At 36.8% G+C, this 566,296-nt stretch overlaps 2 protein-coding genes across 10 annotated transcripts; one reads left to right on the top strand and one right to left on the bottom strand.

The window, feature by feature from the left end:
- Positions 1-45,444: 45,444 nt before the first annotated feature.
- Positions 45,445-110,694, top strand: ACSS3 (acyl-CoA synthetase short chain family member 3). The gene is made up of 16 exons (XM_054631395.2): positions 45,445-45,912; positions 51,970-52,114; positions 57,273-57,461; positions 62,126-62,260; positions 62,554-62,694; positions 64,960-65,040; positions 65,123-65,218; positions 72,005-72,156; positions 76,954-77,057; positions 93,207-93,302; positions 96,178-96,241; positions 103,868-103,949; positions 104,942-105,064; positions 109,499-109,598; positions 109,679-109,854; positions 110,129-110,694. Exons 1-16 carry the CDS (start codon positions 45,584-45,586, stop codon positions 110,192-110,194), a joined length of 2,079 nt encoding a protein of 692 aa, XP_054487370.2. The 5' UTR covers positions 45,445-45,583; the 3' UTR covers positions 110,195-110,694.
- Positions 110,695-113,792: 3,098 nt separating this feature from the next.
- PPFIA2 (PPFI scaffold protein A2) lies at positions 113,793-404,143 on the bottom strand. 9 transcript variants are annotated; one of them, XM_054631393.2, is made up of 33 exons: positions 403,827-404,143; positions 395,650-395,900; positions 257,310-257,372; positions 231,918-232,019; positions 219,148-219,312; positions 209,407-209,481; positions 190,568-190,684; positions 179,859-180,080; positions 179,089-179,235; positions 177,162-177,296; positions 168,439-168,525; positions 167,939-168,022; positions 167,468-167,599; positions 166,452-166,514; positions 164,443-164,534; positions 161,932-162,067; positions 161,257-161,477; positions 158,285-158,522; positions 155,715-155,744; positions 154,721-154,851; positions 154,054-154,208; positions 149,779-149,872; positions 133,803-133,884; positions 129,923-130,123; positions 127,790-127,852; positions 126,407-126,436; positions 124,717-124,892; positions 123,779-123,876; positions 121,858-122,033; positions 121,695-121,763; positions 120,584-120,743; positions 118,914-119,006; positions 113,793-115,246 (listed from the first exon to the last, which is right to left on the bottom strand). In XM_054631393.2, exons 2-32 carry the CDS (start codon positions 395,896-395,898, stop codon positions 118,948-118,950), a joined length of 3,852 nt encoding a protein of 1,283 aa, XP_054487368.1. In that variant the 5' UTR covers positions 395,899-395,900; positions 403,827-404,143; the 3' UTR covers positions 113,793-115,246; positions 118,914-118,947. The 9 variants fall into 9 exon arrangements, with proteins under 9 accessions (XP_054487368.1, XP_077034901.1, XP_077034900.1 ...); XM_077178786.1 differs by lacking the exon at positions 209,407-209,481; XM_077178785.1 differs by lacking the exon at positions 257,310-257,372.
- Positions 404,144-566,296: the final 162,153 nt, after the last annotated feature.

The raw sequence follows: 566,296 nt of genomic DNA, 5'->3' as shown, positions 1-566,296 counted from the left end.
GTGGGTTTTAGATGCATACAGATGCTGATACGACTGTGTGCAGTTCCAGTAAACTTGTTTGTCTAGAGGCAGTTTGAAGTCTTAGTTCCTGAGCTGGAGAGTCTGCAAGACTAGTCTGGCAAACATCTGGGTGTACTCTATCTTAGCTGTCATTGCAGTCAATTAGTGTGAGAACATGTGCCTGAGTCAGTTCAGAATCTAATTAAATGGCATATACAATATTTTCTTCCTGGAAGGCCTTCAGGAAAGCCTATACAGATTTAAGGTTCTTGATTAATTTTTTGGAGAACTTTCTTTTAATATTTGGAAGAACACTTCCTCTCGGCCAGATACTACAGCCTTGGAGAGGGATTTTTCACAAGGGCATGTCATGATAGGACAAGGGAAAACAGCTTCAACCCAAAAGAGGGCAGATTTAGAGTAGATATAGGGAAGAATTTCTTTACTGTGAAGGAGGGGAGCCACTGGCACTGGTTGCCCAGAAAAGCTGTGGCTTCCCCATCCCTGGGAGTGTTCAAGTCCAGGCTGGATGGGGTTTTGAGCAACCTGATCTAGTGGGAGGTGTCCCTACCCATGCCAGGGCGTAGAACCAGATGAGATAAAGGTCTCTTCCACCCCATACCATTCCAAAATTCTATGATTGTATACTAACTTACAGTAATATCCAACACATGCTTTTGTTCATCTGCTTATAGCCCTCAGATGACACCATTCTGGTAAATTTGCTCTTCATTCACATTCAAAGCCATCAGCTTCACTTTCAAATTGACCCATGTTCTTTTCTAGGCCAGAGACCAAATTCTCAATTTTTAAAATTGTAATGACTGCGGCATTTCAAATGTTTACTGTTGGGATTAACACCAGGGGTGTAGGGGTCTTCTGCCCAGGTCTCTCCACAGCCACTGAAGATGAGCAAGGCTCATCTTAGCAGCACTCTTGTCACATCAGCAGCTCTCACCAAACAATGAGCTTTCAGTTTTTCTCCAGGTCTGTTTTAGTGCCTGCCCTGATGGTCTAGACTATCTCACCTAGGCAGTGCTGCAATGAGCCTGTAAGTGCTTCACATTGGAGCTCTGTTTGATGGTACCATCTCTCTGCACTGGCAGAAACCACCTTTTGTTGCATGGCTTTGCCTAGCCAAGCAAGTTCCCTTCAAGGACATATAGTTAATCATGCTTGACAGGCAGCCCTTGGAGGCAGTGGCTCTGAGCATAGTGACTGCTGGGTACTTGCCAGCTTGCTCCTGAGAATTGGTGTGAGGGTGTGGCCATAGTGACCAGCTCTGGTTTTTACCTTGTGATCTGGTCCCTGCAGAGGTGCAGCAATGTAAGAGTATCCTCAGCCAAGGCCTTCTACTTTACCAGAGAGTGAGGTGGTAGGGTGAGGAGGGGAAATCATCAGAGAAAAACCAAGTCCTGGCTTGATTCTACTCAGCTTAGTTTTTCTGAGTCCAGCTTTGTCCTTTGATTTCAGTAATACTTTTTTGTTTGTTTTTTATACAATGCCCACCTGTACCCTGGCCTGTATATGCACTTCATGTACCAAATTGCCCTAGATGCATTGAGGATCTGCAATAAGGAGTTGATTGCACTTTATATTATGCTAAGGTAACTGAATCTACCTCTGCAGGTCCAGCCATGAAGGTAATAAAATTAGCTAAAAAATCAGTGAAGATACAGCACTGATTTTATGGTAGGGGAATGGATCCTCACAATCCTCAAAAGGATTAATCTGAGGAAAGGCAGAAGTACTGCTGATCTTTATTGTCATCTTTCTTTATAGGGAAAATTTCATACACTGAGAGCAAGCCTTTCAAATCCTGCTCTTGTCCAGCACCTTTCCTGCAGTTACACCTGAATTTCACTCAACTTCACCAGTGTAATACATTTAGTTTTCCTATCCAGGACCCTCTCACTAGATGTACCTGCTGAATTTTCTGATAACTGCCAGTGAGTACTGGAGGTGCACTGTTGAAATCATGTCAGGATTAGGTCCCATATACAATGGCACGCAGATACAGGAATCCTGGACCAGCCTAATACTATTATTAATAGTATTGATCCTAAGGCATTAATGCTAACACTACAGTTCCTCCTATTGGATTACTAGCTGTTCCTTTTATCACCTGATGATATCTTATGTGCTAGGAGAGATAGAAGGACTTGATAAGTTTGAGTGATCAGAATAAGTTTGGGTCTAGCAACTTTACCTCCTGTCTCCAGATCCAGTTTGGCCATGCCAGCTAGGGAATGTCCCCTGATTTTCCCCACTGCTCTGAGTTACTAACCAGAATGGAGCATGAGAACTGTACAATGTCTGCCATTATAAAGACTGAACTAAATTAGCTTTGCTGAAGCCAAGAGGACTCCATAAGGTTGAAAATTTCTGTGTCACATTCTTCAGTGCTGTATGTGCAACCTTGTGGGCAGTCAGGCTGTGGCCTGATTATGCATCACTAAGACAATGTTAATGGATTTCAGATGGGGAGAACTGGGTATTGGAACACTGAACAGCTCAGAAACTCAGCAAGGACAATAGCAAGAGAAGGGCACTGATACCAGCAGACTGTGGGATAGGAATTTGCTTGACTTGTCATTTTTTCTTTTGCTCTCTCCCTGCAAAAAGTCTCAATTTTGCAATAAACTAATTTTTGTTTTCCTTCTGAAGCGAAACTAAACAGACTATTTTGAAATTGAGTTCTCTGGCAGAAAGAAGGGAAACTCTTTATATCATAGAAGGGCCAGTGAAGGTTTTAAAATCCATTTTCTTTTTTCCACTCCAGAGATACCTATGGATTCTTAGTATCCATGCAAAAGAAAATCTGGGTCTGTTTTCCTAGGCTGTGAAGGATTTCCAAACTGTCTTTATGTAAAGCTACTGTACTTGCCTGTACTCCAGGATATTTCCAAGAGAACAGGACTATTATGAATGACTATGATTATATAAGAAGTGCAGGGGATTTCAGGATCTTGATTCACATTGTTCTTCTGGTGCAGGATTAGAAATAAGGTGTGAAGCTGATCTTCCCCTCTATATGCAGACCTTGCAACACCATCCCCCATCAATTATGTGTGCTTTACACTTTCACTCTGTGCAGTTGTTGGAGGAGAAGCTTTTCCACAAACACACTGCTCATCTTCCAGGCCAACAATGTAGAAGCAGAGCTGGCTTTAAGCTCAGCCAATTTAGGCAAAAAAAAATAAAGAAAGGAGAACATAGCATATCTGTATGGCTGCCTGAACTCTGTGGTCATGCTGAAGGTGAATGTTCCTGCCTGCAGGGAACACTGCCGTGCAATGGGAGACAGCAGTCCTGACAGCGCTGTATGGCAAAATGCTTTCTGCTGGCAGGCCAGGTCCTTCAGTATTTGCTTTGCTGGAAAGCTGACTGGAACTTTGCTGGGTGCAGGGTTCGGATTAGTGCCATTTCTTCCATTTACATGTGAGCAGCCAAGTCAGGTGAAGACCAGGCAATTTTTCAGGAGAAGACAGTGTGTTCTTGTTTCCTGATGGAGCAATTTCATGTGTCTGTGCTGATTTGACAGATGGAGCAAGTTAAGTCAGGGGAGAATGATAAAGCTAGTCAAGACCCCAGGGCCCAAATGGCTCAGACAAGTCCCATATAAACACTCCAGATTTATGGTTAGACTCAATAATCTTAAAGGTCTTTTTCAACCTGAATGATTCTTGACCCTCTATGATGGTCTCTCTAGAGACCGATGAGAAAGTTTGATTCCCTCCCTCTAGTTTCTTTCATGGTCATGCTATTATTCTTTGATTCCTGCACTTCAGTTAAAATACCATGTTTGATACACCTAGAGGACTGAATGCTACAGTCCTTAATGCCTGTGTTGGTGTTTCTGATAAAAGCTAAAGGCTGTTGAGATCCATAAATGCACTACTGCATATTCAATTGAGTATCTAAGTGAATTTTATGCTGTGAGACTGGCCTGCTAAGGCACTTTCTTAAGTGTAGAAAATGCTTTTTAACTGTGTATCTATGGAATTCAACCTCTGAAAAATTAAAACTGCTTTCAGTGATACATGCCAGAAGTGAATCTTCATGTACAACAAATGAATTGCAGTGAGCCATGAAGGATATTTTAGGATCCAGTGCTCCCAGATATTGAGTTGTGCTAATTCTCTGGAAAGTTGAGTAGGGGAATGCCTCTGTGGAGAACTCCAGGGCTTTTGAATTTGCATTATTCAAAGCTACTTCTCCTGTTCCCACACAAAAATACAAATTACATGGAGTGCAGCAAAAGAAAATACAACAGGCATTATTTTCCAGGCTTGCTAAACAAAACAGCATTGTGGACAAGTGAAGAGGAACAGTCAGTCTTTATGCTGAGCATAGCAAGAACTATTTGAGACATAATTTATCAATTGCATTAATTAGTTTTCAGGGTTAATGTTATTATTCATGGATTAAATTATCATCCACAAGGACCGAAGAACTGAAGAAATCCAAGAGACTAGGCAAAGCAAAGATGTGTTTTGCCCATCAGTGGGTTGATAAATATTTCAATACAGAAATGGTCAATACTCTAGGGCAAAGCAAAACTGCAAGTGTTGAGAATTTCCTGAATAAAGCTTCCATCACCAGCTGCTAGGCATTTAAAAGGCATTACTTCATTTTCCACCAACCACAAAACAAATTGTGGCTGGCACAGGAAGGCATTCTGGCTTTGCATCACTGAGATTTCAAAAAAGAGAAAAATTATTGTTTTCTTCAGACCAAAATTAATGTTGTGGAGTGTGTTTAAGACCAGCTTCAATTATGAAAAAAACTGGAATTTAAATATTTCTACCAGTGCAATATCAGGAAACTTTGGGCATTAAATGGTATTCATTAGGGATTTGTTTTCATTCATATCAAAAAAACAAAGATGGTCACATTCCAGATTTTATATGTAGAGATTTAAAAGAGAAAGTGTTCCCACCCCCCTTTTTATGAAGACAACTTTCCTAATATAGTGTAGTAATTTCAGGGAGTAGGATTATAAATCAGCTAGAAAACTGGCCTTGTTTCTTAGATTTGGGCAGAATATAATTATGGTAAAGCTTTAGAGAACAGATGGCCAGAGATTTCAGAATTGATAAATACCAGCTTTCTGCTTTGGACTGGTGGTGTTAGGCCTATAGGTCACATTCAGACTGCTCTGGGTTTTCCTGCAATATCTGAATGTAGCAGAACTCTTCAGCCTTTCAGGGCTTCCTATAAGGACCCAACCTTGGTCACTCAGCAATGCAGTGGGGAACCACTGGAAAGCACTGCTGCATAGGGCTCCAGCACATGGCTAGCAAAGGAATGAGACAGCTGTACCAAGATCAATTTTGCTTACTTTGGGCCTTTGTTTCTATTGGTTATCTTGACTGTCAGCATCACTGTGTCAATGATAGATCATGCTTGATTACAACCTTCTGGTTACTCTTTTTTGTTTTCCCTGGAAAAATATTTAAGGATCAAGAAACACTGAATTAATCAAAAAGGGTTTTTGTAAATTTTTAGGGCAGACAGACTTAAAATATGGCAGAAGAGATCAATAGTGGAGGACATTTGAATGGAAGCAAATTCTTCAGAACTATTTCTTTTCCTTTTAGTCCTTTCCTGACACAGTGGAGCTTCAGCTTAGACGACTGCTGCAACATTTCAGGCAGTCAGACTTTGGGATATGTCAAAAAACATGAATTATACTGCTGTCTTCACATAGCTTATGGGAAACAAGGAATATCTATGTGAACTGCTATGTGTTTCATCCTGTCAGCACTCTGACAAGGTTCTGCAAATGTGGGATTGCTTGGGGAAAAGTTGAGCAAAGACTTAAGAATCTTTGGAAGTCAAGGGATCACTCGGGGTTTATTCTGAAAGCATGTGAGTAATTTCTGATGTCTCCCAGAGTAAAAAAGAGAAGTATCTTATGACCTGTTACAGCAAAAACTGCAAGGAAATGCTTGTGAGTCTGTCTTTAATTATCTTGGGAGTGCCTGTTTAGCAATACAGGTATTCACAATCTGGGGCAATGGCAGACTGACATGCACCTTTAAAGCATATTTGGTGTTTGTAGCCTTTTAGCACTGGATGACGTCTTCTAACATGCAGCTTGTGATAGCAGCTACCCGAATTGGTGTGTTTTCTCTCATGCTATAATGTTTTTTCCACAGGCAAGAGAGATTAATCAAAATCAGAAATTTAAGTCACTGCTCCCTTTAACCACTTACAGGATTAGAGAAGACAGCAACAAAGACATCAATTATTAAACCATAATTTACCTTATTGTGTCCAGAATAGCTAACTTCAAAGAAAAAGCCATTTATTTTTCAGTAGCACACAACATAATTTATACATTGCATTTGAAGTATGTGAACTTCAGTGATGAGTTAACATAAATATTCAGCATTTGAGTCAGGAATCCCAGCAAAGGAACAAACTCTTTGTCCTTATCTTTCACTGCCTGTAATAATTTCTCCTTGCTAGGTGACTGTTGCTATTCTTGGTGATTGGCAAAGCAGTCTGTGAGGCTGACTGTCAGCAAAATGACATGAATTATATTATCACCTCTCCCTTTCTTATAGACTGCTCCATCATTTGTATCTTAGTTATGAATGTTGTTATTAGGCCTGATGTTCTTCTGTTCTCTAAATCTTGAAGAAAAGGGTATTTTTTACTTTGACACACTATATAACAATGTCTTCTCCTTTAATATAGGGAAATTATAAAAATTATTTGAAATATATTTTTATATAAGCAATAAAACTGATTTATTGAAAAAGTTATTACTTTTCTTCCTTTTAACATGTGATGGTGTATTGCTGTAATTTTTTTTTCTTCTAGTCATCCACCCCTTAACAACTTCAAACTGTCTGAATCTGATCCCAATTCATTGCATCTGATGTACTGAATCAGTAATTTGGTGGGTTCAAACTCCTGATGTTTTTGTGGAAAAAAAGGGGAGGACCGGATAGGTGAAGTCAAGAAGAAATTTAATGTTCATACAATTGAAGTCTTAACAGTTTTATCAGCAAGGTGTCAGCATCCCAGGTCTTTTCATAGAATGACCATGATACTGATGTTAATGGCTTTTTTCTCACTCCAGGGCTCATTTTCATGTGTTGGCTACACCTTGCTTCTTCTTCATTAATCTGCAATGTGGCATCACATCTGGGTTTGCAATGTATGTTGTGGTCTATATATGCTGGATATACCTGAGTTTTGTGAAGCTTAATGCATGTTTTGTACAGCTCCCAAGGTTACATTCATTCAATAACCAGTAGTTGACTGCTGGAGAGTTTTTATAACCCTGGAGCCACCAGCATTATCCTCTGCCCAAACTCTCAATGCCCCTGCTGTCACCTCATGCTTGTACTCCTACACTCTACATTATTTTAAAATAAAAAGTAGTTCATTCCCTACAGTAACTATTTATTGCTATCACCTATTAGTTACAGAAATATATGAAAAATATCTGAGAATATTTTATCACACATTTAATTTATTAAAACCAATAATTTATTTCATTTTTACTGCTTGCTAACTGTTCATTAGCTTTCAATATGACTTACTTTTAGAATCAATGTTACTGCTTTTCCTTTTTTAGTCAGTTCTGAAAGTTTGGTAGCTATACCTTTTCTGTATTCATTGCATTTCTAAGTCCTGACTGGCAATTCAGTTCTTGTTATGAAGGAGCAAAACATCATCTCCTCATTGGTCCTATTTCCATTATTTCCTCATAACAAATAGCTGTATTGATTATTCTAGTGGTTTTAGTATTTTGTATTTCAAATGAATGCTTCATTGAACTATTCCATTACCAAAGTTTTTAATTTTTAAAAGTAAAGGAAGTAGTAATATAAAACATCTGTATGCTGCCTCTATTTAACATTCAGATCCTGCCTGATCATTTGCTGGCACAATTTATAATAATAGTAAAAGTAAGTGGCTTTTTTGAAGTTATTTTATTAATAGAATCAAGGGAAAGTAACAAACATCTGAATATAAACATTCTGATAACAGGCAATTTTCTGATAAGAGGATGAGTGCTATGTATACTTGGAAGGCCCTTGAATAAATTGCTAGAAGATAGTCTTTTCTTGAATACATCCAAATTTTGTGTTCCATCAGACATTTATCACTTACAAAACTAATGTAATAAAGAACATTAGTTCACCACTGAGAAGTTGAAGCAGTATGTATTTAAAAAGAAAATCTTAACAACTGTATTCCGAAATATATAAAAATCCAGTTTAACCCATTGCTATATTTACTGACACATTGCCAATGAAATTTTATCTTATTGATCTAAATTTGATAAGAACCAGTACCATTTTTGAGGGTTCTGAAGGTACCTCTCAGCTTAGATGTGTGCAGATGGCAGGAAGATCTTGAAACCCTGACTCATCATTTGAGGATGGTTGCATTCAAGTATATATGACCATTTTCCTGGGCATTTATTAAATTACATAGATGCCTTACAACGGTCCTCAAAGAAAAAAAGCCCCAGTGTTGTTTTTTTCCCCAATCACTTTCTTCCTGAGAATTGCATAAAGCTGACAGGTTTGGTAGTTGGTTGTGGGCAGCGTTAAGTTTCCTTTTACACTAAGATATATATATTATTATTTACAATAAGATATATATTATTTTACTCATTTTTTTTACAGTTAATCTTGCTATCTTTTAAAAATTGTGGCCAAGAATTACTAAGAGTAATGGAAGTGAAAAAGAGAAGATATTCAAACTCAAGTTAGTACATGATTTTACTGATCAGCAGTAAAAAACCAAACTTGCCGGTCTCTTGAAGACCATTCCTTGAAGTTCAAGAAGCATGGTTAAATAGAAACAGGTGCTGTAGAATGGATGTATCTGCAGATGATTTAAGTAGTTACTGGCATGAATCTTCTCTGAAATTAGGAAATCCAAGAGGTGCATGTCAGGAAAAATGTCTTTAGAGAAGAAGAGAGGAGGCAAGGGAAATTATATGCATGGTTGGCATGGACCACTGGGTAAGAAAATAAAATTACTTCTCCAGATAGGAAGAGATTTACAAGGACCATAGCTGTCTGTCAGATGAAAATCTAATAGCATAAATGAAAGTTCAAACAGTGAAAAGTGCAGCGTTGAATTATTTAACAAAAACTATGGTAACACAGAGCAAGCTGAGACTCTGCATGTAACAATACTAAAGGTAACATAACTGTGGCCTTCTGAATATCTATTTCTGGTAGGAAACAAAGATGTGTACATACACACAGTTGCATGGAATAGCTGAATATACAGTCTGTTTTATTAAATTAATTGCTGTTACTATAATTAGTACTGTAATTGAAAAAAAAATTTGGAAATGCTGGTCCTGAGATGGGGAAGTAGCAAAACACCTTCTGAAAATGATGGTATGTGTTTGATGGTATATGTTTGTGTTCTCCTCTACTCAGCAATGGTGAGGACATAGATTGGAGTGTTGAGTCCAGTTCTGGTCTTCCCAGCAGGAAAGAGATATGGATATACTGGAGAGAGTCCAGTGAAGGGTCACTACACTTAAAGGACTGGAGCATCTCTTCTACAAGGGAAGGGCTGAAGTTGTTCAGCCTGAAGAAAGGCAGTTCAGAGGAAACTGTTCACAATGGAAGGATGTAAAGAAGTGAAAGCAGGGTTTTTTTCATTGATTTTTGGTGACAAGATCAGAGGCAAACTGAAACACAGGAGGACTGCTCTGAGCATCAGGGAACAGTCCTTTACTATGGGGATGACTGAGCACTGGCACAGGCTGCCCAGGGGGGTTGTGTAGTCTCCATCCTTGGAGATACTCAAAAGCCATCTGGAGATGGTCTTGGGCAACCAGCTCTAGGTGGCCCTGATTGAGCAGGTGCTGGATCAGATGCCCCCCACGTGTCCCCTCCAACTTCAACCAGCCTGTGATTCTATCAGTTAAGCATAGGCATAGGTGCATATCTGTTTTGCATATATTCCCCTGTAGGCTGAGTTATTAGAACTGCTAGTGCCATTTTGACTAGTTTTGCACTGCTGAGGACACAAAGGGCGCTCTAGGGAAGACATCTCAACTGGTAGTCATGCATTATGAAGAGGATGAAGTGTAATTTATACATACACTGGGAGTGTTTTGAAGGACATTTATATGTGATTACATGAGAGAACAAGAGGAGGGATGTGTGATATTTTTAACTTTCTAAACAAGGCAAATAAAAAAATTATATTAGACAATAATGAAATCATTGCGTTAGAAGACATCTGTTCGGAAAACAATATTCTTCATACAGCTAAGTGTCTCACAGATTTGTCATCTAACCTTTAAATAACTAGTAAATGATATTTTCAGCAATAGGCTTCTGAAGTCCATAAGGCCCTTGGAAACCATGGTAATTTTCCTGAACTCTGAAAGAGACACACCTACGTGTCTGCTGTATTAACAGGCATTTGCATGTCTAATTTGTCTTGCACTGTGCTGTGCTTTCACTCTGCTGGAGTGGCAAAGGGTCAAAACTAACTGTATTTTGGAAGAAAGGTTTTAAAGTTGGTCTGGCAACTCAATTATATTCTCTCAGCTTCTGAGAAATAGGCTCAGCCTGATCCCAAAAGCTTCATTTCAATCTTTTGATTAGCAGAGCTTGAGAGCACCTCTTGGCTGGCAAATTAAGACACCATAGAGCAAACTTTGCATTCTGACTCATAAAGTGTTTTTGCAAGTATCACTAGCAAGCTTTGGAATAAATCCTTCCTTCAGTTTTTTTTGTAACATTTTTTTATCCCAATAAGAATTTAGCATAGCAAGATATTTTGTACACAGAATCCATTGTTTGATGGAGATGGTTTCTTATAGGACACAACTATTTTGTTATATCTGGTCAGCACTAGAAAGGTTTCTAGACTAGTGAGAGTTTTCAATGTCTGTTTTTCAATTTGTGGTACGGGACAACTAGACTAGTTTTCAATGTCTGTTTTTTTTCAATTTGTGGTACAGGACAACTTCAAATCTGCTGACCTGATCAGTGCTCGGAGACCTGAATACTGCACAGCAGACTTGTGCTGTGGGCGACACTATTTATGGCATATAGTGTTTAGAAACCTAACAGCATCAAACAAAATAAAATAATATGGTAAACACAATTAAAGGTGAATGCTGTATGACTGAAAGATTGGTATACCTAATTAAATGCAGGCAGATTCCTGCCTGCTTCATTGTTTCTATGCAACTTTTAAATTGTATGGAAAAACATTTCTGCTTAAAAACACTCCTCTTCATTGCAAATCCAAGGACAACTGCAAGTTCTGGGTAACAGAGAATGAAACAGTTCTAAAGATAAACAGCATATTTAATATTTATTTAGTAGAGGAAGAGTAAAGTAGTAAATGAAAAAAAAGCTACTCTTGAAAATAAAGCACTAGTTTTGGGCTGGGAGTTATGAATTTAATTAATTTTCTGTCAGGATTTTATTTTTATAGTAGTCATTTTTACTCATGACTGGGTGGCTCTTAAGATGAGTAGCTGAAACAATTCAACAGAGACCCTTTGAGCTGTGGAAATTTCAATTGTACACTGCAGAAGAATTTGATAGCAAGCAAGAGTTCACTAAATGTGCTGTTTTGACACACAATGCCTTTGAATTCAGGATAGCCAAGTTTTCTTATGTAGTGAATGACTTGTTCTAAAGCAAAAACTAGATAAAAATCACATGGAGGAGGTAGTCCAGTACAGGTTAGCTGCTTTTGAGGCTGTGACTCTTTATGCAAATTGTCTTTGCTGATCTGTGTGGTCAGGAAGGTGGGGTTTTGGTCTGTCATGAGTAGTGATGTGAGCCATCGTGGTATGCATTCATGTTGGGTGACTGCAATAAGAAAATGGCAGCCCTGGTTGGTAGCCAAAGGAGAAGGAAAAAATGCAGGAGACAGGCAAGAATGACATATACTCCCACTTGGAGCGCCTTAATCTTCCTGTTTGAGAGGCTGGAATGACATTTTAATAGTAGATGTGTCAGGTGGACAGTTGCTAATAATAAGACCCTAGACCAGCCCAGTCATACTGGACATACTTTTCTGCTGCCAAATTAAATAAAAGGGAGCAGGAAAGCAGCCTTGTCTTCTAGTCCTCCAGGAGAGACAGAGGAGTTTCCCACAACTTGTTCAGAGTTTCTTCTGGTCTTCATTTCCCATATTGCTTGTGTTTATCCTTTCTTTTTACTACTTTACAATCACAATATTTTTTATATCACAAAATTGTGATATAATTTTTTAAAATCACAATATTTTATAGCTGACAATTTAAAAATCCTCATCATAGAAAAAAATCCAGACTAAATAATTTTACTTTTTATTTTTTCTTCAAATTCAACAGCCATAATATGTTTCTCGTCTCTTCTTTTTTTTTTTCAGAGTATTCCTTATTCTTTTGCTTAATATTTTCTCAAGCCTATTTATTGTTCACTGCTTTCAAGATCTGTGTTCATATCAGCATTGAACAAGTAAGAATGGCAGAATTTCTGTTCATGCTGTTTCCTTAAACCTTTCTCTCTATCCTTTACATCCTCAGTTAATGGGAGAGCAAAGGCTTCTGTTCCCCTACTAGAAGTGCATCATGGTGATGCTTAGGCATAGCAGTAGTCCATGTAGTAGTCAGACAGCACTCCTATGCTATTTGTACTAAATTGTAAGTGTTGCTTTCCCAAATACTATGGTGACCTTTCTTGGTCCACAGAAACTCATGAGAAAGACCCAGAGAGAATAGGTGGTGAGTATGATGCTGAGAGTAGGTCAAGTTGGCCTTCTGTGACAGGCAGTGTTCTCTTCATATGCTATGCCTAGAATAGAGCTCAACTCCTTAAAATTGTGAAAGTGAAGGGAGTATCTCATCTCAGTGAAGAGCTGGTTCTAAGGTAAAGAATGTGTTTTCATCATTTGCTATTCAGCAGTAGCCTTTTTGGTGCTGGTGCTTCTTGAATATAAATGTAACAATCCTGGCTTACATGGCTTTCTTAATGAAGAGAGATACTCCCCTTGTAATATGTGTAATCACTCATATAGTACTGGCTGCATCATCTGAAACTGCTGTAGACATGTTGCACCCAAGACCCTATGTTATGAGACTCAAAACAGAACTCCGTTAAATGGAAAAGCACAAGAATAAAGAGCAAAAGGGATTAGAGGTTACTAAGGGGTGACTAATGGGTCTGATTTGTGACAATGCAAACTGGGGAAATCTGTGAAACAAAATTATTTTTGAAGTTCAATCTAAGACCTAAAACCAGAGAAGAAATCCTTTATCTGAGAAATCTCTGTTTTCACTAAAGGAATGCAGCAATTTTGTGCTTACTGGACATCTCTGCAACAGAATTCATTAAATAGTCTGGAAGACTGATAGGTTGACATGGAGATAACTTTTCAATGAGATAAAATTTTTTAATGAGCTCCATATTTGCAGATGTAGAAATAAAGTGAAAATCATTAAATCCGGTTGTCAGAAGTAGTCAAAAGTAAGATGGAAAGTATTTTCTGATAGTAATTTGGGCCCTTCTGAACTCACAGTATTCCTGGTAGTAACTGAATTAAAGTGGTAAGTGCTGTGCTTGAAAATGATGCAAAACAGTCAGATATTTGAAGCACAAAAGAAAGATATATTTTCACTACGTGAGGCCAACCCTGGCATATGACACCCTTTGTGCCCTTTAACCTGTATGATTAAAGATTCTTATAATTTGAAATAAAGTCACGTAACTTATTGCAGTGGAATAAGAAATTTCATGCAAAAATTTTAAATTTCCTTCATTTATATATTTTTATAGACTTACATGGAATTTATGATCCGTGGTGTTCCTTTCTTAGGAACTGCCAGACCCAGAAGTAATGAAGTACTATCTCTAAACAAAGCAACTTTTATTATTTCAGAAATCTGTGTAACATTATCATTCTTTTGAAGCTTTTCACTCTGAAACAATCTTCAGAAGTCCTTGATATTAAATAACCTGATGGCCCCAGGTCATTAAAAGGACTTTTGGTTGGGATAGCAGCACCCAACCATTTGGAAGCTGAAAAAAATGCGCCTGTATCATTGTAGATTTGTCTAGAAAAATGGGTGAATAAACATTTTTTGTGAGGTAGTGGGTTATCTAACACTTAGCAGCAGTGCAGCTTCTCCCTTTAGTACATTATTAGGGAATATTATGTTTTGTTCCTCATGGTTGTACTTCCTATCTAGACCTTATATTGAAAATATTCCCTGAACAACTGAAGAAAGGGAGGTTTGCTGCCCTAAGTGGGCACTGCTTAAAGTGTTTCTCTTTCTCATGCAGGCTGAGGAGCAGGTACAATTGAGTTTAATGAGAGTCTTTCCATGAGTACACTCTGCAAGCTGAAAATAAATGTGTAAGGGAAGTTTTAGGAACTAGTAGGCACTTTGCTGATGGCCTTCTTGAACTTCTCATCTCTGCATCACCTACAGAGTTCCACTTTCCTTTCTTCTTTCAATGAGAAAACAGAAGGGTCTTGAGTGAGTTATAGAACCTTGCAGCTCTACATCTGTATGGCAGAGCTTGAGGGCTTTAAAATATAATGTTAGCTTGAAGTGCTTGAAGTGGAAATACCAATTGTTTCATTTTCTTTTAACTTCAAAATAAATGAATGTAATTTAGTCAGTTCCCTTTCAACACTCCTTATATCATTACTACATCTTATAATCTGTGAAAAGACTGAGACTCTTTTTGATTTGTTTTGTCATGTTTGAAATTCTTTCTTTCAGGCAGGGACTGAAAATTCCGTATGTTCTTGTTTGTTTGTTTTGCAGAAATTTGCTTTCCTGATAATCTTCTATCATGATGCCAGAGATCACCAAAGAGTTCTCTTACCTCTGGAAACATATTCCGTTTGAGTATTGCTAAAACAAACTAACAGAATATAGAAACAGCAGAATGAAGTAACTCAACCTACTGTGTTTTTGAGTGAAAGATACTATTCTGGCCTTGAATTTTATTATTAAAAGTACCCCATGTGTATGAGTCTGCCACTTTTGAATAAATCCCACAGAATGGTGATAACAATAAATGCATTAGACTTGCATTTCAGCTTCCACCCCACATAAGCTACCAAAATTCTCTTTTGAGTTTGTGCTACTGCTTCTGTCTAAACATTCACTCTGTACTTGATACCTTCATGCTGAAACAAACTAAAGCTGTTCATGGAAAGCCTCCACAATGAAACATGAATAAATTTTGAGGGAGAAAATCTGTTGCAGTTCCATTTTCTCTTTTTCCAGCTGAGAAAATCTACAAGCAATACTTGTTGGTGCTATTATAGATGTCTAGGTTCAAAACAGCCTATCTTGCTTTTCCTGCTTTTCTGCCTTATAATTTTGTTTTTACTAACTTGTATTCCTGCATGGGCAACAGTGATACTGAGGATGCAAAATGTTTTCTGCTTTGAAGCCTGATTTCATGTAATGATTTTGTGACTCATTAGCTCTTGAGTTATAATTTTCTATTTCTGGTTTCTAAGCAAAGAGGAATCTTGTCAGTCTGGTTGAAGCAGCTCAATTATTTTTGAGTGAAGACCATGTATAATAATGTCCCAAAATATAGAAGTGCTTCAACAGATGCTGCTGGGGGGAAACTAATGTCCTATCACAGTGTGAATATGATAAGTGTATAAGACTGTTTAAAATACACACATTAGCTTTCTTTTGGGGTTCTTTAACAAAACTGGACATACCCACCTAAGGAGTATTAGAGTTGAGAGGTATGTGAAGCAAGGTGAACAATGAAATACCCAGTCTGCAGCTAACTCTAATTTCATCATGCTGCTCTACAGAGCTGGATGAAAGCGCTCCTTGTGTTGTTACTATTGCATGTAATAGAAAGAGGTTTCAGATCACAAGCAGTAGGCAGCCCTTTTATTGCTAAATTTTTCATTAGTCATGGAGCTAATAGTGATGTGTAGGTGTGTGGACGGGCAGAACTGAAATGAAGTATCAAAAAATTGGCTCTGAAAGAGCACATAAAATATCATAGGACTGTTTCTGTCCTGGAAAAAAATTGTTCATATGAAGGGGAGAGAATAAAATGGATCCTTATTACGATATATGTTTTCTTTAATTTTCACACCTGTTATGTATCTTTATGCTCTGAGAGTGCATGTGGAAGCATCTAAATAACTCACACTACCCATTCTCTTCTACAGTTCTAACAACTTTCTTTTCTCTCTCTTTGAATTATACAATCCACATCTTTTTAGTAGTTCTTTACATGGCACTCTGCATTAATTCCCATTATCTTTTGATGCTGTTGATATTTCAGGTGAAGGTGTATGATTGAACTCAATGCTGTTTCATTCCTAGAGTTTTTTAAAATTATTTTCTGTATGTTTTTTTACACGTGCATACAATACATGCTGGCCTTTTTTCTGATTCTACTAGTACTAAAGATATGCTGCAGGACTTTTACCACTAGACTAAAGGAACTAAACAAACAAACAGCTATTCCATTCCTTATTTCACATTGCAGTGGATTGTAGAAATACGCATGCTACTTTTCCATTTTATGTTTGCTTTTTGACATCTTTTTCAGCAGCAGAAGTTCAATGGCTAATACACACATTTACACCCAATAAGAACAAACTTTAAACCTGTTCCTGTATTATTTATTCTCTCATCAGAACTACAGAATTTGCTGTACAAATCCACATTTTCTGTGTTTGACATAAAGATTTGCCTTGTATTTTTCAAAATTACAGAGATGTCATTTCTTATGAATTTATTTATTGTGGTACCTAACAGTCTCTTGAGTGCTAAGCAGAGAACCTGTATTCTGAAACTGAAAAAAAAAAGAATAACATTTGAAATTCTGCAATGTCTGTCTGAAATTCTGCAACCAGGACTGATTGTTTTTATGTGCATTTGTATCCATTCTTCGACTCCTGAAAAGACAGAAAATTAATGAAGCTTGAGATGTTAAGAAAGCAAGTGAATTCTTTCTTAGTCCAGTTGAATACTTATTTTGATTTCTTTTTTTGTCACTGCAAAGCAAAAAGAAAAAATAAACACATTTCTGGATCATTTACCCTGTCACAATAAAAACACCAGGCAAAAGTGATGAACATCACTTTTGATGGGATTTCAAAAGTGGATGGATGGATTTTGATCCCATTTGAAAAATGGGATTTCTGATTTTTCTCTACAGAAAGGGAAGACCATCCTATATATGTGTCTGTTGATCTAAAGGCAGTGTAGGAAAAGGTGGTGCCTCTCTTTCCTAGATGATGCTTACTTGCCTAGGTTCATGAATGAGAGCATTATGAATAGAAGGCCATGACAGGTTTTGAATAGTTGGCTTGGGTGTTCTCATGGAGTATTATTTTGATAAAAATGGGGGTAAAGTCAGAAATCAACAGTACAAAACTCGTTGTCTTTCCTTATATCTGGAGTCTTGCAGAAGACCTTGTATTTGAGGAGTTAGATTTTAGCCAGGCCGTCTTTGCTGTGTGGGGTCCTGTGTTTAAGCGTGAGCAGCTGCTGTAAGGAAATCTGCTGGAGTGGCCTATATGGGTCTGTTCTGCATGTTGGGGATGTTATGGCAGAGATAACAGTCCAGCCTGTCAGGATAAGATGCGTGGCTTTACTTGTTAGACAAAATGTAAGGCACTACAGCACAGAACGGAGAAGGAACATAACCACAGATGGGATCTGCAGTGTGCTGGGGGACAATCCATCTGCAGTCTGTTTAATGCTGTATGAAACTGTGCTGCCCAGTACCTGATGGGATGCAAGATTTACTTACTATCTATATTAATCTTTGTATTCAATCTTATTAAACCACCTATGTTAGTATGGGGTCTTTTTTACTGAGATTTTGGGCCTTTTTTACTGAGATCCACGAAAAACCCCTTCACTCTCTCTGCCTTCCCCACTTGTGGTGCAGAACATTCACATTCGTAAAGTATGAATTCTCTAAAATGAAATTCTGCTTTAAAAAGGGGAATGTACAAAAGAATCAGGCTATGAATTACTGTAAGATACTGATTCAGAGAAGGGAAAAAAAGAAACTGATGATAAGTATTTGGTGCTGTTCGGTACAAGGCAGTAGTTATCTATTCATAGAAAGGCCATCAAATATTTTGTGAAAAAAATGCAACCAAGCCAAAGCAGAATAAACTCCAACTCCCTTTTTCCCCTGCCAAAACCCACCACCACCACCACCTATATTTCAGTGCAGTGGAATTGTTAGGAAACTTGAAAATGAGACTAACAAAAATCAAGAGGGTCAATTTTTGGTGTTGAGTGTTTAGAAGTGTTGAGTGACTCAGAAGAAATAAACCACTGCAGCTCTATTCCAGAGGAATTTTTAGAAGCTATTGTTTGAACCTGAAAAATATTTCTGCTATTCTGTTCTCATAAAATAAGGCAAAAAGCATAAATAACTAGAAAATGAGAAACTCAAATAAGGCATCTCGCTGTTTTTTTTCTGATGACCTTAAATAAAACTTTTCAAACACTCATTTCTACAAGAAAGAACAGGGACAGAGCGTTGTGCAGGAGCTTATGATTGTAACAAATAAGTCACCAATAGAACATAATACACAAGAATTAGAAAAAAAAAAGAAGAACAATGTATATGACTGAATAGAAATGAAGTACAGTATTATAAAGTCAATTTGAATTGCTTTTCCTTAAGTTATTTGGAAAATATTATAATATAATTTCAATATAACTTTTCTTCTAAGTCTTTCGGGATAAAGGGGTTTATTTTAGAAATAAGCGAAGGCTATTTTTAAAATTTTTATTTGGTTTCTTCTTTAATGGTGCATTATATTAAAAACATCCACTGCATTACATTAAAATGGCAATTTTTTTAAAAAAGTGATTATACTGTTAACTTTTGAGAAAAGTAACAACATTTTTAAGGCTTGAGTTTTGCTAATTCTGTGTATAAGTTGCAGCAATATCAAAACAGCCAACCACTCCATCATTAGAAATACTTCAGAATTCCATATGGGAAAAACTGTGTCTCAAAGTTTTTATTGTTTTTAAAATATTTTTAAATTCAAATAAATTAAAATATAATTACAGATGTGTAGTTTGTTGACACTTCTTATTTCAAGGTTAAGGTTTATGGTATCTAAATGAAAATCTTAAATAAAGCCTAGTCTTAGCAATAACTTCATTTTTTAATAAGGGGAATGCTGATTACACTTGTACTGATTTGGTATATATAATGCTAGTATAAAATATGTGAAAGTTTGAAATTGGAATGGAATGGTGAATTGTTTATATAGCTAAAATGCTGTCAACTAATTTTCATAGAAGCTTGTGTATAACAATTAAAAAAAAAATTATCTACATCCTCACAATATTTATTTTTAAAAGGAGCTACTGCAGATCCCTCCCTGTATCCTGATTACCCTGCATAGCAAGGGCTATTAGGACTTAAAGGGCTTCTGCCAGGAAGGATGCTATAGAGTTTCCATTCCCCTCTGTCCACTGACCATATATCCTATTCTTGGGCTTGGCCAAATCGAACATATTTATTTCATAGATTTGAAAATAAACTCCATGGATCATTACTGCTGTAGGATGATCCTATATGTATTTTGTAGGCAAGCAAAAGACACCAATGAGCAAGACCAAAATTACAGGTGACCCACCTGTGTGTCCTACATGCATCTGCAAGCAGATCGAGTGCAGCTCCTATAATTGGCAGTGGCACTGTAGTAACTGGGAAACTGCTGAATACTTTGAACTCCCAGGTGAGCATCCAACAGCTGATAGTGGTTGCCCTAAGATCCCACTGCTCAATTCTGTCCCAGCCTTTGGTAGATTGATGAGCTCTGTGATACTCACTCACATGCAACTAAGCTCTCCTCACATCTCCAACACATGAAATATGCATATAAAGATTACTTGACCACAATTTCTTTGGTTTGTGGTTCAGAAAAGGTCAAACATTCATTACAAGTGCTCATATTAAAATCATCATGGGAATTGGTGATTTTTAACTGAAACAAGGCAGTGTGTTGCTCTGAAATGATGCAGGATGCTCAAAGGAAAAAACAAGAGAAGATCTAATTTGGTGAGAAACGCACGGTAATAACTCACTTCCACACTGGCAGAACTCTATGAATCATTTATATTGACAGTGCTTTGGCCATAAAAGTGATCCAGTGGGAATGCATTAACAGTTTCCACCATTAGTAATGGGAGGTAGAAAGTGGAGCTCTCATGGCTAGCACAGCATACTCTTAGAATTGTTGGGGAAGTGATTTAGTGCTTTAAAAAGAACTCTGCCTCTCACTTAGGTCTGAGATCAAAAGATTATGACCTCTGGCTCCTCATGTTATGGAAGAAGATTTTTGAAGCTATGGGCTCCACAGAAGTTCTGTGTTTATTACTAGGATTCACCTTATATTTATGTATCATGTCCAAAGTAGAAAAAAAATATTACTTTTGTAGATGGGTTTTGCATTTCTTCTACTTGGATTGAATGAAATCTTGCAGATACTAGCCAAAAGGAAGCTTGATTACAAAAATATTCTCCTGGCCACATCACTTCATCAGCTTTTTTTTAGGAATAATAAATGTTTCAAAGATAGCCTACAAAAATGTCATGTGGAAAAAACCCCTAGCAGCAGATGATTTAATGCAAGTGGAGTTATTGCCATGATTTGCTATATAACTATCTTAACATAACATTCAATTTTGCAGTTAAGCATTTTCTTCACAAACAGCAATCAAATTGCACAGCTTAGATACTAAAATCATAGATTGCAACAAAAATTTTTTCTACAAAAGAGCTTTTTGAAGTTTCCTTTCTATTTCAAAATGCATTTCAGTAAAAAGATATTTATGATTGTGGTAATTTTCATTGTGGTTGGACACATTTTCGTGATACATGCCGAAGAATGACTGAATTTCTTCTGTGTTCTCTGCACATAGGAAGGAGGGTCAGATACACTGCCTCTGCTTTTTGTTCATTTCTGCACAGGATTCACTGGGTTTCTCTTCTGTACCAGTCCAACTCTAAATATTCAATTATCTATTCTTTTAATTATTGATTTCTTTAGCTTTAGCTGCCTGATTTTTTAGAAAAATATCTGTTTCTCACTTTTTTGACACTTTCTTTTGTTCTTCCATTAGAACTAGAAGGTATCAACATACCTGGTTGCTACATTACATCATTATCAACACTAGGGCAGCTGTCAAATGCTCTGATACTGGAAAGAGGACCAGTTGATGTAAAAACAGACTAGCATTAGTAAGCAAGAGGAACGTAGGTATTAAATTAAAATTACAGGAAGAAACTGTCTTTTTTTATAAAAATTATTTTAAAGAACTTCACTGAAATATTACTTATTTACTGGTGCTATGACTCATGTTAAAAAAAAAAAAAACAAAACAACAAACCAGGAGAAAATGCACACTTTAACAGCTGGATTTTATTTTGTTTATTAACCAGAAAGGTATTGCTTAAGCAATCAGAGAACAACTCAGTACAGTGTGCCCTCTTATGTTGTCCTTTTGAGCAGTGACTGAGCACCAGTTGCCCAGGGATGCATTTAGCTGTTGTTCATGGCCTTGGGCAGCATTTCTGTTGTGTTAGAGAGAGAAGGGAGGTTGGTACCACAAAACCAGACTTTACAGACTTTATTTTACAATTTTATGCTGAGCCCGTATCTGAAGTTCAAAACTTTTGTAACAAGTTCACAAAGAAATTGAGCATGGTATGTTCTGTAATTTCTGGAATTTCATGTGACAGAGCAAACGTTGGGCAGACAGTTGTAATTCCCTTCAGATGATGATAAAGCAGAAGAAATGCTCCAAGATACACTCAATGCTTTTAGGATGCTACCAAAGTAATGTTTGGGATCAGATTAAAAAGATCCTCAAATGATTCTTTTTCCTTATAAAAAGTGTAATGTAGCCATTCAGGGTCTCAGCACCAACTTTTTCATTCTATATATCTATTCCCATTGTGCCCCATGATTTAATAATTTAAATATACTGTCTATTGCCCAAGACAGGTTGTACTAGAAACTATTGCAATAATGCATTTCTCTTTGGAATAATTATATGTATAGCCCTGTACACATCTTATGGCTGGTTTCCCCCGTAATTAAAACACGACTGTAGGTTATGTTTATAATTTATTATGCGACATATAAATAACCATTCCTCATCTGTTAAAACTCCCTGATTCCCAGATGGGAAATAGGAAAGAATTTTGGAGTTAAGCTTTGAAGTGAAGGAGAAGGCTGTGTTCTTGTGACACCCACCATATTCTGATTGTTTTTCCTTGCTGTTAATACAGCTGTTTCTGAGGAAAGCAATTTGCCATGTAGCTTGTGATTTAATCTTCTTACTCAGATTTTTTTGTTGAATGCATTAAATGTATATAGAAGCCAAAACCAGTTAAAATGACAACTGAGAAGTCATTTTTCATTACTGTTAGCTCCAAGTCTGGCTGCATTGTTGTGAGTAGTGTGGAAAGAGGAAAATTGTATATCAGAAAGCACAAACATAGAAAGCAAAGCAACCAGGGATGTCTTTACTTTTAGCAGAATTTTTTTCAAACAATCTTGATGTCAATGGTCCATGGTGACTAATGGAAGTGGCAAAGAAACTCAGGATGTTGAAACCTGCACATACAGGGCACATTGATCCCTATGCTGCTGCACAGAAGCAACAGTTAATAACTCAGATTTTACCAATTGATCTGAAAATACTTCCAGGGGAGATAACTGTCAAAACTGCATTTTATAGAGGAAGAGGCTAAATCATAGAGTTTAAATTTCTTGCTAGAAGGTCAACAGCAAACCTTGGTCTCTTGAGTCCCATCAATTGCCTGTTCATTATATTGCTGATATTGTCTTTTCTCTTCTAGAGTTCTCCAGAGGCTTAGCATAGTATAGGAATCCATGATAAAGTCATTATATATAAGCCTGGTAAAGGAAAACCCTTTTCAGGTGTTCATCTCACACAGTTCTTTTCATAACCACTTTCAACGATGCTAAGGGACCCTGGGGATCAAACTCTTGTCTGTCTATGGGGGGGAAGTATCAGAAACTCAAAAGTAAGGTAGATGCATGACATTCCTCTGTCAATGGTTTTTGGCTTGACAGCAAAGTCATGAAACTATTTCATCTTGTGGATTCTCTGGCCCTGGGCTAATTTTGTGTGGCCATATAAAGCAATCCTGCAGTATCATTACATGGAAAGTAGCACCCCACACTGTCAGCTTTCCTCCTAAAAAACTGGCATTCTCTCCTGAAAGCATCTCTTCAAAATGTACTAAGCTTTTTGAGAGGATCATGAATGGATCACTGTACAAATGCTCACACTCAGTCTGTAAATTACAGAAAACCCTGACAAGGTCTCCAGCACATGGGGTAGAGAATAAAACCCTAAATGTGCTTTTCTGTAGCTGAGCTTTGGCTTTGGCATCTCTGGGATATTTTTACCCATGGACCAACATGAACTGTTCCAGATTTACTTAAAATGGAAGGTGAAGGATTATACAAGACATATGTCATTACTTAAACTGATTATCTCTATATTCATAAATGTTATTTTTGTCGGATCAGTATAATGATGATGAGGAGTAAAGGCCTTTCTCTGCAGCCTCTAGACATATAAATACACAAATCTTTAAAGGTGAAAAGTAGCACACTATATCTTGTATCAGACTCAAGTCATAGCCAAAACTCCCAGGCATTTGATGCACAATGCCAGCCTATCTGTGCAAGGGAGGAAGAAGTATTTGGTAACCAGGGCAAGGGATGGGGCAGCCTCAATCTCAACCTGTTTTACCACAGGATTAGACAATTAAAAAGAGCCTTTGGTAATAAGAAGAGTCAGGCAATGACATCAACAGATGGTGGATGAGAATACTGTAAATGTGATTTAATTCTGTTAATTTTTGTTTATTTGCAAAGTTTTGAGTCAAAAGGAAATAGGAGAAAGTGAAGGGAATTTAAGAATAGGTGAATGTACAGCATGCACTCTGAAGCTTTTTGTTTTGCAGTGAGTGGAGACAAACTTTACATTTCAAAGACAGCAGGATGAGAGGTTTGATTAATAGAGCAGAAAGTGAAAAAATATTTTTGAGACTTCAATAATGCAGGATCAAAGGATTTTCTGTGATAACATATTTAGTGTACTTTAGAAGCCAATTACAGGATACTGTATGTGGCCCTACTGAGAGCAGAGAAGACTTCAGGAATCCTACAGATCAGAAATAGAAAATAGAAAAAATGCCAAGAAATTTCAAAATCCTTGCAGGTGAGAGAGAGAGAAGGAATTAAATAGGAAATATAAAACATGTGTGTAAATAAGTAGATTTCAGTTTTGTTGCAAATTGGACATTCTGATTTCACATTTTTTATATCAAAAAAGTAATCGAGTTCTGTGACAACATAATTAGAGAAAATGTTGTGAAGATTAATTGTAAAGTTAGCATGGGTAGGAACAATAATGTATTTTACCAAAAAGACACAATTTAGTGAAATCTCTGTTTTCCTGAATAAAAGCAATTTAAGCAAATTATAGGACTATGCATCCAATTCAAACATGAATATGGCAAGATTGAATTTCATTGTGGCAGTTGTCCATTGTCGCCATGACAAAACAGCTGAATTTTCTGAAAGCCAGAATGTGAAATAGAAGAGCCTGCTAATACATGGAGTTTTACATATAAAAGATTCAGTTTAGAGTGTGCTTTGTTGAAATGCTTAGCTACAGTGTTGGTTCATTTAGAAAGACATCAGGTAAAGAGATACTCTACAATTAAGAGTAAATGTATCCTATTAAAAATGAGGCACATCATGGGAAGACTGTCATGACAGGTTTGGATAATGTGTTTTAGCTAGAGGCTTACATTAGTATGCAGGCACTTGTTTTATATTTTCCCTGTTTTTACAGTGCTATCCTCTTGAAGCTCATTAAATCTTTTTCTGCAGTAAGGGCACTCAGGCATGAATAATCTAAGGAGTAAACAGAATACTATTATAAATACACAAGTGTCCATTACAAGCAGTAGTAAATTTAAAGATGATTAAAAAACAACAGCAAAGCAGAAACACCCTCTCATGCACATACAGCTCTAACATAAGCAGTATGTGTTTGTCTTGTGAAGGATTCATTACAATATGAGTCTTAGAAATGAGTGAAATAAATAACTCAGCCTGATTAATGAGCTACCACAAATCATTTCTAGATCACAAGTTCAAAAACAAAGAAGAGCATTTCTTATTGCTTCGTGCCTTTTTTAATTATGAGGCTCAAAATGCATGAGGCCATGCAAAACAGGTGTAAAAATTCTGTACTCTCTATAAATGAGAACAAATTCTAACAGGTGGTTTTCACCTTTTTACAAGGTTTTTGAGAGCTCCTTTCAACAGAATATCTAAACATACATCCCTCTATTTAAAAGTCCTCAAGTTTAACTGACTGAAGTGCTATAGGGCACCTAACCTAAGGGATATATGGATATAAAAAATATTTTAAAATATTTAAAGTTGTCTGAATCAATTTTTAGGCAGATGATGCAATTAACTTTAAGCCTGCATTCTGAACTTTGTCTTTTAAAAGGCTGGGGGAACACTGCAGTTGGTGTAATTCACAAAGTGAGGAAAGTACCTCTAGGACTGTGTCTCACACACATGAATGTGTTTTTTGTAGGCAAGTCAGTAGGTGAGCAATGGCTTTTCCCCTTTTCTCTTTTCTGAATTTTCCATTAAGCAAAATCAAAAACCTCATGTCTCAAGCTCAAAAGAGTTCTATCCCAAAGACTGTCAAGGCACACAAAAATACCATGAGTCCTCTGTGGATGAACAAAGCCAAACTCAAAAAACAAAAAGGAAGCACAGAGAAGGTAGAAGGAAGGACAGGTAACATGGGGGGAATACAGAAACATTGTCCAAGCATCCAAGGGATGAAGTTTGGAAAGCTAAAGCCCAAATGTAATTGAATCTGGCTAGGGATGTCAAAAACAACAAAAAGGGCTTCAAGAAAAGGAAGAATAGGGCAAGTATGGATCTATTACTCAAAGAGACAGGGGACTTGGTTACACAGGACATGGAAAGGCAAAGGTACTAAATGTCCTGTTTGTCTCAGTCTTTACTAGCAAGACTGTCCATCAGCAATCCCAGGTTTCAGACACCATGGAAAAAGTACCCACACAGCGAGCCAAAACCAGAACAGTGTGCTAACCCCAAGTGCACTGGGTTCTCCCCACAAAACAAGTATCCAAAAAGTCTAGTCTCTTGTGATAAGGAACTTTTTAAAGTAACCATTATTACTACATTTTCCACAATAATTAATATTTATTTTCTCTTCCTCATTTATAACTAATACACATCCCTTATTAGAAAAAAAAATAAATTGTATTTGGATACCAATTGCTAGTTAAAGATGGGACAGTGTGCAGGAAGAGAAAAGGGAAGGAAGTTTTTAAGAAAATACCTCCTAGTAGTCCTTTAGGTGAACTTTTAATAAATTGGGATAGTAATGAGGGAATAAACCATCTAGATAAGATAAAAATGATAAGATACTGTACAGAGATATGGCCTAAAGAGAGTATTGCTGAAGGACCTATTTATTGGCCTTGGTATGGGACAAAAGAAAGATGGCTATGTATAGCTTTACTTAGATATGTCAATACCTGAATAGAACCTTGTGACGAAGAGATTAGATATGCTAAGTGTTGGTTGGAAAGGGAGAAACAGGAAGAGGAAATAAAATTATATAAAGTGTCCAGAGAAGAAGAAAAAGAAGAAACTAAGCTACCAGAAAGGAGGTGGGATCCTTTAGACCATCTTCCTCCACCTCCCCCTCCTGATCCCTTAGATTACCTCCCATTACCTCCTCCTCCATCTCCTCCTATAGACCACCTTCCTCCTCCCCCTCCAACCTTGTACCCCTTGGTACCATCTCACGAGGTGGATGCAATTTCAGTATCTACTCCCACAGGAGTTTTAAAATCACCTCAACCTTTTAATTCAAGTTGTCCTGCTCCCAGCATCCCCTCTTCTGTATCACCTCTCTTCCCAAATATACCAGAACCTGCCCATTCTAGTACTCCTTCAGTTTTGCAGATTCCCTCCAGTTCTTCAAGTACCCAGACACTGGTTTCTAGTACCACTCAGAGTGTCCATACCCCAGTCTTGGCTCCCAAAACTTTCCAAAATACCCCCCTTTATTTTTCCCCCATACTTCAACCCATAACCCAAAGTACCTCTTCCCCTATTCTTATTCCTGGAACACCACAAAACATTCCTTTTTATTTATTCCCTGTACCCCAACATACTGAGAGTCAAAAGCAGGAGGAAAGTTTGCAAACAAAAGGTCAAGGAGTGAAAAAGGCCTGTTGTTGTAAAGATATAGAAGAAAAGAAGTTAATTGAACCAGATGAGCATGTAGCAAGCCATCAATATAATACAAGGTTCCAAACAAAGAAAATTCAAGATGAATGTGGGAGAACTGAAAAGTTGTTTCCTCTAAGGGAAGTGCCTATGGGGGGGCCAGAGGCGGTATTGGTTTTGTGAATGCCCCATTTACTGTCTCTGAAGTTAGAAATTTTAAGAAAGAAATTAAAACTTTATTAGAAGACCCAATAGGCATCTCCCAACAATTAGACCAATTCTTAGGGCCTGACATCTTTACGTGGGAGGAATTAAATTCTATCCTAGAAATACTGTTCTCTTCTGAGGAAATACAAATGATTCGTACTGCGGGTATGAGGATTTGGGAAAGACAAAATAGAGGGGGTCCTAGAGGAGAAGATAAAATGCCTATTAACCCACCTAACTGAGAAGAGGGAAGAACGAGCATGAGGCAATATAGGACACTGTGGGAACTCAGCACATCGTTCCCGATGTCCAGAGATGCCCGGAGAACCCTTGGGGGTCTCAGAAATCCTGGAATGTTGCCAGGAGTGTTTGGTGGCTTGATTTTGATCCATCCACAGAAGTGACAGCAGTTTGAGGACATGAGAATCACTTTAGAGTGAAGGGTGTAAAGTAAAAGGGACACATTTAGAGGGTGAAACATAAACTTTAAGGTTTTTGGTACAGGGGGGTTATGGAGACAAGATGGCGGGATCAGGGCGTGTCTCGTCCTTCTTCTTTCTTCTTCTTGTCCTCCATCTCCTGTGGTGATGTTGGCACTTGGGGATTGGTTTATGGTGAAGGTGCACTTGCTAACATGGGTGAAAAGTATTGGAAAATAAAGGTAAATATCATGTACGTAGATTTTAGTATAAAAAGACATGACCGCCCCGTGGGTGGTCAGAGTGCCTTTGGCTGCCTTGCAGGTCAGACCTCTGTTGGGCAGACAGAAAATTTTTCAGATAAGAAACAATAAACAATCTGAAGACCGAAAAGCTGAAGAGTCCAGACTCGTCCTTTGGAACGCGTGCCACCCAAGAACCACCCTACCCGTGTCCGGGCAGAGACAGACAGCCGGACCCGACAGGACACTAATTGTAAGAGGGATAAGAGAGGCTGTCCCAAGAACAAATAACGCAAGATTGGCATTTGATAGTCAACAGGAGCGAGATGAATCACTGAGCGCCTGGTTAGAAAGATTAAAAAGAAACTTTCAGTTATACTCAAGTGTGGATCCAGATAGCCCAGAAGGATAAGCTTTAGTTAAAATTCAATTAGTAACTAAGGCCTGGGTGGACATACAAAGGAAATTGGACAAGTTAGATGATTGGCAGGAAAGAGGAATGAACGAGTTATTAAGAGAGGTGCAAAAAGTATATCTAAGGAAGGATGAGGAGAAGACCAAGACAAAAGCAAAAATTATGGTAGCAGTAGCTAGAGAGAGTGCTAGATTTGGGAATAATGAGTCACCAGGTGATGGAAAAAGCTAGAACACAGGTCCAAGAATAAGTGGGTTTAAAGATTAGCCAAGTAGAAGTATGAGCCAGGCAGAGATAATAAGTCACCTTGGCCCAAGAGAAGACCACCTTGGGCAGAAATCATATGCTTTTATTCTGGTAAGAAAGGACATACCAGAAATTTCTGCAGAAAAAGAAAGATGGATGAGGCTATTGCCCAGGAACAAGACACCTTAGGGAGAAGGCTGGTAGGAGAGGACTAGGGTTGTCAGGGACTCTACGCTCTGAGGGATGACATTGGACATCAAAAGGAGCCCCTGGTAAACCTAGAAATTGGCCGTCAGAGTGAGGAAATGGAATTTTTAGTGGATACTGGAGCAGATCGTTCAAGTATTTCAAAGATTCCCAAGGGATGCAAATTAGGTAACCAAACCTGTAAAGTTAAAGGTGCTGAGAATAACCCTTTTGAAGTACCCATTATTGAAGAAGTACCCATAAAAGGAAGTTTCAGAGAAGGGTGTGCTAACCTGCTGTATATGCCTGAATTAGACTCTAACCTCTTAGGGATTTACAAGTGCAGTTAAGAATAGGGGTAGTCCCTGAAGGAAAACGTATGGTAGTGAAAATGATGGTTTTAAAAGAAGAAGATGAGAGAGAGATAGATCCGAGAGTGTGGGCAGAAGGAGGGGGTCATGGACTGTTGGAAATTCTACCCATAGAAATCAAAATGAAACCTGACATTCTCCCAATAAGAGTTAAACAATATCCAATTTCTGTAGAAGGGAAACAGGGATTAACACCTGTAATTAAAGACTTAATTAAAGAAGGAATTTTAGAACCATGCATGTCTCCACATAACACCCCAATATTACCCATAACGAAACCCAATGGTACATACCAATTAGTCCAAGATTTACAAGAAGTAAATAAGCAAACTGTTACTCGATATCCAGTAGTAGCCAACCCATATAATTCATTGAGCAAAGTACCATCGAGACATGCATGGTTTAGTGTTACAGATTTAAAAGATGCTTTTTGGTCCTGTCCGCTTGAGAAAGAAAGTAGAAAGTGGTTCGCAGTTGAATGGGAAGATGAGGAAACCGGGAGAAAACAACAATTACAATGGACAAGGTTGCCTCAGGGATTCATGGAGTCACCAAACCTATTTGGCCAAACTCTAGAAGAACTAATAAAACAGTTTATACCTGAAAAAGGATCTCAAATCCTACAGTATGTAGATGATCTATTAATTTCTGGGGAACAGAAAGAAGAGGTACGAACAACAACTGTTAAGTTACTGAACTTCCTAGGGGAAACGGGGTTAAAAGTATCTAAAAGAAAGTTACAATTTGTGGAACCAGAAGTAAATATCTAGGCCATATAATTGGGAAAGGATATAAGAGATTAGATGCTGACCGAATTCAGGGAATACTACCATTGCCAGCACCAAAAACAAAAACAGATGTGAGAAAATTACTAGGATTAATTGGGTATTGCAAATTATGGATAGATGGACACACAAAGTTAGTTAAGTTTCTATATGATAAATTAGTTGAAAATGAGCCCATAAGTCGGGATGAAAATGATGAGAAAAAGTTAGAAGACCTAAAAGAAAAGTTGGCAAATGCTCCAGTACTAAGTTTACCAGATTTAAATAGACTGTTTGAACTATTCATCAATGTAGAAGAAGGAATAGCTTATGGAGTTTTTGTACAAGAATAGTGTGGGGTGTGAAAACCCATTGCTTATCTCCAAATTGCTGGATCCGGTAGTTAGAGGCTGGCCCACCTGTCTCCAGGCAGTGGCTGGAACTGTAACTCTTGTGGAGGAAGGTTACAAGTTGACATTAGGAAACAGGAAACAAGATCAAGGTGTGTACTCCCCATGATATAAAAAGTATACTAAGTAAGAAAGCCTGTCAATGGATTTCAGATAGCAGACTTTTAAAATATGAATTGTTATTAAACAAAAGTGAAAATATAGAATTGACAACAAGGATCCAAAGTCCTGCACAATTTTTATATGGAGAACCAAAAGAAGAATTGGAACATCACTGCCTTGAAACCATAGATTTGCAGATAAAAGTTAGAGAAGATTTATTACAACTACCTTTACCTGAGGAAGATATACTGTTTATAGATCATTCATCACGGATAGTAGATGGTAAGCGAGTATCAGGGTATGCTATTGTAAATGAACATACAATGACAGTCATAGAAAAAGGAAAGCTTCCCCAACAGCTGGTCTGCACAATGCTGTGAACTATAGGCAGTATTAAAAGGGCTAAAATGGCTTGATCAAAGGAGTGGTACCATATTCACTGACTCTAAATATGCCTGTGGAGTAGTACATACTTTTGGGAAGATCTGGGCAGACAGAGGATTTGTCAACTCAAAGGGAAAAACCGTAATTCATGAAGGCCTCATAAAGGCAGTGTTAGAAGCCTTGAAAGGACCAAAAGAAATTGCAGTGGTACATATAAAGGGACATCAAAAAGGTGATACTAGAGAAATAAAAGGGAACAACTTAGCAGACGTAACTGCAAAAAGGGCTGCTCTAGAAGATTTGAAAAGACCTTCAGGTTAAATGAAGTAGGAGATGGGAATGAGGAAGATCAAGAAAAGGAGGAGATCACTATATTTAATGAAAAAGAACAAGAGAAATTACTAAAACATGGTGCAGTCCAAAACGGAAAAGGAGAATGGAGGATGCCAGATGGTAGACAAGTATTAAACAAGGCATTAACCAGAAAGATATTAGAGGACCTACATGCCTCAACCCACTGGGGTACTCAAGCTTTACATGATCACTTTATGAGAACTTATGTGTGTATCAGGGTGTGGGAAATTGCCAAGATAATAACTCGAGGATGCATGGTATGTCAGAAGATAAATAGAAAAGTAATGAGAAAATTACCTCAAGGAGGTAGAGAATTAACGAAAAGGCCATTTCAATGTGTACAGATAGACTTTACAGAATTACCACAAGTACAGAGATATAAGTATTTACTGGTGATAATAGATCATCTAACTCACTGGGTGGAGGCATACCCAACCACAAGAGCAACGGCCAAGACTGTAAGTAAAATCTTATTAGAACAAATCATACCCCGATATGGAATGATTAATACTATTGACTCTGATAGAGGCCCTCATTTTACCACCAAGATATTGCAACAAATAACAGAGGCCTTAAATATCATCTGGAGATTTCATACCCCATGGAGACCTCAAAGTTCCGGAAGAGTAGAGAGAATGAACCAGACTCCTAAGATAACTCTCACAAAATTAACAGAAGAAACAAAAATGAATTGGTTAAGATGTCTCCCTCTGGCATTACTGAGAATAAGGATGAAACCAAGGGTGGATATAGGAATTTATCCATATGAGATGATGTTTCGTTTACCTTTCTTAACTACTCCAGGTAATATGGGAACGTATGAAGAAGGAGAATTAGGCGTGAGAAAATATATAAAGACCATAACCTGAACTTTAGAGGAGTTAAGGTACAAGGGATACCTTCCTCAAACTAATCCTATTGATTTTAAAATCCGCAAGTTCCAGCCTGGTGACTAGGTGTTAATTAAGACCTGGGAAAAACAACCACTAACTCCAAAATGGGAAGTTTCAAGTTTTACTCATCACAGAAACAGCCATTAGGACGCAAGAACGAGGATGGACACATATCACCAGAGTAAAAGAACCGGTTTCTGCTCCTGAGAGATGATCTCCCACTACAGCTAAGTTAAAGAAGACATCAGGAACAGCATAAGAACCACATAAGCTATAAGTTATAATAAGAACTCTGTTAGATTTATTATAAGATATTTAATTGAAAAGTTTTTAACTTTCTTTTAACTTAAGGAAATGGTATTTATATATGAAGTGAGATTATATGAATTATCAAAACCATGTTTTAATCTCTGGTATTCCCTGTTACAGATCCTGCGATCTGAGAAGCGATAGAGCATTCTCCCACGCACCTAGCAATCTGGCCCTAAAAGAAAGAAAGAGCAGGTTGATACAAAAGGGGAAGTAGACTCCTGCAACAGTAACTGGTAAGAACAGCACAGTAGTAAGGAAAGAGAAGAGAAGGGGGGGCAAGACCGGATCAGGATATACTCCTGCCAAAAAGGGTCACTGATCCTCTGCGGAGGGGAGACATGAATGGGAGAGTAGCCTGTACCGGAACCCCAGTTCTATTGATCCTCCTACTATCATCCTCTGTATGCAGGAGAGTCTTGGACAGCCATCCTTAGAGCACACTCAAATCCGAGCCCCAATTGTATCAACTTTTTATCCTTAACCGCCTCTATAGAGGATGGCAAAGTGTATTGGCTACTCGAAAATACAGGGAATTTTTAAACAGAAATTGTTGGGGGAATGCCCTATGAAAGAAAAATGGATATGTTCAGAAAGGAAAACAATTAAAGGAGAAGTAAGACATGCAGCTTATGAACCAGATTTACCAGACATTGAGACAACTATACACGATTGAAGATGAAACATGTTAAAGCACTGATTAAAAGACTGGTTAAGAAACTAATTAAATAACTGTCAAGAGACTGTTAAGAGGTTGATGCGGGCTAAAGCCCAATGAAAGTTTTAGAGGGGGGAGTTGTTACAGGTAAAAGTTAAGTTATGTTAAATTAGGGTATAGGTCAATTATATTGTATTAATTATGTTATATTAATTGCATTATGTTAAGAGTGGGGGGATTATTAGAATGTTCTAGGAGAAGGGTCCAGTGTTTGGTGGAAGGGTGGTCTGGCGGGGCAAGGTGAGGTCAAAGAGGTATTGGATGGAAGATCTGACCAATTGTTCAAAGCCCTGCAGAAACGATTGGTCCAGAATAAATGGTGTTAAAGACCAATTGTTCAAAGCCCTGCAGAAATGATTGGTCCAGAATGAACAGCGTTAAAGACCAATTGTTCAAAGCCCTGCAGAAATGATTGGTCCAGAATGAACAGCGTTAAAGACCAATGAGAAGCCTGGAAATGGACCAATCACCATGCGGATACAAAATGGACCAATCCTGGACTCAAAGGGGGCTATAAATGGGGGAGAAGTTTGGTTGGGTCGGGGTTCTTCTTTTTGGGTACTTGTTTTGTGGGGAGAACCCAGTGCACTTGGGGTTAGCGCACTGTTCTGGTTTTGGTTCGCTGTGTGGGTGCCTGGGCTTATCCTGGGTACTCCGTTCCTTGCAGCTGTTTTAATAAATGAGAACCTCTTTCTCCAGAGAAAGTTTGGCCTCATTCATATTCATAACAGACACCATGGAAAAAGTCTGGTGCAAGGAAGATACACCCTTAGTGGGAGAGGATCAGGTCAGAGAATCCTTAAACAAACTGGACATAACATAAATCCATGGGGCCTGATGGGATGCACCCAAAGTGCTGAGGGAGATTGCCAATGTCATCATGAGGCCACTCTTGATAATCTTTGATCAGTCCTGGCAATTGGGAGAAATGGTCAAGGACTGCCAGAAAGAAAATGTGACTTGTATCTTCAAAAAGTGTAAGGAAGAGTACCCGAGGAACTACAGGCTGGTCGGTCTCACCTCCACCTCAGGGAAGGATGGAGCCATGTTCTTTTCAGTGGTCCCCAGGGGCAATGGGCACAAACTGTAACACAGGTTGTTTCAAACATCATGAAACATTTCTTTACTGTGAAGGTGACTAAGCACTAGCACATAATTGGAGATATTCAAAAGTAATCTGGAGTCCAGGTGGCCTAGCTTGTGCAGGAGGTTTAGGCTAGTTCCCCTACAGAGGTGCCTTCCAAACTCAGTAATTTTCCAATTCTGTGAAATAATCCTGAGAGTTAAGCCTGGAGTGCAAATCCAGCTCCTATCTCCAAGTCATTGTCCTATCTCTGGACAACAAACTGAGGCTTCTTCTTCCTCTTGTCCTGACTCCCCTTTGTACCCCACAGGTTAGCAATGGCAACTAGGAGAGAGGAAGTGTGGGCTGGAGCTGCTTGAGGTGACAAAGGAGAGCTTCTTTCTAAGGTTCATGACAAAGGATGAAAATTTGAGTTAGGATAGCTTGAAGTTACACTAGAGTTCACTTTTCTTTTCATTTTTTTCAAGTTACACTTCCTGATCCTTTTGATATAAATGTACAGAAAAAAACCCAAAATTAGACTGAAAATATTTGTGAAGACATGTCATAATGAAGGAATTCTTCCTTTGGTAAGCTGCAAACAAGTTAGGGAACTTGTAAGAAAATTAGTACTTGTGATTTTGCTACTTGGTTTTACTCTCTATATTACACCATCTTTATTTTCCTTATTAAAACAGGCATTTGCAAAATGTTTATAGTTCTAGAGGTAACCTTGAAAAAATTCTAAAAGCCTTAAAAGTGTATGCAGAAAATATTCAGCATATGAAGATGAAAATCATCATTGAAATTACAATGGAATTATCATTAGGCTTTTTACTGAGTAGTAAGGCTGAGGATAATGATTGTTATTCAGCTGTTTGATCTAGACAGCCCTGTTGCTTGAGCTAGCACTACAGGTATTGAAACAGAAATCAAAGTGAATTGGTCTTGATCCTAACACATCCTGATCAGACAGCTGGAAATAAATCTACTGGTTGATATTGAGACATTCTGTTCTTATTTTTGGAGTTCCTAAGAAGATAAGCTCGTTAATGCCAAAAATACCAGAAAAACTTTTTGGAGAAGTATTTGTTTCTCTAATTAATTTATTTTAAATTAATTTAGTTCTTTAAATTTATCTGTATCTTTTACTATTCTTTGTGTTTAGTCAGGCTGTTGTTTTACTAGAATGAAAAGAAACGTATATGATTGCAATGTTTTCCTATACATGAGGATTCTTGGATGTGAAGATTTTTAAGATTGGTAATACCCCATAATAAACTAGGTAGTGATGGAATAGAAAATCTTATGATAGTTGTCCTAAAAAAGTTAACCTATTTGAGCCATGCTGTTAGCTTTGGAAGGAGACTTGAATCGGTAATTCATCATGTTTTCTAGTGTTCAGAATTCTTGATCACCAGAAAAAGAAGCGAATGGCCAATCAAATAAGCCATGGGAAAATATCCACAATAGTTTCATACTCTTTATAGCAAGATCTTCCTTACAATTTATGAGGTAGTTTGGGTTGGTCAGTGATTGTGTAGCTCACAGGGTCTAGATTTGTATAATTATTAATAATGAACCTTGTGATATTTGGCTATGGTGCAATTAGTAAGCAGAAACAGCAAATTTTTCTATTTTATTAATGGTGTTTTAGCTATTGTTTGGTCTGCTAGTGCCAGAGTGAGAGGGTTTTAGCTTTTGATTTCTAAGTTTATCTATTACCTAAGTAAAAGGAAAGAAGACAAAGAGCAATCCATAAATGGTGTAAAGAGTGAGCAAATAATGTTATAGGAAAAACAGAATGCTGAGAATTTATTTCTTTCATTAAATATGTTATCTGTGAAAAAAATAGGTCAGCTTTTTGGGAATTGAATTCTACAGAAAATTCCTTCTGGCTTTTCCAATTGTTACAAGAAAGCATGCTTTTTATTTCATATGAAATACCATAGTGTTCCACAGAGGGAGAGGCATCCTTTAGGGTGGCTTTTTACAAGAGACTTTTTTAAAATATCAAAGCATTAACTGCATATAAAAATCATTTTCAGCTGTTAATGAGGGCATATAAAATTTTTATGAGATGAAACCCAAGTCTATTTGAAAAGTAAAGACTCAGCTTTTACTTGAGAATTTGTTTATATTCACCACGAGATGTAGAGCCTGGACATTGGTTTTGCTAGCATAATATTCCCAGAGGCCAAGAAATCAGACTTTGGAGTCTAGTTTCTAGAGACCATTATATATAGACACAACAATTTAAATGGGCTCTTTGGGGTTTGACACCTGATAAAACAATGTTTGGGAGTAGCCCAAAAGACTTGGCTCTAAAATTATCACAAATTCCCAGGCTCATATTGGATGATTAAGCTGTCCTCTGTAATGAATTTCTAAACATTTCACACAAATACTCATTAATTCAGTCTTCTGAAAGGCTGTGGTAACAACAACATGGCTCTCTCACTAGAGAGATATATATTCAAAACAATGGGAAATTTAGCCTCTGCTATTAAATTACACAATAAAATATAATTTGTCAGATAATTCTAAATAAACACTCTGGATAACTAAGGAAGAACCAGATGAATGTTCTATAGGTTTACAAGTAACCCAGCTACTCTAGTGAGCAGAAATACTGAGCATAAGCCCCCTACGTCTATTATGGAAAAACAAATCCTGAAGATTCAATTTTGTACACTACATAAAACACATACACAGAAGTCATTCACTGCTTTCCCATAACAGAAGTGAGCAAACATTTGAACATGCACTATGCATGTTGAAATTCTTTCCTTTGACCCATAAAATCAGAACCACATATCTACTTTGAGTAAATTTCAGGGTGCTTGGAGAAGAAAAATAGGACAGCAATGGTAAGGCAAATGACCAGGTTTCAATTTGGTATGTCTGCCTCATTGACATCCACTTCATTGACATTGCTTTAACAGAGAAATTGGTTTTCCTGTCTTTTTTCCAGTTCCGTAGAGCTTCCAGAAATTATCATGATGGCAGAAGGTTCTTCAGTGCCTTTGACATTGAATTTCTCCTTGATTTGTGAAAAGTTGGGTTAGTTCCATGAATCTGCTGTACTCATTCTTACACTGGTAAAAATAACTATTGAGACATTAATAAAAAAATAGTATCTTGGGGGTGGGCATGTAGCCTCTGCTCTTTTATAATCAATGACTTTTGGCCTAAATTTAGTGAGTCTAAAATTTTACCTTGCAATCTAAAATTACTATAGGAATTTAATTCCGGAGTTGGATTTCTGAGATTGCAAATGTGAACATCTGGCAGCCCATTTCAGTGCCATAAAAGGATGAGGCCATGAGAAAATGTGGACTTGAATGTTTAACTAAATGTATTTGGGCACACAGTTTTCTCTTGGCTAACCAATAAGAGTTTTTCTGCTTTATACAATATTCTTGGGCCCGAATTCATGCCTATTTTTCTTATTTAGATTCTTCAGGAATCCTGTGACATGCTAATTTGCAAGATGAGCTATAGAAAAAGCTATTTTCAGAGATTATTACTGATGTTATTTGGGGCAAACTGAGTGACAGCTACTATTTCTTCCCTAAGCTGCTGTGAAATTTCGTCTGTTCCTTACCAGTCGGAGCCACTCATAAAATTCACAGAATTATTTGTTGTACAGCTCTGGATGATCCTGCATGCTTAAAATTTAGCACAGTAATAGAAGACAGTTGCAATGAAATATGTTATTAAAATAACACTTAGTCAATTTAGGTGTCAGTTTCTTGTTTGTTTGCAAGACAATTCTGCAGATGAACTAAAGCAGCATATCACCACAGTGTTTGAACATTAACTCTTGTCATACAGTGAATAGTCATGTAGTGGAATAAGGATAATGAAATATGTCACAAGAATAAAATCCAGCAACTGTTGAGAATGGGATTGCAAGAATGAAACTTTGGGACACGACCAGAAATGGAGCAGATTAAGTTGAAGTTGGTTTTAGAAAAAGAGGCCTTTCAGTACATGCTGATATGATAATTGACCATGGGCCAGGCTCCTAGCCAAGTCTGCTGCCCTGGCAAGGTAACTGACAGCTTCTTGCAAAGGGATGTGACAAAAAAGGAGATAAATACTAAAGCTGTGCCAACCTCACTCTGTGCTCCTCACAGTGTCCAATGAGTCTTTAGCTCAGGCAACAATGCAATTTCTGCACTCTTTGTGCACCCAGAACTCTGATGCGAAATTCAGAGCTTTGAGTGTGAAAGCAGCTCAGTACTACATTTTAGCTATTGTTTTGAAAATCTTAAGCATATGTAGTTTTGTGGTTTTTAATTTTCATCTTTACCTGCATACAAACTATATCTCCCCTCACCCTCCTCATCCCTCCTAGACAGAAAACAGAAATAGTGTACCTTTGGTCTAGTCAAGCCTGGATATTCTGGAAAAAATCAGCTTTTCTGTTTTATCTTAGTCATTGAAGGTTGAAAATAGGACTTATTGTAATTTTTAATCATGGAGTTCTTCCAGCACTGCCTAACTTCTTACTCCTTGGGCTGTATTCTCTATTTCAGAAAGTGTTGCTGATAAGAAATATTTATATAAAAGTTAATTTAAAAATTATTTTTATGACAATACTGATGTCTCGGTCCCTCTGGGAGCCTCTCAGGAGCCCTGGGCCAGTCCCGAGTCGGCAGACACCGGGGGGCAGCCCCAACACGGCCGACAGCGGGGAGACACTGTCTGTGTGTGCCCCGAGGGTGCTGAGGGCACCTGGGCTGGGGGGAGACACTGTCTGTGTGTGCCCCGAGGGTACTGAGGGCACCTGGGCTGGCAGGGAGACACTGTCTGTGTGTGCCCCGAGGGTACTGAGGGCACCTGGGCTGACAGCGGGGAGACACTGTCTGTGTGTGCCCCGAGGGTACTGAGGGCACCTGGGCTGGCAGGGAGACACTGTCTGTGTGTGCCCCGAGGGTACTGAGGGCACCTGGGCTGGCAGGGAGACACTGTCTGTGTGTGCCCCGAGGGTACTGAGGGCACCTGGGCTGACAGCAGGGAGACACTGTCTGTGTGTGCCCCGAGGGTGCTGAGGGCACCTGGGCTGGCAGCAGGGAGACACTGTCTGTGTGTGCCCCGAGGGTACTGAGGGCACCTGGGCTGACAGCAGGGAGACACTGTCTGTGTGTGCCCCGAGGGTGCTGAGGGCACCTGGGCTGGGGGGAGACACTGTCTGTGTGTGCCCCGAGGGTACTGAGGGCACCTGGGCTGGTTGCCTGTGCAGCACAAGAGACACCAGAGACATCGGTAGAAGAGAAAGGGCCGACTCTTAGCAGGGGTTAATCCAAGGTTTTATTAGGATCCCAAGGGAGCTCCTGCACCTCAGGGGCCTCCTGCCGAGAGCCCCGGGAGATGTGCCAAGGTCACATTTAAAGGGAGGTGGAAACCGATAGTAGATAACATTTTACCAACCAATAACTAGCTCTAAGGGATGGGTACTGGGGGATAGACATCTAGGACAGCGTATGGGGCAAGGCTTGGGGGGCTGACCCCTGGCCTCTGGCTGATCACTCGACGACTTGGACCGAAACTTCTGGATGGAGGGGATGGGATGCTGAGTGATTGACAGAGAGCCAGGGTGGGGGTTTGGGGATGATCTCATCCCGGGAGAGGGATAACACAGGTAAAGGGAGCGGGGTACAGTTTGGGATAAACCATTTGGGAAAAATACGGGGATACAAAACAAAACTACTTCAAAAAATATTACAAAGTATAAAAACAAAACTACTTCAAAGTATTACAAAGTATAAAAACGCACTACAACATACTGACATTAACACTAACATTTAGACTGAGGGTTAATGGAATTTATCATAGTTCTGTGAAAAAGACAATTTTCTGGGTAAAAAAAATAAATTGTGAAATCCATGGTTATTTTTGTTATCAAGTTCAAAAGAAACATCAATAAGAATGTCAGTGCCTGAAGTCCTTCAGTCCCCTTCAAAGAACATATATTTAAATTTGAAAGTTTTGTAATAACAGTCCTTTTGCCTATGATGGTTCTGGTATAGTCATCTGGAAAACAGTGGAAGAGGCATATGAAAGAAATGAGAGCAACATTGGATAAAACAGCATATTTTACTCTTGTAGAGACAAATAATCAATAATTAGCACTTTCAGGAATCTCGGCAGCTCAGGGACATGGATTACTTAAAAATCAAAGTTCAACAACAGTCTTCATAAAAATTACATCAGGTTTGCAATTTAAATCCCCAACAGCAGAAATGCAACACAGAAGGCAAAATTCTACAAGGAATTTACCATGGACTCTTTCCTCTAGCATGCCTAAATTCTACTGAAGAACATATCATAAATTTTGCTTTTGCATGAAATATTTTGCTTTCATGGCCTTGATTTGTTAGGTGACATAATGTGGAGTTGTTTTTTTTAGCTGGTTTGTTTGGTTTTGGTTTTAGTTTGATTTTAGATGGTTTGGTTTTGGTTTGTTTTTAAATTAAGGAATCTTTAAATTATCTATCTGGTTTTGTTTCTCACATTTTCAAAGCCCAAAATACGTTCAGAAGAAGAATTTAGATTTGGGGGAAAAAAAAAAAGAATGAAATACAGACTGTCCTGAACTATAAGACCTCCTCAAGTAACCAAATGATAACATCAGTAATAACTGAAACTAGAATCACATTTTCACCCCAGAGGATTTCTAACCCATTTTCACAAGGATTGAGTCAGACTTTGATTTCAGCACTTTCCAGAAGTATGTAAAAAGTGGCTTCTGTCTGCAGAGACAGATGTTCTAGTGTCTTTCTAAGTCCTCATCATTTATCTCCCAGCACACCAAACATTCATTGCCAGAGACATAAACAAACAGAAGGACATGAATTCCCAGCTTCTCGGTGGGCAGAGGGGTGATTGAACATGGATTTTAATAGATGGTGGTTTTAATAGATTTCAATAGTGGTTTTAATAGATTTCAAAACCACTGGGATATATTTAATATTCTAAGACTGGACATTAAACTGGAATAAGTATGTCTACTTATGTGCCTTAGAAAATGGTGGTTACTGATAATATTTCCATCACCTTTCATGAAAACAGAAAAGTTTATTTTGGTTTGAGCTTAACTCTGCACACCACTGCATATTTTAGAAAACTGTGACTGCCTTTAATTTTGGATGTAAGTGCTGTAAGTGAAACTTATTCATACAGGACTAGCAGTGGTTTTGAGACAGATACAGTCTAAAAGTTGGACAAAAGGTGGTACAGAACCATAGCAATGTAATTTAACATACATACTAATTCTTTAGTTACAGTTTAACTTTGTGCTTATAAAAGGTCTCTAACTGAAATTTGAATTACCCAAGTCTTGTGTACTAGGACAATCTATGCATTTAATATACAGGAGATGATATTTTTAATACTTTTCTGCTGATCTGTTTTCAAGAAACATGTATCTTCAAACATGCATAGCTTACACTAGAGGATGCAGCTCTGTGGAAAAAAAGAAAAAAAATTGAACAAGATAAAGGCTTCAGATAAGACTTTTCAATTGCAGAAGTACCAGGCCAGGCTATGTTTCATAGTTTGTTCTTTGCTGGATATATGCATAGAGACATACATATGTCCTTCAAGAAAGGCTACAGCTACAAGGGTAATTGCTACACACATCACTTGACATTACTTCAGAATTCTTTGTAGAGTGTGAATTTCAGGAACATCACATTTTGCAAAAAAAAAAAAAAAAAAAAAAAAAAAAATGTCCTTAGAGGGAAGATTCATCAGTTCAGAAGTCTGCTATAATGGTATTTTTAAGTGAAGCTTAAATTAATAGTGTGCAGTTGGGAGAACCAGCAATTCCTTCTTTACCTTCTTAGCTATCTGTATGATGAGTTTAATTAATGAAGCATGTTCCACAGATATTCATTAGAAACATTCCTTCACGTGACATTCCATCAGTAGGATGCTAGCTAAAATAAGAATTTAATGCACTTCTTGTTCCTATTAAGTTCACTTTTACCCCCTACACCTCTAGCATAGCATTTCTAGTAAGACTACATCAAAATTAATACCATTGTTTACTGTTCCAGTGCAAATTCCTTTGCTTAATACTTACACCTTCACATTAAACACACTATGGACAGAGTGGAAAAATGGTTAGTACTGCTCTTCAACACCACAAGAAATATTAAGCATGGCCAGACACGTTACATGTTTATAGCTCAGGTTGCTTTGTTCAGTGTTAGTGTGTACCATCACCTGACACATTAGGTGTTTGAAGCTTAGGTTACTTTATTCAGTGTTAGTGTGTACAACTAGCCTGTTACATACACTTAAATATTTTAGCTGGCCTGGCCTCCAGAGTTTTCTCCCCTTTAGGGAAAAGGGAGGTGTTGTTCCAGCTCAGAAACAGATTGCTATCACCACCCAGAGGCCAGCTGTTGGCTATAGCAATTGCTATAGGGCTTCTCCTAATTAGATGGGCATCGATGGCAGTGTTGGTGATCCAAAGAAGGTAGCTTGAAAGGCAAATATTATGAAAGGTTACTCCTTGGGAGCGGATAATGTACCTCCAGAGATTTGAATTGGGGAAGTGGGATTAACAAGAGATACCTCTTGTTAATGCCACCAGTTGCACAGCTCTGGTAGACAGTCACTGGACTGTACTCAGCCACAGAGTGGGATTGTGAACATCAGTCTAAGGCTGTGTGTGATGATTTCTGAGCAGGAACACACACACAAAAAATTAATTGTGATTCTGTAATAATTTTAAATCAGAATTGTTCTTTTAAGTCAAAATTAGCCTACCCATTATAGAGGTAGGAAATGTAAAATATAATCCTGGGGATACTTTTTAAATGTTAAGATCAACTATGTGTGACCTGACTGGGAGGTTGTGTTCTTCAGGCATATTTGTACAATGCATGCACTACCGGGCATCCAGCAGTGATTTCTGATTTCAGGGCTGTCATGGTGTCAACATTGTTTACAGTATCTGCAAGCTTCTCTTCATTTTCCTTTATTTATTTTAGAACTTTGACTACCAAACTCTGTTGGCAGCAAAAGTCCTGTCAAAGTGATGAAAGTGTGGGCAAAATAATAAAATTGTTAAATTTGAGAACAAGTACATTTTCCTTTTTTTTGAATGTATTTTTAATTTTCTTGATTTGTTGGCATGCTGTAGCAGTAGGGAACTTTGCAAAATAAAATGTCCACTTAGACCTTCTGGTGCTTGAGTTTTTTTGGGTTTTAACTTCTTTTTAAGAAATAAGTCTGTATTTGTAACTTGAGCATTTTTGGAAATGCCATTATGCTACTTAGTAATTACTTACTTTATGCTATTGTAACACAGATAGGGAGGAGAGTGAGGTGAGGTATTTCACACAGCACTGGACCAGAGGGAACTCTGTGACATAATTATAGAGGCCTCAGAAACAGAAGCAGCAACCAGTCTTTATGCTGAAAGACCATTAGGGATTTTCAAGATGATCTAAAACTTCTGATGAACTTGAACTCCACCCCTCATGTATTTTGAGCCAGGATAATACACTGATTTCATGTATTAAACCTACTGTAGTGGGTAAACAGTCTGTTTCTTCTCATCCCTTATTCCTTTGTGTGATAAATTGTTATGTTCCTCTTCTTCTATAAGAACGTAACACTAATTCAACAACAATTGCACTAATTCAACAGCAATCAGGAATCAGGTTCCTAAATTAATAGTGAATATAAAACATATGATAGAGTTCCTCTTTGCTATACAACATTCTTATAAAGTGATTACGGAAGAATATCCTGAGTAACCTGTAATGGATAGGGCTATTAAAGCAGTAAAATAATTTCTTAAGTGATAAAATAACATTTGAAGCTGGTGAATGTCTTAGCTGATGTGAAAAATGCATGTATTTTATGATTGGCTTTTCGCAAATATTAAAATGAATGTGTTGTGTTAGAAAGTAATGCTGTATTAATTCTCTTAAGTAGTGTGTTAAATACAGTTTTAGGTTATAAAAATTGTTAAAATAGAAACGATGGTATGTAGGATACTCTTTTTAAAAAGAAAGGACTCGCAGCGAGATAGCAGCTACAGGACACCTAAATCTTTCAGAGAAGAAGAATTTATGGCCCTCTTATCAGAAGAAATGAACTTCTTCTCGCCTCGAAGGCACTGTTAGGATTTGGAGGAAGAAGTTGACGATGACCAGACAGAATCCTGTATTTGAATGGAATTTATGCATCATGTATGAAGTGTATGAATATACAACAGGCTATTGTTTTTAAGGGTTAATCCTTTGTTAACGGGTGTCCTTTTTCGGGCTCGTGCTGCCCAGAAAAAGGTACCCAGACGTCCGTAACTCTTTGTCTTTATTGTCTCATATCGTCCTAATTCAGTTTGTCCAAATTATTATTACTCTAATTGTATTACTATTTTTATAACCATTTTATTACTATTAAACTTTAAAAAATTTTAAAGACAAGTGATTGGCGTTTTTAACAGCTGACTTGTGCTGTAATACTCTGAATCACGCACACTGAAACTCAAGAAGGATTTCTAAATACACGCCATAATGAGCAAAACAGAAGATCCACTAGAGATGATAGAGACCTTCTGGAAAGCAGAATGAACTTTTTGCTTTCCTGCCGGCACAGTGCGCCTCATTTTATCACTGGTAAGTTTCTCAAAGCAAGAATATCTTTCAAAATAAATACTTGAGGAGTACTCTGGCTACGTGTCCCGCAGACCTGTAAGTCACAAATATTTTGAGGTGTCAGTCTCTTCTTTCAGTCTCTCCGCTGCCTTCGGTCGCTGCCAAGCGCTAACGGGTCCGGACGTCCCGGCCCCGGCCCCGGCCCCGGCCCCGGCCCCGGCCCCGGCCCCGGCCCCGGCCCCGGCCCCGGCCCCGGCCCCGGCCCCGGCCCCGGCCCCGGCCCCGGCCGCAGCCTCCCCTCCCCGACCCTCCGTGCCCGGCTCCGGCCGCTTCCCGGAAGCTCCGAGGGGCGGTGGCACCCGGGGGCAGGGCCGGGCCGCGGGCGGGGCAGTTCGGGCCCGCTGTGGGGGCAGTCCCGCCGTGCCCCGCCGGCCCCTGGGAGCCTCTGCCGTTCCGTCCCGTCCCGTCCGAGGGCGTTTTGGAGCCTTAGAGAAGCCAGTGTGTCCCCGCTCCCTGGAAGGCCGTGGACGATGGGTTTCCTGGGCAAGCTGGCGGCGCTGCCAAAGCTTGGCGGGGCGGTGGCGGGCCGGGGCGGCGGTGCCTGGCGGCGGCCGGGCCGGCCCTGTGCGGGCGTCCCGCTCCCGCTGCCCCTGCCGGCCCCGGCCACGGCCGCCCCCCGCCCGCCGCCCGGCGGCCGCGCCGCCTCCTCCTGCTGCCGGGCGCTGGGCAAGTACGAGGAAGTTTTTCGGTCTTGCTTGGCGGAGCCCGAGAAGGTCTGGGGAGAAGTCGCCGAGCAGATCCAGTGGTACAAGCCCTGGGTGCGGACCCTGGAGAGGAGCAGCCTGGGGAGCGCCTCCTGGTGAGTGCCCGAGTGCCCCGTGCCGTGCCGGGGCCGGGGGGCTCAGCTCGGCTGTAGCGGGGAGAGAGGACTGCCTGCCCCGGGGCTGCGGGTGTGCTGGGCTGGGGGTCGTGTGCTCTCCACAAAACCATCCCAGCATCTGTCTGGGATTGTCGGTGTGCCGTCGCTGTTGGAGGAGACGGCTGCGGAGCTTGAAGAAGTGAAATGATTACACTTGGTTAAAGTTAATGATTGAGAGCAGCATGGATTGAGCGTGTTGTGTTAGCATGCACTCTGGCAGGTGTGACAGGTGCCTGTGTGTGTCCATGTGTGGCTGAATAGTGTGGATGAGTGTGCCTGATGCTCCCCATCCCACCCCTTTTGGGTCTGAATTGGCAACAGGCTGCCGTGAACATGGGAAACCCAGCTAAAAATGCCAGGGAAATCAGGCATATGAACACACAGGTGTATAAAACCCGTGGCTTTGGAGTTGTTTAATCTCAGATACTGTCTAAGTAGATTATAATTTAGATGTTTTGGTTACGGTAATGTTTGGCAAAGGCATTGGCATTTGTAATATATATCTTCATCAGTGACTGGTGAACTATCCTAAGACAGAACATGATGTCCTTCTTATAAATTACTAGATAGGATTTTCAATACTTTCTCAAAGGTAATGTTAAAATTTTGTGTGCCTAAGAGGCACCTTTGCCTCTTTTAAGCAAGTTTAGATCATGCTCTTGGGTCTTTTCTCAAGAAGCTGATGCAGAATATAAAAGGCAATGTAAGATAAGGGTCATCTCTGTTTGGTACATCAATGTTCTTTGCCCTTTTTTGTATTTTTCTGGTTTGTTTTTGATTCAAAATGCTAATAGTTCTAAAAATAGTTAAAATATTAATAATTCTCAAATCTGTGCAAATTAAAAAAGAGCCAGTGGAGTGGAGCTGGGTTTCTTATTGGTGTCTGATATCATTGTTTGACACCTCTAGTAGTAAAAATTTATATGTGTTCAGCTAAATTATCAGTAACACCAGCCATGATGGGCTGTGTAACAGTGGTAGATAGGATCCTTTGATCTCAAGGTCATGGCACTACTCAGAAAGTCCAAGTAGGATTGCCTGCATAATTAGGATCTAGACAAGTGTGTAGAGAACATGTCCTGTGAGGAGCTGCTGAGGGAGCTGGGGTTGTTTAGCCTGGACAAAAGGAAGCTCAGGGGAGACCTTATTGCTCTCTATAACTATGTAAAAGGAGGTTGTAACCAGGTGGGGGTCAGGCTCTTCTCCCAAGAAACAAGTGATAGGACCTTAAGAGGAATGGCCTCAAGTTGTATCAGGGGAGGTTTAGATATTAGGAATATTGCATATCAGGAAGAACTTCCTCACTGAAAATGTTCTCAAGCATTAGAACAGGCTGCCCTCAGAAGTGAAGGAACTACTAAACCTGGAGGTATTTAAAAGTTGTGTAGATGTGGCACTTACGGACAAGGTGTAGTGGTGGACTTGGCAGTGCTGTGTTTAACGGTTGGACTTGATGATCTTAAGGTCTTTTCCAATCTAATTGGTTCTGTGATCCTGTCATTAAAGACCGGTAAAGCTCATTGACTGCAGCCTTCCCAACCAGTATAATGAAATCAGTACAGTGGTTACTTTTGAAGGACTAAGGAATGAGAATATTTTACATGCAAATGAACATAGTTTTGCTATCAGATTCTGTCAAACAAGTGTGGTTTGATTTGTTGAGCAGGATAAGCTTGTTTGTTTAAAGAAACAGAGGCATTTGTAAAGCATTCTCAGGTGGAAGTTATTTCACCTTATGAGAGAGAAAAATGGGTTTCATTGTCTTGTCTTCCAAGCTCTTTTCTAGCCTCACTTTCTAACTTGCATCTTTCCTTCTCTGTAGATGCAGAAAGCAAAATTATCATGTTAATGTGGGCAAATGGCTGAAGGGAGGTTTTACAGAAAACAGAGCCAGACTCTTTTCAGTGATGTCCAATGACAGGAGCAGAAGCAATGTGCACAAAGTAAAGCAGTCATGTTCCCTTTTTTAATGTGAGAGTGACTGAGCACTGGTACAGAGCTGGTTGTGGAACCTCCATCCTTGGAGATATTAAGACATGGTCCTGGTCTATTGTCTCCAGGCTGACCTTGTAGAAGCCTACAAGATAAGTGGGGTAATGTGTACGTCTCAAACACCCATAGCCAGAGAGCAGTGGAGCCACCCAAGGATTGTTTGTAATGATACTGAGAAAGAACAGGCTGTGGCTGGAGAAGGGCAGCACTTTTCTGGGATAAATGTCCGTGTTCTAGCTCCTGGAGATAAGCAAAACACAGTACAGGGCAGGAAGAAGGTTGAGAAATAGGCATAGACTGTAGAGGTATCAGGACCACTGAGGACTGCTGAAGCCCTCTGACCCATTTTCAGAAAGGGCTAGAAGAATGGATCATGCATGCTAACTAATTTGCATAGAAAAAAAAGAAACTTATCTATAGAATGGTACCCCCACAAAGCTCAGGTGCCTGTGTGCCTCATGTCTCTGGACAGATCGCCCAGCTGATGAGCTGGATCAACACTGGAGCCAGGACTCTGGTCATGGAGCAGATGATCTTCTTTTCATTCTTTCAAAAGAAAAGAAAGAAAAGTTTTCTTTCTTTCTCCCTCTCTTTATTTAATCCCTTTTACCTTGCATCTACCTTTATACAAATCCCACTGCCATATTCTTATACTGGGGTATCAGAGTCTAACTTGTACAGATTTCCATACAAACTGTGTGGAATTTACTAATAAAAACTCCATAAGTTTTCACAGGCCCACTGACTTTTGTAATTCTTTTTGACCATGAGCATTTATGAATCTTAGGCTCTGCCTTCCCCTTAAGGGTGGGATGCCACAGACCTGTCTGAGCAGGTGCCCTCCACAGGTCCCTTCCAATCTCAAGCCAGTTTGTGATTCTGTGGCATCATACAAAGATGCAAGTCTGAAGAATCAACATCAGGCTGTAATTGTTTGTATGCCAGGTACCTGTTGTTCTGTAGATAATAAAAACTTTAAGCAATTCAAATTTGTGTAAACAAATGTCTTAATGTGCAACATGCAGTTTTAGTTCTTTACAGGCTGTACATGATAGAGCTTGTACTTTAATGCCTCTGAAATCCCAAATGGTCACCAGCAGTCAGTGTGCTCAGCAGAATGACAGATGGGGAAGTTCTTTGAATATAAGAGAGAGAGAACATAGAAGAGGGTCTTTCAGAGGACAGGCTGAAGAGAAAACAGACAATGGAACTCATCTGAGAAAGAGGCCAGGTGTCCAAGCAAAAACAGAGCTTGCTGGCTTAACGGGGTAAAAACGGAGTTCTGGGTCAGAGGTTTACCTTGGAAGCTGTTTATGGGGACCCGAAAAATAGTATTAAAAAGTTCATGGATGTGTGTCTTGAGTTAGAATTTGTTTCCTCTTTTGGAGACATTTTACTAGATCAATTGGAAATACCAATTTTTTTTTCAATACCTTTGCTTTTGGTTGTAAAACCTGAGATGTGCAGAAGCAGATGCTTTTCATATATTTTCCAGTGTAATCTATTTCAATTGAAAAAGCTGATGGAGGCTGCTACTGTATTTAGAATGTAGACATAAGGCAATTCTTCCTCTATAAATACTGTAAGAGCATGAAAGAAACTTGCAACATGCCCCAGTGTGTTTTCTTCACTCTCTGCCACTGGAAATACCAGTATTATGTCAGTGGAATGAAAAATGATTTCCAGAAGATAAGTGATCAGTGTCACCATCCCCTGACATGTTTTTTTTGAAGCAGTAATCCCAGGTACTGTTCTAAACTGCATCAGTGGCTGATACAGCACAAAACATCTGGTTTTGCCTACATAAAAACTAATAAGATCTATGAAGCATGCTTGCTCAAGAAAAGGATGAAGGAATTGAAATTGTTTGATCTAAAAGGCAAAATGGAGACCTGGGTTTTAAACCACATAGAATTTGGCAAAGAAGTTGAAGGAAAAACTTCCTTGAGCTGACTTTCAACAGGTCAAAACTGTCTTCAGTTGCAACATGGGAAACATAATCTTTAGATGTTAGAGAGAAATCTTTTTAATGCTAAAGTTGGTGAAACACTTGAACAGATTCTTTTGGAATCTTGTGGAATGCCGGTTAAAAGGATTAAAACAAGTGTTTATTTGGGAATGTGGAAACAGTTTTCTCTAACATGTGCAGACAGAGGGCAATTTTGCAACATATCTTTTTGCTCTGATGCTAAGACATATGTGCAATATGTAATCCCCTTTGAATTTTGGAAGTGTTGCCCAGATTGCTATTCAAATGTTGCTTACATTTTCAAAACTGTGTCAGGGTCAATTTACACAATAATATATCAAATTATCTGATGTTGTCTAACATTTTATTCAGCTTCTACTCTCATTTGATGTAAAAGAGTGCATGTCTGCTTTTCTGGTCCTATCAGAACCTCATTCCTTCTCAACAGGGTAACAAAGCTCTCACCACACCTTCCAGATAGTCTTGGTTTTTGAATAAACCTACAGTTATATCTCTTTCACACACTTGTTTGTGATTGCTAAAAATTCATGTTGGTGTTGCCATGTATCTTTAGAAGAACCAAAGCTCTCATGCCTGCTCATGTTTTGACCATTTTAAGTGAATATGCATGACCCAGGTACTGTGTTCCCTTGTTAATATCATCCTACAGTAATTTGGTAGAAAAACCTGAATCTTACCCAACTTTTATGACAGTAATACAGAGTTTCTCTGTATTATGTGAAACAATTCCAGATCCTTTATGGTTCATATTGTTTTCCTTTTAGGGGGAGGGTTTTGTAGACTTTTGTACAGGATGGTTTGTGACTTTGATGGTCCCCCACTTTCTCCTTATTAATGGTAATGTAAAGGAGTTGCAGTAAGATAACTGCATCCTAAACATCCTAACTGTTTTTAATTTCATAATTGTCATTTTTAGACAATAAAGATTATCCCATAGCATCTCTGTATGGATATAAAATAATATATAAAATATCCTGATTTTATATTATAAAGCAGTCCTTTACTAAACATGAGAAGTGAAGAAGGAAATACTTTTTTTTAACTAGTAGTAGGTTACTTTAGGCCATCTGTTATTTCTAATTGCATTATAATAATATGTTACCCCTGTACAGTTGTCCCCGTAGAACCTTTTGGAAACTCTCAACTGTGTGTTTTTTGTACATTGCTAGTTTTGCTTCACAGATATACATGCAGATAGAAAAACAAACAAATAGGCATGATTTAGTGTGAACTTGAACTTTTAGGTCCTGTGTCATCTTCCAGTAAATAGAATTGTCTTTGTAACTAGTACCTTCCATATTTTTGTACTTTGAGTATTATGCTGCACTTGAATTTTTTTCTATATAAAATGACTAGAAAAGTGAAACTTAAGTTTGTGAAATGTTTTTTCTTTAATTGGAAGATAAGAGTTCTCTGTAAATGAGGCTGTGACTCATATCACTTTACAGAAAATTTTGAGTTACTGATATAAAAGAGTGTTGTCAAATGCATAATAATCATATGATCTTATAACTTGGGATCCCTTTCATTTAGCTACAGATGCGTGTATGTCTAACTGTTATTGCCAAGAGATGAATAAGACTATTTTGGGTCCTGAACCTGTTCTCTTTGAAAAGGGTACTTGCGTGTGCCAGTACAAAGTAGGATAATAGCATGTTTTCATAATGTCAAATTAATTTATGTGAATTTATGCTTTTTCTGTGATACCGTACATATAAAATCAGTGTGATTAATGCAAAGTAAGTTAAACCAAGACCAAGTTTAGCAGAATCTTAGTTAATTCAGTTAAGATACAGTACTTTAACGTCTCTATTTTCACTAATAGTATTTAGCTTGTTGAGTCAATCATGAGGTTACAGAATAGAAAAGAACTTCCTGAAGTGAGCATAATGTTTTGAGAGCTATTGTTTAATTGAATGCTCTCATTCCTTAAAAGAAAAACACAAAATGAAAAAAAAAAAAAGCTGTCTGAGGTTGGAAGGCTAGCTATTACATACTTCATACTTCTTTTGTAGGTTTGTTGGTGGAGAGCTGAATATCTGTTACAACGCTGTAGATCGTCATGTTGAGAATGGACGAGGAGACCAAATTGCCATTATTTATGACAGTCCTGTAACAAATACCAAAGACAGAATAACATACAAGGAACTTTTGGACCAGGTATGTTTCAGAATAACCTTGTTAATGAGAAGGGGCAATAAATATTGCACAGTAGGTAAATACCAGAGAGGTAGAAATGATCTACCTCACTAGTTAAGTTCTTTTGCTGTGCTCGGTATTGACTTATAAGCTTTGCTACCTCTGCTAAACTATACTGCATCCAATAGGTTTTGATGCAGTATTTCCTCCATTTCCTCTTTGTCTTCTTCAGTTTAATAACTTTTTTCCCTGGTTGGTTAATTTTTAAGTTGTCTGTATTTGATTTCATTTTCTTTTCCCCTAACAGATCTTAATTAAAAGGTTAATCATAGCATTAGTTGAGTCTCTTGACAGTTGCTGTGATGAGCAAAGGTACAGTTCCATAGAAATTAAATGTGTACCTTGGCTGTTGCTGCACATAACTGAGTGTAAGCCTAAATGAAATTTAACTGGGGGAACCCCAAAGAAAGCTGCATCACCTGCCCCTGTGTAGGCTGTCATGAGGGTGCTGGTGACCCTTCTGTCTGGAAGCTGTGAGGATTTTGACTTCCCTGTTGGCTGAAGTAGCTTGTTCCTGATGAGATTGTGAACATCCAGTTCTGCATCAGCCCATTCAGGTTTACTCCGTGCCTCACCATGGGTTGTTGCCACCATGGGTGTTTGCAGTCTGCCCCGTTGAAAGTTCTTAGCTCTCAGGGCTGTCTGCTGGAGGTTTGCCCTCATGCTGCTACTCTTGTTTAGCTGTCTTTTATCTTCCAGTTACATGTAGCAGTTGAACTTAAAATTGAGTACAAGGAAATGGTGGAGTTTGACTTGTATTCTTCCTTAACGTGTTTCAATGTGCAAGGTGGATTACTTTGAATGTAACATACAGTGTACTTAGGATATGCATGTAGTGTCTTGAGTAATGTGAGCCTATGGCTTAAAATGTGAAATGAGGTCAGAATACAGTAATTCTGTTTGTGAGAGATTTATTCCACTGTTGCAAGAAAAGAGAAGTCATACAGCAACAAAGAAATTATAAACCTGTTATGCATTCTACCTTTTAAGGAAAATATAGAAAACATGTATTCCTTACCAGTTTTCTATTTATTTGGACACAAATCAAAAAAACAACATGATATACAGTATGCTGGAGCTGGAACAACTAGCTCTGGTGTTTTAAGGAGTCAGAAAACTTTGAAAGGATCCAGCTCCTTACCTATTTTTATTTATACTAATATATATAAGTACAATTAAAATTTTCTATATACATTTTTTGAGTTGTTTGCCTTCAATAATTATGATACATACACAATATATATACAAATAGATGTGTATATATGAAATCAATCTATATATGTGTTGCATATAATACTTGGTTAACTTTAATGCAGAAATACAACATTTTAATGTAAGTTATATCAGGTGAACTTGCTTGGTAGAAGTTTCCTCTGAAAAGAACTTGAAAAGTAGCCTTTTTTCTGCTTTTTAAGCTTGATATTATATTAAGTCTCCTAAGTTTATGTCTCTGTAAGTGTATTGATACTCTTAAGACATGGCAAATTTGTGCAAAGTGAGAAAATTTTGCTAGTTGACATATACATCCTTTCATCTACATTTCTTCTTACAGAGCATTGCAAAACCAAGTGGAAGAACTGGTTTAAGTTTTCTGGGGTATGTAGCAGAAGTTCATTCAGAAGTTCATTATAATCTTGCTGGAGGCTGACTCCTATCTAAATACTATTTCTGAATTCTCCACAGTTTGCTCTTAATGAAAAGCAAATAAATGTGAAAGGCAATATTTGATATTAATAGCTTGTCTGTTGGAGCTTTCTGGTCCACTTTTGTAGAGTAAGTTTAATGTGGTTAATCTGCCAGCTACCAGACTCCTGAAAACAAAAGTAACAAAGAGAGATCTGCTAAAAATGGGAGGGGTGTAGGCTATAGTATTTTTTCATGGAGAGTTTAGCTTGCATTGATGTATTCTATGCTTGTGTGTCCCAGTCACTGTTCAACCCAGGAAGGTTTGGAATTCCTCTTTTGAGCATTTTGAATGGTATTTCTGGTTTTGCATCTTTTAAGACAAATTCTTTTGGCATGGACCAAAACTGCTTTTGGTAACTGCTAGGAGCTGAGAACTGAATGACTTAGAAACTTTAGCTGCTAATACAGCTGAAGTATTTGGTTGCTTGGAAAAAGTAAAACCATGCTCACTGGTCCATGCTTTTGATAGAAGTGCAATTTATGCTCTGGTCTAGCAAGCTGAAAGCCTGCTTGAGTTTCTTACTATATCACTTGGTCTCAAGTGATTTTATTACTGAAATGTCAAATATATTAAAGTGAGTGAGCAGTCTTAAACTTGAAGAAAAGTGGAGAAATAGCATGTTAGTTTTTGAGTGATAAAGTACACTGCACTGTATTTATATAAATCATAAATGACAGCACATTGTAACAAAGTGGAAGGTTTCATGACTTTTAACAGTTTGATGAAATGTCAGTCCTCACTTTTCCACCTTCCCCTTTTTTTTAGAAAGAGTGATTGCTTGGGTGTTTCAGGGCTCCCACATCAATCTGAAGGGCAATGTAAACTTGCTTTACAATGTTCCCCTGTCTTCCAAATAGTTGCAGATAGAGACAGTGTTTTATTGTACGGTCCCAATGTTCCCTGTCTGTCAGAAGGATGAGGGAAAGGGCACAAAGAAAATCATAGATAGGTGTGTATTGTATTGGATTGTTGTCTTCAGTAGCATTACAGTCTTTAGAGTAGGGAAATCAGGTGCAGACAAGTGATTACTGGGTTTGCACAGATGACATGTAGTTCCTGTCTGCAGTATGCTGTACACACGTTCTGCTTTAAATGCAATTTAGGTATGATTGATTTCAATAAAGATTATGTAAGTACACGCAGATCTCTTTGCTGTCTCCCTCCTTTACCCAGGAACCAGATATATGGCTTGTTTACAGGCACTGGGAGTCTTCTATTTAAAAATTACTAATTATGGTCATTAAATAATGTTTTTTTCCTTTAGCAGGTGAACATTGCCTTTTTCATAATTATTAATAATATTTTATGAAATAATGATGATGATGATAATAATAATAATAATAATAATAATAATAATAATAATAATAATAATAATAATAATAATAATTGTCCATTGTGTTTAATTATTTATTGCCCACACTTACAGTGACTATAAAAATACTCATTAAATGTTATTTTCATTGCCTCTGGCCTTTTGTCAGCACTCTGCTTGAGAGTCACAAGCAGAGAAGATAATGATTAGCTCTTTTGTTTCTTTGAGAGAGGGTGATGTTAGCTCTGTGTTTGAAGATTTTAATGTTTTTACACTAGGAATTACAGAAAAATAATTTACCTTTGGAAGTAGAGTTGTTATCTTTATTTACAATTACTTTCACTAATTATACCTAGAAATGACTGTAAATGCTGGGGGTATGGCAATATATTCTAGCTTTTTACATGTCTAGTCTTTGGTTTTTGTTGAGTTTTGATAGTTTATATCAGTTTTATATTAATTTATATTAATTTATTAATAAGTCTAGCATTAAATATATTTTCTCTTGAAAATCAGTAATATTTAAGATATCTGTTCCATACTATCATATAGATACCTGTGTTTGTGTGAGTTTTCAGCTTGGTGTGGTGATGACTTTGCCTTACAAACATGTTATTTCTTGTGGTTGAAAATAACAGCACAGATTTATGCAATGCTTACAGGAAATGGAACTTACGCAGTATCTTCTGATGCAAGAGTGCCTGCTTGGGGCTTCTGTGTTTCCATTTTCTTAAATCCTCGGGGAGAATGTAGAAATGTGCTGTTTGATTGTGGATGAGCTGCAAATTTAATGCAAAGACAGAGCAGATGCTCCTGGAACTTCTGGATGTTACTGTCTCAGGTTACTGAAAGTCTGAATATGTATTTCCACTGAAGAGAGAAACAGTGAGGTTGGAGGTGGATATATAAGAGTAATATGGGAGCAGAGGTGCAGGAAATAATGTCATTAGGCAGAGAGGTACAAGAGTAGAAAAGACCACTTAAAGCCAGTAGTGGGCCTTTGATATGCACAGAGTGATCCATGATGCTTCTTCGCTTGGCTAAGTCCATCACCATAGCTGATTTAGTATTGGGTATTTTTAGATGTTCTTTCTGCGCAGAAAGCAGTTTATGTCCTTTTCAATATATTTATGAGGATTCTAGGACTGAATGTAGTGGCTCTTTAAAAAGAGAAAACTCAAATTTTTAAATACTATAAAAGAAAGCATTTCTTTCAGAAGATGCCACATTGCCATGGCACAACAAGCAGGTTGGGACAACTTCACAGTGCTTGTCACAGGCTCCCATGCTCACTATAATCCAACTTACTATGTGGTAAATACTAATGAAATATTCAGTACTACTTTTATGACCAAATATTGTGTACTGTCAAAATAATAAATATTTTCTCATGGTGTTACAGGGGCATTGCTGCTGACCAGTCTATAGCATTTTGTGAGTTCCAGTCCTTTGCTACTGTACATAGTCTCTCTTAGGTTTCTGCATAGCAAAAACGAAATCTGACAGTGAGAGCAAGAATTGATTTTAAACCTAGATATTTAAACCTAGATAACATTCTGAATTTGTGTTTCCCTTTGGTTCAGAGGGAAGGTCTGAACCAAAGGGAAACACAAATTTATAAGGTTTATAACCTTTATAAGGTCTCTTGTCTTAGGTTGAGAAGTTTATGACACTGCAGTAAAGAAAATACTACAACATATTGATTTGTTTCAAAGTTAGCTAGATAGGACAGAACTTATATTATGAAATGACCTGTTTACATTAATTCCTCAGAGCTAAAATTGAGAAATATAAACTGTTACCTGAATAAAGGAATGACTGGTAGGCTGTCATTTAAAAATTTGCTAGACATTGCTGTTGATTTTTTTTTTTTGGCTGTATGGACTACAATAATTGGTCTCCTTCCATTTTTATTTTATGAAAGAAAAATGTCTTAGTAGGTTTTTTGCAAGAAAGAAATTGTCTTAAATTTACTGAACCTTGATTACATCACATCAGCTTTCTTTATCCTACTGGCTTGTCTCTTTGATGTCGTGCATCTGTTGACTGTACGAAAGTTTTTCTAGTGGGGCAGCAGCAGATCTGGAGAAACTTTAAATATGAATGTTTTGTCAGTACAGGTCTCCAAGTTAGCTGATGTCATGATCAAACATGGTGTGAAGAAAGGAGATCGTGTGGTCATCTACATGCCCATGATTCCACAGACAGTGTACTGTATGCTGGCTTGTGCGAGGATAGGAGCCATCCATAGCCTGATTTTTGGGGGATTTGCATCTAAAGAGCTTTCGGTTCGCATTGATCATGCAAAGGTAATAACCTGTTTGAAGCAATAAACACCATTGCATTAGTTACTCCTATTAGTCATTGTCAAAAACCCGTTCTTTGGATTTTTTCCCAGACAGGATAACATTTTTCTTTGTGTGGCACCTGGTTTGTTTATAATACCTATTGTTGCGATATGAGCAAAGTACTGTGTCTGTGCTGAGGTTGATATTTGTATAGCAGACACGGAGTGAGCAATTTAGACCCCTTCTACAAAAGCAGGAGTTTAACACACTGTTGTTTGTGTAGAGTGTACTTTGTTCTCATGTTTGTCAATCTTTTTCTCCTAAGCATCTCCTTAGTATTGGCTTTTGATTCAGCATTTTCATCAAATGTATGAGGAAAATTCTGCCAAACCTAAGTGGTTTCACTGGCTTGTCTGATGTTTAGGCATATTAGGTAGTTAATTTTTTCAGCTATGTTATGATTTAGGAACGGTATTACCCAATCTATTGTTCTCATTGAAACACTCCAAACCTTATGTTGCTTGTTCTCTCCCCCCTCTCCTTCTTCCTCCCTGTGGTGGGATGAAGAGGAAAATTGGAGGCCTAAAAGGTAAAGATCAGGTTGACGTAAGAACGATGTGCTAGAAACAGCAATGAAATAAATGAACAGTAGCAGCAACAATATTGATAGCAGAGTGTACAAGAGAGGCAAACGATTCACGCCATGCTGAACCCACACTGCCCCACCACACTCTCCAGAAAGGAGCCATCCCTCTTGACATCTATGGAAACAGTTGTCCTAAATAAGTGACTGTGCTGATTACATAATTAATAGAGATGAATGCTTTAAAGGCTCCTGTGTTCGGCATAAGTTGAACTTGTTTATGAAGTGTTATGATGTCTGTGTTACTGAAATGACAATAGTAGTTGACTATTCTAAGTACCTTATATAGGCATATTAGTAGCTTGCTTAGTATGTGTTAGTTTCAAACCAGCTAACAAGGGAATGGCCTATTCTTGTTTTCCACTAGTGAACAAGGTAAAGTCTTTTGTCACCTTGATCAGTCACCTAAAGCATTCAGACTCTCTGTTGTAGTCATCTTATCATTCATCTAAGCAATGAATGTTGCTTAGATGTATAAACCAGAAGAGGATTTTGTGTAGGGTTCAACTCTCCAGGATTTGTGGAACTTTTATGTAGATTTCTGTGTGCAGAAGTGCTTTTTAGATGACTGAAATTTCAGTTTTATACATATCTGTAAATAGAGAGTTGAATGCATTCCCCTCTCTCCTTGATGCTTTAACAAAGATGTTAATAAAATGGCCAAAATGGTTTGTTGGAATGATGAAAAAAGGCTAACGACAGCTCTCTAGTTTTCCCTTTCTTCCCACTTACACATTTTTCTAACAAGCTATAAAATAATGTATAAGAAAAAAATATAAGCTTTAAAAATGGAGGTTGCTACAAATACAAATTATGTAGCATGTTTACTTTAGAGTATTTTGTAATTATTGACTAATTAATCCCAATGGTTTTTCCTCAGGGGATAAAAGGGAGACAGCGCAATAATCATAATCCTTGCTTCATGCATTAAAATGAAAAGAGAGGAAGTTAAAATTTTCTACCCAAGGTCACATAGCAACTCTTTTGAAGAGTTAGCTATATAATTATTAGCTGCAAACCATGAACTAAGTCCTAATTTACATTGCCTTTTAGTTTCTTTAAAAGGCAGTATTATGGATGATTTTTGGTCCATCTGATGTATAATTAAAATGTGAGTAAGGGAGGCATATCCTCAATCAAGTTTCGAAACATGCTCCAATTTTCAGTGTGACAAAGCTTTCACGATAAGTGAATTGCACACTCTTGAGGCTGCCTGTAAGTACCTGTAATAGACAGTGAAAATGTTGAATAAATAAAGCAGTTGCACAATAAGCTAACCTTTTTATTAGGCTTTTATGTGAATTGGTTTAGATGCTGCAGTACAGGACCTGATATTGGTAAAATTAATTAGAAAGTGTTAAAGATGTGCAATGGAAAGCTGGTTGTAAGATGCTCTTGTAGAAGAAAGGTCAAACTTCATACTCTGTTGGAAAGTCTGAGTGAAAGAAATAACAAGCACTTTCTGGTGACTATGAAAAGGTACACTTGGCCAGCTTAGCCTAATTTATCTTGAATTTTAAATAGGTCTGGGAATGCTGCAAAGTCCTGCAGCTGGTAATTTCTACTTGTGTCAGATTGGCAGTTACAGGCATTCTGCAGTGAATTGTGATGAAGTGATACAGAGCATGAAAACAGGATTTTTTGTCATCTTTCCTTTTACTTCAGTCTGGGAATATATAATTTGTAATGTTAAAGCAATAGGTAGGTTCATACAATCATGGAACAGTTGGAAGGGACCTTTAAAGGTCATCTAGTCTGACTTCCCTGCAGTGAGCAGGGCATGTTCAGATAAATCAGGTTGCTCAGAGCCCTGTCAGACCTGACATTGAATGTTCCCAGGGGTGGAGCATGTATCATTTCTTTGAGCAACCTGTGCCAGTATTTCACCACCCTCATTGCAAAAAAATGTCATCCTTACATCTAGTTTAAATATACCCTCTTATAGTTTAATACCATTACCTCTTTGTCCCATTGCAGCAGACATTGCTCATGTCCAGCTTTTCATCCACCAGTATCCCAAGTCCATCTTGGCAGTGCTACTTTCAATCCCTTCATTCCCCAGACTGCATTGGTTTTTGGAGGGCTTGGCCTGGCACAGGTGCAGGACCTTGCACTTCTGCCCTGTTGAAGCTCATTAAGTTGTCATGGGCCTACTCCTTGAGCTTGTCCATGTCCCTCTGGATGGCATCCCCTCCTTCAGGAGTGTCAGTTGCATCACTTGAGGAGTATTAGAGAATATAGAAGAATTTGTAGAAGGAGTCTTTACAACAGAATAAAATGTTGGTCTTGTACCAGCATCTTTTACTATTGACCCTTGCTTTAGCTCATTTCTACTTCATAACATTGCTGTTTTTTTTCTATAGCTCACTAGCTATGTAGTTTCTTCTCCAGCAGACCCTTGAACTCTTGCTGTTTTTTCTTCAAACTTGTTAAATGTCTATCTAATCTTAACATATATAACTACATGGAGCCACAGAAGAGGTGGGAAATGGGTGTATGAAAGCAATATGGGAGCAGAGGTGCAGGAGAAATAATGTCATTAGGCAGAGAGAAGAAAAGAGCAGTTAAAATCATTAGTGGGCCTTTGATTTGCCTGGAGTTATCTGTGATGCTTCTTCACTTTGGTAGTACATCACCTTAGCTAATTTAGTATGGCTTAGTTTTAGATGTCCTTACTACATACAAGGCAGCTGATGAGCACAGGTGGGATCATCTACAAATTACTATAAAGCTAGTGATAACAAAAGTCTTTCATCTTAACACTTGAATAGGACTGTGCATCTTTTATTTATTACAGTCTGACTAAAAGGTGGCCTCCCAATGAATTTGCAGCTTAACTGCATTGTATTGTATCATCTTCTGTTAAATCAGTGCATTCCAAAAAGGAAAATCAATGAATGCTGAAATTTTAAAGCTCATCCAGAGTCTTTATATTGAATACATGCCAATTAGGGATCTTTCCTGAATGACAGATTTGGACAGGAAACATTTTATTATTGCACAAGAGAACTATTTAATCTGTGCTTTCTCTGCTGAATTTAATTTTGCCTTAACTGTGACACTGTGGTTTATGCCTACTTAATGGGATTTATGCTAATGCATACAATTAGTAAACTAGCTTGATCAAACTGAGCACCATATGATAAATACATTTCTAAAACTTCAAACCAACAGAGATTGAAGACTCATTCTTTTCCAACTAAAATATGTTTTCTAACACATAGTTTCTTTGGTGCTACCTTTTCTCTCCTGAAAAACAAAAAATAAAAATACCAAGCTTTGGACTGAAGTGGAAATAGCTTCTATGCAGATTTCTTCACTTAGGCAGTCTTACAAAAAAGCTGTGGTTAATTTCTTGAAAAAGATGTGAAGTCTACATTTGTAAGCAGATATTAGTCTAAAAAGCCCCAGATCCATACAAATCTGCTTTTTAGTAATTTTGCACCCTCAGTCCTTCAACCATCTCTTGAAAAACTCTAGCCTTACTTCCCTTATGTGCCTTATGACTTTTGCTTATTCTCTTCCTGTATTTCTAGTTTCTTGCCATCTCTTGTTTGCCTTGTTTTCCCTCTTTCTTCTCCTTTCTGTCCTGTGACTTTCATTGCAGGCTGTGAAAAAGCCAGCAAAGCTCTTCAGCTAGTATTGAAATGTGAAATTGGAAGCATTAGGTAGAATGCAAAGCAGTACAGCTAACTGTTGACATCACTGCACCACTCTTCCTTAGTGGAGGAGCTGAGATGGACAGGGGTTTCTCTGTGTTCATTAATATTTATGGAACTAGTAAGAAGTTAATACTGTTGATTTCTTACTCAAATGTGTTTGAAAACAGTGAAGTGTCAGAAGGTATTAATGTTCTTCCAAAGAAAAAGCAGACTCATGGACAGCAAGATCACACAAGCTTGATTTACTCTAGAAAACTGATCTAACCCCTGTGTCTAATTATGTAAAGATAAATTGTATATGTTGAATTTAATAAAAAATATTATTAGGTTACATATCTAAAGTACATTGCAAATGTACATATTAACTCTTCTCTTTTCAGCCCAAACTTATTGTAACAGCAAGTTTTGGAGTAGAACCGAAAAGGAAAGTGGAATACATATCTCTCCTAGAAGCAGCACTGGCAAGGGTACAGAGCAAACCTGATAAAGTTCTCATTTACCAGCGACCTAATTTGGTGGGTGTACAGTCGTACTGCCTTTATGTTAACCTTCACTTATTTGTGTAGTGCATGTGCCTTTACTTTTTTGCAAGAAATATTTTACTGTATTTTTGTAGTTTGTTTTTTTATTTTAAAGGTGAGCATTATATTCATAAGATTTAAATACAAAATAGAACTAATGCTGTAGAGAGATTACAGAATATTGAATAGTACTGTATAAAAAATTTGAATAGTACATGTTTTTTTAATGAATTACATTTATTCCATGTGGTTTTCTTTTGACAATTTTCTTATTTTTCAATGGGCAGGGCCATGTTCCTCTTACCAAAGGTCGTGATCTCGACTGGGAAGAAGAGCTTGCAAAAGCCCAGTGTTCAAAATGTGTCTCTGTTCCCTCAGACCATCCACTTTATATTCTGTATACATCTGGAACAACAGGTTTGCCCAAGGTAAAGGACTATCAGTAGTCTAAGTGTCTGTGACCAACTATTTGCAGTTCCCCATGAAAAAATATTTAATTGAAAAGGTTGAAAATGTTTGCCAGGGCACAATGTTGTAAATTATATGCATTCTACAAATGGTTTAATCTCATTTATTCACATTTCACTATTTTAAAGGCAGTGTCTAGGAATAAATAATATTTTTAAATTTAAACAGTAGTAATATAAAGATAAGATGCATTTTCTTCAATTGTTTGTACAAAATAAACTTTTGAGGATAGCAGAATGTCTTTTTCAGTACTATCTTCTGTGTTTTAACTTTCTTAGATAAGCATAGTATAGTTACTTAATGACAAGACCAGTTAATATATCACTTGTGTGATTGCATTTATTGCTGACTAATCTTGTTCATTATTTACATATTAGCTAATTTTCTTGTAGATAAGATGTACTGAATGACATTACAGATTAAATGAAATAAAGCATGTTCTGAATGCTTCTGTTACCGCACAGTTCTGAGTACTTAATACCCTGAAAATATAAGTTTAGATTAAGTGAAAATTAACAAAGGGTATTCTTTGAAAATGTTTGTTTTGAATGTAAATTAGTTTTAACAATGTATTTTTAAAGGATTGTATTTTAAAAGTTAACTCTCTGAGTGTTTGCCTGGTACTTAAAATGCTGTTTTACAATGTGGAAGAGAAGCTGAATATAATTTTCTGGCAATAGTCTTGCCACCACTGATTCAGACAGTATCACACATCCTGGAGAGAACAATTATACTGTTAAAATTATTTAATGGTGTTGCCTAAGTTGCCTAAAGTTCAGAATCTCTTAGGATGTAAGGGAAAACAAACATCAGTTTGGCTGAGAAAAATGTCCTCTGCTTTTACCTTCAATGCGGGCCCTTGAAAGCAACATATATATCCTAAATCATACAGTTGTATTGTCAAAAAAACCAAGATAAGATCCTTTGTTGCAACAGATCTTTTCCTTGACTGGGTATCAATAGAGTATCTCAGAGGTAATAGGTCTCAGAAGTTTACTTCAATGTGTTGTCCCTGCAGAGAAAAATAAAGATATCTTGAATCAATCACCCTTAAAAGAGAGAGATTTTCAACTAAAAGTAAGCTACAAAAAGTAACTCTCAGTGAATAAAATTGCTTTTTTATTCATCTAAGTAACTTAATTAAAATGGTCATGCAGGTAAAACTACATGAATTTTTTTAGGATTGGTTATGCCATCCTAAAAACTTTTGTTGGTCTCAGAACAGAAGCTAAGTTAGAAGCTGAGTTGAACAAAGGCAATCTCCTGTCTGAAATTGGTGAAGTGTTCGTAAACCATTCTCTGCCTTAGCAATCTCCATTTTAATGAGTTAATGTATCTCTGCAGTCCCTCATTTCTTGGATGAGGCCTGAAAGTGCCTATTTCATTCTATTAAGTACATCAGGAGAATATACCATGCTTTGCACAGACAGCTGCATTGTAATGTCTGCACACTGCATATTTGTTTGGTCCAGTGGGTTTCATCTGAGTTTTAGTTCAGGACACCAGGACGTAGTTTACTTAATTCTTTCTTCTAGGAATATATATTGACCATACTAGTATTGCAAAATATGTCTAAAAGTTTCCTTTTAATGATGTTCCAGAGCTGGTTTTTGGTTTACCAAGGTGCATGATGCTGTTGATGACCTCTCATTCTAATTTTCAGATCCCTCTTTTAGTTCAAGACTGGGGAGGTATTCATTTAGCATTCATGCATGCTGGATAGTAAACTTTCAAGAATATACTCTGACATCTTTAAAAAGAGTCAGAGCAAAAAGGGACATTTGAGGGAGTAATTCACCCCATTTTTTTCAGGGATCATCTACTTTGCAGGTGTGAAGATGATATAGATAAACTAGGCAATGAGTTTAAAATATGCCTAGCATTGGGATGGTACTGTTTAAGTGAGGTAAATACTTTAACTCTTATTTTTTGTCAGTATATATTAAGTGAATATTTGTATATCCAACTTTTATGAGAGAATTTTAGCTTTGTTAGTTATCTTCTGAATGTTTGCTTTATTGTATGTTTGGTTTTAGTTTTCAAAAATTACTTCAGTGGAGGTGCTCACATGTTCTTGTTGGAATAGATCCTTTTCTTGAGTAAGAAGTATTGAAGTTGGACAACTTTGATTCCATTGCTGCTAAATCCTTAGCATTTAATTGAACACAGCATTATGATTGTGTCCTTCAAATCTTGATCTTAAATACTCAAATTTTCTCATTTAGGGTGTTGTGAGACCAACTGGTGGCTATGCAGTTATGCTGAACTGGACCATGTCCGCTGTATACGGCCTCAAACCTGGTGAGGTAATTCTATTTAAATGTCATGTAAATTTTTTTAATGCCTTTTATTACTCCTAACTATAATTTTATTTATATTTAATTTTAGGTATGGTGGGCAGCTTCTGATTTAGGCTGGGTTGTTGGTCATTCCTACATTTGCTATGGACCTCTCCTTCATGGTAATACTACGGTTTTGTATGAGGTATGAAAAAACCTTCTAAAAAGTCTAAAACACCTTCCTTGGAAATGGCAGGATCTCCTTCAACTGATGATCCAGATGATCCTGTTTATGCCTGTCTATTCTTCATGCCACAGATATTTAAATTGTGTGTGTATCTTCAATATTTATACTCTCCCACCTATTGCAGTAATTTTTAAAGAAAACTTACTTTACTGTCCTTGAAGCTTGTCTACATTTGTGTGAAGGGTGATGGTTAGAGGCATAAGGAGCCCTGAAACAACAGAACTAGAAATGACAGATGGTGGAGTGTACCTGTGTTATTGATTAAACTACCTTTATTTTGGAATTAGGAGAGGGCATTGTGTTTTGCATGTCTTGTGATGAAAAATACTTAGTGGAGCTTAGTTGGATGCAACTGAGAACTGTATGCTTGGAACCAGAACTTCTAATGAGAGTTGTCTCTTCTTTCCTCTTTACCACTCAAGGAAACTGAACCCAAGACACAGATGACATTTGGGACTTAGTCCTTCCCTTCAGGGGATGAAAACTAGTGGAGGTGGGGAGAGGAGACCCAGTTAAGAGTGGTCTGGGGCATCCTTACTTTGCTGCTCAAAAAAGTAATCATGCTGCCTTACATTGTTATTTTTACAGAATTTATTGCTGATTGTTCTGAGTAACAAAGAGCAAAAACTTCACCCAGTAGCAGAAATGCCCATCGTAGACTTAAATATTGTATTAGCTTGAGTATTAATTACTATAGTCTAATTAATGTTTAAATGCCTAATAGATGTTAATTAGATTCTTCATTCTAAGGGGATTAACTCAGCACTACCACAGTAGTTAAGCAGAAGAGGAAAGCGGTGTAAGAAAATTGGCAAGCACTTCCAGATAATAAAAAGACTTTGGTAGTTTTATAGTGACTGTTTTTGAATACTGACAATGTGCTAGGCCACATTAAAATTGTTGCATGAATTGTCAGAAGAGAATCACTGCAATGAAGAGGTTTTCATTCTTGCAGTTCTAGAGTAAGCCAAGAAGGAAGTGAAATAAGGAGTCCTTCAGCATTTTCTGTTGCACAGTCATCTTACAGTGAAGTTTTATCTCCATGTGAATGTATGGGGATCAACGTGATTATTGTAATTGTAAAGGTACCTCTGAATTTAAACTGTTGTAAAAAAAAGGAGTATAAATCTTATTTTTTTTAACAGTAAACATAAAGAAAAATTAGACTTAGTATCAAGTTGACATACATATCTGCTTTGTCTTTATTTCCTCTTGGTGAGATCTTATTAAAAAGAAATAGGACATTTCCCATTTTTCTTCTCCAAGATGCCACTAATCAAGGCTTCAGACAGTGTTCATGACATAAGTGTCATCTTTTTGAGGGTTAATAATGGGAAGAAAAGGAAAGTGTCTGTACACACAGGAATAAAAGCAATATTTATAAAGAGAATAGTGCATAATTTTTCCTCTTCTCAGAAGACTGCATTAATAGTAAATATTCTGAAATTTTTAGTCAAGTCTCCTAAACGTTGCCTAATTAAATATTTTGGGTTAGGGAGTATCACTTTTGGGGATGGGGGAAGAACATCACATTCCTTTTGCATGTGGACAACCACTATTGAATATAAATTATGCTGACTTCATACCCTCACTAATTCAAGTGTTTTGTTTATTTTTAATCTACTTAGGTGACAACTTATCATTTCAAAAATTACTATGGAAATTATGCTTTTAGTTTTCACTTGCTGTTGCACTGTTTCCAAGAATGCAAAAATGGTGATGAATTCTTTTGAATTCAAAAGCAAGTGTATTTTTTGTTTTGTTTTGTTTGGTTTAAATAATCTATCCTGTGTTTTTTTCTCCAAAACAACAGCAACAAATAAGTCACCTGAAGTCTCACAGCCCACTCTGGGTTGCTCTTGCTAATAGGGTTTCAAGCTGTAAGCAACAGGGCAGTATTAAGAGAAAGTCTAGTTACTATTTGTGGTCCTGTGATATCAGGGGAAAGGCAGCATTGTAGTGTTTGGGATTTTGAACTAGCGTAAGGAAGAGGATACCCACACTTGTCAAGAACCAGGCATTAAGGACTTCATTTGAGTGGTCTAGGTCAGAGGAGGACCTACTGTTCCACACAGAGCTGTAGCATCTTGTGTGCCTGGAGTCTCTCACAAGGCTCTCTGGAGTCCTGCAGTTGCAGCAGATTTGCAGGATACGTAAGAGCAACAGGTTTGAAACTACTCTTCTTTGGCACAGTTCTTGTAGATATCCAGCTTTTCCTGCTGTTTTTGTAAGCCAGTATCATCAGCTTACAAAGCAAACACTGTCTCTGAGGTCTGGCAGGGATCACTCTGCCATCATACATACTGATTGTGGAGCAAATTCAGTAGGACATGTTGTCTCAAGTCTTCAGTGGAACTTTGGCAGCAGGGTCATTATAAGAAGGCTGAGTGCCTCTGTGGGCATATTCTTTTGAGTCCTGATGTGTCAGGATTTTGTGTGTGCTTTGGCATCAGCAGGTTTTAGTGGCATGCAGTACATTTTCTATACAGAGAAAATTTCCTCATAATTTTGGATTTAGTGGTAATTGAAGATCCCATTGTTGTTAGGGGTCAGGCATAAAGGGAATTGATGCACTTTTACTCCTGAGTTTTTGGATATTTTATTATAGCTCTTCTGCGTCTCTTCCCTCAAGTAATCTCTGCTGGTGGCTTCTCACTTTCTCCATACAAGATCTTTCCTATTCCCTTGGTAATTCTTGGTGTCTGTGAATCTTTTTTGATAATCATGTATGAAATTATAAATCATCAGCACATTGTCTCCGGATGTCTGCTTAGCTGTTTGACATCTCATAAATAGCATGCTAAATCAAAGTGCTTCCAGAAAGATTTCCCTGTCTGTCTGTCTGTCTCAGTCTCTTGGTAGGTCTTTTCTGTGAGAATCTTCCTAGTTCATACAAGAAGTATCTGTTCTTACTTTTCTCTTTTAAGTTAGGTGAGACAGATCACTCTCTTTCTGACTGCCTTTGTCCTGTTTACTGTGCTCTCATTTCCTGTCAACCATAGATATTATTGCCAGTAATTTTTAAAAATCAATTTTCATCTCCAGTATTGATGCAAATACTGGTTTTGAACTGATCCCTGCAGAAATCCAGTGGAAGTGTCTCATTTCCTCAGTCCCCAGTTGACTCAGCAGTCTGTCAACATATTCTGAATTCAATTACACTGTGGTTTACTGTTTATATTGCTAACTTTTAAAAATAAAAATTGCATGTGGTAATAAGACTTCATGGAATATGGTAGTACTTCTTAAAATTTTCGTATAATAAATGACTACTCTCTCTGGCAATTTCATTTGTAGGTTTTGAGCTCTGAAATTAATTTTCACTGTCTCAGATATGTGTTACAATCTGATTATAAGGGAGATTAATTAAGGTGCAAACAAGACCATATGCCATAGTCAATAGCATGGATTTTATTTATCAGTAAATATGAGGTAGAGAGAGAGATAGAAAGAAATATAAAAAAGAGGAGGGGGGATAGAAAGGGAGACAAATTAGGGGAAAGTTAGTTACTGCCCTGTGAATCTAGGGCATCCTGTTCATCCTCTTCTTCTGGTCTTCTCTGTGGTGGGTGTCCCATGAAATATAGAATTCAATGGGAATTAATATATATTGTATATATATACATTGTATACATTGTACATAATATATACATTGTAATATACATTGTATGTGACCGTGTTCACAGGGGTCTTATGTTGAGACAAGAGACTAGGATCTGACTCCATTTTTCAGAAGGCTTGATTTATTATTTTATGATGTATGTTACATTAAAACTGTACTAAAAGAATAGAAGAAAAGGTTCTCATCAGAAGGCTAGCTAAGAATAGAAAGGAAAGAATGATAACAAAGGCAGCTGTCCCAGACTCTCTGTCCGAGCCAGCTGGGCTGTGATTGGCCATTAATAATATATATCCAAGATGGGCCAATCATGGATCCACCTGTTGCATTCCACAGTAGCAGATAACCATTGTTTACATTTTGTTCCTGAGGCCTCTCAGCTTCTCAGGAGGAAAAAAATCCTAAGGAAAGGATTTTCATGAAAAGGTGTCTGCGACACATTGTACATACATGAATGCCCAAGCACCTCCCCTATGAGGGAGTTTTACACTGTCTTATGCAGCAGATTCTGAATACATTGCAAAACTTTGAATCACTTGCAGTCCTATGAGGAAAGAGTCTGGGGACCTTTGGGGATCTCTGGTGGTTTATGACCCCTTCTAAGACATGAGAGTCGTCTCTCACGTGGTAGTCCCCTGGTGGTGGGAGGGACACCTCTATCCTATGTGGACCAGAGGTTTTGCCATCACACTCCCAAAAACTCACCTCCTCCCTCTTGGATGCATTCTTCTTTCCCAGCCCTGTTTATTTCTCCTAGAGGTAGTTGGACGTAGTGCCACCTTTATCTTATCTCAAGTTCCCTTAGGTGGCTTAACTCACAGTCAGAATTCCCATGAGGAGGAATATTTGGAGGGATGGACTTTGGTTGCAGATGAGCTTCTTTGCACACTTTGCTACAGTGGGCAAACTACTTCAGTGATCTTAAAAATGTTTGAGCCATTAACCATTTCAGTCTGGTTCTTCCCATTGGGAAGTTTTTCTGCAGAATCTGTAAGAATATTTTATACCTGTGCCAGATTTTTTTTTCCTCCGTAAATGAATATCTTATTCTCTGTGTTATATGTCCCATCAGCTGTCAGGTGAATTTTCTCCTCTTTCTACTGTTTGTCTTTTATTTGGTTTTCTCCTGTATCTGGTAACTCCAAACCTAAACTGCTTTAGCTTACCTGTGACATAAATATCGACCTGTCAGAGTCCTGCATGTTTACCTGAGCACTCCTGAAGATTTAACAGTTTGTGTAGAAGATGCTGTCAGGCTCGGGCTTGCTGAAAGTTTGAGGCACAAGCATGTCTGTGACATAGCTCAGGCAAAGATCAGGTGTGAAGCAGGATCTGGGAGGGAGTGGGTGTGCTCAGGACCACATAGCCCTTTTATGGGCTCTGGATATTTACATTTGGTTAAAAGTAACAGCCTAATTTATTACTGGCTGACTAACCAAGTTCACCTTGCTCCACAGCTAGGTGTTTTGGTGTCCAAGATGACTGATACTAATTCAAGTACATAATTACTTCATGAGAAGCTTGCGGCAATTTGGTGTTTTTCACAGTCTGAGGCTGTTTGTTTAGCACTAGTGATGTGGGCTTGAACTCTGAAGTAGGTGCCTACAGATTTGCAGGTATAGTGAATATTACAGGGAGAGAGTGTCAACTTGAACAAACAGGTTCATGAACAAGCACTGATGAACACATGAAAGTTGTGATGAAGTGGTCTGCTGGGGAGATGTTTCAAGACAGTCTGGTAAAAGATTTTTCTATTACTGTGTATTATCTGACAGGTACTGTGTGTTATCTGACAGGAAAAAGGACATAACTCACTTTCTAAGCAAGCATCATTTTGCATTTCTTTTTTGAAATTAATGATAGGCTAATTGCAGGAAGAGGGCTTTTTGTGTTGATTATACTACTCTTCTGGAAATTTATTTTCTCTCCATTTGTTTCTTACTGCCTGCTTAATCCTTTTCAAAAAATAGCTTTTCAATTGTGCATTCTGTTTTGTCTTATTTTTAAAATCTTTTGTGGTGCTCCTCTTTTTTGATAACTCCTCTCAGCAGGAGCAGTATCTCACCATAAAGCTGCAAAACCACTGGTACATATCCAGCCTTGGCTGTCCTGTGTTCTTTGAATCTGATTAATGGTTCACCAGTGCTCTTGCCAGTGTTCAGGCCCAGCTGGATGCAGTAGGAAAAGTGTGTGTCTCTCGACTTGCGTGCTCTGCCAAAGTTCATCTTCTAAGCGTGGCCTTTCCAGTGAAAAGGTTATGGTGATACCTGTGGAGCTAAAACTCATTCTACATTAGCATCACCCTCTAATTTCAGAATATGTATGGAGCAGTTCGTGCGCTGTGGTAATTACACTTACAGTGAGATTGTGACTATATGATTCTGTGCTGACTGCTTATCATATTTTCAACACCATAAAAAGGTATTCTTGATTATTTTTTATTAGGATTACTTTCCATTGAACAATTTGTCATAAATGATTACTTCTGTTTACAATTCTCTTGGGTATGCCCCTTGACTAAGCTCAAGAAAACCCCAACCCCAAAACCAATCCACAATCTGGTAGCACACTAAAACAGAATAGGGGCCCTTTAGGATCTCTCCAGGCTACATGTGGGATATCGTGGTTCCAAAAAGTCAGTTGTAAGAAGCTAAGTGGCAATCTTTCCAGATTTGAGAAAAATTTCTAGGTAAGAAAAAGCTATCTGTGCATGGGAATATAGCTGCAGTGCCAGTGTGTCCAGAGACTCCTTGTTCAGAGGGAGTGTGGGTGTTTTCTAAACTGCATCTCAGGGTAGATGTAGACATGACTCTCTCTCTGCTGCCAGTGCAATAACATATCTTTGTCTCTGTCTTTTCATTTGCATGTCCATTTGTCCTAATTTTCTAAGTAGTAACTAGTATGTGCTGTGTTCATGTAAGGCATGGTTCCCAAAGCTCGTGAATTTATTTCTACCAGTGAATACTTTCACAGTATTATTATTTTTAACAAAGCTTCCTTTGAAGTCTTACTTGAAATTACTTCTGTTGCTGTGCTACCACTACTGTTACGTGCTCAAGGCTTGAACTGTCAAGGAATTATGAGATATTTTTGTCCTGTGACATTTTAAATTATTCTCTCCATAGGGGAAGCCTGTGGGAACGCCAGATGCTGGTGCCTATTTCCGTGTGCTAGCAGAGCATGAAGTAGCTGCCTTCTTTACTTCACCAACTGCAATTAGAGCAATCCGTCAGCAGGACCCTGAGGCAGCCTTGGGAAAGCAGTACTCGCTGAAAAGGTGAAGTAAGGATACACTGGAAGCAGTTTTTTCCAGAAGCAGGCTGCATGAGCTAAGAGTAACAGAGAATCTGGGGTTTTGCCCACCTCTGTAGAGTGCTATTTTAATCTATTCTTGAAAATTTAAGTGTATACATGCTAGCTTGCAAATTTCTACTGATAGTTTTGAGGAGATGAAAGCTGTTAAAGAGTCTATGACTCTAATGTTAAGAGCTTTTACTGAGTTAGAATTCCTCTCCCATCTTTTACTTTACTCTCCTGTGCTTATACTCTGTAATACAGTCTTGGATTATGTCATCCCATACTGCTTTTTCTGCATGACCTCTCATTTTGTTAAGGATGCACAGGATCTTTAGTGTTTGTTTAATCAGAAGCTAGTCAATGTTTTGGTTGTTGCCCCAAAACTTCATTATTGTTTATGATTATGTATCCAAAGGGCTATTTTATGTCTTGTACTGCTTTTAAGGTGCTTATCACTATACTATCAGCATGCTTCAAAGTCTTGGCTGAGTTCATCCTCATAAATCCCCTGTGAGGTGAGAGAATGGTATTATCTGTATTTTGCAGATGGGAAGCTGAGTCAAAGAGATTAAGGTCAAAGTCTTCTGTTAGTTTCGAATATCTAATCTGAACCACTGAAATACCACTGTTTGAAAGATTGTAGTATTATATGCTTAAAATGTGGTGTTAGCATTATATTTATGAAGTGTTTCTCATAGTAACTTGGTTTGTGAGTGTTCAATACTTCTACACTCAAAGTTTCTGTATCTTATGGTAAACATTCTAAAAATGAAAAAAATATGTGGGTTTGGACCACATCTAATATTGAAGTTGAATGATTTGCTCAGCATCAAACAGGGACTGTGTCAGACTGTATAGGCAGTGTTCAGTCACAAGAACATCTATTACCACACTTGTTCAAAGAGAAGGGAAGCTTCGTTAGACCTCCACATTCTTAATTGCTCAGGAAAGTTTATTATTAGTGAGCTGGATTTTTTCCTGAGGTATTCATTACAAACTTATCATTACTTTCTTCCATCTGTTTTGACTGCTATCATCAGCCTTTACTCCTCCCTGAAATAAGAAAGAAGCTCATTTGAGACAGTAATGCGCTATTGTCCTATGACGTTAATTGACAAGAAAGTGATTCAGATTCTAGAAAATTTAATTGCTGTTCCTTGGCATTTCTTAGACAATTACTTTGTCTTTAGAGTATTCATTTAATGGGAAATCTGCTTACCTGCTTTGTAAATTGTCACATTCTCTGGCCAGATGAGAATTCTAGCTCAGAGTCTCCTTGCAGTATCCGTTGCCACAGATATAAAGAGGTATTTCATCATTCCTATTCAGTCATATCAAATGAGCTTCTCCACTTGTCTGCAGCTTTAGTTGTCTCATAATTCACTCAGCTTTGGACCATGTAGTTCACTGGGATGTGAGGTCTCTTTACTAAACCCTCTTATGCATCATTTAATATCTAGTAGGTACAGTTGTTAAGAAAGTCTATCAAGTGATTAAAATTTCCATTCTAGGGAAATCCTTGGGTTTGGGTGTTACTTGGATAGACTTTTCTATTCAAGGTCAAGTGAATTATGTCTGATTCAGTTTGAAAGCATTCTTACTTTTAGTTCATTTACTTGATCTGTGATGCTTTCTTCTTTGTTACATGGTGAAGAATCTTTGAAATGTCCTTGTGCTACATGCACTAAAACGGATCCTTACTTTAGAGACTGCATCCAGGAATGCAGTCCTGAAAGAGGTTTCCACCATGGTACATTTTATTTCTGAAAAGTTCTGTTAAATAAATGGTAAAAGTCAATGTCGCTTAAAAAAAATAATGTTAAAAAAGGCAGTTACTGATGAAAAAAGAGGTGGTAGGCAATGCCAGCTTCCATACATAAGGGAGCATTTGATTTACATCAGTAAACTGCATTATAAACTAACTTGTGTTCTTTTGAAATGATGTAAGTGAAATAAATTTCTGTTAAGAACTGATGTTTGTGGCATCACTGGCCTCTGCACAAAATTATATATATGAGTTTTCCAAAGGTTCTAGTGTGCATTAAATTTCTTGTGTCTATTGGAGCCAAATCTTGAAATTTCTTTACTTTTGACACAAAATTCCACCTATGTCTAAAACACAGCTCATGCCTAACAGTAAAACAGATGTTTAGTTTTCAGTAGTGTAGGTCAAAAGCCCTGTTCAACCACCTATTTACAGAGATCTGAAGACATAGCTTTTGATAATATCCAGTGCTGCTGAGCATTGCTGCCTTTTGTGTTGGAAAAACAAGTAACATCCAAATTCCATGAGCTTTGTCTACGTAAGCATATTCTGTTCAGCTCTTTGAATCCATTCTCCTCTTCAGAAGGTAGTTCCATAATACCAAGCCATTAGCTCTTCCTATACTTGAATCACACTTCATCCTACAATTGACATAATTGTTGTGAGCTGGATTGTTCTAATTTCCAAACAATTGACAAGTGATGGTTTTACATGAAATGTGGCAACAGCTTAGCAGTTTGGATTAATGTACAAGTAATTTGCCATTTGTGTCCAGTAGTCTACTCTGCTTCCTTGACTTTTGGTCAGTTGAGAATGTTCTGCAATTTTATATCAAGAGCATTTAAAGATTCTAGGTTGTGTTCATCTGATGCCCAATAATAATGGACTTTAAAAAGAAATATGAGACTGCTGCATAAAAACTGTGCAGAAATAATGAATATAAAGTAGATAAGAAACTTCCATTATCTGTCTCGTAATGCAGGAACAAGAGGAAGTGAAATTAAAGTAGCAAATTCAAAACTATTAGAAGGAAATATTTTCTCATAGATTTGACATTTCACATATGCTGCTAGGAGGATATATAATTAAGACCCAGAACTTGTTACAATCAAAGTACGTTATGCAGTTCTCCCTGCTGCCTCCTACTCTGTGCTGCTGTTGATCATACGTGGCCTGTCCTGGTGGAGTCCTGAACTGTGCTCATGAACAGCCTTGTGGAGCTGCAGTTGTGTTCTGTGTCTTTCTCTGTGACTGTCACTCAAACATCTAATGCTTAGATTCTCATATCCAAGGTAAAATCTGTTTAGGGAAGGAAATGAACAAGCACATCCATGGAGAAAAATCAGAAGATGTGAAAACATTTTTTTAAACTTTGCATGTTTAAATAAATAATTAAACAAAGAAACACATATATATATATATATATTTATATATATGTGTGTGTGTGTATATATATATATGTATGTATGTGGTGTCCACATGCATTAAAAATTAGTAAGAATTCTTTATTTCCAGGCAATGTTTAGAGGTGCAAATGAACCTTCATTGCTGTATTTTTAGGAAAAAAAGCTTATGTAGTATCATGCAGACAGAGTTTTTCTTTGCCAGAATGCCCCCCCCCCCCCCCCCCCGCCAACTGGTGTGTGCATTCCAGAATTTAAAAAAAAAAAATTGTTCCAAAGTATTTTAATTTGTAAAAGTGAAGCTCACATTATTAACCATATGAAAATTTAAGTTTTTGGTAAATAGTTTGGAGATGTTGTTTCTTCTGTGCTTGGAGTGACACCAAAATGTACGTGCTTTGTTGAACAATATTTATTGCTTCAGGATCATGAGGAACATTGATCTGTCCCCTGTATGTCAGGTGAAATTTGAAGGCCATTCTGTTGAACTCCTGTATAGGGCCTAAAAGCTTGATTGTGCTGTATTTCATGTTAGGAATGTAGGTTTTCAGAACAGCTGAGGACATTTATTTAACAGAGAGGCTGTAGGACCTTTCTTCTCAATTAACTGCATTGCAGGGATGGATGGTTGCAGTAGCAGTTGGACTGACATGCTTTGAAGTTTTAAGTGGGCTTTTAAAAAAATTTCTCAGTGGGGCATTTCATAGCCATTGGCATCCCTTGTTTTGCTATACTGCTTGAGAGGAGAAAATAATTCCATGGTACTTATGCTTAGATTTGTGGCACTTTGCTTTGATACTCTTTTTGATGGTTTTGTGCTTTAAGTTTGCCAAAGAGCTAATTTTTCTCCTTCTCATAATATAAAGTTGATCTTTAGCCTGCAGATTATTGAATCTGATTATTAAAGCTGGCAATTCAAAAGAGAGGAATTTTGCTTTTGGCTCAAGGGATAACAGAATATCTTAAATTTTCCCTAAGTCTTATATGTTCTTGCTGTTTGTCTAATTTGCTTTCTGGATTTCATTTCCATGGAAAGATGAGACTCGTAGTGTTTCTAAATTATATCTCTCTGAAGTGAAATTTGTGTCATACCAACCAGATCTAAGAATTCTCTCTTTCTGTGGCTACAAATCTACTGGCTTTACAAAATCAGTGCAGTTTCTGTCCACTTTTGAAGGACAAGAGTGAAATCCTGTGTTCAGCAGCTGTCTTCATTCAAAATGCACTCAGGAAGGACTTTAAGTGAAACAAAATGCCAATGGCATGCATATGGCTGTGGGAGATTGTACTGCAATGCTAATGAATATATCTACCTAGTTTTTGTGTACAGAGCATTTAATTATTTTTACTTCAACTGACAGTTGCTTGCCTCTGGTCTCCCAAGGTATGTGCATTCAGCAAATAAAGTTTCTTTTACATGATGAAGTATTAAGTAGCTTAAATTAATGCTGCAGATATTCTAGTTGTTACTTAGTAGGAAAGAGAAAACAAAAAGTCCTCCTTTTTATTTTCCCTTTTCTGGGACAGTGACCAGAGACATTTATTGTATTCATTATCTTGTTTCCCTTTCCACATCCAGATCAAGATACAGACTTTTTTTTATTTAAAGGTTCAGAATGATGTTTGTAGCTGGCGAGCACTGTGATGTGGACACGCTAGAATGGTCAAAAAGAGTCTTCAAGGTACCTGTCTTGGACCACTGGTGGCAAACTGGTGAGTGGTTTAAAATACCTTTGTAAAATACAGTGAGGAGAGTATTTTCAGGCTTGTTTCTTGAGTCTGAAGGTAAAATAGTTTTTTCTTGCCATGAACATGTAAATAAATGTAAAAAAAAAATTCAAGCAGGAAGAATGCTTTTTGAAAGTGGTCTGAAAAGTGACTTCAGGGTACTTTTAGAAAAACGTGACATTTGTAAAAGCTATATAAAGAAGGTATTTTCTGCTACCCATGTTTAAAAAAATAAGTTTGTATTAGTATTTTTCCAGGTGTGTTTTATGTTGTTTGCATGTGTGATCGTTATGTGACAGACTGTTTGCTATTTAAGGCTTAAACCTCGTTTTTTTGCATATATAATTTGTTTAATTAAAAACAAACAATCTGCTGCATAGAGTAGACTCCTTGGTCTTTAATACTGTTCTGTATGGATGTCATCCAACTTCTAGTGATTATTTTAGAGTGTTTCCTATTTGTTTCACTGCAATGAAGGAATCAGAGTACCAGTCTGTGTGTAACTTTGCAAAAATCCTAGTTGAATCCTGGATTAAGACTTGATCAAATGTATTTCCTTATAACTGTGGATTCATATATCTTTAAATTTCACTATTAGAAAATCAAGTTTGCATTTTGCTTCTTACACACATTGCTGATTAAATAGTGGCAATGTATTACAAAAGCTCCTTCCTGCCTGCCTGCCTCCCTCCCTTCTTTGCTCCCTTCCAAGAGTACCTCTTGTGTTTTCTGTGGATCATTGATTTAAGATGTGTGGTCTCTTTCTCTATAAAGAAAAACCTTCTGAGGTTCTCCCATGATAGATCAAATAGAAGCTATAGAAGATTAGAGAGAAAGTGAGAAACTGGTATTTCATCTATATGTTATGCAATTAGATAGTTGAGGAGGCTTAAAATGCATTGTTTTTATTAAAAAAACCCAAAACACAATCTTAGGTAAATTCTGAAAAATTAGAGAGAGACAGTAGTGTAATTTTTAATTTAACCTGGGTTTAATCTGCTGATTAGCTGATCAATTAGAGAGAGACAGTAGTGTAATTTTTAATTTAACCTGGGTTTAATCTGCTGATTAGCTGATCAATACAAGGCAAAAGACCTCTGTTTCATTCAGTTCACTATGATCCTAATGTCTGTAGGCAGGCTTAAATGATGCAGAATGAGAAATTAACTGAAAAGGGCTAAAAGATCAAATAATGTCTTTGATAAATCACTGAACTGTCAATAATCAATGTTACTGTATGTAATTTTGTGTGGTTTGGTATGTATTTTTGTCTGTCTTTGCAGATATAAAGATATATTACATATACAAAATTGCCATAGCTTTTGCATATGTTTAGTGCAGAAGTTTCATGTTACAGTGTTCTTTCAGATGTATCTCAAGTATATAAACATCAATGAGAGATTTTAGGCATATGGATATAATGGAACTTACACTGTATAGGGGTAAGACTGTGTTTTAGACCTTTTTCAAAGACCAAGTCTCAGCTCAGACTACAGTGTGTTTCTTGATTTGTATATTCAGGGCATACTCTTAAATTAAATTGTACCATGACTTAGTGAACTAAGGTCATTTTAAATATATTGTGAGAGCACTTAATAATTTGATTAGAGTGAAGACCCAAGTGATCTGTGTGGAAATGTGAGCTGTTGAATGAAAGCGAGGCCTTCAGTCTGAAGGAAAAAATGTACTAATTCAGTTCCTATCAAAGAACTGAACTTCAAGGGATAAGGAAGCAAGAATCACAGAGTCATTAGGTTAATGAGGACCTCCTGAGCTCATTTAATTTCATACTCCTTCTCAAGCAAGATCAGAGAGAGTGTTGCTCAGGATCCTGTTTAGTTTTGAGTATCTCCATGGATGGGGATTCTCTGGCCACTCTGGCTAGCCTGTGCTAGTGTGTGACTGCCCTCACAGTAAAGGCATATTTTTTGGGCTCAGATGGAATATCCTAGTTTTAGTTTGTGCCTGTGGCCTCTTGTTGTGTTAGTGGGCATCACTGAGAAGTCTGGCTAACATTTCTTCAATGTGTGTAAATACTGGATGCCTCCCAAGAAGGCCTACAGGGGTGCTTTCTGTGAGAAGCTGCCAGAAGCTTCCTTCATGTCTGGCAGAGTCAATCCCTGACAGCTCCAAAGATGGATGTGCTGCCAGTCATGCCTGGGCCGATTAGAAATGGTGGTAACGTATTCAAAAGTGAGGGGAAAAAAAGTTATTGCGAAGCTGTAATTGCAGCCAGAGTGGTGTGAGAACATGTGAGAGAAACAACTCTGCAGACACCAAGGTCAGTGGAGAAGGAGAGGGAGGAGGTGCTTCAGATGCTGGAGCTGAGATTCCTCTGCAGCCCATGGTGCAAACCATGGTGAAGCAGCTGGCCCCTGCAAGCCGTGGAAGTCCACAGGGGGCAGAGATCCGCCTGCAGCCCATGAAGGAGACCCACACCATAGCAAGTGGATGCCTGAGAGGAAGTTTTGACCCTGTAGGAGGCCCATGCTGGATCAGGCTCCTGGCAGGGACCTGTAGATCCATGGAGAGAGGAGCCAATGCTGGAGCAGGTTTCCTGGCAGGACTTGCTACTTGTACCCTTTCCTTGTCTTTCTTGAGCTGTGGAGAATTGAACACAAGACTCCAGATGTGGCCTCACTAGGGCTGAGCTGTGGGAGAAGATCACATTGCTCAACCTTCTGGTCACATTCTTCCCTATGCACCCTAGGGTGCCACTGGCCCTCCTGGCCATGAAGGCACTGCAGGCTCACGGTCACCTTGCCATCCACGGGACTCCTGGGTCCTGCAGCACAGCAGCCATTGCTGCAGGTGAAAACAGTCTTCCCTTCTGCTCTTCACTCACCTCTGCTTTAGCAGAATACAAAATAAATGCCATTAATTGTGAAAAAACAAGCAGTTCTGTCACTTTCATTCTTATCTGTCACTTGTCAAAATGTTGAAAATAGATTTCTGTGCTTGAAAAGCCATTTAAACCAACAGTATTGGATTTCAGTATATCTGGTTAAAGGCTTATGTACTGAATGTGAAATATTTTATAGAATCGATAACTGGCTGTTTAATTCATTAGAAATAGGCAAGGTTAGTGACTGATGACAGAATAAGGACCCACAAATTCAGAAATAACAATTTTCTGAACTGTCTCCAAAATAAAAAGCGGCATGCTAAAAACACAATAAAAAACCCTAATCACTTCTGTCAGGAGGAAGTTGAAACTATTAGCTGTGTTATGTAGAACTAATAAGTTTTAAAAATGCATTTTTTATAACAAAATGAATTGTCTTTTTTTGCCATTTAATTGCAGCTGAAGTTGGAAATTGCTATTTTGTTATACTTCAGATTGAAAGTTTCTGTCTTACTTCTACATATGAAAATACTTTTGACCATTGCTAGTCTGACAAATTGGTACTTATTCCCAGAGCTGATACTTACCTGCATTCTTTCAAAACAAGAGCATTGCAAAACTCTGAGAAATTCTGACATCTTAATTTTGCTCGAAAACTGTAGACCTTCAGCAGTTATGTTGACTCTTTGAGCTGAGGCTAAAGCAGAAGATGGAGGAGGAGAAGTATCTGGGTAAATAGTGTTTCTTGCATAATGGAATAATTTCTATTCCTTTGTTAATGACTGAGAAAGGTAAGGAAAGGATGAGTTTTGTAGAGATGAGAAGTGACTGCCATCATTTGGAGATGGAAATGAGTGTGGGGGAAACAAAAGGCTGACAAAAGTATTATAAAATAGGAGTGTTAACCACTTCCTTCTTCAGGTTTAGTGAGATGTCTTTAAAGCACTTGGCCCCTTTGCCATATATATAACTAGAAATAAATTAGTATGGACAAGGAAAGGTGGATTTCTTTCATTTGTTCTTGAAATTTCGATTTATGGTGTGTATTTGAAATCACTGTGAATTGAAACAGTACTTTGAAACAGAAGTAATCTTTCGTTAAGGGACTTCAAAGCAGCTACACCTGGAAAAGCTGATTGCTTAAAACTGATTTGTGTCAGTACACCTTCATCAATAACACTCATTTTAAATGTTAATGTTTGTGTTACAAGTACAGTAAGCGCATCTTACAAACTGTGAAATAGAAGTCACAGCATCAGTGAGTGGCAAGGAAGATTTCAGTCAGTAAGGACTGGGGAGAACTTGCTGTTTTCTTTTGAGATATGGCAATGGATGAAAGAATGTTATTTTCTGATCTTCTGATCCTATGCTCAACTGTACCTGGAGAGAGGAGAATTTTGCTTGGGTTGGTGCAGGTGTTAAGTTTTTGCTTATTTATACAAATTGGCACTTAGCACTTCAATAGCAATTTTCATCTTCAAAGTTGTGCAAACACAAGCAATTAATACTTTTGACACCCCTGTGAAGTAAGTACACTTATTCCAGTCTTGCAGACACTAAATAGGGAAAGAAGACTATCCTGCTCCAAGATATCCTGTAAGCCTTAAATTGATTGTCAAAAAAAAAGATTTTTTTTTGAGAGAGATAATTTTTTGGTCTTATTTACCTATGTTTTGTGATTTTTTTTTTTTAATGGGAAGTGGAATGCACATTTTGGATCTTGTTTTCTCTCTCTCTGTAGTTGTATTTTAAGGCAATGATATAGTTGCTCTGTTTTAGTATTGCAGTTAGTTCAGTTACAAGGAGCCTTTCCAAATTTATTTGAAGTAGCCTAAACAGTGTTTGGGTTGTATCTACTGTGTGACTACCCTCATTCTGAGAGAGGGGCCTCAATAGACAAAGAAATGTGAGTATGGCTTACCTTGATTTTGGAGCTAGCTTTGAATTCTAGGAAAAAAAAGGGAAACAGCCAGGAGGTTGAGCTGTGCAAGCAAAAGGCTCTGAAAGTTTGTGTTAAACATCTTTAGCTGCTTTCATGTTAGCTAAAAAAATGAAATTCTGCCATACCACTTTTTACATTTTGAGAAAATGGTAAGTCAGATTTCCATTTATTCATAATGAGTATAGGATACAAAGAGGTTTTTTTTCTCTTGATGTTTTTAAATAAAAGCGTTTTGAGACTCTGCCTTTGAGGATGTATAGAAAAATTCAGATGAAATAGAACTGAAGCTGAAAATTCAGTGATAAAATATGGCTTGCATAAAATCTCAGTCCAGAGACGTTTCCATAGAACTTCAGTTGAGTACTATGGAAATGAAAGTTACAGAGTGTGCAAGTGTAGTAGGTTCAGATTGGAGTTATCTACTATTTCCTGAGTATCAGCTCACTAGCAGGCATAACTATGAAACAATTGTGTACATTTTGTGTTTTCATGTAAATAGGCTGCTTTATCCAGTAAGGAGTAGGTTTCTGCAGCAGGCATTAGGACAAAAATCAAATGGTGCTTGATACATTCTGACTGCTGACAAGGAAGATTATATTGCACATTGTATTATAGTGCACATTGTATTGGATATTCTGAGACAGTGTGATAAAATTTTCTGGTAGGAATTCTCCAAGTTCTGTAATATAATTAATAATGTACTCTATCACTTTTAAAATTATTCCTTTTCCTTTTCTGTGTCTTACCTCTAAAACATGCAAATGCTACGTTGGTAATATTTTTATTAGGACAGACTGCTGTTAGGTAATTATATGTAGTGGTTTAATAATGGTTATACAGAGCTTTTATGAGGACTGATACAAATGTGTCATTGAATTCAGTGTAAAAAAAATGAATCATGGATAAGTGTACTCAGATGAATATATTTCAGTGGACTACTTCTAAGGCAATCAAAGAGTTTATTAATGTGATCTCCAAGCAGCATGATGTGATCCCCAGACTTGTGTTTCCATTGTGTTGCCTTGGCAACATTGTGCACAATCTCCTTTGTATGAGTATCTGGAAAGATGGATTTTGCAACTAAATTGTTAGCTAACCTTTTCAGGTTTGCACTGAAGAACTGTTCTTTAAGTGAATTACCTTGTCAGGGAAGACCTCCAGCTCCCTTTTGTCAGCTGGATTCCACATTTTGTTCTTCAGTTACCTTCCACTTTGCCCCATTCAAAACTGCAGATCAGTCCAGTGATTTTGTTCAATATCGTGAAATACTCAGACCCAAAGCCAGTGGGAAAGATAAACTAAAGAAAGGATGGCTGTTTGATTTGAAACAAATAGTCAATTCTTGACTTTTTTTTTGGAGTCACAGAAATTCAGTTCCGGAGTTACAGGGACCAGGAATCTGGAATTGAAATGAAAGAGATGAAACAAATTTTATTCCAAAGTCCGGGCAACTGGTTTAGGTTATCAGGTGCCTCAGTGTAGACTCAACTACTTTCATGCTTTTTAAAGATGTGTGCATCCTGTCAAGATTCAGATCATATTTTTTTAGTGAAAGCTGATAACCTGCAAACAGTTCTACAGGAGTGGGAACTACTTGGCAGAAACTTCTGCTCCTCTACAGCCCTGATTTACTGAGTCCCCTGATCATTATTTACTGGCTAACTGAATTTATAACAGGCATTCATGACATTTTTCATGTCTCCCCCTGGAGACTTGAATTCTGTCCTTTAAGGGTATGAAAAATATAGGTTGTTTCAGCCATTGTTTGCTGTTTAGTAATTGCATGTGGACTGTGTATCCTTAGTAGCAGTATCTCATCATTCCTTCAAATGTCATCTTACAACACCCAGTTCAAACAGATTTTTGGTTGCCCTTATTGAAGGAGAGAGAGGAAAAGGTTTTTTTAGTGGCCATAAGCATTGCCAAGGCAGAGACTGACCTTTCAGTTCTGTGTGGTTTTCCCATTCTTGGACATCAAAGAAGATATGTCTGGATTATATGCATATTCTCTAGGGTGGCTTTGTTTTGAATGAATCATTACAACTTCATAGGTTTATTGTGGCATTCAGTGCTGTTCACTGTTTTTCATATTTCACAAAGTGTCTTCTCTCCAAAAATATTTTTCATTTAAGGGTTGTTTCAAATGTGCATTTCACATGGCTTTCAGTTGTTCAATGTGTTTTGGGAAGTGTACCCAGATGCTAGATCTGGAGTGTTGTGGCTTGAAAAAAGAAGTTTTTTTATTTTTATTTGTGGACTTTATTGCAATTTGAACATGGTTAAGTCAGTAAATGTACTACGTCCTTCTAGTTAAAAAAACAAAAAGCATGCATCTCTGTACTTCGCATTTCTGTGAAGGTTCTCTTTTCCTCATGGCTGTACTCTGGTTTTTCCCCACTGGTCAGCTCCTCCTCTGTGTTGATACAAGTTCATTATTAGCTATGCCACTTCTAGTCTGCCTCATTTGTGCTGACATTTTCTAACTTAGAATTGATAAAAAGTGTGTATTAAGCTTTTCTGTTCCCATTTGGCTTCAGTTTCTCAGTGCTTATTAATCTTAATCTTTTCTGATTGTCTTTCCACATGCAGTCAGGGACAAAATTAATATGGATGAAGTGTAAATGTTTTCATCCTTAAAATTTCAAAAGAACTGTAAAGCAGTCTTAAGTCATGAAGTTGAGCCATGGGCAATATTTAGTGTGCACTGAATATTTGGGTTGCATTTAGGCAAATGAAGAAGATGAGGGGACATGTTTAGGAATGGATATGTTAAAATAGAATAGTGCAGTCTCATCTCTCTGAAGGAGATGAGCTATGGCTATGACAGTGCCTCCAGTTTGTATGAGTGTGAAGATGTTACAGCTTGTTGATCTCTTTCTTGTCATATGGCAACTGCTTTTTTATGTTGCTCAAAGTGAGGGTAGGAAGAGAGTGTATTTAAGATATTAGATCCTGATAAAGATACTTGAATTCATAGTAGTAATTTTACCTGTCTTTTCCATCTTGTTGGTATTACTACGCATGCAATGTATTAAGATTCCCCAAAACAATTAAATAGCAAACAGTTAGCACTGAGATGTGGAATTACTTTTAAATTTTCCATTTATCTCTTAGTATTTCATCATATATCAGTTATGATGTCACAGTAGGATGAAAATAATTTGAAATTTATTTTGTCTGAAAATATAATTTGATGCATTGCCTAACTTAATTCATTTTTAAACATGTCATCTGACATCTTCCAAATACAACCAAATAGCTTTCCATTCTCTAGTCTTGGCTATCATTTTGCTACAGGCAATTTATAAGATGCACGTTATAATAGCATATATAATATTTAGAGGCAAAGGACCCTAGTGTACTTACAAAATGAATACATAAACTTCTGGTGCTTTACTTCTGGCTTGCCAATTAGTGATAACCAGTTATTTTCTGCTTTGGTTTTAATATTTGTCATGGCCCACAAACCCTTAACTAAACTAGTTGGACCTTCCTTGCAGAGAAAATCTTCAGAGACCTTGTGTATTTGTATAATACCAACCCCCACAGTTTGTAAGTATATTCTGGGATTGGATAATTGTGAAAGTGAGCCTTGGATGAATTTTAATGGATTTGGGCATTGATTTTATTTTCAAACAAGTGAATTGAAGACAGGAATAGAACTGTTATATTGGAAGTATTTGCCCTTCACAAGTGTGATATGTGTTCATGGTAATAGATGCTTGGTAAATTATGTTCATGGTAAATTATGACTCCACGTGCTTTAAAGCATTTAGAAAACATTTTAAAAAATACTGGTTTCTCTTCTGACCTTCAATTCTAAGAATAAGCATGGAAATGCAGGCACTTTCAGAAAATATATAACTTTATAAATAAAATGGATTTCTGTTTTGAGAAATGGAACTTCAGGTTTTCAAAACTTTTAGCTCACTTTGTCACTTTTTTTTTTCTCGTAAGTCCATGAATCTTAGTCACACTTAAAAAAATATTGCTTCATTTTCTATTTATATCTCTTTTCCATGCTTTTTGAGTGAAGTTTCTGCTTTACAGTTTCTTCTTTGCAGTTTCTGAGTAGAGAAGTTAGACAGTTAAGAAGAGCTTTTTTAAGGTTCTGTGTACAATTTTACCAAGTGAGAAAGGTAAAATTTAATTTTACTTGGGTGTGAAGAATAGGTGAAAAACACTGTTGTTTTTCCATGAGGCTTACAATTAAGTTGGAGAGGTTTTATGTTCTGTTTTATAGAGTGCTAGTGGGATGAAAAAACATTTTGAAGCCACTTCAAGGTAACAAATTCTTCTGATCTTCTGCCAAATGAATGTTCCCTAAATTGTAAGCAGCCTGATGGACAAGGTCATGTTTTAGATGCGAGTCTCTCTAAATAACATTAGAGCAAGAAAGTCTTGACTGAAAATCTTTCCAGTTATTTACTGCTTATTCTTTACCCTAGCTTTATTTAAGTTTACAAGGAGTTTTTCAACTCCTTACAAGACAAGTGTGAAAACTTTGATTACAAACCACCAAACTTGCATAGCTCACCTTAAAGCTGATGCTTCTGGAGGTTTTTGCTAAAGTAGACCCCTGCTCCTCACTTACCATATTTTGTTATTCTCTTCACATATGATATTTATTGTGTTGATGCTGCATGTGCTTAATTCACAAGGGGAATAATTAAGAATGCAGCCAGATGGAGAAAAAATAAATTATAATTACAGTGAGTGTTTAAGAATTTTTTGCTGCATGTCATAGTCCTCAGAAGCAAGGAGTGAAATAAAATACTAAACAATTCATGAAAAAGTTTTTGAAGTTTTGCTACAAGCCAGCAAAACCTTTTATCATTTAGGATGACAGACTGTCTTTAATCTAATCTAATGGTGTATTATGTGTGAACTGGATTTAATTTCATACTTCTTTCTGACACTTGATGAAACTGAATCAGAGCATCCTTAAGAATTTACAGTTCTTCAGATTCTTCAGTCCTTGCTGTCTTCTTGTGGTTCCTCTCAGTTTTTTGTTATAATTTGCTGTAGTACCATGCTATATATATTGCTAGATAGAATTTCAGTAAATGTAAGCTCTTTCATTAAATTTTACTTCATTTGATGACAAGCTTAAATAAAATGAAGAGAAATGAGTAAAATGGATGGGGAGGTTCAGAGTATAATTATCATAGCTCTGAAAGTAGTTTTCACTAGCTTTTACTCTTAGAATGTGGTAAAAATCATAGCATAGCTATATATACTAACAATGTGGGTGGAGCAGTGCTGTGGATTTTTGTAGCAGCATCAAACATCACATTGTATTGGGATTATCCAAACTGTCCTTATCTGTGCCCTTTGGTGCGCTGGGATAATAGTGGCCAGATGTCATGTCCTTGTTTTAGTGTTGATGGGTAATGAGCATCAGATTGTTTCTACTTTAATACCCAGCATCAGCCATGTGTGCTTAGTCTTTTTACACATTAATAAAATAATGTGTCATGCACCATCCTGGTGTGGATCTCTTCCAGGGAAGCAGCAAAGAAAGCAGCTTGGCAAAGTTACACAATTTACACAAGATACTTCTGAGGTCTTGCTGAAGGCATGGCTGAGTTGTACTGTACAGAGGCTAAAGCAGTTATCAGAAATTTTCTTCCAACATCAGTAAGCATAAGACTGAGCTGGTGCTTGGGCTACCAACCTGCAGCATGACTAGACACAATTTGTCAGGGTTAACAGTGCTAAATCCAAGCTGTGAGTGAGGCAGCTTACTGCTGCTGCAGTTAGAAGCTTGCTTGGCTTTTAGTGATAAAGGACTGACGGAAACTGGCTTCTTTGCTCTGTGCAGTTGTGTGTTAAAGGATGAAGGAACTGAGGTCTGTGTGAATGCTTGATGATCTGGCCCCTGAATCTTCAGGACACTGCCAGTGCATACTATTTCTGTGATGTGTTAGATTCAGTTTTATTTTAAGGAAGCAGTATGGTATACTGTGATGCAGATTTTGTGTCCTGTAGTTCATCAGGTACTGTGGTTTTCTGTTCCAGAATGCCCAATAGTTGTTGCCTTACCAGAAAGCATTTGCTGTAACTTTATTGAATTCTTCATTTACCCTTTCTGACATAATGAAAATGACCATTGTGTGGAGGCAGCATATGGAAGGAGTCTCTTCAGAGGTACATTCTTGTGGTGTGAGTGGATTTGTAATGAGTGCTGCCTAAGCTTTCCTGCTACACAGACTCTCCTTTCCATTTTATCAGTGCAGTCTGCTGCTGTAGTAATTCCTTTAATTCCCCACAACAGAAGTGACAGCCTTGCCAGAGGAATAGCTCAAAACAGCATAGCCACAGTGAGAATTTTGTGTATTATATTTATTGCATTCATTAATATGTTAATGTATGACAGTTGCTCCTTTTTCTTCTTTCCTTCTCCTGCTACATAACAACTTCCTACCTCTTTTGTATGCTTTTAGTGGCTCTCCATTGCCTTCTGAGAAATTCAAAGCAGACAGCTTTACATTACTAACTTAGCACAGCCCAAGCTCAAACATTCATTCCAAAATGCAATGTATTTTGCCTAGGTATTTCCTACCAAAAAACCAATACTTCAGCAGCATGGCAGTCTACTATGTTGAGAAATATGAGACATAGTATAGAAATTATAATGTATCAGGAATATAAGTGGCACAGAGTAAGTAAGTGGTAGATTTTCATCTTGAAAGTCCTGAGTTATTTCAAAACTGTTTATTTTGATTGAACTTGACTGTTGACTGTGAATGAGAAAGAGAGTTTTGAGCACAAAGCCTTCTAGCTGTTGCTCTGCATAATTTGGCAGAATGCAGCTTCTGCAAATCAGGCACATGGGTAGGTGGAAGCTTTCTGATTAATAAAGTCACAGGCTTTATGCACCCTAGCTACTTGTAGGAGAGTGCACTTTTTGCTTCTGGATCAGCAGCACCTTCTTTGGCATAAGAATTGTTTTCCAAGGTGCAAATGCAAAAAAGTTCATGTATCAGACTACTTATTAGCTGTCCAATTTATACTGGATATTTCAATAATATTGAAATAGCTTTATAATAGTATCACTCGCTTACTGGTAGAGTGGGACAAAATAAAGAAGGTCACATCTGTGATTATTGAGGACTATTTCTTTACATTAGCCCTTATTCTGAAAAGAAGAAGCATAAGGAGGGGATTGGGACACTTGAACAGTCTTGATTTTAAGGCCATCTCTCAGTAAGTCTCTCTTTTTTTTCTCAATGAAGTGCTTTTCATTATTCTCAGAGGTACACCATATTGTTTTCATTATAAGTCAGAGCAGATGTTGAATACCTTTACCAGACTAGTTGTGAAACATTGTTCTCCCAGTATAAAATATTGCTCTTCTAAATAGCTGTTTCATTGTCACATCTTAAGGTGTTATACAGAAAGGAAATTGGTTTTATGATCTGGTTGCCCCTGAAAAGCCTTCCACAGCTGGAGAGAAAGCTAACTTGGTAGCTTAGTGAGTGGACAGTTAATGTGCAAAATGTTTGCAAAAGAGACTGTAAGTCAAACCTACTGTTCTGTTCCTTGCATTAAAAATATGGAAGTTCCTAAAGTCTTCAGCATTGGAAATCTGTCTAGGTGCTATGCATTAACTTCAGAGAATCTTCAACTATAAACAAATGAGTGGCAGGTAAGGGACATCTGTTCGTATATGCAGAAACTTGATTTAAGGCATAGGTGGAATACAATGTGCACTTGACAAGTGTTATCCTTCTTCAGACTGTTACTGTTTCAACTTTTCAGACCTGAATCTTGTAACCTGAACATAGATCCTGAATTGAATTGTAAAGAAAACAACCTTAATTGAAACCAAAGATTCATAAGCAGCATTATTTATTGGAAATCTGTAATAAAGGGCCACACAGTATTTGTATTACACATATATCTCTTTTAAATAACACTTAAAATCCTGTGTTCTTCTGAACCGTGATGATTTCTTTTCAGGAGGATTTTGAATTGAATTCTCCTTTAAACTCAGACTGTTTTCTTGGTGATAGAAAAAAACTGTCCTAGAAAGAGGCTGTTGTTTCCTAATAGGTTTGGGAAATTGATATTTCAATCCAGCATCCTGTTTGAAAGATAAATGTTGATTTCCCAAGAAATGTACAGCACAAAGGTTCATGCTGTCCTCTGACAGTACTCCTTTTGTGATTCTATATTGAAGGGGAATCTTTAGCATTCAGGAACAGCTAACCTAATCTAAAGAGCAGATGCTTTTGGGATTCCCTCTCTTAATTATTATCTGATCCAAGTACCAAAAACCCCATATTTTTTTACATGTATATAAAAAGTCTTACTGCCCTGTGGGAACTGAATGTATGGCTTAGAGATTAGAGCACTGAGTAAATATGAAAATTATATATCCATTGATAATTGAAAAGAAGAAAGAGCAACAGTTTTAAAGACCTTTTCACAAAGTTTTAGAACTTGTGATTCTCCAGAATAAATGGACTTTCATTCAGGCTTAGTCACCTTTGTCCAAAAAGCAGGTAAGAAACCAGACAAGTTAGTAAACTGAAGTTTCCTTTCAAGTTTCTGTTGATTTCATTAGCAGTGTACTAGAGAGTCAGGCAAACCCAAACAAATTTTCAGTAATTCTTCCACTCCCCTCAGGGTCTTTGGACTGAGACTCTTGATGAGAAATGCTTGTCAATTCCCAGTCCACACCAATGTTACTGGTACATCAGGCTTACAGTGGTGCTGTGTTCCCTGTCTCTCAGTAGCAAACCTAATTCCTGTGTTTTGGTGATAGGAGACTGTTGTTCTTGCCTGTCTGCTGCAGTTTGTTTTGTAGCTCTTGGTGTGCAGTATGTAAAGCAACATATACACTGTGCTTCCACTTCTTGCACAGTCAAAAAGAAAACTCTCTGTTCTACTGTCTTTTCCAATTCACTGTTCATTCTGTTCCAAGTAAAAGAGGAAAATTCTTCAGTATACATACTGAAGATGAAACAACAGAAAATACTGTTGAAAACGTTTTGTTTTTCTACAACTTCTCAGTGTGATCACAGATGGGGTAAGGTAGATTATTTTGATGTTGTGTCACCACTTTAACTGTAGCCTGGGTGTTTTGTGTGTTAGAAGAAAAGATTCCCCCATGACTGTGCAGGGAATTTGCACTAGCTGGAGTAGAGGATGGAATGGGGAAAGATTAGGAAACAACAAAGCCAACTTTTTAGCCTGTCTTTTTTAGCATGGAGGGTTGATCATTTTTATTCTGTGTCCCACAGTTGTATTTAGGCCCCAGTTCAGCTGTGCTGTAAATGCTAAACTTTCAGCTACTTACTGACACCTACTGTAAAAACACTACAAGAGTCTGTAAGTTTGTTTTTGTTTTTCCTTCTTTAAGCACTTGAATAGTCACACAACTTCTGAAGTGGAAGATGAATGCTATGGAAGATCGAAAAATTCACAGCAAAAATGACTTTAATTTCCTGGTGCAAGTATACTGAAAATAGTTTTGAACATACTGATTAGATATACATATACATATAGATATACATATACATATACAGCTGGAGACAAACCTACTTTGTTTGCTAGGTGGCATGGACTATGAATTCCAGGCCAAGTGACCTGAGATATCATCAGAATGATATAGTCATGTTTTTAAAGTAAAGTCTCATCCTGTGTTTCTGCTACACTTTGTTTTCTGTGGCTCAGAGTTACAGCAGCATTTCAAAGTAATTTCTGTAGATTGTTTCCTTAGATGGGAAGAGTGAAGAGCAACTGGGATTTTTTCAGTCTTAGACTCTCTTTTATATGACTTGATAGTATTTATTCTTCTTCTATGATAACAACTTTGGTAATATAAAAATGTTACGTGAAAAGAGAGGAAGGTGAGGAGGGAAGGATTTCTAGCTGCTTAACTGTGGGGATGATTAGGAAGGTGTCAGCATTACTGGAAAGCATTGATGACGAGTTTCTGACACAAGTAGTGGAGGATCCCTTGAGGCATGGTGTGCTCCTCAGCCTTATACTAACAAACAGGTAATGAATGCATTGTTGAAGATGTGAAAGTTGAGGGCAGCCTTGGATGTAATGACTGTTGTGGAATTCAGTAGTGGGCAAGGAGGAAACAGGACAGCAAGACTGTAATCATGGACTTCAGGAGATCTAACTTCAGCCTCGAAAGGTCTTCTTGAAAGAATCCTGTAGGAACAGATCCTGCAGTGATGAGGGTTCCAAGGGAGTTGGTTGACATTCAAGGATCACTTCCTCCAGACTCAAGAATGATGCATCCTGATGGGCGAGAAATCAGGCAAAGGGGGAAGAGATCTATGTGGATGAATTAAGAACTCCTGTCATTACTTAAGTGTGACTAGGAAATACACAGGAGCTGGAAGCAGGATCAGGCCAATTGGAATGAACATAGAGAGGTTGTCAGAGTAAGGAGAAATGAGACAAGAAAGTTAAACAAAGACAAGTGCTGGATTCTGCACCTGGGATGGAGCAACCCTGGATGTACAGGCTGAGGAATAAGAGGCTGGAAAGCTGTGCCATGGAAAGGGACCTGGAGGTCCTGGTCAATGGCAAGCTGAACATGAGTCAGCAGTGCCCTGGCAGCCAGGAGGGCCAACCCTGTCCTGGGGTGCATCAGGCACAGCATCACAGCTGGGCAAGGGAGGGGATTGTCCTGCTCTGCTCTGCACTGGGGCAGCCTCACCTTGAGTGCTGGGGGCAGGTTTGAGTGCCATAATATAAAAATGATAAAGCTATTGGAAAGTGTCCCGAAAAGGGCTACAAAGATGGTGAATGGCCTTGAGGGGGAGCTGTATGAGGAGCAGCTGAGGTCACTTGGTCTGTTCAGCTTGGAGGTGACTGAAGTGAGACATCACAGTGGCCTTCGACTTCCTCAAAAGAGGAGGTGGAGGGGCAGGTACCAATCTCTTCCCTCTTGTGACCAGTGACAGAATTCAAGGGAATGGCACGAAGCTGAGCCAAGGGAGGTTTAGATTGGATATTAGGAGAAGGCTCTTCACCCAGAGGGTGGTTGGGCATTGGAGCAGGCTCCCCAGGGCAGTTCCAAGCATCACAGCACCAAGCATGACAGAGTTCAAGAAGTGTTTGGACAATGCTCTCAGGCACATGTTTTGATTCCTGGGGGTGTCCTGTGCAGGACCAGGAGTTGGACTTCAGTGATATCTGGGAGTCCCTTCCAACTCAGCATATTCTATGATTCTGTGAATTCTGAATCTTCCATTGTTTGTCTAGGAATTTTTAAAAAAAAATTATGATGTGCTGCGCATCAAAAAACTTCGAACTAGTAAATAATGAATGGAACTAAAGCCAGCCTTAACTGACAGTATGTGTGTTCTCTTAATAGAATCTGGTTCTGCAATTACGGCTTCCTGCATTGGTTTGGGGAACTCTACAACACCTCCACCTGGACAGGCAGGAAAACCAGTGCCAGGATATAATGGTAAGACTGTGCTAAAAATGTTACTAAGAAAGGACATTGCTTATATTCCCGAGTAAGTGCTCCTTAATTGTCATATCTTGTAGTAAAAGAAAATTACAGTCTTATTAAGATATTTTCTTCCTCCCTGCTTTCTTGTGTTTTGTAGAATGTGATTCTGAATAAAAAATTCAGAGTCATCTTCAAGAAAATTGATCAACTACTTCTGCCTTCATTATATGAAAAGGCTAGCATATACTTTGGAACATTGCTCATCTATACTTCTATATGCATTTCTGCACTTCTGCAGAAGTTGAGAGAGCTGTTAAACAAACTGTCTTTCAGTACCTGTGCAGCATTTTTATTTCCAGCCAGGAGAAATGGTAGGCTATGGACCAGCACAAAAAGGACGAGAACTCATTGTCTGGAAGGTATTTGCATGTAGGGGTGAAGCTACAGGATTAAGAATGCATTTTAATACCTGAGAACCCTAATTTTAACACAATTTTAAAGCGTTTCTTGAAATCTGAAAAATAATTGCATTAAAGATCAAGTGGTTCAGAAGAAGTTCTCACATAATTGGTCAGAAAGATCTAAGCTGTTATTTTCTTTTAATACATGACAATGGTGGTGAACATTAAAAAACTCAAATGTTTTTAGCAGCTCTTGGTTTCTGCACATACAGTTATGGCGTGAAGATGAGCAATAGCTTAAAAATAAAGCCATGAAGTTTCTCCAGAGTTCTAGTAAGTAGGAAAGGGTGAAAGAATGTAATTGCATCACACATGTTATCAGATGATAGTCAGGACTAAGAAGAAATATGAGTAACAAAAATATAAAAATTTCTGGTGAATATTTTGGAACATTGGGACTAGTGTAAGTAAAAATTTTCTTCAAAGAGAATGATGGAAATGTCTTTAGCATACCATATAAAGGAAACAAAAAATGAGCACTGAAATTCACTAAAGATTTACAGAATAATTTTACTACTTTCAGTCTTTGACCAAATATGTCCTGTAATGCAGCTATTCACAAACTAGTGATTTTTAAAAATTACTCTATTTTGGCTGCTGTCTTGCTGTCATCCACTTCTCTTTGGTGTTGTTTTCCTGCTGTTACTATACTTAGTAGAGGAGATCCTTATGCCAGTTAGAAGTGGTTTTAGTTTATACATGCAACTCTAAATGGGCTGGTAAAGACATGCTGCAATATAAAGGAAGTTGCAAGATCTGCTTTTTTTTAACATGTAAAAATTCTTTCCTATTACATATTGCTAGAAAGAAACTGAATTGTTGGTGATTTTTAGGGACAAAGGGAATAAAAGTTATGATATCAAAGTGTAATGGCACAAATTGCATTTAAAAGTGAGTCAAGATAAAATAATTAATTTCTGTTGCCTTTAATCAGAAATTATACTGTGCTTTTCCCTTGATCTGCTTGAACCTTTGCAGGTAATTGCAGTGCATTTTCAGACTGAAGCAGGTCCCACATTTTGAAGAAACAAGTCAGTTCTTCAGTAATTCAGGAGTGAGCAGCATAGTATGTCACTTCCCCAAGTTTTTCTACATTGAAGTATGTAGCTTGCAAGGATATATACTGGGATTTGTAACTTGATGAAACAGTTACAGTAAACTGATTAGATTTTACTTAGTATCATAAAAATAGGTGAGAAAACACTGACAGCTACACAAGTCTGTCTGTGTAAAACTGGCCTTGTGTACTTGCTTGTGTCTGTGTGCGGAGCCATTGCTTCCAGCAGGCTCTTCAGTTACTTTAAAATTACCATCATCTTCAAAGGAATAGCTTCAGCCAGAAGGAATAAATTACAGATGCTGGTGCTCTTTGGAGGGATAGGATATGTTATTACTCATATAGGTTTTAGCAGAGTTTTTGTCAGAAGTCTGTCATCCACTTTTCCGCATGTCCTCTGGAACTTTGTAATCCAGAATGTAAGATTATTTGTAGAGATTTAGATACAGCTGAACATTGCTTTCATTGCTTGGGCAGGCTTCAAAAAGCATGTAATTCTTATCAGCCCAGTCTGTCAGAATCTTCCCTCCCTGTTTTTCTATGGTTTAGTTGCTTCACCTTAAGTAATTTCATTATCATAGGCCAAGGTGGTGTCTGTCATTCCTTTCTTATGCCCACACCTTGAAATGGAGTGGATGGTTTTAGTAGCTTAATTTCCCAGATAACTGCAGAAAAGAGGCTATTTCAGATGATTAACTCAGAAATCTCACTATCAGGATATGGATGCTTTTACTGAAGCCCTGCCATCCAGGGAAACGGCTTCATTTGGGAAGTCTGGATTCTGTCCTGTACTTTGAGCATTACCCTGCTGTGCAGCTTTGGGTACTTCAAGAATTACTTGATCTCTTCATGCTAGACTACAATGAACGTTGTTAGCTGAAGGGCATTTTTCTGAGATTCCTGAGAGCCTGTGAAAACCAGATATACTTATTTACTGCTAATAGTATTTCTCACATGAACTGGGTTAGGCTTCAGTCATCTTGGTTGTTATTTCTTGCTCATGTCACCCACATATTTTAATTTATATTTGTCACATGTCTTAATGATTCTTTGCTGTGTAGAAGTTTAGATTTTCCAGTATGGAAGCTTCTTTTACTTTTTAGTTCTATTATTCCCTTTTGGGACTTTGTGCTATTTCTGCTTCCAAAGCACAAGTATTATTTAAGACTTTTTATACTTAAGGCTGAATGTTAATCAAGTTGTGAGATTGTCCAGTTTGGCACTCCCAAATTACTTAATTCCTTCTGTTGCTTGGTGTATTGCCATTCTGAAGTGTGACATAAGTTGATATCCATAAAGAAAGACATTTACCTTCACCTAAAAATACACTACTAAACTTGAGTTTCCTTCCTATATTATTTTTTTACAGTCATGATTCTGGATGAAAATAAGAAACCAGTGAAGGCAAAGACTTTGGGAAATATTGTGGTAAAGTAAGAAAAATAAATATCATACAGTTAAAAGAAACTTCCTACATGGGTTGATTATCTTTTGACTAAAGTTTATATAAAAATAAGAATAATTGAAGTAATGAGGATTGAAAAGCATGTCTGTCTGTCTCTGATACTGATACCAAACTCCCTGAATGTTTTATGTTCATTAATGTTGAAAAATTGCAGACAAAGTTGTGTGAATGGATGAGTTTTTCTTACACTACAGCAAAGTTTACCATTTTCCTAATTATCAGAATGTTGGCACAGAATGATGCTTTCCTCTTTTAATGAGCAAGGTACTGAATCATTCCCTTCACTATTGTATCTTTCCATTTAGTGAAATAGTACAGCAGTACAGATTGGTGTGCTTCAGTTTACAGGTGTGATGCTGCCTCTTCTTTCATGATCTCCTAATCCCAACTGATGCACCTTCTTAGAGGGAGAACATGTATTTTCTGTTCTCTGTAAAAAAAAAAAAAATCAGCAAGATTTTCCTGTGTGTGCTTTGCATGAAAGAGTGTTCATTTGGACCAGTACTTGGACAAAATACATGCAGGAAAGGACTTCAGGTAAAAAATAAAAAAATCCTGCTGTGCATCATGTAGGTGATTTTTAGTAGCATTTACCAGACTTCTGACAGATGAGTTCCATACATTCTAATATTCTTTTTGAAAGTACACCTTTCTAAGGCACATTTCCTTAGATAAAAAGGACTCGGTTTAGATCATCCTGTGAACATCAGTTACATTTATCTTGCCTGCTGCCTTCTCACTGTTGCCAGGATCTTTCCTTACTCTTGTAGCATTCTATGGGCTAGTGCTCTTTACAGCCCATGTCAGCTCTGTATTCTGGATGTTTTACAGGCTTTCAGACTAATGGCATTTTCCTCAAACATTTTTTTTTTCCTCAGAGAGAGACACCTGCTTTGTGATGAATGTGGTATCTGTGCCCACCTTTTTTTTCAGTCACAGAAAATAACTTCAGCACTGAACACTTTTTAACTGCAAGATAATACAAGTCCCAAAGGAAATGTATTCATCCATTTCTTCTGTGGTAGATTTTTGGAGAGTTGTGGTAGCTCAGTCTTCACTGCTTGCTTAGACAAATGAAAGGAAATGCAAAGATTAGTATTAACCTTCAGTGAACTGAAAATCTGTCAAAAGCTGAAGCGTTGGGATGGATGTACCAATTTTGTTGAATTGTTAGCACAATTAGCTGAGGCTTTCAGTTGGCTGAGGCACATGAGCTGGGGGTGAGAGACAGAAGCTGCAGGCACTGGAGCTGCAGACGTGCAGCGCCAGCAGTGTGGGTGGGCTGGCGCGGTGCTCATGTGGGAGGTGGAGCTGCCGAGGTGGGGAGGCTTTTTACTCAGCTGTACGACTGGTCTTGCGTAACTAGAGCCCCGTGGAGACTAAAGTAGTATCACATGAACTTACTGTACTGTGTGATGCAGATGTGTGTTTTCAGGATGAAGTCTATACCCTGCCTCATTGTCAGCATCTTCAGCTAAGCCAGCAGGACACAGAGGCCTAGGTTTAGCTCCCCCGAGTAAGTGGACTCATATTTAGGCGTCGTTTTCTGGAGACACGTATAAGATTGGGCATTCGCTCCATTGTTGAGTATCTACATCCATACCAAGCACAAGTAATTAAAATTGCTCCAGTCTTTTGTAGACTTTGGTTTGCAGTATCAGCAACCCAGCTCAGGGTGGAAAACTGTCTTTCAAAGCTCTCACCTCTGTAACGCCTGAAGCCATAGTAAAACACAGGATCGTAATCAATGGAGAGAGAAAAGGTATTTTCTAAGCTAGTTGCTTAGATATCCAGATTAGTTATTGTTATTCATTATATTATTCATGCCTAGTTATTCAACTAGGATGGAGTAAATCACCTTCCAGATGTGTTCATGTCTTTCCAGTGCCTGCAGGAGTGGCACACTTGGCTTAGGTACTTAGCCTTATCTACCAAAAGAGGAGTGGAATGAACTCTGGGTTTAGCAACTCTGCCAAACAAGTTGAAAGACAGACTTCCCTAATGTTGCCCCACATTTAGATGTTTTCTCAAGGGATTACAAATGTGTTAATATATTGATTTGTGGTTGTTTCACTTGTTTTGTTTTATCTTGCTCAGAATGACTTTTGCTGCAATCAAAGGAATTAATAATGAAAAGATAGGTTTTTTTGGTTTTTTGTTTTTTTTTTTTTTTCAGCATATCACTCAAGAAAGTGTAATCTCACAGGGATACTATTATTTTATCATGTCTGTTATTATTGTGTTATTTTATTTTTTTATTAAAACGGGGTTTCATGAAGTCTTCTTTCAAAGAAGGCATTTCTCTCTTCAGCAGTCTTCTGCATGTACAGACCCTTTAAATTAGTGGAGATGATCCTTGTTGCTAGCAGTGTTTGTTTGTCAGCCCAGAGCATGTCCCCCTGCAGCTGGAGGGACTCAGGATAGTTCTGACTATTATTCTTAGTATATACAGCTCATACAGCTTAGTAAAATATGAAGAAACACAGGGATTTGCTTCACCTGTAGCATAGGTGAGTTGAGAAACATACTTCAGTGTTTTTGGAGAGGATTTCTTGGAGAGGAGAGTGGTCATGCACTGCTTACAATGACAGCTGTGCAGAAGTGGTAAACTGCAGCTTTTGGTTGTTTTTATCCTAGACTAACTCCTGGTAGAGACTATTTGGGGCTGCTTGAGGCCTGCAGTTTTCCTAAGTACAGTATTTAAAATATCTATTCTTACAGCCTGTAAGAAATAGATATTTTTAATTAATGCACACTTGAAAATACACTTGTATATGTAGCTGCTAGTCTAACTGCAGGCAATATGATCCCTTGTTATTGAGTAGGGAAACTGAAGAGGAGCCAACATTACTGTCTGTGGATGTGATGTTAGTACATCCATTGCTGCATTATGCTTGGTTCTTACAACTGTATTTTAAGACTATTGAGAAAGTGACTGCATTTTGAGGAAAATATGAATGAGTGACCTAGAATCTTCATGGTATGAAAAATATGAAAACCTGTGGTATGTAATTCACCCAAGATCAGTAAAATAGTAACCCTTTAAAGGCCAGGGGAAAAAAAATCTCTGAGAGATGGCTGTTTGATCTAGCATAAATAAATTGGAAGCTGAAGCTAGATGCATTCAGATAACAATTAAAGCATTATTTTAGTAGTGAAAGTATTAAGACATTGGAATAAATTCTTGGGAGTATGGTGGTTTACTGATATTTTTAGGCCTAATTTAGATACCTATTTTAAACAAAAGTTGTGGGGTTGAGGCAGGATTTAGTAGATGGCATCTTTCATCCTGTGTTATATGGAAGGTCAGTTTAAATACCTGTGCAAAAGATTTACCTTCCTAACAGCCTTTATATGATTATCAGCTTTGTCTTTTCCCTTTACAGAAAGAACATTAAGTAGGTCTTCCAATGGAGAGCAATTTGTCCAAAGATAGTTTTTCTAGCAGATCTCTGGCTGAGTACATGTAAATACCATTTGAACTTTCCTTATTTTGAAATTGTTCCAAGCACTTTCACTAGTTTTTGATGGCTTTTTCTCTTTTCCCACTAAAGCAAAATCCAAACTGAGATCGACTACTTTTGTCACTCCTTTCAGCTAACTGAAGTAATATTTCATGCAGACTGATGACGTTCAAGATCCTCTACTCTTCTTCACCCTTTTTTCTGTGTTGTTGTTCCTAGAGTCTGAAAAAGCTTCCAGATGCTTTTCAAACTTGCAATCAAAAATTTTTATAAGAGTGATGTTTATGCACAACCCTACATAAATGCTGAGTAATAATTATAGCTGCCAGTTGAGATTATTTTGTTCCATTCAGAAGCCCAAACTCATTTAACAGTGGCTTGTACTTACTTTGACTGGCTGTAATGAATAGACTCTGAGTATCATTGCCTACCATAAAATAAAAGAATGTCTTTTCTGAATTCCAGCAAGGTAACATCTCCAGTAATTTATTATTTCATTTCAGAAATCTGCTTTTCTGTGCAAATTCTCTTTGGGGTTCTCTGTCTATAATTGCTTGGTTCCATTAACAAGGAATCTTACACCATTTTGATGAGTGGCATTCTGAAAGGATGTGCTATGTGGGAGTCAGATTTCTTGGGCTAAGCTAAAGGTGGACTGTTCTTTGAAAGGTCTACCATTGCTGTATGAAAAATAAATGAACTGTGAAACAATGCTTAAAAAAACAAATAATAACTGTCATTTAAAATTCTGTACCAGAAAACAGTTACTGTTAAAATACTTCAGAGTTTTTTTGTGATGCTGTCAAGCTCATTCATCTTAGTCTCTCTAATTTATAATGAAATTACCTGCTTATCTTTGTAAAATGTAACCAGAATGAATCTTTGTTAAATGAACTCATATGATTTAAATCATTAATTTACACAGTTTGCCTCATTTGCCTGATGCTATTTTAAATGTATTCAACCTTTAAATGAGAAACAGGCCTGGATCTGTGTTCTTGTAATTCAACAATTTTAATCTTTCTTTGACTGGAGTAAATGTAGAATAGCAATTTGTACTGCTGTTACAGTGCTGGTAACAGACAGCTACAGAAATACAGTAAATATGTCCCAAGGGGAAACCAAGCAAAGCAAACTTCTTTGTGTATTTTGAAAATGATAATGAAGGAACCTACTTACTCCTATCTTGGCCTTCTGTGTTCCTGTCCCTTGTGAAAGGAAAGCAGTCATGCTTACATATGCATTCCTGGCATTTTTGGTCAATATATCTCTTAGTAAAAATAACACCAAAAGATCTTGTGTATCAACTCAGTTTTTAGACAAAGAGGCAACAGTTCTTAAATGCTGAGTTATTGTGGGTGTGTGTTACATTTTCTAGGGAAAGAAAGACCCATATCAAACATCTCAAAATGTTCCTTTTTATGGAGAGATTGATAAAAACAAGAGATGTCTGTTTTCAGGTTGCTCTTATTTTTGGACAGTCTCATTTTCTCTCTTCTGGCTCCTTGCATGTAATTATGATCCAGTTCTGCTCCCTTTGGAATTTATGGCAGCATTCCCACAGACAGCAGTGGTTTTGAGGTATATTTGGCTCTGGACATTTTAATTCTGATGTCCTGACAAAATTTCAATACACATAATGATGTTCTGGCAAGCTGAATTATTCTACCTTTATTAATTTGAGTTTGCACAGAACCTAGAAATTCTACTAAATCATGATGCCAAGAACTCTGCTTTCATTAAAGAATTGTATGTGGCTATTGCTCTGGAGTTATTGTGGTGAAAGACTGACACATGGAAGAGGGCATTCACTTTTTGCTTAGTGGATGAATGGGGTCTTAATTGCAAGTAATCTTTCACAGAAAGCCATGGAAGATTTTCAGATGTCTGTATTCTGTTAAGATATGGTTTGCAGAGATACCTGTGGTAGCCACTAATTTAGCAGTCTGGCTTCCACAGACACACAAAAAATATGCTCTGTGGATGTGTTTATCAATACAATTTTCCTAAAAAAACCCCAACAAACAAGCAACCCCACCCCCCACCAAACTGGAACATGAGACATCCCCAGTCTCCCCATTTGAAAAAAAAATCCAAACAAGGACAGGAAAACCAATAGTGAAAGTGAGGCTTTTATTTTTGGGGATATGTTCCACACTTCTCTGTTTAGATTTTTAAACAATGACAGAAAATGCTTTGCTAATTTCAGCAATAAACCTGTTTTTTTCTATTCAGTGACTAACTGCAAAGTATTGAATAGAGCTGTGGGGAAATTAAGGACTTTATCAATATGAATTGTTCTTTCTCTCCCATCACAAAGATGTTAGACTGCTAAATAAATTTAAAGTGTGAAATTTGCAATGACTGAGGCTGTTATGAATTGCTGTACTATTAGCAACCAGGTAACAACCATAGTAACTACCACTCTCTGGTGGCTTTTCTTGAATCTAAACAAGAGATTTTTTTTTCCCTTTTAAATGCATGCATACACAAACACCAGGATCAATATATTGTTTTTCTAATCTTTTTTTCCAAGGCGAGCACTCCGTGGGTCATGTTTTTATATCACAGAGACGCTTACTAAGCTTGAAAGGCTTAAAATAGGGCACTGAATTTCTTCCAGATGGGCAGAAGCCAACCTGCCCTCCTGAGCCCTGGGTAGCTACGTGGGAAGTGTCTTGACATTTCTGGCCATACCTTACCCGTACTTTCAAGGAATGTGATGTATGGGATGTGTTGAGCCAGAACCCTCAGAGAAAAAGCAGTAGTATTTATAGTAGTATATTCTGTTATGCTAGCTGACCTGAATTAAGCTGAAAAAACTAGGATTGTAGAAAATCAGGCATTCAAATCATTACTGGATGATATGACCTTTTCAATGTAGTTTGTACTGGTTTTACCATAGCTAAGATTTTTTTGAAGTGTGTTTCTCTCTCTCTCTCTCTGTATATATGTATATGTAACTATTCTTTTTGTAAATGTTTTTGGTACATGTCACAGGGCTGGTGGCACCTGTTCTTGTGATTGACCATCATAGACATGTAATGACACTAGAATTGCTATGCTACAGAGAACTGTTTCTTTGCTAGAGATGTTGCCTTCTGGTGTCACAGGGATACTATCACAGAAAATAAAATACCTCTGGCTAAATACTTGCTAGTTAGCAAGACAGGCATATGATAGCAAAATCTGTATGGTGCATTTATGATTTTATGTAAATAAATATGTTTGTTTACATGATCTCTGTTATTAGGGGTAAACTTCATAAAGCTTGTGTTGATATGCCTGAATATATATCTCTCAGTCAGTTAAAGAAATCTGTGTTTGACCCTGTCAAAGCTTCGAAGAAAGAAAGTAGCACTTTTTTAGCTGAGGTTTCTGCAGCTTCTCTGCTGGCAGATATGTATGTGAAGTGTCCTATATTTTCTCATGCCCATATCATTGACTGACGAAGGGTTTTCGTATGCATTCAAAACTCAAATAATAAAGCAATCCATAATTTTTCAGCTTTAAGTACAATTATTTTAGAAAGTTCTATTAGTGACTTGTATCAGTATACTTTCACAGAACTTCTCCAGTATTTCCAATAGTATTAGGCACAGTTTCAACAGAAAAGCATTTTCATTCAGATTCTTGTGACTGAACTCCTTTGAGTTTTATCTTTTTACAGAAACTGAAGATCTGTGTGTCTGATAATTCATCTGTCTATGCATGTGTGGGTGTGTATGGGCGTTAGAGAAAGAGAGACCTGTAATAATGCAGTTGCTTGTATCATAGTGTGTATGCATAAATTTCAAACAGATACTTAATCCTTAGAAGTGTTAAAAGCTAAATGCTGTTAATGTATTTATAATACAGTATATAGTGTTTACTAGACCAAATATTATTGTACTGAAGTGCTTGCATTATGTAAAAGGTAAGGTCTTGGATACCCTGCAGAGCTATATACATTTGATGACAATAATACATAGCCTTTTTTATTGGTTACCGGCATGTAATTAAGCTTAACTTTTTTTCTAATTGTGTAGACAATGATTATTTGTCTGAGAACAGAGAATGAATGGAGAACATGAGTTGTATTTGTTATATCTGTTTTTCTTACTACTTCCTTCTGTTCTTTTCTATTTAAGGTTGCCTTTGCCTCCTGGAGCATTCTCAGGTCTTTGGGAAAATGAAGAAACATTTCAGAAGTTGTATTTCCAAAAGTTTCCAGTAAGAATTATGAAATCAATTATTTAAACTTCTGGTAATGCTTCAGAACTGAATGATAATAGATTTAAACTGGGAAACAGTTCATCATAAGTTGTCACAATTTCATTGGAGGTTTTTGATATATGTATATATAATTAAAACCATATCAAGATAAATCCTTTGTCATCTGTAATTTCAGTTCTTGGGTATGCTGTTGTTTTTTTAAGATCTGAAACAGAAGAAGTAAACCATAAGCTTCTGAGCCAAAAAGTAATTTCATGTCATTTAATCTAAGATATAAACCTGCAACCTTACCCTAGCACAGCTTCAGATACACTCCTCCTGCTGGCATGCAGCCATGCTAACTTTGTATCACTCCAAAATAACACTTGTCCACTGTACATCTGAATACACTGGAGGCTCTTTGCTGCATTAGTTATGTTTCCTTCTCAGATGAGCTATCCAAGGACTGGCTTACTTCTTTCCTTGTACAAATAGGTAGATTGGCCCTATACAAATGCCCAAAGTGGAAGATTTGGCTCAATGAAAGTAAATGAGTGAATTGATCACACAAATTATTTTTAGTGTGCAATTGCATCATGATGACAGTGTATGTTTGGATACAGCAAACAGGAGTATCTTTAGGCAGAATTTGACAACTGTCATTATATTGCAGTAATTCCATTTTCCTTGTGTAGATTCAGGCAACATCCTTCTCCAAGCTGTCAGGAATCAAAGTAAACAGAGTTGGAATAAAGCCAGGGTTTATCTATTTTTTTCTGTTCTGTATTAATAAAGACAACAAAACCTTTCTGGAAGGGAAGCTGCACAGGATAATATGATACAAAAATGGTGACAAATATTATGGAATTAAGTCTTTCAAGCACCAAAAGCATATATAATGTGAAACAGGTATATATTTTTATTTTGATTTTTATTTTTGTGTTTCCTGGTAAATTAAGGAATATTCCTAGTGGTCTTTCAGAATTTATTTTTCATTGTGTTGTATTTAGGGATATTATGATACTATGGATGCTGGTTATATGGATGAAGATGGCTATCTGTATGTCCTGTCTCGAGCTGATGATGTGATCAATGTTGCCGGACACAGAATTTCTGCAGGTGCGATTGAAGAGGTGAGCATTGCCTGACAGCAAAATAGAAGAGTGAAAGATGAATGCAGGAAGCTGAGACTAAAAATCCCACATTTCATCACATCTCACATCTCAAAATCTCACACAGAAAGATCTCTCATTTGTTTTCTACTTGTTTTGTTTGCATTTCCATTGGTACTTTTAACCAAAGTATTTCCTGTTTCAGGTTCTTCTATTAAGATGCTTTCCAGAAAAAAACCAAATTTAGTCAATAATAAGCAGGGTCAATAAATAGTGTGGGATTGGTAAGGCAGGCATAATTTGGTACTTGAAGGTGGAAGTAAGGAGCAGTGTGGCAGGGTGGGAAGCATACCTTTTAGCTCAAATAATGTATTTATTTGGGAATACAGTAGGATAGTGTAGTATCAGTGTGACAGGTAGTTTCACCAACTGGTGTAGTTACTTAGGAGTAGAAACTTTTTTTCCTAAAATACAATGATCAGTGTTGGCTGCTTTTTTTTTTTCAGAGATTAATATTCAGTGCTTTTTCTTGGTGGGAAGACTTCAGAGTTTTTTGACAGCTGTTTTGTCTCTTATTGTATGAGCAGTGCTAAATGAACAATGAAAATTTCAGTAAAAAACCCTGCTGTTAAATTGAAAGTCATTAATGTAATACCCATGCAACTCAAAAAAGTTGAAAAAAATGAAGTTCATAATAGTGTCTGAATTTCATATCATTGTTCACTCACCCTTCTGGAGTTGCTGTGATTGATTGCTAGTTACAAATTTCCCTGATGACATATCAATTGCTTATTCAGGGAATATAGGGAAAGGTGTGCTGGGCGTGTACAAGAGAAAAATATGCTTTTAAGTACTCTGAATTTCACTGTTCACTGAATTAGAAACTAATCTGCAAGTTGGGTTTTTGGTTTATAATGTCTGTTAGTCTAGTGACTACTTTATTTTGAAGGCTAAAAAACTTAGAATGGTAGAAATTCTAATTACACAGAAGTGAACAAGTTCACATAAACATTAATCCATCAAGGACTGATCAGCCAGGGAGCTGAAACAGCTGCTGCCCTGACAGGTTTTTGGAGATATAAAGATGCTTTCAGTCTGCTTAAACCTCTTTCCCTTAGAAGTAGTTTTTTGTGTTCCCTTACTGAAGCACAGCAGGAATCTCATCCCCACCCCTTATTGCTGTACTACTCATGGGCCAAGTGGGGCATTTTCTTTGCTTCAGCCTGGGTCTGAAGCTGCTGTAACAAATGATGAATTGAATCACCTCACCTGCTGTATTACCTGTGGATCCATTATACTGAGCTCAGCATCTCTGTTTTTCTCCCTGCTAGTTAGGCCTTACCCCTAGAAACATAATGTTTCATGACACTAACATTTTAGAAGCTTTTCTCTCCACCTTTTGAACAAAGCTAAAAACCAAGAGTGATAATGCATGCACACCAAATTGCTACTTAAATGGGAAAGTGTTAAGATGACCACAATTCCCTCCTCAGTAAGATGAGTAAATACAGAATTAGAGGTCCATTGAATCACCATGTAATTGGCAATCACCTTGTTGAGCAAGTATGTTATCTACATTTGCATTTTAGCTGCATTACAAGTTTAACTAGTTTTTCCTTAGTGCTTTGACTAAGTGTTTTATCTCTGTTATGCTCCACACAATTTTTTCCTTTGTCTAATGTATCTGTTTATACTATTGGAGCTCCATGTTTACTGCAATGCAGTAGATGTTACAGTTTACATGGCCAGTTAGTGAATGGTGGCCATCATGGGAACCTCATCTTGCATGTTGATCCATCCCTCTTCTTTGGTCTGTAAATCTCTGGTGTCCCTTTTTGCCCCTTCCTGAAAAATAAAAAAAAGCTTAATCAAATCTAGTCTATCTGTGGCAACAGACTTGAGAACTGAGGAATTTATCATGAGAAATCCCTTACCCCTGATCACAATGTTTCTGTCTGCCGTTGCATTTGCCATCCATCCTTGTGCCCAGTGATCACACTGGGAAAACCATTTCCACTTCCTGAAGTTTTTTATTACTTTTAAACAATTTTTAAATGTCTAGTGCTGTTTCTGTTCTTCTTTTCAGTTGTTTTATGAAGTTTGATAATTTTAAAATTGGTATTTACTAATTACTAGTTTCAGTAATTTGAAGTTAGCATTTGAAAAGTCAGAGGCATGTTGATAGAACTTTGGATAGACTGTAAAAAAATACTACAATAACTACACTCTTCCAGCTAACCATAATACTTATGACAGACTCGAAGTACAAAAGCAAGGTACAACAAAACAATCTGGCAACATTCAGGCCTCCACCTTAGATAGTCCTGTTGATGCCTGGTAGGTAATTATGATATTTGATGATAATGCCAGTTGAGTATAGATCTTTTTTCTGTGTTCCTGTGGAAAACAGTATTTACTGATTTACTGTGGTCATAGACTTAATAGTCTACTTTTCCATATTTTTGGATTTTTGTTTTTTGTTTTTTGTTTTTTGTGGTTTTTTTTTTTTTTTTTTTTTTTTTTTTTTTAATATAAGCCTATCAGGTTTCTGTGGTCATGGTCAAGAGTTAGAGCAGGAAAAAATGGTTTTTTATAGCAGGAAATGGAATTACTGAGGCTCTGGCCTGTAAGTGACCAAAGTGCATTAAGTGTATGTGATGCATTGAAACTCTGTAGGGATTTGAACTTGCATAAGATTAATCCCTATATGATTTGTCAGTATGGACTTTTGAACAAAGTAGGCTGCACCTGAATTCAAATGCATTTGTGTATATTCAGCTTTTTGAAGCAGGCTCTTCTGCCCTTCTGATTCTGGTATAAGCCCAGTGCACTCTTCTATATTTAGTTTGTGCATATAATATCTAATTCCTGTGAAAAATAATCCAGTTTCAAAAGCTGTACATAAATGGTCATGCTTCTGTACTTTGATAGAGCATGCATCTACTGTCAGGTCAGTGTTTTCCATTTGCCTTTTTTCTGGCATGGGACATGTCTAGGATCATAGTTTGTGAAATGAGTATAGCTTCTGACAAAGTGTGCTAGAAACACATTGAGTGGATTTATTTTGCTAAAAACTACTTGGTGTGTGCTGTATTGACCATGACACGTGGAGTCAGTTTCTCCTTCCTGTTTTGACTATAAAGCCTAAGGATGGTGAAATGTGTTTTGAAGATGGGTTATCATAGACCCTTTGAATTATTCCTTTCCCCATCAGTTTCATAAACAGGTCATACAAGAACATCCCTTTTTAAACTGGGGCAACAGTGCTTCAGCTTTCCATTCTTTCAGTTTTTTTCTTCCTGTCTTCTCTGTACTTTTCCTGTCTTTCACATTCTTGCACCATTGTATGAGTAGCCAATGCAAATATGGTATTCCTACTTAATAAAAACAACCAAAAAGTGTCTTTATTCCTAAAACCTTTGATTTTGGCAACACAATATGTGAAGTTCAGTTATTAGCAAGCACATAGTCCTTGTATGCACAGATAAATTAACAAGCACTATCACATTATGTGGCTTCTGTGTAGGGTCACGTTAGGTCCTCCTTGTGGTTGAGTTCAGAGGACTGAAAAGTGCTGAAAGCACTGTTGAGAGCAAAATGCCCCAAGGTGAGGGGTAAAGTAAGAAGAGCCAGTTGCTTTGGAAGAGGATTCACAACTGCTGGCATCTTAAGACCAGCTTTGTCCCAGACTTGGTGACATACATCTTGGTATGTACTGAGACATCTTGGTGGCTGTTTTCCTGGAAGTGAGTATCTCAACTGGCTAATTGGAAGCTTACATTTTTTTAACTAAAAAAGAGTTTGATATATTTTGTCAATGTGATGTTGTGTAAACATGTAGTAGGAAGGAAGGAAGCTCTGGTTTAATTCCCTTTTTTGTCTCAGGAAGCTGAGATCTCATGTTTTCAAGAGAGTGAGCTAAGCTAGGCTGGCTGCCAGCCAAGGCTGGGCATGTATTTGGCCTTGGTTGAAACTATGCTTTTACAGGAACAAAGAAGGAAAAAAAAAAGATTCAGAGAAAATGAACCAATAGACTTTGTAAGTCTGTAGTAGGAGTGCTTCTGTGGTTTTCATCCTTACTCCCTGCATTTAAGTTCCATGTTACTCATAATGTTAGACAAACGTTATTTGTTCCAGCAGAGATCTCATTAATAAAACCAAAGATGTGATACTCTCACAAAGCTGTAAGGAAATTACCTGTTTGTTCAATATTTTTATTTTGTGCTGCTAAAGTTTTTATTTCTTCTGTTTGTTTGAAAAGCATGTGTGAGTATATACAATAATATATATAGACATGTACATCTTCAACACATTTAATTGGAATCCTAAGGTGTACTGACCTTTTGCTGTCAAAATGTAAGAAAAAGTCTATGTTATTTCTTCATACCATACCATTATTTTCACTGAAATGTTGTCTATTATTGGTTCAGTTTTGTTTTCCTTTCCATCCCTCAGTGTATTCTCTTCCATCCCGCTGTGGCAGACTGTGCTGTTGTGGGCCAGGAGGATCCTTTAAAAGGACATGTTCCATTTGCACTGTGTGTACTGAAACAAGGTGAGAACTCACTGATAACTGATGTCATTAACACTTGCAAAAGTCTCAGAAAAGATAAAGGATTTTACCTTCTTCACTAGGTGTAAAGACACAAGAGAGTAAGATTTTGAAAGAGATTGTTGAGCGAGTTCGGACCAACATTGGTCCAGTAGCAGCTTTCCAGAAGGGGATGTTTGTGACACAGCTGCCAAAAACACGCTCTGGCAAGATCCCACGTTCTGCTCTTTCTGCACTTGTCAGTGGAAAGCCATACAAGGTAAGTTAGAGATGTTTGCTTCAATGAATTAGACACACATGCACATCCAAAGGCACAACATGGTGGTTTTGATTGTCTTGAATGTTCTGCAACTGGTCCATGACTTCAGGTAGTACTTCATGTTTTATTTCTATGGCAGATTATGCAAAAGATTTTCATGTTTCAGAGCTTTACAGATACTTTTTTCTTGAGTGCTTTCGAAGTATAAATTTAGAAGGATCTCTGAATGAAATTCTTATCTATTATTACATGCTACTGTATTCTTACTTTTCAGATAACACCAACCATTGAAGATGCTAGTGTGTTTAAACACATTGAAGAATTGCTAAAGAAAAATTAAATGGGATAATACATAATAACGAGCATTTCAGTTATTCAAGTATACAAAGAAGCATTTTTTTGTTAATAACACATTTTAAAAACAAGTAATGATTTGGGACTAAATGTTTTTACTACAGAAACATTACTGTGTTCTTTACCATCTTACCACAGCCACTGACGCATAGTAAAGTCTCTGCATGCTGTCAATATATTCTGGTTATTATGATGGCTAAGAATTGCAAATAGAATTCATTCATTGCTGTAGTCTTAAAGGGAAGGAGTCATTGGATTATCCATCTTATCTGGTGTCATGTAACCTTACATTTCAATCTGTTATATTATAATGTGACCAGTAACTTTTGTTTGGCTAAAGCAGTTTACAAAGGGTAAACCATGAACAAACAAAAGTAAAAAAGGTATTTGATTGTGAAAATTGTTGCAGATATAAATTGTTCTTACTTTTAAATTTTAAGTTCTTGTCTTTTAGATTTTTTTCTAAAATTAAAAATTTTAAGATTAGTTCTCTTGATTCAATTTTCTTTCTTTTTTCCAAAGTCTTTCTGCCATAAATTAAATTTCTATAAATTTTTTACTCAATAACTTTCTGAAGAGTCTTTTTTGTAAAATGATAAGTAATTCCTGGCTTTTAAATCTTGATTTGTCCACAGTGAAAATCCTGATTGGTCCACATATTCAGAAAATATTCAGTAATATTCAGAAAACCCCATGTATATTAAATAAAGGCAGGCATTTACCCTTTGCATTTTCTGGTAATTTTTTTGTGGTTTATATGTCTTATGATAAGGACCACCAGAATGTGCTTTTGCTGCCATAATTAAGCATTTTAGGCTGAGATACACATAACCAAGAAATTTAGCAAATATGGATACTAAGCAGCTCATTCTGGATGTTATAGGCCATTCCAGACAGGTACAGGGTTCTCAACAAGCCAGGGGATGGAGGATACACTTTTGACATACATTACTTCTCAAATTGCAGGTATTTAATTGAACAATAAATGTGAAGGTCCTTATAAAAGTAGATGCTCCCAGGAAAGTATAAAAGCAGAGAAGTTGCTCAAACTCAGCAGTGCTTACCGGAGAAAGAATCAGTAAGTAATAGACAAATTCAGATGATGTTGTTGTGTAAGAGAGAACCTTTTGTGTAACCCCAAAAGGTTCCAGAAATACTGTTATGTAGTGGTGGATAGAGGTATGGGTGATATCCCTGTAAAATGATGAAATAAACCAACAGATTGTTGTAGGAGCTAAAAGGTAGTAGGTTCCACTTAACATGAGCCATACCCTCGTGGTGCCTTGTGCTTGTGACACTTTTTTGGTGTTGGTGAGCTCTACCAGTTACATAAGAACTGAATAAAATGTCGATGTGTTTTTCACTAGGGACTGCAGACAGCTGGGCCAGTCATGTTGAACCAGGTCATACAGTCACGTTAGAACAGCCAGTTTGAGCCTGTGCTGTCCTTGTTTCCTGCCAATCATTGCATAAGATACCCTGCTCCCTCTCAGCTATTCTCTTCAGTTGAAAATCACAATCTGAACAGGGAATAAAACATGCAAACACTGAATAAAAGCTAATGATGCTTTATGGTAGATATGCTAAATATACAGGTTGGAGATTTAAAACTGGGAATAATTTTGCTCTTCAGAGATGTCCTTAAAGTTTTGTGAAGTACTTCTTATAGAAGTGGCAGTTAAAGATACTATTTTCTTCTGGATGAATTATTCAAGTACAAAGGCTTTAACAGGAGGCCCATGGCAAATACTGGACTGACTTGCAGAGACTTTTTGCTTTTCACAATGCTACAACTTAGCAGTTACAGAGCAAGAGGGAATTCTTGAGAGTTGTCAGTGGTGTGGTATTTTTTTAAATCAGTGAGACACTCTAAGAGCCATCAGAGAAACTGTGGCACATTCACAAGGTGTGTGGCCACTACTTTTACAATTGAAGGTGGGACATATTTGTGTATGTTTGTTATCATTACCTCGGCTGCAGCAGGGGAGGGGAACTAATTAGTGAGAGCAGAAAATCTCTACAAGAGATCTTGCAATGCATGTAGGGGAAGAGAATTAATTTCCTAGATCTTGCATAATTTTCCCAATGATTACTCATGCTCCTACCCCAGTTTCTCCTTTTGTAAGGAAAAGTAAACTGCTTTCTAGTTTGGGTCTCTTCTTTTAAGGAGGTGAAAAAAACCCACAAAATCCCCAACAGCATTAGTAATATTCTGGCATGCACTTACCTTTCTGAAGGGCTGTGTGCTTACATTAATGTTAGTAAGGAAACAATTATCTTTCCTCAGAACTCTTCATAAAGAGATTCGATAGGTGTCTCCATGACAAAAATATTTGTAATACTTTCTGTTTTCTGAGGAAGCCTGTTTTCTTTCTCTCTATTTTGGTAGAAGTGATTTCAGATCAAGACTTGTATTTTAAAAGAGGACAGAGTGTTCAGGTGTGCTCACTATACTGGCATGCTGGTAATATGGAGAATTCCAGAAATGTCAAATGTCTCATGCATCAACATTCAGAAAACCTAGACAAAGAAAGGCACCTTATTCAGCAATACAGTATGGAGAAATCATTGTTTAATGGCCATTACTTTTGTTTTCCAAAAGAGCTTTTTGCTGAGGAGCTGCAATTGCAGAATGCTTTGTCTTAGCCCAGCTCAAGGAAGGGAAAATGAGTAGTTACATGGCTCTGCTGCTGCCCAGCAACCTGGGTATACCATCAAGAACAACAAGCCTATTTAATGATTTAATGAGTGGTAGGACAGCAGTGATTTTCCAATTTTTTTTTTTTTTTTCAGAGAGAAGCAGCAAGAGGGTAGATTTGAAGGGTCACTGAGTTGCTGAATTTTGGCTGGAAGAGGCACATGTAGTAGTTATTCTCAGTGTACTGAAAGGGTTGGAGCCAAGTAGACAACAGTTAGCATAACTGCTGTTTCTAGCTGTAGAGGGTGGAGCTTCAGCTTGTGTGAGGGAGACAGGGATGAATTAGGAGGCTTGATGTGCTATCCTAAATCAAAACTGAAGTCACCATAATGCTTTTTTAAATTCTTCTAGTCTGTTTTCTTCCACTGTGAAATATATAATTTGCGTGTGCTGTTCTCCTGGGGCAGGACAACTTCCACTCTGGTCATAAAATCTGACTCATTCTTTTCCCCAACATATTTCATTCCCCTTTGCCCCCTAAGTTTTAGTGTTAGCTGCAAAAGGAATTCTGTAGAACAAGAGCTGGTGTTTGAGGTAATATGAACTTACATGATATTGCTGCCACTGATAGTGGCAGTGACAGTGTTTGCATTGCTTTACTTTGTGATATTCTGCCCTAAAATAAGCCAGAAGGAGGCTGAGGGAGGAGAAGAATGTTGGTCAAGCCCAAGGAACTGTGTGTACAAGAGCCCCAAATTTCTACAGTTGTGTGCTATACCCCTGCCAGCACTTTGCACCCATCAGCAAGATCTGTGCTCCCTCTCGTGGCAGATTCTCATCATAACTCATCCCTGTTAGTGCCAAAATGTTCTTATGCTTAGCTGTGAGAAGCATCTGGTTTCCAAACTTAATGCTACTACATACCAAACAGACTAATGAACACAAATAGCACTGAATTCTCTTTTTTATTGACATTGGGGGAGAAAAATCTTTCACCATCTGATTGACCGAAGTTTGCCAAATAAAAATAGACAAAACAAATGTTAATGTACGTGCAAACATTGCAGATCAAACTGCTAAAAGAAATAACTAAAAGACAGGTCTTGAGCTAAGATCAAGCAGCTGAAAAATAGCAAATAGGTAAATGACTATTAAGTAGGTCTTACTTTGAAACTTCCCATTTAAACAAAGAATAAACAACAATAACACCACCAAATAAAGCCACAGCAGGTAATAGTTGCTCTTCTAAACTTTTATACACTATATATTAATCACTCTGTCTTTCAGTTATTTCCTCTGATAAAACTGACTTTTGTGAAGTCTCAGCAAGGCCATCTTGGCTAAAAGCATAACATTAGACAGGAGCCTGTCTAATGCCCTGTTAGAATGAAGAAATGGTGGGGGTTGGCTTCTTTTTTTTCTTTCTTTTTCTTTGCTGAATATATCTGGAAAGAAGAATCTGACTCTATGCAAATACTAGATTTACTTTTCCAATGCTGGCTGGTGTTTGAAGATCCTGGAACGAAAAGGTGGCTCTTGGTAAAGCAAGATTCTTCTTGGTCCGCAGGTAACATAGAAGAAAGTTTTTGGTTTTTTTTTTACAAATCATGTTTTATTAAATTGCTTTTTATTTTTTTATAAACAGTTCTTCTGGATTTATGTGTTTGTTTTTAATAGGTGAGCCATCATGGTGCTTCTCTGTAGTTATCTAACATTTCCATTTTGTCTTTAGAGGTCCATTTTGGCTTCAGTTCCAGATTATGTCATTCTATTATACATCATCAGAGGCAGGTGTTCAGCTTTAAATATTGACAGATTTTTCTCAGTAGGAACATGTTGAAGCTTCTAACTCTGCTAAACATATTAATTTGACTGTTACAATCCAAAAACTGTAAAAATGGTGGAATGGAAAGATACAAACAGTATTATTGACACTGTATTGTCAAATGTTTGCACTGAGACCCCATGTACCATAGATTTCATTTTTAAAAAATCATATTTATATCCATTTACATAAGACTTACACATTTTAAAAGAAATACATACACAGTAAATACGTAAATGTCTAGTATTTTACAATAAAACAGATGTAACAATGTAAAGATGAGTGGCTTCATTTGATAAAAGCTTTGGATGTGCACTACTGTCAAATTTTTGATGACAGAGATGCTGAGAGAAAAGGGGGAGATTGTTTTTTCTTTTTTTTTTTTTTGTTTAAGTAATTTAGGTACTTTGTATTCATGTTTTAAACTAACCAATACATGAAAGGAACATCATATCTGTTTGTATGATAAACATTATGTGTTCTCTTCCTTATTAACCTGTTCTTGCAGAGTTTTAATGCTCTTTTCCTAAGTAGTGGTAGTGCACTTCAGGTAAAGTAGAAGAAAGAGATGACATCTAAGAAAAAAAAACAAACATTAATTAGCAAGACTTATGATTCTATTTCAGCCTAAAGTTCAATGACAACAGAAAATATACCACTAAGTAAGTAGTTTAGTAACTAAGTTACTAAAATATGGACTTCAAGTATTTGTAGGAGGCATGCGTTTGTTTAATTTTAGATCTGCAACATAAAATTACTAATAATTCATTTTAATCTTTTACTAATTGTCCTCAGTCAACACAGACTGCTGCTTATGTTCATTTTACAGTTGTTTTCCTGCTGTTTTGGTGCAGCACTGGGGTTAGTTTCCTGCATCTGGGGACCTTTGCCTGTTTGGCACAATGTGAAGCACATTCTCAGTGTACAGACATTGCTGATATACTTTGTGGCTCCTCTTCCTAGTTCACTGCAGCTTGACAGCATTTACCTTTTTCACCCTGATGGTTTCTTTGCTGTGGACTAGCTGCTTCCAGCTATCATTCACATCTTTTTGGAACGCTGCTTCTCCATTTGTCTTTACAAATCCTCTTTCGGACCCTTCATTGGTAAAGTATGTAACTGATTTTGCCAAGTCTCCTTTAGTATTTCATTAGAATAAGGAGGAAGTAATATGTTCTATTGTTCCAGCCTGTGGCAAGAAATGAATGACCCTTCTGACTTGGCAATGACAAGTGCTTTAGAAGTTAAAAGTATTGGGAAAGCTTGGATAATGTGAGTGCCAAGTCCACTGCCTATGTAAAGACATTGCAGCTGCTCAGCTGGGCCACCACATCTAGCCACCACAGCAGAAAGCTTGATGGGTCCCATGTTCTCTGTAATACATTTCTTTGCAACATTAAATGGCCAGCACCAGCAGCCTTAATTGTTCTTAAATTTCTGATACCAAGTGCACTAAAACAGGCCTGTGCAGAGTAAGCTCATATAACTGTTCTGAGAATGTCTGCACATGGTTTCTGGCTCATTATGGTTTCAACAAATATTCAAAAAAAAACACCTGAAATGCAGTTTGAAAACATATGAACAGGACACAGCTGCTGTGAACATACACTATACAGACACTGGAAAATTGTACCATACTGATGTTGGTATAAACTGTGTGAACAAGCCTTTGACAGTCTCTGTAAGAGAATGTATCTTACTCTCATAAGAGTAGCAGAATACAAGAATCTGCAGCCTGCTGTAATCACAGGCCATCTGCATTTGTTCCATGTGCAGTCTGTTTGCTGCTTTCTTTTAGGCCTGCTCTTTCTGGGCATGTTCTCCTTTACTACGTAGAAAACTCCCTTATCTCGCTATTGTGTGGTAACTCATCCCGCTATCCTTCCCCTCTGCTGCTTAGTTCCTGCTTTTGTGCATGCAGATAATTCACCAGAGTATCACAGCTGCTGATGTAGTCTAGGCAAGGTTTACAAAAGCCTGAGTCTCTGTCTAAGATGGATCTGGAAAATTTCAGGAGGTATGTTGTAATGAATAATCTTCCCTTTTGTCCAAGTATCAATCAGCTCCTTCCATGAAGAAACTGTTAGTCGGGAACTGTGCTGACAAAATTCTGAAAATTCCTCTGTTGCCCTTCAATCTGATATCTCCCTCTATGGGCAGTTTCCATTTATGATAAATATGTTTCTGTCATTCTTGAGCTGCAGGCAATTTGTTTAAATTTTCAAGTTTGATATAATAGTGAAGGAAATATTTTCCCTGCATGGTTGTTTTTTGGGGAGAGGTGGAGGGGTGGGATGTTGGTTTGATTTTCAATATAATGTACTGGAATCAAAATTACTTGAACTTGCTTCTTGGTTTATTACCTGCATAGCATTTTGAAGTTGCCTTTATAGTAAGTGCATATACTAAAGTTCTAGTTCACACCATCTTGTTCCTTCTCTAAAAGGAGTACATGGTAAGTGAGAAGAGAAATGCTAGTATATTATTGTCAGTTAACCTAATGTATTAGACTTTACATGTAGATGTAAATTTGCATGTAGATGCAAATTTGATATCCTTATAGGCCACTCAAGCATTTAAGTAGGAGAATAGTGGACACGCAGCAAGTGCTGATGTGATACATACTACTGATACTTAAAACACTACCAATACCCCAATAGAAATTGAAGTTAACTTGTATAGCTTGTGTAACTTTAGATACACACCTTTTTGCTCAAAATACATACCTTCCATACATTTATAGTGCTAGAAAAGTCTGCTACTTTACTTTTGTTTGTGCTTTGCTACTTTTTAGATAATTTTTAATATAGTGGGAATAAATGGTTTGGATAATCTTAAATTAATTTTTGTTAGTGTGTCAGTTTTCCATTTCTGCTTTTATTGCACTCTTCAAACCTCACCTCAAGTGCCTGGCCCATTACTGTTGGCCTAAGAGAACTTCTTGGTCATGCTTAATTGCTTCCAACATTGTGATTCTGAAGCTTATAGGAGAAAAGGTTCTCTGCCTTCTATTTCTGTCACCACTGAACCCTGTGAGAGTCCTGTCACTGACTTACTGATGCAATACCATGCTCAAATCTATACATGCATACACATAAAAACATTTCTATAGTTTATGTGCTTCATCATCGTCTTTGTAGATTCAGCTACTAAACTTTGCTTTTTCAGAAAAACCAAACCAAACCAAAACCAACAAATAACCACACCCCGCCAGGGTGTGGTTCAAAAGGGGTGGCTCAAAAGGTCCCATTTTTACTAAGAGGAAGATTTTATACTCTTGCAATCTTTCGAAGTAAGGCTCATGTCATCAGGAGGATCCTGAGCAATCCACTTTTCCCACTGTTAACGTTTGCTATTGCTAAGTATTTTTTGAACCTACACAAAGTTAGTAAAATCTTGACGGCCCCAAGTCTGTCCCAGTCTTGGGAATCAAAACAAAAAAACAGCAACTTGCTTGCAGATCCTTGCATGTCTTGCCTACAATATCCAACAGCTACTAAAGCATATTTGATGTCTGATGAGGTTTTGGTGATATTCAAATATTTTTTTCCAGCTGCCTTGCAATTCCCCAAGTAACTAAATGGAAATTGTTTTAGTGAGAAAATACTAGCATAAAATGGTGCCATATTGATGTAACTACTCATCATGTGTGTATTTTTTCCAAAAGCTGGGACAAAATAGAAAACTGTATTTCCACAGAACTGTGGAAAAGTGACTCTGCGATATTCATAACCCCACTCAAAAGATATATGGTGAAAAATTTAACAAGAATTCCACTACTAAATTTGATCCAAAGTTGCATCCAGCTCAGATAATCCTTTCTTTGTCAGTTCTGAATGATTTGAGAAGTGCAGGAATCTCTGTAATAGATAAATTTTCAAGATTTTCTGTATGGGTAAGTCTATGCAGCTACCTGATGTTCTAAATTGAGCCATAGCTTTAATTAAAAAAAAAAAAAAAAAAAAAGTAAATCTCTTCTGCTTTAGTAGTGTTGACCCCACATTCCAGCTCCTAGTAGAACTCTACCAAGTTCTCATAAATTAAGTTCATTCCCTCTGCCTTCTTCCCAAAATATGGTTGGTAGTGTCCTGTGGACTGAGCTTAAGTCTGTTGTTATGACCAAATGACCGCCCTAGGGAGTCCTTAGTTACATCCTCTGCTCCATGTTGGTTTGTGCTTGGATAATGTGGGGTGTAGTGCAGTCATAAAGAGCTTTCATGATGGCCCCTACAGAATACTCACAACAATTCAGTGCTGGCTTCTTTGCTAGGCCTTGTCAGCATGAGTATGTGCGAACTGTTGAGCTGTCTAACCTCTGCAGTCGTGATGAAGCAACTGCAAATTGGGAAAAAAAAAGGAAACAAACCAGAGCCTCTTTAGAATCATCAGTAAAATATATCAGTCTGATTACCACTGGAAGGGTGGCTGTTAAATTGCTCTGTGGCTTTCTCTAATGTGATCTGAGCATGGTCTAGTTCAAAACTCAGCACTTCTTTATGGCTGATGTACTGTTGGAATCTGTCTAAAGGGAATACAGTTTAAAACTCAATTTTGTCTTTATTTTGTTGTAATTCCTAATGCTCTTACCTATCATGCTGTTTAAATACTATTGCATTCTTACTGCTGAGAGATAGGAAGCCAAATCCTGGATGAAGATACAGGTCTTCAAAATTACTTCCCTTTAAGTCTACTGAGTTCAGTATACCTGGCTCAAGAATTAACTGTCTGGAAGACCTCAAGTAAATCACTAAATCTGCCTTTTGCCTTAGCTCCACATCTGTAAAATGCAGAACATCATCTTCTACATCATACCATGACTAGAAGACGAAATCCCTTAATGTTTATAAGGTTCTTATATATTACAGTAATGTGGGCAATGGAAATGCCATGGAAGCTAGGAGTCAATGGCATTCAGTGATGCAACCAGTAAATTATTCCATCTGTAACTGCAACCATAAAGCACTGTTTTTAAGGGTAAGAAACTCTAATGGAATTCAGATGGCTTTAATGGAATTTAGGTGGCAATACTATTATACCAAGTTCATTATCAAGTTACAGGATGTGATCTCTACAGGTCTCTACAAGTTTGAGATAAGTCTATTTGTAGACTGAATCCTGTCATGATTAAATAAATGGCAGTATTTTAAATGGGGCAGTTTTTTTACTAATATTTCTCAGAACTTCAGGCAGGTATACTTGGCTTTATCTTCCATAAACCTGAAGAAATAGCTGTGATGGGATTTCTTTCCTCTGCCTGCTCTCTTACAATGATTTTTAAATTTTATTTACTTTTTAATTATGATCTGCTTGCTAATTTTCCACTCATTTCTGAGTTTGTGCATCTTTTGGAAATCAAAAGATTTCCAGAGAAAATTCAGACTGTTGTATAGTAACTCAATTAGTACCTGACTTTCAGCATTTGCTAACTACTCATCTGCTGGTGACTGTTAGCAACTTCAGTTATTTGATGGTCAAGGCTAAGCTATTTAATTTGAAAGTAAGATAGGAAAATAAAGGTGATAGCCCTTTCTGATTGTGTTCTCTAAAACACTCCACCTGGGAGAGAGGCTAATAGGATGAAAAATGTGCTTAGATATTATATTCAGTCTCAGTTGAAAGTTAGTAAATTAATTCCAGTCTTTCTGATTGTTTCCTTTACAGCTGTAGAATAGTGAGATTGGCATTTTTTTGTGTTTTAAATAAACACTGTTTGTGTGAAGCAAACCTGAAAAAATCAATAATATGCCAAGTCAGTGCTTTTCCATTCCCTAATTCAAGTTTCCCAGACTCGGTTCACCCTAGTTAACGAATGCAATCGTTGTGGTGCGAGACAGACATGCTTTAAAAGTCAACTTGGCATGCTAGGACAAGGCTGGTGCTTTCCAAGAGGAAGGGCAGGAATGAGTTCGTACCGTCACTGGCCATCTTCCGCGACTGGCCGGATGTGGTGGTGAGCCGGAATCCGGCAGGCAGCGTTTCCGACGCGCCCGGCATCATGCTGATCCCATGGACCTCGCGCGGCGGGAACTGCCGTCGCCAGGAGGGGCCGCGCCTGAAGTTCTTGTCATCGCTCTGTCAACAGAGTTGTGTTTGATAAAGCAAAATGAAGCCTTTTGATTTACCATCCTGCTGTGTGCTATCTCTGCCACTGCCAAATGTGTTCCATAACAACTACCCTGCCCTGCTGCACTGCATCCAGTCACTGTAATGTGTTTGAGACGTGTTTGTAAAAGCTTGAGAAATATTAAATGCTGGGGTGGAAAACTCTTCTTAAATCTTGTGCTCGATATAGTCAAGGGGTTTAGTATCACCTCTATAGAACTTTCTTACACAGTGACAGAAAGTGATTTATTACTGCATTAGGAAGCTTACATAAAGTACTCAAAAATGATTAAACACTCATGTGCATGCACAGAATTCATAGGCATCTGACATTTTCAGCAAATCCTTAAAAGTTTTATTTCTCTTTATGTGCCGAAGTCCAAGACTTAAACATTTTTGCACTGGACTCTTATGTTAAGGTAAATAATTTCCATAGTTGGATTTGAGCTTCCTCTTCCAAGATAATTGCCCCAAATCCCACTCTATTAATAGTGATTAACTTTGAAGAACTTTGAAGGAAAAAAGCAATAATGAACAAACTGAAAAATCTACTTCTTTTCTTTATTTTTAAAAAAGGTCTAAGTGTCCTAAAGAATAGACTGCACAGGCATCCCACCCACACACATCCCCCACCACCTGCTCTAACCAGCAAAACTTCCACTCCATTTTGCATGTTTTCTTTCTGGAAAATGATCATCTTAACGTAAGAGTGCAGTGTCAAATTTAGCATCCAAGATATGTATTGACACAAATACGTAGCCAAGCTGAAGTTACTTTAAAAACTTGATGGGTATTCCTTATTTTTTTAAGCTGTAACTGACTCTCTTTAACAATGTGAAAATTAACATGTCTTCATGCATTCAATTTGATGTTAATGTTTTACTATGATATTTTATAAATACTGAAAATAAAATTAATTACTTCCTCAAGTCGTCTTTCAGTTCCTAGTGCTAAAAGGTTGTTGTATTCTCTCTCAAGGATCTGCCGCGCCTAGAGATACCAAAGTAAACAATTAAAATGGTTGAAGATGAATAAAAGGTAATAATGGGTAGAGATTAACCAGAAGTAGCATAAGCAAATTTACCTGTGTGTTTTGTGTTGGAATCTGTAATAATAAAGCTAAACTGCTGTAGTCAAAATTTTCATCCAGTGCTATAAGTGAACCATGTACACCACTTTCTAGAATATTATTTGCATATTCTCGGAGGCCAATGGCTTGTATCCAGCGTATGACTCGATCATTGCTCCATACCAGCACATCTGTAAGGGTATAACACCAGGTCAGTCTCCTGATGCCTTGAGAACTTCCAAATTGTACAGGTGCATGGGTGTAGCTGTGCATGCACTGTGGATGTCTTACTGCTTTATTTCATACATGAGGAATGCCAGCACTATTCATATAGCTTTAGTATGTCCTATTGAAAAACTCTATGTGATTAATTATCTTCAGGTAATAATGTTTCCAAAGGAGAAATGTGCTTCCAGAGGGGATCTCCATAATGCAATTCTTCCCACTTCCTATATATACCTTTTCAATTTGCAGACAAGATTTTACAGTGCAAAGGCACTGGAGAAGTAGCCATTCCTCAAGGCTTCACATGTGAGTTGTGTATTAAACATTTTGGGAGATGTGTCAGCACCTATCACATACTAACATGCCATAAAGTAAAAGATTAGTTCACTATTTTAGAGGAAAGCTATTTTTAGTACAGAAAGCTCGTAGACTTGTTAAGTCCATACCAATTATGAAGCTAAGGCAACAAAGGAAACCATTTTTGAGGATTCAGCTATTCTGAAAAAGTATCCTGCCCTGCCTGTAAGGTGAAGAAAAAAGTTACTTATACTAATCTTTAGAGTTATAATTGGGAAACATAGTACTGAGTTTTCTTTACTAAGTGATGAGGCTTATTCCTGAACCTTTACAAGTCCAGCTGCTGTGGCTGTTTTGGGAGCAGGATTTCTCCATTGCCTGGCTGAGAGTGTCTCGCTTTTTGGGGTCAGGATCAGCTGAAACACAGTGGCAGGCAGTGACCAAATCCCACCTGGGACCATGAATAACTGACCAATGCTTGACGAGGTGAAGGAGGCTATGAATTATTACCCTTGTCCTAGAAGGAACTGAAGCCACTAGCACTGAAGCCACACTAGAATTTGAGACCAACACCCAATTCCCCTATGTCAGTCTCCAGCTAGACCCACTTGGGCTGACTGGCACTGATCCTGCATGTCCAAGGCAAAGTCTTTGCATTAGTGCATGCCATGATGTGCCTTGAACAAATGCACAACTTTTTTTTTAGCTCTTCTGATCAGCATTGTCCTTGAGAAGTGCTAACTGCTTTAGTCACTAGAGCTGGAAAAGCTCAAAGGAATCAAAGGATTCATTTCTGACAGCTGTAAAAAACCCAGCCAGCCTAATTGTTATATATAAAAAGAACCATGCAGTGAGCTGCAACTGCTCTAGAGAGCTTTACACAGGAAAAAAAAAAAAACCTTTAGAATCAGCTGTGAAATCTTCTAATAAGGCCAGTTTTGTTAGGAAATATTCTTATGCACCAATCAACTGCCTCAGTGGTCAACCCTCCAAGCAGCATTTTCTATGATACATTTTGACATAAGAAATCAAAGGCAAAGGTTTTCAAAAGCTGGGGCATAGGGTCCTGAGTGCTCCCATTTTTTAGCGTTGCCCCCAGCACATCCCACTGAGCTGCACACTGTTTGGCCTTCTGCTTCTGAGCCTGAAAGAGGTTCAGATAAGATCCATATCCAAAACTCAATTTAGCAAAATGTATGTGTGAAACCACCATTCAGAATTCCAGCCCCAATTCAGAAAAGTACTTAACTGTGCCCAATTTAATTTAGGATTTGTTCTGAAGAAAGATGGACTTATGTTAGTTTTGCTTAAAGCACATGCTTAAATGCTTTGCTTAAATGGCATGACAATGGGTTAACAGTGTCAAGCTTCAAAAGAAGAAACATTCCCAGTATTCATTCCCAGCAACTATCACCTTTTATTTCATGCTGACTCATTTCTCTTCGCTTTTCCAGTTCTTTTCTATCATAATTCAACCTCTTTAAACACATGATTCCATATTGCAAGCTTGTTCTGTTATTTAAAGAGAAACATTTACAGAGTTAATAAAGATAATTTTGAAGATGGGAACATATGTAGGATGTATTTCCTGCACTTCACATGAGGTGTTTCATAGTACCCATGTACAAAATCTTGAGAACAGAGGGTAAAAAAACTCCACAGACTTCAGGAATGAAATGGAAAAAAACAAAATGAGTATGTTGGAATAACTGTTTTAGCGTAAGAAACCCAAAGCATTAAAAGAGGTAAAAGATCTGAAAAGGTCAGCCCTTGTGAGCCGTGAAATGTTTTGTCAAATCAGGCTTTAAAAAGTGACAAATCAGACACTATATTAAAAAGAAATCCACTTCTTGTCACATAAACCTGATTCTCCCTAAAGTTTAAATGCCTTTATTTCCATATTTCCAATTTAGCTTCCTAGCTATATCCCTAGGTAACCCAACAACTGTCAAATTGCTTGTATTGTTAACAGCTTTTATGTGCTACACACAATAGCTTTTCATTATTATGAGATCTCAGGGCTTTAAAGCTTAGCCTAGCACTTTCTGATAATTCACACCACTTAAATTATTACTGTTTCTGTATTGTCTAGAGTCTATTGATATATTAATGGTTCCCTGCTCGTTACATAATTTATCTGTACCAGTATCTTGGGTTTTTAGAGACATAATTGCAATGTGGTTGCTATTACTAAAGGAATCTCTCTGAATTCAGATTTCTGACAGTCAGCCCTCTCTTTTCTGTATGTTTTTCCGCACCAAAACAACAGAAAGTGTTTTTATTCTGAGCAGCACTGAGCACTAGAGCAGACACAAAAGCATTTTTACGGATGTAGTTTTTATGCCCACATACCGATGGAAACTATCCACCATTTTGAGGTGCACGCGCAGATCTTTCTTTGTCAGGTGGTCTAACATCCTCGCATCTACCAGGCATTCCATGAAATAACTCCGGTACTGAGGTAAGCCCAGGCTGGGCAGCCATTCGTTACCTATCCATTCATGGTTCATGTCACCATAAGCCAGGGTCTACAGAGAGAAGAAAACGGAGAGGGGGAAAAATTAGTGAGTTTGTTCAAGACTGCATCACAGACTGAAAACAAAATAAGTCTCAAAGAAAGAAATGATGTTGAAAAAAAATTTATGTCTAAAAAAAATTAGTAATTCTGGTTTTGCTTTAACACTGGAAGAGGGAACCACTGTGAGATATTTGTTACAGACAGCAGTTTTGCCTGTTGTATCTTGTTTTCTTATGTAAGTTTTAAGGGATTTTTTTCAATTTTCTGTTTTAAATGCAAGCAGACTTGTTACACAACCAAAATATGTGTGTTTCATAATCCTACTTGCTTTCAATCGACCTTCTAGAATATTTATGCCAGGCAAACCCTGAACTGTTAACTGGTAATACAAACATGGCTCCACGTAATCCACTAAGGCTTGTTTCTGTTTGTGGGGAGAAGGATTTCATAAATAGCCTAATAACACTTCATAGATACACACCTGAAATCCTTTTGAGACTGAAAGTTAATTTCAGTTGTTTGGCACTCAGGCTTACAGTTAAATGAGATATTTTCAGCTGTGAACAGTTTAAACCTAAATCCATCAAATGTAGAGCTCAAGAAATTAATCGAGATAGAAGCACACCAGGCTCCTCCTTGAAACTTTTACCCAGGCTTCATTGTTCAGCTAAAATTTCACTAGGGTGAGGAAGGGACTATATGAAAAAGCCATGCATATGGAGCTATTTTTATATGAGCTTCCCTATTAAAATGCAAAATAGATTTTTACATGTCACTTTTGTTAATTATTTTGTATTACAAAACAGAAAACTAACAAATTGCAAAATTTATACTAACTAAACAGGATCATGCTCAGGTTCACTTTCAAGCCTAACTATGTCTTTGGTTTTGTTTTTAATGTCACAAACAAATGAATAACACAATTAATGCTGGATGGATATATTATCTACGAGGGAAAATATACTCCCCTTACATCTCATTCTTGTAAGATTTTGAAGAGAAAAGGAATGTCATCAGTAAAGATAGCAAGATCGTGTAAGTGTGCATATATTAGAGAGAAAAAGTTTAAAAATGTAGCTAATTGGCAGTTTTAAATAAAATATATGACAGTATTTGTAGGCTGATAACTTGGGTGTGATTTATACAATTGTTCTAAAAAAATTTGGTGTGATTTTAGAAAAGTTAGCTCTCAAATTCATGGCATATTTAACTGTCCTATTCTGAAAAAGGAGGAAAATGCTTACTCTCTAAAACTCTTAACACAGCTTTAGATGGGAGATAGAATATGTCCCTGAAATGTAGTAATTTCTTCTGTGAAAAATATTCATGACATATGTACTTATTTTTGCTTTACCTAAAAAAACTGTCCAGAGAATGTATTCTTTGAGAAGAACTCTAAAATATGTAAATCATAGTTCTGTCATTGAAATACTGTCACGATATTATATTCCACTATGCATATTGATGCACCCAATTATATTATTATCAACTTTCAATTTTAAAAAGTCACATGAAAGATCATACCTGAGCCCAACTGCCTTCTTCAGACTCTTTCTGTATTATCAGCAGGAAGCAATTAGTAAAGCAGGTAAAAAGACAATAAAAATTAGTTATAAAAAGATGTGATTTTCATACGCATGTTAATAAAAATGAAAATATTCACATAAAGCGCACAAATAAAATAACTGGCCAGTGGCAATGTCCTGGGCTAAACTACCTGGAAAATTGTAAGACCAAGACCATAAAATGTAGCTGAAATCATTATATCTTGGTGAAATTTTACAGCATTATTTAAACACTCTTCACAGTTTCACAATTAAAACACAAACATTTGCCTAAAAATTTGGGCATTAGGGATGTAGTTTTTTGGTTCTAGTTTGATTTTAAAACATTAAAAATAAAAAGATGTCTTCTTGAAAATGTATTGTAAAGGAGCTTTTTACATAACATTTTTTATGGAACAACTGTGTTTTTCTGGCTGGCCAGTTAAACAGGATCAACTCTACTTCTTGTCAGTTCAGTGCTGTTATGCTTGCATTTATTTTTACCAACAATAATAAAACTAGAAATGAGCTCAGTTTAAAAAAAATTAGGAGAATTGGCTTCCTTACTGCTGATGAAAAAACTTTAAATACTCTTAACAAGCATAAACTTTGAAGAAATAATTCCTTATTGCATCAAAATTTAGCTCCAGAACTTCTCCCACCATTTATGGATTGGGCTGAATATAAAGTTTGCCAAACTGAAGATAATTTTTTTCAGAGATCGCACTGGAACATTGCATCATATTTTATAAGCACATCTATGGAGTTATGATATAATGTTAACAACCAAAACCTAAAATAACATATATTCCAAACTGAAAAAAAAGAAGTCTTACTTTAGTGTTAAGGGAGAGTTTGACAAAAAGCAAGAAATAAATTACACTCTCCATGCACCTGGAATCAAAGATCATTAATACCCAAGTATGGGCAAGAAAGACTCAGCATTAATGAAAACATGAAGTTGTTTATTGCACCATTCTCAAGTCTTTTCTTATTTCTTTCTATGTCAGCAAATACAAAACACCATTTAGAAGAAGAGGGAGTAGATTACAGGAGAAATGTTGCACCTGTAACCATGACAATTTCATTTCATTAAATGAGGTTTAACAGTGGTTCTGAAACTATTATATACTCTTAAAAGTCCAATACTGGTTTTAGGGTCACGCAATTTTTGTGATGACAATACCATTTGCTGAAATATTATGTAACTGTTCTTTAAATTCAATTTCATTACTCCCTGCAACTTTCTAATGGCATGCTTTGGGATGCATCCTACAGAAGATCCGGCATCTGTGTTAAAGCAGGAGCAGGCCTATTCTCTTTGGAGCACTGAACCATTTGAAGTGGAAGTGGAATGACTAACCGTTTTAGCTGGAGCAGCAAGATTTTCCATTTCTTCATGGGTCACCCAAACATTGCCTGAGGGCTACAGACAGGCCCGCAGGAGGGCAGGTGGGATCCACATTAGGTAAGCAGTGGTAAAGAAGAAAGGCAGCACCACTGTAAGTTAACAGCGCATCACCATCAGCACAAGCACGTTCTTGCCTCTACCGAGCTGCAACTAGAGACAACTTTAGACAACTTGGTTTGTATCTTTCATTAGCGGCTTCTGAACAGATGTCATGGAGTATTACAACTAGAACTGATGGATGAAATCCGGCAGAGCACTGCCACAAAGGAAAGAATAATAGTTAAAGCTGCATTTCATAAACAACTGGCAAATGCAACCTTGAGCTCACAGCTCTGTGCACAGGAAAGCTTCAGCTCCCAAAGATTTTCCAGCCTAAATATTCTGCACAAGTCACAAGCTCATATTGTAATCTAAATAATGAATACTTCTGTTTCTGTAAATACAGAATACTTGTGTTTCTGTAAATCAAAATGTCAAGAAAATTCACTTCTAAAGCTATTTGTCCTCATCCTATTGTTTTTCATCAAATGATTACTAGGACACTGAGGAGAGTCAGGGAGGGAGCATGGATGTGTGCTGTGTTTTCTGGAGACCTGAGATAAATTAACTCCTTTCCTGAGAAAAAGGGGAAGCAGAAAGACTGGAGACTCAGAAATCAATGTACCAGGGCAGGGCAGCTTTGTGTGCACACAGTTACTCAGAAAGAATTAAAAAAACAAGGGAAAACTATTCCCAATGTTTTTAGCTTGAATATAATATTCCCTCACTTCATAAGTGTAAATGCTTTTATGCTTTGAAATATCCTCTTATGCTTTTAAAATCAAAATTAATTTTGTGTACTAATTCAAACATCATATTGAGTCTTTACTGCTTTACTTTGGTAAAATCCACTACAATTCATAATATTACCATGACGATACACAAAACTGTTTTCAGGGAGGAAAGTATCAGACAGCAAACTAAAATATTTAAAGAACATGAGCAAGATGAAGATAAAAGGGCAATCAATGGCAACATTAGTGCTGTTTCCCAGTTACTTATGTAGGTCACAAAGGTATCTGAATTCTAATTTCCACCAAAAATTCTCCATAAATCCAATGAAGACAACATATTACAAAGTAGAAATATTATTAACATAATCATTATTATTGCCTTTCTAGTAAAAATCTGAGTTACACCACTTGAGTGGTGAAGTCTTTGTCCTTCACTTCTGTGCCATGTTTACTATCTGATCCTTGTTTTTGTTAGCCTCCATTGCTTCTTGCATCTCCATTACCATCAGCATATCTCAGCATTAAAAACTTCCCTTTTGTTATCCTATTTCTTTTTGTCCTCATCAGTTTAGCTTATTTTTTTCTGCTTTTTATATATAGCACATTCATTCTTACTCTCCCCTGATCTACTTCCTTGCTCTTTTTGATATATTCCCCTTCCTTTTCAGACTTGTATCTCTGTGTATCTTTACTTGCTTCCCTCCTTTCTGCCACCACTTTCTCTTCCTCACTGAATGCACAGGCTCCACTTCCACTTTCCAGATGCTCCCCTCACACTTCCAATCACTGCTTCTCTTAAAAGCATGAAGAACCTAAAGCCAGCTCATTTGTATTAGATAACATTTGAAAGGGTGGAAAAAGAGGGAATGGGAAAAAGACTCAAAAGACCTGTGTTCCTATATGACCTCTCCCAACACCTGCCTCCCCTCCACCCTAAAAAAAGAAATAAAGAGAACAAACAAACAAAAAAGAGAAATGCAATCTGATTAGGGTGGTAAAGATGATTTGAAGAAAGAGAAAGGCAAAAATAAGGGCAAAATTACAAATAAGATGCTTGATACCAGTTTGGATAACATCAAGGATAATCAAGGATAAAACAATGACTTAAAAAAAAAAGAATATCTGATAAAAGAAAAACATCAGCAATCAACAATCAAGGAAATGATGAACAGGTAGTTCTGAGTCTTCATTAGACAGTTTTCACTGATTGTAAAGTGTGTGTTATCATAGAGCCACTCTGGTACTACAAAAGTTTTTCTGCAGACACCTGTAGGGTGAAGCGGGAAGAAAAAGTTAGCTGAACATGACTCACTGTTCTGGATGTTGGAGGTGCTGATGGACTTGTCAATGATACCATCTCCTGGATTGCTAATCGGAGTTTTAGGCGATGGAGAGGATTGCTGATTCCAATTTCTCTCTGAATCTCAGTGTCGGACAAAGCAGACATGATAGCTCCGCTCTTCACGTTGGCACGGCAGGCAGCGACGTACCAGGCTGGCATCCCTAGCCAGAGCTGCCAAGAGAAGGGACATTTCACCCAAAGCACTGCTTCATCTCCCAAATGAAATTAAAATCATAGAATATCCTCAGCTGGAAGGGACCCACTGGCACAATCAAGTCCAGCTCTTGGCTCTGCACAGAACAGCCTCAAGGATCACATCATGTGCCAAGAGTGTTGTCCAAAAGCTTCTTAAACTGTCAGACTTGGTGTCATGACCACTAATAACCAATTAATTAATGACCAATAACAAACAATTAATTTGTCAGGACACCTATCAGTCTGAATAAGCATGGTAACACACACAAATAAATATGAATATCATGGTCTCTAACAGAACAAAATTGTTTCAGAACCTTTGAAATTGCCATGATTTCATGTGAATTCTTTTTGCTTTTACTGTAATCAGAACTTTAAAGCAAGGCACGCTTTGAATTATTTTTAGAGCTGCCTCCATCCCCTGGGCTACTCCTTTCCCAGGTTTTAATGACCAAGTACTGGCACAAGTCAGTGTTACTGCCTATCTGATAAGATTATGTACAGAAAATCATTTAAGATGAATTAAGTAATTTTTTCACTTTTGTACTAAAATTTGGTTTTCTCTTTTTTAACATGGTGTACCCAAGATGCACAATCTTACATTTCTCAGCTTTTATCTTCTCAGTAGAAATTAACCAAGCCGAGTTCAAATAATCAGGGACAGACTTTACAGTAAATATGGGAACTGGTGTCTGGTGTCACATCCCAGCTAGGAATACTGGTTAGTAGGTGCAGAAAATGGGAGCAGAGCTCCATCACCTATGGATTTAGAAGATATATGCTTTTACTGTCCTTATGTTAGTCTTACTAGCCTAAGCCAGGAACAGCCCCTTTCTTCACCATTTATTCTTTCCTTGTTAAAGGACCTACTGAGTGTGAATTACTCTTGTTTTTCTTAGCTTTCTCATTTCATGCTGCCTCATTAATATGAGTGTCAGTGTCTACAGCTCTTTTTTCCCAAAGGAGGTACTTTCATATCACACATGGTGTGAAGTACATTATGCTTAGCAAAGCCTGTGAGAAGAACATAAGCAGGGAATGCCATAATCACTGAGATTTCAAGGATAACATAATGGAAAACAAATGCACCTAGCTCTGTGCATATCAAATAGGCCATCAGAATTAGCTGATTCCATGGGCTGTCTTTTGTTTTTTCTATTAATAAAGGCTTACTAAAAGAGGACACAAGGTCAAGGAAATGAAGAAATTCACCAAAAAATCTGGAAAGCAGTGATGAATTGAAAGGATTTTCATTTCATTTGACACAGTTGGGGGAAGAAGTGTGTGGTTCTTAAGAGGTTTATACTTTATCTGGGAAATATTTCCATAAAAGACAGCTGTTAGATCACTTTTATGTCACAGGGAAAACAGACTTGACTGTCAAGTGCAGAAGGCTCAGTCAGGCTTTGAGTCCTGAAGAATCACAGAGGTTGAGACATGACTGCATTGTTTGAGTAAGTCCTTCCCACAGATGGGATTAGACACTACCATCCATCCAGTGCTAGTCTGAACCTAAAAACATGATCTGATTCCAACAAACTGTTACAAAATACAAAGTTTCATGAAAGAAAAAAAACAAAAAACAAAAACCAAAAATAATGTAGATGACACCCAGCTGCACTTAAATGGCCATGAAAAAGCCATGCATAGCTTTAAAATTTATTTCATCACCTCATTTATTTTAATATTAATTTTTTTCACACATACACTTGGAAAGCAGAAAAGCATAAACACTGGGAATTATTCACCCTGCAGAAATAAACTGTCTGCTGCTCATTAGGTAAATTATTTCTTTAACAAAATAAGTAAATTCTTTAAAAAAACAGCTGCCTAGCAGAAAACGATGTTACATGAAAAGTCTCTCAAAAGAGAAGTCAGAAATCATTCTAGACAGAGAACTCAGATATTGAGAGCAATATACTTTTCCAGAATTAAGAAAACACAAAATTCTTAAATTGTTTCTCAACTATGTCTGTGCTACATACAAACAACAAGAATAAATGCTAAGGCTGAAAAGCTCTATGAAGTTTGAAAATTTCATAATATACTTCTAAATTGTGAGTATTTTTCTCCTTTAATATTTGCTTTATTCTGTAGTTGAAGTGACACATATTTTTCTTTAGGAGAGTATGAAATGTACTGATGCTCACAGAATAAACACACTAGTCCTATCCTTATATATTTTTGTCATCAGTTTTCAATCTGCACTGACTACTGTGACATAAACTTCCTGTTGAGCTCTCCTGTGCTACTGTCATCATATTCCCCAAGAACTTCACAGATCCTGATTTCTCTTTACAGCCCCTCTCTTAGACAGTGGGAAGCATATCCTATTTTTCAGGAAAGAATCAAGGAGAAAAAAAAGTAGGGCTTAACTTGTCAAAAACTGCTTGAAACTTCAGATCTCCTTGAAATATGAGGGTATTGGTATGCAGAAATTACAGACTTTTGTATGTGCATGTCTCCAGCAAATCAGCCTTTACTGTGATACTAAATATTTCTGACTGATATAAATCTGGTTACAGAACTCCTGAAGTCATATGACAAAGCAAAGTAGTGGCCAAATAAAGGATCGTTCCATATTAACAGAGATTTTTTGGGAATGAGGATATAATCCTGTTTTCAAAGATCATACACAAATGCTTGCATTGACTTTCTGCAGTTTTCATTTTGTATTTTTCATTAGGTACCCTCAGCAATTCCAATGTGAAGCTGAAATTTTGTGGACACTAGCTGCTTTCATTTCTCATCCTTCATTTATTCACTAGCAAATTTCTGTTAAAGGTTTGGAGAGGGATCTCTTTTTTCTATTGCAGGGGAAAACTTTTACCAAGTCTAACTGATGATCAATGGATGGTAGCTAGAGCAGGCAGGAGAAAAGTTGTGAATAGGTAGAGATGCTTGGTATAGTAAGGAATAGACTTGTTCTTTGAGCCAACAAAGAGTTTGTATCTGCACTGAAGTGTTTCAGCCTTGCTAAATAAAAGTGACTGTGGATTTGTATAAGAACATTCTTACTTTCTGCAGCCTTCTCCCTTCAGCATCTGTGTATGTTTTTTTTGAGCAGTTCCTTCACCTAAAACATTCATTGATTACTTTGTCAAAATTGATGACAGCTCTGGTGAATGTTTTTTCTTCTTGATTTCCAAAACCCATTCATTTAAGTCCTCCAAAGTACTAAAGGACAGCTCTCTGCACATTGGAGTTCAGATATGAAGGCACTGCCTATCAAAGCAGGGGATTTCAACCTGGGTCTCCCACACTGCAGGTGAAAATGGTGAGTGGAACTCTTTTTTTCCCATTATGTTTTTAAAATGCAGAAAGCTACAATTTCTTCACATTTATTTAAAGTTAGTAAATCATTCTACAAAAAATATCTGTGGAGTTCCTAGACATTTAGAGACTGAGTAATTCAATGATTTAAAACTTTGGGATTCAAGCGCATTTCTGGTCCTCATCCACTGTGTAAATCTGTCTTACTTTTTTCAGCTCTAGTCTCTAATTTACACCATCCTGTGTCAAAGCCCACGTAGTGCTGATGGCACAGTGCACAGTGGGAGAGGAAGAGGCTGCAACAGTCTCTTTTAAGATTTGTAAGGACACAGAAGCAATCCACAAATGTGACTCACATTTTCAAGTTATGGCCAACACTTACCTCCAGCCAGGCAACCACTGTCGGTCCATCCCACTGTGCAAAAGGCAAACCTTTCCTCCGAGCCTCTTCCAGAAGTTCATGTCTAAAAATGGATCAAGAAATGGTAAATATGTGCAGTTATGTGTTGGGACAAAAAGATGCAACTCTGCCTTTTTGTGAAGGGTAATAACAGTGAAGCACAATGACAGGCATAGAAAAAGCACAGAACACACCAGTTAACAATACAGCTCTTTCTCCTGTTGAACGTACTCTCAATCTATTCCCAATTCTTCATTTTTTCTACATCCTTTGAAATATCTAACGTACAAAAGGCAAGGTTTCTGTGTCTTCTTTAGCCAAAGCAATAAAAAATCAGTATACCCTATAATAAAGGGGTATTCAAAACAGACATTGCTGAAGAGAAAACTGAGGGACTCCTGAGACTAACTTATCTCTGATCTGGTAATGACTCAGTAAGGCCCAGAAGTGGCAACTTCTAGACATGAACTACACATGGATGAAATGCAACTGGATGTGAGAGATGTTTGTGTTTGAAACACTAAGCCAGCTGTACCAGCTATGTACAGTGCTAGGGCCTGTGCAGTACAGCTATTCTGTACCTTAAATGTGCCATCTCTGGCTATTTAAGAGGTGATTGTATCTTTGGTAGTTCCATGTTTGGATCTTTTTATTTATTTTATATAAAATAGTTCTGTATGGTTTGCTGATGTATTTTTTATAATTATAGAATTGATGTGATTTCTCAATTTTACATATATATATATAGATGTCTGTCTATTGAGTTGATCAAATACCAATCCAGCTCCTGTATCTGCAGTTTTTCTGGACTAAAACTGGTGTATATGTAAAACATCATTCTCAAAGCCTAACTGATAGTTTTAATATGGCTGTATTAAATATTTGGTATAGTTACATATAAACTAGTCAGCTAGACTACCAGGAAAATGCTCTGTATTAAAAACATTCAGCTGTTTCACCAGACATTTCCACTGTGGTGATGGTGTAGAAAAAGCAGTCCTTCAAATGTCTTTTTTTCTGGTATTTAACATGTTTTCAGCTGCCTCCCACTGAGCAAACCACAAAAGAATGCTCTCTGCAACAAGCTGTAGTGAAAAACAAATTAGACAAGGGACTATGCTAATGTAGTATTAAAATTTGCTTACATTCCCAAATAACAAGAAAATCTTGGAATTATGACTTCAATTTTTTTCTGTCCTCCTTTATTACTACAGCCTTTGTGGTTCAGTTATCCCTTGACAATTTGTCACTGCCTCAGCAGCCTTTCAAATATATGTACTATAAAATCACAGCAGATAAAAACAATGGAGTGATTTTACTTGTAAGGAGTAGTCCTTTGGGGATTTTTGCATTGCCAAGGGGCCACACTGAGTGAATTTGGGTTTAGCAGAAAATAGAAGTCAAATAATAGATTTTGCATACAGGTTTAAATCCCTGGCTCTGAATATTTATGGAAAGCAAGCTGCTTTATTTTCTGAGCTTATGCTGTAGTAATACTTAACATTACAAATACTTGACAGCATTACTGAAATTGATACAGCTTCTCCTCCCACGCAGCCTTTGCAGCAGACCTTTCCTTTGTCACTGGGATATCCCAAGCCACTGTGGAGCAATCCTTGATTTCTGTTAACTGAAATCCTTGATTTCAGTAAAACAACTAGTTGTTCTCTGGGTACACGAACACCCTGTTACCTTCAGCAGCTGATGGGGATGCAGGAATGCCAAATTCCCAGGGAGATAAGTAGTAAATGCCTATGAAAGGTATTCACCTGCCTGCTTAGGAGAGCAGAATTAAGGCATGGCCAGACTTGTACACATCCCAGCTACCTGTGGATTTAGGTTGCTGCCTTCCCTCAGGGTTGGTTCTGCAGGTGGTACAGTGGTGCTGTCCCTCCCACAGATGCTACAACAGGACTGCAGGTCTCCTGCTGCTACTAGCTCTGACAGCTGGCATGGCCACCCTTAGGGAGACACAAGCTTTCAGGAATGCCCCTTTTGGTGTCCCATGGCAGAGCACGGGCTGCACAAAACCCTGTACAACGTGCTCCTTCCCTACAACCAGCCCAAGCCTGGGGAGCAGCCCCTTCTGCAGCTGGGAGTCCATCCCTGGAGGAACCTGATCCCAGAGTTTCTTTGATCTGAGCTGTTCTCTTCAATCATCCCAGCTGAAAGAGCAGGGCTGGTTAACATGTTAAGTAGAAAATGAGATCATGCCTTTGAGGGTCACTGGCCTTCCTTGCTTGTGTTGGTCTCCTGCTCCAAGCAAGAAAGCAGCAGCACCTGGACTACAAGGAGGTGGGAAGGGAGTCTGGGCCTCTTGAATTTGGTGTTAAACCTCTGTGTGGCTTCAGGAACTGAGATGCCTGAAGAAGAGGCATTGGCATTTCAAGTTCTTACTTCCATGAAAAACTCAGTTCCTTTATACTGGAATTACAAAGCACATATTTCTAGGGAGTCTTCTGTGACTTTGCAACATCTGTACAGCCTGAGGCTCGGTGTGGAGGCTTACAGTCATTCCAGTGATTCTCAAACCAATACATTCTCCCAGAGTGGGAAAGCACTTCTGTTACTTCAGGGGCAGTCTGGCTCACAGAGCAAAAGGAAAATAGAGCTGTGGTTACTGATTTCAGCTCAAGAAAATGAGGATAGGCCAGAAATGAGATGCCATAAATATATGTGGGTGTATATATATACATATATATATATGTGCTATAGCCAAAGCCTTTAGTTTGATAAACGTAATCCAAATGGTCTTTGCATGTAGAAGGAAATTGCTCTGAATTGAAAATACTTTTAGCATAAAGATAAAAATCCTGTACTCAGACATGCATATGAATTATAGCCATCATAAGGGTTTTGCCTCCCTCATCGATGCAGAAGGATAGTAAAAGGACTTTTATAACATTTTCTTGCCTTAAAAAGAATTTAATGCTTAAAAACTTATGATTTCTTCCTCAGATGATTCTTATAAACAGCACTGCAATATTAAAGTTAATGGAAATTATAATTTACTTTTGGAACATTAGTTTTTGACTACTTCTTAATACAAACTAGGAGATCTGTGAAACCTGAACCTTCAAGCCTTCAAACCTGAACCTTTATGAGCCAACCTAAACTCAGAATTTCTATTTTTCAACTAAGAGATACATTCTTAAGTTTGCAGTCAGTGAAAACCCTAATGAATGGTGTATCTGGGGTTTTTTTTGGTCATATGAACCAGCACTATAGAAAAAAAAAAATCCACTCTTTCATTAAGTTAAAAGTATCATGTAGGAAAAAATATGCATTGTTTTTACCAATTGTGCAAGTCACCTGAAAAATGAATCCAGTGACCTGCCTGTTTTGGAATAGAAAACAATATTTTAGAATGGACAAGATGTTGTCTACAATTGTCCTTATGGGATAGTCACTGGCTTCCTGGAAACAGAAGAACCCCAAAGCAAAATATTGGTAACTGCAGTTCAATTTTCCTTGCAAACACATACAACTGATGACAGGAGGAAGAAGGGACAAATGCCCTAGAGCTTATCACTCCCTCTTCCCTTCATTACAAATACAGTGTTTGGGAGATCATGAAAAGCATTATACAGACAATCCAACTTGGAAGGTTCTTCTCAGGGGAACTGGGGATTTTCCCCTCCTCAGACTTTGTCAGAAGAGTACTCCATGTTACAATGTGTCCATGTTGCATTGGTGAGGAGGAAGGGGATTAAAATGCAATTATTTCCACGCTTGCTTAGGTTTTTGGCAGCATATGAAAACAAGGAAAAATTGACATTAATTAGGCATTACTAGAAATTACATTATTTTGCAGATAGGGGTTTAAACCACTTACTACCACTGTAATGAATTCCAAATTAAAGCCATATTTTAAAATATAACATTATTACTAAAGAACAAAATCTTCTTCCTGGAGATATTATGGGAGTAACTGGAATATGCTATTTAAAATATATCATTACTCTGAGCCTGGTTTTGTAAAGTCTGGAAATTCCATGAACATCAACTGTTTAACATCAATCCAACACATTGAGAAATACTTTGCGTGTTTTAGGGAGCGCCATGTAAAGTGGGCTGTTTTCACATTTTTATCAAAGACAGTAAGGAAAAGTCATATAATGTCAACTTGTGTTGTGAAGCTGTGTGTTGGAGAAGCAGAGTTGCTTTCCTAGCACTTACTTCTGATGTTTAATCCTCCCCAAAATAACTTGCTATGGACACTGTTAACACGGGGCCATTTGCCTCAGCACCACTCATCCAACGAGCCAGGTACAACAAACTGCCCAGATCAACCTAAAAACCTGAGAGCACAAATTTCTCATAGCAGGGGACTGACTTCTGAATGCTTCAGTAATCCCTTGGAGAGGAGAAGTACATGGAAGCAATAGGAAGGCAGAAAAAGTGAATGAAATTATGTTACTATCCTGCAAATCTACTTCATATGTATTCCCTCATACCAAGGAAATTCTAGCTCTGTATCAGCAGCTGTCATCAATTCATTGCATAAAGCCCAATGAACTTTATTAAAAACATTAATAATCTTTAAATAGAACTTGTGTAGGATGTTAATGCTATCTTGACTTAAAGTGTGTCATTCAGTGGCATTCAATTTTCTTCATGGACACAAGGCTGCCGCCCATGAAGCAAACAAGCAAAGACAGCTCAGGATTTCTAACACACATAAAGCAAACACTCTGTGCAATACACGACACCCAGACATTGTCTTGATGAAATGTAAACAATACTTCAACACAGATCTCCATATTTCTGCAAGTAATAGGATTTACTCTGATATCTAATAGTGTTCATGTGAAAAGACCTCAGGGATATTATACTGCATAAAATATATAATGTCTCTTAATTAAAACATAATCATAAATGTGAGATAAATTGACAAGGAGTCACAGTGAAGTCAAGAGCCAGATCATGTTTGTAAAACACAAGCAGAATTGATTTAAAAATTTGGCTAATGGGTAATTTAGCTTGTGAAATGGCCTTTAGTCACAGACATTTTCTCAAACACAAAACAGATTGAGGTTTTTACCTAGCAGGTCCTCTGACTATGAACTGACATTATTATGGTTATTGCTATCACCAATATTAAAATGTTTCATTTATGACAAAGTACTGCATATGATAGGTTTCTAGAAGAGAACCAGACAGAAAAGACAGACCAAATATCTTGCATTTATCTGAGTAATCCTATGATTTCAAGGTAAGATTAAAAACATCTGCCGCTTGAAATCTAACATACATTCAAAGTCTGAAAAAAACAGGAGACAGGATTTCTAATGAATTAAACTGGAATTAGATTTTATCCTTTCTATTGTCATTTGCCAACTATTTAAGACATGCCAGAATCCTGTAACTCAGGACATTGCATGAAAAAATAAAAGTTGAATTTGTATAAGTTAATAATATCTAATAAAAATATCAAGTTACATTTTCTATATATAGAAACATTTTCTATAGAAACATTTTCAAGATACATTTTCTACATATACTTGTACTTTCTGCAAGACTATAAATGGATTTAAAGTAGGAAGTGGAGTGGGAGGTTGGGGAGAGACTCAAGAGTTCTTATTGCCACACAATGCAGATTTAATTTAATCTGAAAGGATCCAACTGACTTAAAGACTGCACTAATTAAAAAGTATGCCAGATCCTGTTTGAACTTTGACACTTAAGTGATCTGGATTTTAAATTATTGGAAACCCTTGTTCTCCTTTCTGATATCAAATATCAGGTCAGATTGGAAACAATGGACAAAATTCAATCTCCAATATTTTACAAAATGTTCTATATTCAACTTTAAGGAGTTTTCAGAAGAAAAATGACTGAAATACAGAAATCAAGATGGAAGTAATAAACAGAATGTTTTTAAATCTATAAAATAAGGAAGTATAATTTCCACAGTCTTCCAGCTTAGAGAATAATAGTGCTGTGGATGCTGTTAGGAGTACATTTAAGCTGTACGCAAACTGAAGGGCAGCATTCTTTTTTTCTGAAGATATTTATTAGGCTAAGTGAAGCACATTCAGGAATGGATAAGACAAACCCTGACAAATAGATCTTCAGAGGGCAATTATTAAAAAGCAAATAAAACTATGAAATGAGCAGACTTGCATAATACACAGTCTTTCAATCTTGTGTGTATTGTACTACATCAGAGACCCTCAGTGGTCCCAGGCTGATCAAATGTTATCAAATCTGTTTTTATAAAGCAATTTCATAATCACATATTATAAATCAATGTGGTAACCCTTGTTCAAAATTAAGTTTTGTACCCTTTCACCTACTGAAATTTCCTCCTTAAGTCTGCAAATTCTTATTCAAGAAGAAATAACATTTCTACAATAGATCAAAGAAGAGATGAAGATTTTAAACTTGATACCAGGTTAATTGCTAAAACCAAAACAAAGAAGAAAATGAACTGGTGAAAGAGAAAACAGTAAAATTATATGCACAAATAAAATATTTTTGCATATATGTTTGCTTTGAAACAACAACAGTGTTCAAACACAAAAAAATTTTGTGTACTGTGTGAGTCTTTTGTGATTCAATTAAACAGAATTCATGCCTTACCAGCATTTGTTAAACCCATAATTTTTCCACTGACTTTAACTCTCAAATGTCTTTGTGATTCTGGACTTTAGACCTCCCAAAATGTGTTTATTAAAAAAAAAAAAAGACAGAAATTATCTCCAAGTCGTTAACTCATTCTGTCAAACACTTCAGGAGCAAGTCCTGATCTAAATTTGTGTATGGTTTCAAGGTTTTCAGTTATTCTGAGTACTTTGAAAGCTTTCATTTTTTTTGCATGGATTCAGTTTCAGTTTTCTGAATGGATTTGTTACATAAGATTCACGGAAAAACAAAAAAAAGTAGGAATAAAACATAGAAAATAAACATGGTGCTGAAGATTAATATGTTCAGCAACCATGGCATTTTAACTTACCCAGATATGCTTTTCATGAGATGAAGAGAGATGAATGGAAAAAAAAAGCACATAAATGTTAATGAACATATAGTAGTCCATAAAAAAAATAAATAGTATGATAGATAAAATAATATAACCATTATAACTACAGAAATCTTTGTAACTGATCTTTCAATGCTTTAGAAAACTTAAGTGCTCTTGTGAGGAGCAGATTAAATTGTCAAAATGAGACTTTCATTAAACTCATGGTGGCTGTTTATTAGGAACCACTCAGCACAGCACATCTTCCATCAACCATACATATTCATGCCAAAGATCTGTAAACACAGCAAATGTGGAGTAGGTTTTCAAATCAAAGCTTTTTGCTTAGATTTGAATAATTTCACAAGGGTAATTTGTGTAACCCTAAAAATCTTGAAAATCCCAAACCTGTGGATTTAACCAAATTACCACCGACACACAGTAAAATTGAGTGGGCTACATACCAAGGTTTACTTTTCTATGTGCACTTTAACAATATTTTAGCAAAATATATCAAAGTAATCAAAAATGACCTAGACTTGGTTATAAAATTTTATATTTAATGTGAATGAGGTATGTTTTAATTTCAGCAGTCAGTCTAACACCATATCAGTAGCAACACTGGTATGAATGATTTGCCCTCTAGGTAACCTATTATTGCCCATATAATAGATACAGTATATGGAGGAGAAAGTAGGATTGCTGCAGTCATTGCTCATAATAAACATTCTACATCATCCATTAGTTGCCATCATAAAAAAGAAAATTATAGGCCTGAATGAAACCCAGACACCACAAAATATTACATTTCTATTGACAAATTATTTACAGAGATCTAGAAATGCTTGGTAGATATAGTTATAATAAATGTGAGATGAAAAACCTTTTCTGTGTTTAACTAAGAAGAGGTTGCAGACATTTCAGTCAGTTCAGAAGGGCATTGTTTTTGAGGACTTCAGTTTTGCTTTCATGTGTGCAAGATCAGCAAAACAGCTGGGAGAGAGCAGAGAAAGTGCAACACAGAAAAGTAGATGGAAACAAATGACAAATTTATACGCAAGAAGTTTAAGACAGGAAGGTGAAGGAAGGGAAGGACAACAAAGGCATGTAATATAAGTAAAGTACTAAGGAGCTATTAAAAAAAATGACCAAATCTGATGAAAGTAGCATGAGAATTGAATATGCATTGATGATTCATTCTCATTTTCTACTGAGCTAATTGCAAAGACTGATGTGATCACCTTTGCTGAAAAAGCTTTGAATTTTGAGCCTTCTGCAGTATATTGAAGCAGAACTGCTGTTTCTTACATTTTCCACTGAGTATTTCTTTGGCTGTGTGTAGTGAGAAACAGGGGGATTGGTTGGAATGCAAGTAATTTTCTTGTAGTTTTAATGAGCTGGCAGTTTGCAGTCACTTGGGGACAATTTATGGCACCTGAAGGCCATGACAGGAGTAGACAGGAGTAGGTCATCAAGGGGCTTGTCACTTCCTGAGCATCTTGTCGGAGAATAATAAAATACGGCGGGGAAAAATGGACTTTTAATTCTAGGTTTTACCTTTTGGGTACTTTTATGGTTTGGGATTTTATTTTGTCATAAGACAACAAATTTATCACCATTTTATTACATTTTCCTTAGACATATATGAATATAAAAGTTGTGTAGAATATTTTTACTCTGTTGTGTTTTACCCATTCTTCCTTTAAATCCTAATTCTATAGTTAATCTGATAGGATACTTATATCTGCTGGAAAGACATGTTTAGAAAGCCAGCTGTATGCACCAGGGTATAAGCTTATATTTATCCAGAAGTTCCAAATTGCAATGGATAGACTTATACATGTAGATAAGATAGGGACTAGAGCCTTGGGGGTTTATGTTTGATTAAAAAGTTGCAATTTTCTGATACAAATATTCTTATCTTTTATGAGGAAGAGAATTTTAAAAACTTGGCAAAGGATAAAAAATACTATTTTTTAAAAAAAGTGCCATTAAAAAATCAAATGTTTTTAAAACATGAGTTAGATACACAAAAAAATATGTTGTATCATCTTTCCATGATCAGAATAATCCAAATAAGGTTTAATAATCCTCTGCAAAAAAAAATACCCATTTATCTTTACATTTGTAATGCTAAAAAGCCTCCAAGTATTAATGTAAGAACAAGACACATTTTTAATACTGCAAAAGCTTTGACTGACTAAAGATTTGAAACTGTTCTAGTTAAAATATTTACTAAAGGAATTAAGTTTAAAAATAAATTTCATCTTTATGTGTCTCCAAGACTAGACACTGATCCAGCCAAGAGAAAACCACACTCCACACAGCAGACAATCCTAAGATGCATATCAGAACACTGAACACCTCCCCTTCTTTCACCAGAATGGGAAAACTAAAGATCAGGCTAAAAACTACTAACAACATATCTGAGTGTTTCATAGATAAGGTAGGAAGGAATGAAATTAAATGCAAAACTTCAATTTTCCTGAAGATTCAGAAAATAAAAGATTGGGGGTGAAAAAACATTGTATTCTTAAGAGCTACATCAAAAAATAAATCGCATATGTTTAGGATACAATGGTGCTTAATAAGGTGGATGGCACAGAAAAACACCCTAATTAATCCAACTGGATTCATTTTCTAAAATGTGTGCAATTAAAAGAAATCATTAGAAACAGCTATTTGCATACTGCAGAGGACAGAAATTATTTGTCGTCACAAATACATTACATCAAATTCTAATTGCACTTGCACATATGAAACCTAATTAATTAACCTAATTAAAGGGGCATCATGTGGATTCAAGAGCAATTACACAATAACTGCAGTGTTTCAAACAAAATAGTCCACAGTATTCCACAAAATAGTCTACCTAAATATTTTTTCAAGCTGCTTGATGACAGAGATCTAAAACTTGGATTTGCCCATTAAAAAATGTTTATCAAGTTAACTTATCAACATTTATCATTCTTTTTTTTCCCCCTAAGTAGAAAGAGAGTCAATCCAACATGCTGCTCTGTTCACATGATGTTCCTGCTGCTTAACATGTACATCACAGTAATCAGCTGAGACTTAACAGCATTGCAATTCTCTCTGCAAAGTTAATTATAACTCTATGAATACCAAGAATTTATTTTTTACACATGAGAATTGCTTAGGTCTTGATTTTACAAGGGTTTTTTCATGTATGCAAGCACATGTACACGTCCTGGCACATCAATGCTCTTCTGCAATGCACTTGAAGCCAGGAAGCTGAATCTGGCAAACAAAAACCTCTAGCTGTGGAGTAAATCCCCCCAAAACCAGGTTCTTAGGAAAGACTGGTTTACTTTGATTTTCCTTGGAAAACATAAACCTCACATCTTAGACTTGTTTTGGAAATACAGAATTAATAGATTCTTGTTCTCAGTCAAATTGAACAAAACTGAAGAAAAAAGTGAGGGTAAAAGCACTGCTCTGGACTCACATTTATAAACTGGGGGATTTATCAGCTTCTGGAGTCGGGTCCTGCCATCATGATCCAGAATAGCTGGCTTGCATGTGAATTCTTTTTCAGGGAATTTTGTAATTTGTAAAAAATATACAATTATAAAATAATTTGTCTTTGGGATTGCTGCAGAAAGGATGGCACAAGCCAATCTCCCACTGTACTAGCAGCATGCACAAGGTCAAACCCACCTCTGAGGGGCAACCCAGGACTACAGAGCACTTAAATGACTCAAACCTTGCCTTGTGCTGGTGCCTCAGAGGGGAAACAATCAGCACATCCTGTGAAATGGCAGTGACTATGACCAATTATTACCCACTTTTCACACAACATATGATATATATATACATCTATATTTCTCCAGAGATACTTGTTTGCTGCTACTTTGCATATTGTTGCAGATCAAATCAAACATTACATTTGAGAAGGGTGCCTGGCCTTTGGAGCTGTACTACACTGTACAAAGCAAGACTCTCTAGAGCTGTATTTGCCACCAGTGAAGCTTTAGGTATGGGCAATTTGACACCATTCCTGAGCAAAACTGTGGATAAGGAGAAAACAACTGCTGCTCACTTGGATAGTTACAGCAAAAAGGGAAGCAAACACAACTCTATTTGTTGCTAATATTTCAAGTTTGGTTGAGTTCATTGTTAAAAAATATTTTCATAAATGGTTCAATGTATGGTATTTTAGTGTAAAAGACAGTAAAACATTTAAACAGCTTTTCTTAAGTGCCTTATCTTGACATGAGATGAGGTCAGTGGAGACATGGATTTTTAAGGGGAATACAGTTCATTTTAGCCACAGTGTTATCTACTAATTTTTGGATGTATGAATTGTCTTGTGGGACAGACACTGACCAACTTCTCCTGTTCCAGAGGACACTATGACTCTACCTGAACCTTTCAGGAACTTTCACACATTGCAATAGAAACTGGACTGACCTGAACTTCCCATGCTGGGTCCTGGCTTGGGCTATCATGACAGCCCTGTGTGAATGCCAAGGCCAAGGCATTGGGCATGCACAGTTTGCACAACACCCACAAAGGATGATGTAATGAACACAGGAGATAGTCTATACATAGTCACAGAGAATGGTAGCTGGAGTCAACTACAAATTCAGAATTGGAAACTAGGTAAGTGTTTTCCAGAGGGAGACTGGTTTATCACTGGGAAAAAAAATATTAAGAGAAAACTTCCATTCTTCATTTTCGCCTTCTGGAGAGTTTTTCTTAATCAAAAGGTATGGTTTAGAGGAGAGAAAACTATTTAAATAATTGGGGTGTTCAACTGAATGTAACTGTGACAGATGGTATCTGTGCCAATAATAATTCTAGTCCTAAACCCTGAGTTTTCATAAACAAGGGTTCTTTAGGCAAACAGGCTCTGAAAGTTCAGGCAAAAGGCTATATACAAAAGATTCTATATACAAAACATCACCACATTTTATATAGAACAAGTGAAGTGAAATACAAAGTCCAGTTAAAATTATAAAAATCAAGTACATATACACCCCAACATCACTGAATTCCACAAAAAATGAATAACACCTTAAAAACTTTAAATACCCCTTACACTCATCTTTTTTGGTTTTTTTTGTAGAACAGCATGCTGAATTTACAAATAGTAAGGCCTAAAAAGTTTCAGTATTAACCAGAACAGTCATTTATTTAATGTTGAGAGTAAACATCTATGGATGAGTCAGGCAACTTAAATTCATCTTTTCAGCTTGTAGGAGATGTTGTGTATAATTTTAAAATTCTACACAACCTCCTTAATTTCTCTTTGATGCCTTAGGAGTAAGGCTTATTCCTAACAGATCAACTGTAATAACCAGATTTTGGATGAATAGAGATCCTTGGAGGTTTATAAATGTCTAGCATATTACTGAGACAAACTGTTAATTACATTTTAATGACGTCTAAGCTGTCAATTGAAACTGAAAGAAATTTTACATCTAAAGAGCATCTTCTAAAAAGGAAGCAGGGAAACCTTGAAATTTAGGTTAATGACACTACAATCACCAGAGAGAGAACTGATCTCCAAAATTACCACACTCTCTCATTAAACTTTTCAGAGTGAAAACTATTATTCAGTACCTGACTCCATGCAAACGAATGGGACTAAAGCACTCTAACACACTGCAGTGTGTTTCTAACTCCATGGGGGCCAGAGTCAATGCAACATTTGCTTGAGGGAGCAGGTGCTCAGGACACCTGATGGACCATTAGAACCTGCTGCTGCAGTACCTGGCAATCTGAAATATCATGCATCTTTATCCCTGGGATAAGGGCATCCTTCTGGAATTACTGATGAAATTAAATACATTCAAAAATGCAAAATTAGAAATTTAGCATTTTAAGTATTTCTCAGTTAAGAGATACCATGGATATAATTTTAACATGAATCTGTCCTTTTATAATGACTTTTATCCAAACTAAATCAAAGCTAATAGCAGAGGTGGGTGAAGATCATGACTACTAGCACAGTAGTCATATGTTGATCACATTGATGAACCTGACTTCTGTTTCACAGCAAGGGGAGAATCTTTGTTTTCCTGCACCACTGAACTGTTTGCTGAGCTGTTAACAGGGCTGAAAGCTACTTCACCTGACTTGCACGTCTCAAAAGGAAACACAATTTCAGTATGGGGTACTATACTTGTTTTATAGAAAAGAAAATTGGCTCTGGCATCACTATTTCAAGGCTTTTTGTGTTGTTGGGGTATTTCTTTGCAGGGTGTTTTTGGTTTTTTTTTGAGGTCGTTTTTGGTTTTGTACGCTTTGGATTTGGTTTTTATTTGTTTAAAGGGAGTGACAAAGCCAGCATAAGTAAAGCTGTCTCAGACCTGAAATGTAATACAAAGCAGTACTTCCCAGCTTTAGCCTATCCTTTACCTATCCTGTTGGTGGGTTTGGCTCTCTTGGGCTTTTACATCCTAATACAAGTCAGTTAGAAATGCTTTCAAGGTGCCCTGCTCTGCGTTGCAGTGACTGCTCACTGTCTCTGCAGGGCTTGTAGAGCAGTTTTGTTTAGCAGTAAAGGAGGAATCAACCACTGGGACTTCAATCATACTGCCAAAGATCCTACTGCTACATCATGAGCTAGGAAATTACTCTCAGGCTTCTCTTATTATGTCTTAAAAGGACCTGCCACACATCCCCACCACCATTAATGTTACATAGCACAGTTTCCTCGTTTGCACCACACAGTTCATAATCTTGCACCTACTGTGTGCATGGTAAGGCTACTTCCAGAGGGAATTAGGCATTGTTAGGAATTGGAACAAAGGAATGTGACCTACTGCAACAAACTTTTCATTTAAATTACTTTGTGGACTTTCTCAATTTAATATTTTCTAAGGTAAGACATGCAAATAGATGACTGATATTCAAGACCCATCTGGACACAATCCTGTGCCACGTGCTCTGGGATGACCCTGCTTGAGCAGGGGGGGTGGACCAGGACCCACTGTGGTCCCTTCCAACCTGACCCATTCTGTGATGCTGTGACTGCATTTCTTACAAGGAGGTGTTAATTCTCTTACACTCTACTGACAGTTTGGCACCCTAACGACTGCCATAATTCAGCAGAATCTCCTGTGTATCTATAACACAATGGGTTACATCTTTTCCTATGTTATGGTTCCTCTAAAATGATATAACATATACATACACATATACATAAAATAGCAATAATGTATGTTAACCTTTCTGCAGTTCTGAGGTGAGAAACTAGGAAGACAGGTAACCCTAAAAGGCACAGGGGGAAAATTAAATTTCTTCATGAGATAGTTGTAGAACATACACTTTGGATAAAGAATGTACAGTTCAGACTAATAGAATAGTCATAGTCACAAAGGAAAGAGTCCTTTCCTTCCAGCAGAGGACACTTTGATTACATCTAATACATAAAGAACCAAGGTCAGACAGACAGGAGAAAAAAAGGAAAGACTTGAAAAGCAGAAAGCATGGGATTGTGTGAGATTGGACAGAAATTTAATAACAGATTATCTGCACACCCCTTATTTACAGACCCAAAAGCTGGTAGGCAATCTATAGATGAAACAGTCATGTCATGTTTGCAGCTGTGTGCCAAGTCTTGTTATTTTACCCAGTTTAATGAACTAACAGATAAGAAAGTGAATAAAATGAATTCATTATTCCCTTCAAAATTGTTTCAATACTGTGATACATTCAGCCCTCAGAACTGGAAGGTACATTGGGACTTCAAAAAAAAAAAGGCTGCTGAAAATAATATTATATTCTTTATGAATCGTAATGATGGCCTCAAAGATGCCTTCTAGATTTAGTAAAAAAAAAAAAACTATGGTAACATAATCTACATCCATATATTTCTAAAATTACTGATTATGTATAGATAAGAAATACAGGGACAAGACTCAACAACTGTAACATCCCTGTGAATGCTATTTTGAGTTTCTTAATTGAATTGAAAATGTTTCTTCTCTTCCAGCTAGCAGAGTGACTCTAATTTCTAAATTGAGGCTGATTTAAACAGAATGTTTGCATTTGTACCTTACGTGAATGTGTACATTTAAAGTTATATTTCATCACTTGACAGAAAAGTAGTGATAAAAAATATTCAACATGAAAATTTAAAGAGAACCTCAAATATTATCCCTGGATTCTTTGGACTACAACTGAAAATTCTCTTGAAACTCAGGCAAGGAATCTAAAAAGAGTGAAACAAACTGGAAAACCCAGAAAAAATTTAAAATTAGGCTTTCAGAATCCAAATAATAGCATTAAAGTGAATGGTTATGGATGAAAATAAACCTATTTGTTTACAGAATGAATTTGCAAAGTCAGTTTCAAGTACCATCTTTTTCTCTGACACCCTCTAATTACACTGTAAGTGCAGTGCTGCCAAGAGGTTTCTTTTGTGTTTGCAGCCTTATTTTATTAGTTCTTCATAGCTCCTGGCAGCTGCTCTGAGTCAGTGTACTGCTTTTACAAGGAGGTGCGTGAAAGACAGCATTACATTATTATATAATTGATGCAAACAAAAAGCTAGGCTGCTTTTTGTCTGCATTTGGTGACAGGCAAATAAACTGAAGCTTCCAGGATTTATGGGGAGCCTTTGACATCTAGAAACAGAAGTAACACTGTTCACTAGATAATACAAAAGAGATTTTTCACCCTTTTGAAAAAGAAAATCTACATAGTGAGTCACTAAATACGTATCTATTTTTTCAGAATTGCACTGAAGGCAAAAAGCACAGGATTAATGACAATGTGAAATGGAAAATTGTCTCATAAACCTATGTTCTTTCACAATTGAAATAATATTGTACAATTGACAGACTCTGAATATTTACCCCTATATTTTATATGCAGCTCTAAAACCTTTTATACTGCAAAGAAGCATCACTACTAAAATGCCATAGTAGATGGTCTTGATTCTCATTCCACATTTGAGCAAAACAATAAAAATCCTGATATTTTAATCAACTTTCAGCCAAAAGGTCACATAAAAACAGTACTCACTTTTTCTTTAGTCTTCTATCCTTTTCTGCTTGTGTTCCAAGTTTGCCTAATCCCAGAGATTCCTGAGCTGCTGCCTCTGTTTCCATGTAACCTCCTGGAAAATAAAACAAACAAAAAACACCACCATATTTTTCCTTCTTTCTCTTCTGTTGTTCCCCTCCTTAACCCTTCAATTCCCCTCCCACCCACCTTCACCTATATTTGTTTTCTTAAACTGTGACATCTGGTGTTTGTGGAGAACATCTATCACCTGCAGAAGTAAATTCTGACGAGCATTTACTACATTGGAAACAGTAGTAAAGGAAAAAAAATGTTTTCTCCTCCTTGTGTTTAGCAGAAATGTATGACATGAGCACCCTTATCTCCTTTACTATTTTTCTTTGCCTCCCAAGGCTCAGTCTCATGGTGCTAAGAAAGCAATGCTCTCACCATTTTTTAATCTTAGTTGAGAAATGTACAAATGAAATTGTATTCTCTCAAATTGTCTCTCTACTATTGCCATCATGCAGCATCACCTAATGCAGTAGTGCTAAAGTCTTCATTTTGCTCTCATAGAGGGTCTTAGATGTAATTCTCCCTTAAAACACCCAGCCATGAGAGAAAGAGTCTGTCAGAGATAAGTAAAAAGCCTCCTACATCTCCCTGGATGTGTCTTGTAGGCACCTAAATGTGGTCAAACTCAAGGGAACTTGAATAACTCACACAAAGTGACAAAGGAAACTTGCAGTAAGACATGTGGACCAAAATAAAATAATTTTATAAACTAAGGGCATGACTGGTACAATCCTCATGGTCACTGACAAGACTTTCCTAGCACAGAAATGGAAAATGGTCTGACTTTTTTATCGCTGCCCTGATTCAAGAAGAGGGGACCTGCTCATGGAACTCAGCACAGTCTCCAGGCTCTGGCTTCACACTGTCCTCTCACTCCCACTTGTATGTATACAGACAGAGGCCCTGCAGCACTCCTTTGAAGGCTGCCTTCCTCCTTTGCTCCACCTTGGAAGGAAGGTGTGCAACTGGCACAACAAAGAAGACCACAGTATGGTAAAATGTTGATGCTTGACTCCATTTGAACACAGCAATTTCCTATTTACAGCTAGGGGATAGTGGACAGTTGTATAGCGGACGCTGGCATAATAAAAAAGCACAAAGTAAATTAAAATATTTCTGTCCTGATATGTTGATTTTAATAATAAAATAATTCATAAATGTTATGAAGTGAAATAGCACCACAGCCTTTTACAAGCTAGATTTACATGCACCTCAATCAAGTGAGAACAAAAGCTACTACTGCATCATGTCTATGACAAGAACTTAGAAAAGCTTGGGTTTGAGCTGTTCTTTCAAAGCAGGTGCCATTTTAGCACTCCTGTTTGTCTAGACAGATTTTTACTTTATTGAAAGAAGACACCACTGCAATTGTCATAATGAGAATGATGCAAATGCATCTCACAAATGCAGAAAATAGGAACGTATACTTTTTTTTCACTTCATCTGCCTGTCTAAGTCTTACAGAATCTCATTAAATGCTTCTTGCTGGCTCTGGATTACATTTTTCATTCAGCAAATAGTCATAAACATACCACATCTTTCTTGAGAGAGCAGCTCTCAGTATGTTGGATAGGGATGGGATGAGTGCAGTGCAGTGAGGGTTTATTACAGGTTGGAGAGTAGTTGGGGCATGATGCATTTCTCCATTCTCCAAATACATCTGGCCTTTGAATAACAGAGGCCTCCTATTGGATGTGGCCACAATAAATATTTCCTAACAAGCTGACCTTTCCATTTGCCATGCAGATCAGCTTGCTTGGGCAATTCTAAAAATGCCAGGAATGTATTGTTTGTTTTAGGGTCTAGAATATTTAAAATGTAACATGAGAATCTTGCTTGCCAAGACAGAGAAGACTGGAAATGAAGGAAAGAAAAAAATAAGGAAAGAATGAAAGAAAGTGCACTTGTACTCCCTGTAGCATTCCTTTTTCCTTCTCCAAAAACTTGAACAAAACTTAAGGAATCTAGAAATTTTGAATCTCGATTCTAAGAAACATCTCTTAAGCATGAATGTGGCTTGGAACAATAAAGCTAATGGTTTAGCAGAGAAGGTAAAATTATCAAATAATAAAAGAACAAAATTCTGGCAAGTTTAGGAATTGAAAAGAAATCATTTCAGGGGTTGGCAAGGAATACAGAGAAAGGAAATATTTTGTGTAATAGCATGGCTCTGTTGATCTTAGTAATACAAGTCTGGAGGTTTCAATACTCTTTCTTAAATAAGAGTATATAAATGCGTGCTTTAAAGAAAATTTATTTTTCATATTAAAAATGTAAGAAGAATATGTCTATATTAAATTAGAGTGTTTAATTTAAGCAAGGAAATAAATTGCATTCTTTTATTGATTTTGCAATATAATTTTAGGTTATAAAAACCATTCAAATATTTTGCAGTGCTGTAGTGATAGGACTTTCTATGTAAATTTCTGTGATGTAGTATCTTACCATAAATAGAACTCCTAATTATATAGCTGCACAGATAACACATCTGTTGTGAAACTGAGTCAATTACTACCATGACTGCTCTTTTTAAAATTTCATTTTCCCTTGCAACTCAGGATATTCCATGATATGTCATTGAATGAAAATGACCACTCAATAAATGCTTTTCTTTTGATATGTTAAAAATTAAGATGAGAAAAATTACCTATAATTCAGCTGCTCAATGTCTTTTTAATTTCTGAAAAATATTTTGTTCCTACCTTTTGATTAGGTAACAGTCTTACTGTTCATTTTATACATGCTAGTAAACCTCGTTTCCTTAATTAAAATGTGTATTATATTGAAATTTTGCTCTTGAATTAAAGAATGGAAGTCAAAAAAATTCATATTATTGCAAACCACTAATATATTTTAGCAATTTCATGACCTAGTATGGGGAATTACAGATGGGCTTTATCAAATTCTATGTATGTATTATTAATCACGGTGGGTATTAGGAAATTAATCTATTGCCAGATTTCATTGCAGACCCACACATTTATTGCATCTTTGTCCTCTATATTCCTGACTTACTGAGAAATTGTAGATTATTATCCATAAACCATCAGTGTCAATAAAAAAGATTACATGAAATGTAAATGTGAATTAATAAAGTCTAACTTTGGATGCAGTCTAAAGTTTTAAAATTAGCCATAAATGCACATGGTGGCATACAGGTATATTTGAAAGACTCATTTATAGATTCTCATTTGAAAGATTGAATAAATCAGTTTTATTCTTTTCATAGTGAAAAAAAGGGGGAATTCAAATTGCAATTAGAAATTAGGTCTTCTCAAGAACACATGGTTTCCACAGGCAGAGAGGAGAAAAGTTGGAGTATAAATGAAGAATACTCAGTTTTTCAATTTTACTCTGATACTTTGACCATAGTACTATCTTTCTTTATTGTGTACTATTTTAGCAATGGGTTTGTTAGTTCTGCTAAGGACACGTTGCAAGAAAAACATAGGTTTTTAATTTCAGGCTTATGCTTGCTGCCTAAGTGTTTGCTGCAAGGCCTTAAAATTCTTTTTACAAGTGTGACATGGTCACCATGGCAATAAAATTTAATGCCTCACAAATTTGTATTATGTGACATCTGCATGACTAGGAAAGAGTCACTATTTCAATTTTATTGACACATTTATTACAATTTGATACTTGTGTTGGAAAATTTTTGCCATGAAGGAAGTAGAATGAAATAGTCTCAGCAAGGGAAAAGGACAGAAGTAGGGAGAAAGCTAAGCACTACTGTGTGCAGCATAATTGTAAAAGTAAGAGTTATCCTGAGGACATTCTGCTATAGGCAATAGAGGGCATCTATCAACACCCTGAAATCTGAAAAGCAGCTACACTTCATTGCAAGGACCTTCTGTATCACATAGGTACACCACCATTATAGCCATTTGTTGCTAATTAACTTCTCACCTCCTCTTTATGTGGTTATTCAAGAATACAGTGTTACCATTGCTACCCTAATTCCACAGACCAATGAAGCACCAGGTTCAGTGAAGAAGATGATTCCAGTAATTTGTGCCCAGACTCTCCTTTCATTTACATTACAGTCATGGCAAACTCTTGACAAATACAATTGCTGATAACAGTGAAATTTAATGGGAAAGTTGTGCCAGACAAAACAGAAACATGAGTGAATTGGAAACTGAAAAAAAAAAAGCAAAATTAAAAATGGGAAAATGGCAGTGAAATGGCGACCTTAGCTTGTTACCACTAATTCCTTACTGAGCTGTCCAAGTCGAGCCTTCTCTTTTTTACCGAACAATCGTCCTATTGAAGATTTGATTCCTTTCTTCTTGGGAGCTTTGTGCAGGGAGTCCTGGCTGCTGCTGACACTGCCAAGACCAATGCTTTCTGGCTCCAGTGAAACAGGCAAACTACTGCAAAATGATAATAAAGAAACAGAATAGATAACATGTCAACATCTTTATTTTCTTCTAAGCAGCTCTGTAAATAAATTATTTGGTAATAATTTAGTAATGATCTCCCAACAAGTGAAACAATCACATCTTTAAATTATTTGGCAACATATAGAGCAACAGAAGACCACACTTTCTCTGTCAGGCAAGGCTGAAAATAAATATTTTTACTTTGCTAAGAACAATTTATGAAAAATACAGTAGTCAGCATTCTGATTTTATTTCTGGGATTTGTAGCACTGCTACTTCCAGTAGTCATCAAAACTGTACCTCAAAACAGAAATACCCAGCATGTACTTTAGCACTGATAAACATTTTCAGGGTCATTGCAACAGACAATGGGTAGGGTTTTTTCTCTCATTTTATGAGAAACGGAAGAAATCAAGTAATTTTGGAGAAGTTAAACAACATGACTTGAAAACAATAGTATGTGGTAAACTGTGAAGTAACAATCCATGTTACAAACATCTTACCTTCTGGCATCATTGTGGTATGAAGAAGGAAGGGTGTGAGTCATCCTGATGGCTCTTGGTGTTGGAGGAGGAGAAGTTTCACATTTGATTGTGGCTTTGTCTTCACGCCCATCTTCTTCAACTACTGCAATCTGGGGGAGAGAGACTCCAATGAGAGCATATTAGCTTTTCAAGAACGTTTCAATACACACCTCATGAAATTGTCAAGTGGACTGAAACACGTAAGATTTCAAGTTCAATGTTTCTAGAAAATTGAAAGGGTTCTTTTTTTCTAAATGTGACAGATTAAAACAGATATTTTAAAGAAATGAGACTATGCTTTTGGAAGAAGTTCATCCCTTTTGTGCTAAAGAGATTGGTGAAGGTCTAAACATGAAGACAATCTTAGGTCTAAGTGGGTCCCTTGCATTAAACAGGATTACTCAGGTTTACTAATTTTCTCAGGGATGTAAGAGAGAAGGTGAATACAGGCATAAACATGACCACTCTCTACACAGTGCGTTACCAGAATGGTCAGTATGCTTAACAGTAAGCATGGACAAACAGGAATTTTGCCAGAGCATTATAATGATTTATCTTAAATAATGTCATGGAGTTTCATCATCAGTGCCAGTTCTGTAAACAAACCTACATTGCTCCAGAAGATTTCAAGGAATCTCTCTGTAGTTCCTCCAGCAAGAAGAGTGGCCAAAATACATTTGAAAGTAGTGCTTTTATGTCCATACTTCTTTAAAAACAAGTATTCCTTTAAGTTTGTGCTGTTGAGGCTGCTACTCCAAGATATCACTTAGTGGGCCTTGCTTCTATGGCTTAGCTGTGACCCCTGGAAGCCATTCCAGGTAGGATTAATGATTATGTTCAGGCATATAATGAAAAGGAGAGAAGGGGATGCAGTTGCTGGCAACGGACCCCAGCAAAGATTTAGTTATCTAAATAGCAGAGGAATATGATAATTCCCAAACTCTCAAAACTTTAAAAACCCCCAGTATCATACCTTTCTCCGATGCTTCCTTAGGTCGCTTGGCTTAGATTGGTAACAGAAGTGGAAACAACAGAAAGTAACAATTAATAAATATTATTGAAGCACAAAAAAAACCCCTCATATTTGTTGTTCTCACATTCATGAAGTGGGGAGCAAAGATTAATCACTCTCCATATTATATACTAAGTATACACTTGCTGTATTAACGTAAAATAACCCCAGAAAAATATTTCATTCTGGGAAGGTAGGTTTGGGTATTTTAGGAAAAATTACATTCTCCTTCAATTTCATAACTTAGCAAAGAATTTCAAGCCTACAGTAGCAATTCTATTTTTGAGTTTTCATATAAGTACTTATGCTATCCCCAACAGATAATTTTTTTAAGAAGTTTTATCAAATATTATAAATATATTGGTGTCCCACCAAGTAAAACCACAAAATATCATCACCAAATACCATGACTGAAAAAATGATTGGCATTTTCAGGAAATGAATACATATTCACCTATCTTCTTCAGTATTACTTGGCAGCAGCAGACTACTAGAATGGGTCTTGTTCAACCCCCTTTGCATTTTTATTTTTGGTAGATGTCTCTTTCATTTAAGGAAAGCTGAAGATACTCTGCAGAATTTATTTACTACATGCACCTGGGCTGTGGAAACTCATGCAGTCCTCCTTCTCCAGCCTTGGCAATTTGAGCTCCAGAGATCAGACTTAAATCTCTTCCCAACTCCAAGTTTCACTTAAAGGATCTCTGACAGACTTGTGTCTGTTCCCAGCCAGCAAGGAAGTGATATTGAACACTGAACTCCTGCTGAAACAGTGCAGGGCAGAAGTGTCCTAAAATGGCTGATGAAGGTGAGCAAAGCTGTGGGCTGTGCTGATAAGCACACTATGGGGGGATGCTTCTACTGCTTACGGCAAGTCAAGAGCTCAACTGCAAGTCAGACAGACAATTCCATCTGAGTTTTAGCACAGTTAGAGCTGGATGTCAGCGAGATCATGGCAACCTGAATTGCAGAGGCTATGCAGTCATTTTGTATTTGAATCTGATGAACATATTGACCCAAAGGTACAGTTTTCAAATCCAGGCCACCAGGCACTGCAGGTGTCTGCTGGTGGGGCAGTTCAACCATTGCCATTTACCGAGAGCCAGACTGCTAACTTTGAATGGCTGGGGAAAGGGAACACTCTGTGCATTTGGGAAGGTGCTGCTTTGGTGAAGGAGGTGGCAGGACAGCAGCCTGCACACTCACCTCCCCCCCACGGACCTCTGCAACCAATAATTTTGTTTCTGCTGTTCAGCAGTGGGAACTGGGGGCAGCAAAGAATAAGTTACAACTTCCTGCCAGGACCTCCTGCCCACTGACCTCAGATCCCAAGTGGCAGCAAACACCTTACTAAACTGGGAGGAGCAGAGGTGGGCATGAGTAGTTGTCAGTTCCCAGGAAAAGGGAATACTCGGCTAGTATTAGTATTAGAAGTCCCTACTCTCAGCTGAGAGGAATGAACAGCCAAGACTCATTTCCAGCTGCTCTTAGCAACCTTTTTTGTTAGGAAAGGCTCCAGAGGGAATCAGTGCTATTGCTTCCCAGGAATAGACCACAAGGGGACATTGGTGACATGATTATCAGAGAAAAAGCAAATAAAAATTGGGTTTATACATACCCTATTATATTCCCTGTATGAGATCAGCAGAGGGGGCTGCTTCGATTCTCTCCTGGTACTTAAAGGGATTAATTCACCCTACCTCCAAACTGGTTTGTAGCTCACACTGAACCCTGCATGTGTACTCAGATCAGTATCAGAGTTGTACATCTTAAATATGTTGACACATACTATCTTCAAATATTTGACAGATGTACTATTTCTTTTTGTCTAGGATCAAAATTAAATTCCTTGTAAATCCCTTTTCAAATTGAACCAGAAATTTTTGAATGTGTCCTCAAAGATACAGCAATGTTATAAATTATTTGGACAGTAATTTCATGGTGACTTCATGTCTATGTGTGAGCCACCTGTAATATTGAAATATATCAGTTAAATGAATTACTGGAAACCGAAGAACTCATTTTATTGTGCATGATGTATGGTCATGAAGAATTTATAAAAGCATTGCAAGTATAAAAGAGCACCAAATAAAAAATTATATCAAAATGATCCCATATAAGAAGTGGTGGAATGTCTGAATGTCTTCTAGACATTTCCTGTGAGTTTAAACTCAGCAATAGTTCCACAGGCTATTGTGTAATAATTGTATCAGTTAAGAACTTTCCATTAGTAAACATTTTTTACATACAAGTAATTCCAGTGAGCAGTTCTGTCTCATTAATTCCACTGAGCCTATGTGCTGAAGGCCCTCAGTAATCCTGTCACTATGCCCCTAGTGAATCATGCAATGCTCAAAACCACTATAACAAAGCCCAAAGACACCAAATGCCCACATTCAAGAGAATTTGCTATCTGTATGGATGATGAAGATGTGAATGAAGAATTATAGAGATGAACCAGTCATACCGTGAAGAGATTAAGTACTTAACATAAGAAATATCACATCAAATACTGTCATAATGTTTCTTACCAGTGTCATAACCCCCATTCTGTCCATCTCCCTGGCTGGACTGCGCGGGGTGAGTTTGGGAGTTGAGTGTCCGCTGGGAGGAGATGAGCTTGCAAGGGACGATGCTGTCACCGAGCCAGTAATGGAGGTACCTTGGTGGACTCTGGCTAGGTTTAAGCCTTCCAGACTCACACTGGCCACTCTGTTCTCTATCTCTTCAGCACGCAATTCTGTCGACTCTTTCTCTTCTTGGATTAACCTTATTAAGTAAGAGAAGAATGCTCTTGTATTTGTCTCTTCATATCCCCAGAACAAAACTAGAAACCATTTAATTTCAAATGAGATTTGAAAGCAAGAGCAAACAAAGATGAATATCACAGATAACTAAAAAAGACCCAGTTATCAAATTATTTTTCTCAACTCCTCCATCCTCAAAACCTGTTTGATGAATGTGTCCAACAGCAAGTCTTGATGTATGACATTTCAGGAATATTGGTTCCTTTGCAAAGAAGCTAGAGCAGGGGGGTTAACAATCTGATTTACCACAGATAACTAATTCCAAGCTTACGTTGGCTTCATCTGCTTATCTTTTGCTAAATCACAAATTTAAGAGTCAAATGAAATTGGGCCTTTAAGAAGGGAATTGCTAAAATAATCCTTATTAATAAAACAAGAGAACATGTAAAACAAATTGTCTGTTTTACCCCTACAATTTGATGAAAAAATAATAGCTGTTTCTAAAGCCCTGTGTTTTTAAATGAATTTCATTAAAATCACTTTCTTGTTAGCAAGCAATACAAGTTTCTGAAGTGTCTATCACCTCAACAGGATGCTTCCATGGGATTCTTTAGTTTTGTTTTTTAATTGTGTTTTCACCTAGACTGGAAAAATGTCTTTCAAATAAAATATTTTTTTATAAGTCCTTTGCCCATAAACCTGTGCTAGGAGTAGTCTTTTTTGCAAAGAGGAGGAAAAATTATGAGAGATCAATGTTAAATGAGAGAATAGGAAGTCTGGGGAGGCTGAAACTGTGAACCAGACTTTTCTGAGTGAAATTAAGCAAGTACAATAATTAAACCATAATATATTGAAAATAGAAACCTAAAAAACTCCTGTGCTGTGATGAATCTTCTTCCCTAACATCAATTTCAGAATTTGTATAAAACACATGCAGCTCTTTTTGAAATAATGCAGGGAAGAAACTTAAAGGCCAATAATATTTTGAAAAGGAATTATAACAATGTTTTTCGTTCTAGTAATCTAAATCCTCAATCATCTCATATAATAAAACCAATCTAAGGCAAAATACATTTTTAATCTCTTTTGATATCTCAAAAAATTTGATAAGCCCTTATCATGTTTGTCAATTCAAAAAAAAAACAAACCAAGAAAAAACATGAAATGCAGTACAGTTTATAGGACAATACTTGTAGATTATTTTCCTGAACCACATAAAGAAAATTTACAAAATGACATATCTAGTCCTTTAATAATAGTTGCTATGATAATAAAAGCCTATACTTCAGTACAAGATTAGCAGTTGAGAAAATAAACTACTCTCAGTAGACTTCCTGTAAAAATGGCTGTATAAAAAGTGCACCCTTGCTTCCCTTTTGAGGTAAAACTGTACCTAATATCTGAGTCAGGACCTTGGGTTAAGTACAACAGTGATCTGATTCAGGGTGGCACAAATAATGTCCCACCTGGAAGTACTGTTCCTTGTGAAAGCGCTTTACTGTATTGTTAAACTGACAAAAGACTAGTATTGTTTAAAAACAAATATAAATGTTACATCTACAGCTTCCTGAGCTGGCCACAGTGCTGGCATCCTTGTAATAACAGAAAATATGGATAAGGTTCTTTCTTTTATGTACACTGTTTTAAGGAGATTTACCTTCCCAACACCAAAATCTGTCTTTGACTCTGTATCTTGACAGGTGTAGGAAAAGGCTTGAGAAAGCAGTGTAATCCTATCTGAACAAACACATTGTGGGAGAGTAAAAAACACAAAGCTCTAGATTTATAATAAAATGTTTTTCCCTGAACAGAAAAATTACTCAAATTCAATATACTCCAACAGAGTTCTTCCTTTAAAGTTACCTTGATCAGAGAAAGTTACCTTGATTATCTTTTGGCAAATCAATCTATCTTGATTGTATTTCTAACCACAGTATTTCTGTCTATAGTATTACCAGAAGGTCCCTAACACATTTACTACAATTTCCTTCATCTCCTTCTACAAGAACAGTCACTAATGAGGGGGTGTTTTTCATACACCGTCTTTTAAAGTTGCCCTTACTGAAAACATGTAAGAATGCTTTAGTCTTGAAATATGGGTTCATTTATAACAATCATTTAATTAAAACATGTCATTTGACATGTTTTAATTAAGTGATTGTTATAAATGAAACCATATTTCTACCACTCCATTATATTTGCACAAATACTATTAATATATATTCTATTAATTACCTATATCCAAGCACTATAATCCAACTTGGAGCATGAAAAATCATATTCTGTGTCTACAGAGAAAATCAAAACCATGTCTTAGAATTCATGGCTTATATTAGATTTAACATAGGCATAATTGCCAGAAGACAGCATGAAGAGCACAGAAATAAAATATTTCTGATAGGAGGCCGTTACTGAGCAAGTGGAGTCATGTATAACAGTGAAAAAGACCTTGAAAAAAGGACTGTGAACAAGAATTTGTGAAGTCTGCCATGTGTTAGCCTCTTCTACTTTCCTTTTCTTCAACTGGCCAACAGTTCTTCATTTGGAATGTTTTTTGAAAGAAATTTCTATGGTTAGGAAAGAAAGACTCAGTTGTTATCTTCCCACAGTACTCTCCTCTGGAAAGCAGACACATTATCAATCCTCTAAATGAACAAGCTCTTTCCTAACTGCCATGAATGATACCTGAACTCAAGCACTAAAGGAAGCTGGAAGCTGTAACCCTAAGTGCATCACAGCTGGTTCAGGCTACATACCTGATTTCTTTATTGATTGCATCTAGCTGCTCCTGGAGCATCATGGCCAGGGTCTGGGCATCGGAATGGCCACTTGGTGACAGCAGGTCCATGGAGCTGAACAGCGTTTCTCTGTCATCGTCATCGATGTCCGACATCTCGGTGTCGCTTTCGAATGGATGGCTGCTCAGGACACCGATCTGCTGCGTCCTGTTCCACTCATGATCACCAAGTGATTTTACCTGAGCAGGAATTAAAACATGTATGGCTTATGTCAGAGAAAACTGCAAAGTTGAACTTCAAAAAAAGATGGGAAAGGAAAACAACTAACACTTCAAAATACTTATTCAATTATAAGTGCTCCATTAATGCTCGCAGTATTACTGCAAATAGCATAAAATATTTTCAATAATTGTAATTCAGGTGTCCAGTTACTCTAAGGAAAATTTATACAAAAAGACACTCTGGAAAGACAAACAGTCAAGTATGTCTGAACTTCAACATTTTCTGCTGTCATTTTGTACAACAGCTCTCTGAGCAGATATAGAAAAAACCTTGAACTCTGGGTTGGGTTTTCTTGTTTGGTGGTTTTGTTTTTTGTTTTCTTCCTGGAAGAAAACTCCACAAACTGTAAGCTTAACAGCTTCAAACACATTCTCTTATCAGGGAATGTATGAGAAGGAATTGGGGATTAACCTTTGGTTCATCTCTGCGTACTCCCATCCGGCCTCTTCTAGGTCGCCTTATCACTTTAGTTGACCGATAGTCAGACTGGCTATCAACCAGTGAGCCCACTGAGTACCTCAGCTCTGTTGATGTGTCCAGATGAGGTCTAAAAACAGAATTACATAAGTGAACTGAGAGAGTAATGGGAATAACAACAACAATACAATGACCTTCAGTCTAGCAACACAGATTTTTTTTTTCAAACAAACTTTCATGTATTGCATAATAAATGAGAAAAAACCATCACAAAACATAATTGAAAAGTGAAAAATTGAAATAATTTTATGAGAAAATTTAGGGAGAAACCAAATAATAAAACATCTGATTTGTTTAAATGAAAGCTGTGCATAGAAAAACTTATTGTCCAAAACTTTAACAGGAAAAAGCACATTTCAGGATAATTAGAATGGGCAGCTGAATGTATTTTCCTGTATATTCATAAATATGCCTGAGGTTACTCTAAGCATGTTACATGTTCATGAGTGAACATATTGATTAAAGCTTTCCTGCTCTAAGTCTATGCTCTATATTATGAAAGTATTAGTGAACTGACCTGTGATATTTAACCTTGTTTAGGAATTACTAATCTTTATTTGATGACACTTTCAGTGCTTTAACCCCCCCAGTTTTTCCTGTAGCCCTGGTAAGTCTTGGGATATTGTGGTGAGGCTTATACAGGATGACTTCAGCACCTCTTTTCTTGTTTACAAACAGTGGTCCCTGACCTCTTTGTCCTTAATCAAACAGCAGCACCAAAAGTTCACTGCTTAGTGCAGTAAAAGCATCCTAACCATGAGCTGTGGAACCAAGGTGGAAGAGCAAAGGCTCCATGTACCATTTGAGAATTTAACCAGAGAAGCAGAGACCTGAACAATTTCTGTTTCTCAACACACCTGCAATCTCCACATAAAAATATATGAATAGCATGATTACAGTAAAAAAGCGAAATGTAACAAAAAACCCACATAGGGAAGTGACTGTTTTTATCTTCTGTGTACAGTAATTGTCTCAATAGACCTTTGTTCTCATAATCAATAATATTTGGCAGTTGTGAAGCAAGTTGGCAGGAAAAAAGAAACAGTCCAGGCTCCAGTATCTAGCTGTAGATATTCATCTGCTGACCAGCTTCATTATTTTCCTGAAAGCACAAACTCCAGCCAATGCAGAATTGAATACAGGCTGAGAATAGGAAGTATTTAATGCTCAGAGCTTGCTGTGCCTGTGAGAGTTGGGATCTTCATGAGGTCAGCTTACATAAGGGAAAGCACACTGTTTAGTGGAACCTGCTGAATTCCCAAGATATTTAGATAGCTTATCAAGTTCAAACAGCCCTTTGACAAGGGCTAATCAGCTCCTGTTTATGGAGCACAAGCTAATGATATTCATCTACCCAGCAAGGAAAGCTGCTGTTCTCCAACAATGCTCCAAAAACCTGCTGTTGCAGCAGCTCAGTAGCCTCTGTCCCTGCAAGCGCTTTCAAGAAAAATGTGTTGTGTGCCTGTAGTCACATTGCCAAGGGAACAAAAATTCCAAAAGTTAAAAGCATCACATTCTGAATTTCATCAGTTTACACTTCTCTACATATAAAAAATATTATTCCAATAAATAATAAAAGGTTGAGGGAGAAACCATGTCCAGATACTGAGCAAGGTGTCTGAGGACATCAGTGGGCAGGCAATAGCTGACGGAAAAAAACCAACCCACCGAACAAGAGTAACTTTAGATGAATACAGTGCTCCCAATTCAGTCTTGGTCCATGAGCTTTGTCTGGCAGTTGTTCTGGCAGGTTTTATAAACTGACATGCTGCTTGTTATGAAAACAGCACATGGCACACAATTATCAATAAAGCAACAATTTAATCTCAAGGGACACTTTTAAGACAGAAGGAATTTCTAGAATGATAAATTCTTTGCAGCTGTCAGTGGTTATTTTTATGGCATTTGTCTCACTATACTTCCCATATTGATTTTCCATCAAAAAGAGGCACAATGTTTATTGTCCAATTATGATGTTTTCAGATCTCTCTGAATAATGTCTTCACATTCAGCTTAAGTTCTGTGGTCTTTTTCTAGACACTAAGTACAGCTGAGTTATGCCTTGTTAATAAAGAAAAAGAAAATATATTATTTATTAAAAAAATATGATCATAAATATGCTGATCAGTTTCAGCATTAAAGAGGATTGTTTCTAATTTATATTTAAGGTCTGGGAAAAATGTTGAGTATTTGGATATACTTTTAAAAACATTTTATAATTTAAAAAACTTTTGTTAATCTCCATAACATTTCAGTGTATACTCACTGATATAAGGCCCTGTGTACTGATGAAAAAAGTGAAAAGCAACAGTAATAATAACTGCAAAGGTTTTACATTTTAAAAGAAATGCACGGCCGCATGTACATCCCTGCTGTAAATGCTTGCCATTTCCATTTATGTCTATTTCAACTTTAGGTGAGAAAACCTTTGTCACAAAATATCACCTTGACAAGGTGGGTTCGATTAAAGAACCAGCCCTCAGTTTCATTTGATCCAGTTCAGACCTCAGTTTCTCAATTTCTTCAGCAAGTCTTTCCTGGAAATAAGAAGAGTAAGATATACTTACTTGTGATACAAAATACATTTATTTTATGAGATATTGTTCTTGCACCGTTAAACAAGCAAGCAAAGATATACTGAATGGAACACTGGCTACAATAAGAAAAGGAAGCTCATTTAAGTCTCACTACTACTAATGAGATGTACACATCAAAAGGAGGTGGTATAGCACTCTGCTGTTTTACCACTGCCTGACATGTTGGAAGGAAAGGGTGTATTTGAAACTTACTTTTTTCCTACCATAAAGCCAGGCACAGTTCATTGTGCAACTCACCACTTGCCCTATAGGGACCAAGATTAACAGTTGCACTCAATGATCTCTGAGATCATCTTTTCCACCCCACATGATTTTATGACACCATGGGATTGCATACTGGCCTTTCTATTTACTGACAGAGACCCAGACTTAGAGAGAAGTGCGTTTCAGATGACTTGAACTGCAGCTGTATGTCTTGCTCTTATTGAGTTGATGTGACTCTAGTACGAGGTGCTGCTGGCAAAAAATGACTATTTGCCATAAAATTGGATTTTTGGAACTAACTAAAAAAACCCCCACTATTTACAGCTACCACTAGGGAAAACAGCACCGTTCCCAAATTCTACAAATAATTGTTATCTACTGATAAAGTGAAATGAAAGAATTTTTAAACAAATTAAGAACAAGCATGGGATGAAGATATAACACTGTTCTTCCTAGAGTTAAAAATGTTCAGTACATCAAATGGCTAGGAAGGATAAGGATCTTTTATATCTATAAGTAATATCTATAAATAGTATATGTATAAATAATACTAGTTTCAGTGAGTATTACTACTGAATTATTAGTATTTTGATTGATACTCTATTGGTAACACTTGCCGTTACTTAGAGATTATTAGGATCTGATGCTATGTTCATCTATCTGAATTTGCTTCATCAGTGTGGAACAAAGAATCTCTTCAATGGGGGACACACAGAAGCTGAGTCAGAACATGTAGTGACAGGACAAGGGCTTTAAAATGAAAGAGGGTAGGTTTTAGATATCAGGAAGAAATTCTTTATGGTGAGGGTGGTAGGGCACTGAAACAGGTTGTCCTTTTGGGTACTTTAATCTTGCTGCCTTTCTCTACAGGTTACCTAAATGTAGATGAAAGCAAAAATTTTTTGAACAGATACCTTTTTTTTTTATTCTTCTCAAAGGCCTTGATTTTGATGCCATATAATATATTTATATTAGTAAATAGAATGGAGCTATATTTTTAAAATTGGGTACAATTGCTTTTACAGCAATATTAAAATGCTTTTAATACATTGCAAAAACACTTCTGTGAATCTGAATGCAAACATGTTTGTGCATCCTACTGCACTCAAGGCAGGAATAACTTCAAAACAAAATCCTGCATCTGGGATTGGAATATATCTTCTTGGAAGAAATATTTATAATCAATTTGACTGATGCACTAAACAGCATTAGGGGTTAATTTGCAAGGAATGAAGAAAGGTCACTTTCAGCTATATTTAGCATAATGCCACTGCACTTGTTAAGAAGAATTGCATAAAATCCAAAAATTACATTCTTCACTATGAAAGTGCAACCAGTTATGCCTACATCTCTGTTAAATAAGACTTTTTCAGAATTAAAACTGATAGAAGAAAAACTCCAAAGCCAGTAAAATCAACATGAATTTTGGTATTGACTTCCTGAGGCTAGGATATCAACCATGAACTTAGCTCAGAACAACTGTCAGAGACCTTCTAAGGCTATTTATTGCATTTAGGTGATTAAAGAAATCCTCATTTACATCAGTAAGATTTTTCATGATAGCTGGATAATTAATATGCCATCTGCATATTTCCAAATAATAATTCTAAATATTTTAATAAAACCAGATAAAATCACAGTATTTTACAGTACCTTATCATGTAAGGACTCTTCCAGATTTTTCCTGAAACTTTCAGATTCTTGAATCAAAACATTCTACAAATAAAAATAGGAGAAAAAAATAAGCAAGAAGAAATTAGAGATATGTTAATGGATCAGATATCACTATGTTCATGTACAAGTTTACACAGTTCATATATGTTAGACTTCAAAATTAAAATTCTTTAATGCTTCAGTTGGATTATATTATTATATTATACTTAATTTTAAATTCTGCAAGAATTCAAACATGTAGGAACATGAGTCTTCTAGATCAGCAAAAACTTTGCATCTTGGTTGAACTGAGCAAATGCCTCATCCTTACACAACCAATTCTCCCAACAAATACTTTTGGCAAGCCTACTTCTTGCTCCATACCACATATTGTTTCAATGGTATAAACCAGAAGTATATAATCTGAGAAGTTCTGAAACACCCTTCTGAAAAACACCAAAAGATTCCCCTCAGACCATACAGAAGGTGAATAAGTAGAAGAGGGAGGAATTAGAGAGGGCAAATACAAAGGTCAGGAGCTTTGAATTTTGCAGGACCACATTGTCTCACACAGTGGAAAATCTGTAAATAACATTCCCTCTCCAAGGCTAGATGCTCCTTCTCCTGTGGTGACAGCATTTTACTCTTCCCAGAGGAAGTGAGGTGAAATCAGCATGTTAAAACACTGAAATGATGGCACATCTAAGATGGTCATTCCCCTGTTCTCATCCACCTTCTCTCACTGCCTCATGCAGCCTGTCACACACTGGTCCTTTCCAAGCTCTTCAGCAGGCTCTTGGCTGATAAACACGAGACTCAAAATATTCAGCATTTTCGCAGCTCATCCGGGAAGACACTTGAGCCCACTCTTGAGTTAAGAGTCAAATGTGTAAGTTGGACCACATTTGTGGTAATACTGGTAATACAAAATCAGCATGATGCCTCCATCCTGATAAAAGCAGAACATATAGGAAATCTTTATTAAGCTAAACTTTATACTGCTGTTTGTACTGTACCTTTTCTTCCAGTGCTGCCATTCTCTCTTTTAAGTGTAGTTGCAGGCGCTCATTGGATTCTGTCAAAAGTCTGTCTACGGTATCCGATAATCTTTTGTTGTGCTCCTCATTCATTTTTTCTCTTTGCCTTGCCTTTAATGTAGAATAGATGAGACAGATTGGTAGGGTCCAAAATTAACCAATACAGATATGTATAATTTAAAAAAACAAACTAACTGTAACCAACTAAAAGAATTTCACAGGAAATGTAATTACAGTTACTGATTAATGCACATCCATTTTTGTAACAGCAGAATGCTTTCAACTCTGCAACTGGACATAAATTAATGTATTAAGATGGTGAAGTAAAGTAGAAAGATGCTGCCATCACTGCTACAAACAGAACATTTACAATTAGGTAGTTTGAGATGCTGGAGTACAAATGTAGCACTATACTGAAAAGTGCACAGAAGCTGTTTGCAATGCACATACTCTTTGAAGTTCCTGATTCTTCTCTTCAAGTTGAGCTTCTAAGTGTCTCATACGTTCCTCAATGTTTCCATGCCTTTCTTCTGCCTGCAAAAATATAGAAAGACTCTTTCTGTAATTTAGGTGTCTTTGGAAGTTTTTATTTCAGTTAAGTTTAAACAAAACATAAAGCAAGCTACTACTAACTGCAAACTTAGTTTTCCGAACATAAACTTTATTTAAACAGGCAGCTGAACAGCATTGCTTGAAATGTGTCAGCTACAAAGGCCTGTTACATCCAAGCATCAGCAAAACATTGGAGTTATTTATGAGCAATGAAATCAGCCAAATGTAACATGCAGACTGTGCATGGTTTGAACACAAACCTGCCATCGTAAAATTGTAAGCTCCTGAAGCACTGAACTGCACGATGGTTGATTATCAATTTAAAAAAAAATTTAAAAAATGAAAACAAATCAGATGGATTCTATTCAGCAATAGAAAGTAAAGTCCAGTAGGACTACCTTCCTACGTATGGAGATCATTTCTTGTAGTTTAGCTTCCATAACATATTGATAATCATCAGATGAGGTAGAAGAGGTTGGATCAGACTAACAAGTCAAGGAAAAGGAGAGGGACAAAATTGAAAAATCAGAACTAAAGACACTGACACTGAACAGAACACAGCACAGAATGCTTAAAAGAAAAGTGTGACTGAAAATTTAATACTTTTAGCTGACAGATTTTTACATGGAATAAACTACACTGATACTTGGTGAAAAAGATGCAGTTGATGTGGAGAAACTGAAAATAATGGAATGCTAAAGAAGCTATCAACCTACACATGGAAGTACAAGGTTAGTGATGGCTGGCTGATGACACATGACTACAGAGTGGATTCAAAGCGATACTGTCTTATCTAATGTTGTTTCTCTCTCTTTTTTTTTTTTTTTTTTTTTAAATTTTGGTAAACTGAACACCAGAACCAGACTCTCAGAGGCCAAAATCAGAAATTCCTGTATAATTCTTCTACCATTCTCTAGGAATGATTACAATGCATAAATACTACGTAATGGATCAGTCAGTTACACCACTATGAAATGTCATGGTACATTCCCTAATTTCTAGAAAACAGAAAGAATGCCAAAAGAGACAAGGCTCAAGGTTTCATATGCCATTTTAGAATACACTATATAAGGCCTTTCATCCAAATAAACAATATAGTTTTCATCCCTTTGAAAAGATCCACCCTGGTGGATCTCTTTGGAAGATCAAGGTAATCGGATAAAAGAAGAACCTATAAATAAAAATTCATTAATAATAATGAAAAGTTATTACTGAGTATAGAAATGATAATCCAACCAAAGATTCATTACTATTTCTGACAAAAGCTGACCTTAATTAGGTCATTTGTGGCAAAACATGAATATTCATGTTATTGTCATATCAAACAAGCCTATGTTATTATTCAAAAACTAAAAAAGCCCTTTTAAAAAAGGGAAATGCTATATTAGTTTTGTCGCTATGGAAACAGGAATGTGCATAAGGCATACAGAGAGTGCTACTGATGACTGAGTTGTGAGCTCGCGCCTGTCAAATGCTATTTCACTCTGTCAGATTCACCCTCTCAAAAAAAGATCTGAACTCCATCTTCAGATGAGCAAACTTTAATATGCACAAGATATACTAATTTTACAGCTGTATTTTTGTGAGACTACTTTTCATATGCTTATCTACTAATCATTTATCATATTAATTAGGAATAGGTATCAAAGTAATGCCAGATGTTCATAATAACTTAAAATTAACAATAACTTTAATTCAGTAGTATTATCAGTTACAAAAGTTCATACAGAAAGCAATCCTGTGATCTAGTAATTTATAATATACACTGCAGCTTTTGATATGAAAACATCCACATAAGAAAATTCTACTTCGTATAAATACAAGAATATTGCTTAACCTTGAAGACCACTAGTATTATTTTCATAGTATATTCATAGAACTCATATTCTTGCAAAATTTAAGGGTAAGTCTTTGTAATTAAACTCATTTAGAAGTGCAGTTCTTGTTTCTGATCATGAAGCAGGCATATTGTGATGTACTTGAATTTATTTATTAGCTGGAAATATTTTTTCTCTTTATTACAATTTGGACCAGCAACAATACCTCTATGGTCTTCTTCAACTTATCTCTCCATTTTGCTTATTAGTTGGTTTCAGCACACCAGTGCTAATGCACTTCTTCCTCTCCCAATTGGGTAGTTAGAGAGATAGAGAGATAGGGTTGAAAAAGTTAAGTCTCTGTGACTGTAGAACAGATGTCTTTCTACAGAGCAACCAAGTTTTTTCCTGCTCTGTAGAGAATAGAATTTTCCCCTTTTTGAGAGCTGGCTGCAGCATTGGTTCAAGGCCACCCCTCAATGCATTTCCAAGGGTCATGATATGACTTGAAATCACCAAAGCTCTGGGAAGACTTAAGTAATTCTACCTCTTTTGAAGCCAATTCCATAGAGGGAGATACAGAACCCACTGGGGGCACCTTCCTACAAAATGGAACTCCTTATAAGCTTCATTAGCTGACTGCAAAACTTAAAAGCAAGTTACTTAAATGCCACTGCTTCTGATGCCTTGAGAGGCCATCTAGAGCAGAGGCTAGACAGCATTAAAGGAATAAAGTAGTTATTTATTAAAAGGCCTTCAAAGGATGAACCTTGGGCAGTACAAGAGCCTGGCCAAGGCTACACCCAAGATGGACAACAGATCACGAGTTTTTAGACTTTTGTAAGTTTTCGTCCATTAGCATATTGGGGTTAATTGTCCAATTAAAGCCTCAAGTTACGAAGTCCCATCCTCCCAGATTGCTCTCCTCAGTTCACTGTTGTTTATAACTTTTGGGCCTGAAGCTGCAATGGTGTTCTTGGTTCTCAGGCTGGAAAAGGATTGTTTTGTCTAACTGAACTGTGAGGAGAACATGCTAACATTTTATATGAAGTTCAGAGTTATATACTAATGCAGTACAGAGCCTGGAAAACTGAAAGCTAAAGCTTAAGGCATCACTTCAATACACTTAATTGCAGCTTAATGCAAAATATGAAGAAAACTAAAGTAAAACCACTCAGTTCAAAGGGATCTCATTCACATCCTCTGAAATGTGGTGCTAACCTGTCCTTGAAAAGAGAGAAAGAAATCTGTCTAGTTAGCTGTATAATTTACCTTTTTTTTTTTCAAAATAAAATGTAAATTTTTCAGTCCAAACCATGCCATAATAACTTATCTGTCTAGCAATCTTTTCAATGCAGAAAATAATTGTGATATTAGGTCTAAAAATTTTTGGGAAAAAGAGAAGGAATGAAATTATTGTCAGAATTATGTATGTTATCTGAATTCTTATATAGACAACATTCTTGAAAGAACACGATGTTCCCTTAAGAGTCTTATAGCTACCTATTATTTCATAACTGTTTCCTTCTTTAATAAATCAGCAAGATATATGCTACCTTTTCATCTCTTTGGTAGAACAGAAAAACTTGAAAATTAATTAAAATTCAAGATGCCTTAGAACCAAATCAAATGTCATTATTCTAAACACTGCAAATGTATTAGAATATTTTATGTTTCCTTTATGAACTATTTGTTCTGAAAGTGTTATTCTGTATTACTCTAAAAGGACTGAATTATTTTATAGACTAAATATTCCATAATTAGGATCAAGTGCTTGTCTGGCAGAGAGCAAGCACAGGTGCACAGAAAGTATCTACTATGGGCTCTAAAGCTGCTTAGTGATTTTAACCACTGGTTATTATGTGCCAACTGCAGGCACAGCTCCCTGCAGCAGGGATGGGAATCAAAAGGGCAGACAGAAACACATGTACATACTCCCATCTTCCCTGACTTGCAGAAACCCACCTGCAGACAAAGACCTCCAGGAACCAATGTCCCCAGCTGGAACAAACTCCCAAAATGAGGGTTTCAACACCTCCCATCACCCTTTACATTGATGAAGGCCCCCAACTAGGTCTCAAAGAGACCCCTCCAAACCAAAAATCCCCTGTAGCAAGTCAGCTGTTAGCTAAGGGATTTGCAAATCCTTCCCTAAGGACTTCCCCAGGCCATGAACTTAGGACTGGTATACCTGTGGCAGTTACACTTCTTTGTTGCTCATTTGTCTTAGTGAGACCCAGAGATCATAAAGAATAAGTTCTTTGAGAGACTTGGCAGCCCATAAAATACTCAATGTGTCCATCTCAGCCTTGTAGTTTGAGGCACAAGGCAGAGACTGAGACACCAGTGCTTGTCATGCTTCCACAGCAGAATTTTAGGCACACATGAGACAACACAGACAACTGTGGACTCTGAGATTGCTAAAGAAAAGCTGGATTTCTTCAAACTAGTTTGGAATTAATTGAGTTAAAAACTGTAAAGTAGAGCTTACATGACTACTTGCTTGGCAGGCCTTACCCTACATTCTTTCTTCAATGTAAGACTTGCATGCCTGTTTGCTCCTACTCTGTACAGAAGGATTAATAAGACACATTGCAGGATATTCAGCAATGAGCATTTAGAGCATTTAGCCAGAACATTCAGTTAAAAATAGATTTCAGAAATTACACATCTTAAACTGGATTAAAAATATATGGACAAAAGCTAATAATGTCTGACCCCTAGGAGAAAGCAGCATGAGTCTTAATGTTCACTTTGCACTCTCTAGGCCATGGAATAGCCAGAAGAAGGTAGTAACAGCCAGGAAAACTCTGCATTGAGGGAATACCAAAGCAGCTTGTGTGATTTCTAGCCCTGTTAAAACTCTGCTGGTGCTCCTGCTGCTAATGCGCCCACAAAAAAGATGCTGCTTTCTCATCATCTGTTACTGATGGCACTGCACATTTTCTAGGTCTTTGTATCTTAGTTGAAAAGAAAGAAATCCAAATTCAGATGCAGAAATCACTTGTATAATATAGGTGCCATATTCTTTTTTTTTTATGCTGAGTTGCAGGAACAAATCTAAACTTTTCTAATGGTACAATCAATTTTCAATTTTGAGACCCTGACCTTCTTAACACCTGCACTCTCCAGTTTTTCTACTGGCATCCTATGCTTTAGTCTATTCTTGGAATAAGGGCATTATTCACAAAGAAAGAATGCATTATTGAACTGAGCTATGAAATTGAAGGTGAAAACAGGTGATCAGGGTGACAGAGTTGCAACAGCTCACAAAGTTATCTGCTACTTGCTCGCATCTAACCTGTTACCAATGTGAGAAAATGAATCAGCTCAGGTGTCTCCTTTTTCTAAACCCCAACCTTTCAGTCACTAGATAGTCACACCTTCTTTCCCCCTCCTTTGTTTTCCCACTACCTTCTGTACCTCCTAAGTTTAGTAAGCAACTCCTTCAATTTAGCTTTGTCAAAGTCGCCTCTTTCATTTCCTCCTCCGATCAGGGCAAAGTCTCTCAAGAAGAGGGAAGCAAAGTAAGAGGGGTGTTTTGAGAAGACAGAACATGTTGTAAATGTGAAAATTTCTTTGGCTTCCCTCCCCTTCAAAGATTTTTTTTTTTGCCTATAAGAGGATCTATCAACTTTCCTCTCCTGTTAACACATCATATTTTCTCTCTCTTGTTCTCAGAGAGGTTTCTGTATTAACTATATCCAGTCCTTGCAGGGGAACTTTTTCCCCCTCTTTCCACAATTTTCATGGCAGACATACTCCTTTTACTTGTTTTGCAATTTCTTCCCTGCTTAAAGCAAACCACATCCCCACACTGACACAAAACAAGCATTATGTCCCACTTGCCTCCAACTCTCAAGTCATTTTTTATCACCTTTAAAATTAACTGAAGGTGTTACTATGCTAAATGTGGTTTATTATGATATGGTTTCCTCTTCTCCATCTCAGTGCTTCTCTAGTGCAGCTGAAAAGCGTGGCTGGTATTTCTGGTGACCTGCATACAGGAATGATGGTGTAAAATGCTGACTGCTGTCTTGTGATCAGAGAAGTGACTTGGTACCTCTGCTGCACAAGCACCCAGGAGGTGAAGGACTGCTAGTGGGAGTGAGTGAATGGAAGTAGGTGGATGCTGGCTGGCCCTAATAGACCTCTTCCTTGAGCACATGCAAGGAGAAACTGGTGTTGGACAGACTAACCATCTGAAGATTCTGGATGCTCCAATGTCTGTCCCTTCTGAGGAAAATAAACATTTGTGGGATAAAGAAAGGTTAATACAGGAGGGAGGCTCTTTCTACTAGGAACTGCCTCTTCTCCAGAGCAGGCAAACAGACCAATACTGTGAGAGTGAGTAGAAGGTGGCTCAATGAGTCATGGGAATCTAAATCTTGGGATACATGCTGAGAGCTGTGCTACTTGTCATGACCAGACAGGTACCAGTGTGATGGCCAGGCGGGACAGCACAGGATATGGGATCATGCTGTTCCAGGTTAGTCTGCCAGAGGCTGACTAACCCTCCAGTTGTCACCCAATGGGCAGAACACAGTGAAAACAAAGCCAAAGAAAAGTTCAAATGACTCAGGTAAATTTATGGGTACTTATCCAAGTTCACAGTATAGTCCAAATTTTTGGAAGTTCACTCCTTACGAACTAGTTTGGGCATGGAAAAGTAGCAGAAAGACATATCACTATCTTATATACATAAAAAAAAGGAAAACCAACTAATTTTAAAAACTGACATGATAGAAGGATGGCAATTTATATCCTTCATTTGCAGAATCCCAACCCGGATTTATTATGACCAAGAATATTAAAAAAATTGAATGCAGAACTGCAACATGCAACTTTTAAATCTATGGGGGTTGGGGTGGAGGTGGGGAATAATCACAGACAAATCCAGAACATATTTTTTCTGGTTCATCTCCACATGTAAGTAATTGGTCTTATATTTTACCCACAGCGTAGCAGATAACCTACATTACTTTACTTCAAAATACATATAAAGCATGTTTGGTTCAACTCACCTCTTCCATATGATTGTAACCCCATTAATCTCAGAGAAGCCACTTTCATTGAGATAGTACTAAAGGAAGGAGAATCAGTTTTGACTTTTTTTTTTTTTAGTGCAGAAACAGTAGCTGATTTGGTGGCTCCTCTTTTACTTGGTATACATAGACACTGCAGTGATCACACAGCTCAGGCAGACAGGCTTCAGGGATTCTGCAGCCAGATAATTTGAGTGCTACAGACAGCAGGTATGTTGGCACAAAGTCCAACCAAGGCAAAATTAATTAAGCATTATTCAGCCCCTCAGGCAGGACTCGCAGTTGTCAGTGAATAGCTGACAATAGGTAAGAGCACACCAGCTAGCTAACTTAAAACTACTTAAGTAAGCTGCAGTGATTACAGCATCCTTGGTTCAGAGCCTCATTTATGTGATCCATGAAAAGTAATGTACTTTAAACTTCAGAGCTCTCAAAGCAGCACTTTAATAAGCTCTGCAGTTTGCAAAGAAATTGTACACAAGACACATAGGCCAGAGGCTTATTTAACCTATTGGCCAAATTATTACATTCTTCTTCATGTCATATATTCCAAGGCAGCACAATTTTAAGTGAAATACATATCTTCAGTTTTTTATGTAATCACTGAGAAATGAGCAGAACCAGCATTACAACCTATTTCTCAGAGTTTTTTGCTTGGCAAAAACTTTGATCAAGTACATCAAAGTGAAATGGGGTGGAGCATCAGCTCTGTTGACAGCTCTCTAACCACATCCCATGAAATAATGTAAGAAGACAAACGGAGATGTATACTGCAGCTTTATGGTCACAATAACAACAGTATCTCATGGAAGTCCCTGAGTGTTCTGCATGGTTGAAATGGGATTTCTTCTTACGATTTTTGTCATTAATATATGTTCAAGGAGAAATGCAGTTGCAAGAAAAGACATGCTTGAGACTGCCAAATACTTACTGGTGGCTAATTGCTGGAGAACTTATTCAGGAAAAATCCTCTTAAAATAGAAAACAGTATTTTTAAGCTACTGAGGGCATTACAATATATGATTATTTGCTGAATCAGAAACAATTGGAAGAAAAAAAGTTAAAATGCCAAGGGATTGCTCTTCTGTGCACCTGAGTTTTTATTAGAATCCAATGAAGTTTATTTGGTATTTAATGTAGCTCTTTTTGCTGATTCTTCTTGTGTTCCTCCCCGCACCACCTCCCCCAATTTTCAGTCTTTGTTTCAGATTGACACCCATTCATACAAACCTAAAATGACAGCACAAACCCTTGATTACTGAAAGCCTTCCTTTCTTTGTTTCTTCTGCTTAACTAAATTACTTAAAAATCAGATTTTATTAATGAGCTGCTCAGCATTTAAATAAGCAACTAAATATGGAAAACATAGGACCTGCAAAAAGTCCATCAAATTTAAAAAGAGCTCAGCACATAAATAGAAGCATTCCTTGGCAATAGAGAAAGGAAAGCTTAGATAAATCAGAATTATATATAATACAGTGTCTTAAATGCATTTTTCTTTGTCTGATTTCAAGAGACGTAGCATAAACCACATTATATGTCTTTATGAAGCTGATAATACTTGAGCTATATTATTAACTACATGCACACCTGAAAGTAATAGAGGCCAAACATAAAAAGCATTACTGAAAATTTATCTTCTTTTTTCTCTGTAACATAGCAGCCATATAACAAATTTATAGTAAAAAAAATTAAAATCACTCAGTTTCACATTTTTCTTTGAAGATATATGATACAAAGAATCATTCAAAGCAAACCTTGTAAGCATGTACTACAAGTTGCCTTCATTTGTATTGCCCAAATGATCCCACCTGCCACCAGGATTTGAAATTATAGCACTTACTGCAATAAAACTAGGTGTTGTTTATATACTATATGAATAGTATATGAAAACATCCAGAAGAACTAAGTACCTGTAGGAAAGGGACTTCCCTCACTGCCTACCCTTAAATTAGAAACTTCTACACAGTAAAATGAGTCCTCCTAGAGTAAATAATTCTCAATTGTATTGGAAATACATGACTCCCTTGTAAGCATAGCCTAGGCTAACTTACAAATAACTACTTTTCCTGTCATCAAAATAATAATAAGAATTACAAACACGGCATTGAAACCATTCCCATTCACATACTTATCAAGAAACATTTCCTTGTTTCAAACTGGCTCGATATTACCTTTGTTTTGTCCTTAAGGTTAGCAATCAGGCTGAAAATCAGTGTTAAACAACGGGACTTCTGAAGTAAGCCTATTTCTCAGTACCTTAGTCAAAGCTGCAATTCTCTGAGCCAGTTCAGCCTCCACTTCAGGTAAGGTTTCAGCTTTCCTCATCGTCTGCTGCAGCTTCTGCTCAGCCAGTTCGAGACGCTCTTGCAGCTGCCTGTTTTTGTCTTCCAACTGAAAGCCAAAGATAGATAAACAAGTATAAAAAATAAAAATCAGTATTAGGGATTTCCCTTCCCTTTCTAAAGTATCAGTGAAATGATTGCAAAACTCACTAAGAGGCAAGACAACTCTTAGTGTGGGAGTGGTTACTGGAGAGGTATTAACTCAAGCATGGAACAATGTAGGCTGCCAGTCTTACTACTGATGTGAGGCTCAAGGATCTCACAAAGCTGAATAAAAGGACTTGTAAGATGGCACTAATTAAGATGAAAAAGCTCCACTGATGGATGTGGTATTTATCTGAGCAAAATAATAGTACTGGCACCAGTAAAATGAGAATTTTCTAAATGGAAATACAGTCCATCTTACAGAAAAAATTTACATATGAGCTAAAATGGAAAAGAAGTACAATTCTGAAAGGATAGAATTCCCTGAACATAATTTTCTGAATGAATGGCAATCACATATTACGAAAAGTTAAAACTGACATTTCATTCATTACAATTAAATCTCATTTTACAGGGGTGAAATTGAGTGAGCTGTGATAATTATTAGAGAGAAATAGAAGGACTTTTTATAACTGCAGCATCTTCTGGCCTACTGAGATGCAGCACACAATCAAGATTTTTTAATGGTTGCTGCTTTCTTGTTCAATCCAGGTAATACAAGACAAAATTAAAAAGGAGTGTGATTGTAGATTCTTTTCTAATCCTTCAAAAAGCATGGAAAGCCAGGCTTTTCTCATCTCAATGCTGCAAATCAACTTTAAGTCTGACCATATATAGTCTAAGCCTAGTTGCTTTGATTCCTGCTTTGAGTAGGCAGAACTCTGCAGCACAGCATGACTTTGGCAACAATAAGAACTCAGATACAAGTACCTTACTTTTTCCATCGTTGGGTGGTTTTTTCCCTGACAATTGAAGATACCTCTTAAAATAGTCTAAGGAAGCTGGCAAAAGCTGGAGAGTTCTGATGGTTTAGTTTCCCTGAAGAAGTATCAAATACATATATACACACACAGATACAGGGAGATGTGTGCTTGTGTGTGCAAATATATCTGCATACAATTATAGAAGCAGAGATTATCACATCACACAGGCTAATTTCCCATATAGCACTTTAAATTGTTTAAAGACATGCTAGGAAAAAAAAAAGTCTGATACTGAGGCTGGGTTTGAATGATAGAGTATGATTTATATTCACTTCATGTTTGCTTTCAGTTTATATCATATTCTTCAAATTACAAATCAGTGTTCTATGCTCAGTTTACATTCCAGATTTGGAATCACCATGGAAACAAAGTACCATGAGAGAAAGCTGCACAGTCATGTTATAAGCTTTCTTAAAACATATTCACAGTTAATTTAGCTTTTTAAAATGGTATTTGCACTCTACTCATCTGTAAAATCATTAGAATATACTGTATGCAAATTCTGATCTTTTCTGCAGAAAGGAATTTTTTCAGCTCAAGCTATTTTTTAGAAAATAAAATTCCAAAATTGTCACATAAGAAGCAAAGATATTCCACTACCTAGGGAATAAGAGTGTGTGCACTTATGCAAGACTATCAGAAAACACAGTTATTTTCCAACATTGAAAGTATACCCTGATACATTGAAATTATTGTTCACAGCTGTAGCTGCTAATCCGAAATTTAGAGATGCTGAACAATTTAGGATTTTTTAGATTAACTGGTCTGTTGATTAAAACTGAACAGATTAACCTAACAGAAACCTCTTATAGGAAATTGCCATCAGTTTTCATTGTGCATGAAGAAAAGAAGTGGCTGATGCAGGTGCAGCACCTGGCGCAGGATGGCTTCCTTGTTGGCCAGCTCGTTTTCCAGCTTGTCGTTCATGTCGTGTATGGAGGTGGATTCTCTCTGAGCACTGAGGTAGCGCTTCTCCAGCGTAGTTATTCTTTCTTCCATATCCTCCTTTTGTGCCATTGCCTAATGTGACAGAAAAACCCCCATCAGGAACCATGCAATTAAAATGCTACATAATTTTATACTAGTTTAATTTTCATGCTAGTAGTAGACAGGATTATATTATTATCAGTAGTATATCTTCAGTTGTAAAGAGAATTCTTTGGGATTTCTTGTAGCTATGATACAATCACAGGGTCAGCTAGGTTGGAAAAGACCTTTGAGATCATCAGGTCCAACCTATGACACAACTCCACCTTGTAAATTAAACCATGGCACTGATACTGTACCCAGTCTTTTGTTGAAAGCCAGTGGAACAGGAAGATAACTAATGAATACTAAAATAGATTCTAGACGCCAACCATCCACACATAGTGAGAATATCTGCCTAAGAGATGACATACTGAGAAACATCACAATTTAAGAGGAGGAAAGGGATGGAAATTTAAATTTTACTTTCATTTATTGAGAGAAAGGAATAAATTTCTAGTGCTATTTCTCAACTTAAATTTTCTGTCTCCTATGTTTAAGGGCTTTCATCAGTGCTCAACTTTTGCTGCTCATATACACTGGCCTCTATCAGTTTGCAGTGGATATCAAAGGAACAACAATCAGGAAATATGAGGTGAACATGCCAAATTCCTTACCTCTCTAATGTCTCTCTGATATTTACTGTTCATTTCCTCTGTTTTAATGAGCTCCTTTCTCGTAGTCTCTGCTTCCTGCTCTACCTCTCCCACCCGAGAAGACAGTGCAGCCAAACGCTCCTTCATCTGTGCCATTTCATAGTTTTGCTTTTCCAACAGCTCCTGAAGCTCAACAACTTGACTGGCTTCATCATTGGAGTCTATGGAGCCATTGGATAGGCGCTGTTAATGGAGAAGTGACATTGATTAATTGTCTTTTAATGTGGACTCTAGCTAAAGAATTTCTAAAGAAAAAACTATTTTAGAAATTACGAAAGTAACTAGGAAGGAAAAAACCATTTTCACAGTAGATAAGATAGGTATAGTTGTGAAAAAATAGCAGAACATGAATTCACATATCATTGGATTCCAGAATGTACCATCACAGAGAGATGCAAACACTTGCATTAAGAGCAGAATACTGCACATAAAAAAGTTTAGTTTCGCATTATGACTATTTGAGTACAGATTACAACAGTACTTCTAAAAATCATCAAATTTCTTTCATTGGTTCTTAACTAAACTTACATAGCACTTTAACCTAAATAAAGTTTATATCATTTGCAAAATATACCATGCTGCAGATGGGAAACAACATTAATTAATCACAAACTCAGTGTACAAGAAAATGCTTTCAGTCTGGACAACACACTGGTGAGATTTACATTAGAAACAAGTTCTGCTGAAGTAATTTATGTGCTGCTAAAAGCCTTGGTGTGAATATAGTTATGAAGAAAAAAAACAAAAACAAATCCAAAATTCTGTAACACATGCTGCATTTGAGATATGATCTCAGCAATATGATTTATATTGCAAATGAATGATTTCAGGATAGAAGTGCATTCACCAGCAGGACATGCTGGTATTGCCTCATTACCAGATATTCAAATTAACCTTTTCCAGCATAGGCTAAGCCTATGGTTTCATACAAATTTAATACTCATGTGAAACAAAACAGGCATAAACAACAAGAAAAAAATCATAAATATTTTATTTGACCTACAACACAAAAAAATAAAACCAAAGTGCCTAACCTGTCATTAACTTTCTTGATTATGTAATTTTATCAGCAAAATTTATATTATGAAGCACAGGAGCAAAGTATTTTGTTGTAACTATAATTTTAAACATCATACAGAAATATTGGTCCTAAAAGCTGCTTATTGTTCTTCAGGTGATAATGTGTATAGCAATGTAAATATGAAAAATTCCTAGCAGAGTCTGAGGGGAAACCAGCTTTTGTTAGCACTTTGTATTATTATTGTCTAAATATATCTATATAGAAATCCTCTAGCACATTCTAAGAACATTATTTAATGGCCTTAACTGAATTCTTTTCTCAATCAGACATAAAATGAACCCAGATCAAGATTACCTGCTCTACTGTTTATCAAGTAACTCAGTTACAAAGTTGTATTCTTTATACCACCTAATTATATTTTAGCTATTTTATGTTAGTGCTGAAACATTGTTGATCTACTTTCAGGACACCATGGTAAAATGACCATCGCATATAAAAAACTTATTTACACTTAGTTTGGTATTTTTAAAGTGTTTTATTATTCTGCTTGAATCAAAATGCAATTGCACTGTGATTCAAGCAGAATAGCATATGTAGCAGTCACAAATGAAATAGTACTCAAATACTCAAACAAGGATAAGACAGCTAAACCATCATACTCTGAAAATTTTGAAAATTCAAGATAAAGATTTATCTATGACAATTATAATCTCTTTTACAGTTACAATCTTGTACAGCAATTTTAGCAGTTTTCACAGGTTAGCAAATTTTATCTCATATGGAATTTGCCCTGCAGCTCTCTGAAAAGCAGTCCAGAATGCTACAAAGTTATAATAAGCCAAATATCAAATCTCAGATGCAATAAATGGCATGTGTTCATGTACCTTATGTGACACAAACCGTGGTAATTATGAAATGGCAACCCGTGGTACCTGGGAGTACATTCACTGCAAGAGAAGTATTCTCTTCTCATTAATTAAAAGCTCATTAAGCTTTTTTCTTTAAGATATGAATAACTAAACCTCATATAAATTAAATCTGAAGAACAAATTTTTTCTACTAATTTACTTAATATCTGAGATTACTGGAAAGACAAGTGATATTGCAGTTACAGTTTGTCTCTCACCACTAAACCAATGCTGTGATCGACAATTATGTATGCAGGTACTTTGATATATGCACATTAACTTCCCTCTTAGTTCTTTGAGGAACTCTTTTCACAAACTGTTTTAATTCTAATAATTGTTCAGCCTTGCTTTAAATTTTTCTTGTATTCATATATAGAGCTGGTTGGCATTTAAAATTTCCAACTTACTAAAAACATCAACATTTTAGTTTTCCTTAGTAAGATCAGGATTTTAAAAAAGCTTTCTGTAAAGACATAAATAAAATTTTTAAAACTCAGTTTAAAATCTGGTATATTTTGAATTTTGAAGCATACTTTGGAAGTTTACCAAGGGATTTTAACTGACATTTTGTCACTTTAATGCCTTGTTATTATTATATGATATATCCATTACATGGGTACATCACAAACAGCAATCACTTTAAAAGACCACAGGTAGAAAGCTATTAAGTATTAATTCAAGAAATAACTGATATAACATTCCTCAGTTTTTTAAGGAGGGCTTTTATCAACAGTTATGGTAATAATTCCCCTTCTCTCCCCCACGAAAATAGCTTGAACAAGAATATGAAAATATACTGTGTCAGTAGAAGCAAATGGCATTCTACAGATGGTGATTCCAATTCACTTTCTGAATTAGTGAAAGGAGCAGGAACCTCCGCTTCTCCAGAGAAATTTTCTATGGAATAAGCTGGAAGGACAGAACTGCAGCATCTTCTCTATTATCAGTTTTATGAATAATGTCCATGTTTGATTCTTTTTCTTGTTCGTTGTCTCGCTGAATTTTTTAAATCTAGTTGAATTTTTTTTGTTTGATGGTATTTAAGGAGCTTCTTGTTGCTGATGCTGTCCATCAATTGCAACACCTTGCAATTAATAAATAAATTTCAATGTTGTTGCTGTATATTAATTACAATCCTTTGTAAATAAACTACTAGTTGAATGTTTGAAACAATGAAATCAAATCGATCTCTGCTAATTATTACCTGAAGCACTACAGGAAAACTTTTCAGAAAAGCATACTCAAAAAATTTCAAAATAGACATTCTTAACTATCATAACCCTATGCTACCCCAAATGGCCAAAAATGAAAGAAATAGTGTCAAATTAGTTGGGGTGGTGAAAAAGAAAGTATTGGAAGTAATCTGAAATGATTAGGAAATCTTTAAAGAAGGAATGATAAAGAAAATTTTCTAACTGGTCAAAACATTCTAGTAGAGAAAATAAAAAATGTACATGGTCCCTAGATCTGTCATAGAAGTTAATCATCCAGATGAAATCTTCAACAAATTTTAGGATGCTGTCTATCAAAAGTGGTCATGAAAAAACTACACATGGACACACTCCTTAAGTTCAATTAGTTCTCAGGAAAGAATCTAAGACCAATGGCTACTTTTCCTCAAAAAAAAGAAATGTGGCAAGCAGCTCACATGCTTCAATGCTTTGAGGGTTTTTTGCTAACTGGTTTACCCAACATAAATAGTCCATCTGTTTCTATCACATTTACTTATTGAGACTTCAATGCTGCAGAAGCGGCACCATCACGAAATTCGCCCCTCATCTTTGCTGCCTTCTACAGACGTGGCAGGTGCACACAGCTGCAGTGTGGTGTGTGCTCACCTGCTGCACACACTGTGAGGCCTCTGGCCTCTGCTCCAGCCCCTTTCCACAGCTTCTCAGCCACATGAGAAATCTGGATGGCATCGGACTGAAAGGCTCAAGAGAAGCGTAAAACATCTTCTCCTGCGCTAGGTAAGAGCAAACAAAGGTTTATGAGCCCTGACATCTCTACCCAGCAATGCAGTACTTGTATCCCTCCTCTCATGGGAAGAATGTGGACTTGCAACAGCAAGAGGATGCCTGTTGTGGGTTTTTCTAAGCTAGGATTTTTTTTTTTTTCTGTTACATCAGCATATCACCACAGTAGATAAATAACTGATATTGCATAAATAACATGGTTGTTACCATGGGTTTTAAATATACTCTTCCTCCATACAGAAATCCTTTACACTCACTCAAATACAGTCAAACAAGTTAGGAGGAGAAACAAAAAGGATGGAATAATCATCAAGTAAGTCTGATAACAATGATGGTACTAACTATAACAGGTGACACACTGCATAGACAGGGATGAGGGGATAATAGGAATTAAACAAGAAATATCTGGGGGAGAAGTAAAATTTTAATTTCTTAAGGTCTGTGGAAATGGAGGAGGAAAGTAAATGTTCCCTAGCACTGAAAAGAATGAAAAGGAAAATAACATTGCTGGAACATGGTTTTCTTTCTTTCAAGATCCAAAAAGCACAGCAGTAAGACAATCTGCTGCTCACATAGGAGTGTCAGCAGGGAGAAGGACAGCAAATTGGAGCATTACAAATAACCATAAATCCCCCCTATATTGCTGCTGCTCTCTACATGAGATAATAAAAGGGAAAGCAGCTGCAGACTAGGCTACTAGAAAAAAAAAACAAGAAAAAAAGGAACAAAGTGTAAAAGAAACACCATGATAAATTGGAAATTAAGGCTAATCTGGAATACTGTAGTCTTTGTTAATCTAACTCATACTGCCCTTTCAATTAAACAGTAGCAAAATAACACTGGAGGCAAACTAACTGGAGTTACACGTAAGGTAAAATAATAAAAAAAACCCCAAAAGACCAGTAGGGACACCAGTTTACAGAAGTTTGCAAAAGAAATGGTAAAATTGTCCCAGGTTATATAGCAAAGTTCTTTTCCATTTTATTCTGTAGAAAGAACTTATGTTCAATTAAATATGTGCTGAAATGTACATGAAAACCTAATTTTTTAAAAGGAAATCCCAAGAACAGTAAAAAAGCACCTCCAGGTGGTATTTCCTCTCCAGCTGTAAAACATCTGACACAAAATATTTGGTCTAAATACTATCCACCAGTAATTAATTACATATTTTGTGCTAGACTTTAACCTCAGAGAGTGGTGAGAAGGAAACCAATAAGATCTCATGAGGTTATCTCTGAACAACCTGCAGCAGGGACAAGACTCATTAACCTGACAGAACTCCTCATTTGTGCCTCTTAGTTTTGGTTGTACAAGCACAGGTGATTCACAGGATGTCCATATGCACAAGAGTTTCCATGTCAGAGAACTAAATTAAATTCTGTCTCACCATAAGGTACCTTTGAATAATGGAAAGAAATCTAAAAACTCAGAATTCTGGTCTTTTAGAAGTCCTAGAAGAAACAAGTATTTTCATGGTGTAAGCATTGGGTTGTGTTGGGGTTTGTGTGTATGTGTATTCTCCCTTTTTATTTGTGGTTTTGTTTATTTAAACCATAAAATATTGTGTCTTATGTCTACTCTTTATTAGGACACTCTCTAAATGGTGAATAACAATAACTGACACTTTTTTAAAGGAGTATTGGCAAGTTGATTGCACCATAAATCCCTTTTGCACCATGGTCCTCACATGGAAATCTGGAAAATTTTGTCCCAAATCCCAGGAGAAAAAAGATTTTTTTTTTTTTATTTTTAGCTTTGTAATGATGGAGATGCTCCTTTCAGCTTAGAAAATCTGGTAATGAAGGCCACATCATCAGAAATAGTTTACTTCACAAGTCAAATAAACTTCTCTGAATTCTATAGTATGGGAATATAAAACAGTAAGTAAAACAACCACCAAGTTAAATTATACAGGTCATTTACTTTTATGAAAGCAAGAGTAAAAATCAATGCTGCTAACAGTAAGACTTACTGATGCTGTTTGAGAGGTAAGAATAAATAAGTTAGCAGAGGATGCTTTTGACTATAGTGTAGAGTTCTTCCACCCCATTCCATTCAAATGCCCCATGCAAAACATTCAAAAGAAACTGATACTAACAGAGACACCTTGCTATGCCATAGACCAAACCCAAAGCACAGCTAAACAAGCAAAACCAGCATGATCATCATCCATGTAAGCAGCACACAAACCAGAGTATTGGAAAGCTATGCCAAAACCAGTAGCATTAAACCTAAGCTGTCACAGTCATTTCTAAGTGGTTGATGGCCTCTATATTTGAATATTATTCTACTTCTCTAGGTTGTTTCACACATTTTGGTCTGTGTCAGGCAGTAATCTGATCATTAGAGGTCTCCTCTTCAATTACTCTGAATTGTCTCCAACCTCTAATTAGCTATCAATTACAATATTCTCTCAACTGAAATTTTTCTTCCCTACCCCACTACTGATGCAAAAATAGCTACCTTCTCTAGCACTTTCGTCTCTAAACATCCTCACTTTAGTGATCTTTCTACTTAGCCATCAAAAGACTCCTAGTTTGTTACTAATTTAAAGATCTAGAATGTCTGTTTCCTGATCAGCTTTCAGTTCTTATTCATCTTTCTGATGCCTGTGATCATCTGTCCCAGTTTAGTCCTTTTGCAAAATGAGGGATGGGAGGGTGTTCACTTGATGGGTGGGCATTTTTTTTTTTCTTGCTGCTGGTCCCTTCCAAAATGCCTGCCTGTTTCTCTTTTACACCATTAGAAGACTTTCTCAGCTCTCAAAGACAGAAATCAGTTACTGCTCCTTTATTTTGAGGGCTATCTAGCTGTTCCAACCAAACTACACACACAAAATCAATTCTCATTTGCTTTGACTAGCACCTTTTTCTTAGTAGCCTCCCCATTCTACCATTAGAAATTATCTCCTGGCAACTCCTTGCAGTAAATCAGCCAGCAAAGGTCAGTCAGCCTTGCTGACATCAATGCTGTCAGCTATCACAGTACTTGAAATGTGAAATTGCCTCTTTAAGGCTGTGTTTTAACAGGCTTAACATGCAGTAGCATATAGGGGTTTCTAGCAGGTAAAAAGGAAAGGAAACTTGTATGAATGAAAGGCACACTAATTTATATGAAACAAGCAAAGAATTGCTTTCTTGACAAAGATCTGAGAAGTCTATTGATTTATCATTTAAACTATGCATAATTAATGCAGCTCTGTATGCTACAGTGTGAAGCACTAAGTATTCGTAGTCATGCAGCCAAACTAAACTATTAAGCAGAACAGTACTTACAAAATACTTGCCTAGACTCTTCCTGAAAGAACACTGCATACTATCCTCAGATTCATGAAGGCTTCTAATCCCAGCTGCAGCTTTTACCCATGTTTCCTTTCACCCAATACTCCTCACCTCCCCAGGTGTGTCAAGCCATCAACCTTCCTTAAGCCCCCCTCAGAACATGATTCTTTAATTAGCTTCATCAATATTATTCCAGAAAGATATTATTTAAAACCAGAAAGATATCTGCACTGGTTGTAAAGAAACTCATAATCTGTTTATGAAATGTATTTTGTATTATTTCTCTAATGTAGAATATATGGCTTTGGGGCAAGAATCACAGCTCCCGATATTTTTTATACATCACATTTATACATAAGCCCTTCCTTCACTCCTTTCTCTGCCATTTCACTATGTTGTCAGTCGAAAGATTTTTTTATTTATTCATTCAAAACAAAGGAGTGTATGTGATATAAACTTTTTTCAGTAAAAGCTGAAACTGGAAGTTTTCTGAAGATTTCTATTAATCATACAAAAACATGCATCTGAAAATCCAAAAATAATCAAGTCCAAAACCCAGAACAGATTCTGATGATTGCTCTGAAAGTCATTTGCTACTTTTATTAAAAGTGTTTAGATTTGCACACTGAACATTTTAGCTCACTGGGTTTGCCTTGGCAAAACACCTTTTACTCCTACAGAATACAATGCCTACAATTTTTTGCCAATGTTTTCACAGATTTTTACATTCGTAACTTACTGATTTAATTTTGAACATTTGATTTAATTATTGTAATATGTTAGTGTTATGAGTAAGATGAAAAAACCATGATTCTTAAATAAGTTCAATGTGACAGCCAGAGGTTTTTTATAAAGCAAAGTAGACCCAGCTGTTTAGCTCTTGCAAGAAGTATAGAAGGCTCTGAATTCCTCATAAAATGTAGCATCTGGTCTTCATGTAGCATCATGGCACCAGAAATATCAGGCTGTTTCACCTCTCCTGGTATATGTATCTGCTTCCTTTTGTTTCTGGAATTGTTTTGAAGGGAATTACCAATTTCTGTTGGTAAAACTGCCCTTACTATAGGTAGGACCAGTGTGCTTCCAAGGACAAACACCCTGATTTACACTTCACCTAAATACTTAGCTTTTGTGCCTTCAGTGTAACAGAAATCCATGCTGAACTGGCTTTCTCAAGCAGGAAACTTTTTGATACATCCATGGCATCTTTGAAATGGATGTAGTCATAGTCAATGGGTGTAGTCAATAGTCATTTCTCCAGGTAATTAATCTCTGATAAAACTCCATTGACTCATCAAAAGAACTATTGCAATGCTTTTTAAATATTTGAATTAAAATATCTGGAACCTAATTTAGGAATATTCTCCATTATGAGAGGGAAACAAGGAATATACAATTACAGCTGAAAGGGATAATGCAATGGTGGACATTCAAGGTGTACAACTTCAGAAGATCTCTTTTTCAAAGCAACTTTAATGCTTCCTAATTTTCCTAATGATCATTTCAGAAAATACTGTTTTACTGAATAATTCAACTTTCATGGTTCTTCAAGAAGCTGAAATAAATACCTGTAGGAAATAATTAACTTATTTTAAAACAAACTGCTTATTCACAGTATCTTATTTCTGGCTGTTCAGTCCCATCATTGCAGCATCCCTAGTTGCTTCCCTAGATTTCCCAATGGACACCTTATTCACTGGGAGCTCTCTCTTTCCTGGCTTTTGCCTGTGGGGAAATCAGGCAATTGTCCTTAGAGATTCAGTGAAGGATCTGGGTGGCAGCAAGCCAGATCTAAGTAGGAGAATATCTGATAACAGAAATGGTTGCATCTTAATTCCCACAGCAGGTGATCTTTGTCAGGTGTTCTTTAAAACAATTTTTCAAAGTCCTTTAAAGCTCTTCTCTGTGCAAGTTGGCCTGTTTGCAAGTTTCTATATTTTCTAGCTTTTAAGTTTCTCTTTCCTAAAGGATAAGGAATTGATGATGGCCACCAATGTAAATGTAGAAAGGTGCAGAGCAGCTCATGCAGAGGATGTGAATTAGAGTGCACTGGTTGATCTGGTGTCAATGCAGACTCCTCTTAACTCCCTACCCAGTAGGCTTTCATTACCATAAGGAGCAAAAACCTTTATTTCAGCTTAACCCAACCAATCTAAATAGTTTTTATTAGGAAGCATAGATGTTTTCTGGACATAATATTCTAGAAACATTCATTTAAAAAATGATGATATGTTATGTTGGATTTCATTCTTCTCATTAGTGCTGAAATATGCAGATTTCTTAAAGGATGGCTAGTCTTATTCCTACTTAGTTCTGCTTGTAAGCCATGAACCTAATGGCTCAAAGCAGAAGACATGGCTTCATCAGAAGCCATGTCTTCTGATTTGAGCCATTAGGTTCAAGAAAGTGGGAAATCAGAGATTTTTCAACAGTGTAGTTGGGTTTAAAAGAACAACTGAGTGGGGTGAACACTGTTGATCAAAATTTCACAGATGTGTCTGTGAATAAGATTTTGAGGGAAAGTGTAGCTGAACAGCATTTGTTTACTGTGTGTTTCTCAACCATATAGATTACTTAAAGGAAAATACACATAAACTGCAAAATGTGTAAAATTAATGCCTGCACTGTGAGTGCTCAATTGTAAATTGGGTTGACTATAAAATTAATAATGATGACAGCTATTTTTTCTAAGTATGATTTATGCCACTGTTCATCATATGGCATTACACAAAAATGCAGAATTAGAGATCCAAGCAGCTCTGAATGAAATGAGCTCTACTCATTTCAGCTGTCTGCCAAATGTTATGTTGTGCTATCATTTTAATTTATTAATTCTGAAGCAAGAGAGGAAGATGCTCAATTTGATTTTTATCAATGTGGAAATCTAAGGCTAAGGAGAAAACCTTTTTTACTGAATCAGTCTCTACATTTTGTTCTCTCTCAGCATTAAGCAGCAAATACTTAGCCTGAATTCTACATACCTATTTCCTACTGAAGGAGTCCTAAGTAGCTCCTCTCTATATGAGCATGGACCCAAATTGGAATAATATCTATAGGCAGCACAGAGCAAAATTGCTTTTTCTAGTTTTTATGTCTCTGCTACCCTCTTAGGGTCTCTTTTCTTTCAGGAATGTTTGCATATACAGCCTTCCACACGTAATGCCAGTACACCTTGTCCTTCTGTATGTAGCATACCACAGATCACTCAGCAGCATATAGTACTCATAACTGTAGCATAATGCAAACAATTCAAGAAAAGTTAGTTATAAGCTATGGATCTAACTCAATACCCTATCAAAGAGCAAGGACCTATCCATTTGCATTTGTGTTCCATTTAAACAAGCTCATATTTTTTCATATTGGTTTCAGTAGGCAGACAATACTCTAAGTGGACATCCCATAAAATATTCACATTACTAAAATCTAAAGCCTGATTATTTATCATATGGATTGTTAGATTTAATGACAACTAACATTTTTATACCTTTTCATGAACCTTTTGCCCTGGCTCCATTCCTTCAATATGCTCTGACTCAGCAGACCCTTCCCCAGCTGCCATTTTCCTTTGAATGTGTGCATTTTGTTCACGCAAAGCTACAATCTGCAAAAGAAAAAAAAATAAGTGGTAAATATACATAAGAAACCAGAAAAATACTGAGCAGGCAATTTTTAAAGTCCATTAACAATTCAATCCTATGTTGGCCATCCGTAGTATTTGCAAAATTAGGTCATTATATGCAGAGAGGCTTAAAACTCAAGCATACTAACAATATCTTAAGGCCATTAAGGATGCAAAGGAACAAATGACATGACAGTCAACACTGTCTTGTCTTCTACCCTGCTTTTGTGGTAGGACACTTTTTTTTAGCTTGAAAGATGAAACAGCAGTTAGCCATTGATTTTTTTACACATTGAGAACAAGACTTACTCTTTTATCTAGAATTCAATGAATGCCAAACTTGTGCTACAGGAAAACAGTAGCAAGAGGCAATGAATCAAACCCAGGTGGTGTAAAATAAAAGTGCTAGTTTTCTGTCAGCCTCCCATCTGTTCGTAACAGCAACATACATTTTACGTGGTTTTTGTCAAGAAAAGCATGTACGTTAACACCCTCTACTACTCACTGACTCTCTTAGCACATATAAAAGTAGGTTTTATCATATTTAAAATATTGGTTATTTATTGGTAATACTACTAAAATTCCCATGCAGCTACCGGAAAATGTTTTCTCTCTGGCTTTGTGGCTTACTCTCAGGCAATAATCAGCATAGAAAGATTTAGGTCCTAATTTTTTTTTTACGTTGTATACTACAATAAGCTGGAAGAGCTGGCTAATATGAACAGTAAATTTTGTTAAATTGCACAGTTAGATATCTCTGTATTGTTCTGCTTTTATGAGCACATACAGTAAATGGTTTACCTGATGAATAACATTATGTATTAAACACAGTAGAACACTGGTAGGATGCCAGTTTTGGAAAGCTGGTGTAAATTTAAAGGCTTCTGTCACTATATTTTGTCTGCATAGGTCCTGAGTCAGAATCACCCTAAAAGACTGTTCTGTCCTAGAACACAAAGGCATGGGGTAGGAAGGAGAATTTTAGGTAATACTACCTGGTAACCATGTGCAGCAGCCAAGAGTTTGTGCAACATTTATTAAATCAAATTAAGTTAAATTTAGCTCTAATTGACATCAAGATAAACTTACTTTGATGTGAATAATTTAATTTCAATTTGAAACATTTTTTTCAAATCTGTTTAAGTTATATTTAAGTGCTTATTTTAAAGACCATTTGAATCACTCTTACATCTCACAAAATTTGAGATGTAAGAGCACCACTTTAAACAAGTCTTCCTTAATATAAATGTTGAAAATTTCTGTAATATCAGATTCTGATGAGCAGGCTGATTCACTGCTCACTAAAAATTCCAAGTTACAGCCCCTCTAGAAGTCATATACTCCCCCTGATATAAGTGCCAAGACCAAGACTTGAAAGCAAAATTTAATCCAAGCAATTATAGGAAACTACAAAAGTGGGATTTAAAACTGAGACAATCTGTGTCTTTGGGGGTTGTACAAATACAGTGAACTTTAAAACACTTTGCTTAAATAAGAGAATTATATCTGTCTCAAGTAACAGAAAAAGGACTGGTGTAATCTCATTAGCATAGTCTTGCTTTTTACACAATCAGTAATTCAATATTTTTGGCTTGTCTTTTGAATAGTTTCACTTATTTTTCTTTATGGTTCAAACAGTTCTCAAATCAAAACTACTGAAACTTTGGCTTCCAACAAACAAAATTAGCCATCAATTAGTGCTAAAAGATACCTTCAGGTAGGCTAAGTTAGATACTTCAACAGACATATTATAGAATTTTGACTGATGTAGAGCAACTACACATAATATTAAAAAATGCAAAATCATAGGATATATTAACTGAGAGGAATCAATATAGCTGACTTTTTCATATGATAATCTTTTGTTGATCCATTAAAAAGCAGAGATCACTATGCCTTCATTTTGAATTATCACCTGTATCTACACAAATCCTTAACAGGCCTGTAGCTGAATAAGAATACTCTTTAAACACTAGTGCAAAAAATTATCATTTTATAATGTATTTGAAAGAGTTTAATTTTTCTTAGCCTCCATGGGTCTTTAGGTACCACCACTTTCAAAGTAAGTAAATAAATAAGAAAAAAATCCATTGTCCCTTTTAGATGACAGGCAAATAAAGTAATACAATATTGTGTATCATTATTTGGAGGGATTTTCTTGATTTTTCAATGCTTGGGAACAAACACTTTGCCAAAAATCCATCCCTGTTAAACATTATGGTTTCAATGATTTTATTACTGTAATGAATGCACAGCAAATATTTACAGGAAGAACAAAGAGTTTGAAGTCTGGCACATTGCAGAAGTTTCAGCTCTTGCATAGTCAGATAACAGATCTAAACTGTGAAGAACAACACAGCTAAATTGTTTTCATACTGGTTCTATTCTTGATTTAATGAATATATTAAGGCAAAATAAGCGCTCCTAAGGAAGCACGGAAATTCATCAGTGTCTTACAAGTAAATTTTTGCTTTTTACTTTGTTGAAGAAAAAGTTTTAATTGCTGTCATACTCATTTTATTACTTTTTACTGATTTAACTTTCAACAATGTGCAATTTTTTGCAAATGTGCTCATTTAATCACTGAACCATTTGTGTAACATTTTAAACAGGTTGCCAAAACATGAAAGACAGGTTGATGATCTGGGTGAAGAGACAGATGACTAAGTTTTTCCCAGATAGACTCCAAAACCTCTTAAATTCTAATGATCATTACAATAGCACACAGCAATAATAGCAGAGATCTAGGTAAGCAAATGATTTTTCAATGCAGATAAAATTTTGTAATAATATTTTTGAGAAATGCCTGTCTATTCTACTGATGTTTTTATGTTTATGCCATCCAGCTAAAAACATCTACGACAAAACATGTCCATAGACAGCTTTCCAAGTACCTCCATACTATCTGACCTCTAACGTTAAATTCCTAATGGTTTTCATGCTATGCTCTGGTTTTGGAAAATAAAAGGATTCTTTAGGATGGCATCATCTTTAGGATGGCTGCTGAAAACAATCAAAATACCCCCCTCCCACTCCCCTGCCCCAAGACAGATTAATAGAAAATAAATGTGGATAAATATCATTAATCTATTTAGGATTGTTGTACCCAAAACTGGACAATCAACCTAAATAAATGCTGAAGTCCAAATTCCAAGGGACTAAAATGTGATCAAATACATCACATTTTTGTCCTTATCAACATCTGCTTGTGAATCTCAAATGATTATACTCCATTTCTACAATCACAAACATTATTTTCCTATTTAGCACACTTCATCTGGACCACAGTAGCACCTTTCAATGTGACTCTAAACAAGAGTAAAATTTCAAGTCTCTCCCCACTTGAGTCTAAAGAAAGTAAGAAAGTTTACATTTGGCTCTCTGCTTTCTTTTCCAAGCTCATTCAGCAGAACTGAAAAGTTCTTTTTTTTTTCTTGATTGAGAAAAATGAAGCAATTATTGTCAGTTTAAGAACAAAATGTGGAGTATTACTTTTCTAGTTGGACCTTTCTAACTTTTGTAGCTTAAGTCCATGAAAACACCCCCTAATCTAAAAATATTCCTTCAGCTTGTTCTCTTCTGACAGGCATATTGATCTTCAACATTCTTCTTGCTTTTGCATGTTGTTTTTATGACTCACAAGGCACATCAAAACCTTAAAGAATTTCCATTGATTTTGATTCTATCTTCTAGATGTCAAAGGTATTACAGAACAAATGGCAGTTTCAGAAGCCCTACTCTGTCATAATAATTCTGGACATAACCTTATACAAATTCTGCCTTTCTGTCTCAACTAATAAATAATTTCAACATTCCTAAAGCCCACCTTTTTGATATTAAAATTTTGACAAATACCTCCACTATAATACCCCTATAAATTCCCTCTAAATTAGCAGAATTTGTGTTCATTGTCTACAGACACCATTGAATCATGGTTTTTTAAAATGTTAGGATTCAGCAATTCAGACTCAAAACTTGAACTGGTCTCCATTTCCATAAATGGCCAAATCTACATATGATGCCTATACACTTAATAGCCCGAATCCAGGTGCTAAGGCAATACTGATTTCAAACATTAAAATACAGCATAGAACAGAAGATGAATACATAAGCCAGTACTGATCTGAAGAAGTCTCTCATCAGACACAAAATGAGGCAGGAAAAGCACTACTCTACATGTTTACTTTGGGTATATTGCAAATTAATTAATTTAAAATTATTTAATAGGTGTGAGATCAAAATCCATTTCTAAACATACAAAATCCTAAATGAACAGGTACCTCTGGTGCTGAAATTTGTTTGAATGGTCATTTTTTACCTCATTACAGTTTCAGTCTTCAGGCAATTACGTGTGCTAGGAATACGTAATATACTTTTCTACATAGTGATAAGACAAAGCAGGATGCCCTTAAACTGAAGGAGGCCTGGTTTAGCTTAGATCTTAGGAAGAAATTCTTTCCTTCTTATAAGGTTCTGGTGCCTCAACACTTTATGAACAGTTTTCCCAGAGAGACTGTGGCCTCTCCATCCCTGGAGGTGTTCAAGGCCAGGTTGGATGAGGCTCTGAGCGACCTGGTGCAGCAGAAGGCATTCCTGCCTGTGGCAGGGGAGCTGGAACTACATGATCTTTAAGGTCCCTTCCAACTCAAATCTTCCAACTCAAACCTTTCTGTGATTCTGAGATTCTATAAAAGCAATGAAATTATTTTAAGCTTTTGAAAAGCTGTTTTACATAAACTTTTCCTATCTTAAACCACTGAGTTTGTTTATGTCATCTTCTGACACTGAAACAAACCACAGTATGGTTCAGTATTGTGGTCAAATGAACTGCACAGGACTGAAGATTGGCTACATACACAGCATTTCAGAGAGGGAACACAAGATGCTCTTCAGGGTATCATAAATAGCACATTCTGATTTCATGAACACAACTCATAGATCCACACAGTCTTTGGAAACAGCAGACAAAAAGGAATCTCCAAAAATATTACTTTAGTTTTGAAATGCTTTAGTTTTTCCATTCAGAAACGCAGATTCTGAGCTTTACAACCAGGTATGTTTAAAAGGGCAAATACAGAATTTGGGGTCTATTTTCATAATTGCTAGGAGTTAATATAACTATGGAACATACAACATTGTAATCAACATTAGCTATACTTCAAGGGAACAGAATAAAAGAAAAAAATATTTTCAAACTGAAAAAAAATAAGCTTGGAAGGCAGGGAATGAAATCATCAGCCCTAACAATGCACTTTGGGCTCACTTTGGGGGAAAAAAAATATTTATTTTCTTTAAACTTATCACTCTGTCTTCTCCCACATTCAATGACATAAACCAAAAAGAATCAGTCAATTTTCAAGCTTTTTTTTGGTGCTTTTTTAGCACAAATTTCACTTTTAAACTAAAGACTGACAACCTCTCAGCTAGGTTTATTTTCTATTTGCCTGAAATTTCAGTGTATTTTATTGCTATTTAGGGGTCAGCTTTCTAGAAACGATACACAATTGAGTCCTTTAATACCCGTCCTAACATATCAAGAAAAATACTCCTTTATTAAAATAAAAAAAAACTTTGTGAGTTATGAGTAATACACATCTTCAACATATTTACATAATTAATTTGCCCTTTTTGAGATTTCTGATCTTTTATTAATATTGCTGTTTAGCTTTCATTGTTATGGAGAAATATTAATTGTGGTGAAATCATCCTCATGAGGGAGCCTTGGAGATCAGACAATAGTAGAAAGACAGTAATGAAAACAAATCTTCTATGTTTGTGGGTAGGTAGCACACTGAACTCCAGCCTTCAGTTACACATATTTTACAGCTTAAGTCTTTATCTCCTATGCTCCAAATTCTGTCAAAGACAGCTAAAACCTCTTGCTTCTGCAGCTTCTGGCACATCTTGGTTATTTTATTCTTACAATCTTGATGTTGGCACTGCTCTCTGCAATCCTGCCTGTATGGTGGAGAGCACTTTCAGACCCTGCTTTCATGTTGCTGAAGCACCCATAATGAATGACAACAGGCAAAAATGACTGCAAATGCTGAGTCTGCAGCAGATTGCTGATTTTAAACAGAAAACATGGAAATGCTAACCCCATGGTCCTTTACTGCTGATGGCCTGTGCTTGTGATGACTATTGACAAGGTCCTGGCTATCAGTGCTTTATTGGACACGCTCCTCAAGGTCCCTGGTGTTGGTGGCAGGGGTGCTGTGGCCCAGGGGTGCTGCACAGCTGTGGCACTCAGCTGGCTCTAGAAGGGCACTGTACAGCTGTGGCACTCAGCTGGCTCTAGCAGGGCACTGACTGTACAGCTGTGGCACTCAGCTGGCTGCAGCAGGGCACTGACTGCACAGCTGTGGCACTCAGCTGGCTGCAGCAGGGCACTGACTGTACAGCTGTGGCACTCAGCTGGCTGCAGCAGGGCACTGTACAGCTGTGGCACTCAGCTGGCTGCAGCAGGGCACTGTACAGCTGTGGCACTCAGCTGGCTCTAGCAGGGCACTGACTGTACAGCTGTGGCACTCAGCTGGCTGCAGCAGGGCACTGTACAGCTGTGGCACTCAGCTGGCTCTAGCAGGGCACTGCACAGCTGTGGCACTCAGCTGGCTGCAGCAGGGCACTGCACAGCTGTGGCACTCAGCTGGCTGCAGCAGGGCACTGCACAGCTGTGGCACTGCACAGCTGCAGCAGGGCACTGGCCGACCGCAGCACCTCCTGCACCATCACTGAGCCCTGACTGCATCTGAACTCAAAATGTCTGTCAGCAGGTGTTTTTGTACTTTGAAAGTAGTAATACACTAACATTTCAGGCTGGTAATGAGGCAGTAGGGTTTACTAGTCTCCTTTGCTTCATTAGGAATTCTGGACCAAATTGTTCCTGGGTAAATACCTGTCTTGTGCTATTACACCTACTCCAGAGCATGCTCCATTCATTTCTGTGGCAGCACTTGGAAAACAGAACAGGAGCAATTTAAAGCAATGGTGCAGGTGCTATTGTGAGGAAGAGTACCTGTCAAGATTTTTCACAGATTACCAAGTGCATTTAAGTATGTTTTCTGCAGAAACCCTTATCAAAGTAAACAAAAAATGTACAACTTTTGTCACAAAATTTGTACGAAATACAACACAGAGAAAGAAATGTCTTTTACAGAGACTAGCACAATAGAAAAACAGTAACAAGTATCAATTACATGGTTGAATTATATTGTGTATTTCACACCTGCTGACTAATTTCTCTTGCTTTTCTTTTTTTTCCTTACCAAGCTCAACAAAATAGTAGCAACCCCCTTATTCTTCCATTATTACTCTAACAAAGACTAGTATTCAAAATCTCCAGAGTTCATTGGTAGGGTCTAATTTCCAGCTTGTCAGAGCTAAGGATGGATTTGGGAGAGATGTTATAATGTTTATTCTTTTCAAAAATATACAAGTTATTGAAACATGTATATGTAATATGCATGTATATATTTAATATTTATGTAAATATATACACAGATATTTGTACCTCTAAGACTATGTAGTTGCTCTTAGTACATATTTAATTAAAAATAAAATTAATTTAATTTGAAATAAAATAAACCCCCTGTTTAATGTATATAATTCAGTCTGAAAAACACTGCTCTGTTTAAAAAAGAGTGTGTTTAGCTATTTGCACTGCAATCTGTTCTCCTCTTTTTGTTACACCAATATATGTCCCTATGAGTAAAACCAGTCTTCCCCAAATTAAATTTTTGTATTCTTTGTCTGCATGTTGTCACCTAGAGATTTGAGATTGTTTAGGCTTATTTTGACTGGACATGTCTGTTATGAAAACCACTATTCTGCATGTATATCCAGTTTTATCACATTTTCCTATACAGTGTATCTGTATTAAAATCAGTATCTCTGCTACTGATTGTAGAAAACATGAAAATATACAACAGATAAATAGGATATGAGAAATACCCAGAAAGGAAATGAACCTTATCCTAGAAGTACAATTAAACAATATCAAAGCCATGATCTGCCTGTACAAACTGAAGAAATCCCAACTTAAGTTTCATTCCCATTCTGTTGAAATTGAATCTCAGTAGAGTAACAGTCTGTATTTCAAGTATTAAAACCAAATGTTTAATTTTAGTCAACATCTCAATACATTTCAACAACATTTCTACTGGTAGTAATTTTTTTCCCCAGGTTTTTCCAGAGAAGATCAAGGATATGGGCTTCTCTGATACAAATTTTATCTATTTTTTAATTACAAAGGAAAGTCCTAGTATCTGGAATTTCTAAAACAATGTTTTTTTCCTAGAATTATTGCAGAATGTAATCTAATATGACAGCCTTTTCTAATGCAGAGGAATGATACATTGTTTTTTACTTCTTTTTGTACGTAACCACATATTCTACATGTTTAAAGGTGTTCAAACCACACTCTCCAGGTGCCAAGTTAAGCAAGCAGGTTCATTTTCTATAGATTGAACCAAGTCAAATCCTCTACAGCTCCTCTTATAATAATTTCACCTCTACACTGATGGTCCACATTAGTATTAATGAAGATTATTTATTATTTACTAATGTTGACATTTCCTAATCAAACCAAATTTTTTACATTTTTGAATTCCAAGAAAAAATTATTTCTATATTTATTTTTTGCTTTTACAGGCATATGTTGACTCCTTGTTTGTAAGTCTTTCTAGTTAATCAAATTATGGATCTGCAGAATACCCTTAGAGCTGCAGGCGCACTGTTAGGGTTGAGATGATCCAACGGGAAAACACAAATGATACATTTTCTGGTTCATATGTTAATGGGAATATTGATTAATAATTATGAACCTAGTGAAGCCTAAAGTTGATTTTATTTATTGACCCATGTCATCAATTTAAATATTTTATACGAATTCAGCATGAGGCCTATCCATACATTAAAAATTATTATGGAGAGTAATAAACATAAAAGATACTATGATCTTGTTATATTATTTAAAATCTGGTTTGAGAGTTAGTAGATGATCTTAACAAATCATCTAAAATTTAACAAATTTACAGAAAACTGAATAATCATTCCAAAGAAGCGCATTGAGCAAATGTTAAAAACACTACATTATTCCAGCAGATTAAAAACAAAGGATAATGGGTATGCGTTTTGAATTTTCATCAAGATGGATCTGCAAAAAGATAATTAACAGTAAAGAATCATTTTGTCTTGCAGTCCTATATTGCAAGTCTAATTCTTGCAATGAAACTATCTTTGTCTGCTTGAACGTCTCATTTGACAAATGTCAAAAGACCCCAAAGCTGACACAGACAGAAAGATAACCAGCTATGTTCTGAAACCTGAATTTGTACCTCCAGTGCAGGATAAAATAGCATCCATTTCAAAGTTTATGATTCCCAAAATAACAGACCAAAGAGAAATGATATATTCTTTCTGATGTCCCCTGAAAGGCACTCTGTGAATACTGTGAGCAAATTAAACATTAGACATTAAAATTTTCATGGATATACTTTGAATCTGTAATAGTGACCCCTACAAAGCATGTCAGCTGAGCACCCCTTTACCCAGGCACTATGTTCTTTGCTTTAGGAATTTGATAGGTTGAAAATATGGCATTTGCTAACTAGACCTTATGAAATCAGCTCTGGTGAGAGTTGCATTCCATTGATTTGTTAAGCTCCCTAAACAGATTGCCAAGCAGATGACATTAAATCCAAACTGAAATTATCCTGGTGTCTAATCTCATGCTGACTATGAGCAATCCTAAACTAACCATATACAAGTAACCTTCCAATTTCATTAATCTCCTGGAGTTTTCAGGTGTGTTGGCAAATAATTGTGAAATATGCTCAACCACACATCTGGCTTGTGTGATCCCTGTGTTCTCTCAGCTTGTTATTTCTTTGGCTGCCATGCCATTCCCTCTTTCTACCTTTTTTCTGCTTTGGGTGAGGAATGTGTGATAAATTAGAAATCCACAAAATCTGTACTGCAAACTCAGAGATTTTCTATTTTGTAGTTCCCTAGAATAAAGTAGAGGAGATCTATTTATCAAACTGAGGCATCTTCTTCAGCTTCACAGAGCTTTGTCATATATTGATATATTTGTTTGCTGTTATACAGAAATGTCAGGCGTGCTCTGTGATCCACCTTTACTGATTAATATAAAAGACTGTACAGACCCTCAAAATAACTCAACTCAACCACATGAGATCCAGAAAACTGTCCATACCTGCAGATTTATTGCAGAGTGGTTGTGTTATTGATGAGGAATACTGTGTCCTGTGGTTATTTAGCTGCAGGACCTCATGGAGAGCACAGTCACCTCCTTCCTGCCTGCAGCCCCAGCCTCTCCTCCATTAGGAAACCAGGCATGGAGCTGGGCTGAGGGGACAGGTACCCAGCATTTCAGTCCCAAGCATGGGTTACAGCACAGGGAGTGGGATAGGATTCAGACAGTGTAGCAGGATTTGTGCAGGGTCTCAATGATTGTGTGACAGAATGTGCACCTGAATGATGCCACTTCAGCCATAACCTGTCAAAAATCAAGTTATGCAATTTAGCCAAGTCCATCTATCAATACTTATGAACCTATTAACTTCTGTATTGCACCTACTTCTTCTGCTGTAGAAACAACTAACCAGTCATCCCAGCCAAATTAAACTCTATGCTTTTAGGAGCAAGAATATTCAGAGCATCAGATGAGCCTGAACCCTCTGAGACACTTTACAGAGCTCCTGTGGTAGTAAAAAGAGTAATTATTGCTTGCCACATCTATTGCACAGGTCACTGTGTACCTGAGCTTTACAGTAATGCTGTCCAGGCAGCAGCTGGATGAGCCATGGACACCATGAGACAAACTTATGTTGTTAAGTGCTATGGAACAGGAACCATGTTTCAGTATTTTTTTTTCCCCAGAAAATGGCATCCTGCTCCTTTACTGGAGCTCCATTGGGAGTATTGTAATGCAGTAATAATCATAGTAAAAATGTGCAAAATGTGCAATACAAGCCCTTCAATATGGAAGACAGAATATATCACTACTAAGTAAACAACTATATATTTATATTTCTGCATCAATCTAACTTGCAATTAAGATTCGGCCATAGTTTTTAATGCGTAGAAAAATACAATCTCTTCAGAGGCAAAAGTCTGAAGACTTAGGCCACAAGTATTAAAAAAAATGAGAATATAAAATTTAAACAGAAGAATAGTATGAGTATTTGTAATAGAATTTGTAGTTAGATTTCTTATTTTTTCATTCCAGTAGCAGTACCTAATTTGTTTTCACAATGAGCAATCTATAAAACAAATGCTTTTAAAACACAGACAGATGAAAGAATATACTGGAATAGGATTATGCTCATTTTGATACAGATGCTAATTTCATGGAAAATTTGTGCTTCAAGGTCTAAAGGAAATGGGGAATTTTTAATCTCCAGTCATCATTTATTCAGTAAAACAAGGCATTAAATCACCCAAGTTTCTAATCATGGGGGGATCAAGGTTTCATTAAATCAAATATTTCTGTCAGACATAAAAATGAAGTAGATTTTAAGAGATTTGCAAAAAAATATTTCAAACATTGATCTCACTGATCTTTTAATGTATATTTAAACAATTGCTTCATAGTGGCACAGTAGGTTTTGGGAGAAAAGTAAAGAATGAGGAAGTAGCAAGCCACAGTTTGGCATTGCTTTTTTACCTTTTGCTATGCTCCCTTAAGCATTATTTTACTAAACTTAAATTTCTCTTTTCCTTTAATGCAAATAACAGCTTACAATAGTTTAAGAGCAAAGTCTGTATGCTCTTGTTGCTACACAGGGATGTGTCATAGCAAAACACTGAGAGTCTGAAAACCATCTCAGGGTATTTTTAAAATAAGCAGAACAAAACTCTACCCCCTTCAATGATAAATCTGTGACACTGGGATTTACTCCAGTCACAAATCTTTATATAACAAATGCCACAAAGAATTCTAAAAGTAAATAAAATGAAGAAGAACTAGTTAGCCATGACACAAAGTTCTGAGAAAAAAAAATCAAAATTGCAGTGGAGATCTTTAGTAGCAAGAATTTTTCATTTCAGTGCAAGGCTCTGAATCCTTCCTTAGCAGCAGTAAAACTGAAGCAGCTGAATACATTCATACTTGGGATCTTAGAATATTTAGAAAATAAAACCAGAAAAAACAAGTGTCTTTATGACATAACATTCTAAAGAATATAAAAATATATAGAAAGAAATATATACGAGCTAGCAAACATTCAATATCAAACATTTTGTTAAAACTATTAATCACATTGTCTTTGTGAAGGAATAAAGCCTTCAGTCTTCAGCTACATATTTCCTTAACTGCTCCATGAACATGTGAGCACAGACCACAAATCCTTTCTTACAAACTGGTATCTTCTAAAGAACACACAGGAGACATTCAACTTAGACAAAATGACAGTTCAAAGTGAGAACATGACATTGGTATTTTAGGATTTGTTTACAGGTGGCCACATGCTAAATGGAGAGGAAAGAGAACACAGCATTTCAGGATGGCTTTTGAAAACACCCTAAGACATTTGGCTAGCAACACATTTCTGCTCTGTGAAACCATTTCAGTGAAGAAGACCAAATTAGGAGAACATATTTATTATATAATTTCTGCATTGCACACACTACACTGTGGTAAACTCATAAATAGGCTTAATTCATTAAGATTTTAATTCACTAAGATTTTTGTATAAAAATACTAATATCTGCAAAATCATTATCTGCTGTCATGGTAGAAACTGTATGTTCTTTTAGTTGCCAAAATCTGAAGACTTTTCTCTGTGGTAGAAGTTTATGGAAGTTGCACTAAGAAACCACTCTTGCAAACACAATAGTGAGCTTCACCTCAAATATGCCAATAGAAATTATTGTTCTTCAGTTACTATCTGGGAAATGCATTGAATTTTAGACCTATTCTGCTCTATATTTTAGTGAAACATGAAATTAGTGAAAAAAGGTTGTGGCAATGCAAAATCAATTCTGCTGCTCTCAATATTCACAAAGGATTTTGGTGCTTTTTTTTCCTCTGAGAAGTCAGATTAGAATTAATTGAGGACGTAAAATGAAATACTTATGGCAACTTAGCTGACTATTTCTTGTGCTTAGTTCTTTTTCACTTTGTAAAAAAATTAGGCAATGAAGGCTGTAGTGCTGCTGTATTAATTTTCAACCTCTTCAATTGCCATGCTACATGTACTAATTGAAATGTGTAGAGAAATAAATTAATGCTGTAAAGCATTTAGTATAAGAAATAATCACCAAAAAAAATTCATCATTTTGCATCATTGCCACATTTAAAACTTGTGGGCAACAATAACTTTCTTCAGAGGTAACATTTAATGAGATGGCTAAGGTTAAAGGCAGATCAAAAAGAAATTATACATAGCATTTAAAATTACATTTCAAATCAAGATTTTTTAATTATGTGCAACTTTGCAGAAAAGATATATTTTGCTACATTTACATAGACATTTAAAGTTCAGAGCACAAAGAATATCTCTTGAGTCAGACCTCTGCAAATCTATAGCTTATAAAGAAATAAAAAAATAACATGTCGAAGAGAGTTCAGAAAGCAGTTGCACCATTCTGAGAAAGTATGGTGCTATCAAAGAAGGTACTATAGAGAAAGGGTGTTTCAGATGCTTTGCAAGGAAATGTATGCCTCAAGTCACCAAAAACAGATATAAGTCATCTTCCTGGCCTTCAGGAAAAAAAAAAGGTCCCTGAATTCCACCCAATTTCATCCAAAGTTTTGATGATTAGCAATAATTTCTAAATTGTGGATTGATTAAGTTTTGTATAAATCATATGTTCAAGAAATGCACATCTATTTTTCCCAGTAAACTATGCCTTTTACAACACTTTTAGTCCAAAAATCACTTTGAAATTACACAGAAAGCCTAAGGCTGCCAAGAAACAAGAAACCCCTGTAAAAATTGCCTTAACCTAACTGGAAATGAAAAATCTAGAAATATGTTTTCATATGCAACTATGGGTAAAAGGACAAGCCACATTTAGCTAAGACTTCACTTTGAAATGCATATAAATATTAAATAGTACAGAATATTTCATTAGCAGTAGTGATACCATAGTCATGTCTGAAGCACCCCTCATGGTCAGAACCAAAACTGTTCTCAGCTGTAACAGTTTTACTGAATTTTTTGCTGAGTTCTTGATTTGCCCTGAACAGCAGAAGTTTGGCAGTTAGCACGGTATTTAGAAGTTCTTTCATGAATCAGTGGATATTTTCTGCTGTCTCTGGTATGGAACATAAAGAATCAGAAATTTCAAACCATCCTCTCTTTTCAGTCATGTAAATAATTTATGAATGCTTTCATAAATGCTGAAAAATTACCATTGGGTACCCTAATGAATAAACTGACCCACTGTCAGGAAGAAACCCATTGCCTAAACAGGAGAATGTCTCCAGTTACATGAAGCAATGAACTATGATCCAAAACACCTGCAAGATCTCTGAGAGTTCCAGGAGTTAAATTTAGCCTCAAACTCAAGGAAACTTTTGTAGAAGCAATTGTTACAATAAGGCTTTAAAATGAAGCCTAAGTGTTTTAAAATATAATCTATGTGTCAGTTGACAGAGGCAGTATAATGTTATTTGGCATTTGGAAATACCATTGGCAATTGGAACAAATTCTGAGGAAAAGCATATGGTAGTACAGTGATATATACAGTAAAACCAGTAGTTTCTGCAATTTTATATTCTGCAGTCCCAATGTTTTCTGGGTTCCTAAAGTTCCATTTATTCCCTTGAGGCAATTAATGTAAGTAAAGCTTTATTTTTCATTCCACAGTTTCTTCTAATGAGGAGAGATGGAAAAGCCAGCATACTAACTGGAAACAAAACAGGGGTTTGAAATGCCACCTATCATTTGATTCTTATTAACACATAAAGATGTTGCAAGGGATGGATGATTGTTTAAAATTAACAGGAGAAAATTTATGGGCAAATGAAGTACAGCCATTAAAAAAATTCCAGTATTGTATTAATTATGTAGAATGCTTGATTTTACAAAAAAAGCCTTGGAAAAAAGCTTTAAAGGTTGTTTTGGTTTTTTTTAACTATTTGTTGAAGGCTCAGGGAAACAGGGAGATCTGTTAATGGAAATGGCAACAGTTGTCATTTAACACTGCACATGCTGCAGAAATGGATTTAGAAGAGTCACTATGGGTCATGGTCCATAATCTAAGAAGCCTTGAGCTGTGGAAGCTGCTGGCACTTGGGTTCCTGGGAATATATGGCACTAATGGCTAACCTTGGTGTGTTGTTTGTATGCGTGTAGTTTAGCATACATTTAAAAAAGATTCACATTTGTAATGACAATAGGAGTATCTCTAAAGCTGCAGAACAAAAGTAGTTATCTTATCAGTATTTTCAACATTGAAGTTAACTCCCATTAAGATAATGAATGACAAAATTGTGAAGATAAATTAACTTCTCTTGCCAATGAGAATCATTCTTGTGAAATTAGCGTGTAAAAAGGAAGCTGGTTAGCAGATCATTGTTCAATTTTGCAAATATTCATACACTCACTGGAAAACTTCACATTTCTCTTGAAAAATATTCACAGTAGAACACTATTATACCATTGAGCTTTGTTATTTGATGTCCCACTTGCAGCTTGTCTAATATCTAACTGCAAATTACAACCCTCAGCAATAAAACTATTTGGAGAAACCATAGGTTATATGGAAGAAAATGAGAACCAGCATAATTTTAAAAGCACCTAAGGGGTAAGAAAATGTAGCTATGCTTAACAGTAATTTTATTTAAAAACAGAAGGGAAATTTCTCAAAAAAAATGTTAACAGTATCTTCTATCCATCTTGTCTACAACAGATAATGATCAGGACGTCTCCAGGTCTGAACTAGGAATGGCTTTGAGTGTAAGCAGAAATGGAAAAAAAAAGCAGGATGAACATGGAATTTTATTACTGCAGTTATCTTGCCCCTGTCTGCACCAAAACTCACTAACAGCAATTCAGTTTGCTGCTATGTACAATGGCCCCCTCCACAATCACTAATCAGCTGCAGCAGAATAAAATATATAGTCAAATAACCTTTTCCCCTAGGAAAACATATATTTAAACAATTTTTAATCCACTGCTTAATAAAATATAAGCTTTAATAAAATATAAGCTCATAAAATGGAAACCCTTCTCTATTCCCCTTGTGTAACTACATGTAAACATTGGCTACACAAGCTGAGTTCCCCCAACAGGTCCAATGCCCACCCCAATTTCTCTGGGGTTCAGAGTTCAAGGTGTGTTACAATTGCCTATCCAATATTAAGTGCTTTGCAAGACTGTGTTAGCAACTAGAGCTGAAATCAGCTTTGCCGGTTACAGATGATTTCACTCCCTTTGTTAGGTATGTAATATGCCACAAACACTGTTAAATGTGAGCTTAGTTACCACCCAGTGATGGAGAACTGCAGTTTTCTCCCAGTTTTGGGGTTATTTTAATTTAAGAACATTTTCAATAAGCACTCAGGACTGTCTGCAGTTTCTCACCATTGCTGTGTCAGAGCCACAACCACAAGCTTTCAAGAAGAGGAAATATATTAACATATACATTTCTGCTACTTTTTATCTGCTACTTGTCATATACCTAAACATAATTTGTTAAGTCAGGGAACCAATTTACTGTCATCATTTTATGTTTAGATACAGTCCTGAATAGAGTATACTCTCAGAATAAGTATGAGAAAATGGATATGAAAGAAAATACTAATTCTCCTGGGAAAACAGACAGCAAGACAGGACTACAGAAATAACTGAAAACCATATATTCAATTCCCCTAGAAATTTAGCCCACTTATTTTCATATATAGTACAATAAGTCTTTAAAGTGCTTTATTGCCTGTGTATTCACTGTGGAATTTTGCATAAAACTAGATTTAAATACTGCAGTGCTCTAATTAATTTTGTCTTACTCAAATAACTAATTGTGTGAAAATTATCTGAACTCTTGTTTAAATACATAACTGTCTGAAAATAATCCACTTGTTCTCTTCCACATCTCACTCTTTTTTCATTATTTTTTAACTGAATGTCAGCTTTAACAGTCCCTCATAGGAAACTGCAATAACAATATTCAGACTGTGTTAGTGGTCATGTTATGCTTGACTGATTCAGTGTCCTTCTAAATATTGTCAGTGGCATGAAGACACAAACACTGTTCAACATGTCTAAGGATTTGGGGCAGGAAAAGCTATAGAAGTCCTGCTTAAATGTAATTTCATTGTGCATGCTTTTATTCCTTACTGTTAAAAAGTTTCATTAAATTTTAAAAATTCCAAATAGCCAGGAAATTCTCTGAAGACCTGCTCCTATGCCCAGTGAAGTGAACTTGGATTTAATCAAATGATGAGCAGGAGGGACTGGAGGAGTGCGATGCATCTCAGTTGGCTTGGCTGACCAAGAGGACTGCTTGATATTTAATAAATGCTAGTGAAAGTAACAGAATAACAACATAGTAACTATATTATTTGAACACAACTTTTCTGGATCCTTCTGAAAGAAGAATCTTAATTTTAAACAGATAAAGTGCACTTACTTCAGAGAGAAAAGGGATGAATCAAAATATCATATTAATAGGTTTATAGTTTATCATACTTTATAAAAAAGAAGTACTAATATCTTAATTGAAGATCCTGCTTTTAAGAAACTACCTTATCCAGTTTAAATTAGTTAAAAAATCCTTTAGGGGTCTCTATCACACCTTGTTCTGAATTATGAGTATTCCACTTTTCAAGAATTGTTAGGTAGCATTTGAGTTTGTTGGTGGGTTCTTTCAGTTTCTGTCTTAATCCTGAATAAAATGACACGACAAAATGACCATAACCTAAAATAGTTTTAATTTAACTTGCTTATCTGGCTCCTTTTTAACAGTGTTAAAATATCAAGCACATGTCAGGTGGGTTCAGAACATGAGGGGAATGGTAAAGTCACCAGAAGACTCCATTTTTTATATTATCTGGCTTCAAAATCACCTCTCTAGGGTGAAAACTTTCTTTCTCTATGTGTGTAGTATACAGCTGTTGAAAACAAACAGGTTTTGCTGTTCACCCTTTCAAACAAAAGAGAACAGTCTTCAGCAGGAAAAAATCTCTCTTATCCAAGTTGACAATAGTCACATGGCACCAGAGTACACCATGAGGCACTGCAGTTAAAAGGGAAGAGACAAACCTACATTTCACAGTCATCCATAATCCTCCCTTAATACTTCAATGTTAACATTTAGATAATGTGGATATTTGCATGTGTGTGTGCTTTACTTAATTTTATAGTGAAATGGAAATTCAGGTTATTGAATTCTTTATAGTATCTGACATATTTGTTGGTTCACTCCTTTTTCAAGTCCAATAAGAAATTTGGGAATCTGTTACTAGCACTTGGATTTTGGCTTGCTCACAAGGGAAGAGGAGGAGGAAATAAATCAGTAAACAGAAGGTTGTATTAATCTTACAACCACCTTAAACAAGCCTCACTGAGAAGCTTACTCACAATGCAATTTTTCTTTAGCTTTGTTTCATTTTGGTTTTGTTTGTTTGTATTATTGTGGGTTTTTTCTAACAGTTTTGAAGAAAGTGACAGGGAACACATGGGACAGAGTATTAGAAATTTAATCTCAAAAGGGGAGAAAGTGTTTTATGTTACCTCCTGGTTAGCAGCAGCTAGTTCTTCTTCCAGTGCAGAGACTCTTTCTAAAGAAACCCTCAGTCGTTCCCTTACCTAGAAGAAAAATCAAAATATGTGCAGTAACGTAATTTCTATTAGTCTTTAAAGATTATATAATCTGCCATATGCTCTACTGTATGCCCTGCCACTCCATTTGCAGGCATGTGTGTTGCAAACTTTCATGAGACATACTGTGTAGTAAACATTTAAACCTAACTACAGGAAAACTTAACCCATTAAAATAGGTGTCAAACTTTAAATGCCACACTGCTGTTCCACAGTCTGCCTGTAATTTTATGGAATACACAGCAAATGAAAATATTTTAAGACCACATTAGGCATAAAATAAAACTTTCACAAACATCTTTTACAAAGGATAAAGAAAAAAAAAACATTTTCAGATGTTTTAAGTTCACTCCATGGAAGATAAGTAATCTGTTTATTGTAACTGAATGTAATAAATTCATTGAAAAATAACTTGTAGCATTGCCTTCAGGCCCATATACTAGAGATCTTTTATATCATCATGCATTTGTTTCAGTTTTGCAAAAAGTCATAAACAATGTATACTCTCATAAGCAGGAAATTCCTCTGTGTTTGCACCAGTTTCATAAATAACCTATTCTGTTCCAAGGATGATTATGATCTCAATTATTATTACCACCAGTATTTTAATCATTGCTCATTATTGATTATTAATAGATAATATTAAATGAATACTAATTGTGTCTGAAGACCCACTCACAGCTGATTTGAGTGCTCTGGCTCAGGGTCAGCTCGTGTAGCTCATGTAACCTAAAGCCAGCAATGTAGCTGCAGTCTCCCATTAGAACCAAAGGCAAATCAGACCTGAAGTGACCTCCAGTGCTGTGTGTGACTCTCTGACTGCTAAGGGACCCTGTGACTATCCTAATCTACAGAACTTCATTAGGCACCTCACAATAAACGAGTTTTTAACGCGGCTAATCAGTCAACACTCAAGGTATACATCTTTACAAGTTCCAGCTACCCCACAGCAATGCTGTTCCAGCTGCTGATGCACAGATGTTTAAGCCATCAGCAATGTTTGCTGGGTAAGATAGCACACTCTATTAGACCAAGAGATGTAGCAGGAAAATAAAGCAAAACAAAATCTGTCTTTCATTTACAAAGAAACATGACACATTTTCATCCTTGACAAATACTGGAGATCCCTAAAAGAGTTCTATATGTCCTAACACTTTCATATTTTTTCCAGTGATAGCTCTTAGTCTAATAAATATTACCTTTCCTTACACACTTCATTTTCATTTACTACAGATAGAAATAGGATTTTGCAAACAGATCACTATATTCCAAGAATGGATTAGACTTAATAGATGAAAATTAGTTAGCAAGACTAACACAGCACATTCACTTGACTTTAAAACTAAATCTAAAGATGAAATACATATTCAGGAAATGAACACTTAAAAATAAAACTATTCACCTTTCTAAAAAATGCAAATGTAGTTTTTATGCAGTACTTTGAGGATTTTGTTCCTCTTTACATAGCTTATTAAAACAACTAGAGAGAGGTGTAGACCTGCCTTCAAGAGGCCTGATTTCAACTTCTCCACAATGGGAGATGGTATATAGCAACTTCTTAACAAAAACCTCAGATAAGTTAAAAAAAAACCATGGAAAAATTACGATCATATTTCTGGCTTCAATCCCTTTGGCTGTAAGTACTGCATTGGGACAAAATGATTGAGAGAAAATTCACAAGCAGGCAGTTGTTAAAAGGAAATACAATTAGTTGGCAACTTTAATTGAATTTTTTTCTGAAACCTCCATGTATTCAAGCCCAAGTGTTTTATAACGGAGAATGTCATTAAAAAAATACATTATAATATGTCTAACACTGACATTGACTTTGAATGGTGCTAGAATTAGCAAACCAGCTAGGCCAGATTACTGAGGATGTTATTGCTCCACAAAGAGCTGGAATCAGAATTATCCTTAAACTTTACAACCTCTGGCACTGTGGAAATGAAGCCTAGTGAGTTTTATACAGCCATTTGAGAGCTTGTAAACAACACTGCCTCTAAACAGCAGACAACTCTGGAGACACAATTTTTACATGGCACTTCAGCAAAACTAGGTAGATAATTAGTGTTTCTATTCTGGCTGTCAAGCTATTATATTCAAATACATTTCATTCTTGGCCTATTGTCAACAACATTGAACATTACCAGTGTAAGACAGAGCAACAGCTGGAAGTTGTTTGCTTCGTCCTGCCTCATCTTATCTTACCTCACCTTCCTCTCAGGTACATAGCTAATACACTGCCTTTTTGTTATAATGACCTAACCAAAATTGCAGTCTGATGGCTCCTACTTGTTCTCTGAATCTAATAGTTGCTAAAGGAACTGAAAACAACTGTGCCTTGGCACAGAAAGCCTTTTTCCCTTTCATCTGACCAGTGAACAACAAATGCAGATTCACATTTGCCATACTGACATTGGAAAGGCTGCAACTAATTCTTCATTTTCAAACATAAATAACAGCTGTTAAAATTGAGGGAAATCTTTGATTCTAATTAGCAAAAAAATAGAGTTACATCAGCACTCTGATCTGAAGGGGAAATCTGCTCTGGTTTATAACTCAAAAGCTGTAACATTATTTCTCATTTTACGTTTCTTTCTCAGTCATACAAAAATGTATTGCAAAGCATTTTTTATTGGATTTCATATTCAAATTTGTGTTTACAGCAAAAAAAAAAAAAAAAAAATCCCAAACAGAACCATCCTCATTTCTGAGAGATGCAGGAAAGGTTGTTGTTCTGGGTCACCATCTTGTTAAAGAAAAAGGAACTGGAACAAATGCAAACTATTTTTATCTGACCATTTTTGTTTGGGTTTTTTTCATATGCTGAATGCCAATTAGTGATTGGCATAGTGTTTTCTATTTTCTGGAAGTCACAGTAAGTGAGTAACTATAGTTAATAAGAATTATCTTAGTGAGATCATGTGTATCACTTCAGAAGTTACTCTACTTAAATTTCACATGATTCTTCAACATATTTCTATTTTCCTGGGCACATGATAGAGCTTTATTAAAAAGGTTTCACAAAGTAAGACTAATCAGATGTCAAGTGATCTAACAGAAATGCTATCATAAACATTTTTAAAGGACAAATACCTGGAGAATAGAAGGCTCTAGGAAGAATTTACAGCACCTTCCAGTTTCTAAAGGGGCTTACAAGAGAGCTAGAGAAGGACATTTTACAAAGGTAGGTAATGACAGGACAAGGTGGAAGGGATTTAAACTGAAAGAGGACAGATTTAAATTAGATATTAGGAAGATATTTTTTACTATGAAGGTGGTGAGACACTGGGACAGGTTGCTCAGAGAAGTTGTGGATGCCCCATCCCTGGAAGTGTTCAAGGCCAGGTTGGATGGGGCCTAGGGCTACATGGTCCAGTGAAAAATATCCCTAACAAGGCAGAGGGTGCAAATTGGGTGATTTTTAATTATTTCTTTTTAACCAAAACTATCTTGTGATTTTATGATTGCAATGTCACAGACACAGCAGAAAAGAGTTGCTCTCTCCATGTTAGAGGGTGTATCCAACATATGCCCAGATGACTGGGTATTCTTCTGGCTTTTAAATGCAACCATATTATCTTTAAATGTAGCATAGTCAATGTCATGTTAGCACTGCTGTCAGTGCAAAATATCACCCATCTTTCTCTGTCTCCTAGCAACTGCTTCCCACTTTTTTGCTTGCTGTCAAATTCTTTCTTCATTCTCTTCAGATCTGCAGCCCATACAGAGCTTTTTAAAAAACATGTGCATACTGGAATTGAATCACTTTTTTTCCCATGAACAGTCTATTGAATAAAAGTTCTTCTAGTTACCTGCTAATGAATACAAAGATAGTGACCATGCTGACACAAATAGACTGATTTTGTTTGCAAGAATATTAAGCATACTTTTCTGCCACTTATCTCAAGAGAACCAGTGGGTTTTTGATTCTTAGCTAAGATAGTATCATCTGGTAGCTGCTTTCCACTGTAAAAATCAACTGGACACTTTTCTTACATCACTGACCAAAAACTGGGTTTGGAGAAGTTGCTTCTTTCTCCTTTCTAAATGCACATTTTAAAAGTTGAACCGAAAGTTTAAAGCAAAATAGGAAAAATGTCTGCAGGACAACAAACATGTTCAGATAGATATTAGAAGCCAAACAGAACGGCACAAGTAACATAATAATTTTTCTACTTTCGTTCTTTCTGAATTACATATGAGGACTATGTATTTCCTGACCTACTCAATGTCTTTTCTAACCATGAAGTTAACATGAGCTTCTATTTTTCATCCAGCTCTAATGATTTCTAGGAAATATTGTCTTCACTTGCTCTTTTATAAACAATTCCATTTATATTCATATCTAATATCACAAAATATTTTCCCCTCAACAAAGGCATGAGCTACTTAGCAGCAGTGAGAGAAGTGTTTGAGATCTGAAGCATTAAGAAGGACGGGGTGAATAACTGAAGGGAGGTTTCCACTCTGTGAATACTGCTGCAAATTTCATCTGACTTATACAATAACAAAGGTTATAAGAAATGCTGAGTCAAAATTTCATATTGGTCCTAGCCCAAATCACTCCTAAGTTCCAATGTGTAAAACTTCACATTTTTTTAAACAATGCTCCTTATCTATGAGATATAACCTAACCTTACACTTTGGTAAAACAGTCACTGAATTTAACTTCTCACATGATGAAAATTTAAAATTGCTAGCAGAATTGCCCATGTGCCTTGGTTTTTTCTATATAAAAATGTTATGTTAGCATAATTAGATACACAATTTAAAAAATATATAGCTTCTGTCAAATTAAATTTCTAAATAATAATAATAATAATAATAATAATAATAATAATAATAATAATAATAATAATAATAATAATAATAGTAAAGAATACATTTAGTGTGCTATCAATTTTATTTGCTGTGACACAACTTACCCAAGGAGACACAATGAGATTTTTCTGAGGGACACATAAAATGGTAAAAATTTCTAAACCAAATTAACTCTGTCATCATCCCCATGCCCTAAAGTGAAAATTCTCACAAAATACATTAAAAGTGCAAAAAACACTCCGTGAAGACTCTTTTTTTGGCACTACTAAGATCTCTACTAGAAGATAATGGGGTAAGATTAAAATCCCTAATCTTACCATTCCCTACTCACTAGAAGGTACCTGCTGGGTTCAGCCAAACAGGACTGGCTCTCTCTCATGGGAAGATCATGGCAAGCTTTGATTCTCCACCCTTGTGGCATGTGGATAACAAGAGGGATCCTGAAGGAGCTGTCAGACTCTGAAAAAACTGCAGTGACAGCCATGTTTTCTCAGAATAATGCATTCACAGCTGTGATCTCTCTGTGGTGATCTGTCTTTTGGACAAATGGTAAAGGCAGAGCCCAGACTTCATGTAGTAGATAAAAAGTCAATCAATTTTGAAATAAGTTAAGGCATCAATCCTGATTCTTTTTATACTTAAGCAGACCTTCTTAGAAATTGATAAATTTTATTTTTCACTTTCCAATCTCTTAGTAGGTTTCATTGCATTTTCTTATAGTAATGAGGAAGGTTTTGTAGTTCTTGTACTCTTCATGTAGCAATCCTTTCAGGATCAGTCAAGTTTTGTGGCAGAGCTTGTTACAACACATCAAGATGTTTTAGTGTAGGAAGTGAAAACATGAAAGAAAATTTGCATTTAGGAAGAATTTTAAGATTTTCTTCATACTTTTGTAAGTTTAAAGGGCAAAACTTATGAAAATATTTTGTTATGCTTTTCAAGAATGTAGCAACTACATTAATAGTTTCAGTGTCAACACTTTTTGTGAAGAAAAAAATTAAAGAAAAATTTGCATTATTCATTTGCAAAGGATCATTGTATATTTCCTGTGCCCTTTTGACAGTTTTTATTAATCTTTATCCATTAACCTACTTTGGCTTTGTGAGCATTTTCTAAAGGGGCACTGTTTACTTTGCTGTTACATCAATGTATCATAAATCATGGGTTTTTGCCTCAGTTTTACTGTGAGATTCTGCCTGCAGGTCTCCTCTAAGCAGAGCAGCAGAGTCTGTGGAAGTGAAGCATTACCCAAATACAGGAAGACAAAACATACATAAGTCAAAGGCAGTAGATTGACTCCGTGCATGAATGCCAAGATTACTTGACTACTTTGTCATTCCTTTCTCAGCTTTGCAAGTAGCAAGTCAGGGAGATTCCTGATGAGTGGAAAACCCACAAATGTTTTGTCCTTCTTCATGAAATACAGGAGTTATCCTGGGAAGATCCAGGAAAGTACAAGCTGGCCAATGTAGGGAAGGTTATAGAGCAAATCTTTCAGGAAGCATTTTCAAGCACATAAAGGACAAGATGTTGATTGGGGACAGCCAGTATGGCCTTGCCAAAACCAAATGATATCTGGTCAACCTTGCTGCCTTGTGTGAGGAGAGCACTGGCTCCATGGATGAGTGGAGAACAGAGAATGTTTTTTGTCTTTACTGAGGTTTTCTGCAAGATCTTCCACTTATCCCTAGAGAAACTGGCGAGATGTGAATTGGTGAAATAGATTCCATGGTGCATCAGAAATGGACTGTACTGTGAGGTTCAGAGGTTTGTGACCAGTGGGACAAAGCCTGTGTGACATCCCATTGCCACAAAATGCATAACCCATGAGGGAATGAGACAGGTTTTAGGAAAAGAAAGCAGTTTTGCAGAAAAGACCTAGTGGTGAAAAAGGCCAGCACACAGTTTGGCCAGTGGGCTGGACGAAATGATTATTTCCCTCCAGACTTTTGAGGCTGCATTTGGTTTTGGGGTTTCTGGTAGAAAATACTGGCAGATTTCAATGCAGGGCCACCAAGCTGGCCATGAGCTGGAGCACACAGCATATGAGGCAGGCTGAGAGAGCTGGGTCCGCTCAAAGTGAAGGAAAAGTTTGTGGGAGATCTAATTCCTGTCTACAACCAGCTTAACCAGAAGATGTGGAGGAAATAGAGCCAGATTCTTCTTGCAGATGCAGGAAGGGAAGACCTTGCAGGACAAAAGGGAACCAGTGCAACACTCAACAACAGAAACTCCAGACAGGTATTATGGGAAAAAATTACAGTGAGGGCGGTGAAACACCAGAATAGGTTTTCTGCCTACAAATATTGAGAAGTTATTGGACAGGACCCTAAGCAACCTGAAACAGTTGGCCCTGCTTTGAGCAGGAGGTTGGGCCAGATGTCGCTGAGGAGCTCCAACCCACATTGTTCCACTGATCCCTGAAAAGCCTCAATGCATTTTTATAGGTGGATTTATATCTTATTTCTGAAGGGTCTGAAACAAATCTAACTTACATAATTTTTCTGTCACCATGCCGAATGTATGACTCACATGCCATAAAAAAATTTTAGCACATTTGGGTGCATGCAGTCATTTTTAATTTCATTATTTTTAAATAAAAATCACCATAATGCTGACAATTTGTGAAAGCATTATATTATCAAGTATCTGGGTGATATCTGCAACATCTTTGATCCAATCCTCCCAGAGACACTGTAACAAAGCCAGGCATTTTTATGTAGGATTTGTCCTTGAAAATAATGCCTGCTGGTTTTAAAATGAATTATTTAAAAATAATTTATTAAACTGTTTACTGGACTTATCTCAGATTGTTTTACAGTGACATATAAATAGCATAGTTTATTTTTTTATAGTAAAAATATGATTTATTGCAGCAAAATAAAAAAGGTTCCACACACAGGTAAACAGCATGTCGGAAAAAGTAATTTTGACCAACCAATTTTAAAACTTGTTCCACAATGGAAAAAATCTTCTGCTAATATGATTGCAGATGGTTGACTTTTCTACCCTGAAAACTGTGATTATCACTGGGACAGGAATCAATTAGAAACATAAGATGTCTACCTTTGTCATTCCAAAATTTTTTAAAATGCTGAATACTGATTTTAATCTGTAACATTTAAAATAATGTAAGAATAGAATTTTCAACAATCTAAGTCAAATTTTTCAATAATGCAAGTCGAAACATTACATGTAGCTTCAATCTAATTCTGAACAATAGTTTTCAGAATGGGATGCAAAATAAACTTCATAGTACCAAAATACTAAAACATTCATGAAAGAAAATATGCAAGAGGTTGAATAATCAGAATCTATTTCAAGTCTAGTTCTTACAGTTTCTCATACTTATCCAACACAATGTCAAAAGGTATATAAGCTGGAGAGCTTCCTACCCTAGTTTTATCGATATTTAAAGTGCTGGATAAAAAAATCAAAGCTCAGAGCATAAACCCCATCAATCCTCAAAATATATTTTTAATAATACAGGATTTTTAAAGTCTTAATGAAATCCAAAAGCTTATTACACTGGCTAGAAGTCATTATCTTTCCTTTTCTACATTTTCTTTATAGATGCTTTTATGATGTCTGAGTAGAACATATAACCCAAAAGATATACCTAAAGGTTTTATTTGGTCTAAGTTCCTTACATTTATTCAACTTAGAACCTGATCGTTAACCTAGTATGACTCATAACCCACAGTGTCTCATCCTTTCATTACCAATGATATATATATATATATATATATATATATATGTTGTTATATATCTACAGCTGCCTCATTCATTAAGTAAAGTCAACTTTCTGTGCATATTTCTGAAAGTTGAAGTTAAATTTGTTACTGTGAGACCATTAAACTGGTCCTGTACAATACAGCTCATCTGTGCAGTCAATGGTTTCAGATTCTGCACTGCACAATGTCATCCCTGCTTACCCAACCATCTCAAACAGAGAAGCAACTCAGCAGCAGCAATGAGCAAATCAGCCAGAAGACACCCCGTAAGGAATGAGGTTCTTTGCTCATGAGCCCTGTTTCTCACACGCTCCCTGCACGTGAAGTTTTGAGGCACCTACCAATTCAGATACATCACCTTCTGAGCATACTGTTTCTAGACTAGCATTGGATTTCTGAATTTATGTACACAATACTCAAGGTGATAATTCATTGTTGTACAAAGTTTCAGTCATTTTGAATATAGTCTTTCCAGCACAGGAAAGATCCTCTTCATTAGCATGACTTGATGCAGTTATCATTGGTTTTTACCTTGATTCTGCAGGCCCTTCATCACCTCTGATAATGAAGAATACTACTTTAGGTTGTGCTACTTGTATAGGGAGCACTCTCCTTTACATAGCAAAGGCTAAAAAGATCTCTGACATTTAGGAGGTTTTCCTCCTAAAAGTATCTAAGAGCCAAGTTCCCTTATGTAGCTGGGAACATCTGATTCTATCTCCCTATGTGTTTTTAAAATTTGAGATACACATACATTTTCATGGCCCTAACTTAAAAGCACATTTTACACCAAATAAATCCCACAGGGTCATCTTTATTTAGTGTAAATTGAAGAAGCATGTCTGGTAGGGTGAGATTTGTTTATTTTGAAAAGTAATTTCTGTTGTCTACAAAAGATAGCTGAAGTGACCTCGAGTGCATTACAGCCATTGGCCATACCTTCTTACCATCCATATTTCTCTGGACACCTGTAAACACTCTAAGTACAGGATTTATTCCAAGAAGCAACAAACTATACTGTTGCTCTGCTGCATCATAAAGCACAATTAGGCAAGTTAAAGAGTGTATTCAGTAAGTTTTTTTTACCATACTGTACCTTTTCATCCAAAGCCTTGTGGTGCTCAAACAGAGATTTCAGAGCTTTGAGGACCTCAACTTCACTGGAAACTCCTGAGGGAGACTGTGCTTGCCGTTTCACCACTGTCATCCTCAGGGATCTTTCGTGTCTTGAGACAAGGCACTCCAAATGCTCCAGTAACAGCTATGGGATTTGAAATACAAAGTTATTAATTTCTGGGCCCCTAAATACCACAGAAATTCTAACTACAAAGTGCATGATACCAAACAGCAATCTCCCTGGCAACTTCATTGTAGGAGAGATTGCTGGAACTATTAGCAATATTTCATGTTTCTAAAGTAGATGGAGTAAGTGGAAAAATAGAATACCCATTCATGATTTCACTTAAAACTCTGCTATGAAAAGCAAGAACAACAAATCATTAAGCATAGGGTCACTATTTTACTAAATTAATTACATATTTACATCTCATGTGTGATAGTAATTGATGATTATTGACAGCCAAATAAGCAAAGACAGTCTAAAGAATCGTGCAAAAATATTAAATAAATTTACAATTAATTCAGCCTAACTGTAATATATTTTCAATTTATCTTGAAAGCAGCTTAACAAAATATGTAGTAGTGAACAGTATATTCTACTAGATTTTTAAACTATTCATTAGAACTGTCACAGCTTGTCACTAGCACATTCTTTAAAATATTGTCTGTTGTATTAAAAAATCAACAACAAAAATCAGAGAAGTCCATAAAAATCTGTGAAATAGACCACAAATAACATATTGTAAACACATTTTATATTTAGTTTCCATTATTACTCTGAGGTTAAAGGAAAAATTAAAGTATGTTGATATTGTATAGAAAATTCCTTATTTGTCTATTTTCATAGGGCTACCATTGCCGTTTTTAGTACCTGAACATTAAAGAGACTTGATTAGCTGTAAGGTTAAATCAGGGTAGCTAAACTCATGAATCAGAATCCATGTTAAATGTATTGTAATTACAATAAACAATTACATCCAACTCATTGAACTGGAAATCCAAAAGTTACATGGACAATTGTTTAATATTTCTCCTTTGATGTGGGTCTTAATATAGCTACTATTAGTAAATATATTTATTTATCTGTAATCCACAGTTGTTCTCAGTTACATAATGGTTTTTATTCTTACATGAATTTCTAGACATAGTAGTATGTTGATGATAAGTCAAATTAAGAATGATTAGGGTTTGGTGTCGTCTTTGTTTAAAACATGGTTCTCGTGTCTGGATTTGCACCTGGTTATTATGCTACAATATATTCTTCACAAAAAGTAGTGAAGGAATATGTGATCAATGTTAATACAATGAGAGTTATAATGACTCCCTGCAATTCAAGAAAGGAGGGTAATTTCTGAATCCAACTCATGCTCTGTATTTATCAAAAGCAAAAGAACAAGAAATTCAGAAACTCTCACATCCCTGAAGGGCTAACAGCAGATATAGGTGGATTTTTAATTATTTGAGGAAGTCCAAAGTAGCACACAAATTTGAGGAGACCTCTTAATAATAGAGCCACCAAGAATTCAGTGTGGGGCTGTGGGAAGTTTGCAAATTAAATGAGATCAGAACATTTTCCAAATATTTACAGAATATTTCTGTTCATAGTAGTACTTAAATAAACAATTAACTGCTATCTATAGATAGAACTGAATTGCTGAATTTTGGTCTAAATTCTTGTATCTTGTATCATGGCTTTTCTAGGCCATCTAGTTTATTTTGAGGGAAAGCTGGAGGAAACTAAGTCAATAGCTGATTTCTAATTCTTCAACCTACTCTCTACCCTGTCTCCTGAAAGAGTCTGTGAAGATGCAATATTTCCTTCTCTGTGCAGCCTAACTCTGACCCACTCCATAGCCCTGGGGTAGCCAGAATCTGACTCTAATCCACTCTGTGCACTTAGATTTCCCCACAGTCATTCCCACCTCCTGGCTGATTCTGTTAGAGCCTGGCTCATCCTGATTGGTTCTCTTTATGCAGAAGGCTTTCACTGCATCATAGCTACGTCTGGAGGAGTCTAAATCCAGCCAAAAGGCTACAGATTTCTGAAGAAATTGGGATGAAAGGGAAGACATTGATCCACAGTTGAGTTTTTAGTACGGCCATTCCTTCCATAGGTCTGTAGTTGTCTTATGCTCAAACTGACACCCACTAAACCAGTCCAGAGTAACAAAACCTTGAAACCTAAAAAACCTCTTTTCTGGCCTAACTGAGCAAATTTATCATATATGGTGTCCTACTACCCTAAATGACTTATCTTGCAGACAAATGCTGTGATGATCAGGGATGTCTGAGAGCCTATATGCAAGACTCTGTTGGAAAGGGAAATGGGGAAAATCTGGTTTAGGAGAGAAGAAAAATGATGGTGACATGGAAATCTGGACATGGAAAAACATTAATGATAGAAGGAATTACACATAATCTATAGCAGAGAGATAAATAAGGAACACACAAAAAACCTCCTAACATACATCCAGAAGCTCATTATGAATTGGTTCACACTGACAATCCCAACAGGGAATGTGAAGACAGCATGGACAGAAGACAAGAAACTTGCTAAGCAAAGGCAGAATGGAGATCAAAGAGAGTGATGAAGAGACAAAACAAGTTAAACAATGTTTTCAAGTATAAGAATTGAGCAGAGTGGTGGGAACTCAGAATTTCTAATGGAGTGGTTATGGAGGAGTTTGCTATTTGAGATGAACAGTACAGCACTCTAGCCTTTTGCAGAGCTACCAATAACATATTTAGTACCTTACTGCCATGTCAGAAACATGCATAATACATAATACTAAACCAGTGACAATCACCCATTTAACATAAACATAAGCTAAGCTTGTTTTTAGCTGAGAAGTATAATTTCAGACTAGAAAAAGATATATTCCAATGTCTGCATACATTTCATAGTTGTTACATAAATCAAGTGTAAAATGCTGTGTTGCCTATTTTGCTGTATACAGATTGTCCCAGCTGTGTCAAAAGACCCATAGAGAACTAAAGCAGCACTTCTGAACACTTCATAGCTTTTCTTTCTGTTCCTAATTACTCAAGCATTTGAAGTCACTCATTCTTTTGGAAACTACTTCTGAACACTGGAATTTTTCTTACCATCAGCTCTAGGAATGCTCAAGAAGGCACACTAACATAGGTTTCTCATTTGTAAAAATTTCTTATTTTTGCTTTTCAACAAAAATAATCTTGATTTCTTCATAAATTCTGTGAGCACTGTTAACTGCAAAACTAGCTGAGCAGGGAAGATTATTAACCAGGTCTCTTAGTGAAACATCACTCCCAGTTCTGCTGAAAGGGATAAAATCCTAAGGGGGTGGGTCATCTGACTGTGACTGAGAACCTGATAGCAAACCCTTGCCCCCTGCTCTGATGAAATGCTAGATTCACAGAATAATAGAACTGTTTAGGCTGGAAAAAACTAAGATCATCAAGTCCAAACATTAACCCAGCACTTCCAAGTCCTCCACTAAACAAAGTACCCAAGTGCCACATCTACACATCTTTTAAATACCTCCAGGGATGGCAACGCCACCATTTCCCTGGAGCAGCAGGGCAGCCTGTTCCAATGCTGGATCCAGTCACCAAGATAATCTTCTTAGTGAAGAAATTTTCCCTAATACCAAAACTAAACTTCTCTTGGTGTAACTTGAGGACATTTCCTTTTGTACTATCACTTGTTATCTGACAAGGAAGAAGGGCCTGACCCCCACCTGTAGAGAGTGATAAGCTCTCCCCTGAGCCTCCTTTTCTCCAGGCTAAACACCCCCAGCTCCCTCAGCTGCTCCTTGTAAGATTTGTGCTTCAGACTCTTCACCATTTTTGTTGCCCTACTTTGGACATGTAACAATACCTGCTGTTTTATTTAACTTTCACCCAATTAAAATTATACTTTAAAAAGGGGTAGTTATATTAAAAAAGATCTTCCCTGCTTCCCTGGCAAGTGGAAATGTCAACAACACTGACAGAATAATGAAGTGTCTCAGGGCTACAATGATGGGGGAAGGGAATATAAACATAAAAGATTGACATTGAAGATGATGGTGTGTCCAACCAATGATTAACATCTGAAGGAAATCACAATAACTTGTGGGCATGCTGAGGACTTTCCTCCACATATGCAGTTCAAGAATTAATATTCCAAATACTTGTGAGAACATCACAAGTTATTCTCATTGAAATAACATTTTAACAATAATGGTAATTCATTTAAACTACAAAAGAATTGTTAGAAACAGCTTTAGGGATTTCAGTAGATTGCAACTAAACTCTGGCATTAATAGTGATCATGGGCTGCTGAGCATTTTCTGCTCCCTCACACTGTTGAACTGTCACAGTTGTCGAGCACTCAGAGGGACAGGCAGCTTGCAGAGAAAAGAAGATGAAGATTAACAGCAGCAGGTAGGACAGAATCACCCACGCATCATTGCCATGCCTCTCCTACTGGAAAGCATAAGCTTGACAATGAATTATGAAATAATCTGACAAGTGAGTTTTATGCTGGGCAAATTTTAGGATGCTCAAGATGCCGTGATGATAATTGTATCTTATGTAAATAGGATCATTTCTGGAACTCTGGACTTTTTATAAGCATAAAAAAATTACAAAAATAATAATTTAAAGACTGAAAAGTGCTCTAGTGCATATTTTTTGAATGAATGTAGCATCTTTAAAGTGTTTATTAGAACTAAATGAACATGAAAGGAGAAAATTTTTAGAATACACACAGCTTCCTCTGTTTCTCAAATCACTTATAAAGCAATCACCAATTAACCAATTGAAAGTGGTTAATTTCTGTTAAACAGAAATGCATGGTTAGAATCAATGGTACAAACTACATTGGTGTAGATTATCACCTACTCTGCTCTACTACACCATACCATCATGACTACATGGACACTGATTTATCTATAGAAAATGAAAGAACGCTCATTTTAAACACTCATTTTAAGAAATGATGTCTCAATAAGTTGAAATTAGAGTGACTCAGTAGAGTTTGCTATTACAGGACCTGGATTTTAATCAATATAAAATATTTTATCTGAACTTTCATTATTTTTGAAACACTTATTTGTAGAAAAAGTTCACAGCAGGATAACAAAGGGAGACATTAAAGAATCAGCAGATGGTATTGGCGAGAAAAGGAGAGTCATGAATAATTAAATACCCTGAAGAAAACATAAAAGAAAGACTTTTACTGAAATGAGACAGACTTAGCTCAAGGTATTCCTTAGAGGAATAAGGTAACCCTCTAAGAAGACAATTTTCTATTGAGGTTCAGCTTAGAATTTCTCACCAGCACAGGAAAAACTGAATTTTCTTTCAGTCTATATTTAGAATTCACATTGTTCAGTGAATCTCCATCTCTGGCGTGAGCAGAGAAGACAAGTAAAATAAGCAGACATGGTGTTGAAGACTACCTCTAAAATCAGTCACAAAATCAATGATTTTCTTCAGCACTGTTCCACAGTGATGGAAACCACTTTTCACCTGTGGTCAGGTGGTGTGACCTCCAACAGCTACACTGGTAAATTACCAGTGAAAATTTTTCTGTGAAAAAATAAAGTTGCAGCCCAACTACTGCAGTGTGTCCCATGTCTGTCCTTCCGCACAGAAACCAAAATGCAAGCAACTCAAAACCTTAAGAAATCACACATATGTGAAACCAAGGTTTCACCAAAGAAAATGTAACGATTGGATAATGATAAAAAGTAATAGGAATAAGAGGGGTTTTAAAAGAATAATGAATAGAAATATAATAATTATTATGCTACATAGATTACCTAAGAACACTCAGATATAAAAAACATATAGTTATTTAAAAACTATATATTACATTTACTATCTGTTACACTACTTTCTGACAGAAGTTCTTTTTTTTTTAAAGAAGAGACACAATCTACAAGATAGTTAATAATGGTGAGGCAATGATATATACTGTTACTTATATATTATTGAATTAATGTCTTGTCATTTGAAGAACTTTAGGAGACAGACATATTTTTCATGTGTTTTTAGACTGTAAGAACTCCTTGTGTTTAAAAAAGAAATAGAGCACTTGAATAATTTTCAGCATCTATGGAACTGGTTTAATTAAAAGGACCTATGAGAAAACAAGTTAAAATAGGTAAAACCACACTATAAAATATATTCTTAGAGTTTCTCAATACAGTAGAAGGGAATTTGAATAATAGAATATAGGGTTAAGTCCTGATTTACAGGTATAATAAGACTGCAGTGCATAATTGAAACTGTTTCATAAACCATTCAATAAGGAATGGAGACAATAAAATATGAATAAAATTAGATATAAACCAGGTTTGTTCACTTTAATAAGTATTTCAACTCTTAAGGCATGAAGCAAAAGGGAGTTAATGACACTGTCTGTTACTGGTGTTTCATTTATGTACATGGTATAATTCTTTTTGTTTCTAAACTGTTAGAAGTAAAATATTTCAGACCAATTTGAGTAAAAAATTTATGCTTTATGTAAAAAGCACATGTATGTGTCTGGCACTTTTTTTGTTATTGTAGGGAAAAATCCATAATCAGATTAATCAATAGCAGTAGAATATCTTATTTTTTCAGCTACCAAACCAAACCCCAAATTTTCTCATAATAGTACTGTGATCTAATAAGGTAATCCTATGCATTTTTTCGTACTTTCAAAGAATACAGACTGAGACAAAAAAAAAATTTAATTTTAATTTAAACAGCCAAAGTAGTGTTATTTATAATTTCCATTAAATAACATGTTAGCATCTTTTCTGAAGCTGGAAGATAAGTCAATGTGATCTATCTTTCTACATCCTATAGGTGATTATTCTATGTAGAGGATATCCAGAGAAATACCTGTAAGAATTTCTATTAAGGTACTTTTGTATCTGTTTTCAAAGTCCCATAGAAAGGTGTTCCAGAGAGAACCTGTCTGTCTTCCCGTCAGCAACGCCACACAATCAGTGCTCCTACACTTTCTACTCTGCCTTGTGTATTGATAAATTGAGTTGCCAGCTTTGTTCTTAACATGAAAATATTTCTACTGTAATATGTCAGAAAAAGTTAATTATCATATCAGGAAAAATGTACATTCAACAGCAAATGCCTAAGAATGCTGCTAGAAGGATTGAGTAGAAACTTGATTAAATATTGGGGTAAGGTTTAGTTTCTGATATTTTGGCAGAGATCTGAAGTGTATGTGTCCCAAAGAATGCAATTCCACCATGATCTCTCTCTAATACATGTTACCGTCAAGGTCTACTACTACAGCTTGGGAAAGTGATTTCCCACTACTACAGAGTGGGAAATCAGGATGTGAAATCAGTTTTGGGTTTTGTTTCTTTATGTGATGAGCAAGAACTGTGTGAGGGTGTTGCCAGAAAATAAAGAAACACACAGGTGGGGGTCTAGAGTAAATAAAATACTGCCAGTTAGGCAAAACTGAAAATGTAAAAGGGACCTGGAGGGCTGGTGTGCACTCAGAACTGGACAGAATTGCCATGTTCATTCCTTTCTGCTGATATTCAGTTTGAAGCAGGACAAATCAGACAGTACCTTTTTGCTGTTAACCCAAAAAGATATAAGGTTGGATTAAAAAAATCCAGAAGCTTCAATTTGTAACTGAGCATCTTCATATAAAAGCAGCAGGAAGTGCTACTTGGAACAAAGTGGTTGTCATGAGTAGTTCCACTATGTGTGGGTATGCATGAGTGTGTCTTGAGGGGTCAGGTGAGCCTCATTAATGTAGCCAAGCAAGGGCTGGCTTAAGTGTGAACATTAGATCAATGTAAAAGATGTATTATCTATATATGAGAGAAGACATTTAATTTTCTCACTGTGAAACTGTATCAGTGGTCCTCCAAATATTATTATTTTATTAGAATCCTTGCTAAACCAACAGAAAAAATACGGAGCAATTTTTTTTCCCACTAAATATTAATGCTGTTTTGCACTATTAACACCATAAATTTCAGTTTGCTTAAGTGCCTCTTTATAGGCAATGCCTCCCCAACGAGTGCTGCTGGAAATCTCATCACTAGGACATCATTGAGACTGTGTTGAAAACAACAGCTTTGCATCAAAAATACTCACCTTTCCCTACCAAAGGAGTGTCCCTATAGAAGACAGTGTGAGTATTGCAGCTAGCTCTGGGATATGTTGTTGTGGTGGTTTGACAGGAAATGTGTTTTTTGGGATGCTGTGTTTTTGGCCAATGGATATTCAGGCTTTAATATTGGCATCTAACCTGGCCATTTAGGACATGGACACGCCTCTGAGAGCACGGGGTTAAAAGCAGAGCTCTCCCCTGGGAGGGTCCTCTTGGGTTTCCGGCGGGAAAGAGTTCGGGTCTCTCCCCCGGCCCAGCTGCTGGCTGGGCAGGGGGAGGGGAAAGCCATGTGGCCGAGAGAGGTAGGCCTGAGCCCCGGGGTGGAAGGGTGGAAGAGAGAAAGAGAGAGAGAGACACCGGGAGCCATTGGGCAGCCCCCCCTGAGAGACACAGAGAGAGAGAGAGAGAAAGAGCCGCTGCCTGAGACTGTGACCTTGAAGCTTGATAAACATGGGCCTGTGCCGGCAGCACGGCTGGGACGGAGAAGAGGGGGGGGTTCAGCCGGCCGCTTGTAGGAGCTTTTAACCCCTTTTTGGAAAATGAGAACTTCACAGAACATTGACCTTTCCTAGAAGATAGAGTGGAAGATGAAAAAGGAAATGGGCCAGTGTGAGAGAGGTCTGGGCAAGTGAGAGAATCCTAGTGGGAAGAGATGATGGAGTGGCTTTTGCTGGACTCTTTTTGTATAGCCATGGACAGAACCAAGAGGGTTCAGTGTTGATGCCCCTTGGCCCCAGGGGGTGAAAAATATGGGGGGGACAGCTGTCCCAAAGGAGAGATTGTGGGGACAGGTGTCCCAGAAGAGAGATGACGGCCTCAGAACCAAGAGGGTTCAGTGTTGATGCCCCTCGGCCCCAGGGGGTGAAAAATATGGCGGGGACAGGTGTCCCAAAGGAGAGATTGTGGGGACAGGTGTCCCAAAAGAGAGATGCCGGCCTCGGAACCAAGAGGGTTCAGTGTTGATGCCCCTCGGCCCCAGGGGGTGAAAAAATATGGGGGGGACAGGTGTCCCAAAGGAGAGATTGTGGGGACAGGTGTCCCAAAGGAGAGACTGTGCCTTTTTTGGATCGGGACAGAGCATCCTTAAAAGACAACCCTAGAAGCAGTTCTGGTCCATGTTCAGTGGTGAGAGCACTGGACATGAAAAGGAAGAGGTCACGACGGCAGATGTACTCCGGGCGGTGCCACAAGTGACACAGGAACACATGAGGCTTCGATTGTGTTTCCAGGGGAAGCCCATGGCACAAGAAGGACTCCTCTCCTCTTGATGAACTGAGGATTGATTGTTTGAAGGGTGGTGCAGGACCGAGAGTTGGTGATTTGAGGAACAAATGTATTATGTTAGAAATTTGGTGGGGGGAGGAGGAAATGCATTTGTGAAGTTTTCATTTTCCCTATGTATGTGTGTTCCTTTTTCTTTGTAGTTGTAGTGTAGTTAATAAAGTTTTGTTTTCTTTTTTCCCTAAGTAGGAGCCTGCTTTGCTTATTCCTGGTCACATCTCACAGCAGAAACCAGGGAGAAGGTATTTTCATGGGGGCACTGGCATTGTGCCAGTGTCAAACCATGACATTTTTGGTCCCACTAGGATTCTTCTCTATTCTTCTACTATCTCTCGCTTCCACCCTTCCACCCCGGGGCTCAGGCCTACCTCTCCCGGCCACATGGCTTTCCCCTCCCCCTGCCCAGCCAGCAGCTGGGCCGGGGGAGAGACCCGAACTCTTTCCCGCCGGAAACCCAAGAGGCCCCTCCCAGGGGAGAGCCCTGCTTTTAACCCCGTGCTCTCAGAGGCGTGTCCATGTCCTAAATGGCCAGGTTAGATGCCAATATTAAAGCCTGAATATCCATTGGCCAAAAACACAGCATCCCAAAAAACACATTTCCTGTCAAACCACCACATTCCACCCTTCGCCTCTGAGAACACACTTTCTAAAATTATTAACAAAATTACAAAACACTTCAACACTTCTACAAAACAAGAAAACCTTCATCCCCAGATTTTTACTATGCAGCTACCTTAACTCAATACATGCTTTGTTCTTATTCTTCTTTGGTCCCATCTCACAGCTTTACTCACAACTTTATCTTATCATTCCCCCCAAGGTTCGATTCCCGGTCAGGGAACCAAAAATGTCATGGTTTGACACTGGCACAATGCCAGTGCCCCCATGAAAATACCTTCTCCCTGGTTTCTGCTGTGAGATGTGACCAGGAATAAGCAAAGCAGGCTCCTACTTAGGGAAAAAAGAAAACAAAACTTTATTAACTACACTACAACTACAAAGAAAAAGGAACACACATACATAGGGAAAATGAAAACTTCACAAATGCATTTCCTCCTCCCCCCACCAAATTTCTAACATAATACATTTGTTCCTCAAATCACCAACTCTCGGTCCTGCACCACCCTTCAAACAATCAATCCTCAGTTCATCAAGAGGAGAGGAGTCCTTCTTGTGCCATGGGCTTCCCCTGGAAACACAATCGAAGCCTCGTGTGTTCCTGTGTCACTTGTGGCACCGCCCGGAGTACATCTGCTGTCGTGACCTCTTCCTTTTCATGTCCAGTGCTCTCACCACTGAACATGGACCAGAACTGCTTCTTGGGTTGTCTTTTAAGGATGCTCTGTCCCGATCCAAAAAAGGCACAGTCTCTCCTTTGGGACACCTGTCCCCACAATAAATTGGCCGGCTGAATAATTGGCCAGTTGTATAATATGGTAGCTTAATGCCTGGCAAGAACATAAATATGACATGATGGGGTAATAACTTATTAATGAAAATGCTAGAGGTCAGGGTAAGGCCTGTCTCTGCATTTTCCTATCTCCTTCCCCATTAATATTTGGACTCTATCTTGCCCTGGTTTGCTGTAACATCTCCTGCATTCCCTGTATATTTTCATAGCCTAAACATTTTGATCTCTAGCTTCATCCTCATTTTGAAAACACGCTGTTGGCATTTACTAATTTTAACTGCAAGGACTTGCAAGGATTAGAACACTGTAACTCCCATTTGTTGATATTTGTTCTCCTGGAAAACCTCTTACCAATTTTTCTCTTACATAGCACAAGAAACATTGGAATGGATGATCTTTAAGCTTCTTGCTCTGCAAAAAAATTGCCTATGACAGAGATCAGTCTGACTTAGGAGATGACTTGCAGTTGAGTCATCTTCCTTTTCTCTCACAGTTCTTTGACAAGACTATCTTAGGCTACTAGGCTGTCTTGGAATTTTTGCTAGTCTGCGCTGCTTATATCAGATCCACATAGATATTGGTGCACTGCAGTTTTAACACACGAGAGCTGGTGTTCAGTGGACTTTGGAGTGAAATGGATAAAGCATTTTTTTTTATTAAATACAAAAATAATACAAATGTAGGAGTTACTGATATTTTAAGCACGTATAGAAAGTCTTCAGACTTTTCTTAGGCTGACATGATTTGCCAAACCTGGAAAATGAAGTGCAATTCCTACACATTTCTCAAAATCAATTAATGGGAGAAAAAATAGGTCTCACCTATACCTCCCATAAGATTTTCCAAACCATCACCTCTAAGAATTTTTTGCACAGAGGTGGATGGGTCAACTTTGCTTCTTTGTAGGCATCCATTTCATCTCTCCTCCCTTGAATTTCTGAACTCTATGGCACTCTATAGTGCTACAGATGGGAAGAAAAAGCAGGAAGAAAGGCCCTCTCTCAGGTCTTTTGGCATATATATATTGTTAGATTCTCTTCAAAATGCAAACTAGATAACAAAGAAGAGATATTTGCTGAGCACATAAAGTGTTATTAGTTTATTAAGGATAAGAAAACAGGAAAAGTTACACAGATCACAGAACAAAATATGGATATTAGAAGTCATCCTTGGTGTTCAGCCTCTGAGATCTATTTTGCATGTTCACTACCAGCCTGACTCCCACCTGATCTGGGACTACTCCATCTCTTTTCTCACACCCTTCCACAAACACCATAAAGTCTCCTCTGCTACCCTCTAGACAAATTCTGCCTTTGCCCAGACAATTTTACATGCAATTTATTTATTCTGAAAACGACTCTGTCCATCATTTGAGAATTTTCAGAAGGTGCTGTATCATATATTCTTGTTCCCAGACAGAATAGTATTTCTGATTGAAGCAGAACATGATAAATTTCAGGATTGAATCTTGCTCTCCCTCAGCTGACATTTTCTTCAAGGGTCACAAGGCTGCATGTACACTAAACAAGAGACTGCCTGTGGTAGGTGTGGCAGCCTTCATCTCATCCTTATTCAGATTAAATCCAAGGCACAAGGCAAAACCAATTGTCTGTTGTAACCTTGCTTTTTGCCTTGCTAAGAGGTAAGGATATGTGCAGGCTACTCAGGCTTGGAAGGCTGCATGAGTCCCCTGCTTTAAAAGACATTTAAACCTTACCATGTTACATACTAAATCTCCTGTTATTGTAACTGTTTGCCATATATCTACCTAGTACACTCATTTCCTTCAGGACTGTAGCATGGTAGATATGTCCTGCTACTTAGATTCTCCTTTACTCATGAAAAGGCTGGATTTTTTGTCTTCTTATTCATAGAAATTAAGTTCTAGATTTATATGTAAGTTTAAACACACATGATATCCAGAAAAGGTCTGCTATGTACTTACTCTTGTGTTGTTTCTTTCAGCTTTTAGTTCTGAAATCTCTTCCTCTTTTTCAAGCAGCTGTTCCCTGCATGCATTTAATTCTTTAGTCAGTGCAGCAAATTCCTGTAGAATAAAATTACATAGGAAGTTACTCAAGATGTAAACACTAGGATAATCAAATCCATGTGCATTCTAGAGTTTGAGGATTTAAATAATATTTAGACACCATCAACACAATCTAAAATATCATATGTAAGCTTCAGCATCTACTAAAATAATTTCAAGTCTAGACATAGCTAATAAAAGGTAACTACTGATTTAAGTTTAGAAACAAAAGAAGATTCAAAATGATGGCAACATCTCCCATACCTAAGCTATCAGAAGCTATCACACCAGAAGGAGAACAGAACTGGCCAATTTCATACCAACAGAGACACCACACTTCACACATAAGGAGGTTCAATTCAACATACCCACTTAGGATCATTCCTGCCACTCTGTAAGGCAGCCTTTCCAACATGGCATGTGAGAAGAAAGTTAAGGTATTCACTAATCAAAATCTACCTAATATTAGATTAACATAAGTACTATATGAGTTGTGAAAAAAATACTCTTGATATTGAAGTTAACCATTAAAATGTATTCAGCCATTAGAGTGAAAGGCTGTGAAGACTCAGAACAATATTTTTTGGTTGGAATGAATTTTCTATGAATTCACAACATAAAATGAAGCTGAATTTTAAGCTGCTCCTGATGTTAAGTTTTATGCATGCAACTAATAGGTATTCTGAAAAACATCTTTTACTTGTCAAAACTATTATTAAAATGTCTTGAATTGCTGTAACTCTTCAACAATACACAGAAATTTTTCTCTATACAAAGGGCAATTGCAGAGTTGTTATTAATTTTAATAGGGAAAGGTTTTACTCCATATTGTTTATTTTGACAGACATACTAAGCTGTAGTAGTAAATTTTATCCTTAATAGCAAAAAGATGCTACACATCTCACAGATATAGTACGGTAAAGGATGAAAAGCCTTTAAGATTTGTGATCATGTTTTGAGGAAAAAAAGAGTCTTGAACAGCGTTGCTGTTTAACAAAGATGCATACATATTTTTAAATACTAAGTTAATTTTTATTTTACCAGAACAGTCAGTGCATAAGAGCCCACCAGCCCACAAGCAAGCAGTTAAACTGCACTCCAAGAGAAAGCAGTTAAAAAAAAAAAACAAACGTGTCCAGGTGGTTTATCTTCTCAGCCAGTAGGATGAAGCTGAGACTCAATCTACTTATTTAAGACAAAAGCTAGTGATGATCTCAAAAGGGCTTAGTTTGCTGCTTCTCCTCAAGCTGCAGAAAGCAGCTGTTATCTGAAATAAATAGGTGTTCAACAGAACTTTCATGAGTATTCCTAGTCCCATTCTGTTACAGTCAAGATTTTAAATAGTTAATAGGATATGGTAATAGATGTTAAAAATTATTCAAATAAATTTCAAGTTCTATTCTGAAAACATGTAACTAAGAGTGCTTTTTTTTTTCCCCTATTTTTCAGCAGCCAGAACTGGAAGCACAGTAGACCTCCAAGCAAATTGCATGATAAGAAGGAGAATGTTGTTCTGATAACCTCAATGGATTTTGTATTAGACACTGGCTATTGATTACATGAAGTATATAACGATGTTTTGTGTCCTACCTTCTAAACAGTATTTGCTTTTTACATCCTGGTGGTCAGGTAGATTTAAGGTTACACAGTACACTTTGATGTTAAAACCCTTAGCTTAGCTTTGAAAATGAGATTTATATCATAACACTCTTCCTTCCTTTTCAAAAGTATCATTAAAACTTCAGCCTGTAGGTCTTAAACTAGGATTCAGAAACTAGCAGTCCAGCAGTGTTACTCTGTTCAGATTTTTTAAAAAAAAAATCTCCTGTACCTAAGGTTATAAGTAATGTTACATACTGAACAAAAAATCAGAGTTAATAAAAAGCTAATGATCTCAACTCACATTGAATCAGAATTCTGAAGCACAAAACCACACACACATGCATATTTCTCTACAGCCCTACAGGGTGGAGCCCTTGTTGCTAATTTACACAGATTAGTGTCCATTATACTTTCAGAGTCTCACAGAATAAACTTTCAGTGTCATCTATAGAGTATGTTGTTGTGTTTATGTTTTCTCATTTCTTGGTATTGTTTCAGGTGGAATTAAAATAGACGCTTTGGCATATGCTTGGGCATCTGGATGGGTGACAGGTGGTGGAAAGGATAACAAATGTCATCTGTAACTTACAGTTTGAGTTCTGAACTACAGTAAGGCAAACCAGTCTGGTAACATGCATTTGCTGCTTTCTTTGTGAGTAAAAAAAGACATGTTTGTCAAATTGCACATCTTTGTTGTGCCAAAGTGAGCCTGTTTCCAGTACAATCTCTAATGCTTTGGTCAATATAATCTCAAATAACAAAGGAATGAAATTCCTACGTTTGCTGAGCAGCATGGAGTTTATTCTTAGGGTGATTTTGTCTGGTCATCAAGTTTTCCTTGCTTTTAATCAAATCATAACTCAAAATTCTGCTCCCAGAGAGTCCCATACCTAATATAATGTTGTTTCAGCCTCCAAATACCTTAGGTTCATATTCATAACACCTATTAGCATTTACTTTAGCTGGGCTACCTGTGTCCACTGTTTTAGACTTTGTTACTTGAATGGTCAACCTTGTCCTTTCAAACCTATTAATTATTCAGTTGTTGCTGCTGCTCTCTGAAATTTCTCTGTGCTTTTGACATACCTGCAGTGCAAGCACTTACAACAAGTAGTCACCTCTTTATGTGTCTGGAACTCAAGTGGCCAACTTCATCTGAAATACTAGAGACTGTTCATTCATCAAGAGCTTGGAATTCTCTGAGTTGAATGATGGCAGAAAGAGGCCTTATTCCTTGTGTTTATATCTTCAGCCTTTTACAGGGAAAGTCTCAAAGTAAATTGAGTTTTCCCCAGAGCTTTATAAGTTATTATTTCTCTCACATCTGTTTTCATAAATTAATAACTAGGATAACACCTTACAACTTTCAAATAATACTTCCAAAACTATATGTAAAACTTATTTTTAAAATAACCTATTTATCCAAGATATCCCAACAACCAATGCTCCAGGAAACACTTTTTTCCCCCCACAGGTTCTATGCTAAGCAAAGCATATTTTTGTTTTAACATAACACCCAGTTATGTAATAAATGACATGTGATGATAATGACCTCTGCTCATGCAATTCCCTCGTACATATATACAGGGATCAAGGGAATACTGTCATCTGGAATTACTGTTTGCAGCAGAAATCTTGCATGGTCAGTGACCACGACAGTCAGTCATACTTTGGGAGCCCTGAAGGTAACATCTGTTGCATAACTAATAGGAGTTGACAGACACAACTGCGCTCTTAAAGCTCATATAGAAGCTGTATGGCAGTAAAGCTAATTAAGAACTGAAGTGAATTCAAATTCTATGAAAATTATTCAGTTGATAGCACTGGCTTTATACTATACCATGACATCAAGATGTTTGCAATTTTTTCAAGATAAATAACCTGAGAATGAGCATTGTTTTCCTCATCTGAATAAACAATCTCAGAGCCCGTCTTAACTGCTGCTTGTCTTTTTCTCTTAACACTTGGCCTATAAAATTAAGCCTTGAAAACCAATTCAACAGAAATCTGTAGCCACGAAAAGGACCACTAAGAGTTACCAATAAGCAAAACTCAAGGACTTCCCTGGTGAAGCAGCTGAAATACAGTTTGAGCAGAGGCTGGAGGGTGCCTGAGAGAGTGGGATACCATCAGGACAGGAAGGCTGGCAGGACTGCCAGATGTGCTGGCAGCAGGAATGGGCAGGGGAGGCATCCTACAGCTCTCTTTCCATTAAATTTCTGCCTCTAGGGGCTGGTTCAAGAAACCCTGCTTTCATTGCTTATTGTTCCCAGGAAAAGCCTGCAAGGTTTATTTTCTATGACCAAATAACTTGTCTCCAAGTTGAGGGTATGCCACAGAAATTATGAGAACTTGTATCTCTGATACTCAACTGTTCAGAATATGATCCAGTCCAAATTGAGCTGAAATGAAAACACAGTCTGTCATCATCCCCACAAAAAATACTGAAATAAAATTGAAATTTTGTGGCAGTAATTAAAAAAAAACCCAGAAAACTGTTCTAGTGAAAGATGTTCTGTCCATGGTAGGGGGGTTGGAATTAAATGATCTTTAAGATCCCTTCCAATTCAGGTCACTCAATGATTCCATGATTCTATGATTTAAACATGTGGGTTTGGAGTCAGTTGTCTAAAATGTTCATTGTTACATTACTGCTCAAAATGAGAGTCCATTTGCACATAAATTTTAGGTTGGATATGTACCCAGAAATACTGTATCATAACAGGACCTGGGTAAAAGAAATGGAAATCTGTTTGGATCTTAGGACTAAAATTTTGATCTCTTCATACAAAAATACAAAACTTTCAAAACTGTAGAGTAGTCTCTGAATTAGTCTCTTAACAATATCAGAGAAGTTTGCACTACGATGTTTGTGTAGAGTGTTTTCTGTACTTCTCCAGAAATAAATGTAAGCAAAACTGATTTAGTCTCTGTTTTTCATATTTTTTAGGCACTGGAGTTTTTTTTTTACCACTCCTTCAAAAAAACTGGCTGCCATATGATGTGGGTTGGCCACATCATGTTGAACTACTTTGGCTTTAATATGAACTGAGTGTTACTGTGACTCAGACCTCGCTTACACAGATAAGGAGTAATTCTTCTTCACAGACAGTGGCTCTTCCAGTGGTTCTTACAGAGACATTAATTGTGTTTCAAACTGTCAAGGATTTACCAGCACTGGTTTGGGTTGCATAAGGGTCTGCTAGACATCTAAAATGTGGGAAATAGGCTTAAATGTCACAACCTGAGAGTTATATTAATTGACAAAAAAAGACAGAGTGACACCTGGGGAGGTATAGAGCGGATGTTAGGAAAAAAACTAAGCAGGGAAGTGGTGGAATCAACGTCGCTGCAAGTGTTCAAAAAACATGTGAATGTGGCACTTAGGGACATGATTTAGTGGTGGACCTGGCAGTGTTGGGTTAACAATTCGATTCAATGATTTTAGAGTCTTTTCCAACCACTTCTTGATTATTCTAAGAAAACAACAAGATTTCTGTTAGGTGAGAGAGAGAACTTAGTCTCCTGTTTTCAGCTAGGGTAGAATTCATTTCTTCCCAGCAGCTGTTACAGTGCTGTGTTTGGGATTTGGAACGAGGATGGTGTTGATAACATGCTGATGTTTTAATTTTTGGCTACATTGTGTTAATCCTAAGTCAAGGACCCATATTTTTCCTTTTCTCATGCTCTGCCAGTGAAGAGGTATACCAAAGAAACTAGGGAGGAGCACAGCTGGGACAGGTGACCTGAACTGACCAAAGAGACACCACAGAATGTCAAGCCCAGTATTTAAACTGAGGGGAGCTGCTGAAAGGGTGTCTGATCCTGATCTGGGTTCAGGAAGGGGAGTCTGGCATTGGTCAGTGGGAGGTGAGCACCTGCATCATGCATCACTTGTTTTCTTCACATTCTTATTCTTACTCTCATTCTTATTCTTACTCATTTTCTTATTCTCATTCACCATTAGTATCCTATTTTATTTTCACTTATTAAACTGTTCTTTTTTACTTCAATTCTCCCCATTCCACCAGGCTGGAGGGATGACACAGGGGAGGTTGAGGGAGTGGCTCTGTGGTGTTTCACCTCCAGCTGGGCTGAAAACCATGACATTCAGTAACACTGTGGACTTGAGACCCCATTTTTAATGTTTTTTTGTTTTCAGAAATTTGGGCAGTGACTGGAGTTTTGAAATGTGTAGCCATTTACCCACACAGAAGCACACAGTCAATGCTCTTGGAAGAAAGTGAAACATTTCAGGGGCTCAGAGCCCATGTAAACATCTATAAGAATTAATAATTCCAATACATTCACTGAACATAAAATTGGACAAATGTCGAACTGTTACATTAGCTTTTCATCAAGAAGAATTCCTTCCTTAAATAGTCAGTTGAATCTACATCAGATTCTGAACTAAGTCTTGCAAATATTTACTTATTCAGCCATCCCCTTCTGGGTAGAAAAAATCATCTCAAGCTAGTAGTCTCTCTGTGCATGGCCTGCTACTGTGAATAAGTAATTTACTATGATGACTGCGTTCCCAGAGTAAGAGAGATATAAATGCTTTTTTGAGTAAACAGAAAAACACTCAAGATACCTTTTCAGTACCTGGAAAAAAAAACCCACAAAAAAAGCCCCAAAAACTTTTTTCTAGAAAAGAACCCAAAATAATAATAGAGAACTGAGGATTATGCCAAATAAATTTATATTTCTGATTAAGATAATTCAAACTTATTGATATGGATACAAACATTTTAGTGTACCCTTGTGACCTATGTTACCTGATTTTTATAGAAATGTCACCTAAATCCATAAGCTGCATCATGTTATTTCATGATTTTTTAGAACAAGAGTACCACAGTATGCAAAATTATATTTCAAAATTCAGTCAGAAAGAAGCTTTAAAATGCATCTGTTTACATGCTAGTTGATGTGACAGCCATTCTAGATAATAGGAAATTCAAAGGTAATGGGAAGAACATACCACTGTCAGGACTTCTGATGTAATCTGCCTAATTTTTGCTAGTACATCACATAAAAATTAATACCACCAGATTTTTGAAGTCAAAGAGAACCTCCACAACAACATGAGTATTACGGCAATGCCTCAGTTTCTGGCAATGATTTTCTCACACAGAATTACTTCAGGAAGAAATATGACACTAGAGACAGAAGATATGGGCACAAATATGCCATGGTAGCTTTCACTTCAATCCAAGACAATAATAATATGAATAAAATTAATATGTTTTTAGCAATATAAACACAAAGAGTGATCCATGTATAACTCTCCTATCAGTACCACACAGTCAAACACAAAACTCTTTTCCATTATTTCCCAAATTTGCCATGTAAAATTGTAAATTTTAAAATTTTAAAATTTACAATTTTACACGCCACCAGCTAAACCTATTTTAGAATCAAGGAATATCTATTATTTTGATCTGTTAAAACACTTACAGTAACAATAAAACAGAAGAAAAAGGGGGAAAAAAGGGATTTTTTTCTTTTTTAATCTAGAATTTCCTGTTTTCTATGAGACTCTTCAGATTATAAGAGATATAAGTTGAAAAAAGCTTAAGAAAGTGTCTCAAGCACAAGATAGAAGATGACAAAAATTCACCTTATTTATTTGTAATCCTTAGTATCAGGCTAAAGCCTGATAAAAGCTTGAGGCTTCAAAGGACTTGACAGCCTCCACCCCTCAAAAAAAAGCAGACACATTAACAATTATAAGAATATAGCTTTTTAATACTTTTAAATATTTTATTATAACGTAGCCAATCCAATTATACCATTCTCCCATATTTATTAGCAACAATGAACTGAAAGTGTTTTTTCTTTCCCTGTAAGAAAGGCAGATTGAAAGTTTAAAGGTCTCTTGTCTTGCAGATTGTGTAAACTAGATTGGTTTGGTTTGGAACAGATACCACAGTGAATGACACACCCTGCTACTTTGAAATAACACTAATTGTGTCTTTAGTGCTTTGTTCCTGACTGATGGGGACCCTGAGGCACAGAGGGTCTAAAAGCAAGTTAAACATCTGTCAGACTAGTACTGAAAAGGGATGGGACAAACCACCACTCATATAACATCTGTAAACATAATAAAGCTGAATGTGTAATTCAGGTGTGTGACTATAAAAAAACTCATTATCTTATATTCAGTGTATGATGAAACTGCAGACTGGCTTACAAGGTGTATTCAGAATGTTTTACTATCCACACTGGACTGGTTTCTATGGAAGTACTAACGTGCAACATGATGGAAGCACACTTTCCAGAAGTGGGATGAAAGTGTCTTAGTTTGTAGGAGTTTTTATTTAAATCATACTACTGTAGTATGGAAGCGAGTCAGCTATATAATAAAAGGAATTATACCATCAACTTTTTTTCCTTTAATAATTAATGCCTTTGCTTTACAAATAATCATATTCACTTTTTCTAAAATTAAATAAATGATTTCCAGATATAGCTATGTTGCAGACTACAGCCTATCATCATTTTCAAGTGATGTCTTTTAGCATAAAAGATATTTATATCAATATGCCTTTATTGATTAAATATTATACTGCATAAATACTGATGACACTTTAGTACTCCAAAGCTGGAAAATTTTCATCTATCAAAAAATAAAAAGAGTAAAATATGGTCTAAAATGACAGACTATGACTAATTTTAAAAATAACTTTATGGAAAGTGGGATTGATTTTATTCCAATTGATCAGTTATTTATTTTTCCAGATATTTAATTATTTAAAATGTGAAATGGTCACAGAGCAGTAGCGTAAGCACGCGATAAATTGCTGCACTGAAATACAAGACTGCAAGCTCCCACTGCCAGCACAGTCTGATTTTATGCTTACCATCCCACTTTTTTATTTTTTTCCCCCCCAAATTTAAAATAAACACAAAGTTATAAAAAGAACAAGCCTGGACAATATGCAAATTATTGAAGTGCTTTACAGACTGTACAATGGCTTCAGCACATCAATGCACACATACAACCCTCATTATAAGGCAGATTGAGGTCAGTACATGGCCCTAAGAAATAACCTAAAATAAATCCTGACAGAGAGGATATATGAAGGGTGACTATAAGAAGCAACACAGACCTACCAGTAAACAGAATATGTCTTCTATTATGATATTGGATAAGGAATGTGCAGCTTTTTTTGGTGTCAATTCCAGATTCCTAGTCTAGTTGTTTTTTAGCATCCCTGACTCACTTTCCAAACTTCACTTTCCTAGCTTCAATTTGCTTCTCCCCAGAGCAACTTGTTGTTTTCTTCCAGGCAAACTTGACAAAATACAGCATGACCTTTTCTTCTCTCTCATTTTCTGTAACTGTCCTGACACATGTCTCATTCTCTGCTTTCTCAGCATTGTCTCTGGGTAAATTTTATCCATGATCACACATTCAGTTATTATTAATAGGTCAGCAAGCCCCTGTTCTGATTCAGAACCCGACCTTCCCTACACAGTAAAATCATACTTTTTACCCTTTCAGAATTTATACCAAATAATTAATGTTAAATAATTTAATACTTTAAATTTATTTAATTTTCCTTCCAGAAGTTTGCTGTTTTCCAGTTTCCAATTTTTTTCATGATTTTAGTAAGTGTAAAACTACAGAAAAAGAGGATGAAGAAAGTGCAAACATGCTTAATTCTATTATTTTTAATAACTTTCAAACTTCAGAGTGTTAATCATACTAGATTCTAACAAAAAAAGAAGTTTAAAAGTTGGAGTGGTTTTTTGGTTTTTTTTCAGAGAAAGATTTTTAAGAATCTACTAAATGACTTTATCCACCAACTGATCTTTTTGTATAAACTATATTTGATCTTTTCCTGGCAAGAATAATTGCTAATGGATCCTTGACAATGCAAATATTAGATATTCTATATCCAAGCTGGTCACCCAAGAGCAGCAAAAATGAATAAATGCACTTTTAGGATGTGATTCATCTGTCATTTATATCTTTTATATCCATTTATATCTTTTGGGTTGAAAGGAATTGCACCTTTGAATTCCTTTTATTATTCCCTCTGTAGGGTTTCAATAAAGACAATTGGAAAAAATACCTCTTCTGCATTCTAGATGGCTTATTCTGCTCTGACCTGTCCCAGCAGAACTAAAGCTTCACTGTGAGAAGTAAATAAAACTCCCAAATAAAACTGGTGATCAGGGATCACTTCATAATTGTATCCCTGGGGGCAATAATCTTGCCATCCCTCTTGCCCCTTCAAAAAACAAAAACAAAAAAAAAGAAAAAACATAAATTGCTAGTAATTATCCCATTCTTCTAGGTGCTAGTGCTCACCTGGAGCCTTATGGGGGGGTTTGGTTCTTCGGGAAGACAACAGGAAAAATGTCCCAAGACACAACAAGGTTGAACTGCTGCCAAAGCAGTTCAGTGCAGTGTTAGGAAAGCTCTCTGTAAGAATAATTCAGCAACAAGGCTGGCCATGCAGGAATAGTGTGGTGACACACTTGCACTGATAACTGAGGCAAATGCCTGTGAGGGCTCAGGGTCTTATTGCAATGGGCAAAGGTGGCATAAATGACATTTGGAAGATATTTCCATTTTTTCAGTCCATGACAATGAACTTGTATATCTAGTTTCACAGCTGTGAATTCCACTTTATTTGCAGATCCTTTAACTTAGATGACTACAATGTATATATGTATACATATACATAGTGTACATGTATACATATATATACTGCATTTAGAGATAGTTTCTTGATGTGTGTGCTGGAGATAATTTAAATCATGGATTTCACTGACCTGCTTTCTGTTTGGTAACTGCAAACGTGACTTTTTCTTCATATATTGACTTGTTGTCTTTCCAGTTAGTCCAGCTAAGAGTTAGCTAATCACAAATTACAAATATGCAACTCATGAAGGAATCCCAATCTTGCTTGGGATATACACTGAATCTTGTTTCATATACTGAAATTTTGAACAGCAATCTTTAATTTTGTCTATACTATTGCAATAAAACTTAAAAAGTTCAGTGGTGGAAACAAGGTAATAAGTCACAGATGTTCTTCATCAGGAAATATGATGAACTAGTAATTACTGACATAGACTTTGTCTCGAGGAAAAATATACAATGTAGTTACAGATGCCAAGAAAATCAAATTAAGGAATGGTATTCTGTATTAGAAATTGCATAAGCAACAAATATCTTATTAACCTCTGTGCCTTTGTGGGAAATAAAGGAATAATAAAACATCTTAAAATGTTAACATTCATACACTGGCATCTATTTTTTTTTTGACTACAGGGCAGTTGATATAAAACACTTGGAGGTTTTCAAATTCTCTTTCTCTGCTCTCCCCTTCCCCCCCTCCTATTTCTATCTCTATCACTCACATTTACTGTTTAATAAAATCTGTATTATTGAGTTTGTCACATGATCTTGTTTGCACTTTAATTTGAGCAGGGGTATCTCTTAATAACCAGATCAGAACAGAGCAGTAGTTAAACACATGAGAAAACAATCTGCTAATCGAGAGCTCTGTAGGACTCCAGTGATTGTGTTCAATAAATAGGACATTTACAACAAAATACAGCTTCATCAGCAATACATTCTTTAGCTGCCCACTGGGCAGGCAGGTGGTCCAGAGCCAGATTCTGCTCAGAACCCAGGCAGTTCATGTATCTTTGTCCACATCTTGTTATTTAGTCCTTCAGGCATCGACAGGGCCTATGCAACACAGGAGAACAGCATGACTTCCAGAAGAACAGTACCCCAAAATGGGGATGTAGCCCATGACTACTAAGTGGTGAGTTATCTGTTCTGATGCCAAACACATGCACATCTCTGAGTTTTGTTGCATGATTTGCCAGACCTACCCAAGTAGGTGTATGATCACCTCACATAAACACTATGTCATATGTAACTACAAGTAAGTTTTGGTCATTTTTCATATAATTTAGATGACTCCACATAACACTATCCATGTTTCTCCAGAAAAAGGAAAAATCAGAAATTGACAAACACAGCAATTTATTAATTTTTAAAATTCTATTTAAAATATTCACTACAAGACTGTCTCAGAGGAAGGTTTGCTACCTAATCTTCACACACATACTTCAGAAACAGTTGGGCTTGTTTGAAGTGTGACTGTCACTTTCAAAACTAAATTATATTTGCTGATCCAGGTCTAGTGCTGTGAACAAAAGCTACACTTCAAACAACTCTAGTTGCCTTTGAGGTGCTGCAGAGCTCCTGTTTCTGTTTGAAGTTCATTGTCCTACCACATTACCACCAATTCAATGTTACATCTGTTCCCTTTTACCACATTGTGTCTACTTTTACTGACAACTAAATAAACAAGATAATAACAATAAACATGACAATGGTCAGGACAGAGTATATGTGACATCTTTGAGCTCTTCTGCTCAGAAGAGCTCTGTTTAGTATTACAGCTACCACCACAAAATGTGATGGAGTCATATGAAGGGGATAGAAAATAAAAATTATCTTTCTAAGGTAAAATGTTAGTGAAATTATGCACAATCACAAATGCTCACATACAGACTATTAAATACGCCCAGAAGATATGTTTAAATCTCTTAAAAAGCTAAACTTAGACTATAATAGTCACATAAATCCTGCAGAAAATGATACCTCACCAGTTCTCCATTCTCTGGGGAATGTATATGCTTTCCCACTAGTGAAAAAACAACCACTGGGACTTAATCAAGTGTTGTGAAGAAAACAGCTAATTACATCAATCATGTTATACTTCACAAACTTTGATTTAGAGACATAATCCTCTCAGTCTGAAGCCCTAAAATCTGTGTCATCACAAGAAGATAATAGTCTAGAAAGTATTTAGCAGCAGCCAAAATATGTGGGCTATATCTGTTTCAGGCAGACACCTAGCTCAGTCCTTGTAAATGCATATTGTTTGACAAGGGCTGTGACAAGGAGAAATGAAAGAATCCCAGGAATAAGAAACAAAGTGGTCTCTGGAGGAGACTCCAGATTGTCTTGTTTCCATCTGATGTCTACATCCCATAAAAAACACTGTCTCAGTTGTAGCCATGCACCCACAACTCAGCCCAGGTTCTGCTCTCTCACACACACCACAGCTATCTCACAGCTCGTCTGTAAACTGCCTGGGGGTAATCTGGCATGAAAAATCCCTCTCTGGGTGCTTAAACCAGTTTGGAAAGGTAATGAATGCTTCAGTAAATTTGGGCAGAGCCCTCTGTGGTGTCTTGACCTGCTTGATGAACTGGAAATCTGACTTGGTGTGCCAAAATGCTTTCTGTCCGTGCTATATTTAGCATGTAACCATCACATTACTAAAGGTCCTAAAGATATTTATGTAGGTAGTCATCTATTTTAGCACTACTGGCATGCAAGAAAATCAGTTCACATTACAGAACTGGAGATAACACCTTGCAGCACCTCTTTTCCTTCTCATCTTTTTTGAATCAATTGGTTTTCAATATTCTGTGTAAAGCTGTGTCTTGCCTAAAATTTCCATTTCCAGCCTTTACTACCTAAAATTTTATTAGCAACGTTATGAGAAAGTAATTTTTATTTAAAGTGAAATACCTATTTCTTATTCCCTAAGAAAGAAATGTATTCTATGTACTTAAATTCTTTACATTTTTGAGTTATTTTTCAGCTGCACTCAGTGGAAAAAAAAAAAAGAAACAAAAAAAAAAAGACTAAAATAATTAAAATGCAGTGACAGCATTTCAGTGTTCATTACCCCCTTAGACCTTTATGGAAAAAACCCCAACCTCCTCCACTCCCCAAACTCCCAACAAACCAAATCCCAAAGCATTACAATCATATCAAAACACTTTCTCAGCTCAAAAAACCCCACTTTCTCAGGCATGAGAACAGAAGGAAGAAATTTTGCAAAAACAGAGGGCATAAAAAAGCTATCCTTTTATGCCTGCATAAAGTGCATCTTTGCACTTTAGTTACGTAGGCAATCAAGGCCATAACTGTAGAAAAAAAATACTTGAAAACATCCTTGCCCTCTGATCATGTTGAGGTTTGCATAAAGTTTTATTTTCTCTTTTGCCTCAGGGTGCCATTCAACTTGATTTTAATTTTTTCTAAAATCATGTGAGATTCAAAAAAATTTGTCTGTTATTGCATAGCTTATGTAAAACTGTATGAACATACGTGCATGCACCATTCACTAGATCTTCAAATAATGTTATGCATAGGAAATGAGACATATTAACTTTTTATTTAAAAACTTGGTTTAAATTTCTTTTAAATTATTCTCTGTAGACCTCCTCTGTAATAAGTGAATAGTATTTCATTATAAAGGATTATATAAGGATTTCTTTATAAAACATTTAAAAAACAAATTTTGTTTTGGTTATCAGAGAGCTAACGAGGTAATGGACAGAATCATTCATATGACTGATGCCTTCTTCACCCTTACTCTGTGCAGTATCATAATTTTGGTTTTATCTGTTGATGACATTTTCTAATTAGGATTTCTGTATTTCAGAGGACTTGACCAAACCCGTGAATTTTAGAAAATTCACTATTCTTATCTGAATGTGGTTAAACGGACTTGTTAAGGGAAAAGGGAGAAATGCACATACAAATTGCTGGTTTTTTGTTCTTCCAAGAATATTTGCTGTAATTTGCAATATTGCTGATTCTGTGTGATTACTCAATGAACCTCTACCATGAAATGAAGCTCGGAGAAGACAGACAAGGATGATAAACCCATGAAGCTTAAAAAAGAATTCTGGAAGTAGCCACAGCTATCATATAGGAATTTTACTCAACACCATGGGGACCAGTGGGTGGCCTTTATTGCAGATAAATGGCTGTGTCAGTTGAGGGTCACCTTGTTATGTACACGGACTTCCCTAAAATAACAGAAAACCTCATTTTCCTGATCCAGACAGATCATCACGGGGGAGCTGTATTTATGGCTCAACCCAACAATTATAAGTACAGAGCAAATAGCAAAAGTGACTTTGAAGAGAGCAACAGGTTTAAGCTGAATTCAACCTATGCATTCCCTTCCAGCAACCAGAATTGCCGTGTAATGATTTCAGATGTCTCTTTTAAAAGTCAGTCAGGCCTAGAAGTCCATTAGTTAAACCTCTTCTGAAGGGAAAAGAACTAAACTATCAAAACTTGACACAGAAAGTTGATACTTTCATGTAGGTTTAAAATATTAATAAACCGTAATATATCATTCCATGCCTACAGAGGTTTGGAAAGTTTTGCCATCAGCAGTACAATACTTGGAACGGCCTTCTCATTGAGGTCAAATATACTGAATATTGTCTTTGGCTGATCCAAGTCAAAATAATAAAACTTTCCCTTCAGTTCTTATGCTATAACACTGCATGTAAAGATAAAAATTATTTTGTATTAGGTAATTTTTATAAATTTACACTAGAAACCCTACCTCAAGGCCTATTTCATCCTACTGTGCAAAAGCACAAAAAGATATGCTTTCTTTCCAAAGGAAGTTACAAACTAAATATAAAAAAAGAAGCAGTAAATTGAGAGGGACAAGGCAGAGACAACATGACAGATAATTGGCTTCAGCTATATAATGCATAATCAATTTTCCTGGTAAATCAACTGGAATGGGAAAAGACAGACATCACAGCCACCTGGGTTGACAAACAAATAGCAATCCCTGTGGAGAGCTGGATGCTACACCTTCATACAGTAAATCTAGAGTTTGCTGGGTCTGTATTCTGTGGTGTGTGTGCTCTCCTTCAGTGCTTTGATTGCTGCCACCTCCTTTACAGAGTTTCGGACCATCAACATGGGCCATGCTCACCTTTATGTCAAAAAAACATTGTGACTATAAACACAGGAAATGCATTCCTCCTTCTTCTGAGGAACAGTAAGGTCTTCTTTCCAGCAAAATGAAGCAGCTCTTAAAAGTGCATTGAGCTGCAAGCAGGAAAGCAAGCAAACAAAATAATGGCAGAGATATGAACAGTAACTGAAACCAATGGGAATAAAACTAAAATATGCAAACAGCAACAGTCTGTAATTCCCAAGTTGCAGTAGGAGCTGTTCATACAAGTGGCAGAATCAAAAAACTACTCTGCAGATGGCTGTTGTATCACGTGGTTGATATTTAAGACTCAAGAAGTCCTGCAGGGCCTTCTAGTCCCTGGCTCCCTCACTGTGCTAGGAATCCCCAAGTTTTTTCCCACAGCATTGACCCTTAATTTGTCTTCCTTGTCCTGATTTTGGGCAAATGCTGCCATTCAGGCCAAATAAGTTCATTTATACAATCAGAACACTCCATCTGCTCTGTTTACAGCTGGAGGGTGCATGGTAACACAAGCTGTGGCAGGGATAGTATAAACAAGAGACCTCATCCTTGGTTTCCTCTCTAGAGTAAAGAAAGAAAGCACAGTTTGCTAGAGGCCAGTTCTTCATAAAAATTTAATTTTCCACACAACTCTCTATAAAACTTTTCCATTCCTCAGACATACTAATAAAAGAATAACCACAAAAATATGACAATATCTGTCATGTGGGAATAGACTATTTCAAGGCGCGGCCATGAAAAGGAGAGAATCGCATGCCTTCAGGGATACCTTTGGAGTATTTTGGACTAGGTAAAAAATACAAATACAGTTCACACATCCACAGTTACTAAAAAGGAATTATGCCACAATATAGTTCCTGAAAGGAACTGTCACCTTAAAGCATATTTTCTTTGTAGAAGTAACTAAATCTATTGAATGATGAAACCATCCCTTGATGTATGTCACTTGGACAGCTGGTTCTGGAGTCAGAGTTAAATGAGATCTTCCAACTCTACCATTATAACAGCTTGGTCTTGTCCTCAAAGGGATGTCAGAGCAGGAAAATTAAGAGGAATGCTACACTACTCTTGGAGGTCATGAGACCAGACTGACAGACTATGTCACAGAGACCACATTTAAATCTCAGTTCAGAAATACTAAAGAGATTCTGACCTCTTAATCCTAATTTTACCCTTCATCCTGCTTTTAGCAGTTTCATTTGGATTTGTGTTCTGAATCAAAACAGATCTAAATGTGTGAGAGAAGAAAAATGAGGAAAAATTACCAGGTGACCGCCCAGACTCGTGACAGACCTTCCAGCTACAGCTCATGTTATTTATGACAAACTCTTGTTCTTTTAAAAAGCCAGGCAGGTAACTCACATATAGATTAACTGGATCTAATTGAAAAAATACACATTGAAAAACTGCATCTTCTCAAATATAGCTATCAATCAAAATTAATTTCCAAGATAAATACTGGTGCTTACCCAATATTTTAAAATCAATTGAGTTGAAGTGGTTAGTTCTCTATCTATCTTGATCTGCTCTAAGAGAAATACCAAAGTCATTGTTTATAGAACAAATCAAAATGCATTATGAAACTGGAGGATGAAATTTTAAGAAGAAAATTATTGACCAGTGTAAGTTTAGGCTAATAACATTTAATTAATTTTCTAATTATTTTTCTCTATCAAAATAGTAGGTCAAAGAGACCAGGTCCAAATTTTCATCTGATGAAAATAAGCAAAATATATTGAAATCAATATTCAAACACTTACATAATTCACCAGAAAAATTAGACCATTTTAGAGCTACTTCTCTCTCTTTTGAAACCCAGTAAGACTTTTTGGCGATGCGCACAAGCTATTTTTATTTCTTTGATAATTTTGCAAAGTGAAAACAGTTATGCTTCTGTGCTTATAATCTTGTCACATTTTTGCTTCCCTTCCCCCTTCTCCCTAGCAGGGATCACGCCCTTCAAGGGGAGGCACAGAATGATCTCATGACAAGAAGATATCAAGGACTTATGAGAGAAAACCAGCCTCCCAGCACATGTTCTGCATCTAAATCTGAGCTGACATCCATATCTTAACTGATTCAATTCTTCAAAGTTGATCTATCTACTCCTCAAGTGCAGTATTAGATGAATCCATAAACCATGGTAAAATTTAAAAATTGGTTATGATCCTCACCTGGAGAACATCATCATGGAAAGGACAGAAGAAATTAAACAAGGCGATTGCTTCAAAGATATTTTTCAAATTAGTATTTAAAAATGAAGACACTAATTACTTTATGCAAAATTTCTTATGATTTCTTACTATCCAATTTTCAGAATTATATTAATACTACTTGGAAACCAGAAATTTAGGCAGAGGCAGGGTAATGCTAAGAAGTTTTTAAAACTAAGATCTGAAAAGAATTTTCCATTTGAATAAAATCCGCAATATGTCCAATTGTAAAAATAATAAAACCAAGAAACAGCTGAATATGAATCAAAATTAAGTCATGCTAGTAAAATATACGTCTTATTTGTCCCAGGAATAATCTATTCACATAGAAAAATCTATATTTAAGAGAAAGTTCAGCAGATCACAGTATCCCTTGCAAGAAGTATCTTCACTAGCTTTCCTTCTGCTTGCTTGCCCCAAAATGTGTTTTTTTTCCTCTCTGTTTCACTATTAAATACCTTATTTCAAATCATCTGCCTCCTCACATTTCTCTTTTACTCTATAATTATGCCTTTTCCTACATAAAATACAAGAGAGAATAGTGACATAAGAAGCCAGTTCATGCTAGCAATTTGATATTGTTTGGTGTCTAAAACATGTAATCTGGGGAATAGAGCTATCTTTATAAAAAAAAAATTATACAGAATGATTAGATATAAGAAAGATCGGAAAGATCGGACAAAAATAACTGATGGATAATGAACTTTCCTAAAGATTTTTTTGGGAATTTTTTTGTTTTCAGTTTTTTTCTTTTTTTTTTTTTTTTTTCATTTTGGGCTTGTTTCATTTACTTTGATTAAAAGGTATCTACAATTTAATCAGAAAATAAGAACGTTGCAAAATTCATTTTATCACCTAGGTAACTTTTACTAGGCTTACTACATATGAATGAAATAACAATGGTACAATTCAAAGGTCAGGGGAAATTCAAAATCTACAGAAGGATCATATTGCCATTTCTGTTTTTTTTGCAAACATCAATTACTTCACATTGCAGCAGCATGAGAATATAAATGTGCCATTGGAAGGTGAGTTTCTCTAAATTTCTTTTAATGGGATGTCCTTAATGCTCAAGAAAATAACTACGCTGTATTTTAGATAGACTGCCTAGAGTTCTCATGGTATAGATTTTTCCCCGCACATTTCCTCTGGGAAACTGAAATCAAGTTTAATCCTTGCCTTAATATTATATTCCATCATTATTGTATAAAGCATTTGTGCATTTTAAGGCCAGCCACTTCCTTGAGGCACCAAGGAAACCTCAGGACACAATCTTTGGTGCAAGCTTTTTCCTCTGGTCTGTCACTTGCAATATCAGTACACTTTCCAATTTCTTCTAACTCCAGTCTGCTGTAAGCATGAAACAAGTGCTTAAGTAATACTGACCTTTGAAATAATTCCTTTTTTTTCTCAGGGCATGTTTGTTTCTCCTTCTAGAGGACAACTATTAGCAATTTAATAAACCAGAACTATTGGCTGGGAAAACAATTACAACAAAATTTCCATCTCACCACTCAGAATGTAATATATTGCCATATATAGTTACAGTAAAAGGGTTATACTGGAAGAGTGTAAGAGTATTATTTAAGTGCCATTAGCAGGATTACGGTTGTCTAGAAGCTGAGCTCTTACCAAATTGAGTGATTGAACTAGCAGTTAGGGACTTTCCCTTAAATATTTAATTAAGTGCACCATATAGCTTGGTGTGACATTGATTATTTTACTGGCTTGGAACTAATCCATAAGTCTAAAGAATTCACAAGTATATTTGATAATACAACCTCTATAAATTCCCAAAGTGGAAGGAATAATTTTCTCATCAACATGTTAGATGTGCCTGATACACAGCATCAAATCTGGGCTGAACAGAGAACTAAAAGCAGAATTGTCCAGACCACATGACAAGTGCCACCTGCCATACCATCATTTAGGGTTTCCACTGCTGGAACTCAAGATACCTTAAGAGGGGGCACCTCTCTCCCACTTTAAGCCTATCTGAAACATCTTTCCAATGAAACTTCACATTTACATGAAAATGTCTGCCTTTTCAGTTAGGAGAACTGTGCCATTAAAATTTCCTTTACTTTCTCCTTCATCTCAGATCTATTCCTCCCCCACAGCCACCAGCCCCCTGTTCCCACTGGTGTCTGTGATCTCCCACCAGCTTCCACACTCCATGCCTAATAAATCATAATTATTTTCCCCCTTCCTGTCCATGGCTGCCCTTTTCAATTCCATTATTTGGTTTTTCTGGTCCAGAAACTTTTTCCCTAGGAGAGCTTCCTCCTCTGCCTCCACTTGGTTCCAGCAACAGCATCACAACACCAAGGAAAGTTCCCAGCTTCACTAAGCAAAAGCTGTACACCATAAACATTGTGTATTGCTAAGCACAGAAATAATCTGAATCTGAGCTGATTTATTTTTCACATGTCCTGAGATGGGTGGCATTCTTTTATTCTTTCAAAGGAATTTGCCAACTGCCTTTTGCCAAATGAGTTATTTCTCTGCCATTAACAGCTGATAGCTCTTCTGTATCCCTCTTCTGCAGGACAAATGCAAAGTACAGGAGAGTAGTAAAGTATCTAGAAGCATCACTGTTATCTAGAAAATTATTTCCTGTACATTAGATCTCTGCCACGAAAAGATTTTGTCCCACCTGTTCTCTGGTGATAGGGCTAAGATTTTTCTCAGCAATAATCCAAAGGAAAAATGTTACCAAACCAATGAAAACCCGCTCTTCTCCCCAAAGCATAGTTCTTTCCAAATCTAGATCTTCCTTCCAGCTCCTCTAGGGAGCTACAGCCTGTGGTGTGGAATAACTTAGATATCATCTGAGAATTGTTTCTTGCAAATCCTTCTACAATTGTGAATACCTGATTTCCATTTTGCACTTTTCAATCCCTCAAATCAATGCACTGGGCCTGAGTCAGGCTGAGTGCCATGGGAAAGTGTTGGAATGCTTGCAAAGCAATGCCAGGACACGAAGCTGTGCATGTAAGAGCATTTACCAGGAGGGTGCTGCCACATACTTGAGGACGAGGACACCCCACTGTTGCCAAGGCATACACTTGCCAGCAATACATCTCCCCAGCTGAAAAGCATTGCTGCTGTCTCTTTCTAGGCCCTGATTTAACACACTTGGCACAGCTGGCCCAGTAGCAGACCTGCCAGTTGGTTGCCTGTCACGAGATCTGAAGCAGAAGCAGAAATATTTGGCTGCACAGTTGGATTTGCTGGCCCTGTGGCAGGGAAGTGAGAGGTGAGGGCCAAAGATTAGTGCCATGCTGAAAATATAGAGCTGCACAATCACTGTCACTGAGAAAGAAATCAAAACTGCTTTTCTTTTTGCAAGTTTATTTGTGAATTAAGTAACTCCTGAAGACTTTAAACTATGGAGTTTGTGAAAACTTGAGAAAAGAAACCTCCCTGCAATTCTTTTTTCCTTCCATGGACATAAGTAAGACACCTATGTGTCAAGAGGGTCTGAGGCTGGAAAGTGTCAGGTGATCACATAAAATGGGTTTCTAGCTTCAGTGGTAGGTCACTGGTAAATCCCTGATTTCTATAAAGCTGGAAAATGAGCTGAAGCAGCTGAGCTGAAAGCTCAGGGTGCTTTCATAACAATCTGAGAAAGGTTGGAGGCCTGTAATTATATTTTGGCTTCCAACTTTTTTCTTCCTATCTGTAGCAGTTCTGGAGTACTTTTTCTTCTTGATCTCAGAAATGTTCCCAACACAGAAAAAAACCCATTTCTTCTTCAGAATAAAGGCATTTGCCTTCAATTTAAGGAAAAGACATGCTCAGCTTATTCAAATGAACAAACTTATGGAAAAAACCCAGGGTTTAATCCTTGATTAAAAAAAACTTGGAAGTACAGTTATATTTTTGTATAGATAGAAAAAATATGCTGATATTTTAAGGCATCTGTATATTACCAACTCTTTCACCCTCAGCCCCCTCCTTACTGCAACCCTCTCAAAAACCCTTTTGAAATACTGTAAAGAACTAAGCTTGCTGATGGATGAAAACCAGCAATTTTATAAGATGCTGCATAACTGCTGAATTTCAAAAAATATAAACAAATTGCTGTTTTTCTACAGAGCTCCTGTATAAAATGTCTATAGATATGCTCTACATGTTGGCTAAAGCCATAAAATAATAATAAAAAATTGATGTTAAAAATTTAAGCACATTAAGCTTTGTAATGGATAAAAGTGACTACCCAAAAAACCCAGTCTGAATCACATATACTGGAATCCAAAAGACCCAGCATTCCAGAGTACTTACACTCTGAAACTTCTGATTAGCTCAAAGAATTTCTGAAGGCATGTATCTTGTTTAGACAAAACAAATGTGGCTTTACCATGAAAGAGGAGTGTTAAAATTGATGGTTGAAGAACAAGATGCATTGTGTTTGCACTTGATTCCAATTAAATAGTTTTCTTTCCAATCACATCCAGTGAAGCATGTCTCATATACTATATAGCTCAATTTTGTTTTACAAAAGCACAGATTCAGGTTCTGTTCTGAGTAAAGAGACACAGCATGCTTAATATCTGTCACCATATTGTTTTGTATTTTGCTGTTTACATTTTCACTGTGGACCTTAAAGAGCGGTAAAGAAAAGGAGCATTAGTGCTGCAATTTTGCAGAAGCTCAGGGTCAGGCAGCCCCAGCAACTGGGTCTGCATACAAAGTGTCCTGTCTTTGTCTGTGCACTGCTTCCTGTCATCATGTAAAGGCACTGAGGTATCTCAGTATGACAGACTGTCCTAAGTGACTTTACATGCATCATTAATATTCATCCAGGCATTTTACAATGTATGTGTACTTTAAGCTTCTATCTACTGATATTCTTACCAAGAAATGGTGTTTATGAACTATACAGCAATTGGAGTGGTTGTTCAAAGGCCAATCTATTCAAAACCACAGATAGATAGAATAATGATTTGGGATATCTTGCATGAAAGACAGCAAACCTAGCAGCTAATATCCTACTAAACAATACAGAGAAGAATAATCTGCAAAGTATTTTATGATTGTATAGAATATCCATTTCTTGCCTCAGCTTCTGCTGCATGAACAGTTGATAATAATGAAAAATAGAAAACAGAAAGTTTATTTGGGAATAAAGGTAAATTGAAGTCTATAATTATGAAGGTGTAAACTTCACAGAGCAACAGCACACAGATTGGAACTCTTAATATATGGGAACCTGTCCACAAAGTTGTACCTTGAAAACCACCATAATAGCTGAATTCTCAATTTTGAATATATCACAGCTTCTTCCGGAGCTTCAGCTTTATTGCACGCCTTGCAATGTGTTTCCATTAGCAAAATTAAATACTACAAACCCTTTATATCTAAAAACCTGTTTACATTTGTTATTAATAACATTAAGAAATTTTACTCAGGCTTAAGAAAGCCTTTTTAATATTTTAGCATATTTGTCTCATGAAACATCTATTCTATGTTTTCTTTATGGTTTTAGCATTCCAAACAGTGCTTCTATATGAGTACTTCTAGAAATATATTTTGGGTCTGAGATAAGGAGCCAGAAAAGCCAAACCAAATGCATTGTGCCTTTCTGATTAAGTAACTGAGGTTTATAATGAATTAAAACTTATTATTAATGCCATGTAATTAAAAGGTTGAACCACTGCAAGATATACTGATTGAAAATTTTATGGTTTTAAGGCCATGGGCTGTAGTTATCCCTTAGACAATAGGCAGAAATACAAAGTTGTGTTATTCACAGTAATTACATGAAACATTTCACAATAATGTAGCCCAATAACTGAAAATTATCCACACATTCAAACAATTTTGGCTGCAGGTTTGACAGCCTTAATGTCCACTGGGGTTGGCATTAAATGGCATAAAATAAATTATTTACTTAATTTTGTACTGGGGGGTTGGCATTAAATGGCATAAAATAAATTATTTACTTAATTTTGTACTAGTAAAGTAGAAATGACTTGCCTTCCTGTCCTCCCTTCAAGATGCTGAGTGAAAGGCTGAGTGCAGAGTGCAGATTTCCACTTTTTGCTCTTGCTTGAGTGCATTTGGATGATATACAGGTGTTGACAGGGATTATATTCTATCTCTAAACAGGATTCTTTTATAACTAACAGAAATTTTGCTCATTCTTAATTATAAATTCAAAAATCATAGATAAAATATTTGGGGTTGGAAAGGACCTTAAAGATCATCTAGTTCCAACCCCCTGCTACAGGCACGGGTACCTTCCACTAGAGCAAGTTGCTCAAAGAAAATTAAAAGATCACAAACCATTTTGAAGTAATAGCATGGACTTCTATAACTAAATTGGAAATAGTGCATTTTTACATGCTCATAATTTCTGCCATATTATTGTCTTTTTATATTACTAGCTATTGTCTGTCTATATCACTAGCTTCCATTACAAATGGTCCAATTTGCAAACTGGGATACTAAAATTGCACTGGAGAAGTTAAAGTCATGTTGAAAACCCAGAAGAGATTGGAGATTAATCATACACTATGTATTGAGGAAGAGTTTTTCCTTTGCACAGAAGTATAAAAATGGAATCAAGCAGTACAAAAATATAGACAAGAACTTATAATATTGATCTATTCCACAAATGTATGCAGAAATCCACAATGATTCAGATGGTCAGATGCAGTATCTTCTAAGAATGTAGTGTAAAGAATTTCTCTTGTTTCCTTAAAAGCACAAACTTTCCAGAAAAAAGACTGGTTTGAGATTATTTTCCCAAACAAGGAGGACAAATTCATTTACCAATACTAAATCACATCATTTTCTCTTTTATATATTAGTTATTTTAACTAGATTGTGCTTGTTCTTAGATTATTTGCTATATCTTCAAAGAACTTAAGGGGATGGAAGTGTTTATTCAGAATTACAGCTGCCAGTTCCCCTATAAATATGATAATCTTTAGTTGAAAAATAAATTAGTAAACACATTACATGATAAAAAATAGCTTCTATAAAAGTCAGAGCCACAGTCTTTTCTCAAGAGTTCATCCCAATTTTCATTAATGCTTCCCCATTAATGTATAAGAGTTCAATTTTGTCCCAATGACTTTCCATTATCTAAATAGTTTTGGTCTAAAAAGACAAATGACTTATTATACTACAAGTGAATAATTTGCTTCCTTTCTTAACCAGATATATCACTAATTCTACCTTTCATAAGCAATAACTCACCCCTCCTTCTATTTTAAGTCATAGTATACATTTGCCTAAGTAATGAAAATGAAATTGCCTTCCCTCCACATTTATTATTACACATCTTCACATCAAAATGCAATTTAGGACAAGGTTAAGTAGAATGAATATAGCCTCTCATTGCTTTCCTCATTTTGCCTATTGCTATTCTACTGATTTCAACTGACAGGAGCATTGAGCTGGTTGGGAAGCAAGGTAAATGCAGAAGGTACTATGAATATATTATCATCATCTTTATTTAGCTGCACCATCAAACCATATAGAAAGAATTACAGCAATTTGGGAATTTTGATAGGCTAAGACCTCACTTGTAGTACAATATTCATTGACCCTGAAATACATAATGTGAAGTAACCTCGAGATGCACAAAAATACGGGCAACAAAATATCAAATTCACATAAGGAGGCTTCACATTTAAATTACGCAAAAAACCAAGATATTTTGAACATACATTAGGGCAGGATATGGTCCTTTGAATGTTATTCTCAATGCTCGTACCAGCAGCAACCGTCATCTGCAAAAGGGGGCAACAGAGATTCCGCTGAATGGAACAGAATTTTGTACAGTACTACAGTTTATTTAAATTACACCATACTAACAGATGAATGTGATCATTCAAACAAGCTTATCCAAGAGAACACTGATGTGGCTCAACTGAAATTCACATAAAGAAATTGAAAGTATTGTTACATCTCCTGGCTCATGAAGTACTGAGAACAACCAAAGGGTAGATCACTTTGGTGTTCTGCGTTCACAGAAGTGGTCTCTGAAGCACTGGACAGCCCAATAACCAGGGAGAAATAATCCCAGCTCCACGGCTGACTTCTGCCTGAAGTCTCTACACAAACTAAGAATTTTACCTGTTTGTGAGGTTTGAAGAAAGTAGGACCTTCTCCTCCATATTTAAATGTCTTATGGAAAAACATCAACATCAATAAACCTATTAAAATGTTAAGTACAATTTACCTGATAAATTGATAATTTTTTCATGCTCAGACTTCCTTCTTCCATCAAACAATCATAAGAGTATAAAAATAGCAGGAAAGAAGCTATCTGCGCCTTTAAAAAATCTGGAAGTCCCTTCAGCTCCTGAAGAATGTATTTCAGCATTGAATGCTGTTTTTCCTCCTTTTTATCACTTTCTAATTTATTTCTGCAGAGCCCAATAAATAACAATTTTCTTTAGATAGACCTTGACTAGTAGCCAATCTGACCAGGCAGTATTTCTTCTGATTTCAAAATTTTCTTAAGAAATTAACAGCAGACATTTTTGAAAATTCTGGATGTAAAAAACCCACCATTTCTAGACTAAACTTTTAAACAATTTCTTTCCACTACTGAGAGCATATGTAACAATACATACAATGTTCATGCTAATAATAGTTGAGCTTAATCCTTTCTCAAAGCAAATATTGACCTAAGATTTATTTCTCTGATTATTTACCAACTCAATAGAGTAAACCTGGTATTTAAAGCAGGCAAAAATACAGTATATATTACTTGGATTCAAGTATTTTTAACATATGGAAAACACAACTTACTGCAAGATGTGTTTTACAATGAATTTACTATTATAATTTGAGGAAGTTAAGCCTGACTGGATATTACAGCTTACTTTTGCAGTAAAAAAAAATGTGCACATTATCAATATATTTAAAAACAGCCACAGGCAAGTTTCCATGCCCATCTATCTTCAAAACACATATTTGCTATGATCCTCACATTTTGATTTATAACAATTTTAAATACTGGAAATACTTTTAAACTTTCAGTCTTTTAAAGGAGAATTATGCAGTCATATAGATAAAAAAAAAATCTTGAATTTTAAGAAAAACTCCCCGTATGCTGAAAAGTTCTTAACTTGTTTCTGTCAGATTTCCCTTTAGATTTACAGCCTTAAATATTTGAAAACATTTTTATAATGCTATTCTCTTTACTTAAAAGATATTTCATTTCATACAGAGGAGCAACTTTGGAAAAGATAATTTCCATGCAAAGCAATTCACGTTAATTCATGTATCATGTTCAGATGTATTTATACCACCACTGTTCCAGAATTTTTCAAGGAAAACACAATACATATTATATCAGCATGGCACTGTTTTAAATAAACAATACTTCAGCACAAGTAAACACACACATTATAAATTTTACCCATTCAGTCTCGTGCATCTTTATTTAATCATGGTTCAATGGTTCATAAATTACATCTCTGTGTGTATGTGTGTATATATATATATATCTATATACACACATGACACTACTAAAAATGTTGAAACAAATGCTTTTGGAATAAATTTTTTCACATTTTAATTTCCATATGTCTGATACATGATTTTTCTGAAAACTTTGCACTTATGTTCAAAAAGGTAGATCTACTGTATACTTTTGACTGCTGCATCTGAGCTCTATTAACTAATTTATTCTTGCTGTTCACTGTCAACAGCGATATTCTCTGAGTAACTTTATCATAACTTTTCAAATTATCTTGTAAACAATTTTCCCCCTCTTTCCCCTTGTAAAACTGAGGAAGACCCACAAAAGACATAGTGACAAAAAGTATAAAATTAATTCTGTTAAATTCAATTCTAGCAGCTGATGGGGTTTAAGTCCACTATTTTGACTCTTCGGAAACTTAACACAGTTGGGAATGAGTGATCCCTGATACTTCAATACTGTAAGGTCATTTCCTTATAGCCATAGTAATTTCCTATCCAAAATGTCAAGTGTAAGAAAAGTGAAATAAAAATATTCCATTAAAAGTATAAATTTGGTGCATGAATTCTAAAACTGTTTTTCTTCAAACAATTTATGTTGAGGGAAATGCATCATATTGTCATGAGGATATTATTGGCAATTCTTGGAGGTACAAAAAAATCTATGAAAGAGTTATGCATTCTAAGTAGTGCAGCAATTCCCATTCATGCATGCTGATGAAATATTTATTCTATTCAGGAATGTATCTAATGGTATAGAATCAACTTAGTATTTTGTACCTTAGTAATTACAACATATTTGAATTAATATTTATGACACTTTCTATTACAGTTTGGGCTTTCTCCTTTGGAAAATGTTTAATGAAGCAGAAAATTAAAGTTTAGCAGAGGAGAAAATAGGGTTAAAAGAGAGAGAAAATTCTGAAAATGAATTTCTAGAACATGCATATATTCTTGCTTGGGATGAGCACTTTGGCTACTATTTGCTGTAAACCACATGCAGGGGGACAGAGCCTCAAGCTGCATCCTACTTAAGGACTTAAAACTATGTTTCCAGTCTCTGGAATTTGGATTTCCACATAGAAGAGCCTTGTATGAGGCTGTGACACTTCTGAAAACATTTTCAGAAAATACATTACCTATGAAATGCCCTCTTCTAGGTCACACACAGTCAAGCTACACCTCCTGGAGTTCCCAACACTACACGACACAATAATCACAAATAAGGGCACACATATGCAGCAAACTGACCTGTCTTTCACAACCAGATGGAAATAGTGACAAAGGACTTATGAGACTATAATTTCAAGTTTCTGTGGAAGCAATAAAATTAAATGGAGTTTTACCTAATTCTCTAAATTAACCTAAAAGAATAGGTCAAAATTTAGATCAAAATTCATTAATCCCAAGACTGGTATTCCTAACCTTCAAACATGAAGCAACTGCATTTTCAACTAGTTACTTACACTGGACTTACAAGCAATCTTGCTATCCAGGTTACATGAAGAAGAACATATTTTCCTAAGCACCAACATCATAAAAATCCAAACCTCCTTAGCTAGTCCCCAGTCAAAGCTCTGGTAAAGCAGGAAATCCTGCACCCAGTTATGATATGAGCAGTACAACTCTATTTTCAAGGCCGCATACAAAATAAGGACAGGGAATATAGAAGAAAGTCAGATTTTATAAAAATGGTATGGAAAGCTGCTGAAAAATTCGAAGATACTCACTGAATAAACTTAATTTGTTACAATATTGAATAAACGAGGGCAGAATCTCTCCCAGGATTCTTTGATTCTATAATGAAGATTTCGGACAGGTGGAACCTACTTGCTAGAAAATAATGACAATCCTGCTCTCAGAAATAAAAAAAGTATCCCTTGGAACAATATTTGTACAGATGTATGCACACACACTATGCATAAATAAATATTATGATTGATGATGATAGTCTCCAGGCAAAAAACCAAAAGTATAAAGAAGTAACAAAAACCACCTATAAGCAATCTATATCAACAGAGCTCTCTGGTATTTCTGTTGACCTGTACACACTTTGTCCATGGGAGTACTCCCACTGAACTACTGGGAACTTCCTATCAAAAACTGCCAAGATCTATTCCTTAAAACCTAATACATAGAAAGGCAGACCTTGAAGTCTGCACAATAGTCTTGCCACAATATTGTTACATGACAGAACAAGGTAAGCTAATACCTTATTAAGCACTTTAAAGAGAAAATAAGATTCAGAAATATTTATTTACCTGTATCTAACTGAACTTTCTAATTATTCTTTGATTAATCCCTTTAAAAAATATTTCAATAAAATCACCACAGTTAAAATAAAATCTTACATTTACACTATAAAATATCTACAATATTCTTGTAGGAGATGCTTATTACAATGAATGAAGATTCAGAACAGTGATCACAGAAGCAGAGTTTGAGTTCATATATCCATTAAAACATCTAGATTGAGCCTTTGTGCTTTACCAAGGCACAGAAATAATTCAGGCACGCATTCCATCATTAAAAATTTACTTAATAAAAAGACTCTAAAATGGAACTGTCTGAATTGCTCCTATTCAAGAAAGAAAAAAATATTACCTTTCCTTTCCTTCCTAATTGTCAGAATTTCCTCCATGTAAAGTCATCTCAGACAAGAAGGTTGTTATTTGTTTTTTGGCTTTATTTTTTTGCAAGTACAGAAAACGGAGAACACGCTCATTTCACAGAATCACAGAATCATCAGGGTTAAAAGAGACCTTCAAGATCATCTAGTCTGGCCATCAAGAACCTGTCACCACCATAAACACCCCTCAGCCATATCCCCAAATGCCAAAGACAGTCACCTCTTCTTGAGAGCCTCCCCGGACAGCGACTCCACCACCTTCCTGGGCAACTCATTCCAATGCCTAACCACTCTTTCAGTGAAAAAAAATGTACTAATATCTAATCTGAACCTCCTCAGGAGTGGCAACTTTAGGTCATTTCCTCACATCCTTTCACTTGAGACATAGCAGAAGAGTTGTATCCCCACCTGGCTATAACCTCCCTTCAAATAGCTAAGCTAAACAACTACAGGTCCCTCATTGGACTTGAGGTTCAGATTCTTTGCCAGCTTTATTGTCCTTTTTTGAAAATGCTCCAGCACCTCATTGTCCTTTTCTGAAATTCCATATTGTCTAAAAATATGAAACTATAAGAGCATTGCACAAATATGGAATCCAAGACATTTTTTGTGTTACCCTGGACAGTGTTATATTGATTAGTTTTCAAACCAGGTCTGTGGAAATCATGCTGGCTACTCTTTTGCTCTGTCTAATGAAGTGTGAGTGTGAACTCTTATTTATGTTTCAGGTTCAATTCCAAGTCATTTTATCGATGACTGGCATGGAAAAGGAGAAGGGAGGGGAGGGGTGGGGGAGTGAAAGAGAAAAATAAAAGAAAGAATAAATTAATAACCAAAGATACCTACAGTGTTTTCCCGCACTCCCTGAAATCCTGCTCCTATAATGAACCAGCTACCAGACCTGCCCCCAGCCTACAGTACTAATCTCTCTTCTCCAGGCTGTGAGGAAGGAAGAGACAGCAGTACACACACGTGTACATATTGCCCTGCAAAAAGACAAGCACTGTTTAGGAAGATGTGTTTAGACTGATGCTAAACTGTGCACATGGTCCCTGGAGAACAGACCTGCTGAGAGATCCAGGTCAGATGGAACTCATGCACAACTGAGGAGCCTATACAGGTCTCAGAAATCTCACAGATCTTGTGAAAGAGAGAAATCTCACAAGGATCACAGGGACTATCAGAGTTCTGTTAAAGACAAAACTAAGAAACACATTCAAAACACAGTGAATCATACTTGCTTGAATTTAAAATCTTTGTGTCCTATAGTCTCATTCTTACTGTATGACTACAGCAGAGAGAAAAGCCAAAACCATGCCTAAATAGTTCTCTACAGCCTCATACAACTTTGATTGCCCCATAAAGGCCAGGTGACACCTATTCAAAATCTGTTCCTCTTTGACTCCTCAGATTTCTGCATTGGGGGGGGGACCCCAAACAAGACAGTGAATCACTTGTTTGGCAGTAATGCCTATTTCCCTCATTTTCCTGAAGGTATGTGCCAGCACATCCAGTTTCCTCCAGAGGGACAGTTTGCCCTCTGATCACCTGGAAGCAGGGAAGAGAAGGAAATGTGCCCTTGGGTGAGTGCAGAATGCAGCCCTTGGGCATCATTCTGTTCTGCCTGGGCTCTAGAACACAAGTATTTTGTATGATTGGGAGCAAACAAAAGGAGAAACTGGTACTTCATTTATAACTATAACGTCATTCTATAAGCCCAGGAAATATGGCTAACGCACAATTTTTTCATAGTCTGTCCCCTCAGAAAATATGTGTACAGATACATTGATATCTGAAGTCTGGAAAGCATTTTGCTTGAACTGTTCTTAGCTTGATTTTTCTTTTAAGTGTTTATCCTTGTAGATAAGATACTGCTTAAAAAATACAGCTTGCCCTTGAAGATACGAATGGGACAGGCACAGATAGTGGTAATTCCTTGGGGATTTAATGCTACTCTGTTGGATCAGCTTCTAAGCAATCCCTCTCACTGTACAGCACTTTTAAGGTCCTGAACAGGTCAGGGCTATCACATAAAATCCTGCTGACTTAAAGAAATTATTATTTAAAATAATCTATATTATAAATTCCCACTAGCTTTGCTAGGCACTTTGCAAGCATAGCTCTGAGAATATTTCTTTTACGAGCAAACTGAGATACATGTGCAACGTTTCCAAGCACTCTGCTGCTTTTACTTCATTTACTTTTTCATGTGAGTATAGAAGCCTAACACAGATTTCAGGTACAGTATTTTTCTTTGCATTTAAATATCTCTTTCCCAGTTTTTTGATATACCAAGAGGCATCCCAATACCAAACAAACATACAGTATGCAATGATACATTCAGAATTTACACACAGTTTCAAGAATTGAGTGTGATTATGATGCTGCCAAGCAGCATGAAGTGCAAATTAACAAGATTTTGGTTTTTTTCCTGGTCGCTCATAATGTTTTGGGCAACAGCCAGATGTCAGAAATCAGTTCAGCTTCACATTAACATCATTTGAAAAACAAACAGTAGCAGATGCAGGCAGTGAAACTGCACCGTGGAAAGACAGACCTAAGGTGGAGGATATCAGAGATGAGTGGAAGCATTTACATACAAAATTAATAAGTTGTAGGTGAAGAAGAGCCTGAACCAGAAGTCTTTTTTTTACTGCCTCCTGAAACAATCTAAAAATTAGAGTACCTATGGGATTGAAAACTATTATTAGCATTAGATCTTATATATAGTTTCACATTCTTGGATTGCAATAGGGCAGGGATAATTTCCCTGGAACCCTGTCCACCCTGGACCTCTTTAAATAATTTAATCTTGGTGCAATAAAAAAAATAACTTTTTGACCTGGTGCCTCTGAGGAGGGGCCCTGAGCAAAGGATGCCCTATCATTTTATACTCTCACAGTCCAAGAGGAGCAGTCTGGGGTCTGTGGGTTCCCACCTTGCCTCTGAGTTTCTGTCCCCAGGCACTGAACCTGCACACAGAGCTACCTGCTCTGAATGTATTCCTTAACACTATTTTAGGATGAAATGCACATAAAACTGGTTATTCCACTCCAGTAAATAGTTCAAATGTAGATTTCTACATTTGACCACTTGCCTAAGTTTGAGATGCAGACAAGCCAGTCTTTCCACAAAAACTTCCATGAGAAACAGTATTAAGAAGAGCAATTAGAAAATGAAATGAAATTCTAATTTTAAAGGAAAGATGTTAATTAAACATAAAACTTTGCAAGTGAAGAAAGCACACAGGACTATTTGTCTTTATGTATTAAACCAGCATGTTTATCCACAAAAACTTTTTTAAACTGTTTTAAACTGTCACTTTGGTCACTGGTTTAAAATTCAACACTGAAAGCCTGAATTTAAAGAAGAAAATAAGCTTTGGGAACTTTTTGTTTTGTTTATTTTCTCCATACACAACATTCCCTTCGGCTACTTGAAGCATAAATCAGACAAAATTTCCTCACAGAGTCTGTTGGAAGAGCTAGGTCTTTTTAATGAAAATAAACAGAAATTGATGTTGAAAACCTGATGAAGATAATGACAAAGGTGCTTGAAGTTGTGTATACCAGACAACTTGAGGAAAATGAGACAGCTGGGTTCATCCGTGACTCCTGTTTTCTTTGCTATGCTGCAGCAGGGACCAAGGAGTGGTCCAGGAAAGAAAGGGTTTCCTGACACCTATGATCATGCTTTGCACATAGATATTTTTAATAGCCAAGAACATGATCTTCAAGTGTAACAATAATTATCATGCCCATGTAAAAGTGAGACAACAGCACAGCTTAAAACACTAAATTCAGGAGCACACACTTCACTAACTACAATGAAAAGAATGTAGTAAAAAGAGTAAAATATTACTCTGGCAACAATTATTCAAACAGCCAAAGAATTAATATCAAAGCATCACTTGAGAGATATTGGCCATGTTTTTCCTGTCTCACCTCTATAATAACATGAAAGTATCCAGATCCAGACAAAAGCAATCTTTTTGAGGACACTGAACTGCAAATACAGACAAATACATATATAAAAACGTAGGATCTCTTTTGCAAAATGGAGGTATTTTGTTGATTAGTGCAAAAAATCCAAATTTAAACCATGAGGATCTGACAACACTACTAATACAATTTTGTATTTTTAATAAAAATTAGAATTGCTTGACATTATCTGGGGCCTTAATACAACTTTCTAATGTTATTTTTTATAAATCAAAATTTTACATCTTATCACTGAAAAGTCAGCAAGTGTAACAACCTTGTGATTACACCTGTACATTGTGTCTGTCCTTCAAGTATTACTTTTATAATCTGTAAAGTGTTCATAAAACATAGCGAGAAAGGGAGAAGATAGATATGAGCTAGTAGGGCCCAGAAGAATCCCCATAAAGCACACACCCAGCCATCATGATGGCTTAGGAAATTTGCCCCACTAAAAAGGTAACAGTTGAGACAGAGCAGATCAAAGAACCCTGATCGGCTAAAAGGCCAGACCTCCAGAGAAGAAACAGAGAGCACAGATTAATAACTACCTGCTTATGACAGAGAATCTGTACAAAGAAAGATGAAATTGAATGATTTGCACACCTTATCTAATTTAAATGTATTTAAAGTTAAGAGCTCAAGATTCCTGACCCTTGAGGGAGAAAAACAGGTTGCTTCAAAGGCAACTCAATATCTGAGTGGATTAACTAAAATTAAATGGTTTGAATGTAGCATTGCCCTCTCAACCAAAAAACCACCAGCCTCGCTTCCTAAGAAATGACAAGTACAGACAAGGCATTTTGCTATTTAATTGCATCTTTTCTTGGCAAAACAGAATACTTTGCTTCAAAAGAGTTGTCTCCTCACCAATGCAGCATCATCTCACTGCTCACTGGTAAGGACGGGGAAGGAAAACTTTAGCAGGTGCTAAATACAGTGGACTTTCTGGTTGGTGCTGAAGATCATAGACCCATGTAATGGCTTGGGTTGGAAGGAACTTCAAAGTTCTTCTAGTTTCAACACCTTCCACTGGACCATGTTGCTCAGAACTCCATCTAATCTGGCCTTCAACACTTCCACAAAGGAGGCATTTACAAATTCTCTGTGCAATCTGTTCAAGTGCCTCACCAACCTCACAATAAAGAATTTCTTCCTAACATCCACTCTAAATCTACTCTTTGTTTGAAGCCATTCCCCCTTGTTTTTTCCTGAATGTGCTCTTGTAAAGTCTCCATCCTTCCTGTAGGCGCCCTTCTGGTACTGGAAGGTTACAATTAGGCCACCCCAAAGCCTTCTCTGTTCCAGCCTGAACAATCCCAATTCTTTTAGCCTTTCTGCATAGGAGAGGTGCTGCACCCCCCTAATCAATCTTGCTGGCCTCCTCCAACTCCAACAAGTCAATGTCCTTCCTGTGCTGGAGACCCACCACATCTCTGACAGAGGGAGGCTTAGCTGAGTTTCCATCTCAAAATAAAAATGAGTTGCTAACTATTCATAAAGGATACCAAGAGAATATTCATTCAGATACCAAGAGAATGTCTAGACCCTCTCCAAAAGACCAGTGACAGCAATATTTTCCTTAGAGTGTATAAGGAGTATGTCATAGTTGTTAACTATAGCAAATTTATTCCAATCTTGAAAACCCCTCAACCACCCCCCTCCCCCCCAATTCCTCTCAAAAATAAATCCTTCCAACATGATTTTCTGTATTTCAGATGCAAATGAAATTTAAAAGCTAATTTTAATGAAACCTGCAGTATCAATTCCACAGAAAGCACAAAAGAAAGTATGTCTCATAGGTATTAAGGAAGTGCCAAAAGCAGTTACAATTGCAAATATGCAGATGACAGTAAACTCACTAAAAGAGATATTGTAGATTGACTGCCAGCTACCAGCCTCTGGAAAACAGAAAGCAATTCAAACTCATACAACTTGAAATGATTCAATAATGTTTTTATTTCATTGTGATCTAAACTAGGTTGCATCAGCTTGTACATACCAGCAGTTAACAGTGTGCCTAAAGAGTCACCCTGGTTAAGCAAACTCACAGGAATATCTTAAAAGGAGTATCTTACAAGCAGTGAAAACAGCTCTTGAACTTGGTAGGGGGAAGGAGGAAGGGAAACAGAGACAATTCTCTTCCAGTTTGTTTGCAATGGATGCACAGCTGCCAAGCCCACATCTTGGGAAACCCGTAACATGATAATCCCAAAAGTAGGAAGCCAGAAGTCCCAAAGGCATAGTGAAATTCTAAATTTGAATATGCAAATGCAAGTGTTTCCCTGGCACGTTGCCACCAATTGTGAGAAAATATAACCAAGAGTGACAGTTCTCTATAGGCCTGAAGACATGACTTTTGAAACTAATCTTACTGGTATGAACGGGAATGGTGCAGTGCAGTGAAGTATCTCTTGTAACTAAAAACTATCTTGAGCTAGCAGTTACTTGACTGATTCTAAGGTGTATTTCTCTAATCATCATTTTTATAGATATGGAAGAGGTATTTTGTTAGGATGTGCTGTGAATTTTTCCTTCCTGCCTCCCATGTAACTTCAAAATATGATTAATTCCTGACTTTTTTCATTTATTTGTTGCTTTCATTTTGGTTCATAAGTGTTCATGACATTAATTAAAATGGGACATTACAATTTTTTTAGTTGAAACATTACTTAAAATTGTAGCAGTATTCACAGGAAATTAGCTCAGGAAGAGTTGGTTACCAAAACGATGACATTTAGTCAACACTTTATATTTCAACTTAATGTTACAATTGAATAAGTTGTGTTCTGAACACACTATATTATTTTTCACCATATGTGTATTAACTAACACACTCTCCAGACAATGGCTTGGCTTCTCTACTTGTGTGCATCAAAGGAACACTGGCAGAAGACATGGTTAATAATACATGAGTCAGAAGGGCAGTGGTTTTTATCACTAACATGACATTAGTTGTAGAACAAAGACACATCATTATATCAATACATGCATTCCTTTGATAGTCTCAGCTCTGACTGTCATGTAACCATACTTAACAGAAGAATTGTCTTTTTTAGCTCAGAATCCCACTCTTTTTGTCAACAGTTCTCCCTCTTTTGATGCAATTTTGACAGCTTTATTGTTTTACTCATTCATCAGCCTCAAATAAAATGATGGGTTTAATGATAAGCATCTATAAGAAAAAAGAAATCCAATACATCTTGCAACCCTATGTGATACTGAGTAGTTCAAGAGTTTATAGTGAGAGAAATGCCCCAGTGCTTCTACAATAATAGAGGAATTTTAAGGAATCATAGTTATGATCTCATGTCAATTTGTTTTGCAAACATATTCTGTTTCAACCATCATCTCAGTAAAACTGAAAAAGAACATTTTAAATGCAAATTTGCTTAAGTGAGTTGATGTGGTTATGGAGCTTCTTCAGTTCCATAGAATCATAAAACTATGCCGTAGTTTGGGTTTGCTGTTCAAGAGTTTCCAGGCATTTGAAATCCTGCTAGAAACTATTGAATTTTTATTTAAAAAAATAAATTATATGCACGACATTCCAGTGCAAGTTTAGTTATCACTCAAGCATTAAAGCTGCCTGTGTCCTGTCCCCCACTGTGACCCTGAAAGATCATCTCTCTTATTTCTGTCTCAATTACTAAAAACATTTCCACTACAAGGAAAGATTTAAAGGATAAGGCCTCCAGACAAGTCCTACAAATCCACAGCAGTGATCCCACAAACCAGATAACCCTTTAGGCTGTGACAAGCTCAGAGTGGAATGGTTTTCCTTTTCCACTTTTGTATCATGCTGTCAAACAAACAGATCAATTATTCACTGTCACTGTAACAGTGACTCCAAGGTGATCAGATAGTGCAATGATGGGCTGGTATGAGCCTCAGAAAAAATGAAACCTTCTGCTCATCGCTTTCCTGAGGGATTAAAATGAACCCTTTTCTCTTTTCCAGTTTTTCGAAGACTCATCAATTTCTCTTTATATTTGCACTTCCCAATAGAATTTTGCCAAAATGGTAAAATACTGAAAGAGTGCAACTAGTGCCTTTATCAAAAATCTCACTCTCATGAAAGCCTGGTTGGGTCTGTTACTCCAGTGATTTTATGGTTGTAAGTTTCAAAGACTGAATGTCAATTAATAGATGTGGGCTCCTCTGTAGCCATCTATTTTTAATTCCATCAGAGAGGCTTAGCGTTAAACATGTGATGGAAGAAATGTTAGTCAGAGGAAAGCAGATGGGATAGCTAATTTTTCTTTCACAGTGTTTACACAATGATGAAATTTTTTTAACTCTCAGAGGAGAAAGAAAAACAAGACTACCCCACTCACACATAGCAATATTCCTCAGCAGGCTTTAGACAGGAAAATGCTAAGTTCTGATCTGCTTTTGTCATTAGGTAGCCTGGCAATAGAATGTACCAGTAAAGGTATGAGTCTACAGTCCATGCCAGTAGTCCCCAAGCTTCAGGTGCTGCTCAGGTGTCCAGGCTGAACACACTTCAGTGTGTTCATCTGGAGCCTCCTGCATCCCCAGTGCATGTGCAAACTGCACACAGAACAAAAAGTACATTTTATTACTTATTCCTTATCTATATAAAAGCAGGCAAAGATTAAGAGTTAAAAAGAAGCCCCACAGAGACTGCACCAACCAGACACAGAAACGGCACAAAATATGCCAGCCATGAGAATGGCTGTGTGGTGCCACAGAAGACCCCTGAATTTATCCTGGATTACTTTGCTGCAGAAGGAAAGCAGCATAGCTGCACCATTGGTGTGTGATGCCGACAAAGAGGGAGCACTCACTAACCCAGGAATGACCACAGAATAACCTGATTTTGAATACATAGCAGGGATGCCATGCTATGCTGAAGTGTTAGCTTCCCTGAGACTGCAGTCAGCTGTATAAATTCATGGGGGTCCAACAGAGAAGATGAAATTATTCACATGTCATAATAGCTGTTTCTAAGATCTTGGATAACTCAATTGACTCTTATTATAACCTTCAAAGTTAAAAAAAATCTGAAACTCGCATTTAAAAAAACATTAAGTAAAGCTTGTTAAAAAAGATGTAATTTCAATAATAATATCAATAATTTACAATAAACATGTAGCAAATTAATGTTCTGTTTGCACATAATGATGCAGATAAGAAATAATCCCTCCAACTGCCAGAAGAGTATAAGAATCTACTGCTCTGAGGCAGTTCTGCTGAATTTTAAGTGATATGGAACACAAACACTAAGCCCTTGCATGATGTGTAGAATAAAACCATGCCACCCAAATGAGAAAGCCTCTCTAGAAGTCCTAAATTCAAAAGGCAGCTAAGACAATCCAACTCATTCAAAGTATGCCATCTGAGTACTTGAGCTGCAGTAAAGATGCAGACTGCAACTTCTCAAAGCCATGTTGCTTATGGCTGAAGAATTCTCATGTAAGTCACAAACAAACTGCACCTTTTACTTCTTGATGAGTATCATTTCAGGTTACTTATAAAAGCATTCTGAACCCTGATTTCCAGTTTTAGGGCCACATAAACCACAAGAGATGTCCTTAAAATCTTTCAATGGTTGGGCATCACTTTAAGTTAATTCCAGATACGTTAATTTTTTTTTCCTCCAAAGTTTCCAAAATAGAGCTTTGTGAAATATCCAAGGTACCTTGGTGATGAAAAGAATCACTTTTGCTCAACACGTTATTGACATCAAATAGATATAGAATAGGTATACACAGTGCTGTTGCTTTCAGGAAAAGCTGTTAACAAATACCTTCCAAATGGTTGATTTCATGGTCTTTTAGTGCTCAAGATTATTCAACAGATAAATATCTTGTCAGAACAATTAGCACTACTGCCAACTGACCTCAATATTTTTAAGAGAGGAAAAAAATACAGTTCTGTCACCCCAGGAACTGTAATCAATATATACATTCTGTGGAGTTAATACAGAATCATTTATAGACTTCCAAAAGTACCAAAGCATGAGGTGGTGATAAAACAAAAACCATGTTACATTTGGATCTGATAATTTCCCAAAAACACAAGAATACTTTGCTGTACTTGGTGCACTGGGATTCTGAAACCACACTTAGAAGAAAGGGCTGGTTTAGAACAACTAAATCACTTCCTTAAAAGTGGAATACTCATACTAATACTGCTGCTAGTAATAAAAAACTCAATTAGCCCCTTGTGATATTCAGGAATTTGTATGTGTACTTCTTTCCATGTCACTTCCTGACATCATATGAAAAAAAACTTGCATGAAAAATCTACTCACACTTTGAAAGGGGAATGAAGTGTCATATCTTCACCTGCTCATTTTATTATGGTTTTGAATACTTAAATCTTTCATTGTTCTTTATCTTCTGAATGACATGCTGCTGTCTAATAGGATCTTGTCTTTCCTAAATTAATTTTGAGTATTGAGATTTTAGAGTATAAACTATAGTTCTAGAAACAAGAGATATCAACTGATGATAAACTTAATTGTGTAAAAAGCCTTAAAAACCTGGAAGTTCCAACCATTTTTCCAAGTACAATAAGCATTATATGTCTTACATAGTATTGTAAACAACGTGAATACTCACTTCTGTGTTTCCACCTCTGTTCCATCCTTCCCTTAATTTGCCAAGTTTTTACACCATGCACTCTTTGTAGTCAGGATTACATTCCCACCTTGCCTGGAACAGTGGGACTTCATGCTTAATTAGTAGTATTACCAATACTGAAGAGTATATACATTACAGAGAGCCCCAAACAGTCCCAAAGTTAACAAGAGGTGCAATATTTCTGAAGAGAACAAGCATAGGTCACAATGATGAAAGTATAAAAATATTCTCTGTAAATATAGTTAGTTCAAGGCCTTTACATGAGGTATAACCTTATAATAAAACCTTAAAAATTAAAGCCATCAGGGGAGGGATTAAGAGGAATCCTGCAGATTAGGGATCTGTAAAATCATGAGGCAGAAGCAGAGCAGCAGGCAGCATTTTTGGACTGATTACTGCTGGGCAGCCACCCACCATAGAGAGCTTCCCTTCTGTGTTTCTGAAGGAGTTAAACAACTTCAAGGTAGAATATTGAGTTTGGACACATGGAAAAAGAGGAAATGTCTTTTGCATAGGTGTTCAGCTTGGAGATAATTGTTTCAGACACTGAAAATTAAAATGTATTGAACTGCAGCCTTTGCACAGTTAGGGTAAGCTGAAGATATAGACTGGATGGTTTCATTTTACTTCACAGCACAAACCACAATTTTAACAAAATTAAAAAGCCCGAAAAACCAAACAAAACCAAACATTGTGAGAGGCAATGGTTCTAGGAGTGTTTCTCAATTTCTCATGAAGTACACGAATAAAAATATCCACTTCATTACATATCTTATGCCTCTACTATATCCATCATAGCCTGCACCTTCTCTGGGCTCACATAAAGCTCAGAGGAACTCAATCTAAAATAAAAAGTCATAAACAATGTAAAAATAAAGCTTGCATTCTACTTTATCTTATAAACTAAAGCCAAAATATTATGTTCAGAATTTCTCTGCACCATATTTATCTACAGGAACAGAGAGCAACTACCAAAATGGTGATTTTCCTTTTCCTCAAATACCCTAAATAATTGTGCACCGGGATAAGTCAAGCACCTGAGAAGTCTCCCACTTACATTCACAGCCCTTATGAATTGGTATTGCTTCCACTCTGTATTCTCTTGCAGCCTTGAAAGTCATTTACCAATGGCCTGACAGGCAGCATTCCCTGCCCACTTCCCATTATGCTGCTCTTATGGCCTCTTGCCTTTCCTGAGGCCTTGGTGTCAACTAACCCACAATAAACTGCTCAGCCTGGCTCGCTCACACTTTTGCCTTGCACACTCTGTGTCCAGCACAAGCAAGTACTTGGCTGGGACCCACAGGGACATTTCAGGATCAAGTCAAGGAGAGGTAACACACAGATGTCACATGTTCTGTGGCCATCTTTGTGTCCCCCTCTCACAAGCTCCAGGAATGTCACGCTGTTTTACAACTTTATGCTACCAGATGTTTAGGCATCTCAGACAAATTTAAAAACTACACCACTCCTTAAATTTTTTGTTAGTGTAGTACTGGGATTTCAGCTTTTATTTGAATATACCCTCAAAAAACCTTGCATATGTAGCATGACAGTGGCCACTAATACCTCATAGAATAACCACTCATGCAAATCCCAGCTGTAAATATAGGTTAAGTCTTTATATTGTTAAAAGGGTATCGCCCTAAGTACATATCAGAATTCTGTGTGCATCTGCTTGACTAACATAAAAACCTGTCCATATGTTGTTACAAGAATTTTTAACAGAACAATTTTATTATGGAACTAAGTCAAACAGACCATAATAACAGAACTATGGGATATAAGCCATTTCTAATTGAACATTGCTACTGGCAGCACACTTAACCCTCTTAGGTTTAGAACAAAATGACATAGATTTAGATTTTGCATTTAATAACAATTTATTTCCCAGACACCCTCCTTTTGTAACCTTTTAAGTCTTTCAATTCCATCAGATTTTGAAAGGATAAGCTACTAATAAATGCAGTTTTATATCTATTTAATTTAAACACAGAAATAAGTAAGTAGGAATATAGTTACAGGAATTCCCCAGGAAAATATTTCTGTGGTTTAACTTCTAATCCGTTTTTATTTTGGGATTAATGCAGATAGCATCAAAGCATCAAAATGAGAAACAAGCTGCATATTCAGTTCAGGTATTCTAGTAAAACAGCGCACAGCCTGAAAAGTAAACAGGAAATATTTTCAGTCTGGCAAGTGCTTTTGAATTTTTGTGGTTGAATATGAAACTTCTTCAGTATTACTCTTTCTAAATATTTCTTTAGAATACCTGATGTCTAACAACATGAAACTATCAACACCACAAAAAAATAACTCAAACCTTGTGTGAAAGTTCATACGCAAAATTACTCATATAAATTAAACTTTAAGGAATATGTACATATGAAAACAGCATAAAGAACAAATGATTAATAATTACTTTGACAAATAAAGGAAAAATATGATGAAAGATACCCCAAATGCTAATAATCTCTTAAATATTGGATTAGGACTTTTCTCTGCATTGGTTGCTGAAATATAATCCATAAATAAAAGTAACAAAAAATCTTTTTCCTACAGATACTACAGTAGATATGAGTACTCTTAAAAATTACTGAAAAAGTAATTCTAATATGAAAAATAAACTTCAGTGTAAAGGCATAGAGAAACCCACTACATGCTGGTTGACATCATAATCTGAATTCAGAGTAAATATATTTATCTTGCTCTCTGAGAATAATTAACATTTTGGAATCAAAATAAAGTTAGTGTTAATGGGGATGATATGCTGGGTGCAATCTATTGCACCTGTGCTGTTGATATTACAGTTCTACAGAGGAGGAAAAAACCAGAAAAAATAGTTGTCCCTGAAGTGCATGCGTGTGACTCACAATGTGTGCAAGAGACAGACCACTGAAGTGTGAACGTGCTGTTTATACCCAGCTTCTTCAAAGAGAACAGATGCTCCAGGATTATTTTCAAATATATATTACTATATATATAACATAAAAATAAGATGACTGTAATACTGTGAGAACAAGAGGCCAGATTTAGCTAATGATCTTGGTTTTAATTTTCCCTTTCATTTCCTCAAACTACAAATGAATAATTTGCATTTACCTTCCCATTTAAGTAGGTGTGTGTTCATTTGAGCTTCCTCCCTCAGAAACATGCAGTAATACTCCCCAGTTAGAAATGTGCAAGCATTCAGTGCAATTTTCAGAGTGGTTTTAACATACAAGGCTTTTGGTGTAATCTCTTGGTCTCTCCGTTTCAGGTGCCTGGCCTGACAGCATAGTTGAAAACTATGATGGCAACAGGGAATTTAAGGCTTAGTCTATTTCTAGAAGTCCATCATTCCCTCTGCATTAGCTGGCACATAGTATTTTTCCTTGAGGAGCTGTACTGCACTTTTCTTGCTCCCACTTCCACGTGGAAGACCCTTGAAACCTGTAACTTGGAGAACCTGAGGAAAGAATGCTGCAAAAAAAGCTAATTGCATTTTTACATTATTTGCAGAATTTCTTCTGGGCTTAATGTTTTCTCTTGTTTCAACAAGAACATAAGTTATTCTTTAAATCAGTAATTGGTTTTAGATGCACTCCATTCTATCAACTAGAAGATATGGGTAGTTAGAAGTACCAAGAGAGGAAAACAAAAAGAAAATAATCACCTTAAAATAGTGTTCAAATAGCTGTTAAATTAGCAATTTTCGTTTAATAGCAGATTATAATCAATTAGTTTGTTGAATTAATAAAAAATGCTTTTATTTCAGTAGTATTCATCAGGACATACTGCTGATGCACATGGAACTCTGCTATGCATAAACTCTGAAGCTGAATGGGCTTTTTTTGCTATTGCAAATCTGAAGTTATATAATTTTCCTCATAGGTATTATCTGCCTTTATCAATTTACAATTTTTTATCATCTGACCTGTGCCAAATACAAGAGTCTGAGCACTGAAGGACATTTGACTTAATATACTCAACATCAGATGAAATTTCAGACTGTAATTTTCCCTTTGGAGTGCTTACCCATGACTTGGGCATTGCCACAGCACTCATCACCAGCTCTTGAAACAGATGTAATTTGTACCAGTTTTTCCATTAGCTGTACTCTACAATAGGATCCAGCTTTAAACTTCATATTCTATCTGCAGAATTTTACTACCATGGAGAGTCAACTACTGTAGTAAGAGATATTGCAGTGGAGGAAGCCAGGCTGCTGTGCTTTGTGTAAAAGAGTCATAGCTACCACACACAAAGTCTGCAATATTTATGCAGAATTTTCTTCAAAAATACATGCACAAACATCAGGGAGAAGCAAAACCAGAAACTTGTTCCTTCCTATTCAGACAGATGAAGGTAATAAAATCAGAGGAAGGTTGCACATTTATTATGCCCTTGTTCTGCAATCACAGGTCAGTCTACAACAGTAAAAAAATCTTACAAGTTACAGAGTGGGCAGAACACTGTTCTTCAATGCATCCAAGATGCTCTGAGTTCACTTGTTTCATTTAAATACGCAGTAAGCATATGCAGTATAGAATTTATTTCATTTTCCAATCATTGTATGCAAAGTTGACTAGAACTTTCCAGCTCAAGTAAAAATGAAGAACTGGTCAAGTTTCTGCAGTCACAGAGGAATCCTAAGGTTACTAGGAATGTTGGAGGTTACTAGGGTGTCAACTAAGTAGATAACAATATATGATGGAGGTATTATTAGGAGCTGTAGATCAGCACTTGGTTGTTTTGGGTTTTTTTTTCAGACCTGCTGCTTGCTTCCTTACCACTGTTGTTCTTTTATTGTTGCAAGTGAACTCCTAAGGCTGTTTTTCACCTACTTCTAGCTATTGGATTTTCCCCAGCAAGAAAGAAACCAACTTTGTTCAAAAGCAAATGCCTCATCACAGAAAGGTTCTATTAACTATGGCAGCATCCACAGCACATGATATTTTTAACTGGTTTTCAGAAACATATGAAAAAAGCTTCCCAGAAAAGTCACAAGGCTTTTTAATCTGTTCTTGACTTTCACTGCACCACAAGACCAGTTGAAGTCCATTTCAAAATGAAGATGACTCATGCTCCAGTTCCCTTATCAAAGAAATACTTTGACGGAAGCTGCATTTTGCTGCTGACAGTGATGAGGACAGGAATACCATTGGCAAAGGTCTTCCCATGAAATTTAGGACATAGCTGGATTAATGGAACCATTCCTCAGTTATCACTTCTTGCTTTCTGCTAACGTTCCTGCACTTTAAAGCACTCTTTGAAATCACTAAAACAGGTTTTTCCTTACAAAAGAGGTTGGCACCTGTACTCATCAGGGGACTTCGACAGCTCGAGTCCTAAACACATTCCTGCATTGTGTTTAGCAGAGGCCACTTTCAGCAGATGACACTCAAATTCACAGTAGAAAAGCTGATAGTTATACTGAACACCAGTTTCCTAAATTTAGCCTTAAGTACATGCTGTGTAGGAAATAGGATGTGTTTGGGCAGGAAATTTTGGGATGCCTCATTTAAGAAATGTTGTTAAGAAACAAAATACTGTAATAGTGGTAAAATTTCTAAGTCCAAGGACACAGCAATACTCAGAAGTTTTCCTTGCAGGAAAACAAATACTGCAAGTGAAATAGAATGGATCACTGACTTGATGTGTACACCTGGAATTCATACATATACACACTTCCCCTAAGCACAGTTTACTTGCTTCCTGAGGAAGCAGTGGAATATATGTAACATAGTACAATAGTGGATTTAGCAGAACATTTTGAAGGCATCTGACCAAACAGATGGATTAGAGCTTGGAGAGACAGTATTTAATTTAAAGCATGCTCACACTCTTAGAATTGCAAGGGGATATTTCGGTAGACTCACACTATTTGTGCTACTTCCACCTTCCTAGCTGAAAGTAAAAAAAGGTCCTTGCACAGAAGTCACTGCCATAGGACAATGTAGTATTCAAGGAACCCTGTTGATACTGAACATGCACACAATGTAAAGATATTAACAATAGTATCTACATCTAATTAGAAGAATTAGCACTTCATGCATTGTTTGAATGGCATTTATTAATTGTTATATTAAGCTGTGAGATCATCCTGTGTCCTGCTGTGGCTTTTTATACACACATTACTGAATTCTGTATGGAACTTCTGGCCTCATGCAATATATTATTTTTAATATCTAGTAAATACTACTGCTCTGAATGTGAGCAATTGTCTTCTCCAAGAAATGCTTAACAATAGAAGTTTAAAACTGACTTTTAGGAAAACAACCATATTGCACAGAGAGCAAATGTAAATACGGTGTTAACAAAGGCAACTTCTAGAAGGAGGCAAGATGTGCAAATAACAGTGGAGCCAAGCTGAGACTGCTCAATGTCTGTCTCCCTACAGCTGATACAGAGCTCCCACTCTCCCATCTGTCTCAAAACAGATATATCCATTTGGGAGGTATAATCCCAAACATAGACAACACCACTCTAACAGGAAAAGTGCCATAACAGACATATTAATGTTCTCATAGGTACACTGGTCTAGTTTAGTGTCAATAGTGAAGTCCCATTCCATTCCTACATGCTGTCAGACTGTAATATAAACAAATTTTAATTCTTGTAGACTTGAACAAGGTGGTGATAATGACAGAGAGAACAGGATGGCCAAACTATGCCTCTTAAACTTAACAATGAGTACAGTCAACCTTAGATCTTTTATGAAGAAGTAGTGCATACCATCAGTTTCTTCTCACTCTATCCACAAATAAAATGAAATAATGCTGAGGCAATTCTTAATTTAAAAATTCAATTTATTTGCTTTCATATGTTGTTTCATAAACAATTTTCATACGCACTTGCTCCTACCTATTTTATTATTAGAACATATGTAATTCATAGAAAGGCCAATAGTGTATTAATGCTAGACACACTGAAACAGTGGAAATGTCAGATTAGCCCAACTAGCTACAGAATAACATCAAGAGAAAAGATATTATATAAATTTTTAACTGTCAAGATAATGGGAGGACAGGCAATCTGCAGCAACACCTACTTCCTATCAGTTAATTTTACCAAAACATCAAAAAAAATGAAACCTCAGAATATGAAGAGGCTTAGAGGGAGATATTATTGGGAAAGGAGGCTGTATCTAATGATTATGAACTAAAAACATACCCAATATAAGGAGAAAACGGAATCAGAGTAATGAAAACTGAACACTAGTTGCTTAGTATGGAAGTGCTGCACCGTTGCAGAGCGGGATATCCAAGAGTGTCACTTCATCACGTAAATCAAGTTAGTATATCAAAAGTCAGCTTTCATTTTTGAATACAGTTGCACAGGCCAGCTTTGTCAGAGATAAATAAGCTATTTTTTTTAGTCAAAAATACTGTGACTTTGAAACACAAGGTAGCTTGCTGGGGATCAGCTTGTGCTGTAACTGCACAGAGTGTCGCAGTTTCGGAGCAGCAGGAGCTCAGTGCAGCTGGGCCAATGCACTATGTGGGTACAGTGAGCATGCTCTGTCTGAGAGAAACTCTCCTGGCATCCAGAAATATCCAACAGAAATATCACTTTTATGAAGTGATGGGCAGAGAAAGACCTGCCCCTCAGCTTCCTCCTGAAATATCATTTGACCTAAAACTTAATAGTAAAATTCTTAGAGCTGTGTCCTTACCTCAGAATATATATATTTGTAAAAGGGGCAGATTATTATGTAACTGTAAAAATACTACATATATTAATAGTTTAGAACAGAATTTACTCTGCAAGAGAAAACAAATTCTGACTTTGCGCTCACTAATTTTAAGTTTCCCTTAAAACCACTGCAGTGGAACCAATTATTCCAAAACAAAATTAAGAGAACTGCCCAAAATTCTACATCTTCATTCAATTAAAAAAATTACATTAAAAATTATTTTGACATGCAAAAAAATTCTAGGATTAATTTAACATTTCCCTGTGTCCTGTAAGTATCACCATAACCACTATTTACCATACTTTGGGCATAAAATGAATTCATAGTTATGAATAATTTATTAGCTCCTATACATAGGTGTAACTCACCCCTAGCAGACTAAGTATGAGAACAATATTCTACTATTTAAAAACTAAAAATGAAAAACAGGGCCTCCAAGCTTCACCTTGTACAATGACCTCATGCAGATTTGAGGGTGTTTGGATTTGGGAAGAGAAGTTACTGATTTTCTTTGGTCTTGGTGCTTATGGAACGTCAACAGAAAAGCATAGTTTTTAGTTGGAGGAACTCTTCCTTAGACTTCCTCTTCCCTACAATTGCCAATTTCCAATTACATTTTTAATATAGGAGGCAGCATTTATAATTTGGCTGACACGAAAATGCACCTATACAAGTGAAGCTGCAAACTAGAAAAGTCTTAGCAGCTCATCTCGTACTAGAAAATACTGATAAGCAGATAGGAACAAAAAAATTAACTCCTGTATGGGAAAGGCCAACAGAATAGTTTTATGATCGTATTAATTGCAGACCTAAGTGTATGCATTAGGCAAGGAGAGAACTTCATTATTTTACACAGACATGCCCCAGAGAGTCTTTTTTAATCTTTATTTTCTAGGGAGAGTTGGCATTTGGAAAAAAAAATTCCAAACCCCTCAAAACCCACTGTTCTAAGAATTAAGAGGCTAAAACATGATAGAAACTGTCCACATCAGTGCACCATCACTGAGGAAGCTTAAGGTCAAGTAAATGTATTATTCATTCACTATTATGAGCTATGTGCTCTTTCTAAATGTAAATTAGACTCTGTAATTATTTTCTACTTTTAAAGAGTATCATTCATAAAGCAAATTAAAGTGATGTGATTAAAATAATCAAAATTCCTGTACAACATCCCAGAGGGCAGCTGCAATGACATGATAAATTACACAAGTTTAGCAATTCAAGACTTTATATAGACTAGAAAGAGGCCATCAACTCCAGAGAGTGACAGAGTGCAATTCTGTCAAAGAAAATCAAAGCAACTTGTTTGCTGATTTTTTTTGTGGGGAGGGGTGGGAATAACTAATGCTGTAATCACAGCCTGAGGGTAGGGAAGCCATCCATAAGTATGATCTTGTGGAAGACTCTCTCTCTCTCCCCCTTACCTGAAAGCTACTTTAAACACCCAGCATAAGCAGAGTAAATTCCTTCCCCACTACTGCACTGAAAGACTATCAGCATGAAGCATTGAGTGAATCCAACAAAAACTCCTCCACCACCAAAAGTGGAGAAGCTCAAAGCTGCCTAGTAGCTATAGAAATCAAACTTACATCAACTTGGCACCTAATTTTACCAGGTTTCACAAATAAAATTTCCCTCCTCAGCTCTAATGCCCTTGGCAGACCCATGGTCAGACCATGCCCTCAGGAACTCAGGATAAACCCCTATTCTGGCAATATTTTGTAAAACTGTTTTTTCCAGTGATAAATATATTATGATCTTGCAAAGTTCTCACTGTTATGCCATTGGCTCAGTAAATTCTTTTTTGCTTCTATTTAAACATAAATATTTTTAGACATAATTGGAAGTTTCTTCTTAACTTCTACTATCCCATGTGTCTACCCAGTGGGACACAAATTAAACATAGTTTTACTTTTTAGGAAATATTAATTTGAAAGAGGGCTGTACATGAAACAAACTATGAAATAGTTTTCCCTTTTAAAATGGACTGGAAAAGAATACAGGAAAACAGAGATCCAATGTAGTTCCTATCATCTCAGTACAAATCAACACTATTTTCTTCTCTACGTATCTATATCCCTGCTCCCCATCCTCTTGCCTGTTTTCAACACTTAGGTCATGTGCTCCCACAGGTAAAGTTTTGAGAATTACTCACACAAATCATGGTTTTGAGTTTAGGGAGTTGGCAGTTTTCACTCTCCTAATAATTACAAGGTTTATAATCTTCCAGATGCTGCTTAGAAAAAGCATGAAAACACCACATAGGATTAAGGGCTTATAGGAAAGGTTCTCCTAAACCTCCAAAATTACAGGGTTACTCCTGAGAGGCTCTGCAATTCCTTATACTTTGTGTCATCTTACTGCTTCTAGAGTAGGCATAGGTGTAAACAGAGCTCTTGCCACTCCATTACTGTGCACCCTTGGTTCTCCTGGAAGAATGAAAAAGTGAATTGCCAAAATTCTAATGCAGCTTTTCATTTGATATACTGCCAACTCTGAGGAAGCACGTGACATTTTAGAGATGCTCCTGAATTTGTGTTTCAGCTTCAGCTCAGCCTCACACGTCACCTTCAGACCAGCAGACAGACTTGATGAGAGTAATCCACCTGAAACTTTCCTTAGGTGACACTGGAAGGTCTACAAAGTGAAAAAACCTGTGTTATTTCTCAGCACCACTGTGATTCTTTAAGAACATATTTGATCCAAATGTAGTCTGAAAAGACCATAGCTATTTAAAAGCATAGGAACATGTTTGTGTATGATAATAGCAATTACTTTTAAGAGTCAAACAACAGGACTGAAAAAAGAATGTGTATAAAATACGTTATTTAAGTGCTCAAAAGCAGTGAGAATGCTCTTTATAATCCCTTCTCTCCAATTCCTCCCCTTTTTATTTTGAGCAATAATGCCAAAATAGCACCTGTTTTTCTCATTTTGAGGCAGAACACAGCCCTCTTATTTCATATCACAGGTACATTTCTCATCAAAAGGCATTTTGTTTCTCACAGGGCTCAAAATAAAACTCCAAAACCCAACCAAGAACCAAAAAAAACAAACCAGAAACCCACAATTACACTGCATTAGATTGTCATTTGCTTTCTAGGCCCTTTGTAAAGCTCACACCAGCACACAGGTGGACCAGCTGGAGTCCTGGCAGAATATGCTTTTTCCTTCATTTGGGATGATATCCAGCTGATAAAAGTGAAGCTCTAACATGCATCAAGACACATAAAAAAGCACAGTCATAATCATTCTCCTAATAATCTCTAATTGTGGTGCACTGACAAAATGAAATTCCTTTCAGCAAAGAGCAGAGCCTACTGCTTTATAAATTAGGCACCATTGTCTTTTTCTGTTTTTTCCTACAGAAGTGCTTTCTGAAGCCTGAAAGCCACTCTCCCCTGCGTGAACTCTCTAACACTGAAATTGCCCCATACATTTGCAACTTCTTCCTTATCTGAGGAAAAGCACATCCACGTGTTCCGCAGAAATAAAGTGGAGCTGTAATTACTGCAACTGGTTGGTGCAACCTACAGCAGGGTAATGACCTGGTGCTCTGGTCAGCTGTTCTAGGGGGCAGTTTTGGAGGCTGTGCTACAGGAGATTACAGGAGAAGGTGCCATTAGAGGGCAGCCTTGGGTTACACCAACATGCGTGTCCCAGTAGTTCTAGGATCTCTGATGGTACGTAACAAAATGCATTTCAGCTTCTTAAAGTACAAGAAAAAATTCACAGTATATATTTTGCACTCTTTGAATAAAAAAAAAAAAAGCATATTATGGGTTGAGCATATTGGTAGGGCATGGGTAGGAGTAGATTATAATTTTTTAAAGGCTTTTAAGTAACTTTAATAATGTAAAAGTAATCTTTTTATTATTGAGAATTTCCATTGGTCATTTTACCTCAAAGGCTGAGTAAATTATCACTGGCAGTAAGTAAGTCCTGCAATAATACAGAAGTAGTCACAGTAACTTCCATGTAAATATATTACAAAAATAGGTAAATTGGGATTCCATAGTAACAATCCTTGTTAAATCAGTCTGAGACTGGTTTTACCATATGAACACATAATATTACCTTTTTTTAGATACCTAGATAATTTAGGATTTCTTTTAATTACCACTTAATTGGGTTATCTAATGGGTAACATCTTTGTATTATTTATAATTAAGCAGTCATTCCATAAACAACATTTTTCCTAATGTCTATCATATATAACAGCTGCATTATATTTAGCACAATACATTCTGTGTAAATTCTATGCAAAAGGCCCTAAAGATTTTTGCTGTAATTTTCTTCATCATATTACATAACTTTTTGACACTTCATTGGTTTCCAGTTACTCTGCTGAAGTACATTTGTCTGAAACATATGTCCAACCCTTTCAGCTGGGTGAGGGCTGTTCAGCACAATAATCTCCATCAGTGTAGTCAACTTAACAGTCGCCACTGATCTCTTAACATAAACGGTTTAAGGACTTGGAGCTTCAGATCCTCCTCAATGTTGGCAGCAGAAGCTCATTCAAAGCATTCTTTCACTCTAGGTGAAACTAATCCCATCTCAGAAAGTAAACAAAGAATTTTGCATTTCATACAACTAAACAAACACGCACAGAACAATGACAGAATACCAAAGCAAACCCATAAATAACAGCCCCAGGGGGCTCCACTCAGATTTCAGCTGAATGCATAAGGACTCTCAAAATGCCAGACTGGCCTAGACCAACAAAAGCAGCATGACACAAAAACAGAGTGAGGTTTAAATGACCAGACACAGCTCTCTGACACACATGAAACAATAACCTGGCAGAAGGTGTGCTTACCCAGATTCTGGTAATAAAAGCACAATTTTTATTGGATAAACATGTGAGCAAAGCAACATTTATTCCCTCAGGGATCACACTGGCTGTAAGGCATCTCACTTGTTGGACCTCCTTAACCTTGTTTCCTAAGCTCATGGTCCATCAGCCAACTTTGACCTTTGTCTCCTGATATTTATTCATGTGAATGCACAAGAGGTTGGGAGATTTTGATACACCAAATAGCTTGCCCTGGAGGCTACAACATAGCTGGAGCAACACAATGCACTCTCGTGTTGTAACACCAGTAATAAGAACCAAAAAACAAAACAAAAAAAAAAAAAAGAAAAGGGAAAAAAAACCCAAACCAGAACTCCAAAGGATTTCTAGAAAAATCCAAACCAAACCAAAGGATTTCTAGACACCTAGTCTGGTTTTACAGCATTTTGTCACTGAAAGCTTTAAGCACTCACTCATACAGAGCAGCACCATACCCCATCAGAAGGCTTCAGGCATCTGCCCACGAAGAGTAACATCACTTCAGAAGGCTACAGACATCTACCATTCTTGCCCTTTAGCCCCACCTTTTATACCCCTGATGTTGATGCACTGCACCTGTGTGCCCTCTGTTCCCTTTGGTGGTTGGTCAGTGCCCCTGGGCACTCCATGGCTCATTGCTGTCAGTGCTGCTCACCTGCTTTCCACAGTTGTAGCCCATTTACCCCAATTATCATGAATTGTGTGCCTACACTCTTTGGGGTTTTTTAGCTTCTACAATCAAAGGAGTACTGTGAGTTGGAAGAGTGTATTACACAGATTTCAGAGAGCTTGCCCAGACATAAGGCTTCTGGTAGTAGCATTCACTATAACTGCCTTTTAAATGTCTGAAAAAGTCACTTTGTTACATTTGAAAATAAATCAGAATAGATATCCTGACCTGAAGTACAAACACCATCATAAACAAACAAAAAAAGCAGAACAAGTGGCACTAATTCAGGGAAGTGAGCTTACTGGATGCCAGGGATGGTGCCCCTTGGATTCCTATAAGCCTGCAAGCTTTCAGACACAGCTGTTAGCTCTTTCACTAAAAGGATAAGAACAAATTTAAAAAAATCAAATACTAAGGTTCTAGTATGGGTGTACAAAAGGCAGCAACCACCTGCAGAAAGGAAAGATGGGTCCAGTGGATTGGAAGGTGAAAGTTTCTGATACTTTCCTTCCTGAAAAGGCCCCAATGTGGCCCAAAAGCTGAAATATATTACTTGTGAACAGATGAGCACAGGGACTTCAGCTAAGAAAGACAACTTGATTAATCTTTTATCAGATATGGCAAGCACTTATGTACAGGCTACAGTGTTTTTTCTGAACCAGATTCAAGGCAAAGAGAAGATATGCAGATGGAAAAAATAGAAATGGGCAAAAATGAAAGTGCCTAGCTGAGTGATTAAAAACTACCCTGTATGATACAAAATACACAAACATTTTTCTAATGTAAATATCTATACTTTATTGGTCAATATTACATTATATTGCTCGCTCTTTCACATAGTATCATGCTAATATTTCAATTAAGTAACTTTTAAAGACATAGACTCATGAAAACTTCCAATAAAAATAATTTTACCATCATGTCAAGGGAAAAATAATGGAGGGAACCAAATTATTTTTTCATTCTAACAGTAACAAATAAAAGTCAGAAATTCGGGTCAATAAAACAATTTACTAGTTAACTTTCATTAGATGATAGAGTTAACTACTATTTTTACTAAATTTTGATGCCTTCAAAAATAACTGACTTTTTATATCAAAATGCTGAAAAAATCTATGTATTTAACTTATATAGAACCATATTTCACATTGGGAAGTGAAATAAAGTATGTGTCTAATGAAATATTTAGTTCAAATTAAAACATATTTTATATTTCCTTTTCAACTAGTTTTTTCTTCACCCAGTCCTTGTTTTGTATGAGAAGCAGTTTCATAATACACTTGATAACACTCTCTAAGATTTCTACAGAGAAGTAAAAGTATTTCCCACAGCTGCAGCTGTCAGCAAAAACATACCTATGAATTAGATCATACTGAAGTATGGGACTGTGTTGGTCTAAGCATTAGAAGGAGGGTAAATTTGTATGTTCCTTCTAGTCCTGTATTTTCCCACTTCCTCAAAAGATGACAATGAAAGTTGATCCATTCCTCATGGTTTGACTCATGGTCCTGGTGTTTGCCATGCATGGATTCACAACTGAATCAAGGCACAATAAATCGAGAATCAGAATTACAATGTGCAATTTTTAATTTCTAATCCGGTTATTTCTCATTATCCATGGCAATTATGTTCCTGTTAGCTACTTAATATTAGACATGCTTTACATTTAATTCCCTTTGGCCTGCAGTGGATTTTGAATTTAATTCTTGTGAAAGAAACACAATTAGATTTACTCATGTAGTTCTACCATTCCAAAGAATCACACACCTTAATTATAACAAATTTGCAAGGTCTGATCACTGTGCACACAAGCCTGACACCCCTTGATCTACTTAGCTATTGGATTACATGCATGTACATGACCATGATGCTCTGAGACCTCTTTTTATATGCTGAAAACATAGTTCATCATATTTCAAGATCTGATCAATTAAACTTTTCGTTTAGAATTTTTTTTTAATGAGCTGTTGATCATAAGCTATAGAGACCAGTGAAAGGACCTTAAGGAATGTCATGAAGCTGTGTCAGGGGAGGTTTAGGTGAGATATGAGGGAAAGATTTTTCACTCAGAGCATGGCTGAGCACTAGAAAATGCTCTCAGACACATGGTGTGACTCTTGGGGTGTCCTGTGCAGGGTCACGAGTCAGACTTCAATGATCCTAGTGAGTCCCTTCCAACTCAGGATATTCTATGTATGATTCTGTGAGTTTTTTTAATCAGAGGATGTAGATCTCTGAAAAAATCATCTCAATATAAATACACAAAGGAAAAAGTCCTTGAATTTATCTTTTCCAGATTTTTAGAAAACTAATTATAGTCTAAAACATGGCAAAGAAATTTTGAAGACAGTAATTGTATCAGCAATCTGCTCCAACAGCTTTGGAAATAGGCACATTATTGATATGCACAGGATTCAGTCCAGGTTTACCTCATTACAGTCAAATTTCCTCTCATTTTTGTTAACTTGTTTTTCAATAACTATTAGGTATTACATACAAGGTATCACTCCATGATGCCAGACTATCCCACATCATTGTGCCTCACTGTTTCTCTGTATTTTGATGCCTTCACCATCTCTCAAATGTGCCTTAGAATTGTCTGTTCCCTAGATATTTGTCTCTTTTATTGCATTTCTTTGCCCAGCATTTATTGATACTGAGAGCAATATGAAACATATCTTCAAGTCCATCCAGAGAATGAGAACATTTATTTGATAAGTCTTTGTGAACTTCAATCTGAAAACCATCTACAAAAATGTCTCCTCTTTCCACAAAGTTGGAAAGTCACTTTAAAAATAAGACTGCTGCAGTTCTTGTTCTGTGCTGGGCTTTGCCAATCTGTCTCATGTCCCCTAGAAAGGCTTTATGGAGGAGCATTTTTTTCCAGTTTTCCTTTGAGCTTTTCTAGGAAGGAAAGGAAAATGCCTTGCCTCTTACTAAGAAGTCACAAATGAAATTAACATTCCTTGGCGATGTTTCCTAAGGAATTTGTCACAGCACAATGTGGGTAAAGGCAGTCTCTTTTACTGAGACTAGTTTTGCATAAAACTTGAAAAGGAAAACAAGGTTATCGGTTTTAAATGTGACACAGAATGAGGACCACATTTTATGAAATAGTTTCACAGACTTAAAGAATTGATGGAGTCCTTTAGACAGTCCTAATTACAGTGGATTATTTATATCCCTGGCTTTACAGGCAGTCCATTAATAACAGCACTATGTTGTAACCACCCTAGTGCTACTTGAGTTTCAGAGGGAACTTACACTGCTCTTACTGGTCTTTCTGAAGCAGCACAGCCCTGTCCTCAGCAACTCCCTCTCCTTTCCTCTCATGCTGATGGACATCTAGTTGGAGCAATGCTGCTAACTGCACCTCTGGTACTGCTACATGGGGGAAAAAGGTCTCAGCAAGGCTAACAAGTAATTTCTAAATGAAAAAAGTGACATTTAAAGCAGTAGAGAAAGTCATGTAGTCAATGGCCCTACTCCCTTCCCTTCACATTCTCAATCTAAACACATCAGAAAATTAAAGGATGGGGAAAAGGGCATTTTAATCTCATTTTACTTCTGAAGAATGATGGAAAAGGAAGGTCAAGTAAATTGGCTGAGTCTGTATGAGAAGTTTGTAACAGTTTTTAAGGATCACAGCTCAGTGGCTCAATTTAACTGACTCAAGAAGCTACTCTGTTTAAGTAAAACATGAACTTCAACCCTTTACCTCAGATACATTTGACACAATCTCAAAAATACAGAGCAATGAACTGACATCCCTCAATTTAGTTTGTGTGCATATTATAACTGAGACTTGCAGCAGCAGCCAGAATCATTGTGTTCTTTATTGTGTTAGAGTGGAGACACACAACTCTATATCTTAAAAGTAAGTTTAGAGTCATCTTAAATAATAATTAGTGCCTATTCCTGGTCCCAGCAAAATGGTACCCCACTTTGAGGCCACCCTCCAGAAGCAGGAAAGGATATTTTCAAACTATTGCAATAATGGCAGTTTCTGGGGGTGAACAGTGATATGGAAGAAGGAGTAAATGCGAAAAATTCAGGTTTTAGACAGACAGCAAGACCTGCTCTTGCATGAGAAATTTGCATTTTCCAATTAGGCTGCTGAAGTGGAATAAAAAGTCCAGAGTGGCTAAAAGCTCCAAAAAATGGCAGAAGTGCTGGGCAGATTATCCATGGGTAGCTGGATGTTTCCAAGGTAACACAGCTATCTTGTCTTGTAGGATATTCCTCAGGTCTGACAATACAAAACAGTGTGAAAGGAAATCTCCACAGCCAGAGTTCAATGGGATGTCATGCACAGCTCTGTAATTTGTCCAGCATACAGAAGCCCTCTATTTCCTACTCCATGGAGCTTTCTTCCTGAAGGTCTTGCATATCAATAACAGTGCATCCAACAGAGGAGCACATGGCACTGTGCATTTTTCTGAAATGTCTCCCGTTTTCTACATGTCCCTTATTCAAACCATTGAACAATGCAGAAGAAGGGCAGAGAACACAGGTCTGTCTGGTAACACAGACAGACCAGCACATGCACATGAGAGAAGCACAAAAGTATCATAGTTTGTCTATAGCAGGTATCTGCTTCTAGAAGGGGAGGACTCTAGGGTAGGGGGGCAAAGATGGGAAAGAGCAGAACTGTGCATCTGATGCATATTGCTTTCTTCTGGAAAAGGTTGTATTGTTAAAATTTAGAAAATAAATACAACCAAAATTGCACTGTGATCTAAATTAAGAAAATGAAAAAAATGATTGAAAAGTGGGAATTCTTTTTTTTAAAAAAACAACCTGCTTCTGTATTTCTAATCTGATATAAGAGAATGCTTTCTACCTAGAGAAAGGCTTTAAATATGTAATAACTTCAATTTATTCAAACCATAAGCTTTGTCTCAGCAGTCTCACGACCGCTTCACTCTAATTTAGCTGTAACTTCAGTGCCTGGCAATAAAATGTCCTGTTAAGCATATGGTGCCACAATATTCCAAGTCTAAAAAATTCTAACATTTCCATGCCCTTTCATGCTGGGGTGGAAAAAGGTTCATTAAATAAGTCTAAAGATAATATCCTTTCCAAAATATCTGTTCTCAGGACAGCATGTAAGGAGTGTAGGGGAAAAAAGTGGTAAGATGAACAAAGAAAGTTGGAGGTGATCTCTATGGGTTTGTACTATTACATCAGCACAAACTTTATTGATAATAACATAGCAAATAGGTTTAGACCAAAAGCAACTGGTGGATTATTTTTCTTCCAAAAAGATTCAAAGTGCTCTCACAGATCAAAGTGCTTATTTTTCTAATAGATTTTTTTACTTTTGAATTTCTAGTCTGATAATATGCAATGAATTAGAATTTTCAGGCCTAAATTAAAATACATGACAGTGATCAAAAGTGAGATAAAAATCTTTGATTATTCTGGGCAGTTTTGTTGCATGCACTTTATTATGTGAAAAAACACGCTTGGAACAGTGCTAGCAAACTTCCCATTTAAATGTTGGAAAGCTTTTTACTGTTTTAATAAAACTGCCTGTTCATACAGTGTAGAATATAAAAGCCATCTACTGAAAAAAAAATTATACAGTTTCATTTATCTATTCATGCTACATTTTAAAAAACAGGTCCTGTTCTTAAAGGCAGACATATTAGGCCACGACTAACATCTAAAGTCTCTGTGCAATTACAACTGTATATTTAATACAAAGAAAAAAAGTTTCTGACCTCTACAGTTTAAGACATATAGTTTAAGACATAGTGTGCTTTGAAAGCACACTAAAATAAGGAAAATATGGTATACAAACACAGCTTGCACAAGCTATTTGCAGACAGAGACGGGAAAAATATTTGGTCTTTCTAGGTCATTCATCTAAAATACTTTCCATAAGTGCTGAAGGAAAGTGGACATAAGTTCTGAGAAGGAAAAAAATAGCAAGAGAGATATTCAGCAACCTGAAAAATTTCATGGATTTCTTCTGTAGTCCTATATTGTTACTAATAGCATTAAAAAAGAGATTGAGACCTTAGACTTTCTTTTGTTTTTGATTCAGGAGAGATAAAAAAGCCCATAGCCTATCGTTTAATATTTTGGTTTGTATTTATGGCAAAATATTTTGGTTTGTATTTATACAAAACAACAAAACCCTCTCACTGTTCCTGGATCACAAAGGCCCTCTAAGGAGAACCAACGTAACAGAACAAGTCCATTCTTAAGACAAATTTCAAAGAAGGGGAAAAAAAGGTAGTTGAAATCAGTGGAAGATGTTTCTAATTCCTAAGAAAGGATGATGGAGATTTGCAAATTCTTCATCTTGCTGTGTGTACTATTCTTTAGACAATATTATTTGTGGCAGTACATATGACTTTTATTTTTTACTTCTTTTTCTGGACACAGATACCCTTTGGCAGAGTGAAACTGCAAGTCAGAAAGGTAGATAAGAAAGTCAATAAATCACAGATCCATGCTGACTACTTTTTCTGCCTTTTTTTCTGACACTCTCCTGCATTTATTCTCCCTCTCCTAGAAAAAGAAAACTAGCTATTTTGCTTAGCAGTCTTTCCAACACTTTTTAATTACCAGTAGGTGCCCAAAAACACTGAAAATAAAGCAGAGGTCATAGCAGCCTGTTCATTGTTGTGGCCTTGCTCCTTGGCAATAAACAGAAAGTTTATTATCCTTCCTATTTTCTGGAGCTCTTCAAGAACCACTGAAAGTTAGCTGAAATTTTTCCACCTAGAAAGATGGATATCAGATATTTAATCTGATACTAAAAAAAAAAAAATGCACCATAGCAAGTACATATAATAAGGGCAAATAAATTCTAATACTTCCAATTATATGTTTAGTATTGGAAGAATATTGGAAAGAGAAGTTCTGCATAATTGTGGGGAAGTTAAAAAAACACTATCTGTTTTTAATATCATACCTTTAGTACTGCTAATTTCCAAGAACTACAAACAGCAGGACAACTGAGATTTTTTTAAAGTATCATAGAAACTATTTACAGAATAATGTATTTGTGGACCTATGTAGCTATGGTCAATGCTGGCCAAGGCATCTCATATACTTTATAATTTAGATTCAATACTGCCATCAAATTCCAGCATTTCTAAGACTGATAGAGTTAAACCTTAATGCCTTATAATTTTAAATCAGAAAGATAGTGACACAAAAATATAACATTTTTCATAAAAAGCATGGTGATGCTTTGTAATTTAATGTGTATTTGATTAAAATCCAACAAAAAATAATTCATGGGATACTAAATCTTGGAATATATATATTGATATGATTTAATATGAAATTTTATATTAAAAATTTTCAGAAACAGTTGTAAAGAATTTATCCTATATATTTCCACCAGTTTCCCATACAGCAGTATTTTTTGTGTAGTGTATCATTTACACAGTGGCAAGGCTTTGGGGGCTCACAGCCTTTAAAAACACTGACAATCTGTAAAATACATGTAAGCCTTTATCATTAGTACTTCCTTTAAGACATGGAAAAGTTGCTTCACCAGCTGTTTATTCTGAATACTTGAAATAGTATTCAACCCTTACATTGTAAATGGCAAAACTTTCATTATTATTATTACCACAGCAGGACTTAAAATGGAAAAGTCCTCTGTACCCCACAAAGCCCAAGAATGTAAATTTTCAGGCTGTGAAGGAAGCTTGAATTTCATGTAGTATTTTACTCTTCTATCTCTTAAAAACCCAAGATTGTGCACAAAATTTAATCTTCTCTTAAAGCAGGCAGAAGCAAGAAAGGAGAGGGATATAAAGAGAACTATATGCCTTCTTGTCACTGCTCTGAACAAGGAAAGACAAGCAATAGTTTATATGAAGCAAGCTTTAATTTTTGTTTAATTAGCAAGTTGAGAAGCATGGAGTTCCATCTGTTCTGCTAGGGGCTGCAATAAATACTACTTCCTGGAATTGTGGGTCTCCAAACAAATTCACTCCTTCTACTGCTATACACAGCAAATACCAAAGACTGTATTTTGACCTAGAAAAAACCCTGCACAGCCTACTGTCTTATATGGGTCTCAGACAGTTTTTGCTTTAAGCAAGGGAAGTTTGGAGCCAGCTGATATTTGGAAAGATAAATCCCACACAAGCCCTTTGACAATGAGTTGCATTTTCTCCCTTCTGTAAGTCATCCTTGGCTAACAGACTGCGGCACCTTCTGCATCAAAGAGTAAAGCAGGAGATCCTAAAGAATTCTAGTCCAAGCAGCTCACTTCAAAAACAGGACTTTTGAAATATCTGAGATATTCAGAAAAGGTTCAAAATTAGATTTGCAGGAGGGCTTTTTCTTATTAAAATATTAGTAGGCCAGACTTTAAAAATCTGGGTTCAGTGTAGTTTTCTACTCTGTAACAGACATTGACCAGTTCTCTTCTTTCTGGACAGTAACTCTCTAACTTCTAGTAAAGAAGTCCTTGGATCCTGCAGTTACTCACACTTGGTTTCTTTAGAAAAATACAGTCATTGTTTCTCAGACCTGGTGAAATGTTTTCCAGACAGGTGCTTATCTAAATCCATTGCATTTGTTTGCTATGAGCTGCCCAACTCCACTGTCCTAGAACCAAATCATGAAAGAGTTTAAGAACCTAGAAGATCTGTACCTATATTACCTCACTGTGCAGGTCATAGCATTTGTAAGCTGCTGTAGATCAGTACCATAACCATCACAGATGGTTTAAAATAGTGAAAAAGCTTCAGTTAGCTGCTCTTTCTAGTTCCACTTGAGGGAAAGCTTACTTTTCAGACTCAGAGGACAAAAGGTAAGTTGCCTCTCAATCTGTTCTACCTGATATATACTACTAGTTAAGTTGTATTTTTAATTGTATTATTTCATTGTATTTTTATTCTATGGCTGCACTTGCAAAATTTACCATCTTCTTCAGTATGGAATCAAACAGCATGGCAAAAGACAGAATTGGGATGGATTTCAGTACTGTGGGTGAAATCTAGAACTATTGCTACAACAAGCCTTTAATAAGAGAGGTAATGTTCATTTTCCATAACTAAACTGCTCCTTATATATTGTTTGTTCATTATATTGTTACATGAAATCTGCAGATCTATCTCTCCTTATCACTTTAGAAAAGTGAAAAATTACATTGAATTTCAGAAATAATATGTCTAATTTTCATTCTTACAACCTGAGCGAATTCCTTTAACAAAGCAGAAGTCTTTGAATTTCGTATCTCTCAAGACTAGAAAAAATGCGCAAAAAATTAAGTTTTCCTGTAAAATGTCTTCTTCAAATTGACCCCTATAGCACTTATTTTTATCAAAAAGGGGATAATACAGCAGTTATAGGTCTGACAATTTTAATACATGGAGTTTTTCAAGCATACCATACCATTATTTATTAAGTCAAGACTGATCTCTTTATATGTAAACTTTGACATAATAATTTTGTTTTGCTCTCTCAATTCTTGACAGATAGGATTACATCAAAACTATTTTGAAAATTAAGCAGACATAAGTTTCCTTCAGCAATGTAAGTAAAGTAAACAGATCGTAGAGACAGTATTCAAATTTGAAAGCAATTCTACTTCAAATATAAATGAACTGTATTTTTAGATGTATTCATTAATGGAAGGTGGATATAAAAGCCAAAACTACATCTGTTCTTCATTGGAAATGCCAGTTTCACTATGCTTATATGCACAACATTTCATATAAAAATAAGTGAATGGTATTTCAATATAAAAGAGTAATTTTACCATGTCTATATCATACTCTCAAAAATAACATTATGCAAGAAGAGATCATACAACCACACATCACACCTTGCTAAACAAAATTTTCATAAAGAATAACCTATTCCTCCTTAAATTTTCCATATGTAAAAATACAAGCTAAGTTTAAAAACAAACTAGATAATTACTGCAAGTAAATCTGATTTGACCAAAAATCAGCACATAAAAAATGGAAGATAAACATCATCAACTGCTCATATAATCTTTGAAAGAGGTACTTTTACAGTAGTTTACATCATTCAACAGTTCACAAAAAAAAGGGCTGGTATCTGTAAGCAGGTTTAGAAGTCTGGGTAGAGCTTCATGGTACAGATATAGAATATTAAGTGAGCTGAATGTTGCCCTGAAAGTGAAGGTAAAACATTTATATTGGAGGGATGAGTGCTCAGAGGATCCCAAAACACTGAAAAAAGAAGGGAATCTGTATTTCCTTTGATCTTCCATTCAAAATTATTTTTGAAAAGAGAAAAAAATAGAGCTGTACCTTCGCTTACCAAAAAATGTGTCTTAGCTGTGCTCACCATTTATAAAATTTATATAATTGAAATTATTTTAACTCTCACACATCATGCACAAAGACATTTATGCACAATAAATAAAATAATAATGTCAACAAGCCTGTTAGGTTTCTCATGGCCAGAAAAACTCACTGCTGAATTTTCTGAAGAATCTCAAACCTTAGTTTATGTAGACTCTTCAGAGCCATAATTAAACCCTGTCAGGAAGTAATATAACACTGTTATTTGGAAGAAATTAGGTGGAAGAAAATAATGGGTTTGACTCTCCATTCTTACACTGGTTTTGTGCACATGTGAAGTGAAAATCATAGCTAACATGTCTGATTTTCCCAAATATGCAGAACATATGGAATGCAAAAGTTCTAATTATTTCTTCAGTGGATAATATGATCCAGTCATACTATATACAGTCATACCATAGCTGCTATCTGAATATATATTTTTGTCATGTTCTATGAGATTATGAAAGTACTGTAACTATATCAGAACTGTAAGTGGAATAACAGCAGACTAAATGGTGATAAAGCAGCTGGTACACAAAATGAGTGGGACTTAAATTTGAAAATATCCCTATCCTTTTTTGTGTGTGAGAGAAATGTAATCCAATTTGTAATTTGGATCTCCTGATGCTGCAGCTGCCATAGGAAAGCTTCCAGCATATTCTTCAACCACACTACTCTGCAGTTTAGCTTCTCAAGACTGAAATGAATGCTAATTATCTTCTTTATGAAATCCTCTCTTTAATAAAAACAATTCCTTTCTCTAAGTTCTTCCTTTAACAAGAACAGTGATCTTCAAAAGAGCTAACTTCAGCCTTTTGCCCAGTTGCAGAGATCTAGGAGATTTGTTACATTTTTGTTTGGAGAAGAGGAAATTACCAGAAATTCTTTCATAGGTGTTGACTTGCCAAAAGCAAACACATTTGGTCTTGAATTATTGGTCAACACACCTCATTCCCTTGTTCTGGCTACCTCTGGGGAAAAAATAAACAGACTAAATTTCAAGTGTTACAGATGCTTAATTGCACACTAATTCAAATTTCCTCTCAGTTGCTTAATTGCAGATTTAGACTTAGATACAGAGGCATTCTTGCTTCTCTAGTGAAAGCTGTGACCCAAAATAAAAATCATGACAGTACCTCCTTGTGCATCTGGCTCTTGGATTTTCACCTTACAGCTCTGAAATCTTTCTTCAATGATGGGTGGTCAGCTAATAGATTTTTTCTTGAAACTGAAATCAGGTATTCAAAAGCAGACTTCTGAAATCTGGCATTCTCAGAATGAATCACAGAGAGGAAACATGCTAGCAAACCTATCAGCTCCTACCATATGCTGACTTTCCCCAGCTTGTTTAAGGTCAGAGGTCTCCAAGAGGTAAAAGTCTTAAGTGAAGTTTGCTTCGCTTAGATAAATAAATGAGAATGATGAGAAAGAATTGCCTGGACAGTCCATTTTGTTTTGGAGAAAACAAAGGTAAACTCTCTCTGAGATCAGATTTCTATACAGCCTTACCCAATATTCTAAAAGCAGTAAAAAAGCTGAGGAAGAAAAAAGTTCTATTTATAGAGCTCCCAACTAGTCAGATATCATGGAAAACAGATCCTGAAAAATGCAAGGATTTCACATAAATCATATTCCTACCTACAGGAGTAGAGGTGTGATAAAAGCCCAGCACACAAGGCTGGACTCCTTCCTGGACTCTATTTCAATGATGTACCAAGTGCTTCAGCTGTAGTTCCACCCTGACATTAGAATTTCATTAGTTTATTATTTTACTCAGATGCCACAAAATAATCAGCCTTTGGCTGATTGTACGTATGCAATGCCAGACTAGATTGCCATACCCTTGAATTTGTCTGGAAAAATAAAAATATTTTACGAATAGTGTCAGTAATTAAATAATACTCAACACCATATTTAAGCAGTCTGTGACAGCTAATGACAGCTGCATAGCTGTAAGAGCTCATGCATTCTCAGAGATATTTTTAAACTCTGGCTGCTGAAATCCCTCAAAATTACAGAAAAACCTTCCTATTCTTAAAAATTATTTCAGTGCTCCAAAGATATCTGATGCCCTGCCATTTATAACAGATTCCAAAGCGCCATTTTTTCATAGTCAAATATATGTGTATGCACAAAAGCACATATTCAAATTCATGTACATATACTTGATTTATATATATTTACAGGGAATAATCCAGTGAAAAAGTGACTGCATAGGTACTGTGAGGAAGATTTCTCAAGTGAATTTTTCAAACTTTTCAGGATAAAGCCTAATCAAGACATCTCAAAATAAATGTCAGGAAAAATTAATATTCTACAGTATCATCTCACAAACATGCTGAAGTGATGGCCTATTTCATGTGGTTTATCATAAAGTACAAAATATGAATTATTTTTAAAAAGTCACAGCTCTCGAAGGCATAAATGGATTAATTTACCATTGACCTAGAAACTGCTCCAAAACACTTTGGTTTAAGTGTCACAACCTAATTATGGCACTTCATGAAAAAAAACCCCAAACCAATCAAACAATTAAAATACACAAGTCTTGCAGTGAAGGCAGAAAATATTTGAGAGCAGCAATGTTCTATGCTACTGAGCCTAGTGACCACACAAACTGAGCTACAGGTGCACCTGCAAGATCTTATCTAAAAGAGTATCTGACTGTGGATGGCATAACAACTTTACTGATTTCACTTAATTTGCCTTTTTTTTTTTTACTGAACTGAATAGATAGCAAATTTGCAATCAGACTTTAGTCCTGTGAAGACACATGGAAGTATAGTAAAGGATCTGGAAATCAATAATCTGTCATAGAGATGGGGGATTTTTAAATTTTTTTTTAGCATGAGGATTTTTATCAAGTAAAATAAAGTTTTAGTAAAATAAATTATTTTTCTACAGAAATGGACAGATAACTCATCCTTTTAATTTTTATTTTAGAAGTGATAAATAAGAACATGGATTTTTTCCATGAACATTTTCTTTGAAGTTCTGAATTGCCTTTTCTACTGCTTAAAATACACTAAGTATAATATTGCTCTAATAAATCCCTTCACAATTATTCTAGAGACAGAGTCACAGACCATGCTGGAGTCATGATGATTTGATTTAGTAATTCTGATTGACTGAAAGAGTGCAAACTGCTTTCTCCAGAAGGTTGTTTGAAGAGATAAATTCTTGGCACAGCCCACCAAACATAAATGCAAACAGGATCAGGAGCTGATGTTAGAGGCTATAATGTACCTCAGATTTCCCTCTTTATAAAGGAAAGCAAAGAGCTGATGTAAATTGCAGCAAAAGACAGACTATTGAGGGGAACATATATTTTCCCTTTTCCTCTATTTTTAGTAATAAGATGCAAAAATTCTTACAGATAAACATTGGATTTAAGTAGAAAGTGCCTATATGAAGAAGGAAGGGCATTTAAAACTAGATAATTCAATGAACTCTACCACTGGCTGAATAAAAAAAGATTGCTATTTTACAAAGATTAGAGATTAAATTTGACATAAATACATTACTGATAGTTTTATGCTTCCAGAGGTTTAAGCTTCCCTCTAAAAATTGCCTTTGAATGATAAAAAAATTGTAAGTAATGGAAGGATAGTTGGTTTCAGAGATCTGTTATAAATCTCCTCACAAGACAAAAGTGAGAGAGAGGATGAAACTTCACCCAAATCTCAAACTCGCAGTGGAGCTGGGCTGCTCAAAAGAGGGAATTCTACCATGCTCCCAGTCTCAGGAGATGAACATACACACTACTGTCATAAGATGTGCTGATGTGATTTATTTGAGACACAAATGTTGATGTTGACAGCTTTACTTCAAGCAACAGATGTCTATATATGTGTATTTAGTGTAAGTTATTAATTTCATTCTTTTGCTGAGCACAGTTTAGCAGACATTTTGCTTTTGGCTTCACTGTTCATCACAGTGCTAGCCAATCTATCCAAGGTTTCAGGCCAACAAGGGGCCATACTATGTTTCCAAACTCTATGAGATACAGAATCATATAATTAACTAGGTTGGAAAAGACCTCTGAGATCATCAAGTACAACCCATTACCTTGTCAACCAGACCATGGCACTAAGTGCCACATCCAGTCTTTCTTTAAACACCTCCAGAGATGGTGACTCCACCACCTCTCTGGGCAGCCCATTCCAATGCCCAGTGACCCTTTCCGTGAGCAATTTCTTCTTCATGTCCAACCTAAACCTCAGCTGGTGCAGCTTGACTCTGTGTGATCTTGTCCTGTAGCTGGTTGTCTGGGAGAAGAGACCGACCCCCACCTGGCTACAGCCTCCTTTCAGGGAGATGCAGAGAGTGATTGGGTCTCCCCTGAGCCTTTTCTCCAGGCTAAACATCCCCAGCTCCTGCAGCTGCTCCTCACTGGGCTGGTGTTCCACACCCTTCACCAGCCTCATTGCCCTTCTCTGGACACGCTCCAGCATCTCAACACCCTTCCTAAAGTGAGGAGTCCAGCCCTGGACACAGCACTCAAGGTGCAGCCTCACCAGTGCTGAGTGCCAGGGAGCAATCGCTGCCCTGGCCCTGCTGGCCACACGGTTCCTGACACAGGCCAGGATGCCACGGCCACCTGGGCACGCTGCTGGCTCACGTTCAGCTGCTGTTAATCAGCACCCCCAGGTCCCCTTCTGCCTGGGCACTGTCCAGCCATCCTGTCTCCAGCCTGCAGTGCCACATGGGATTGTTGTGGCCAAAGTACAGGACACGGCGCTTGGTCTTGTTGAACCTCGTATCATTGGATTCATTCCACGGATCCAGCCTGTCTGGGGCCTTCTGCAGAGCCCTCCTACCCTCCAGCAGATCAACACACACCCCCAGCTTGGTGCTGTCCGTGAATTTCCTAATGGTAGACTCAATCCCCTCATCCCAGTCATCAGTAAAGATACTGAACAGGACTGTGCCCAAAGCTGCTCATGGGGGATGCCACCAGGGACCATCCACCAGCTGGATGCAGCACCATTCACCACCACTTGCTGGGTCCAGCCATCCAGCCAGCTCTGAACCCAGTAAAGGGTGCACTTGTCCAAGCCATGGACTGCCTGCCAGCTTTTCCAGGAGTGTAGAGTGGGAACAGTGTCAAAGGCTTTGCTGAAGTCCAGGTACACAACATCCACAGCCTTTCTCTCATCCACCAGAGGGGCTACCTCATCATAAAAGGAGATCAGGCTGGTCAGGCAGGACCTAACCCTCCTAAATCTATTCTGGCTGGGTCTGATCCCCTGGATGTTCCCTTGAGTGTGATCACACTCAAGATGATACATCAAAGCTGTCCACTGAGTTAATCTGGAACTCGTGTTCCCAACCACATGAAACAGAGGTTCAATTACTAACCTTAAATAATCTTCCGTGTCAATTACTAATATAAAAGTATGGTAAAGAAAAGCAGTTCCCATAAAAATGCAAAAGAAATCTTTTTCTTTATCAAAAACCATACATTAATGGTTTTTTATTTGCTCAGAAGTGTCAGATGTTATTAATAATTTTCTCCACATATTATTTATTTTTATAATAGAGTCATAAGAAAACAATAAAACCCACTGCAAATAACATGCATGGAAGAGATTCATCTGAACCCACTGTATGACATTAGAGAGTCAACATAGTCTTTATCAATATAGTTGTATTGACAGAGGTTAGCTCAACTTAGGGCAGCTGGACTCACTCCTTCAAAGAAATATGCTCTCCTAGAACCTGATTTGGGACTGACAAATCTTGGCCCTTACTCTGAGGGCCAAGGTCCTGTTTATCAGGTCCTGCCATTCAACAAATCGAGCCTACATTAGTGTTTTGTTTCCTGTCAGGCAATCTGAAGCAAAATCCCTGTTGTCTCAACTCACTTTGGTTTGCATTGTGATTTCAGAGTGCACTACATACTAATGGAGACATAAATACAAGAATCCAGAACAAGTACCTTCCCTTGCTCCTTGGCTAGGCTCAGAGCACCTGCATATCCCTACAGATACCCACACCCTCAATGCATTTCCAGAGCTACTGACATCCCCTCACTGCCCTTCTCAAAGCTTTGCTCAGTGCCAACAATGTTGAGGCCGATGTTGTAGACAAAATCATTCCTCACACTGTGCCACCACGATGCATGCAGAATACTTAATCAAAAATAAAAATAAAAATTAATTTATACTTTGTTAGACCCATCAGTAGGAGTAACACATTTCACAGGAATAAGCACTCTTAGTCATGCAGAACTGTAAAATTCCTCTTAGTGTAAAAATAACACAGAATGCTTAAATTTCCATGAATCATTAATTTTAATTCTTCCAGTGAAAATACTGAATCCATATTCTTCTCATTAGTTTACACCTTTGAGTGAATCACAGTTCAACTGAATTTTGCCAGCTGTCACTTTAAAACAATCCTAGCCTCATAGTCCTCCCTAAATGTTGTGCTAAGTATAACTGCCAATTGAACATTGAACTACACAGGAAGAGATGAGGCAAAATAAAATTTATTTACTAAAATCAGTAGTAAGAAATTTAGGATTTAAAATACTGTGATGTATACTAACACTACTGCATTCAAACTGAAAATACAACCTATAAAGAAAGGTAAAAATATTACTTTCATGTTTCTATCACATTAATTTCCTACAAAAAGACATATCTGTAGGCACAGTTCCTCATAAGTTCCTCAGCAAAAATTTTATTCACATCTCAAAGTATTTAAAACCATTAAAATCACTTAAGCACTTTGTTTCTTGCCTTAAATCACAGGATAGTTCAATATGCCAACTATCTTGTGTTTTCTGCCTTCACCTGCTTTATTTCCCTGCTTTAAGACAGATGTAAGAAAAAGAAGTTTTCAGACAGATCACCCACCTTTCACCATCATCACCTGATACTGTTGTATAGGGAATAAATTATGAGTATCAGGCAGGCAACAGATCCTCTCACCTTACAAATTTCTAAACAATGCATAAAAAGACCTTGAGGAAAAAGTGCATTATATAAAATAAAATTAATACTGTTCTAGGATGGTAATGTTCCCTGCTTGGTCCAATGTGTAGCAAATCAAGAAGGCAGTGGCAGTAGGATCTAGATCTGAGACAACTATTGGGAATATATTTGAAATGTGCAATGAAATCAGCCAATTACTTACACTCTCAGACAGGGATGGGGAAGTTTCATCAGTGCTGCATATCAGGATTGGTAATACTCATCAGGGGAAAAACCTTGTCATTTCCAACAGATTGTCATCACAATTTATACGACGATGAGAATATTCCTCCACAGAGAAATAAACAGTCTGTGCTCTCTCAGAACAGGCTATGCCTATATTGTTTTGGTCTTCCCTATAAAGAATGCTTATTATCTGAAACTCTATACAGCTTGTATTCAGTTGGACCAACCAATATCAAACCAACATACATTAATGTGTAATAATCCTTAGTATCCTTAATTGTCTGGAAAGCACCAGTATATTTCTTTATTTTCCATGCAAATTATGGTAAAATAATCCAACACTGAAAGCTCTTCTGAAATTGAGGCAGAAACATGGTTTTCTAGCTATGATTCAGAAACTGTACCATGATCCTATTTCTGGAATAGGAGGAAAGCACTCCCATTGCTATTCCTCCTACTGGTCCCCTGCTTTTATTGGTCATATCCACTCAGCTGCAGAATAGCAGCTCTGGTTTTGCTCCACTGCTTCTGGAAGAAAAAGAAAAGGTAGTTTCTGACTTTATCTCGTTACATTGCAAAGTAGAAGTGGCCACACTCTATATGACAGGAATTCCACATAGGAAAGTTGCACTGACTGCTCTGCTTGGTTACTGTTTAGTTTCAACAAATAAAATAATGGTATTATGTAGAAAAAAAAATGTTTTTATGAGAAGCAAAAGCTACATGAATATTTACTTGAGACAAAGACTTCAAGCTCTTTCTATTTTGTTGTATCTATGTATTTAAAGATCCTGTATTCTTCACTTACTCTAATTATTGTATTTTTTGAGCAAGCAACACACTTCACAAAGTCTCTACAACTGAAAAATACCACAGACAGTTCTGTGCTCAATTACTTTTTAAATTGATTTGGAGTTTTTTTTGAAAGCATGCGTTATGTATGTGCATACAGTTAGTTTTGGCTTGTGACTTTTGGCAAGAAAAATTAGTTTTCCTGATTTCTACTACTGAAATCATGCTAATTAGGTTTATCTTAAAACCATAATGGTTCTCAGTTTTTCCTTGTGTTTCTTCCTAGAGGAGGATGCAGATGTTACCTATAGATCAAAACAGCCAGTTAATATTCAGTAAAGTCACCCTTCCCAGTTCACTGCATGCAGAGCAGATTCATAAAAACTATCAGACCATTTTATTGACTGGCTGGAAAAACAAACAATGGAAAATATCGGGCCATGCACACTACTGATTTTTAAGCAGGAGGAGGGTAAATGCTGGGGCAGCCCCACAGCTGGGGCAGCTCTCAGCCCAATTCCAGCTAAAACTCAGAAGCCAACCAGAAAACAAGTACCTTTTCAGAGATAGCCTATGGAGGACAGGTGTGGATTGGGGTTAAAACACTGTCTTTATGAGCTCTGATGGCCACAAATTACAGTTCTCTGTACACACAGAATTATGCAAAAAGAAAAAACCTGACTCTTGTGAAAACAAAATTATTTCTCTAGATACTCAACTCAAGGCACATTAAATACTTCACAGTAACACATTTTTAACGTGTTTTAGCTGAACACTTCAACAATGTTCTTATTTTCCTGTCAGACTGAATAATTCTGTTCCACTTTTGGACTCCAAGTGACATATTCTCACCAACTTAGTAAAATGATTAAACTTATTAATTGTCAATATAGCTGAACTGATTAACAAATGCTCACATTCTCCATTTTAGAAACAATTCCACCAGATTAAAATTATTGTAGGTTCATTATGCATAGCATGTTTTAATGCATAAAATTTTCAAATATTTATCCTTCAAAATTTTATAGCTCTGTACTGAGAATAATATTAATATTTTCTATTACTGTCAGAAAAACACTGCATTACCAGGTCTGTATTTGAGCAGAAAAGTTCTAGGTTTGTTCTCACTAAACTTCCAATAAAAATACATATCACAGAATAATAAAAGAAATAATAGTAATTAACACTAACCTTGAATGTGAGAACATTTGTCATTTATTTCCGAATAAAAGAGCCTGTAAGCATATTTCTCACAATACTCCTCCGAAATCCTTAAATTCTAAAATGATATAAAACCCACTTGTACAGCTATAAATATTTCCAAGGTATTTGCAATGCAAATCACTTTATTATTGTCTCTTGCCTTTGACACTGCCCAGATTTTTTAAAGACTACACAGTAAAGCACTGGTCCAGCATTACTATTTTCTGCCACTGTTAACATGTCAGAAGTCTTTAAAAACTACTTCACTGTCAGCCTTCCTGCCACTGTTATTTATATTCACTAACACAGCATTCAAAGCTTCTGAAGGCCACAGCAACCTACATGATGTGCACACAATGTCTGCCACAGCAACCCAGCTACACAGTGGATCCTGTTAAAGCTGGCCCTTCAGTGATGCTCACCATCGTTACTGCTACAAGCCACCGCTTGGCTTCAACTCGCAGCCTTCACAAAGATCATGCCCCTAGAACTTCTACATGATGTTTCTGAAAAATATGTACTGTGCCAGTGCCACAAATAAGAACAGAAAAATCTTTATTTAGACAAAACTAAGGGAGTAATCTCACGCCTGGCAGAGGGCTGCTGGAAGGAGCTGCCCACATGCTCAGCCAGCTGAAGCTCAAGGTAAGATCAGATTCCATAGCTCTCCCATGGATGAGGTGACACAGGCCTGAAAGTATACACAATTTTTTGGTTCTCTTCTGAATGTGGCATATTTCCTACATGTGCAAGTAAGTTTGCACAGAGTAGGAACAGAGTCACCCAATTTTACAAGAATTTTATTGTGGTATGAAAGGTGAGATACAAGGTGACTAATAACACATCTCCATCACCTGGAATTTTTAATTTTTTTTTTCATAGCAATGGGTTATTTCTGCAAAGAAACTTAAGAGCTGTTTTGTTTGATACTAAATTATATTGCAGTGAAATATGTGAAGCAACAAAATAGTGGAAAAGTCATGGCCTACTAAACAAGTGTAGCATGGCATACCTACTATCTGTATGCTAATAAATACAATTAAGAATTCTAACAAGATACTTTCTCTTAGAAAAGTGGCTTTTTGTTTCATTTACTATTTTCATATAAGATAAATGAAAGAAAATAGAATTAATGAAACAGCATAAAACAGAAGTTCTGGGTAGGTATATAGATAATTTAAATTACTAATATAGATATTAACATCATAACTAATGAGTATATATAGAATTTCTTATAGAACATGGAGGGGTTTTCCACAGGGCTCAAAGCAAATTGTGTACCAAAAAGTAACATTTTTACTTGCATTCTGTTAAACCACTGTCTTTTAGTAACTTTTAGTTGCTAAGAAGTTACAGCCAGCAGAAATCCTTATAGTGGTAATAGATATGTTTTATGTATAGAAATGTTTCCCAGTTTCCCAGTAACCCAGTTTCACACTTTTGATCAGCAATGCACTTTTATAAGACTTCATAGTATATTTACAATTTTATGTCACATGAATATTTTAGGATTTCTCTGCAGGTTTTTTTAGAAGGTAATTTTATTTCTTTATTGACCTTCTTATAGTCAGATAACTTTAAAAAATTGCTTTAATCTCCCCAGGTTTCAGAAAAGACCAGCCCTCACTTTGCTACTTCTTAGCAAAAAGGAACTCACTCTAGTTGTCCTAGGAGTGCATTTACAAAACCCACATCTCATCTCACTATAAAATAGGCTAGTATTGCTTCCAACTCTTTAAAAGTTTTTGGTTAACATTTATGGAAACTGTTCCAACAAAGTGCTGATTTCAAAGCTAAAGATTCAGCCGGAACCATGACACCATGCACTGCAGCAGTCTGAGGATGCTTTTTCCTTCTCTACTGCACATGCCTAGTTCCTAAGAAGGAACCTACTGGCAACTCCTTTTACTTTCCATTTAGGTCTGTGCTTAGCTCTAGGCTTTGGATGTGTGCTTAGCTTAATAACTGAAATGTGTAAGAGCTAGAAATACTGTTCATAGAAAAACAGTCTTTTTGAATTTGAATTCTGTTGAAATCAACATCATGTACAATGTGAAGATACTTGGTATGTTCAGAAGTTGTGCATGTTAGTATTCACGTGTTACTGTATACAAGCAATTTAAGAAAAAAAAAATTATTGGATTTGACAAAGACCAATATAAAGTTAAGTTGCTTTCAAATGACCAAAGCAGTATTAAAAACCTTCAGAGGCAAAATCTCAACTTTTAAAATTAATCCTTTGTGCTATGTTTTCATAAATAAAGGAACAACCCTCAAGACCCCAATAAAAACAGATTGAATAAAAATATTTTTTCAGTGAATCAATGTTCCCAACAACCAATAATCAAGTTAAAACTATCTCCTTTCTAATCCAAACTTTTCCACCTGCATCATTACTAGATGCATATAACCATTAAATACAGCAAAATACATGACCAAGCAAAGAGCAAGACAATGATACTACTTTAATTTTGCTGTTTACAATGTTCATGAGAGATGCTCACTGTGGGACTCCTGGAAGCTAATTTATCCACCTCAAGTAGCAGAAACACTATCTTTTTATTAAGCTTGAATGCAAAAATAAATTTAAAAAATCACTGCTTTCTTTTATACAGCTGCAGAAGTCTGTCAAGGTTGGCACACAAAAATTGAGATGAAACACAGAGATATTGAAATACAAAGCACTAAATTTTGGTATTGCCCTGGTTATTATAAAGTTAAATCTTGTTCATAACAGCATTACAACTCCTTTGTTTTGGAAAATATATAACTTCTTTATACAAGCCCCTCTCATATACATTTTTTTCTATTTTAATTGCTTTAATAAAATAGAGTCTAAGGATCAAAGCTTACGTTTCTTTGCATTATAGCAGGTGGTTCAGGAAATACATTGAACCAAATCATGTTTTGAACATTTGCAGAGTTTCAGGACAAATTTCCTGAGCAGAACCTATTCCTACGATAGGAGTATCATAGCTTCTAGATAGTCACAGATATTGATGTAATTAGGGACAGACACTGGAGCATCAAGAATCTTAGACAGTTAGTCTTTCAAACACTAACTGATTATTTCTAGCCCAAGTGCTTGGCTAGATGCAGACTGGATGGGCCAGTCTGACTCCTTGGCCACCAGAATTCAACTTGGTCTTTTTTTCCTGAGAATATCAGTGAAATGCTGATAATATAGTTACAACTTGCACACCTGCTTTTTTTGCTTCTTTCAGTACCATTTTCATTGCTGAAAGAATTAATATTTTGTGTTATTGAATCAACGCACAATTAACTGTTTAATCATTACATCAATGTACAAGGAAATCGGTAGCTTAATCACTCATTGCCGTCCATCAATCCGTGTTCAGGCCCTCATCTCACAATTTTTGTATTTGTTCAGTTTTGAACATGCTAGACATTGCTTTCACTAAGATTATTTTCACGTATTTTGGTTAAATACCAGTGTACATATTTCAAATTAAGAACCTGTCCTAAAACTTTGAAAGCTACTTAAACAAAAGAGATTCTCTGTCTCAAAGAGATTCAATGTAACATATAGAAACAATAAAATAGGTAGGAAAACAAAAGTCGAAAGTACTCTAAAACAAATCAAAATAAGTAACAAGAATCATATAAAATCCTTCTCAGCAATAATTACATTTGTAAGCAAAAACTGAAGCAACTCAAGAGGGAAAGAGAAGGCAGTGCAAACATGGTGGTCTAAAGCCACAAGACAAGGAATGAAGCCAAGGCAAGAACGGCAAAGTTTCTTCACATCACTTTATATTGCACATATATAAATAAATAAATAGAGAAAAGATTTGAAAAGGACATCACAGGACAATACAGACTCTCTTCTGTTGAGTTTTTTAGTTTTTGTTTTACTTTTCAGGGATTCTTTTAGCACCGACAACACCAAGCTGTTCTAGAACACAAACACATACTGTCCAGAATTAACAGCTTTACATTCCAAGGTCATTTAACTCTACATTGTTATTAAAATATCCAGGATACAACAGGAAATTTAGTTCTACTTTCCTTTTATTTAGTGACCCCTTAGCTCAAAAATCTGCCAAAGAAATAATTTTGAAAAGAGAATTTTTTGCATGTGGGATAATGTCTACAGTAATCACAGGGATTGCTAGTAGCAATAATACATATTGTCAAAAATATATATACTTTAGTACTTACTTCCATAAAGTATCACAAAATAAGATATTCAGTTTGGTATCACAACCAAGCATCCTAATTTTTGTGACTTTTTCAACTCGACATACTCAGAAAGGTATTCTTTCTGTGTTTAAGAGCATTGCTACAGGAGGCTGTACAGAATATTTAGATGTCAATGTGTGAAAAAAGTAGTCATGCTGTAGAGGAACAGGCCTGGGGCACTCATGTCTCTGAATCACTGCCAGAATCAGCAGCTCCTCACTGTTAGGAGGAGGCCATTCTTTCTGCACAGCCCTCAACTATCATTTGACACCACTGTAAGAAGGGCAAGACAGTACAATTAAAAACAATGGATTTAAAAGGAGACAAGAATGAAATGCCTATTATTGGGCCTAAAGAATGCTGTACCTGGATTTTGTAATAGAAGTTTGCTATTCATTTTATAATCAACTTTTATGATCATCTTTGCTTCAGATTGTTTGTTCTGGTCATATATACAGGGTTTATTACATATTAAAGAATCCCTCTACAATAGCATAAGTATTAAAAAAGACAAACTTGCTGGCAATCAGGAGAAGGAAGGATATTTAAATCCTAACTGTATCAGAGGCTGAGCTGAAAAAGCTGTTGCCACTTTAAGTTAAGGGAGTGTTTGATTTGCCCTGCAGGGCCAAAATGCTCTAAGGACCATCTGGGGCAGGGGTGTGTGTGAGGGTTTTTTTATTCTTGTTTAATCTTAGTGTAGGATTACATAGTTTCTCAGAGCCAAGATACTGAAGATTACTTATAATGAACTGCTACTGGAAGATGGTTGTAATTACTGGTTTGCAATTAAGACACAGAGCATATAATACATTTTTTACCTATAGCTAAGCACACAACCTTATTTACCTGGATGAGGCAAATCTTGGCTTAAAATTGAGAACCTTAATAATCCCACTAATAGATTCTGCTGTTTTATCAATTGCACATGTATTACTATTCATAGGAATCAAATTAAGCATCAGCTAGAATGAAATTACATTCAGGATTAATATTAAAGAAATCTAGACAGGTACAACATAGGAAGTTTTTAAAATATATTTTGTATAACATGACTTTGGAATTTCTGGTAATTTCAACAGAGTGCTTACCTAAACTAAACAGAAAGACAGTGTAGGTCCATGTAAGGAACTATAAATCTAATTAATTGCTAGATGATATTATTATTGGAAAGCACAAACAATAGCAAAATCACAATAAATGTAATTTTGTGTTAGTATAGGAGCAATTATATGCTGATTTTTTTAAGGCAGCAAACTGACTGTGATGATACTGATTTTTTACATTTTTTTCTCCTACCTATACAAAACTAATGAATACATAAGCTTCTTAACATATTAGCTACTCTTATTCAAAGTTTACCTATCGCTTTAAATCCTTTCAGTTTTATTCAAGTTCACTTACCTGAAAAGTATAAAACCGGGTCCCATTAGGAGGATGCACTTTAGGAGAGGCAGAGACAGTGTTCATATCCGAGAATATCATTTCTGGTCACACACAATACCATCCACAGAGAGCTACAGATGCAGAGCAGCGTGCTAAGCTCGGAGACAAATCCTTTTATACATTTAGGGAGGCAATTGGACAAAATTCCGTCTGCCCCATCCGTTCAGACGTACAGTGACAGCGCTTTGAATTCCTCACTCCTGCATCTGTGAGCTAAACTGTGAGGTCATTGCTCCCTGACCTCTAGCTCAGCTAGCCCCTTGTAATATGCACGATGAATAAAAATTAGAAATGCCAAAGAAAAGAGAGCCAGAACCTACAGTACATGGAGCTTGTGCAGAATCTGGCAACGCTTTGGACCTGCCCATCTGTTCTCAGTGATAATCACCTCCCTCCACCACAGCCTTGCAAAGTGATTATGCTAAGCATCCCAGTTAACCAATAAAACACAGTTTCATTTCAAGCAAGCGTGCACAGTGAAAAACAGAGGACCTCTTCTGACTAACCTGAAGCATGCCTCGTGTTCGGTTTCTAGCTGTATTTGATAACAACGATAATTTTATCATTTCAGTTGCTGACAGCTATGTTAACACATACAACTTGCTTTAAATAACACAAAGGTGGCTTTTTTGTTGTTTTAACTGTCTTGCCTAGAAAAAAAAAAATAAATTGTGTATTGCTCTCCAAAGTAGTATTTTTTACATTTCTTAATTTTTGGTGCTACTACTGGAGATAAATACATATTTGTGAGACTGTTTACAGAGCTATAGTCAGTTTAAATATAATACACATTATAAGCTTCTCTTTTGTATTTTTTTTTCTAATTGTTTTTTTCTCATCTTCAGTCTGAATGTCTCTTGAAGAAAGGTTTACCTAACTGCTAAGTATAAGTTTGGAATTTTATTCTGAGCCTTACTGTGCTTAGCAAAGCTACAGACCAACAGGTTAATTCATTAGCTATACACAAGATGTTTTAAAGAAGTTATTTTTTTAAAGCTGATAATACTTGTGAACACCTGCACTGAACATTCAAAAATCATTCATCACATCTTTTCTTCAAACACATATTGTTTGAACTACATGAAGATGATAAAGAAAGTAATATCCAAAGAACTTGGCACCTTTCAGCAACGAAAAATAAGTGTTCAATACACAAAAAATTGAAAAGTAGGGTTACAGAAAAGAGCAAAACTGTAAAGTGGTTGCAAAACTAACTTTGCATGTTCTGTCAAGTACTTTGTATTTTATTCACAAGGTTTAAAAGAGACAGAAAAAACACTTAATAAATGGTACTTTCAAAAGGAGCTTGTCAAAATTCTAAAAGCCTTGTGAGTTGCCAGGCTGCCTATGTTTTTTATTCTGTTTTATCCTAATGCTTTTAGCAATAGGAGATAATGCAGCTTCTAAAGTAAAATGACTATGAAATGAGTTGGAAAAGATGCAGAGATGTCTGTCTGTTTAAATGTGTCAGAGTGGTGCATACTGCAATAATATTTTGTAAGCCAAAAAGAAAAAATCTTCTCAGATCCTATTCATACCTATTCATAACAATTTCTTATAATTATCATGTTATGGCTTCTATAACATTTACAGAATCAAGGCAAAACTACTGTCTGGAACATTTTCTTAAGACTTAGATTTCAGATTACAGTGTATTCTCCCGTCTTTGATTCCTCTTGCAGAGGATCTAGATGCTTGTATTAGCAAAGAGGCCCCTCAGCTGGTCAAATGAAAGATACCAGTTTGTTTATAATCTGAGTAGAGTATCTTTTATTATGAGCTGATACTTTCTTCTTTATAATATCCCTACCAAACACGTGCTATTTCTCCACAGTGCAATGAATAAAGTTTCTTTTATGGACTTTTAAAATGGTTTTCCCTGGAAGAGGAAAGAAGTTTACATCAGAGTTTCATCACCAAATGCATCATTTGAAGAATTCATGTGCAAAATCCCGCGTACATTCCTCCATTAGACAACCACTTTCACTACTCAGTAACTATTAGCTTGAACTTCTTTTGCTTCAACTTTCATAACTTTTAATCCTTGTTTCTACCAGGGATATAGAAAACTCAGTTCATTTTCTCATACTGGCATGTGCTAAACCTTAAGGTAGTTAATTCACAGTTAAACCCAACTACTTTAGTCACAATGCCTTTCATGACCATCACACTATAGCTGTATTTAGACTTGCTAGTTCCCTATTTGTTCCTCTAGGACTGCACACCTTTTTTTAGATTCAGCCTTCCACTGGGAGCTCTTACTGGGATCGCTGTTCACCATGTCTTGGCTGCCTGTTACTTGAAAAATGCTTTTCAAAATACTGTTCCTGGTCTTTTATCTGTTGTTTTGGCTTTCCTGCCTAGGTGAAGAAACTAACTTCCACCTGTGATGAAAGGTAAAGACTATGAATTTTCTTCTATCCAACTGCAATACAGACATCATCATATTCTTGTAGCGTCCTCATGGAATCAGAATGTCATTTTGGTGTAACTCTCAAAATAGATTGAAAATGTTTGTTTACAGCAGGTTTTTTCTGAAAAATATGAAACAAACCTCCTGTCAGGAAGCTGTTAGAGCACCATTAAATTCAGTAAAGCATGAAGTGATGCATGGCAGAATGAGTGTTCACAATTACAGAAAGAGTCACATTTCAGAAAAGCCAGTAGCCCCAAAGCTGGGATTCAGCAATCTCCTCAGAACAAGGAGCTGGAAACAGGTCTCCCACGTCGAATTGAATGCAACAATGACTAAGGAAGGTATCAAGGAACATGAACTGAAAAAGAGCAGAAAACGGAACTGAAGGAAAATGAAGAGACCCAACAGGACAAACAGAGAAAGACACCTAAAGACCATGACTACAGCTCAGTGGATGCAAATTCAAATTCTTCTCATTCAAATATTTGCTCCCATGAATCTTCCAACTAATGATTTAATTATTCCATAAACTGAGACTTGTAGTGGAGGAAAAAAGAAAACCTCCTGCATGAAAAGAAAAAGTTCTACATGCTTAAAAGTATGAGATACAGCAATGCTTCTGAGATGGCTTTAGTTTCAGTTACTTTTGAATGTGTGAGTTATCAAGCACTGAATCTGTATCATATGAATTATTTTGAACTACACATTTTAGTTAGATACTACTCTCCAAAATTTTCAGTGGGATTACTTATTTTTTAAGTGAGTTTTTTTATGTGTAGCCTATGATTTTTGATATTTCATACAAAGCGTGAGATATTTTATATATTTATTTATTGATTGATATATAATATAAAAAACCAGTAAGTTACACATCCAAAAGGAAGGCATATATATTTATATATTAGATGATTATGTAAAGTACTTTGAAAATTCAGGGACACTAATATACAAACCCTTCTATTTCTGACTGCAGAGACAAGATGCACTTTTTTAAATTGATGAACACACTTAGCTTTTTAATGTGCTAGTGCTTCTGATATATAGTTTCTCTTCAGACTATGTAGAACAATATAAAGCAGATGTTTTGAGTTAAGATTTAAATCATCAGCTCTTATTGAATTAGGTGAGCAATTATCCAGAAACAAGGACTTTGTATCACATATTACTCTTATTTCTGTCTCTATTTCTGTCTCTATCAGGGAAAGCCATGTTAAAGAAACATGTCTTCCTCCAGGAGCAGTGTGAGTGTGTGATTTTCAGAACATTAGAGAGCTTTCACATTAAACCAGTAGACCTACTTCACAGACTCAGAAAAACCCTACTAATCTTCCAATATTGACAACACTGTAGTTGCATTGATGATTCTGTATTATCTTCTGTTGTAGACACCAAAATAGAGGGAGTATCAGATGATATGTTACTCATCTGGCTTAAAATATCCTGATTTTGCTTTAAATTGAAAAATGTTAATGTTTAAAGAGTTACGTTTTCCAACAATTAATGGCTGGAAATGATGTTAAACCTTTTCCACAGTTCAGAATAAAAGATATTCAATTTCATATCAAATTTTAATGACTATCTTCTTCATGAAGTCACACATGAAATCAAATTGGTTTTTATATCCAAATTTATTTACAGTTCTTTTCAAGCTTATTTAATGAAGTTCTATGCCAAAAATATTTCTTCTTTCCCCCATCAACAAAGCAACACAAAACCAAAATCTGAGGAATATACTTTAAAGAATGTATAAAACCCACACATATGAAGCTTCAGAAAGTAACCATTTTCAGCTGGTATAGCTCCCAGAAAGCAAAGTAGGAGAATTAAAGACAACGAGACATAGAACAAGGAAATTCTTGCTCCCTTTCAGGCTCCTAGTACTAACAGAAAATTTCCATCATTGGTTTTGCTGTTTCTGAGTATGCAAATACCAGCATGTACCAGGAAGTGTCTCACAAGAACAAGTGCTGGTACCAAGGCAGTATGAACCTATGAGCCCTATTTTAACTCTGAACATAAGGATTTGTGTAACCCTTGACGACAATTACACTGCAGGACAAACATATCTTCCATTAGAAGTAAAAACTATATAGTTTAGCATGTCAGAAATACTAAAGGATAAAATGTGTCCCAGAAGGTTTATTCTGTATGATGGCTTCCCTTTCAAGCATGAGAACAATGAGAAAACTTTCACAGGAACTGCAAGTATGAACACAAATCATTTTTAAAGTAATCTTGCTTTGTTGCATATAGTGAAATATTTTCATGTATTGCATTTACTTTGAAAAAAACAGTCAAAATCAATGAATCAACTTCAAACTCTTATTACCATTTTTCCTTTAAATGGCAAACTTGAGAATTCATTTAACTAACATTAAATATCTCTAGCTATGAAAAGTCAATAAAATTAAAATTGTTCATTCAATATCTAAGCCAGTTTATGAATACAGAATATATTTTGTATAACCTATCAAGTATGCAGTCCATATTCAACAAATATGGAAGGCAACCATAATGACACTAATTCCAAAAGATACCATTTGATTGCTTGTGCAGGAGCAAATTTCCCTTTATTTTGTATTCTGGACAAGCAAACAGCTAGGACTCCTGTGCAGCACTGCTCTACAATATTCTGGTCATCACAGGTGTAAGAATTAATTCTTCCACTCTGAAGACGTAACAATTAAATAGTTCTATATCTGAACCCTTTCCACATGGTTCAACAAAGCCAGGATGGAATATTCAAAGCACCATTCCATTTTTCTTGAAACAATTCAAGTTCCCAGCACTGGATCTATGCTTCGTCTGTATAACTCAACTATGAGTAAATCAAGATTGCATTTGAGGCTTATTAGGCAATTGAAATGAACCTGATATAAACACTGGTTTTATCTATTTTTAAGTTATGTGTTGATGACAGTTACCGACTGAATCTAAAAAGGAAATAGAATGAAAACTTAATGTTTATATATAGAGAAGTATACTGGACTTTAGGTATAATGTGAGAGTTGAAGGAGGAGAGGATGGAAGAGTTGTGAGAAAGTGTAGTGAAGCAAACCACAAAAAATTGAGAGGTTTATATCTGAAAATTAATTAATATCTGATTTGAAAAGATACTAATTTTCTCTTCTCCACAACTCTTGGGTTTCAACTGTCAATAGCACCGATATTAAGCTATATTTGCTATATATAATGGTCCTCTGCCACTCACTTTTGATGCCAGGACTACATTTCTGTTTTCTGACATGACTACAGATTTCATGACAAAGTCTAGATGCTCCATGGAATCAAAGACAATTTTTTAATGTAGAATCAAAGAAGTGACTGCCTTTATGAACATTTTTAACATTTTGGTCAAATTTAACATTAACTCTTGATGAATCAAGACCAAAACCTCCAAAGTAATGTGATCCCAGACAGTAGAAAAGATACAATGTAAACAGTCAACTTGTTATTTCACTATGTGTCATATCACTTGGGTGTCAGTTTTGCTATTCATGCTTTAAGTTTATTATTTTGCAACATTATACACAGTGGTATCACAGCACTTGGCAAAATACGAGTCGTTTCTTATCAGCAAATGTAGAATCTAAATCATGTGCATTACTGCAAAGGATCACAGTACATTAAGGATGAGTGAAATTAAGAAAGAACATAAGATGATAATCATTGCCTATGTATCATCATCAGCAGAGTGGCTTTTTCTTTTTAAGTGAACATCTTACATTATCTGTCTCATCCTGAGGATAAAAATAGGATGAAAGCCTATGAGGGAAAAACAGAAGTAGAAGATACAAGTTTAAGATAATGTGTTCAGGCACTACAACTTACTGTGAATAGATATCCTCTCTAACCTTCCTATCCTCCCTTCAGAAAATTCTTTTTTTTTCCTAACAGTATTATTTTATTTATTTTCATTCTAATAACTTATTTTATACTGCAATTGTTCTGCAATCTTTACATAGAGATATATCCTGTTCTGGAAGTATAAAAAGTGTTCAGAGAGTAAACTACTAATGAAAATGAGTAACAGAATTTTATCTAGACAATAAAGGCTGTCAGGAAAGCTTGTGCCAAGGCAATTGTCTTTGTTATTTATTTCTATTCCATCTGGAAAGTATCTTTTGTCATAATGAGTGATGCAAGTTGCTAAACTGCTCCTTTGAGTAAGGACTTACAGAAATGAATCAAAAGCTAAAATTCATGACTGATTAGTCCCATACTTTGCATGGGAACTGGAAATACTCTCTTGAGTAAGGATTGTGGACATCAGCAGGCCTTTGCAAAAGGAGCTTTGTTTGTTTACTTTCTCCATTAAAATTTCATCATTTTTCTATACTGTCAGTAAACATATTTCTTAATGAAATGAACACAAACTTGAAAAGTAAGAATAACAAGAATAAACCCATAAAACTACATAATCATGCCTTCTTTCACATTGGGAAAATATTGAAATAGTACTGATTATGTAATGGAAGTCTCTTAAGTAGATTTACCCTGGTAGCTTTTCTGTCCTGAAGGAAAAAGAGCAACAATCCTGAATCACAACCCTTGGAATTGGAATCTGCTGAAGAAGTGTTAATATTGCCAGTCATACCCCCAAAAGCAATAACTAATTGAATTGTTTAATCAATGACATCTTTAATCTAATTTTCAAGAATGCTCAGTCTCTGAATAGCCTATCTTAAGTCACACCAGCCCTGCTGATGCCATTTTGAGCATTTAGGTCTCACTGTTGTACACTTAATAGGCAAAGCACTTGGAGTGACTGAGTAAGTTTGAAAATGTCAGACCCATTGCTCCAACTTCATTCACAAAATGTAGTCTCCTAAGGACAATGTAAAATTCCCTTTTATAGCTAGATACAAGCAATAAAACCTTTTATTGCCTTTTTTTTTTCTTTAAGTACATAGCACAAATGAGTAATATTATATTAGCTTGAAAAGACATCAAGACTTTGCTATGGTGCACATTTCTCCATTGTCATATATATGGCCTTATAAGTGGTCATGGCAGAGTCTCTTCTAAAAATGTACCCTATCTGTGCTTGTCCTTAACCACTTGATGCCATTTTCCCTTCTAAAAGTGCAGTGGCAGTGTTTGTGTACTGATACTGTCTAAAATCATCTTTCCAGCAGAGAAAAGACTGGAGACTATAAAACAAAACAGTCAATACCATCCTGAGGGCAAATGGCTGCTCCAGATCTTGACTCAGCACACTTTCATTTCCCCTTAAAAACTATTATAAAAATATAGAATGATCCAGCAACTGCATAGTTATATTAAGTAGAAGGAAACGTTGCATTTTTCTGTGAAAAAAAAATCATGACATACAAATATAGCTGAAAGATACTTTCTCAGTATAAAACCTTCACAGGATAAAACCACCATTTTCCCCATCTTTAGGCTGAATGGTTTCAAAACTTGCTAAATCCCAAAAAAGGACTTTCTAAGTCTTAATCTTCATAATAGTCACCTTTTTGTAAACATGCTTTGGAAAAAAAAAAAAGGAGGATAGGATATTAAATATTTCTAAAACATAGGAAAAGTAAAAGTATTAGCTATTTCTTTTCTGCATTCAGTCAGGATGACTTCAAAATTTATCATATAAGTGACTAAGCAGCATTATTCACGATTTATCTTGCCATGCATCTAAAAAGTGCCATAAGTAGAGGAATGTATATGTTCTTAACATTCTTAAGGCTTAACCTGTATCTCAAGGTAGAAAACTGAGATGAAGATGGATTGATGATCAACAAAAATTCGTGCCAATATTAAATGAAGATAGAACTGCTATTATTAAGGATCACAGTCTAAAAGCCTGCCCTTGGGCAGGAAAAATAGCTACTTGACAAAAGCATAAAAATGTAGTGAAACCTAAATTAAACACTGTGATACCGACAGGGTACTGCTCTCATCTAACAGGACCTTGTCCCTTCTATATGGGAGAAGATGACTATTGCCTGGTGTTCTGCACTCACAGCTCATTTTGAAAATGCTTAAAGCTTAGTGGCATGATTATAAAGTTTTTAGATCAAAAGAAGAAAATTATTCATGGACAGAGAATCTCCGGTGGAATGAGAGCAGATGGAAAGCTGGGAATTATGCGGCTGCTATTGAGCAAGGACACATTGAAATCTCCTTGCCAAGGGAAGGTAGCCTTTGCATTTCTTTCTTTCGTGGAAGCAATGGCAGAAGTGAACCTTGGCATCTTCTGCTAGGCTTTATTTGCAGTGGAAGAGACCGTGTCTCTTGTGTGTTCCCACAGGCTCCCTTTACAGTCAATAAAGACAGGCGCTTTCAAGGGGCACTGTTTCTGACCTATTTTAGATGTCTATTTTAGTTGGAGATGAATCACCCTACAGAGGTGGGAGGCAGTAAAGACAGAAATGCCTACGCTCTAGATATCTGAAGTTAGGTGCAGTGAATCCTACCCTGGGAGCCTGAACTGAATGTTAAACAAGTTAACAAAACATGGCAAGAAGATATTATAATCAGTGACAAAACCCCCACCACTGATTAAGTACACCCAAGGGAAAATTACTATCAGAAATAATTTTTCTATAACTACATGAAGCAAAAGTAAAACGACACAAACCCTGAAAATGGCTTTTCCTATTTTCCTGAAACAAATTATGTGAAAAGCAACATCTGCAGCAACAAAGTCACAGTCACATCCAGATTGAGTCTGCTGCTATAATCACACAGAAGATTAACATCCCAGACTAAGATACAAAAGACTGTGGAGCATGGCAAAATTAACTGCAAAATTATTTATGTTTTATTAAAGGATATAGTGTGACACAAACAAGTTAAATCACATCTACAATGTTAAATAATAAAGGAATCTCAGGCCAGGCAATTCCTAATTCCTAGTACTAAATATATGCTTATTTCACATTCACTGCAGCATGGAAAGGTTTCTTATGAGCATTAAACAGATATTACAGACATTTATTACAATTCAAAGCTCATAATTTTTTTAGAACTTCACAGAGTTTCACATATAATATTTCATGCAATTTCATGCAGCAGCTTTAAATTTTGATTAGTGTCAAGTAGTGGTAATGTTAATTAGTATGTTCTTAAAGTGGCACAGAAAATCTTAAAACAACTGCAGATCACTATATAGTGAACTTAAAATGTATACAAAATATATGCACCTGTGGTAAATGGAATAGAAAAACCATATTTGTCATGTGTAGAAAATTCTCCTAACATTAGTGCACTAAGAATTTTCTTTTGAAGGAAAGAAAAGGCACCAAAAAAGAGCCAACTACAGGTTTACCCTGCATTGTCCATATAAAGATTTATTCCTTTCCTGAGTCTGATGTAGGACATATTCTCAGCAATATCTTATGGGAAAAATGGCCATAGGAAAAATTATACATCATCTTTCATCTTCACCCACTGGCCTCTCTTCTCTAAAGAAAATAAATATATACATTTTTAGTGTAGCTCCTCTACAGAAGGTACATTTCACATAAATACATCCTGGTTTCTTTCATCTTTAACTAAACAGTGCTAATCCTGACAGCCTCTCTTTAGTTAAAATTTCCTTCTTAGCCCTGATCATTTTCACTATCTGTGTCTACATCTCCAGATAGTAGCTTACCACGATGGAATATATCTTGTTCCTTCTCTGCACAGCCAGATGGAAATCAAAAGGCAACATTTTATCTTACTCCTACTCCCGTCCATTTACCAAGGCGCCTAACCTTCTAGCTGGCGCATGGAAAGCGGCACTGGAATTGCAGTTAAGTGTGGTTTCCTAAGATTGAACAACATTGCACCTCAGAATAAACAGGTAGCACATAAAGCAAAATGGACCAGCACAAATACAATTCTAACTCAAAGTTTTCAGACACTGACCAAGAAAGATATTTTATTAAACGGCAGAACGGTTTTCAATATTTGCACAGTCTGTTTAAGTGAAAAGATTGAGATGACCATGGACGTGGTTTGACAGACAAGCAAGATAGAACAGTTGGGAAAATAAATTGCAGATGAGTCAGCAATTAAAATAAAACTTGTGAATTTATTTTTAAAAAATTTCTGATGACTCATTCGCAATTATCTCCCCATAAGCTTCCACTATATACACTCTGCCTTGTAATATCTGCACAGATGAACTTTGGTTTATGTGCAAATTAATGAAGATATTTTATTGCTTCATGTGTCTTTGAACTGTTCACATATTAAAATAACCAGTGAACTCTTAATTTGCTTTATAAGAACCTTCAAAAATTCTTCCTAATCTCTGAAATTTTATTTTTGCACGTAATGCATATGAAAGGTAATATAGTAAAAGGTTATTAGAACAAAATGAAGAAAAGGTTAATAAAACAAAATTTTCACTTTGTAACACTGAGTGCTATACTTAAATTTAAAATGACACATTTGATCAAGTTCCATATTTGAAAAACATCCCTTTTCATGAGGGCTAAAAATTAGCTTTTATACATCAGCAACTTAAAACACACACAAAACTCTTTCCCGGATACCCTTTCAAATAACTCTTTTTTAGTTCAGTTCTTTATTGCTTTAGTTTAGACAAAGATCATCCTCTTAAGCAATCCCATCCCAAACATTACTGTGTTTCACTGTTACTGCCCATTTCTAGAGTTGCAATTAATAGAGCAAGAAAGAGGCAGGCATAATGTGTCAAAGCTAAAACAGACAAGGTAACAGAGTTGGCATGGAGGCTGTGACACCATTAGAGGGAAATGGAGAGCTATATTTATAGGAGTAAACTAAATGTGCTTGGGAAAGTTCCCAGTTGTTGTGGCCAACTGGCACAGTAGAGTACACAAATATGTTAGTCAACACTGAAGTGTCCAAAGAGCCTGCATGCAAACTGCTTATTGGGAATGGTCCCTGCAACAGTCCCATTGCCACACCATAAATAGTAACTGCCTGGAAAAAGTATAAATTAGTGTGAATGAAAAGTGTGCCAGAATCTGGGCCAACAGATTACTACAGATGATCGTGTTTGACCATCCAGGAACATTTCCCAGTACTATCTGATTTACTTGCATATAAACATGCTAAGCCTTTCCAGAAGGTTTAAAGTTATGGAACACAATAAAAGATTTTATGCATTTCCAGTCTTGGTGTTGGAAATCATTTGGTGTTTAGGGAAATTAGAGATAGGATATGAATGATCAATACCAACCACTTCGAAAACTTCAGTCAAGATAAATCAGACTGGATGCAGCGTCATAGTTGCATTTTTGGCTGAACAACATAACATTTTATTTGGGAAGAGAATGCAGATTGGTACCATGGATAATGGTTACTTTTCATTTCACTCAGTTACCTCTAGCTGTTGATATTGAAGGCCGCTGCCTTTTGTCCTGCTGTTTGCCTGGGAGAAGGGGCTGACCCCACCTGTCTACAACCACCTTTTGGGTGGTTGGAGAGAGGGAGAAGGTCACTCCTGAGCCTGGCTGAATGACCCTAGCTCCCTCAGCCACTTGTCGTAAGTCTTGTGCTCCAGACTCTTCACCAGCTCTGTTGTCAGTCATTCTCTCAACACACTCAGCCCCTCAATGTCATTCTTTAGTGAGGAGCCCAAAACTGAGCACAGAATTCATGGTGAAGCCTCTCCAGTGCTGGGCACAGTGGGAAGCACTTCCCTAGTCTTGGCTGGCCACACTATTGCTGATCCAGGCCAGGATGCCGTGGGTATTCTTGGCCACCTGGGCACACCCTGGCTCACATCAGCACCCGCAGCTACTTTATCCCTGGGCCACTTCCCAGCCACTCTGCTCGATTTTGCAGCACTGTCTGGGGTTCTTGTGACCCCAGAGCAGGACCCAGCACTTGGCTTTGTTGAAATTCATGCAACTGGCCTTGACCCATTGATACAGGCTGTCCATGCTTTCCTCTTATTCTATTCCAATCATTAAAACTGTGTGGTGTGGCTGTGGTTCTTATCTCATGGAAATAGAAAGGGGTAGTTTCACAGCATTTTTGGGTTGGCTTGTTTTCTTGATTTGTCAGGTCAGCTCATCATGAAAATTTTCTAGATTAATGTATTATGAGACTTACTTCACATTTCCTAAAACGTACCATAATGAATTACTCTGGATGATGACACTCTTTGTGACCTGAAACGTTTTCTCCTGAAAAGGATTTAAAACTGACATTTTGATATTGCTCTTTAAATAAGAAAATACTGAATTTCTTAGGTCTTAAAAATAACTTAATGTTGCTAACACCCATAGAGAAAAATCTGTAGTTCTCTATATTGCAATGGCATCCCAGTGATTCAGTCTCTTTTCTTCTGTGCAACCTGAGATGAGGTTGTTTCTTACTTTTTATTATATATCAGTAATTCAGATTGACACTGGAAAATTATGGCCAAAACTACTAATTTTACATCCAGCGTGATATTACATGACTGAAGAAATTTTGTCATTCTTACTGGGAATTCCTGACAACGGCAAGCCTGAGATGGTCTCAAGTGTTAAGAATGGAGACCATGTGTCAAGACCAGCTCTTGATTATCTGAAAATTAAGATTTACAATTATGACTTGATCAGAACATACAAGTAATCTACAGCAGAAGCAGCATAGCATGCTCCAGAGAAGCATCCAACTGCTATAGACAGAATGCAGGGTTTTTCTCATTCTTCTCCCTTGCCACACTGCAGTATCTTAACAGCTATAATGAGTGGTACAGCAGAGTTCAAGAGACAACCACAATCAGGAAGCGTTCCTGATGTAATTACCAAAATACAGATCATATTCAATCTAGTGGACAGAAGTACTGCATAAAACTGCAGGTGTGTCTACTTGAAAAAACTGAGGTTTTATAAACTTGATTTATTTTTTTCAGTCTGCTTGTTTCAAAATTATTTCACCCTTCAGCAATATGCAGCAACAAGCAGCTGACTCTGGAGAAGCAATTTTTAATTAAAACCTGTTTCTCCCCCTTTTTGTTTCAGTTAATGATTGCCAGGAGGGGTTGCTAACCACAGGCCCTTTTCAATACATTCTGAGCATAGTCATATCCTATCACCTTCTACAGAAAAGATGGGTGCTCAGCATCTGTGGTAAGTGGGAGGACATGGATATTCCTCTGGCAGCTGAGCTGTGCTAAGTGAAAAGTCTCCACTGATAAGTCTTCATTTTTTAATTAGTTCTTCATTAAAAGAAATTACTTACAGTAGCGAATAAAACTGCCCTAAAATCTAGAAGTACAGAATGGAAATTACTCTGTCAGTTATAGGAGTAAATAACTTTTGACAAAATTTTCATTATTTCACAATTTTCAGTGTTTCCTAGATCAAGTCTTGAAGGTGTTACAGTTATGTTCTCATGATAATTTACTTGATGACTGTTTGGGGATGTATTACCTAAGCTGGGGCTAGGATCATGTGGCTAAACTGAGAGCACTGAATGTTTTTCCTCGTTCATTCCTTTAAGAAAAGAGTGATTAATTACAATGCTTATCAAATGCTGCTGTCAAAATTACAGCAGACCTTTTCTATCATAATAACAGCTAATATAAATGTTTCTGTTCTATGGATTTGGTAGGCTATACAATGAACATGTTTCAGTGAAGGCATTGATAAACACGAGGTTTATCTTGTTTACTGGCTTGTTTCTCTTTATATTGGCTTCTCCAGGAATTTGGTAAGCTAGTTTTATAGAAACTATTAAGAAAATGTTGCTTTCAATAAAGTCTAGTTGGCTCAGATCTTTCGATGTTTTGTTGTTAAGATGCCAAAACATAGTTGTGTCTGAGGCTATTCAGATGTGCTCCTATCCAAAGAAGAATCCAAAATGTGCAGCTCTGTGCAGCCCTTTTTGCTCTATTGACTGTGATGCATCAGCCCTGGAAACACACACACAGAGACGAAAATACTTTTACTCCTTTGCTCCAGCTGACACAGAAAACACCGGTGACCTACACCCTGAAACAAATATGCACACAATGGACGCTGCAACTTTGAAATGCATCCCCTAATACCTTACAGTAAGCAACTTGGCTATTTCAAACAAATGTTATACTATATGAGTAGGTTTCAAAACTGTTCCAAAGCAAAGGCTGCCGGTGGAACAGTGCTTCTCCTGACACAGAATATTTACTGCAGAGATATTGCAAAGATGATGTAATGGAAAAATGGCTTAGATTGGAAGATAAGGAACTCTCCCCCAGAAACTAGGCTACATAAATAAAAGGATGAGGTAACAGCAAACTGTTTACATGACAGACATCAAAAGAAGACTTAATCTACCATCCAAGTGAGGAGTTAACCCTCTTGAATTGGGTATTGCCTGTAATTCAGCATACAAGCATCTTAGCATACATGTAAGTGTTCAAAAGAATTGTCTAGCCCAATGAATACTAAGAAGCTTTATATTTTTCTATTTCAGCTAGTAAGAAGCTGGAGCTAGTCTTTTTCTATTCTATCTTATCAGCAGAGGGAGCATTCTGTGAGCAGCACGTGAGTGCAACAGCACTGTGAGAAATGAAAAAGGTTCACGGCAAAACCCAGAATGCTTTTTAACTTTCTGCTGCTGAAAGATTACATAACTGGAAGAGACTTAAAAATATTTCAATGTTACTTTTTCCACTGTGTCTTGCACTGGGTTCCTGTCAATTAAAACATTTTAAAAATCAGCCATCTATCATGATTATGAAGTTCTAAGAAAACAAAGTTTCATCTTCAGAAAGATGAGGGTGTTTCTTCAGGAAGAAAGACAGGAAAACAAAGCCCAAACCAAGTAAATAGGAAGATACTTCAAAGGAATTCGCCTTATGTGAAAGATGTAGCACTCTCACTGAATTGTGGTTGCTTCTAAAACAAAACCAATTATCCCTATATGACTTGCAATCACAAATACGAAGAAGAAAAAAATGTAGGTATCAAACTATTCATGCCAAAATAACTTGTGAATCTTCCTACCAAAGGTCACATCAGAGTTGCATATTGGCTTTTAAACAGAGGCTTTAGAAAAATGCTTAGGAAAGCCACTGATATACCTACTAAGAAAAAAACAACACCTGACCTCGATGGTTTAAGAAATTATTTTAAAATATTTATCAACTTACAGGTAACTTATGTCAGAAAGAGCAGGTTTAATTCCACACTAATCTCTGCCCAGTATCATGGTTCCCCACATACCATAAACAGGCATAGCACGCTCTGTATCTGAGCTTAGAAAGTGGCCCCTCAGTCACTAAGTAGGCTTTCCTTTAAGCATATGCATATCCTATTTAAAACATAAGAGCCCACTTTCTAATCTCTGCTAAGCAGTGAGTGCACACCTACCACCATTCAGCAACCCACGGGAACCTGATGGCTTCCCAGAGGTACAGTGATCTATGTCCCAAACTCAACAAGCACTCCGGCACTAAATCTTTAGAGAATAGCCAAGTTGACACAGATGCTTTAGAGGCCTATTTTCATTTTAATGGACACGGAAGGGAAGATTTATGTGCCCAGCTCATTTCATGCCGAGCAAGAGTCACTTGCTAAATGACACGAGAAAACCAGGCATCCTCCCAGCGAACCGTGACACCCGCCGCAGCCGTGAGCCCGAAGCTGCCCTCGGTGCATGGACAGCCCTGGGCATGGACAGCGCTGTGCCGGAGGGAGCGCTCAGTCCCTGCCCACCGACCGCCACCTGCCATCCCTCCCACAGGCCCCACCGAGCATGCCCTCCATCAGGAGCGGAACAGGGGCTTGCCACAGCTGGAGACAGGCAATAATTCCAGGGAGACCCTTTCACTGCAACAAGGACAATGCTGGCAAAAATAATACCTGCCAGGGCTCTTGCCTGGTTGCCATTCTGTTGCTTCTGGGAATACGATTCCCACCCAGGAGAGATGGGTGCTTGCTGTACAATGCCCGATCCACAACTGCTGGTGCAGATCAAAGAAAACTAGGAAGGAGTTTGGAATACATCGCCCTGGCTTGCTAGCATCAGCGTGCCAGCTTTATATTAAAAAAACCCTAAAACCATTGAAAATATTCAATATTAAATTTTGAATTCAGACTATTGCATTATTAAAGTTTTATTTTGGTCAGTGGTCCATTACTGTTTCATGATTACTTTGAGGCAATAAATACAAATTACATAGAAGATCAAACTTTTCTGTAAGCCATACCTTCATTTCTTTCTGTCAGAAAAGACATGACAAAGTTTAACTAATTCACATGTATAGTCCTTCTATAGCTAATGCAAACAGATATAATTTTAGAAATCCTTTGTGTTATGTATTTCTTAAAATTAGTGATAAACAGTTCTAATGGAAGACAATTACAGAGGAAGTAAATCAGGGGTCCTTTGAAGTGTTATTATGGCTGTTAACAAAATTAATTTATTGCCTCATTCAAGAGAAAAGGCAGTAAGGTAAACTGTTAAGTATTTTTAATATATACATAAAATGTTGCATCTGGAAAAATGTGGGGCATAATTTTAAATTACTGTTTTCTTAGTTTCTGGATTTTTTAAAGCTCAGCAAAATGGCCAGGCATTAACTCATGAAAAGTCTCTAGAGGTCTAGTCTTACAAAAATATTTGCACCTAAACAACATTAGATAAAGGTTTAAGACGAGCTTTCAAAATCACTAATAGATAGGAATACCAAGTACTCCTCATTAAATTTTTTTTCAATTTGTTTTTAGACCACTGAACTCATTAAAATAGCAAATATATTGTCTTCTGAACTGAACTTTAAAGCTCACAAGTCAGACAAGTATTCATATCCCTTGTGAAAAATTTGCACAGAACTGTGTGTCCTTCTGTTTCATGCAAGAACTGCACAAAAGACATGGTAACATCTCTTCTCTAGAGGCATTAGTGTGTACACGACATTTGTAAAAACACTGCTGTAAAGTGAAATAGGCTGAAATTTTACCTGAATTGTCACTGTATGAAGGTATAGGAGATATGTTTTTAGAATTTTCTAGCTCTTTGCAGGAAAAGTCAGCGCTAACATTTTCTGTTGAATTTATTAATGTGAAATTCATCAATCATAGAGTATCAAAATATGCAAATTCTGCCATTTGTTACCAGCAGTCTTGATTCATGACACACAAAATTATGCACTAGTGATCTGGGAGAACATGTTTTCTCCTTCTCTGCAAGTGGGTGGCAAAATGGAAAGAGAAGCAAGCGCATGACAAGGAAAGCAAACTTTGGTGGGAGTTACCTCTTCTCTTGAGTCATGGGACCACATAGAGCACCAGCAGCTCAGCACAGGGAGGGGATCTGTCACAGCACCCCACCAGGGCAAATGGAACAGAGAAAACCTGCAGCAACCAGACAGTAACCCCAAAGTCCCCAGGCAAGAATGATTAAAACAAAATAAAGAAGGAACATGATCTCTGAAACTGGGAAATTTGTGGTGGTGCAGAGTTTCTCTAGACTTCTGTGTCAGAAATAATCAGCTTATGCACAACACCTGTATTGATGTGCTGTATTCCACACATATGCTTCAACCTTCCAAATGCCCACCCGCAAACACAGCCTGCCTGCAGGAGTGGAATCAAGGAAAAGAACTTATGGGCATGACTGAAAAGCCAATGGATCTCAGAAGCAACTGTAGTTTTTAAAAATTGGGCAAAAATTGCTCTTTACCAAAACAACTCAGGTAAACTGAAGATTACTGACTCAGGGTTTTAAGAAGCAGAAGCAGTAGGCAGCAGCACCAGTGACAACGTTTGCCGGGGCTGTGACAAATCTACAGGAATTTATCAAAGATAACACACAGTACAGCAGGGAAATTGTGCTTTCTTGGTCACACAAAGACTATGACTTAAATTTAAGTAGTTGATGGCTGCATTCTTTTGGTTCACCAGATAACAGACAACACCTTAACATTCACCTCAGCAAACCACAATGGAAAGCTTCATCCCACTTTCGGCAAGGAAACACTTCCTTATGAACATTTGTAAAATTAGGTGCTTTGTGTAGAATGTTTAAACACAGCTTTCCCGTGTTTAAACATTTTCCTGTGTCAGCTTGCATGTTTTAACAACCTCTTTGGGTGAGTATCAGTCCTGACATGACATAACATAGGGCCAAATTCTTAAAATTATTTTGATACACATAATAAAAGATAACTACTCCTGGTAGGAATACACATCCCACAGCCTTTTACAGTTCTGAGTAACTCTACAAAGTCAGGATCATTCAAATCTGAATATTATGCTGCAATAGCAGTATATATAAGATAAGATAAAACACAATAAAACAAAACTTCAAGCAGTGCTCTAAATAAGAAATAATTAGGGACAGAAGAAAAAGCCCTCAGACAAAACAGACATAAAATTACACCACTTTCCTTACAACCCCAGTAAAGCTGTGGCTCCTAAATTCCAGGCAGATGTATTACTATGTGTGATTTCAGAAGGAGGCACCCATCACACATAGCAAAAGAGGAAAAGCTGTTCCTAACACTAAGAAACTTTTCACACATCTTAAACATGAACAGACGTTGACTAAAGGCAATGACTTTCTCAAACTAGACAAAGTAGCGTGTACATGTATTTGTAGTATTCTGCCTTTTGCACAAACAGAGATTCACTGTTGCACATTACAATTTGTAGGCTCCAATACTAGTTCAATCTACTATTCAAAATTATTTTCACTGTTGCAGTGGATTCTGATTTCCAGTGGCTGAGATGAAAATACATCTTTGTTTCTGTCAAACCATGAGGTGACCCGGCCCAAGGCTAGGCATCTCTCACCTATTAGAGAGGTGACAATATCTGAAGCTGCTGCAAGCATTTGTTTCAGAACATCATGTGGTAGCTTTTTGAATGACATAAGAGAGAAAACATGCTTTCCAAAACTGCAAAGCAGCAGCAGCTAAATAGGGAAAGGCAACAAATGCCAATTTCACTAAAATAATCATTCAAAGCCACAGAATTCAGATTAAGCAAAGCCTATTTCTGTGAGTATTCACTTGGTAAGTTTCAAATTAAATAATGGTCATCTACCTTCATGCAAAGAACATTTAGCATTGCAAGATAAAATAAATTTTAAAAAATACTGGAAAGAAAATCAGAGCTTACCCAAGTGCTAATTTCTATCTTTACTTTCAAGTTTTAAAACAGAACAATATCCCTGCAAATAACGCACCACCAACAAAAAGGTAATTTCTACTGTAACTATATATTCAAACTGTCATTCAACGTTTCTTGTGTTTTCTGTGGAAGCAGGTATGTGTAATCATGGTTAAAGAGCATACCAGACTGTTAGATGTCCAGCCTTCTCTTCTTGCCAGCACTTGTAATTTTCTGTTACATTTGGTCAAAAGGTCTCCCTTACTGATCTTTCAGATGAGACTGTAATATACAGTGTGCACTTATTTTGATCTGCTTTCACTGAAGCTAAAACTTTAGGACTTTAATATATGCTTTTAGCTTAAATACACAGACATTAGCAGAGCACAGACAAAATCCACTTACCAGGGTAGGAGCAAATGTACCACTGTGATCTGTCATTGCAGCCTTCCCTCAGCAATAGTAAGAACAAGCTACTTTCTACAAAGAAAGCGACAGTTTGAAGTGCTTCAGGAAGCCATCAGAAATAGTCTGACTCCTTCAAAAGCCTAAAGGGAACCTTTCAGGAAATTTTCTTTTTAAAGAGTGATTCACATATCAAAGCATGTGTTTCAGTCTGATTCAGTGCTTACTTTAAACACACACCATTTGACATGAAATAATAGTGCCGATCAATGGCTATATAGGATGGCTGGGACATTTAATGGGAATGTAAAATTTAGATCCATAGTTATGAAGTTCATCTGGTAATACAAAGTATTTCTAAGTACTTTGGTAAATCATGAAGCTATCCATTTTGAACTGCCAAAAAACCCAGTTATTGCAAAGTTTTATATACTGGAAAGAGAAAAAAATATAAATCTGGTCACTTATTCATTGAATCAACTTTTCGAAATTTTTCTGCACATACATATCTACATAACTGAAAATATGTATCTGTATTACATATATTTATGTATGCACATATACATATATATAAAATGTTAAAATAGTATCAGTGCAACAGAATGTTTGTCATAGGGGAATCTCTCCTGCTGTTAAGTGGAGACAAAAGAAATCTTGTATTTAGTTTCAAAGCAAGAGGCATTTTTGCTTCTATACAAAGGATTTATTTCTGGCATACTAAATGCTCAAAGTCAGTGTGATGCAGCTGCCTGACAGATGCTGGTATTCTTGCTGGGACAGTTTTGCACTCTTGATCATGGACATGCAATACCAGGCCTGATTTCAACAGCTACTCCGTGTTGTTCTGAGCCATAGCAGCTACACTGAAGGGTGTGAGCATGCCACATACACTTGAAAATTAACTACAGTAAACAAAGTGAATTTTAGTACTGATTTATTTTGATTTTATGTAAACAAGAGATGCCTTGAGTAAACTGATCAGTTCACATAAATTTATCACCTCATTTCCATTTAATGAAGTAGTCCTATATGACATTTTTATGACTTAAATTTGACATTTATGGCTTAATGACTCTGGAAAACAAAGCATGAAACAGAGCCAGCACAGAAAGATACACACAAATATCAAACATAACAGAAGGTCTACGAAAACTGCAATTCTCCTACATCATAATAACAGCCAGTATAGAAGTGACTGCTGCACAACAAATGCACTATAGGCTTAAATCCAGGCTGTAACAGCTCTCTCTCTGCAAAGGACAATTCTGTGTCTTCCCTTTAAAAGCCATGGCTTCGATCTAGTGAACAATTATATGAAATTCTATGGCTAAACTTACAGTCTAAAATAGTTTCTGCAGGAATCGCAAACCTCATGAATTAGCCTCAAATCTAGTTTTGTCACTTTGTCATTCTGGAGTATGTAGAAAAGTATCACCTTACTTAATCTCCTAATTTTATAATTTATCTACTTCCATAAGCTCTGAAGTTAATTTTGTGCCTCCAAATCTGTTCTCATTAATTCTTATGATAGTACAAAATGAATATGTTACCTTTTTATTTTTTTTCCTGATTTCTTTAATTCTCAGTGGTAAAACTATAGAGACTACAACTGCTGGAAGATGCAGTGCCCAAGCTGAACTGTACGGCTTTCAACAGGATTTTGGCCGTTCTGCACAGTGGAACACGTACCTCCACAAGATGGTGCTCTTTCTTTAAAAATCCAACTTTATTGTGCCTAATGAGAAAACGCCAAGAAACTGTTAAGGTTCAACTCCATTTTACCTGTGCAAATATTTTCAATGATACAATGCCAAAACCTTTTGACTATAAAACAATGAAGAAAAACACCCTAAAGGACCAAATTTGCTTAGGAACATCTTATTTAAACACTAGTCTCTGGCCAGTGACCTCCTGCCAGTCCAGCCAAGGTCACATAAAAGGTGTTTTGTGCCTTGTTTCCCAAGATGATGCTCACCATGGGAAAGTTCTGGGAAGCCAAGGGAGCCTGACAGCAGTTCTGCAGCAGTGGCAGTGGGTGTCAGGGTGCTGGGTGTGTGGAGCTGCTGCTGCCTGCCCCATGAGGAGACACGGCTCCAGAGCTCTGGTGTGTTCTGGAGAGCTTCACCCCACTCCTTTCATGAGCTACAAGGGTTGCCTACAGAACTGTGTGATGGAAACAGAGCTCCTGCTTCCAGAGTGCCAGACTGGGTGTGGGAAGCCTGGAGTTAACTTCTTTGAACCCATCACTGAGGAGCTGGCTCAGATGGGCTCCAGACAGATTTAGCCACACTCGGTCTGTAACAGCTGCAATTTGCTCCATGTAAAACCTTCACTGGCAGCAATAGGGTCATTCCCAGAGTTCAGGAATTCTACAGGGTAAGCAGAAGTGTCAAACCCAGGTTTTTGATCTCTCTTCATTTTGTTTCCTCACTTGGGAAATATAAGACGATTACATGTCAGTGTCCTGTGGGAATGAGGTTAGCACAGGTCCAATAAAGTTGTGTGTTATTCATAGGGACGGATAAATAACAAAAACACACATAGTAAAGTAAAATATTAATAGACCGGTAATATTCTGCTTTTGATGAAAAGGACAGGCTTTGGTGGGGATTGTGCAAACCTCTCTGAAATCTGAACCTCTGGTGCAGCAAGGGATATGTCATATTTATTGATCTTAGACAATTTTCATTAACTTGACAACATGTGCAGATGTTGACATTTGTTTTCCTTGAAAAAAAATTTCTACTTGTGACCTGAACTGCCTCAGTCACATGAAAAATTCTTTTCTCAACAAATAAACTCGAACTGTAATTTGTAACAGATACTGTAGCAATCGTATCTTCACAGCAGAAAGTCTTCACTTTGCTAAAGTGCTATGAAAATGCAGGCTAAACAAAAAATAATATGCATGACATGGGAAGTAGGTACTGGGCAGAATTAAAAGGTCAAAGACATGGATAAAATACTGCCATAGGAGTGAGAAGTAGAAGTACTCGAGATTGGTAGTGGGGGAGCTAGAGATCAGGGAGATAAGGGTGCTTGCATGAGTAATTTCCATTTAAAAAACACTCTTGTCCCTCATCCACCTTCCCCCATGTAATCACCTTTCCTTACTGACACCCAAATTCTCCCCTTGAGCTGGCAGGAAGGGGTCATCACAGGACCATCTCCTTCTCCCAGGGCTTACAAGCAGTTGCAAGGACAGAGATTGGGCGTCAGAAGTCCAGAGACCAAAGCCTTCCCTTCTAATGCTGCCAAGAATCACCTACAATTGGCATCATGGCATCACCAGTGCCAAGAGCAGCAGGAATGTGTGCAGCCTGCTAAAAAAAAGCAGAGTTGCAACCTCTCTCCCTGGGCACAAGCTGAAGAAACAGTTCCCTGGAACCAAATTTGTACCATTCTCTTTGGTCCTCTCATAAAAAGTAAATTGACAGAGATTCATTTGCATACCTGAGCTAAGTAATCAAGAGCAAAAATAAAACAGAGGAAAGCCTCTTTCTTTGTTTTTTGTATTGTGATGCTTGTAACTTGCATCAGCTCACAGAAAATGCACAATCTGATCTTTACATCAGTGGACCCAGCCTAAGGAGAAACACATATTAATTTTGCAGGAAACTGCTCCAGGATAATCTTTCCTTTGTTCCTTTGTGCACACTCTTTTTTCACCTATCCCCTCTCCCTGCAAAGTAAGTATCCAAGAGATGCCATCATCTGAAAGTATTATCACCTGTGACAGCCTTACAAATGCCCACTTGAACACAAAGCACCACCAGTACCTCCATGGCCTCAGGAAAGCAGTTTAGCCCCAGGCATGTGCCAGCTCCCAAGAGCTGTGATCTGCCTCTGCTGCCACAGGGAGCTGCTATGGCAGTTTCACTCTCCCTCCTTAGGTGGCCCTGCCTTTCTGAAATCAGGTGTCAGGTAAGCTTGCTGCAACGTCCTTTTCTCATCAATAATGTTCAGGATGACTAACGAGTTGCAGTGACTTAAATTTCAGAGAACTTAAAGTCTTCATACATTCTAAGGGGGCTCGGTCAGTGAACAGAATGACACAACAATTATTTGAAATTATAACACTGATGTGGCCCAGGAAGGCCAAGGAAGTTTCATGAGTTTCTTTAAATGTCTCAATAATTAATGCTGCAGGTGTCTGCTTTCCTTTAGCTCTCAATTCTAGTATCAAGAGAGCTCAATTGGCAGGAGACTTTCCAACAATATAGCCACAGGGTGCAATAATACTGGGGGAGAGAAATGGGGCTTCACATCCCCACCAGCCCCATAACCTGATGCTGTGCAAGTCCTGCAGGTCTCTCTAGCTGCATCACCCTGGGTTCCAGATTTACCAAGTTAGAAATCATACAACCCTTTTGTAAACTTGAGTGCTGCCAACTCAGTGAGACCATGTCACAGGAATCAGGAATCGAAGTCAAGTCGAAGCCTCATATTGAGGGGCCAACCCTCACCCTCACCACAAGATTTAAGCTTTCTCCCCGTTCACAACAGAGCTGTGTCCAAGACCATCTATAGATGTTCAGCATCTAAATGCCCACTGAGATTGTAATTCCAATTAATTCTGATTCAGTAGTAGGTAAAATCAATAAAATGGGAATTCCCCAATGGATGAATTATTCAATCTTCTACATAAGAATTCAAAGTTACAGTCTGAGATGAAGAGATTCAGACTTAAAATTGAGTCCCGTCTTCATGTACCCAAGTTACTGTTGTCTGCAAATTTACTGAGGGTGCACTCGATCCCCTCACCCCAATCACCAATAAAGATATTAAACAGGACTGGCCCCAATACTGAGCCCTGGGCAACACCACTTGTGGTATGTATATAGCAGCACAGTGGAGCTGTTTTGCACTACTGAAATACAAAGATTACTCCCAGAAATAATAACTAGCTGTCATTTCCTGCCTTAATCTATGACAGTTTATACAGTTCAATTTTCCTAGTATGCTGGTAACCAGTCTTCCCCTAAGATTATGATTGCTGATGTCTGAGAAATATGTTTATTGATAAGCAAAAACTTGAAGCAGGAATTCTATTTTATAGGCACGTTTGGGGTAATTTTTCAATTTAAATTAAATATATTAGCAATAAGGTAGCTTTACACATGCACACAGGACCTTTTTTGCAAAAAATTCAGGCAACCACATTCTATGAAATTAAGTTAAATGCATTTCTCTTGAAATATACTATCAATAAAAATACCAATAGTGGAAATTGCTTCGTCTTGAATAGATACTACATTTTAAATGCAATTTCTTTTAGCATGGATCACAGAATCTCCCAATATGATGATAATTTTAATTTTCCTCTATGAATGTGGTTTGGCTCAGCCAGAAAAATGATCTGGTAATGTGTTAAGACAGTCTTTCTGCAACTTTGCTGCAGATATGCAGCAGCAGTTGTTTTTATGAAGCAAATAGAGATTTATGGCAATCTTTTAAGGGAGGTCACTGAAAAGGTTTTGAGAGAAGCTCTTGTCTCATTTATTTAGTTTCAGTACAATGCTACTGTCTGTATCCTGATTATGCTATGCTTTAGGCACATATAAGCACAATATGTATCATCATTTAGACAAGATAGAGAGGGAAACAGAATAAACATCAACCAGATCTGCTCCCCCATCCTTGTTTTCTTGCCTTTCCACATGTAGGCACAGCAAGAGGAAAAGACAAAACTCCCAGCTCCTAATGTTCAGAGATTTGTCAATGGCAGTTTGCTGTAGCTCACACGCAGAGCGAAGCAGCAGAGGAGACAACTGCAGAGAGCAAGTCAGGAGTGTGAAGCCTCAGAGAGCAAAGCCACAGGGACAGAACAATCTCCTAAGCAGCTGGGGAGAAGAGGCAACCAATTAAACAGGGAGAAAAGAGGAGCAGGAAGCTCCATGCTAGCAAAAACCATTATGTTTTCTCTTGTATTTTTGATGAACAGTGGAAACCAAACAAGTGGGGTTTTTTAAATTGCAGAAATATAGAATAGTCTGAAACTGTACCACAAAATACAAACCTTTTTTATCACCAAACTACATTCTTGAAATCAAATGCAGGCCCATATTTAAAACTAAGGTTCTAATTTTATATATAGTTTTCTGTAGCCTTGAAAACAAGCAAGCAAGTAAAAAAAAAAAAAGGAAGCTATTTTTCTACTGCTGAAAGCAAAACTTCCATGAACCATTCTCCTTCATTCATATATCTCATTTTCATTCCTCTCAGCCTGCAATTGTATATTACAAGGATAAAGTAACCAGGAAATTGGAAGGAGCTATTCCTCTAGAGCTGGCACAGTGTGTATGGATTGTGTGTCATGATGCACAGGGAAATCTCAACCCTTAAACATCACCTCAGATGCTGGTTTGAATATGATGCAATGAGAAGTTACACTGGTCCTCATCATGATGGCTGGTTAGAAGATCAGTGTGATGCAGAGCTGGATCTTTTCAAGTCTCAGACTTCCAGTATCAATTTTATCCTGTGAGCTCTTGTGAACACCTCTGATAGACAAAGGCCAGAGAAGACAAGGGAAATCTTACAATTACCATACAGAGAAAATGATAGAACATCTCCTGTGATTTTGGGATGGCCCTTGCTCTGGAAGAGACAGTGAAAGATACAGCTCATGTCTCCACAAAGTCCTAGCTATGTTTAGTCAACAATTCCTAAGAATTCTTTCCGAGTCTCTGCATAATTGAGGACTTTTTATTTGATGATGGGATGGAAAAGTTTATCAAATTCAGGGTCCAAGCAGCTATTATTAGTAATAAAAATTACTGCAGCAGGGTGACTAATTACAAAATCAACAATTATTCACTCACTATATCTCTACTGCTGTTTTTAAACCTGTGAAAAGTGGGGTTTTTTCAGTATTTATTTAGTGTTGTAGGGGTTCTAATTATTTTACTAACAACTCTTGGTTGTTCTTTTTCTGGAAATGCATGAATATTCTCATCTGACATCCCTGGTCCCTTAACTGGACTCATTTACATCTTTACACAAAGTAATTTCTGATGTCATAATTCACAATTATAATTACAAAATTCACTTTTTTATGACTAAGAAAATTCCTCTTATCACTGAACATTCCCGTTAGTAAATTCATCTATTAAAAGCAAGAATGGCCTAGGAAATGTATATATATTCTCCAGAAAAAATCAGGGAGACATAATTTCAGCACTTCTTTCGGATTTAAAAGCCACACATTCAAAGTGGACATATTATACAAAGATTTGAGTGTGCTTGTTATGAGCTGCTAGCAGCATGTAGCAGTTTCTTTTACAGGATTTTTGGATATCTGCCAATGGTAGTCACAATAGATGCCTTTAGAAAGTTACACGTTTTCATTTTTTTTCCATTGTACTATAGAATTGCAACAATTTTATATAAAATTCTGACATTTATATGGTAAATTCTTCACTTAATAAAGGAAACATTGCAGGAGTAATATCTAAAATGAGATACTGGGAAAGCAGTATATTATGTATTTCTCAAAATGTGATGACTAGAAATGAGAGTGTTCTCACAAAGTGGTTAATATATGACCAAAAGGGAAAAGATTAGAGGATTCCCAAAGGACCTCCATTAGAGTCAGGTATAGACTTCAAAGCACAGCTCTTTAAACTTAGCCAGAGAGGCAGACAAAGACACCTCAGATTCCCTTTTGCATCCCAGGGAAGGTCCTCACAACTGAAGTGCCTCAGAGCTCTGCCCTGCTTCTATCTCCTCTGTCATCTTCTCCTGTTCATCATCTCTTCTCTAGCACTGTGTTTTATTTGGTTTTATTTTTTAATGCAGAAGCAGCTTTGTGCCAAAAGTTTGGGAAATAATGTCTTTGTAAACTCAAGCCTGGATAATTTTGAAAATGTACATAAAATTTAAATAAGCATTTGATTTATTTTGGTTGAGAGAAAAAAAGGCAAAATCTCAAGATCTTGGATATGAGATATACATTTGCTTCGCTCTTGATCTGGCACAGTAGTGTATACATGTGAGACTAGAATTACGATGCAAGAAAATCTCTCTGTTTGGAAATTAAAATCCAGAGTAATTTACCACAAAATCTGACATATTCAATCCAAGTCTCTAAAATGAAGTAGTTTCAGCCACTTCAGACACAACAGAGTACCTAAGAGGAGCTCCATGGGCAGATCTCTGCAGCTGATCTTCCTGGTCCCTTTCTAGTCTTACTTATTAACAATGTCCTGATTATGTGATTTTGGAGCATGGGACATCTCCCCTTCCTCCCTTATTCCAAATGATTTATCTGCTAAATCTGAGAATTAATCAGAGAATGGATGATTGGTTTAGTTTTACCCTCTCACATGACAAGAGGAAACAGGATTTAATATTGGCAGAGAGCACCTTGGCAAGACAGAGAGCAGTACTCTTACTCTACAGTCCCTCCTAACTGGTGCAAAATCATGTCACTCATCTGTTCAGGCAGTCAGCTTATTCAACAGAACACCAGCCTGCAGAGAGCTTTCCAAATTTAGCTGAGAGATAAACAGCAAGGAAAAGATATGCTGAAAATGGGATGCACATAATAAAATAGCAATCAAAAATGCATCACATGGGGATTCACCTTATAACGTTTACCACTTCTAGCACAGAAGGCGAAAGGCAGCAGAAGTAGCAGAGATGGTAGTAGGAAGACCATAGACCACTTCCTCCCTCTGAGTTTTTATTTAACCTACATTTTTTAAGATGCTTTTGTCTGTGTTGCTGCTTATTGATAACCACAGCATGATTCTCCCAAGACCCCACTTTATAGAGCTACTGAATACCAACAAAAAGAGTTGTTTCACTTGGTAGGAGAGTTTTCAGAACAACTAATACTTGACCTTTACTGCAGAGAGCTCCTTATGCCACAGATCAAATATTTTTGATTTTCAGTACCAGCAGCCTGGCCTGAAAGAACTTCATGAGACTAAATCACATTTTATCAGATCTATCACATACCCAGTGAATCCAGGAATGATTAAGCCTGACAGTCATACACACTTCAGGAGCCTGATTTTCCTATGATACAAACAGTAGTTCCTTTACTATCTACAAATATAATTATTATTAATAGTGCTTGATTTCAGATGTTTCACATGGTGTTAACAAAACCTGCACCAGGTATCTTCAGATTTTTATACAAAGCTTTGACATTCTGTGAACTACTTTTAATTCAAAGGGAGTTGCTCTTGAATTCAAGTTTCTGCTATGTTAATCCTATTAAATTTCTTTAATAATACATTTAAATGAACGTTGACATTTATACAGTTGTGTGGGTTTGATCTATATCAATTTGATTTTTATGATTATGAAAATAAATCCTCTTACAGGTTTTTTGCATTCTCATGTAAAAATTTTCTAATTTTTCTGCTCAGGGACTTCTTCACCATATTGTTTCCCAACATCCAGCTACCTCATGTGACTAGACAGAAGACCTTTAGGGTTCAACCATGACTAACTCTCTGGTTTAATGGCTAGATATGAAAAAAGTGTCAGGAGCTTTTGTAAGAAACTTGGAGGCATCTGGTCACTGGGGTGGAATCCAAAACCCTGTACTAAGGCACCAAAGGCTTCACAGAGCGCACAGGAAATTAGGTATCTTAGAATAGCAACCCTAAATACAGACCTGCTGACTGGGAAGTTGTAAGATCTGTAAAATGACTCTCTCCTTCCTAGTATTAATAACACGAGTGCAAGGCAAACCATAGTGACCCTTATTATAATGCTACCACTGGAAGGATTAAAGCTAGGAAGCAAATAATAGGGGATTATTCATAGTCCCTAACCATAACATTTATCCAGATAGTTTTCCTAGAGCTTCCTCTACAGTTCTTCCTCTGCAAACTGACCTCCAAACCATGCAATTTAAATTAATTATATGCTTAAAGGGGGTGGTCTAAAGCTGTAGGAGAGGTAAGCCTCCAGAAAGTTCTGATGAAACTGGAAACTCTATTGTACACTATCATTTATTAGGTCAGCAGAGGGAGACAACAACTCTCCCTTAGTGCTTCAATGGAGGATGCTTCATTTCCTATGGTCTATAATAACAATTCTCTGGGTGGAAAAGACCATCACTGCTAATGTACTCTGAGACATCAGCAGTGCGCATTCATGAATTTTATTAAGAAAGATTTGGTCTAATGTTTTGAGCACAACTGTTCAAGCTTCTTTGGAACCTGTCTATTATTTCTGGGATATGTCAAGAGAAAGCAGACAAAAGTGTATTTTATGAAGTCCTTCTAAACTGCTCTAAGAATATTATCCAAACCCCTGCATGTACCTTCAAGCTTGACAAGTGGTTTTGAAGCAGCTCTAAAAAACCACTAGGGAAATTGTTTATATAACTCTGAATTGGTTTTGATTCTCTGACAGTTTGCTGTTTTATGGAGGTATATTGTGATACATTCCAAGGACTCAGCATTTCCTAGTCCTTTCTTTCCATTATTGGAAGGCAGGTCCCTCAAGAATGTTTAGATGTATCTGAAGTATATGGAAAAATACACTATAACAATGATAATACTCAAAGATTGTCTCCTCCAGGCTCAAGAGCAATACATCCCTACAAAATGGATCACAGGGAAGAAACACGAGGAGACCCGGAGCTCCTGGAAAAACTTAACCAGGAACAGATAGCTTAATAGAGGATAGAAGCAGGGGAAGGTATCCTGGAAGGAATACAGAAAAATTCTCCAAACAGCCAGAGAGCCACTTAGGAAACGTAAAGCACTGGCAGAAGTAAATCTGACCATCGAGGGTAATACGAAAGGATTCTTCAGGTACATCATAGGTAAAAGGCTACATCCTGCTGAACAACAGGAGAGGCCACTAAGTTAAACACAGAGCTGGGACACCTCTCTTGTGAAGACAGGCTGAAAGAGATCAGGCTGTTCAGTCTCGGGAAGAGAAGGCTCTGGGAGGTCTCATAACAGCCTTCCAGTACCTAATGGGACCTGGAAAAGAGCTGGAGTAGCACTTTTCACAAGCGTATGTAGTGACAGGACAAAGGAGAAGGCCTTAAATAGAAGGTGGGTAAGTTTGGATTAGTTATTAGGAAGAAATTTGGATTAGTTATTAGGAAGAAATTCTTTACTTTGAGGATGGTGAGACACTGCAACAGGTTGCCCACAGCAGTTGTGGTCTCCCCATTCCTGGAAGTGTTTAAAACCAGGTTGGATGGGGCTCTGAGTAACCTCAAGTCCACTGAAAGGTTCCCCGCCCATGTCAAGCAGGGTAGACTAGATGGTCTTTAGGGTCCCTTCCCATCCAAAATGAAGTAAAGTCATATGGTAAAAACACACAGAAGGTTGTGAATCAGAGCTCCCAGTTCAAGAAGACAGCCTTAAATTCCAGGCATATGCCTATTCTGCATGAGAGCTCCTGCCAAGGCTCTTGCTGATGCTAGGACTTGAAAAACAATACAAGGGTACCAAAACAAGGCAAGATGAACCTTGCTACACAACCCCTGTGAGAACTTGGGGCACTTGGTTGGAGGAAGATTAGTTCAGTGTTTTTCTATGCGGTTCCAGTGGCCCAAGCACCAGGTGCTGGGCCTGTGCAGCTGCCCCTTCCCAACTCGGTGGTCTCACCACAATTTTGCTGGATTCCAGCTCACCCTTCACCAGTTCTGCCAGAGAGGTTTTTGCACTTGTGGTGGCAGAATAGCACAGCTTCCATGTGGGCAGGATGCTGAGGGCCCCACCAACAGCTGCTGGCAGACTGGCAGCTAGGACGTTCATTTAGGGCGACACATTTAGAGTTACAGAGCCAAGCCAAGAAGAACTAGTACCCCAAATCTCCTGTTCTAACTTTTAGACTACTGAACAAGAGCCCATCATCTCAGAAGATAACTATGTCCTGAATAATTCTCAGAAGCACTGAGTCACAAGTGTGCACAGAAATATCTGAGTTGTTAACATTTCCTACCAGCTGCCTTCAGACTTCCAGGCTAGGATGCAGATGTACTGAATCACTTCACAGAGCAAGATGACTTGTGAAACTAATCTTGAGACTTTGGCTCTTGGTTTATATACTCTGGACTGCCCACCTGAAGATACATACAAATATGCATGTATACAAACATAGCTCATATTGAGAACTGGGACAATTTACATAAAAGAGTGCACTGGATTATATCCAGAATCGAACAGCTGACCAATCACAAGGTAGGTGTGAAGAACCTTAAGCAGAAACCTTGGTGATGTTGGCCCTTTTTCTGTTGATTCTAGATCAGTAGCAACTTCAGCTCCATCTTCAGTGCAGGAGCAAGTGTGGAGAGGAAGAAACACAACAAATTGCCAGAGGCTACCAGGACTGACACTGTTCAAAATATGACCAGTAGCATTCCATAATGGAAAACAATGTTTATTTAGGACAGTATATGCCTAAAACTACTCTTGAGCTATTTACTCTTTTGTTTGATTTGTCCCGGTGGTGGGCCTGAACTTGCTTTCACCACCAATAAATCAGGCTAATGTGCTAGTGTAAAAAATCAGCTATGAATTAATCAGCAGAATTTTGACAGTTCAGATTTACCCATGCCCTTACTAGTTCAAAAACAGAGTGGACAATTATATATAAATATATATGAAATATACTCTATAAATAGGCACTGCTAAGAATTTTACACTAGAGGGCACCTTGCTTATTCTCTTGTATTTCATTGAATTAGTGCACTGTAACCTGTATGGAGTTCTTTGCAGTATTTGAATTGCAGCAGTTTTTAATGTGTCGGTTGGTTTTGGGTTTTTTTCCAACAAGTACATGAATATAAGTATCAATTTCAGGCAATATCTATTCAAGATAACCTTCAAGATCTTAAATTGTAGGGGGGAAAAAATTGGACGATGCCCAATTTAAATCCTTCTAATGACTTTCAGAGCACTGAAGCCACTGAAATTGAACCACAGCTTTAACTATTTTTTGCTTATATTGCTATGCTAGTATACACTGGCTAAAAATAAAATACACATGATAGCTTCTGAAGTATTTTGTAATGGAAAATTTTAATCATTATTTAATATCACCTAAAAAAGCTTAGCTTATAATTTGCAGAGTACAGTGGCCATCAGGCTCAGATCATCTGACTCCTGTTGCTCTGTTGAGAGAAGACCAACACTGACACACATATATAAGATATTTTACTATCTCCTGAAAAGAGATATGTGTGTTGCTGTCTATAAATAAAGTGTTCAAATGAGCAAGTCATAGCAGTTCCATTACTACATTTTATATGCTCCTTTTTTAGGCACCAGATATAAACAAGGCAAGTATTTAGGTCGGAGAAATTAAAACTATGTATATATACTCACACATTTCTTCAATGAGAATTATTTTAAGACAATCTGCTCCCCATGTGATACTTTGTACAGGAAGCAGCCTTCTTGAAAAATCTGAGGTCTGTGCATTTACCAATGTTGCCCAGTTTTTAGCCTCAGGAGACTGAATATATGGAGTAGAAATCAACCAAGAAGCCTAATACAACAGAGACCACACCACATTCTCCCCTTGGAGTGGTGGGTTCCACCCTTTAAAACACTAAAATTATACTGTTTTTCTCAAAGTTCATAGGAGATAAAACTAAAGATTCTTTATTGCCTCATTTCCATCCTATTAGTCCATTCCCTCCTTTCCCCTGCTATTGTTCAGATATCTGAGGATGAGTATATATACCTGAGGAGCTAACAAAGTCCTTCCTTTGGTAGGATTCCAAACTTCACTAAAAGTGAAGACTTTCAGGGTTATGCAGTCTTCCACTGAAAGCCATTGTTGCCTGGCATCCATGCCCTACGGCAAGGTTTTGACCTAGTTGAGAACAGGCATTATGCCATCCAAACAGATGGGCAAAAGCGTAGACAGTCAGGAGACCATGTTTGTACATCAAGCATGGATGATGAGGGCATGATTCTCAGCTGAGAACATTTAAATAATTGTTCATTCAGAGCTTATGCTCCTGTCACAGAAAGTAATGTGTCACCATTAATCAAGCTTGGAGTTTAGTGCCCTTTAGGAAAGGCATTGCAATGTAAGGTGGATATTATCACATAGATAGGATTTTGGGACTGATAGGTCTGGAGCACAGTTATGAAAACATTTGACTTCTAGTCCCACCTCTGCTACTAACTTCATAAATGACCTTGAGCAAAATCAGCTACACTCTTTGCAGCTGCTTCTTTTGTTTTACCAACATCAACTTACATACTGTAAGAGCAATATTATGTGAGCAAATCAATGTGTGCAAAACAGCTACAACAGAAATGAATACACATCCCTATAGCTGCTTTATCCTGTGACCTCCTTACGTGAAATTTTGGTACAACAGGTACAATTCCTCATTTGCCGAGATGACAAATTTCTCATGGCTAGATTATTGTTGGCTTCAATATCATGTGGACTTTATTTTTTGATGATTAAAAAAGTTAATTTGTAAGCAGAAGTGGACAGAATTGCAAATGCTTCCATTTTGTCATTTGCAATTTCACATGCTTCACTGGTTTTCAACATGATCAGTATGTGAAATAAAGATGAGTGGGTATAACAAATTATTCCAGACTAATGCCAACATTAATAATAGTCACTATTTATATATTAATTAGTACTAAAACTGTTTCAGATAACCAAATAGAAAAGACATATGTTATGTACATATTTTTGCAAACTAGACACATATTAAGCTGGATATTGAAAAAGGTAAGTACTATACAGAAACAACTAGGTATAATAAAATTGCTCATGGCAAATGTGAACTTTTAGAAATAATGTCCAGGTTATAATGTCCGAATTTATTTAACAGTGCTTGTAAACAATTAATTCATAAGTCAAGGCTATCTACAGAGTAAGATCTAAGCCTGAATCTCAAAAAAGTATCTAGTGATAGAGGACTGAGAACCTTTTGCTTTCATAAAGTAGTTTGCTAGCAATGTCTGAAAGTTACATCCACTCAGCTCATGAGTGTTAGTAGCTTGAAGGGGACTATTTACATTGTGTAATGTCTTGCAGAGTTATTCAGGTATTTTAGCACACTTACAAGCAATCAATTTTTTGAAGAACTATTCATATACTATAATCTTTTTTTCCTGCCAATTAGATGCTGATTGAATGGATATTATCCAAATCTACTGCAAGTTGTTCTGAAATACATTTAAACTCTACTGGGATAAAGTCAATACCCAAAAGCATTTATCAAAAAAACTACAATATCTTAAATTAATTGTCATAGTAATTAATTAACCTGCTCAAATAAACTTTCCAGTAGTAGTTAGATTTCAGAAAATATACAGTCTTAGTTTTACTATAAGTGCTGTAGGATATTTTAAAAGAAATGCACCATACACTCTAAGACCACTTCTAAGAAATCTGGGCAACTTATTTGTTGCCAAGCATTGTAGCATTTTCAACATTTAGTCAAGCTTAACTCATTTCAGGGAAAGGAGTCATCCTTCAAATATATGACATGTATTTATTATCCAATTCACAAAGGTTCCAGTGCAACAAAGTAGCAATGAGCCTTTATGATGATTAAAATGTCAAAAGAAAATCTAATCAGTCATACTGTGAATTTCCCCCACATAACAACTACTGCTGTCATACTCTTATATTTCACTGTTGATGACAGAGTAGGTCCAATATGGAGGGCATGCCATGATCTTTTCTGTGTAATATGTAGTCAGGAGTCATTCTCAGGGCATCATAAAAGCCAGGTACACAGGGAGAAGCAGAGCTGCAACAATTGGAGCTCTCAGATCACTCAGTTGTAGCACAAATAGGAACGTTGCCTTGCAAACAATGCAAGCCATTAAGGCAGCAAATTATTCCTATCTCACATCACCTTCAGCGATGGATGACATCTTTCTCAGAGTGTTGCTGTAAGCACATTTCCCATTGAATGAGTTGTTTTTTTTGCCTCTCCCTACCTGAGGCACAAAATGCCCCTCTGCATTTCCTTGAGGTCTGTGCTTCTCGCTGGTCTGTGTCCTACAGGCACATCTTTATACCTATGTGCAATTAAGTAGGATGAATGCAAATATAAATGAATTCTCCTGAGAGGATCAGTTATAAAAACACGATTTTGTATCAGAAAGTAATATAGAAACAATGTGAGTCCTTTGCAAGAAGAAAAGCAAGAGCCATGAGCATGTAATGGATGTACTCAAAATTTCCTTAAGCTGGGCATATTTTATCTTTTGATTATTGTTTCTAACATTGAAACATTGCCTTATTATGTACTTAAGTATTGCAATTACTTTAATAATGACAGGCGGCTTCAAGCTGTTCCTAAACTTCATAAATTAATATTAAATTGTTTTTAATAAATGATGTGTCTCTGCGAGTACTGTATAAATTTCCCTTATAAGTATGTATTTATAAACATATTCAGATTCAGGAAGATCATACATGAGTAGAAATATTTTTCATTTCTGTTCAAAGAGAAATACTTACCCAGCTCCCATTGGGAAGTGGGATAACTGGAAAAGTAGAAATTGAGACTTTTCTGTCTCAATGTATATGCATAACATATACAGTATTTACATTCCTTTCTAAATACACATTAAAATTAATTTATTTTATTTCTAAGGGAAATGTCAGTCAAATCACTAGCTTGAAGCAAGCACATCACTTTTATCAGGCATCGTTAACACCTTCATAAGAAGCATGGCTTTGGCTCATTAATTTTGAGAAAAAAAATCTCTCTGTAAGAAATGAAACAGCACCATAATAATATAGCCATAATTATATTTTAACAATTCAGAATCACAGCTGAAGAACATTAAGTCAACCTTCCACGTTAACTGAAAAAGGCATGAAGTTCCAGCACACCCCAAAAAGCTGCAAAGGGCTCCTCCACTACCATCTTCTCTGGGGCCAATACACTACACTGCCTTAGAGATTTTCTAAAAATGCCAACACATGGCTGTTGCTGACAGGAGCTGACATCCCAGACTCACTGCAGGAATTATTATAGTCTATGTCCTTAGAAGATCTCTCACAATGAACACCTCACACTGCCCTCTTGCATTCACTTCAGGACTGAACTGCTTCAACTGTGTTTCACTGAGAAAGCACACTGTTCCCAATATATGGAATATTTTATTCCAGGCAGTTTAATAACTTAAATATTTCCACTCCCAATACTGTGCATGACTTAGCTGAGATGCCATGATACATGTAGTTGGCCTGGGATGATTACAGAAAAGTATTAAGAGTTATAGAAGGATTCCAAAATATGGGGAGTCGAGGAAAATCTCAAGATCCTCATAACTGTTAAAGTTTCCTATGTGAGACATTAAACCTGGCTGTTAATTCTACATTTTCATACAAATACATTCACTATCTTAATCTTCTTATCTACTGTATGTTTCAAGTAAACAATCCTATCACTTTTGGGTGCAGTTTTTTATTCTCCTTAATTATTTTCAGATGAAAGCTTTATCCAATATGGTTGTAAAAACTACCTGTCTTTTAGTGAGATGATAACTTGTGGTGTTAAACTTTTAAAGAAAATAAACTCCAGCTTTTGATAACATACAAAATTGTATCTTCACCAAAGATTCTATAAAGTGAACAGCTCTTTCTCCTCTAATGTATCTAAACATGTCCCAAGAAAGACTAAAATATGTAATTGTTTAAAAAAGTTCTTTTTGGAACTCAACTATTTCACTACAAAAGAAGATTCAAAGTTCAAACGATGGGCTGCAGGGCTCAGTTTTGGTCTGGAGTTTATGAGACAAACCACTTGGTGATCCTTAAATGTCTTCTCTGGTATCTACACTTGGATTTCTCTAAGAGGTGAATAAGTTTGTTACATATGGTAAAGATTTTACACGATGAAGTTTTAAAAATACAGGATAGGAGACAGAGCACACTTACACATCTATGTATTTTTCTTCTTGGACACTATCAACACGAAAGAAAAAGTTGCAAAAAGTTCCTACTATAGCTAATGCCTTCAAAAGGCATCTCATCTTTCATTTGATTTCTGCTGCGCTCAAAGTCCTGAAACATTGGTTGCATCACCTATCCTGGAAATTTGAAAACATTCAAGATCAGATTTGCTGGGGCTCTGAGCAAACTGACTCGGTTGAAGATATCTCTGCTTACTAGGAATTGGACTAGGTGATCTTTAAAGGTCCCTTCCAACCCGAACTGTTTTATGATTCTATGATTATTATGAATACTACACACACCAGAATAGTTTAGCGGTATTGTCATGGCCAAATATGGTACTGTACAACATTTGAATCTTCAAAGAACCACAGAATAACAGAATCAGAAAGGCAGGACTCAACAATTTCCCCTGCCAATTCACCTTAACCACCTACAGTGATGAGGTACTTCACTCTGGACAACTTGCTCCAGTGCCTTACCACCCTCACCATAAAAGAATTCTTTCATCTATTCAATCTAAATCTACCCTCCTACTGTTTAAAACCACTGTCCCTTGTCATTACAGGCCGGGTAAAAAGTCTCCACCTTTCTTATAATATTTACTTATGTACTGAAAGACTGCAATAGGATCTCCCTGGAGCTTTCTTCAGGGCTCAAAAACCCCACTTCTCTCAGTAATCTATAATCTCTTAGTTTTTTGGCCCTCTTCAGTTCTTACACAGATCGTATATCCCTCTCTTTGGGCTTTTTGGATACTACTGGAGAGAGGAATATAAAAATCCATGCTTCAGCTTCTTCTTTGTGCCTTACACTTCTCAATGATTAGTACCAACACAGTGATTGCTGGCAGTTTTTAAGATGTATATTGCCTACAGGCTGGTTAATTTTCTAATTCATATTGCTCCCCTTTGACTGATAAGAGGAAATGAGAAATCATACATAAACCTGCAAAAAGTTCAACATTTTTCTGTGTTCCTTTCACAGGGACAGGTCACTCACCTGTTATTTGCAGGTGACTTAATTCTCTCATAGAGTCCCCTGCAAGTGACACAATCAGAGGAACTTTCCACATTCATGTCCTATTGACATTTTATGCAGAAAATTTCTCCATTACATTCTTTCTCCCATTCACCTCCTTTCATTTGTCTCCATCCTATTTACCTTTCCCTTCTACTGATACAAAAGCATTTGGCTGTAAATGGACCTCCTAAAATTGTCACGTGCATTTCTGTACCGAAGCCATACCCAGTCTCCATAAAAATAACAATATAAAAAACCCACGAGGGGGGAATTAATCTGCAACAGAATGTCAGATGATTGAATCAGTGGTGCAAGGATAATCAGGAAAAATGGGAGAATTTGACAAGGCAGAAATTACTATTATCCCTTTGGACATGGGTTCACATAAGGGAATAGACTGATGAGCCCAGAGCAGCTCATCAGCTTCCTGTGTTAGTATCACAGTGAAAAATCCATTGTTCCTCTTTGGCTGCGGACTGTTTTCTTGGCATACCCTCTTCTAGTTGGCTAGTCAGAGATACATCCTAATACTTTTCAAGATTCCTTTTAGAGTGAACATCCAGTGGTTATACTCTGTGCATCTCTGAGGGAAACTCCAGGTAGCAGTAACAGCAGCACCACCAGTAGAATTTAAAATAACCGTAGTAGTTCCTTTAACTTGCAGCAGATTTAACTGGCAACTCATGGATTTCATGTAGTTTCAGAATGCTGTGATTATTTGGGACAGATTATTTCATATCAAGCTTAAAAGAGAGATTCACCAATGGATCCCTACTAATCTTTCTCCTCCAGCAAATGCCCAAGTTAATTTTTGTGTTTCACAAGACAGCTGTGATTCCTAGGAAGTTCAGTTTATAAGTAACTCTACCAGGGAAAGGAGTCATCAAAGCAGTCACACTGCACAGAGTGGGCACACATGGTTCCAAGAGAGAGAACTTTTCCATCCCATCACAATGCCCATTAGTACAGCAGAATATCTATAAAACTATGTAGATGCATGAGTTACACACATACATACATATCATAGCAGTGAGTGCAAATTGATTTTTTTCTAGACAACTCTGCCTAAAATTAACATTGGTACTTTAATTGTTAATAATAAGAAACCTGAAGATCTTGGAAATTGCAAAGCTAAACCAGATGTGTTGCATTACTTGTCAACACAGAAGGAATATATGATTTATCTTTATGAAGTATGGCAAATTTAAAGACAGTATTCTTACTTCTATGCTTCTTAAAATACAAATTCAAGTAAGTTTTTAGGCTTTTGGGGGAACACATGGTTTGATCATTCTTGTATGTCTTATAAAGTCAGCACCTGCTTTTCATCCATCCTTATACTTACTACAAGTACTGTATTGATAAGAGATTTAATTGAGGCAATGAACAAGTAGTTAACTGTTAGTGGATTTTAAGACATGCTATAGCTGGCATGAGAGATCTCTTATGAACTCATTGCTTGCATTTCATCATTGCTTCTTAATTATAAACACAAAAGTGGATGGAAAGAGGACAAAATTTTCTCTGACAGTCTTTTTCACTGAATGCTTAAATCATAAAATATTTGGAGATAAAATCATCCTTGTTTTCACTCATGCCTGTCAAATCTTTGCAGCTTCCAAAGAAGCACTGTTTCCTCAGAATGTCCTTATGAAAAGGGCAAAAAGATTAAATATAAGCATAGTTAAAATTAACAATACACACCAAAGGTTGCAGGCATTCTCCCTGTGCAGCCTCATGCCAGTGGGATGACAACCTCTTGGAGCTGCCATGGGTTTGGAAGTTTCAAATTCATTAGCTCTGTTCACACTTTTCAGGTTTCATCAACCAACTCGAGCTACTGGCCAAACATAAATCCCAGCTTCACCACCCCCATGAATATATCCTTAACTGGACTTTGTAGCAGTGAATTTGAATTATCTGAACTTCTCCTGAATCAGTGGAATGAAAACAAGACCTGAGTTTTGTGACCACCTACAAACAGCAGCTCATGTCCATCAGGTTACCAGGTAGGGAATATCTGGTTTTCCTAGTAGGCATTTATGAATTTTGTGTGTATATACATATATGCATAATATTTGTATTTATAATTAATTTTTAATGATTTACTTTTATTTTTCAAGTGTTTTGAATAAAATACTGTCTCTCACTTATTGGATCCTAATTTTGTTGTATTTTGGAAACATGGCTTTCAAGCAGAGGATCATAAATTCAATTTCAGTAGAAGCTGCTCAACAGCACTTTCGCCAAAATTACTTCTGAAAACCCCATAAATGTGTATGATTATCTCTATATCATAACTGATGTGATATCTTTCTCTGCCCAGAAAATCCCCCAGATTTTTTATTTACCTGAATGATATATTTCAGAGGGTCAAATAAAATCCCAGCTGCAAAGAAGAATATTAACCATGTAATATTTAGATATCAAGTCAAAGAAAGAAACAACACCTCATTTTTGCTAAAATAAATTATGTCAGAAAGAACCAACATGGATACAAATTTCTACTTCAAAACTGTGCTTAAAAGCCTTTCAGTGCACAAGAGAGGTTTTCTGCAGTTTAACTTATGTATGAATCAGACTGACTGTAAAACTCTATCCTTTTACAGTAGCAATTTCCTCTATGACTAGTCACTAACTGCAGTTAAGTCTAGACTAACACATTTTTTTTCAAATCCAGAGAAGTTCATTGGATGGAAGCCCAGAGCCCTGAATAAGATTGGCAGAACTTCTAAAGAAGGTTGTTAAACCTTCTTTGCAGGGACTAGTCAGTGAAACTCCTTTTGAACCAACAAAGATATCGTCCAAAAAATTAGGGATCCAATCTACTCCTAAATAATTGTCTGCAAAATTACATTTCCCTCACTGAGGATAAGTAACATGCTATCATCACAACTACATAATTTTTAAAATTACACTTTGATAGCTTTTTTGCAGAAGCTTATTTGTTTACAACAAAATAAACTCTTTGCCCTTTGACAAAATCACTAAAATGAATTCTTCAAATAAATGCCAGATAGTTCAGATGGAAGAGTGAGGGTGTTTGTTCAGGTATGCAAAATGTATATTTTTGTCATAATCTCCAGAACATCATTTGGAAAAATTAAGTAAAAGTCAGAACTTCAACTGCAGCATATTACTTGTTTCTTCATAATTTACAGTACCCACTGGAAAAAAGTGAGACAGACATATTGCTCCCCGTTATCCTCTTCTAAACTGTAGTAACAAACTGAGAAAGTATTGCCTACAAGTTCAAGCAGAAAAATATTAACATCTTCAGTAATTTTCCCTGTATTTTAAAATAAAAAAGGGCGTTAACACATTAGAAGAAATTTTGACAGAGCTTACAGAATTCATGCTCAGGTGCAAAGATAAGTGAATATGATTAAGGAAAATCTGAGGCACAGCAAAAGAGCTCTGCCTACAGTATAAAAGGAGAAATGAAATGCAGCCCTCAGCTGCACTAGGTTTGCTGGATATGTCTCAAAAAGGATTGTAAAGTCAGAAATAGCATTTCTTGTTTCCCTTAGAAATTAGAAACAGCCTGAAAAATCAACTTATCATAAAATAGCTGAAATTAATACTCTTTACATCAGCTTCAAGGATATTTAATACATTAAATTGCATTTAGTTGCTTTCTGAATCTTAAAATAATTAGTGCATTTCTAGGTATGCATCTAGTGCATATCTAGAAAATGTGGCCTGCACACAGCAAGGAGCAGTTTCAGAAGTTTGTCACATTTCCTGTATAGCAATGTGTTCAAGAGGACACAAGTTTTCCATGTGATAGTGATGCTAACAAGAATGATTTCTGATGTGGTAATAATTGTAATACTTCTATAAAGGAGAAAAATGCATGCAAATAAGTAACAAAATCTGTCACTTTTGTGTTACAGCAAACATGTAAACATCACCTGCTACACAAGGCACAAGTATTTTCTTTAAAAGGTTTGTCTTTTGTGAATAACTTTTACACCCGATTCAAATGATTTCAAAGCAGTGGTGACTTCATAAAATAGCCTGTATTTACTTAGGGAGGGCACATTTCAAACCCTAGGACATATTTAGAGAGATGCACAGAGATTATGGATGGCAATGAAAATGGGTATGGTTCTGATGGAAATATGCATTTATGACATATGTATGTGAAATACATAAGTTATTATAAATTATAACATCATACTGCTCCAACCCATTTACATCATATGCTATGGTACTATGTCTATTAAACACTTGTGTTTCCCATTTCTCATTCAAATTGAAGCATGCATATGTTTTCTCACAGTAGCAAAAGACAGTTGAGCAGTTGAGAGACTTTACTTAGTACTTGCCCTGTTTAATCTCTTTAAGTACCCCCAACTCTTGCCAAAAGTAAACAACAGAGATTTGAAAGGCAACTATTTTGGTAATTTACTATAACAGTAAAACTAGAAAATACAGACATAGAAAAGGAAGAGTAAAAATAGGTAAAAGATCAATTTTGACATTGTCTTAATTTTGTCCTTTTAAGAAGTTATTTTCTACAACTTAGTTGTATTAGTGACTAAAAAATTTAGCAAGCAATTCCCTTGAATATGCAGCAGGGAAAACTGCTAAGCTTCATCTCAGTACTGTGCACTACGCTGAAACAATGGATCACATAAAGAATTGCAGTATTTTACAGTCCTAATGTCAATATAATATTGTAACCTCTTTAAAAGAAACAGAGGAGCCCTAACCATGCTGTGAAATAAATTGAATTCTCAATAACATAAACAGCACTTGGAGGGTTTGAGAGCACAACAGGATGAGGAAATGCCTCATAGCCATCTTGTTTTATTTGTCTGCCTTGAAAGCCTGTAATGGAAAATTATCCTCCCATTAATATCAACTTGCTGGCTCACATGCCCCTTAGTACTCTTCCCCCTGACTTGTGGCTGTACTAGTTCCTTCCTGTTCCTTGACTTAATTTTAAGTGAAGAGCCAACAATCCATATGAATATGGCTATCAGAGGGTCAGTCAGTTTGAAGGCAGAGATGACATTCTCCACTGTGAGGAGATCTGGGACTGGACACTGTTCATCCCACTGGCTGTAAGTGTCCTGTAACAGAAACATTATCTGCTCAAAAGCTGTTCCCTCCCCGAGTTGCTCCAAGGGTGATTCAAGAAGGGAAAAGGACTGCTCCCACCTCAAGCAATGTGTCTGTTCCAAGGTTCACCAAGCCAGACACTGGATTTCCAGACCATCCTCTGGAGAGGTTGTGCCTCCTACCCCCAGTACAGGGCTCTCACTTGTGCTCACTGACTGCTGCAATTTGGTGTCTTGACAAAGGCACTAGAATAATCCTTTCTGCAAAGGACAATGACATCCAGACCAGCAGCTTACAGTTCAGTTCCTTTGCCTGGATTCACAGTGCATGAACTCTCCACCAGCTGGGATTGTTCCAGCTTGCACAGGGTGAGCAAGCTCCAATCTGCTCTCAGAAGACTCAACTCCTGAAGCCTTAACTCCTTTTCCTTCACTTTCAGAGAGGAAAAGACTATGATGAAAACTCATGATCTTAAAGTAGGTTAATTTGGAAAATTTAAAAAAGGAAGTAGTAATATGAACAGCAGTGCAACTTTTTCCAGTCCTCAACCTCAACTAATGTTTGGGGGTTTTTTTGTGAGATGTGTCAGGCTTTTTTACTGTACATTAGATAAGACCACTACATACTGCCATCTCGATTGAAAGCATCTGTAAGATGAAAGGAAATACAGTTTTGTGACCATGTTTGCTTTCACCATAAAAAGTATATTAAGAGTCTTACTTTCACAATTAATTTTTGAATTTAATATGTAACTAAGTGCTATAAAGCTGTTACTGGCTTTCTTTCCAATTCAATTTATGTAAATTGTTCCTTGGGTTCCATTGTCTCATTTCAGAAATCAAGCTATAATCAAGAATATCTCATCTATTCCCCTATTCTTTATGTGGATTAACAGCATAATAACAAAGATAGTGATGAAAATAAAGAATGGTCCTTTAAATGCAGCAGATCTTACGTCCCTGATACAATGCAAAATATTGCAGCCTAGACCTCAGACCTTGTAGAACCACAGGAAACCTTACCCAAAAATTTATTCAGAGGTAGACTTCCTTATACCTCTTCTAAACTAACTAAAATATTTTTTTACTGGCAAACACCAGGGTGGACCAACTTCAGTTCCACCTCTCAAACGTGTCTACAGTGCCCTGATGCCACCTTTGCAACAGAGCACAATAAAAATGCACTGTAGAGGCAGTTACTACTACCAAAAAATACAGTTGTCCTTCAGTGTAAATAAAGGTTTAGGTTCTTTGTACAGGTCAGGATTCCACAGATATTCAGGTACAGCCTGCATTCAAAGCATTTATACATGGTTCATCTACTGTAATTCCTGAAAAGAGCTGCTACAGAGAGGAATGTACTACTTAGAGTAGGCTTTAAAACTCTGATTGTAACAAATTGCTCCTAATTAAGGTTAATTAGCAGCTCAAGCCTCATCTTGTGCTTTCTTTCCTGCTAAAACAATCCACATTTGCCCTGCCCAGCTTTATCTCACACTGGTGTGAGGGGAGCTCAAGGTGTACTTGTCCAGAGTAATGAGCACCAATCAGAGCAGACAAGCCAGTCCAGTTGGTTTCATTAAGACCACATGAGAAGCTTTAAAATTAACTCCTCCAAAATACCAATTATAGTTAGCTCCCCAATTTGATATCTTAACTCCAGAAGCATTAATTAGCATTATCACACATTTGCATTCTAATGAGGTATGGTGAGTACACGTTTTTCCAAAATGGCAACATAACAAAATTGAAGTTGGAATCACAGATAACATTTTTTCTTCTAAGTATGCCAATTAAATAGAGGATAGAAATAGTAATTCTTAAAAAAATCTGCCAATTTCTAATCAGCAAAAAGTCTTAAACTGGATTTTTTTTTTCTGAAACATGCTTCTTTTTCAGATCAAGTATCAAAATTTGAATTTTTGGATGAAAATCCTTACAGATTAGTTTCAAAATAGTCTAAATCAAATATCCTCTCATCCATGATTTCACTGTGTAGAAACAAAATGGAAATTCGACATTTAATGATCTCTTATAGTTTATGTATCAATGTATTAGGTACATGAATTTCGGGAACATCACATACTTTCTAGCTGTCACAAAAAAACCAACTTTCAGAATTAATACCCTTATGGACTCCACCTTTTATTTGTTTTCTACCAGTATTATACGGCATTTTTGCATGAATTAAAACATTTAGACTCACAAATTCTGAAATGTAATGCAAATGGAAGATTGGCAAATGAGAATTATAATCTGTAATTATTATTTTTTATAATATTATTTCTTACAAAAAAAGAACAAAGCCTTACAGACAAATATTTATCAGTACTGACCAACATCTCTCACTTACGTGGGAGAAGTATCAATCACCAAAAAAGCAGGGACTCAATGAAAATGGTCTTACATTAGTTTTTCAATGTTATTAGTATGAACTCTGTTTTTCAGTTTAGCCATTTACACATGCATTTTTAATACTAAACTAATGTATTGGGACAACAAGCATCTTATTACAATGTTCATACTTAAAAATTGGTCTCTCAAAATAACAAGGGAAGATTTCATATACAACAGGAATGGATAACTGAGAAGAGCTGTAGAGATGCTAAGATTTTTTGGAAGGAAAAAGGGAAAACCAATTTTCTAAGCACAAGGCAAAAAAGAGCTTGTCTGAATAGCAAAACTCCCAAAGCTATTTCAATGTTTTTACACCAGACAAACAAGGAATTCTGCTAAAACAAAACACAAGGGAAGGCCATTTGTAATACTGATTTCATATGACACATTCACAGGAAATCACAAAAGAAACTACAGAAAAAGAAACAGGGTTCATAACTATTTTAATAATCCTTGAAGTTCAGCCATTATAGTACTATGCTGTAGTATCTTCTTCACTGGACAAAAACATGGCTACAGATATAGCTCATGTAAATATGCATGATTTAGTAAGGTCCTAAATATTAATGGTTTTCAGGGTAGCCTAAATATTACATGTTAATAAACAAACACCACTGGAAGCAGAACTTTAAATAGAAATTCATCTCAGTCTGGAAACAAAACCAAAACATTACCTGCAATGAAATCCTACCCTTGAGCACACTGTCTTGGCAAGCCCTTGATCAAGAGAAAGCAATGCTGTTTTGGCACAGCCACACATTTCAGCCTGCTAGGAAGGAAACTTGATCTTTAGAAGGAACCTCTCCACCTGCACTACAAGAATTATTTCCTTCCACTCCATGGGGGTAGATCTGAAGGAAAGCTGCAGTTCACTGGCAGCAGTTACTGCCTAATCATTTGTGATGGAAACCCAGCAATCCTGCTGTGGGTATCCCTAGGCAGTGACTCACAGCATTGCAGGAGCAGCTGCTGACAACAAAACATTGAAAAGAGATGTATCTAAATCACAATACATGGGTACCACCCTACAGCTGAATTGTGCCATCATGGCACTCATTCCAAGTGTTTCACACAATCCACAGAAATGCTTGACTAGTACACTGGCTGGACTTAACATACTCATGGCAAGCTCAAAAACCCTGGCTTCAATACCTCCAACAAGCAAGCTCTAAAACCCTGGAGCTGTCAATATCTCCAACAGATCTGAACTACTGAAGATTATGTTCTTCTTTCAGTGAAGGGACTCCCAACTATGACCAAGACAGGTTGGAGAAGAAACAAGGAAGTTCCTGGTAACTACCATGGAAGGACCCAGTATCTTTCCTAAAGGATCACCTCACCACTTAGGCAGCAGAGTAACCAGACAGGTTTTCCTGCCTGCAGCTCCTGGCACAGCCTAACTACAAATGACCAAGAGCTGTTTGATGGAAATCTGTCTGGGAAATGAGGAAACCAGGATTTTCCAGTAAAGGACTGTCCATTCAGCCAGGAGAACTTTCCATCAAGCGCCAAAAATTACTTTCCTCAACAGAAATAATAAATAAATCATCCAACACAGGACAAAGCCTGCACAGGCAGAGACTGAGGTCAGAAGACTGAGGTGAGGTCACAGTCACAAGGCAACTTGAAAAGACAGATGAAGAACGGACTGCAACACAGAAGTCTTGGGAAAGTCTTCACTTACAGGAGCAATCATTTAAAGTGATTCATATGTAGTGTTTCATATGCATCCATCTCATTCCAGCCTACTTACTTTTCATCCATATTATATGAAAATACTTGTGAATAACCTAGTATCTGTACAACATTTACACTGTACAACAACTGAAAGCAGAGGCATTAACACAGTGCCTCTGTGTTAATTTCCAAGAAATTTCCAAGTAAAAGTTGCATTTGATAAAACTGCCTTTCATTACAAAGATCTCTTTTAAAGCAACAATTAGTGCATGGATGTAAGTGTTCAGTTATCCTAGCTGTCTTCCAAACAACCAACCATTTCTTCTGTTTTAACCATCAGAATAACTAAATGTTTGCCACTACCAAATCAGTCTTTATTAGTCGTCACTCACAACCTGGTTTGGAGATATAAAGCATTTTTAGTTTTATGTATTTCAAGTGAGCCCTGGCAGCACCTGATATACAGGAATCTAAAACTTTTTCCTTTTTTTTTTTTTTCAAATTATTCTGTAACAATTAGTTGAACCACGTATTTGAAAAACAATATTCAACCATCTCTAAGTATTATTTTCTTCTAGTCATAAACATGCTTTATATTAAGGAGGCATAATGAATTAAAAACAGGCATTTCAAATTTGTCTGTATATTTCTTAAAAAATAAAAAAAATAAAAGGACCAAGATAAGTTTTGCCCAGGCACACACCAGTGTTTCATGCGATTTTAAATACTGAAAGAAAGTATGCACAATACAGACTGTGTAGAGCAACAGTCTGTATTCTCTTCAGCCAAGCAGGACTTGGGGGAAATGATCTTATGTCAAACTGACCCTTGTTGACCACTAGTTCAGTTACACCCTCCAGATCATAAATTCTTGATAAATACTTTATCCATACAGGCATGCTTTTCAGTCTCGGCAGAACATGACTGAAGTTACATCAAGTAAGCCTCTCATTTCAGTAACATCTTTTATGATATTTTATCTATCTACTAAAAGGCAATGAGAGACAGAATGGAGAGGATCAATCCTATTAATTGTTTAATGGTAAATATTAGATCCTTCAGATACTGGACAAAATATCTGTTACTAATGATTCTTCGGTTCAATGACCAATTGATTCTCTATTCAAGACCATTTACAAAAAAAGGTTCACAGATATTTAGAAATAGAACAAAATCACATTCGGTATTATTTTGGTGTTTTGCTTCAAGGAAGGACTATAACTAAAGTGGAATAGCTTAAAGAAACTATGACTAGGGTTATATCAGTAAGCTGTGAGGAAAAACTATTTCTGCCCTACAGCATCTTGCTTCAGATAGGTCCAGAATTATGTTTATTTGAGATTTTCCTTTTAAATATAATATCTACAAGATCTGGTATGTAATTGTCACTATGTGGCTTTTAGTAAGTGTTCATTGTTATTAACAGATATAACTGTACTGAAAAATTGAAAATAATTTACTATCTTGCTGTCAAGCTACATGAACTCTTTCTATTACAAAGGACAGTATCAATTTAAATATTTCAGTAAGAGAAGAAATCTGTATATCTCATGTGACACACAAAGAATAAACATCTGTTTCTGCCAGCTGTTCTTTCACTAATGATTCTTTTTTTCTTCCTCCTTCTATGCTTAAGTCCCAATATACAGGGAGAATTTTGTTTGATTATTCATGGTTGTTTGCCTTTCTAATATAAAGTCCTTTCTTTTTCAGTGGGTATGCACATCTATGCTGAGATATTTGAGCATGCTATACCTATCCAATTTTTATTACTCACATGTTTGGACAAGTAAAACTGGAGGCAATCTATTCTGATTTGATGTAAAAAACACAAAGAAGTCTGAAAAAAATTACAAAATGCAGATGAGTGATAATTCACATAGTATAATTATTTACACTCTAATTAAACTTGAAGGTAGAGATTTTTTCCTTGTTCTTTTTATAGTTTTTATCTGTTTGCAAGCAAAACAGACAAGTCTGATTGCCTTTTTTAAGACACCATTTCATAACTGCTCTTTAGAATGTACCTGAACTTTCTCTCCTCTGGACAATGGAACACTGATGAGGAAGTTTCCAGAATACTCACACAATCACAAATAAGCCAAGTCAGAAGGACCCAAAAGGATCATCAACTCCAGCTCTTTGCCCCCTGCACAGCACCATTTCCAAGTCACACCATGTGCCTGAGAGCATTGTCCAAGCACTTCCTGAGCTCTTGTCAGGCTTGGTGCTGTGACCACTTCTCCTAGGAAGCTTCTTCCAGTGCCCAAACATCCCAAACAAAAGGACAAAAACCTTTTCCTGATATCCAAGCTAAACCTCCCCTGACACAACTTCAGGCCATTCCCTCCAGCCCTGTCACTGGGCAGCACAGAGAAGAGATCAGTGCCTGTCCCTCCTCTTCCCCTCATGAGGAAGTTGTAACCGCAGTGAGATCTCTCCTCAGTCTCCTCCAGGCTGAACAGACCAAGTGACCTCTGCTCGCCCTCTTTGAGGATCCTTGGATGAATCCCATCAGACCCAATACATTTGTGGAGATCTGACTTAAGCAGCAGATCCCACACAATTTCAGAGTCAACTGGGAGTTCATCATTATCACAGTCATGGTTCTCCAGTTAGGGCACTGAGACCCCCTTGGCCGAACATCTGTCTCGAAGAGAGAGGCGAGGAGTGCATTAAACACCTCTGCCTTGTCCCTGTCCCTGTTTATGAGGTAACCATCCTCATCCTGTAACATGATGGTGTTATTTTTACACTGTCTATTGCATTATTATAATTGAAAAAAACATCTTTTTATTGTCCCCCACAGTTCTGGCTATTTTAAATTCCCACTGAGCTTTGACCACAAGAATTTTCTCTCTACAGTGGCAAGCAGCATCTCTGTATTCTTACCATGTTGCCTTAATATTTTTTGTGTTTAGCCCCTTTTCCTTTATTCAAATGAACAGCAGCAGAACTAAGAAGTTTGGTAAATATATCAATTTTTACGTTTGACAGGATTTGGACAGATTAAATTATTATCCATGAGAACAGAAAGAAAACAAGTCTAGAGCATTTACTTTCTGGCCTCAGATCTGCATTGTGAGCAACAGCAGCCCTCACTGGAGACAGCTGGTACCTGTATGGGCTCCAGAAATACAAGGCAATCTCACTGTATGGTACTGCTAATGAGAGGCCTGAGGGAGGTCAGAGCTAAGGTCATTGCATGTTCCTAAGTTTGTGCTGCTCCAGTGCTCACAATGGCTTTTGGCACATCTAAGGTACAGCAGGAATACCGGACTCCCCTAGGTAGCATGGCTGTCCAGAGCGGATGTGCAAGGGCCTGCAACTCCATTTTTCATGCTCCTGATGCAGTTCCCTACATTATCAAAGCTGCAAAGGCAAAAGAGTATTCCACTAAGCCCTCTCTGTGGTTAAAAGCTTTTTACAAGTCTAAAGGAGAGAGTAAAGATAAGTGTGGAACTAAAAATAACAGAAACATAATGAGGTCTTAATTCAAACCTTTGGCCAAATGGCATAAACGCTAATTACAAAGTTCTCCAATAGACTGTAATCTGTGCTCATTCAATCTGGCTGTTCTTGCCAGGGCATCTCAGAAGTGTGACAGGTTGCTGAAAGACATCTTGGATTATACCCTAAAACAGAACATTAAACATGCAATACAAAGAAACTTTATATCAAATATGACATCGAAACCTCAGTAAATTTAATCACTACCTGGACCAGAAGTTGGAACAGTTTGGCTTTAAAAAGCTGCCTGCTATTTATTTAACTCAGAATACAGAAGTGTTTACAGAAACAGAGAGATAAACATTACAGTCAGCTGGGTGTTCTTTCTTGCTTTGCTTAATCATGTATTTCTCACAACCATACAATAGCACCATAAACTGGTTTATGAACAGAAATTCTTCTTCCTTCTGTAGAAATAAACACTGATATCTGCAACTAAAAAAAAAAAAAACCAAACAAACACCCCAGTTTATGGATTGTACTCACATGGATTTTTCCTTCACTTTAAACTCTAATTTAAGGATATATCAGGTACAATCATACACTTCCATCAGGGTGGAGAACTAGGAACTTACTTCCAGGTTTGCTTTGAGCTCTCCATCAAGAAAGAAACTATTATGTTCAAATTTCCCTTCCTGTTCTGAGTCTCTGTGAGAAGGTATCAAGAAACAAAGGTGGAAGGAAGCCTTCAGCATTTGGTTGAAAATGATTCTGCTACCAATGCAGAAAATATAGTTTGTCCCAGAATCAGAAGAAACGTTTCTTCCTGAAACTCTCTAAGTATTTCTTGTCCACACTGCAACAGTTTTTAGTTAAGCCTTCCCACCCACACTTTTGAAAATATTGGTGAGAGGTGTCTTAAACACACAGTGAAATTATCCACCAGTAAATCAAGTTGCAACCTGATAATACCAGATATTAAGATGCAGATCGAATGCAACAGAAAACAAACCCTTGAAGTGAGATGCAGCAACATAACAGAGACTGCGTAACCAGAAGGAAAAAAACAAACAATAAAACTCCCTCATAATTTCTCTTGCGTATCTCACTGTGAAAGTAGTTGCTTGATTCATAATGCATTTATCTTCCATAAGGAATGATGTTTCTTGACCTCTTTCTCTCTCAAACTATAGAATTTGAAAGATAGCTATCTGAATCTCCAAATAGAATTCTATGGGGGAGTCAGTAGAGCTGGCATTTTAGCATACCACGATACAAAATGGCCCTTGTAACATTCTACATCTTGGAGTTTCATCTACAATTATTTTTCAATTTTGAAAGGAATTCTCCATGAATTTCCATGATTTTACTACTTCCATTCAAATCTACTAACTAAATTCTTTTTTGTTGCTGCAAGTAAAAATTTACGCAAGTGTTGATGCAGAAACATGCAAACGACAGCCGTGATCAATACTGTCTTCTCTAATCAATACTGCCAAGTTAAATTCCTCTTCCTATCTTGACCCACTGCTCCATCTTAATATCACATCTTTGTTGAAGAAATCATTTCCATGTTCACTGCAAAGCATTAGTAGATATCAGTAGTATCCCTAAATTTGGAATACAGCAAACATGCATTTTTTTAAAACTTCACATGGCACAATGAATTAACATTACTAATGATGAGTTTTAAAATGCTTTAAATATATTTTCTTTTTATATTTTTGATTTAAAAAATCATAATTTTACTGTATGTCGTACTATGAGCGGGATTCCCTACTGCAAGTCTCTTTGTGAGCAAACCCCAACAGCAGTGCAAACATCAGCCACAAGGCACAGGCATGATGCCAAACAGAGAGCTACCAAACAGGTGAAAACACATGTCTTCACTGAAATTGTTACTTACCAGCAAATTCCAAGTACACACATGAACAGTACCCTCTCAACTGTTCAAAGTGACTGTTTAGAGTTGAGAAGGCTCCACGGGACTCTTACCAAAGTGCAAATATACTGAAGGAGAATGTGAGAAGAAGATGGAGCCAGACTGCTCTCTGCAATGCACAGTCAATGGACAACGGGCAGAAGGTGGAACACAAAAAATTGTGTAAAAGCATAAAAAAGTTTTTCTACTGCAATCATGATCAAACACTGGAACAATTTGTTAAGAGCAGTTAAGGAGTGTCTGACCCTGATAGTCGAAACTCAACTGGACATGGCCCTGAGCAACCGAGAGTGACTGGAGTACATTGTCATCAAAGGTCCCTTTATCCTCGACCATTCCACACTTTTTGATATCAAGTAAAAAGTGAATCTCTTTTTACCCTAATGAGTCCTTAATTTAGGAAAAAGAAAAATAATTTCTAGGAATCAAACACAGGTAAATCACAAAATTTTGAACTGGAGTTCAAAAATATCTGCCTTCATAAATCAACTCCCAAGTTTTACAGAAAATAAGAAATCATTGCTTTTATAGATGCTGTGGTTTTCTATAGCCCTTTTTGTAGTGAAACAGATACACTATAAGGAAATAATTTTATATGGAAGAGAATAAAATTTACCTTTGAATGTTATTACCTACTCTAAGTATGAAAGAATTACTGAAGCATACCCATTTCATTTATCAGTGGGAGGAATATACACCAACACACACAAAATACTCAAACCATAGTGGAGCCAACAACTGACAAAATTGCCATTATATTCTCCCATAAAGTAAAACAATTGACAATGCTGAATGGCTCATCACAGGAAAGGATGAATATATAAAACCACTTCTAAGTCTGCTAGTGGTGGACAAAATCAGCACTGGCTTAGAAAAATTCCAAAGTCATGTTTCAGTGTTGCAGCTGACTATCCCAAAAATTGAAATCTTCCTGAACAGTCTCTCAGTAACAGGCTGCATGCGCTGCCTTTTTTCCCCCTCCTTGCTTTTAAATTAGATGGGCACATGTAGGACATTAGAATAGTGCAGCCATTCCAAATGCTTCCCCCTTACAAGCTGCTTACATGAACTGACTTCAACAATCCTTTTGTATCTCAGGATTTTTCCTGCCCAGTCTGTAGTCTATTCCACATTAAAACTTTTATATCTAACACTTTAAGAAGAAAAGAATGACATCAGCCTGTTATAGTCCAAACATATGGTCAGGCAAAACTGACAATAACATCAATATATTCTTAGAATGTAAAAATATGCATATATATGCATATATCTTACAAATATGCATTTTCCTGACTATGAGGTTGATTTATGCGCAAAACTGATGCACCAGGAAATGTCGATTAAAACCCAAGAAATATAAAAATCATTCACCTCATATAGACATGTTTTTAAAAAGTGGCATTATGGAACATTTTCCAAGGAAGAAACTTGGTTACATTTACACACAATATTACTGAGCAAGGTCAGATATAGTGTGAGCCTCCCTCTTCTTCTTCCCCTGCCCAAACTCAAATTTTCTATATTTTAGTATTCATTAATAATGAACACTGTCACATAAACTCCTCATACCACAAAAATGAACTGACAGGAGTAGCACTATCTACTGATACACTTCCATTTTGTGTGGCATTTGACATGGCTTGCCTTTGCTTTAGTGGCTTTCTTTTCCTAGCGGATGAGAGGGGCCTAAGGGAATTTTTTTTAAATCCCATCATAAATGAAATGGAGAAGAAAGATATAAGTGGCTTTTGGAGCAGTAGAGTGCTACTCAAATTCCCTGGCTCAAATGAAGCAGTCCCAAACTCACATTTACAGAAAATGTCACAGAAAAAATAGCTAACATAATGATATAGAAATTATTAACTCTATACAACAAGAAATAATGTTTTAATGCTGTTTCCAGAAAACGACAACTAAAGAAAAATGATGCAAATCAGGAAAGTTAATTTCAAATAAGGAGTTGAAAACTTCTTAAGCTAATTTCAAATTAAAAGTAGATTCCTCATGAGAATTCTTAAATGGGGCACAGAAGAACCAAAGAACATACATTATTTCCAATTCCCAACTTATATATCTTATTTCCCAACCACCATGATTAGGGGATAAATGTTAGAACAGATCTACTGGAAAGAAATCAACCTGGAGAATAAAAAAGTTACTCAATGCCAATATACTGCCATTCACTCACTGGAAAATATGAGAAAGAAGGGTAACACCTGAGACTGAAGCATTTAAATCTGAGTTAGTTGATCCAGAAAATTTTAATTGACAAGCATTATTTAGAATTATAAAAGGAAGGCATAAAGTAAGTTTAATTTCCATGAAAAAAGCAAATGAAAACAAATCCCAAAATATCAAACTTTTCATAACCAGGAAAAAGTCTTAAGCATCTTCCATTTTTTACTTAATCTCCTCTGTGGACACAAATTCTCAGGCTTATTTGCCATTGCTGTATGATATCCTGTTTTATACTAAGCAGTATCTCATTCTAACCTGAGACACAGCACAATTCAAATGGCGTGGGGTGGGGGGGGGAAGGAGAGAAAGTCACATCTGATAAAATTACGGATCTAGTGAGCATTGATAGGATAAAAGGGATCAATGCCGTTTCCATTTCTTAATTAAACACACTCCTTGAAAAATAAGATCTAGATCAGGAATTTTTGCATAACTATAGTCTGTGACTACAGAGGGGGACAGTTATTTCTTTTAAAATCCACCTTAAATCAGCACAAGCCAGAGGAGTGGCACATCTTGCTCTCATATGTATACGATCATCCCTCACATCCCGTTTAGAAGGCAGAACACTGGACCAAACTGAATTCCCAACTGTGAGCCAGGAAACACATAGGCCACTTGGATGTCCACCTCTGAGTCTGTCAGTGCAATTTATAGTCAGAGGGGTAAGGGAAGAACAATGAAAAGCCATGACATGGCTGTATTAACTATTCCATCTGCAGTGCAGTTTGCACTGTTTTTATCTTACAGTAGCCAGGAAGCTCCACTGCTCATTCTGCAGTTTCACTATTAATCTACACTCTTAAGACTGAAAGTATCCACACATTAGTTCAGAGTTAGTGTGACTAGACTGGAATGGACTGCAGGGTCAGAGATTCTCAATGGCATTAGAAACACAGACAAAGCTTCTCACAGTCCAAATCTGTTTCTAATTCACCAGGAGGGAAGTGTAATAATGAAGCATGAAAAAGTTCTTGATTAAATGAAATCAAATCTGAACAGTGAAGAGTGGGAGGCATTGTACTAGACAGCCTCTTCTGATCACCACCAGGACTTCCTGCCTCCTTAAGACTGAATTTCTAAGGTCTGGTTCTATTATCGCCATACTAATATTGTTCCTATGGTTAAAACACATTGTCTTCTTTCAGATCAAAGAGATACTAAAGATAAGTTATTGTGAGTGTATTTGTTTGGTAGCTCTGATCTAAATAGATCTATGTCATAGTTCCCAATTATAGTTAACTTGGCTTTAACTTCCACATACACACAACCTTCTCTAGTAAGTCACCAAAGTGGGCATGGTTGGCATGTAAACAGGGGAGGGGAAAATATGATGTGTATGGAATACACAGGCAGTTATAAACTGTATCCTTCTTACAGGGCCTGGGGAGTAAGATAAGTGTCCTTAGTCTGTGAGACCTCCACGATCTGCTTTTCTGCATGTCAGCATAGATCACTCTTTAAAATTTTTACACAGAAAATTAGATTTCAACAGTCACTGCACCTTCAAGACAAAATCAGTTAGTGATAGGAAGAAATACTAAACAGAGCAACAACATGAAAGATAATCTGTGATACAGTTGGAATGTGTTAAAGAATGTCGTAGGAAGTGAGGAAATTCATGCACCTGTGAGAAACTGCTCATCACTGAGTACCACGAACTTGCATATTACAGAGCATTTTCCCATGAAGCTTTTTGCTTCCAGACAGCATAGCATAACTTGAATATGATTAAATATTTAGTATTTTTGCTACATAAGACTGCAGAATCTATGCAAATATTATGTCAAAATGTAATTATTTCAGAAGGTAACAAAATTTGTTGCAATTTGTGTCATTTCAGTGTTACAAGTAAGCTGGAACTCTTCTCTTGTGTAATAACCCCAGTTGCTTCCACAAAAAAAAAAGTGAACTTATATGTCATCTGTTTAGACAAGTTCTGGTCATGATAATCTATGTTTCACTCTTGACAGATAGATTTAGTGCTTCTAAACTACAGGGAAAACCAAGCTATGTTTAAATGTGCAGGGAGAAGGGAAATAGAACACTTTATCTCACGCCAAATAGAATAATCAGAACTATTTCAGTTTTAGAGAAATAAAATTAAGCTGCACCCAGTGTCTAAAAACTTACCAAAACTAGCATGCCTTAGGGAATCAAAACTATCAGGCAATCTCAACAACATATACTGCCACCCACTCCATCTTTAATAAGGTAAACTGATGGGCTTGCACCTGAAATCCTGCGACCAGTTCTGGGCCCCCCACAACAAAAGAGACATGGAGGTGCTGGAATGTGTCCAGAGAAGGGCAAAGGAGGTGGTGAAGGGTGTGGAACACAAGTTCTATGAGAACCAGCTGAGGGAGCTGGGGATGTTTAGCCTGGAGAAGAGGAGGCTCAGGGGGAGACCTTATTGCTCTCTACAGCTCCCTGAAAGGAGGCTGCAGGCAGGTGGGGGTTGGTCTCTTCCCCCAAGTAACCACCAATAGGAAAAAAATGAAATGGCCTCAAGTTATGCCATGGGGGGTTTAGGTCGGATATTAAAAAAAAATTATTCACGAAAAGGGCTGTCAAGCACTTGAAGATGCTGTCCAGGGAAGTGTTCAAGTCACCATCCCTGGAGGTACTTAAAAGTCACATAGATGTGGCACTTAGGGACATGGCTAGTGGTGGAGTTGGCAGTGCTGGGTTAGCAGCTGGACTGGGTGACCTACAAAGTCTTTTCCAATCTAAATTATTCTATAACTTTATGATTAAATATGCTATCTTTATCCAGTGGGTTTAGCAATTTAAGACTTTTTTTTTTTACTTGCTGAGAATGCATTATCAATCTCTCAAAATAAAAATTTTTAGATCTTTTAAGTTCAGACCAAAAGTATCAGACTAACAATGGCCAATCTCATTTGCTTTTATTAAACTGAAGTTTTGATTTAATGTTGACAGCCATGGCATACACAGCACAGTCTGCTGACCATTTTTCTTTCCTGCAGCCAAAGATTCTCCTATGGAAACAAGTCTGTTGTGCTAGTGGGAATGAGCAGACTACTAAAATACTACTGTATTTGAGGAAGAACACAGTGTACATTTCCTGATCCAAGTGAAAAAATCAGACAAAACCAGACTGTAATTAAATATGTTCACAGCTAAACAGCTGTGACCACAGTAATTCTCATCAAGGACATATTTTATGATATTGGTATGCATACAGGTAACACCCTTAAATATACAAGATCCTTGAAAAAATTCTCACATAGTTAAAGAGCAAACAAGAGAAAACAGGAGGATCCAGACTAGTAAAGAGCCTCAGGTAAAATGTTACTTGTTTTGATTTTGAACGCTATTAAGTGTTCTCAGATCACTGACTTATAAAAGACTAGCTATGCTAGAAAAGCTACCTCAAAGGATCTGAGGAGCAAATTACCATACCTGTAAGTCCAATATGGGCTTTTTGTCATTTCTTTTTTATATTATCTTGTTAAAATAAGAAAGGCAGACAGTTGGAGACAAAACAGTTCACTTTCTTCCTCTTAGTAATTTTGTGGCTAGTACATCAATAAAACAAGAATAGCTCAGCAAACTAGACATCCCATTGCTTTAATGTAATACACAACAGGGAAAGAATGAATGAGTTTGTCACTGAAACAGACAATTTGCATTCTCCTGATCATGCAGATCAAGCATTTTCTACTGTTGTGCAAATGTACCTAATCTGTGCACTAAGATAAAGGGGAAAAAATCATTCATTATTTCAAAGAAAGAGGGGAGAAGAGGGGGGAACGGAGGGTGAACAGGGTTCATCACCCAGAGGGTGGGGACAAGTGCCCCAGGGAAGTGGTCACACCATCCAGCCTGACAGAGTTTAAGAAACACTTGGACAATGCTCTCAGGCACAAGATGTGACTCCTGTGCAGGGCCAGGAACTCAACTTGATGATCTTTGGGGGGCTCATTCTGACCCAGCTTATTCCATGATTCTGTGATTCTGAGAAAGGCTGGTTTGTTGTGGTCATTCCCTGGTGGTGGGTGCATGGTTCCTCTGTCCTGCAGTTTCACTACCACACACAGAGGTCTCTCCTCCTCCCCTTCAGCTGGGGGTGCAAACCTGGCCCCAAAAAGCACTTTGCTGCTGTTTTTGAGATGGATGATTCCTCAAGACATTAACCATTAACATTTCAGTCTCTCACAGCATCCCATATTACCACAATGAACTAAAGGAAAACTAACAGTGATTTACTGTTTTAGTAGAAATATCATCCTAACTTCACCACTTAAGGTTTTGTATAGCCTTAACAGTAAGGAAAACACTTCTCAGAAAACAATGACAAAAAGTTGTTATAGTGGTACATGTAACTGAATACAAATTTCTACAACAAACAGATAAAAAGTAACAAAATGACCAGAATTAAAGTTCATAGTTCTTGGTCTTCATCTAAGATTAATCATGTTTCTTACATTATTGGATATACTAATATTAGATTTCTTAAAGAATAAGTTCAAACAATCTATAGTGATCTCAAACATAAATAGCAGCTTAAAACATAAAATTTCTTTCCCTTCCATTTGTACTCTGCATTTATTATATCATCATACAAAGCAGTTACTTCACATAAAGCTCTTATCAAAATAAAGTTAATTAATGGGATTGTATAACTTTATGATGATACAAAATACAATTAACAACTTCAGAAGGCGTAGCATACATTTATAGAAAACACAGCCCAAAACTGTAGAATCTGCATCAGATCCACAAGGACATTTGAGTGCTCGCTGAATTATTTCCAGCAAACTACATACTGAGTATAGAGCAATTTTTTTTTCCTAAAAAGGCATTTGAAACTATGCATCAGTGTGCAAAACCCCCAGTATTTTATTCTTTGCAGAAATTTTATCTTAGCATAAATATGTAACTAAAAGGCTTTAACTTCTTCATTTGATATTATTTCTCTGAAATAGGAAAAGAGGTGATAATAGAAAAAAAACTACATGTATTTCTACATGCTATTGGTAGCAGACAGCTGTCACTGCTTGACTGAAACAAGACACAACTTAAATATATTATGTCCAGACTTACAAGAATTAAAGAAATGCATATGACCATTTCAAAGAAATGAAAATTTAAAGGAGAGACTAACAGATTTTGAAAGTAATATAAATTCAATAGCGTATCGAGAGCGTTCTTATTAGAGGCAAGGCTACCGAAAGTTCTACAACAGAACAGGAAAAGAAACAGGCTCATCCTGATACCACTTTTCTTTTTCTAATGAAATTCTTTTCATGTGTAGAAGAAAGTAACATACTTCTGATTTTACTGCCACCAGTAGATAGGCATGGTATTGGAATCATACATGTTTTAAACCAACACCATGGAGTGAGATTGTCCTACAGAAACTATTCTGACTAGTGGTTCTGAACAGAAACAACACTTCATCAAGATTTTGAATCACAAGCTTAGCACAAACCATAGGAAGACATTGGTATGATCAATAAATCATGCACAAAGGGAGTTGAAATTTACTTATAAGTAATTTGGCTTTGCTAGGGAAGGAGATAAGTTCTTTCTGTAAGGTCACTTATAAAAGCTTGACAGAATGCTGATAAAGATTCCTCTTGGCTTTAAGTTAGTAAGATCAAAATAAAAATATTCACTCTTAAAACACCATGCTGTGAATCTATATCTGAAAATCACACCTAAGAGCTTTTATTAAAAAAATAGAGTAACTATAGTTAGATTAACATTGAGCAGGGTGAAATTAATCTGAGCTAATGAAAACATCAGCACTGCCACAAGAAAGCAAATAAGAGATGAAGCAGAGAGCATTAATGCAAGGAAGTACCAAGGAAAAAGTCTGTGTTTTTCACTGTTGAGGCAAAAGCGTGACAGTGCTGCAACAGGACACCCATCTCACTGCTTCAGCATCCAGTAGATCACAAGAAACTCACAGCAACACCATTTCTGATGTATTATGCAGACTTCAGTGACCAGTGCCATGGGAGTCAGCAGGGCCTTTTACTCCACTAGGGAGATTAGAGTAGCTGTAACCATCCTCCACCACTCTGTCTTGTTCTTCTGATACTTGCACATGACTTCTTCAAGAAAAATTAAGCATTTCAAGTGCTGCAGAATCCCACTTTGAATCTCCTTTACCTGCAAGTAGACTGAGGACAAAACCATCCTGCTGACAGTGCAAACGATCTGAGAAGAGGCTCTTTCCCAAGCAGTAACTCATGGGGTCAGCTCCTTCCAACACAAGGCCACAGCCTGTAAGAGTCAGCCCACCAAGGGCTCTTCCTGCACTCAGCTGTGTGCCTTGCCTTCCCCTTGCCACCTGTTTGCTGCCTCTGGCAACCACTTTGCCATTGCCTTCTGTTTGATGTCTCAGAGACATCAAACTCACTCAGGTGTAGCTAGCCAGCCCTGTACGTGACCTTTCCAGAACATGCCAAGCAGCTGTTTGTCAGATGCAAGAAATCTGTTTTCTCAAACTTAAAAAAAAATAGGAAAGCACTTGTTATTTTATTCCAACTCAGTTCTAACATTGGTTCTTTATTCCATCACCAGCCATGTTTTAACTTCCACTAGTAATTAGTCCATGACATTTTCAGATATTGCTTTTCTTATGCAAAAGAACTCGCAAAGCAAAACATATCAAAATTTCCATCTGCACTGGAGCATATCTTACGTGCCAGAAGCAGTTTGACTAAGAGAAAAAGAACACTTGGAAATGTATAACGTAAGGGAATCTGCAGATAAGTGTGTCACACAGCAGTTGATATGGGCTTAAAACACTAAATCAACAATCTAAGGAAGAAAAGTGCCCATTGAGGTGGAGATACAAACCAGTAATGTCAAAAACACCTCTGCTCACTTCTTCTTTGTCAGCTACTTCTATACTCAGTTTTAAAATGAGTAAAAATCATCAGATCAGAAACACTCCTACTTCTCAAAAGATCCAAGATAATAATGTAAAATCAAAAAAAAAAAACCCAAACTATCAAAGATTACTTAATTGCCAGAAATCCCTCTAGGCAATTTCATGTCTCTGGAATAGGTCATGTTCTCATTCCACAAACAAACAAGATGAGGTTGAACACTTTGTGAAGCTGCTGCTTCTATTTATACACAGGCCCATGGGATTTGCTTCAAGCATACATGAACTACAATGGGATGGCAGGAGCAGGGTTTGTGTGAGAGGCACATTCTACTGTCCCCACACCATGCTAAAAATGTGCTCTTGAAAGAAAAGCATTATTTTATTAATACTGATACATAATTTATACTAGAGAAACAAAAGGAGCAGAACAGGGAAACTTGCATACAGATTACTGTTATAACACATTAATAAATTCAGGGCCCTGAAACCAAACTGGTTACAAAGCAACAGCAGAAAGAATCCCTGATCCACAAAGGAACCATTTTTCTCATTAGGGTTTTTTTATTGTTTTTATTTTGTAATGCTCTAGGTTGTGCCTTTAAGTACCAGTGTGACTTCCTTTCAGCTGGCTTGATACTTTTATTGTCCTTCCCCTGTGGGCCTTTGTCAGAGCTCTTCCGCTTCACAGCGTGTCACCTGGATGTTTGATTTGGTGCCAAGAATTATTACTGATGGACCAGACTGTTGTAAAATCTCTCTTTTTACAGAAGCTTACCAATCCCTTTAGAACTAGCCACACCATCTTTACTCAGAACTTCAGCGTTTGCATTGGTATGATTTTAAGCAGATAAGGAATGCAACACCTTTTGGAAAGAAGTTCAGGTTCATTTTCTGACCCACAATATATCATCATAAACAAAGAAACAGTTGCAAGCCTATTCTGATTTTCACTCACATAGTTGCTAAGATACTAACTGCATTTTATTACTACACATGATTTTCTATGAAATTCTTTTCACCAGAATATTGGTATTACAGCAGTTTTTTCTATTACTTTCAAGACTGAATAAATTGCTTTTATTCACATACAGACTAATAACACACAAAAATAATTTTCTTTTTCATGACCACACAGTATTCACAGGCATTCTAAATTTTATGGTTAATACACTTTTTCTTTACTTTTCCCAGTGTTATCAGCACTACACAGGATCCCTCCTAGATTTACAGCTTCTTAAGAAGAAAAATCATGGTATTTCACCATCAGCTGCAAAAATAATTTGTTACTTCAAACAGTCTCTTTTCAGTTGTAGTCTTCCACATTCCTATTTTCAGTACCTGAGAATGCCTGATATTATTTTCCATTCTTTCATTGTTAAATAAACTGTCTTCATTAAGGATTTCTTACCTATATGTCGAGTTTACAATTTCATTTGACATATCTTTGAATTACTGCATCTTCCTCCTACTTTCCTCATATTTTGAAGCAATATGCTTTAAGCTGCAATGTAAAACTTTACTGAGAAACCACTGAAAAAGGCTGAAATCTTCAGTTTTAACAAGGATCAGCTTAATTTAAAAAAAAAAAAGGTAATCTACCAAATTCCTTGTAAAGTCTCCTTAAGTATCTTACATCACCTTGCATGTTTTGCTAGGAAATTAATGAGTCCATTAGGAAGTAGAAATGTTATCCCTGCAACTTTTTTTTTCAGACTACTGTTAATCTTAATTTATCCAATAAATTATTTTTTTACTTCTGAAATATCATTTTTAGACCTAAAATACAGATAATTTCAATAGGTTTGAAACTGAGAGCTTATTAACAGACTAGCAATTTCAAAATTAAAGAATTCCAAAAAAATCTCAGAATATTTTTTGACACATTCTGCATCAGCATGGTGCCACATATGACTTCAGTTCTTCATCCTAGCCTAGAAAAAAAGAGTTTTAATAGAGATGAAATTTTAAGACTTTGTTGTCCTGTTCTCTGGTTGACTCTGGTCATATGGAGCCTTTAAGAAGCTGGTCATGGGTTTCATAAATTACATTATTACATTATTTCATAAATTACATTATAAATTACATTATTACAATTATCTGTTCTGTACTACAACACAACTCACAGCTACTGTAATCCTAAGTCTATACTTCAAGAGCTTTTTAGAGAAACATATTCCTTCACCAGAGTTCTACAATGGTACCAGTTCAGTCAGAGTGTTTCTGTGACAGCTCTGCACATATATAGGATAGATTTACTTACATATTCCTGATACAGACTTCTTTCTCTAGGAAGAAGGAAGACTTTCTGAAGACTTTTTCATCAGTGCTGAGGTATATTAAGTTTTTTGTTTATTCTTTTTTTGTTGGTTCTGTATCATGTGACTATTATTACAAGACAAAAAAGTCAGGATAACAAATTCAGCTGAAACCAATCTCCATAATTAGATTTACATTACAGGAAACTGCATTCCTTTAGTGAGAGCAGTCATAGGATAAGTGACCTAAACTACAAGCAGTTATTAGAGAACAGAAAAGACCAACTTTCTTTTGAAATAAATCCACTCAGAAGAAAGATTACAGAGTGCAAAGTTACATATATTTGCATAGCTTTGCCTAGAGGAGATGAACAGCATAATATACTGTGCTCTTTCTATGACCTCTCATACACAATTCAGTGTTCAGTTTTGAGCAGCCTAAGAAGCCAAAAAATAAATACATTCACAGCCAATTATACTTGGTTGGCCAGCCTGCAGGCAATAAAAAAACAACATCTGGTACTCTAGAAACCTATATTTTATACCAGGTTTTTATTTTTTCAGCAATAAAGCAAGGAAGAAAATTATAGTTTTTTAATTTCTCACAAAACAGATGATGATTAGATAAAAATCAAGGTTCCTTTACCAAGAACTTGCAGCAGCACAGGCTGCTGGCTGCAGAGATTGCAGCTGCTGGACATTCTGAGTTAATTACTGGCCCACAGAGAAGCATTTACCTAAAGCCAGTGAGGGGAAATTTGAGGCAGAAGGCTCACAGAGGAAGACTGGAGGTTTGGATAACAACTTGGGTTATGCTTACCAGTAACTATGAACATTAATGTGTTCAAGGAATCATAGGAATTTAGGCAAAATATACTTTTAAGGATCTGAGCCATTTTTCCTTAAGTCAGGAAAAGTAACAGGAATGCTCCAGATGCCTCAAAGAAAAAAGGCAATCTGTCCCACTTGGACACAGAGTTGCCCTACTGATGTATGCCCATCTGACTCTGGGAGGTGGAGCAGCAGTGACTGTGTGAGCCTGCTAACTAGGTTAATCACCAGCCTCTCAAGTGATTTAACCATACCTGTTTTCCCATTTATACTTGGAAGCTGACAATGAATGGACTATCAACAATCTACTGTATTAAAAGCATCTTTAACAGTATTACAGAATCAGTTTTAACAACCTCCTAGAAATTATTCAGAATTACACAACTATCAAAATTCATGAGACTGCTACTTCATAGCACCCTGTACCTTTGCAAATTTAAATTATCTAGACAAGTCTTCACAAATATAATCACTGAACTCAAAATAGAATTTTCTATTCCTTTCCAAAAGGGACGCTTTGCTAATTATGGCTGTCACATTAGGAGAGTATCCCACCAATATGAAGTCCTTTAAAAGGAAGGGCAGTCATTCTAAAAGAAGAAAGTACACATCAAACATCATTTGTAGGGATGAGACTATTTTGCCTCATGAGGATTTTGGTTTTTTGTTATGAAATGAAGTGCCCTTTTTTTCTGCACATTGGACAATCACTAAAACACTGATGCAAGAACAACTGTAAAAATCATAGATGGTTTATAATTGACTGTATCTCTTCAGTCAATTACATGAAGTATCTGTGCTATAATGAACGAACATGTCCAGATCATTAAGCCCTAAACCACTAGGTAAGATCATCTGTGATAAAGTTTAATAGTATATTAATGACTCATTTATTTCATATGTGAGGGAACCTCAAGAAATTTTACTTGAGAAGGGATTTTGTTGTAAAATCTCAATAACAACTGTCATCCCTAACAAACCTCAGTTGTAAACCTAATTAGGCATTGATAACAAAATCCACTAATTCATACTGTTTTGTCATTCTGACATATACAATCAGGCTCATCACATTGGTGCTAGCAGAGTTTAAAAAGACAGCTAAATGACTCTTAAATCTCAGTGGGACAGAACTCAAGTTTCCGTAAACTTCAATAAATGTTACCTGTCTGAGATCTTCAAGGTCCCCTGCTTCCTCAAAAGAACTCTGCAGGTATTTGAACCTGCTGAAATCAAATGGGCTGAACACCACTTTCTACAACCTCTAAGATCATAGCTTTTGAATGTAACTCTCAGTGTAAAAACTGGATTGGGAAATTCCTTCTGAATTACCTATTTCAAATAATAAATGCAAAAAAAAAGTGTGAACAAGTAACATATGCAAGAAAAACCTTTTCGCAGTTCACAGTATATTCGTAATCTTTCACAGCCCCATGCAAGCAGTGGAATCCTATTTCATAAACCCACCAGATTCCACCCTGGAAAAATGCAGTTAAGCTTTATTTCTATGAATGACAGTATCTGTTAAATACAATTTTTGTTACAGGTTAAAATGGCAGCATATGTAGAGTTTCCCCTTTCCCTCGGGAGGGAACTCAGTCAATCATGCCCAGCCCTGGCTGACCCTCCCACCTGCAGCCAGGACTTGTCCCCAGTGCTGTCACAGCACCGGTGGTCTCCAGCTCCCACAGCCCAGCCCTGGACCCCACAGAGCTGTCCCATGAGCTGTGGGCTCCTGTCCCAGCCCAGCCCTGCACCCCACAGAGCTGCCCCATGAGCTGAGGGCTCCTGTCCCAGCCCAGCCCTGGACCCCACAGAGCTCTCCATGAGCTGAGGGCTCCTGTCCCAGCCCAGCCCTGGACCCCACAGAGCTCTCCATGAGCTGAGGGCTCCTGTCCCAGCCCAGCCCTGGGGTCACTGTGGGACCCCATGGAGAGCAGCCCCTGGGGCTGCCCTGCTGCCTGTCCCACTGGCGGGAGGTGGGATGGGCTCTGGTGCCAGGCCCTGCCTCAACAGATCCCTGGATTCCCAGGAGCCCAGAGCTCTTGTTGCACCTTGGCATTATATACCCATATGATAAAAAAAGCATCTACTATTTTTATCTCTTTTTATATGTAATTTTTAAAAAAACCACAAGGTAGCAAATATCTACAGCACACAGTCACACTAAATATTGACTGCTAATATTTAAAACATGAAATATGTGGTATAAATGCCACAAGTATATAACTCAAAGCTCACTTTTTTTTGCATTATTCTTGCACATTAAGTGAAACAGCCAAAAAATCTGCAGAATTGTGCATCAGTGAAATTAATTTCTATATTAAATACACCCATTTAACAGCAATGCAAATCACTCTCCCATGCAGACTGGTATTTACCAATGCTGCTAAAGCACTATAGTTATTCAGCTGTTTCAGTATACCATTTATATGATTCTTTTTATTGCTTTAAGGCAGCTAGAAGTTTTGCACATCTAAACTAAGTGATGTTCAAAAAACACAGCAAGTATCTCCCTTTTTTTTTTTTGACACTCTAGTGCAATATTAAGCATAAAATTTTAAAACACCTAAATGGAACAGATACAAGATGCAACAAGAAAATAGTCTTGCAAAAAGACTACAATACAAACATTTTTTTTCCAAGAAAGCTTGGTGAAAAGAGGAAAACTTAAAGTATGCTGCTTCCCTAGCTATCTCATGAATAGTTTCCACACTGCTTATTTGCCTGTAGCATAAATCAGAAGTTTCAGCTTCACTTAATGTCACACAGATTGGCATTAAACCTGCCTGACTGGTGCACAAGTTATCCTTCTCTTATTTGTTAAGACTAATTTGCTCCCATCTCCCATTTCCAAAGTTGTTGAAAAGCTTTATTAAAACAAGCTTCTTGATGAATCTGTGTTCCTATGTTTGAACAAGAAAAGATACTGAAATCTTGTATGAGAATGTCTACATAATCTACTGCAAAAGCCATCCCAAAGTATTAACTGAAATACTTTTTCAGCCTACTATCAAAAACTCTGCTGTTCTCTTTCAAAGACTAACATATTCCTGAACAGAGTTCAAGATCAAGAAATTAGAATAATGTGCACCATTGTGTCTGGACAGTTTGTGTTTTCTTTATAGTGACAGTGGAAATGAATGAATGACCAGATAGATTAAAGTATGGGCTACATCTGAGAAACTTTAAAACGTAAAGAAACTGAAAGGAAATAATTTGATAAACAGCAAATTAAAGTGACTGATCTATGCCTTCATAGGGCATCACAGGCAAACCTAAGTACTCCTGAGCTTTTCCTAATCACAGACAAGTGTATTTTTTTACAAGACTCATTTCCTCCCTGCACACTTACATCCCATTTACAGATTTCCAAGCACACAACCTCAAATTTTTCATTTTTTATTCAAATGACTTCTGCAGACTGAATTACTAGAAACATATGTGAATATTATTCCTCACTGCTCTATTCAAATTCCTAAGTAGGTAGTTTGAAGCACAACATTACATTATCTGTAATTTACTAAAATTCTACAGGCACTATTATCCTACAAGCACAAGTTTACCTCTGAAAGAAGGCTGTTCTTTCAAAACATGGCTCTTATTTCTAATTTTTTAAAAATTTTTAAAGTAGGTTCCTATCTTGTTACAATCCCTTTAAAAATTAATATAATTTAAAAACTAAATAAAAATGATACAACAATTGTTGACATTGGGGGGGGGGGGATTTACACATATAATACACGTGAGAAGTAGGCCCCAGGCTAAGACCTTTCTCCATCAAAAATAAAATGAACTGCCTCACTCTCTTCAGCTTCAATTTGAGGGAGACAGGAGACAGCTTAGAACAAGAACAGCATATGTGCAATGAACAAAGGCAATTTGTTCATCATTGACTGAATGCAGTTGTAAGATTACTCTCAATTTTCCTGCAATGTTTCCATCAGATGAGTGACCCTGAACAAAGAAAGTAAAAAAAATTATCTACAGCAGGCTATCTCCTTACTCCTGGATGCAATTTCTCCTTAGTCCTAAGAAAGGAAGCTTAACTTCTGCAAATAATTTTCAAGTTTTTTATTGAAAATAAGCATGGAACCAACCCCTATCTGTTCAAGATAGGAAAAAATACATGTTTCTCAGCTTTTCAGAGCAGACAGTAAATAATGAACAAAAGAAGACGTCTTCTATAGGGGACAGATAGACAAATGAAGAATTTCATCATTCAGGAGCATTCCTACCAACAAAACTGTGTTTAAAAAAAAAAAAGAGTGAACTGCTCTGTTTACTCACAGTTTTTTAAACTGTTTAAAGAAAAAAGTCTAAATTGCCATGTGCAAATTTCCATCACTTTTTAACCTGCTGAATAACACTGCAGAAGTATGAAACATTGTTAAATTAAACTCCATGTTATATTTTGAGATGTAAAACGACAGCTTGCTTCAATCAGTTGAAACTAAACTCCACCCAAATGCTATAAGGCACAAATATAGAGACCATCCTGTGGGTTATTCTCAATGTACTCCAAGCACTTTGCTGAAGCTGCAAACCTTTCAACTGCAGTGGATGTTTCTGTTCACTTTCTTTTTCCTCCATGTGCTCAGTAATACTGAACACCTCATAGCTACTAAAGGACAACTAAGGTTGTCAGTTCCTACTATGCCCAAAATGTGGAAGGAACTGTAAGGTTAACCAAATGTGATAGAATAAGCTTTGAAAGATCTCTATACAAAGCTTAGTAAGAAATGGCCTCATGCAGCTCCTGGAGGTCCTAAAGGCCAATTATGTCTGAAATCCCAACCAGAACATTAATTAGATTTCCCAGCCAAAAAGTTTGTATGTGCCATGGTAGTAGTAGAAAAGACATTGGACTTTGGCTCAAAAATAAAGCCACTAATGTCAAATGTAGTGTATTAATTACTTTTGGAGACAAGGGGTTAGGAGACCAAGCTGCTTAGATGAGAGTGAGCACAGAAAGCTCCCTAAATAATTCACTGGAAGTTTCCTACATAAATCAGGTGCAAAGTATCTAAATATTGGCAATTTATATGGGCATATAGGCTGAGCTAACTTTTAAGTTTTAAAAAGAGGAAACATTTGATTTTAAACTACAGAACAAGAACTATTTAAATAGAAGCATGGGCTCATTTTTTCTAAATACTTTGCCTTTAAAAAAGTAATTAATGAGATCAAGCCACACCACAGTATTTTCTCATCTTTTTTTCTTGCAAGCTATGAACAGAGAGAAACAAAGCTGGAACTAGAATGTTTCTGGAAGGCAGAATAATTGCCATGTGTCCTTTTACTAAAACAGAAGAGAAATGGGCACATATAAAATTTTACCCCTACATGAAATACTGATGAATTTTATATCTCATAAAAAAAGACAAAAAACCCACGTATGTGATGTGGACATTGTCCTAAAGTAATCATTATCAAAAGTGGAGTATGAATGGCTAGCCAGAGTACTAGCTGCTCCTCTTTCTAAATCATCATATTTACATAAGGAAGAAGTCAGTGAGATAGACAAGGGTAAGTAACAAACCATAGTCACACTGATTTTGCTGTTCTGAGTGTTTAGCAATTAACTGTTTTAATTTTTAATAGATTGTTTTTACCTTCTACACTACAGAGCAATTTTTTTCTCATTCCTTTGACAACAAAAAACAGAAAAAATCCCAAAACTTTCTTTTTATTTCAGCTGTAATGTTTTATTCTACCTGAAGGTGATTTTTTTAATAGGTAGAATCAAGACAGAAAACTAATTATAAATGAAAACTATAAGCATTTCATTAAGATGTTAAAAAATGTTTCAGTGTGTAAAGAAATGTCTTTAATTTTTCTAATTTTTTTTTCCTTCACAAAAACAATAACCTAGTCATAACACACTCTGAAAAATAGGTCTGGCTGTGAAAATAGTACATTTTATATAATTTCTTTCTTCACAAAATGAAGCCTCTGATGAGGCCGATACTGAATTCTATGTTTTTAAAAAATTTCTTTTTCAAAGGTGCATTTGTAAGGAATGTTTCCAAAGTATTCCTCTAAAACTGTGGCATGAAAGACTGAAAATATTTTAAAGAGTTTCTCTTTCATGGAAAATGCAATGCATGATTTAAAAAAATGTTTTAGATACCTATGAACATTTTACGGTTTGATTATGCAATGACATTAATTCTGTATTTTTTTTTTAATAAAAATCAATAAAAGATTTTCTGCAAAAGCACTTGAATTTTAATAGACATTCTTGGTTATCAGAAGATTTGTTATTACCACAAGAACTCCTCCAGTATTGGCAGTTCATCCAAGACTGGGCGTGCTGAGCCATTAGCACTTTATCTATATTCTTTGTAAACTCATTCTTAAAAGTGATTAAAACTCTTCCCAACAAGTGTGTATGTTATGAAAAATAAATTCCTTTCAGAAGGCACAAGCTGCAGAAGTTTTTTTTTGAAAAAGGTCTGACATGGGAAAAGAACCTCAAGTCTCCAATAGAGACAAATATGGATTTTAGTAATAAAAACTAGAAGAAGGATCCTGAGGGATACTATGGCAAAAACAAATTATGTAGCTTGTACAAAGTTACCACCCTGTCAGAAAACAAAATTTATTACTTCAGCATGTAGAGCATTATCCTTTTCAAAACAGATGATGTCACAAACTATTTAAAATTCTCCTAATGTATAACCTTCCATGGGAATGTTCTAATAACATCTACTGTGTCTTTGAGTTATGTCACAGTTCTTCATACACAGTGCACTTTATACTCACAAAACAACTCACTTCTGGAGGACAATGTACAACAATCATGAGTCACAAGTGACTCATGGAAAAAGACAAGGTAGGCAGGTTACTTTCTTACTCAAGGATATGTTCTGTGCAAAAGTGACAACAGAAGAATTTTGCAAGGACAATCTACAATGTGCTCTTACTCCTCTCAGAAGTAGGGCTGTTAAGAGAACCCCCAAAGCATTTTTCATTCATTAGTATCATCATCTTTTAATTCTTCCCCCTTGCTTACATTTTTAAGTCCACTAAATGTAACTTAATACTGAATGTTGCCACATCTGTTTTCAGATTTTTAAGTGGATCTGTATCAGTAGCTTGTAATTAACTAATATAATGTATGTTTCCTTACATTTATTTCATTTCTTGCATTCAAAAAAGTCATTCACATACAAGACTGGCATACAAATATCTAAATCCTTTTTTTCTTGTGGCTGATTTTTCATGTGTTATGCCTTCATCGAGGTAAGGATATCAGCTGGTGATGTCCTAAGTGATAAATTTTTAAAAAACCAAAAAAAAAAAAAAAACCAAAGTATGTGGAAGAGGCTCAAAAGTGACTAAATCAGTTTTGGCATACAAACACTTCTATTTTAGGATTAGCATATAAACTGAAGTTTAAAACCTGCCCTCAGCTGCAAATGACAAATCTGAGAAAGCATTCTGGATATCAGTATAGGCCTTGTCCTTTTCTACCTCCTTTCATTAAGCCCTTGCTTTAATAGTTCTTTGTGAGCAGCTGGTATGTGTACACTCTGGAAACCAATTTATGGGGTTATGAACTTGGAAACACTTGCCTGTATGTTATGCCTGAGGTCATTCTCCCATCTCTGGAAATTCAAATGAGGAATTGCAAAGATGTACCAGTTCATAATGTATAGGCCTGGAAAATTTCTGCTTTACATTCAGTTCAGTGCCATATGAATACTTTTTGTTTATTTAAACAACCAGTGAGAAAGAAAGACTTTATTCTCATCTGGATGTCATCTTTAAAATAGATTTTACACTTACAAATGGTTTTAGTTCTCTTTTTTTCTAAACTATGAGTAGAAGAAACACTTTTGTGACTACTTTAAAGGGAGTCCTAGCCCATCATTAACACCATGCCAATTAGGTAGCAAGGTTACTTTGAAAAGCAAAGAGATGTCATGGTGTAGGACTCAAAAATGCAGTACTGGATTAGGACAAGCAGCATCTCAAACATTTTATATCCATCTGCTAGTATTCTAGGAGACAGAATCACTTTTGCCCTGGACAGAATAAAACAGTAAGTATTTATCTCTATAATGTTTGAGAATACAAATAATGACCAGCAATAAAGAATTCCTTTTTTCTGTATCTTCGAACATAAATCAGAACACTGATTTTTATTACCTTAAATTGCAACTGATCTTCTTGTAATGCTTGCTGTCGTAGCATTGTAATATGGAAGTAAGAAACCAAATTATTATGGATACATAAAACCAGAAAATAACTCTCAATGTATGGCTCAGATTCAAGCATGAATATATTAAGAAGAATTGCACCCAGCTGAAATAGTACAATCAGAAATTTTCTGACAAACGTACACATTTTTCCAAGTCTGATTTAGGTTGAGGTCTTGTGTGACCATTTGGTTTGGAAGTCCAGTTATCAATTTTCATACTTAAATGTAGGCTCCAATGTAATCTTCACTGATACTTAGAAAGTAAGCAGAGGTTTCTGTTTTGCACACAAATACTGCCCATGTAGAGTACTATTTCTGAAGACTTAACCTGAGAATTTATAAAGGCACAGTCATTCAATTTGTGAAAAACTGTGCTGCCTCTTGAAAGCATTTTTTGAAGTTACAGTTTTCTGTAAACAATACCTCCTCAAATCTGTCCATACAATCCAAATATTAAGCTTCTGTAGGGAATATATACAATATATGTGAGTTACTATTAGATTGTTGACTGTATGCTCATAACAGCATGCCACAGTTGTGGTAAGAAGTAGTAGTAGATCACCCTGACAACCATTAGAACTACAGAACAATAAATACAGATTTCTTTCTTAATACAGTAGACTTTTAAATTTGTATTACAGCTTAAGAGCCTAAGTAGAGTTACATGGAAAGGAAAATGAGCTACTGAAGGTAGTTGAACATTCAATAAACAGAATAAAAAATTGGGAACAGTCAGTTGATTTACTCTTCACATATACAGGGTTAGAATTTTAAATGTGTTTTGGCTGACAAAGTTTATGCTAGTTTACAGCAGATACAAAGAGGAAACCAAATTACAGCAGAGCATCTGAATCTGATATGAATGTGTATCAATTACTGAAGAAGAAATTCTCCATCTTAAAATGCCCTCTTTTTTGAAATACTTATAATATCAAGCTTTTACTGCTAATGAAGAATTAATTTAATGGGGGCAATTATTCATGAACTTAGTCTTCACAAATTCAGAGGTATTGTCTTTACATGCTTTGACCAAAGATATAATTGGTGAATAAGCCCCTTGTTGTATATGAGATAATATTAACCCTTCACCTTTGAGAAAATAAAACATTGCAAATGCATTCAACATATCTTAATGTTTTGGATATTCATTATTTCCAATGTCAGCCTGATGTTATTAAGCAGAGGAAGTAGAAAAATACAAACTTAGCATAATCCCCAAGTTCTATCTCCAAAATACATTGTCCCAAACAGCACTTGTACTCATAGTGCTAAAGAAAGTGGTTTTGGTTTTACTCCAGGAGATGAAAAATGCGGTTGCCCTTTTTTTTTTTTAATTTAGTAATTGTCTCAGTGTTCAATACCTACAATGTATTTGTCATTATGACAGAAAAAAATACAAAAATCAGAATTTTGTACTTCAGATACTCTCATGAGTCTAATTTTGCTAGTGAGAATGTCCAGGAGCACTTTTGATCACAGAATCAATTAGGTTGGAAAAGACCGCTGAGATCATCAAATCCAACTTATGACCAAACACCACCTTGTCAACTAGACCATGGCACAGTGTCAGGTCCAGTCTCTTCTTAAACATTTTCAGGGACAGTGACTCCACAACCCTTCTGGGCACACCATCCCAATGTCTAATCACCCTTTCAGTGAGGAAATTCCTCCTGATGTCCAACCTGCACCTCCCCCATCACAGCTTAAGGCCATTTCCTTTTGTCATGTCCCTGTTAGCAGGGAGAAGAGACCAACACCCCCCTGGCTACAGCCTCCTTTCAGGCAGTTGTGCAGAGCAGTAAGGTCTCCCCTAAGGTTCCTCTCCTCCAGGCTAAACAACCCCAGCTCCCTCAGCCACTCCTCACAGGACTTGTGCTCCAGACCCTTCCCCAGCCTTGCTGCCCTTCTCTGGGCATTCTCCAGCACCTCAATGTCCTTCTTGCAGTGAAGGGCCCAGAACCAGAGACAGGACTCAAGGTGTGGCCTCACCAGTGCCAAGTACAGGGACACAATCCCTGCCCTGCTCCTGCTGGCCACACTATTGCTTATCCAGGTCAGGATGCCATCCATTGGCCTTCTGGCCTGGGCACAGCTGGCTCACATTCAGCCACTGTCATCAGCATTCCCAGATCTTCTGTCCCCTTGCTCAACTTGCTCTTTAAGGACTAGTTCTACCATTGAGTGAAATAAGTGGAAAACCCTCCACAATGATTGTCCTAGCCCTCTGGCCTAGGGCTTTACTTCCTGTGCTTTTACTGACTTTGACTCCACCCCTGCTTAGAGAATTCTATCCCTTTGATACAGAAGTATGGTTTATCCACTTGTGCATTACCATTTCCTTATTGCTCCTTCCCTTCACTTATCTCTATGCTCCCTTCTGCTTAGAGTATCAAAAAAAAAAATCCAATGCAGGAAAAAACCAAATCTGTAATTTTGGTCACTTCATAATTTCAAATAAACCAACCTACAACAAAAAAACCTTACTGTAAGTCTCCAAGATTTATTTAATATTTTCTCTTTTGACAGATCACTGCCTGTCATAACAAATCAATTGTCACAGTATAATTGGGATTTTTAAGAACTCATACATGATAAAGAATGCAGTTCACCAATAATAATTAAAAGAAAAAAGCCTATAATCTGATCCTAAATAGGAAAAAAACTTAAAGGATAAGAAGATACACTCAGCAAATGATTATTTGGAACAGATTCTTAAGTAGAATACAGAAATATTACATTACACTAAATAAAGTTACTGGCCCTTAACTTCTATATGTAGAAGTTCAGATTCCTAGGGATCATATGAAAGATACATATTTATCAATAAAAATAAACCTATTTCTTCAGAGTCAACAGGAAAACTCTACACACTTCAATAAGAAATAAATTATCCCTACTTTTAAAATAAAAAACATGCCCCTAAGATAATTTTGTGGTTTTGAGTGAATTCCACATTATGGGAAATTATTCATTAAGATAGAAGATAGCCTGAATAAGGCACTTCTAAAAGCTGATTCTTAAATATTCTGCATTTCCTTTGCTTTTAATAGAGAACTTAAAAAGAAGGGAGTATGTTTTCACAGTGTTCTTGGATGATGTGTCAGCCTCTACCATCCACTTTGAAGGACACGAGCAAAAAGTAAACTATCACATTTAAGCTTTATAAAATTGCACTAATTTTTCCAGCTTTTCCTCACTGTGTAACAGCATAGAATAGTTCAGTTAGAAGGGACCTACAATAATCATCTGGTTCTAATGCCTGACCACTTCAGGGCTGCGAAAGTTAAATAACATTGTTGAAACCATTGTCCAAATGCTTCTTAAACATTGAGAGGCATGACTACAGGTGTTATGAAAACTAGGGGTTAAAACCCATGACTATGGCTGTTATTAAAACTACAGTGTCTATAATTGTTTATTTATAATTGTTACAGTGTTTATAATTTTACACTGTTTATATACAGTGTATATAATTTTATATATTTTAATATATAGAGACTTGGATAACCATCTGTGCTCTATTCTGTTGACCAGCACCATTATATTTTTTCCTCATATTCATTTGTGTGTCTTTCTAAACCTTCAGATAATGAGCCATCAATAGTTAATGTAGCAGTTGATGTACCTGGTTCAAGCTAAAAAAATTGATATCAATACTTATGAAGCAGATATAGAGTGAAATGGGAGTACATAGCTGATTGCTTCAGGCATTCACCACATGTTCTTTGTCCTCTAAATATTTAAGTTTCTGTCTTTTTTCCACATATCCCATTTTATTCCTCTGCTGGATTGCCACATCAGCCTTCTTCAGTCATCAAGTATTTATTAAGAAGCCCAAAGCTTTTAAGATAAAATCTCCTGCTTATAATTATTTGTGATATGCTACTGTATACACGGAACTTCACAACAGTGAGGAAATACACTTGAAAAGAATTCAAGTTGTTACTTATAAGTATAATTATACTTTTAACTGTGCTCTGTGTTGTCATCTTATTGCAGGGGTTCCATACTGTTACCTCCTTAGCACAAAAGTTTCCTACCTTCTTGGTGTTTCTCATGGGCAGCTCCTCAGAGCACTGACTCTTTCTTCTTCACAAAGCAGCCAACTGACTCCAGATCCCTTCTCAACCAGCCACCCCACTCTTTTATAGCACTCTTCTTCTCATTGGTCACATCTGTGGCCTCTTAAAAGTAAGGCCTGCTCCTTATCCTTGATAATTGGCCCAGCTGCAAGTCCTTCAGGGTAAGATTACTTTCTACACTATCTTTATTTTCTTATATTCCCTTATATCCCCCTACAGCTCTGTTTGGAATATGATGGTGGTTTAAAAAAAAAAAGATAGTCCAGAGAGGACCCAGCTCAAGCAGTGTCTTACTTACATCACAGATACCTCAATCTGTCTTTTATCAGATAATATTAGTTAGGAGTTATCCAATAGAATAAAATTGGTATTTAACACTATGAAAACAACTTTCATTCAATTTTATGTGGAAAAAAAAAAAACAACTGCCATGTGCTGTTATGTTACATGTTCTGTTACCAAGGAAGAAAAACCTTAAATTTTTCCTAAACATTTATAAGGTTGGACACAACTAATACTTCAGCATTGTGTTGCACTTAAACTATTGAAACTTTACCAAGTTTTCTTTGATTTCCAGATGCTCTGTCTCCCCTCTACATTTAAATCCTGTAAAAACATGTATTTCTGTATTTACTCTATTAGAACTAATAGTTATGGTTAGTATCTGATTTTTTGCATACATCTCAATATGCTCCCCCCAATGTTAACATCTTGGGACAAACCGCTAAAATAATTAGCAAAAAAGCATAATTCCAATTTGTTTAAGAAAATATTTCTGTTAATTAGGAATCTAAACTAATTTTGGCAGTCACAAACACTTGATACTTGCATTGATTTTCGTGGGAACTGCATGGATTCAGAACACCTGAAAATTAACATGTTTATATTTAGTAGCCAGCAAAACTATAAAACACAGGAAATTCAGAGATAGAAACAAACACTGGCTCAAGATTTAGTTTTTACACATGAATACAGAGCATATCACTGGATTTTTGAAACAGAAAACTTGGAACTTTCCCCTCAGACACATTTCACTCAGATCTCCATTTCACTACTTGGAATTATTCTCAAGTTATTCCCTGGAAATTTGAGAAAAATGCATACTTTTGCAAGATTAAAAAAAAAAAAAGGAGAATTTACAGAAGTCCTTCACACAAGAGGATGTTTTTAGAACCTCAGAAAAAGTCCTGATTATTCATTCAAATATACAGGATGCCATTGGTACTCTGTGTTCTTCAGCACAGCCAGAAAGAAATAAAGAGTGAAAAAAAAGCCAACATTCCATCTTCATCATAGGAACAAGAACTGTTTTGAGAACAATACTGTGGGTCAAGCTATTATTTTCACCCAAACAGCAAATGCCCAATCCTAAATAAACAAAGTCTATTTTAATGAATGCTGTTTAAATCTGTGTATTTATTTCTGTCAGGCTATTTTATTTTTGTATCTATACATGTATCTGTGCAATGCCAGTATTTTGTATCCATGTACTGTACACACACACATCTAAAACAGAAAACACAACCTCAGAATAAGGCCCTACTGATTTACTGTTGTCTCCCTATACCTTTCTTGTCTCTGGCAGTAAAAAATTAATTGCTCACTGTATAGGAAGAAAATGCAAGTCTATCAACAAAATTCTCTAATCACAATTCTATTAAAGGTTAACATTGATCAAATTACATAAACTGGTTCAATAAAACAAGGTCATTACATTTCCCTCTTTGGATTTTCCCTTCTATCATGCCTCCAGTAAGCATTTCTAAATGAGTGGTATGTTATTAGATCAAATAAAACCTTAATGATTACTACTATATTTCTATTACTGATTTTATTACTGAATTATTGTAGCTAACAATTACAATTTAGTTGAAATCTATGGGATACCAGAGGACATAAAAAGATTCCTTTTAGTATTGCAGTTCCACACGCCAAACAATCCTACCATCGATATCCAGAAAGATTTGCAAACAGTGCTGACAATAATATCTATTGCAGAGAAAAAAAATATTTTTGCAGCATTCAAAAGAATTTAAACTCAACTAGAACTAGGTGTTTAGATCTCCACCAGAGAGATTCACTCGAATCACAACATACTCAAACTTGCTGGAAATAAACAAAATAAGTTTAAAAAATGAAAGAAAATTGACTTCCAATGGTCTCTTTCAGTATAAATTATTCAATGATCTCTACCAAAGAATAACATATCTAGACTGCTTTAGTTTCAAAAGGTCTATTTTAAAGACAGGAGGTTTTATACCCATACATAGAAGAATTCAACTCATATAAGTTAAGCTGTTTAAAGCCACTCAAACTACACATTATGCTCCAGCCACAGCACCCTGACTTGCAGAAGGCAAAGGCATGGACTGGGAGAATGCAGAACCACTCACTGAAGAGCAGGTTTGAGATTATGTACAAGGAGTGCAAGTGCATAGCAGCTGATGAGATGCATCCACATGTCCTGAGGGAACTGATGGATGAAGTGTCTAAGCCATTATCCATCATATTTGAGAAGTTGTGTCAGCCCTGTGAAGCTTCCACTGACTGGAAAAGGAGAAAGGTAACCCTAATTTTTAAGAAGGGTAAAAAGGAAGGTGTAGGCAACTGAAAGCCAGTCAGTTTCACCTCAGTGACCAGTAAGACCATGGAGCGGATCCTCCTGGAAACTATGCTAAGGCATATAAAAAATAATGAGTTGACAACCAATAGTACTAAAAAAGATGTATCATAGGTGCAGATTCCGATAATCAATACATGAAAAGACTTACAGCCACTAAAAAATAAAATCTGCTACCATAAATGATCAGTAAAATCAGAACTTTCTGGTAATGTAATATTGAAGAGAAATGAACACAAATGGAAACACAGAAGGTTCCTCCTGAACATCAGGAAACATTTTTTACTTTTTACAGTAAGGGTGACTGAGCACTGGCACAGGTTGCCCAGAGAAGCTGTGGAGTCTACCCTCAGAGATATTTAAAAGCCATCTGGACACAGTCCTGGGCAGCCTGTTCTTAGTAACCCTGCTGCAACAGAAAAGCTAGACAAGGTGACCTCCTGAGGTCCTTCCCTACCTCAAGTATTCTCTGAATAATAATTTCTAAGTAAATCACTAAATATTTTCCTCTTTTTAGCACTCAAAAATGGAGTTAAGAGTTCCTAACCTTTTTAGTAGAACACTTTCTTATGCTGCAGTAAAAGACCTTACTTTACTCCAAAAAAAAAACCCCACAATATTAAGTATTTAGATTGTATGCTTCCTCATTACAGCGTATTTCATTGTATTTAGCAATTTTTTTTCTGGATTTAAGAGTCATGACCTAAATGCAATAAATTCCTTTTGTTGGGGATCATGCAGTGCAGACCCAGACACACTTTCCTTAGAAGCTTCCACTGTCAATAGGCAGCTTTGAGAAGAATAAACAAGATCACTTGTGAACTAGATTCTGAGTATCTCCAAAATAAAGTTTGAAATAAAGAATCTGAAGAGGTGTTTTGGGTCCAGTTCACAGGTCAGCAAAGGTATTACAACATATAATGTATTTTATACCAGCTTCTTTTATACCAGTTATGGGTTTTTACTGTGTCTTTGTCTAAGAAAGATGCCATTCCTTCATAATGCAAGACATTTTTTTGATGAATGACCTATCTTTATTCGTGGTACCCTATAATCATTTATTCCTTCATCAACATTATTTTTGGCTTAAAATATTTTTCATCTTTACCTGTTCATTCCATCTTCCTGTCTCTCCAAGAAAATCTATGAAATCACTCACAGTCCCTCTCAAGTCAGTTTCCCCCAGAAATAAGAAATCTTCAATTAGTCTTTTCAGACAGAAAATGTTACTTACTCTTTCCTCTAGCAATGCTTTTCTTAATCTCTTCCAATTTGAGGTCAACTCTCAATCACTACTGAGCCAAAACTCAGATAAATAAGGGCCAAACCACCCCTTGGTCTAACTGCATTAATATTTACCTACTTCCAACAGAAGTCTTTTACATAACACATTTCAAAATGATACTTTCCATTTTTAACCTCCCACTGGCTGCCTACCACCATTGTAAACCATATATTCTCCCACTTTACTACTGCTACCTTTGGTCATGACTTTTTTTATTACCTGCTAGATATAAGGCACTCACCCTTTTACCATGCACTACCATTCCACCTCTGTTATTCTTGTTCTTGTGTATAATACTCCCTTAGTTCAAAATTCAACTCAATTTTGTGTCATCTTAAATTTCCACTAGCATGCTTCTTCTTATGCTCAAATAAATAAAAGCTTCAAAATACATTAACTGCTACTACTCTCCTTCCATCCTGTCAGTCTACTGTAAGTGAAAATTTTTCCTCTCTCTCCTTTATTACTGACCTTATTAATTATTATATTGCTTTTCCTTACACTCCTCCCATCTATTAGTAATTTAAATGACTTGACTTCAAAAGATATCATTTTAGGGATACTGTAGTTCCCCAATCTAAAAAGTCTGGTACCAAAGAGGCATGTTGAGTAACTTTGTATAAAGATAATTTTGATAAACCCTTGTAATATTTTTAAGTTAGCTTTTTGACATATCATTAGATTTTCCTCCAAAACAAGATTAAAGTCTTCCCTGTTATTTTATTTAGACTAGCTGATCTGTAATTTCCTGCTCACTTTTTCCCCTCCTTCCACAAACATAGCTGTTCAGTTACAGACAGATGTTCATAAAGTTAAAACTGCCAATCTAATGAAAATAAAATTTATTTCAATGATAGAACTTAGCATGATGACTATATTTCTGTAACTCAGATTTGAAAGACATGGTTAATTGTACATTGTTCTGTTGCAGTGCAGACCAGTATAAAAACTTGAAGACATTTACAGTCATTGGCTGCAGCCCTAACAGCTATAACAGCATTAACTAAGAACACAAGCTTCCTATTTAATGTTATTTATGATTTCCTAATTCCCATCAGACAAGATTTTTCAATGGCTGAGTTTTCATGCAAGCTCTTTTTGTGCTGGTTCTATTTATTACAAGTGTAATGATTTTTCCAGAATGTATTTTTCCCAATAAGCAAAAACAGTGTCCTAACAAAAATGCTTTGGAATACAACTATGTCAATACACAGTTTCTACTCATAAAGCGCTATGTAAATACTAAGAAATAATTGAAAAAATTTTGAAAACCACTCGAGGGATCAAGAACTAAAAGAATAAATTCTGATAACGCAAGACTCATTAGATGCCACAACTACATGATAATTATCACATAGATATTGTATATTTATATATTCTCTTCCTAAACTGAATAAAGAGAGAATTCTTCCTCTCCACTAGGTAAGAAGTCCTAGGTAATACTTTGTTAGAAGGCTGCAACAGGCAGTTAGCAAGGCAAGCTTGCCATTCATAAAACAATAAACCAAAAAACTGTGAAAGTACTATATAGAATATCTCAAGTCCAGAATTGAAACTAAATAGTATGGCAGTGATATGAAAATTACATCCTTGAAAGACTCTATTACTCAAATGTTATATTACTAAGCCAGTGTTCTGTACTTTTAAGAATTTAATCACTTAGATGAAGATCTAGATAACATACTTGATGGACATAAAACCTGATTCTGCTTTAAGGTGTAATCAGTGTGTCACACAGTTTCTCATATGGGAAACCTACATCTCTCTTAGATGTAAGGATGAATGCTACCTGAAACACATTCCCAATGGTCCATGGTAGACCAAAGCATTCACCTGACAAATCTATTGCTTTTAGCAGGTGTACAGCTATCATTCAAAACTATGTAACAAAATATAATTTTAATCTTTATTCCTTACTAGAAGAAATAAAGAATAAAATACTATTGTGATCCATTTCCTTAGAATTTATTTCTTTTAGGCTCTGTATGGCATTTAGAATGACTATTATTTTCCTTAGCTAGTCTCCAGTATTTTAGCAGGAGTTCTGCATATGCAAGACTTATTAGGGCTTAGACACCTGCTAGTGCCCAACAAAAATACCTCCCTATGGGCTCAGTGGAAAGTGCTTCAGCACACTGAAAGGGATGTGTTAACAGATGCTGAGCGTCCTCTCTTCTTTGGATTTCCAGCAGTAAATCTTTGAATAAAGGATTTATGCTGTCTTTCACTTACTCTTTTCTACTCTTCTATGTAGAGATACCTGTAAAAAGAAGCTCAACTGCCCACAAATAAAGAGAAAAAAAAGAAAAAAAAAAACCAACGTTGATTTTACAGTTTATCAAGATCATTGCTACTCCTTTTTGTTTGTCCCAAAACAGCTGCAGGCATTCTTATTGTCTGGAGCTCTTTCTCTATCTCTCTTTCTCTTTTTCTCTGTCTCTCTGTCTGTCTCTCTCTCTCTCTCATTTTGTCCTATCCCAAGATATTCCAAAAACCTACTGAGGTTAGCACTTGAATAGGGAACTGCTTTTCCCTATTCCAGACAGTGCCACTTTCCTCTTCTACCCTTAAAAATTTTTGTACTTATTTCATTCATCCTTATTGCCTCTTTATTCCAACCACACACTTCCTAATTCCTCCCTAGGCCCTCATGGTCACATTCTCTAATACATGACAGCTGAGAGACACAAAGAAAACAACACGGAATAAATCTGAATATTGAATCATGGTATCTTTCCAACCTCTGGCCACATACGCAGACTGAAGTAAAATCTTTCTTTGCTTTTAATTCTAGTATATTAAAAACAATTATATTGACACATATTATTGACATATATCACACTAGTATTTTAACTGAAGACATTCAGTTTTGAAGTTCCTAAAAAAGACTAGGGTAACTTCAAATAATGAGATTTATATAAATATTTAAACTTAATTGAATTAATATATTAAGGTATCAGTTATTTTTTTGGGGTTGTGTTGTACCTTATTTAACTACATTAGTTAGTTTTATTGTTTATTAGAAGTCTCTAGAAAACATTCTCATTCTTCTTTCTTTATTTCTACCTCTAGATCTTTTATTTAAATGATCCCTCACCTGTTGTAAATGCTAGAGCAACAGCCAAAAGAACCAGTAGCTACAGGCCTTCATCTTGCTCTCCTTCAAGTCAACAGCATTACTCCTACTCTTAAATATGAAAAAAGGTCCCATAGAGGTCAAACCAGGTTATATTAATTCAATAGGAGTTCTGCAGCTGACATCAATGGGAGCAAAATTTGGACCTCAAGTAATGCATACTGATTATGGTTAAAGTAATTGGTGTCAACTCAAAAATTAGTGAACCTAAGCAAAAAAAAGAAAGAATCTTTGTTAACAACATACCTGAGGCAGTGCTGAGTTCAGCTGTCGCTGGAGGGAATCTCTGTCGTAGATGACATCCTGTAGGCGTTGCTGTGCAAGTGACAAGCTTTCCTGTGTCTCCCGAAGGGTATCCAGGAGACGGTCCCTTTCATCCAGCATGTTCACCATCAGCTGCTCAAAATGAGAATCCGAGTCCGAGCCACTGCTTTGGGACCCCCGTTGACTCATCGGGGTGTCCTCGTTTATCGTTGGCATCACTTCACACATCATTTCTTTAAAACAAACACAAATCAAGGAACAGCTCTTCAGTAGCGAAAACATTTCAGGATGTTTCATAGGAGGAATAATAAACTCTGTCACATGGACACAGTTAGTAGATTATTGCATTGTTCCCACTTTTAAACTTGCATGCAATGTTAATCAGATGATCAATAGAGAGGGATTAAACACAGTGACTAATTCCATAGAGCAAAGACTTTGAATGTGCTTCCCAAAACTAAGGAAGACTGACTGGAAGGAGATGGAGGGTTACAGAATATTTAAATTAATAGTTTTGGAAATAACACTCTCTTAAAATAACAGAAAATACTTCCTCTGCAATTGTAGTCTCCCTTATTGTTGCTTTTCTCCCTTCTCTTACTTAATTTCATTGTTGAATTGTTGGTATTGATGTCAATAGCTGCCACTAATTGCCAGATTTTGTCTTCCTCTAGGCAATTCTACAGTACAGCTCAGGCTAACCATTGATCCAGTATCATGCTGCCTTAACAATGCCAGGTTAATCTATTTTTCTATCTAGTTATTCCCATCCTCAGGGGAAGTTATTCTCCAGTGAGCTTGTTCAGTAAGAGGTCAAGAACTAGAAACTCTGCTAATTACATCCCTATGATATCTTGTGCAAATTGAATTACCAGGAACAGAATCACTGTTGTTTGTTTCTTAAATCTGTCCTGAGCAGAGCAAATAACATCACCTAGTCCCATACTTCAGCTCCAAAGCTTTTTACGTAAATCTCAAACCCCCCTTCATGTACAGTGAGAAGCTTTAGGAATCTTTAGGAGAGCTTGCTGCTGTTGACTGCTTTGTCCACTGTCCCCAGGGACCTTGGGATGTGGGATGCCAGCCAGGGGAGCCTGTCTTGCCTCCAGGAACCTCTCACAACATCGTGTAAGTACAGTGCACTCAGCGAGAGGCCGTCACCAGTCTCCACTCAGCTCCCACCTGTGGCTAACCAGTTTGGGATGGTCATGTTCACAGTGAGCAAAGGGATAACTAAAAAAATTCCAAGGCCATCTGCCACTTGCTCAGTTCAATGATAACTTTTCGGCATGCACCAGGTGGCCAGAGACCATGGTCTCTTCATGCCCATTCTCCAAGATCAAAGTTAACAATTTGGATTGTCACTAAACCCTTTCTGCCTCACAATCATCAACATCTCATGGGTCACACTTCTCATCCCAGGGGATTCTCATCGGTGAAGCTTCATCATTCAAGAAATTACTTCCAATGTGCTACACATGGTTTCTGGTGTGAAGCATTTGCTACCCCTGCACACAGGCTGCGGCAGAGTGAGAGTGGTACAATTTTGCGGGAATGCTGCTGAGTGTGTGAGAACAGGTAGGGAAAGCTTTTTGTGGAGAGCTGTTGCTGCCTCAGCACCTTGCATTCACACTAGATAGGAAATCTCTTAAAGTCGTTATGTGGATGTGGGAAGCCATATATGTAAGCGGTTGTGGGGTTATAAGGGAATCCATGAATGCTCATGGCACTATTATCACATCTTGTCCCTCTCAGCTGTTGCATTCAGGGAAGGCAGGGGGCCATGCATTGTTCTTATTTTGAATCCCTGGACTGCATTGTTCTGACAGCACAAGTAACAAACTTGGGCTATGACTAAGACAGCAGAGAAGGCAGGGAATGGGTGGGCAGTTCCTGGTGTAGGCAGTTGCTATTTGGAAGTTTTCTCCCACAGCTCACAGCCCCAGGAGAATCTTTAAAAGGTACAGCAGTTCTTGCAGTCAGCCTGGTGATGTACATCGCTTTCTGGGAGTTCGGAGATCAATGCCATTATTCCATTGGAACCACTTGCATCCTCTCCCTCCCCCACCCTGAGAGTGAAGAGAAATACAGCACAGCAGTCTGTTAACCTGAGCCAGATAGAAAGGCTGCTAGGGTGTGATAGAAAGGGACATTTGGACTCTTGTAAGAGCAAGGAGCATGAGATATGGGAGGGAATTCTGGATCATGACCTCACACAGATTGTTTGTGCGGGTCCATGAGGACCCCAAACAACTTGGAAGGAAACCTGGCTTCTCAAAGTGTCTCTGGGTCACCAAGATACAAAAAAGTAACAAAATCTCAAGCAACTGCAGGTTTGCTGTGGGGCTTCCAAAGAAAATTTTTACAGCCTTTCATGAAAGACCTATTATGCCACGCTGTTCGATTTACTATAATTTGTGTCTTCTTGTCTTTAGAAAAGCATTTTTGTTTTCCTTTTTTAAAACTTTCTTGGCATTTATCACTCTTATATGTGCCAACACATGGGATGCTTTCAATGTCCTGAGGCAGCCACCATTTAACACTGTTCCCAAGCACGTGCTGAAGAATAGAGCTACTTCCCCAGGACCTTATTACACCTTTTACAAATTTCCTGCTTGACAGCGGGAAGGAATCAAAATACTGAGAATATTTGAAGAATATTTAAATGAAGAAAAAAAAAAGGAAAGAAGGCTTGTCAAGAGAGACTGCAACAAAAGCTAGGGCAGGTTAAAGCAGAGGAAGAACTTCACAGGAACAGAGGAGGAGTGTCAGCAAACAGACCGATCACAGCCTAGTAGTATAAGATTGGAAGCTGAGGACAAATAGAAGGGCACATATGCATTTGGATCTTTATACAGGAAATGAAATATGTCACAGAGCTATAAGAGTTCTTGACATTTCCTGATGGTGTGTGCATGTATTAGTCAACCTTTGACTAACCACAGGATGATGTGGTTCACACACAGGGTCAGAAGATTTAAATGTAAGAGTCAGCTCCCAGCTTAGTTATCCCTGAAAGGAATTTAGTTTGCATACACATACAGATGTGTTGTCTTGGTCATCTATGTCCTTCTGGTGTATGTAAATTAAATTCCTTTCAGGGAATCAGATAGAAACAACTGAGGGATTCATGCTAAAACATAACATAAAAATAGTACTGGTATGATCAGTTTGGTCTGATCGCTAATGTGGTGATATCCTGAGTAACCTGAATTATATTTTTAAAATTTCCAGTGGGGAAAGAGGGCCATTTCTGATTTTCCTTCTATGTAATTTGAATTTTAAACCTAAATTTGATGATTAAAAACCTCCATCACCCCAACAATTTTTAGTCTGGTTTCATAATATAATCAGCTGAAATATTTCATACAATGAAATTAGAAGGAATCACTCTATCTACCTACTCTTCCCCACTTATCACAGACCATAAATCTGTGTTAAGCTCAAGTATATTTTATACAGGAAGAATTTCAATCATTAAACACTGAAAGTGATCTCTCTAATAAATTAATCAGAATAAGCCATTCTTTTTGCAAAAAATATATTCCTTTTTGAGTTGTATTTATAGGGAAGACACAGCCACATTCAATGCTACAATTCTAAAAGGCTCAAAATAAGGCTATGGGCAGGCCCAATTCTATTACTGTTCAGAACTACCATGCCACACATACTTTTGCAGCTGATCTCTGCATTTCCATAACTTTTGAAAAAACTCAGATATCTTTCCCTATATATGCATGAATCAAATTTCATATGCACAGGACAGCTGCATCCTGGACTTAATGATATATGTACAGATCCATGCATACATAGCAGGTATTTGTCTCAGGTACTCAGTTCTTACTAAACATGTAGGTATCAATTCCACTCAGAATCGAACTGAAGATTAATAAAGGACTGCCATTAAGCTTCCTTTTTGTTCTCCATTCTTACTGCTCCAAAAACTGGCTAGGCTCAGAGAACTTGATTTTCTAAACCATAGCTGCTAGATAGACAAGCACATCCAACTGACATCTGGAGATTCCATGTTTTCTAACTGTGTTTATCAGCTTGTCATATGATTGATGGAATATAATCATATGCTCAGGAATGCCCCCAAAAATCAAAGACTGGAATGAAGACTCCCAGCCCTCCAGTCTCTTGAATTGGTTTTGTATAGTTTAATAGGCTGTTAGTTTCTCATTCAACTCTGAATGCACATTGAAAATCAGATGCATAAACATCTTCGAGTCTGTGCATATATTTTAATCTCTCCACTTGGTCTGCACATGCCAGCTCCTATGTTCAGATATTCGTTATCCCAGCATAGTATCCCTTTCCCTAATCTATACTATATTCCTATATTCCTATCTATATTATTCCTATATTCCTACTATATTCCTACTATCCCTATATTCCTATCAACTCCCACAAGGCAATTGCAGTTACATTTCTTTGATGAGTCTGCTAGTGAAAAAGAATTCAGAGCTGACAGTGACAAAAAAGGGAGAATAAGCAAAGACAATCAACAATGTACATGAAGCATTAGAATTCTATCTCTGAAGTTTAAAACAGAAACCTTGAATTGCATTGTCACAACTCTAAATTGCAAACTAACCACTCTTAAAAGTTTCAGGTAATGTTACAAAATCTAAATGTGACAAAATTGGACTGCATAAATATCTGTCTTAAATTTCTGAAAATTACAGTTAACACTGAACTTTCTTTTATTTTCCAAACCTGCAGTGAACAGACTCATCTTGTTTTGCACTTGGCCCAGCACTGAGCAAGTTTTGCACTTGTGCAGGATGACTTCCAAAGGTCCTTTCCACATGGAGTAATTCCATGGGATAGAACTCAAACAAATCAACCACCAAACAAATCCAAGAACCCAAAACCACAGACTTTGCTTCTTTTCAAAGGAATGATGAAAGATGTTGAATTGAGTAAACTGATGTATCTGTACCCAGCCATAAGGAGGCACCTTTGCAGAGACTGAGTAAATTCCCACTGAAGGATTTTACTACGGATTTCTTTACCAAGACTTGATACCTCAAATCCTACTTGGTTATACCAGTGGTGCCTAACCATGCATCTGGCAAGCTACTGCAGCTCATTGTGCCACCAGAGAACTGCAGGCTTTTGCCCCAGAAAACAGCAGAGAAGAAGCTGGGGGGAAAATGGAAGTAGAAGGTGGGCAGGTAATTAAGATCTGAACTGACCAACTGGTCATCAGGAGAAAGTGAGGTATAGGCCAGGTAACTACAGCAGCCCACTAGGGAGTGGACAGCCACCTTGCTCTCTCAGGATATGAGAGAATCACTGAATACTCAGGGTTGCAAGGAACCTCTGGAGATCATCTACTCCAACCTGAAGGCATGTTAAGTGGAACACAGGCAGCGAGGAATGATCACTGAGGGAGCTGGAATTTCTTTCCAGTGGGTGTTAAGAACTGCAAGTGGTGGATTAAACACCTCTGTCCCATATTTTCAAGACCATAGAAGTCCATGATAATGGAATACCCTCTCCTGTACATCATTCTGTGCAACGCTTCCCATGGGGCAAGGATTGCAAAGAAGAGGGAGAAGAGGAGAGAAAGGAATAAACAAGGTGGCATATTCTTCAACTGAAAGAGCTGACATTAATAGCTGAATGGGCACTATATACCTCTTCATTCAAAAGAAAAGAAGGAAAGCTTGTGTTCTTTGCCAGAAAAAGGCTGACTTGCCCTGTAGTAATACAATTTAACTAAAGTTATGCTTGACTGATCTATGCCAACAAAAGTAAGACTTTTCAAATGTGTTTCTCTTTCTTTAAATAGAAAAATAAAAGCTCCATTGATACTGAGCTTACTACTTCTATAGTACAAAGTTTATCACTTTACCCAGTATCCTGAATGTAAGTAAAGCAATCCCTCAATGAAAGATGCATGGAGTCACCAGCATTTTACTGTTAATATATAATCATTGTTCCTTAGATCCATCCTGAGCCATGGAGCAGATATTACAATTCCCTTGGGCAGGGTGCCCCTACAGCATCCAAAACTTGCAAGGACTGCAACATACAGTGGACTTGTGTAGCACCTGCAACTATCCCAAACCCATGGAGAGGTTCTGAAGGGGGAGCAGAATACTGGCAAATTCCTGCTTCCCTTGAAATCCATGTAGCACATAAACACTCCCTAGAAATAGACTTTTAGGTAATGTAATAACTTTAGAACTCTTCTAATTCGAAACAAAACCTAGACTCTTATTTAGTAGTAGTTCTGGACCTGAGTGCTCAGGCATCACAGCCATACCCAATGGCAGCTTGAGAAGCAGGACACTGAAGCTCTCAAAACACATTATCTTTCTTGTCCATCGTGTATCTACTGCACCATCTACTACAACGCCTTTTCCAGGTTGACTGGTTCCTAGTTCAGTGTTTTCTCCAGTTATTTGCATGGAATCAAACCCAGCAAATACTTAAATTCATGGAAATTCTTCATAGACTTCAATGAGTTTGGATCAGTACAGATGGTTGAAAAAGTCACTAACATAGACAAGCCATCAATCTTCTGTCATTTTACTCCCTCCAAACAAAGGCATAAAGATCACAAATGCCTGGTTTGTGATACCAGGGAGCATGATGGATGTTATGTGACCACTGCCTACTGTATTACCAGAAATCATGAACAGGTTTCCCCTCTAAACACACAACACCCAACTGGCAAAAAGTAATCTGTCTTACTAGAGGCAGAAAGAACGTGGTTCACTGTGATTAAGATTTTTCAGGCTGTATGGAAAAATGTCATAGCAAATCTATAGCATTAGCTGCATTATGTCTCCATCAAGAGTGAACTCTGTATTAGCTCAATTAGGAATTCTGCAGCTCAGTTTAAACAACCAGACAAGGGGAATGGACAAAAATTCCAGCACAGAGCACAGGATATGGCCATCCTTGGTTAAGAGTTATATAAAGCTTCTTTTCGGGAGGGACTCCATTAACAAATTAATTGATAGCAACTCTCTTATATTAACTTCTCTCTGATTATGATCATGTATGGACCAGGTGTCAAAGTATGTCCTCAATACTGACTTTCTCTAAAACTACTTGAAAATTTCTGTGGTATGTATCCTATAGAGGTGGAAAATGAAAAAGTTGTCTTCCTTCTTCTAACTGGACCCCACCCTATTTGGCATTTTCTGTTATCTCAATTGTCCAAGAGTCTTAGAATTATTTATTCAAGTGAATATTGTAACAAACACCTCTGCAATCTCATTTAGCCTGGAAATTATTTACCAGATGGAGTTCTTTCACTTGGGAAGCTCTGGGAATAAGAAGACACAAAGCTACTTGGCTTCTGCCTGACAAAGGCTCTTAGACAAGCATTCATTTTGCTCACCTTGAAGGCCACCACCTTAGATGTGAATCTAATTTTAGCCCCTCACCTTTCTATCCATAACTGGCTTTAAAAGCTTGTTTTCTGCTTGCTCTTGTGTTTGATTTGCACACCACAGCTGAGGAGTCATTTCAAGTTACTTATAATTTTGCTGCAGGAAAAAGAAGTAGAAATCTACCTACCATACATTCTAGCCTGTCCACAGTGACATCAGCTTGAAAACTCATTTCATTGGATCGTTCTGGGTATTTTGCATTTACAAGCTATTTTTTCCAAATCGTTAAATAGATATAGTGACTGATAAAACCAGATCTTACTGCAATTATGTCTCTTCAGATGTCCTCAGCAGGATCGCTCTTAGGCAGCACAGTGTAATTCCAATAAGGAAAATCCTTCCTATTGTCTGAGTTGCATTACATGCATATTCCTCCTCCTAGTTAACTCCTTACCTGCCAGCCTCCACTAAACTATGATATCACCTTTAACAGAAGCATCCTGCACTCCTTCCACACAGGAGGGGTGATCAGCACAGTACCTTAGAAAAAGGACTCAATCCAACTATCTGTTCTTTATGTCATCCCTCTCACCTCCTACCTCCCTTAACCACAACCAAACAAAATAAGTTGATTTCACATTTTTCAATCTGAAATCCCCCAACTCCCATTACAGAAAAGCATTTAAATACCACACAAGTGCTACAGCAAGAGGCAGACAGCTAGATTTTGCATTTGCATCTCATCCCCTGAGGATATCGGAGCTAAGGAAGGAATATCTAACTCAGAAATAGAAGGTTCAGTACCTAGTATCTTTTATTTCGGCGTCTGCTATTTCACTTGATCAATAACAACCGCAGTCTCCACCGGCTTCGAGCGGGGACTCACACAGCCGAGCACTCCTGGACCATCTTCCTAGAAATGGTGACACAGGCGTTGCTCCGAGGAACCCCAAGCCCCCGCACCCGTCCTCCGGCAAGTCTCGCTGCTTGGCACCTCAACATTTTCTTCGGTCACTTCGTCAGCAGCCAAGAGGAGAAGCATCCATGGGAAAAATGGCATATTACAAATTTTGCTTTGGGAAGCAGAGCTCGGTTCAGACCATTGTCGGGAGGAGGAGGGGGGGGAGCGGCTCTTAAAGCTCCAGCAGCCCCTTTCGAGCAACAGCATCTTTGCAGCTGGAGGCAAACCATCACAGGGGGAGGGGGCAGGGCGAAAGCATCTTTCTTTTATTTATTATCCTTTGCTAAACTTAACTGAGCGGTATCTGGCTTCCCCGGCTCTTCGATACCTCCCAGGCTAATTATGCCTCTGTGCGTGACTGAAGTCCACACGCACGCACGACTGCCTGCATGATCAAAAAGCAAACGCGCTTTTCTGCTTTACAGAGAGAAATCCTCTGCCCAGGGCTTGTCGTTGCCCGGCTGGCACATCGCTGCCCGGCTGGCACCGTGCAAAGAGCCGTGCGGAGCCGGAGCCGGGAGCGGGGAGAGGGAGCGCCCCGGGAGGGGGTCACCCACGGCACGTGGCCGCGCCCCGGGCACCGCTGCCAGCCCCGCGTCGCCCGGGGACGGCAGCGACACTGGCACGGCAGCGCTACGCTACTACACCCTGTAATTCAAGGAGCTCAGGCAAACGCCACGACATCTCTTCTATCCGTAGAGCGTAATAAAGCGTATCATCTGCGGTAATCCGACCGTGAGAAAGCAGGGATAAAACCTGCCATGATCTCAATAGCCCGGGCGTGTAATTATTATCAGACACTGGGGAACGCCCGGCGCGGCAGGAGCCGGGTGCCGGGTCCGGAGCCCTGTGCCGGGTCCGGAGGGCGGGGGTGTAGGTGGAGGCGGAGGGAGCGGCGCGGCAGTGCCGGGCTGGGCTGGGCTGGGCGCGCTCCTCGGCGCGGGGACTTCCCCTGGAGCCGCTGCAGTGGTTTTCACCAGTCCTTAAATAAATTCTGAAGTAATCGCGTCTGCCTCCTCTGCCTCACGCACGCGGCTCCCCAGATGCTGCTGCCGCTGCTTCGCGGCTCGCTCGGCGTTAATTCCCTCGCGCCCACTCCTAAGGAAAAGAAAAAAAAAAATAAAAAGGGGACACCAGGGCGTGACCTGGATGTTCAGCGGCGCTGCCTCCAGCCCGTACAGTTCCCCTGCCCACGGCCGTGCGGCCCCCGGGCGGCTCGGAGGGGCTGGAGGGGCTGCAGCATCCGAGCCCCCCGGGAGCTCCCCCGCGCCTCCCCGCACAGCCCCGCACGGGCGGCCCGAGGCGGGCGGGAAAAGAGGGCTGGAGAGGTGGGACAGTGGGGAGTGTCCGTGGAACCGGGCGTTGTGAATGAATGAAGGAGTACCAGCTGCCGTTTTCAGAGCCGGCTTGAGGATATTTGATCAGCCCAGTTTGAGGATGTGCAGGTGTCAACTACTCAAACTTTGTTCTTGCAAAAAATATTTCGGTATTTGTTTGCATTTCTTGTGCGTAGAAGAAGAATTTCATCCATGAAGGATTGACTGTGTTGCTTCAAAAGCCCGAAGTCTCTTCATGTGCTGTGGGAATGTGCTGGAGAGAGGAGGGAGCCACAGCCAGCACCATGCTGAGACTCAGTGATGCTTGCTGCTGAACTGGCCGCACAGGAAGTGTGACACCATATTGAAAAAGAAAATATAAATGGAAATATAAATGCACAGAGGATGCACTGTAAGGAAAATAGCTAAGAAGAGTTGTCAACATGGGCATTTCAAATCCAAGTGCAAAGAAATTACTGGTGCCATGCCAGAGTGTGTTGCCAGAGCTTTTAGTGCAATGCATAGGTGAAAAGAGAAAAAAATAAGATAGCTCTTCCTCTCGCCTGTGCCACTATTCCACGTGGCTTTTTGTCATTTTACTTGGTCATTTCAGATCGTTATCTTGACTTAATTATCAGCATACAAACCATTAGAGCAGTTGCCTGATAATCCCACTGTAGCTGAGGGCAAGAGCTGTCATCTCTGAGATTCTTCTACTGCATGACTGAGCAGTCTCACAAATCTGAGCTTTGAGTTAGGCAAGTAAGGAAAAAGTAAGAGACTCAAAAACCAATCATTGAGAGTAGTCATTCTCAGGAGGTACAACCCAGGCTGGCTGGCATGAACTGACTCAAAGGACATATCTGATGGGGTTTTTTACATTATTTGTTTAAGGGTTTTCTTCCTGTTTCTTTGAAATGAAAGATCAGGGTTTGCAGCTTCAAACTTTCTAGAACTCACCACTCATGAAAACCCAGAGCACCGGGAATATTTCTGTCTGCTCTGAGGTGCCCTGGCCCCCAGGGGAGCACTGACTTTGACCCTCATTCATGGAGTAAGTTTCCTAGACTTCAAGGTAGACTAGAATTCACTAAAGTGTAAAATAGATTATAGAGAGTAGTGTAGTATGTGTGTCACTTGGTGAGAAATTTAGGTTTTGGGATTTTAATATGTTGTGGATGGAAGCAAGATGGAGGGCACAGGGTGTCGTCCTGGGTTTCTTCTTCATGCTTCTTCTTCCTTCTTCTTCATGGGTTTGGGTGGCATTTTGTGATTGGGCAGAAAAGTCTGCATTGAGGGCTCTGTGGGATCAGTTATTGGGTTAAAAGGGAAAATAATCTAGGTGTCAGTTCTTAATTGGATACTTTAGTCTTAAAAGACCTTGTAACAGAAGATTGCTGGCCATTTTGTGCCTTCTAATGAAAAACTGACAAACTCACAGTAGTGAGACTGTTTTACTGATAAGAAACAATAAACACCTGAGTCTGAACATGAACTACTGTCTCAAGTGCCTTCAATCCAGATCCAGAGAAACCAATAACCACTGTTACTTTTTATAACACATCTGTATGCATGGTAGCATCACTCTTTTCTAAATATTGATAAAGATGAATGTTACTGATGACATCCTGCCTTTTTCCCCTTTCAAACAGCCTTTTCCTGCATGAAGTGTTTGCCAGACATGTGAGAGATCTGTCCATGTTCACCAAAGGTGACTGTTTTCAGTAATCACCTTGGAAAATATTCCAGTCCCTGTTCCATGTACTGGAGGGGGCAATTATTTGCAAGCTGTATAGCATACAGACCTCCTTCACAGCCATTTGATTTACAAATATGTGTAGAATAGTTTTGGAAGTCTATTGGCCCCTCAGCTCCTCATGCCCATCCTCCCTAGTGACTTTCGATCATTAAAGCAAAAACCCAGCACAGAAAGATTATGATTGCTATTCAAGGTATTGGCATTGCTACCTGTACTAGTTGACCTGCTGCCCTTATCTTCTCCATTGCAGATTCACAGATGAGTAAGTGGCTGCAGTACCGTGTGTCACTGCACTGAGGTTACTGCAGAGTGCAGGAGCTGCCAATTACCACCTGTGCTTTGTGGCACCAATTTAAACAGGAGCCTCCTTCTCTTCAAGCATGTAGGGGTTTGAGGTCAATAAGATGGAAGAACAAAGGAAAGCTAAAGAATAGGAAGTGAAGAACTGTGAAAAAGCCACAAAAACTGGGATGGAGAAAGATATTTGGGCCTGGTAATAATAAAGGAATTCTCCATAAGGGACATCTTTTGGCAAAACCTAAGTAAGTAAGTGGAGGGTTTTGATCAAGAGCATATGAGCATAATAATATATTCCATGGAAACTTTAGTAGTGAAAGGTATTTAGTTCACTGTTTAATTATGAGCCTAAAACCCCCTTGAATAGAATTTGACCATTAGATCTCCGAAACATAGTTTTGCTTACCTAAGCTTCAAGCATTTTATTAATTCTATTACCTATTATCTATATCTATTCTATTATATTAATTCTAATCATTCAGTTAATTACCCCAGAAGTATGAAAAGCCCTGTTGCTCTGGGGGGTTCTGTATTTGTGCATGTATGTACTGGCATCAGGTGTTTGAGTAACTGGGACTTACAGCTGGTAAAGTAAGTGGGTGAACACAGGTAGGAAGAGTACAGTGAGACTGTACTCTTTGTTACCTTAGGAAGTCCTCCTTACCATTTGCCAGGTTACTTTAAAAAAATACATATAATCTTATGTCAGAAAGACACATCTGAAAGCTGTCTTCCTTCCCTCTGTCAGTGTTGCCATGGGGCTTTCTCATTTGCTGTCTCCAGCAAAGTGGAGAATAATGAAATCCTTTGCTATGAACAGGGTAAAAGAGGACACCACCATGCTCTCAAGAAATAACTGATCACACAGGGAGATGAAAACCAACTTGGAAAAGATTTGCTGTTACTTTGAAAACACAGTGCAAACTGAGGAGCAAGTAATGGTGGCAAACTTATGTGATTCAAATCAACACAGTAAGTGGAAAGTGATTCCTGAATCATACCTGAATAATACTAATGATGCACCATTTCAATTTTTAAAGCCTTTTAATAGATACTACAGCCTGTTGAAGGCCTGAATAAGGCTTCTATATTTAAATGGAGAGTGGAAGATATGTATTGGAAATGTTACATAGGAAGAAAAAAAAAACCAAACCAAAAAACACAGCAATGTTTAGAGCTAGTTTTCCCTTGATAAAGAAGCCATTAAAGACTAAGAGAGGAGCACAAAAATAAAGTTCAGGAGATTTTGGCTAAGACTGGGAAAAATGTAATATTGTGTAAATAAATTACATTCCAATGTAATTTGAGTTGCAATTCCAGTTGTACTTTACAATTACATTCATGCTTATTTCCCAGAGGTTCTCTGCATATTATCATGGCTTTAAGGGTTCCTCTGTAGTTCCTCTCTTTAAATTGCTTACCGATTTCAGGTGTGAACTTGATTGCTGCATTTTACTAGAAGACTGTCATAAACCCTGTTTTCTCTCTGTCTCTCTCTGTCTCTCACTCTCACACACACACACACACACACACATACACACACAATTCATATGTGGTTTCAAAAATCAGCATGGCAACATTAAAAGTCTCATTGCAGACATTTGATGGGGAGGGAGAAAGTTTAAAGGAGGAATATACCATTACCTTAGATGTGATTTGTTCAAAGCCAATTAAAGATCAATAAAATACAAGTATGAGAGTTTTATAGCATAGTTAGCATCTTTTGGTACAGATGAAAGTCCTTAGCTGGGAAAGGACAGTTTTTATTTCTGTCTCAGTCTGATCTGCAGGGCAGGCTCTAGTTTGCATCTACAGGATGGCTGATTGGGCCATGGGAATTTTTTGGTCTTAGTGCTCTCCTTTAGTGTGATTTTTCTGGTGACATAATTTAAGGGCTGCTTAAGTATCCCATGTACTCACATACTGTTGGAGCTGAGAACCTGAAACTGAAGGGGAAAGGTTTTTTTTGTGATCAAAGAGTGGGTTCAAGAACAATAATTTTTTTCTTTTTCCACTCTGTCTCATGTTGGTCAGCCGAAGTGTCACTTGAAAGTGGCATAAGATATGAGTAAACATTTTTATTCAGTCTGCTATTGAAATACTTACACTGTAATAGAAAATTTTACTTTACCTAATTACCATAAAAATTGAAACTTGTCAGTTTCAATTGAAAAAAATTGAGACTCTCATTCAGCTATATTGAGAGTAGCGAGCAGTGCTATCAGATTCTCAGAATGCAATTTATTTATTATTTTAATTTTCTTCAACATATAAGTGCAAGCAAAAGAGTGCAGGAAGGCATGAAACTGCTTATGTTTCTGGCATAATTTTTGTCTAGCTTCATGTTTTTTACAAGTGCCCTAGATTAGGCTTTGGCAATGGTATGGAACAGATCTGAATGGGTAACAGTGATGTCTTTAAAAGCTGCTAAAATGAAGATGTGAAAGAGAAATTTGTGTTATATGCACACTGTTCAGCTATGTATCTTCCTTTTAATCCACGAAAATGTAAAACATGCAGACTATCAAAACAGCAAGTCTAATCAAGGAACAGTGCATCATGGTTTTTAAAATATTTTAAGCATTTTCAAGTTTGTGATCATAATGCATTTGTTAAAGGTCATTTAATTCATAATCCACTTCATTACATAGTGTGAGTTAAGGGAGGAACTAATCCCAAAGCAAAGCTCAAGGACCACAAAGTAGGTGTTGACCAGAGGAACCAGCAAAGAATAACATGAAACATAACTGCTGCTGCTGAAAGGTCTTGTCATTAGGAAACAATGCAATCTATAACACTGTATAAAACAGCCATCCTAGCCAGCCTCACAACAAACTGACACCGCTGTCTGTCCACCCCTACATTCTTGCTCCATCACAAACGAAAAAGTTTAGAAGGTAAGGACCAATAACCTCCCCATCTTAAAAAGTCAAGATGTTGAGGCATTGCACAGGTGTTTCAGGTCGTGCCTGGCTCCTTCACATGTAAATAAATAAAACTTGCTGGCACTAAACCCAGATAAAGCCTTATTCAAATCAGAATTTCCACACTGGCTTACCAGGTAATTCTATCTCAGGGAGATAGCTTGAGCTAGCTAGATTTCATCATCTTTCAGCTCTGCTGCTGAAGTGCTGTCCATCTGGATGAAAATCCTTCAATGGCCAGGGAACTGCATTACTGCATTGTGGTGCAATATCCCTCCTCAGCCAGACAGGTTAGCCAGAGAAAGCCAAAATGCACACTCCGCTTCGTATTCCAGATTTTATGCACAGAGGGGGAGAATTTTAAAACAAGTCCTGGTTCTCAATGTTTTCAAATATTCCATGTCTGTAGTTTGAATTAATTAAAGTTTAGAAGTTGACAGTTATCTTCTTTTATTATAAAAGAATGCTTCATTACTGAAAAAATCTTATCTGCTCAGCAAAAATAATAAAATGAAGGACTCTCATAGGATTTTCTTAGCTTCTGGGCTGAATGCAGCAGTGTATAAAGATGCCAAAACAAAGACACACAAGAAAACATGCTGAAGTAAGACAATTCATTGTACAGCACCTGCCTGGGACCAGATAAAGTAAAAAATGCACAAGAGATGCTAGTTAAAACAGACCTTAGTGGAAGTGCTTTGTGAATTACTTGAAAGTAATATCAATACTATCAGAGAGAATAGGATATAAGGAACCATAGGTTACATGCATTATCTGGAAAGTTAAACAAATTTTCATTAAAAAATTATCTTTTTATCTTTACTTTAAAAATCTCTATGCATCTTTTAGCCATTCACATGTAGCCAAAGCGTGTCCCCTTCCACTTTGGTGCAGTTAAGAGAATGATGACTTCTGGTGCTAGGAAAGAATTTCATAAGATAATTGGTTGCTAGCAGAATAAAGCCTTTCTTTGTCAATGCACAAAGTCAATCGTTCTGGGGATTCCAGCCCTACAATCCAATATCTGCTGTTTTTCATTCCTAATGGGTGCAAAAAGCTTTAAACAATGCTGAGTTGTTTGTGGGGCTTTGTTACATCTGGGAAATATTCCTCATAGGTATGCAAAGTAACATTTATAAATTTTTTAAAATAAAATACGTGCTTACAGAACAAAAAAAGTAACAATACAATTGTAAATCTTTCTCCACCAAGGTAATTTTTTAGATTTACCATATACATGTACTGGCTCTATCAGACTTTTTTAAGGTTCGCATTGTAGATTTTCTTTGGTTTTGTTTGGGGTGGATTTTTGGTTTCTTTGTTGTTTGTTTGGGGTTTTTTTGATTTTTTGTGCAAATTGTTAATGAAATTACACTGAAGCAAAAGAAAGTAGTTTTCTTATCTCTGTACAATTTAAGTTAATTCTGTTGAGTAGATAGGGCCAGTTACAAAATGAGGGCTTTAAAAAAAGAGAGAATGGGAAAAAAACTGAATTATTTATTTACTGTGGTGTCTAACAGTCCTGCTAGACCTGATAATATCAAGTACTTTGGAGAGATTTTCAGTTTATTTTCTAGAGAAAGGGGACTGACTTTGGGAGTTATATCTGCACAAAATATTTTCTTAATTGATGCAAAACTGAGGAAGAGAAGTCAATATATGGACCATACTTCTTTGTTGCACTGCCTTAGATTTGCAGTCATCAGCAAGAGAAAATCAGTGGAAGGTGTAGGAGTACAGAAAGTCACTATTAGTTCCTTGTTTTGGTAGATCATGTGCTTTCATTTGTGTTTTCATAGCCAAACCATTTTATTATGTACCTGCTGAGTTTGCTGCCCTCAAAATATATCTGACAGAGAATCTCAAACAGTAAAAAAAATTACTAACAAGAACAAAACAAAACAAAAAAGGAGGGGAAGAGAGAGATAGAGAGAAATTGAAGTGACAGGCATGCAACTGTTCTTTCAACGAGGAGTTTATTTAACAGTGTGCTCCAAGCAGCATTAACTGCATTGCAAGGGGGTTGTTGGTTTTCAGCCTGTCCCCTTGTCACACTGCACACCAGTGCAGTGCTCTTGGCTTTGCTCTTTTCTGTACATGGATACAGTGACATGGACACTCAGCCATTCCTGAACCAAGAACTGGGACTGCTTGTGTTGCCATTGAATATGGAGCATTACAAATTTAAACAAAACTCAGTTAGGCCACTCCTTACTTTGCTGTCTATAAGTTAGATTGCTATGGATTACATTAGACAAAAGGAAGCTATTCTACAGCATATGTTGCACTATATATTATTGTCAAATATGTTATTTTTGCTTATGGGTTCTAATGCTAGTTAATGCTTGTTATATTTAATGAAAATTATAAAAATGCTAATTATATATTTTCAAGTGTCTGCAAAAACACAACGGAAAAAATATTAATGGTCTAGAAATTCAGTAGTAGGGAGAAATGTATGTATTTGCAATATTTTAAAGTTTTACCCTTCAAATGAGTCATATTTTCTGTTAATTATATGCATTGCTGCTAGCAATTTATCTTGTTACTTTCAAATTATTTTCTGTCATGGCAAAGATTTCTTAACATCTGTATGTATATGGGCAAACTTCTCCTACCATTAGCTAACAGAAAGGGAGGAAAGACAAGCAGAAGAGCAGAGGTGAATAAAAACTCCTTGTTTGCAGTATTCCAGATCCCACCAGAAGATCTGACACATTTCAAGCACATGCACATACTTGCATACACACCCAGCAACAGATCCCCAAAAGAAAAGAAAAAAAGCCTACAAAATCTCAGTGCAATAAAAAGATCTCCAGAAAATTACCAGATAAATTTGTCAAAATCACAAATATTATGAAAGTATTGAAAATTAGTAAATCTTACTGTAAAATGTGACCAGTAGAAGTTCCATTTTGGAATTAAATTTTCATACACACCTAGGAAAGGATCTTTTATTGTTTACATTCTTCTTCTCCATGTCTGCTTTGTATCCTGTAGATTTTCTTCTTCCTTCTTTTTCAGCATTTGTTTGATTTTGGCAAGAATATTTTTCCAGTTTGTTATGGGAAAGCTGAAGATGACTATTAACAGCCATTATTGATTATTAATCATCTTCTTAAAGAGCTACTCTACCTTTTACTTCTAGATAGTTAATTTCTCTTTGTCTTCATTTGTTGAAATAAAAGCAAATAAAATCTAATACACATAGATAACTATTATAAAATATGAAAAAATCTGTCAAGCAATAGGAAAAAGACTATCTAAAGAAATTAGCAAAGAAGAAGAATATGCATTTAAAAGTAAAAAAATAATCTCTGTAGTAGGAGTTAGTTGAAACACCAGACAGGATGGTAAGAGAGAGATGTAGCTAAACAACGAGTACATTTATCTGCCATTCTCAAGAAGAAGAAAACAACTGTTATCATCATGGGGTGATTAATACAATTACTCATTTATTTTCAAATTAAATTGAAGCTGTGTTCAGAAGATGAGTATCATAATTCTCATTCTGCTAAGGAGAGAGAAGAATAAAGACCGCGACTACCACTAGCAGAAGCTAGTAGAAGACTACCACTAGAGGCCAAAGCACCCACAAAGTATAGGATGCTCTTTCCCAATCCATGATTTAATAAGTATTTACTGGTAGTCATCATGCCATGATGCAGTATGGCCCTCTTAGAATACTAGAATAAACCCTGTTTTCTTTCACAGCTTTCTTTCCATGCATAGCTCATTTTATTGTGTGACTCCTCTCAGAAACAGTAGGATACATCTTCATCTAACACTTAATTCAACCCTAAAGAGTAGGGTGGGTATATTTAGATCTTAAAAAGCTCAGAAATTTCTTGCTATGGAACTTCAGTGCTACAGATGCAAATGGAGTAAAAAATATTGAAGTGTACTCTTGTCAACAAAATTATTGAAAAAAATCAATATAGTATAGAAAATATTTTTCTGATGAAGGAAAACATGTGGAACACACAAAAGAATGGAGTCTTAATGCCAGCCAAAAGGAAATTATATACTTAGACATGGAGAAATGTTCTGCAGATCTTGAACTTAAAAATACATTAATAAACATCTGGATGTATAAAAGTCTATTTACTTTCTTTACAAATCAAACCTATTGAGTTTAAGTAAATAAAGTAAGACTGTTTTTAGACCTGCTACTTTTCTTGAGATAGGTTTTAATAGAGAAGGACAACACCACAAAGTGACTATGTTGTGTGCTAGATATTGGTGTAAAGAACTGGGATTAAATTTTGGTATATATAGTCGTGGATTTTAGCTTCAGTAGACTTGGGATTTCATAGTGGTTAGGTGTTCAAAAGTATCATTCATTATGTCTGTCTAATTTTTAATTACAATTACAAAAACAAAGATTTATATTCTTTTTTGTTTGTGTTTTTTTTAAATCTTGATATGTTTGTTCCCATATTAATACCTGAGCGTAGAAAATGATTGTTGCTTTCTGAGTGTTTATGGAATTTGAACAAGTAGGGAATCTAAGTAGAAAGTTGTCAGCATTTGTTAATAGGTCCCAGGGCCCTCAAGCTCTAAATATATTACAAGGTATTTGCAAACTTCTGTAGCACAGTGGAAGAAATGGAATCCTGTTATTTCATAAACTCACCATATCACAGTACTATCAGCTTTACCCTGGACAAATATGATGAAGTTTTCTTTCTGTGGATTATAGAACATAAGTTACAGATTTCACTTCCTTAAAGTTAAAAGGGGACTTTTTGTAGATATTTGTCCATCCCTTGAAAGTTCAATGAGCCCCAAGGCACCATCTGTCCTGACTGTGCCTCTCCCCTCCCTGACTGCCCCCCACCCTGCCTGGGGCACAGAACCCAGTGTTAGCCTGCGGGGGCCATCGCCCCTGCCCAGTGGCACATCAGCAGCTCTCCAGCTGCACACAGCCCTGCCCTGCCTGGCTGTGGGCCCTCATTGTAGCCCGGTGCCCAGGGCTGGGGCTGCACTGGTGTCCCCCAGCTGCCCACTTCTGGCTGGAGGTGGGATGGGCCCTGGCACCAGACTCTCCCTTGGCCCCCACTCCACCCTGACAGTCGCCCTCTGTGTTCTTCCCTTCATGGCATTTTCAATGAATCTTTACTGTTTATCATTTTTCTTGAAGTACTATGTTGCATAAAATGCTAAACATATGATAATATAAGAAATGAAATTTTATGGCAGCTCTCCTAAATCACTCAACAGATTGCCTGTATTTTAAACTGTGCTTGTCTGCCAATTTACCACACATTATTTTTACAAATAACTTCATACTGACTGTACACAAAGACTGAATCCTTTAAATAGTGAGCCACATAAATGGGGAACAAGTTAAGGAATAGGAGACTGAAGTGCATGCAGCTTTATTGCTTTTCTGGTTTGTTGTTGCTCCAAGGGAGGGTTCATGTGAGGTGACAGAGCTTTGTTGGGTAGAAGCGTAGGTTGCTGCGCACGGCGAGCGAGGTGTCAGCGGCCGTGCCCGTCAGCCTGCGAGGCCAGCGCGGCGCTGCCGCTGCCCTCTGCTGCCTTGGCACAAGTCTTGGCTGCTGAAGGACCCCTCTCAGGACAAGACACGCATTTGCTTGAGGACATTTCTCTCCTTTCCACCTCCGGAGATGCATCCTGTCTTCTCCTGTCACTGCTGCCACAGTGTCGCTAGTTCCCAGGAGCCGCCAGAGCTGGCAACGTACTGAGCTGCAGGGATGCCCATCTGTGTATGAGCACTGTCAGAAGCACAGTGTGGCAGAGAACACAGGGCTGTGAGGTCTGCACTCTCCTCTCCAGCTGCATCTCATTGTGACAGATTTCAGAACTTGAGTTTCAGGTTTTCTGCACATACGGCTGTATTTGTTACATTTAGCCACATTTTCAAGACTTCTTTTGTGGCATAATGGAACCTGAGAGTTTCACATTTGTTTAAAAATAAACTTGTTCTCATGCAATCTTATGACTCTGGGATTTGAAGTGATAGGCGTGTCAAACCTTTAGTTTAACTAGGACTTCTGAGTAGAGAGGATGAAAGAGACAGAATAAGGACAACTAGAGTGATGTTTGTGAAAAAAAAATCATTGAGTACATAAGTGTCTTCTTTCATATTGTTTTGTTTTCCTCTTACATGTGGATTAGTGCTTCTGAACCTGGAGGAAACAGTTCCATGAGACTGAAATTGTGAGCTCAGTCTGGGAGAATTAGGGAAGAATGTAAAAATAGCATGAGAAATCTTTAATCATTTGTCCTGACTTCTCCACATAAACAGTAAACTCCAGAGCAGGTACACTGAAGATACATCATCTTTGTGTTGTTTAACATTACTTTCAAAATGCAAGTGATAAAAAATCAAGAGAGATAATTCTGTCTGTCCATCTGTCTTTCAGCTTTTCTGAGCTCATATAAGCTGTTTGTCCCATAGCCCAGATGTGTTTTCCAGATGATAAAGAGAAACTCCTGTGACAGAATTTCCAAATGCTTACATTACTTTGGTAGGTCTGTCATGACTTTTATTGGTATGTATATAAAGAGAGAAAACTTTCTTACTCATTTACTACCCTGACTACGTTTTAGAGAGTCGACTCATAAATCATGAAATTTATATATAATTTATGATAGGGATTTTAAAAATACAGATTCTTAAATATTGCATAAATATAAATATAAATATAAATATAAATATAAATATAAATATAAATATAAATATAAATATAAATATACACACACACATATATATGTACATTCACGCTCCATAGCTTTTTAGTCTTTATGTCTGAAATTTCTTTCCTGCCATGTGCTTGAATTTTCAGCATTCTTACTATATTAGGTTTGATTATCTTATAGTCAATATCACTAGGAAATAGAGATGTATTTATATCTGTTTATTTTTCTTCTGACAACTTCCTCCACTGATTTTTACTTTTAATTCTGTATTGAATTAATCCTTGCCATTATATCTGAAGTAGATATTTTCTATGGGGATTAAAGATGGAGTGTTCCAAGTCTCAGATAAAATTTCAAGAGGAAAAGAAGTATCTTCCAAATGTATTAATATGACTTGCTATGAAATGTTTATTTGGGATTAAATGTAGTTAAAATTCCCTAATAAGCAAAACTGCTTTTTAAAGAAAACATTTCATGAGCATATATGATACTAATTAATATACTACAAACTATCTGTGTATTTTGTTCTATTTTATCGTTTTACTGCATGAACCAGTCTTCATAATTTCAGAGTATTCTGCAAAGACATGTAATGTTTTCAAGCGTTTGATTTTTTTTTAGTAATTCAGGAATGTCCTAGCAATAGGGAGAGATGTGATATATCTCCCATAAGCCTTGTGTCTTCCTTATGTGAGACATTCTGTCATGTTGGATTCAAATTTGTCTTACTATCAGAAAGACCTCTGTTTTCCTCCTTGCCTTTAAAATTAGGTACTAACAATAGAAGTTCTAAGTGAAGAAACCATGGTTACAGTGGGACTAAGTTATATCTGCATCACTGTGAAGTCCTTTTCATTTTTGCTGTGTCCTTCATTGTAGACATAGGCAGAGTCTTCATTAGTAGCAGTTGCTCTGGTATTTAGAAAAACAGAGAGAGGGAGGGCAGCAGGAGCAGAGGTAGATCCTAGCTGTGGTCTTCCTTCAGGAAAAAGAATTCAAGGAAGAATTCTCAGTTTTCAAAATTCTAAATACACCCTTGTGTTCTTCAGCAAGTGGAAGAGCAGGAAGAAACATGCTGACATTACATCACTCCTTTTCAAATGACATGTCAGTTGTTCTTCCTTCTGCATCACTGATGTAGAGCAAAACCAAGTCCAGTATTGGGACTTGGCACTTTTCTCCCCAGAATCAGGGGCAGACTAAAAATCAGCAAAGCTGTTCTCAAAGTAAAAGACTGGTCAGCAGAAGTTTAAATGTGGGATAGGATTCTAGATGGTCAGCAAATAAAGCAGTGAATCTATCGCTTTTCAAAACAAATTAATCATCTCTTCCCCCTTATATTTATATCTTCTACACCAAGACAGCAAATAGAGCAGAAAACAAAATCTTTCATATTAAATTTTTTCTCAACACAGGATGACATTTACAGCTACAGGGCTTGAATTTTATTTGCATATACTGTTATATCACATCTGCCTTTTCTTTGCACCATGCTTGGACATTCTTTTTGGATAACTACTTTGGCACCCAGCTTGAAGACAGTGAATCCCATTGTGGAATAATGGCATCTTTAGAATTCATTCATTTAGAGGCAACTTGATTTAGTTGTGTGAATCTTGGGTTGGTTGGTCTGCTTAGGAGTTTTTATGCAGAGGAAAATAGAATAATCCTTATCACTTCTAATTCTCACATGATACTTACTGTATTTTTCTCTGTGGAGTAGTTTATGCAGTACAGTAGGAAAATAAAAAACAAGAAAACACCTCTCCTGCCCATAAATTGAATGAAAGCAAAAATGAGCCACCAAACAGCTCCCAACTCAGCTGTACAGGAAGAAGTTTCTTCAGCTCAAAAACCTGAATGAACAGTCCCCTCAAAAGATTGAGTTCAGACTTGTTTTGGACAATTGAGAGGTTCTGTCGTACCTGTGAGAAATGTGTTTGTGTCTATTCCTTTTCATTTTTCTAAATCGCCATTGCATTTTTAATTACACATCATTATTCCTTAATGAGTGGTGGTATGCACTGTGCTAGAGCATATCATTGAAGGCATTTTGGTCACCACCAAAACCACCAAATCAGTAAAGCAAGCTTGTATACTTACAAGGAAATTCAGCAATTTGCAGAATGATATAGTCTCTTTTGGAAGAAAAGGTTACATAACTAAGAAAATTTTTAGAATGGATCAGGAAAGTTGATTTTTAATAATAATAAACAATTCAAATCCATCCTTATCATATCTGAAAAAATGCAAACAATCTTTCTGTCCATTTTGAATATTCCTAACTTTTTTATGTCCTGTTTTCTGCTGATACATACGGTGGAATTGTACAAGTACTCACTTGAGCTGAGGTGACAGCAGTGTCACCTTTCTTGTTGCTACATCTGCAGAATTCAGCTTGGATGACACCAACTTGGTATGGTCAACATCTGTGGGGATGACTAGAGGATGGACTGGCAACAGAAATCAAGGTTAAAAGCAGAATGCAAAAGAAGATTAATTGTTTGAATATGACAAATAGAGAATTGAATTGCCCAGTTGAAAAATGGACAAAAGAAAGAAAAATAGAAGAAACTCCAGCAAACGAAAAAGGAAACAAGTTAGTGACAAGATGGGAAGGCCTGTTTCCTAATCCAGCCATAGAAATGTTGTGAGCTTTGAGCTAAGATATTTTACTTAATGAAAGTATCACTTCATTCTTTTTAAAATCATATAACTTTAGACAAGATAATTTGGTTGTACATAGCAAAGGTGAAAGCAGTTTGATGCATTTTACTTTTTATCTGAGGTGTTTTATTATTACTTACTTTCTGTAGTCTAATATGTTTGAAGAATTTACATCTCAAAATTGGACTTTTTTTCCCCTCTGCACCAAAGAAAAGCTTTTAGTTATGCTGTGGTCATAGAACAATGAAGCCTTTGTTGATCTGTGATGTTTTATTCCCTTAGGAAGATAGAACCTTGGGTTGGAGGTATGAAAAATGCTGTTCATCTTTAAACCCAACATCAGTCAAACATCTACAGAGTTCTTTATTTCTTTTTCTACTCTGTGTACACATGGAAATATTTGATCTCAAGTTCTGAAGAAAATTTGAGAAGAGCGCTAAGGAAAAGGTTTAATCTTTGGAATACCTATGTAAATATTTCTTGTCTGTAGTTTCCTTGAGGAAAAATTGAATTTAAACTGGGAAAGCTGAAAAAAAAATTGCTTTCAGAACAGGAAACACAAATTACAATAAAACTAAAATATCTTCATTAAAATAAAATTATCAAAAATAATATTATTCCAGCAAGAACAATAAAAGTAAATGTAAAAGCAAGTGAAATTTTTAGAAATAAATAAGTGAACTAATAACTTGTACTTCAGGCAAATTTTGTGACCTGTTAAGAAATGATCACTGGTCATGGAAATACCCCTGTAGAAATAACATCGTGGATATTGCATTTCTTGTCACTGCTTAATATCCCTTATCAAATGAGTACTGCTTGAAAAATGGATGGTGTTAGATATGGCTGGAAAGAGAATGAGAAAGCATGAATGTTCTCAGTTGGAATTGTAAGCAAGCAGCATCTCCTTGAGTCATGCTACTACCAATAATAAATATTTAACAGTTGGAATTTAGCAAGTTGGCCTTGTTTAGATACAACAATTTCACTGTTTTAATTGAAATTTTATCTTATATCTTTGGCTGAACAATATAGAAAATGAGATTATATGAAGGGCTCTTAATACTTGTAGCTGTAACAAGACTTGATCTAAGAATAAATCTTAAAAGCAGTCTTAAACAAAGAAAGAGCTATACCTGGACCAAAGCAGGAAAATATTTTGATGTTTAAACTCTATAATGTAGAATTTTTCACGACTTAAAAATCTATGTAATAAATTTGTGGGTTATGAGATAAATTTTATGTTTAATTCTGTTGCTAAGTCTGTTGAAGTAAATTATTCTGTCATGTTGGTATACTTCAGAATTATATCTAGGAATGGATATCTTATTCAGTAGGTCCATCACAGTAGCAAGAGTTGAAATAAAATGGAATTTGGCTCCCTATGGTTTATGCATATACGTAGCTGGAAGAAATATAAATCTTAGTATAATTTGCAGTTCAAAAAATCCAAGCAGCTCCTTGCAGGATGTGAAAATGGTTTGGAATAGAAATCAGGGTGGCTTAGTAGATGTTTTAATCACAGAAAACCCATTATTTATTTCAAGATCAAGTTCCTTTCTGCAGTGTTTTATGAATTGTACAAATGGGTTTATTTGGACGTATTTGGTTGTCATTTCTGATGCTTGGAATGTGAGCAGTGGATGATAGTTAGGCTGAAACAAACTCCTTTGTAATTTGCAGAGGCTTTAAGAAATTTCCAATTGTTATTAATATTATTATAATTACTATTGTATTGGGAGACTGTGGTAAACTACAGAATCACAGGATTATTATGGTTGGAAAAGGCCTCTAAGACCATTGAGTCCAGCCATTAACATAGCAGTTCCATGTCCACCCCTAAACCATGTCCTTAAGCACCACAAAGTCAACTTTATCAACAGAAATAAAAAACCCACTTCTGATTAAATTATTTTTGCAACTTTCCCATACAAAAAGGCATATAACGTCCAAAAAATAATTTTCCTAAATTTATATTGCATTACTTAAACAGAATTAAGTATGCAAGGCTATATCTGACTTTGGATCATTTAAGGATCCAAAATAGAAAGTGTTCATTAAGTGTAAGGCCTTAATATGTCCTCTATATATTAATTTAATAGAACTTATTCTGTTCTAGATTAAGTTCTAATATATTCTGGTGGAGCAACACCATTCACATTGATTAAAATTGGATTTCATATTGTTTTGTCAAAATCTAAACAAGCTGAAGAGATGGCAAAAAGTACTCTGAAATCCCTGTCCTCTGCAAGCCCAGGCATAATTTCAATTTATGGACAAGATTTACAAAATACTTAAGATCTAATTTATATTTCCAATTCCCTAGCTCCACCTTAGATTTATGCACCAGTGGCTGTATGTTAGTGAGCAGACAAAAAGATTACCCAAACACTGATGCTGTCCCACAGCCAGTTAAATAAAACTGATGGCACAGCTCATGAACTTCTGAGGACCAGAAACAGGACTTTATGTCAGATATCTTATTTGCCAAATGTAGCACATAGGAGAGAAAGTTCCTGGGCAAAAGCCTGCATCAATTATGAGTCCATTTGAGATGAGAGGTTCTGGATCACATTCCTAGTCTGCCTGAACCTGTATTTTGGGAAAATGTCCTAAGTTGATCAATGGAAAACTGTAAAATCTCAGTCTTCATTTTTTCTGCAACCGAATGTTCTTTGGCCAGGCTTGTAACATAGAGCCTAGAGTCCTCACCTGTGATGCACTGAGACCAAAATACCTCTTTGCCTCTTTTGGATCTAAGTTTAAAGCACTAAAGGAGTACAGGTAGAATGACCTCTGAAAGAGGGCTGTCCTGTTCAGATCTCCAATGATTTTCACACCGACTTTGGCAATGAAGCTTTTGCTTCAAGTAGGATTTTTGCACTTTCACATGCCTGAGGAACTTTAACTGCTAAGGTGTTGGCTATTCTGTTATACATAATGGTATTTTCTTCATAAGAGAGTACTAATTTTGGACAATTAATAGGAGAGGATTTCTATCAAAGTATCTCAGTCAGAAAGAATCACCTATCTGGCTAGATTTAGACATTGATCTTAAATAAATAAAGAGTAGATGCTTAGGTTTACTCAGTTTTCTCATTCCAATTCATGATTGGCTAAAGGGATAAATCATTACTTTCAGATTTTCCTTTTAGGCAAGTTGTTGCATAATTTGACAAGCTGCACACTCAAATCAGAAATGGCTTATCTGTGAGATGGCAGGAGGTTTGAGATCATGGTACTCAAATTGCAATAACTGCATTTGTTTGATTGTGTAAGTTTGATTCCATAAGTTTCTTTAATAGCAAATGTTTTCCAGTCAAACCTACCTAAAATTTTATGAAAAAACCTGAATCTTGATCTACTTTCCTGATTTCTAGAGATTTTAAATAATTTCCACAGTCTTATAGCTAGGCTGAATGTTGAAGGACACGAACAGGTCTGAAAACCTGAATGAGGTAGAAGTTCAATGCCAGTTTGCAAGATAATTAACAATGATGCTGTATTATTCAAATTAGTATTATTACTGCAATGCTGAATAATTTAGACTACTCATTAGGACATTGTGAAAAATAATGAACTGCTAATGGAAGAAATGTAAATCACAGTAAAAAAACCTCTCACAGTAACATCATAGATTTATGTAATACAATTTTACATTTTTATTTGCATAATTAACATATAAAGTTAGCATGGATATAAGTACATCTAATCAAATATAATGCCTCTGAAATTCACGATGAAAAAAGGAGTACAGATAGAAATAACTCTGTAATGGGAATGTTTCGATGAAGTGTAATTGGGAGGAAAATTCTTCATAATGCTTTTTAGCACCATGTCACCTCTCTCATGACTCTCCATAAGGATTGTCTAAGTAGTGTGCATTTGGATTTAGTCATGTGCTGAATTCTGCTTAATAAGGAATTCAGTCCATTTCAAAATTTTCTGGCTTATGTAGCAATGCAGTTCATCTACTTATCAGGACTCTCCCTATTTTTTTTTTATAGTTCCCTTGGTATTTAACATTAATTGTTGATAGTAAAGGAGGCTGCTTTGGACAGAGTGATCACCTGCCTCACAAGTAGGGCTCTGCAGATACGGAGATTTGATAAAAAAACAATATTGACTGCATCTGCACTGTAGAAATTTTAAAAAAGAATGAAGCTATGTTAGGTGGATTGGTGAGTTGGATTTGCATGGAAACAGGAGTGGCTTCTGTGAGAAACTGACAGAAGCTTTCGCCATGTCCAACAGAGCCAATTCCAGCCAGCTCTGGGATAGTCCCACCCCAGCCAAGGCCCATCAGCAATGGTGGTAGTGCCTCTGGGATAACAGATTTAGGGAAACGGAAAAACTGGGCAACAGCAGCCATAAAGAGGAACAAGAATATGCAAGATCAATAACACTGTGGGCACCAAGGTCAGTGAAAACAGCAGTGAGGAAGGAAGGAGGTGCTGCAGACATGGAGCAGAGATTTCTCTGCAGCCTGTGCTGAAGACCACGGTGAAGCAGGCTGTCATCCTGCAGCCCACAGAGATACACAGTGCAGCAGAGATCCACCTGCAGACCATGGAGAATGTGCCTGTGCTGCAGCAGGTTTGCTGGACCAGTGATTGTGTGGGGAATCAGTGCTGGAGCAGTGTGGTCCTGAAGGACTGCACTCTGTGTGAGGGACCCATGCTGGAGATGTTCAGGGAGAACTGTGTCCCATGGGAGGGACCCCTCAGTGGAGGAGTCTTGCCCTTGAGGACAGAGGAACATCAGAGAAGCGAGATGAACCAACCACAGCCCTTCTTCTCCATCCCCCTACACCTCTTGTGAGGAAGAGGTGAAGAAAATTGGGATTCAAGTTAAGGCTGGGAAGAAGGGAGGGCTAGAAGCTGTTTAAAGATTTTGTTTCATGTCTCATTGTACTCTGTTTTGATTGGTAATAAATTAATTTCACCAAATCAGGTGTTTTGCCCATGGTAGTGAGTGACTTCTGCCTATCCTTAACTCAACTCAGAAGTCTTTTGTTGTATTTTTTCTCCCTGGCCCAGCTGGGGAGGGCAGAGGAACTTGGGTGGGCACTTGGTGTCCAGCCAGGGTCAACACAAAACAATTGGATCTGCCTCAGCCGGTGATCGGAGGCACTTTCTCCATTGACTGGGAATTCGGACAAGCTGGATCAATACCTTCCTGGAGCAGGCATCTGCATTTCTGCTGAGACAGTATCTCCATTAGTTCCCAGCTGAGATGAGAAAATTGTTGTGAATCTACAGCTACTGGTAATTTATATCAATTCTTGTCTTCTGTTAAGTGTTACTGTGCTTTTGTGTTGTCATGATTCTGTACAAAAATTCATTTCTATTTCCTAAGCTTTTGTGTGACTTAGGTCTCAGTAACCTTCCTGTTGTAATGCTGAATGAAAAAATTAAGAACTGTAGTAAATTCTAAGAGGTTGCTTAATTAAAGCAGTCAGGGCAAACTTCAGATTATTTTCCAGGATGCTGGAAATAGGCAAAAATGGTTGTGGTAGAAAAAAAAAATTTCTGGAGCATGTATTTACTATAATTTACTAAATAAAACACAGCTATAACACTAGCAAACCAAACTTATCACATCTCATACCATTCACCTTCCCACTCTGAAACAGTATTTTCCACTGCTTGTTCCAGCAAATAGGGTGTCAAAGGCTTTTGCATGTCTTAGGCTTTTATAGCACCAGAGTATTTGCCAGCTTTGTCAGGTGTGAGTAGTGAATGTCAAGTGGATTTATCTGGGCATTCAAAATAATTCTTTCATGTGCCCTGCTTTCAATTATAGCTTCAGTTGAGTCATTTGCTGTGTTGTGCCATTTTTTACATCAAAAATGAATCAGTCATGCTTAGAGGTAATGAGCCAAACTACGTGGGCATGTCCCCACCAGCACATAGGGCAAAAAACATAGCATCAAAACCACCATTTTATATGTTTCCTGGCTTGCAAGCCACAAGTTAAAATAAGCAGCATATAGATCCACGACTAGAAAAAAATGTTGTCTATAAATATACTTTTTTTTTAAATCAGTTTGAAAGATGACTCATTGCCTACTATCGTTTTTTCATATACTTAACAATTATTATTGTGTTCCAGTTGAGTTTAGAGTGCTCACGGCCAGGAAACAAAGTACTTTGTTTGGAATCTACATCAAAAATCTATCCACATACTTCTATAGCTTCCAGAAGTGAAGCATAGTCTCTTTAATATTATGATAGCTAAATTAAAACAGAAATGAAGGTGCAAAAGTTTCTACTGCCTTAAGCAAGAAAAGGAAACTGTGCCTTTAACTAGGTACAGTGCTCCCATAAACATTATAATAAGTAATTCTGCCTGAAGTGGGTGGAATCAATGGCAACACTGTATGCATCAAATATTGCCACAGTGGCAGAATCTCCACTTACTCAGAAATATGTCATTTTTTAAAAATAACTTGCCTACAGAACAGGTTAGGTCTTCTGAAAGAACATCTTTGTCTCTCCTTATAAGAGCACACTCAGTACTCATACACACTCAATACACATAAATATTGATCATCTATTTTTAATGTATGAGTCATAACTAGAAAAGATTAAATGACAACCTAAAAGAAGACAGGACAGTTTGGTCATTGTATTTGGTCATAAAATAAAAATAAAGTGCAAGCATGATACTTTGTGATTGGTAGGTTTAGTCTATTCTTAGTTTAACCCCCGATTTAGAAACATTGCTTAAAAACTATAAGAAGAACATTGTGAGTAGAAGGAAAACTACATACTACTTTGAGCAGTTATACTTGTGCTGTTGAGATCATGGAAGGCTGTGAGCAGGAAAGGTCAAAGAATGGGTTTGATAAGCAGCAGAACCCCAGTGTTCCATTATCATTTACTCAAAATAAACACTTGCAGACCGAAAGAGGCAATGGGAAAAAGATTCAAACTACAAACAAAGGAAGAGGACCTGGAGATGCCCCAGTATGATTTTTATACTGAAGCAGCTCAAGACAACTGGAAACTCTAAAATTAAATTCTGTCTATCTAAGGGATTGAGAGAAAGCCAACAGAAAGAGTACATACACATAGAGATCTGTTACTTTTAATTCCTTTGAGTGCTGTAAATCAGAGGCTGTTTGGAGGACAATCTGTAGCATTGAGCCATATTAGTGTTCACAGGTCATAAAATCAATTTTTTTCAGGGCTAAGGACTGTAGTTTGATGAGTGATTAAATAGAACACAGACATTCAGTCAGAGAGACTGTGAATAAATGAGAAGGCATGATATGAAGAAAGGATACATCTGAAAAACTGGAACAATTTACAATTCCATGCAGTATATCCAGAAATACAATGCAATGTATTATTGCAATGTATTATTAAAGATAGGGCACTTATTACAAAAACAAGGATTATTTTGCAGTTTGCATTCTTCTATAATTCCTCTTTCCACTATTAACTTCCTCTGTCACCTTTGGAAATCACTGAAACCCAGATCATAAAATACATTTTGGGACCCATACATTTTGGTTAGTCACTGATTACTTACAATTCTTTAGAATCTCAGCATTATTAGGACACACAATTCTCTACTTCGTACAAAGAATTCATGGTAGTTTTTGATGTAATTCTCTGAATTAGCTCAGATCACAGATACAAATGGAAGATACATGAGTTTCTCAATGGAAAGTCTTGGATCAGGCAAATATGGAGAGAAGCCTTTCACAGAACAGTTCATTGTGAGGATGCTTTATAAGTAGGTTGACAACCACTGACTAGCTCTCAAACACACTGAATAAGTTTAAGGGCTCTTGTAGAAAAGTAGTAGGGAACTAAGTGCATTAAATTGAATGAGGGAAGTGTGAGCATTGAGGAGTTTGAAAGTTCTAGGAAGGAAGAGCTTGGGGTTCATCTCTGGAGCAGAAGGTCTGAAGTTCTGGGAGAGATAAAGGCCCCGGAGACAGGAAGTACCAGAAGGTACTGCTGGCCCTGCGTGGGCTCTGTGGATGAAGATATTGATACAATCCTCCTGTCAACATTGAAAGTTCTTTTCACACTTTATCCTCTCTTTCATTTCTTAGGATGAGCTCCTTGACTGAGGCATGGGTGTGTGCTCTTGGATCTCCATGGCTTCCAGACCTGCTGGTGCAGGCCAGCTGGCTCAGAGCACGTGTGCAATAAGCCTGTCATATTCTACATCTACATCTACATCTACCTGTAGAGAAACATCCCCTTAAATTGAAACCAAGACAGAATATCTGTGCTGTTCATCTCCTCTAAGTCCTTTCTTTTATTAGATTGTGTTAATTTCACAGAGGACCAAGTCATGTCATATGTTGAAATTTGGTTTCTTCACAAAATATCCTCAAGAAGCCCCCAGTGATACTTTGGTATCAATGTTAAAATTTTTTAAACTCCTGTTCATATCCATTTTCCAGGGATATTGTGTTTCCTACTGGTACTTAGATTAAGCAATAGTTTTAAATGAAACTAATTTCTAAAAGAATTGACAGTGAAGAAAAATATTTTACCACTGCAAGGTGGTGATAGCAACACACACACAAACTAGTGTTTGAAAGTACATGAAACTACACAAAAGTGCTCATAAATACTTTTGAATATCTGTAAGGAGCTAATTTCTTTCAGAGACCACAGTGCTTCTTACTAATTCAGTTTTTTTCTCTAGTGAGAGGAACCTTTATGAATTTAAATACTAGACAAGGGAACCTAGTTAGGTTTAATATCCTTTTTAATAGGATATTAAAAAGTCCACAAAGCTCTGTGAGTCTCATTCAGTCTCCATAAAGCCAGATAATTCCCACTGGCTTCAGAAGATAATGAATCAAACTCCTGCTGAACATGACACCAACATCTGTCACCATGTGCATGTAATATTGCTGTCTTGTTTAGGTTGTTCATTATTTCTTATCAGCTTATCACCCTGTATAAATTAGTGTGTGTTGAAACATAGCTCCTTTTTAGTGGTTATAGATGCCTAATAACTCTCAACATCTGCAGTTGGGGAGAAATTTGTCACACAGAGTGTATTTTAGGTTTTAAGCTGGATGAATGAATGCTTTAGACTAACTTTAGCCTGAAGTCCTGTCTCACAATAGAGGTCAAAAGGCTTTTATACCCTATGCTTTTGAATTAAAATAAAGTGTGTTCTAGCTTAATCTGTCAAAGAGGTATCATGCATCTTGCTAATATACATCTGGCATGAAGTTGTATAAATATTATGTAGTAATTAGAAGCAGACTGTTGTCAGCTTAGTTTTTGTTCTTTGAAGAAAAGCCTTGAGGTGCTGAAGTATGTTGAGAGACAGGCAACCAACTGGCAAAGGGTCTAGAGCACATGTCCTGTGAGGAGTGGCTGAGGGAGCTGGGGAAAAGAAGACTCAGGAGGGGCCTTATCAGTCCTCACACCTGCCTGAAAAGAGGCTGTAGCCAGGTATCTGCCTCTTTGCCCAGGCAGCCAGTGACAGGACAAGAGGAGAGGGCCTCAAGCTGCCCAGGGGAGGCTCAAGTTGGATATTAAGAAAAATTACCAAAAGAGTGGTTTCACATTGGAACAGGGTCTCCAGTGAAGCAGTGAAAATACCATCCCTGGCAATGTTCAGAAAGGGAGTAGGTGTGGCTCTTTGGGATATGGTGTAATGTCCATGCTGGAATTCGGTCAAAGGCTGGACTTGATGATCTTGGCGGTCTTTGCCAGCCCTGATGATTCTATGACTATATCCTATGATAAGTATCTTGTATTAGCCTCACATTTTTCTATATAATAGGTATGATAAAAATGCATGGAAAAAGAAACCAATGTATGTTTTTCTAAACTGTCACTGAAAGCAGAGAAGGAATCCATTATCTTCCATTGTAAGTTCTTATATTTATTGCAAAAGGATTTTCTGCATGTATTTTCCTGCTCTCCACATAATTAGAAGAGGGAAATGTTGAAAATACTGTATTAGTACATTTAATTATATAAATGTACAAATTAATGTGATTAAAATCTAATTCTAGTGTCAGATATGTTTATGCATTTTGTGGCATGAACAATCATTAAGTCAGCTCATTCAGATTTATTCAGGACAAAAATCAGGGAAAGAAAAAGGCACTTTTCCCTGGCTTTCTTTCAAAGATATGTTTTCAAGATGAAGTTCAAAATTGCACAGATGATTTCATCTGTGGTTGCCTGAAATTGTCATTTTATTTGAGTTTCTTGTTTTAGAATCTCTTTTTCTAATTTAAAATAACTGGTGTAGCACAACCAAGACCTTATATCATGTTGAACCAGCAATCCTACTGTGCAAATTTAGTAATTGTAAATTACCTGAACCATACCTGAGAAACCAAATGTGTTTGACTCTCAGCATTTGATTTATGTCTCTGCAGGAGATTTTATCTTATGTCTACATTGCAACTAGAGGCATGATTGCAGCAACTACAACTATACTTAAACTTGCTTGCATCCAGCTAGCTTATGCAATCATGGCACAAAAGTTATACCAGTAGTAAAGTTTCTGAAAGTATGTTCTCATAGGCCCACAAGGAAACCAGAGCTGATTGCTTTTGGTTGCTTTCCCCTGCTAAATTTATTCTATATTAGATATATCTTTTTAGGCTGTGGTCATGTATCTCATATGAAGGGTTAGCATGATCCTAGACAGAGCCCAAGAATACTAGCCAGAGGGTGATTTCAAAAATTATTATTTTATAGACATAGTATTTCATGTATATTGCAATCAGAATGGAAGCAGAATGGGTAAGAGAGATTTTTTTTTCCAATTTTGGAAAAACCAGGCTCACACTTCAAAAAAACTTTGATCTGTATCACTGATATTATAACAATCATACTGTAGGAAGGCATGCTTCAGCAAAGGCATTTTTTTCAAACCAGAGAAAGGGTGTTGGGGGAGTCATCTTGAAAGATCATTTGAGGAGGTGATGACTTTAATTTCCAGTCAGGTTTTAGCATTACTCTGTGGTATAACTGGTAAGAAGAATGACATATGGTTATGTATATGGTTATTTTCTCTGCTGAAGACACTTAGTAAGATGTTACATAACATAAGAGTTATATTCATATACTGCATTGTGGGGGAATGGCTACGTGACAGGGGCCGCGTTCTGGACCAAGAATCGGGAGGATGCAGCTACTCTGGGTCCCTGTACCTGCAAAACACTGTGTCCTTGAGCATGGCTGTGGTACAATAATAAGTAGTGAGAGAGACATGAGAAAAGAAAGATGTAACCCCTAAGGTATGAGGAAGAGCTGATATTGGAGTATAGTCAATAGATTGCTTAGCTTGCAGAATATGTATGAGCTTATTACTTGTTGTGCATAAAAGTCTGATCGTCTCTTCAATAAACGAAGCTTGCTAAACACTCATATTGAGCGTCCAAGTTTCCCTCACCGCGACACTGCATCAATGATATGTTAATATATTATGATGAATGTTCTTAAAGCAATTCAGTTTCTTCATCAGAAGATGATGAATGTTCTTAAGACATTCAGTTTCTTCATCAGAAATAATTTAATTGTCCCTGTCAGGACCTAACCCAGATTCTTTTACTGCTTTTTGCCATTAATCACGTGATTTTTTTTTTCTTTTTCAAAATTTGTTAGGATTTATTAGTTAAATTTAATAGTAAGCAGGGAGGTTGGAATTGAAAGGTATTATTTTTTAAAACCATGATATTTTTCGAAATGAATACCTGAGGTCCCATTACCATTAGCATTCCTTCGTAAGAATAGTATATTTGAAAGCACCAGATTTTTCATCTCAGTGATCAATCTAATAGGGAAAAATCTTCAAAATACTTCCCAACTTTCTCCCATTAATATGTCAGTAAGGCTTTTCCCTTAATTATTTTAAAATATATTTGTGAAATAATTCTTTTACATTCAAATAGTGTTCTTTTATAACAGACATTTGGGATGCTTTCTACTCCTGGCACCTCCCCTTGTCTTCTCTAAGAGAGTCCTTTGGAGCCTTATTCTGTTATTTAAACTACAATTAGTTATCACAGTAACACATCAATCTACAATTTCATCAGTATAATGTAGAGAAAATTATCAATAGCTTTATAGAGAAATATTAGTTATTTAATTCTTAGTTCTCCTGCTATTAATAATTTTAATTTTGTTTAAAATGAAATCTCTACAGGCAGGTGAATTTTTGTATTTCCACTTGTTAAAATATTGTAAGAAGTGACATCATAATTTCATTACATATTCGTAATTTTAGAAGTATCAATTTATTTAAAAGATTCTTATATATATATGTGTTGGGGCATTAATTTTACATACCATAATTAATATGGTATTAAAATCTTGCTTTAAATGGTTATTGTTTAATATTCTTATTATAAAATATTGGATAAAAGTATTTGAGAAAAAGATATTAGTCTAGGACAAGTAAAATGCTTTTGAGAGAAGAAGTTGTAACTTAGGTAAGAAAACTGAATTTTCTGTTGGTAGGAAGTTCTGTGGAAAAATTCTCAATCACTTCCTAATGCGAGCCTTTTCATAATTGTTACCATCAGCTCAGTTTATGTGGATACAGAGTGCCTTGCTGCACCATGTGCAGGAATTTCTGTGGTGACATGCACATCACTGCTTAGGCACCAGTTAAGCTGCTGTCCCTGCCTGCTGCTGAGGTGCCACAGAGCACTCAGCCACCTGCCCACCCCAGCTCCGTGTTACACAGCCCCCGGCTCCCCATTTCTGACCACCTTCTTGCCAAACATCTTCCAGCTGCTTTATGACCTCCCTTCCCTCCCAAGCTATTGCTGTCATTAGAGAAGGACCCAGAACCTCCCATCACCATTAGCAGGTTCATGCCCTCTGCAGATGTGTTCTTGCTCAGCTCTTTCATCCCACGACAGGCTGGCGTGAGGGCATCGCCGCACCGCGCCCTCGCTGCTGTCCACGTCTTTTGCGAGCGCGGCTCCAGCCACAGAGACTGCACCTAGATGGGGGAACAGATTTTACTAGGCTGCTGGATCTGCTTGGTAGGCAGAATAAAAATGTGTCAGACAAAAAGACATTGCTACAGCCAAGCAGGATCCAAACTCTACTCCACACTTGAATGCCTCACATTTGTAGGTATGAAATTCAGATACTCGCAAAACTTCTAGTGGAAAGACAAAGATGTGCTAATTTGAAAATAGGCATATGTTTTTCTTCCCATGTATGTTGAGAATTAGGACTTGGATGTTTCTGTGCAAAGGAATTGGAGAAATTTTGAAAAATAGAATTTTTAAAAGACGAAAGTTTTTAAAAGCTGGAAAATTTTTAAAGATCTTCATCAACAACATTAGTAAGACAATACCCAACCATATGAATGAATGTAGCTAACACACTCTGAAATGAGAGCAGTTGTTAAAACTGATCTATAAATTGTATGAATTGCTTCTGAGGAGCCTCCTTGGGGAAATTAATGCTCAGGCCTGTCCTAGAATAGAAAAAAAATAGTTGTCTTCCTGCTTCCCCTCCTTGATATTACTAATGGCGAGGTTGTGAAATTAAGTGCATTTTACCTCTTCCTGAAAAAAAAGCTTATTAAATCATCCAAATTCTTTTGCATCTTTTTATATGTGTGTAAAAATTCTCACAGATATTTAAAATCAGTACACTTTGCAATAAACCTTTGCTCTGATAGTCAATTTATTATTAGCTGTTGAAATCTAGCAAATAATTGCACTAGCACTTGTGATTACTGGCGAGCTCTGTGTATTCCAGGTCATAAAGCACTCAGCATTTTTTTGCCCATGCCATTAGCTGAGAGTCACAGAGTTTGATCCTGGTACCAATTAATTCAACTGAAAACTTCAGCAATGTATTTAGTTATCAAAGAAAAGTGATCCACTATTTGGGTGTGGAAGACATTTGTTAGAAGTTAAAAAAAAATTTAAAAGATATATCACACAATAATTAACACTTCTAGGTATTTGATTTTAATTTTAACTCCTGTTTCCTCTGCTTAATTTAAAGAAAATATCCATTTATCTTGTGGATGATGTACTGGAGACAAATAATCTGATTTCCTTTTCTGTTTACCCATAGAATCAATGTTCCCATGTTGTAATCATTCAGCAAAAGATTCATTCTGAGCTTTCATGAATTAGCTGAAATATTTTCATTTAATACAATCATCATAAGACATCAACAAGCGATAATAACACATAAGTCTTTTCATTTTTAAGGTAGTTTAAACATTGATTAATTAAATGGACAACTTCACTGGTGTTAGTAGCAGATGTTCACATATTCTCTAGCATGGAACACTGCTTTCAATGCAGTTCCAAATGAGTATGCAATATTTTCTCACATGCAATATTGCAAAAGAGCACAAAAAGTGCTACAAGCTGCTCAAAGGTCAAGACTGGACCATGTCAAAGTCAAATGCAAGATCTGTTGAGACAGGGCACCTCTTTTTTGTGTAGTCTTATAAAATCTTCTGAATTGAAATACAGAGGGCATGTTAAAGCATTGATGTATGGCTGAGATCTCTGTGTACTGTATGCTCTCTGTGCTACAAAAATAACAGAAGGCTTGGAAGGGCACTATGATGGCAGCATGAATAATTTCATAAATATGTTGTGAGCCATTATCTAACAGTTAGAAATTTCTGCAAAAATTGTTTAAATTACATCACTGGCATTCCTAACATACGGACAAATATCTGTGTTAAACCTAGGAGGTTTTTTGAGCAAGATTAAGAAAATGATGAGTTTTTATAGCCAGAGATGTATGAGAAACATTCCAATCAGCTTTGCTTCTCCTCCAGATAACCTGCATCACTTCGAGCTGAACCAATGAAGGTCAGTTTTGAAATGAGTGTGAAGTTATACCCAAACTCAGGCTTTTGAATATATAACAAAAACCTTCAGCCCCAATATAACTGCACATTTTTACACAAGTGTGTCTACCTTGATGCAATATGCTTGGACAAACTGTGATGAATTTTTTTTTTTTAAATGTGCAATTTTCTGCCTGCTAAATTAACTTTGTAAGCTGTTCTCTTTAGCCTGATCTCAGTGAGCATTTGTTGAGAAACAGAAGTGCCTACATCTTTTTTTCTGAGGAATTCCTCGGGGAATATTTGTCCATCACTGGTGTTTTATCATTCTCCAATTTCTGTCTTTTTTAAACTTCAGTTCTTTTCTCTTATCCCATTGAGAGTAGAAAGTTGTGCCATTTTATAGTGTGATTTTGTTTTACTCAGATTTTGATTGTGTGGTCTTGGAAACAACCGGATGCAAGGGCAGAACCCATAATGCATAGGCGAGTGAAGACACTGCACACAAATTGGTTTTTTCATAGATTCATGTATGCTTGACTATTGTGAGACACCTCCTCTGCCTTTACCCAATATTTTCTGGTACTACTGGCCAGTTTTGACCAATTTTGTTACTTCAGAATATTTAAATAATATATAAATCTTTCTGAAAATGGATAGTTGTATAGAGGAAAGAAATCCTGTTAGTATTCCCATGGAGAAACATGCTAATATGATCTATTCTTAGTATAAATAAGGGAATCCAATAAAATATTTGTTTTGAAATAAAGACATATGAATATTACAATCTCTTCCAGAAGGCAATAGTAAAACTAAAGTTTCTCTGAAGGTTACCTTTTCTTTGATTTTTCATGACATCTGTGGACTTCAAATGAATTTTTGATCATTATGTGAACAGTTACCAGCTGATTTTCTCATGAATTGCCAAGTGATTCAGGCAAATCCAGTCATAGAAGTGTTTATGAACTGAGGTTACTCAAATCACTTACTTCCATACATCTTGTCTGAATCCAGTTACTTCCAATTCTGCCAAGCATGATTTTTCATTTTTTCATTTTTTTTAATCTTTGGACTTATCTAAACTAAAAAGTTGCACAGTTATAATTTGAACTGCCTTTACTGTCTATAAAGTTGAAGTAATTACATATAAGATTGCTTATTTAGAATATTATTTTATTTTAAAAAGGGAAAAAACCCAAAATAATTCTATAAATCCTAACTGGATTTCATACACTCTTTTCAATTCAGCATATACCATGATTCTGTGATTTCTCTCCTAACTACTATAAAACAGCCATCATTCCTAGAAAACTTAATTGTTTTAGTCAAAAACTTTAGCCATAACTCATTGTTTCAACTGCATCTACAAGATTTCGCTGGTGAGATACTGAAATTTATTTCAATTCAAATATAATACATTCCATGATTACACACTGTATGTGGCATGCCTGGTTGTTTCCCCTGGAGGGAAGTTATATCAAATTTATTAAGTTCCTACAAGTTGTAAGAAAACAGCTGTATAGAAAACAAAAGCTGCTAGCGAGAAACAAGCTGAGCCTGACTCATTGCATAGGTTTGGTTACAATTTCTGCTTTCCCCCTTATATCACATACATGCAGCATACTGTCCCACACATGCAGGGTGTTAATGATAGATTTCCACTCCATATTCAGCTGGTTTGTCCATTTTTAATTTTTCCCCTCTTTCTTGTTTTACTGTATACTCAACTTACAGCTCCATGGCTCATAATTTCCTGACTGTGTCTCATTTCAATCTCTACCTGGACAATAGAGAGAAGCTACCCAACACAGATCCTTTCTGAGAACCAGCATGACTTGTCAGCATCAGGTCCTTTTCCCCCCGGGGTAGTGCATTCAACAAAAGAATAATCAAGAAATTTTACTTCTCTAATTAGCTATTTTTATGATTTTTGTCTAGTTGTCAGTAGAAACCTAAATTATATATGAGAATTTATAGCAGGATTCTAGTGCCTTAGATTAGGGCAACCAGTTTTCTGTTTGTTAAGCCTTAATATCCTTGGCATGTGATTCATTACTGTCTTTACTGTGTATAATGTTGAAGTAGTTATGTACAAGATCGCTTATTTAGAACATTATTTTATTTTTAAAAAGTAAAAAAAAAATCAGAATAATTAAATGCACGCAATGATAACAAACATTTTTATGGATTATATCAGTTTTATTTGTATTTTTTCTCAATAGAATGGCAATTTGCAGCATAACACTTACACTGCCAGCCAGAGTTCAAGTGTTTGGGCAATGCTCTCAGGCACATAGTGCAATTCTTGGGGTATCCTGGAGTTGGACTCAGTGAGCCTGATGAGTCCTTTCCAACTCAGCATATTCTGTGATTCTATGATTTCTCACAGCAGCATACTTTCACTGTTTTTTGGGTTTTTTTGGCTGAGGATATTGTATTTTCTGTTTGTGAAAACTTCTGAAAAAATATTTAATTAAATTTTCTCTTACCTATTTTGTTCTATTCATCAAGCTTTGCTGTCTTCCGCAATGCTTCCAAAACCTAGTAAAATGCATTCTGTATGGAAATTGAAAAATATGGGACACGGCTTCTTATCATTCAAGTTTGACAAAGTACTAGCAAAGTAGAAGAGTGCTTCTCAATCTGAATTGTATATCCACTATTCACAGCAAAAATTAAGTATGCATTCCATAGGGCTGCAAGAAAACCCAGGATAGTCTTCCTGTGATTCTGGGGATAGGGCAGTAACTGATGATGTGATGGTGACAACTCTGCCTCCCCTGAAACACCTGCCCAGTGAATGAAATCCAGTCTTCTGTTCAGCCCTAACTAGTCTGCTCCTTTCCAATGGGCATCCCCTGAGACAATATCAGGCCAGAAGAAGCCAGAAGATAGCTTGTTCCAGAGATGGTTCCCAATAGGCAGCATTGACAAAAATTCACCAGGAGGAACTCCTTCAGCTCTGTGTCATCTTCCAATATTATTCTCCCACCAGGTTCTGCAACCTCTAAATACTCTTGTGCCCTCACCATGGCACAGCTGATAAATTCATTCAGTTTCATTATATGAAATAGCACCATTCTGATAGACTACTATATTCTATGGACATATATTGACATGTATTGTTGCACGCAAAATAAACTGGAATAAAATAAAAAATACTTTTCTAGAGCTCGGAGAGGAAGGGCTCAGGTGGGAATTACCTTGAGCCAAATATTATGAAATGTGGACACTCAACCACTCAAGTGCTCTCTGGACTCAGTGTCAAAGCCAATCCCCTAGGCCTTGCAGCACTACAGCATCATTTTTAGGAACATGAAGACAACTTCTTGGCTGCCATCCTCCATCTCTTGTGCTACCCAGTCTACTTGTTTTCAGACAGAACCTTGGTTAGAAACACCTTCCAGATCAATTACTATTAGCCAACAGGTGTGTTCTTCTTTTTGGGAGGCTGTGATAAGGGATGAGCAGACTAAACAGGAAGTTCATCATTGTCATCCTCATCATCATCACATCAAGTACAAGCACTCTATTGAAGGAAAGGTATTTAAAACAACAGACTGCCTACACAAATGCTAATCACAGCTGAACTCCACTGTTTGGTAAAGCCACCTGGCCTCTCTATTTCTTTATCAGTCATCAGAACAGTCCTTTTCTATTTTGAGTTTCACTAATGCCTAAGTTTCTGTTTCCTAACTTGCCTTTGGGCTTCTGGAGTTTTTCTGAGGGGAAGCTGGGTGGGAAGCTGGGGGAGTTATTTTATGGTTCATTGGTGTTTTGGGGTCTTTTTATTTGTTTTTTACTGAGGCCATTGAAAAACACTTTAATGAATTCAGGAGGTGGAACTAGCCTTTTCAGTGACTCATTTTCAAACTACTCTCAAGTGTTAGCTGTGGGATGCTATTCTGAGTCATTTTGCTGCCTTCCCATTTGCTTACCAATAGCTATCCTCATTTAACTCCTAATGAAAAATGACATTCTCCCAAAAGAAGAGAAGCCTGATGGGAACTAAGTCAGGCTGAAGAACTTTCATTACAGATATACTTTTATTCAGTAAAATATATCTATGGTCACTCAATCCAAGATTTTTTGTTTGCTCTTTACTTACAGCTCTTTTAAAATTACCTTATTATTTTAAAAACTCCCATTTAAAAACAAGGTAGTCTGTTTTCAGTGACTATGGTAGAAAAATTTGTAGGCTATCATACCTATTACTATACATACTGCAGAATAGCCTAACATTGGCTTTGTATTATCAGTTATTAACATTTTCTCATATCAAAGTGTTTTTGTCATTTTTGGGTAATAATATTTGTGATATTCATATCCAGTCCTTGGGGTCTATAAAATCACTATCCATATAAGTCCCTTTTATATCCAATTCCAAAGTAGGTTTGAATGAAAAAAATAATCTCTTCTATCTCTTCTTATTTCCTAAAGTGGATCAAATCCTTACTGTCTAATACTGTCTTAGAGCTACCATTTATATATACATGTATGTACAATTTAACAACACTGTCCATCCTTCAGTAAATGTGATCTAGATGGGAGTTACTTACCCTAAACTTCAAATTTGGTGGTTTTTTTTGTAGGGAAAAATGGGGTCTTTTCTGTTGAGTTGCATAAAACAGAAGAGAAAATGAGTATTCCTTGCATTGTTATGAGTTGTTCTTTTGAGCTGATGCAGAGCTTTGAATAATTGCAGTCAGTAGATTACACTTCTGTCTGCTAAGCTCTTTCCTTCGTTTATTGAAGCCTTGCCTTGTCAGATAAACTGGCATCAAAGCATTCTCTTAAGAGAAATTAAAAGACTAAAGCTCTCAATTAAGCTAGCATGTATTTTAATGGAATAAATTCTCAATAAACAGAAAGATAAATGTAGTTGCTTGGTTATTTGCTTTTGTGGTGTGTCTGTGCCATTGCTGATTTGAATGTAGCTAGTATACAAAAAATGTCTTTTCATATCTCAATTTATTAAAGCCTGTTTAAAACTTTGCATGGGTTTACCTCTTCAGTCCTTTTGTGCCCTACATATTTATTTGGTATTGAATTTACACCAAAGGAAGTTCTGACAAAGAAAGAGAAAAAGCAGACATGCACAGAAGGCATTCTACGAAGTGTTTGCTCCTTTGCAGATTAGTTGGCAAAAATCTCTTCGAAATCTCGAGAGCTTAAAGAATGACAGATGCTTGATTATTTCACGCTAACTGGAAGCATTCCTTCGAAAATAAAAACTATTTGGCCTTTTAAACCTCTGCTCCTGTTCAAGTTGTATTTTTCAGTCCATTTACACATGCACAAGCATGTTTTTGTGGGGACAGGTTTGAGTACCCTTCTCTCCTTTTCTCTGGAGTCCATCACTGAGATTAGCTCAGTAGGAGCATGGTGCTAACAACACCAAGGCTGTGGCTTCAATCCCCATATGGGCCATTCACTTAAGAGCTGCACTTGGTGATCCTTGTGAGTCCCTTTCAAATAAGAATATTCTGTGATCTGGTCATTTTGCCAACTGCACACCAGGGCGTACTGACAGAACAAATGTATTTGGCAAACAATCAAATATATCTGCAACCAGCTCTAGGGTCCTCAGCACAAGAAGGACTGGCTGGAGGAGGGCCACCAAGAGGATTAGAGGGATGAAACTTCTCTCTTATGAGAAAAAACTGAGAAAGTTGTGGTTGTTCAGCTTGGAGAAGAGAAGGCTCTGGGGTGACCTTCTAGGACCTTCCAGTAGCTGAAGGGGCCTATAAGAGGGCTGGAGAGGGTTTTTCCCAAGGGCATGCAGTGATAAGACTACAGGGAATCATCTTAAGGTGAGGAAAGGTAGATATGGATTCATTATTAGAAAGAAATCCTTTCCTGTGAGGATGACGAAACACTGGAACAGGTTGCCCGGAGAATCTGTGAATGTCCCATCACTGAAAGTCTTCAAGGCCAGGTTGGCAGGACTTTGAATAAGCTGGTCTAGTGGAAGGTGATCCTGCCTGTGATGGAGATTTAGAAGTAGATGATCTTTAAAGTCCCTTCCAACCCAAACTATTCTATGATTCAATGCTATAATTCTTCCAGAATCACCACAATGCAGGCAAAGTAAATTGATGCCTTCAAAAGCATGTGTGGTTTACTCAAAGGTATGTGGCTTCAGACAGAAACTTGTATCTTGTGAAGTTCCTTGATTAGAGAAATTCATTTAGTCAAGTTTCCTTCGTTTCTGTGAGAGGGAGTTTCAACTCCCGTTTAGTTAATACTGTTCCATAAATCACAGAGCAGATGCTGATCTCTCTGCAATCCCATGAGTTTCCATCATAAACACAGAGCATTTAGTGCCATTTGTGGTATTGTTCTTGAGTTTTACCAATCCAGGCTATGGGAACCGCTTAGGTGAGTGCTTCAGGTACACAGAGAGTCTTGCTGGCATAAGACACCTCAATTTAGCACCCTGTGTATTGCCAGATTTTGTCATTGCTGGAAGTTGGCAGAGTGGTTTGTCTCTAACCTAATTTTGAAAACATCTGTTATTTGTGTTTGTAATGTGTCAGTACTGGAACACAGCAAATGTTAATTTTACACATCAAGAACATTTGAAAAGTTAGGTCCTTTAGAATTCTTTATTCTTTTTTTCTGCTGGATGACACTATTGGTTGATCTCAGCTTCAGGTACAGTGTCTATTTTAGTCTAAGTAAAAAAAAAATTTGTCTTTCTCTGGAAAGCAAAGCAAGGAGCAGATCAGTGCAGTGCTCAACTGCACCCAGCATGGTGGCAGGGTACAGACAGGAAACACACCACAGCTTCAGAGTCAGAAGTAGGCCTGCATCCCACATTGTAGAGATGCACAAATAACAAGAAGAATAAGATATTAAGTAGACTAAAAGGACTAGTAAAGAATGCTTGTCACATCTTCAAGCCATGGCTTTCAAAGACAGTGAAAGCAAAGTTATTCTGAAGATGATCACTCAAAATCTGCCCATTGCTATGTCCATGGGTATCTTGACTAGGTTACCCCCATCTTTAGACATCCTATTTACTCCATGTTTTCATGCTTTGCCTTGTGGTTAAGGCAGCTACTGCTTTTCCTCAGGATTCCCATTAATATTTCAACTGTAGCACTCACTCAGTTCCAAGGGCAGGGGAATTCTGGTTTTGTTAGAATATGGAAGTTGGACTGTCCTGTGCCTGAAAGATAATTGATGATATGAAACTTTACCATTGAATAATTTTATATTTAATTTCAAATGCAATGTATTATGGATTTTTTTTCAGATTTTAGCTTATTTCAAGCAAGACAACTAAGCAACAAGAGAAAAAGATTGTTATGTGAGCTCTCTGTTCTTCAGAGAGATTTATATTTTTCCTTTTTAAATATTTGTTGCTTACATAAGCTATAAAGTATTTAGGACATGATGTAGGTGACCTATCTCCTAGTATGAATTGGTATAGTACTATTAAAACTGTGTTGTCAAATATTCATGCAGTGTTGTTGCCACACTACATTGCTCAGGAAACCCCCTCATACTTGCCCTCATGCAATTTTTTTTCTAAATGCAAGAATAATTAGCATCACATTAACCAGTTCTGGACTGCAATGAATCTGACCACATTTATCTTCTTCCCTTTAGGTCGTGTATATGAATTATAAAACATATTATAATGTAAATATGTTTAATTTCAGAAAATCTGCTTTTGTCTCATATATGCATTTTAGGTGATGATTTATTGCTCTTATTTATTCTTGGGGCCTCAATCCATATTTTATTATCTGAAAAGAGGAAACAGTGCTACAAAACCATAAGCAATCTCATTCATGTCACTGTATCTCTGAGTATTTCTTCAGTGAGACAACTGTTCTCAGAGTAGGAAAGAGAGACTCCCAATAGACAAGGAGCTATGCAGAACATATTTGTTGATTTCAGAATCTCACATTGAAGTGAACCACTTCTTTTAAAAATAGAAGACAGAAGTCTGATTACACTAAAGAAGAATGTGCTCCAAAGATGATAATAATTGACGTGATGTAGAACATTGATGTTTCTACAAATGATCTTCCATTGATATTTTCATAAAATCATAAAATAATTTGGGCTGTGAGGGACATGCCACAGCTATTTTCATGCTATGAAATTGCTTCTTATGTAGTTGAAGCCACTGGGTTTTTTGAGGATAAGGTATTAGGTGGCTTAATTCATTTCTCAAATCATGAATTCTGTTTCAAACTCTCAAAAAAGCAACATAACATAAAGCAATGTATACAAGTACAGATTGTGCTCCCTGAATACATATGCATGACACTCTTCAAAACACAAAGTTGAGTTTACATAATCTCTCTGAATAAGTAATAAGTAACCAAAAGTCAATACTAAGTGGTAAACTTTCCTAAATCCTCTCATGGCTGACCTGAACAGACACTTGAGCCATGGTAACACAAGTCTGTCTTCATTTTCTGAGCTGTCCCTCACCCATGCTAACAATAAATTAGGATATGGAATGCAAATAATAAATTAACCTTTATGCTTTAAAAATTTTCACTCTTTCCTATGAACCATCAGCTTGACACTGCTTTGAATTATTACAAAATGATGACCTTTCCATGGAATGGGTGGTCACTGCTAACTCCATGCAGTGACTTTCAGATGACACAGTCTGAGCCTTCCTTTCATTTAAAGCTGAAAGAAGCCCAGTGGTCTGTAATGCTGCATGCCTGGCAGTGATCATTATGTTGGAGAAGGTTTTAATGACACAGCTAACTACGTCACTATTTTGCTTCAGGATTGTTTGCTTTTACATAAGCTGTCCCTAAAGATTAGACTATAAACTTTTGTTTGTAACAAGGGATCATGGTGATACTGCCAAGTAGAGAAGCTAAGCACAGGGATTTATTACTTTCACTGAAATCTTTAAAAAACATATAAGTGCTGTCAAATTTGTATTACCAGAAGTTGTTTGTGGGATGTGCAGAGGAATTTTAAAAAAGCAGGCTCACATTTATCTTACTCTCCTCATGCTAGAACAGCAATATATTCCAAGATACGATTATTATTTGAGATAGAATAACTAAACCCAGTGCTTTTTAAAAGAGAAAAAAATGAAAAGTGTGCCAAAGATACACACAGAACATATTATTCATTTAAAAACAACAGAAAATGTTTACAAAACAGTATAGTTTTAAGTTCTGACTTTTCTTAAATGCTCATAATACTGATAGAAAATTTAATAAAGTAGTGTATATAGAGCGTAGTAAAAAGCTTCATTCTTCCTATCTCTGAAACTAAATGAGATCTTTACCTCCAACTCAGGGAAGGCCCAAAAGAAAGAATTTTCTTTTAAAGAAACTATGTGTGAAGGAAAACTTTCCTGTATTCAGGAAAAGTTTTAATAATTTTAATTAATTGAATTAATTAAATTAAATTAAATTAATAATAATTTCAGGAATACTTGCTGTATTCACAACAAAGAATTAAATAGTGATGGAAATCTCTGGTGTTACATGATAATGCATTTTCTTCCACTCTTGAAATGCATATTGCAATTGCAAAATTGGCTCAGGCTATATTAACTAGGCTTCCGACATCTCAATACAGCTTTGATTGAAAGATATATATAATTTTTTTCCTCAGAACACTGTCTGCTGTAGTGCAAGAATAAAGAGTATCCTTTGACAGGATATCTTGATGTTATTTTATTTGCTTCTTCTTCATTATTCTAGGTGCATGGATCCATCCATTATTTACTGAGACACACAGAATTAATTGTTCATTCTCTCATGAGCTTTTCTAAATGCTTGCCAGTGCATCCGATGCATTTTTAAAAGATGCAAATGAAATTATCTGCACAGTCCTTCTGTGAGGTAACTCCATTTCATACCTGGAGAATTATCAAAAATAGCTTAAGGCCAAAATTATCCAAAGTATCCATTTTTCATAGTGCTAATTTGAAACCCACAGAGGTGATTTTTTCAGAATACTTAGTACTTTGATAGCATTTGTATGCGTTTTACCTCTGTAATTGATGAGAGCATAGCTCCTCATTCTTTCCTGCTAAATAGATCTAAGGTGAGTTCTTTGACATATCCAAACCCACATGCTAACAGTCTTGTTTAAGTGAACTGTGCAGCCTCTCACAAAGGCACTCAGAGGCAGAAGCAAGCACACCCTGCTCTCCTCTAGGACATCACTTTTTTGGTCAGCTCTCACCTTGTTCTCTCTGCTTCTGAATAGATGCAACAGAGATACTCAGATCACTAATCCAGTATTATCATTATTATTATTATTATTATTGCTGCCTTGCTACTGCCCTTACTTGTATTTGTTCTTTGTCATTTCCACTGTTGCTACCAATTGTTATGCCAACAGCCTATATTCCCAGTCCAAGAGATTCACATGAATCAGCTGAGAGTAGATGGGTCACACTGGACAGAGCAGGACATTAATTAACATTTTTATATAGTAATTTTTTTAAGTTTATCTGGTGGCCAAGTTTGAGACAATATTAACAGAAATATTGTTTTTAATTATGGTTACCTTATTATATTTAATAAAATTACAAAACATTGCATATTTCACAAGAAAGAAAATATCTCTGCTTTACAGACTTATTAATATAAGAAATCAAAATATTTTCCCAAGTATCTTTCTGGGCAAAGACTGAAGTATTTAAAAAATCCTATTTTCTCTGCAATTCCTCTCTTTAATAGGCATAATATGAAAAAATCCAATCTAAGCAGTACATTAAGTCTGAAAAGACTGAAAGTAATTAAAAACTGAGTCTTCCAATGGAAACCAGTAGGCATCCTTAAGTACAGGCTTTACTACTTACACCACCTGTAACAAATAATTTTATTGAATAAGCATAAAACTCAAATCTGTTGCTCAATTGTACCACAAGAACACTTTGGTCTTTCAGGTTTTTCTAATACATCATTAACATATAAGATTATATGTAAACCTGTTTAAAACCTCTTTAAAGCAATGGTTTTTATGTAAGTATTAGGAACAGGGATTTTTAATTATAAAGTACATGTTCTTTAACAATAAATGGGAAAAAGCAAGAGAAATGTTCTCTTAGTCTATTTGCATGCTTTTTAAGAAAAGAGCTCACACAAAGAGAAACAGCTTGTCAGTAAGTACTAATAGAGCTGTTTCCCACTAATAATACTGCAGCTGTTATCTGCACAATGCTAAGACACACACTATTCAATTATTACAGGGTACAAAACCACCTCTTGTAGTGAGAAGAATGTAGGTGAAGTCAGTTTGTTGTTTGCTTCTGTGAAAGGAAGTCAAAATCCTACACAAGCAGTCTATCAGTACCAGAAGATGTTGACTGCTCCAACAAGGTGGGCATGGCTTTGCTATAATTAGCTGACTTAAACAAACATGAAATGGTAACATATGAGTAAAAGGTTGTAAAATTGTCTCAAACCACAAATTCAGATCCTAGTAGGAATGACTGGGCATGTCTTTCCCTGAGATGACTTGAAGCCTTGAGAGCCTGGAAAGCATTTCTAAGCTCAGTGGCCAGAGTTCACAACTGTCACAAACTTCCTAAAATTGCTTCCAAAAATATGAAATGCTTTTGAGAGAGAGAGAGATCGGCCTGGAGTCATCTGTTTGCTTACAGGTCTTTATCAGCACATGGCTCTCACACATAGTCACCACTCATAAATGGTTTATTTACACTGTACTTCTGTTTCTGTTTTCATTTGCAGTAAAATATGTGAGTATAACGTTCTGTTAGTGAGTATTAGTTAATGCTTTACAACCATTTTTCAGTGGTGGTATAAGTGAACATGGGAGATGCAAGCATGCACAGAATTCTAGTTCTCCTTTATTCTCTTAAAAAATTCAAATTCATAGAATTCAATATAATAAGGAAACAATCTTAAAAGAAAATGAGAAAGCAAATAATAATGTCATTTTACAATCTACAGTAGTACAGCTTTGTTAAAAACAGGAATATAGAGATGTTAGTTCATACACATTCAAAATAGAGACAAATATTTATTTTACTTGCACTGGAGTGTTGGAGCCTCCCATTTTATTTTCTCCAGTGAATGAGAATGAAGATGAAGAAAATGCTTTTAGACTGGAAAGTGATGACCTATTCAATTGCCTCAATTCAATAAAATATTTATGTGCCATAAGCAAATACAGTTGAACTATGATCTTTTACATTTTTTCTGTCTGCCAGTGTTCACTTTAGGGGCAACAGAAAACTATAGGACAAATAATTATGTCATTATGTTTTGAACTGGTTTGGATAGGCAAATGAATGGATAAATACAATTCTGGAAGGGTTTTGTTTGGAAGAAACCTTTAAGATCATCTGGTTCCAAACCTCTGCCATGGGCAGGAACACCTTCCACTAGACCAGTTGCTCAAAGCACCATCCAACCCAGTCTTGAACACTTCCAGAAATGGGGCACACAAAAATTGTCTTGAAAATCTTTTAAGCGCCTCACCACCTTTAGTGTGAAAAATGTCTTCCTTACATTCAGTCTAACTCCACCCTCTTCTAGTTTAAAACCATTGTACCTTGTGCTGTCCCTGCAGGCTCTGGTTAAAAATCCCTCTCCATCTTGGCTATAAGCCTTCTGTTTTAATTTTTGCTGAGCAGTACTCAGACAGCATCAAATCTTTTTCTGCCTCTCACACCACCCTACCAGGCAGGAGGCAGGGGGTGCACAAGGAGCTGGGACAGGACACAGCCAGGACAGCTGACACCAACTGACCAAAGGGATATGCCAGACCATATGGCTTCATGCTCAGCATATAAAGCTGCAGGAAGAAGAAAGAAGAGAGAGCATTTGGAGTGATGCGGTGTTTGTCTTCCCAAAACACTGTTATGTCTGATGGAGTCCTGCTCTCCTGGAGATGGCTGAACACCTGCCATCATCAGAACCTGCCATCATCAGCACCAGTGACTGAATATCACTTTGTAGCTATTTCTGAGGTAAATTGCATTCTGAAATTATGACTGCATTCCAGGTAACTGAAGGGTATAAAGTTTGATTTATTCATTTTTTCAATAAATGCAGCAGGCATACACTCATATATAATCACATAGTCCAAGTCCACTCAGTCCCTCTTACATAGAACGTCATTCAGAGCAGGACCTATCACAACATGCACAGGCATAGACTACATTTTTCACTTTAATGTGGAATGTGTCTTTTTGTTACAAATATGCCATTTTTATTGAAAGCTTCTGTCTCTCTGGCATTTCATGTTTCACATTTCATAGATACAGCTTGGGAAGGAGTTTACTAAGCCAAGAAGACACTCTGGAAGGAAAATATTCAAGGTAGTTTTTAATTTCAGTGATCTTATGGACATGTGTTTTGTTGCAGTTTTTTGTTATTGTTTTTATTAAGGATCTGCAAGAGACAGTAATTATAGTCTTCATCTAGAAAATGCATTATTATTTATGTACATTATGATTATACATTATAATCATGAAAAGGCTTTCTTTTCAAGGCTATAGTAAAATTACCCTTTTGCAGCTTCAGGAATGCTATAATTTGTAATAAAATTTTCATTAATTTAAAACAATACAAAGCAACTAAATTCTGCATGAATCCTATAGTGTAATCTTATGGTAAGAGTAGAACATGAAAAAAGTGACAACACTGGCTCAGGACCTAAAATTTGACTCAAAATCTATCTTGTTTTCAGCTCCAGTCAGTAATGGAAGCTCAGAGAAAGGGAGAAAAAAGAAATACTTGTAGAGGAGCTTTCTCCTTTGAGGAGCTTCCTGGTCCAAAGAAAGGTTTTAGAAAGGAGGCCAAGGGAATTATTATATTCAAAGTGAATGTATTCATACATGTCATGTAATGTGCTGCATCCAGACACTGAGGTTGCACTCGTCTCTACATGTTCAAACCTGCAGAAATACACAAAGCTTAAAAAATGCCATCAATCAATTTGACAATGGGGACAACACCACAAAAAAATTATGAGATGGTGGTGACAAAACCAGAAGAGTACACCTACCTGCTAGGCTAACTCCTGGCATATACCTACACTACAAAATGGGCTGTGTTACAGGTACAGACACTTTTCAAACATTCCAGCTCCCTTGTTTTTTTGGGTTTTGTTTTTTTTTTGTTTGTTTGTTTTGTTTTTGGTTTTTTTTGGTTTTTTTTAAGCTTGGGAAGGAGAGCTGTCTTATGCCACTTGCTTCATCTACTTTACTGAACCAGCAAATGCAGGCTGTCAGTCTGGTGCTCTCATGAGGCTTTTGCATGGCTTCTTCATTGGGACAAAACAAGAAGTGAACATTCTCCAGGGACATGGAAGGCAGTGGAGGCAGTCAGGAGCCCAAACAGCTGGCACCCCTGGCTGGGCATAGACCCAGCCATCCCTCACCATGGGCAGTCATCTTCAGCTACAAAAAGCCTGAGAATGAGACAGGAAGGGTGGGGGGAAAGGAAAAGCACAGACTGATGGTGGCAGAAACTGAAGTCTCTGTTTTCAGGGTCAGCTAATCCAGCTATCTGTATGGTAGAACTCGACCTACATTTGGCTCAGCAGTTCATTAAGGCATACTTGCTAATGTCACAGACTTCACTCTCTGAAGTGATGTTGCCATGACCACTTCCCTTGATAATTTATTCCACGGTCCAGTTGCTTCTGCTGTTTTTTCAAAATGGAACTGTAAATTAGAGAGTGTTAATACACAAATACTTGTGAGTGCTTACTCTGGATGGGAAAATTCTAACTGGGGTGGTGGAGCTTTTCTGTTTGAATAAGAATAAATGTTCCTAGAGTGAAACCTGAATTAATTTCTGATAACTAAGAAAATTTTAGTGAATTCATTTATGTATGATAGATATAATTATGCATTTTCTTTCATTGTAAATGACTGACAAGTACATTTACAGTTATTATTCAGAGCCCTCAATTGGTTTACTAATAATTATCTTTATTTTGAAACAAGACAATTAGGAGACATATCTGTGATTTAATAACAGAGTCTGCTTCCTTTTAGACATCTCTGGGGACAGCTGCTACCATAATTTTTCAGTTCAATTATATGTATTTAAATAGCTTACAGATACAGAAAATCAGCTGAAGAAATATTCTATATTAAGCTATACAACTGTGCAGAAAAAGTGTGTGTGTGTGTGTGTGTGTGTGTATGCGTGTACACGCATGCACACAGTTGCAATTTTTTTTCTTTATTACCATCTGTCATCTTCACACATGAGAATTAATCTGGTTGCAAGTAAATAAACATATAAACTCCGTGTTTAAATTTTGTCCTAGTTCACTAAAAACCTAGGACTGAAAGTTATTATCATTTTCAGATATATAGATCTTGAAAGACTTAGAGGGGGAAACGACATCAAAGTTAATTTACTTTAGCATTGTGATGAGGCTAGAAAGAAGAATGGCCCTCTTGAGACACAGAGTGCAGCTATCTGATCTTCTTCATGGGACAATAGTGATTTTGGAGCCCCATGACTTCCATTTCAGATATGTTCCAAAACTTTTTCTAGTTTGTGTAGCAATTCTTCCTTTGTTAATTTGTTGCTATTTTTCAGTGTGCTAGTCTGAGGTCTTGGTGCTAAGATTTCCTCTGTTCCCATTATTTTTGTTCTCACATATTTTGTGCAATGGTGATATATCCTTTCAACCTGAATTTGTTAAAGCAAAGAACGTCAGCTTTTTTTTTAGCTTCCATGTAGAAAGCACTTCAATCTTCTTACCAGCATAGCAGTCTTTTTGTATCCCTCTGCAGTTCTAACATCTTTCTTCAGCAAAATTGTACATAGAATTCAGATCTTGGGAGGATATTGTTACTTTCATGGCCTCAAATCATCTTGCAATCAGCTGATGTTTCTTCTCTGTGTTTCTGACTAAATCCAGTTGGGCTCTTGACATTAAAAAAAATTACAGCTTTTGTTTTCCAGAAACAGGAACTTGCATTTTGTCTTGTTCAATTTCAGTTGAGAAATAATTTGGCTCAAAAAGCACTGAGTGCTTTTACTCTCCCTGAGGTTTACAGTTAAGCAAGACTGTAAATACCTGAAAGGAATTAGGAACCAATAGATGCATTCTAGAGTGGTGTAAAAATTACATGAGTGTTTACTGCTTGCCTGATTTATCTTTAAATGTTGATTTATGATGAATTTATGATGCTGAAAACATCCACCTTGGTCTGTTACCTGACAATAGCTGCACAATGAGCAATCTGTTTGTTAAAAATTTCTCTCAGTCCATTACTGTCCTTGTTCCAGACATATTCCTATGTAAGTAGCTCTGGGTAATAAACTGTATTTATGTTTCATATTTGCATCCAAACAAAAGGACACAAACATCTGGGAACAGATAAAATATTCAATGCTTTTCCAACAAAATACATTATTGACACTGCACCTCTTCTCTAATGCAAACAATTCTTTCTTCAAAAAGTGACATTTAACCCTGGTAGGTTTAAGCTCCGAAGGGATAATCTAAGATTTAACCTTCATAAGCAAGGGGAAAGAGCTGTATTGCAGTTAATTATATACTTCTCAACAGGAACGATCACAGATACAGAGCACATGGAAAAAACAGAATGTAGAACTTTCTGCTGAGTCTCAAATAGGACTTCTGTCCTAAAGGAGAAATTAGGAGTATTGCTTTTACTTTTATATACAGGTGCTTCAATACAAACCTAAAAATATTTTTTATTTGCTGAAATATTCCTTTCTAGATTTTTCTTCCTTTTGCTACTGCATGATTTTTTGTTTGTTTTATAATTGTCATATTATTTCCTCATCACAACTGGAAAAAAACCTCATATGCTCTGCTGTATCATTTATTGTCCCCATTGTTATAAATGGTAAGACTTATCTATTTATTTTGGTAGCATGAAAAACACATAGTCTTATTGAAAAGGCAAATAGCAAAGAGAGCACAGTGCTTTTGCCACAGAAAAGAGGTCCAGGACTTGCATGGGACTCCATGACATCAAGGAAAAGCCCTCATAGCTCAATGCATTAAAGAGATAGCAAAAAATGGAGGAAATCTGAAACATAATTTCCTGAAACCGTTGCAAGAAATTGTATGCTGTGGAGCTAAGTCTAAGAGGAAGAAAAACCCATGCAATCTAACAATCCTGAGGAAATCTTGCTCTTCCATGGTTTGTGTTGTAGTCTTCATTTAAGTCAAAGAGAAGACTACCAGCTCAACTGTAATATCAGCCTTTTGGGGGAAATCTTTGTGTTGTCCCATGTAAAGGCCTAACTTTTATTCATTATGGTTTGATAAAAATTTGATGTAATGTAGTTTTTCTAAGAAAATTAATAAGTACTACAGAATAGATGCTGAAGTATCATTATTAAAATTATTCTGAAATCCCCTCATCTTGCAGAACAGTAGATATTTCTTTCTATTTGAAAGGAATGTTTACAATTTTAAGGCTTTTCATCTTTCTCCCCTGCTAGATTTTCTATCAAGCGCATGATCTGCAATTCTCTTAGGAGCCACTACTTGTCAGTCTGAAAAAACCCAACAGAATGCAATCACATGCATCTAATTGATGAACAGAAATAATTTATGTAGGTTGTCAAACACAGAAAAGTTCAAATTTCAGGTATTTCCAGGGATATAGCCTAGAGATTCAGGGAGGATTCTTTCTTCTTCTCCATCTTTTTTTCCTGTATCATCATAACCTCAAATAACACTAAATACCTCAGAAAATTTCTTATGCATTTGAGAAAATGTTTGTAGTCTCACCTAAATTGTTTAATACTGGAGATTCCCATTCATCATACCAGTAAGGTCTTTTCACAAGAGAAAACAAATTCATATTCTCCTTTTATTTGAAAGTTAATCTACAGACAGGGACACAAGAGAAAAATTAAATATTTTTCCCTTTCAAAAATTATTGAATAAATACCAAGGATATCTGGTAAGACTCATCTTAGTATGATAATTTTAAATTTTCTATTTTGAAAGAATCTATTTATAAATACAGATAACGCATTTTTAGATAAAGATGCACTCTTCAGTGAAGGTAATCTAAGATAAAAAAGGCATGTTTGGGATTTTTCCGGTTCTTAATCTGAAAACAGTGAAACATCAGATAAAGAGCCACATTTGTTACAGAAAAAAGGTCTTCTGAGTTATAGGACACTTCGTACATTCCTAAGCTGTTTTACAGAAACTCTTGAAAAGGCAGTAAGTTTATTTCTACACAGTCTTTTTTAACCAATTTACAGTATTGTTTCTGTGATCTTCTATCACAGAAGATTCATTAAGATTGCAATGAAGATGCACAGAAGAATTTAAGATGCATTAAGATTGCAATATCTTCTGACAGTCTCAGAAAATCTGAGAAACTGGAAATTTTACCCATCTTTTCTGAGTGATAGCGCAGTGCTCAACAAGGTCCTCTTCTCTTGCATCTCTTGGTGATACACTGATATAACACCAGTTTGAAATTCAAGTGGTGCATAGTTTATTTTTTTTCCTGGTTTACTGTTCATTTCCACAGTATACTTGGCATGCTTTAAGAAAAACAGGAAGCACTCACTGACAGCAGTTTATTAGATTTTGCCCCAGAAAGGAGCAGAGTAGGTCAACAAGCAGTGACAAAATAGATTACAGCAAAAACGCTTGTTCCAGTACAAATCATTCATTTACCCTCTGCCAATTCACTTCTGATGAACATCAGTGCAGTAGTTGCTTCCATCCATACTGACAGCTGACATACACAAGACAACATCACTGTTCTGCAGAGATTCTGGTAGAAGTGCACATAAGAAACAGTAAGAAAGTATGTTTTAGTGAACAGTATGAAGCCTTGGAAGGAAACCCTCAGTATGTTTCTGTCTTAAAGTTCACAGTTCTTTTAATTGTTTCTTTACAGAAGTATTTCAAAACATCTTCAAGCAGAAATTGTTTACTAGTGATGTAACAAGCCCTGTAGACATGGAACTGCAAAACCAGTAAGTTTTATTACTTGTTCTGATAGCTTTGATTTACAACTCTGGAGAAAGATCACACAATTTTTGCTGATTCCCACTGGCTGAATATCGTGTCACTGGTCTTTGAGAAAAAGAAGAAATGCTCAAAATAAAACTATCCTACTGGAAAAGGAAATTTTTACAATGTGTTTCATGGCCATCATTCACATGGAACAAGCTTGCTGTTGTTTAAAAGGAACACAGATGTCACAATAAAAACTAACAGCAGCCATAGTTAATAAAATGGTAGCTGCAATGTAAGAAATTTATGGTTTAAGGTTAAATCAGCTTCTCTTCTTCAGGGATCTTTCATTACAGGAAATCACTATGAATCACATTTTCAAAGCAAATAACTACAAAATGAGCTTTGCAAATTCAGGGGGTCCAATTTACTGCTGAAACATTTATTTTCAAAAAGTGTCTGTTCTTCTGTTGTGACAGCCCCTAATAATTTCTTATAATTCAGTCATAAATATACACCTATGTACTGCAATTATTTCTTGGTGGGTTTTTGTTTTGTTCTGTTTGTTGTTGTTTTTGTTGGGGTTTTTCTGTTTTATTTTTTTATTACTTCTGTTCCATGTGTCTTTTGGGGCTGTGGTTCCAGTAGCATTGGAATATTGCTTCAGTTTGAGAACACAGCTCGCTGCTTTGGGAGTTAGATACTGTGTACTCACAAGAAAAAACACCTGTATTTGGAAAATATTTTTTTTCATCTGTTTTAATTTTTGCTGTTGTATTTTACAGTACTACTGCAATTTTTACAGTCTTTGAGCCACCTGCACATTTCCTCCACCCCCAATAACAAGATTCTTAAGGTCAAGTGTTTATAGATGCTTCTATGTTTTCCATGTAGTCAAAATTCAGTTAAATGACTGACATGCTGGCCATTTCACCTAAAATGCATAATACGCACTATGTTTCAGATAACTGCATAACATGTAGAGTTGAGAATTATTAGGTATTAAAAGAGAAGCTAATAACCTACAACCCCTAACAATTTCCATTTTATAAGTTCCTCTTCTTTCCAATGTAAGCAGACACCATTTGTTTTTACACTAACTAGTAGTTACTGGTGAGCAACTGGTGAGCATAATTATTAAAACTTATAAAATAAATTTACTCACAGATTTGTCTCAGTTCAATTATCAATTACAAATGACACAGAGCATACAGTTTATTTTTCTCACTTGCAGTCCTCCAAATTCCTGGAATTTTTCAAAAAGGCTAAACATTACAAGATCAGATTACCAGGACCCACAAGTAGCATCAGCATGTACTCTGAGAACTGCAGAATACAGCCAGACCTTTAAAAGAGGGAAAGAGGAAAGAGAAAGATGTATAAAAGGACTTAAGTCATATTAGAAGGGTGCTTCCTAACACTTTGTCAAGAAAGGGACTTAATGATCCATTATATATATATATATATATATATATATATATATATAGGTGGGTGGGTGTGTGTATGTATTTTTTCCACCGATAATTTCCTTTGTACAGTAACTATTGAAGACAATTGCTTTGGAAGACTAAAGAAACTTGCTCCAAGTGTGAGGATTTTGTCCCTGCATCCTCTATTTTCATTAGCAATTTTCACTAAATAGACATAATGTGTGGCTTGAAACAAAATTAATTTAAAATGTTCACTAACTAACAGCATATGGCACTGATACTGCATTAGGTCTTTACTGGTGAATTTACCTTTGACGTCCCCACTTGTGGAAGTACACTTCTGATCTGCACAAATTCCAACCTGACACACAGTGGGAATAAGACTTTGGGACCTCTGTGCCTTTTAGAAAGTTTAGTTTTTTAAAATGGCATAAAATATCATCAAATAATATCATCAAGTAATTTTGAAATTTATTCATTGTTATTTAAACAAAAGGAGGGTGTGGAATCATGGTGATTATGGAGTCTCAGTCACAGGGAAAAGACTGTAAAGTAATGGCCATCTAAAAGCACTGAGGTTAGTAAAAGTGATAAGGCAGGATATTGAATTTGTAAGGACAGCAAGTTTAGTGTCCAAAGACATTAGTGAAAAGCAGAAGAGATGCAGAGAGTCGTGTGTTGTGGCATTTTCCAGCCTTGGATACTGTGTGGGGAAGGTGTGCGTTGCTCAGCAAGCGTCTGTTCTGGAGCGCAGCCCTGCTCTCCAGGTGGGTCATGCAGCTCCTGGAGCACTGTCATTGATCAGAAGCTCACTGGTCTCATCAGGTATGGCTATTTGCACTTAGGCATGCCAGGAAATTTGTGTTTGAAAAAATTTCTACTTATTATTTTTTCCTTAAAGTGCAGCAGGCATAAATCAAGAAATATTAACACCAAGAGCATGTTTATTGTCCTAACATTGAATAATTGACTTCAAGATTATGTATTTTGATATTCTTTAATTAGGCAATATGCATTATGATTTCTGATGGAGTTCTGCCTTAAGTTATTGTGTTAAATGTTATCCCAACATATGTGTTTTGACTGGCTGAGGGCCAACACTTGTAGTAACCAATCTAGCAACATTATTTCACAGTTTCTAATATTTCTTTGTGACAATCAGCAGCACTCTTAATTAGAATTAAAGTTAAACCAATTGATACTATTAGACCTAATCTCCAAAGTTTGAGTATATAAATAAGCAAGATAATATTTTATCTTGGAAATATTTCCTTTGGTTAATTCCCTAAAGCATTTTACAGATACTCTACTCAGTTATCAAAATGGATTTTATAATTCACTATGTGCTCAGTTCCAACAAAACATTACACCTTCTGTGTATCTGAGTGGCTTTACACTTCAAATATCCTACAAGACTTTAAACACCCAATACATATTTTCTAGAATAAGAGCTTTCTTCTTCGTTTGGAGTGCTATAACTTCCAGTTGTTTGCTGCCCCCAATATTTGTAACAGGGCAAAAAATGTCACATTGATTAATGTCTGTATGTCCCTTGTTCTCTGTCAGGCATTTCTTTTTTTCAATAAGTACTCCAGAGACATTTTCTGATTATGTTAGCAGGAGAGATATTTAGCTGTGTCAGTGTTTCACCAGGTTTACCATTTGAATTAACGGGTTCATTTAAGCTACAAAAGCCAGAATTTGAACATTTCTAAAAGGAAATTTAAGGCTGTCAGGTGCAAGTAAATATTCCTTAAAATTCAGTCTGAAAGATTGAGAGGGCCATAGAATGAAAAGAAAGCAACAGACCTAAATAAGAAAGAGGCAGACACAGCCATTAATACGTCTTTTTAGATATTTCGGAATAATGGTGAATGGAGATGACTGTAAAGCAAATGCCATAAGACATAAGATAAGAGTTACTGCTATTTTCTCCTAATACATAAATGATAAGGTCTATAAACTCCAAAACCATGGAGGAGCATATTAGGCTTGAAGCATGACAGCTTCCAGAATAAAGACACACACCTAATAAAACTCTCATTATTAATAAATAAACATTTTTTGAGTACTGACAGCTACTAAGTGATTAGCATTTGGAAAGATTGCTGCAATATCTTGGGCACTGAGGCTACAAATAGCGAAGCCCTCTGTCCTTTGTCAAGTAGTTTAGTTTTGCACATGCACTGGGGTTTAAAATTGAAGTAGTGAAGTACTTGTAGTGACAACTCATAAGGAAATGAAAAAGCATATACATAACACAGAGCAAATATACAATAAACACACATTACCATGCAACCTTTTGATTTGCTGAACATCATTTGAATTTTATAATGATGGCACACAAATGCATCAAAAGAGAACACTTCTTTTACAAGTTGAGAAAATATATCCTGCATTTACAAAATTTAAATAAGTGGATGAAGAGAGAGAGATGAGAAGAGGACTGAGTTTTCGTGCTTCTGACAGTCCCATGCATTGAAAACTCAACTGAAAATCAATTGAAAATAATAATATTTAAAAAAAAACATTTAAAAGGGTTTAACTGATATTTTAACACACAGCTATGAGTGAGCAAACACTGCTGTTCTGGTGCTCCTGCTGGGCTGAATGCAGACCAGAGAAGTACCATACTGTGCCTACCATCAGCCTGCTATTATTTCTTCAACAAAATCTTCATTCCCTACTGCTGCTAAACACTCACTTCTGAACAAGCATAACACAAGGAAGGGAATGCCCATTCTTCTCATGATATTTAAGGCAAAATCCACCAACAATTGTTTTGCTGTCTCAGTACTGACATGCATATATTGCAAATATTATGTAGCCATTCTTCTGAACAAGACAAAAATGGAAAATTTCCTGGTTTGTGTCCTTTTCCACCTTCAACAGTGATGACATGATCAAATAATTTTTGTGCATCCATTTCTCTGTTTATAAAATGGAGATGATGAGGCCTCGTTCATGAAGGATTCAGGCTTATAATTGAAAACTCTGACTCAAACTAGGTCCTATTATTAACTGTGGAAATGATCATCAGATGTTCCAGAGCACAATAAGTCCCTTTACAGTGCACCTATTAGTGTGCAGTGCCGGGGAATAGATTAAAAAAAATATTTCATGATTCAAAGGAGTTGTGAGCCAATCCTTGCAAGCTCAGCCTTGTGTCTCAGCTCTGGGTGGGCTCGGTGTGCCTGTATGAGAGCATTCTGCTGCCTTCCTTAGGTTTCTGTCTTACCTGCCATGGGAGAAGAGAGGGTGTTCAAGGCATGCCTCTCCCCCAGGCAACACCACCCCAGACCACCTCCCTCTCCAGCCATGCAAGAGCTGTGGCTGCTCCCCGTGGCTGCAGACCTCTGCCAGGCAGATTGGCTGCTTCGAGGGACCAATGACTTGCACTTGGCTAATCAACTTCAATTACTAATTCCTAAGGACTTTAATGAGAACACAAACATAGGCAATCCCTATCTAATCATTGTCTGGACTAGCAGAAGGGAAGATTTAGCTTCTGGTCATAAAATTCTCTCTTTTTAAATTTTTAAGGGTTGTCAGTTGAAAACTCTTTCAGTCCTCTTTCCACCTTTCTCGTTTTATACACTGAATATAGACATTTTGTAACATGCAGGATACATTATATATTTGAAATATTTTTCATAACAAAAGACTAGCCTCTTAAAAAGTATTTTTTCCCTTTCATTCTGAGGGAAAATAAAATTTGACAAGCTATGACAAATAACAGGGAAATTCGTAGCAAACAAAATTATATCAATTCAACAATATCAAATTAATTAATCTTTTTCCTCATTTTAAAATTTTTACAGGATTTTTTTTTTTCTAAATTAAATATAAATTGTCACTGTCATTACTAACACCAGCACTTTTCAAGGTCTGAAGCTAAGAACTGCTTAACATTTTAGGTAATGTTGTATAAACACATGCCAGAACTTACCGCAAGTGCTGCTCAGTGACCTTGTAGGAGTTGCTTTTATGTGTATATTCCATTATTTCTATAATTTACCAGGGTAGGATCTTGCTGTTACATCAATAGAAAGATACTGGCTTTTTTGAAGCTCCTTGCAGATCAATGTTTCTATAAATCCAATATCCTGTAATCAGACTCCTGGATAAGTGATACCATTATTTTCCAATATCTACTCTTAGAATGATTTCTTAAAGCACTATTGAAGCACTCTCTGTGCCACAGTACACAGCAATCTTTACTTCCTCATCTTTATTTCATGAGAAGTCAGAGACACTGAAAAAACTTTATTTCTGATCATCAGAAATCAGAAACATTAGAAATATATCTGAGAAAAAAGTGTTAATAATTTACTCAATTTTCTTTCCAGATTTTATTTGCAATACACCATTTAACTGTAACAGCAAGTATTGGACTTGTTTTGACTTCTATTTCAAGATGGAGTGAAGAAAGAAACTGCTGGCTTTCCTGTCATAATTCTTGCCACTGCTAAAAAAATAAAGCCATAGGGTTTTCAACTTGTGAGTTTCTAAAATCATGAAAGTTTATTTAAGTGATAAAACATTAAACTTAGTATATCTCTATGCCTCAATCTGGAGGCAGTGCATCACAATGGGAAAGGATATGTAAACAGAAGTGACTGAAACTGGCTACTCCCACTCCCTCCATATGATAGTATGGGGCTTATTTTGGTTTAAATTCAATCTGGATTGAGTTATTCAACTCACTCTTTAGGTTGAGTGTTATAGCTACTCATGTGGTTGGACTCTTTTTTTAAGGAAAAATTTTAAGTACATGGTGGAAGATCTTGTCGTGGTAGAGCCCACACAACAGTTCAGAGCATAATGCCTCCATTAGCACTGAAGCACTTAGAGAGAAAAGCTTCTGATTTAGTTGCCTTTGACAAAAATATATTTAATGAATACCAAATCTGCTCTCAGCAGTGAAGCAGCACATGGTAAATGGGGACAAGCAGGGGATTAGCTTCAAAACTGTACTTCTACTCAGAACAAAATAAGTGAAGTAGAGCCATTAGCACTTTCCGGGCCAGTCAGAGCAAAGAGTTCACTTGGTACAGCACTTCTGCTCTCCCATACAAGCACAAAAGGGACTGCAATTTCCTACCTATACAGATCAAATGTCATCTTTCCTTCAGTGTCTACTAATTCTAAAACTTTTTTGAATTACACACAGTCTCTGTCTCTCTGCGAGCCTCTCAGGAGCCCTGGGCCAGTCCCGAGTCGGCAGACACCGGGGAGGGCAGCCCCGACACGGCCGACAGCGGGGAGACACTGTCTGTGTGTGCCCCGAGGGTGCTGAGGGCACCTGGGCTGGCAGCAGGGAGACACTGTCTGTGTGTGCCCCGAGGGTACTGAGGGCACTGGGCTGGCAGGGAGACACTGTCTGTGTGTGCCCCGAGGGTACTGAGGGCACCTGGGCTGACAGGGAGACACTGTCTGTGTGTGCCCCGAGGGTGCTGAGGGCACCTGGGCTGGCAGGGAGACACTGTCTGTGTGTGCCCCGAGGGTACTGAGGGCACCTGGGCTGGCAGGGAGACACTCTCTGTGTGTGCCCCGAGGGTACTGAGGGCACCTGGGCTGACAGGGAGACACGCTCTGTGTGTGCCCCGAGGGTGCTGAGGGCACTGGGCTGGCAGGGAGACACTGTCTGTGTGTGCCCCGAGGGTGCTGAGGGCACCTGGGCTGACAGCAGGGAGACACTGTCTGTGTGTGCCCCGAGGGTGCTGAGGGCACCTGGGCTGGGCGCCTTTGCTGCAGAAGAGACACCAGAGACATCGGTAGAAGAGAAAGGGCCGACTCTTAGCAGGGGTTAATCCAAGGTTTTATTAGGATCCCAAAGGAGCTCCTGCACCTCAGGGGCCTCCTGCCGAGAGCGCCCTGGGAGATGTGCCAAGGTCACATTTAAAGGGAGGTGGAAACCAATAGTAGATAACATTTTACCAACCAATAACTAGCTCTAAGGGATGGGTACTGGGGGACAGACATCTAGGACAGTGTATGGGGCAAGGCTTGGGGGGCTGACTCCCAGCCTCTGGCTGATCACTCGACGACTTGGACCGAAACTTCTGGATGGAGGGATGGGATGCTGAGTGATTGACAGAGAGCCAGAGTGGGGGTTTGGGGATGATCTCATCCCGGGAGAGGGATAACACAGGTAAAGGGAAGGGAGTACAGTCTGGGATAAACCATTTTGGAAAAATATGGGAATACAAAACAAAACTACTTCAAAGTATTACAAAGTATAAAAATGCACTACAACACACACATTTTGCTGAACATGGTGATTGATTTGAAGAATACATTTCATAGGGTGTGCGATAGAGAAGTTTGTCACTAGTAAGTGCATTGGGAATTTCTGGGCGTAAATGACCCTTGTCTGTGAAATAGGTTAAGCAGGGTCTTCCTACACGTGAGCTGATCTCACCTTTGAAGGATGACAGGGATAGACTAAAGCTATGTTTATCAGAGAAATTTTGGCAGGAACTCATGTGAAAATATTCATCCATCTTTGTCTCATATTCAGAAGTATTTTATCTTCCTGAAGGTAGCCTGTGATTACAAATGAATGAGCAACTCCTAACCGTAATTCCTGGAGGAATTATGTAGAGATAGTACTAATTTAATATTTGCAGATTCTCATAACTAATTAATAAATTGTTGACTTATGCTATCACAATTTTTTTCAAATCCTGTCAGTATTTTACAGAACCTTTGAAATAACTTTGGCTTTCTTTGAATGCCTGAATCTTGGTGAGGCTGTCAGATGTTGTCTCCTGACTGACTGGAAGGCAGCATGTCTTTTTACAGCCAGGCAAAATTCAAATTTTCTACATTTTTGCAACTTTTCAGACAACCTAGGGAGCAGAGCACAGCTTGTAGAAATTGTGCTGCAATGAGATTTATTGCCACCCAGCAGCAACTTACTCAATATAAGTGGGAATAATTGCTCCCTAAAGTATATGAATATTACACAAAAGATTACCTATTCTGAAAGGACTCTGGTGTTTAAGCACTGGATCAAGCCACCAAATTTTAAGAAGCACATAATTTTTGTACCTGTCAATGTTACATTGAATTGAATCCTCTGTGATTATGGGAACCAGATTTCAACTACAAGCTCTCATTCTATTTTTTTGTCACAGTGTCTCTCTCTAGTTCCTTCACTGAATGCATCGTTACTCGGTATCACTTTTCATAAACATCAGTCAGTTCTTGGCAAAATGTTCTTTTTTGCTAAAATATCCACAATATTTTGAAAAGAAAAAAATCACTGCTTGTTTTTTAAGGATTTCTGTTTCCACTATGTACAAAACATAAAGCAGATGTTAATGCATATAATTTAGTATCCCCTGTGTAAAAAAAAGTTACATTTTTACACCTACTTGCACACCTGGACTGAAGTGCAGTGGTAATGTGCAAATTTCCAATAAAGAATTAATTTAGAATGCTAATTACAGAGGTCCAAAGACATATTTTTACATATTTTTATTTTCTTTTTTTTTTTTTCAGATGATTTAGGACCATGGGATACATTCTTAAGTTCAAAACAGATCTCCCAAGAGTTGCATGTTCTGTCCTGAGTGTATTTGCAAAACAGGTCAGGAGAACTTCCACTTGTGGTAAAGAAAATGAACAGGACAGGAATTACTATTATCAATTCTCTTACTTCTTGAAACTGCAGCAATGTGCACTTTGTCTGTGGAGACATTTCATTCTGTTGTCCTGAATTCAGCATCTTCCTTATTTACATGTAGAACACGTTTTTTCTTGCATACTACCTTAACTGACAGGGCAGATCAGGCTCTCAGTTCTGGTGTCTTATAGCATAATGCCTCCCAGAGCAGAGAAGAAAAATTTCAGGAAAGCTGAAACTCAGTATCTGCCCTTTTGGGAAGACTGGAGTTAGGAGAAGTGGGACTTTTAGGCAGCTCAACTGTGTGAAATTCTGAGAGATCTTCTATGAACTCAGAAAAAAACCAAATCTAGGATCTTTTGCAGAAGGACAATAAAATCATCTTCTTTACACTTGGATGAATTCTTTGCCAAATTTTGAGTTGCTTCAAAGTGCCAAGAAATAGCACTCTACAAACAATATGAGACTCAGATTTTTAAGACAAACAAAGCTTTATCTTTTCTACCTTCTCTGAAGTGATGAATATTTTGGCTGCAATTTATATATACATACATAAAGGTATGTGTTTTTATAAATGTGTATGCATACTAGTGAATCAGGGATAGATTCTTATCAAGGAAAACCCTTGATAAGCATTTAACAGGATGCCTTGATTAACTAACAGGAACATTTCCCAAAACTATAAGTAACTGGAAAAAGTATAAGGCAACACTTATGACTCTTGAGAGCTTTGCTTTCAGTTTTGAAAATCAGGAGCACTTCATTTTCAGAGCCATACCCTGATGGGATGAGTTTCCTAAGATATAGAAAAACTTAGCACTAATGCAACATAATGAAGGCTTCAGAAAAAAACAAACAAACAGTGATTTGTGTGGAAGGAACATTTTTTTTGTATCATATTACATCTGAAATTGTTATAAACAGCTGTTGTTTGTTTTGTCTGCTCTTCTTTAAAGCAAACTGGGATTTTTATTTTCTTTTTTTTTTATAGAACTATGCTTTTTAATGATTTCTTATTTTTTTAGGATACATTTAAATAAAAGTAATGTTCAAGATGCACAAGATACATCATGTCTTTCAAAATTTAAATTTCCCAGCCAGAGCAGCTATTTATGATCTGTAGCTCCAATTTGTGCTCATGTAGCTAAGAGAGCTGTTAGCCTCTATTCTAATCATAAATTTCCTTTACTTAATGATAAAATGTATGATGTGTTCAGAAAATGTTCTGAGACCAAAATCATGTCAAGAGTTTTTCAATATACCTTTGCTTTCTAATAAATCGAATTTAACACTAAATAAACATTTAATCTAATTTTAAATATTATTATATTAAGTATTATCGTTCTAATCGAACAAACTGGCATAGATACTTAAGATAAAAGCAAATACTTTGAATGTAGTATTTTCAAAATAATTTCTTTATTCTGTTTATTAATGGAGTCTGTGTTTTAAACTTGTTTTGCTTTCCAGAGTGTGAAAATTATTTGCATTAACATTCCTTGCTGTGGCAAAGAATCCCATGGCATTAATATTTCAGGAGTCTGTATCCAGTCTCAGCTTAGAACATCTAAATCTCACTTGTTTCGGCAGATGTCCTAAGTGGAATCGTATAAAGAAACACTCCTGAAGACCTCCAAGGTACCTGGATGTCATAAGAAATTATTTGACTTGGAGTGGTGTAAATTAATGGAAGTCCTTAAAAAAACTCAGGTACATGAGCACAAATCAGAGTTATAGATCTTAAGTTGCTGCCATTGCCAGCAAATTTGAATTTTGAAAGACATGATGTGTCTTGTGCATCTTGGACATTAGCTTTATTAAAATGTATCTTAAAACAAGAATTCATAGTTTAAAACACTGTGGCCATAATTTAAAACAATGTAGCCAGAAGCTACATTAGACTTTTGCATTTTGACACAGTTTAACCCATGTGGACCATTTTACATAGTTGGGAACTTTTTTGTGAGCTGAGTAGGGGCAGAGTGGAATGGAGATTGCTGAGGAGGGGGCAGGAGAATCACTACTCCACAAACTGTCGAGGTCACATCTGAGGGCCAGCGAGTTTGCTGCCTCCAGTGATGAACCCATGATCCAGGTTTTCCACTAATTGTTCTGGGGCAGCACTGCAGGGTGGGAGGTGGATGCTAGCTCTGATTTTTCTGAGTGATTTCTAGAAGAAGTAGCTTCTTCTTGATGTTTGATTTTGTTGGAGAACCAGAACTGTAATGCACGAACCAGATTGAGTGCCTTGCTGCTTTGGTGCAGCTGAAGAGCCTGTTTTCATATGCAATGAAAAGAGGCTTAGAGCCTCTGTTTGACTTTTCTTTTCTTTTCTTTTCTTTTCTTTTCTTTTCTTTTCTTTTCTTTTCTTTTCTTTTCTTTTCTTTTCTTTTCTTTTCTTTTCTTTTCTTTTCTTTTCTTTTCTTTTCTTTTCTTTCCTTTTCTTTTCTTTTCTTTTCTTTTCTTTTCTTTTCTTTTCTTTTCTTTTCTTTTCTTTTCTTTTCTTTTCTTTTCTTTTCTTTTCTTTTCTTTTCTTTTCTTTTCTTTTCTTTTTTTCTTTTCTTCCCTTCCCTTCCCTTCCCTTCCCTTCCCTTCCCTTCCCTTCCCTTCCCTTCCCTTCCCTTCCCTTCCCTTCCCTTCCCTTCCCTTCCCTTCCCTTCCCTTCCCTTCCCTTCCCTTCCCTTCCCTTCCCTTCCCTTCCCTTTCCATTTTGTGCTTTCTTGCTTCTTCATCTCTAGAAAAGCATAGCTATCACCCTCCTTGTTTCATACTTAACAACAGAAAGAAAAACGGATCATATCAATTTTCTTCTCTAAAGGTGCCGATATAATGACATTTTTAGAAGTTTAACTTGAAATGAAACACCCAGGCTAATAAGGGGTTATTGCATTGTCACATGCAGAACTGTATTGCATAGTGTATTTTTTTTCTACTAAAATGCTCTTTAGAAAAATACTCTTTATTGTTAATATGTATCATAAACAGTGTACCTTTAGTAATGACCTCTGATGTGAAAGAAGAGTGGACACATTGCTTTTTATCATATGAATAAAACATTCTCCATTCAAAGAAAGTGTATTTTTGTGGAAGATTTGGTTGGAGCACCTTTTTAAATATCCCATATTGGGAACAAGGGAGTAGTCCAAATTAAAACAAAAACAAAAACAAAAAAAAACCCCAAACAAACAAACAAAAAAACAAAAAAAAAAACCCCAAAAAACCCCCAAAAAACAACAAAAAAAAATAAGGCAAACAGAAAAACCCAAACCCAATCTCAAAATATTCATAATAATTGCAATAATGATTTCTCACTTTAAACCATATCACAAGCCTTACAGCCCACAGAAAATTATAAAACCTTCCCTGGAACACTAATGCCAGAGGAAAAACAGATAGTAGGTCTTACGTAATTTTCTCAAGTTAATTGTAAATTGTAATAGCTTTTCAAAATGAGAATGCTTCAGTTTGTGGCACTCATTTTATATTCATACAAACTGTATTTGGATTATAAATATTTAACACCAGGACTCAACCATTTAGAGTCTCTCTAGGCAGTATCTTCTGTGAGCTGATTTTAAGTAGGCATGTAGTGAGGGGGATGTACAACACTGTATTCCTACTTTCGATATCTGGAGGTCAGAGAATGAATCAACTCTTAAAAAAACCCAAAGGGATTTCTGATTTTCAAGTTCACCAGATATTTGGGTTGCAAAACAAATAGGGAATACAGATATTCTAAAACTGTGAGGGGGGGAAGTGCCAGGGAGGAGTAGAAACACTCTGTCAATACACAGACAGATCTCAGCCCCCAAGGACATGCTTATTTAGCAAAACCTGAAAAAACCCCAAGGTTTAGCTTAGCACAGGTAGCACTGCACATGTTTTCTAGTGATGTCTCTAGAGCAGAAACACAGTACTCTCTCTTAGTATCCATAAAAATATATCCATAAAAATATATCCTTCTATACATTTTGAATTCTTTTCAATTGTGGATCTCAGAATGGGGGTATACTTAGCTACTCTGCCCTACAGTAAATCTTCCATATGGTCCTTATTTTTATCATGGGCAAAAACTGATATCATGGCCATCAGCTTAGTTATTAAAATGGAAAATAGTTATGTCCTTCAATAAGACAGTGGATAATTTCAGAGAACTTAAACATTGTTTATTAGAAATTGTTCTTGTTGATTTTTAATCTTTTCACTAATATTCCTTTCAGGAGGTCTGGACACTTTACTCTTAACATGTCACTGCAGTTAGAGATCTCAGAGGGATTTGCATTTGCACCTGATCTGAAGGACATTCAATTTTCTGAATTGGTTGGTGGCCATCCTCATTCTGTAATAGACAACGTTTTTTTAATAGTGTTTATTGACACTAAGATGCTTGAAAATACATAATACTACAGAGAAATTGTCTAATTTCTTCAGTTTCAGACTAGAAGAATGAGTTCTGGCTGCTTCCTCCTCTGTCTTTTAAAATGCTTTCATCTATCCTCAAATGAAAAAATTAATTTAAAAATATGTATATCAGCAAATACAGGAATTGTAATGAAACCAGAGAAAGCACCTACCTCATCATTTGAATTATTTTTTTCAAGAAAATAAAGCCTAATCTGTATCTAGAGCCTTTATGAAACACAAGTATGCTGAGTCAAATCTAATTAAGGCATGACCAATTATTCAATATTATTATATTTTATTAGCCTTGATTATACACTGAATGAAACATCTGTAACCTAAACAGCAAAATTTACTTGAACAATTATATTGTTTAACGAATGTACAACTGTGTACAATATAATCAGCTACTCGTAAAGCTTATGGGAATAATAGCCATTGACAATCTGTTGGCATTTAACCATCTCCATGGCCTCTTTCCTTCTAGCTTTATTCCTAAAGAGCTTGAAATTTGGCCAGTGACTTTAACAGCATTTTTTTTCAAAGCATCAGAAAATCTTGTATAGACCTGTTTTCTCTGCTGGTTGGTTCAGTAGAGTTTGATATGTAAACAGGGTGAAGAACACTGCACACAGCAGAATGAACTCCAGGGTAGTCCAGCAGCTGTTGATTTCCTTCACAAAAGTCCCCGTTGGGCAGTTTTGGATCTGTGACTAAGACAGTGCTGATAACTTTTGCTAAACAGTGATTGCACAGCAGCAAAACCTTTCTGTTTTCCCAGCCTGTCGCTACCCCAGTGACTTGGCTGAAGGATGGGCAAGAGGTTGGAAGATGACACAGCTGGGACAGCTGGCTCACATTGGCCAAAGGGATTTTCCAGCAGCACACAGAGTGATAACTCAGCAGCTAAATCTCTTCTTGTGTATTTTTTCCTTTTCTTTCCTTCATCTATTGAAGTGCCTTTATGTTGACCATTTCATTTTCTCACTCTTGGCTTCCTATTCCCATTTCTCTAGAGGAGATGGAGTGAGAGAGCATCTGGAGGTAAACTCAGCTAGCAGCCAGAGTCAACCCACTGCAACCTAACCTGAATTTAACAAGCTTAAATTTCCTTTACACATCATCATTTATTTTCATAAAACTTTCAAAAATTTTATGAATAAGATAATGTCTTCATATATATATGAAGATATAGCAAGGTGACGGTTGGAATTCCTTCTCATCAGATCATCTTGCAGTGAGAAATGGAGAAAAAAAGGCTTTTCTATTAGCCATAGTATTGATAAATCTTAAAAATCATGCCTTGTTTATTAAAAGCGCAAATATAAAACAGATATGCCAGGATGACTAAATCCTATGAATAATAGTTCTCTTTTCTCTGTACTCCCCTTACTTCCCACTCTATATCATTGAAAAAGGCTGCTTTTAAATCTTGTCCAAAAAAGTTATTTTAATGGCATTTTTCTAGATACGACTTGTTAAAAAAAGAGTTGCTCCCACTAGAAGAGGAGAATATGTAATGGAAAATGTTCTTCTGACTTTGTCAAGTGCCATCCCAGTGACTAGAAAATTTTTAGTAATTACAGTGTTCTATTTCTCTTACTTTTTAGGAAATGTACTGCTATGGCAAAAATTATAGTGAAAGTAACCTTTTTTTTTAATCTATGTATGGTCTCTACTAAGGCCATATCCTTAGTATAAAATGCTCATTTGTGCCAAGGCCTAGATTCACATCTGTTGAGAATCTCAACTTAATTTTTTTTTAAATTAAGTTAACAATACTAATATTAAAGAAATCCCAGTTGTAAAGGACATATCAGCTCAGAAATCTTTAAACTGCAACACAGAGCCATCTCACTAGGTCAGGCTACCTTGCTAGATCAGCCAAGAGTAGGTGGTTTTAAACTCTTACTTACTTCAGGACATATATATCTTCAAAATCATTGTGGTACCACTATTATCTTTTGTATTTTTTAAAACAGAACAACTATTCCTCTTTATTGCAGTTTTTATTTTATTTCACTTTGGCTTATTTAATTTTATTTCATTTTAGTTTATTTAAATTATTAAACTTCCTTTATCTTAACTCATTAATTTTCTCACTTTCACCCTTCTGGTTATTCCTCCCCATCTTGATGGGGTGAGCAAGCAGCTGTGTGGTGCTTACTTATTGGCTGGGCTTATAACAAGTCAAGTAATAATGATAGTTTGACAACTTAAGCAAAAATCTATTTTCATCTATATGAAAGAAAAATGTGAGTGCCATTATTGCGTAAAAAGAAAATTTTCAACAGTCATGAAAATTCCAAAATTCCAAAATAAAGCACTCAGTGAATTGAGGGACAGGATTTCTTGTCTAGAGATTCCAGCGGAGAGTAAGGAAATTTCCCAGATTTCCATATCTGAAACACCACAGATTTACTTTCTGATTTACTTTACTAGAAAAAATTAAGACATCTGGTACAGGGAAGACAATATGGTTTTTTCACATGTGGTATTATGAGTAAGCAGTATCAGTCATTTTTATTACGTCTTATTTTTATTAAAATTAAAAAATGAAATAGTCTTTCCTTGCATGTCTCCTGGATTCCACAACACTTTCAAAAGTGTCAATTTTTTTACACATTTATATTATTAAAAGTGCTGCAATTTGCAGATAAAGACAGAAGAAAAGACTGTGATAAAGCTAATAGTCTTGTCCCTTCAGGTCTTTCTCTAGGATTTTTGGAAAAAGATTAATGAGAAAGTTTAGGTCTCATCTAAGAATTAGGATAAATGTGTAATTTTAGCACACGTTATTTTTAGATTTTGAGGTTACAATAACCCAAATTTAAGTATTAGTAGTAAATTAACTTTGAATTACGACAGCAATGGGTTTTGTATTGTAGTATCTAACACTAAAAAAAAATTAGAATCATTGATTATCTGGAGAAAGGAAGATGAAATGCTAAGACCAAAGACTGAGGGGAAAAATCAGAAAGGGGCCTTTTTAAGCTCCACTCAGTTCTTATTAAGTCACTAAGACCTCTTCACACTGACTTCACAGTACTGTGGAAGACACTTGTTACCAACAAAAGAAATTGAGGTAAAAGACCAGATAAAAGATGCCTTTTTTGAAGAGAATTGAGATCTTTAGAGCAGAGGACTGTGATACAGTTAAAATGCCTAAATTTTCAGTAAATGCAAAACATTTGAAGCTTTCCTCAACAAAGGAAGTTATTAAAACTTTGCAAGAGATGTTCAATACTGGAAGGAAATTTTTGCAGGATAGCCTATTTATCCAAAACTCCTACTGGTATCTGTATTTTTTACAGAGCAACTGTTAGTCTAACACCCAAAGCAACACAAAATTACTGCGTGGAAGCAATTAATTATTCTAATACAATAAATGTTTGCAATTTATACTTTTTTCTTAACCATATATATATAGATATATAGATATGAAAATACTTAGATATAGTTTCTTAATTCCTGACTAAACTGTTTGACAAAGCATTTAGCTTTAGCTTCAGCAATTTCCTCTTCAATAATCTCAGTACTATTTGACCTTTTTACTCAAAGTTTTTGGCCCTTACAACAAAATTACCAATAAAGCAGAATTCTGCCATGTCCTGTGCCTCCTTGGGCCATCCTGGCAAAACATGGAGGAGCATGCTCATGCATTGGTAAAGAAGGAGGAAGGAGCTTACTGACTTTGTTGAGTTTTAGGGAAGAATAAATAAATGTTATTTTTCTTTCACTAGGTCACTGTCTTCTTCAATAGCCCACATGAGGTGGTGCACCAGGTGTGGGAGGATGCTGCTTCTCTAGTGCCTGGGAATGTCAGGAGGGAAGTTTCTGTAATCACTTGTGCCTTACCTCATAGCTGCATACAATTCTGTCCACAAACTTCTGATTTTTTTAAGGAGTGTAGTAAGGATGAGCCATGGATGAGTATCCACTGCTCATTAAGTATTCCCTAATAGTTTTGGACAAATATGCAATTTATTTGGTTTTGGTGTTTAGATTTATAAATTTGTCTCAAATTACATAACTTGCAAATAACTTTAATATATTCCTAATTTCTTATATGAAAATTATAAATTTATTTCAAAGATTCAGGTAGACAAGGATGGATAGCAAGCTCAGTAGAGATAGACAAACAAATGTTATTTTTATTTCAGTTTTGCTTAGTTTTGCCCATTAATTAGAGGAAGAAAAGGGAGGAAGAACTTGAAAGCACAGTGGTGCAATTCTCAGGAACACATGAAACAACAAAACAAAACTCTTCAACAGTATTTTCAACTCAAAGCTATGATTACAAAATGGTCCCTGCTGTGGTATACACATTCTGGGAAACTAGGTTGCTTGATCAAACCTGAGGGGGAACAATACAGCCTAGAGTGCTACTGAGACAGGATGAATTCATAGCTGATTTTAAAAGTTCATGAGATAACTGCCTATGTCCTCATTTTATTTCCTCTTATTTCTTCTAATTGTGGCTTGTTTTCTTAGAAATTTGATCTCATACAATTCTCAAATATAATTATGGTGTAATTTTCAATGCAATTTTTCTGGATGTTTAATGCAGTCAGTGATTCTCAGAGAAAAATATTCAAAGTTACTGAGGCTGCACACTCCTTGGCTTAAGATCCATAGTCTTAGCATGACAAAGAAATACAATTGTCTTTAATATTGTCAATGAAATACATGCATACCTGTATGTGTAAACATTGCTTGTAAATTTTTCAAACACACTATCCCTTAAATGAGACTTTGTCCTTGTGTAAAGTGGTTTGGCTGGGATAGAGCTGATTTTCCTAGTAGATAGTATGGGAGTGTGTTTTGGATGTGTGGTGAATATGGTGTTGATGCCACAGGGATGTTTTAGCCATTGCTGAGCAGTGCAGACAATGCATCAAGGTGTTTTCTGCCCCTCACACTTCCCCAGCAGCGAGGGGGCTGGGGGTGCACAAGGAGCTGGGAGGGGACACAGCCAGATCAGGTGACCCCATCTGACCAAAGGGATATTCCAGACCATATGGCTTCACACTCAGTACTTAAAGCTGGGGAAAGAAGAAGGAAGTGGGGTAGTTCAGAGTGATGGGTTTGCCTTCTCAAGCAGCCACTGTGTGTGATGGAGCCCTGCTCCCCTGGAGAGGGCTGAACATCTGCCTGCCATGGGGAGAGGAGAATGCACTTGTTCATTCAGAGTGAGCAGCTATCGCTCTTTCCCAAACACTGGGTTCTGATTTCAGGACTGCTTTCCATTCTAGTATGTTTCACACATATGTTGCTGGGGAGGGTTTACAGTTCCATTGAAATCAAGAACCAAGGCAAAGACCTGGGGATTAATGTGATTGCAAATGAAATCACTGAGGCTTGTGGCTTCACAATCCTTTTTTACAAACTTTACTTCTGATCATATACAGAGATATGAGTAAAGCATTTAGCCTGTTTATGAAATAGTCTTTGCTTTCACATATACCTTGGAATAGAGCTCTTTTACCTTTGCATCTGGATTTGAATGCAGAGCACATAAGCCAGTTTGCAATCTGTGATGCCTAGAGAGGTTAGTTGGTCTGGACTGCATCATCTAAGCTCTAAGGCTGTTCAAGAGAAGGAAAATTCTGACTTTCTCCCAAAAGACTTCTCCCTGGGAAACATTCCCAACTACTCTTGATGGTGCCGATTTTCTGCCGTTTCAGCACTTACGTATGTGCCATATTTCCTGAGATTCATTGGCTTGAAATCGAGAAATTAGTTTGACACTCAGATGAATGCATCTATATCCCCTCATACATGTCCAATGTCTGTACTGTTAAGCAGTTCTTTTCTAAACCATACTAGAGGATAGTTACTTACTCTGAAGATAGTTCCCCACAAGAGTGATTAGGCAAGAAATAGGTTTTTATATCCTGTGTTGCTGTGTTTGCTGGCTAAAAGCAAAGCAAAAAAAAGCAAAGTTCTGCTTCTATAACCATCTGAAACTGAGTGGCTAAGGACCCAAGACAGATTTTCTTAAAAGCATGCAGTCATTTAGAAAATCCAATGTTATTTCCATTCACCTGCATTCTTTTTTTAGGTAATAAAAGACCACAGCATCTGAATGAAATGGAGCCTTTTAAATGTTGTAAGTAGTTCCATTTTTTTTTTTGCTCACAGACTTGTTTTGAAGGAGTTTGAGTGGTGGTTTTCAAAGGTATTGGAGACACTTCTTGTAGAAAAAGCAAAAGGCTCTCTTTGAGATTCTCCCAGAAAAGATCATCAGTGCTTTTACAGGAAATTTATTTTTATATTCTGTAATTTATTGAAGGCACACTATAAGGGCAGATCTCAACCATAGATTCTGAAATACTTATCTGCCTACTGACTTGTAGGCAGGCTTGAAAGCTAAAACGAGCAGCACACATTGCTTCCTTTCATATGATGAAGGATCCAGGGCTTGTACCAATTCGAAAATTTCTGTTGAAGATTCTCTATCAAATTGGGCAGATAATTGATTTTCTATTTTTTTAAATGAGCCAAATAAGAAAATTGATGTAATCTCCCTCCCACAGTCAGTATTTTCATGCATTTCATTTATTTTGTGTTGTTTTTGTTTCTAAATAGACAGGCAGCAGACTGCAAACAATTAAGAGAGAACTTTTCCATTTATTAATAAAAAGAATATTTTGCAGATAAACATGATGGGGCTACAAAAGTTATCTGGAAGTAAATTATTGAGTGGTGCAAGAAATATTATTCTCCTGAGTCATGTGTGATCTTGAAGGTAAAATAGCTCAGCAAAAGAGTGAGACTGCTTCCTTTAAGAGTGATTATGAACATGAAATGTGTTCTTCCAGGCTCTTTCTCAGTTTTCTGCCACTTACCAGAAGAGTGAAGGGGGATATGAAAAAAAATTATCCTCAGTTCTTACTTATTTTTTATTCAGTAAAGAAACCAGCAAAGGAATCTTTGTTGGGATGTTGTTTTTACAGAAAATGGAGGCTAGGCTGGCTTTTGCTATATTCAGTTGGCTGTGAGGATTTAGAGTCTAAGAAGGATGAATGAAATTTCCTTCTTTTAATATCACTGAAGGAGAAGAAAAAGCAGGGACCCTCTTCTCTGAAGGGTGGTTCAGATACACAACACATACAGGTTTAGCAACCTCTAAATTAAAACAGTTGAAGATAAATGGTGAAACTAAAATATGACAAATTAAAGATTTTTTTTACATTTTTACTTATAGGAAAAGACCAGTTTATATTGTGTGTTAATTTTTATATTAATAGGATCTTCCATTATTTTCTATGTAAGATAAAAAAGAAGATTGAGTACTTTGAAAATTCAAAACACAATATATGCTAACATGTTTTTCACAGTAGTGTTTTACTATTGTGCATTGAGGACTGAATGGTAACTTTAAAGTCTCTGAATTTTATAGTTTCCAGAAATAAAAATAAACAAACAAACAAACAAAAAAGTGTCAGCAATTTTTCTTCGTGGAATTCCCAAGTCATTATTTCATTTCTACATTTACATCTACTTCAAACATTTACGATAGCCTACATAAATTCTGTTTCTTTTTTCCTCTGAAGGCTTGTACCATATTTATGACTGTTTTTTGTTGTTGTTGAAAAGCATAAAGAGATCTGTTTTGTGTATATTTGCGATCTTCAGGTTGTGGGGATGAGGGATTTATTGATTAACACTGTTTTAGAGGTAGAAGGAAGGCTGATTAACACTGTTTAGAGGTATTGATTAACACTGTATTGGTAGAGGGAGGGCTGCAGGGGTGGGTTCTGTGAGAAGCAGCTGGGAGCTTCCCTGTGTCCATCAGAAACAATGTGAGATGAACTGACTGCAACCCCATTCCTCATGCCCTGCCACTGGAAGGGAGGGGGTGCAGGAAATCTGGGGACAGGTTATAAGACTTGGTATTAATTCTCATTATCCTACACTCATTTGCTCAGTAATAAATTATTCTATGTTCCCCAAGTCAAATCTGTTTTGCCTGTGGTAGTAACCAGTGAGTGATGTCACCCTGTCCTTTTCTCAGCCCAGGAACCTTTTGTTATGTTTTTTCTCCCCTGCCCAGCTAAGGAGGGGAGGGATAGAGGAGCTTTGGTGAGCACCTGGTGCCCAACTGGGGTCAACCCACCACACAATGTTTTACAATATAGCTTTAAATCAGTGCTGGAAGAAGGAAGGCAAGGACATCAACCCAATTTGCAAAAGACAGTAACAATTCAGCTACGTCTAACTGAATTAAGTTTAGGGTCAGGAATCATGGAGTAGCATAATGCAAACCAAGCTACTACACCATTCTGCTTCATTTAGTCTGTGATGATAATGAGGTATTGCTGAATGCTAAATAGATTATACATGGAAATTTGGGCTTGGAAGGAAAGCGCTCATCCTTTTTATGGCAATGACAGAAACACCAAACAATATCTTGAACCAAATATTGAATGGTATAGGAGACATTCAGTAGCCCCTCAATCTCAAATTGAACATAAAAAAAGTTCTTTAAAATTTATTGTCACAAATAATTGCTTTTCAGTGTCATCATTGCACATTGCTGGAAATAATTTTCCTGCACTTGTTCTTATCCTTCTGTAGTTATTTCCTGAGTCTTAAAAAATCTGTTTTAAATTTAGCCTTGTGAAGAATCATTTCAGTGCAATCACTGGATTTTGTTGAATGTAATTTTCCTGCAGTCAGTCTAATTTGTGGCTCTTATAGCTATTGCTCAGTCCTTTCCGTTAAAGGCAGCCCCTCAACTGTTTGTTCCACTGCTAGTCATCCAAAAAGTACTGGAAACATGTCAGCCTGAAGAAATTTGTGTTGGAAAATGTGTATATCATAGGAAAATACATTCCAGAGGAACACATTTTAGATATGTTTGAAAAGCTAAAAGTAGTAACTCAAGTGTCATGATAAAAAGAAGTAATTGTTACTATATTCTGCAGTTTGTTGGGAGGTCTTTGTCTCCCTTCTCATTTCTGCTCTGCTCTATAGTTATACAGTAAACCACACTAACCAGGACTTCACTCATCACTATAAAATGCAGATTGCAAGCCCACACAGAAATTATCTGTTGATGCTTTTTATCAAAGATTATGCAATGCATAAAGATTTAGTTTTTTGGTGCATCAAAAATATATTCAAATATTTATATACAAATTCTATTAATGAGGGATTTATTGTTTCTTAATAAACAGCTATTTTTAAATTTCTATTTCTCTACACAAAGAGACATCCTGCTAGGTGTACCATCCTACAGACAGAGCCATTGGTCATGCACACAGTTAAACTTAATTGTCATTTTTAACATCCCCTACAGCTTCAATCTCACACTTTCTATAGTCACAGTCATCTAACAACAATGATAAAAACACATTATAACAACTTCAACAGTCCCATCAGCATGTTCTCCCCCACAGGGGACCTATGTTCTGATTAAAAAAAAATATTCTCAGTAAATTTTTAGTGAGGATTTTCCATGCTTAACTGGACATACCATCACAATATAATATTCCAAGTTCTCCCTGCAGAATTTTAGTAACATTTTATTTTGTGGAAAAGAAAATATAGGAATCAAAGTCACAAATTCAAACACCTAAAAAACTTCCTGTATAACTTATCAAGTTCAACATTAGTAATTAAAAGTTTGAACAAAGGGTACTGGAAACAATGTATTTGTGCTTTGTAGCAGCTAGTCATAGAATAAAATACAAGCAATAGTCAGGAACCTAGGATGAAACCTAAGATTCATTCCTTCTAAACGGTGGCCAAATCATGGAATCATAAAATTGAGTTTCTCCTGAATTATAAAATTTTTATATTAGTTTGTTTCCCATAGATGTGGTTGTTTTCCATACACTCAAGGTTACATTAAGTCAAGATGTTCTCCAGAAAGGTGAACAAAGCCATTAAAAAAAATATTATATATGAGGTGTGCGCTAAATGGGCCATAGGAATATATGTCAAATGAGAAAAGCACATACTAAATAGCTACTTGTTTATCTAATGATACAAGCAACCATTCAAATCAAAATGTAGGTAAAGACTGGATCACCCCATGTGTGCACAAAATAAGTCAGTTAATGGTTCGAATTTATACCTTAGAATTTTTAATTTTTGCAGTATTTGTATGCTTATCTTTTCCATGTGGACATCCTTGTAAAATATGCAATATTTATGTGGGACAAAAAAGTGCCTGAAAATAGAGGTATGATCCTCCTTTCTAAAAGGCAGCACTGACTGAGAAGTGTTGACCTCCTTCAGTGTGTGTATCTGGTTTATTTGGTCATTACCAGTCCTTCAGCCCTTTCTCAGAAGCCCCAGCTGCTGCAGGCTGTGGGCCAGGGAGAGGGGCAGGGATGGGCACCCACTGCCTCTGTGGCCATTCTGTCCCTGTGAGGGTTTGGTGCAGGGCCCGGGGCACCCTCTGCTTGGGGGCAGCCAGATGTTGAGTTCCAACCCAGCTACTGATGCTAGTGGTGCAGCCGTGGTTCATGGGTGTTTTAGCCTCCTTTTTGAACATCTCCTTCCTCCCCCAGCCAGACCTTGGCACCCTTGTGCACCTGCTGAGATCTGCACAGCAGATTGAAATTCAGGAAAAACTGACTTTCACCCCAGTTGCCAGTGGCTAGATATATTTTTCAAAGGCTCCAGGTTAAGCATAGCACCCCAAAAAAGCTATTTCTGTCAAAGCAAATGGGGACCAAGTTGTTTTCTTTTGTTTTCCAGCTGCTCTTTTGTGCCGCGGCCTGAACTTAATCCTCTGTGACATGTGGCCCAGTTTATTCCCTGCTAATGAGAGGGATACATGACTGCAGATAGAGCTGTGATACCTGAATTTCCAGCTGGAGGCTCAAACCTACACACCATGCCTCCTTTCACTCTCGCCCCTCTCCCCCTGCAGCAAATCATTTCTATGTTTGTGTTCACAGGGCAGTGCACTTATGGAAATCCTCTCTCCAGTGCAGTGTGTAAAATGCTGGCTGCATTGTCAATGTAGAGATATATGCACGTATGCATACAAGCACAGGATTTTTATTTTCATTAATAAGTGGCTGGAGATAAAAGTATAGGGAGTCTGTTATTTCCATAACTATTATACAGGTCAGATGAAATAAATTTTTCTGTGCAGTGATTAAGATTGATGTGGTGTTCCTCTAACTTGTTTGTCATCTTGCCTCCTTGGGAATTATTTCTATCACTGCTTACTTTTAAAAATCTGAACATAACTACTCATCAAAATAAAATATGGTTTTTAGGTTATGTGGTTTTTAGCAAGGAAGGCACTGGGATTTGTTAGTTTTGACATGTTTACTGTGCTCTGAGGCTAAATGTAAAATATAATACATTTACCAATTTTACATGTAAGCATTAATTTTGTAATGTTGAGAGAATGGGTTACAATTGTAAAACATAAGTCATAGCAGCAATATGAACTAAATTATTCTTATATTAAATTTCATAGTAGTAAAGCCAACAAAACATAACACTTTTTTCCTAAGATTTTGGTCACAACTGCTGAGGAAGGCTACACAATAAAATTTGTTGTTGTAATTATTACAGTAGCAACACAGCATCTCTCACAGTCCCACCTTGGGACTTAGAATTCCCTCTGCACCATGTTAGCTACATTAAATCAGGCATTGGCAATGGAATGTAGGCTTTGTTTTTCTGTTACAGCAGTTATTATAAGTCTTTGGTCAGGAAAACAAAGGCTAGCTACACTTGGGAACTAGATAGAAAAAGAATAATTCTTGCCCTAAAAATCTTCCAATCTTCTCTCCCATCTATGAAGGGAGCCCATTTAACCAACTTCCATTACAGCAAACATTAGCCACATGAAATAAGGTACTAGAAAGAATAATTAGTACCAATGGCAGTCAATACCAATGCAATGAAAGGAAATGAGAACAATGCAGGATTGTTTGTAAAAACAAAAGGGGTGTTTATAAATGTTATAAGAAGGGAAGGTAGAAGCCATCCCTCAAGGTCCTAACAGTGGCTGCTGTGACTTTGATATTTCTCAAATGAATTAAATCTGCTTTGGTTTTAAATATAAAACACTAAAATTGTAGAATTAGTCCTTTATTCTGTCCTATACTGCATAATGCCTTTTGGTTTAGGTCAGTATAACCATTTAAACCCTGACTGAATAACTGCAGATTTTTCTGAAACTGCTGTCTTCTCATTTTCCCATTCACAGCCATTATGCTGACTTGCAGAGATTCTTTCATAGAGTCTGACAGCAGGAATGCAGCAGCTTGGATTCTTACACTGGAAAAGGTATTGCATCTTCTTTGTCAGAAGAAGGTACAAGGATATTAAAAAATCTTTCTTTTTGAATTTGGTCTCTTATCAAGGAGTCAGCAGCCAACAGAATGAAGCCACTACACATACCCAGTCACTCATTAATTTTTTAATTCATTGCCAAGTAAAGGGTCATTGACTTATTCCTTCTGTTCTTGCAGTGTTTTAATAAAGTCAGACAGCTGTGGCCTCGTGTGGCTGTTTGCTTAAATCCTGGAGAAGGCTCAGGAAGAGCCAGAAGTGACATCCCCTAGATGTGTCTCTGGGGCATGAGAGCCTGCATTGGTCCTTTCAGGGATCTCTCTGCTCATGCTGGCACTGCACGGGTCAATGCCTTAAACCTGTGCTAGTGTTTACTCCCCTGAAATGAATAATGCAGATTTACAATGAATCTGCTAGGTTTAGGTCTTGGTTTTGCAGGTTAGTTCAGGCTGGGTTTTTTTCCTTTGTTTTTACAAGCTATTTCTGATTTCAGGAAAGGTTGACTTTTCATTTGGTAGCAGGTGTCAAACATCTTTTCTGGTAAACTCATACATAGACACAGGTTTAAAAAATGTTAACTCGCAGATTTGTGTATTCCTGAAAATAAAGTTATTTGAAGGATTTACAAAACCTATGAAGTATAGTATTCTACTGCTTTTTCAGGCCTTGGAAAGCTTTGATGATAATTAAATAGTTCCACTGCCATTGGGAGGCAAGAACTGATGGGGGATCTCTGTGAAGATCATGACTCAAGAAGAAGAACATTTTGGTGTAATAATGAAAGCATATTTTTTTTCAGGGGCATATACCCACTGTAACACTTTAAGCAAGAAATATTCTCAATGAAGAAGGTGACTAATATTTCAAACTCAAATTTGTTTTTAAAATGGTCATTGTTTTAAACCAATGGCTCCTCAGATTTTAAACGATGCTACATTCCTTTCTGAATCAAGCTGGCTTAATGGTGTTGGTAAGAGAAGCTAAGCTAACATTTGGGCTAGCACTTCATGATTAATGGTGCTTTCATAGCTTTCTGAAGTTTTACTATATGCTTAACACAGTCATCAAATGTGTAGCAGAGATATTGTAAATTATGTTCTTTATAATTTATGGGACAACAGAAGTAAGAACTGTGTTTGGGAATACTTAAGAAATCTTCATAGAATACAAATTGTTTTCCTACAAAGCAGCAGTTCGTAGTAGAGTAGCATATAAAATATTTTGTAGTACTACATCTAGTGTGATTTTAGTATAAAGTATTTAATAAATTAATTATTTTAATGTCTAGTTGGAGGTAAAGCTGCACACTATTGGCAGTGTCTGATAGGAGGGAAGGGGATTCAGAGCCTTTCTCCGACTGATACAGGGTCCTAAAATACCTGTGTGCTGGTTACTGCTCTGGACATGTCCCCAGTACAAGCCAGAGTGAAATAATGACACACCAACTGAGCCACTGAGCTGGCACATCCATGGGGTGTAGAGCAGCACCTGGCAGAGGTGCTCAGCTCAGTGTAGGAACCAGTTCACCCTCCACCTTGTGCAGCTGAAGCAACAATGGGATGTGCAGGTAGAAATTTTCAGGCAGCACTGCAGCCAGTAGACATACATTATTGCCCCTTTGGTTTTCATCAAGAATTTCTTACCTAATAAAAGAATTATCAAAATAATTTGATGAATGGATGATTTGGATTGTTTCAGAAGAGTCATGGATAGCTGTGCACAACATTAATGACTACAGATATTAAAACAAGTAAAGACAAGACTAATGTCAGTTTCAGCCCTATATTTCCTTTGAATTTATCTGCACTATCTTCTCAAATAGTAATGCAATTAAAAACGATTAATGTAGGAAAGGCACTCAAGCTGCTGAGTTCAGATTTTGCCTCTATTTTTTTTTTTTGTATGTCCTAGCAATAGGAAAACCATGTCAGTGTGTTACTTTTTTTTGGTTGTTTCATTAATCAATCTTTAGGGAAAAAAAATCCTGGAATTAGAAAGAACACAGAATGTGCCTATGCTTTCATGAAGACATATTGAGTTTATCTCCTGGAGAGAGATGTTTAAAGGAAAGGGAATCCCAAAGGAGACACATGAACTATTGACTAAGTAGAGAGAGATGGTTAGGAAAAAAATCCTTCTTAAAGGCACAGGCTGCTGAGGTGATACTGGATTTGTCTTTGTGCTGGAAGAAGGTGTGTTATACCTTCTCGACCTATGACCTATACCAAGTCAAATACAAGCTTTGATTTGAAGTAACCCTACAGACAGCTCACCAAATGGGCTCATTAAAATAAGGTATGTACTGTGCCCTGGCAAACATCTCTTATGTAGCCATTAAGTACAGAGAGTTTAATCATGTTTCTGCACTAAGGCTACTCCTGAAACAAAGGGGCAAAAAGATTGATTTATTTCTGTGCCCATAATAGGCATCCCTGGCATTTTTATTTCCTTTTAATGTATTAAAAAGTATGATGATATTTTTATTAATGAGGTGCTGTGCCCAGCTGGTTTTGCCCTCCAAGTGGAATGCCACCCTGGCAACTCTGTGTAAGGAAAGCCTTTGCAGCCTTGAGATTTTGTGACCTTGGTTTGGACCTTTTTTCTGGCCATTTTCTGTACCACACAGAGGAAATCTCTAATGCCAGCGTATTTAGAGAGGGGAAGGTCACATCCTCATCCCTGCCACTGCTTTCTCACACTCCCTCATTGTCACAATGATTTTCATGTGGTGCTGATCCATCCAACAGACAATGATGAAAACTTCCAGTGTTTTTATATTCTGCTTGGGATATTGATGTAGCTTGCCCCAGACTGGAACTGGAAAGGGAATTATAACATAAATTTGCTATATACTTTGAAGACATACTGCATATATATTAAGACCTTGGTCTTAACCCTCATCTCCAGGACAAATCCATCTTTTCTGCATCACTCAGTTTTTCTTCAGTTCAGTGGTTTGATCATTGGTTCACATGAAGAAATGAACATTTTTAGTGCTTGGTTTGAATTTAACCCACCAGATTGGTGGAGAGAAATTTTCATTGTGCCCTCTGAGAGCCCGTATCCATGCACAGAAGACGTGCCTGTCCAAACTAGATTATATTAGATTATATTTACATGGTCTTTTTAAGGTAAAAATTATCTAAAATCATTCTTTATTTTTTTACATTGTAGTTTAGTGATCCATCACTTTTATTTATTATTTAGATAATTTAAAACAACAGGGTAAAATTCCATACAAGAATTTGTGTGTGGGAACAAATAGTAAATTTTTTGCCAGAGAAAATACATAGAATATTTTTGAAAGATGGTCTCTTCTTATATAAATTACAGTTTTATAAAATACTGTATTTTTCAAATTACTGAGAAGAATACACATTGAACTTGAGTAAGGTGGACTTACATCTATCCACGAGTTGGGTATCCTCCTTCAAAGTGCATAAAGGTTTTCCAAACATTTCCAGCCTCTGTTTTCCACAATTTTTCAGTTTGCAGATGAACATGCACTAGTGCCTTAGCAGATTAGCTGCAGTGGCACTCAACATAGGAATCTAAACAGGACATCCTTTCAGAAACAAACGAAATTTAATAGCAGCTAAAATGATGTATATTGAAGTTTTGCAGTAATCTTACTCCATTTCTCTGCCTGTGAGAAAGCTGGTAGGAAAGAATGCTGCGGCCAACTTGCTTCACTGCTCATTTCACAGGACTGAAATAGGCGAGAAAACTGCAACTATGACTTGAAAAATTATTACTGAAGATAACATGGAATATATATTTGCATGTAAAACCACTGATTTACCAGAAAATAATAGTAAAGTAAGATCAGTTCCTTGTCTAGGAAAAAAAAAGTCCCAAGAATTGTGGGGAGAGTACCAAAAACTGTGGAGGAGTTAGGACCGATTTTTTCACTCAGTATGTAAATCATGAAAAGTAAAAAAAGTTATGTAAGATCAGTTTATATAAGAGTAATTTATATAAGTTAGCAAGACTTATATAAGTTAGCAAAACTGCACAAATGACCAAAAATGGGACAGTTTTATTACATCTTAATTTGCCTCTACGATTCATCTGGAAATTAAATCTTATGGACAAAACTTGTCTTGATCATGGGGATTAAAACCCTCACAAAATAAACAAAACCCTCATACACACACCCCTAACCCATAGTTTTCCTAAAAACCTACAATGTTTACCATCAGTAATTCTTTTAATGCACATTTACAATCCTCATTTTCTTACCTCCACCAAAATAATGGATCTCACACCCTCTGAGAAAGGCAGTGAAAACCTCTCAAACCATAATGAAAACAAACCTCTTTCCTAGGATTCAAATATAATAATATGAATTATCATTTCACTTTGTCATGGCACTCGAATTTATTACAAATGCCATTCTTAAATTGTAGGATGATATTAAAAAGATTCTTTGCATACTTTGTTGGCAACAGATCAAAAGTTAAAGGTCAAGCGATTGTTTCTTTGTAATCAAAACCTTTTATATATCAAGTAATAACAGAAAAGCATAACTTAAATGCTAAAAGAGGTAATATTTACATAAAAAACCAAGTTTAAAACCAAAATATTTTAATAACTTTGAAAGCAGTTCTCATTTATGAACTTGGCTCTAGAATGTATCACAAATTTCTTCATTTATTATCTAAACATACTGTTTATTTTCTGTTGGTAACTACCCAATTCAATTTTCAGGTGTTTTTATTTTGATGCCTTGAGTTTAAAACATTGTTCTAATATTCTGAAGTGATTTAGCATAATATTGTAGTGTGTCTTTCATTGTAAGATTATTAAAGAAAGATTTTTGAAAATGCATTTAAAATACAGATGATGTAGATGCAAATGTTTTCAGGTTTTGTCTACAGCCATACCTTTCTTTGGGTTTGTTGAAAGATCCTCAATACTGCATCTGCCACGTTTATTAAGAAAAGAGTTTTGAAACTGCTTATCTAAGAGTATGAAGTAATCAAAAACAACACAATATATCTGCTACATTTTCAAGAGGAAGAATAATATTTTTACATTTCTGAAAGAACCCCACTGATACACATTTGAAATGTCAGCATTCTACCCTACACCAAGAGGTGTTTCAAAACAAGTAAGTCTTCCAAAAGAATTTTGTTTGCGTGTTTTTATCACTCCGCATAAACAACAAGAAATGAGTGATACTAGTCTTCTTCAAGTATTAAAAGCAATTCATAAATATGGAGTCAAGAACAAACATAGAACACATTTTGCACATTTTGCACTTGGAAGATCAATTGAAGAACCATGTTAGCTTTTTTGTTTTTCAATTTTTTGAAGGCCTTTCCTCCATCAGAAAGTCTAAGCTTTTGCAGTAGGATGAGAGATTTCCCAGCCATTTTTGCTATTTCCACATAAGATGTATGCCCAAGACTGCTCTGTGGCTGTGATATTCAGCCATTTTGGAGGTAAAGGGAGAAAAATCAGCCACTGAATTTTCACCAATGCCCCAAATGCTACCACCTTTGCAGCCTGCCACACTGTGTATGTGTGCATAATGTAAAGTAGCACAAGAGGTTGACAGCAATGCTCGCCAGTTCCAGGAGCAAAAGCATTCAAGATTCAAGGGTGCTGACGAGCCCACTGAGTGCAAGGATGCTGAAATTTCCTCCCAAGTATTTCTTCTGGAAAATACATGTTTTTGTGTATCAGAGGATTAATAATTAGAATGGGCAGGTAGAAAACTGATTTCTGTGTTTGGAAGCGAACTAATTAGAGAAAATTAAAAGAGCCTCTACTTTGGAATTAGAGTGGGAAATGCTTTCTAAATAGTCTCATCATTAACTTAAATTACACTTTTGGGACAGTATGCTTGAAAAAACTGCAAAAACCTTTGTTGCATTTTGCCACACATTAAGAAGAAACAGTCTTAATAGGAGTATGCAAAATAATGAAAGAGAACAAAATAATGAAACAAACAAAAAAATTACAGTATTATCATTTTTTGTCTAAAAATTATTGGTAGGACCCAAGGGATGGTTGACAGTCAGCATTGCAGATACACTCTGCTTGAGCACAGCCACCTGTTGGGCATTGACCTTTCCCTCCTCTGTCTAGACACTGACACTTTGGCCCCATCTGGGGGACCCCAGTACTAGAAAAATTGTCCATTGAACATCCTAAGCACAGAGACGATCCAAAAAGGACTAATGGATCTAAGACTTACTGTGTTTAAGGTGCCCATTAACCTGAATTAAACTTCATAATAATAATAATAATAATAATAATAATAATAATAATAATAATAATATAGTATATTTGCAAACCCTGTTTTTAACATTGACTCCAGCAACTTATAGTATGTTGTTTATTATTCCCATTTTCTATAGGGAATATGTATTTCCCTCTATAGTAAAAAGGATTAGAACCTAATATTTTTACTAAAACTCAAAGATTAGCAGTAATCTCCACATTTCTCTTCCTTCCAATATTATGGCTAAGATTAATGGAAAATATTTAGAGAAAAATAGATTTGGGACAATCATATAAGAGAAATTCCTTTAACCTCCAGAGAAGTCACTATTGCCAATAGGGACATTTTTCATGGGAAATTTCTGATTAAAGTTTTCAATGGGGAGAATGTCATAGAATCATTCCTTTTCTCAAAAGTTTCTCAGAACCTCTAGAACCTTTCCATATTTCACAATTTCATAAATAGAAGTGCATTCCCAAATTTATTTAATAATTAACCTTTTTCCAGAACTAGTCTTTCACATTTTGATTGTTTGTTTTTTTATTTGAATAGTTGCAAACAAATCTTTTTGTTCAGCTATTTCTGACTCGGAACACTTTGTTCCTACTTGTTGAATCAAACTGAAATCTGCCTTAATTCTTACAGTTGAGCTCTTTGTTTCCAAAGACTGCCACTGAGGCTTGTGGGCTGGGCACTTCTCCTAGACAGAAAGAAGTGCAGAAACTAAGAGTTGCAGGAGTGATGTTGGTGCAATGTACAAATATTAATGTCAATCCAGTTAAGTTTCAGTGAAAATGTATCAAAACCGTAAATGTTTGATTTATCTCAGGAAAGAAGAGCAAGAAGATTAAAAAAATATATTTCCAAATTAAAGAGATATAGTATATAACATAGCAGAAAGAAAACAAGCTTTTCGGTCAATGGACAAAATAAATCAATGAGGATGTTAGCTATTATTCCTGGATCACAATAAATTGGTGATTAGAATTCTGTTTTTCCTCTCATATTTTTATTTCCTCACATTTTATATTCGCATTCTGCATTAATCTGACCTCTGCTTACCTCTGGGGAAGCTGTTATGTAGCATTAAAGATTTGGTATGTCCTTTGGCGTACCCCTGTCAAAACATGGTGTAAAAGTTTCACTGTCTCAGAAGTGGTTTTACACTTGCAAATTCCATTCCACGTTGCTTCCTCATCGCATCAGGCTCGTGACTTCTACTGCAATTCCATTGTCTGAAGTAAAATCTAGTTTCAAAGATGCTGGAATAATTTTCAATATTCTTGAGTCTCATTTGTTCTAAAACAGGCCTTTGAACACATGGGGGATTTGCAAGATGGCCAGATGTTCTCTGTCCAAAACGTGTGATTTCAAGATTATGAATATTCATGCCTGGGCTTCTCAGCACTTTAGTGTATCAAAAAATAATTAACCTGGCAAGAATTCCAATTTCTGATTTGCCCATTTAGTAGCAGTACTAATTTTAAAAAAGCAAATTAAAAATCCATGAGGGCAGGGTTGAGGCTCTTTTGGTCACTTGCAATGAAGCCATACCCTGGATTTGCTGAATTCTTGTCTTCCCACACCCAAGGATGTATGATTTCATGACTGTTTTAACACCTCAAGCAGTTATTTCAGGGTCATTAATTACAACTTATCGAAGTTGTTTCTGAAATAAAATTGTATTTTCAAGGCTGGAATGTATTTTCAACTTGTCAGCTTTGAAAATATATGGTTAAAAGAGAGTGCAACAGGAAAAAAATGAATTTTCAACACTTAGAATGATGTTTGAGACACTGAGCAGAAACAAGCAAGCCTGCATTGAGGCTGATAAGCTTCCTAAATCCTTCAGGGCTTCTTGTACATCACTATCTTTTTAAAAGGTTCATTTAAGCAAGTAATTTAGGGTTGTGAGCTTTTTCCCCCCTCTCTAGATATGCAGTCTGATGAGTTTAAACAGTAGCACAGTGCTTCATGTCTTTAGCCATACCAGCTTAATCCCCTCAGCTCATAAACACACAGAATTCATATAGCATTGTCTGTTTAAAAAAAAATCAGAAAGAGTGACAGGAATTCTGTTCTTGTTAACCTCCCTTCATCTCCTCATTGACCTCTATGCTGGTTGTAAGATGTTTTCTTTATTAATTTGCTCTGTACTTAGCCCACAGGGGCTTTGTTGCTAAATCTGGAATTCACTCTGTAAGGCTTACACTGTCTGTACTTACACAGTCCTTGCTAAGAGCCACATGACATTGATGGCAGAATCACAAGGCAGGCTGGAGGCTACACCATCCAGCTGGCCCTTGGGACTGTATGTAGACCACTCTAACTAATAATTTGGGAAGGGAAATGTTGAGTACAGAATGTCTACAGTGTCCTCCAAAGCATATTTATCTGCTCCATGACCACACCTGGTCTCTGTGCAGCCTCTGGCTACCAGATCTATCTTGTCACTAATGATGTCAGGCAGAGGGATTGGAGCTTTCCCTGCAGGAGCCCAATGCCCTGAGGACATCTGCAGGAAGAGCAACCAACATCTAAGTGACATGAATGCAATCTGGATTCAGGAGGTTTTTATAGACTCTGGAGATGCCTGAGTTTTGCTTTGAACAGTTGCCAAGAATAGCTGCCCCTACGGGTGCATTGCCATGTGCTGTGTCAATATTGCTGTTGGTCACAAATCACATTCTTGTACTGGGTGCTGGACAATCCCCACTGCCTAGGCCAGTTCAAAATAAGCTGTGGAACTAGCTCAAACCTGAACTTATAGGTTCCCACCAGAGTGGAGGATGACACTAATTAACAGCAAGGAAGCAAGTGAATGTAGTTAAGTGAATGCACCCAATATTAGGTGTTTAGACCCCAAGGTAAAAGAGAAATAGTGGATTTATTATATTGTGTACATTGAGAAAGGATGGCAGAGTCTTTGTCACGTGAAAGGAGGGTTTCCTCAAACACTTTGTTTTTGGTTGGCCTGTCAATGGCCCAGGAAGGCTGAAAACCTTGTGCCCCAGCAGTCTGTCAGTGCCCATTGTAGGGGCCCCAGTGACCAGCCCGCTGTACCCCAGAGCAGCTTGGCTTGCTCAGGGACAGCACCAGCAGCGTATCGGGGTGAAACCTTTATGGCAATTCACAAAGAGAGAGCCCCTCCTGCATCTCCCCACTCTTAGTCAGGTATGTTCTCCACTGCCAGCAAGAGCTGGTCCCGTAAAAGGACTCACACTAAACACTTCACAAAATTACACAATTTATTAATTAACACACTGGTAATAGGAAATTGGGGCAGGTTAAGGTTTAAAGATTGACAGTAATAATGATGGACTGCAAAGACAAATTTAAAGCAACATACAGACAAACTCTAATCATTACAGAAATCTAGATCAGAATAATAATTTAGCACCCATACGATATGGTTCTTACCCAACAGGTGTCCAATTGTAGAAGGCAAGTTCAACCAATCAACTGATCCCCAAAGTTACAATGGAGTCTTCCCTAACTTCTCCCTATCCCTAAATCACTTTTACCCTATGTCTTTACATTTAGATGGAGCTTTAGTGGCTCTGGTCACACATACTTTTATTATTGATTGGTATAAAATCGTCTTGCTTCACTCTCAAAAACATCACCAATAAAATGTGGGGTGCATGCCCAGTGGGGCGGTCTTACTTGGGAGATGGGTAATTTTGGCTGGTATTGCAACTATATTGTAAAGGATCAAGTTCATCCAAGGAGAGAAATTTCTCCTCAGCTCCTGGTTCAGCAGCAAAACATCTTCTTCTCTCTCCCATGGGTGGCAGCTGCTGTGCAGTTTTTTGGCTCCATGGCACCACTGAGCTCCCATCCCTGCAAGGATTTCAACAGAGCCTGGCCAAGGTGTCTCCACTTCACTCCACCCTCCCTTTCATCCTTCTTAGATTGTGCTTAAGGTTGCAGGCTCTGTGTGTGGTGAATTATCATGAAATAGATTTCCTGCATACATTCCATCCTGGAAGCAGCAACTGCATTTCAGTCCATAATTTCCTCGCTGTCGTAGCATCTCTTAGAATGTGAATATAACTTCCCAGTTTTCTCTGATTTCACCCCCAGTCATCTCACTACAGCCCTCCTGGCCTTTAATAAAAAGTACTTTCTATTTCTCTTTACTTACATTGCTGAAATGGCCTCCTCCTGGCAGCTCCATCGCCACTTCCCTCCTTTCTGAAGACTTCTTACTATGCAGTCAGAACAGTTGCAGAGATTTTGGTAAAAGGGTATGTTAATGGCATCATCTGCCACAGAAATTCTACATGTAAACATCCACTCTTTCTAGAAAGAATTCCCTCTTTAATCACAGAAAAAGGTGGGATTGATGCAGACAAGGCTATTTTTTCACTTTCTTCCAAATTATAACAGAGCACATTACTTAACACTGGTTGATGGTCACTGGGAAAAACCATAGTGGTATCTACAAGTTACCCAGGCAAGTGCTTATTGCTGTCTTCTGAAAGCTGCATTATATAAAACTGAATTTGGATCACTACCAGTTTATATATGGTGGTTTATTTACAACTAATTAATCTTCCTTCTGCTTTGTATACTCAGAGTTGGGCTCTACTTAGCCAAGAATAGGAATCATTAGATGCCTTATTGTGTCAGCACCATGTAGTTGTGTAATACTTTTCCTAAAATCCTACTAGCTTTTTTTTTCTATACTTGGTTTGTATAGAGAAAGGACTTATACATGAGAATGAAATACTGCCTTGCTATTTTATATGCTGAGCTAATATTTAAATTTAATCAATCATTATGTCATACATGAAAGAATGATACCAAGACAAGCTTTTATTCCTCAGACATTTGAAAATTGTCTTATAGATCATCTCAGAGAAGATCTATCACCTGTCAAACAAAAAAAAAACATTCTTGATTCAATACTGTGAAATCATTAAGTCTATATGCAGAGTAGGTCCATGGTGGGAGTATTACTGACCTGGGCTTTATAAAATTATAACCTAAACCTCTGGCAAAATTACTACTAGAGGCCCAAGAAAATGATGTAAATAGCTTCCTTTCCACCTGGCAAAACTATCCACTCATGACAATGACTGTGAAAGCTTAGAAAGTGTCACTGTGAAAAGTCTTTGCCTAATACCATGTTCTCATTTGCTGCAGCAAAAATCTATCCTTTTGATCTAATGTGTAAATTATGTTATTGCACACTGTTTATTTTGAGTAGTTTATTCATTGTCAGAAAAGACATTTCAGGGGAAGCTCATGATCCTTTAGAGGATGTCAAACTCTAAGCAGATTTAGGTTCCTAAAATCACACAGCCTTTGAATGTCTGCTTCAGATAAGTCCCTACACACTTTTTCCAGTCCAGTCCATTGTACTAGATGTTTTACTGTAGCTTTTGCTGGGACAAGAGGTGGGACAGAACAGCTCTTCCTAGGGAGGACCTGAGCCACGAGATGCTATGTTCTGCTGTCACCTGCAATGCACCCAGGACTGCAGCCCCACAATATTCTGCTTCTTCATCACTATGCTGAGCAGCCCACATTTCACCTTAAATACCTTTAAAAAGATCCACAAGCATTCTCAAAACAGAGTCCGTATACTCATGAAAATTATTAACACTTCTGGAGTACAGAGTGTTTTGCCTTTGGGTGAAAGGTAAATGGGCATGCATGAACATGATTTTCACTTCAAGTTCTTGATGCTATCGGACACAAGATGCTACTGACTTAAAAAAAGCAAGCTGGCAGGAAAAGACAGGAAGCATATGGGACTTAGCCTCTCTGTGTCATGAGTAAATCCCAGGGATTAGTGTGAGAGAGCTAGTCCTTCTTCCTAAAAACATTGGGCTGTGTGTGTATATAGCCAAACATGTGATCATAAACTACTATTCTGTGTTTCATAGGAAGTGTTAAGACTTAGGTAAATTATATTGATACACATGAAGACAATAAAAGCATATTATATTTTATACACAGTTTCTATAGCCATTTTATTTTTCATTATTATCTGTTTTTCATTAGTGTCCCTTTTTCCTTTGCAAGATGAGCCTTGCAAACCACTACTGCTAAGTAGTACTATTTAAAGATACATGCAGTGTGGTTGAAAAATTTAATAAAACAAACTATCCTTCATGCACATAGAGTGACAACTTGTAAAATGGTATCATAAGTTCACCTTGACTAATTCAAAAATCAGTGAATATGATCAAACAAGAATTTGACTTTTCCACAGGGAAAAAAAAAAAGTAATTTAGAGAAGCTGAAACGATTAAATTTTTAGAAAAGCAAAGTGACTTTTCAAAAATCTATAAAAATATTTAAGATATTCCAAAAAAATGGCATGTGTAAAAGTGTTGAGGACAGGTATTCATTGCCAAAATGTATGAAACCACACCTTCAATTATCTGCTATAAAATCCTGTCCTGCTAAGGTACAGAATAATGCTATAGTACTGACTTGTTTTAGGTCTTTAAGACTATACCTATGACTAAATGCAACAAGATAGAGGAGCACTTAGTTATACTGAAAAATCTTTTGAATTTTGTTTACAGAAAAAAGGAAGTATTTAATTCAACAGCAATAGATGCAAATTGCTGTTGTATTTTTTATCATTGACAGTATTGTGTAGGAGTTTCTTGACAAGTCATGAATTCACTTATGCTGCATAACCTCATCAAGCAATTAATCTGAAAATTAATTTCATGATAACATTGATTTTGTTTTCATGTGAAACTTAGACATATTATTTCCATATGTAAAACCTACTACAGGATAAGGAATAGAATAATAATTCCTTTGGAAGCCGGAAGACAATAAATAAAAAAATGAAAAGCACACACAAGATACCTGAGTCTTATGTGATAGTGTTATCTCAAGCAGACATGTCTTTCCTAGATGACAGCTTCTTCATAGCTGTCTGATTGAGCTCTTGGCCCAGAACTGGGGTAGATAAACCTGTCTGTCATTCAGGTACTGTTTCCTCCCACCAAAATGCTACATGGCTCTCCAAACTTTCAGTTCCTTCTTTCCTGTGTTCCAAATGTGAGCCCAGATGCTGAAAGGGTCTGTGGTGGTATGTCACCCAGGATCACCTGCTCCTATGTGTCCCCCTCTTGAGCCCTATTACAAAGGCTTCCTTAACCAGCTTCATAACTAACATACACAGGGGAAAAAAACATATCTGCAAAAGTCAACATGTCGTTGTCAAATAGGGTTAGTAATAGGCAGACTCCAATTTTAGACAGATTCCCTACTGTTGGTGCACAGATTTTGTGCCTTCTGCAAAAACTCAGTGTTTTTGCAGAAGGCACAAATGTGCATCCTTGCAAAAGATCAGTACAGGTGGCTTACTTTATAAAATACTGTGGTTTTTCCAGGAATTTAAATCCTGAACTTTCTGACTTCGTAGTGTCAGAGTGTACTAATGAGAAGGTGGTGAGACAGAAAGGTTTCTGTGCCTGCTCTCGTGGTGCAAAGCCCATCAGCTCTTGGCAGACGTGCCCATGCCCTGCTGACAGTGCGCTTGCTGCCTTTGCTGTGATCTTTGCTGGAGTTCCTGCAGACACCCACATGGCTTGGGCTGCTGCCATATGCTACTCCTTTGTGTGGATGTTGGATGATGGGGTGAAGAAATGTTCAGCCCTATTTAGCAGTGTCAGGCCTTACAAGCCTTTGGTTTTGGCCCACTACCTGCTTGGTGCCCCCTTGGTTTCCCTGCATGTCACATGATGCTCCAACTCTGTCTTCCTTTCCAGCTTTTTGCTCAACAAATGTGTTCCAACACAAGGATTTGTGGAAAGCTATTTTACATAGATTGTTGAACTTAAATGCTTTCAAATGTGTTCAATACAGAAATGTTGGTGAAGGAAATGAAAAATAGTACTTAGCAGAAAATTCCATCACTTCAGATAGAATGAAAAATAGTGGCTATTGCTGACAAATGTGTGTAAGGTTAATTATTCATCAAAGCAATTCATCTGAGTTAAGCAGATGAACAAACTGAGCTTACCTAGCATCATAATTTTAGAAACAGAATGCTGCTTCAGAAGAACATAAATAACATTTCATATTATCCAGAAAGTTTAATATCCTGTCATTTTTTTATTAATATAAAGCTGCTGTGTTTATTAATCATGAGCTTTGGGCAAGTTCCACAACAAATTCAAGTAACGGAAGAGCCCTCACAAGGAAAATAAGAATGAGTAAATTTTGTGGACTATATTGACTGAAAAAACTCAGTGGTCTTTTAGCACCAACAGGTTTCACAGATAGTCCAGAATGACCTTAGAGTACATTCCTCTAAAAATAGAAAATTATCTGCCATATAGCTAAAGGTTAAATAACAAATCCTTGTAATCAGTCTGTCACACTCACATGGCAATACATTTGCCTAGATGTGACCTTGGATCTCAGAGAATTTTCCCAAAGAAATTGACAAAATTTGAATTAAAAGTTTTATTTCTAACCGCTTCTTTCAAGCAAAAAAAAAAAACTTTATCAGAAAATTTCTGTTTATTTCTATTTACAGTAAAAATTTATAACAATTCAGAAATAAAGGCAAAAGAATATGAAGGGTAATATCATAAGAGAAACCTATTTCCATCTGAGAGAAGACAGAATTATTGACATGCTGAAGTTTTATAGTCCCGCTTAATACGATAATATATATTTGTATGTATAAGTGGTATGCATGCATGTGTATCCATAAAATTAAAAATTATTAAATTTCTCTTCTCTGTCATTCTTTTTGTCTGAGAATAGCCAATGCAAAGAGACTTCTAAACACTAAATCAGTACTAATTATTTTATTTGTTTAGGGATTGTATGACTATGTACATGAATCAGAGTTTGAAAGCAATAGCTGAAGTTCACAAGCAAATTTAAAGTAAAATATTTAGAAATAGTGTAACAACATATCAAGTCCTTTCTCATTTCCATTTTCATGCAAATAGCCACTGCACACTATAAAATACACTACATATAAATCAACTATTATCAGAATACCTTGGCTGTAGGATTTTATTCTGTGTCCTACTATAAAGATTAAATACTGGTGGTATAAAATGTAGGCACTTTATTTTTTCTTTTAAGCCCAAACTCATCAAACATTTACTGGGAACAATATTGTCTTAAGAGAAGGTAAGTAATCCCTAATGTGAAATAAAAGTATTTAGGTGTATGTCAGCCTCTAGGCTGAAGAGGAATGAAAACAACAGCTTAGAATGCCAGATAATAAGAGAAATAAAGAAAAAACAAGACATTATACCTAAGAACTTATTTCCCAGGGATGGGAGAAAGCAGTAAGAAAATACAACTTTATGGAGATATTTTAAAATCATCAGAGGAATGTGGACAAAAATAAGAAACAGCCAAAAAATGGTTTTACCATTCTGTGCTTCAAAATAAGCAACTTATTTTATGATCAATTGCTTTAATATTTGTTTGCTTCACAATGTGCAGCTGTTTAATGAGGGATAACTTTCATAATGTTCATTATTGTAATGGAGTCATCAGCCCACAACAAAATACTGCAGAAAAAAAAAAATAAAGTCCCAGAAAGATGAAAAACATGCATGCTTTTTAAAAGGAGACTATTTTTTAAAAATCAAAAAGGAAATTTTAATGTAGGAGGTACCATTACATGTCATACTGCCTTTTTTCTTTCTTTTTTTTAAAATTTTTGTATTTATTTAATATCATCTCATTTATATTAGTTTTAAACCAAAGGGTAAAAAGCAAATAGACAAACAGGCTTTCAGAAACCCATGTGTTCTTAAAATGAGCTTGGAAACTGTAGGAACTGCTGCAGTTGTTGATTTCTTGAAATCCATTACCAGAAAATGTGAAGTCAGGGCCTCACATGTGTAGGCTGGCCTTGTTGCCATTGACTCTTTGTTCCGTGAGCAAACTGAACAATGGCCTGAGACGAATCCTCAGGAGATGAGTTGTTGAGTGTGCTGTCATGGTAAAATGCATAATTATTTCACATCTGCCCACCAAACCCCTACATGCTTATGTGTATTGTAGTGTTATGAAAGTGCACATGGCCGTGGCACCTGGTTGGAAGGAATTCAAATATCTAAAGAAAATGTACCTTCCCTTTGTGTGAATTTTCTCTTTTTACTTGTGGCAGGGAAAAGCGTATCTTCAACAAACGTGAATGTGAATGAATAATTGAATTTCATTCCTTTTATTCTGCTCACTCTTCCAGGTTTTTCTTGGTTTTGTTTTTTTGGGGGTTTTTTTTGGTGTTTTTTTGTTTTTGTTTTTTTTTTTTTGTATGAGATAAAAAGCTGCATTCAGACTCTTTTTTTAAAAAAAAATACAACTTGGGCAATAGTGGCAAATGTGCATAAGTGGGCAGATTGTAATGCATAGATAATAAATATCAAAAGACAGAGTGGGTATTATTGCTTATTTTTTCTTTCCCCAAAATAACATATGTTAAACTTACATTTTCATCTCAAATGTTCTGTTCTGCCAGGCAATGAATTTTTAAAAATTAGTCTATATGACTACATGGCTTTATTTTACTGTAATGAACCAATCCATTAATTGGATTTCAATATTCTCTCACAAATGTGTTAGCAATATTTAATTGTTTGAACAGTGCAAGATTTTCTTTTCAAAGAAACCAAACAAAGAGGTGGGGAAGGAGTTAAGAATTATTATGGACAAGAGTCTGGGCTTTTGTCTTTTCTGCATTATTTACCTGTGATTTTTCATCTCTAGTAACAAAGACACAGTATTACTATGGAGACCAAATATCTTCGCTATTAATCTGCTCTCCTCATAAATTTAGACTTTATCCATTTTGCCCACTGAAGAGTAAAGCTGAGAAGTGAAGATAGTGCAGCGTGGTTCAAAGAAATAATGGGAAAAAAATTATTCTTTCTTTCCTGAGGTATCCCTTGAAGTGTGCATGTTCATTGTAAAGCAAGATAAATTGGGAAAAAAAAGGGAAAGTAAAAAACTAGCCTCAGGCAGCCTTATGATTTATATAGGTTTTACATATGGCTGCATTTTGTTCTGCTCAATGAAAGACAAAAAGGGTACAAAGCACTTGGAATTTGAGTTGGTTGTTCTTAGTGTGGTTGTTCCCCACTGCCATTCCCCACTCAAGGGAGAAGAACAAAGGTTGGATGTCTGGAGGTGTAACTGAGTGCAAGAGGCATTGAAAGCCAGTCTGAAGAGAGATTTTAACAGGATTATTCCAAAGAGTGCTCGGTACTACTTTTTCTATAAGCAACTCTGGCACAAAGGTGAGGATGAAGTCTTTCTCATTGCACCTGGAGATGTCACAGCCTCTTTGATCATTGCTATGCCAGTGCACAAAATTTGGAAACAAAATTTAAGACTGACAGCTACACAGTTTAACATCCATTCTGTATCTGACTTGGTGGTATTTAAATTTATGAAACTGGGTTTTTCCTTTGGGAATGAAGGATCTGATGGGAAAAACAGGAGAAATTTTCAAATATAGAAACCAAGTTGCTGTCACATTCTCTCAGTCCTTGTATTTATGTTGTTAAGAAAAATATCAGCTCAGTACTGTTCATTAAAATACAGGCAGCAGGGAAGGACTGCAGCAGTGATGAGGTCTCAGATTCTGTACTTCAGGAGGTTTGCAGTTGTGCCTGTAGCTACCCTTATTTCGTTAGTACAGCAGACAAAAGAGTTGGAAAGAGATTTCTTTCCTTATCTAAAGAAAAGGTTATCTAAAGACTTCAGACTTTGAGGATTTTTTCCAAGATAAAATTATGAAGTTGAAAATATCAAGCTACAATCTAACTTATTCTCCTGTTATTTTACCACTACCTGATGAGGCATTTTGCCCCAGAAATTTTCATCCAGCTCCTTCCAAACAGGGTGTCTTGGCAAACCTCTGCAAAAGGACCAGCATGAGATAGTCCACACTGTCCAGGAAAAGCTGTGACAGAATAAAAACTGGCATGACCGCTTCATTTTAGGTACCTGTGGCAAAAACTGAGGCTGGATGGTGAATATGTCCAGGTTTTTTTTTCTGTGTGATGGTCTTTAATGATATCTTATCCAAGACTTTTTTTATTGTGTGAATGTTTGCACTATCAGGTCACAATGATTTTCACTTACCTTGTGAATGATTTTCACTTAACACTTGTAATGAGTGTGGTTGATATATTCAAGTGTCTCCTAGCTTGTAGACACATACCTGAGACAGCTTTTTTTTGGTTTGTTTTAAATGAAATGTTGCGATCTCTAAATTGAAATATCAGCCAGATATATTTGTAGAACAATCAGTATCATGGAGAATGAAAATGAGACATTTAACATCTTTATGTGACCATATACATAATAAACTAATAAGTGTTCAAATTGACCTTGATTAAAAGATCACAGTGGCACCAGCATCTGATTAGGATAGCAATACTCAGGGAAGTATAAAAAAACAAAGTAGGGATGTTGCTGAGATAGTGTAGGAACTTAGCTTTAAAAAGCCCACAGGACACAGGAGATCAAACCAGAGCAGATCTAGACAGTGATGCTGAGGGGCCTGGCACACTGCAAATGTTAACAAAACCCCACAGTGAGCACATTCAGAGCCCCAAGATCCCTGTCCTGTGTGCACCTTGTGGTGAGAACCACTCTGCCTGGAGGGCAGCAAGCTGCTCCTGTGTGGGTGGCAGTGCAACAGCTGCTGTTCCTGCTTCTGGTACCTTATTACAGAGCAGGTCTCAATCCCTTCCTACTGCCTTTGCTGCTTTGGCAGGCTACACTTCAAACAATTTCTTCCTTTTTGATTACTACAATGCGCTCCTCTGCCTGAGGAGTTCTGAAAAAAAAATGAGGGCCAAACCTTTGTATTAAGCTCTTTTCTTTCCATGTAGCTCCTGGCTAATCACAGGACAGTAGGGCTAAGTGCTGCCACACAAATGCTGGCACCTTGAGAAAATCACTGTATCTGTACTGGGACCACAGTTGCTGACCCTGATTCCTTAAGTACCATATTAAATGGGCTTATTTACTGTTGTAGTTTATTTTCAGTGCTCCTGATTTGCTCTTGGGTCCAAGATGCCCCATTTATTAATATTGACTGTAACTGTTTTACATCCACTTCTGACCTGAAATAAATAATTTTCAAAAAAAAACCAAAAAAACAAACTCTGCTGCAGAATGAAGAGCAATGTTTTTCTGGGTCTATGTATTACAGCAGGTGTTGATGTAAATCAGTTCATGTATTAATGCAAACCCAGTCCATCTGTACTGATGGTCCCAGAAAAAGATGGTAAGAGGGTATTTATCCTCTGTCTTGAATGAGCCTGGAATTAGGAAACATCAAGGTACAGATAAAAAGTTCATTAAAGCCTAGAGACCTGTACTGGGATCCATTAACAGCAAAGATCATTACAGCTGTATTAGGATGTGGCAGGTCACTCAAGCCATGCTGAACAGGGGAATCGTGCCTAGCTGTGATAAGAGCAGCAGACAAGAGTGAGATAAACTCAACAGTGGCCTGTAGTGGAACCAGATACTTTATCTAGGAACCAAAACCATTAAAGACCATACTCTACTTCCTTATGTTATACACTCACTTGTTTCCCTCATAGTGTCAGGTTCACTAGTTCTTGGCTTTCCAGTAGGGAGATCACATCTGGTCTGGGAAGGCTGGGCACAATGCCATTCTGTTTTCTGTCCTTCCACTGCTCACAGTTCCGTCTCAGCTGTTACTGGGCCAAGGTCCCTGAGTATCATCCAGAATTATCTCTGCACATTTCCCTAATCTCCAGCCTTCTGGAATCAGGACATCTCCTGACTTCCAAGGTCTTCCCTCCAGGTAGGATTTTTTTCCAGATTCCCTTCTTATTTCTGAAATCCTTTCTTCTTTGCATGAACATTTCTTTTTGACCCTTTCTTTTCAGCAACCCAAATCTCCTTTCTCCAAATCTAAATAGTGTGTGCACAGAAGAACAATGAGCAATCAGTGTCCTAACTGGTGTTTCTGGCTGATGTTACTTTATAATTGGAAGACTGGTCAGAGCATTATCAAAATTTACAACCTCTCCACACAAAAGTTCAGTACCTGGACATTCAGTACCTTCTCACAGTTATCTGTCACCTATCAACACACACACAGTTTAAGCTACTTTTTCACCTATCATGCTATGAGGTCTCTCCTCCCAGTGAGAGCTCCAACAGCAGTCTCAGCAGGCTGTCCTGAAGATCTATATCCAATCCAGTGGAGACCACATGGCCTCTTCATCATTTCAGATGTGTAGAGTTCATGAGTGGGATTCAGTCTCAGATTAAGACTAAGCATGAGCTAGATGTGTTGTTTCAGGAAAGGGAGATCAATATTGATTGACGGGCATTTGATACCGTAGATGGAGTAAAAAGAATCATTCAACCAACAATCAGACATCTATTTTTAGGCAGGCTGAATTGTTTCCTTCAAATCTAGTCACTGCACTAATTTTTTTTTTTTTAATATCATACTGAAAGCTGCTGTAAGATTTTTTTATCCACAGTAATACCGTCTTTTTTCCATGGCAATCCCACTGACATGGTCCTTTACTCATATCATCCAGACTGTCCTTAGGAGCTAACTATCAATAAATTCATCATCAGTTCCACTAATGGAAAATGAACTCTTACTCCAGCTCTAATATCAGCATTTCTGTGTATCCAAACACCTTATTCTTTGCACCTGAGATGAAACAAACACCTCATTTTTTCCTTAAATGTATTCCTTCCCCTTCCTCAGTTCTCAGTAGTACTTTCCCTAATGCAGCAAGAGTATTTTCTACTAAATGGAACTCCAACAAAATGCATTTGGTAAATTGGTATAAGAGATGGATTCTGCATTCTGATCAAAGGAAAGGAGAATGCACATGACAAATGCTGTATCTATCTGGGTACACTCAGAAGCTCTGTAGGACAGAACCTCTAAATAACTCCATCTATGGTAGCTAAATTAGGTAGGAATAAAATACATAATCCATGGAACTCATAAAAAAAGCCCTGAGAAAGTCATCTTGCAGTCCCAGAGGCAGTGTAGTCACACTATGCTCTTGGACAGTAGCAATTGCAAAAATCCCCTGAATAAATATGACCAGACACTATAGATCATGAAAAGCCAGCTGTGGTTCTGCCAGTGGTGTTGCCCAGATGGGTGGCACAGAATCTGTACCACTATGTGCAAAATGACTGAGGTTTTACCCAAGAAAACCATTCCATGCGTGTTGCTGTTCTGCTCTGCATCTCACCCTAAATTAGTAAGAGCAGCTGCAATAACCATATCATGAGTGTTCAATATTCTACTCAGTCTGCAAGTATAAAATCCTGCTTCCTTTCTATCTCCAAGAGATGATCATCTAAATGTCTGGGCTAAGACTTCTCTCAACCCAGGCTATCTCAATTTCTTGGCTATTTCTGATTTTTCCTTTAATATCTCTGCTGAAAATTTGAGCTGTCCTTCAAAATATTGTATCTCTTTTCATCCACATCAAGATCTGTTCTCACTTCTTAATTTGCTCCTTCTATACTTGTTCTGTATTTTCTTATAGTCCAAAAATAATTTATTAGAATCAACAATACTTTTTTTCTCAGGTACCTACCTTATGGACATCACTGCAGTGGGTAAGAAAGCTCAATTGAAGATGTATTCTGGAAGTGGCTAATGAGTCATTTCCTTCTAGCAAAGTCACCTAAAGAATGTTACTAGTAAATGCCAGTTTTGTACCTGAGCATTTGGCAGCACTGCAGTTCGGATGTTCAATGACATATCTAGATGCAGGACATTAATATCACAAACTTAGTTATCTCCAGAATTTATGCAATTTCTATAAATTCAAGAAATATTTTACCTGGTTTTGACTGTGGTAGAAATAGTAATTGGTGCAGTGTGACAATTTAACTAGGGATAATAGAATCACACTCTTAAAAATTTAATTAAAAACTGTATTTTTCAGTGGATACATATTTCTGTGATTATATAAAGATTATTTACTTACCAAATCATATTCAAATAGTATCTTGTTATCCTTTTCATATGCTCCTGAGTTAATTACTATTGGATGGATTCTGAATCCTTTATTCAAGCTGACATCCTTAAACTTCAGTGAGACATCTTTTAAACTAAGACTTTATCCTAGGCCTTGTTTGTACAGATGCAAGTGCCTATGCTAGACTATTCTTTACTTCTATACATACTAGTGGGCATATTCAGATTGTGTTCAAACATGACATTGTCCCACAAGTATCTTTAACTCTGTAACTATATTTTGACCATTAGTGTTTCTTCATGCATATATTTAATATTCACTTATTTTTTGCATAAAGGTGAGATCTACATTACATAAGACTCTTTTTTCCAGTAAACTCCTATTTGACATACGAAAGATGCATTGTAATTTGCAGATGAGTGATTGCATATTACAGTGGTTTAAGCAGTATTACTTCTTGCTTCATGTACCTGATGTACGTTTAATTTTCCTGGTAAACACACAAGAGGTAAAATCTAATGTGACTAATATCCAACAATTCTCTGAACAATGTAAAATGAAGTTCTGACTCTCCAGAACTTGGTCCCTCCAAAAACCTGTCTTGGAACCTAAGTGCATGCTTCCTTAGTATTTAGGTCTTCTTTTTGTGTTTATAAGCAGCTGCACAGGCAAATTCACAGAAGCTGCAGTACGGACAATGTTTCTCACAAAACAAAGTTCATCTGCATCTGGTATTGAGTGCATTGGGAAAGACAGAACTTTAAATCTACTAACACAGAGGACCCTGTATCATTGCTTCTAGTTCCTATTCTTTTCTATATTAATGATACACTTTGTAAACTTAGCAAATCTGTATCCTTTCTGTTTTGCCTGACTGTGCAAAACCTCAGAAATATTTTCCATGTCTCACTTTTAGTGGTAGCAATACATTGATATCTGTCTGAATCCCCATCTCGAATCAGGGTGAGTGCAAAGAATCCTAAAAATTTCTAAACACATGAAAAGAACAGAAATTATTGCAGTAAGATGGTCATGGTGATGAATGATTTTTTAATGACTGACCTTTTTTAATGACTCAAACAATGTACTCACCCTGTGATTGACCTTTTTGGTGTTTGTCTGAAAGAGAAATATTAACTTCCCTTCTTGGTTCAACAAAAGTATTTTTTCTTTTGCTATTCAAGATGCCCTCTGCTCCTCGTAATTCATAGGGAATATCTTTGAATACACATACGTGTATAAATAAATATTGGGTTAGTGTGGGTCAAAGCGTGTGAAATGCCTTTTCCTGCCCATGTTCTCCTCTTGTTTTCTGCTCAATACTCTTGGAATTTCAGCTGGACCAAAATGGAGGAAATATTTCTGTTAATAGCATGTAAATTCCAGATACAAGCATATATTGTGTGTTTGCTTTCTGTTTGTATCAGCAATAGTGCCAGACTTGGGCACTCTTTGGGTTTGCCACCGGGTGTGTCACAGTCAGAAGTAGTTTTGTTTTGTATTCCCATATTTTTCCAAAATGGTTTATCCCAGACTGTACTCCCCTCCCTTTACCTGTGTTATCCCTCTCCCAGGATGAGATCATCCCCAAACCCCCACCCTGGCTCTCTGTCAATCACTCAGCATCCCATCCCCTCCATCCAGAAGTTTCAGTCCAGGTCGTCGAGTGATCAGCCAGAGGCTGGGAGTCAGCCCCCCAGGCCTTGCCCCAGATGTCTATCCTAGATGTCTATTCCCCAGCATCCATCTCTTAGGGTCACTCATTGGTTGGTAAAAAGTTATCTACTTTTGGTTTCCACCTCCCTTTAAATGTGACCTTGGCACATCTCCCGGGACTCTCGGCAGGAGGCCCCTGAGGTGCAGGAGCTCTTTTGGGATCCTAATAAAACCTTGGATTAACACCTGCTAAGAGTCGGCCCTTTCTCTTCTACCAATGTCTCTGGTGTCTCTTGTGCTGCACAGGCGCCCAGCCCAGGTGCCCTCAGCACCCTCGGGGCACACACAGGGAGTGTCTCCCTGCCAGCCCAGGTGCCCTCAGCACCCTCGGGGCACACACAGACAGTGTCTCCCTGCTGTCAGCCCAGGTGCCCTCAGTACCCTCGGGGCACACACAGAGAGTGTCTCCCTGCCAGCCCAGGTGCCCTCAGCACCCTCGGGGCACACACAGACAGTGTCTCCCTGCTGTCAGCCCAGGTGCCCTCAGTACCCTCGGGGCACACACAGACAGTGTCTCCCTGCCAGCCCAGGTGCCCTCAGCACCCTCGGGGCACACACAGACAGTGTCTCCCCGCTGTCAGCCCAGGTGCCCTCAGTACCCTCGGGGCACACACAGACAGTGTCTCCCCGCTGTCGGCCGCGTTGGAGCTGCTCCCCCCGGTGTCTGCCGACTCGGGACTGGCCCAGGGCTCCTGCGAGGCTCCCAGAGGGACCGAGACAGGCAGAACTGTGGTGGAATGTTTCACGTTGTTGTGAGACATCAGCACAACAGCAAGTACCTGTTGCACACTCAAAAATATATTTCCTCTTTGCTCTCCAAAGAGACTGTAATATTTCTTAAATGTTCATAAGAATTTCAAAAGCCATCTTAAATGCATGGAGGCAAGAATGAGGAATCAGTGTCCTACTCATGGGCTATTGTCCTAATTATTGTACTCTGTTGCACAATTACCTGAAGGTTCAAATTTGATATATCTGCTCTGAACACTAAAACAGCTCATTAGAGGTAAAGGCACTCTCTTTTGAATTGGATTGGATCCTACGTGGATAGCCAACTTCAGCTATATTTCATTTTTTCCCACAGCAAACCTTGCATTTGCAGGTACTTTCTTCCAAAAGACATTAGACTACATTCTGTTTAAATGTAAACTTGTAAACTATGCATATATTTAAGGCTATATTGGCAATCACTTTTTAAAATAGACCTATTGATTTCCTCTTTTCCCAACAGTGAAACTACCATATGAATGCTCAACTCTTTATTATTCTCTTAATGACTTGGATTTTTAATAATACATCTTTTAAAAAGAGCTATTAACCAAGTTTCTCTCCCTTTCCACTCTGCAATATGCAATACCTAATCTGGATTTTTTTTTTACTGCTTGAAGTTTTCAGGGTATTAATCCATAATTTAAAACAACATTTTCAAGGTATTCATAGGCTAGTGGCAGGGGAAGAGAGAAAGGATTTATGTTTAAGTGCATGATAAATAACTTCCTGGTTTTATTGACTTGTTCTGAAAACTGGCCTTTAGAAAGATGGAAAAGATGAGAAAAGTGTAAAAAACTTAGTTTAAGGTCACCTTATCAAAATTAAAATAGGTCTACAGTATGCATACAAATGATTTGTACATATAATGATGTTTTGGCAGAAAATTAAGGGTTAAAACATCCAGGCTTAATAAAGATAGTCTTCTATTTAAAACAATATAAATAACCTTGCAGAATTATCAAGCAAAATATTTATACAGCATGATTTTAAGAGAAAAGGAGAATGCAAATGCATTATTCAGATTAGCAGATATACAATCAATCTGGCAAATCAGCAGGAGACCTAAGAAAAATTCTGTTCTATTTATAGCAAGGGCTCCAGAGCAGGCTCTGCTGTTTTATATGAAGCAGCAAAATTACAACTGCAGAACAAGCACTTTGTGGATCTATGGCACTTGGCAGGAGATAGAAACTGGTTCAAGGCCAAAGAAATAACACCAAAGGTGCTGCTGTTGGGAAAAAAAGGGTAAAAGCAAAATGCAGTAATTTACAAAAAGTGAGAAACCACGGGTAACCTCTGAAATGTAATTTTACCCAAAGCATAGAGAAGGAAGTTGTGATGGAAATGAAGTTAAAATGATAAAATGAGCCGGTATGGGACTGGTTTGTGGGTAAAGCAACAGAAAACCAAACAGACATGCAGCAAATTTTTCAGCAGCAAGTAAATAAAATCCTCATGGGCAAGCAGTCAGAGTATTTTCCATCAGCAGTGAATTGCTGATATTCTGTATAGAGATGAAGGATGCTAATCTATAAAATTCTGGTTTCCAGGTGCTGTTTTGTCTGAAATAATGTGATAATAAAATGGGAGGCTGCTGGCTGAGCTGAAAGCAAGTCTGAAATTGTAGAGGTCACAGCCTACATGCGTACAGAAAAGGTTGTTCCTGATGCCACTAGACCTCACAGTTTAAGAGTGGGTCAGAAATAGCACAAAATAATTACATTAACATGGTACCATCCCAGCTTCCAATAATAAATGCTTCCAGTGCAGAAGAAACCATATAAACCTGTCCTCTATCCTTCCCAAATGGGGCTAAGAGATATTAAAAATTTATTTTTTTCTGGGAATCTAGAAATGCAGCTCAGATACGAGTGCTCATATTCTTGTCACCACTGCTTCTTTCTGGTGGGTCCCAAATACAGAGGGCATGGGTTAAAACTGCAAAGGAAAAAGATGTTCTGTTAGGATATCCAATTCAGCATTGCAGAATGCTGAAGGTATCAGTGCATTAGGTGGTATTAGTCTGAGTGTTTAAGGGAGCAACTGTCCAACAACTGTTACTGCACTGAGGATTTCTGTGACACCCCAAAAATATTGCTGAGGAGATTTTTAGGTTAAAAAAAAAAAAAATCACTTTTGACCAGAAACTTTATTTTGCAACTAGACACAGCTTCTTTTTATGGATTTCTTTCTCATTTACTGAAAAACAAGTAGAATTCTTAGGAATGTGGTATTATTTTTAGGTTTCCTAAGATGCAAAAATAGAATTTCTAAATTCCAGTGAACTACACCCAGAAAGAGTTATTTTTTGTCTGTCAGCCCAGAAAAAATGTGGCTGATCATATGATGTCTACTCTCATCAGCCAGCTGAAATATGCACAGAATTTTGCAAACCTAGCTTTCTCAAGTTATTTCAAAGTATTTGGTTTTATTCTCTCCTTAGATAAGGAGTTTGTGTGGCTCTGGTGCTAGAGACAATCAGTACTATGGCTCCACTAGGAAATCCTAATCCTGACAAATCAGTGCCTATTACCATTTTTTTTTTTTGGTGAAAGCCTAAATAGTCAAGTAAAAAATGTGGAGATAAATTTACATTGTACTAACATCAAAAAGGTAAATGACTTTCAAGTCTTATCATCAATATTAGTACAGAAAGTAGATCCCTGATTTTTTCCTAAGAGTAGCCTTGGCTCCCCAGGTCACAGTTTAAAACTCTGGATCAGACAATGAGTTTTACTGGTTTTACCTAAACCTCAAAAGGGAAATAACACATGTTATGCCTTAGGTTTCAAGGAGGAGTGGAATGTCTCTATCATGTACATCCCTTTTAAAACTACACAGACCTTCATGGCAGAAAATTGAATTTTTTTCCCTTCTTTTTTTCCCTTTCTTTTTTTCTTTTTAAATGAATGAATGTTTTTATTTCTTGTGCATTTCCTGCAGTTGAACAGAAGGGAAGTCAGCTTCCTGACCTAAGAAACTTACTGCTCTTTTCTTCACACAAACATTTCTGGTGTGTAGCTGACATGTGTGCATGCTAGGCAATTCTGTCAGCTGAGCATACGCTATGCAGTTTAGACATAATATGAGTCTGGTCCAATTTGAAACACAGTGGAACAAAGTCTGCATGCAAGACATGGATTTCTGACAGGATTTGTAGCTCTGCTTCAAAAATACCCCTTAGGGTATGAGCTTCATTTGAAGATCTCTTTGAAGTATTGACTTAATAGAACTAAATACTTGTCTAAATATATGAATTTGCTTTAAAAGCTTGCTGAATTTATGCCTTTAATGAATAAAAGACTTGAACATCTGGGAAGAAGTTATAAATTGCAAGTGCATGGTGTGCAAGGAATGATCAAAAATACAGTGAAGAAAACATGAAGCTGTTTGCACACAGGTGCAATAAAAAACTTAGATGATCAATGAGAGGTGTAATTTTGTAAATCATTGATAGTAAATTCTGAACTTGATATGGCACTACATGAAGAACCACAGTTCCAGATTCAGAATAAGCCATGTAGTCTGGTACCCTGGTGACCTTGTGACTTGTTTTATGTTGAGAGGGGTTTGTGTCTGTGCCATCCAATGAGACAGAACACAAAGCAGGCTCCACTGCTGTTGTCCATCCTAGGACAGCCTTTGTCATTCTTCTACACCAAACTCTGTGTGCCCATTTTTGCGTGTTCCTCCATGTACAGTACATGTCTGTCCTAGAGATTCTGCTGATTTGTTTTTAAGGTACACCTAGTTATTTCCAGCTTCCAGAAAAAAAATAGAGGAAAAAAAATTCAGCATTTTAACGATGATGGATGCATTTTTAAATATCTCACACTAACTGCATAGTGTTTTCTGCTCTATCATATTTTTATGTATCTTAAGCTTTTATTGTGTTAAAACAATTTCACTACAGTCGCCTTCATAAGTTATTTTTAGTTTTTTCAGTTGTAGATTTTGGATGATCAACTGAAACTACTGCTTTGGCAATTCAGACCTTTGGCTGTTACCAGAATTCACATACCTGTGAAGAAAATGAATGGTCCAGTGCTGTGTATCTTGCCTTCTACCATAATGCCTGAACTGAGAACTGTTTTTATTTATGCAATTAATTATTTAACCTATTTGTGCAATTCTGAAAGAAATACTCTCTGCTGGCATGTTTTCCTGTCACTCTTTAAAAGAACAAACTCATGTAATTTCTTCTTATAGATTTCATTTTGAATTTCACTTCTTCAAAGAATAGCTTCATTTAGAAAATCTGACTCTAGAAAATGGTTTTTGAATCAAGCACTGTCTATATGACATGTGTCTCTGCTTTTTATTATACTGAAATCAAGAGCAAGACAGGCAGTTGTAAGAGAACAAATTCTCACTGACATGACTTTCTGTTAGTATAGACTTGTGCAGTTTGACCTTAACCATAATGGGAAACCTTTTCAAAGATAATTATTTCTGTTGGTAGACCTTAAACTTCAAGATGTTCCAGGGTGAATTGTAGTATGGAATGTCAAATGACTGAAATCCAAAAGTTGCATATCAAAGGTATTTTAGTGGCTTTTTAAAATCTATTGTCCTTTTTGACAACTATGCTAATTTTGAAAATCTGGTGAATGTGTAACCTTTCAGGCCAAAATCCCAGCTTCTTACTTTCAACCACTTGTTGTCTTTTTGCTGGTTAGTGTGGTGCTGTGGTAAACAGGTATCACCTAAAGAAAAAAAATATCTCAGTAACTACTGAAGTAACTTTAATCACTCTTCTTTGATACTTAGTCCATAATGGCACTTTTGAGAGCTTTTATTATTTCATTAAAAAGATTAAATATTTTAGTGAGGAGTTCATCATCACAAATTCCCCACTGACTTACATTTACCTACAGATTTGCATGATATCAGTCTCTTTCTGCATGTATCATTTCTTTGTGGAGTGAGAAACATTTATAAGATGTTTAATTTCCATTACAACTTAATAGTTTATTTGATGTTAATCTACAAATTGATCTTGGAAACATTTTGTTATACTCTTTCTTCTTTTCATTATCACTATAGAGAGGGATTTTTCTTCGTTTATTCTTCCTAGAAACTATTATTTTTGTGAACCAAGTACTTAGAAATGGGGATTGATGCAGCATTTCACCATCATTACTTTCAGTATTTTCTTCAGATTTTTCCTGCTGTTACCCGTTTCATTTGCTTCCTAGTTGCATGTTTTTCATTTTGGGGTGTGGGGGATTTTGTTGGTTTTTTGTTTTGGTTTGGTTTGGTTTTGGTTTTGTTTGTTTGGTTGGTTGTTGTTTTTGTTGTTTTTCCTATAATTCCATGTATCTTCACCTAAACAGTGCAATTCCCTGATAATCTGCTGCTCTTATTGCAGCATCTGTGATGCTATTGTGTTGGAGAGATTGGTCAGTTTAATATTGATCTTTTATGTTGAAACCAACTTTCATGTATTCTTCAATTGGAGTCAAAATTATTACTGTACATTCCTACATATAAGTTTTTGCTATCAATCTTTTTTTGTTGATGTTTTATAATTGATCTTCAGTTGAACCACACACGATTTATGCTAATTCATATTTCAGTTCTTCTGTACTCTATGAAATGGGTATGCACATTCTTCAAAACTGAACATGAAAGGTCTATTTTTCCCAGGTAATCAAACATAAAATACCTGGTTTTCCCAGGTATTTTGAGGATTTCCAAATTATTTGAGATATTTGTCTGTGGGAATACTGTTCTGCTGGTTGTGCCCTGATAAGAAACTTTTTAGAAAAGCACTAAAAAGTTAGTGCTTTTTCAGTGCTGTACTGTGAGAGAAAAGGCTACAGAAACTGTGCTTTCTAACCACATATCAAAGAGCAGGATACTGTTATCTGGGGTTCATAAGCAATTATGATTCTGATTGTAATAAAATTTTAGTTTACAAGTCTACACGATGGAAATATTTTTTGGAGTTTTTTGACTGCTGTTTGATTCACAGACTGTGGTTGTATCTGCAGTGCTGAGAGCAGCATGGGCTGAGACTCCTGTTTGCCCTGAATGAGGGAGATGTTGGAAATTGTCTAGCCATAGTCTGAGGGACCAGCACTGGCTCTGTGAACTTGCTAAAGAACAGAGCAGAACTGCCTGTGCACAGCTGTGACATTTCAGTGGCTGGAGTAGAGTTATATTTCTATACCAGGCTACAGTTCACAATAAGCAACAGCCTGTACCTGTTGCAGGTCTCTTCTTTCTAAGTTCTAGTACTGTCTTTCAATCATTACTATATTATTTTATCATTTTAATTTCTGGTTTAGGGATTTTTAGGGATTCTTTAAATGATGATGTTCCTTTATTACAAGAGCTTCCAAGTTGTATGCATTCAATATTTTTCTTTGTTGTATGTATTCTTTTATTTTTCCTTTTTTCTTAGCAGCTTGCTAACACCACAGAAATAATCTGCACAGACATTTCTCTGCCCTTCTCCTACCCCTTCCCTTCCTTTCTCCTAGCAGAAATTCAAGCTCTGGTAGGGTCCCCAAGGCTTACTGTCATGAAGTAGTGCAAGATTGCAGAAATAGAAAGGCTAAAAAAAAATTTATTATTTAATATTAGTTTTCTCTCCTCAAAAACCTCTTTCTAGCTAACAGTGTTATCAACATAAATGACCAAGAAGTTGCCAAGGCAACAGCTGGAATAGCCAAAGTCCTTAAATTAGAAAATAACTGAGAGTGTTTTCTAGCAATGCTATAGCAATTCATGATTCTCACATTTTCCTCTTGAAAGGGACCAAATTGTACCAATGCTACCAAAAATGTGATTATGATCAGGTAATTGACTGAATGAAGCACAGCAGAGGCAATGTACTTTCACAGTGAAATGTATGAGTATAAAGAAAGAAAGGCTACATATATTTTTTAATTAAAAAAAAAATCAGTCTATCATGACTTTGTTTTGCCTAACTTAAATCACCTCTGAATAATTAGACAATTAAAAGTAAATAATTTCAGAGGGTATTCCTCACAAACAACACTATACATTCGGCGTTTCCAAAATATCATTTTCCTGGGAGCTTTGAAAACCATATCATTTTGGAAAAGCTGCTAGTGCATAAAAAATATTATGGTCATTTATTCAAGATACAATGCCTTTCCTGTTGCTTATATTACTGTTTCATTTAGGAGCTGTTGTCATAGGCTGGAGCTTTACTGTGTTGGAAGGAACATCACCATGGAAGCAGGAGGATCCCAAGCTCCTACTCTCTTTTTTCAGCAATGTGCATTTCTATAGCACCTATTAAATCATAGATCTAGAACCCTATAAGATTTATTTTGAGCAGAAACTGAAGTTGAATGTTATAGTGTGTTTCAATGATAATTGTTTCCCCTGGATGCTCTGCCATGCCCAGTTCACACAAGGCTGCTTCCATTCATCCCTATCAAATTCCTAGGTTAACAGAACTTTTGAAAATTTAGATCATGTTGTTTAGAAATTCACTATTTTTAGATTATATGGGGTGCCAACTGTGCTACCAGCATGACCACCACACCTTTAGGTCTTTTACTGGTAGGTTAGTTTTGCAAATCTGGAAAACAATGAATTGCTGTGGAACATATATCCTTTCCCTGGCTGCACATGTGAATTTGAATTGATTCGTAGCCTAAAATTTTGATATTTCACTCCTGTAGATTACCCACCAGCAGTGAAACTGTGGGATTGCTTCAAAGTGAAATTCTAAATAAACCAAAGGACAATAATGTCACCTCCATCTGCTGCATGACAATTTCTTGCACAGCAAAACTAATGTCAGAGTGAGTCTGTGGGACTTCTTCCTGAACTTTGGTGATACATAAACTGCCCTGGATTAAAATCTTATTTTTCTGAAGTATATAATTAAATGAAGTATATGTACAAAATACATGATAATGCAGTTAGTTATCAAGGGGTTATTTGTTTCCTCTTCCAGAAGGAGAAGGGACATAATTGCTTTTTCCCAAACAGAGCCCTCAGCACGTTGGTTACACTAATTTTCGGTGCTGATCTGTAAACAAAAGATTGTCACCTGGACTATGAAAATTCCACTGTTTCAAAGTTTTTTCAAGTAGAATTGCCTCAAATTTAGCAAAATTAAAATATTTTAAATAAAGACATGAAAATTTCCTATAATTGTATTTTATTATTTAAATCTAATCCTTAAAATTGCTTGCTTTTGGAGTAAAGAGTTGCCTTTTTTTACTGACAGAATTAGTGTACCCAAACTTCTAACTGAGAATTTCTCCAAGGCAACCCTACCATATCTTGAATAAATAATATTTTGAGGTAATCCTGTTACTTAAAATTATCTAGCTCAAGCAAAGTTAGCAAAATAAAATACAGGCTATTTTTAGCATTCAGAACATACTGTATTATCATAGTTGTATAGAAAAGCAGAGATGAAAACAAAGACAAATATATTCACATAATTATCACAATTCACTATCTTTAATTGACTCTTGGTGGATACATTAAAAATATCTTTTTCCCCCTCATTCATCCTACTTTCCTTTTTCTTCCAAAAAGAATACCCAGGGTTTAATTTCTTTTCAGTACCTGCGTCCCCTTTTGCCTGATAACTGTAACTGTTAGAAACAATTTCCTCTTCCAATCTTTGAAGTCCAAATCCCTCACCTTTGCCTCTGGCACTGATTTGGAACAGAGAGGAATGTTTCACTGACCTGTATCAACCAGACAACTCAATCAGGCATGATGTAAGCATACCAATTGATAACTGCCTGCTCTTGATAGACCAGACCACAGTGAAGCACTTTGGGATAGTGGACCCTTAACCTTTAATGAACTCCAGCACCATTTCCATCACTTGAGAAGTTGGACCAAAACTTGAACAAAACAATTGCATTTAAATAAATGCCATTTATTCTTAAGTTTTATATCGTAATATTTATATAAAACCAGCATATTAACTGTGCATTAAATTTTAATACTACAGAATTGTTCCCACTTTGTGACTCCTGGGGTGTCTTAATAAAATTTGTTTTCCCTGGGGGAGAAAAAAGGCTTTTAGCCAAAGGAATTGCTAAAATCAAATTGGTGTACGCTTAAAAGATGCCAAAGTAGGCAGTTAAAATTATTAAAATGGATTAAAATGGCTTTTAATGGTGTTTTTCCCCTTCAAATAAATGAGCCAACTCTTTTTCCTAATCTCTGTTCAGAGTAATCTCTGTTCATGAAGTGATTAAAACTGTTGACTAAGTCTTACCTCCTAATAGCAAGAATAGTAATTTTTGACCATGAAGATTTGGGGTGGGTTTAACATATATTTGGTATTGTTGGAGAATAGAAAACACCTTAAACTAAATGTTTGCTTGAAATGAAAGCAAACAGTGCTGTCCTGCCTCCAGTCCAGCCTTTCATGGTTATCAAAGACATACATTTTTCTTCCAATTGCTACTTGATGATGTAAATTATTTAAGTACCTGTTCAATCATTTCTATTCAGTACAACTGACTGATTTAAATATTTATTCAGTTAAAACATAATTATCACAGCAGAGACAAAAAAAATTGCTCTAAAAGAAATGAAATCATTGATGTGAGAACCTGCAGAGTTTGACAATATATGAATGATAATACAAAGGTGCATTTTCTGAAGAAGGACCCAAAAAGCAAGTTACATATTTCAATCCTGTTTAGCCCCTCTGAATATGAGCATATTTTAACATCTCACATAGACAAGTAAGTAATTGATAAGAGCCAGCAGTTACAATTGATTTAAACTGGTAAAGGAATGTTACAGTTGAGATAGTTTATTGTTGTCTATAAAAGCTATGTTCTACTTGGATCATATTTCTGTAAAATAAGTCCATATTTTTCTGATGGGTGTGTCTGGTATGGTTTCAGCCTGCTGGGGACAGTTTGCAAAAATGAAAGCAAGAAGTTACCAACCTGATAGAGGAGACCTTGAATTTGGTGCTTTGTGTGATAGTTACAGTGGGAAGCCTTTAACATATTTGTCAAATTCCCACTTGTTTAAACCCTAGTAAGTGGTAGGGCATAAAGAAATGTTGGAAAAGTGGGTGGCTAGCTGCTCTGTAAGTTTTACCCGGTAAAAAATAAAAAACAATAAAACGTTCAATTTTCTTTCACTGAAGGAAAAAAGAAGTAGTGTGCAATATGTAATGTATTAATGGATTAATTAACACTTCCTTAGTTGCCTTTACCTATAAATAGTTCCCAGGCACATCAATACATGAAAGTATGACTTTTTTTTTCACAATTTTTTCTAAGTGCAAAGTTAAGCAACAATTACCGAAGAAGAATTTGGAGATACACTGATTTAAAAATGAGCAAAGTTCACCAAAATACAGGTTATCATCATAGCTGTCAGAAGCTGAGGCTAACGTGATGACAATATGAAGTAGGAAGTGTACAAAGTAGTGTACCAACATCAGAAACTACAAACCAGTAACAAAGAATTGAATCAGGGCTGCCTTTAAGCATTAATTCTAAGGGTCAGATTAAACCACACCAGTGACAAGGCACCCATCACACTGACACTTCCTTGGGTGCAGAGAGGACTCTCCAGCACCCCTCCAGTAACAGCAGACTCACTGCACACACACTGGAGAGTCCTTGGTGTCTTGGCAAAATTCCGCTTGATGCCAGGAATTTCCAAGAGGCTGAGCTGATCCTGACCTACTCATATTTCTACTCATACTTCCCCTTGATTTCTCATCTTTAATGTCAGTTTTTCCATGGTGGATTATTATTGTTTTGAATGAAGTCAGTGATCAGAAGGAATTAATTAGGAAAGTTTTTTAGTCCAAGCAAAGAAGGAAGATGTGCCAATATCCTCATGTGTTGAAATTCATTATTCCCTAAAACTATTAGAACTTCCAAAAAACTCTTGTGACAAGTTTCCTGTGAAATTAAATTTCAGTAAAAAAATAGGAAAAATCTCAGCAGTTTATATATTTGTTTAGTTCTGACAGTGCATTGCAATTTTTATCTAAAAAAATCCTGATTTAATATTTTGAAGGGATGTAGGCTTTACTGCAAAAATTGTTGTTTCCCTGCTGTGAAATGTTATAGCAATTCATTCTGGTTTAGAAGAAGAAAAAGGTCATAAACTGCAGTTTCTCTGCAACAAATTTGTTAAATGAAACTAATAGAAAATAAGTACAATTAGCTAAAAGCTTTAAATCAAATTCCAGACCTTGGCAGACATCCCATTACCCAAAAACAAGTGCTGAACTGAGAAGAATTCATTACAAAATCTGTCAAGGACCTCAAACTGGTAGCTAAAACATGACCAATAATAATTTGGTATCAATCCCACAGTCACTCAAAGGAAAAAAAATGTACTTATTACAAATCAATAAAATATAAGACCTTGCTTTTCTTTAGCTTTTATTCTTTACACTCTCATGCTGTAATGGCTCACTGCTTAAGCAATGTCACAGGAATGGAATGACAATTGTTTTTGATAATAATCCCTAATTTCTTTTGCAGCATCTCCGTGTATAAAGGGTGGTTACACATAACTTTTTATTTCATGTATTTTTGTCTGTGTACATATGAAGTATGTACATATGTGAAGTGGTTTTAATTTTAAAAACTCTTATGAAAACGTCGATTATAGTGTTCTAGTCGTCTAATAAAAAAAAAGAAACTGACATTTTGAAAGATGCAAGAGCTAAAGATAGAGAAATTCCTTCAAGTCCCAGTGGAATAGGTTAATATGGCAGCTGGCATAGGCTGGGCTTGGTCAGTCAAGTTGGATATTGGAGCAGCCAAGTTATAAAACCAGAGGAGCCGCATGCAGGTGCATGGAGCCACAGATGCTTGGGGCATGCTGCAGGTGCCCATGGTGGCAACAGCCTGTGCATGAGCAGGGGCTGTGGCTTTGTGAGTTGGTGCAGAACTGGGCATCTGCTCTTCCAGCCCACCATGGATGGTCTCTGGTGTCATTCATGACAGAGGAAAAATGGAGAAGCCCAGCAGAGGTGCAGGGAAAAACACAGAAGGGAAGGGAAGCCAGCTACAAAAAGCAGATGAAGAGGAAAGTTCTTTTTAAAACTTGTAAGTTGATTTGGAGGCAGGGCTGATTTTGTAGTAATATGGAAACAAAGAACAAAAGCCTTGAATTTATTACAAAAGAGAGTTTTCAAAGTGACAGCTTGAGCTAAGTATAGTGTAGTGAGAATGGGGCAGGTCACCCTAGAGAGGGATTCAACAGGCATATATCCTGCTCAAAGAGTAACCAGCATGGGGTCCCTTGGCTAGGGGTGGACAGTGAGAATACAGCAAGTTTTGACAGAGTGTTAACAAGATTAGAAATGAAACAGAGGGAAAAGAACAGAGAAGCAGACTTTCCATAATAAGACAAATGTACTTGATCTGTGGGTAAATATATAGCACACAGGGTATGGATGTCCTTCCTCCCAGCCATATCATGGAACACAGGTGAGGTGGCTGGAGTGATAAAAGACAAATCAAGGAAAGATGTTGGAAAGGCAATAGGAGGTGTTTTTCAGGTTCAATTTCATGTTGGTCAAAGAAATGTCCATTTTTCAGATTTGAAAATGTGAGTGTTTTAGACATTATTTTACTAGCTTTTTTTAATGTTTAGTGGGTGGGCCATTGCTAGGCTAAAAAAAATGCAAGAAAGATAATATGCAGTGTTATCAGAAATAACACTGATCATACAGAAGGCTCAAATATTAAGATTAAATATTAAATATTAATGAGCAAAGCACCTCAGTGAGTTACAGAAGTCTCTTTAAATGGCTCTCAACCCTAGGACTCAGCTGTATATGATCCAGTGCCTAGGTTGCTACTACACATTATTTGTTCTCTCCTACTCAGGAAGCTCTTATGAAGGTAAAAGAAAGTATGTGAGCTAAACCATGAAAGACGAAAAACGGAAAACACACAGGGTATTAGAAAACAGAGAATCTTTAGAAAGCAACAGGACAGAGGAGAGGTGAAGCTCAAGGAGCAACCAGAAATAAACCTTTCCTTCTTTCTGGCAGTAGTCTGGTGAGGAAAGGCTCTACTACTGCTTCAATGAAATGGGAGTGAATATATATAAATGCTTAGCCTAGTAGCTTGTTAGTCTTTGTTTCCCTAGTGTATGCAATAGCTGATAAATAATGGCTTTCTCTTAAATTTCATATAGCCAGCTTCTCTCTGTGCAAGGTAAAAATCCAATGAAAGTGACCCAGAGAGAAGGTTACATCTGAATTGGTGTTTCAGCTCAAACAATAAAAATTTAGTATGGGATCTGTATTACCAGTGACTCAACTAGAAGAGCAGCACTGACTGGGATCTGCTGAAAGAGATACAGAAGCAGGAAACACAACTGTAATGTGAGACTTTAATTACTCTCTGACAGACTAGACAAATGTCATACCCGGATGTGAAGCAGAGAAATTTTAGATAAGATCAGTGGCTCCGGGAAGAAATAGAGAGACAGCTGACTGGGGAGCCTGCAGTAGGAAATGGAACACTGGGCTGGGTTGTGAGTAATGCACAGGTTTGTTCCAAAGTGTTCCCAGCAAAGAGCATCTCTGTAGCACTGCCATTGGGAAATGGCATTTGGAAATACACAAAATAATGATAATAATAAAGCCCAACAGTCAATTAAATTGGAATGAACACAAAACTCCCCAGGTTTTGATAGGACCTGTTAGGGACTATTTCGACTGTCATTGTCTTCTTCACCGAGAAGACCTCCATGGGGTGAAGCCAGACTTGTGAGCACACAGAGACTCAGCCAGTCTCCAGCCAGCAAAGGTCTTACCATGGGCTTTTCTGAAGGAGGGTCAGGTACATAATCAGGGTGTCCTGTGCTTCAGGGAGTGTATGGACTGCACGACTCCTTGATTCTGGAAAATATTTCTCCTGATAAAGTGCAGGAGAATGCATTTAACCCAATATGAAACTAGTCAGATAAGAGCAAAGGGAAAACCTGATTATCCTTTATGTTCAATGGAAGCTTGTTGTCTATAGAAAACAAAATGAAGGAAAAAAACACAAACAAACAAACAAACAACAGCAACAACCACCAAACCAAAAACAAACTGAAGAGAGTAATCTCTAAAAGCAAAATTTCAAAAGGTCAAGAGTGATTGTTCTCAAGCAGGTTTTCATCAGACAGTTCTGTGTTACAAAGGAGAACCAATGTTTCGTTTCCACTCTAAGGCAGGGCCTCTGGTTTCCTCTCCTTCATTCCTTGCCAGCCCCTGTTGGGCAGCCAGAGCACTGAGCAGCGCCAGGCATGGCCCTGCTGAAGGCAGCTGGCTGAGCTCTGAGCATGGCTCAGAGCATGGCTCTCCCCTCCTAACCACGAGGGACAGCAGAAGGCCGAGATAAGAAGAAAGGATGAAGTAATGAAAGGTGTCTGGAGAGGTTTTAAAGAAGCACCTCAATGTCAGTTTGCTGTATTAATCCAAACATTTGTGAATGTAGTTCTAACACAATATGGGCTTAGGCATACATTATTTTTTTTTTTTTGCTGGATGGATATTACTTACTACAGTTTAATTTTATATAACATCTTTCAGGTCTCTAAATAATTTCTAGTAATAAATAACAGGGGAAAAGCAAAAAAAAAAATATAAGTATAGAGAAGAAAGAATTTGGGTGGGTGAGTAGGAAGAGAAATGAAAGATACATTTTTCAGCTGAAATTTGAAAATTGAGTTGATGAGGCAGAGATACAGAGAAATGCTTTCTGCAGTGTATTTGTATTACAGGAAGATATATAAAAAGATACATAAAAAGAGCAACGTGACAGCTATCATGCTTTCCAGGCAGTCAGCTGTCTGACTGTGCTCACATGGGAATCTGTACCCTTTGGAAGCTGAAAGAAAATCTATGTGAAGTTGCATAAAGTTTTGCAATGTAATCTGTTCTGCATCATCTCTGTTTGCTTTTCTTGTACTTGTGTTTCAAAATGACATCCATCATCACAAACCACAGATATTTCTAGTTAGATTTTAATTTTCTCTTGATTGCATAATTCCCTTTTTTTGGTTGACCACAAGCTGTTATGTCACACAGCCAAGTAGAAATTTTGTAGAGAAATCATGTCTGAATTGATGCTAAGGATTTGTAGTAATAACCAGATATTCAGTGCCATACTTTGGCAAAGATTATATGCTAATATTATCCATTTCCAATCACTTCATGCACAGCCACTCATTTATTCAGGAACTACTTGACAATTTTAAGCTCCTTTATGCTGTGTGTTTTACATCTGGGTAGCTGTCGCTGAATCTTCTATTCAGTTGCTGGAAAATGAGGCCAAGCCTTTCCCCAGATTTCTGCTCACTCCTAATTATTTGAAGGCCTATCAAGTACTGTTAAAAACACCTTGTCTTTAAAGCTTCAGTTTTGAGCACACTGTATTGAACAAGTCTCTGGTTTTTTACTGTGTAAGAAACCTGACATATTTCTGAGCTCTGATACAAAGTCAATAAATGGGGGCAAGGCAGGGTGCCAGGCTGGAGCTCTGTGTGGGCTCTTCTTGATCACAAACTGGTACAAAGCCCATCACTTCATGGCAGTGCTACAGCTGCTTTTCTCTCCAATACACTGTGACAAGCTGGTTGCCAAGCAGGTGGCAGGTAAGGCAAGCAGCAATACCTCATGTGGAAGGAGGGAATTGGAGATAGGCACTGTGCCTTGAATTTAGAAGATCTTGATGTAGAACATGTATATGAAGATGCCAGAGGAGATGGTGTGGGAATCTCACATGCAGGAAATGAGAGCAGGCAGACTTGCATTCAAATTTGTTCTGAATATTTCAGGACTCATCTGATTTTCAGGATTTCACTCCTAAGAGTCTTGAAATGTATTCCACTGTCAACTCCTCATTAATAACTTTCTATTAAGTCTTGTGCATTTAATTTCCTGATGGAAATCTTCTACATTCAGATGTGGATCTGCAGCTCACCCCAGACATGCACCTTTAATCCTTCTTCATGGTATTGATGTGCTGACTTAACTTTCTGTGCAAGTTAGCCAGCAGAATATTTACTCAGGTCCTGGGCTGGTTTTGCAAATTCATGCTGATCTCTGTACTGTAGCAGCATTGCTGTTCCTGTACCTGGGCTTCCTAGCTTCTGTCTAGCATACATATACCTACCTCCCAAATTATATTCTTTTTTTGCAATTTACAGTGACACATCTTTCATTCTTTCATGATCCTTCCTCTTTTTTTTTCTTTCCTAGTTTTCAAGGCAGTTTGCAAAGGATATCTGGTGTTGTCACTTCTACTTTATCTGTTAGGAAACTGAGGCCAGGAGCAAATGCCTGTAGTCATCTGGCAAGCCACTGGCTGAACCAGAAATAGCACCCAGAAATCTTGCTTGCACTCCCAACCCTGGTCTTCTGGTCCATGTTGCCTCCCACACAGATGAAGAACTACTCTTCCACAAAAATTAAAGGCTAAATAATCCATAACAGCTCTAAAGTTGTGTTCCAAATATTTACCTACCAATAAAATAAATGAATGACATGCCCAAGTGGTGTGTAATATGTATAATTCACAGTTTTATTCCCTATTTCAGTATAGCAAAAACGATGACAACAAATCAAAAATAAGCAAATATTTTCCTTTATTGCAGAGAGGCTTAATAAAATCTGGAGCGTGAACACAATGTTTCATATGTAACTGATCATAAAATTCTGTAAACAGAATCTGTATTACAGAAGAAAATACAGCAGTTTGTCACAGAATGAAAAACACATATCCTGAAAAATATGTACATACCTCCAAAATGATATACCTGAGCTACTCTTGCTATCAATGTTCACCTGTGATTCAAGAAAATAAAATTGTGTATTTGAAAAAAAGAAGCAGATCTGTCTTACAGGATTTTAGCTTAAGGTTCATTGTTTTTTCTACAAAATCTCACACAGCTCAAGGCATTGTAAGAAGTTGCTTTTTCAATACTATTTTTGGTACTTCTGATTTAAAAAATAAATCACAGAACTTTGACTACAGCTTCTATTTCATAAGATGCAAAATAGTATTTACTTGTCATCAAAACACTGCACTTGCATTGAAAGGAATCAACACTTTAAATCAGTATTATTTAGTTCTTTTTCAAAAGCATTTCTGTTGACTTTTAATAATTTATGTGAAAAATAAATATTCTGAAATTTATTTTTTTTTATTCAATATATAATACCAACCAGGATAGGCAGCGTGCTATCCAGCTTAGCAGTAACAATTTTGGAGGGATCAACCACCAACACACAGGATCATTTCCCATGCAGGCCTGGTTTACACCTGATTTTGTGGGGCAAGAGATGAACAAAGTATTTCCTTCCCTTGAGGGAAGAAATATATATCTCTTGGAAGAAAAATATATCTCTTGCCAAAGAGCTTTCCCTGAGCAGTGTACACATAAGTGTAGTGAGAAACAGTTCCCATGATGAGCTATTATGATGGATCAAAAGGAGCTGCACAGACAGTAAAATGGCAATTGAAGTTTTTTCAGTGGTGCCTCATGTATTTGCACTTCATAACAGAAACTACAAACATGAAGTGACGCACAGAAGTGCAGTGAAATGTCTGAAATATGCACTGACGTTTTAAGAATATGCCCACAGAATATTAAATAAAGGCCAAGTTCGTGCTGCTGCTGAGTAGAACTAACTTCTGTTCTGCTTTAGAAGCCATGAAGGTCCTGAAAGCACACACACCAGTGAAGGTCCTGAAGCACACACACCAATGAAATGATGATTCCTGCAGAGAAATATGGAACCTTTTAAAACATGCCAGAAGTTCAGTTTTGAGAAATGGTGTCTAATTTTTAATAGCAACCTTTCTTATCACTTATTAAACTGCATGTAGCAGTGCAGTGGGAATGCTGCTGGTGGATGAGTGTGGATACTTCAAATTCCTTCATTGCTAAAGCTGAGATCTTCATCTACAATCCCACCTTTCTTTCCTGCTTTGACCATTCCTTGCCAGTTTCATTGTCACTCATCTGAAATTGTAGCAGTAGGTCTGTACCAGTGTTTGATTGTCCTTGGTCCCTTCCATCTCTCCATTAGACAATCATCCCTTAGAGCACCTTCAGCTGCCATTTCTCCATGGCTGGATTTGCTCTTATGGTTGAAGTGAAGCTCCACTTCTCATTCTAGTTATATATTTTTCTGAATTCACTTCTATTTTTGTAAATTCATGTAAGCCTGGAAACATTGTTTCCCACTTGACGATGACTATTTAGAGCAGTAACCAGAGAATTCTTGGGCAGGAATTTGCCAATACCAGTTAGTGCTATCCAAAACCTTCCCTTGCCACAGCTCAGCAGCTGGAATGGGACAGGGACTGCTCTCAGTTGGCCACAGGCAGTTTGCAAGCCTTTCACTAGCATGGACCCTGTGCTAGTATGCAGCCACTGAGTCTAATACCTGTGTTGACAACAGAATAGTCCCTCAAGAAATTATTTCCAGTTATACCATCTGATTTTTTTAACTAATTTAATTTTTTGTCAGATTGCATAGCTTGATATTTCTTTCTATACAGCCTGTGTCATCTACAAGTGCAGAGAAATTAGCAACTTCAGACCCCATCATCTTTACTTGCATCCTTTTTCTCTTGCATTTCTTACATTCATTGCTGCTTCATTTCATTCTTTCTCTGTTTTCCATGGATTTTTGTACTAGTCAATTTTTTATATCTCTTCCATCAGTCTTTTTTGCCTCTTGTCTCCCCTGGTGTGACCTCTCATCCCACACTGTAGATTTTTGGCCTGGATTCCTGGCTAGGAATATGTTTCATAGTAAAGACTCACTCTTCTCCCTGCTCTGAGATAATTAAGATCTTATTTGCCTTCTTCCACTCCTTGCTACTGCCTTCCATCAGCTTGATTGCAGAGTTTCCATTTCCTTTGGATGATTTCCCTTTGCTGTTTTATTAATTTTCTTTCTTTTTGCTGAAGTACTGCAGTAATAGAATCTCCTGTCTCAGTAAGTTACTTCTCATAATTATTGTTTCTTCCCTTTCTTCTCCTGTTATTCCACAGTTGCTGTGAACTGGATCTGCAGATGCATGGATTTAGGCATTACAAGCTGGGCCCTGGATCAGCTGGAACAGTGACTTCCACTTTGGCTATTGATTCTCCTGCTGCACCCTATGCCAGCTGTGGCTGGTACCTCATTTGCCCACTCAAAAGCTGGCTGGTAACTGAGCTGCCCTGCTCATTTTCAGCTTCAAAAAAGACTGGATGCATATCTGTGGTTTCAAAACTGTAAGGATTTTCATATAAATAAAAACATCAGAGAGGCCGGAAAGAACTATTGGATGATATATGCAAATCTGGTTTGTGGTCAAGGCTTACAGACCTTCCAGAAATGACACTAAAGAGTGAAAATAACATATTCTGGACTCCATAGTGCAGACTCTTCTCTTATTTAGCCTGTATTGAACCTAATGCTAATATTTGACTACACTATAGAGAGACATCTGATATGATTTTAAAAACAAAAGGTAAGAAGTCATATCTCCTCCAGTATACTTTAAACCTTGTGTTGCTTTCACCTGCTAGATGAGACTGCTGTTATTTATTTATTTAGATTATTTTTTACTATATACAGGTATAGAGATGACAAGTCTTTCTGTTGCAATATCAAAATGTATGAGTTCACAGTACCCTATTTGTGAAGGCTTAATTCACAATGAACAATGACAAAGAGCTGGAGCAGATAAAGTACAAAGAGATGCTTATAGAGCTGGGTCTTTTCATCCTTGGGAAGAGAAGGGTAAAGGAGACCTCACTGCTGTCTTTTGTTGCTTGATGGTAGGGTGAAAAGCAGACAGAGTGAAATTCTTCTCAAAGATAGAATAGTGGTAAGATAAGAGGTAAAACATACAAGTTGCAACATGTGAAAGTCTTTGTTGATCAAATAAGTGTGTTTTGAACATCTGTCATATGTCTGAGCCAGATGTATTATAAACATACAGCCACTGAGGAATCCTGTAGAGTTTTTCTTCCACCAGTTATAAGATAGAATTCCATACAGACAGAAGGTCTCCATGTTTATATATCAGTGTATATATATATATATATATGTATATACCAACATTTTCACTATAGAGACAAGACTCTTCCAGAAAGGTTTTGAGCTGGGAAAAAAAATTGCTTGCAAGCTCTCCATATTCCATGCATAGCTTGGAGTCATAGAATCATTAGCATTGGAAAAGACCTCTAAGATTACTGAGTCCAGCCATTAACACAGCACTGCCAGGTCCAAACTAAATCATGTCCATAGGCACCACAGTCATACCCAGAGGACAGGTTTCTTTTGAGGGTCACAAGTTGTCCATAATTCATCAAAAGTCATAAAATTACGTAAATTCACTAAAGATATCCTTCACTAGACATCAATCAAGAAAAATCAGTGAGAGATTTGTCCATCATTCAGAGCTGTGTCAATTGTTTTTCAGTTTCACTCATGAAAAGTGGATGAGAAGCCCCACATATGGTTCAAACCCCAGCAGCAAGGCCAAGGTGGAGCCCCATTTTGCCCTGGGTAGGAACACATCACAGATCTCACTGTCAAGACTGAGAAAGATGTATATCAGTTTTCATTTATGCCCTTAGCCCCTGACTGTTTTGTTTGTTGGCATGATCCCTTCCAAAATCAAGAGTCCAGGAGTTATTATAGGACAGCACTGAGAGGCCATCCAGTGTTGGACAGGTCTCTCAGGTGTAGTTTTGCGGCTCCTTTTGTAAGAACTTCTTAAATTATGGCATGGCCCTTAATATGGGATTTGAAAACATTGGGAAGGAAAATTGCACTGCATGTCCAGCAAAATGTATCTCAGTTACCTCATTCAGAGGATGGGAGTGGAGAACGCAAGCAAAATAATGTTTCTTCCCAGTCCTGCTATTTAATCTTTAGCTATTTTTCCTGTAATATGCTTTCTGTTACATATATAAACTAGAAAAATATATAGCTAAGAGTTGAATGTAGAGATAAACGCATCACTAGCTCAATCTGTCCTAAAAGGAAATTGCATATTTTTCCTGGTTCTCCACAGAATTGGAAGTCTATCTGTAAAGTAACTAGGCGGATTCATAAAGAACATACCAGAATTCTAAGCTCAAGAAATACTCAGATGCTGAAATGTCTAAAAAAAAATTTAAATATACAGAAACCAAGTTCTGTAAAAATGAAACAAAATGCAGTAAATGAAGAATGGCTTTTTCTAGATGTTTCACTAGGTTTACCATGCCCTTAAAAAGAGGTCTCTTTTTTCCCACCTTCAGTATGGTGAGGGATAGTGTGAACTCTCATCATGATTTCCCAAACTAGCTTCTTCAGGTCTGTAATGGGGTAAATACACCACATCCCTAGGGAAAGAATGCTAGGATTATGCTGCTCCTCCACAAAATTACTCAGCTGTCTGGCATTATTATAGACATCTGCAAAAGAGTACATCTGGTCTTGCTGAAGGGAATTCAGACTATTGCAAGTCTCTTTTAATAGAATAAACATCATTTAAATGAAAAAGTGCACATAAGTCAAAAAATGAGCTCTGTCTCTTCCATACTGTAATCCCACACCACAGTGAGTGAAATACTGATTATTAGGACCTGATGTGGACAAACAAGAGATCCATAAAGCAGAATCAGTAATTGGCTTAGGGCCAATATTCAGCACCCAGGTAGGAACACTGTCTTGGTAATAAGTGGTTGAGACTTTACTGAAGCTGATGTGGTATCTGGGCAAAGTCTGCTGCATTGTTACAAATTTCTCCTGCTCAAACCCAAGGGGAATGGGAACCAGTGTATGGATGCCAGTATGTTGACAATGTAAAGCTAACACATGTGAAATTGGAAAATTGCATTGCTCTTTAGTAAAAAGCAGCCTAGAAGTGGTACAGCAGAGTGTGGCAAAATCCATAACAGTTGTATGAGGTATAGACTGCCTTGGGAAGCTAATTTAGTTTTAATATGAGCCACAGACATCTGTCAAGCCAGTAACATTGGAAACAGATGCAAGCTCTAAAAAATCCACTATAGGATGAAGAGCTGGCTTACATGACATAACTCCAAATGCACAGAATGAAAAGAAAAAGGTAACCAGATAAACTAAACAGATGGATTAGGAACAAGGAAAATTCTTGCTTCCTGGCAGCTGAGAAAAGCATAAGCTTGAGGCAAAGAAGATAAAATGGAAAACAAATTTCAATGGGAAGTAAGGCTTTTCATTAACACCAAGAGTATTTCTCCTCCAGCAGAAATATTAAGGCAAACCTTACACAAAAGTGTGTTTTTTAAGATTTTTTTTTTAAATTGGTACTCTGGTGAGGTTCAGAATAATATAGGTCTGTAAAACCTATATTAAAAAAAACACATACAGTATCCTGAAGCTTTTTTCTTATACTCAGGTGAAAAAACAGACAAAATATTTAATGGAATAGGGTGGCTCAGGAACCACATCCAAAGGGTGTATTAAAAATCCCCTATCTGGAGCTCCTTGTGTCTAATTTACTAAACTTCCATCCCATGCTGATTGTGTTTACTTCTATAGATTCATGTGAGCAGAGATTTTTCTTAAAGTCTTTCAGAGAAAATAGAATATCTGTCTCCATGTTCTGAATGGACCATGAAATTTCTTTCATTTCTTCTATGTTTTACTTCTAAATAAGTTATGAACCAGACATACAAAGACAAACTCCAGGACATAGTATTCAATTTTAAAAAGGTTCAATTTTACTAATTTGTTTCAAAAGCTAGAGCTGGAAGCCAAAGCCTGTGTAACACCATGAATTCAGGGGACATGAAAGTTGCATGATATATCCTCATTTTTTTTAATCCTGACCCTAAGTATGCTAAAGCGTCATTCTTGCACACATTCTTAGTTTGTTTACTTTGAAGTTGCCTGCTAGTCTTTCAGTCACTGGTTTATGTGCATGAAACCTTGCCTGTTTATTCCAGTTGTCTAAGCTAATAATAGGTATGGCTTTTCCCCTTTGCATTTTGGAACTTTTAAGTGTTTTATTCTCTACTCCTAATAACCTTCTTTTAAGATAGGGTTCCACATGTAAGAGTTATATTCATCAACAGGAATTCGTGTTAGAAATTTTGGGACTACTAGGGTACTACTGTACAGCAATAATTCTCTTGAATTGCAGAAGAATGCACTATTAAAGCATGAAGTTCTTGCTTCTACCACTGACTGCTCCTGAAAGGTTTTAGAATTGCACATTTGTATGGACATCTGCACTGGGATGCCACCCTATAGCATTGCTGCCTTGAGCTCCTAAAAACCCAAGGCATTTTGACAGAAAAACTGTCAGTTGTTTTCTACAATGCAGTTTATAAATGTTAGTGAAATAAAAGCAATTTTTTTTTTTTCCATAGACCTAAAACCTTTAAACTGGAATCTCCATGTTCTTTAAGAACATTCTTTTGGGTCTATAACTTTAAATTTTTTGAAGACAAACCAAAAAATCATACGGTGCACCACAGAGAATATTCTCTGTTAAAACTAAATTAAGATTGAAAGCGCATTTTTGTAATTAATAGGTTAAAGAATATGACAGATATGTTGTAACTACGTGAAAGGTAGCATTAGGAAATCCCAAATCTCGGAAGTAAAATTACTCTTAAGTGCACAGTTGTTACTTACTCTGACATGGATTAACATCAGCATGGGGAAAATATTTCTAAAGTATTTCATTAAATTAATTTAATCTATTTCATAACTATCTACAACACACATGAATAATTGATTAAAGATATTATATGCTGTCATTACATGGAATATTTATGGAACTCAGATGCTTTATCAAGAATTGATTTAATTTCTTCCTTGCATAAATGTTGGTTTTAGATTTAGAATTACATTTATTAAGAACTTTTAACAGAATACAGATGATGGAGATTGGTGCTCAGTGCCAGAACCAGAGGCCATGGGCACAAAATGAAACATGAGAGGTTCCCTCTAAACATCAGGAAAAGCTGGCCAGACTGCCCAGAGAAGTCTCAACCCTTGTAGATATTCAAAAGCCATCTGAACATGGTCCGGGGCAACTGGTCCTAGATGGCCCTAACTGAGCAGGGGGGACTGGATCAGATGCATTCCAGAGGTTTTTTTCCCAACCTCAACCAGTCACTGTGACAGTAACTGTGACTTTTAGAATTCAGTTCAGTTCTGGTCATTGTAACTCAGAAATAATAATCATTGAAATTTAAAAAAAGAAGGAAAAATAACAACAGTGATGGAGAAATTCTAGATGCAAGAGTTAAAATGACTCTACCATTTAAACCAGAGTGAAAACATACATGAAGAAAGTGGAAATTGGTTTATTATTTACATTTTCATATACTGCAAGAACTGAGTTCTCTGGCATCAATTTATATGATGTGTAGGACATTGCTCCCTGAAGTATAAGTTCAGGCTCAGGACATCTACTGCACCTGTAGCCTTAAGTAAACCAAATAACAAGACAGCAAAAAACCCAGATGAGCTGTGCAGATGCTCCTTTCCTTCATATCACTTTGGTGTCTTGTACCATACTGCTATTTATGTAAATTTTGTTTTTCAAGCATTAAAACTAATTGTATCTAAATGTTTGATCTAAAGTGGTGTTAGTGACATTGGATTGTTCTGGTTACCTGCCCCTGCAGTGTTAATTTAGGACACAGCACAGCAAGAATTAAGGATAAACCCAGTATTTTAGCTCTATGAACTGTAGGATGGCATCTTTCCAAAACCTTTATGCTCTTCCTATGGTTACACAACAGCTGGTATACCTGAGTTGCCCATATTACCTGACTGCTGATTAATTTCAGTCTTTGTCACAGTCTAAAGATATGCAGGTACCCAAGGGTACTCTGCTAAGAGTCAAATGCCACCTTAGCATCCAGCCACTTGATTGCATTTCTTTAACAAAATATGCAAAACTTGGGTTATGTATAGAATAATCCATGGAGGAGTAAAACTGATAACATTTTGTCTCCAGTCTGAAGATGGACCTGGGCTTGACTAAGTGCTGGATGAAAGAATATGTGGGAATTGTCCATTAAATCATTGTAAAAATACTTAAGAAGACCCTAAAGTGTGGAAATCATTGGGGTAGAGTAAGTGTGGTGTACAATGAAATATGCAGCAGCTGAAGTAAGTTGACAGAAAAACACCAGTGGAGAAGGTACCACTATCCACGAGAAAATTTCTTTTCCTTCAGATAATTAGAATTAGAAAAAATGATGAATAAATTTTCTCAAAATCATTCCACCATCTTTAAAAATAAGCAATCTCTAAAGAGAGATCCTGAAAAAAAAATGTATAAAATAAATAAGAGTATAATTCTTGTATATCATCAACCATATAGGTGATGTATTTTTTTTTTAATCAGAATAATTTCAATTTACAAATTCACTATATGGTTCATTGCATATTCTCTGTCTACATCTTACTGATATGACAATTTCACTTGCAAGTTAACAAATAAAAGAGAATTTCCTGAGAATCTACAGAATGGAAAGCTCTCTTGAGATACAAACATTTGAAACACTTGGCTAAATGTATTTTTTCATTTAAAGTGTGCCTGTATGTTTTGACCTTTAACTGACTGACGCTTAAATATTGAATTAAAAACATAAATGACAAAATTTTCTCAGCTCAGTACAGTGGACACAGACAAGAAGGATTGGGATTTTTATTTCCACATACCAGAGTACAGCTCAGCATCACTGACAAGATCCTCATCTGACCTCAGAGAGAAAAATGGTGTCTTTTAACTGAAAATATGTAGGTAGAATAATTACATAAATATTGGTAAGTCTGACTCATTGTTTCCTTTCCAAGTTTGTTTTTTATATGAGTTTTATAATCTGCTTTATGTAACCATCTTTAGGCCCCCCAGCCTGAGTTTATTTGTACTTCACCCAGTGTTCTGTAGGGACTCATGGCTAGCAGCTCCTCAATGTGAAAATGGAGAGCAGTCCTGGGTGCCAAATGCACTTTCCTTTCTTGTTTGGATTGAAGGAGTCATGCTTCCTCCTCTTCTTCTGGCTTAACAAGGCGTTTTTCTTTTGATGTGAGACTTTGCATGAGGAGGCTCAACAACCTTACCCTGCCTTGTCCACCTGCTGGTTATGGCACTTTATCAGAAATGGAAAATAGGGATCCAAATTCTTGAAGCTTAGAAGTTATAAAATCTAAACTTCCTTCTAGTGCATGCTGCTGCAGCCTCTAGAGCACAGTAATTACAGACAAGAAGTAAAAAGAATGAGATGAGCCCATTTGCTGGTCCTTCCCACGAGACTCATGTGCTACTCATATTTGCAGAACTGCAGTTTTCTGACTCCCAGGCCTTATTTACTGGGTTAACAAAGCCAGAGAAAAGATGCCCAAGGGCTCTGGAGATGTAAATTTGGCCCAAAATGGAGCAGGGGAAGAGGGGGGATGAAAAGGGCACGTAAGACCCCTACCAGGAGAAGTGTCCACCTTGCACCCAGAAAAACCCTGCCCCCAGCTGTGTGCCCAGTGAGAACTGGGGAGAGAAGGACAGGGAGGAAAGCAAGCTCAGCACCCTCCTCCCTTCCACCCCATTAATATCAGGATATTTTTGTGCCCACAGCTGTGTTGCTATACTTGCACTGCCTTGTGTTGAGTCTAGGGAGAGGCACATCTCCTAGGATGTGGGAAATTTGTCATGTAGGATTAGCAGAAGCATCAAAACCTTAAGTGTCCTGATTTGGAAAATGACAAAGATTAATTTACTTGGTTTTGGAAAAGAAGAGTGAATCAAATTGCACAGTTATAATTTTTGGTAAAATTCTTTAGATGAGACCTTAGCTCTGAACCTTACTCCTTTATACGAATTTATCTTTGGAGTTAAAGATGATTCTTGTGAGTCTGTATGGATATTAAATGATTCTGTGTCATCTTCCAAATGTCACCTTTATGCCTTCCTTATTATTTTCCACTTACTCAGAAAGTCCATTATGTGCTTAAATATCACATCAGTAAAGATTTGTATAAGAGTACATGCATCATTAAGTATAAAAAGAACAATTGTGAAAAAGTGTATTATTATATCCAAATTCTGTTTTACAGTACCATGAAGTACACACCATTACAAATTGTGGGTTCTCAGCCTGTGTCTAAATATAAATTGCCATCATATTGGTTACAAACCACAACCCAGTAATTCAAGAATACAGACATTTTGGGAGGGAAGTAAATTGATAAGTAGTGTACACATAATTTGATATTTAAAGTCTCAAGCACATATGAATGTAAAGCACAGGTTATAAACTTGTTAATGTAAGGAGCACTCATGGGTATCCTTAGTACTCACACTCATGCTATTAGATTTCTAAATTAAGGACCTAGGTGATTGTTTTCATTAAAAAAGTGCTTGTGTGCAGCTGTCACCACACTCCCTTCATAAATCTGTCTTGGATTATTTATAGGTTTCCAGCTTTTTAATTCTGCCATAGTAATTGTCATATAGTTATCAAGACTGTAGGTCTCAGGAAAATGAATAACCTTGGAGGAAAGTCCCCACGAACCTTAAACATTTAACCACTGATTAGAAGATTTGATATATGCAGGAAAAAAGGCAGTAAATTGAGTGAAATGAGAATTATGCCACATACAATACAAGTATTTATGAATACAAGTATACAGATTATGATCATGCATATACGTTCATAGAGGCATATATACAAATATGTATGGATGTTTATATGTACATTCATACATTCTTGCTTTCTGTGAGTTATAAGGTTCATGTACTATTCATGCAAAAATATAACTGTCATTCTAAAAGAGAAAGTACTGGATTTAGTGATATAATGAACTGTTTTTATTGCACATTCTTGCATTTAACTATACAGAGCTCTTTTAATGGCAAGAAGGAAAACATCTATCTGTGGAAGAGGGTGAAAACTGTTACTACCGTGAAACAACCACAGTGTGAAAGGAATCTCTCATTTTCTGTATGATGACATCCTTTGTCTTCCGTTGAACCAACCTTCAGTTCATGGTTGACCCATTTTTGACAGAATTTCACATCACAGAATATCTGAAATGGCTACAGCCCTGAAAGGCATTTTAACTGTAAAATCTGCATCACGAGGCATTTCTACAGTGCTATAAAAATAAGAAAGAATGTAGGCGAGCAGCATGAAGACTAATGTTTGTCATTTATCTGCAAGACATACCTTGCAGAATTCAGCATCGTGAATTTCACAAATGTTTCATTTCTGTCAGAGAGAGGAATAGGTTTTCTACCACAACTAGGACCACTTTTATATTTTACATGTAAACATGATTGGAAAAAACATTCTGAAGAGTAATTCATTGCACTGAAGTGCAGCTAAGAGCTTTAAATCATCCCATTATGCTTTTTTCAAGGTCAATATTCATTGTTATCTTGCAGAAAACGCTAAATTCAACATAAGATTCTGGTCAAGGTTTTGTTCTTCTGAATGTATTCCAGCATTTGCTTTACACAAATGCTGTACCAAGTGCAAGCAACCTGTCAAACAAGGAGCATCACACAGGAATAAGCAGGCCTTTCATTTTCTGCACAGTTGTACCGCTTCTGCAGTTTGCTTACCTGTCTTTAGTTCAGCCAGGTTCCCTTTTAGACTTCTCTCTAAAGCAAATTGGCTCAACTCCAGGTTTTCTGTTAAGGATGTTTTAATATGCTATTTCTTCAAGCTGGATTTTACTTTTTTATTATTAAAACAAGAACAGGCACTGGAGCATTTAGTAGTCTATCCTCTATTTACAAACCTTTCAACTGGTATTACCCGTTTCTGGAAGATAGCAAAAACATGGACTCTTGATACTAATAAAAATTTCATATCACTGTTAGTTTGATGTTAAAAAAGCCTTTCTTTACTCTGTTTCTCTTTTTAACTGGATTAGTCCTGGCTGGGTAACTAATTTAAAAATATCTTTGAAGTGTGACTATAATATTGCCTCATATTAGTTAAATATTTTAAATATCTAAAAGTGACTCAAAACATTAATCCTATAATACATTCACTTCTGTGATCTTTTAATGTTAGAAGCTGATGTGTTTAATCCCTGTGAACCAAACTGAGCAATTATCCAAAGCTTTGCTTGTACTTTTTGCAAATCATAAAAATAGATTTAATGTAAACATGGGGCAACTTCTGATTTTGGTTACTAATTACTCATTATGTTAATAAGAAACGCTTGAGAAGTAGCCCAGCTCCTCCACCCCCAACTTATACTTGAAAGCAAGGAACAAAATTTTAATTTCATAAATTATTTGAAACCATTTGTAGTCTTTGCTTCCCAAACTGAAGTGTGAATTGACAATATTCTGATTCAAATGAATGACTAATCATTCCTTATAGCTGCCAGTAGTTTGAAGTATGTTTAAGCAAACAGAGTTTAATCAAACACATTGAGGTAAAGGCTAAGACCAGAATGGTTATGATTAAATAAGATAAAATTCTGTATGTTTTCAGTCTGGAGGGAAAAATAGAGATCGTTTTTTGCAAATACACTTTGCTTTAGTGACACAAAATGCATTTCAGTTTCTGAAAGTGTTCAGAGATCTTTATACAAAATATCAGTTCTACCTCTCAGAAAAGACGCTGTTTATTCATGAAGAGCTCAGCCTAGGACTGTAAACTATAACTGTCTTTAACAAATGCTTGTGACCAGTTTTTCTAAGTTATGTCAGTTGGCACTTTGGAAGACATGGTGACGACAGCTGTGCAAAGGCTTTTGGCCAGACACAGTCTATACCTGAAGGAGTGTGACTGCTATACAATTTTCTTAGCCTGTCCTGAGCTGTTGCCATTTGATATACCCACTCATTTAGCAGCCTGTCAGCAAATCTGCCTAAAACACCAGAATCCTGCAAGTCCTGGGTAAAAAAAATAAGCCCCTGTCCCTGAGCTTTCTGGTTTGAAGGCTAAGATCTCTCAGTTTTTGTCTGGTGATTGAAAGAGTGAAACTAATGGTATAATCTTCTCATTCTTTTAGAATTTTTAAAATACATGTCAGAGGGAAACCAAGCAAAAGCTATCCAGTCACTTAAAACAAATGCTGACAGTTTTGTGTCAGTTCTGTACCCTAATAAAACTACTGCAGATGCAGAACGCAATGCAAAATAAATATTAACTCTAATTTAATGGCATAACTTTCTGAGTAAGCATTGAATTTTGGATGACATCTATTCCCATCTAACTTTATTGGACTTCTGAATTTCTTTATAAAATGCTAACATGGAATTAATCTTCCATAATGATAATAATCTGAAAGCATAATTATTAGAAACCATGGTATATCTAGGTTTTCCAGTTTCCTACATAGTAAGTGGAGAGGAATAAGCACTTTTCAGGAACAATTCATCCTGTCCTAAGATATATAAGGCATTACCCTATGTCTTTCTGCTTCACTGCAGCATTTTTTTCCTATTTTACAAACTACTGGAAAACTAATTGAAACAGTTTTGGCTTGATGAAGCATGAGCATCTTCCAATATGTTTTGAAATTCTGTTTTAATAGTCATATACCTATTATTTGTATTAAAGGCAATAAAATTTGAAATCATCTTGAGAGATCCATTGGTGATGTCTTTGAGAATGACCCAGAAGAGTATTCTTGAAAAGATTACATTTTGCTGTATGTCACATTAGCATACAAAATGAAAGATTCATCACACTAATGGAGATGGTCCAATGGAGAATGCATTTAGCTAATCATAATTCAGGAATCTAATTGCTTATGGGCACATGAGTGAAAGTGGAAGAGTTGGTAATGCAAATAGTCTTCGGGTGATGGGATGACTTGTCTAATGTTAAATGACTGGAAATTTACCTTTACAGATCAAGAACAAGGTCTAAAACCAGAGGAATAATGGCATTAGCAACTTTGAAATAATATTTTCAACCTAAGTTCTGTTACCACAGTACTTTAAATACTGCAGCAAAAACCTTGCCTGTGGTGTGAATAGGTTTGTGTGTGCCTGTTAATGTGTGGATTCCCCCTATATTCATCTTTCAAGACCAGCCATCTTTTTTGTGGGAGAGAAGAAGAGCACCTCTCCTGCAATTCATGGATCCCCTTCTTTGGCTACTATCATCTACACACAAAGTAAAATTTTTCCATAACTTATTTAAAAAAAAAAAAAATTCTTCCTGCTGCAAACTCTTCTGATATTACATTAAAAATGGCAGTAGTGATGGGAATTTATTTTACTTCTATACAATTAAAAAACCCAGAAAATTTGACAAGAGTGAAAACCACAACTAACAGCTTCCGATATAGCTCTTATTTCATTTCAAAGCAGTTTAAGTCCTATTCATGCTAAAATTTTCTTACCATGCCAGCAGAAATAGCTGAAGGGACTGCTCCAACACAGCTGAAATAAATACTAATGGAAATTATGGAAGTCCTCTAATATGTAAAGATCTGAAGTAATTTGCTTGTAAGTTCAATAGTGATTGACATTTTCAAGAACAGATTTACTTTTAATGAACATTGGTGAAATATTCAGGACCTTATTACTATGTCAGGGGAATATTCTCTGAAAGGGTACTGGAGCTATCTGGAAGCCATGAGCAGATAAAGCCTTACCAAAATTAACCAGTTCCAGCCATTCCTTCCTCCTATTAACCCAACAGTATTCCATTAAGTACTGACATAGGAGACAGCGTAATATGGAGATGCATTCCTGGTACCATCTCATTAATACTTTTTTACTTAACTTCTAAAACAATTTAGTGATTCATTTTTTTCAATACATTCATCTTTTTCAAGGTACATGTAATTTTCATATTATACATGATGTATGTAGGTATGTATGTAAAGACTATACAATTTGACACATGAATAAAGTTTAATTATTGATTTCATATTAAACATGTTCTGTAAAATAAAGGAAATATTATTCTGAAATATGAATCCTGCATGAAATAGAAATCATTAAATATTTGAGGTCTCAGGAAGCAATTTTTTTGGTTAGTGCCAAAATTCACAGAGGCATAATAGGGTTCTTTACCCTTCTCAGCATTTCCAGGTAGACCCTGGGGAACTTCATAGCAGAAGGGATAGGAAATATAAGTGTGAAGTTTCACAGTGCCACTGAGAAGTGGAAGCCTTAAAAACCTGATGGTTACAATTCACATTTTAGCACTTTGGCCTTGTCCCATCTAGAAGACTTCCAGTTCAGGGAAATGTTATCAGTATGTTAAAGACAATTGCTCCCCAGAGACAGATATTACAATCCTCTTTCAAAATGGTCCAATTTTCTGATCTTACTGTATTTAAATGAAAAATCCTTATTACAATAATAAAATTACGTATTTCTGTAAGATCCTTCACCTTGTCTATCTTCAGTAAGACATAATAAGTTTCATTTCATGCTTTAAGTGCCTATTTTGATTTAGATTATTTTATTTATTATTTGGAAAATATTCAGATAAAATTAAATGTGTTTAGGATCATTTATTTAATGTCTTTTTCCACATGGAATAATCTTTTTGGATACAGAAACCAAAGACAATAATTTCCTATTTTTTTATAATACATATCAACACATAAAACAAGTAATATCCTATTATAAGGAATAACAACAGATTTTTTAAAGTCATATATTTGTTGTTTCTATTTTTAGACATTGTGTAGGGCAAAACAGTAAGTTTATTAAGTAGATTATTGTAAGTATGTACAAGCACAACTAACACCACAATGCATTGGCAAATATACAGTTGTGCACACTGGTAAGTTATACAGCACCTTTATTCTGAAGTTTGCCCCTCAGTGCCCCTACTGACATGAAAAGAAACCTTTTATTATTAAAAGGCATAAAATAATCTTTTAACCTGACGTGTTTGGAAGCTAAATATGCCATCAATAGTACAAGGAATTACAAATACACATCTCTAGATATGCTTCTGAGCTTGCATTCTGCTGTGATTCATATAATGACTCCTTCTTAATTTTGAAGTCATATATGCATAGGGTATGTGTGCACACATATGTGCATGATACATGTGTAAATGAGATTGTAGACCAAGCAAATACATGCAATATCTTTTAAAGGGAACCTCAGATTAATCATTTCAGGATCTGAATGTCCATCATTTTCTAAACTTGGAAACCCTGCCAATAGTCTAAAGTTACCAAGAAGGACTGCAAAGCACTGACAGTGAAGCTGGTAGGAGGATACCCTAAACTGTACATTGTGACAGCCAAGGGACCTGAAGATGTCTGCCATGGGACAGGGAATTTGTCTTTTTAAACAATTAAGTTACAATGAAAACCAGAGAATAACAAACTATCTGTCGCGCTATTTTTTATCATCATTTGCTCTCCCTGATGAGAGCCTTCTAATGGATTTTTTTGTCCCATGAAAAGCCTGATTTCACCGTTTTTCCCAGAATATGTATTTGCTCCTTGAATTAATAATTTCTGGAGTTCCTATACATAAGATGAAGAGGAAAATGTAGGTAATATTATAATGAGAAACTGTTTTCAGAGTTTATAAAAGACAGATAGTTTAGTATTTTATAACTACAGTTTTATTTTCAAAGTCAATTTCTGTACAGGAAAAAGTCTTTTGTCTTTTGAAAATCTCTTCCTAAATTTTCTAAATCTTAATCTTTACAACTTTTATGCAGCAAGACATATATTCAGTTAAAAATATGCCAAAGATAAGACTTTAGGTATGTCTGAATTCAGTGCAATTGCATATCAATTTTATTGATAGCACTGGAATACAGGTTGAGCTGCAAAACTGCTAAGGAGATAGTACATTTATTGACAATTTATTTTGTGAGCTTCTGATGGGCTGTGAAGGATGAATATTTCCAGTCTGTTGACAAAACCACTATGTCTGATGCTGGAAAGTAAATAGAATATAGGAGTTTTAGTTACAAATATGCAGTCAGGTAGACCAAGACTTACTGTCTAAGTCTATTATGGGGAGGAAATAGCATCATCTATTTGCCAACAGTTGGGTTTATGTTGTTCTGCATCTCTTCCTGTCCTTACTGTGCTGCCTACTCGTCATATTTCAGTATTATAATATAATTATTTTCAGTATTATAATATACACAGGGCACCTTGGATTAACTATAACAATATACACAATATAGTCCTCCTTGCTTTCATCACAGTTACACACAAGTTTTTATAAATTGATGCAATCTGAATCTAAAGACTTAGCAAAGATTCACATTGTGTTATTTTGACTATGCTGCTTGGGGGCAAATTATGTGCTTAGAATTACACAGTGTAACCTGTTCAAAGTGTCTGAGTTGGGGATTGCATTGTTTTCAACTAAGTCTATTTAAAAACAAGCTAGCTCAAAGACCTTGTGCATGGGTCACCTTAAAATCCCAAATTCCTGTATAAAGTATCAACCTATTTCTTCATTCCAAGCACACACCAGTTTCCTTGCACATCAAAAGAAGTAAGATTGATTGGAATCTAACATGATGTTGCTACACTTGCTTTCAAAAATGTGATGCAGGCTGTAGCTGAAAAAAATATTTCCCTGTCCTCTCCATTGTACACTAAGCACAAACCAGATTCATCAAATGCCCTCAAATTTTTCTTTTATTTTTCTTTACAGGATATAGCTCATCTGAAATCACATCTGAGAGTCCCTCAGGGTTGTTTTTCATTCTCTGAAGTCTGACATTTTACCTCTGTGTGATGCACCACACCCAGTTTTGTCCTTGTGCGAACTGACCGATGTGACCAGGCAGAATTATCAGGGCAATGACCAGTGAGCCTGGAAAGTCTAAATACAAAACTAGTGCAAACATCACCCTAATTTCCTGAGGATGTAAACAGTTGCAAGAAGCAATATAATAGTTTTAATCATTTAATCTATAGCTTTAACCAAATTTTTTCCTTCTAAATAGCAAGAAAACAACTTCTGTTGAATTACATATTTAGTATCCATGATAATAGGTTAAACAATCATTGATTATCTCTCCTTAATGAAGAATTATTGCATACATTCTAGATTTTGCAATGGGTCCTGGAAAATCTCATTCAGACCCAATGTTATAAAAATATACCTTTCCAAGCTTAAATGAGAATTGTACAGACTGTATTATAATGATTTACAGAATGACACAATGATTCACTGAAAAACAAAGTGTTATGTGTTTGACATGAATCTCTTCATGTACACTGAATATCCATACTTCTATGTATATTAGAAAATATGTATTAGAAAATTGGACAGCCATGCTGCCATGAAGCACTGCTTTGAAAAAGAAAATGCAACATGTAATAAAAATTTTAAAAAATTTAAAAGCTACCTCTACCCTGAATTAGACAGCTCTGAAAGTTTCCTTACTCACTCCTAAATTTTTCTTTCCACATACACAGACATCCCCACACCACAAGATGAATACAAAGCTTTTATGCAACAACTAGGAGAGCTTAGAGAGATATTTTTGAAAGCACAAAAGAGAATAAGGCCTAAACACAAAGGTTCATATTCCACCACAATTTTAAGGCATTTTTGACCCTTCCTACCTGCCATGTCTGTTTTAAGATGCTGCTCTCTCAGACCCCCCAGCACAAGAGTTTCAGGGGCTGGGCTCTCAACTAAGTCAGGCTCAACTTTAAATCAAACCAGAGAATTTATAAACTTTATAGCATATAAAAAGAAAAATCCTAATTTCCCTTGGTTATATTTTGGCCTTGGAAATGAATTACTGGAAAGCAGGGGGAGTACTGAAATTATTTTAGACAGTGCTGTCACTGAAAAATCACATGTAGAACTACATTACTGTACTCAAAAGCTGACATGCACAGCTAAGGACCCACCCTTAGGGACATCTGGGCAGCTAGAAGCAAAACTTTGCAAAGTGCCACTAGGAATCCACTGATGTTTTCAGGTTAATTAGTACCTTTACAAAAATCTGCCTTCTTTTGGTAATGGAAGTATGTGACACTCAAGAATTTAAGTCTTGGTGTAACCAAGAAGTAGTTAGACATCTCCAAAACCATTTCAGATGGTTTTAGATCAGCATTGCATTTCCTGGCAAAGTTTGACTTTGATGGCTAGCTTGAAGTTCTACCCTCATATTATGGAGTCAACCTTTGTTCCATAGAAGCTGACATATGTTAGACTTGTACTGAAAATTTGTGTCTCTGTTAAATGTACAGCATACATATTGAATATTCCCTATATTTGTGCTCAGTTCACTGTTCAGTTACAATGAAAGTAAAAATTGCCAATATAAAATATATCTCTATTTCTGCAACAAAGCCCTTCTTTCAAAATTGTGTTTGCAATAAGTTTGAAATACACAGTTTTACACTAATCCTTCAAACATGGATATGTTTACTGATGCACAAAATTAATAAAACATTGTCACTTGCACTGAGTATAGTAAACAAAATATCTGGAATTTAAAGAAAAGACACATCAGGTGGTCTCATAGTATCTTGTTCAGTTTGAAATTTACGTAGGAAGTGTAGTATTTTTTAGTTTAGCAAGATCAACAGAAGAGAGAAAAACACAAGTTCTGCTGGGCTTTTCATGTTAGACATAAAGCTGTAAAGCTATACTTGAACCTGATGAGGTGAGATTTTGGTTGTCACGCTGACTTTGCTGGACACACTAGGGAAAAGTCTGATCATCCTGTATCTACAGTGCTCATTTTGGCCATTTCCTATGCAATGTGAAGGTTTCTGGGAGAGTAATCTTTCAGGAGTACCTGCTCCACAGTTCTATGTGACGTGTCCCTTACGCCCCACTGACATTTACATGGTGTCCAGCTTGTTAAGAACTGCATCATCCTCCATCAGCTGCTCTGTCATTACGGAGGATGTCAGTCCCTGGGTCACCAATTACAGATGTGCACAACATCCTCACATCCCTGTGATGAGCAGGGACTGTCTCCAGATTCCCTGCCACCTCTCTGAGTGGCTGGTGCAGCACAGCATGGTTTGATGCCTGCCCTGGGATTGGAGTGGAACAGGAGAGAAACAGGAGTGATCCATAGTCTCAAGAGCACACTGGGACAGTGAAGGACCCAGTGAAGTGTCAATCTCTGGTCTGCTCCTCATGCATAGACATGGCTCCTGGAGCACTGGAGAGCCCAGCAGTCTTCCAGAAGGCATGGGACAAACAGGTCTGTTTGGGCCACAATGAGTTACAAAGTGCCACAGGATTGAGAGAAAGAAGTCTGCCGTCATCACAGCTATAAGATTTTGCCTGTCTTCTGTGGAGGATTATAAATCTGTGTGAAATAAAGCATGTTCTCTGCTGACTGACATAAGTAATTGAACTACATCGAAAAGGCACTGTACTGTTAGTCAGAAAAATTATACTGGCTCCTATGTTTAGACAAGAATGTTTAATCATGAAATATATTTCTGTGTGGTCGTCCATTATTGATGTCAAAAATGAATGCCTGAAGTTAAACAATCCCTTCTTCTATTTGACAACTTTGAACTACTTAGTTTCTCTGGTTAAGAAAACTAATGGGGCAGTCATATTTTCTGGAAAAATCCCGTCACCCAGGATTCTTCTCCTGGGAAGCTGAGAAGCCTCAGAGAAAAAGGAAGACAATAATTATCTGATTTGCTTCTCCCGTGTTTTGCTGCTTTGGAATGTGTCTGGAGATTGTTTACCAACAGGTGATTGTTTCATTGGTTTCATGTGAATTGTTTTGACTTATTGGCCAATTATGGCCAAGCTGTGTTGGGGTTCTGGAGAGAGTCACGCATTTTCATTATTATCTTTTTAGCCTTCTGTAAGTATCCTTTCTGTATTCCTTTGTATAGTTTAGTTTAGTATTCTTTAATATAGTATCATAAAATAATAAATTAGCTTTCTAAGAACATGGAGTCAGATTCATCATTCCTTCCTGCCACGGGGGACCCTGCAAATACAATATACAAACATCAAATTCATCAACATCCTTGTAATACAAACTGTGTTAATTATCTGCTGGCACTATATTGGAAACTATTTCTGTTTATAGTGCTACACTAAACAGAGTCAATCTTGTGTTATACTTTATCCAGTTCTATTAAAAATTATCTTCCTAATCTTCTAGAAGTCAATTGATTTCTGCAGTGATGAAGTTTATGAGTTCGGTTAATTTTCAGAACTCTTAATCCAAATACTTACCTACATGGTAATTTCAAATGTTGTGAGATACCAGATATATGTCTTGAAATCATGAATTCTGGGCTAGGAGATATTTAAGGAAAAAAAGTTTTATTGAACTGGCTAGAGAATTTCTGACTCAGCAGAATTTGAGAATATAATAGAATACATGGAATAAGAAGATTATTTTTTAAATTATTCTTTTTGAATATTTGAATTTACTTTGTGCTTTGAATAGATATGCTTTCCTCCACCCTCACTGTTTGGTTTAGCATGTGACCCAATATATAGTATTATATATTTCAGCATATATGTACAAACCCCTTTATATGTTCAGTTTAAAACATTCAGTCATGTATGGATATAAAAAATTTCCATTATCTCCCCCAAAACATATTATGTCTTTTTCGGGCAAAAATAAAGAAAAGCTTTTCAGTGGCATTTTTCTGTCTCTCTACTTTTGTATTAATATTGTTTATACAATATTATTTTATATTTACCCTTGGTCTGATCTCATAATTTTCAAACAAATTCCTTTGTTGTTAGGAATAGCATTGTAGTCATCATTTAAGAGACAACATTGTAAGTTTCCATGTGATAATGTTCTTGCTTAATGGGTTGCAGAAGCAATACAATACAATAAATTTATTATGAGAATTTTGGGAGTAGAACACAGAGTTTCCTAAATAACTCCATTAGCTGGAGCCAGCACTGTGTCTTTGCAATATTCAATCAATGTAGACTTCCTCTCACTGTTTCCTCTTTTCAATCAGTATAATTGATAAAACTAGCCTTTTAACTTGATAAGCTGTTCTTTATCTGCTGTGTATTTCGTACCCTTGCAGTTCTTCTAAGCAATTAAAATCAGAAATAACTAAATGTATAGGCAGCAATTGGAATATGTACCTAAGTTTTATTAGCATTTCAGACAGGTTAATCTGAAAATCTTTCTTATCTGTGGTGCCTTCTTCTCTATTTTTCTTTGGAGAAAGAAAATTTAGAAATCTTTATAATAAAGAAATCTTTAGTCTCACCTGCATCTGCTCACCCAAGAGGGTTAAACTGGTTTGGGGTGTTTGTCACTGTATTTCTTTAGCTTTCATCCCTAGTAGGTGCAGGAATAGAATAGAATAGAATAGAATAGAATAGAATAGAATAGAATAGAATAGAATAGAATAGAATAGAATAGAATAGAATAGAATCATCCTGAGTTGGAAGGACCCCTCAGGAGCATCAAGTCCACTCCTGGCCCAGGACATCCTCAAGAGTCACACATGTGCCCAAGAGCATTGTTCAAATGCTTTTTGAGCTCTGTCAGGCTTGGTGCTGTGACCATTTCCCATGGAAGCCCGTGGTAGTGCTCAGCCACCCTCTCAGTGAAGAATCTTCCTCCATAGAGATGGATTTTCCAGGTTTTTTTACCTAGGAAGACCTGAATTTTAATCTATCAATCACTAAATATTACCTTAGTCTTCTGTACTTGCAGCTTAATATATTTCAGCTACTTTTTTCCTTCTTGAAGAAAAGAGAATTCTGCCTCTTCTAGTTTAGCCATAGCAATGTCTCTTACACTGCTAGAGTTTAATGTGGCTGTATACAACATGTCTACAGGCAAGAGCATCTATCACATTTAAAAAAACCTCTCCCACACAAAAAAAAAAAACAGCTTAGGCAAACCAAATTTATTCTTAAGATTCACCAGATCCTAAGACATGTTCCTTAAAACTAACTGATGGTTATCAGGTGGTGGTGTACTTTTGTCTTAGTTGCAATAGAAAAAACATAGATAGGCAAGGTGGGCTGAAACCCCAACTTTTTAGATGGCTGAAATTACATGTAGTCCTCCTTCACATCTGTTCAAAGATATAAATCCAAAGTGTACTGTAGCTAATGCACTTGCAGCTGTGAAAAGTACCTACACAGCAGGGGATTTGAAAGAAAAAAATCCCAGACATGCACTTCATAGGGTTCAGCACAGGCTCAGGAATCCATTGAAATAGGAATTACTTCATCTAGTGTCATTTAAGCCTGCAATACTTCAGAATTAAACAGTATTGGATCAAGTAAAATTTTATATTTATAGATTCAGTGGACTTCATCCAGACTCTTCATCTGTCAAAATACCTAAAACCTGCAAATGAGGTTTGGGATGCCTGTCTCGGACTTCAGTGCTGGTTTATTAGTGCTGAATCCTACCTTTTGACTGGTTTCCATTTTAGGTAATCCCTTCTTTTCCTTTTTAGGGGTTGACCCTTAGTCAAATTAATAGTAATTTTCTGTTAACTAGCACACCAGCTTCATTAACTCAGCTGGAATTAATGCAATCTCTCAGTTACTTAACCTGGGCCTTCTCTTGCTAGCTCAAAAGTAAAATTTGTTTAACTAACTGTATTTGTTTTAACATATAACAAATCATATAAGAAAACGTTTCCTGCAGCCTAAAATTATGCAAGCAAATAGAAGGGGTTTTTAAGAGATTAATATTGAAAATCTATCACACAAAAGTGCAATTCCACAAGTAATGGAAAAGTGGAAAAGATGAGATAATTTTCAAGTGCCAGCAAGGGCTGCAAGAGAAAATGCATGAAGGCTGAAGAGGATAGATTAAAAAAACCCATTGCAACTAATATATTGATTAAGTTAAGAAGTCAGAATTAGAAAGTACAAATGTTTCAAATAAGAGTTACTACTTTAAGTTTCTTGGAAACCAATACAGAAGGATAAATAATGAATATGGTTAAGATAAGTATCAGAGCAAATTATTTGGTGCCTGTGTGAAAGGAAGGAGACTCCCATGTCTTAGTCACTGTTCTGAGTGCTGGAGCCTTCATAGTGCAGACCTATTTGCTGCTTGTCACATTTGCTCTTTGGTTGCTGTGAGATTAACCCACAATTTACTTTTGCCTTTAAATTCTATTTTGGTTCAACTACTGCATTTCTCATTGTATTTCTTGATATTTTTCAAAGGATTCTAATTATATCCACACATCTCTATGTATTTTTTTTCTGAGGTTGCTACATCTCATGGCAAAGTATTGTTTACATTGTGCTCTATTTTGGTAGCTATTTCATGCAGGCAGTTCCAATTCTTTCAAATTGTTCTGAAGCTGAATCTTCTGATCCTGCTGTCAGCTAGTATATGTGGCCATGTTTCCTCTGACTTTGATGGGTTATAGCAATTTCCAGCAGCTGACAGCAGCAACTTTTTTATACCAAAAAATACTGATGATTTGTAAGAGAATCAAAAATCCCCAGTGCTTACAAAATTGCATTATCCTTCTGAAAGTAATACACTGCTCACTAAAATAGTCTTTTTAGCTATTCATGAACAAGTAAAGACAAAATGACTAACTAGAAGGTGTAGTTTTCATCTGTTTTTAATAGTACAAAAATATTTTCAAAGTAAGCATAAAGAACCTTTGAGTGGATTGTTCTGTTTAGCTTTTAACAATAGTATGTGGCCAGAATTATTGTCTAGCCTACTAATAGCCTGATTTTTTTCCTAATCTGTTGCAATTTTTAATGATCAACTGCACTGGTAACAGGAGGTGTATGTAACATAAATATTAGTCATGAAAACATCAGCCCATTAATTTCTTATTCTGATGTCTTCTGTAACCCAGCATATTAAACATCACATGTCAATTCACACTTTCAATTGGGTTGGAGTACTTAAGTATAGATTATATTTTCTTTTTTAAGGACAACTTCAATAGCTGTTACAAAGCAAAAAGGCAACACTTAAAAAATACATGACTGAAAAAGAGCATCTGGTTTTAAAAAATGCAGAATATCATTTGTATACCATGTCATATTTTTAAGTGTGTATTGGATTTGTGTGGCAAGGCTTTGCTAGTACAAGGGCAACAGGGGTGGCTTCTGTGAGAAGATGCCAGAAGCCTCTCCCATGTCCCACAGAGCCAATTCCAGACAGCCTCTGGATGGAATCACTGCTGACCAAGGTCGAGCCATCAGCAATGGTGGCAGCAATTTATTTCCAAATTGGCTTTCAAAAGTTAAAATAATTAAACTGAAATATTTCTAAATTTCAAAATCACAAATAAAGTATATGTAAGAAGTTTTAATATTTTTTTAACTTTTTGTTCCATAGAAAATTCTATAATTTTCTTAGGCAGTAAATCCTTGTTCTGATCCACTTCTATATTCAAATACTGATTACCTATGAACCTATGATTGTACTACATAGAATAACCTAAGCATGTTCATCTTTTTATTGCAGGGATAACATGCTTAAAAGTAGATAAGCAGGGTTATAACTCCTGAAAGATAGCTATGTAAAAATTTATGCTCTTCTTCCCCTGGGAAAGCAACTACTACAGCTGCTGGTTTCTGTTATTAAGTATTGCAGGGAACCATGGCCTGGTTGGAATCAAAGGGATAAGGTGAGGGGGGAAAAGGTGCAGGGACTGGTTCTGCATAGTTCCTTGTTTGGCTGGCTGCCGTTTGCACAGCTGTGGGAACTCAGCACATCCCTCTGGATGTCCAGAGTTGCTGAGAACCCTGTTGGATGGCTCTGAGACCCTGGCATGCTGCCCAGAACACCTGGTGGCTTGAGTTTGGTCCTTCCAGCGAATTGCCAGCTTGGCATGGGGATGTGAAAGCCACACAGGTTTGAATGATGTAATAACAGGGTGTTCACAGGGTGAAAATGTAGATTTTAGGATTTTTGGTATAGGGGTTATGGGGACAAGATGGAGGAATCAGGGCATGTCTAGTCCTTCTTCTTTCTTTTTCTTGTTCTCCATTTTCTGCTGTGATGTTGACACTTGGGGATTGGTTTAGAGTAGAAATGCACTGTCTAACATAGGTGATAGGTATTGGGAATTAAAAGTAAATATGATATACGTAGTTTGTAGTATAAAAAGACAACACCACCTTGGGGGCGGTCAGAGTGCTTGTGGCCGCCTTGCTGAGCAGACCTCAGCTGGGAAGAAAGAAAATTTTGTGGATAAGAAATAATAAACAACCTGAAGACCGAAAAAGTGAAGAGTCCAGACTCATTCTTCAGAGCATGGGCTGCCACAGAACCACCCCACACATCTCGGGGCAGAGGACAGACAGCCGAGCCGAGACACAGCTATCTCCTCCAGCACTGGTTTTCATGCCTTCTTGTGCTCTCTCTGACACTCCTGCTGTGCTGCCTAACCACCACCACCTTGCTCCTCTTATTCTCTTTTTAAACCACTGCTAGAGGTAGACTCTCAGGCCATTCTGTGCTCCATGAGTTGTTCCAGAGATGGGGGTACCTGCTCCACTGTCTGCTGGCACAAGCCCTGATTGTGTCTCTTGTATGATCTTGCTGGGTATCTCAGGATTATCATTACTAGTAGTAATATTATTGTCCTGCCAACCAGTCCTCCCTCCCCTCCCTGCTCACTACTTGCTGAAACTGAAGTTATTTCAATTTCAGAGGATGTGGAAAAACTGTTTTTAACCTTTGAGAAGCATCCTGGTTTGAAAAACAGCCTTAATTAGATGCAACTTTTCCTGGCAAAAGCAGTCAAGTAATATTTGAGTGTGCTGGGTTTTAACCTTTTTTTTTTTCTGTGCAAGTTCATTACCAGTGAATGTTACCCAGACAGAGCAATAGCTTCTGCTTAGCTTTCATTACTTTCCTGGGGGTTAAGCAGCTTAGTTGTGGAGCAGTAAGCTGTACAACTACACCGGTGCCTTCAGGCTAAGTGTGCTCATTCTTTGCCAAGTTTCCATCTCCTCTGTGTGATGCCATGCCTTGGTGGCACAAGTGTGACTGCCATCAGGTCTGTGGTAGAATCAAACTCTTGCTGATAATGACCTAAATTTACTCAGTTCCTTGAAGCTGTGCATGTTGAGGAGTGTCTCTACAATGTACAAGAGCTGTGTAAGAACAAACCATTCTCTTCTCAAGATATGGTGCTGATGCTTTCCTGTGTCTCAAACAGCAATAACATGGCAGTGCCTCAAAGACAGACAGCAATCAGCTCATTCACAGCTCCACTTGCTCTGCTCAGAAATGGGTATGTGTTTAGGAATCTATGAGTTCCAAATCTTCTCCACTTTTCAGTCTTCCTCCCCTGAGCATGTCCTTAATCAGCAGAACACAAGCCAAGTTATGGCACAAATTTAGATAGAAAAAATTGAAAAGGAACTTGAGAAATTTTTAATGTTTACAAGCAACAGTTAAAATAACAAATAGATCATATATCATCTAGAAGCAAAGGGTTATTTTAAGCAAAATCCCTGGTTAAATTAGTATTGAACTTTATTATGACAGGTATTATATTTTGGAATTTAACAAACCCAAAGTGAAAGATTTCTTTCAACCTGGGCAACTGAGATTTAACAATGAGATAAACAGGCTACATTCTGTCTAGCTATGAATGATTTGACATCTAAATATTCCTCATTTTATTCTAATTGGAGCACTGTAAACAAACTACTTTAGTAAAATCAAACTTGCTGCATATTGCTGCATATTGAGAAAAATCTTTGTGGCTAATGAACTAAATCAAAACAAATAAATACAATTCATTGAATTTTTAGTATAAAAAAATCTTACGATAGGCATTTGGTTTTGACAGCCTATTTTAACTGTGTAATTTGTTACTATTAACAGATACAAAAGTTATATATGGCCATCAGACAAATGTTTTCTCTTTCAGCTGTTAAACAAATAGGTCTGTCTTTCCTTTGTGTCTCATTAAAATGGTAGAAGGCATTTATCTGTCTTTAACGTGCATGTTTATATGCATTTTTGCTAATTAATAGCATTAAGTGTCTGAGCAGTAGAGAGTGCAAAGTAAACAGAACTCTAAAAACACTAAATCAGGGAATTGAACACATCCAAGCAGAATGAAAATAACACATTGAAGCTGTTCTTCATCAGCTGTAAAATTTTTTTGGAGTCCTGGGGGTATAAACTTGTAGGACTGTGTTCCAATGTAATGGTCTTAGTGGCTTGCTTAGAATGCTACATCAGGAAGAAGAGAGCAGTATGCCCTCTCTTCAGAGGTGAAACTGGCTGGAATGAGTGATCCCAGGTGGGTTAGTGATAAGGAGCTATCTAATGAGTTCCAAGGGCTAAATTCAATGTCAAAATATAAAGCATCAATTGAGACCTGTCTGTACTCAAAAGCAGAAGGACCACACCTATTAGCTGTACTTCATGTTCATAGCAAAAGACATTTTACAGCAATAACAAAGAGAAAAAATTAAAAAGAATATTTAGTGCTGTAGAAAAACAACCCCTTCAATAGAATGTAAAGTATTATTGAAGAGCCAATTTTCATTTCAGTTCTTGCTCTAGATTTAAAGAATTATAAAAAACATTAATCTTCAACCTCAACCTTATGATTTTGAATATTTAATTTAGATGTATGTATCTTTGCAATTTCTTCAGCTTACATATACCTAAGTGCACAGTTAATTTTATGCCTTTTGAGTTTAGAAAAATAAAAACCAAGGCTCTCAAGACAATTAGCTCTCTCCTTCCTTCAAGATACTTCCACATGAAATTCTATATTAAATGTAGCTATTGTATGTAGCTTGATCACTACAAGAGAGTGATCAGCACAAAGTCCCAGGAATTTCTGGTTCTTTCACTGTAAAAACAAAGAAATATTACCTCAAATAAATTGATTGTGACTGCCCTGGCAAAGTATGGATATCAAAGAACTAGTGATAAAAAAATCACAATGCAGCAAATATTAAAACTCGTTTAATGCATTTGCTTTGTGAATTTTCAATGACAGCATTACTTTCAAAATTAATTTTGAATTCTGAGACTTTGCAGCTTGGATGCACAGACAAAAATTGCCTATTTGAAAACAGCTAAAATAATCTAAGCCCTTTCCTTCCCTTTTACAACTTCCACTAAAATATTTTAGTATATCTACTTCAAGTTCTCCAGTTAGGATGTTTTAGCAAATATTATCAAAGCTGACTATTTCAAGGGGTTCAGCAGCTTCTATCTTTGTCAGTATAACTTTTAAAAGCCAGTGTGTGTACTTTAAGAACCGGATAATTTTAAAAGCATGAAAGGCTTTAAACTAAATGCCAGATACAATCGTTAGAACAGCTCCTTCCAGAGAAGTTGTGCTTAGTAGCAATGTAACCAGGGCTTTGTGTCTTAGAGAGCATGTTGATTTTCGATTTCGGTAGCAATATGTTCACAAGTTAAGTCATCAGTACAACCTTTTATTTCTTGTTAATTATGTATTTGTCTGTGAGAACCAGGTTTCCACACAGACAATATAATTTGGATTGTATCTATTGCTCAGCAGGAACATTTCTGTCTCTCATAAAGCATTGTTTAGGTGCACAAAGTGTTGGGGCTTTCCCTGTGGACCAATGTCTATCACATGGCAACATCTGCTAAGGAATATGCTGCAAAGCTGTCTTCATATTTTTCCTCTCTTCCTCAAGATATACTTGTCCACTTCTTGGAAATGAGTCCAACATCTTCACATTCAGTGTTACACACAAAATAAACAGTTAAAAACTGCAAACAGATAACTGGCAGGCATTTTGTACGATGCTCTCACTCATTTAATAGAAATAGAGGCAGTACTGAATATAAATTCTCTATTATTTGCAAGTACATATTTTAGAAGATTTTTACAAGTACGGATAACCATGCCTCTTAAAAGTTCTAGTACTACTAAATCCAACATTGGATGTTCAAGTATTAACAACTTGGTGAAAAGTCTTTGGTACCTAGAAAATGTCTTTAACTTGTAAAATGTGGAAAATCAGACTTTAAACCAACCAACAAAAAAATATATCCCCCAACAGTGTAATTAGTTTAATCTTGTTTATTGACTTAGGGTTTTTTCATATTGAGCAGCCCTCAACACAGTTACAATAGTGGATGTTACCCTTTTATCATCCTTAAACATAGCTGGTTGATCTCATTTCTTGAATTTTCAATGTAGATTTACTCCTTAGAACTCAGTCTCTTTCTCCTGTGCACCAGTTGCTTAATTCCAGTTTCCTCAAGGGACATTTTTGTGATATACACACATTTATTGGAGCAAAAAGAGTTCTGATTTCAGTGCTTGCTATTAAAAGACAGATTTGTTTGTAATTGGTTCTGAAATCCAAAGAAACATTCCTATCCATGTGCTGAAAACTAATTGTTGACAGGAAAATCATTAGTTTGGGTTTGTCATTTAAAATAAACATTTCAGAATTTCAAATCTTTCAGTGGTTACATGAGCTTGCATGTGACACAGGAAGCTAATTGTTTTACTGTGGTATCTGCTTCATGAAATAATACAGTAACAAATGTATTCATGGGCTTTTACCTATCAAAACAGAATTAAGTTGACAGTGAGATCTTGGTGCCAATGATTCACTTTTGTCTATGGCCACATTCAAGAGTCAGGCTTAGTGCACAAGAACAGGAGTTTGTATTTTTGCATAAAGAAACACTTAACCCACTATTGAACAGGTTTACATCCCCTTCAGGTAGCCCCTGGGAAGAATGCTGCCTCTGGCAGTTATCTGTTCAAGAATGACTGTAATCTAACCCTGCTTGTATGGCAGGTACATTCCAGGCACAGCATGGCTCATCATCCTGTTGAGGAAGTTATAGAAATAACACATATATACATGATAAGATGTGTAGTGAAAGTGTACAGAGCTGTGAGAAAACTTTAAAGCAAGAAAAATACAACAGCTCCCACCCTACCCCCCCAAAACATTGATTGATCCACTTAATCAGTAACTTTTTCATTATTTTCCTGGAATTTCATTCATTTAAAAAAATATTTGTGTAAAAGCTAATAATCAAGGATCAGTAACTAGAATTCTAAAACAATCTTCACTGGAGAACAATGAACACTGAAATACTTTAGTAAACTGTTAACCTTTTTATTGTTAAGAACCAATATTAAAATTTCTAATAACTACAAAGCAGTCACCAGCAGCAACAGCCAAGAAAGAAAATCAAAGCAGAAGAATCCTTTTGAGAGCTAAATATTTTCAAGGAACCACTCAAAATACAAATGGGAAGAAAACAGTGTCAGTATGCAATACATGTTTGCTACCAAGGTAGATGGAATAAAAATCATGTGAGACAATCATCCAGAAACTGACAGGACTAATTCCAAGGAAAAGACTGCAGTGTGATCCTTCAGCTGTTAAGGAATGCTTTGATTACAACTTTATGTAGAAGCTGTTACATTTCATTGCACCATATGGCACTAAGGTGGAGTACAACATATGGAAATCCTGTCAGGCAAAGAGGAATGTTAGAGAAGGAATAATAAGTGTATGGTGGCACTGTGAATGCCTCTTTGTAAGGAATCATTTTGGGTCTCTTGCTGTCCATGCCAATGAGTACACAGGTTTTAGCACTGCTCTTACATTTAATGGATTTTTTTTTTTTGTACATCTGTCAAGTCCCAGGTTCTTGTGGCATTCACCTCAGGCCATTCAATATCACTGCTCTGGAGACACTGATGGAAGGTTGCTTAATGGGGATATTTTGTCTTCCTTTCCCCCTATCTTATTTTTTCCCTTTCTTCACTTTCTTTTCACTAGTAGCAGCTGCCTTTCCTGCAATACCCTTTTTCTAGTCCCTACCCCCACACTCACATAGGGACTGAAGATTTGAAGCATTTCAAGCAAACATGTTTTAATGAATGTATTGTACATGTGATAATGCTCAATATCTGTAATGTTATACTTTAAAAAAAATTATCTTTCAAAGTGAACTGGTTAGATATTTTGCAGGTCTTCTCTATGCAGTCACTGTACAAATAAAATTGATGTTTATTTTAAAATTACACCTGCACATATTGAAATCTTCACAAAGACTGTTGTTTTAATACCATGAACATGAATTTTATTGATGAAAACTGAAGCATTTAAACTGAAGAATGGCTAATACTGTCAGATTGGAGATTTTGGATAGAATATGTGATATATATTTGGGTACAGTCCTTGCAGCTATCTTTATTGCAATGGAACATCATACAGCTGAAAAATCCCAGTTAGCAGGATAGGGAACCTGTGGAAGGTAAAAGTTCTTTTCCTGTGAATCAGCATTCTCCGTTGAAGGCAGTGTAATAAATAAACAAATTATTTATATTACAATGGCATCCAAAAGCCAAAAGTCCATCCACAACTAACAAATCTTCAGCTCCTGCTGAAGGATTTAATCATGCCCACTCAGACAAAGGATGAAATATGGGAAAATGATATAACATATAAGCAAAGTGTCAGTAGTGTCAAATGGGATGTATTTGCTCAATTCTCATAATTGTCAAATTCCTTTAAATGCAATTTGAACAAGAAAACAAAGAAAAATAGGAAGAATTAGGAAGTAAGGAAAAATATGTTGAAAAAGAACAAGTTTGATAAAACTCAGAAAATTTTAGCATAAAATAATCAGGTCATATTTATGCTAATAAATCAAAAAAATGTGCTACTGGGCTTATTCTAGAATTATGCCCCTGATTCATTTGAACATCTAAGCAGCAGAAATGGGAGATAAAATAGAGAAACCTGAGTAACAGAAAGAAGGAGAGGAGAGGAGAGGAGAGGAGAGGAGAGGAGAGGAGAGGAGAGGAGAGGAGAGGAGAGGAGAGGAGAGGAGAGAATATAGCAGGAACCAACAGCAGGTAGTGAGGGAAACAGCCAATTATGGATCACTGGTGCTGATAAATATTGCTTTTTGTTTTGTCTTCTTTAAAAGCAAAACATGTACGTGGGGCAATTCCTGCCCAGATTTTTAATTGTAAAACTATCCAGAGGTGGCAGAGTTCATATTTTTCCTGTGTAAGAATAACAGAAACAAGATTTCAAAGCCTATTTCAGCAGCCCAACCTAGTCATTTTTACAGTTTGGAGATTAGCCAGTTCCTAAGATTGAGCACTATATGTAGGGATTACCTCAGCCATGTTGACATGCAGCCAGCAATGTTGGTAAGGAGCCACTTCATTACTGCAAAATATTTTTAAGATGGGGAAGAGAATAAATCTTTTTGCCAGCTCCATAATAAAACAATGAGAGGGGAAAATATCCAGGATTTATCAATAATTTTAACACCTACAGTTTCCAAAAGCATTCAGAGAGGTCTTTTTCAGGACTAGGGGAAAATGTGTACACACAGCAGCCATCAGTATGACTGCCACACAGGTATATATAGGAAAACTTCTTTTGAATAGAGGAAGCAAGAGCACTGATAGCAAGGACTTTACCATATCTCAAGTTGTAAAGCAAGAACTCAAAATCCATGATGGCTTTTTATTGTTCTATCATCAGACTCCTCATCTTTCTTTTCTTTCAGTGTACAAATTAATTAGATCAAAAGCAGTTCGGTTATGTCAACTCAGGCTACAATTACAATTCCCATTTCTATGAAAAGATTTGAGCTTCTGACTGACAATTATTAAAAAAAAAAAAGCAATTAGTTCATGGAGTATTAGTAATTGGGGAATGGAAAGTAGTGACACAGCTACAGCCCAAGAGAATGTTTATTTGCTCTCAGATCTCTGATGGGTTGCATTAGAGTCTGGAGGTAACCTCCAAAGAGTGATTACTCCTGGCTTTCCAAAGCTGGTGTGTTAGCTTTGCCTGGCTGGGTTCTGGCCAACCATCTGTCAACAGAGCATGCCTTGTTTAGCCTAGCAAAACAAAAGCTGAGAGAGATATAGTCACTCTCTATAAACACTTGGGGGATAAAAAAGGGAAAGGAATAAGAACTATTTAATCTAAGGGATGATGTTGGCATAAAAACAAGTAGAAGCAAACTGGCCATGAATAAATTTTGGTTGGAATTTAGATGGCCTTTCAGCAGAAGTACTGTTGTGAAATAGCCTTTCTACAGCTGTAATTGGAGTTATGAAGCTTCAGGATTTTCAAACTTGGAGTCTTCTCTGTTTACAAAGAGAATTTTATTATATTGTCTGCAAAAAAAACCTAAGTAAAATTATGCCTGCACTGTACCAAAATATTCACCACTAATCATTACTCCCATTTATACTGCCACAAAAGAGTTGGCTTTGCAAATATCTGAATATTTGTTTCATAAGACCATTAAATGGATGCCTTTCTGAACATACGGCTTAGACCAGCTCATAATCTATTTTTTAGCACAAATTCTGGGGCACAGCTTAGGCAAACTAAAATGACTTTGGTTCCAAGTATGGACTGTGTCAGGTAAGTGGCACTGCAGCTCTCCTTGCATAGTTGGTGATGCCCTCACAAGTTAAACACCACCTTTAGTACAAATCCTGTGGTGCTTTAAAGGATCTTCTAGACTATGTTACCAGGAGATATATGCAATTTAATAAAAAATTATGACTATGAGGGACTGGAGGGAAGATGTACATCCCATTAATTTTTTAGGTAAATCCAAATTCAGCTAGACAAAACCTTGATCTAACACAACAGGTAAATTCATGTTAGAATACATCTGCAAATAAGATAAAAAGCCAGAGCATAATTTCCTAATCCGTTTTATAACATACTTGGAATCTCTACCTTCAATTATCAGCCTCCTTGAAAAGCCACTCTTGTTGTTCTTTCTTCATCTCAGAGAAAATGATAAAAGATGCAGACCTAAATCCTGCCGGTTCTTGGCTCTGAGCTAGAGGAGGGGGAAGGAAGTTTTACAATAAGCATGAAAGTCTGAAACAGTTCAAATATTTGGGGTGCTCTGAATAAAATATGTTTGTGTCAAGAGAGGCTGAGCAATTCAGATGTACATAATGAATAATTATTTGTTATAAGTTTCTGTGACCTTTTATATAGAAATAATTTTCATGCATGAACTGCATATGAAAAACCCTTTCATATATTTTTTATTTACTCAGTATGGAGGCAGTATGGAAGAACAGAAGACTTGTAGGTTTCCTGAAATTAAAAAATAAGTGTTCTTCATTTGCTTAAACAGGGATTTTCACATATCCTTTGCAATTTCTTGCTATGATCCTGAAAAGGCATTTTCATAGAAAACTTTGCAGCTCACTAAACTTCTCTTACTTAACTTATTGTGACAACCATCCTGTAACACACCATCTCCTGTACACATTACACTGTTCTTGAAGGAGACAGCAAACACCAGTTTGGCACTGATGTAGACAGCCCTGAATGCAGAGAGAAAATGATGGCCAGCACTTCCTGGAATGACCTTACCTCTTACTGGAAATCTGTAATAGCTCTTCAGAACTTCAGTTTAAAGCAATATTTCCCTCTAGTTATCAAGTCAGATATCTTCTAGAAAAGTCTCCACCTGCTCTATTACTACTGTTTACTTTTTCAGCTGGCAGGCAAAACTTACATTGCTGACAGGAGTTAAAACTCAAGTTAGAACTGCTAGAAAAAAAGTAAGAGTTAGAGTAGGACCAAAGCACCTTCAGATATGAGTAACTCAGTCCTGTGTTACTGTTGCTTACCACACTTAAGATTTGCTGTTGGTCTTTATCAGTGGGTCCAAAAAAGGCTCTAATTCAGTACTGTTGACCTCATAGGAGCTAAAGGATTTGGAAACTGAGTTCAGTGATGACTTCATACTTGAAAATAAATGAACTTACCTATACATTTTCTATTTGGAAATGCAATGGAAATCACTTTTATTTGTGTTAATGAACATGCAGCTATTTGAACTCATTATTAAAATTTAAAATATCAGATAGAAAACAGGTGCTTAATGGAGTTAAAGGTGTTCCGTGGAGTCAGTTGAAAATATCTGACATTTCAAAGTGACTGATGAAAAGGTCGAAGTAATCTTTAGCACTGTTATGTGAATCCAACTTTTCCCTATCTTTGGATCTTACTAAGATGCTCCCACTTTCCATGATGGTGAGATGCTGCTGACAGTCCAAGCTTTGGAGAACACACTCTTTGCTAATGATTACTCTTTTCCTTTTTGTTTGCACAGTTATAATGGAATGAAAAAAAATATGCGGACATGGGATAAAATGTAGTGAAAGGTCTTTACTTTTTTTCCCAGAAATTATGTATTATAAAATAACCCAGACACAGCAGTGGGAACATGTGGCTCTGACTAGAGATGATAGCTAACACTGCTGTCAGGTGCTGGGGGGCTGAGCCCTGGCTCAGAGCCCTGCCCATCCGGCACCGGGTCCCCTGGGATCCCCATCCCTGCACCTGCTCTGGCTGCTCCCTGGCAGCTGTGTCCTCCCTCTAACCCAAACTGCACAGGAGAACCAGGAAAATTTACTGCTTGGCAGGTCTTTTTAAAATGGAGGATATATTTTATAAAGTCACTAAATAGTTAAGGTAGTTTTTGTTTCACATCCCATTTAATCCATATGTACAAGCTATAGACACGCAAGAAACTGGAAGGGACAAATGCCGTTGCTCAGCAACAAGAAACTGGCAGAGGCTCAAATACTCCACGTTTCCAGCAGACAATGGCTCTCTGAGCTCACAATCAATAGCATTTGATGCAAAGGAAATGCCCAGTTTATCACACTTGCCATCTAATAACACCTCAAGTGTATTTGTGGCTGGCATACATAAAAACATATCTGAACTCCAGCTGTTTGAATAATGTATTGAAAAATTCACCCTTTTTTTGCTTGAAAGCAGGTTACAACAAATGAGTTTGTTATTTGTAGGTATTCAGTGAATAATTTATGGAAACAAATGTCACTCTATAGGTTATTCAAGAGATTCAGTTTAACTATTCATGAGCCAGGCTGTTCAAAGACAACTCAAGTCCATCATAAAATCTGATTTATGCTTCTCCATTTGTTCAACAGCCCCTTCCTTTGTGGTTCTTTATATATCACCTTGGTTTCATGCATACACAAATAAGTCTCACTTTTTTTTTCTTCTGCTACACCTATCCTTTTCCTGTTTCTTTACTCCCCTTCAGTCCTTTTATCCTTCAAGTTTTCTCTTGGCCTTTCCATAATTTCTCCTCCCCTCTTTGGGGGCTACAATTATCTGCTTAGAAGATGAATTTTTTTAGCCCACCCCTCTATGCAGCAAGCTTCTTCTTTGAGGCAGTTTCTGTCTTGGCACCAGGCAGAGGCAGGCGTGGCCCCACAAGCCACGACAAAGGTGGGGCTGGGAGCAGCACCAGCAGTCAGGAGCTGTGGAGCTCAGTAAAGTGCTGGTGCTATGCTGGGGTACAGCACACAAAGAGACTGCCAAGAATCTGAATTTCCTGGTGTTGAAAAACTATGGTGATGAGCACTTCATCACAAAATGAGTTTTACTGTACTTCATTTTTCTAATAGAAATTTAGGCATTGTGTGCTTAATGCTTCTCATCAAGCTATGGCAACACTGTTTCTCCTGCCTTAGACATCTGTCTTAAAGCAGGATGACTCCATCCCTAGCACTACTGATTTTCTTTATAGGATAGAGATGATTCCTAAACAATTAACTTAAACAAGGTGCCTAAACTTAAGAAATTCAAAGCCGGGTGAGATTAATCCTCTCCAATTTTCAGAATGGCACCAACAGTCCATAGAAATTAATTATTTACTCCTTCATGTCTCATACTAGTACTGGGGTGAGAGTGTATATTTTAGAAAAAAAAAAAAACAAACCTTGAATTCAAAATGTTAATTAGCAGTTAATCAGAATCACAGGTATTGAAAAATATATTATATATATATAAGATAGATATGCATAAGGGGCTAAGAATTCTGTGACCAGTTGTCCTGGAAACTTACAGTGGTGGAGAACAAGCATTTGTAAAACATTTCAGTCATTAAATTTAGCTTCCTTGTCATGTCTGAGATATGCTGAGATTGACAAAATATATTTATGTATATATGTTTAATTTAATTTCATTCCAGAATAATGGAAACAGTTATGCCAATGAAAGGAGAAACACAGGAGAGTAGAAGCAGCCTAGCCTTGTGGGGATTATATTTTAATGTTGTGCATGAAATTGTCCTAACAAACATGTTAGTGTTTAAAAATCCCTTTGCTCCTTTTATCTCTAAAAAAATACAAGATTTCCATGCCATCCAACTTTTTGCTATTAAATTATTGATATCGGTGATATTACTATTCTGTAAAAAAGATCTATAACTGCTCATATATCAAACACATTCTGGTTTGTGGATAGACAGATTGCCTAAGGTAAAAGAATATCTTTTAAAATTTTCTACCTTCATAAATAGTCTGAAAAATGCAAATTATATAAAGGATGTAAACTAAGATAGCACTTCTCAGTCTTCATTCTTCTTGTTTCCTTGCTTTTATAATGAAAAAACCCACATTCATATGCAAGACTAGAGAATATTTTTGTTTCCTTTCATTGAAGCAAAATTATGTGTCTTGAAAAATGTCATTGTTTGCTACAAGTGTCTTGGAATTTTGATCCTGTAGCTCTGAAGATATAACCTCAAAGACACTAGGTTACAAAAACAGCTATAAAATGAACCCTGTGAGGTTATTTTTATTTGTTTTCTGGAATGTGTGTCCTTACAGGCTTTTAAAGTCCTATTTTCTGGTTTTTATCTATTTCTATAAAGACAGAATGCTTAATAGAGAAGACAAACAGAAAACTTGCATCTGAAGCTCTTACTTACCAACAAAAATCCAGGGGATGGTTCTGGAAAAGCAATGTGATTAAATGAGGAGACTTTGAAAGGCATGATTTAGGGGAAGCAGATCAGGGATGCTCAGTATTTGTTTACAAAGTTTCCCATCACCAATAAAACACAATAATTACTTGCAGAATCAATAAGAAAAGATAAACCAGAGTTAGGATTTGAGTTGATGCTCAGCATTTCAGGTGCAAAGTAGCTCTGATTTGGCTGCTGCCCTGATGATCTAAAATATTAACTTCTTAATAGAGGTTGATCGAGTTGATTACTGAAGTAACATGCTCATGTTAATGAACCTTAAGGGCTCAGGATTTTTCTCAGAAGCCAGTAATGAAGACCATAAATATAAACTGGCTTTATATTGACCCAGAGGCTTTTACAGGACTGATCCCACAAGACAGTTCTTTTCAACAAAATACTTGCTTGATTTTGTTCAGGTAATTAATGTTGTAGGAGACAGTAGATTTTTTGGTTTGTTTTCGGTTTCGTTTTTATATTTTTGTTGTGGGGTTTTTTTAAAGATTTTTGCACACTAACCTTGTGGAAATAACAGTTGAAGAATATTCTAGTCCTAGAATACCTGTCATTAACCTTTAGAAAGACATTAATTCCCAAAGGTGGAAATGCCCAAGAATGTAGGACAATAACTCCTGGTCACTTGGATCAAATTCTGTTCCTACTGCTTTTATTGGTGAAGTTGGCCTAACTAACTTACTGACATTTTAATATTCATCCATAGGGTATTAACAAGCATTAGCACGCTGGAGCTATCCCCATAAATATTCAGATATTCTTCAATAAAACTCCATACTGTTCCGTCATTTGTTTCAAACTATTTACAAATAATTACCTGTGTTGAGGAGCATTAACAACTCCAGGAGTTACAGAAAAATTACAGGAGACATCATCAGCTTCTTTCATTCAATTTTTCATAACTTTGGTTTCCATGACAACAAAGGAGGCAATTCCTCAAATTCAGCAGCTCATTATTTGAGACAGTTTGCTGTTTTCTCTGGAGAGGAGAGACAGTTTTTTTTTTTTTGTAAAGTCTCTTGTATGAAATTCATAATTCAGTGGATGAAATCTGAAGGAAAAAGTAATTGAAGGGAAGCCTCTCCTTGGGTACCTGGTATATCTTGTGAGGAACACTTACTGAGACTTGTATTGGTTCTTCCTCCACTCCCAACTCGCTGACTTATGTTACCAATATAGCAATATAACTCTCTTGATTTTCTGAGACAAAAATTGACATAATTTGAACTCTCACTAAGAAAAAAATACTTATAAGGTGAGGAAGAGATTGTTTTCACCCTTTTCTTTCACCCTTAAACACAGCCTCCAGAACTCTGCAGTTCCCCAGTAAGTGGATGAAAGAACTGTTGATCTTAGCCATGTATGAACTCTCACTATGTTAGGAAATACCTCTTGAAAATGCAACTAAGCAAGATCCCATGTTCTGCTACTAATTTTTTTAAGACTTGTTTATTTTTATATGTTATGTTTGAGAAATCCACCTATAGAAAAGCAGTTTGCTGAAGAAGGCACAAATCAGGCTTCCTATAAATGTACAGGCATTATGAAAAGGTTTCTTTACCAATGACCTAGCTCTATCACTAGAAAAATATCCTTTTAGAAAGGGTACTGGTGTAGGAAGAATATGGTATGCATATTTTTCACTAGTTCTCTAAATGATCCACATGCAGGCAAGGCAAGAGGAAATCTAAACCAACATGAACATTTAAACCATGAAATGTAAGCAGAAAATCCTTTAAGAAGAAGCATTTCTTGCTGTTATCCCCATTTAAAGTACAATACCATAATATATGACTATCCAGTTTCAGTGTTTGGGTCCAAATTCTTCTATGGGTTTTAAAAGGTCACACTAGCATTGGTCCTGATGGAATCAGATCTTGTAGGAAATTGTGATTTTCTTCACAGTCTCAGCATATCATTACTGAGCAGTGTTTTATGGCATGAAGTTAGGTTTCTTCTGACAACATAAGAAATGCTGAAAGCCAGACACTGTTGTTAAGCAGTAAACATGTTGCTTGCAATGTTGACTGCATTTTCTAATTTAGCAGAAATCTCAAAAGAGATTAGCTGCATAGAATTTCAGGTCTGTCAAACCTGTATTCATCCACAACTTGTGTTTCCTGGTACTATACAAGGTTCTTGGAATCCAGAAGTTTTAACTAGACAACAGAAAAAAAAAATCAAGAGCTTTACCACAGAGAAAGTATCTCAAATATCTTAGAGTGGCACAGCAAAGTCTTTCAACAACAACCAAACTACCAGAACCAAACCAAACCAACAAAACTAACAAAAAAACTCCAAAAATTTAGTAAAGTGAAATGGTGCATGCAAATGGCAGAAGGGTCATAAGTAAAGCAGCAGCAAAGGAATGCATGAGGGAAGTGACTCTTACCCTTCACCAAGAAAAAGTCCCAAAATGATAATGCTTATCTGCAAGTAATCCCTAACTTCCCAGCTGATTTTCTGATGTGGGAAAGGACTCCAGTTCTGCTTCTATGGAATCACTACATTAAGAAAATAAATTAATCTTAAGAAAAGATTAATTTAAATGGGATCCATCAGGAAGAAAGACTTCTGTTCAAAAGATGCAACTAAAGATTTGCTATACTGCTGTAACTTTATTTTCCCTTGTTTCTGAATGTGATCTGTAGCTGCTCTTTTCAATGCTCCACTGTTTCTGGTTTGACTTCAGCATCCAGACCCCAGTCATAAATAGGATTTTCCAACAGTTAGGAAAGCTTTATAGCTTGTGATCCACACACTCATAATGTTCCATGAACTACATGTAGCGAGCTAACAAAATATTTCTCAAGAAACCCAAAGGCCATATATTGTCCTGCAGCAATCTGTTTGCCCGTTTTGGGTTTTTTTTTTTTTTTTTCCAAACTGTTCAATGCCATCATTGGAAAATTTCTTGTGGTCCACAACTGGACACAGTGACACACAGCTCACACTCCAGCATAATGCAACTGCAGGCTGTAGCAGGATTGTGGGCAGTAAAAATGGATTACATTACAGTGTATAAATAACTAGACGTATCATTATTTTTGACTGAACTTACACTTCATTTTACACTAGCATGAAATCCACTGATGAATTTAAATCCATGAAGTAAAATTGGTAACTACAGAAGGACTGAGCTTCCTTTGTAGAAGTGTGCAGTGTGTTTTTAGAACTGAGTTTTGTAAATGTTTTATTGACCTAGTGGTTGAATGGAGAAACACATGTTTATTCAGACTACACATTTGTTAACACTGCTTTGAAATGACAGTTTGGCTTTCTCTCAAGAAAATGTTGTTTGGGATACGCAAAGGAAATCTCGAATGATACGATTTCTGTTAAGATTGTTCCTTTTCTTTTGTAAAGGATACAGAAAGTTTCATTCATCTCCCTTTAAAGTGAACTGAGGGCATCAAAACTAGGAGTTTCTGAAATGCCCTGAAATGCCCTCTCTGTGCTTCATGAAAGCTGCAGGTTCTACAGAATGTTTTCCTGAGCCATTGTCAAATCACCAAACAGTTTTGCCTTTCAAAGACATGACCCTGGGTGCACATCTGAGGTGATGCATTTGTTTCCTGACACCAGAGGGAAGGTGACTTATGCTTGTTACAGGATGAAATAATCACTGTGCATTGTTACATGGTGTTTTCAAGCAGAAGTCTCTAGCTGTAGCTATTTTAAAAGCAGGGGTGTAATGAGAAATCAGCAGTTCACCATTAATTAACTGCATTTTTCTTTGAGTTCATAAAAATCTGTGTGTTCCCTATTACAGAGACAGCCAGGTCTTGAGGCACTGTGTTTGTGTTACCATCTTCATATGCTAGCAAAAAGAAATAAAACATGTTCATCTGAAGGTCTAGCGAGCTTGCTTTTACAGCTTAAGAATTACTGACACAGCAAATAAAGGGCTGTGGTCCACAAGATCTATCAAGTGTTGCAATCAGATCTTTGAACTCCATCATTTCAAGAAATGAAAGACTAGAATGGGAGCAAAAAAGGTTAGCAAAAGAAACAGAGGTTGAAAACACAAGGTGAAAATCTGATTGCCTTCAAAAGATCAAAATTTTATTTCAAGAAGCAATTAAATAAAATGAAGTTAATACAAGCTGCTTCACTTATGACTAATCATCACACTTAAATACATGCCTCCTTTTTAAATATTAAAGTATCTGGATAATTTTAGTAGCACTGTTACAGCTATTACTTCTATGATTTTATGACAGAAATTTGATTCTCTTTTAATGAAACAAATTTTTTAAATATCTGATGTTTTCTTATTAGAATAGCTCTAGTGAGTTTAAAAACAATTGAATTATTTGTTGCTACTTTATTTTCATATAGTTGCTATGGTATGTTAAGATACAATGTGTCAGCATCTGGGTATGTTAACATACATTAAGATACAATGTTAACATATGTTAACATATCAATATGCTGAGTCCACAGGGCATTGATACCCAGTATGGCTTTTACTTTGATATCTACTCCTTACCAGTCATGGCCTCATCCTACACTGAGATTTGCCTTGCAGACTCTTCTTTTGATTCATGTAACTGCAAGGAAGAACTCTGGTAGAAAATCCAACAGTGGAGATTGGATCCAGAGAGTTGAGGGTTTTATGTGGGTTTTTTTTGTTTGTTTGTTTTTGGTTTTGTTTTTTGTTTGGGTTTCTTTTATTATTTATTTTTGGTTGGTTTGCTGGTTTTGGGTTTTTTTAGAGCTCAGGCTGCACACCAGTAAATTGCAAAGCAAAAATTGTAATTGAGATCTGTTTCAAATGTGTCTGTTTCATTCATTTCTTCCACACTGAAAAAAGACAGAGGCCAAGAAAGCAAGATTTGCTGACTTGAAGAGGAATATAAAAGAAAGCTGTCCAATTCAGAAGAGATGCTTTGTTTTAAGGCTCTCTGGAGAAAATACTGTGTGAAGCTCTATGGAAAGGGCTATTAACAGGAAAAGTGTTGGAAAAAAATGTTCACGTTCATTCTTTTTTACTTTGGAAGACAGTGAAACCCCAAAACAAGAAGCATAATCAAGGTAGTGGCTTGGAATGCATACTCTATTCACTCCAGAGAGCTACCAGAAACATCCCAGAAAATTATTCATTTTCTGTTCCCCAGGGGCTGGACTTCATTTGACAGTTACTTTTGCTCTGAGACAGGCTAAGAAAAGCTCCTTCTGTGATGGTGAGTGTAAAAAAGTAGCATCTTCAGACTTGAACATCAGTTTTCCTGACTTCCAGTAGAACAGTTGCAGGCTCTGACAAATCCAAATGAAGAAATCTTACTCCAATTTTCAGATACTGAAATAATGTGACCAGTGTAGAGGAAAAGTACCTAGATATTACTAGCATCAAGTACTGCAAGAAAAATAACAACAGCCTTCAAAATAGATGGGCAAAGAAGGATCATGTGCTTCTGAAGTATGGCTCCAACTGTATCATGGTTTTCTTAGTATCTGTTTTAAAACTGTATTTTATGCCTTTGTGTAAAGAATGTGATTACTTCCCTGGAACTGATCATTCTTAAAACAAACTGGTTTATGGATCCAGGGTAAAAACCAGATAGTGGAAAGTATGCAGCAATGCTGAGTATGTAAAATCTTGACATTTTAAGCATGTACATGCATGTGTATGTACGTACACACATATGAGTGTGGGCATGAGCACAGAAAACTAGTGTTTTTATTAGTCTCACACTGCAGGTCAAAACTGCAGAGATGTTGAAGACTGTGGAAGAGATAACGTTACAGATAATACTAAAATATTCATATTCTTTTTATGAAGGTACAGAATGAAGAATAAAAAAATCATTACTACCTACTACTTCTCAATCATCCTCCAATTTAAAGGGTTTTGATAGAAGAATCAGAATGTAAATACGTTGTATCTGATCTTATTGCACCATAAGTGGAAGTAAATGTGCATAATGTGCAGGCTGAATTGTGCTTCCATAAAGCACTGGATAAACAGTGATGAATAAATGATATAAAAGAACAGAGCCACTTTTCTGCCCCACTCGCTCCTGATGCCCACTCATGCACTGGTTCTGCTGGATACTGCTTGAAGAGAAAAGGATTCTCTGCACCACACAGGAGAGAGTGGTGCCAAGCCAGCATCATTCCTGTTATATTCACACCTTAATATTAGCAGATGTTTAGCAGGGAGTGATTTACAGAAAGGAGCTGAGATGTCAGCTACTGTCCCTGTTCTGACTATGACCCTTGAAGCTTCACGTGACAGACGCTACACTGCCTGGCTGGGTGTGCCCTTCTCACCCTGCCTCGCTCCAGCTCTGCATGAATTGCTGCTTTACTACCTCAGGTACGACTCTAGCCTACAGATTCCAACCACAATTATTACCCAGCACAATTCTCCTGAGCAGGCATCAAAGAAATCTCAATCTGTAGAATTCAAATTCAATGGTCTGTCAGGACTGTGTTTCCAAAAGCCATCTGGAACAAAACCTAACATTTAACAAGCACTTATCGTTACACAAAACATTCCCTGTCGCACATACACTGTTGTTGTTAGAATACTGCTAGAGCTCCAGCAAACAAAGTAATCCCTTCAGTTATGCTTTTCCCCAGGAATTTTTTCACAGCATGTGAGTAATTGTACTGAGGTGTTTGTCAATCATATTATGTAAACAAGCTCTTGGTGATTATTTCACTTGGAAAACATCCATTTACCCATAAAACTCACAAGAAAAATCAAATCTGTAAGTTGCCACAACTTGTATATATTGCACATTTAGTCTCAGGAGAATAACAGTCAAGATAAAATCTGCATAAATGCACAAGGGTACTTTCTCTTGTAAATTTTTGGATTGGCTTAGTTCCTCATAAATCTACAAGACAAAAGTATCCAAAGT

Source organism: Agelaius phoeniceus, chromosome 5, assembly GCF_051311805.1.
Source record: "Agelaius phoeniceus isolate bAgePho1 chromosome 5, bAgePho1.hap1, whole genome shotgun sequence".
Classification (NCBI taxonomy): Eukaryota; Metazoa; Chordata; class Aves; order Passeriformes; family Icteridae; genus Agelaius; species Agelaius phoeniceus.
Note: the sequence above shows the minus strand (reverse complement) of the source record. Positions and strands in the feature narration are given on the sequence as shown.

Excerpts from the sequence above, each read along its gene's own strand:
- ACSS3 (XM_054631395.2), top strand. The coding sequence starts at position 45,584 with ATGGGTTTCCTGGGCAAGCTGGCGGCGCTGCCAAAGCTTGGCGGGGCG. Across the intron at positions 62,695-64,959 it reads GAACAACAGGTTTGCCCAAG|GGTGTTGTGAGACCAACTGG; the intron begins GTAAAGGACTAT and ends TTTCTCATTTAG. Across the intron at positions 105,065-109,498 it reads CTGCAGGTGCGATTGAAGAG|TGTATTCTCTTCCATCCCGC; the intron begins GTGAGCATTGCC and ends TCCATCCCTCAG.
- PPFIA2 (XM_054631393.2), bottom strand. The coding sequence starts at position 395,898 with ATGATGTGTGAAGTGATGCCAACGATAAACGAGGACACCCCGATGAGT. Across the intron at positions 154,852-155,714 it reads TAAGGAAGCATCGGAGAAAG|ATTGCAGTAGTTGAAGAAGA; the intron begins GTATGATACTGG and ends TCTCTCCCCCAG. Across the intron at positions 133,885-149,778 it reads GATAGAAGACTAAAGAAAAA|ACATGAACTTCTGGAAGAGG; the intron begins GTGAGTACTGTT and ends ATCCATTTTTAG.